Source organism: Nomascus leucogenys, chromosome 3, assembly GCF_006542625.1.
Source record: "Nomascus leucogenys isolate Asia chromosome 3, Asia_NLE_v1, whole genome shotgun sequence".
Lineage (NCBI taxonomy): Eukaryota > Metazoa > Chordata > Mammalia > Primates > Hylobatidae > Nomascus > Nomascus leucogenys.
Genome location: NC_044383.1, coordinates 86,928,474 through 87,505,189, shown reverse-complemented (window position 1 = coordinate 87,505,189; position 576,716 = coordinate 86,928,474). Strand labels below are relative to the sequence as shown.

General features: G+C 35.8%; 1 protein-coding gene, 1 non-coding gene and 3 pseudogenes across 4 annotated transcripts; 2 read left to right on the top strand and 3 right to left on the bottom strand.

Moving 5' to 3' along the window:
* Nucleotides 1-60,650: 60,650 nt before the first annotated feature.
* LOC115834592 lies at nucleotides 60,651-60,754 on the bottom strand. The gene has a single exon (XR_004029531.1). It is a non-coding gene; the product is annotated as a small nucleolar RNA U13 (small nucleolar RNA).
* A 77,097-nt stretch (nucleotides 60,755-137,851) lies between these two features.
* Nucleotides 137,852-138,739, bottom strand: LOC100580345 (annotated as a pseudogene).
* An 8,045-nt stretch (nucleotides 138,740-146,784) lies between these two features.
* ASCC3 (activating signal cointegrator 1 complex subunit 3) lies at nucleotides 146,785-539,834 on the top strand. 2 transcript variants are annotated; one of them, XM_030809499.1, is made up of 42 exons: nucleotides 146,785-147,088; nucleotides 160,347-160,477; nucleotides 167,184-167,334; nucleotides 183,225-183,784; nucleotides 226,115-226,235; nucleotides 232,553-232,757; nucleotides 233,463-233,604; nucleotides 234,204-234,329; nucleotides 266,410-266,610; nucleotides 267,050-267,190; nucleotides 301,669-301,833; nucleotides 309,103-309,279; nucleotides 311,825-311,896; nucleotides 354,989-355,123; nucleotides 372,880-373,071; nucleotides 373,386-373,610; nucleotides 379,569-379,688; nucleotides 382,501-382,665; nucleotides 383,733-383,819; nucleotides 387,310-387,486; nucleotides 390,559-390,784; nucleotides 391,241-391,395; nucleotides 393,885-393,983; nucleotides 395,262-395,430; nucleotides 399,188-399,408; nucleotides 407,368-407,453; nucleotides 409,397-409,563; nucleotides 410,568-410,713; nucleotides 410,845-410,965; nucleotides 413,199-413,341; nucleotides 430,380-430,517; nucleotides 430,608-430,728; nucleotides 431,769-431,901; nucleotides 435,517-435,642; nucleotides 447,203-447,314; nucleotides 447,485-447,619; nucleotides 495,232-495,456; nucleotides 530,393-530,544; nucleotides 532,212-532,359; nucleotides 535,619-535,828; nucleotides 538,455-538,630; nucleotides 539,022-539,834. In XM_030809499.1, the coding sequence occupies exons 2-42, from the start codon at nucleotides 160,388-160,390 to the stop codon at nucleotides 539,167-539,169; spliced, it is 6,609 nt and encodes a 2,202-aa protein (XP_030665359.1). In that variant the 5' UTR covers nucleotides 146,785-147,088; nucleotides 160,347-160,387; the 3' UTR covers nucleotides 539,170-539,834. The 2 variants fall into 2 exon arrangements, with proteins under 2 accessions (XP_030665359.1, XP_030665360.1); XM_030809500.1 differs by lacking the exons at nucleotides 183,225-183,784; nucleotides 226,115-226,235; nucleotides 232,553-232,757; ... (34 more) ...; nucleotides 538,455-538,630; nucleotides 539,022-539,834 and adding an exon at nucleotides 172,470-174,412.
* On the top strand, nucleotides 507,741-509,689 carry LOC100580006 (annotated as a pseudogene). Its single transcript, XR_121193.4, has one exon. The product of XR_121193.4 is annotated as a vacuole membrane protein 1 pseudogene (transcript).
* Nucleotides 510,689-511,454, bottom strand: LOC101177624 (annotated as a pseudogene).
* Nucleotides 539,835-576,716: the final 36,882 nt, after the last annotated feature.

Sequence of the window (576,716 nt, the reverse complement as noted above, 5' to 3'; positions counted from 1 at the left end):
CATAATAATATATATTTTAAAACCTGAACAAATTATAGTCAATTTCCCTAGAATTAAAAAAAATTGAGTTGGAAATAAGAGCAACATCTAACAAATGTGTATCATGACGGTCTACATTCTTTGCTGGCTGGCTGGCTGGCTGAGAGAATAAATACTCCAATCTCCTTTTCTTCACTTCTTCTTATGTCCTTCTAGGCTCTCTTTGCCCTATCAGAAGGCAATGGTCAAGGTTTTCCGTGTATATAATCCATATTAGGTCAGCCGCGTGGAGAAAAGAGCAGGGTAGAAAAGAGTAAAGAGTGAATTTGGAAGGGCAAATGTAAGATACTTGGCACGTGACATTTTTCACTGTTTCTTGAACACCATAAAGGTGGTAGCCCATACCAACATTTATAAAACTCTTTTTGTTTTCTCTCCCATTAACTTTTCTTTCACACCGCAAGTCCTACCATATCACCCTCTCTCAAACTACCAGTAAAAACGTACTCTGTATATACTCTTCCAATCCCATTCAGCCCTAGTGTTTCCCTCTTCTCCCTGTTCTGCCTAACAACATCCCAGAGGGACTCTGGAAATGGCAGAAATCTTAGAGGTGATGGGTAGAGAAGAAAATAAGTAAACAAGATTAGTATCTTCTTTCCTTGCTAAGTGGTAAAGAAAAGACTCAGAGTATTGATACGATAATTTTTCCCAGTACAATTACAAAGTCCACAGCTACTCTTGCTTTTTGTCCACTCTATCTCCTTTCCATTTCTCCTACTGCTGTTAGAATGATTACGCTAGACACAAATTTGATTCTGCCATTTATTCATTCATTCATATGTAAGTAGCTTTCTTCAGTAAATTACAAAAAAATAACCACAACTCTCCACTTTTGTTTATACTCAGGTCCCTTTGCAATGTGATGTTGCTGGCTCTCTTATCAAGAGGTAGAGTCTCATTCCTCTCACTCCTGGAAACACTGTCACCATCTATGAACAAGCCTAAGCTTACCTGATGGATGACAGGAGACACTCAGTCGAATAGCCTTCATCGCTCCACCTAACTGGCAGCCAAGCACCAGGCATGTGAATAAAGCCATCCCACCTAGCCAACCACTGAAAAGGAGCAAGTCTAGCCAAGTTCAGCTGAGCCTGAGCCAGATCTGCATTACCAGCCAGCTCCCCCTTTGGCTTGTGAGTATTATTAAAAAGTTATTATTTTAAGCCACAATGTTTTGGGGATTGTTTGTTATACAGCAGTAGATAACTTACACACTCCTCATCGCACACAATATGAAAAATATGACTGTCTCATAAGATAATAAGACCCTTCATGAAGCCTGATATTAATTTTCAGTCTTATACTCTGACCTCCAAAGCTGTCTATACTACAGCTTAGCCATTGGAATCTAAACAGTGCTCTGCAAATAAGTGTATATTTTCATACTTTTCTGCTTTGCATAGGCGTTCAAGAACAGAAAAGGAAATGGAAGCCAACATATATAGAATACATAAAATGTTCCAAGATCTTTACATATTGCTCTTTACACCTTCACAATAACCCTGTAAAGTTGTAGTTATCCTCATATTATAGATTGAAACTTTTGTGACACAGAAGTCCAGATTTCTCAAGCCTATCCAACTAGCAAGTGATAAATCTGCATTTTGAAAAAAAAAATCTATATGATCTCAAAGTCCATGATCTGCCTATTGCACAATTGCCTCTGAGTTTGGTGTCCAGATGGGGAGTGAGCTGGGTTAAGATTAATTTCAGTATTATGTTGATAATGCTGTCAAAGGTTATTTGAGTTATTTGCTTACCCCATTTATCTTGTTGGACATGTAAGGATTTTAGCAGGATGGAAATGGGCTCCTCTAATACAGTTATCCTTTCTCTATAATTTCCTTTTTTGAAAACTACCACACTTGCTTTATCTATGCTATTTTTTCTGCCTGGCAAAGCTTTTCCTCTTTCTCCATCTGACTAACTCATACTCATCCTTCAAGACCCAGCTAAAAATCTAACATACCCAAGGAAGACTAGATAGAAATATTATAGATAGAAGTAAATGCCCACTCCTCTGAGCTTCAAAACCACTTTGTCAAGGTCTTTATCATAGTGTATTTAGTTGTGTACTTTTCCCTTTTCCCCTTTACAATAAAATTGAGAAAAAGGACCATATCGTATCCATTTGCACCCATGCAACTTAGCAATATACATGGTGCATAGCAAATGTTCACTAAATATTTGTGGAATTATAGTGAATAGTTTTCTATCTGCTTAACAAGATATGACAAAAATATATTTGTTTTTCCAAAACTTTGGGTAAGAGAACTGGTTTGAGCTAGGAAAAAGATGTTCACTGAAACACCAAATTCTGTTGCTACTTCTTTCTTTCTTTTATTTTATTTATTTATTTATGTATTATTATTATTTTTTTTTTGGAGAGCCAGGGTCTTACTATGTCACCCAGACTGGCCTCAAACTCCTGGCCTCAGGTGATCCTACCATCTTGGCCTCCCAAAGTGCTGAAATTACAGGTGTTAATGAGTCACAGCACCCAACCTCTGTTGCTATTTCTAAGTAAAAAACTGTTTTTCATATTTCTTTTATAAAGTAATTTCCAATATAATTAATGCCAAGAACTAAAGCATTAACACCTCTAGAGAAAAAAAACAATGACAGCAGTATCTGAGGTAATTGGGAAATGTAATCATGAATTTGCACAGTAGACAAATAGAACTACTAAAGAGATCCATCCTACTAAACGTAGTTATTAGCAAAGCACATATTAATCTTCTCATGTCAGATAAAACTTTGCACTTAAACTTTTACCTAATTGATTACTTAGCTGACAAAGCTGTAATTACCGCTGCAAATTTTAAAAGAAACGTCAAGATATTGAAGTAATCTGGTCTAGAAGTGTGAACGTTCTTTATTTGTTTGTGTTAGTAGATAATGTCCTTTGCAGAGAAAAAAATGTCAATGAGAAATGTATATGTTATAAATAAATTTCTGGACTCTTTCCAAATATTCCCCCAACCCAAATCCAACATTCTAAGGGAAGGCGCCTCTAATCATTACCTTTTTAAAGTAGGCTGTCTAAGGAATTATGGCTCCCTAATAATTTAGGCCCATTTTAATGTGGCGATATATATTTAAGGTTTTAATGATGCTATTTACAATTCTCAGATTAAGTTTGGCCCTTGCCCCCTATCCATTTCAGTGACTATCACATTACCACAGTCCTCAGAAGTACAGATCAACTTTGGTAATTATTCCTTGTAGAGAGACATGAAGACTATTTTCCATGTCTTCATAGGAAGACTATTCAAAGTAATAAAATAGGCTTGTATAAGAACACTGATTGATGACCACAATGATGAATGTTGAATCATCAATCTAAATCTGGCTGTATGAATAATTTGTGTGAGCATAAAGACATGTACAATATCATACAAACAAGGGTGGAAATTCTAACATTAAATGATTTAGGAAGCCAAATTGATCACAGACTATGAGAAAATGATCACGTGCTAAGAAATAACAGACCTGAGAATGAACATGATTCATTAATTAGTGAGATGTAGGATTAAGGCTATAAGGCTTCAGGCTCCGACAAGGGCTTTTCCAGGACTATGATCAGTCAATTATAAGGCATGGTAACTGCTGGCTGCCTGGGAACACAGTAGTCATAGTTCTAGTTTTAGAAAACACTGGCTTATTATAAATGCATAAGTGAGAAAAGGAATTGCCACTAGATTAACCATGAAGATCTCCAAAATTTCACCTTCAACTGTCTAAGGCAATTATGAATATATATAGGTATGGGTTGCTTAATTTTTTAAAGCAAAAATACAAAATAATATCATCTTTGTTAGCACTACTGAAAGTTAGATCATGAGAAAGGAGTTGGGAAAAAATAACTTAGAATTGGTAAAAATAAAAATATAGTAAGGGTAAAAGAGTTCACCCTAAGCCATCTATTTTAATATGCCTCTGAAGAGTTATGATGGCTTATGGGGAAATTTTAAAACATAATAGAAAACTTGAGACCAATTCTACATGTTTTCTTGTATTTTTTTCCATTAAAGATTTTGGTTTGGATTCTATTTCCTTTGCTACTTTCACCTTCCTGAAGTCGTAATCTTCCAATTGTAACATAAAAAAACTTTTTCTGTAACAACCAACTGTGATACCTCAAACAGAGGACTACTCTTTGAGATTCGAAAAAGCAGCAGGAAATGACTCTCAAATTTAAAAAAAAAAGAACTAGCAAAGAACTAGGCAGTAGAAATTCAGAGAACATAACATAGAGACAGAAAGGACCTTCCAGAGAATGTCTGATTTTCCCAAAGAGATTTCCTGGGTTCTGTTAGACCACTTTCCCAGAATATAATCAGCCAGAATTTATCTTGGAAATAATAGCAAAGTTTCAGAATGCAGAGAATTTAGGGCCCAGGAATTGTTTAAAACTCACAGTTTTCGTATAGCATTAACAGTACTGTAGGTTGTTTTGTTCCTTTAGAATTTTGACCTATGTGAATGTATTACTTATTCAATAAATAGTTTTTCAAATGCTCAGAAAAATCACAGTTCTCAAGAATCTCACTATTCCAAACAGAAATATCATGAAAACTACTAATTTCTTAAACATTAATGAGTATTAGTAAGTGAAGACATGAGACAAATACTAAATAAAGAGGCTACAAACAAAAAGAGAATAAGTTATAACTCTCCACTAAGTTATGTGTTTCTTCCATATATTGAAAGAATTTTTAACCATCATAGAATTGGCAGACTAGATAACAAAAAATTTACCTGTATCAAAACATGTAACAGTTGTAAAATGAAGAAGGGCTTAAATGATATTCTTTGGAAGACATTATTAAATCATAAGAAGAAAATTTCAAATTAACAACTACATAATATCTATTGCTCAAAAATAATTTTAACCCCCTTCAAGCTATAGAATATCCCAAGATCATTGGAATACTAAAAGCATAATCCAGATTGTTGTGGGAATAAAAAGAAATAATACACATGAATGTACATTATAAATATGAAGCGTTCTTCACATGAAAGAAATTGTAACGATCATTGTTTTGGGAGTTGACACAAGTGATAACACATGCTGATTCAAGAATTTTTCAGAATATACTTCACACAATCATCTAATTTTGACTCTTTCAATCTGAAAGTATTATTTTCTTCTTATGATTTGCTGAAGAGACATTTTCTTTTTATCTTCGATACTGCATCTCTTGGTAATAATCACAAGAGATGTAGCACTCAAGGAGGGGAAGATTCGCTTGCTTCTTATCTAGTTCATTTAAAAGGCTTGCAACTCTCTTAGTTTGGATTTCCCTGAAAACAGAATCTGAAAGAAGAACTTGCATGCAGGAAAGTTTATTGCAGAAAGAAAATGAGACAAGAAGGATAAGTTAATAAAATGTTGAGATGGTGAGCAGTTGAGGTCACTGCTCTAGGAATCAAGGCTCAGTTCTACCAGCACTTCTGTGAAACATGTGGAATTGTCCACTCAAAGAGCACTAGGCTGGAACTTTCATCTACTGACCTTACCCTCCATTAGATTAGTGGTGTAGAGTATCAAGTCCCTTATACTTCCAAGCTGTGACTGCACAGAGCCAAAGAAGCTTCTACTCATTGGAGAAGACTCTGGGGTAGAGGATGGACACATAGTGAATCTTTAAGGTAGGATGATGCTGGTATGAGGTGAGTCTGAGCTCACACAGAACTATTAGCAACAGTTGAACATTAATGCATTAGTTTTTTTATTGCTGCACAATAAATTACCACAGGCAGCAGCTTTAAAAAAACACCCATTTTTTAGCTCAGTTTCTGAAGGTCAGAAGTTCAGGTGTGGCATAGATTCTCTGCTCAGGGTCTCACTGGACTAAAATGAAGGTGTTGGCCAGGACTGTGGTTCTCATCTGGATTCAGGGTTCCCTTCCAAGCTTATTGGTTATTAGCAGAATTCATCCTATAGCTGTAGGACTCAAGTTTCACTTTCAGTTCTGCTCTCAGTTCCCACTGAGACTGCCCACATTACCTTGCCAGGTGCCCTCTCCCCACCTGCACCTCCCAGGGCCCCAGGCAGTTCACAGAATGGATGTTTGCTTTCTTTTAGGCCAGTAAGGATGAATCTTGATGACTTCTTCTGCCAGCAGTGGAAAAAAAACTCTGATTTTAAAGGGTTCATGCAATTCGGTCAGTGTTCCTATCTTAAGGTGAACAGATTAAGACTTTAATTGCATCTGAAAAATCTCTTCACAGCAGCACCTAGGTTAGTGTTTGATTAAATAATTGTGAGACAGAGTGTGTATACAAGGAGCCAGGAGCTTGAAAAAAATCTTAGAATTCTTTATTCTAGGAAACATCTTAGAATAAAGAAAAGAGGTTTAATTTGCTCACAGTTCCACAGGCTGTACAGGAAGCACAGCAGCGTCTTCTTCTGGGGAGGCCTCAGGGAGTTTTTACTCATGGCCAAAAGCAAAGCAGGAGCAGGACTGAGAGAGAAGGAGATGCTACATACTTCTAAACAACTAGATCTTGTGAGAACTCTATCACAGGTACAGTACCAAACGGATTGTGCTAACCCATTCATGAGAAACCACCACCATGATCCAATCACCTCCCACCAGGCCCCACCTCCAACATCGAAGATTGTAATTCAACATGCAGTTTGGGTGGGGACAAAGATCCAAACCATGTCAGGCACCAAAAGCATCTGCTATAGCAATTTTTTAAAGTGAGTTTGTTTTTTGCTTAGTAGTTTTGTAGGAGAGAAGCCAAAGTTTAGCAATATGGGTGTGAGTTAAGAAGTACCCTTTTAAGATTTGTCTAAAGAATTAATTGATTATACTTTTCTGGTATTTAAGGAACAAAACAGGATAGATCTCAACACCCGTCAAACTTAGATTTTCAAGTATTTCCTATGATATATTCTACATAAGGTGCTTAAATATGTATGTCTGTTAAATAAGGACTATGCCATAAAACTGTGCGGAAGAACTGTGCAACTACTAAAAAATGTAAAATGGCAGACTCTAAAAGATTTACTTCCCATTTATCCTGTATTGTGAGCATTACTTGAATGAATTACAACAGACTCAGTTAATTTTTTCCTACATAATTGTTACATTTTATCTAGCCTATTAAATCTAACATTTAAATGTAAAAACCCAGTTACCGTAAATTAAATACCTGCCAATTTTATGGATATAAGCACATGCTAATCTTCATACTGGAAGATGAGCCATGCAGATAACAAGAAACTGAGCTATATTTAGAAGCACATAACTCGAGCTGGGTATTTAAATTTTAGCTCCGCTAGATCTTGTAAGAAGTTTTTTTCCATTTTGTGAAAAGTATGTTCAACAGTTCTTCTAATTGTATCATTTAACTACTGAGAAGCCTACCTGACATTACCTATTTTTATGCAGACAATCGCAGTGTTGCATTTGTGGTTACTGACACACAAAAGCAGCACTCTGGTTTTTCTGAATACACTTTCAGCTCTATATGACATCTCTGGTAATATCTGCTGTGGTTTCCTGAGAAGCTCCCTCAACTATTGATGAGCAAGAGAGAAGCAAAGGGAAATACAAATCCCAAAGGGTGGCTTCCTTACTCTCTTTGCATCTTGATCATTTTCATGCTCCTTGGCTTGAAAGGAGTGTCCTACGTGTTTGAACACTTATTGTATGCCAAACACTATCCCGAGAATTTTACTTATATGCTTTATCCTCATTTAATCTTGATAAACTTTATGAAATAGGTACTGATTATATCTTTATTTTACAGATAAGGTGACAGAAGAGATTATGTGACTTGCAAATGCCTAATAAGGTCATATAGCTAATAATAAGATAATAAAGATTCAAACCTAAGCAGCCTAACTTCATAGCCAGTGTTCTGAATCTTATGCTATATTATCATAAAGGTAGTGAGTAAATTAATTTTCTACAATTGCTACTCAAGGTCTCAAGAAATTAGTAAAATTTTCCTCAGGTCCTTAAAACCAAGATGACTGGAGGATACAGCTTCATAAAGTACTATAAAATGCTGCACATAAATGTGCTACCAAGTAAACTTTAATATAAAGCATTTGAAGATCCCAGGGCTTCTTTTCCTCTTATACAACATTCCATTTATTCAGCCATTGATAGAACTTTTATTATCAAATGTTGATTTCCCAAATGTAACTATGACTATAGAATTATTTGAAGATGTGACTATCAGAGAGTAGCTTTCTCAAGACAAGAATTTATTTCATACTCTTTTTTTCTTAGATGTTAGTCACTTTTGAAAAATGAGGAAAAATTGTCTCGTAGTCCATATACTAATACCTGATGAGTGCTTTGTGGTAATGCTATGTTGGCACCACTCAGTTAACTCACATACTCCCAAAGTCACCTTCCTGATCAGCTTCCTGAGCTATTTCTCATTGCCCTCACTTAGGTAGGATTTATGATCGGTTTTAAGGGTAATCATTTAGGAAGCAGAATGATAGAAAACTACTACCATGTGCACCTACTACTATTTCTCAAAGAAATTATCTTCTTAAAGATTGTTTCTTATTTCAAGGGAATGAAGTATCCTCAGGAATTAAAAGACCACCAAATGGTCATTCACAGTTCAAGTGACATGGCTCACATACTCTAAAAGCAGAATGTTAAACAGACTTTAAATTCCCAATGTGCATTTTGTAGAACACAGCAGGATATATGAGGCTAAGAACTGAACCACCGAAACACATCCTAGATAAATTTCACCAAATGAACTGCTTCCAAATGTACTCTTGTAAACAGGATAGATGAGGCTAACAACTGAACCACTAACACGCATCATAGATAAATTTCACCAAACTGCTTCCAAATGCAATCGTGTAAACTTCCAATCCACATCTTATAGAATTTCATATAATAATGAGGAACCAACAGTTAAGCTCATGCATCTCTTCTTCTTTTTAAAGGGTCCTGATATCCTGGGATTGGAACAGATATTCCACAGCTGGAGATAATCATCCATATTCCATCATACCATTTAGTTCAACGCTTGCTGAGTTCTCAGAACTTCTCAAAAAGTATGAAATATTCATTTCCTGTGCAATGGATAAGTTTTACTTAGTATAGATAAATTTGGAGTTTTAGTATTAATATATAATCACCATGTAAGAATAAAACTACTGGGATTTTTTTCCAGTTTTCTGAAGAGTACATTTACATATTCAAAATAAGAATTACAGGAACAATGAAAGAAATACATCATTTTTAAAGATACTTGCAAGTTAAATAAGTTGTATGAGTGACCTACACTATCATCAGCAAACCTTATTATGCATGTAATTTGTACAAGCCCCTGTTCTGGGTTCCACGAAGAGAAATAATGAGTATACAATAATCTTGAAAAGAGATTATAATCTACAGATAAATCATTAATACCATAGTTTCATGAAAGTTATATATAATTATCTCTTTAAATGAAGCACAAAAGTTGTTTGACTTTTTATAATATTTTTCTTTAGACTAGCAATTATTTTAAAGTACAAGCTCCAAAATATTATACTCAAGTATTATGGTGAAATGACAAATAAACATAAATCAAAGTTTAAATAATAGGGGGATGCCAAAAATACCATAACTTCTTGTATTGCATGAGAGAGAAAGTATTTTCTGTAAAAAATAATTGATGGATTATTTTCTCATTTGTTTTATTATTTTTACATTAGGTATAATTCTGGTCATTTTATGATTTAATGCCATGTTAATCATTAATCATTACTTTATAATTTTGCTAGAAATACTTGAAAAATAAAGGAGCCATACTTCTGGTTCAAGCTCCTGTATAGAAGTCAGAATATTGCAAATATGTATGTATACACACACACACACAGACACACACACACACAGATGATATGATATGATATGATATGATATAAAGCAAATGCAACAGACATATGTTCTTCACTAGGCAGATAATCCAAGAAGTGAGAGGTATAGTGTTTATGACTTTTGCCTTAGATGATAGGTTTATTCTTAAAAAGAGTATGACCCATGCATAAATCTAATCACTTTTCCCTAAATGGAGGTAATACAGTAATATCTTTATTGATTTATTGTGAAATAATGCATATTAAGCAGTGAATATGTCTTAGTCTGTTTTGTGCTATTCTAAGAGTATACATGAGACTGGGTGATTTATTAAGAAAAGAAATTTAGTGCCTCACAGTTCTGGAGGCTGGGAATTCCAAGATCAAGGGGTCACATCTGGTGAGGGTCTTCTTCCTGCATCATAACATGATAAAAGGCATGACATGTTGAGAGAGAGACAGCTGAACTTGCTTTTATAACAAATCCACTCTCTCAACAGCAAACTTGCTTCTACAATAACTACATTAATCCATTCATGAGGGCAGAGCTCTCATGACCTAATCACCTCTTAAAGGTCTCATTTCTCAACACTGTTGCATTGAGAAAAAAGTTTCCAATGCATGAACTTTGGAGGACACATTCAAACCATAGTAGAATGGTAGCAATTACATTTTCAAAACAATAATTGAAATAGTACAGATATTATTCAGTCATTAACAACAACCAAAATATTAAATACTATTTCTCCATTATTTAGATAAAGATATTGAGGCTCTGAGAATCTGGATAACTCAGTCAAAGAAACCCACCCAGACCATGGTATAGGTAAGATTTCAATCCAGACCTGTCTGATTTTTCATTTATACTAGACTGCCAACTGTATTCTGCAACTGTCAAAATGCCCCAAGGGAGGAATATTTATTTTTATGTTTCTTATTGTCATTTATAGTCCCTGTATTAGTTTGCTAGGACTGCTGTGACAAGGTATCAAAATTTGCTGCCTCAGAATAACAAAAATTTATTGTCTCAGTTCTGGACGCTAGAAACCAGATCAAGGTGCTAGCAGGGTTGGTTCCTTCTGAGGGCTGTAAGAGGAAATCTGTTCCAGGTCTCCCTCCTAGCTTCTGGTGGTTTCCTAGCAAGCTTGGGTATTCCTTGGCTTCTGCTATGACACCAAGATCTCTGTCTCCATCTTCACATGCTGTTCTTCCTGCATGTGTGTTCTTGTCCAAGTTTCTTTTATTTTATAGGGACTCCAGTCATATAGGATTAGAAGTCTATCCTACTCCAGTATGACCTCAACTTAATGAATTACATTTGTAAAAACCTTATTTCTGAATAAGGTCACATTCTGAGCTATCAGGGATTAGAACTACAAAATATGACTTTTGGGCTACACAATTCAACCCATAACAATTTCTGAAGGAAAAACATCTTTTCAAGTAGGCAAGCCACCGTTCATCAATGTAATTTGCCCACAAAGCGGTTGCTGTGTTGACACTGGGGTGGGGAATAGGCCCCAGAGTTCCAGGCTGTCCCAGACCAATTGCTTTGCTGAGAACAGCCCACACAACAGCTCTCACGGCTTGGAGTCAGGTACCGGAGCTCTTTTAGGTTGGCATTGCACACTGGTGTCTCTACAGTTCTAGGGTCTTAGGGCCATACCTGTCCCATGGCTCCACTGGGCATTTCCCTAGTGTGTGCTTACTGAAAGGGCTCAGCCCTTCTGGCAACTGTCTCCCTGGGTCATGTGCCCGAGGCCCCTGGCAGCTCCATTTTTTGAAATCTAGGTGGAGGCAGCTGTAATGGGGTTGACTGCTGAATCGAACGATTCAGCATTTTAACTCTTTGAGGAATTGCCATACGGCTTTCCACAATAGTTGAACTAATTTACACTCCCATCAACAGTGTATAAGTGTTCCTGTTTCTCCACAACCTCACCAGCATCTGTTATTTTTTTACTTTTTAATAATAGTCATTCTGACTTGTGTGAGATAGTACCTCACTGTGGTTTTGATTTGCATTTTTCTAATGATCAGTGATATTGAGCCAAGGCATAGGGGACAGAATGCTATCAAAGAGGGGCTTTGGGCACCTCTTTGACAGAGTTCTGTCCCCTATTCCTTGAATGGGACCTTTGCACTTGTTTCCAGGTGCTGCCTCAAGGTTCTACTCCCTGCATTCTGGTGCCATATTGCTCAGCTGCCCCAGGCATGCTGAAGGCTGCAGTGACCTCCCCTCTGGAAGGCACAGGTGGTAAATCTTGGCAGTGTCCACACATTGCCATCTCCACCAGAAGGCACAGCCCATGAGTTGTGGGGGCACTGGATGCAAGGTTGGTTCAACATACACAAATCAATAAATGTCATTCATCACATAAATAGAACTAAAAACAAAAACCACATGATTATCTCAATAGATGCAGAAAAGTCTTTCAATAAAATTCAACACCCATCATGTTAAAAAATTCTCAATAAACTAAGTATTTAAGGAACATACCTCAAACTAATAAAAACCATCTATGACAAACCCACAGCCAATATTATAGTGAATGGGCAAAAACTGGAAGTACACTCCTTGAAAACTGACACAAGACGAAGATGCCCTCTCTCACCACTTCTATTCAACGTAGTATTGGAAGTCTTAGCCAGAGCAATCAGACAAGAGAAAGAAATAAAGAGCATCCATATAGGAAGAGAGGAAGTCAAACTATCTCTGTTTGCAGATGACATGATTCTATATCTAGAAAACACCATAGTCTTGGCCCAAAAGCTCCTCCAGCTGATAAACAACTTCAGCAAAGTTGCAGGATACAAAATCAGTGTACAAACATCACTAGCATTCCTATACACCATCAACAGCCAAACCAAGGACCAAATCAGAAAGGCAATCCCACTCACAATTGCCACAAAAAGAATAAAATACCTAGGAATACAGCTAACCAGGGAGGTGAAAGATCTCTACAGTAAGAATTACAAAACACTCCTCAAAGAAACCATAGAAGACACAAACAAACGAAAAACATCCTATGCTCATCAATAGAAATAATCAGTATCATTAAAATGACTGAAGAAATTTACAGATTCAATGCTATTCCTATCAAACGACCAATGACATTCTTCACAGAACTAGAAAAAAAGTATTTTAAAATTTACATGGAACAAAAAAGGACCTGAATAGCCAAGGCCATCCTAAGCAAAAAGAACAAAGCTGGGAGCATCACAGTACCCAACTTCAGACTATATACTACAAAGCTGCAGTAACCAAAACAGCATGATACAAAAACAGGCACATAGACCAATGTAACAGAATAGAGAATTCAGAAATAAGGCCACATGTCTACAACCACCTGATCTTCGACAAAGTTAACAAAAACAAGCAATGGGGAAAGGACTCCCTATACAATAAATGGTGCTGGGTTATAACCATATGCAGAAGATTGAAGCTGGGCCCCTTCCTTCCACCATATACAAAAATCAACTAAAGATGGATTAAAGACTGAAATGTAAAATCCAAAACTATAAAAACCCTGGAAGCCAACCTAGGCAATACCATCCTGGACATAGGAATGAGCAAAGAATTCATGGTAAAGACACCAAAACCAATTACCACAAAAGCAAAAATTGTCAAATGGGATTTAATTAAACTTAAGAGCTTCTGCACAGCAAAAGAAACTATCAATAGAGTAAACAGACAACCTACAGAGTGGGAGAAAATATTTGCAAACTATGCACCTGACAAAAGTCCAATATCCAGCATCTCTAAGAAACTTAAACAAATTTACAAGAGAAAAGCAACTCCATTAAAAAGGTGGGTCAAAGATATGAACAGACACTTCTCAAAAGAAGGCATACAGGCAGCCAACAAGCATATGAAAAAAACCTTGAGATCACTTTTGCTTTTGTTGTCTGTGCTTTTGAAGTCTTCTCCATGAAATCTTTTCCCAGACCAATGTCCTGAAGCATTTCCCCTATGTTTTCTTCAGTAGTTTTATAATTTCAGGTCTTATATTTAAGTATTTAATTCATTTTGAGTGATTTTTATATATGGTGAGAGATAAAAATCTAGTTTTATTTTTTGGCATAAGGATATCCAGTTTTCCCAGCACCATATATTGAAGAGACTGTCCCTTTCCCAGTGAATGCTGTCAGTACCTTTCTCAAAACATTCAGTTGGCTGTCAGTATAGCCAACTAATTTTAGATTTATTTCTGCATTCTCTATTCTGTTCCATTGGTCTATGTGTCTGTTTTTATGCCAATACCATGCTGTTTTGGTTATTATAGCTTTGTAAGATATTTTGAAGTTTGGTGGTGTGATGCCTCCAGCTCTTTTTGTTCAAGATTTCTTTGGCTATTTGGGGTCTTTCATGATTCCATACAAATTTCAGAATTTTGTTTCCTATTTATGTTAAGAATATCATTGGCATTTTGATAGGGATTGCATTGAATCAGTCTTTTGAGTAATATGGTCATTTTAACAATATTAATTATTCTAATTCATAAACATAGGATGTCTTTACATTTGTGTCCTATTCAATATCTTTCATCATGTTTCATAGTTTTCTTTGTAGAGATCTCTTATCTCCTTGATTAAATTTATTCCTAGATATTTGTTGTTGTTAGCTATTATAAATAGAACTACTTTCTTGATTTCTTTTTCTGCTAGTTTGTTGCTTTGAATTTTTATCACTAAAGATTATTCACTGACATTTCTACCCCAGGAATTACTTGTCATTACCAAGGTGAGATATTCCTGCCTCAGGATGTTTATCTGTGTTTATCCTGGTTTTTAGAGCAGCATCACTGACTGACTTGGGCCATTCAGTTGACCTATGCCTCACCCAGTCTATCCTTGAAGATGATGGGATATTTTTCCTACAAATGGCCAAAACTATCTTTTGAGGCACCGCCAAAGTTACTCAATTTATTTTTAGTTTCTGAAATTCATGACATCATAGCAACCAAGAGCATATATTACATCTGTGTTGAACTTCTCTTGATCTGAAGTGGAGAGTATGTCTAGTCCTAAAATTTCATGTTTTTAAGTTTATGAATATACCCTCTTATTCAGAAATAAAAAATTAAAAAATCCAATATCACAGCATTTATAAAAATACTAAAAAGTATATTAGATATATAAAAAATATGTGGAGGTCCATAAGTTCCTTAGTAATTAGTTGCAATTCTCATGGAGTGATAAAAGAAAGTTTAAGTGTTCATCTTTAGGGTCTGGCAGGATCGAATTCAAGTTCTGTTTCTGCCACCCCCTATTTCTGTGACCTTGAGCAAGTTAATTAACCTCAGAAACCTCGTGTGTAAAATGGAAAATTAAAAAGCACCTACACAAAATGTTGTATTTGTGTAAAACAGTGCTTCTGAAACTTGCCAGTGATCAAAATCATCTGAAAAACATTAAAAGCACAGATTTCAAGACCTTTCCTCCAGAGATCCAGGTACACAGCTCAAAATGAATGTTTTTAATAAGTTTCCCAAATAATCAGGATCATCACGCAAGTTTAGGAACTATTGCTATACTGCATAGTTCATATTCCATTCAGTAAATGTTAGTGTTATTTACATTTTTTTACATTTGTCAAAATTTATTTTCCTAGAGATCCTTGGAAAGGAGGCTGGCTAGATGTTTACCAAGCCAGTTTCCCTTTCCTAGTCACACTAGTAAACTACAATTCCCAGGATTTGCTCTAGGTGATCCTATGAGATTAACCATGTCAGCAGAAATAGTATCTCTTATTTCTCTTCATCTCCCTCCCTCCAGTTTGATGGTGGTATATAATCTAATGTGAACTTGAAAACTAAGTTAAAAATGTCAAAACAGGCTGGCCACGGTGGGTCATGCCTGCAATCCCAGCACTTTGGGAGGCTGAGGCAGGTGGATTACTTGAGGTCAGGAGTTCAAGGCCAGCCTGACCAGCATGGTGAAAGCCCATATCTATTAAAAATAATAAAAAATTAGCCCAGCATGGAGTCCCAGCTACTTGGGAGGTTGAGGCAGGAGAATCACTTGAACCCGGGAGGCAGAAGCTGCAGTGAGCGGAGATCAAGCCACTGCACTCCAGCCTGAGCAACAGGGAGACTCCATCTCAAAAAAAAAAAAGTCAAAATAGCAGTCTGTAAATTACATAAGATCCTAAGTGATTTTATTGCACCAAACCTCCCACTAATCCATATGGGACTGCAACATGAGAGAGGAATAATACTTTATTGTGTTAAGCCACTGACTTTTGAAGTTGTTTCAGCAATCAGCATTACATATCTTAACACATCCACATTACATCATCTAGGATTGCTGAAACTGCTTTTATTTCCTTCATTCAAACTTCCTATCTGCAGTTCAGCTTGCATACCCACTGCCTGACACTAATCTTAAAACTGCATTTCCATCACCTCACCTGCCTATACAGACGTATATTAGTGGCTTCTTTTATTTTTCTCATCAGGTCAGAATTCCTCACCTTGGTTTTTAAAACCCTAAGTAGCTCATGCCCATTATACAAACTTTACTACCAAAGTGTGAAAAATATAGCTTAAGTATAAAGAAATAGGGAGCTATAAAGAAGATTATTTTTTCTTCCTGGAATTCTTATTTCACGTGGAGTCAGAAGCACATAACATAGCATATAATTTTTCTGGGTTTTAAAAATATATATAAAATAGCTCTATCTCCTCCCCTGGGGTAAGATGCTGTTTAGTGTGCTGCCTTACACTTTTTTTTACCCAGTCCTATCTCTGGCACCATACTATATATACAGCAAGAGTGCAATAAAACCTTGGTGTTTGATTATGGAGCCTGATTTTACACCTCCTTTCTCATGTGGAAAGTGTTTATTTCTTAAGTGCGTTCCCTTACACAAACTGCTAAGATAATGGCAGGTGAGAGCAACTAGACAAAGTGTTCTATTTCATAATAAGCAATGGAATGACTAACAGCTGCATGGTGTTTCCTGGATTGCACAAACATGTTGAGAGCCACTATGCACGAGACCCATTTCAGCTCCATGTGTTCTGATAAACATGTTGAGAGCCACTATGCATGAGACACATTTCAGCTCCATGTGTTCTGATAAGTAGTTTTTGTTCCCAGTTACTTGGAAGTTTACATAAAAATATAGAAACTACCTAAATCATTAGATTTTTAATTGGATAATATTAGAGGAGAAAAGAACCATAAAAATTATGTAGTCCATCTCCTTCATTTTATAGGTGGGGAAAATGCCGTGTTGGAAACAAGACTTGACCAAGAACCAAGTGTCTGAAGTTCTGGTTTCAATTCGACATGTATGGTTTGAGCAAGCCACTCAGTTTTTCTAGGTCTCAATTAGTCACGTATAAATTAAGAGAACAGAATGAACAATTTAAATTTAAGAATGAACGTATAAATTTAAGGCCCCTTCCAGCTCTAGAATTCTAATTCTATATGCTTATTGAGTACTTTTTACTCAAAATTTTAAAAAAACATTAATTTATAAACCCACATAAATAACTATGATTACTTATTTAAAAACTCTGAAAAATTCTTGGGATATACTGAGTTAATACAAGTACTATAATATTCTACTTAGCAAAAATATGGCAACACTAAATTAATGAACCTTTAGTTTAGATCAATATCAATGAATTAAAACAAAACTAAAATTACGGGCTTTTTAAAAATTCTGTTTTTAATAGATTTTGCCTGTGTTGCTTTTTAAAAATCTATTTTTGAGCATATAATGAGTGAATTTTCCCCAGTACTTAGGTTATGACATGGACATAAATTAGGCATATAAAGAAAATGAACTTTTATAAGTCACCACATTACTACTAATGCACAGTAATAAATTACTAAATGGGACCCATAAGGTTTGAGGAAAAAAGTACAGTTTTCATAGTGACTTATTCGAATAATGTTGTCTACAAATCAGATTTGTTCTTATTCACTCCAAACTGTATACAATTCAGATGTCAGCATGAAATCTCTGCCCTTTAAACTCTAAGTAAAATTGTCGCCAAAGTCCCACCTCTATTCCGCAGCATGTGCAAGCTGAAAGCCTTCCTCAGGTTGCCAGTGAACTAATGGAGGCCTCCTCTGCATTCTTAGAGGTGGAGTCTCTGTTTTGCTTCTTAGCAAAACAAATGTAATTTCAACAGCCACTTCTTGCATTTCCACAGAAGCAACATCTGCATTATTAAGAATAGAACACCTTACTGAAGGTCAGGATCATGAGAAGGAGTCACCTAACAATTTTAAGATCCTTTCTAGACATTCCTTTCCTCCAAGGGCCCTTCCACTCTCTGTGCTCACACATATCTCTCCTGGCATCTCCCCTATGTTGCATACTTCCCTTGTCTTTCTTAATATTCCAATGCGACAAAAGCAAAAAAAAAAAAAAAAAAAAAAAAAAAAAAAAAAAAAAAAAAAGCCTTTCCTTGCCTCATAGAAAGCAACTCGATCTTCTTTTCTAAAACTTTCTTCAATGCTCAGAGTCTTGGGGTCTCACCTGTATTTCTAAAGCCTGTTAAGATATTTTTCCTAAATAATCTCCTTGTAAGTCTGGATTCTTTTTGTTGAAAGTTACTGGAACCACGAAAACTACCTTAAGCTATGAAGGGGAAATTTTTGACACCTGTAACTGGGAAGTGTGGAGTGGCCCCTAGAACAGGCACGTGACATCAAGACACTCTCACTGACTCTGCTTCTCTCTGAATGTTGACTCTGTTCTCTCAGACCTGTTCATGTTGTGAGGGATATGGTGACTGGCAGCTCAGGGTCATATCATTAGAGCTCACAATTCAAGTGAAAAAAGAGATCCACATAATATCCATTATTGCCATTTTTCAGAAGCAGGATGGATCCTTACTCAAAGCTTGAATCAGATGTCAAAACTGATGACACCACACATGCACCACGAAGGCATTAAAATGAGTTACTGCTTATATAATGAAGTTTTCTAGGAAAGCAGGATAGACTTTCCAAGCTGGGTTTAGAAAAGAAAAGGCAATCGACCTAAGGCTTGTATTGTGGTTAGGAGGTGGGGGTCTGGGTGAGGATTCCCAAGCGTGGGCAGGGGCTTATGTGGCTTGAATCATCCACCATCACCAAAGGAGAGAATACTGGCTTTTTCATGATCAGCTTTCCCAGAAGCAGAAGGGAAGACAGAGGAGTGAGGCTTAAAAGTGGTTACAGTCAAACCTAAAACATGCAGTCAAACTCTTTATCACAATACCTCAACTTGAGTCACACATCCAACTGTTGGAATCACCACTGCATCCAGGAGGACATAGCCCTATGACAGATCTTATGCTCACATGATCACATCGTGACTATTGGGCCAAGATGCTGAAACCGGCAGTCCCACCAGATCGAATGTAATGGGTTGTGGGAAAGAAATGGGTCTCAAAGAAAAGAGATATGCTCTTGTTAGAAGAAGCTGACACAGTATGCTGAGAAGAAAAAAATACAACAAAATAAAACATTAATACAATATTTCAATGAAAATATTATGAAGCCACCTCATAAGATTTTTTAAAGTGTCCACTTATTTGTTTGTAATTGGTAACACAAGTTACCAAATCTGCAGAATTGCACAATACAAAAAGCACAGGAGTCTGGATTCAAAATATACTAGATAAGAATGTAGGCTGTTTCACCAGCTGTGGGGACTTGGGCAAAAGTAAAAGTAAAAGAAGAAGATAAAAGGGGAAAATGAAGACTTTCCAAGAGTGCTTACTAAGTGCCAATCATCACGCTAAGTGCTTCAGATGAGTTATCCATTTAATCTCCCATTAGAACCTTATGATTTTGAGGCTGTTATAACCTCTACTTTATTCATATAATGATAGAAAACCAGCAAGAGAACTCTAAGTTTGTTAAACTTTAAAGGCTAAATCTTATAGACTGTTTCAATGAGTATTCATCATACTCTTAGTGATCATTGGCATGCCACTAATTTGTTTTGCTTAGCAACCTTACATTTTGTTCCAAAATTCATCATCCATGATTCAGAAACTAGGATGTTTCTTTATTCAGCATCATCTATTCTCAAGCTATAAGATGCTGTTGTCTGTCATGGTAACTTTATATCTTAATTTGGGAAAATCAATAACAGCAATAGGGCAGTATTCCTATCAGTAACAGAAATCAGGAATGAAAATGTGTGAAACAAATAACAGAAGGGCCTCTGAAAGACATACACACAAACCATAAAATACCAGGGGAAGTTCTGAAATGTGCCACCATAAGTTATTGCTATCACAAGGTGTAAAATCAGTAATGACAACAGCAATGATTCAAGTTAATTGAATTCTGAACTCCCTTATTCTTATCTTCACACCCAAATTGGTGCCCAGGCCTCTGTTTCTGACTAAAATAATCTATATAAAGCCTTTCACTCTCTCCTTCCATATTTTGCATACTGTGTAAGAAATAAAACTAAATTTCTCTTTCTGTAAGCAATTCGCAAAATGGTTATGTACTACATCCTTTTCTCATTTTTTCTGCAAAAGTATCCTCAGTTTGAAATGGTCTTTTTTTTATGCTATGTGCCACACATTGTTCTAAGCTCTGGAATACAAAAGAGACAGTTCATTACTTTGCAGAATTCATATTATAGAAGATAAATGCAGACAATAAAAATAAACAAATGAAAGATTGTTTCATATGGTGATAATTGCTTTGAATTATATGATGATGACTGAAAAGAGGCTAGCAATTTTAGACTGGGCATAAGGAAATATCTTTCTACGAATGAATATCAATTAGACAGTCAGTATTCTGCTCTGGTAATAAATGATCCCAAAATCTCAGTAAGGCTGTCTGCTCCGTGTCAGACACCCTCCAGGGTAATTGATGTTTGTACAGTGACTGAGCAGCACAGGACAGTGGGGTCTCTACCTTCCTGCAGCTGTACCATCTGATACCCACATCCTTACTTGATATGGCAGTTGAAGAAAGACTGAAAAATAGCATAGTCAATGACTTTTCACTGTCAGTCACCCTCAAAGCCCATTGGCCAGAACCAGTCACACAGCCCTGCCTCATGCCAACCATTCACTGATGTTCTTCCCTCAAGATGTATACTCTTTAACTGGATACACAAGGACTATCTTGACATGTGCAGTACCCTGTTCATGTCCCCACTTCTTTCCCTGTTAAAGAAAGGGTGGGGTGGGGGTGTATTCAGATCTTCACATATTTCTCCTACTCCTTGAAAAGCTCTTCTTGCCACCATTCACTGCCCTCACCTTCTCTGGAAATAATTTTTACTTGTGTTTTGTAACTTGAGATACTAGAGATACTAGTCATCTCTAGGGAATCTTCTGTGACTCTCCCATGCTGGGTAAGTGTCCTCTTCTGTGCTCCCATAGTACCCTGTGCTAACCTTTGTTACTCTAGTACTTGTTTCTCTGCCAGTATCTCCACTAAACAGCAAAGTTATGGAGAGCATAACTGTGACCTCCTAAGTATAGAATCCCAACATTTCTTCTTAAAACAGAAGATGCAGTTAAATATTTGTTCAAAAAAATGGGGAAAAAATACAAATTGTATGCTGGATTTATTTATTAATGATACCATGTATCATTCACAAAATAATGGTATCATTCACAAAATAATGAAGACAATAGTGGGAACAAGTATGTTTGATGTAAGAAGAAAGAGAACTGGAATTCTCTACCTTGTCAAGTACTCAGCTGAAAGTATTATGGATATTCACTTAAAGTTTGGACATAATAAATTTGAGATACTATTAGAATAACTATGTAAACATATCCAAAAGATAGGTTAGACTGATATCCAGTTGTCATGGATGAAGACACAGATTTGACATTCATCCACCAGCTGATAAATGGTGCCATAGACTCCCTGTGTGAAAATACTTGAATGGAAATACAATAATAGGGCAAGGCTGAGTCAACAGCCAAGAGCAGGCTGAAGCCAGATATTGTTAGAAATCCTAAAGGGTATAGTCTATATAAACAGGAGAAAATGGAAAAAGTGTGAGGTTCAAATTAATTCTATTACACTTTTTATTTGTGTTCGGCTTAATTTTACTGTTCCAACTATGCCCCACATCATGTTTACATCCCTCACAATTCCATGATGCATAAAAGCTAATACTATTTCTGAAAAGTAGGAGTCAAAGAGATATTTATAATAAAGAGGAAAAGAACAATGTGGATTGAAAGGGACAAGGAAGGCATGAAATAGAAGAGAGAAAGAGAGGGTAGGAGAGGAGATTTAGCATAAAATCTAAAGGGGCAAATATATTTTGAAGGAGAAGAAAAATAGCTGAAGGGTTAGAGAAGGAACAGTTATACAGATGTGAGTATAATCGTGGTTTATTCCTAGTGATTAATTCCAAATTCATTAAATGAAGGAAAGAGCCAGAGGGAAAGAAAGAGAAGAGGGAAAGCCAATAGGAATTAATGTAAATTAGTTATTACTTAATGATGAAACAATTTTCAATTTACTATTAGCTACTGGGAATTCTCTGAAAAGAAAATTGTTTTATTTACCAGTTGAAATGCTGCTTCCATCTAATTTTATTTCTCATATCATTCTTCTTTGATGCAAGGGCTAGTTAATTATCAACATCAGTCTGGCAAATGCAACATATTTGCTGGGGCTACCTGACTGCAAAAAAGAGCATGTAGCTGAAATAGGCTGTTCACTATACAATACTTCAGCTCATGAGGACAGTCCCTTGAAATCAGTACTTAAAACCTTCCTGTTTTGTGCAATTTCCGGAGCTATACAGAATGCAGTAAACTGGAGGCAGAAAATCTTTTGTCCATGTCAGCTTAACTCTAGTCCTGCAAATATTGCTGGAATGGAGTTGTCCTTCAAGCCTCTTTGATTTTGATTTCACTCATCCAGAATTTGTAATATATAGACTTATTCTGGGATGAAGTTTGTTTTTCCTAAAACTGAAAAATTCTCTGAGTTTCCATTTCTAGAAAATATCTAACCAAATGATTTTTGAAGTATATTCTGCAGAATTAATATTTATCTTTTAAATGTTAAACTCAGGAATAAGCAAAGTCAAGCAGCTTTGTTTAATATGGAATTTCTAAGTTTTAAATATATGTTATTGTCTATTGTGATTTTCCCCAAGGCAGTTATACTATGAAGTTTTTCCAAAGGTTATCTCAACTTAGAACATCTTTGTCATAGAACACATTTTAGAAAATATTAGTCTAGCTTAAAGCATGTCAGTGCAGATTATATTTATTTTTGGAACATCTACTACGTGACTGGCATTGTGCTGGCACAATCTTGAGAAGCAGACTGAATTCCTGTCTGGATAAGACAGACATTAAATTATAATTAATTTCATAATTCTAAGTGTGCAAATTACTGTAAGAGAAAAATTCAGGGGAATCTAACCTAGTCTGGGAGGTGAAGGAAGGCTTCACTATGAAATGATGTTTAGTCTGAGATCTGCAAGATGAGTGTGAGTTTGTTAAATGAAGAGAAACAACAAGAGCATTCCAGGTATAGGAAATAGCAAATACAATGGATCTGAGCCAGGAGAAAGTCTGGCCAATCTGAACAATAGCTAACAATCTAGTAGAGCTGAAGGACAGAAGTACAGCCCTCATGGAGCATCCTTTCTGTTTGGAGAAGACAGGTTCTATACATCACCCTTCTAATTCCAACCCATAGGGAATCTCTTTTCCCAGCCAGTAATGAACTAGCTGTTCAAGACGACACGCTCAACAAAAATAATCTGAAAGGCAAGAATAAACATAAAAGTCATCTCTTTGAAGTCACTGGAGAGCTACCAAAGCAATTACAACCTAAAGAAACATGATTCCAGAGAAAAAGCGAAGCCCAGAGAGGTGAGGCAAATGTTGGGAACCTCTCTTACCCTGCAGGCATTAGCTACTTTGAAAGCTTTAGATGAGAAAAAAAGAAGCTAAGCAGAGCACTCAGCAGTTTCACAGGGGGTAAAGACACAAAAACTACATTCAGGGCCTGCCAAGAAGAAACACAGGTTAAAATACTGAAGTCCTTCAGTTGGGAAAACTAAAGGACCAAAGGAAAACCTTGAGGTGGGAAAATCAAAAAAACAACCTCTGACTAAAGAGTGTTCACAAAGGCAAAACTCCAGCTTTAAATCAACTTGATCTCTGTTTAAAATGCCCTATCCTACCCTAACTTCCTGCAAGACGCAAAAGTAAATTCTTTCAGGAGAAAGAGGTCATCATTTCAAACCTCAGGTTACCTCTACAAATTGTAATTCACAATGGAAGTCTATGTAAGTCAAAAGAAAGCACCCATATTAAAGAAGAAAACTAAAAAATAATGGAAAATACAGGATATTGCTTAAGAAACATTTGGGGCTTGGTAAAAGTGTCTAACATATCTTGAAATCTCAGCAAGAGGAGTGAGGAATGGAGCAGAGCAATATTTTAAGAGCTAATGACCAGAAGTTTTCTAAACTAATGAAAAATATTAAGGCACAGGTACAAGATGCACTGTAATTCCCAAACAGGAAAAATACAAAGAAAACCACATCCAGACATACAGTAACAAAACTGTAAAAAATAAAAGATAAAGAGACAATCTTTAAAACAGCATGAGAGAATAGGAAGTATTACTTCTTCTTTTTGTTTTTTAATGCTTCAAGTCGTGGGATACATATGCAGAATGTGCAAGTTTGTTACATAGGTATACACATGCCATGGTGGTTTGCTGCACCCATCAACCCACCATCTACATTAAGTATTTCTCCTAATGCTATCCCTCCCCTAGGCCCCCAACCCCCAAAAGGCTCCAGTGTGTGATGTCCCCTCCCTATGTCCATGTGTTCTCATTGTTCAACTCCCACTTATGAGTGAGAACGTGTGGTGTTCAGTTTTCTGTTCGTGTGTTAGTTTTCTGAGAATGATGGTTTCCAGCTTTATCCATGTCCCTGCAAAGGACATGGACTTTTTTATGGCTGCATAGTATTCCACGATACATATGTGCCACATTTTCTTAATCCAGTCTCTCATTGATGGGCATTTGGGTTGGTTCCAAGTCTTTGCTATTGTGAACAGTGCTGCAAGAAACATATGTGTGCATGTGTCTTTCTAGTAGAATGATTTATAATCCTTTAGAAATATACCCAGTAATGAGATTGCTGGGTCAAATGGTATTTCTGGTTCTAGGTCCTTGAGGAATCACCATACTGTCTTCCACAATGGTTGAACTAGTTTACACTCCCACCAACAGTGTAAAAGCATTCCTATTTCTCCACATCCTCTCCAGCATCTGTTGTTTCCTGACTTTTTAATGATCTCCATTCTAACTGGCATGAGAATGGTATCTCATTGTGATTTTGATTTGCATTTCTTTAATGACCAGTGATGATGAGCTTTTTCGCATATGTTTGTTGGCCACATAAATGTCTTCTTTTGAGAAGTGTCTGTTCATAACCTTCACCCACTTTTTTGATGGGGTTGTTTTGTTCTTGTAAATTGTATAAGTTCCTTGTAGATTCTGAACGTCACAGAATTAGAAAAAAACTACTTTAAATTTCATATGGAACCAAAAAAGAGCCCATATAGCCAAGCACAAAGAACAATGCTGGAGGCATCACACTACCTGACTTCAAACTATACTACAAGGCTAAAGTAACCAAAACAGCATGGTACTGGTACCAAAACAGATATATAGACCAATGGAACAGAACAGAGGCCTCAGAAATAATGCCACACATCTACAACCATCTGATCTTTGACAAACCTGACAAAAACAGCAATGGGGAAAGGATTCCTTATTTTATAAATGGTGTTGGGAAAACTGGCTAGCCATATGCAGAAAACTCAAACTGGATCCCTTCCTTGCACCTTTTACAAAAGTTAACTCAAGATGGATTAAAGACTTAAAACATAAGACCTAAAACCATAAAAACCCTAGAAGAAAACCTAGGCAATACCATTCAGGACATAGGCTTGGGCAAACACTTCAGGACTAAAACACCAAAAGCAATGGCAACAAAAACCAAAATTGACAAATGGGATCTAATTAAACTAAAGAGCTTCTGCACAGCAAAAGAAACTATCTTCAGAGTGAACAGGCAACCTACAGAATGGGAGACAATTTTTGCAATCTGTCCATCTGACAAAAGAAGCATTACTTCTAAAGAATCAAAAATAAGATTGAATGAAAGCTGGCTTCTCAACAACAACAAAAAAGCAGAAGCCAAAAAATATCTTCAAAATGTTGAAAAAAAAAACTGCCAAGCTAGAATTTCTATATCCAGTCAAAAATTTATGCAAAAAAATGAAGGTGAAATAAAAACATATTCAAATAAATAAAAACAGAGGATTATACTCCAGCAGACCTATACTAAAGAGATACCAACATGAGGTTTTCAGGCAGAAGAATCATAATCGTAGATGGAAGCATGGCAATAAAAAAAAAGAAGACTGATGGAAAAAGTAAATATGTAAACAAATCTAAATAAAAGTTGACTGTATTTTAAAAAATGAGGTCTTGACATTGTGTGTGTATGTGCATATGTGTGTTATATAAACACAGAATAGAAATAGCACAAAAGCCTAGTAGAGACTACATTAAATGTTCTAAGATTCTTGCATTTCCCGAGAAGTAATAAAACAACAAATTTATATTGTATTTTATAAGCCAAGGTTGCAGGCTATAAAATATATAGCAACTACTAAAGAAAAATAAAAGGATGTAAAACTAACAATTAACAAGGAAATATTGAATTAAAATTCTTAATTGAACTTCTGCTTGTACCATGATGGATTAGGTACTGAACTTTCCCTGTTACCACAAAACAACTAGAAACCTGGACAAATTATATGAAACAGATATTTCCAGAGATTAGAATAAAGGCAACAGAGGACTGTGAGTCCAGGAGAAAGAAAAATAAATGACATAGGACTGACTATTGCCACAGCTTTCCATGTAGAGTCATTTTCAAGGCTACAACACAAGAATGATTTAACCAAACAGAGCATGGATGTCTCACTGAATTGAGAATCTAGAAATCAGAGTTTGAGGAGAGTGTGGTGGTTGGAATTTGTGGTACAAACTCCCATAGAGAAGAAAGATTTGCAGTAAAAGAGATCCAGTAATCTGCACAGGAATTCCTTGAGTTCACTACTAAATAACCAGCTGTGCATGGATAGGGTAATGTAAAAAGCTATCAAGATCCAACTGAACAAGTTTCAAGGCTCAGGCAGGGCTGGGAGACATTCTAGTTCCGAACAGTTAGTGTGGAGAAGTGTTTTTAAACATCCAGAGGATTAGATAAGGTTCCAGAAGAGTGATGCCTTAGTAGTAGGGCTAAACCAGTTGTAGCATAAAGGCTACCTTCAATCTGCTCTTCAGAAAATGATAAAGAGGAAAAAAAAAAAACCTTGAAAGGAGTAAGCTGATCCACAAAAGCAAACACAAGAGAAAGGCATAAATCTTACTCAAAGAGTCTTACCTCTATCAAGGCTCTCTGCTGAACATGTAGTATGGGTCTGTGTTCAGGACAGTGACTTCTATTGCTTTCTTTTCTTGTAGGACAAGGTGAGAGCAATATTATTGATAAAAACTAAACAGACTACATATAGCACCACTATCCAATAGAAACTTAACACAAGCCACAAACATGACTTTAAATTTTCTAGTAGCCACACTTTAAAAGAAGATAAAATTAATTTTAATAATCTATTTTATTTAACCCAATATATTCAAATATAATCATTTTAACATGTAGCCAATTTTAAATAATTATTGAGATACTTTATGTTTTTCATGCAAAGTCTTTGAAATACAGTGTGTATTTTACACTTTCAGCAATCTCAGTTTAGACTAGCTTCAGTTCAAGTGCTCTACAGTCATATGTGGCTAGTGGCTACCATATTGAACAGCACAGGGCTGAAGCACAGGAGTCCAGATTGGAGGTTCCAGCTGTGTATGCAGTTGTCTAAGAAAGCAAGAAGCTGGAGACCTTCAGCTCATAGGAAGCTGGGGATAGAAGTCATCAATCCCTTGGGAAACTAACCATAGAAAGCTGAGTTTGGGTATAGTCACTTATAATCTGCCAGGGTTATTTTGAGGCAATCCTGCTTGTCACATCATAGAAAGATATTGGTAATATCCAAAGCAATTAATTAATGTGTCTGCCACTTTTCATAGCTCTTCTAAGAGCTTAATTAGACCGTAAGATAAACAGGAGCAACCCACTTCAAGACTGTTCAATCTTTCATTGACTGGCCTCCAGATGGGAGGACATAATATGCAAAATGGGAATAATATGCAAACTGACAAAGATCCATTCTGTAATGGATTAATCATATTTAATAAAAGCATGTCATTTATTGGAAAATAATCCACCTACCTTATTCCTAGTAGTAAAATAGCAGTCTATCTAAGACCTATAAATAGAGAAAGGGAGTAGCTCTTGCTCATTGAGAAAATCCAGTAGGCCAAAGGGCATATATATCTAGACCTTACACATATTAGATACCATGTCATTTGTTTATGGTTCCAGATTTTTCATGCTGCTCAGTGATATAAAATACTTAGTTTTCCCAGATAGTCTGCATAGTGTAATTCACACTGTAACTCATAATGTAATTCCCAGTGTAGTCACATTGTAATTCATAGGTCTTAATCACAGAAGGAAGATGTATCTCCTTTGGTCCCTTAAACAGTAATTGGCCACATTTCAGCTAAAAGTGACAAAACCAGAAATACTCAGAAAGCTTGTTTTGGGTAACTGAGTACAAGGTGAATTTTGTCTGGCTCAGTGATTGTAAATGTCCTGAAGGCAACATATGGTCAAGTCTCACTTAGTAAATGTGCTTGCTGAGTCTCTGAATTTCTCCAATTTTGCATTCAAGCCCTATTTAGTAATTTTCAGATTCTTTAGAATACTTCTTTAATCCCTCTATTTAAGGAGTATGCAATAAAAACAACATAGCATTTCTTTCAAATTCACATGTAAAACCTTTCCAGTCAGTCTTATAGGATTCTTGCCTGTAGCCAGGATTCTCAGCTGAATTCTGTGGCAAATGCTCCTTTCTAAATGGCTTTCCTTTGGAAAAACTGCGCAGCTGAAAACATAAACACGCATGCAGGCACAACCCTAAATAGGACTATGCAACTGAGCTTGGGGACTTATCTGAACATCGATTTTGATTTGGGTGCAATAGCAGCAGATATTTACTATATCCTTTTAGAATAAATCTTTTTGAGAGAATTTCTGGAAGGTTATTAACAACAATGACAACAACAATAATAATATCTATTCAATAGCTATTGAGTGCTCATTACATGTGGTGAGCTAAGTACATCACATGGTTCTTTAATTCCATTTGTGCAACAAACTCTGAGGGAGATATTCTAATTTTCTGATGGAATATTAGGGGAAAAAGTAACTTGTCCAAATTTATCCAGCTAGAAATGGAGCTGAGTTTGAATCCAGATAGTTTGATTTCAGGCTTCATTCTGCTTCTTGTTACGTATACTGATTCCCATTTGTGAAAGACCTAAATCTCTCTTACACTTCAAAATCAATTCATACTCCTCCGATAACCCTCTCTGCATTCCATCCTGGATCTAAAACAGTTAATTATTTTTTATCCCTCTTCTTCTCTCCCAAAGCACATTTGCATTCCCCATTCACCACACTTTTTGCATTATTTAAATTATTTGTTTACTCCTCAGTGTCTTCCGCTTGATTTAACTTTCTTTAAGGCAACGGTTCTCAACCGAGGATTATTTTGCCCTCTGGGGCACATTTGGCAATGTCTAGAGATACTTTTGGTTGTCACAACTAGCAGGAAAGTGCTATTAGAATTTACTGGGTAGAGGCCTGTGATGCTGCTCAACATTTTACAGTGCTCTGGACAGCCTCCCACTAGAAAGAAATATTTGGCCCAAAGTTTCAATAATATCGAGGCTGAGAAACCATTCTTCAAGGTACACCCAACCATAAATTATTAGTTTTTGTATGCAGCACAAAATACAATATCTGGTACATAATAAATGCTCAATAGATGTTTGCTGAACAAGACTCTATTGATATAGTAGGTTAGAAAATTATGCTCCATCTTTTATTGATAACACGTTTCTTAAACTTCAGGTTGTATTGGCCTCTCCATTCATCATAATCTATTATTAGCTTAAGTCACCCACCAGACTGGAGAAAATCTCTCCATATTTACATGCTTGTTAGATGGTAATCAGTCTCACATATCTTTGCATCTCAGTCCCTGCATATACAAAGCAGTATTTAAAGATACTATTAAAAGCTACATGCAGAAATACTTATCATAATTAGGTGACTTACTGGCATCTCCCTCCTGCAAAAGCATAACTCCCCTTAGTCCCAAAGCCTGTAGGACATGCAGCCTCAGGGGATCTACAGCCAGCAGAGAGTAGAATGGTCTGGGGGTTATGAAGGCTGGCCCTGATGTACATTATTGTTTTCTATTTTCTGTTTCTCTGTTATGTAAGTCTGTATTATTCCATTATATATATATATATATATATAAGCTATAACAGCTGACCCTGTTCAAATTTCTCTCAAACTTACATTGCTCCTCATTGAGGTTGTGATTTTATTTTTATCTGTTCTTCACGGGTCTGAAAACGCATGTTACCCAAACTGGTGTCAGGACACTCTATAGTAGGAACTTTCTTGCTTTTCTTGCACTTATAAACATGCATTACCCTGACAACTCACTACAGAAAAAGTTGTGATTTTTTTCCACTAAAATAAAATCAACAGTCATAATTGGTAGCTCTTGTTCAAGAGCAAGAAAATGAAAGCCTTTCTCACAAAAGACTTTGGGAAAAAAAAGTCTGTTAAATTTGATTAGATCATTAACAAACTACTCAACCTCTTTTGTTAATGTTTATATTTGATAGCAGTCTAATATTCTCATATTGGAAGAATATAATCTTCATCTCCTCCATACTTTTGTGAATTATGACCTATATTACACTTTCTTTGGCTTAATATCTCAGTCTTTCTTCAGCTATTCAATCCTTTATTTTTAATTTTGTTTAAGATTTAATTAAGATATTTCTCTGGTATTTTTTCTAAGTACTAGATTAATGACCATCTGTCATTAGATCATTTTTCTATAAAGAAAATGCCACTACAACTTCCATTTTTAGCTATGACAAAATAGCTACTAGCAAATCAACACTCATACCAAAAACAACTAGAAAAGCTGAATAAAACATAAAATGAAAATCATTTTCAAGGTATTGGAGAGATTCAAATCAGCCAAGACTCAAGGGGACAATAAGCTAAAGAAACAAGAAGCTTCTTAGAGTGAACTCAACATTTTAAAAAAAATTTTTTTAACTTTTATTTGAGGTTTAGGGGTACATGTGAAGGTTTGTTACATAGGTAAACTCATGTCATAGAGGTTTATTGCACAGATTACTTCATATTTCAGGTATGGAGCCTAATATCTAATAGTTATTTTTTCTGCTCCTCTCCCTCCTCCCACCCTTCACCCTCAAGTAGACCCCAGTGTCTGTTGGTACTTTGTGTTCATGAACTTGACATCTTGTGTATCAATTTTCCCCTTTAGGCATTTGCCAAATCTTTAGGACACTGGGGCTGGTCAATAAAAGAAGAAAACATTAGTGGATGAGTAAAGTTTTCAATGGTCTCAAGGAGGTGGGGCAATAAAGAATTTGAGTTTAGGCCTGATCAGGCAGCCAGGACTTAAGAGAACAAGAATCTGAGGAGAAGAAATGAGCCCCACATGCTACACTAATTCTCCCCTCAAGATATCTGACAAATCTTGGGCCGAGCATGGTGGTTCATGCCTGTAATCCCAGCACTTTGGAAGGCCAAGGCGGGCGGATCACCTGAGGTTGGGAATTCGAGACCAGCCTGACCAACATGGAGAAACCCTGTCTCTACTAAAAATACAAAATTAGCCGGGCATGGTGGTACATGTTTGTAATCCCAGCTACTCCGGAGGCTGAGGCAGGAGAATCACTTGAACCCGGGAGGCAGAGGCTGCAGTGAGCCCAGATCGCACCATTGCACTCTAGCCTGAGCAGCAAGAGCAAAACTCAGTCTCAAAAAAAAAAAAGATATTTGCCAAATCTTAAGCTGTGCATGGTAAGAAGCTAAAAAGCTAAGTAGAAAATCACCATAAACTAGAGCAAAGTTTTTTGTAGATTGCCCTAAGAAAGAAAGGCCAGCAAACATCACAGACTTTATCTGGGGACCCCTAGAGAGATACGTCCCAGAAGTAAACAGAGTTTTACAAATGTTGAACTTACCTTAAGACACCTTGTTCTCTTATTAAATTGAGGTGATTTGCTTCTACCTAGCTGTTTTCCAGAGGACAAGTTAAGTCCTATTTAGAGAAATATAGTATCACCCAAATCTTTACTTTTTGTTGTTGTTGTTGAGATGGAGTCTTGCTCTGTCACCAGGCTGGAGTGCAGTGGCACAGTCTCGGCTCACTACAACCTCCACCTCCCAGGTTCAAGCAATTCTTCTGCCTCAGCCTCCCAAGTAGCTGGGACTACAGCACGCGCCACCACACCCGGCTAATTTTTGTATTTTTAGTAGGACAGGATTTCACCTTGTTGGCCAGGATGGTCTCAATCTCTTGACCTCGTCATCCACCCGCCTCTGCCTCCCAAAGTGCTGGGATTACAGGCGTGAGCCACTGTGCCCGGCCTTTAAAATTTTAATGCAAAAAATCTAGCAGCCAATCAAAAATTACCAGAACCAAAAGGGAAGACAAAAGAATAGGGAAAGTAATTTAATAGAAAGGGATTCATAGTTGATTCATATTTTGGAGTTATTAATAATTGAATTTAACATAATTGTGGTCAGGTGCAGTGGCTCATGTCTGTAATCACAGCACTTTGGGAGGCCGAGCAGGCAGATCACTTGAGGTCGGGAGTTCAAGGCCAGCCTGGCACACATGGTGAAACCCCCTCTCTACTAGAACTACAAAACCAATTAGCCTGGCATGATGGCATGTGCTTGTAATCCCAGCTACTCGGGAGGCTGAGACACCAGAATCGTTTGAACCCGGAAGGCGGAGGTTGCAGTGAGCCCAGATTGCTCCACTGTACTCCAGCCTGGGAGACAGTAAGACTCTGTGTCAAAAAAAAAACTAAAATTAAAATGTTTAAAAATAAATAAATAAAATAATTGTAATTAATATGCTCAAGAAGATCAAGAACAGGAGGTAGAGTTTTACCAGAGAACAGATGGCACAAATGAAAAATAGTAAGAGAGTATATATATATGTATATTTATATTTGTATATCCAAATATATCAGTAATTACATTAAATGTAAACAGACTAAATAATCTCACAAAAAGATTAAAATTGACAGACTGGATTATGAAAACAATATCCAAATCCATACTGCCTACAAAATGTGACAAAGATATTACAAGAAAGGAGAATCATAGTTTTATCACTCATATAAATATGGATGCAAATATCATTAACAAAATATTAGCAATTCAAATCTAAATTATGCAAAAAGCACAATACATTGAGAGCAAGTTGGACTTATTTCAGGAATGAAAGTTCGGTTTTACATTGAAACATCAATGTAATTCCCCACATTAAGAGGGAAAAATGAAGGTGCAATCACATATGATTATCTCAATAAATGCTGAAAAAACATTTCTAGATCTTTTCTTTAAAGTTTGGTAATGTTCTAAATTAATTTTATCTGGTTATATGCTTCTAAAGAAGCCTAAAGGAAACATCATGTTAAACAGTGAAATATTACAGGGTTGATATGGTCTGGCTCTGTGTCCCCACCCAAATCTCATCTTGAATTGTAATCCCCACCTGTTGGGGAAGGGACCTTCTGGAAGGTTACTGGATCATGGGAGTGGTTCCCCCATGCTGTTCTCCTGATAGGAAGTGAGTTCTCAAAAGATCTGTTGGTTTATAAATGGCAGTTTTTCCTGCACTCATTCACTCTCTCCTGCTGCCATGTGAGAAGGCCCAAGCTTGCTTCCCCTTCACCTTCCACCATGATTGTAAATTCCCCGAGGCCTCCCCAGCCATGGGGAACTGAGTCAATTAAACCTCTTTCCTTTATAAATTACTTAGTCTCAGGTATTTATTTATAGCATTGTGAAAACAGACTAATACAAGGCTATAACTACATACTCTAAAGGGCCTAGTATGCTCAATAAGACGTGTAAAAGGAATAAGAACTGGAAAGGAAGAAATGAGATTATATTCATAAATGGCACAATACTATATATAGAAAATCCAGGCTGGGCCCAGTAGGTCACACCTGTAATCCTAGCGCTTTAGGAGGGCGAGGATAGTGGATCACTTGAGACCAGGAGCTAGAGACAAGCCTAGCCAACATAGCAAAACCATGTGTCTACAAAAAATGCAAAAATTAGCCAGGTGTTGGTAGCTCATGTCTGTAGTCCCAGCTACCTGGGAGGCTGAGGCTGGTGAATCACTGGAACCCAGGAGGCAGAGGTTGCAGTGAGCTGAGATCCTGCCACTGCACTCCAGCCCAGGTGACAGAGTGAGACCCATGTCTCAAAAACACAGAACAAAAAAAAACAAACATTAGCTGGGCATGGTGGCACATGCCTGTAATCCCAGCTACTTGAAAGGCTGAGGCATGAGAATCACTTGAACCCAGGAGGTGGAGGTTACAGTGAGCCAACGTCGCATCACTGCACTCCAGCCTGAGTGAGAGAGAAAGACTCTGTCTCTAAATAAATAAATAAATAAAGCCAGTTCAGCATGCGAAAATCAATTGAAATTTGTACAATAGCAATAAACACATAGAAAATAAAAATTTTAAAACAGTATATTTTACAAAAATAGCATTGAAAAACAACTTTAAGACATAGGAAAAAAATCTCATGAAAGATTTGGAGGATGTTTGTACAGAAAACAAAAAAATACTGAGACTGGAAAAAAGGTCTAAATAGTACCCTATTTGTTGATTAGAAGGCTTAATATTGTGAATATGCAGTTCATTCTCAAATTATTTTATAGACTAAATGCAATTGTAATTAAAATTTTAGAGTGCATGGGTGTCTGTCTGTCTGCCTGTACATGTGTGTGCATGTGTATATATACATATATTCACTAGTATTTAAATTTAAATGCAAACACTCATTTTTGAAAAGATCAAAATTGGAGTACTTGCTCCTGCAGAGAGTGTGATATGAACCCAAGGATGGATAAATAGATCAATACAACAGAATAGAGAATACAGAAACAAACAAAACATATATAGTCACTTGATTTATGACAAAGGCCACTACAAGGTAGTAGTAGTACAACATAGTAGAAAAGGGTGCTTTTTAAATAAACTGTAGCTACTAAAATGTAGTAGAAAAGGGTGATTTTTAAATAAAGGATGCTGAGGCCATGACATCCCTACAAGAGAAAAAATGTAAATCTTGACCTTTACATTACACCATCAAGAAAATCTCTTCCAGATGTATTTTAAGTTTAAATGGAGTGTATAACACTAAAAGCCTCTAAAAAATATCATAGGAAATTTATATTATATTTTATTGTACTATGTTATATTATATTAGACATTTTCAACAGAACCTCAAAAGCACTAACCATGAAGGAAAAGATCAATTGAGCTACCTTAAAATTAAGAACACAAGAAAAGACACCTTAAAAAGTAAAAAAATAAATAAATAAAAGAATGAAAGAAAACATTTTATATTTATCTGGCCAACAAAGGACTTGTACCTAAAGCTCCTACAAAACAGTAAGAAAAAATATATAGCAAACTAATGCAGGAACAGAAAACCAAATACCACAAGTTCTCACTTATAAGTGGGAGCTACATGATAAGAACTTATGAACACAAAGAAGGAAACAACAGACACTGGGGTCTACCTGAAGAGGGAGGGTGGGAGGAGGAAGAGGAACAGAAAAGATAGCTATTGGGTACTGGGTTAATACCTGGGTGTTGAAATAATCTGTACAACAAACCCCCATGACACAAGTTTACCTATGTAACAAAGGTTCACATGTATCCCCAAACCTAAAATAAAAGTTAAAAATAAAATAAATAAAATAAAACAATAAAGAAAAAGTGGATAATTCAGTTTTAAAAATAGACAAATGACTCGAATGGACACTTCATAAAAGATGATCTAAAATGGAGAATAAAGGTGAATATGTTCTCATAATCATTACTCCTCATGGAAATGCAAAGTAAAACTTGTGAGATAACACAAGAATAGATAAAATAGAAAAGAATCATACCAAGTGTTCATCAGAATGTGGATAACTAAACTCTCATACCCTGTTCTGAGAGTGTGACTTAGTATAATCACAGTTTGGCAATATCCACTAAAGCTAGATACATGCATAATCTATGATGAAGCACTGCTACTTCTATGTATATACACTGCAAAGATGCAAAAATATGTTCATCAAAAGACATTTATATGGCCATCTGTGATCTTCCCTAGGAAAAAAAAGTAAAATTTTTAAAAAGACGTTTATAAGAATATTATTGTAGCACTATTTGTATTACTCAAAAACTGAAAACAATACAAATGTTTGTTAACAGTAGAATGGATTAATAAATTATAATGTGTTCATACAAGGGAAAGCTAAATAGCAATAAGAATGAAAAACACTGTTGCACACAACAACACTGATAATCTCAATGAAAGAAAGAGAACAAACACAAGAGAACACAGGCAATACAACTTCATCTATTTAAAGTTTAAGAGCATACAGAATTAATTAGTGACATGAAGTAAAAATAGTGGTTGCTTTTGGGAGGTGATGTTAGTGACTGGGAAGAGCTACTGGTAATTATTCTGTTTATTTATCTGAGTAGTGGTTACACCAGTGTGTTCATTAGTGAAAAAAATTCACTGAGCTGGACTTTTATACTTTGTGCCCTCTTCCTATGTATGGTAAATTTTAGCATGAAGTTTATGATAGAAAAATTCCATTACACAACACATGACAAAGCAATGTTCATGTTTTAGGAGTAGCTTATAGAAGTTGTATTTGGTGTATGGTTCTTCCTATGCGTGGTATATTTTAGCAAGAAGTTTATGATCTAAAAATTCCATTATAGAATACATGACAAAGCAATGTTCATGTTTTAGGAGTAGCTTATAGAAGTTGTATTTGGTTGCAAAAAGAAATTTTGACCTCGATATATTACTTATTTTAATTAAGATACCCTTTTCTTCCTTCCACATATATTCACCAGTTGACATTACATTATATATTAACTTGTTTTTTACTTGTCCCCTCTGACTATTATGTAAACAACACAAAGGCAAAGAGTTTGTTTATTTCATTCACTGCTATATATTCAGCATCTAAACTACTATCTTAAAAATTTTTAATAAATATTTACCGAATGAATGAATCAAGCTGATTATGATCATTCTTAGTAATTGAGGCTTTCACTTAAATTTTATTTGAATTTCACACTCACTGAAACCTACAGTAAGCCTTTAATAATTCTAGATCTTTAGCAACTTACATGCAGTGGGCAATAAGTAATTTAAATTTTTAAAATTCTGAAAGATAATTCCTTAAACCTGCTTCCTAGTTACAGTGAAGACGTGTAGGGAGAAGACCAGAAAGCATTATAAAGTAATAGTTTGGTTCAAGGAAGTCGCTTGACAGCTAGATTCTTCTCTACAAATATTTTAGTTTCTTAAAGGGAGAAAATAGTTCTTTCTATAATATCATTCAGAGAGGACAAAAGAGGAAAATATGGATCAATGACCATGGGATAATGTAACGACTGGACCAGTGTCCAGAATGACATGGCTGTCTGCTGGCTAGTAGGTACTCCTACCTAAACTGCAGAGGGAACATGAAGTGTTACGTGGTGGATAACATAAATAAGGACATCACCTTTAGGGAACAAGTGACACAAGCTCTCTCCTTATAGGGTAGCTGGTCCCAAAGCATATGACCTCTGGGCCCAGATGAACAGCACAGAGGGAAAGCCCAGAGAGCTCAAAGCAAATTTGTGCAACTCAACAGGCATGAGGGTGAGCTTGTGAAAGTGGTTCTGAAAGGGTGAGTGCAGATAAAAGGAGCAGGAGAGGCCACAGCATGATGGGGCTCGGGAGCGAGAGTGAGTCATTTAACATAAAGAATAAAGAAGAGAAAAAGTGGAGCAGAAAAGAGAACATTAACAACTAGAGTGACTGCAGGAGAAAGGGAAAATGAACACATAAATACATTTGTATCCAGAAAAGCAAACCCCAGTTACATAACTAGCATTTAGTAAACACTGAACCAGTTCATATAAAAAAGATGTGGGAAGATGGAAAAGGAGAACAAGCAATGAACACACTAGGACAAATGCTGAGGTGGCTCTCTCCATCTAGGGGCAAAGCTAAATTCCTTTTCGTTGTACATTGTAATGTCATTGATGTTTAATTTGGCTATTTAGTAAATTCACATATTTTATTTTTAAAGCCAATTTTAAAGAAAGTGTCCAAAGAGAATTCTAAAAGACCATTTGCTTATTATTTTTAATTATCAATTTATTTTAATTACTAAATTCAGGACTGACACCCAGTAAACCTGTGCATGACAGAGGCATGTACCCTTCCTACACAACAGAAAGGAAATGGCAGTGTTTCGTGGCAAATTCCCTAAAAAAAAGGGTGATTTGAGGGATACTCCTGATCAAGATTGCATTTGAATGGTATTATTTCACTATATCAGAGTAAAACCTGGTACATGAATCTGCTTCTATTATAACCTGAGTCCATGCAGTTAATGGTTTGCTCTTTCTTTAATATATAAATATGGCTCAAACTCAGTATTGAACATTTCAGTGGATCAGTAGACATTATTAAGAATACAAAATTAAAACCAATGTTAAAACCTGTTAGAATCTTTTTTATTAAAAAAATGCAGGCTCACAGAAAATACACACTAGGTAGGTTATTAAAGCTCCAAACTAAAATAATTTATTTCCATATAAGTTAAAATGTTAATGAAATGTCTTTACCAAGGGCAAGAAAAAGAAAAGGATTAAACAAACTACAGTTGTGTAACTCTGACTTAAGGGACAATAGCCATGATGAACCTATTATCTCTTTTTCCAGGCAAGATATTTACTGAATCCACTTTTTAAACCAGCCAAAATTGCAAAATGCAATTCATTCTTTAAATAATTGGAAATCAGTATTGTGAATAGATTTTGATTGCTAGAAAAAACGTTAGCTTTTTCTTATTAGCAAAGTGCAGCTGAAAATGAAGAAGAAAGACAAATAAAATATGGACTTGTTAATGGGCCCTGGAAAAATAAATGAGGTTTTCTTAATTTCTTAGTGACTGTGGAGAGAGTGTTTATGTGACATTGAAAAAGACAGTTCTGTTGCAGCTCTGAAAAGTAAGTAGAGAGTATATAGAAATTGTTATTTAATTAGGCCAGATATTTTTCCTCTAGCAATTTTCTGAAGAATACTTTTAAAAATAAAAAGCTAAATACTAAATCACTTGCTCATTTTTTTTGTTATATTTGTTAAAGTCTTCAATATCCAGGAAATATATAGACTCATTTATTCCAGAGGTAAACGGAATTTCAAGGTACATAATTTCTTAGAAAGAGCTGTCTTAAATCTGGAGATAGATGGAAATAAAAGGTCTCTTCTCCAAAATGTACTTTTTTTTGTTTATTCCCAACTTTTATTTTAAGTTCAGGGGTACATGTGTATGATGTGCACGATTGATACATGGGTAAACATGTGCCATGGTGATTAGCTGCACAGATCATCCTATTTCCTAGGTATTAAGCTCAGCATTCATTAGCTATTCTTCCTGATACTCTCCCTCCTCCCACACCCCATCCTCTGATAGACTCCAGTGTATGTCGTTCCCCTGATGTGTACATGTGTTCTCATCATTCAGCTCCCACTTAACAGTGAGAACATGCACTATTTGATTTCCTATTTCTGTGCTAGTTTGCTGAGAATAATGGCTTCCAGCCCCATCCATGTCCCTGCAAAGGAGATTATCTCATTTCTTTTTATGGCTGCATAGTATTCCATGGTGTACATGTACCACATCTTCTTTATCTAATCTATCATTGATGGGCATTTAGGTTGATTCCATGTTTTTCTTATTGTGAATAGTGCTTCAGTGAACATATGTGTGCATGTAGCTTTATAATAGAATGATTTATATTCCTTTGGGTATATACCCAGTAATGGGATTGCTGTGTCAAATGGTATTACTGCCTCTAGATCTTTAAGGAATCGGCACACTGTCTTCCACAATGGTTGAACTAATTGACACTCCCACCAACAGTGTATAAGGATTTCTTTTTCTCCACAATCTCACCAGCATTTGTTGTTTTTTTTCACTTTTTAGTAATAGCCATTCTGACTGGTATGAGATGGTACTCACTGTGGTTTTGGTTTGCATTCCTCTAATGATCAGTGATAGTGAGCTTTTTTTCATGTTTGTTGGCCATAAGTATTCTTCTTTTACAAAGCATTTGTTTATGTCCTTTGCCCACTTTTTAATGGGTTGTTTATTTCTTATAATTTGTTTAAGTTCCTTGTAGATGCTGGATATTAGACCTTTGTCAGATGGGTAGATTGCAAAAATGTTCTCCTTTTCTATAGATGTCTATTTACTCTGACAATAGCTTTTTAGCCTGTGCAGAAGCTCTTTAGTTTAATTAGATGCCATTTGTCAATTTTTGCTTTTGTCGCAGTTGCTTTTGGCATCTTCATCATGAAATGTTTGCCTGTGCCTATGTCCTAAATTGTATTGCCTAGGTTGTCTTGAGGGTTTTTATAGTTTTGGGTTTTACATTTACGTCTTTAATCCATCTGGAGTTGATTTTTTTATATGGTGTAAGAAAGGGGTCCAGTTTCAATTTTCTGCATATGGCTAGACAGTTCTCCCAGCACCATTTATTAAATAGGCAATCCTTTCCCCATTGCTTGTTTTTGTCAGGTTTGTCAGGGATCAGATGGTTGTAGGTGTGTGGTCTTATTTCCAGTTCTATTCTGTTCCATTGGTCTATGTGTCTGTTCTTGCACCAGTAGCATGCTATTTTGATTACTGTAGCCTTGTAGTATAGTTTGAAGTCGAGTAGTGTGAGGCCTTCAGCTTCCTTCATGTTTAGGATTGTCTTGGCTATTCAGGCTCTTTTCAGGTTCCATATGAATTCTAAAATAGTTTTTCCAAATTCTGTGAAGAATGTCAATGGTAGTTTAATGGGAATAAATCTACAAATTGCTTTGGGCAGTATGGCTATTTTCACAATATTGATTCTTCCTACCTATGAGCATGGAATATATTTCTATTTCTTTGTGCCCTCTCTGATTTATTTGAGCAGTGGTTTGCAGTTCTCCTTGAAAAGGTCCTTCACTTTCCTTGTCACCTGTGTTTCTAGGTATTTTATTCTTTTTGTGACAATTGTGAATGGGATTTCATTCCTGATTTGTCTCTTGGCTTGACTATTGTTGGTGTATAGGAATGCTAGTGACTTTCGCACATTCATTTTGTATCCTAAAACTTTGTGAAAGTTGCTTCTCACATTAAGAAGTTTCAGGCGGTGACAATGGGGTTTTCTAGATATAGGATCATGTCATCTGCAAACAATGATAATTTAACTTCATCTCTTCCTGTCTGAATACACTTTATTTCTTTCTTTCTCTGATTGCCGTGGCCAGAACTTTCAATACTGTGGTGAATAGGAGTGGTGAGATAGGGCATCCTTGTCTTGAGGTGGTTTTCACAGGGAATGCTTCCAGATTTTGCCCATCGTATGATATTGGCTGTGGGTTTGTCATATCTGGCTCTTATAATTTTTAGGTGTGTTCTTTCAATATCTAGTTTACCAAGACTTTTTAGCACAAAAGGATGCCGAATTTTATCAAAGTCCTTTTCTGTATCTATTGAGATAACCATGTAGTTTTTGTCTTTAGTTCTGTTTATGTGATGAATCACATCTATTAATTTGCAATTTTTTTTTTACTTTTTTTATTATTATACTTTAAGTTCTAGGGTACATGTGCAAAACGTGCAGTTTTGTTACATATTTACACATGTGCTGTGCTGGTTTGCTGCATTCATCAACTCGACATTTGCATTAGATATTTCTGCTAATACTATCCCTCCCCCAGCCAGCCCCAGTGTGTCCATATGTTCTTATTGTTCAACTCCCACTTATGAGTGAGAACACGTGGTGTTTGGTTTTCTGTCCTTGTGATAGTTTGCTTAGAATGATGGTTTCCAGCCTCATCCATGTCCCTGCAAAGGACATGAACTCATCCTTTGTTATGGCTGCATAGTATTCCATGGTGTACATGTGCCACATTTTCTTAATGGTGGCACATTAAGAAATGTGCCTCCAGCTTTGTTCTTTTGGCTTAGGATTGTCTTGGCAATGCAGGCTCTTGTCCATATGCCCTGTGTCCATATGTTCTTATTGTTCAACTCCCACTTATGAGTGAGAACACGTGGTGTTGGTTTTCTGTCCTTGTGATAGTTTGCTTAGAATGATGGTTTCCAGCCTCATCCATGTCCCTGCAAAGGACATGAACTCATCCTTTGTTATGGCTGAATAGTATTCCATGGTGTATATGTGCCACATTTTCTTAATCCAGTCTATCATTGATGGACATTTGGGTTGGTTCCAAGTCTTTGCTATTGTGAATAGTGCTGCAATAAACATATGTGTGCAGGTGTCTTTATACTAGTATGATTTATAAACTTTTGGGTATATACCCAGTAATGGATGGCTGGGTCAAATGGTATTTCTATTTCTAGATCCTTGAGGAATCTCCACACTGTCTTCCACAATGATTGAACTAGTTTACACTCCCACCAACAGTGTAAAAGTGTTCATATTTCTCCACAACCTCTCCAGCACCTGTTGTTTCCTGACTTTTTAAGGATCGCCATTCTAATTGGTGTGAGATGGTATCTCATTGTGGTTTTGATTTGCATTTCTCTGATGACCAGTGATGATGAGCATTTTCTCATGTGTCTGTTGGCTGCATAAATGTCTTCTTTTGAAAAGTGTCTGCTTGTATCCTTTGCCCACTTTTTGATGGGGTTGTTTGATTTTTTTCTTGTAAATTTGTTTAAGTTCTTTGTAGATTTTGGATATTAGCCCGTTGTCAGATAGGTAGATTGTAAAAATTTTCTTCCATTCTGTAGGTTGCCTGTTCACTCCGATGATAGTTCCTTTTGCTGTGCAGAAGCTCTTTACTTTAATTAGATCCCATTTGTCTACTTTGGCTTTTGTTGCTATTGCTTTAGGTGTTCCAGTCATGAAGTCCCTGTCCATACCTACCTCCTGAATGGTATTGCCTAGGTTTTCTTCTAGGGTTTTTATGGTTTTAGGTCTAACATTTAAGTCTTTAATCCATCTTGAATTAATTTTTGTATAAGGTGTAAGGAAGGGAGCCAGTTTCAGCTTTCTATGTATGGCTAGCCAGTTTTCCCAGCACCATTTATTAAATAGGGAATCCTTTCCCCATTTCTTGTTTTTGTCAGGTTTGTCAAAGATCAGATGGTTGTAGATATGTGGTATTATTTCTGAGGGCTCTGTTCTGTTCCATTGGTCTATATCTCTGTTTTGGTACCAGTACCATGCTGTTTTGGTTACTGTAGCCTTGTAGTATAGTTTGAAGTCAGGTAGCGTGATGCCTCCAGCTTTGTTCTTTTGGCTTAGGATTGTCTTGGCAATGCAGGCTCTTTTTTGGTTCCATATGAACTTTAAAGTAGTTTTTTCCAATTCTGTGAAGAAAGTCATTCGTAGCTTGATGGGGATGGCATTGAATCTATAAATTACCTTGGGCAGTATGGCCATTATCATGATATTGATTCTTCCTACCCATGAGAATGGAATGTTCTTCCATTTGTTTTTGTCCTCTTTTGTTTCCTTGAGCAGTGGTTTGTAGTTCTCCTTGAAGAGGTCCTTCACATCTCTTGTAAGTTGGATTCCTAGGTATTTTATCCTCTTTGTAGCAATTGTGAATGGGAGTTCACTCATGATTTGGCTCTCTGTTTGTCTGTTATTGGTGTGTAAGAATGCTTGTGATTTTTGCACATTGATTTTGTATCCTGAGACTTTGCTGAAGTTGCTTATCAGCTTAAGGAGATTTGGGGCTGAGATGATGGGGTTTTCTAAGTATACAATCATGTCATCTACAAACAGGGACAATTTGACTTCCTCTTTTCCTAATTGAATACCCTTTATATCTTTCTGTTGCCTGATTGCCCTGGCCAGAACTTCCAGCACTATGTTGAATAGGAGTGGTGAGAGAGGGCATCCTTGTCTTGTGCCAGTTTTCAAAGGGAATGCTTTCAGTTTTTGCCCATTCAGTACGATACTGGCTGTGGGTTTGTCACAAATACCTCTTATTATTTTGAGATACGTTCCATCAATACCTAGTTTATTGAGAGTTTTTAGCATGAAGTGCTGTTGAATTTTGCCGAAGGCCGTTTCTGCATCTATTGAGATAATCACGTGGCTTTTGTCTTTGGTTCTGTTTATGTGATGGATTACATTTATTGATTTGCATATGTTGAACCAGCCTTGCATCCGAGGGATGAAACCAACTTGATCTTGGTGGATAAGCTTTTTGAGGTGCTGCTGGATTTGGTTTGCCAGTATTTTATTGAGGATTTTCACATCGATGTTCATCAGGGATATTGATCTAAAATTCTCTTTTTTTGTTTTGTCTCTGCCAGGCTTTGGTATCAGGACGATGCTGGCCTCATAAAATTAGTTAGGGAGGATTCCCTCTTTTTCTATTGATTGGAATACTTCCAGAAGGAATGGTAGCAGCTCCTCTTTTTACCTCTGGTAGACTTCGGCTGTGAAACCGTCTGGTCCTGCACTTTTTTTACTTGGTAGGCTATTAATTATTGCCTCAATTTCAGAACCTGTTATTGGTCTATTCAGAGATTCAACTTCTTCCTGGTTTAGTCTTAGGAGGGTGTATGTGTCCAGAAACTTATCCATTTTTTCTAGATTTTCTAGTTTATTTGCATAGAGGTGTTTATAGTATTCTCTGATGATAGTTTGTATCTCTGTGGGATTGGTGGCAATATTCCTGTTATCATTTTTTATTGTGTCTATTTGATTCTTCTCTCTTTTCTTCCTTATTAGTCTTGCTAGTGGTCTATCTGTTTTATTGATCTTTTCAAAAAAACTAGCTCCTCAATTCATTGATTTTTTGAAGGGTTTTTTGTGTCTCTATCTCTTTCAGGTCTGCTCTGATCTTAGTTATTTCTTGCCTTCTGCTAGCTTTTGAATGTGTTTGCTCTTGCTTCTCTAGTTCTTTTAATTATGTTAGGGTGGTGATTTTAGATCTTTCCTGATTTCTCTTGTGTGCATTTAATGCTATCAATTTCCCTCTACACACTGCTTTAAATGTGTCCCAGAGATTCTGGTACCTTGTGTCTTTTTTCTCATTGGTTTCAAAGAGCATCTTTATTTCTGCCATCATTTCATTATTTACCCAGTAGTTATTCAGGAGCAAGTTGTTCAGTTTCCATGTAGTTTTGTGGTTTTTAGTGAGTTTCTTAATCAGGAGTTCTAATTTGATTTCACTGTGGTCTGAGAGACACTTTGTTGTGATTTCTGTTCTTTTACATTTGCTGAGGAGTGCTTTACTTCCAACTATGTGGTCAATTTTGGAATAAGTGCGATGTGGTGCTGAGAAGAATGTATATTCTGTTGAGTTGGGGTGGAGAGTTCTGTACTCTGGTGGTGACAAAATCACTCAGTATTTGCTTGTCTGTAAAGGCTTTTATTTCTCCTTCATGTATGAAGCTTAGTTTGGCTGGATATGAAATTCTGAGTTGAAAATTATTTTCTTTAAGAATGTTGAATATTGGCCCCCACTCTCTTCTGGCTTGTAGGGTTTCTGCCGAGAGACAGATGTCTATTAGGTCTGCTTGGTGTAGATCTGAGTTCAAGTCCTGGATATCGTTGTTAATCTACTGTCTCATTGATCTGTCTAATATTGACAGTGGGGTGTTAAAGTCTCCCATTATTATTGTGTGGGAGTCTAAGTCTCTTTGTAGGTCTCTCAGGACTTGCTTTATGAATCTGGGTGCCCTTGTAATGGATGCATATATATTTAGGATAGTTAGCTTTTCTTTTTGAATTGAACCCTTTACCATGATGTAATGGCCTTCTTTGTCTCTTTTTTTTTTTAATTTTTTAAATTATACTTTAAGTTTTAGGGTACATATGCACAATGTGCAGGTTTGTTACATATGTATACATGTGCCACGTTGGTGTGCTGCACCCATTAACTCATCATTTACATTAGGTGTATCTCCTAATGCTATTCCTCCCCACTCCCCCCACCCAACAACAGGCCTTGGTGTGTGATGTTCCCCTTCCTGTGTCCATGTGTTCTCATTGTTCAATTCCCACCTATGAGTGAGAACATGCAGTGTTTCGTTTTTTGTCCTTGCGATAGTTTGCTGAGAATGATGGTTTCCAGCTTCATCCATGTCCCTACAAAGGACATGAACTCATCATTTTTTATGACTGCATAGTATTCCATGGTGTATATGTGCCACATTTTCTTAATCCAGTCTATCATTGTTGGACATTTGGATTGGTTCTAAGCCTTTGCTATTGTGATGAGTGCCTCAATAAACATACATGTGCATGTGTCTTTATAGCAGCATGATTTATAATCCTTTGGGTATATACCCAGTAATGGGATGGCTGGGTCAAATGGTATTTCTAGTTCTAGATCCCTGAGGAATCGCCACACTGTCTTCCACAATGGTTGAACTAGTTTACAGTCCCACCAACAACAGTGTAAAAGTGTTCCTATTTCTCCACATCTTTGTCTCTTTTGATCTTTGTTGGTTTAAAGTCTGTTTTATCAGAGACTAGGATTGCAACCCCCTTTTTTTTTTTTTTTTTTTTTTTGCTTTCTAATTGCTTGGTAGATCTTCCTCCATCCCTTTATTTCGAGCCTATGTGCATCTCTGCCTATGTGCATCTATGAGTCCCCTGAACACAGCACACTGATTGGTCTTGACTCTTTATCCAATTTGCCCGTCTGTGTCTTTTAATTGGGGCATTTAGCTCCAATTACATTAACCTTACTTTTAATGTTAATATTGTTATGTGTGAATTTGATCCTGTCATTATGATGTTAGCTGGTTATTTTGTCCATTACTTGATGCAGTTTCTTCCTAGCATCCATGGTCTTTACAATTTGGCATGTTTTTGCAGTGGCTGGTATCAGTTGTTCCTTTCCATGCTTAGTGCTTCCTTCAGGAGCTTTTGTAAGGCAGGCCTGGTGGTGACAAAATCGCTCAGTATTTGCTTGTCTGTAAAGGCTTTTATTTCTCCTTCACGTATGAAGCTTAGTTTGGCTGGATATGAAATTCTGAGTTGAAAATTCTTTTCTTTAAGAATGTTGAATATTGGCCCCCACTCTCTTCTGGCTTGTAGGGTTTCTGCCGAGAGATCTGCTGTTAGTCTGATGGGCTCCCCTTTGTGGGTAACCTGACCTTTCTTTCTGGCTGCACTTAGCATTTTTTCCTTTGTTTCAACTTTGGTGAATCTGACAATTATGTGTCTTGGAGTTGCTCTTCTCAAGGAGTATCTTTGTGGCATTCTGTGTATTTCCTGAATTTGAATGTTGGCCTGCCTTGCTAGGTTGGGGAAGTTCTCCTGGATAGTATCCTGAAGAGTGTTTTCCAGCTTGGTTCCATTCTCCCCATCACTTTCAGGTACACTAATCAAACATAGATTTGGTTCACATAGTCCCATATTTGTTGGAGGCTTTGTTTGTTTCTTTTTACTCTTTTTTCTCTAACCTTGTCTTCTTGCTTTACTTCATTAATTTGATCTTCAGTCACTGATACCCTTTCTTCCACTTGATCAAAATCGGGTATCGAAGCTTGTGAATGCTTCACGAAGTTCTCGTGCCATGGTTTTCAGCTCCTTCAGGTCTTTAAAGTCTTCTCTACACTGTTTATTCTAGTTAGCCATTAATCTAAGCTTTTTTCAAGGTTTTTAGCTTCCTAGCTATGAGTTCAAACATCCTCCTTTAGCTTGGAGAAGTTTGTTATTGCTGACCTTCTGAAGCCTACTTTTGTCAACTCGTCAAAGTCATTCTCCATCTGGCTTTGTTCCATTGCTGGAGTGGAGCTGCAATCCTTTGGAGGAGAAGAGGCACTTTGATTTTTAGAATTTTCAGCTTTTCTGCTCTGGTTTCTCCTCCTCTTTGTGGTTTTTATCTGCCTTTGGTCTTTGACATTGGTGACCTACAGATGGGGTTTTGGTGTGGATGTCCTTTTTGTTGATGTTGATTCTGTTCCTTTCTGCTTGTTAGTCTTCCTTCTAACAGTCAGGTCCCTTAGCTGCAGGTATACTGGAGTTTCCTGGAGGTCCACTCCAGGCCCTGTTTGCCTGGGTATCAACAGCGGAGGCTGCAAAATAGCAAATATTGCAGAACAGCAAATATTGTTGCCTGATCTTCCTCTGGAAGCTTTGTTCCAGAGGGGCACCCACCTGTTTGAGGTGTCTGTTGGCCCCTACTGGGAGGTGTCTCCCAGTTAGGCTACACAGGGGTCAGGAACCCACTTGAGGAGGCAGTCTGTCCATTCTCAGAGCACAAATGTCATGCTGGGAGAACCACTGCTCTCTTCAGAGCTGTCAGACAGGGACGTTTAAGTCTGCAGAAGTTGTCTGCTGCCTTTTGTTTAGCTATGCCCTGCACACAGAGGTGGAGTCCTGAGGCAGCAGGCCTTGTTGAGCTGCGGTGGGCTCCACCCAGTTTGAGCTTCCCCAGCTGCTTGTTTACCTACTTAAGACTCAGCAATGGTGGACGCCCCTCCCCCAGCCAGGCTGCCACCTAGCGGTTCAATCTCAGACTGCTGTGCTAGCAGTGAGCAAGGCTCCATGGGCGTGGGATCCACTGAGCCCAGCAAGGGAGAGAATCTCTTTGTCCGCCGGTTGCTAAGACCTTAGGAAAAGTGCAGTATTTGGGCAGAAGTGTCCCCTTGTTCCAGGTAGTCTGTCACGGCTTCCCTTGGCTATGAAAGGGAAATCCCCCGACCCCTTGTGCTTCCCAGGTGAGGCGACGCCCCACCCTGCTTCAGCTTGCCCTCCGTGGGCTGCACCCACTGTCCAACCAGTCCCAATGAGAGGAACCAGGTACCTCAGTTGGAAATGCAGAAATCACCTGTCTTCTGTATCAATCATGCTGGGAGCTGCAAACTGGAGCTGTTCCTATTCGGCCATCTTACCACACCTCTTCTGGATTCATTCACTTTTTAAGGGTTTTATATGTCTCTATCTCAACCTTCAATTCAGCCCTGATCTTGGTTACTTCTTGTCTTCTGCTGGCTTTAGGGTTTGTTTCTCTTGGTTCTCTAGCTCTTTTAGTTGAGATATTAGCTTGTAAACTTGAGATTTTTCTAGCTTTTTGGTATGGGCATTCAGTGCTATAAATTTCCCTCATAACACTGCTTTTGCCATGTCCCAGAGATTCAGGTACATTGTCTCTTTGTTCTCATAATTTTCAGAGAACTTCTTGATTTCTGCCTTATTTACCCGAGATTTATTCAGGAGCAGGTTGTCCAATTTCGATGTAGTTGTGTGGTTTTGAGTGAATTTCTTAATCTTGAGTTCTAATTTGATTGCACTGTGGTCTGAAAGCCTGTTTATTATTATTTCAGTTTTTATGCATTTCCTGAGGAGTGTTTTACTTCCAATTAGGTGATCAATTTTAGAGTAAGTGCCATGTAGTGATGACAGGAATGTATATTCTGTTGTTTTTGGGTGGAGCGTTCTGTAGATATCTAGCAGGTCCACTTGATCCAAAGCTGGGTTTGGCTCCTGCATATCTTTTTTAGTTTTCTATCTTGATGATCTGCCTAATATTGTCAGTGGGGATTTAAAGTCTCTCACTATTATTGTGTTAGAGTCTAAGTCTCTTCAAAGGTCTCAAAGAACTTGCTTTATGAATCTGGGTGTTTTTGTATTGGACATGTATATATTGAAGAAAGTTACCTCTTCTTGCTGAATTGAACCCTTTACCATTATGTAATGCCCTTCTTTGTCTTTTTTTATCTTTGTTGATGTAAAGTCTGTTTTGTCTGAAACTAAGGTTGTAATCCTGCTTTTTTCTGTTTTCCATGAAATACTAATCCACTTTTTACATTGTCTAATTTATTAACTTTTTCTTAAACATTGATATCAAGAAGTATAATTGTTGCATTTCTTGTGCTTTGCACTTCTTTAAAAAAGAGATGATTAATATTTTTTCTCTATTTTCCATTTATTAAATGCAAAAGTAAAACCTCCATATTTAACAATCAGTGTTCTCTGGCCTTTCTTAGTTAATAACATAAACCTCCCACTTTATGAAAATTAAATACCCTCCTTATTTTCATTCAATGATAAATCTCATTGACACCTGGAATCATAATCTAATGGATATACATACTTCCTTTCACCACCCGAACTGTCTTTAGGCTCAGGTAAGAAGGAACACTGACCTGGGCTCTGCACTTTTTAGAGCCAGTTTCTAAGGCCTGCAAAAGCCTCTGCCTCAGTTCAATTCTCCTGAGGGTGGATTGTACTGCAGGTGTGCATTTCATAGGTCTAAGAGGTGGCTGGTTGTAGGAGATGTGGAAAGAGTTTGGACAGGTGGACCAAGTTGAGCACATATGTGGACATAAGTCCCTCACAGAGCCAGCAGTAGAAAGAAAAATGGGTAAGCCATCACATTTGAGCATAGAACTTCATGGAGTCTGAGATCCCTAACTTTAAATCTGGCCATTCAAATAATTATGAAGGTCAATTTGTAAAAGAAATAGGATAAAACATATTTTATTCAACAATCTGTTGGTTTGATTTGTAACTTAAAATATTTAGACATCTGGGCCTCCATTTTACTCGTCCCCTGTCCCCATGATGTAAGGAGTAGACAGGAGAGCCACCATCCTCCATGTCATGTGCCAGACATGAGGCTAAGGGGACACATGGAAAGATGATCAGTGAAAATGTGTGTAAGTCACTTTAAAAATAAATTGATTAGGAAATTAATTAACAGGTATTCTCTACTTTGTTTTTACATTCCTTCTGTTAAATTTTTAAGTCCATCTTGAAAACAGAGCTAACCAGTACTTGCTAGTCAATTTCCCTGTTAGTCAATGCCTGTTCCAGGAGTAGTGGGCCCCAAACCCCCTTCTGAATGGACAGGGGGCTGTCTTATCCCTCCTCTTGGCATAGTTTACTAGATGATTGTGGGTAACTGGTCTTAGCTGGACAAATTATGATTTCTCCCAAAATCAGTTATAAGGATACAAGAACTCTAGTTTATCTCTGATGGGCAGTTCACTTAAGGGATACAGTGCCAAGCTGAGGTAGCTAAGTCAGGCTCATGAGCAAATGGAGAAGAGGAGGAGTATCTGGAAAAACAGAGAATCATAAAGCAGACTTACACAGAAAGATGCTTAGCAGAGAGTCCTTACAGCCCACAATAAAGAGGGAAAGAGAGGGAGAGAAGCTGCCTTGATTTCTGCTGCTTTCCAAATCCTGCTTCCAGACCTAGTGAATGGCAGCTGTATTTTCTCCTCTGAATTCTAAAAGGATTCCCTTGTATACTTATAACTTAGGCATTTTACTTATGCTAACTTAAGTAGTACTTAAGAATAGTCATCTTTCAATAAAGAGCAAATAGGTTTTCCTATGTCTAATTCTGTAATTCTATGATGACATTTTGCATACAACTCATATGCAGAAATAAAGTTAAACCAAACTTTTACCTTCATGAGAATCCTATAATGTAGGTACTATTATTATCACTGTTGTACAAATGAGAAAGCTGAGGCACCAGAGAAGTTAAGTAACTTGCCCAATGTCATCCAATTAATGTTTAATGTCATTCAGTTAGGATTCAAACACAGTTTGTGTGGCTCCAAAGATCCCTACTCTTAAGAATGATAGTTCACAGCACATCAATCATTTTTCTATGATTCAAAATCATCATATTTTAGAAAAAGCTTATGATAACTATAATTTATTTAGAAGTTACATTAAGCAGAGTAAATAAAACAATAGAGCCATTAGAAGGAACTTGAGAAAAGCATAAGCATTTCGAATTATGAGCTTAATATGCAGATTTAAAATAACAAAACCTTTAACCTTCTTTTACAGAATGCCTCATTGACCATCCTTTCTCAGAGGAGTTATAAAGAAGATTGATATATTATAAAATCATTATGAAAGTTAGGAGATTTATTTTAATTTTCCAATGGATAAGCAAACATGAACTAGACACTAATAAGACAAAATATTTATTAAGCACTCAAGAAACTCCGAGTAACAATTCTTGCACAGCTGAGAATCTTTTTGCAATTTAAAATAATTTCATATATAGTCTTCATTCCTCTGTAATATATATTTAGTTAAAACATAAGAAGCTAAGACTATTATGTGATTAAATTAAAATTTTAATGGTTTTTTAAACTAAAATTGATATCATTTTAAGATAAAACCAAATATAATCCATAAAATTAAGCTTTAAAATTTTAATGACCAACAACATAGGAATCATTAGCAGTTCTGTGTTTTGGATCATTAAGAATTAGACAATAATAGTCTGCCATTTCTACTCTGAACCTAACTCTGTGAGGCACAGCAGAAAACAAGGGAAAAACATCTGTGACAAAGAGTGTACAACCTGGCTTGAAAAACAAAAGGTACTCACATGAAACAAGTGCAGGGTAAAAATAAAAGTATTCTTTGTTACTTATTTGTGCCTTAAACCTATCAAAAATTAGCTAAGTCAACTTTAAATGGCAGCATATAATCTAGCTGTATATTATATGGTGTAAAATGTAAGTCCAACAGAGAAAACAGATAATGAGGATTAAGAGTCAAGGAAGGTGTTTTGTAGCAAGAAAATAAATCTTTAACTTATCCTTACAAGATGAGAAGCATTTCAATAAACAGAAAGAAGAGAAAGGTCAACATTTAATTATAGAGAAGCATCACAGACATCAGTCTGGAGACAGGCAGTATTATGTTGTGATTGTTCTCCCAACATCCATTCCTGGCACCATTAGCTCCATGGATAGGAGCTAATGATCCCAGTTCTAGGAATGAGTCCTACATTGGCCCCAGTCAATTGGTAATTCCCTTCTTCATTCTACGGTCACTGGACCAGATTATCTAGGCCTAAGCCAATTAGCACACTGTGTCAACTCATCTGAGTGGTTCAAAAGGAAGACTTTTGATCCTGATGTGGGAAGGAAGGCTTTCTGTCACATTGATCATGAATGAAGCAGTATGTGGCCCTACTAGGATCAAGCAACCATTCTATGACATGACAGGATAGAAGGCAGAATAAACAAACATTTTTTAAAAAAAAGCTTGAGTTGCTGGTTATTATAATTATTCTCAAGTATTGAAACATAAAAAGTGTGATTCTTCATAATCATGGCAAACAGAGATGCTTTCTACCGAAGAAGTATTGTCAGCATATGGTACCACTGATTTGTGATTCTGTTTACAGTCCCTAAAATGTGGCATCTATAAAGAGGAATTTTGCTTTCCAGGTGCATAATACTCTTGTTGATAACATATATCAACAATGAAGAAAATACAGAGAGGGATTTGCAAAACACTTCTATTGTATATAATATGTACAACCTATTGACTTCAATGATAATCACTTCATTAAAAGTGTAGCAAGTTATCTCTATCTCAAAGATATTTTGAGAGTCAGAGATTATAAAAGTGGTATGTTATGATAATACCCAATAATCTTTCAGGAAGAATATAAGCATAATTGCACTAAAATGAAAATCACTGCTAAGCCAGTAAATGACCAAATTTATATTTTTTTCAAAAAATAAGTTTTACTAATGTGTTTTAGTTTCTAAAACACCCAAAATACTACTCATAATGCTGCTTTAGTCAATCAGAGTTTCTCTGAATCATTTTCTTTCCTAACACAGTCAGAACATTTGGAATGGCACAGCGTAGACAAAATCAAAATAAAAGAGTACGTTTATATAACTCCTATTTCAAATAAGAATAAGTACAATGTAACTAATCCATATTCTTTTGATTCAAAGTCAGTTACAGTATTAATTCACCTAGCTAAATTCCTTATTTTTCCTTTGAAATCTAAATAGTCCCTTTATTCCTTGCAGTCAGTAGTATCTAACTGAAATTTAGGTCACCCTACAGCCCTCTTTTGTTCCCCTATTCTAGTTTCCAAATCTCTAAGTTTCATCATTTTAATTTCAGTCAGCACAATATATACGTGCACAAAATCAATACTCAATTTGACAGATAGAGGACAAATTTTAACCAACTTTATCTCAATCAAACCTTTTCCCAAATGTTATCTTTCTTTTAAATGCTCTCCAATGCTCAATGTTTTAAAGTTCTTTTCATTTGGCTCCCAATACCTCTCTTCACATTGTCAACAATAGCTTGCACATTTTTTCTTATTTTTCATTTGGAAATTTAGGGCATTGAATAAGCCACAGCAATTGATTCTTTTTTCACCTAAATTACAACTTGAAACTTTTTTTAATGTATAGAAATAACGTCTTACCACTACAAACAATGCTACTTAACCCTCATACGCCAACAGTTCTGGTTTATTCAACTTTCATAATATACTTGCTTTTTGAATAAATTTTAAAGAGAAATTTTAAAAATTCAATAATAATTTTTTTTCAATATCTAAAATCAGTAGTTTTTCTAAACTTCTGAAGTAATCTCAACATATTAAATCTAAACATTATAAGAAATGGTAACGTTATTTTTTCTAAAGATGTTTATAGAGATTTTTGCTAAACTTCCAAAAATGTCACCCAACAACTTGTTAATATAGCAAAACCAACTTTATTTGGAATTTCTGCACTAAAGGAGAACACCATCTTGAGAAAGTTTTAGCAGTATCTCAAAAGAAGGCTATCAGCACTGAGATAGTTATAAGATGGTGAGGTCTGAACCCAGGTGATTTAAGTTAGGTCTTTCAAGACAGGGAACTGATTAGGATTGGATAAAAGTTTTTGGTATATTCATTTAGGATTGGTAGACATAGCACAGTGAGGGTCTTGAAGCAAATCTTTAAAAATAAGCCCCTGTTTGATATGTGAGCAATTTTCCCAGGTCACCAGATTCCCAGGTCACCAGATTATGCCCAATAAATTGGTCTGTAGGAAAGTTCTGAAACAAACAGTGAATTTATATATTGGTTTATAGTTTTATCTCTCCCAGACAAAATTTTCCTGGAACAAACAACTAGGTCAGATCGACATAGTCTAAAATCTTACCAAATTCCTGTTGACGCAAATGGTCTTGTTTCTCAATTCTCCATCATGGTCATTCTTCATCCTGATCTGGAAAACAGATGGTTATTACATGGGGGAGATGATTACATAGATGTTTGTACAGTCATCATTACATATCTGAATTCTGTTGGTGGTCATTTCAACCACTGCATACACCAGGTTTCCTTGTTCTTTTTGTTAAATTATCATTTGATGGAACAGTGGTTATGAAAAGCATTTAAGATGCTAGAGATTACACATTTGAACATTATAGTACCACTGTAAAATACCAAGAATACTATGATCAGATTCTGTAATCTACACATAAGCCAAGAGCCAAGGGTGGCCAAACTAAACTAAATCAAGAAAACAGACTGCATCCACCAGAAAGCCTATGACTAAATATGGGCATTTTAGTCAAATTACCTAATTTTATAATGTTCTTATTGGTTTCCTGGACCTTCTTAGTAATATCAAAATTATCAGAAATATCTATGGGGGTAAAAAGAATATTCTTTTTCCTAAAATGGTACATATAATACCTCTACAGTCCATTTATTATGTCTATGGACTCTATTTTTGAACAGAGAAGGTGTTCTATTGATTTCTATAAACTTACTGACATTGTCTAACTCTCCTTTCAATATCTGAACTATAACATGTTAATATTTTCCCCATCATCCATGCCTCTATTAAAAAGTGATATAAAGAGGCTTGAAGGCAGAAGAAAACCATCTATAATTTCCCTGTGTAGTTACAGTTTCATATCTTAGTAAAGACATAGCTATTTTCTTCTTTGAAAAAAGCTATGTAGTTACCTTTTTTCTGAGAAGGAAAAATAGCAATCAAAATGTAGCCAGAGTGATAGCAAAGACTACCTGAGTAGCCTGACACAAGCATTAATTTACAAACATAAGTTCCTGTCTAAGTTACTGATAACATTCAAAAGACTTTTGTGCCACAAATTCAATACCTGTGGTAGGGGGCTTCCCAAATAACAAGCTCTTGGCCAAAATACCCCTTCGTTGATGCTAAGTTGTATTGTATGGTTTTGACACTCTTTAGAGATAATTAGGTGCCAGATAGGAGAACATGCAGTAAGGATGTCATGAAATAGATGAAATGCTATATTTTATAAAGAATCCAAAGATTTACCTACATAGTAAACCTTGTTGGTAAAGTCTGTAAACATGAGAGACAGGTATTAAATGCATTCCACATTTTCCTTTTCTGAGTCTAGCTGATTTCTGAGTCCAATTAATTTTAGATGTGTATCTGAAGTACAGTCCAAAATTAGTAAAGAAATAGCCAGTCTCATAGTATGACCTTTTAAAAGTCCATGTGGTAAGAGGCAATGAGTGCCGGAAGATGTTAACTTCATTGTCTTAAGGGCCAGAGTGAATAACCTTGGGCAAGGAAGACAAAAAATGTCAGATAATTTTGCAAGTTCAAGTTTTAAAATATGATTAGCTCTACCTAATTTACCTAAGGATTGAGAGTGATAGGCACGATGGAGTTTCTGAGTAAGTACAAAGCTTTACAAAATCTTCTAACAGTGCTAGTAAGGTGAGTGTTGTATCACTGGAGGGATTGGAATTCCAGGTTGAGAACACAGTAATGTGTTTGATACTCTCAGAACCACAGCTCTCTAGCAAGTAAATACTTCACCTCACTCTGAATTAGCAAATACCGATCAGGACATATTCAAAACCCATAGAAGAAAGTAGGTTATATAGACTCTTTGAATACGTTGACAGGAAGTTCTTGTCCATGTTGGTATGGGTTCTTGTCCATATCGTACATTTACAGACATCTACCAGAGATACCCTCAGCAATCCTAGTAAAAATTTCTTCACTTACATTGACTGACTATAGTGATCAATTTGTCCTTGTAGTAGTAGATGATTTCATGTAAAATTTTTGGCAAGGTTTCAGTTGAGGTCCTCTAGTATCATCAAGTATCTACTCTAAAGTGTCAGAGAATATCCTTGTGAAATTTACAACCAGATTTTTTCCAGTAACTCTTTTCAGTTTCTGGGGTCAATCATTGGCATTCTACAATAGCTTATTTCAACCTTTCAAAAGAATTGGTTTCTAGGATTATCATGGGGCCCAGAATCTTAGTGACGGCTATCTGCCTGCCATACTGATTATGTAGGCATTTCCTTTAGCTCCATGTTATATGTTTTTGCATAGCTTCAACTTTTATGATAGCCAACTGTTAGGAAGTTCTAGAATATTTAAAATTTATGTAATCTGTTAACCATTTCTAACTGGGGTCTTAGTCAGCTCATGCTACCATGACAAAATACCACAGACGAAGTGGATTAAACAATAGAAATTTATTTTCTCACAGTTCTGGAGCCTGGAAATCCAAAATCAGGCTGCCAGCATAGAAAGGTTCTGGTGAGAGCTCTTTTATTGGCATGTTCATGGAGCCATATAACTGTGTGCTCACATGGCCTTCCTCAGTGGAGAAGAGAGAGCAAGGTCTCTGGTGTCTCTTTTTATAAGGGCATGAATCCCATCAAAAAGTCTCCCCCCTCATGATCTCATCTAAACGTAATTTCCTCCCAAAGGCTCTACCTCCAAAAACCATCATATTAGGCATTGGAACTTCAATATTTGAATTTTGGAGGGACACAATTCCATAGCGATGGTTAATTGCTAAGATTAAAAACATTTATTAATACGTTGCACCCATTAGGATAGCTGTTGTCAAAAGTATGGAAAATAACAAGTGTTGGTGGGGTTGTAGAGAAATTAGAACCCCTATGCATTGCTGGTGGGAATGTAAATGGTGCTGTCACTCTGGAAAATTGTTTGGCTGTTCCTCAAAAAGTTAAGCATAGAATTGCCATATGACCCAGAAATTCCACTCCAAGGTATATGCTCCAAAGAATTGAAAGTAGGGACTCAAACAGATACTTGTACACCAATGTTCATGGCCGCATTATTCCCAATAGCCAAAAGGTGGAAACAACCCAAGTGTCCATCAACAGGGGAATGGATAAACAAAATGTTGTATAGACATATAATGAAATACTAATCAGACATAAAAAAAATGAAATTCTGATACATGTGACCTTGAAAACATTATGCTTAGTGAGATAAGCCAAACACAAAAGAACAAATGCCGTGTAATTCCTCTTATATGAGTTACTTAGAATAAGGAAATTGATAGCGATAGAAAGTAGAATACAGGTTACAAGAGCTGGGAGTAGTGGGGAACAGTTAGTGGGTACAGAGTTCCTGTTTGGGATGATGACAAAGTTCTAGAAATAGATAGTGGTAATTGTTGCACAACATTGTGTGTGTACTTAATGCCACGGTTATATATACAGATATAGAGTAATATATAGACAGAACACTACAATTTTTAAAATGTTGTTTCCAAAGCATTCCAAAATTGTAGACTTATCCAGTGGCTTACCTGCTCTGAGGCTATAAATCAACCTTGTCTTTATCTATTGTCAAGCTCTGGCAAGTGCAAAAAATTCTACCATTAAGGCTAAATTTACTTCTGATTAGGTATATTTTAGGAGTGAATTGATATTTGTCATGGAATACACTGCTTGACATTTTCCAGTTTCAGAGGTAAGAGATGACCCATCAACAAACATTACTGAATCAGAATATTCTAGGGCAATTTATAATAAACCTGTTCAAACAGTCAGTTATTGAACAGAAGCTAAACAATTGTGGGATTACCTTTCTTAGGGTAATGAAAGAGGTTAGTAGGATTTAAAATATTACAAAAATGGACAGAATTGGTGAAGGAGAAAGTAATAAAATTTCAGGAGTTAAGCCTGCTTGCTGAGAAATGGAATGTATTTTCAGTAAGTAACACAGATTACAGCACAAAAAAAACATCAAGCTTAAGGAAGACCCTAAAACCCAGTCAGTGAAGCCTCCACTTGTTTGGCTGCTGCTGCTGCTTACACAAGATTATGGATCTAGGGAAAGGCTGAAATAAGTAATTTGTCTGTGATGATTCCCATGGCTTTGGATCAGAACACTAAGGGATTTCCCAGAACATTCATACACAAATAGGTAGAGAGTTTATAATTAGAAAGGCCCACAGTCTGAGGCTTTTGAAGAGATAATTTTATGTCACAAAATGCCTGTTAATATTTAGATTCCCAGAAAACAGTTTCAGCTACCAAGGACTAAATAATTAATATGAAGATGAGATGATTTTTTAAAAGCTAGGAATCCATTGCTTGCAGGTGCCAGTGAAAACCAGAAAACCTTTTAATTATTTCTTAGTAATCAGTCTAGGAAAATTTTGAGTGGCTTGTAACCTATCAGTGGTGAAGAATGTACTCCCCTTAGGATAAATTGTGTCCCAGATAATGCACTGTGTTTTGACAAAATTGTAATTTTGGGGGGCAGAAAATGATATAACCATTCTGAGCTAGAACATTAAGTAAATCAAAGTCAGCCTTCAAGCTCAACTTGTCTTTAGAACATAGCAAAAGTTAGTCAACATACTAAGAAAAATTTGCAATACTGAAGTTCCTTGTTAAGCACCTGGGAAAAATGGGAGGGTGACTCCATAAACCTTCAACTGCCCAGGTAAATATTTCAACTGTCCTAGGAGAAAACAAACAAATAAACAGGTATTGACTATTTTTAATCTAAAGGGACACTAAAGAAAGCAGAACAAAGTTTATAATGATGGCATTGAAGATTAAGTAGTATTGGGATTTGGTACCACACGAAAGCAGAGGTTGACTTTTATTTGGGCTTAAGGTCCTGAACAATCTATATCCTCACCCATTCATTTTCTTGGCTAAATGAATTGGAGTGGTACAAAGATCAGTATAATGTATGACTAATATTCTTTGCCTACTTGGCTTTTAGCTATTGACTTGAGAACTTTCGTAGCTTCTGGTTTTGGAGGATATTATAAAAGCCTTGGATCAATCTGAACCTTAACGAGTTCATCCCCAACAATTCTGCCAATATCAGTAGAATTTTTGCCCATAAAGAATCCAGCACAAAGATCTTCAACCTGGGCTTCATGTAGATACAAAAATACTGGAAAGTCAAAGTTTAGTTTAGCTAAAAATCTATAATCTGATTATCAATAGGGGAATTCTGAAAGACTTGAAGAAAAAGATAATTGGGAGAGTTTTGTTTGTTTGTTTTACTTTCTACTTAATTTTGCTGTGAACATAAAACTGCTCTAAAAGGGAGAATTTTAAATTTAGCAATTCCACAGCTTTTGTAAATCCTTCTGGTTTCCTATGCAATTCAGGGTCTTCTTAAGTAGTAATTCTTATGGCCCATTTAGTCCTTTTTTAATCCAATTTTTGTATATAAGATTACTCTTAACATATAAACCAATTGATATTGATCCAGAAACCTGGGTTTTATGTTTTTAAAGCTATTCTAAATGCTTTTGTAAATTTCTATCTCATCTACAGGTATGAAAGTCTTTGACAATGGCTTTCATCTAATACTAGTCTTTTTTTTTCCATCAGACTGGTATTGTGTTGATGTCCTAACAATGTTTGAGGGAGGCTCAGCTCACATATGAGCATTAAATCCTAACCATGATGCTTATAAATTACAAAAGGATCTAATGCTAGTCTTTTTATGAGTCTTGGGGCTTAAAGTCAACCAGAAGAGATTTGCCTTTTCTAAAGGGAATTTAACTTTCACAGATGGGTCAGCTTTGGGGGTTTCTGGACACCCAAAAGATAAGAAAACCAGATCAGAAAGAGGAGTAGCGGTAGAGTATAATGGAAAAGCAAAAGATGAACCAAGACAGTAAGACAAAAGCCATTAAGTTCAAGTTCTGACTGGGACTATCTAAAAGAAAGATAATTTCAAGTTTTTCACATTTATTAGCCAAAGAAACTTTTAAGGAAGCAATTTTGGAATCAGAGTTTCTTTTGGGAGTTTCATTATCAAAATAAAATCAATGTCCACCATGGGATGTTTGGGATTTTTTTTCCCTTTCTGTTCCAAAGTGCTTCTCAAATAAACAGTTTTGTTCATATTGAAAGTTTCTCAAAGTGACCACTATGACCTAATTTATCCAAGGTGAAATCAAGTCATTTAGAAAGATATTTACAGAAATTGATGTGTAAAAATATGTAAGAATTAGGAGAATTGACCAGAATGAGGCACAGACTTAGTTTAAAATGAGATAAACTCATGAGAATTCTAGCATCAACCCATCAACAGTATTGTTGATGCACCTTTTGTCTTGGGCCCTCAAATGGTTGGCCTTTACCCTGCTACATCACACAACCTCTCCCTTAGAATCAGTCAACTATACAGACTTTAAAGTCTGTGTAGATGGAAACTTTGGATGAGAGATATCTTCCAGAATCAAGTTCTCATGGGAAGCAAACAAGACAAAACTAAGGAAAATTCTCATAAGATACTAATTGATAATAATGTAAGGCAAAATTTCTCCAAAAGAAACTGATTTAAGTGAAAACTTTCTGCAGTCCTCAGTCCCTGGGTCTGTTCTGAGAAACAGACTTATTGGGGCTTATGCTTATTCACTTTCTTCTTACAGAGTCACACACAGACACAAACACACACACACACACACAGAGCAAGGACAAAGATAAAGAGTAGAGTTACAAATAACAAAGCTGATTTTTCAACAAAGATAACAGCTTTCAAATCAGATCAGAAAATAATAAAAGCATTATTATACAATCTCCTCCAAAATTGTATTTCCTGGAAGGGAATATAAACTTAGCATTTCACGACAAAAGGAAAAAAAAAAATAGATCAAAATCTTCCTCTCCCCCATCACAGTCAGCGAGATTACTAAGCAGGAAGGAGAAAGAAGCTTAATGGAAGTACTGTTTCTGACTCAAAAATCTCAACCATAGCAGTGAGGTGAGAACTCAACTGAATGTCAGTGGAACCTCCAGATCTGCTCTGTCTAATATGAGAGACCTTAGCTGTGTATGTATATTTCAATTTAAATTTAAAGCAGTTAGAATTAAATAAAATTAAAATTGAGGTCCTTAGTTAACTAGTCATATTTTAAGTGCACATGTGACTAATGACTACCATATTGGATGTTTCTACGATTGCATGAAGTTCTGTTAGACATTACTGTTTCTGATTGTTGAACCCACCAATATCTCACCAAGCAACTTGGTAATCAACTAAATTTATTTGAACTCACTATAATAGGGAAAGCATCCCTTTGAAAGAATCTTAGCAGTGTCTCAGAAAAGAGAAATCAAAAGTGTTTCTGGGATTAGGTGGTTTAGGGCAAGATTTTTGAGGCAGGAAATTGGTTCAAAATGAACATAGCTTGTGATAGAATAGTTTCAATTTGGTAGACAGCAATGTGAGGGGTTTTGTTTTGTTTCGTTTTGTTTTGAGAAGGAGTCTCGCTCTGTCACCCAGGTGGGAATGCAATGGCAAGATCTCAGCTCACTGCAACCTTCGCCTCCCGGGTTCAAGTGATTTTCCTACCTCAGCCTTCCTAGTAGCTGGGATTACAGGTGCCTGCCACCACACCTGATTAATTTTTGTTTTTTGTTTGTTTGTTTTTTGAGAAGGAGTCTTGCTCTGTCACCAAGCTGGAGCCCAATGGTGTGATCTCAGCTTACTGCAACCTCCGCCTCCCGGGTTCAAGCGATTCTCCTGCCTCAGCCTCCCAAGTAGCTGGGACTACTGGTGTATGCCACCACACTCAGCTAATTTTTGTATTTTTAGTAGAGACGGGGTTTCACCATGTTGGCCAGGATGGTCTCGATCTCTTGACCTCATGAACCACCCACCTCAGCCTCCCAAAGTGCTGGGATTACAGGCATGAGTCACCGCACCCAGCCTAATTTTTGTATTTTTAGTAGAGACCAGGTTTCACCATGTTGGCCAGACTGGTCTTGAACTCCTAACCTCAAGTGATCTGCCCACCTGGGCCACCCAAAGTGCCGGGATTACAGGCATGAGCCACTGCACCTGGCCAATGTGAGCATTTTTAAATGAACTTTGATGAGTAAGCTCTTATTTAACAAACTGTTTCTTCCCAGGTAAGCAGACTATTGTTTCTGATAAAACTGACCTACAGGAATATCCTGAAATAAACACTGACATTATTTCTGGTTTGCAGTCTTATTTTTAGAAAGCAAAATAAACTGAATCAAGATTAATTAATTCATGTTCACAGCACTCTCATATTAAACACAAAGATAACATTTTCAAAAGTATATTAAAACATTAAAACTGCACCCCAAAACATTTTCACATTTTAATTTGTAAAATTAATTAATAAAAGAGTATCATGAAAGCATCAAGAGAAGAAAAAATCTATAATAAAATCTAAAATACTAACAATAAGAATATTTAAGCCTCTTACGAGAGTAGAGAGTTTGGACTTTCTGCAGACTCTAATTCTAATGGGTCACGACTAAGAAAGATCCATATAAACTAAAATTGTGCATTTAAGGGAATTCCAATCAACTTGATCCACTTTTTATAATTTAGGCAAACTAAATGAAAGCTTCCCCAGACTAGCAGATCTTTAACAACATGATTTTAAGAGATGTATTTGTAACTCAGAGTGCAATCTGCAAGCAAAAGTCAGCTGGAAAGGATTTTTAAAACAGCATCCTCTAAGACAAATTCTCCACAGATCAGTAAATAATCTGAATAAGATATAGAAAAATATTTTAAATAATAATTAAATGACAATATTGAGAAAACTGGAAAAGATGAAGGTAAAAAGAGGGAAGTAAATCTCACCCCAGAATAGATCTTACAGGTATATGAAGATATTACCTCTTATCAAGGAGAATCTTTTGTCATTTTACTTATTGAGGTATCGTAGAATGAAGAAGCAAAACAGAAAAATTTAAGAAACTTTTAAGTGTGGCACACAAAAGATCAGATATGATGGAGCACTGCAAAAAATGGTGAAGACCAATGGACTAGATGAATAAGAGGAGTAATAACAGATATAATATAATGTATTAAGATTCTCCAAAGGAACAGGACTGATAGGATATACATAGAACATGAGGGGATTTATTATAGGTATTGACTCACATGATTCTGGAGGCTAAGTCTCATGATCTGTCTACAGGCTTCAGACCCAGGAAAGCCAGGGGTATAATTCACTTTAAAGGCCAAAGAACCAGGAGCACTGCTGTCTAACAGCATCAAAGGGAGGAGATGCATATCCCACCTCAAGAAGAGAGAATGAATTCAGTTTCTCCACCTTTTTGTCCTATCCAGGGCTTCAACAGATTTGGTGAGGGAGGATCTTCTTTACTCAGTTTACCAATTCAATTGCTAATATCTTCAGCAAACACCCTCACAGACACACCCAGAAATAAGGTGTTTTGGTTTTTTTGTTTGTTTGTTTGTTTTGAGACACAGACTTGCTCTGTTGCCCAGGCTAGGGTTCAGTGGCACAATCTCAGCTTACTGCGACCTCTGCCACCTAGGTTCAAGCAATTCTCATGCCTCAGCCACCGAGTAGCTGGGATTATAGGCATGCACCATCACGCCTGGCTAATTTTTGTATTTTTAGTAGAGACGGGGTTTCGTCATGTTGGCCAGGCTGGTCTCAAACTCCTGGCCTCAAGTGATCTGCCCACCTTGGCCTCCCAAAGTGCTGGAGCCACCACACGTAGCCAGAAATAAGGTTTTACCAGCTATGTGGGCAGCCCCTAATCAAGTTGACACATAAAATTAAACATCACATATACCTTGAAAATAAATATTTTGTTTTACAGTCATATGATGTTCTTAAGAGAAGTTTTGCATCTAGTATGAGAAGAAAAGTGGACAGAGGAATTTCCTTTGGCTGGGGATCTAACTGTATTTAGAGAAAAGCTGGTTTAAAAAAAATATTATATAGAAAGAAAAACCAGATATGATTTTGAGCCTTGTCCTAGCTTCAGAGGAGGTGGTCAATATAGTTACAGTTACATAAGGATGAAGTGCTGTAAAGCAATATGCACAGCCTAAGGTATGTAAGTAAATATTCAAATTTGGCTGTGTCAAGTCTTTCTCTGCAATATCCAGAGATCCAAACCAGTAGTTTTAGAGTGGATCTCAGTGATATTAGCAACTATTAAGTAAGAGTGAAAAGATAAACTGAAGAACTATTTAAATCATTATTTGAATAATATAAATCTTTCAATACTATTCAATGGACAGAAGCAATACATTATTGAAATATTACAGAAAAAATTGATCAGTGAAACAAGTGATAAACTTGAGGAATACACATAGAATAACGAAGAAAATGAATATGAATGTGATTTATGAAAGAGATAACATGGTACAAATTTAAAATTAATGGAATCAAAAATAAAACTGAACAATGATACCTATAAATGTTTTTTAAAGAACTGCCGGGTCTGACACGCAGACCCTGGTTGAGTGACGGATGAAAAAATGTATGCAGACACAGGTTTTTTGCCTGGCCGCGTAGCTAGGGCACAGGGCCACTCACAGACTTCCAAGAGGATGCCGTGAAGAGTCACAGCGGCTGCAGCCTCGACAAGCCGGCACTGCGGGCATTTATGCAGTATAAATTTAATGACAAAGGCCTTGAGTTAACACACTTGTGGGTAATTAACATGGTCGCCCCCCCACCTTCCGGAGAGAGTAGTCCTGCACATGGATGATTAAAGGCCAGGTTCTGAGGCCCAACTAAACTAACTTATCTAGATCAATTTCCTTACACTTCCTTGTTATCTACTCTGACAGAATTCAGTTGCCTTCAGCCAAATCCTTACCCAAAGCTTTTGCAAAACCTCCCGGCCTTCCAAGAAGGTTTGCGTCTTTTCCTTATAATTTTTATAACTTTTCCCACAACCCTGACCGAACTCCTACGTCTCCCCCTTTTCTGTTTTTTGCATCAAGTTTAGTTAATTGAAGAGAGCAGATGTGTGAAACAACAGGTTTGTCAGGTGCAGTGGTTATAACTCGTACTGCAGCTTTGCAGGCCAGAATTAGCAAAAACATAAGACAAACATGAGTATAATTAGCAACATTCTTTTCCAATCAAGGAGTGACCACCCCCCCACAGGAATAGGGGTCTATCCAGGAGAGATGATCTCACACACCCTTCCATATGCCTGTTTGTTGGGCATGTAGATCTATGGCGTTTACGGATTCTAGAATTTTAGTTTTAAGTTACTTTACATCTGCTGTTAAATTATCATGAAAGGATCCCCAGAGGTGTTGTTTCACCTTATCCCAAGTATGTATTGATTGATTCCAAAGTAGAGAGGTGACACAGATGTGCTTAAGCTCCCAGTCACAGTTTAATTGCTGTCAGAAGGCCAGTGCATCTCGTTGCTCCCACACATATTCCAAGGCAGCCTTGAGGGCTTGCAGACATGTGAGAATCTTTTGATCTATACCCCGCTGTAAGAGAAGTTCATTAGACACATTTCTGACCAAACTATCTACAAAAGTAGTTGTTTGTACTGATTCAGTAATAGATGCTACAACAACACTGGCAGTTGCTAGGATGACTATGGCTGAGACTATAAAGGCTGTAAGTGTAACTATGAATCTTTTGTGTCTGACCTGGGACAAGGCACATTCTAAGGTGGCAAGGGCAGAGGAGCCTTGCCATTCACATGTTAAATTGACTGGTAGGAAAGCCTCAGATTGTCTCTTCAATACCATGACACTAGAAATATTTAAATTAGATATATTATAATTACTGATATAAGAGGCGTACCAAGCCTGTCCCTGAACTTGGGTCACAAACATGGAGTTTTGGGGTGTAATGGAAATATTGGTCCCCACAAGGAAAACATATGAGTGGGTGGTGCAAATCAGGCACTGATCAGTGTGATTATGAAAAAAGGTCATAGTATAATTGGGACTGGAATTATGATATGTCCCATCCCAGGTGTTAAGGGGGGTGCTAAGAAGTCCCAGCTGCCATAAAATGTCTTGGGGTGGCATGGACTCTACTTGGGGTCCGGGATATCCCATCCCCCTATCTGCCCAAATTATAGGGGAATGGGACATGGATATGGAACTATCATTGATGCCATAATAGATGCGGACATCAGTGAGATCGCCCTGCAAATGGCTGTGGGGGCTCCAGTCTAAGATGTTATAATTGCCTAGCTGGAGGCTATGGGCATGTCCCCTGTGACAGACCTCCCAGCTAAAGTGGAATCCATTGTTTTCCCAGCTTTGTTCTTTAGCACAGGAAGGAATATTTGGGAAAGTAGCATTGATTGCATTGCCCAGTTTGAGGACTCCTGCAAATAAGACTGCTAAAGCATTTCCTTTGCCATGATGTAGCCATAATTATGTTTGGGTAGGTACATAATAAAAGTTAGAATTTTTATAACTTACACACCGTGGGAGGATAGTGGAGTGATATGTAGTGTTACTAACACCTTAGTCCAATGTGTGCCATTAATGAGGGATCCCACTGGGGGTAAATCTATCCCGCCCAGCCAAGCAGTTACATTATTAGAGGCTGGGAAGGGGGTGTCCGCCCAGGTGACGGGGCGGAAGAAAGGCGGATCTAAGAGATGAGCCCAAAAGAGTGTAGCAGGTACAGGTTGCAGACAAAGCAAGGGGTCCTAGCCACGCCGTGGTAAGGTTTGATGCATCATTCTGGAATCCAAAGAGGATCTGAGGGGGTGTGAACACAAGCATATCCTCTTCCCCACGTTAACAATTTATTTGGACCACACCATACATTACTGTTTGCATTTTTCCATGAAACTGCAGGTTTTATGTTTGAGAGGTTTTAGCAAAGTGCTTTTCTACAGCTGATTGAAATTTATCATCTAAATTTTAAAAATTAAGGGTAAATAAGGCTTGTGCTAGTAGTGATGCAGGGTCCTTACTCACATTACCACTTTTTTGTTTTCTGAGCATATTTTTAAGGATGGATTGGGTACGTTCTACTATGGCATGTCCTTGGGGGTTATACGGGATGCCTGTGGAATGTTGGATGTTCCATGTGTGACAAAATTGTTGAAATTGTGAGCTGGCATAAGCCGGACCATTATCAGTTTTAATTTTTGTGGGCTGCCCCATAAATGCAAACGTTAAAAGATGTCTAATGACATATCAGGTGGACTCTTCAAGAAAGGTATGAGCGCTAATTAAGTGGGAATTGGTATCAATGGATACACGTACACATCTACGTTTTCCAAATTCAGGGACATGTGTAACATCTGTTTGCCATAAGTGATTAGGTTCTAGTCCCCTAGGATTAACACCTGTTGAAGGAGGGGATGTGCCTGTGAGCTGGCAATCTGGGCACTGCAGGATAATTTGTTTAGCTAGTCTCTAGGTAAGTTGAAATTGTTTAGATAAGTTTCTCCAGTTTTGGTGGAAAAATTGATGCAATTTGGTGGCTTGGTCAAGCAGTGATGTCATAACCTGTAGGTCTGCTTGATCATTGCCATAAGCCAATGGGCCAGGCAGTGAGCTGTGGGTCCAAATGTGTGTAATAAAAACAGGATGTATACATTGATCTAGCAATTGCTAAAGTTGAAGAAAAAGTGCACACAGGGTGAGATCCAGAGTGGACTTAATGAGGGCTGTCTCAAGGTTCTGTAATAAACAGAATAAGCAGAGTCACTAACAATATTGATGGGCTGAGTGGAAAAAGTTTCCAAGGCCAATATTAAGGCTCCAACCTCAGCTCTCTGAGTGCTAGTAAATCCAGAACAAGTGAGGGAATTATGTAATCTCTACCAGACAGCTGCTTTTCTGTGTATACCAGAGTCATCAGTAAACAGCATTAAAGCTTTAGGTATGGGGGAGTGAACTATTTTTGTAGGCAAAACCACAGAAGTATGAGATAAGAACTGAGGTAGTTTATCAACAGGAAGGGCATGCTCTATATGGCTTGTGTAATCAGAGAGTGCTATTTGCAGGCCTAAAGGGCAATACTGCTTCGTATTGCTTTATACTCAAAGGAATTCTGATGACATCAGGGTCATAACCTAGCAACTGATTGCATCGTCTGTGGCCTGAATAGATGACTTTACTAACCAGCTGGACATAGGGAGAGAGTGTTTTAGTCCTGGTATGTGAGCAAAATTCCCATTCTAGGAAGCATAGGCCTGGGGCCATCTGTCCTATTAACCCTGTAAGGGAGTGTTTAGTGGGAAAAACAAACAACTGAACTGAATATCATTGATCTATGCAATCTAGTTGCCTCTGAGAAATAGCTTGCTCTACTTCCTCAATTTCCCTTTGTGCTGCAGGAGTTAAATACCTTGGAGAGTCTAGGGCAGCATTGCCTTTTAAGACAGAAAACAGGTTCTGTAACTTATCAGTAGTTATGCCCAAGGTGGGGTGAAGCCAGTTAATATCACCTAGTAATTTCTGATAATCATTTGAGGTGTGTGAGTTGCTAGTATTTAATTTAACTTTTTGAGGTCTTACTGACCAGGAAGTTAGTATGTACCCAAGACATTTCCAAGGAGAGGACATTTGTACTTTTTCAGGTACTATGATTAAACCTCTTAAATGTGTATTCTTTACAACAGAGGCATATAAACTTAAAAGTACTGGCTCCATTGGGGCTGCTAGTAAAATATCATCTGTAAAATGAATAATCTTACAATTAGGAAATTCTTTTCTACTGGGGAGTAAAGCCTGATTTACATGATATTGACACATGGTAGGACTGTTTAGCATCCCTTGAGAAAGGGCTTTCCAATGAAATCGGTAAGCTGGCCTTTCATTATTAATAGCTGGTATTGTAATCACAAATTTTTCTCTGTCTTGTTCTGCAAGGGGAATATTATAAAAGCAGTCTTTTAAGTCAATAATGATTATAGGTCAATCTTGAGGAATTACCACGGGGGAAGGGAGCCTCTATTGAAGGGGCCTCATAGGTTGCAAATTAGCATTAATAGCACATAAGTCATGCAAAAGTCTCCATTTACCAGACTTTTTGGGAATGACGAAAATGGGCAAATTCCAAGGGCTGTTTGATGGTTCTATATGGCCAGCTTTTAATTGCTTCTCAACTAATTTATGGGCTCCTTGTAATTTAGCTCCCTTTAAAGACCACTGTTCTACCCAGATTGGATCTTGAGAGAGCCATGTCAGGGGTAGGGGAAGGATAATAACAGTGGCCATTACTAGAAAGGGGTTGCAGAGTGACCCCCTATTGGGCTAATAGGTCCCATCCCCAAAGATTAACAGGGATGGGCATGATTAGAGGTTGTATAACTGTTTTTCTCCTCTCCGAATCACAACATGTTAGGGGGCACGTGTTCTGCTTGGCTGTGTGCACTTCCCCAGTGCTGACAATTTTTTGTTTCTGAGTGACCCAAGGCCAAGCTTCTGGCCAGTTTTGATCACTAATAATCAAAATATCTGCTCCTGTGTCCAATAGCCAGTAAAATTCTTATTTCCAATTTTTAAGGTGATCATGATCAGTGATTAATTGATTCCAATATACTCCTGTGGCTCCTGTGCTTCCAAAACTTCCCTTTCCCCATTCCTTTCCATGGGCATTGGGGACCCAGTATGGTAAAAGTAGTAATTGAGCTATCTTTGATCCGGGGGAAGAATATGCAGACCTTTACATTCCATCATAACTAATATTTCACCTTAATAATCACTATCAATTACCCCTGTGAACACATTAATTCCTTTACTGGATAGGCTTGATCGCCCTAGGACTAATCCCATTGTTCCTGGAGGCGGTGGGCTCCAGATACCAGTTGCAGCCCTTTTAGGGTCTTCTCCTTCTTTTAGCACTAATTCACTGGGGCAAAGTAAGTCTAGTCCTGTGCTCCCAGTGGTGGCTGCTCTGAGAGAGAGGACCGTGGGCTTTCCATCTGACCGAGGAAAGCTGCTGGCATTGCTCCAGTTTGAAGCAGGGCCTGGGGCCGGCCCCCTCATGAAGTTTCCTACCTGGTTACTTATGGGGTTGCTGTTTTTATTAAATTTGGACCTGCATTGATTTGCCCTATGTTTCCCCTTTTTACATTGGGGGCATATAGAAGGGGGTTCTTTCCCTGAGTTACCTTGGTCTCTATTATTGGTGTATTCCCTCTTCATATGACCTGGCTCTCTGCATAGAAAACAATTTGGGTTTCTCTCCCTTTTCACTCTAGGAGGCCTTAATGCCATAGCCAATAATTTGGCTTTGTGTGTTTCAGTCCCCACCAGTTGACATGCTCATATAAGTTCCTCAACTGTGGCTGTCTTTCCTCTGATTGCCTGCATTACTTGCTGGCAGTCAACATTAGCATTTTGATAAGCCAACTGCAACAATAAGATATCAGCAGCCTTGGCATGACTAATTTGTCTCTTAATTGCCTGGGTTAACTGATTGATAAATTCAACAAATGGCCCCTGAGGCCCTTGTCAAACGTTTATAAACTGTTGAACTCCGCTTTTGGGAATTCAGTCCAAAGCCCTGAGAGAGCATGAAGACACTTGTGCATAGGCCTGGGAATGAAAATTTAGTTGTTGTTGTACATCAGAATGGGGACCCCTCCCCTGGAGCATAGCAGCTGTTATGTCTTGCCCGGCCACTTGATTCTGGTTGGCTTCTTGTTCACACAGCTCATCATATTCTGCCCTCCAAAGGAGGTATTGGCTGGGCTCCAAAGTTGTTTTAGCTAGCACTGACCAGTCCCATGGGGTCATACGGAAGTTGTCTGCCATGGCTTAATCATTCCTTTCATAAATGGGCTAGCAGCTCTGTTTTCTGTAATGCTCTTTCTTAGCTCTTTATAAGTGTTAAAAGAAATAGGTTTGGCCAGGCACAGTGGCTCATGCCTGTAATCCCAGCACTTTGAGAAGCTGAGGCGGGCGGATCACGAGGTCAGGAGATCAAGACCATCCTGGCTAACACAGCGAAACCCTGTCTCTACTGAAAATACAAAAAAATTAGCTGGGCATGGTGGCGGGTGCCTGTAGTCCCAGCTACTCGGCAGGCTGAGGCAGGAGAATGGCGTGAACGGAGCTTGCAGTGAGCCAAGATCATACCACTGCACTCCAGCTTGGGTGACAGAGCGAGACTCTGTCTCAAGAAAAAAAAAAAAGGAAATGGGTTCATGTACCTGATTCCCTTGTCAATCTTGCATTACTGGGCAGGCTAAGAGCTCCCCTTCTAATGCCGCTTGCCTAAGACAGGGTCCCATAGATGTAGCATATCTCTTGTCTTTTTTCTAACTTATTGGAGGAGGGGGCTCCGGCAAAACCTCCATTTTCTCTTTGGTATTTTTGCCCAGAAACAGCAGGGCTGAGGGAGAAGGAGGAGGTGCTAAGGTAGCTGATGGTTCCTCCTCCCTTCCCTTTTTAGGCTCTTCTGTGTAGAGTGGGACCAGATCCATCCTAACTAGAGCCCATAACATTAGAGATGTTACTGGGACCTGTTACCCTTGTGCATGATGTTGTTTAAGATTTCTCTCCACTTGTTTCCAGAGCTCTAGGTCTAGCGTACCTTCTTCCAGGAACCATTAGTTATGGGAAACAAGTTTGCATTAGGTCCCTTAATTGAGCCTGCAAAACCGGGGCTCCACTAGCTTTGAGGTGCTGTTTCAATACTTTTATATACTGTTGCTGTTGAGCTGGTAACTGTTGTCCCATGATGAAACCCTAGCCTGAACAATTCCCTTGAACTTGGAAATCCCGAGTGAGTACCAATGCTTACTGATTTACTGACTTAGCAGTCTCTTCATTTTTGAGGGTTCTGTTGTGATCCGTTGCAGAGTTCCTCACACGGGGGACCACCTGCTGAGTCTGACCCAGTGGTCAAGTGACGGATGAAAAAATGTATGCAGACACAGGTTTTTTGCCTGGCTGTGCAGCTAGGGAACTGGGCTGCTCACAGACATGGAGGAGGATGCCATGAAGAGTCACAATGGCTGCAGCCTCGAAAAGCCAGCCCTGCGGGCATTTATTCAGTACAGATTTAATGACAAAGGCCTTGAGTCAACACACTTGTGGGTAATTAACATGGTCACGCCACCCCCCACCTCCTTCCCAGAGAGCAGTCCTGCGTGCAGATGATTAAAGGCCTTGTTCCAAGGCCTAAGTAAACTAACTAATCTAGATCAATTCCTTTACTCTTCCTTGTTACCTACTCTGAGAGAATTCAGCTGCCTTCAGCCAAATCCTTTCCCAAAGCTTTTGCAAAACCTCCCAGCATTCCAAGAAGGTTTATGTCTTTTCCTTATAATTTTTATAATTTTTCCCAGCAAGCTGACCAAACTCCTACAAAGAACCTGAAACCTGGAAGGTCTTAGGATATCTTCAAGTAAAAATAAAAAGCACACTGTCATTTTAAGACACAGCCTAAAGAATTCAGAATCATGAAGGCTAGGATACTGTCAGATTTCTCAATTATAATAAAGCAACTTATAGGCTATGGAGTTGTATTTTCAGAATTATCAAGCCAGTGTTCTCATCCTGACCATGTTTGTAAATGTTCTTAAAAATCTGTATGCAAAATGCATTTGCATTGCATTTGTACCTTTTCTACTAAAGAATCCATAGCTTTCATCAGATAAAACTACATGACCATTACCCTTTTCTTGTTTCTTTTGAGGAACACCCATTTTGTAACTTTCTGGTGAAAATAGCAAAGTGCCCTGTCTTTGATGAGCACCTAACCTGCCAAAAGATGAGCACGTAACCCAACCTAAACGAATAGGTTTTTCTCTCCTCACCTCTCCTTCCCTCTCTCTCCCTGTCTCCCTACCTATCTTCTCTCTTTCTCTTTCTGTCTTTCCTCCTTCTCTTCCTCTTTCTCTCTTTCTTTCTCATTCTCTCCCTTGCTCCTTTTAATTTTAACTAAAGTTATGCAAATGCAGCAAATATAGTATAATAGTAGCCTCTGCAAAAGGTGCTATTAAAAGAATAAAAAGAAAAGCCACAAACTGGGAAAACACTTGCAAATCACATATTTGATAAAGGACTTATATTCAGTATATATAAAGAACTCTTAAAATGTAATAATAAAGAAAAGCAGTCCAATTTTTAGGAAATAGGCAAAACATATAAAACTATAACCAAAGAAATGCAGAGTACAATTACAATAAAATAATATTTTCACCATCAAATGACAAAGTTTTTGTTCCATGTTTCCAAGAACATGTGAGGACATGCACTCATACTTTCTTGTAGAGACCTACAAAGAGACTTAGACTCCCACTCAATAATAATGAGAGACATTAACACCCCACTGTCAACATTACACAGATCAACGAGACAGAAAGTTAACAAAGATATCTAGGAATTGAACTCAGCTCTGCACCAAGCGGACCTAATAGACATCTACAGAACTCTCCACCCCAAATCAACAGATTATACATTTTTCTCAGCACCACATCACACTTATTCCAAAATTGACCACATAGTTGGAAGTAAAGCACTCCTCAGCAAATGTAAAAGAACAGAAATTATAACAAACTGTCTCTCAGACCACAGTGCAATCAAACTAGAACTCAGGATTAAGAAACTCACTCAAAACTGCTCAACTACATGGAAACTGAACAACCTGCTCCTGAATGACTATTGGGTACATAATGAAATGAAGGCAGAAATAAAGATGTTCTTTGAAACCAACGAGAACAAAGACACAACATACCAAAATCTCTGGGACACGTTCAAAGCAGTGTGTAGAGGGAAATTTATAGCACTAAATGCCCACAAGAGAAAGCAGGAAAGATCCAAAATTGACACCCTAACATCACAATTAAAAGAACTAGAAAAGCAAGAGCAAACACATTCAAAAGCTAGCAGAAGGCTAGAAATAACTAAAATCAGAGCAGAACTGAAGGAAATAGAGACACAAAAAACCCTTCAAAAAATTAATGAATCCAGGAGCTGGTTTTTTGAAAGGATCAACAAAATTGATGGACCGCTAGCAAGACTAATAAAGAAGAAAAGAGAGAAGAATCAAATAGATGCAATAAAAAACGAAAAAGGGGATATCACCACCGATCCCACAGAAATACAATCTACCATCAGAGAATACTACAAACACCTCTATGCAAATAAACTAGAAAATATAGAAGAAATGGATAAATTCCTTGACAAATACACCCTCCCAAGACTAAACCAGGAAGAAGTTGAATCTCTGAATAGACCAATAACAGGTTCTGAAATTGTGGCAATAATCAATAGCTTACCAACCAAAAAGAGTCCAGGACCTGATGGATTCACAGCTGAATTCTACCAGAGGTACAAGGAGGAACTGGTACCATTCCTTCTGAAACTATTCCAATCGATAGAAAAAGAGGGAATCCTCCCTAACACATTTTACGAAGCCAGCATCGTCCTGATACCAAAGCCTGGCAGAGACTTAACCAAAAAAGAGAATTTCAGACCAATATCCTTGATGAACATTGATGCAAAAATCCTCAATAAAATACTGGCAAACTGAATCCAGCAACACATCAAAAAGCTTATCCACCATGATCAAGTGGGCTTCATCCCTGGGATGCAAGGCTGGTTCAACATACGCAAATCAATAAATGTAATCCAGCATATAAACAGAACCAAAGACAAAAACCACATGATTATCTCAATAGATGCAGAAAAGGCCTTTGACAAAATTCAACAACCCTTCATGCTAAAAACTCTCAATAAATTAGGTATTGATGGGACGTATCTCAAAATAATAAGAGCTATCTATGACAAACCCACAGCCAATATCATACTGAATGGGCAAAAACTGGAAGCATTCCCTCTGAAAACTGGCACAAGAGAGGGATGCCCTCTCTCACCGCTCCTATTCAACATAGTGCTGGAAGTTCTGGCCAGAGCAATCAGGCAGGAGAAGGAAATAAAGGGTATTCAATTAGGAAAAGAGGAAGTCAAATTGTCCCTGTTTGCAGATGACATGATTGTATATCTACAAACCCCATTGTCTCAGCCCAAAATCTCCTTAAGCTGATTAGCAACTTCAGCAAAGTCTCAGGATACAAAATTAATGTACAAAAATCACAAGCATTCTTGTACACCAATCACAGACAAACAGAGAGCCAAATCATGAGTGAACTCCCATTCACAATTGCTTCAAAGAGAATAAAATACCTAGGAATCCAACATACAAGGGGTGTGAAGGACCTCTTCAAGGAGAACTACAAACCACTGCTCAGTGAAATAAAAGAGGATACAAACAAATGGAAGAACATTCCATGCTCATGGGTTGGAAGAATCAATATCGTGAAAATGGCCATACTGCCCAAGGTAATTTATAGATTCAATGCCATCCCCATCAAGCTACCAATGACTTTCTTCACAGAATTGGAAAAAACTACTTTAAAGTTCATATGGAACCAAAAAAGAGCCCGCATCGCCAAGTCAATCCTGGAACAAAGCTGGAGGCATCACGCTACCTGACTTTAAACTATACTACAAGGCTACAGTAACCAAAACAGCATGGTACTGGTACCACAACAGAGACATAGATCAATGGAACAGAACAGAGCCCTCAGAAATGATGCCGCATAGCTACAACTATCTGATCTTTGACAAACCTGACAAAAACAAGAAATGGGGAAAGGATTCCCTATTTAATAAATGGTGCTGGGAAAACTGGCTAGCCATATGTAGAAAGCTGCAACTGGATCCCTTCCTTACACCTTATACAAAAATTAATTCAAAATGGATTAAAGACTTATATGTTAGACCTAAAACCATTAAAATCCCACAAGAAAACCTAGGCAATACCATTCAGGACATAGGCATGGGCAAGGACTTCATGTCTAAAACACCAAAAGCAATGGCAACAAAAGCCAAAATCGACAAATGGGATCTCATTAAACTAAAGAGCTTCTGCACAGCAAAAGAAACTATCATCAGAGTGAACAGGCAACCTACAGAATGGGAGAAAATTATTACAACCTACTCATCTGACAAAGGGCTAATATCCAGAATCTACAATGAACTCAAACAAATTTACAAGAAAAAAACAAACAACCCCATCAAAAAGTGGGCAGAGGACATGAACAGACACTTCTCAAAAGAAGACATTTATGCAGCCAAAAAACACATGAAGAAATGCTCATCATCACTGGCCATCAGAGAAATGCAAATCAAAACCACAGTGAGATACCATCTCACACCAGTTAGAATGGCCATCATTAAAAAATCAGGAAACAACAGGTGCCGGAGAGGATGTGGAGAAATAGGAACACTTTTACACTGTTGGTGGGACTGTAAACTAGTTCAACCATTGTGGAAGTCAGTGTGGCGATTCCTCAGGGATCTAGAACTAGAAATACCATTTGACCCAGCCATCCCATTATTGGGTATATACCCAAAGGACTATAAATCATGCTGCTTTAAAGACACATGCACATGTATGTTTATTGCGGCACTATTCACAATAGCAAAGAGTTGGAACCAACCCAAATGTCCAACAACGATAGATTGGATTAAGAAAATGTGGCACATATACACCATGGAATACTATGCAGCCATAAAAAATGATGAGTTCGTGTCCTTTGTAGGGACATGGATGAAACTGGAAAACATCATTCTCAGTAAACTATCGCAAGGACAAAAAACCAAACACCGCATGTTCTCACTCATAGGTGGGAATTGAACAATGAGAACTCATGGACACAGGAAGGGGATCATCACACTCCGGGGACTGTTGTGGGGTGGGGGGAGGGGGGAGGGACAGCATTAGGAGATACACCTAATGCTAAATGACGAGTTAATGGGTGCAGGAAATCAACATGGCACATGGATACATATGTAACAAACCTGCACATTGTGCACATGTACCCTAAAACCCTAAAGTATAATAAAAAAAATAAATAAATAAATAAACAAAATAAAAAAATAAAATAAAAATATATCAATGGGTAAAAAAATAAATAAATAAATAAACTGGTAAAACTTCTAGAACAAAAATCTCACATGATTCATCCTAGAGTTTTAAACACGTTCATACTTTTTTGGCTCATTTAGTTTCCTTTTGTGTAGCTAAAATAAGGAAATAATTAAATATGTGGTCAAATATCTATATTTAAAAATATTCTTTATAGGTTTTTTATGATAGCAGAGAATGGAAATAACTAAAAGCACAATAATAGGAAAATTATTGTATAAAATATGGTACACAGACACATTACACAGCAGCCACCAAAACTTCTGCCTAACCAGAGAAAACGCTTCAGTTTTAATATTGAGTAAAATGATCATATTTCTTTAAGGATGTTAATATACTCTATCTACCTCAGCATAAGAAACTATCAAGACTGAAATGTAAAAAAGAAGTTACCTCTTGTTACTTAAAAAACATGAGATTCTGGGTAATGTTTTTAAATGTAGATAGTTTTTGTCTCCATATTTTATTTTACTATGTTTTTTATAAAAAACATTATAAAAATAAACATTGTAGAAACAAACATTTCTTTTATGTGAGAAAATAAATGTTTCATTTATTTTAAGTAGTAAAGCAACTTTCACAGGGAAAAATGAAATTAAACTGTAAATCTTCTGAGAATACTATAAATACCTATATGCAAATAAACTAGAAAATATAGAAGAAATGGATAAATTCCTGGACATATACACCCTCCCAAGACTAAACTAGCAAGAATTTGAATCTCTGAATAGACCAATAACAGGTTCTGAAATTGGAGCAATAATTAATAGCGTACCAACCAAAAAAAGTCCAGGACCAGACAGATTCACAGCTGAATTCTACCAGAGCTACAAAGATGAGCTGGTACCATTCCTTCTGAAAGTATTCCAATCAGTAGAAAAAGAGGGAATCCTCCCTAACTCATTTTATGAGGCCAGCATCATCCTGATACCAAACACACACAGAAAAGAGAATTTTAGGCCAATATCCCTGATGAACATCAATGGGAAAATCCTCAATAAAATACTGGCAAACTGAATCCAGCAGCACCTCAAAAAGCTTGCCCACCACAATCAAGTCGGCTTCATCCCTGGGATGCAAGGCTGGTTCAACATATGCAAATCAATAAATGTAATTCATCGCATAAACAGAACCAACAAGAAAAACCACATGATTATCTCAATAGATGCAGAAAAGGCCTTTGACAAAATTCAACAGCCCTTCATGCTAAAAACTCTCAATAAACTAGGTATTGATGGAACCTATCTCAAAATAATAAGAGCTATTTATGACTAACCCACAGCCAATGTCATACTGAATGGGCAAAAACTGGAAGCATTCCCTTTGAAAACCGGCACAAGACAAGGATGCCCTCTATCACCACTCCTATTCAATACAGTGTTGGAAGTTCTGGCTAGGGCAATCAGGCAATAGAAAGAAATAAAGGGTATTCAATTAGGAAAAGAGGAAGTTAAATTTTCTCTGTTTGCAGATGACATGATTGTATATTTCAAAAACCCCATCATCTCAGCCTCAAATCTCCTTAAGCTGATAAGCAACTTCAGCAAAGTCTCAGGATACAAAATCAATGTGCAAAAATCACAAACATTCCAATACACCAATAATAGACAAAGAGAGAGCCAAATCATGAGTGAACTCCCATTCACAATTACTACAGACAGAATGAAATACCTAGGAATCCAACTTACAAGGGATGTGAAGGACCTCTTCAAGGAGGACTGCAAAACACTGCTCAACAAAATAAAAGAGGACACAAACAAATGGAAGAACATTCCATGCTCACAGATAGGAAGAATCAATATTGTGAAAATGGCCATACTGCCCAAAGTAATTTACAGATTCAGTGCTATCCCCATCAAGCTACCACTGACTTTCTTCACAGAATTGCAAAAAACTACTTTAAAATTCAAATGAAACCAAAAAAGAGGCCACATAGCCAAGACAATCCTAAGCAAAAAGAACAAAGCTGGAGGCATCAAGCTACCTGACTTCAAACTACACTACAAGTCTACAGTAACCAAAACAGCATGGTATTGGTACCAAAACAGATATATAAACCAATGGAAAAGAACAGAGCCCTCAGAAATAACACCACACATTTACAACCATCTGATCTTTGACAAACCTGACAAAAACAAGCAATGGGGAAAGGATTCCCTATTTAACAAATGGTGCTCAGAAAACTGGCTAGCCATATGTAGAAAGCTAAACTGGATCCCTTCCTTACATTGTATACAAAAATTAACTCAAGATGGATTAAAGACTTAAATGTAAGACCTAACACCATAAAAACCCTAGAAGAAAACCTAGGCAATATCATTCAGGACATAGGCATGGGCAAAGACTTCATGACTAAAACATCGAAAGCAATGGCAACAAAAGCTAAAATAGACAAACGGGATCTAAGTAAAGAGCTCCTGCACAGCAAAAGAAACTATCATCAGAGTGAACAGGCAACCTACAGAATGGAATAAAATTTTTGCAATCTACCCATCTGACAAATGACTAATATCCAGAAACTACAAAGAACTTAAACAAATTTACAAGAAAAAAACACAACCCCATCTAAAAGTGGGCAAAGGATATGAACAAACACTTCTCAAAAGAAGACATCTGTGCAGCCAACAGATATATGCAGAAATGTTCATCATCATTCATCACTAGAGATATGAAAATCAAAACCACAATGAGATACCATCTTATGCCAGTTACAATGGCGATTATTAAAAAGTCGAAAAACAACAGATGCTGGAGAAGATGTGGAGAAATAGGAATACTTTTACACTGTTGGTGGGAGTGTAAACTAGTTCAACCATTGTGGAAGACAGTGTGACAATTCCTCAAAGATCTAGAACTAGAAATACATTTGACCGAGCAATCCCATTACTGGGCATATACCCAAAGGATTATAAATCATTCTACGATAAAGACACATGCACACGCATGTTTATTGTGGCACTATTTACAACAGCAAAGACTTAGAACCTAACCCAAATGTCCATCAATCATAGACTGGATTAAGAAAATGTGGCACATATACACCATAGAATACTATGCAGCCATAACAAAGGATTAGTTCATGTCCTTTGCAGGGACATGGATGAAGCTGGAAACCGTCATTCTCAGCAAATTATCACAAGAACGGAAAACCAAACACCGCATATTCTCACTCATAAGTGGGAGTTGAACAATAAGAACATACGGACACAGGGCAGGGAACATCACACACCGGGGCTGGCTGGAGGAAGGATAGCATTAGCAGAAATACCTAATGTAAATGTCGAGTTGATGAATGCAGCAAACCAACATGGCACATGTATACCTTTGTAACAAACCTTCACGTTGTGCACATGTACCCTGGAACTTCAAGTATAATAAAAAAAAGTAAAAAACAGAAAGTACATCTTGATTTGTATTAATCAATTTAACACAAAGATTAAGAATAGTAAGCTCAAATCAGCATGTTCTCCCAGAGAACTGAGTTAAGTGACTTAATTTCCAGTTTCGTGTGAATACACTTTTTTTTTTTTTTTTTTATGACAGGGTCTCACTCTGTCACCCAGGCTAGCATGCAGTGGCACAATCTCAGCTTACTGCAACCTCTGCTTCCCAGGTTCAAGTGATCTGCCCTGCTCAGCCTCCCCAGTAGCTGAGACTATCAGCAGACACCACCACACCCAGCTAATTTTTGTATTTTTTGTAGAGACGGGGTTTCACCATGTTGCTCAGGCTGGTCACAAACTCCTGAGCTCAAGTGATCTGCCCACCTTGGCCTCCCAAAGTGCTGGGATTACAGGCATCAGACACCACGCCTGGCTGTGAATACATTTTTAAAGTTGAGTTTGGGAATACAGAGCAGACAGGTATAGTGAACCAAAGATCTTGCCTTAGCATTGGAGGATGGATGGAAAACATATATGGCGAAGTGAGGGTAGGCTAAGATTTTTATAAGAAAGAAAATTAGAGGTTGTTTTGTCTAATCTTCTCATTGTGTAGATGTGCATCTGAGCCCTTGCTACTATTCTCATGTTTAAGAATATATTAGTTAACTAATGTATTAATTCAAATATTAATTCTGGTTAATATTTTGTATCCCCAAAATTCAGAATACTAACCACTCCTCAGAATATCACTGGGACCTGAGACACCTAATAGCTTTCTCATTTGTTGTGGGAAAAAAAAAAGCAAGCAGGGATGCAAAGGAAACCTGTAGAATAATAAATGATATTCACAAATGTGGCCCAAAATATGTTGGAATGAGGCTCTGCTGGATTTATTGTTAGAAAGCAGCTCCCTTTCAAACTGTGCCTGAGTGATTTCTGATAATGCCACCAAGTACTCCTTCCCATGTGCTCTCATGTTCTAGCATCAGCTTCTTCCTCAGCCTGGCACTGTTACCTTTGTGCTAACAACCCTCCACCAATTGTCCTACCACTGACCATAACTGTCCTTGTTCAGTGGCTGCTTCTGATACCACCATCTGGCTTCAGAAGAACAAATCCTGCCCATTCATTGTCTGTCATAAAGATTAGATAGATACTTCTCTTTAATTCCCCACAGCACATCATCCCAGCTCTGTAGCTAAAGAGGAAATTGAAATTTGTAACATATCTTTATTGAAGGACCAGGGATAACAGAAAGGAAACATAAGGGAACTTACAATCACCCATCACCATCATTTCAGGATATCATACAAAAGTAGGGCCCATGAGTTTTCAACACACACACACAAAAGCTGCTAATTACACAACTGTGTTTGCACCACCATGTACTCTAAACAGCAAGTAAGAAGTCATTCTCTTTCCAAATGTCCAAATTCTTGCTTTCTCCTGGATGCACATTTCCTTCTCAGTAATTAATCTAAACCTTATAATCTCTTTAAGCCTGAGATAAAAATGCTTTACCCATCACCAAGCTGTACAATTTTGATTCATCTTGATATTTATCATTTCGGAATTGTTAGAATATGTACATTTTCAACACTGAAATATAGGTATTGTATTGCAAATTATTATCTTGCATTTGTTTATTTCTCTGAATGGTGTCTCCACAGCTAGATAGCTCACATTCCAAGGACAGGAACTACTATTTCTTTTGTCTTGCCCATAATACTTTGCATTAAACTGGACATAGAGTAGCCTTTTGATACTCAAAGATTTGAGTGAATTTGACTTAAAGCAGTAGAATAATTTGAGATTTGAGATATGAAGGTAATGGTCTTCAAATATTCTTTCTCCTTTCTTTGGTGATTTAATTTAAATGCCTCAGCCCAAAATATAAGTACAAACATAAATCATCATAAGCACTATCAGGAAACAATAAGGAATGGGATTCAGGATTAGAGAGAAAATAACTATGTACACATATGATTCGTTATTTGAATTTTACAATCTTGTGTTATTTTCTTCCTTTATGTAACTTGCTTCAGCTCTTAAGGACAAAAATTGTCTTCGAAAATTCATTCTATTTTAATATCAGTCCAAGGAAACACTTGGATCAGTACTATCCTAAGCATATTAACCTGCTGACTAGGGACTATCTTAAAAAACAACAATCTAACATTCATTCGCTGGAACAAGGACAAATAGAACAGAAAAACTGTTCACCTCCAGACTCAGGCAATTAGTTTTAAGTATGTCTAGATGAGTGCTGCTACGAGAAGTAAATGCACTGAATAGTCACTATGAAAAAAGATAAATTGCAAAGGAAGCCAAGGTAAAAGCAAATATCCTAACAGAAGGCACTTGAAAATAAATCCCCACTACTATTATTTGAGGGCTCAAAATATAAAGATCTATTAAATTTTATTTTTGAACTTTCATAACTGTCCCTCATGGTAATATTCCAGGGCAATTCAGATGGAAAATTTAAATTAAGACCCATAGGTTGGATAGAAAGTACAAATGTTCACAAAACCCTAACCTAATTGAGCAAATGAATCTAGCATTCTTTTTTTAAAAAAACAGTAATAAGCCTTCTATTATGATTAGACAATGGGTAATCTGAAGATAATCAGATATTTTAAGGATGTGGATATAGAACTACAACATGACAAATATTCTGAAGATAATGATGTTTATCTTTCTCCAGACTGACAGAAATTTCTTTTTAAAAAAAAAAACTATTTTATTTGTGTCATAAGAGTAATAGTTACATATACACAGAAACAAATCTTTTTTTTTTTTTGAGACGGAGTCTCGATCTGCCGCCCAAGCTGGAGTGCAGTGGCACGATCTCGGCTCACTGCAAGCTCCACCTCCCAGATTCACGCCATTCTCCTGCCTCAGCCTCCCGAGTAGCCGGGACTACAGGCACCCACCACCACGCCTGCCTAAATTTTTGTATTTTTTTAGTAGAGACGGGGTTTCACCATGTTAGCCAGGATGGTCTCCATCTCCTGACCTCGTGATCCACCCGCCTCGGCCTCCCAAAGTGCTGGGTTATAGGCGTGAGCCACCGTGCCCGGCCAGAAACAAATCTTTTAAAAGGGTAGAAAAGTTTAAAATGAAAAACAAGCCTTTCTTCTTGTCTCCCAAGCCCAATTTTACCCCTCATGTATAACCATTTTATTATTACTATTTCCGGATTTAGTTCTTCTTGAGGTTATCTTTATGACTACAAACAATATGCTTAAATCTTTACACTTCTATTTATTTTATCAGCTGTCCTCTTTACCAGAAAAGATAAAAAAATTAGTTCATTTCCTCTGACACTCTCCGCCCCCCCATTCAATCTTTACTGCATTATTATTTTGGTTAGATTACTCTAAAACTTCAAGTAATATGCATAAACATAATTTTAACTTGATTTTTAACTTTTCTGTTTTTTCAGGTTTTTTAAATTTTACTTTTTAAATTGACAAATAATTGTGCATATACATAAGGTACACAGTAGTGTTTTGATACATCATAATGTATAGTGATCAGGTCATGGTAAATAGCATATCCACCATCTCAAACTTATTTTTTTAAACTCTGAATAGCACTTTCTAACTCTTCACTACAAATATGAAAGAATTAGTTCTTCTGTACCTCATTCTACATCTCCTTCCTCCTTCCACTTCCCAATTTCAGTCAGATACACTATTATTTTACTGCCGATGATTATGGAATTTGCATTTTATTCTCTAACAATGATTAGTTCTTTCATTTTTTGCCTATAGTTGATTCTGAAAACTGAAAGCTAATAGAAAGTATTTACATTATTATTCATTACAGAATCACACTGTATGATTGAATTTAAGGAAAAGGAAATCTAGCCTATAAAATTGAACCATGTGAATACAATATTCCAAGAGTGAGGGTCAATGACTTCTCACTATTTACTTGACCATCTCTCAAGGCCCTTGAATAGAAGGAAATAATTAAAGAAAGAATGAAGTTATATTTTCCAGAATTGTTTTAAATGTAAAATACTTTAGATTGAAAAGGCCCAAAAAGTGCCAGCATAGAAATAAAGATAAAACCCACCCTGAGACACATTACAGTGGCATTTATGAATATACAGGATAAAGAGAACCTCTTTTGTTATTTACAAGGAGAAAGAACAGATCACATACAAAAAAATAGAATTACACTGATTTGAGATTTTTCAATAGCAATATAAGCATACAATAGAGCAGTCTTCAAAATACTGAAGAACTTAAAATCTAGAATTTTCCATGGCCGGGCGCAGTGGCTCATGCCAATAATCCCAGCATTTTGGGAGGCTGAGGCAGGCAGATCACGAGATCAGGGGATCAAGACCATCCTGGCTAACACGGTGAAACCCCGTCTCTACTGAAAATACAAAAAATTAGACGGGCGTGGTGGTGGGCACCTGTAGTCCCAGCTACTCAGGAGGCTGAGGCAGGAGAATGGTGTGAACCCAGAGGCAGAGCTTGCAGTGAGCCACTGCACTCCAGCCTGGGCGACAAAGCAAGGCACCGTCGAAAAACAAAAATCTAGAATTTTCCATATTGCTATTAAAATGTGAAGACATAATAAAGTACTCTCAAATATCTCAGAAGCTTTGCTGCTCTAGATTTTCTCTTGAATTCTCAGTTAGTACCACATAGCTGATACAAGGCAGACACTCAATAAACATACATTGAAGAAAGGAAGGAAAAATGGGAGGGAGAAAGGGAGTGAGAAAGGAAGGAAGAAAAGAAATCCTAAAGTAAATCCAGTATCAAGTTTCATGAAAACACAAAAACAGAGACACTATTTCATATGTGGTTAATAACACAGTATTTGCTATGCTAAGGCATACTTCGAAAACAATTTTGAATACTTGAGTAAGAAGAGAAACAAATTCAAAAAATCATGTACATGAAATATGAAGTAAGGGTGAGCAAATATTTTGTTGCCTTTATAAAAATATCTGAAACTAATTATTTGGCCTTTAAAAAACCTATGCTATAATATTGAGGATATGGTGCTAAGTGAAATAAGCTAGTTACAAAAAGACAAATGCTACATGATGTCACTTACATGAGGTATCGAAAGTACTCAAACTCTCAGAACTGAAAGTAGAATGGTGGTCGCCAGGGGCTGAGCAGAGGAAGAGAAGGGGAGTTGTTGCTCAAAGGTATAGAGTTTTAGTTTTACAAGATAAAAAATGTTATAGGCTGACTCTGGGCATACTGCCTGTGGGTTAGCCCTGCTCTACAAGGAGCCATTAAAAAAAAGAAAAAAAAAAAAAAACATGGTCTAGAGGCCTGTTGCACAACAGTGGGCATATAGTTAATGGTACTGTACTATATACTTAAAATGTTTATGATGGTAAATTTTGTTATGGACTTTTTGCCACAATAAACAAAATACCTAAAACTAGACGTTCCGTCTCTGCAATTAACTAGCAACATAAGATAGCTGCCTTTTAATTTCTCCTCAGGGAACACATGGTAACTATTAGGCTTTTAAAATACCTTCAATCTATTCTACTGTTTTCTGGGTTCCTGTTTCCTCAGTACTCTTCTTACTTCTATGGCTAGAGGCCTAAACTAAGCCAATCAGACCTCCTTTTTTAGTTTATTGACTGAGTCATGCCTCACCCCTTCAAACTCATATGTTGAAGCCCTGACGTTAGTACCTCAGATGTGAATATATTTAGAGATAGGGCCTTTAAGGGGTAATTGTTAAAATAGGACTTTAGGATATGCAAATCCAATATGACTGGTGTTTTTACAAGAGAAAGAGAAATGAGGCATGTGCATGCACAATGGCTTTGTGAAGACACAGTGAGAAGGAAGCCATCTGCAAGGCAAGGAGAGAGGCCTCAAGAAAAATCACACTTCTCAACACGTCATTCTTGGACTTCTAGCCTCCAGAACTTAGAGAAAATTAATTTTTGTCATTTAAGGCACCCATTCTGTGGTATTTTGTTATGGCAGCCCTAGTAAAGTAGTACACTCAGAAAAGTTATTTTGAATAAAGATACAAAAAAATCCAAGATGGTTGGTGTGGTGGTGCACTGTGAAGCAGTTCCACAAACGGCTAACATTTTGGTCAGAAAACAGAAAATATATATATATAAAATTCAATGTCAAGAAACAGTTGGTCCAATTAAAAAACTCTAAATGAGGGTAACAGAATATACTGATGGAGGATGAAGGCCCATTTTAGGGTAGTTAGAAAGGTAAATATTGAGAATTTTGTTCATTATATGCTTTTCTATAATGACTCAGGGAAAATATTTTCTGTGTCCATAAGATATCCATGTACGTTTATCGGCAACTGGTTTATTTTCACCATGTTAAAGCCATGACACTTGTAAATGTTCAGGTTACCTACATAACGTTTGTAATTTACACTTAGAAACCAGAAAGAAAAGATAGGTTACCAATGAAGAAAAGAAAATTGGACAGATAGCTGATATCCTAACAGGAACAACAGAAGAGACAAAAGAAAGGGAAAAACTGTAATCACATTTTAAACCTGGTCCTAATACCAGGTATATCCCTGTTAAAGTGATAGTTATATTAGGTTACTGATGTTGAACATTTGAATCAGGGTAATAGCTAACAAAAATACCATTTGTTTCCCTAGGAAATAGATTCTGAAAAAAGTACCATTTGTAATGTACAAACAATACATATACAATCTCTACTCTTCAAAACAATCCTAAAAGTAGGCATTATCATACCTATTTTGTAAAACAGAACTAGAGACTCAGAGAAGTTAAATTACCTAAAACCACACAACTAATAAAAATCAGAGCTCAAACTCAGATCCACTGTTAGATTCCAAAGTCCATATTCTATATATTACAACACAGGTCTTCTGATTCTTCTTGCTCCAGATGTATGCTCATCAAGAAAATGTTGTAGCCCTACTGGTGCCCTGCCCCAGTCTGCAGTACTGCCATGTCTGCAGGCATGCATGAGTGAGCACAGATCCTGCTGACACTGCCCTGACGAAGCACTTTGGCCAGTGCCACCCATCAGGGAGTTGTGGTGAGTGGACCAGGAATACCTCAGCCCCTCCAGCACAGCAGGTTTCTAAACTTGAGGGGCCAGAGAACAAAGGCTTGGTACGAGGGGGTACCAGGGGTACTTCTGGGCTATGTACTATAACTCTAGTGGAGGCTGGTACCAGGCCCCCCAGAGTTATAGCACATAGCCCAGCAGTGCTGAGCTGAGCCTTGGCCCGTTAAAATCTTCCAGAAACTAAGCCAATTGACTAAACCCACCTTATACCACAATCAAACCCAAGGGAATCAAATCAGATAAAAGCAATAAAACCCATCTAAAGGACAGTGAATGCAAACACTGAAGGAACATCAGCCCACACAGATGAGAAAGAACCAGTGCAAGAACTCTGGCAACTCAAAACGCCGGAGTGTCCTCTTGCCTTCAAATGACTGCACTAGTTCCCCAGTGATGGTCTTAATCAGCCTGAAATGGCTGAAATGACAAACATAGAATTCAGAATACGGATAGGAATGAAGATCACTGAACTTAAGGAAGAAGTCAAAACCCAATCCAAGGAATCCAAGAAATACGATAAAATGATACAGGAGCTGAAAGACAAAAAGGTCACTTTAAGAAACAACCAAACTGATCCAATAGAACTGAAAAACAAACTTAAAGAATTTCATAATACAATCACAAGTATTAACAACAGAATCAACCAAGCTAAGAAAGGAATCTCAGACCTTGAAGAACAATTCTCTGAAATAACTCATTCAGACAAAAAAAAAAAGAAAAAAGAAGAAAGAAGAATAAATAAAGCCTCTGAGAAATATAAGATTATGTAAGGAGACCAAATCTATGACTCACTGGCATCCCTAAAAGAGAGAGAGAGAAAGCAAGCAACTTGGCAAATATATTTGAAGATATCATCCATGAAAATTTCCCCAACCTCACTAGAGAGGAAACATTTAAATTCGGAAAATGCTGAGAACCTAAGATAGTATACAAGACGACCATCTCCAAAACACATAGTCATCAGATTCTCCAATATCAAAATGAAAGAAAAAAATGTTAAATGCGGGTAGAGATAAGGGGCAGATCACCTAATAAAGCAACCCTATCAGGCTAACAATGAAATTTTCAGCAGAAACCTAAAAAGCCAGAAGACATTAGGGAGCCTATATTCAGCATTCTTAAAGAAATTCCAGCTAATAATTTTATAGCTAGCCAAACTAGCCTTATAAGCAAAAGAGAAATAAGATCCTTTTCAGATAAGCAAGGAATTTGTTACCACCACACCTGCTTTACAAGAGGTCCTTGAGGGAGTGCAAAATATGGAAAGGAAAGACTATTACTGGCCATCATGAAAATATGCTAAGTACATTGACTATTGACTCTATAAAGTATGTACACAATCAAGTCTGCATAATAACCAGCTAACAATGCAATGAGTGGATCAAATATGCATACATTCATATGAACCTCGAATGTAAATGGAATAAATGCCCCAATTAAAAGGCACTGAGTCGCAAGTTGGATGAAGAAGCAATACCTAACAGTATGCTGTCTTCAAGACACCCATTTCACATGCAGTGACACCCATAGCCTCAAAGTAAAGGGCTGGAGAAAAATTTACCAAGCAAATAGAAAACAGAAAAAAGCAGGGGTTGCTATTCTAATTTCAAACAAAACAGACTTTAAACCAACAATGATCAAAAAAGACAAAGAAGGGCATTACATGTTAGTAGAGGGTTCAATTCAACAAGAAGGCCTAACTATCTCAAATACATATGTGTCCAACACAGGAGCACCCAAATTCGTAAACCAAGTTCTTAGAGACCTTCAAAGAGACTGAGACTCCTGCACAATAATAGTGGGAGATTTCAACACCCCACTGACAGAATTAGACAGATCATTGAGGTAGAAAACTAACAAAGATACTCAGGACCTTAACTTGACACTTAACCAAATGAACCTAACAGAGATCAACAGAAATCGCCACCCCAAAACAGCAGAATATACATTATTCTTACCAGCACATGGCACATACTTTAAAAATGACCACGCCATTGGTCATAAAACAATTTGCAGCAAATTAAAAATAAGCAAAATCCTACCAACCACACTCTTGGACCACAGCAAAATAAAAATTGAAATCAGCACTAAGATCACCCAACTAGGCCTTAAGGGAACATACCTCAAAATAATAAGAGCCATATATGACAAACCCACAGCCAACATCATATTGAAACTGGATCCTTTCCTTACACCATATACAAAAATCAACTCAAGATGGATTAAAGACTTAAGTGTAAAACCTAAAACTATAAAAACCCTGAAAGATAACCTAGGCAATATTATCTAGATGTAGGCCCTGGAAAGATTTCACGATGAAGACACCAAAAGCAATTGCAACAAAAACAAAAATTGACAAATGGGATGTAATTCAACCAAAGAGTTTCTGCTAAAAAATAATGTATTATCAGAGTATACAGACAACCTAAAGAATGGAAGAAAATATTTGCAAACTATACATCTAACAAAGGTCTAATATCCAGAATCTATAAGGAACTTAAACTAACCAGTAAATGCCAACCAAAATCCCATTAAAAAGTCGACAAAGGACATGAACAGATACTTTTCAAAAGAAGACATACATGTGGCCAACAAGCATATGAAATAATGTTCATTATCACTAATCATTACAGAAATGCAAATCAAAACCACAGTTAGATACCATCTCACACCAGTCAGAATGGCTATTACTAAAAAGTCAAAAAAAAAACAGATACTGGCGAAGTTGCAGAGAAAAGAGAATGTTCATACACTGTTGGTTAGGGTGTAAATTAGTTTAGTCATTGTGAAAAGCAGTGTGGCAATTCTTTAAAAAACTTAAAACAGAAATACCATTCAACCCAGCAATCCCTTTATTGGATATATACCCAAAGGAATATCAATCATTCTACCATAAAGACACATGCACGTGTATGTTCCTCACAGCACTATTCACAATGGCAGAGACATGGAATCAACCTAAATGCACAACAATTGATGGGACCTATGCACAATGGAATACTACACAACAATGAGATCGTGTCCTTTGGAGCCATATGGATGAAGCTGATGGCCATTATCCTAAGTGAACTAATGCAGGAACAGAAAACCAAATATCACAAGTTCTCACTTATAAGTTGGAGCTAAACATTGAGTACACATGGACACAAAGAAGGGAACAATAGATACCAGGACCTACTTGAGGGTACGGGGTGGAAGGAGGGTAAGGACCGAGAAACTACCTATTGAATACTACACTTGCTACTTGGGTAATGAAATAATCTGTGCACCAAATCCTAATGACATGCAATGTACCTGTATAACAAACCTGCACATGGCCTTTTGCACCTAAAAGTTTTTCAAAAATAGAAAAAAAGAAAACTTTGTATTATAATCCTAATTTCCATATAAATTTTGTTTTTAGGAAATAAAATTGCATACACTTTTTTATATAGTTTCTAAAAGATATATTTGAAATATTAGGAAACTTACATGAATTTTATTTACACAAATATTTAGAAGCATGCCTATGATTTTAAAAATTGAATGTACTTGTCACAAACGTATGCATTTTATAAAACCTAATTATGTCTAATTATATGAGTAAAATACCATATTTAATATATAAAGTACTAATCTATCATCAGAAGGACATAAACATTGAAATTGTTTTAGTACAGATGAAATGTTAGTACTAGTCTACCTTTCTTTCTTGATTTTCTTTGTACCTCTTCTATCCTTCCAATTGCAAAATAATTAGTTGTGATTAAGTGTTTAACACCCGGAATATTCTGACCCACACACACACAAAAAAAAATCAAATTCATGTCCTTGGCCTCTTTAGAGCAGTTTCACTGATCATCATTATCCTAATTTACTTTAAAAAATTATAAGAGTAATTATTGTCTGTAGAGTTCTTTTAGCAATTAATCATGTACTGCTTTGTGGCATACCTTTTGTTCTCTTGAGCTGTTATTTAACTATTTTGATATTTATTTTATGTTATAATTCATCTTATATATTATCACAAAATTATCTTCCTAAAGCACAGATATTATTATATCATTGCACTACTCAAAAACTGTGAAAGGCACATTCTCATAACCCCCTCTGGCTTCAAGCTCCTTGCTTCCACTAAATGGTGCATTGTAGAGATCATCACACTGTTCCACTGCATTCTCTATTCTCCCTCTCAGGGACCTTGCAGTGACAGAATAGTAGACTTCCAAAGATGTCCACACACTATGCCCCAAAACCTGTGTATATTGCCTTCCATGTCAAAGGGGCCTTTGCATATGTGCTTAGGAATCTTCAGATGGAAAAATTATTCTAGATTACTTAGTTGGGCCATATAAGAGTACTCACACCACATAAGAGTATTTATAAGGGAAAGAGGGAAGCAGGAGAGCCAGAATCAGACAAGATGTGATGATAGAAGCAGGGGTCAGACAGGGAGATGATTTGAAGAGGTTATGCTGCTAGCTTTGAAGATGGAGGAAGGAGCCACAAACCAGAGAATGTGGGAAACCTCTAGAACCTGGAAAAGACAGAAATAGATTCTCCCATAGAGCCTCCAGAAGGAACTAGCCCTGCTGGCACCTTGACTTTAGCCCCATAGGACCCATTTTCAGACTTCTGACCTCCAGAAATGAAAGATAATATGCTTGTAGCTGGGTGCTGTGGTGTATGCCTGTAGTCCCAGATACTCAGGAGGCTGAGGCAGAATTGCTTGCATCCCGGAGTTCCAGTTCAGCCTGGGTAACATAGCAAGACCACAACTCGAAAAGAAAAGAAAAAGTAAAGAGAAGAGAAGAGAAAAAGAGAAGAGAAGAGAAGAGAAGAGAAGAGAAGAGAAGAGAAGAGAAAGGAAAAGAAGAAATGCTATAACCTGAATTTAATATGTAAGAAAGTGTTACACTGTCCTTTTGCTGAAGGTTCCTGTGGTTGCTTTTGAATCTTCTGTCAGAAAGACATCAATGGGTCTAAACTTAGTAGGACATGATTTTTATTTGCTCTTCTTTAATGATGATAGTTTACAAAGAACTACATGCAACTGTACCAGATATTCTCTGTAACCTATTGTATGTATTTTCAACATGTTTGTCCATAATTTTTTTCTCTGTTTTCTTTGTTTTTCTCACAATCTGAAATGAGCAGAGGTCTTTGAATTAGAATTACGACCGTAGCCTAGGTTTTCAGAGGAAGAGATATACCAGAGACCAAGAGGTCACATTAGATTGTACCAACCAACAGGTCTAGGAATACAGACAACTAGAAAGCCAGCAACAAAGTGAGTGGTCAAAAATCAAGCAGAAATCTTGACAAAGGAATACCAGAAATATTACAGAATGCTATTATTAACCCAATTACTTGTCCCCATTTCCTAACTTCTCAGAAAGGTAAGAGAAAGATCATTGAATGTAGTCAATATGAGAAAAGTCTAGGCCGTCTGGAGTTTTTCTTATCTTTTGTACTGAGAAAAAAAGTGGATAATTGGCTTGACAAGAAGAAACCAAAAGTGTGATATTAAATGCCAAATAAAAAATTTACTTCATAAATATCATGCTTGAATCCAAAATTTTAAAAACTGGCACATAGCCATAATCTGCATTTGATTTTATGCTACCTGAGTAAGAGCACTCTATATCCAGAAAATAATGTTTCTGGTGTTTGATGTTAGCATGCCCCATTCAGAACAGAGTTTTATTTTTAAGATTTAAAGATTGTTCAGCAAAGTCTCAGGATACAAAATCAATGTACAAAAATCATAAGCATTCTTGTACACCAATAACAGACAAACAGAGAGCCAAATCATGAGTGAACTCCCATTCACAATTGCTTCAAAGAGAATAAAATACCTAGGAATCCAACTTACAAGAGACATGAAGGACCTCTTCAAGGAGAACTAGAAACCACTGCTCAATGAAATAAAAGAGGATACAAACAAATGGAAGAACATTCCATGCTCATGGGTTGGAAGAATCAATATCGTGAAAATGGCCATACTGCCCAAGGTAATTTATAGATTCAATGCCATCCCCATCAAGCTACCAATGACTTTCTTCACAGAATTGGAAAAAACTACTTTAAAGTTCATATGGAACCAAAAAAGAGCCCGCATCGCCAAGTCAATCCTAAGCCAAAAGAATAAAGCTGGAGGCATCACGCTACCTGACTTCAAACTATACTACAAGGCTACAGTAACCAAAACAGCATGGTACTGGTACCACAACAGAGACATAGATCAATGGAACAGAACAGAGCCCTCAGAAATAATGCCACATATCTACAACTATCTGATCTTTGACAAACCTGACAAAAACAAGCAATGGGGAAAGGATTCCCTATTTAATAAATGGTGCTGGGAAAACTGGCTAGCCATATGTAGAAAGCTGAAACTGGCTCCTTTCCTTACACCTTATACAAAAATGAATTCAAGATGGATTAAAGACTTACATGTTAGACCTAAAACCATAAAAACCCTAGAAGAAAACCTAGGCAATACCATTCAGGACATAGGCATGGGCAAGGACTTCATGTCTAAAACACCAAAAGCAACGGCAACAAAAGCCAAAATTGACAAATGGGATCTAGTTAAACTAAAGAGCTTCTGCACAGCAAAAGAAACTACCATCAGAGTGAACAGGCAACCTACAAAATGGGAGAAAATTTTTGCAACCTACTCATCTGACAAAGGGCTAATATCCAGAATCTACAATGAACTCAAACAAATTGACAAGAAAAAAACAAACAACCCCATCAAAAAGTGGGTGAAGGACATGAACAGACACTTCTCAAAAGAAGACATTTATGCAGCCAAAAAACACATGAAACAATGCTCATCATCATTGGCCATCAGAGAAATGCGAATCAAAACCACAGTGAGATACCATCTCACACCAGTTAGAATGGCCATCATTAAAAAGTCAGGAAACAACAGGTGCTGGAGAGGATGTGGAGAAATAGGAACACTTTTACACTGTTGGTGGGACTGTAAACTAGTTCAACCATTGTGGAAGTCAGTGTGGCGATTCCTCAGGGATCTAGAACTAGAAATACCATTTGACCCAGCCATCCCATTACTGGGTATATACCCAAAGGACTATAAATCATGCTGCTCTAAAGACACATGCACACGTATGTTTATTGCGGCACTATTCACAATAGCAAAGAGTTGGAAGCAACCCAAATGTCCAACAACGATAGACTGGATTAAGAAAATGTGGCACATATACACCATGGAATACTATGCAGCCATAAAAAATGATGAGTTCATGTCCTTTGTAGGGACATGGATGAAACTGGAAACCATCATTCTCAGTAAACTATCGCAAGGACAGGAAACCAAACACCACATGTTCTCACTCATAGGTGGGAATTGAACAATGAGAACACATGGACACAGGAAGGGGAACATCACACTCCGGGGACTGTTGTGGGTTGGGGGGAGGGAGGAGGGACAGCATTAGGAGATATTCCTAATGCTAAATGACAAATGACAAGTTAAGGGGTGCAGCACACCAACATGGCACATGGATACATATGTAACAAACCTCCACATTGTGCACATGTACCCTAAAACTTAAAGTATAATAATTAAAAAAAAAAAAAAAGATTGTTGGCTATTTAAAAAGTAAAAAAACAACAGATGCTGGCGAGGTTGCAGAGAAAAGGGAACACTTATACATTGCTGGTGGAAGTGTAAATTAGTTCAGCCATTGTGGAAAGCAGTATGGCGATTCCTCAAAGACCCAAAAGCAGAACTATCATTTGACCCGGCAATATCCCATGACTGGGTATATAGCCAGAGAAATATAAATCATTCCACCATAAAGACATATCCACGTGAATGTTCTTTGCAGCACTATTCACAATAGCAAAAACATAGAATCAACCTAAATGCCCATCAATGACAGACTAGAGAAAGAAAATGTGGTGCACATACACTATGGAATATTATGCAGCCATAAAACAGAATGAGATCATGTCTTTTGCAGGAACATGGATGAAGCTTGAGGCCATTAACCTTAGCAAACTATTGCAGGAACAGAAAACCAAATATGACATGTTCTCACTTACAAGTGGGAGCTGAATGATAAGAACTTATGAACACAAGGAAGGAAACAACAGATACTGGCATCTAGTTGACAGTGAAGGGTGGGAGGAGGGAGAGGGGCAGAAAAGATAACTGTTGTGTACTGGACTTAATGCCTGGGTTATGAGATAATCTGTACAACAAACTCCCATGACACGAGTTTACCTACAACTATTGTGTACTGGACTTAATACCCGGGTTATGAAATAATCTATACAACAAACTCCCATGACACATGTTTACCTATGTAACAAACCTTCACATGTACCCCCAAACCTAAAATAAAAGTTAAAAAAAAAAGATTGGAATAGTTGAAGCATGATTAATAGTGATTAATTATATAATCAAAATTCAAAAGACAGAGGTTATATTTGATTATTTACTTACGATCCCATAGCTCAAGTAAATAGCCAACTGTGACTTAAAAAAATTATTTATTTCCAACTGATTTCCACCACTGAAGGCTTAAATTTCTGATAATGGGTATCGCTCTTTTAAAGTCCTCGCCTGAAAAAGTGGCAAATCTCCCCACAAACTCCTTAAATGTAAGCTCAGGGGCCACAATATAGAAACATGGGATTATTATTTTTTAAAAAAAGAAAAGCCAATAACACCACATAAAATTCAATAGAAAAGTGACAGTAGTCAAAATTCTGCCAAATGAACAAAGCTCAATTTCACATATTTTTTAATGGAAGTATATTTCATGGTAAAGGCCTGGTCTCAGTTACATGGCTCTCCACTGGCATTCTCCCTCTGTGCCACAGGAGTAGCCTCCTGGGGCTACTCAAAACCTTCTGTGGGCATAAGCTGCTCTGAAAAGATGTTCTATTTTGTTTATTTGTCTTGTACTAGGTCTTTATCTACTATCTCCTGTAGCTTCCTCTGCTTTAGAAGGAGATATCACCAAGTGTAATCTCAAGTGTATTACTGAGAAGCATTCCACTGTAATATCTTCCATAATTTGTTTATCCATTCGCCTTTTAATAGACATTTGAGTGGTTTGTAGGTCTTATCTATTGCAAATAACACTACTATAAACATTTGTGTCCCTGTATTTGTGTGGACACTTGCTTTTCTTTTTTTAAGAGATAAGGTCTCCCTATGTTGCCCAGGCTAGAGGGCAGTGGCCATTCACATGCACAATCATATGACACTATGGAACTCCATGGCTCAAGTGATTCCCCCACCTCAGCCTCCCAAGTAGCTGGGACTACAGGCTTGCACCACCATGCTTGGCTATTTCCCTTGAGTGAATAGCTAGAAATGAAATTGTTGGATCACATGAAGGATGTATGTTCAGCTTCTTAAGAAACTGTCAAACTGCTGTCAAAAGTGGTTATACCATGTTATATTCCCATCAACAGTGTATATGAGTTCCGTTTCCTAAACATCTTTGCCAAAATCAGTCTTTTTAAATTTCAGCCATTCCAGTAGATGTGTAATGGAATCACGTTGTGAATTTAATTTGCGCATCCCTTATTACTAAAGATGTTGAGCATTTTTCATGTGCTTATTGGCCATTTGAATATCTTCTTTAGTGAAGTGTCTTTTCAAATGTTTTTGCTCATTTCTGGGAATTTTTTTTTACTGTTAAGTTTTGAAAGATTTTTATATATTCTGGCCAAGAGTCATGTATCAAATACATGATTTGGAAATATTGTCTACCCAATTCATGTATTTCATTTTCCAAGCTGCTTCCTCTGCAGAGCAAAAGTTGTTAATTTTGATGAAGTCCAATTTATCAATTTATGTTAATGAATGGTGATTTTGGTGTCATATCCAAGAAAGTATTAGGTAACCCAGTGTTATCTCCTATATTTTTCTGTGCCTATTTAGATGAATCATGTAATGTTTCTTTTTAGTTTGTTAATGTGGTGAATTACATCAATTATTTTTCAAATGTTTACTCAATCTTGCATTCCTGGAATAAACCTCACCTAGTCATTCTGCATTATCTTTTTTACATAGTTTTTATTAGATTTGCAAAAAAAAAGTTTTATTTAACAATTGCTATGTATGAATATAAGAAATAGTGATCTGTAGTTTTATTTCCTTGTAATATCTTTTTTTTTTTTTGTCTTTTTAATTAAGACAGGGTCTCACTCTGTCACCCAGAGGGCAGTTGCACAATCATGGCTCAGCTCACTGCAACTCAACCTCCCAAGCTTGGGTGATCTTTCCACATCAGCCTACATGGGCATGCCACCACGCCCAATTTTTTGTATTTTTTGTAGAGATGGGATTTTGCCATGTTGCCCAGGCTGGTCTCAAATTCTGGGATTCAAGCCATCTACCCACCGTAACCTCCCAAAGAGGCTTCCTAATTTATTCTGTAAGGCCAAAAAGTACTCTTATTCCTAAACAACAACAACAACAAAAGGTATTAATACCCAAAGTACTCATATACACAAACAAAAATTAAATATCTTTTTCTTTGTTTGAGTATAAGAGTACTTTTGGCCTCATAGAATGAATTAGGAAGTATCCCCCATTTTCAATTTTCTGGAAGAGTTTGTGGGGAATTGGTATTATTTATTCCTTAAATGTTTGTTGGAATTCACCAATGAAACCAGCTGGAACTGAAGTTTTCATTGTAGTAAGGTTGTTCACTACAAATTCTATGTCTTTCATAGACATAGGGCTATTCAGTTTATTTCTTCTTTAATGAGCTTGGTGGTCTGTGTCTTTGAAGGAATTTGTTCATTTGATCTGAGTTGTCTAATTTATTGGTGTAATGTTCATAATTGTTAAGTCAGAAACTGTCAAAGGTCAGAGATCTTATCCTGCTTACAAGCCAGTAAGTTAGCCTGCCACAGTTTTATAGATATATAGATTTAGCTACCTTGACAGGAGAAAAAATGCTTTTTGGATATGACAAATAAGTTATTATTTACAGCAAAAACAGCCAGAGCAGCTTCTTTCCGGAAAGAAAGAAGCTTTCTGGAACAATTTCCCCAGCTCCAGTCTCCATGGGCCAACATGATTGAGAGTGAGATATTACTTGTGCATGTAACAGAAATGCATCCAAGGAGAGGAATTCTAAACTTATGAGGTTCAGAGCTTATATAGGGACTGCTGTATATATGCCTATTTTCATTTCCAGAAAGAAAAAAGAGAGAGTATGTTTTCTTCTGAAATGTAAACAAATCCTCTCCAGGAAAGAAGGGGAAGATCTTTATCTTTATTATTTTGGAATGTAAGCAAATGTCTCCAGAGGAGACAAATCTCTAAATTTCTAGCTTTCAAGTCCTTTGCTATTCAGACATTACCCCTCGCTTTGAACATATGAATCATAAAGAAATGTGAAAATGTTCATGGAGAATTGTCTGCCAACACCAAATACCATACATCCTATTATAAACACAACAAACTCCTGTCCTCAGGGGAGGTCACTCAAAAAACCATCTGGCTACTACATCAAGAGGCAATGTCATAAGACCACTATTATTTAGAGGATGTCCAGGACCCTGTAATTTGAGTAGAGGAATCTGATTCAAATATATACATTCATTCCATCTTATGGCCATGCAAGCCCTAGGGCCCCATTATCTCTACAACTAGGATGAGGTTCCACATCCAGTTTCCAATCAGAAGAAGAAAAAGAATGTCGGAAAGGCCTAGCTTCTCTCTTAAAGGACTGTGGTAGGCAGCCTCCAAGATGCACCCCTACCACCAGTGAATTCCAACTCTGGGTATCCACGCTTCTTCTATAGTACTCTCCCACACTGAAAGGAGCTGACCTGTATAACCAATCTGATATTGTGGCAATGACCACATATAACTTTTGAGGCCAGGTCACAAAAGATACTGCAGCTTCTGCCTTCCTCTCTTGGGTCACTTGCTATGGGCAAAGACAGTTGTCATGTTATAAAGACACTCAGGTAGTATTTTCAGGAGATGCATGTGGAGAAAAAAAAAAAACTGAGGTATCCTGCCAAAGGCCACGTAAATAAGCCATTTTGGAAGTGAAATCTCAAGTCCCAGCAAAGTCTTCAGATGACTGCAGCCCCATTGCCATCTTGACTACAACCAAGACCGTGATCTAGAACCATTCAGCAAAGCCAATTCTGAATTTGCAACTCCATAGAAACTGTATGAAATAATGTTTATTGTTATTTTAGGCTATCATTTGTATATCAAGAGATAACTAATATAATGGTATTCATTACTTCCATTCACATTTCACTGGTAAAAATTTACTTGGACCACATATGACCGAGAGAGTGTAAGAAATGTAGGCTAGCCATATACCCAGTAAGAAAAGGAGAAAAGCTTTTGGTGGACAGCTGGTATTATCTGCAAAACACATTCTAATATCTGGACATTAGCTAACCTGTGCCTCAGTTTCTCCTTTATTTTAGGTTCAGGGGTACATGTGAAGGTTTATTACATAGGTAAACTTACGTCACAGAGGTTTGATATACAGATTATTGAATCACCTAGGTATTAAGCCCATATACAATAGTTATCTTTTCTGCTCCTCTCCCTCCTGCTACCCTCCACCCTCAAGTAGACTCCCTCCTCCTACCCTCCACTCTCAAGAAAGTTGTTTCTTTCTTTGTGTTTATAAGTTCTTATCATTTAGCGCCCACTTATAAGTGAGAACATGTGGTATTTGGTTGTCTGTTCTTGCATCAGTTTGCTAAGGATAATAGCCTCCAGCTCCATCCATGTTCCTGCAAAAGACTTGCTCTCATTCTTTTTTATGGCTGCATAGTTTTCCATGGTGTATGTATACTACATGTTCTTCATGCAGTCTACTACTGATGGGCATTTAGGTTGATTTCATGTCTTTTATATTGTGAACAATGCTGCAATGAACATTCATGTGGATGTGTTTTTATGGTAGAATGATTTATATTCCTTTAGGTGTTTGAGGAATCACCATACTGTTTTCCACAATAGCTAAACTAATTTACACTCCCACCTGCAGTGTATAAATGTTCCCTTCTCCACAACCTTGCGAGCATCTGTTATGTTTTTGACTTTTTAATAATATCAATTCTGACTGATGTGAGATGGAATCTCATTATAGTTTTGATTTACATTTCTCTAATGATAAGTCATATTGAGCTTTTTTCATATGCTTGTTGGTCACCTGTATGTCTGTTTGGAGAAGTGTCTGTTCATGTTCTTTACCCACTTTTTAATGGGGTTGTTTGTTTTTCTCTTGTAAATTTGTTTAACTTCCTTAGAGATGCTGGATATTAGACGGCTGTCAGGTGTATAGTTTGCAAATATTTTCTCCTGTTCTGTAGGTTGTTTATTCTGTTGATAGTTACTTTTGCTGTGCAGAAGTGCTTAGGTTTAATTAGATCCCACGTGCCAATTTTTGCTTTTTGTTGCAATTGTTTTTGGTGTCTTTGTCAAGAAATCATTCTCCATTCCCATGTGCAAGATGGTATTGCGTAGGTTGTCAGAAAGCCTAAATTTTAGTGATGATTAGCCATTTCTGCATAGCTGACTTGTGTTAAATCCCCACACTTGAACCAAAGAATAGAGGCCAGGAAGCAGAATTAAATTCTACTAGTATGATGGCCATCATGGTATACAAATGGATGGGGATAGCAGTCCTCAGAAGATTCGTGTGGTGGGGTACTCGGTAGACAGTTTCATAGATGTGCACTTCATTGCCCAATAAATAGCTGAAGAATAAATAAATAATTAAATTAAACTTCCCTACAAAGGAAAGTCTACAACATAAAACTGTTAATGGGCATGAGACAGATCTGTATGTCATGACATGAAAAGAAGTCTGTGCTATAGTGTTAAGTGATAAATACAGATTATAGAATAGTCTGAATAAAATGATCCCATTTATAAAACAAAACAAATGAATATGAATAAATATATTTTCATGAAAACATCTTGAAAAATGTTCAAACTCTTAACAATGGTTGCCTCTGAGAACATTCACCTTCTCTTTATATTAATACAGTTTTGCTATTTGAGTTTTTACTATTTTATATACACTGCATTATTTAAATTATTTACAATAAATAGCTATTACTTTTATAGGGATATGTAGTAATAAAAAGCAAAAAAATTAAATATACTTTAAGGAAAAAACTCTCTTTAAAATGCTTCACAAATTCTTTTTCCTCCAATGCATACTACTTCCTTAGTTCAGGTCTTTGTCATTTATAACCTAGACCAGAATTCAGCAAACTTTTCATGTAAAAGGTCATATCATAAACATGTTATGCAACTCTTTCACAGCTACTCAATTCTACTGTTGCAGCTTGAAAGCATTCGTGGGTAATACCTAAACTAATGGGTGTGTCTGTGTTCAGTAAAACCTTATGTAATAAAACAGGTGATGGGCCAGCCCCTCGGCCATTGTTTTTTGACCCCTCAATTAGACGATTGAAGTCCCCCAATTCAGCTTCCAATCCTTTTCCACTCACTCTCATGTATCTTACGCTTTTCCTACATATGCCATGTAATTTCTTTCCACCCTATGTTTTTGCTTAAGTCTTAATGGTCTAGAAAATTCCTAGATATTTGGTGACTTCAAGATTATATTTAAGACCCTGAATAGATTTCATACCCAAATAAGTAAAATGGACTGCACTTTGTTCAGTGCTTCCACAGCCTTTGTACATATCTTGATTAGCACCTTGTAATGATTTCCATATGTGGCTCCCATTTAGACACGGGGACTGAGACTACACCTTCGAATTCCTGGAGCCTATAACAAGACAGGGCAAAGAGTGGGCATTCAAAAATGTTTGCTGAGTGAATAGAGAAGTATCTCTTTGGCTTCTTAGGCTTTCAAATTAGGTGCAGAAAATTGCTTCTCCTGGCAGTTTTCCTTTTCCTTTCTTGATCAGAACAATCAATACCTGGAAGTGGGATCTTTCTCTCTTACTTTCCACATTTCTGCATGATTTAATGCCTACAGCAAATAAGATCATATAGCTAATACCAAATTTTTGAATCTCATTTGTCATCTGATCCAAAGCAATGCTTTAAGCAGCATTTACAAGTAAAGACATTCAGGATATAGTTCACTTTTGCTCTCTGGTCCCATTTATAAGGATTTCCTCATAGCCCAGGTTTACTACAACAGGGTTTACTAGATGATGAGCTACTTGACTATAGGGACTTTATTTTTTAAAAGCTAAGAGATATTTAGTGCATAAGTGAATGTGTCACTAGGTTACAACCTGAAAACTCAAAATATGTTCCATCTATGCTTGGGACTGTTTCACAGGTTTTGTACATAGGAGACATCTTATTTTATATAAAATAATCAATTACCTTATATTAAAAAAAAGTTATTATGGGCCCCCTATATGTTATATACCTTCATTTATATTATTCAATTTAATTCTCCCTCAGACCTTTAGATGGCTATTGTCATTAATTTGCTAATGAGGAAACTGAGGCTCAGAGATGTTGGGTAGCTTGTCCAGTGTCATAGTAAACAAGGGGATACAGGCTAGGCACAATGGCTCATACCTGTAATTCCAACACTTTGGGAGGCTGAGGTGAGTGGATTACTTTAGCCCAGGAGTTCAAGATCAGCCTGGGCAACATGTGAGACCTTGTCTCTATAAAAAATAAGAAATTAGCCAGGTGTGGTGGTGTGTGCCTGTAGTCCCAGCCACTTGGGAGGCTGAGGTGGGATGATGGCTTGAGTCCACGAGTTTGAGGTTGGAGTGAGCTGTGATTGCATCACTGTACTCCAGCCTGCGCAACAGAACAAGACTTTGTCTCAAAAACAAACAAATAAAAATCCAAGAGGGGATACACCTGGGTCTACAACTTTGTTCGTCAGATTGTAAGTCCTGTAGTCTTTTCTCATACATAGCTTGCTTTCATCTTCCTTTGATTCTTAACATTTGTCGAAAGCCATTTGTATATAATTTATAATTAGTTATTGAACTATCCTATCAAGTCCTGGAGCTTTTGCACCTGACTTTCTGCTAAACAATATGGTTAATATATCAAGCCATTGCTAAAAGGGGTTCAAAAATTTGCATGCTGAACATTTTAAAAATATTTAGAATAGTCAATTAAAAGTTTTAAGTACTACTATTTACAAAGTTTTGTTGGGTGGTCCCTGGATTTTGACCACCAGTCAGATGGACCAAACTGAGATGACCTACATCTGAACTGAATAAATATCCATCCATAGGCAAGGCAAGTGAGTGGACTAGACCTGTGCAGCTCAGACATGGTCAGCAAAGGTCAATGTCAGTTACAATATCAGGAAAGTTCAACAGTAGGTGAGATCTCCAGTAGATGTACAAAACATAGCAATAGAAGGACCAGAGGTATACTCATCATTTAAAAGATCCAGAAGCTGATAATTGAAAACCCTCATAGGGGTAAGGACTGAATGGTGAACAAACAAACAAGCAAACAAAAAAGAAGCTAAGCTCCATAAGAGGTAGAATACTCTGTCTTAGATGCAAGGCAGAGACTCATGCACAGGAAAACCAGACAATATGTCAGAGACAAGAACTGGGATGCAAAGTCAAAGTGATACCAGCTAATTCATGACTTAGGTCCCTCCCATTCTCTCTGCCCAAAGGGCAAAATGTTCCAAGCAGTCATACACGTCAGAATCTCTCAGTGACATATACAATCCTCCAGCTATGAAGAGACAGGAAAAACAAGCAGAGATTACAATACCTATCTGTATAAATTTCTCTTCCAGTGTGTCCATTTTCTTACACATGTCTCACTATCTCATCTCTCTCCTGCCTGCCTCTCCTTTTTCTTTGCTCCTTAATATTCAAAGGATTTACATAACCTAAGTATACTTTGAGATATTGTTCTTAATTATTAAATAACGTTTATTTTTCTTATTTTTTTAAATAATTGAATGGTTTATATTTCACTATGAAAAGAATATAAATTCAATTTATTTTGTTGCTTTGGTTCAATAGCCCTCTATAGAATTTCCAACTCTGCCTTATTATTTTTAATAATAAAATAAAACTGCTTTATTTTATTCACTAAACTAAAAATTACAATTAATCCAAACCACACAAATTGAATTTTTTAAAAATCTCTACACTCCAAAAAAAAAATCAAGCATATACATGCTCCTAAATATTCACAAATGATGAAACAGCAATTATCGTGCATTCACTTGATGAAATATTATGCACTGATTAAAATGATATTTTAAAATGCTAAGAAGCCAGGTAAAGAAATGCTTACACTTGAAAATATAAATCTGAACCCATGACTACAACTAAGTAAAATTTTTGTAATCATCTAGGCAAAAATATTTAGAGAGTATTAAAAAAATACGGTTCATAGGGATGCAGAAAGAAAGATGAATGGTAAATTATATATATATTTTTGGTATTATAATGTTACTTGGGCAATTAATTACATTTCTTGAAATGAAATGTGTATTTCACACATATATTCTTATTCTTTTATATATTTATCAAAATGGTGCATGAGCTCACTGGACATACAGCCAATTTCATGGAGCTACTACCCTAAAAATGCTCAACTGTTCAGCTGTGATACTTTTAAAATAAAGTATTTTAAATAACCTAGTATCTTTAGGAAATGAAACCGTAACGTTATGTATCTAAAAAAAAAGTTCATCCACGATAGATATGATAAAGTAAGGCATCATTCAAATGGTTACATTAGAATGAATTGAGTTCCAGGTAAATCTCTATCTTTGAGTCCCTGATTACTCCTGTTTCCCAACTCTAACTTTCCTCATCCTCCTGAAATAGCAAAGAGCCATTGTTTATATTTGGGGTTTGAAATTTGTCTATAATCCTCAATATTCCTGCAGAAAACACCAAAAGACTAACTTTTTGCCCTTAATCTGCTTTCTGATATGTCATTTTTTGTTTCTAATTTAAATGCACTTAAATCCTGCAGAAAATTAAATTCTGATTGCACATTCACTTACCTTTTATTTCTTAAAAGTAGTTTTCCTTCCTTTGAGTTTATAGTAGCAGTTTGATAAAGGCCTGCTTACATGTGCAATTTTACTAAATTAATATACATTCAATGAAAACTTTCAGATATGATTATTTTACTATTCATAACATATAATTTGTTTCCTTTGAGAAAACACTTATTCTTCCAACAAATAACTTCAATAAAATACAATAGCATAATATTGAATATATGGATAGACTCTTTTCATTGTGAAGAAATAAAAATGCTTATTAAAAATATGAACCATTCCCATAAGAACTTCTTAAAAATCAGTTCTAAAAAGATGAAGTAAAAGGGATTTTTATAATAGTATTAAAATTTGTGGCAGCTTAAACTGAAATAAGATACTATATGAAAACGGTTGCTTATTGTTTATATCTTCAAACTCATTGCCACTATATTGTTTTGGCTGCTAGCTATGACCTAGTTTTCATTTGTTTTTATGCTTTTTTTAATCTTATGGCAAAATACAAAATACTGAAAGAAATGTTTCAATAACCTCAAGGATGTTTATGTCAACCATACTAGAAAAAACTGAGTTTTAGTGAGTATAAATTTGGGGTGGTAACTGTAAGGCAGTAGCATGCTGGGTATATTCAGCAACAGCAAGGAGGCAGGATGGTTGGAGCAAAGAGTTAGATTGAGGGGGTGAGTATAGCAGATAAGATCAAAAGATAACCAAGGGGCAGGACATAGCTCTGTAGAGGTCTTTGGATTTTATTACACGTGTTTGATGGTAAGCCGTCTGGGGATTTTGAGCAGGAGTGACATGATCATATTTACATATCCAAAGGCTCAGTCTGGCTGCTGTGTGGCGAAGAGACTGTAGATTGGGCAAGAGTGGAATCAGGATGGTGGCTTGAGAAAGGTTGTTTTGTACGGGGTGATAAGGTGCGGTCAGATTCTGGAGCTGTGCACACCTACAGACAGACCCATTATCTAGTTTCACCTGCTGCTAACCGTGTACCCTGTCTGCTTTATCAGTTCCTCCTTTCTCTCTTTCAATATATATGTATATATTTACAAACTTATATTTATATAAATATGTATTAATATAAAATATAAAGAATATATTAATATGTCAAATATATTAATATATCATATAGTATGTAATATATAAATATATAATATGTAATATAATATATATAAATTTATATACAAATAGTGTTTTTCTTTCATTTTAGCTATTGGAAGATAAGTTATTTTCATCTTACATTATGACCCTTTACTTCTAAATTTGGCAGGGTGTATTTCCGTGTTTCCTAAGAATAAGGACCATCTCTTACATAACCACAGCACAATGATCAGCTCCAGTAAATTTAACATAATAAAATACCTTCATGTAATTTACCATTTGTGTCCCAATCTTGTCAGTTAACCAGTAATGTCCTTTTTCTTTCCTCTAGTACAGGATTCAGTATTATATTTAGTTGCGTGTCTCTTTAGGTTCCTTTAATATGGAACATTTCAACAAACTTTCTTGGTCTTTTATGAATACATTTTTAAGGTGAGCCAACTGACAGGACTGTATATTGATACAAATGGATTTGATGTGGGCTTTGAGGGAACTGAGGAAGACTACAAGATTTCTGGCTTGAGAAAAGGAACGGGCCTCATTTATTGTGATAACCAATAAAAGAAATACCTGGTACAGGTATTAGGAATAGGATTCACTAAAGAAGTGACTTTCTGTGAAAGAGATGTCTAGTGCTTACTGGTATCTGGTTTTATTATCTTAAACATGCTGGATGATTATATTTCTCTACCACTTTATGTGGGACTATGAGACCAATTTTGGTTAATGAGCTGTAAGCTGAAGTCATAGAATTACCCTGAAGAATTGCACAGACCCATAGCTGACTTTGCATAAATGAATAAACATTTTGTTAATCCACCCAGATTTTGGAGTTAATTGCTACTTAGTCTGTCCTAAGTCACCATTAGATGTTCAAACAGAAATGATTTATAGACATTTGGATATAAAATCCTGGAGTTGGGGCCAGGTTAGATCTGGAATGTTTAGGGGTCATCAACTTACAAATAATATTTAGAGCAATAAGATCCTCCATCCAGTGAGATGAAGTGTACATAATTGATAGGTGATGATGGATGGATGAAATGAATAGACAGATAGATAGATAGACAGATAGATAGATGATAGATAGAGAGATAGATAGATAGATAGATAGATAGATAGATAGATAGATAGACAGACAACCAAGCCCTCAGCTGCCTGCCATAGATGCCCAATCCAGGAAGGAAAAGACGTCTGACCTAAGCCAGCCACCAAAAGTCTTTTGTAAGGTTTTTCAAACTACAACTAAGGAAAGCGAGCCAGTCTCTCTTAGCTGGTTGAAATCATAGACCATAGAAGTCATAATCTAAGCTATGTGGAGTGATTTATTTGGTGAATGCTCTCAGAAAAGGAGTGAGGGGAACAGAATAGGGAAGGGAAAGGAAGCTAAACAAATGGTCTTAGCTGGAGGCAAGCATCAGACTGGTCACACAAGGAAACTAAAGGTGTTTGTTTATTTGTTTAAACGAATGTCTTTAAAATTCAGGAAAGTTATTCCATTTGAAAACAACTAAAAATATTTAGCAATTCAAAGGTTCAGAAGATATACCATCCATGTACCATAATTTACTTAAATATTAAACCCCAGCAGTAAAATAATGAACCAAAATAAAGACCTTAAAACAGTATATCATTGCCCGGTCACTTGCAAGATGGCTGAATAGGAACAGCTCCAGTCCGCAGCTTCCAGCGAGATTGACACAGAAGATGGGTGATTTCTGCATTTCCAACTGAGGTACCTGGTTCATCTCATTGGGACGGGTTAGACAGTGGGTGCAGCCAACAGAAGGCGAGCTGAAGCAGGGCGGGGCATCACCTCACCCGGGAAGTGCAAAGGGTTGGGGGATTTCCCTTTCCTAGCCAAGGGAAGCCATGACAGACTGTACGTGGAGAAATGGTACACTCCTGCCCAAATGCTGCGCTTTTCCCATGGTCTTAGCAACCAGCAGACCAGGAGATACCATTCTATGACTGGCTCGGCAGGTCCCACGCCCACAGAGCCTTGCTCACTGCTAGCACAGGAGTCTCAGATCAACCTGCAATGCTGCAGCTTGACAGGGGGAGGGGCGTCCACCACTGCTGAGGATTGAGTAGCTCACAGTGTGAACAAAGCAGCCAGGAAGCTCGAACTTGGCAGAGCCCACTGCAGCTCAGCAAGGCCTACTGCCTCTCTAGATTCCACCTCTGGGGGCAGGGCATAGCAGAACAAAAGGCAGCAGACAGCTTCTGCAGACTTAAATGTCCCTGTCTGACAGCTCTGAAGAGAACAGTAGTTCTCCTGGCATGGCTTTCGAGCTCCAAGAACACACAGACTGCCTCCTCAAGCGAGTCCCTGACCCCTGTGTAGCCTGACTGGGAGACACCTCCCAGTAGGGGCCAACACACACCTCAAACAGGTGGGTGCCCCTCTGGAACAAAGCTTCCAGAGGAAGGATCAGGCAGCAATATTTGCTGTTCTGTAGCCTCCAATGGTGATACCTAGGCAAATAGGGTCTGGAGTGGACCTCCAGAAAACTCCAACAGACCTGCAGCTGAGAGGCCTGACTGTTAGAAGGAAAACTCAGAAACAGAAAGGAATAGCATCAACATCAACAAAAATGACATTCACACAAAAACCCCATCTGTAGGTCAGCAACATCAAGGACCAAAGGTAGATAAGACCACAAAGATGGGGAGAAACCAGAGCAGAAAAGCAGAAAATTCCAAAAACCAGAGCGCCTCTTCTCCTCCAAAGGATCTCAGCTCCTTGCCAGCAACAGAACAAAACTGGATGGACAATGACTTCAACAAGTTGACAGAAGTAGGCTTCATAAGGTCGGTAATAACAAACTTCTCCAAGCTATAGGAGCATGTTCTAACCCATCGCAAAAAAAGCTAAAAACCTTGAAAAAAGGTTAGAAAAATGGCTAACTAGAATAAACAGTGTAGAGAAGACCTTAAATTATCTGATGGAGCTGAAACCCGTAGCACGAGAAATTCGTGACCCATGCAAAAGCCCCAATAGCCAATTCAATCAAGTGGAAGAAATGATATCAGTGATTGAAGATCAAATTAATGAAATAAAGAGAGAAGACAAGATAAGAGAAAAAAGAGGGAAAAGAAACAAGCCTCCAAGAAATACAGGACTATGTGAAAATACCAAATATACATTTGATTGGTGTACCGGAAGGTGACGGGGAGAATGGAACCAAGTTAGAAAACACTCTTCAAGATATTATCCAGCAGAACTTCCCTAACCTAGAAAGGCAGTCCAGCATTCAAATTCAGGAAATACAGAGAACACCACAAAGATACTCCTCGAGAAGAGCAACTCCAAGACACATAATTGTCAGACTCACCAAGGTTGAAATGAAGGGAAAAATGTTAAGGGCAGCCAGAGACAAAGGTTGGATTACCCACAAAGGGAAGCCCATCAGACTAACAGCGGATCTCTCAGCAGAAATCCTACAAACCAGAAGAGAGTAGGGCCAATATTCAACCTTCTTCAAGAAAAGAATTTTCAACCCAGAATCTCATATCCAGCCAAACTAAGCTTCATAAGTGATGGAGAAATAAAATCCTTTACAGACAAGCAAATGCTGGGAGATTTTGTCACCACCAGGACTGCCTTACAAGAGCTCCTGAAGAAAGCACTAAACATGGAAAAGAACAACTGGTACCAGCCACGGCAAAAACATACTAAATGGCAAAGACCATCAATGCTACAAAGAAACTGCATCAATTAATGGGCAAAATAAACAGCTAACATCATAATGACAGAATCAAATTCAAACATAACAATATTCACCTTAAATGTAAATGGGCTAAATGCCCGGATTAAAAGACACAGACTAGCAAATTGGATAAAGAGTAAAGACCCATCGGTTTGCTTCATTCAGGAGAACCATCTCACATGCAAAGACACACATAGGCTCAAAATAAACGGATGGAGGAAGATCTACCAAGCAAATGGAAAGCAAAAAAAAAACGGGTTGCAATCCTAGTCTCTGATAAAACAGACTTTAAACCAACAAAGATCAAAAGAGACAAAGAAGGCCATTACATAATGGTAAAGGGATCAATTCAACAAGAAGAACTAACTATCCTAAATATGTATGCACCCAATACAGGGGCACCCAGATTCATAAAACAAGTCCTGAGAGACCTAAAAAGAGACTTAGACTCCCACACAATAATAATGGAAGACTTTAATACCCCACTGTCAACATTAGACAGATCAACAAGAGAGAAGGTTAACAAGGATATCCAGGACTTGAACTCAGCTCTGGACCAAGCAGACCTAATAGACATTTACAGAAATCTCCACCCCAAATCAACAGAATATACATTCTTCTCAGCACCACATCACACTTATTCTAAAATTGACCACATAATTGGAAGTAAAGCACTCCTCAGCAAATGTAAAAGAACAGAAATCACAACAAACTGTCTCTCAGACCATAGTGCAATCAAATTAGTATTCAGGATTAAGAAACTCACTGAAAACCACACAACTACATGGAAACTGAAAAACCTACTCCTGAATGACTACTGGGTAAATAACGAAATGAAGGCAAAAATAAAGATGTTCTTTGAAACCAGAGAGATCAAAGACACAACATACCAGAATCTCTGGGACACATTTAAAGCAGTGTGTAGAGGGAAATTTATAGCACTAAATGCCCACAAGAGAAAGCAGGAAAGATCTAAAATTGACACCCTCACATCACAATTAAAAGAACTAGAGAAGCAAGAGCAAACAAATTCAAAAGTTAGCAGAAGGCAAGAAATAACTAAGATCAGAGCAGAACTGAAGGAGATAGAGACATAAAAAACCCTTCAAAAAAATCAATGAATCCAGGAGCTGATTTTTTGAAAAGATCAACAAAATAGACTGCTAGCAAGACTAATAAAGAAGAAAAGAGGGAAGAATCAAATAGATGCAATAAAAAATGATAAAGGAGATATCACCACTGATCCCAAAGTAATACAAACTACCATCAGAGAATACTATAAACACCTCTGTGCAAATAAACTAGAAAATCTAGAAGAAATCGATAAATTCCTGGACACATACAACCTCCCAAGACTAAACCAGGAAGAAGTTGAAACTCTGAATATACCAATAACAGGTTCTGAAATTGGGGCAATAATTAATAGCCTACCAATCAAAAAAAGTCCAGGACCAGACAGATTCACAGCTAAATTCTACCAGAGCTACAAAGAGGAGCTGGTACCTTTCCTTCTGAAAGTATTCCAATCAATAGAAAAAGAGGGAATCCTCCCTAACTCATTTTATGAGGCCAGCACCATCCTGATACTAAAGCCTGGTAGAGACATAACAAAAAAATGCAATTTTAGGCCAATAACCCTGATGAACATCAATGCAAAAATCCTCAATGAAATACTGGCAAACCGAATCCAGCAGCACATCAAAAAGCTTATCCACCACGATCAAGTCGGCTTCATCCCTGGGATGCAAGGCTGATTCAACATATGCAAATCAATAAATGTAATCCACTACATAAACAGAAGCAACAAGAAAAACCACATGATAATCTCAAAGATGCAGAAAAGGCCATCGACAAAATTCAACAGCCCTTCATGCTAAAAACTCTCAACAAACTAGGTATTAATGGAACGTATCTCAAAATAATAAGAGCCATTTATGACTAACCCACAGCCAATATCATACTGAATGGGCAAAAACTGGAAGCATTCCCTTTGAAAACTGACACAAGACAAGGATGCCCTCTCTCACCACTCCTATTCAACATAGTGTTGGAAGTTCTGGCTAGGGCAATCAGGCAACAGAAAGAAATAAAGGGTATTCAGTTAGGAAAAGAGGAAGTCAAATTGTCTCTGCAGATGACATGATTGTATATTTGGAAAACCTCATTTTCTCAGCCCAAAATCTCCTTAAGCTGATAAGCAACTTCAGCAAAGTCTCAGGATACAAAATGAATGTGCAAAACTCACAAGCATTCCTATACACCAATAATAGACAAAAAGAGCCCACATAGCCAAGACAATCCCAAGTGAAAAGAACAAAGCTGGAGGCATTATGCTACTTGGCTTCAAACTATACTACAAGGCTACAGTAACCAAAATAGCATGGCACTGGTACTGGTACCAAAACAGATATATAGACCAATGGAACAGAACAGAGGCCTCAGAAATAACACCACATACCTACAACCATCTGATCTTTGACAAACCTGACAAAAACAAGCAATGGAAAAAGGATTCCCTATTTAATAAATGACACTGGGAAAACTGGCTAGCCATATGTAGAAAGCTGAAACTGGATCCCTTCCTTACACCTTATACAAAAAGTAACTCAAGATGGATTAAAGACTTAAATGTAAGACCTAACATCATAAAAACTCTAGAAGAAAACCTAGGCAATACCATTCAGGACACAGGCATGGGCAAAGACTTCATGAGTAAAACACCAAAAACAATGGCAACAAAAGCCAAAATAGACAAATGGGATCTAATTAAACTAAAGAGCTTCTGCACAGCAAAAGAAACTATCATCAGAGTGAACAGGCAACCTACAGAAAGGGAAAAAATTTTTGCAATATACCCATCTGACAAAAGGCTAACATCCAGAATCTAAAAGGAACTTAAACAAATTTACAAGAAGAAAACAAACGATCCCATCAAAAAGTGAGCAAAGGATATGAACAGACACTTCTCAAAAGAAGACATTTATGCAGCCAACAGACATATGAAAAAATGCTCATCATCACTGGTCATCAGAGAAATGCAAATCAAAACCACAATGAGATACTATCTCACGCCAGTTAGAATGGTGATCATTAAAAAATCAGGAAACAACAGATGCTGGAGAGGATGTGGAGAAATAGAAACGCTTTTACACTGTTGGTGGGAGTGTAAACTAGTTCAAACGTTGTGGAAGACAGTGTCATGATTCCTCAAGGATGTTGAACTAGAAATACCATCTGACCCAGCCATCCCATTACTGGTTATATACCCAAAGGGGTATAAATCATGCTACTATAAAGACACATGCACACATATGTTTATTGTGGCCCTATTCACAATAACAAAGACTTGGAACCAACCCAAATGTTCATCAATGATAGACTGGATTAAGAAAATATGGCACATATACACCACGGAATACTATGCAGCCATAAAAAAGGATGAGTTCATGTCCTTTGCAGGGTCATGGATGAAGCTGGAAACCATCATTCTAAGCAAACTGTCACAAGGACAGAAAACCAAACACCGCATGTTCTCCCTTATAGCTGGGAGTTGAACAATCAGAACACATGGACACAGAGCAGGGAACATCACACACCAGGGCCTGTTGGGGGGGTGGGGGGCTGGGGGAGGGATAGCATTAGGACAAATACCTAATATAAATGACAAGTTGATGGGTGCAGCAAACAAACATGGCACATGTACACCTATGTAACAAACCTGCATGTTGTGCACATGTATCTTAGAACTTAAAGTATAATAATAATTTAAAAAACAGTATATCACTGTATGGAAGGTTTGGAGGGTCTTCCCATACTCATTCTCAATCCCAAACTATGAAATATAATTAAATTCAGAGCAGGTTATGTTCTATTAGAAGAAGGGATGTGGCAGTGGGGAGAGCTTGAATCTGAAATGCTTCATTTAGCTCTGTTTCTTAAAGTTCTTTCCCAATGAAATGTGTTGTTTCTTGAATTATGAATTGTATTCCACAATTTAGGGGTGTATCAGCCAAGGTTCTCCAGAAAAACAGAATCAATAGGAGAAAACTGTTCACTACTTATTTGTTTGTTTATTATGAGGAATTGGCTTACCCAATTATAGAGACTGACAAGTCTCATTTTCTGCCGCCTGCAAGCTGGAGGCACAGTGGTGTCATTCAGTCCATGTCCCAAAGGCCTAAAACCAGGGGAGCTGATGGTGTAAATCCCAGTCCATGGCAGGAAAAGATATGAGATGTCCCAGCTCAGCAATGAGGTGGAATAAAAAAGGAGGTAATTCCTCCTTCTGCTGCTTTTTATTTTATTCACGTGCTCAATGGATTTGATGATGCCCGCTCACAGAGGAGAGGACCACTTATTTACAGAGTTTGTAGGTTCAAAGGGAAGCATCCTTGCAGATGCACCCAGAAATAATAATTAATCTGGGTACTCAGAAATAATAATTAACATTAATATTAATAAATAATAATTATTAAAAATAATAATTAATCTGAGCACTCAGAAATAATAATTAATCTGGGCCCTGTCAAGTTGACATAAAATTAACCATCACAAGGAGGCTCCACGCAGTCAGTTTATCACTAATTTTTCTCCTATGGAGGCGGTAATTACTGAAAACTGTTGTTTCCTCATCTAGAACATTTGACCAGAGTTTTTCTGCAGACCCATCCTCTTATAAGTAATTTGTTAGTGGAAAAAGAAGGTGAATGCCCTTTGGATAAATCTTTATCTGGAGTCAGGGTCATTCAACAGCATAAATATCACAAAGGTCCAAGCTCTAAAGCTGTCTGAAGGTTCACTTAGATTTAATACCATGCAAGCGCAAGACATTGCTAGATTTCCAAGTAGTCTAGTTACCTGTAAGTTTTCTGTTCTGGTTTCTTCTAAATCTTACATCTAAAGCCACTTAATCTTCATATAAATATTCATCTCCACCTCAGATTCTGAAAGGATTATTTATGAAGGGTATTAAAAGGAGTCCTCAGTCAGATTGTTTTAACTCAACAAACTTATTTGTATACATACTCTAAGCTTGACACTGTACAAGTTAGTAGTAAGATAAATAACCACAAAGATAAATAAGCCATAGGGTTTACTACTGACGTGATTATAGTCAAATACAGTGGTCCCTTAAATGCTCATCTGTATAAGAATTATCAAGGATGTTGTTAAAAATATGGAATCTGACCCTACTCCTAGAAGATTCTGATTCATTAATACATTTAGGTGATCCTGAATGAGAGACTTCTCCTTGGCAACATTCACCTAAGGACCAAGCACAGAATTGACAGTATAATACAATACAATGTCAAAGCACTATGTTTAAATAATGGTTAAAATGGGCTAAATGCTCCAATTAAAAGACACAGACTGGCAAATTGGATAAAGAGTCAAGACCCATCAGTGTGCTGTATTCAGGAAACCCATCTCACGTGCAGAGACACACATAGGCTCAAAATAAAGGGATGGGGGAAGATCTACCAAGCAAATGGAAAGCAAAAAAAGGGAGGGATTGCAATCCTAGTCTCTGATAAAACAGACTTTAAACCAACAAAGATCAAAAGAGACAAAGAAGGCCATTACATAATGGTAAAGGGATCAATTCAACAAGAAGAGATAACTATCCTAAATACATATGCACTCAATATAGGAGCACCCAGATTCATAAAACAAGTCCTTAGAGACCTACAAAGAGACTTAGACTCCCACACAATAATAATGGGAGACTGTAACACCCCACTGTCAACATTAGACAGATCAACGAGACAGAAAGTTAACAAGGATATCCAGGAATTGAACTCAGCTCTGCACCAAGCGGACCTAATAGACATCTACAGAACTCTCCACTGCAAATCAACAGAATATACATTCTTTACAGCACCACACCACACCTATTCCAAAATTGACCATATAATTGGAAGTAAAGCTCTCCTCAGCAAATGTAAAAGAACAGAAATTATAACAAACTGTCTCTCATACCACAGTGCAATCAAACTAGAACTCAGGATTAAGAAACTCACTCAAAACCACACAACTACATGGAAACTGAACAACCAGCTCCTGAATGACTACTGGGTACATAACGAAATGGAGGCAGAAATAAAAATGTTCTTTGAAACCAATGAGAACAAAGACACAACATACCAGAATCTCTGGGACACATTTAAAGCAGTGTGTAGAGGGAAATTTATAGCACTAAATGCCCACAAGAGAAAGCAGGAAAGATCTAAAATTGACACCCTCACATCACAATTAAAAGAACTAGAGAAGCAAGAGCAAACACATTCAAAAGCTAGCAGAAGGCAAGAAATAACTAAGATCAGAGCAGAACTGAAGGAAATAGAGACCCAAAAAACCCTTCAAAAGAATCAATGAATCCAGGTCCTGGTTTTTTGGAAAGATCAACAAAATTGATAGACTGCTAGCAAGACTAATAAAGAAGAAAAGAGAGAAGAATCAAAAGACACAATAAAAAATGATAAAGGGGATATCACCACCGATCCCACAGAGATACAAACTACCATCCGAGAATACTATAAACACCTCTACGCAAATAAACTAGAAAATCTAGAAGAAATGGATAAATTCCTCGACACATATGCCCTCCCAAGACTAAACCAGGAAGAAGTTGAATCTCTGAATATATCAATGACAGGTTCTGAAATTGAGGCAATAATTAATAGCTTACCAACCAAAAAAAGTCCCGGACCAGATGGATTCACAGCCGAACTCTACCAGAGGTACAAGGAGGAACTGGTACCATTCCTTCTGAAACTATTGCAATCAATAGAAAAAGAGGGAATCCTCCCTAACTCATTTTATGAGGCCAGCATCATCCTGATACCAAAGCCTAGCAGAGACACACCAAAAAAATGAATTTTAGACCAATATCCCTGATGAACATCGATGCAAAAATCCTCAATAAAATACTGGCAAACCGAATCCAGTAGCACATCAAAAAGCTTATCCACCATGATCAAGTGGGCTTCATCCCTGGGATGCAAGGCTGGTTCAACATACACAAATCAATAAACATAATCCAGCATATAAACAGAACCAATGACAAAAACCACATGATTATCTCAATAGATGCAGAAAAGGCCTTTGACAAAATTCAACAACGCTTCATGCTAAAAACTCTCAATAAATTAGGTATTGATGGGACTTATCTCAAAATAATAAGAGCTATTTATGACAAACCCACAGCCAATATCATACTAAATGGGCAAAAATTGGAAGCATTCCCTTTGAAAACTGGCACAAGACAGGAGGCCCTCTCTCAACACTCCTATTCAACATAGTGTTGGAAGTTCTGGCCAGGGCAATCAGGCAGGAGAAGGAAATAAAGGGTATTCAATTAGGAAAAGAGGAAGTCAAGTTGTCCCTGTTTGCAGATGACATGATGTATATCTAGAAAAATCCATCGTCTCAGTCCAAAATCTCCTTAAGCTGATAGGCAACTTCAGCAAAGTCTCAGGATACAAAATCAATGTGCAAAAATCACAAGCATTTTTATACACCAATAACAGACAAACAGAGAGCCAAATCATGAGTGAACTCCCATTCACAATTGCTTCAAAGAGAATAAAATACCTAGGAATCCAACTTACAAGGGATGTGAAGGATCTCTTCAAGGAGAACTACAAACCACTGCTCAACGAAATAAAAGAGGATACAAACAAATGGAAGAACATTCCATGCTCATGAGTAGGAAGAATCAATATCGTGAAAATGGCCATACTGCCCAAGGTAATTTATAGATTCAATGCCATGCCCATCAAGCTACCAATGACTTTCTTTACAGAATTGAAAAAACTACTTTAAAGTTCATATAGAACCAAAAGGGAGCCTGCATTGCCAGGTCAATCTTAAGCCAAAAGAACAAAGCTGGAGGCATTATGCTACCTGACTTCAAACTATACTACAAGGCTACAGTAACCAAAACAGCATGGCAGTGGTACCAAAACAGACATATAGACCAAAGGAACAGAACAGAGCCCTCAGAAATAATGCCGAATATCTACAACTATCTGATCTTTGACAAACCTGACAAAAACAAGAAATGGGGAAAGGATTCCCTATTTAATAAATGACACTGGGAAAACTGGCTAGCCATATGTAGAAAGCTGAAACTGGATCCCTTCCTTACACTTTATACAAAAATTAATTCAAATGGATTACAGACTTAAATGTTAGATCTAAAACCATAAAACCCTAGAAGAAAACCTAGGCAATATCATTCAGGACATAGGCATGGGCAAGGACTTCATGTCTAAAACACCAAAAGCAATGGCAACAAAAGCCAAAATTGACAAATGGGATCTAATTAAGCTAATGAGCTTCTGCACAGCAAAAGAAACTACCATCACAGTGAACAGCCAACCTACAGAATGGGAGAAAATTTTTGCAATCTACTCATCTGACAAAGGGCTAATATCCAGAATCTACAATGAACTCAAACAAATTTACCAGAAAAAAACAACCCCATCAACAAGTGGACGAAGGACATGAACAAACACTTCTCAAAAGAAGACATTTATGCAGCCAAAAAACACATGAAAAAATGCTCATCATCACTGGCCATCAGAGAAATGCAAATCAAAACCACAATGAGATACCATCTCACACCAGTTAGAATAGGGATCATTAAAAAGTCAGGAAACAACAGGTGCTGGAGAGGATGTGGAGAAATAGGAACACTTTTACACTGTTGGTGGGACTGTAAACTAGTTCAACCATTGTGAAAGTCAGTGTGGTGATTCCTCAGGGATCTAGAACTAGAAATACTGTTTGACCCAGCCATCCCATTACTGGGTATATACCCAAAGGATTATAAAACATGCTGCTATAAAGACACATGCACAGGTATGTTTATTTTGGCACTATTCACAATAGTGAAGACTTGGAGCAAACCCAAATGTCCAACAATGATAGACTGGATTAAGAAAATGTGGCACATATACACTATGGAATACTATGCAGCCATAAAAAATGATGAGTTCATGTCCTTTGTAGGGACATGGATAAAGCTAGAAACCATCATTCTCAGCAAACTATCGTAAGGACAAAAAACCAAACACTGCATGTTGTCACTCATAGGTGGGAATTGAACAATGAGAACACATGGACACCGGAAGGGGAACATCACACACCAAGGCCTGTTGTGGGGTGAGGGCAGAGGGGATGGATAGCATTAGGAGATATACCTAATGTAAATGACAGGTTAATGGGTGCAGCACACCAACATGGCACATGTATACATATGTAACTAACCTGTACGTTGTGCACATGTACCCTAAAACTTAAAGTATAATAAAAAAAAATGGTTAAAATCATAGACTTGGGCACTAGAAGATCTTGGTTTGAACCTAGCACTACTACTTACTACTTGTGTAACACTGGATAAGTTATTTAGTTTATTTCTATCTCTATAAAATGCTACCACCTAAAGTTGTGATGTTTAAAATACATGGGCTAACAAGTGTAAAAGAATGAACTAAAGTTTACTGTCTTACTAATTTTGTTTTACTGTTGCACTGTGGCAAAATACAAAATGGGATTTGAGATCCCGTAGGGATGAAGAAAGAGATTTTTCAAATTAGAAATGGGGCCTCACTATGTTGCCCACGCTGGCTTTGAACTCCTGGTTGCAAATGATCCTCCCTCCTCAGTCCTTTGAGTAGCTGGGACTACAGACTCGCACCACCACATCTGGCTGAAGAAAATTTTTTTTTTTAATTTATTATGCTTTAAGTTCTGGGGTACATGTGCAAAATGTGTAGGTTTGTTACATAGGTATACATGTGCCATGTTGGTGTGCTGCACCCATCAACCCGTCATCTACATTAGGTAATTCTCCTAATGGTCTCCCTCCTCCAATCCCCTACCCGCCGACAGGCCCCAGTGTGTGATGTTCCCCTCCCTGTGTCCATGTGTTCTCATTGTCAACTCCCACTTATGAGTGAGAACATGTGGTGTTTGGTTTTCTGTTTTTGTGTTAGTTTGCTGAGAATAATGATTTCCAGCTTCATCCATATCTCTGCAAAGGACATTAACTCATTTTTTTGTGGCTGTACAGTATTCCATGGTGTATATGTGCCACATTTTCTTTATCCAGTCTATCACTGATGGACATTTGAGTTGGTTCCAAGTCTTTGCTACTGTGAACAGTGACACAATAAACATAGGTGTGCATGTGTCTTTATAGTAGAATGATTTATACACCTTTGGGTATATACCCAGTAATAGGATTGCTGGGTCAAATGGTATTTCCGGTTCTAGATCCTTGAGGAATCGCCACACTGTCTTCCACAAAATATTTTTAAATTTATTTAAAAATAATTTTAAATATATTTAAATTTACAGAGACATCTGATAAAGATTACTTATAGTTTGCTTTGTGTGTACAAGTTTCCCCAAGAAAATTCCACAACATTTACATTACTGACCAATGCTTTTGAAGTTGGACTTGCTTTTGCAGAGAATGTCAGAAGTTCTGAGTCTGTTCTCAAAGTGGACTGGGTACAAGAGAAAGGGCTGCTTAAAGGATTTAGTCACATTTTTATTACATAAGTAAAAGGCTATTAGAGGCTGGCACATAATAGGTCCCCAGTACATAGGAGCTATTATTCTAGTGATGCCATGCACTCTAAAAGAGGCATGTAGTTGGCTGAACGGGGGACTGCAGAAAGGCCACATTCTTATCTCCATATCTGTGAATATTGCTTTATATGGTGAAAGATGTGATTAAGTAAAGGGTCTTGCAAGGAGGAATTTATTCTGGATTATCTGGGTGAGCCCTTATGCAATGATATGCTTTTCCAAAAAATAAATATTAGGCAGAGAGTTTTAAGACATATGAGACAGCCACATGACCACGGAGGCAGAGACTGCAGTGATTTGGCCACAAGACAAGGAACTACTGGAGGCAGCAGAAGATGGAAGAGGAAAGGAACAGATTTTCCCTTAAAACCATTAGAGGGAGCATTGCCCTCCTGATACTTCGATTTCATGCTTCTGGCCTTCAGAGATGGGAGAGAATACATTTCTGTTGTTTTAAATCATCCAGTTTGTGGTAATTTGCTACAGATGCTAAAAGAAACAAATATAAAACAGTTAGCTCAGCTTGTGAATACAGGTACTGCTTTCTGAGCTGAGGAAACCTTGAAGGGCAAAAAAGATCTCAGCCAGTTACTACTACATGTAAATCATCAATTTAAAATAAAAAAGAAAAGGAAAAAAGAAACCGTCACAAGACATGAAACAGCATGATTTTTAAAGGTAACATAATGCTAAGAAAGCATGAATTGTGGCCATGGATAAGAGATGAAATCAGAGATATAGACTAGGTCTTCACATAGCACAGCTAAGGGTCAAAACTTCTCTATGTTTTTGGCATCAGTATCACCTCAGAGTTTTTTTTTAAATGCAAAGTTAGGAGCCACACTCCAAACGTTATTCTAATAGAAATCTGCATTTTAACAAGATTCCTGAATCATTTTATACACTCTAAAGTTTGAGAAGCATGCCTCTTCTCAAAGTAAGAGGTAAGGCTATTGAGAAATTTTGAAAGATTTAAAGCAGAGAAGTGACAAGATAATATTTGCATTTCAGATCAACAAATCCAAAGGTATTTTGAAGAACAGATTTAACTGGGATAAAACCCAAATCAGAGACAAGTGACTTCAACAGTACTTGTTACAGATTATGAACTTTTGAACAAAGATATGGGTAAATATAGATGGGGGAAATGACATAAATTTAAGAAATATTTAAACCCTGGTGTGATATATAATAATGCTGCTTTCACCTAGGTTCTATAATGTGTCTGCTTATTCGTGCCTATATTTTTAAAAGGATCTTAGAACAGGCTTCTTTCTGTCTTTCCTAGTTTCTATTGAGGCACCAACAGATGATAAGACACCTGAGTATGAGATACATTCTTCCCTACATATACAGGTTTACTAAAGAAATGGGTCCAAGAAACTGTTATATGATTCTTTGAGCCTTCAACCAGAAATATTTTTTAAAAAGTGTCAGAGTAGAGGAGATATTTTTTAAAAAGTGTCAGAGAAGTAGAGGAGAAACTTCTTGAGAGAGCTGTTATGGTGTTGTGAGTACCCACCCCTCTGGGGAATAGGCATATGTGAGTATTACCTTCTAACCTCAAGGGAAGCAAGGGGTATCACAAGGGGACTATAGAAAAGCTTTGAAATGTGTTTTATGCAATTAGAAAACCCAAGGCTGGATGTGGTAGCTCACGCCTGTAATCCCAGCACTTTGGGAGACTGACATGGGAGCATTGCTTGAGGTGAGGAGTTGGAGACCAGACATAATGAGTCCCTGTCTCTAAAAAAAAAAAAAAAAAAAAAAAATTAATTAAAAAAAAAAAAGAAAACCCAAAGAAGTAGTGCTGCACTGACACTAGAAAAAGCTAAAGTGGACTGCAGATTGGGGTCTAACCTAACCTCAGGTAATTTAGAGGCTAAGAGGATGACTGTCTGCTTGGTGGTAGAGCCAGGAGAGTACTGTTGCTTTAAGACTGGCCTTCATTCTTAAAGCTTATCAGGGCAAGGAATGTAAGCCACCAAAAGGAGAGTTAGGGTGGATAATTCTATTTTGGTTTAAATTTTGTTTATATTTTAAAATTATTTCCCAGGAATATAGATTTAAGTTGTTCTGAATATAAAATCCCTAGTTTGGGTCATTCTGGGTTCTATATTAGTGAAGTTTCTCAGATCTCCAGAGAAACAGAGTCAATATAGATAGATGACTGATAGATTAGATAGATAGATAGACAGACAGACAGACAGATAGATAGGGTGATACAGACATAGATATAGCTGAGGGGATTTATTATGGGAATTAGCTCATGTGATTATGGATACTGTGAAGTCCGAAAACATGCTGTTTGCTAGCTGGAGAACCAGAAAAGCCAGTAGTGTGATTCAGTCTGAGTCCAAAGGCCTGAGGACCAGGGAAGCCGATAGTGTAACTCCCGCTCTGAGGCCAAAAACTGGGAGAAGTGGGGGTGGGAGTGGGGTGCTGGTGTAAGTCCCAGAGTCCAAGGCCCAAAAACCAGGAGCACTGATGTGCAACAGGAGGAGAGGATTGGTGTCCCAGCTCTAGAAGAGAGCAAATTTGCTCTGCTTATGACTTTTTGTTCTATCAGGAAGGTCTACACATTGGATATGCCTGCCCATATTGTCAAGAGTGGATCTTCTTTACTCAGTCTACTAATAAAAATACTAATCTCTTTTGGAGGTACCCCCAAAGACACACCCAGAAATAAGGTTTTACCAGCTATCTGGGCATGCCTTAGGCAAGTCAAGTTGACACGTGAAATTAACCATCACAGGTTCTCTCCAATAAAACCAGCTGGAGGAGTAAGGAATTCCCCTCAATAAAGAGAGTGTAGGTGCATAGCAGATTTCCCAGGAGTGGAGGAAGGAAAGATGCATCAGCCAGAGAAATGCAGGGGTTGGGAGGGTCTAGTTGAGAACCTTCAAAGAGTCCTCAAAAGTGTTTCCCAAGAAAAAGTTTGTTTTAATCCTTTACTGGAACTTGCCAGGAACCCTTGCCTTTAAATCCAGAGAGGGAGACCTCTGGGCTTTGCAACCAAGTAAGAAATTTCCTATATCTGGCCGGACACAGTGGCTCACACCTGTAATCCCAGCACTTGTGGGAGGCAGAGGCAGGCGGATCACTTGAGGCCAGGAGATTGAGACTAGCTTGGCCAACATGGCGAAACCCCTTCTCTACTAAAAATACAAAAATTAGCCAGGCATGGTGATGCAAGCCTGTAATCTCAGCTACTAGGGAGGCTGAGGCATGAGAATTGCTTGAGCCCAGGTGGCAGAGGCTATAGTGAGCCGAGATCACACCAGTGCACTCCAGCCTCGGCAACAGAGTGAGACTCTGTCTTAAATAAATAAATAAATAAATATAGAGAAGCTTCCTATATCTCCTGATTTCCTGATCTTCTCTCAATCCCCCAACTACTAAGGGACATGTGTAGCCTTGGAAATGACAGAGATAAGTGGGGTGGGAGGAAGTCACGATATGGAGAAAGGAGAGAGAAGAAGGTCCACTCTACTTCCTCAGTTCAGGCTCTCAGCCTCAAGTAGGCTTATGCTGGGGGAAAAGGAAAAGAATTAATACTAAATTCAATTCTGAATTTTTATTATTACATAGTACTATAGTCTAATTGCAAGAGTCTAATTGGAATAGTGTTTGTGACCTACAACGATTACGAAATGTTATATTACTTAAAAGCAAACAACAACAGAGCCGTAGATCCCACCAGAGTTTTCATCTAAGTCCAGGAAATCCCCACCAATCAACTCCACCCACCTCCAGCACCAAGTAGAATTTAAAGAAACTGTAAGAGAAAAAAATAAAGTTTAATTTTGGATATGTCAAAAGCTATGCTTACTCAACATAAAAAGTACATTTACATTTTTAGTAAATATTGCTTTTTAAAATGTTATTTTTTAAACTTGTGACATCTGGCAAGTTGAGTTGGTTCCATCAGGTCAGAAGATAGCTAAACAGAAAAAGACAAAATTCTGAGACTGATGTCAGCTGTGGGTATTGGTAACCCCTATTCATATCAGGTGGAAGGTTGTCTCAACACACAAACTTGCTATTCCTAGAATATAGTTGTCCACTTTCAGAGTCTCAAACTACAAGAGGATATTACATTCTTTCTGCTTTCATAAAAGAAAAAACAATAATTAGTGCTACATACATAATAAAATTGCCACTTAATCTTGTTTTGCTTATATATGTATTTATAAGTCCTTGCTGTGTCTTTGTGAAAGTTAAAAAAAGGAGACATTCTCCCAAAGAGCACATATGTCAGAATTATTTGTAAAAATTCACTTTAGTCATTAAATAGCCAAGTCTGTGCAGAGTACTTAAATCTGAGACTTTATGTTCAGGCAAGGACAATTTTTCACTTTGTTCATTAATTAAATGTATTAAGATTTTAAATTTTAAAATGAGATATTAATGAAACCCCTGTCACATTATTAGGGAAGATCTTATTTTAATGCAACCTTGAATATATAGTTTAAATACTGATATGCTAAAATTATCCCTATTTTTCTTTCTTCTGCATAATGGCAAAATAAACAGCAAGTGATAGAGCTGTAACCAAACAGAGCATCTCCTTTTCTAGAAAATACTGATACCCTGGGTGGAAAAAAAACCTTTTTAATAAAGAAGAAAATAAAGTAACCCATAATTGGTTTGTCATCAGTCCTGAGGTTGCCCTTTTTTATGAAATTTCATAGTTTGCCAAAAGATGTGGTTCCTGTATCCAGCACAGAAGCTGAAAGTGATAGAGAAGATAAGGATACTTTTTCTAACACTGAGAAACTGTGACCACCACAACTGGCAAGGGCCTTTGACAGGAAGAAGTTTCCACTTTAGAGCATAGGCCAAGTGGCTCTGAGATGTTTTCTTTCAGCTAAATGGTAAATGTGTCAGAGACTCCATTTCCTTATTTGTTTAACCTAGATAATAATTAATAAACTTAACTATCAGAAAGAAGAGCATAGCACAATGCCTGGCAAACAGCAAGTAAGTGTTCAGCAAGTCAGTGATCATCTGTAAAAGCTGCAACATTGTTTTCTTGTCTTGTTACTTTGCCAACTCATAGTAGTTGCTCTATATATATCAATTGAATGAATGGATGAAACTTCAAATTAACCAAGAGAACTAGCTAAATAAATCTTTTAGTTTCAGCCTCCTGAGCCTATGAAATCCGAATCTTACGCCTGACTTGAGCCTTGCCCTTCCTGACCCATAATTCTGTAAAAGCTGTCTGCCTGGCCTGTAATTTGGTTGACTTCAATTTCCCCAGTACTGCCTGAGCTGCTAAGGTGGCTTTTCAGTCTCCAGCCTGTTTCATCCATTTAAGTTCTGTAGAAACACAGAACTTGTTAAATATCTTAACAAGAAGAAAAAAACTTGGCAACTCATATCTAAACTTGGAAGGATGCTAAATCTATCAAAATAGTCATTGAAAATTACTTTAAACAGAAACTTGACATGAATAATACTAAGTAGCCCCTTAACATTTAAATATTTTAATTTCAGTTTTACTATAATAGTAATAGTTCCATAGTGATGACTCTTCAACATATTTATGTAAAAAAAATTTTCTTCAAAATTTAGATACAATTTTTGAGGAATTTACTGTTTCTTATAGAGCTCTTTAGGAGTTTCACTCTTTCTTGGGGGAGAGTTGTATATTTGCCCAATCCCCAACCCTGAAAATCACTGAAATGCTGCTACTTAGCCTTGTTTTCCATTCATGACAGTTCTGGCATTACAGTCTACTGGGAAACTCTCAATTTTATTTTGTAACTATTGCCCAACTTTAAAAGGAATGCTCAAATTTAGTAATCTTGGTAGAATTCTCATACTTATATATATTAGACAATTGGGGGGGAAGAAAATGTTAGTACTCCTACTTTGATATTAATTCTCTTGTCAAATATGTTGAGATGTTTCATGATCATTCAGAGTTTTTAAAAATAAAAACTCATGGAATTAATCATTGAGGAGACACATTTTGAAAAAAGAATTTAATTTTAGGGTTTAAAAGCAACAAATTCTCCACATAGAGAAGTGAAGATTCAGAAGGCATGTAGTAAGTAAAGAATTTGGGCTTGCTCAAAGAGAAGGCCTAGCCTTATAGGATTGTCTGTTTGTCTGGGGGACTTGGGTCAAACTAGGTATCTAGCAATGTGATTTAGCGTGAGGACTAGCCACACATATACAGTTTTATGTTTGGGGCTAGACAACCAAAAATACCAACAATATAACTTAAGTGGGGAGCTTTGGGTCACACAGTGTCGCAGTATCAGTGGTCCTGGATTCTAAGATTAACCAAATGGGCAACAGTCAATCAATTATGCCTATATGATGAAGCTCCCCCCAGAAAACCACTGGACACTACACTCAGGTAAACTTCCCTGATTTGCAATACTATATGCATACTGTCATACGTAGATGACAGAACAGTGATATCCTGATTTCATGGCTAGAAGTCAAGTGAAATTTCATATTTAAAACTCTCCTGGACAATGTTCCATGTGTGTGTTTCTTTGGCTGATCTTAATCTGTACCCTTTCCCTTTAATAAACCATAACCATGAGTATAACAGCTTTCAGTGAGTTCTTTGAGTCTTTCTAGCAAATTATCAAAACTGATCTGGTTTGGGGGACTCTTTAAACCTGCAGTTGGCTTCAGAAATTAGGGTGGGTACTGTGCTTCTATGTTTGTAATTGGCCCAAACTTCTCAGGGGATTTCCAAGTTTGTTTTAATAAAAAAAAATCACAGCAAATTAACTTGGTTGTCATTTTAGAAGTACCAAGCTGTACTACAATGGTGCAGGATAAAAGTTATGCTGATTTTGGCTTATCCTTAAGGTAAGCACAACCTGTCTTTGAAGTCTAAAGATCAATGACAACTTTAATGTATAAAACTGTATAATAAAAAACATTTTCCACACTGTTATTAGGTTCTCCCATAAGAAAAGTCTTTTAAAATAGAGGGTGGGAAATACCTCTTTCAAGTATCAAAAAGCCTCACAAATTAAGGCCAGGATGGCAACAAATTGAAAAATAGTGAGTGACATATGATTTCCTTCATAAGAAGTTCAAAATCAGGAATACTAGTCTATGTTTATAGAGATCAGAATAGTGGCTAATTTGGGGTGGGTGAGGTGGGGTAGGGATTTAGGTGCTGACTAGGAGGAATCATAAGGGAGTTATATGGACTGTTGGAAATGTTATAAATCCTGATTTGGGTGGTGGTTATGTTGTAGAAAAAAATGGGTTCCTGTCACATGAACAGGAGATGTTAGGCACACAAACAGTTTGAAGAGTGAGGAGAAATGGAATTTACTAGGTGAAAAGGAAAAAACCTCTCAGCAAGCCAGAGGGGTTCCTGTTAACACACCCCCATCTCACAGACTGAATCCCAGGTCACCACATAGGAACTGTAGAGCCCAGGCTTCTCCCCACTGCAAATGGCATGAACTTCACAAGGCTCCACTCCATCCCCCCAGCGCACAGGCTGGTCAGAGATTCTCTGGGGACCCTCCCCCTTATCTTCCTCCTACATCTATCATTCCTTCCACTAAAGAAGTACATCTAAGTGCTGTTAGGATAAAGATAAGGACAAAGACCGATCTTAACTGCTTCCTGTTGACAGGGAGTGCTGTTTTGAGAAAACAGCAGTTACAGCTCCCTCAGAGGACTATCTAAGGGTCCCTAGCAAAAAGAGCCATTGTCCGAGGCCCCAGTTGCATGACCATTTAGAGTCTGATGGCCTGAAAGGGAGAAGAGACAATTTGAGTTATTAGAAAACATGTATCGAAATGAAACAAGGGTGGAGTAAGGACAGCTCACAAATCCCAAGGCCCTTTACCAATTTGCACAGGGAGAGGGAGGCCAAAAGCCCAGATGGTAAAAAAAAACTCTTACTTTTGCCAGCATGTCAGGCTTCTGGGTTCCCTTCCCCTGAGCCCAATCCTAAGCCAACCAGTCTAAGGTTTGGGAAATTAACTCTGGCAAGATTGGAGTATGCATGTGAGGAGAGTGTCCTGTAGTACAGAGACACAATTACCTATCTAAGAGAGGACAGAGGAGGAAAAAGGAAAAAGGACTCCTGTTTCAAAGGAGCCCAAGGGGTTTGGGATGCATTTGAAAGGGGTACAGACTGAAGATGAATGCCTAATGATCTAGAAAGAGGGGAGCAGGCATCCCTGGTTCACATCTCTTCCTAGCAAATAACTGGGGTACATGAGAGAGAGAAAGCAAGGCATTGCTCTTTCTTTCCTCCGTTATTGTATCCCCAAGTCCTGGCAACTGCGACAGGGTGCCACCCATGAGTGTCAAAGTGGCTTTCACCCATGTTAACAGGGTGGGGGGGAAGGGAATGGAAGTATCTGCTCTTACCCACTTACGCCCTATCTCCCCTGCTGTCAGTAGCCTTTGAATTCCCTAGACCTCATTTATGCCATGGATACTAGCATGACCTTTATCCATGAAATAGCAGACTTGGCCTAATTGGCAGGAAATTAGTCATGCTCACCTGAACTATGCCTTTTAACTTTTTTTTTTTTTTTTTTGAGACAGAGTCTCGCTCTGTCGCCCAGGCTGGAGTGCAGTGGCGCAATCTCGGCTCACTGCAAGCTCTGCCTCCCAGGTTCACGCCATTCTCCTGCCTCAGCCTCCCAAGTAGCTGGGACTACAGGTGCCCGCCACCACACCTGGCTAATTTTTTGTATTTTTAGTAGAGACAGGGTTTCACCGTGTTACCCAGGATGGTCTCGATCTCCTGACCTTGTGGTCCGCCCTCCTCGGCCTCCCAAAGTGCTGGGATTACAGGCGTGAACCACCATGCCCAGCTGCCCTTTAACTTCTGTTATCCTTTGCCTCTGGATCCCTCAGATCCATTTTTTCTTTCTAGGGCTTTGAACCAAAGCTTGGAATTGAATTTGGGACAAAATATATCTCAGGGGGAGTTGCATGGACTCCTTATCATGAGCCAAATGCTAGGGTATAGCTGTGGAATGGAGTACTCCTCCAACAAGGGAAGGAAAAAGATGTCTTGTGATGTGCCTAGATAACTTGTCGCTATAGTTATGCTTGTTAAGATTCGGGTGCATGGTGCTTGGCTCTGGTTAGCTCCCTTGGTCTTACTTTCCCAAAAAGGAAACCTGCAAGTGATAGACATCCTATTTATTTCCATGACTTGGAAGGATTTGCAGGATAATTATTCAGAACTAGAATATTGATCTAGATTTTTACATTATCCATCCCTCTTGTTCCTTCTGAACTGCAGCTGGAGGTTGCTGATCAGTTCACAGGAACAAGAAGGGTTAGTCTAAATTGTAGGCAAAGTCTTAAAAACAACTAATGAGTATAGAATCTAATGGCAAATGTATGATAAGTTTTGAAACATGAGGATCCTCAGTTTTGTAAAGAAAACAAATCATGATAGGACCAAGTTTGCAAAATAGATTTTAGTCTTATACTTGGCCTGATTATTTGCATAAAATGCAGCAAGAATAATTATTTCTTTTAGAAACAGGGCTTTTACATTGGCTTTGATGGAACTCTGTTCCACAAGGAATCTCAGATAAGACCTTTTAAAGCCGAGCCCAGCCATGGGTTTGTGCCCTCAAATACCTGTGAGTTGGGTAATCCTCTCCTCTTAAGGTCCCAAGATAAACTTGGAGCTCCTGGGCCTGTCAGGAAGCGACATTCTTTACTTACTACATGTCAGAAAACCTAAAAGGACTGCATAGACAAGGGTATGAGGCCAGTTTTCCCAAGGGGCTTTTATCAGCTCTGCAAGTTGAACTTGACTCCTTAAAGGAAAGAATATACCCTTCCACTCAAAGCCTTGTTAAAACAACCAGTTTCTCCAATTGCATCCTGTTGCAAAAGAAAACAGATTCTTATTGCACTGATGTAAACAACTATATTGCCATGAGTTAAGAATACTCATAACAGCCGGGCATGGTGGCTCACGCCTGGAATCCCAGCACTTTGGGAGGCTGAGGTGGGAGGATCACCTGAGGTCCAGAGTTCAAGACCAGCCTGGCCAACATGGTGAAACCCAATCTCTACTAAATATATAAAAATTAGCCGGGCACGGTGGTGCGCATCTGTAATCCCAACTACTCAGGAGGCTGAGGCAGGAGAATTGCTTGAACCCGGGAGGTGGAGGTTTCAGTGAGCCAAGATTGCACTATTACACTCCAGCCTTAGAGTGAGACTCTGACTCAAAAAAAAAAAAAAAAAAAGAATACTCATAACTAGTTTCCATATTCTGGAAAAGCCAAGCAGAAAGACAGACAAACATGCTCCAGATTTTGTTCAGAGGAGTATACTTTACTCAATTATTAAAGGCCGTAAATAGTTCAAAATAAATTTCCTTGACTTTGAAAAACAAAACAAGGATCAGCAATATTCCAAGCAAAAGTCAAAAAGATTGCTTCAGTTTTCTATGAGTTCAGTCCATTTAGTTAACTCTTGTGTTGCTTGGTATCAGTGAACATTTTGGCTTTTCATGAGTCCTGTGCATTTTTCCTTTATTCCAATGTCACATTTCCAAAGTTATCAGAAACCTGTATTGGAGAGCACCTGTCAGAGTACAATAGCTTCTTATAAACCATCTTTTGAAAGGGATTGAAACAAGACAATTGTCTGTGAATAACAAAATGTCCATAGAAGTTTCATTATCTCTGTGTTTTAAAATAACATAGCTACCTTAATTATGATTGATAGCATATACTTTAGACATTAGAACTTTAGAAATGTCATACAATTTTGGAAGATATATTAGTATTATCCACCAAAATATAACCTAAAGAAGATTGAACACCATTCTGGCAATCCCATGCAGCTAAATATGTCAAATAATCCTGTTTACCTCTCTTTTAAATACTCCAGGGGCCCTCTGTAGCATCCAAAAGCCAGGCATCAGCAAAGACAATTTTGAAACTGAAGTTTGGTTTTGGGAAGCCTTTTAAATATGAAGAGGTTTAAAATACTTGATGTTATGAATCAAAACTCCAGATTACCATAAGTTATTCATTTTACCAAAATGACTCAGAAATGTAAAAAAGTAAAAACCTTTTATAACTCTTCATAAATTTTGCTAAAGAGCAGATTAGTGCCTTAAGAGTACCTTGTTGTGCTTTTATTTCAATGCTCAATTTACAGAAAAACCATATAACACCCTTTTGAATTTAGGCAATATGTTCACACATGGAATTTTTGCAAGATTAATTTTTACAATCCTTCCACCACTTGTTTGAACTTTAGCTTTATCTTATCTGATTTAAAACAATTCTTTAACCCTAGGCAAGAATTTACATTTCCATGCCTTTTTATAATCTTTTACTAAAAAAAGTTACTATTCTTACACACCAAACATGTAAATCTATTTCTAGTAGTTTCATGTTTTAATGTTATAATGGTATAATGGTAACACCCAGCAATTTTTAACTTTAATATAAAACCTAGCAAGTAGCTTTAATTATGTGGTAGGTGCAGCCAAGGTTTGATTCCTTCCAGCATACTTAAGGGCATAGTCAATTTTATATGTCCCTGGGCCTTACCAATTGTGGAGCAGGCAATTCAAAGAGTTCTTAAAACCCAAAAAGCAGTTATAACTTTAAAACATTTAGCAAACCTAGTATCAGACCTGCATAATTTAGTTCACTTACATTTTGACGACATCTGGGATTTTACCAATAATCTTTTTTTTTTTTTTTTTTTTTGAGATGGAGTTTAGCTCTTGTTGCCCAGTCTGGGGTGCAATGGTGTGATCTTGGCTCACTGCAACCTCTTCCTCCCGGGTGCAAGTGATTGTCCTGCCCCAGTCTCCCAAGTAGTTGGGATTACAGGCATGCACCACCACACCCAGCTAATTTTGTATTTTTTTTAGTAGATATGGGGTTTCACCATGTTGGTCATGCTGGTCTTGAACTCCTGACCTCAAGTGATCCACCTGCCTCGGCCTCCCAAAATGTTGGGATTACAGGCGTGAGCCACCGCACCTGGCCCCTATAATCTTTAAGGCTGTTTTTATTTCTCAAAGATTAAAGTCACATGAATTAAAAAGTATCACAGCTTTTATCTTCCCTTTGAAAAATATTTGATGCAAGCACTCATCTTCCTTTAGGCCAATTAATTTGAGCTATTTTTATAGACATCACAAACACAACACATACATAAAACTACACAGACAGGCAGAAGAAAACCCAGTTGCCATAAGATCTTTTGCTTGCCAGTCTCCTACTTGGATTATTGGCCTCCTGGTGGAGTCCTTTAAGAGACAGGGCCAGGAAAACACATAGCCTCTAAGGCCTAATAAACAGGCATAATTGGGGGCAAAAACAGATTTTGAGAGGAATCTCTATCCACTTTTAATTCCTGGGGTTCCATTAGGAAAACAGAGGTCTCTCCTTTCTCATGCATGCATTGAAAGTGGCAAGGCAAAATGGAGAAAAAGAATTCCATTCACTGAGAATAAAACTTTTTCCACTGGGAGGCCGAGGCAGGTGGATCACAAGGTCAGGAGTTCAAGACCAGCCTGGCCAAGATGGTGAAACCCCGTCTCTACTAAAAATACAAAAATTAGCTGGGCGCAGTGGCAGGTGCCTGTAATTCCAGCTACTTGGGAGGCTGAGGCAGGAGAATTACTTGAACCTGGGAGGCAAAGGTTACAGTGAGCCGAGATTGTGCCACTGTACTTCACCCTGGGCAACAGAGTGAGACTCCGTCTCAAAACAAAACAAAACAAAACAAAAAAACACTTTTTCCAGCCAAACAAGATCCTAGAAGAGAAAAACATTAAGATCTTTTAAATATACCTATAATTTGGATATCCACTTTTAATTAAGCTGAATGCTCTTTAAGAAAATCCTTTTAACACCCTGATTACCTGACTTTAGCTGTGCCAAGCAGCCAATATTTCTGGCTTTCAAACTTTACTGAAAGCTCAGGGAAAGGAAAATCCAAGGTGGTTCATGTAGAGGAAGAGAATCAATAAATGACAAAGGTCGCACAGATATCAAAGCAGAAAGGAGTCATTTCTTAAGCCAGGATTGAATCTTGGCTGTGCAGACGCTAAACAAAGCATTGCCACGGGGTTACACATCATGCCCTCAAGGACCTAAAACAAGAGGGAGGCCTGTAGCAAAGTTTGTTGCTGATCATTCAGAAAGTCATGCAAAGCACACCGGATTGGCTATCGCTTAAGACCAATCTCACAAATCCTTTTTCATAACTAAAACTTTACAGAGAATATAAACAGTGATCACTGGGGTCCTGGCCTGGTTAAAATGTTTTCCAAAAAGAAAAAAAAAAAAAAACCTCTCACATAAAAATTAACTGCTGACTACATAGAGAAAAGGAAACAAAAGTTAAAGTGCAGGGTTGGAAAGATGCCTGGGGGAAGAACTTCATATTCTTTTGCAAATTGGTTCCTTTCCCCTGGGCATGGACCCAGCGGGAGTCTGGCCAGCCAGCTGTGCAGGGCCCAAGCCCCCAAGGCGGCCCTGGGGCCTGGGTAGTGGCTGTGGTTCATTCCTGCCATGCAGCTGGACACTGCACACACTTGGCAGTCAGGGCCATGCACCCCACCCAGCTGGGAGAGAAGGCAGGTGGGGAGCCACTGCTTGCCCAACCATCCCGCAGGCATGCTTGTGGCTGTTGTGGTGGGTGTGGACCACCTCCCATATTGTAAGAGAAAAGAAAAGAAAAAAGAAAAGAGAAGAGAAGAGAAGAGAAAAGAAAAGAAAAGAAAAGAAAAGAAAAGAAAAGAAAAGAAAAGAAAAGAAAAAAGATAGGTGCTGTTACTGTCCTCAAAAAAAGAAGAAAAATGTCATAGGAACAAAATACTCCGAAATGAAAGTGAGAGGTTTTCGGTCCACATTTCACTCACCCTTCTTCATGTCCCAAGTTCTGGGTGCCAAAACTGTTGAGAAAAAAAACCAAGTTATTGCCATGTGACCAGGTAAAATTAGGCATGCAGACACTTTGCAGGGTGAGGGGGAATAGAATTTACTGGGCAAAAAGGAAAAAAATACTTTGCAAAGCAAGAGGGGTTCCTGTTAACAGGCCTCACAGATTGAATCCCAGGTCACCACACAGGAACTGATGAGCCCAGGCTCCTGCCCCCTGCAAATGGCGTGAATTTCCTGAGACTCCACCCCATCATCCCCATGCCCAGGCCAGTGGGAGCTTCTCTCGGGACCCTCTCTTATCGTCCTCCTGCATCTATCAGTTGTATGAAGTGGTGTATAGCACTGTTCACTTAAGGTTTCTATACTGTGGAACACTTCAATGTTTAAAAAAGCTATAGCTCAATTTTTAAAAGTTCTTGGTCAAACAATAAAGGAAACACTATTATAAAAAGAAAATTATTTAACAAATACTTACTTATGTCTACTATGTGTCAGGCACTCTGCTGGTACTTGTGGATACAACCTAAAGCAAAAACACAGAAATAAAACTGGCTTATACACTGAATCAGCCACTTTTATCCTTTAAACTATCACCAGCAACAAATTAGAATTTTAAAATTCAGTATCTTTATACTCCAGAATGAATCCTACAAATGCACCTTTTAAGAGTTTACATATGAAAGGTTTTATAAATAAATTCTACCTATACTTATATGATCAATTCAAGTTTCAGTTTTCCACAAAGGCTTTTAATCTCCTGCAGCCAACAGGGGCCTATCTTTAATTTAGACTCCTTTTGTATTCATAAAAGAAGTACCACACAACTCAGCACCTAATTGTTCTTGAAAAGTCTTGTGAATGTTAAATTTGTCTCCTACCCAAACTGTAAGTTCTTGTAAATTCCTTGAGAATAGAGATCATATCATATTTTTCTTTGGAATGTTTCACAATGCTTAGCAAAGTGTGGATGATGAGATATATGCTTAATTAGTTGTGGGCAGAGTGAATGAAAATTTCACTTAATCATAAAAATGCTTAAGAATAGTTTAAGTTTCAGGAAAAATTAATTTTTAAAATAATTAATATCCAGCATTTTATTTAGCCATCTTCTACTAGTTCAATTTTCATATGCTTGAAAGAGATAAAAGTTATTATTGACATTCCATTCCATTCTGTTCCCTGAGGTTCAGTTCTGATAAGAACTGAAGAGAGGCTACCCTTATCTGCTTAATACCAGTATGTTTGCTTTCACTGAGGAAAAACTTTATGGGTGAAACATTTATCTCTAAGTATCTCTTTATCTCTTACAGTAATAGAACCCATGCTTTTTAACTAAGTATATAGTTGCTTAAAATGAGGACTGTATGTTCTAGCTTTCCTTGCAACTGGATGTCACCATGTGACTTAAGTCTGGTAAATAAAATGTGACTGTAAGTGATAGGTGTACTTTTTTTTTAATCAATTAGCTAAAAATTTAATTTACATACATGTTGGCCTGGATTAAAAACAAAAAAGTTAGTTTCCATAAATAGCAGACTTTAGTGCTGTATGACCCAATGACTAAAAATAAAACCAGGAAGTTTTTACTAAAAGCTCAAGGATAAAAATGAACACTGGCTGGCTATTGAACTCCACATCCGACAATAATTACTGACAGTTTAAAAATGATATCCAAAATATAACCTCAAGAGGACTAGGTTTATTTGTCCGACAGAGCAGCTCAAAATGGTGAAGCATCATTTGTTTGGATTATGATGGGTTATTCTCAAAGTTTATTTATTTAGAAGGGGAAAGTGATGATAGAAAAATACTTGAAATAATTTGCCAATGAAGTCACAGATTCTAACAACAATCCACATCTTAGATTTTTAAGTGTGTAGTTTCATAGTTTAAACAAATTCTGTCAAAGAGCTAGTGAATATACTTTATCACTTTAACTTTCCAAGAAAACCAAATAAAAATCACAACTGAATGATTTACTTCTATGCTTTTATCTGATTGTATACATATGATGTACTACACATCCGAGTACAAGAGGCAGTTATCTTCTCTGAGAGGTGCAAGAGTTGTTCCTTCATGAATGCCCTCTAATAGTGAAACCAGCAATTTTTATATATGCATTCATGTGCATATATATGTACTTCAAGAAGCAAAGCGTCATCTCTTTGTCCATTGTTAACTTAATGGTAAGAATGGGGGCCACCAGGCATCGGTGGAGTACCAGAAGGTCCTGAAGGCACTTGGAAAGGATTACTGGGAGTAGGATAGAGTCCTGGTGTGGGATATGATCCTGTAGGGGCAGGATATGGTGCTGGTGGTCCCCAGGCTCCTAGTGGAACGGTGCCCCATGGAACAGGTGGTGCTGCCCCAGAGGCTTGGGGAGGAGGAGGAACGGGATATGGCCCTGGAGATGGATATGGCATATTAGGGGTAGGATACTGCCCTCCCATTCCTGGCACCCAAGGTCCAGAAGACATGGATCCCCAGGGACCTAAAGGACCAGCTGCAGCTGGATCTGTGGGTGCACCATATGGTCTGGGTAGCTCTGGAAAGCGCATATTTGGTGTAGAATATGGCCCTATAGGGCCAGGGCCTGGCACAGTTGGGGCTGGATAAGGACCACCAGGTGGGCGGCATGATGGTCCAGAAGGAGTAAAGGGTGCTGGGGGTTCTGGAGGTGGTCCGGTGGGAGGCACGGAGAGATATATTCCTGTTGGTACTGGTCCAAAAGGCACAGTGGAGGGTGTTACACTTGATGGGAGTCCAGATGGCACCGAAGGTGGAGCACTCGGATTATTCCAATGGTTGGAGCCTGGTCAGCTTTGAGGAGGTTGGCCAGGTTTTGTATTGCTCACAGAAGAGGTTTTGGCAGGGGAGTGTTCAGGTAGTGCATCTGCCAACGAAAATTCATCAGACATTTTCCCGGCAATATCCAAGACTGCAGTAGGGTCTAGAAGCAGCGATGGGTCCAAGGGACTGGGCCCTGAAGAAGCGGGCGCAGCCTGAGTGACCGCAGCGAGAGCAGCGGCGGCAACAGCACCAGCAGCGCGCGGCTCCTCAATAGGTGCACTTTCAACTCATGTTCCCAAATATATGTCCTTTTCTTCTCCTCTTCCTTTAGACTGCTGCTTGAAATATATATGATCATGACTGTGAGCCATTTTGAACTATTAGATGAAAACAACACTCTAGAAATGGCAAAGTGACAAGAAAGAAAGTACTCTCGTCCCGGGTTGACTAAATTGAGAAAGCAACCACACGATTTCAGGAGTACCCATCACTAGAGTATTATATGAGAAGAAAACTCCATTAAGTTGCTGGTTTGGGGTCTCATTAAATACTGTCTTACTAATATCCTAACTTATCTCTTGGAGGAATAATAGAAAGACAACAGTTGGCAAGGAATGATTCTTCCCTTTTCACACAATGCTTTAAGGATAAATATATTTCAGCCCCAAACTTTGGTGGATTATTTGCTTGTATAAGAAAGTCAAATCTAGTTTCAGATATTAAAGGCTAGATAAAAATCATTATTTTGAAGCTAATTACTTCCAATTTTCTTTTCTCCAAGTCCCATGCACACACACTAACATATGGTCATAGGCATACCCACATTTATCATAGGGTATCACCTGGCATTTAGGGAACCAATTGGACACCAAGTTAAATTAGCCAGTGACAACTGTGACTTGTAGTTTTTATTTCATATGTTTATATTGACTGAGAATGATGTTGCTTTTTACAACCTATGACTGCATTCTTGAAATTGGATTTTTTCTAAATTTTATAATATTTTATAAAAATGTAATATCTCACTACCTTATTGGAAGTAGTTTAAAATATTTTTGCAATGAACAATTCATAATTTCAAGGACACCAAAAGAAACATGGCTTTCATATTGCATATTCACTTCAAAATTTGTATAGCTATACATTCCTCAACACATTAAATATTCCCTGTATATTCAAACATCCTCTACTTCTTCCCTCCTGTGTCCCAGGAAAACTTCTCTCTACCAAGGTTAAGAATAGCTTCATCCACAGACTTGAATGGATTCTTGTCTGCCGTTACTTTATTATTTCCTTACTTGACTCACTTCTTATAGGTTCTTTCCTTCTATTTATATCTGTTTTTTTTTCTATCCTAAAAACAACATGCAGGTAACAGTTTTTTTCTGGACCTTGATATTTCCTCCGTGTATTGCCCTGCTTTTTTCATTCATTTATTACACAAAAACAATTAACAACACTGTTTTCACTTTCTCACTTCTCATTTACTCTCTTACACTTGACATCTAATGCCATTCCTACCATGTTACTAAATTGCTTCAAATCATCAATCACTTAAATTTCCAAAGACATTTACTCAATCTTCACCCTCCCTAACTCTGAAACAGGAATTACCTTGGTGATTGAAGAAAACTTTTAAAATATACTCTTTGTTTACCTTATAACTCTTTAGCCACTTTTTCTTTTTCTCCTTCATTGGCTCTCTTTCTTCCTTTCAGTACTAATTTTCCTGGATATGTACTGTTTTTTACCCTTTCCATGGTAATATTTTTTAAAAATTTCTTTTGAGGAACTACTCTTTCCTCCCTTTTATTCTGGCACTATTTGGTTTACTATATCTTCATTTTTTTGTTTTCCTTTTTTAAAATTTTGATTATTATTATTATTTGAAATTTTTTCTTTTCATAGGTTATTGGGACACAGGTAGTGTTTGGTTACATGGGTAAGTTCTTTACTGGTGATTTGTGAGATTTTGGTGCACCCATCACCTGAGCAGTATACACCGCAGGCAATTAGTAGTCTTTTATTCCTCACCCCCTTCCCACCCTTTCCCCCTGAGTCCCCAAAGTCCACTGTGTCATTCTTATGCCTTTACATCCTAATAGCTTACCTCCCACTTATGAGTTGAGAATATATGATGTTTGGTTTTCCATTCCTGAGTTACTTCACTTAGAATAATAGTCTTCAATCTCATCCAGGTTGCTGTGAATGTCATTAATTCATTCCTTTATATGGCTGAGTAGTATTCCATCGTATATATATACCACAGTTTCATTTTTTTGTTTTTCAAATTTCCTATCTTACCATCTAGTCTACTGAATTCCTTCTTTTTTTCTCTCTCTTTTGTGACCTCACTTCTTGAATCCTCCATGCTCTTCTCCAATGTATACTGCTTGCTCTCTAGACTTGCTGCACAGCCATCTTGCAGAGATTTGTCCTTGCCTTTCTCTAGCATCAGCATAACTTTTTGTCCTTATTTTGTTGGATTGTATGGCCTAGTGACTTTCCAAAAGATCACCCAGGAGAAAAATATTCTAGATCCTTGTGAGTCTGAAAATATCTTTATTTTACTCTCATAGTTAATTGATAATTTGAATGAGTATAGACTTGTAGACTGAAAAACATCTACAGTTATAATTTTGAAAATATTCTGTCATTGTCTTCAGGTATGCAGTGATGTTGATAGCACCAGTCCCTATTCCTTTGTTGATAATATGTCTTATATGTTTAGGAACTTTGGAGATTTCTTCTTCTTCATAATTTTTATTTGTGGCATTACATGATAATGTCTCCAGGCATGAGTCTTTTAAAATCTATTTTTCAATACCCTGAGTCTACTCAAATCTGAAAAGTTATTTTCTTCTCTGCTCTAAAAAAAAAACTTCTAATTTTCTCACTCCCCCTCCCCTTTTTCTTAAAAAATCTTTCTCATATACTGGTTGAGCCTATTGGATTGGCTGTCCATGACATTCTTATGTTTTCTTTCTTATTTTCTCTCTGCTATGTATACTATATTCTTACAAGATTTCTTTGATTTAGTCTCCAGTACTTCTCTTGAGTTTTTAAGTTAACAAATTTTTAATGTCTGGTAGCTCTTTTTCTCTATCATTGCTCATTTTTCAAAGTATCTTATTCATATCTTGTAGACATAATATGTTCTGAATTCCATATTAATTGGGGTGCTTCTTTAAAATCTTTTATTTATGCTTCCTTGCCTTCTTTAGAGTTAGTTTTTCTATGTTTTTCTTTGTATTTTTCTCTCATGATGCTGATTTTCCTTATTTACCTGTTAATTCTTCATTGTTTGTTCATATATATATATATATATATATATATAAAATTGGTAGTTGATGCAGTTTTCTTTTTGTAGGTAAGAGATCTGCCAGTTCTCTCTTTCTCCTATGTAGGAATTGTGAATACGTGGCTGGGTTAGGTAGGACAGGGCCAGGAATGCCAAATATGAAGTTTCACTTTAGATGACTAGGCAATTAGCTTACTCTCAGGATGCTGGCCCTGAATGCTAGAATGAGAATGTTTTTCCTTTGTGTCATCAATATAAAAGTTTTCACTTTTCTGTACTCGTTATTCAATTAATTTGGAGAAGATTTGGGGGGTCAGTTTTGGTCTTTTTGTCTGGTGGCAGATATTAGTATCTTTTGCTTGCTCTCAGTCTATATGGATGAGAAACAGAAATGTGTGTGGTGATAGATTCAATTGTGCCATATTTTATCCCCATTTTCAGCCCTTATTCTCAATTCTGCCCTATCCTGTGTAGCTTCTCCACTATTTTTTAGGCTATGGTTTTGGTCAAATCACTACTATTTGCTTTGTATCCCAACACATTTTTGAAATTTCATTTGCTTTTCTTGACATCATCTACTTTTTTCTACTCATATAAGTGCATGCATACAGGCACACATCATCTTTACTCCTTTACTTATTCTTCATTTTTTCTGTTTCTTCATTTTTATTTCTATAGTGTGTAGAAAAGGATAGTAGGCAAATGATATGCCAAGTTCACCATCTTGAACAGTAATTCAAGAAAAACCCTTTATATATTGTAAGCATGTATTTTGAAACCTGGGTAAAACATATTGCAGGATTCTCCGAAGCTGATTGTCCCTTGGCCCACATGACCACCTCTACAACATTCTTATTCAAAGGGAAATGAAATTACTCTGGGAGAAGCTCACATTTTTTGAGTTGTTTGGTACTTTTAAAAAATCATCTTATTAGTTAAGAAAGAGGAAAGAAATGGTGGTTGAGGAGGCAAACAACAGTGTCTGCCATGGTAGTAATCTAACTTTTTTCTTTTCTAATATCATTTATTTAAAAGAGTGGAATAACATTTTAGAAATGAGTCTTTTATTAATCAGCATTCCCCAAAGGTTAAGCATCAACTTCAGAGCAGGAACTGCACTGGAGTGCAGTAAAGACGGAATTTTAAGACTCAGTGTTGCAGGATGAGGCAGGGGTGAAAAAGGGCAGGGAAGAACTGACTGACAATAGATAAAACAAGAAAGGTCTAGAAGCTGAGGCTATGGCACACTGGTGAGCTAGGCAGACCTAGTGGACACACATACTGAAAGAGGTATCCAGAGACTGATGGGCTGGAAATGGTTCTGAAACTTGGCAGCCCATCCTCACAATCCACGAAGTGACAAGTCTGAGAATGAAAGGCTAACATACTAAGGATAATGAAACATAGAAATGAAAAAAGTCAAAAGCATGAATGATTTTGTTAAGCTGTAAGAAATAGGTTGGAAACACTTCCACATTGAAATTTTCTGTTTTGAAGACAATTTTGAGATAATTTGAGGCACTCTTTGCAGAATGATCATGTTACACACATACATAAGACACACACAAACATATATAATTTTACCTAAATGTGTTCATATTATGTATAGATTGTGTTGCAAGCTCTTTCATACAACTGTACATCTTGGACATATTACCATATCAAGCAATACAGATTCACATTATACTTTTTTAATGCCTCTATATTTAGAGATGTATTACAATTTATGTAAATCAATCCAATATTGAGCCTTTTTTGGTATGATACTTTTTTTTTTTTTAAGACAGTGTTTCACTCTGTTACCCAGGCTAGAGTGCAGGGGTGCGATAAATGTTGCGCAGGCTGGTCTCAAACTCCTGGGCTCAAGCAATTCACCTGCTTCAGCCTCCCAAAGTACTGGGATTACAGCTGTGAGCCACCACACCCAGCCATATGATATATTTTTAAATGCAATGTGGAGTTTTGTTTTGTTTTTCAATTAGAGATAGGGTCTTGCTCTGTTGCCCAGACTGGAGCTGAATGGCATGATCATAGCTCACTGTAGCCTCAAACTCCTGGCCTCAAGAGAGCCTCCAAATTCAGTCTCCTTAGTAACTAGGACTACAGGTATGTGCCATCAAGTCTGACTATTTTTTTCTATTTTTTGTAGAGATGGGGGTCTTCCTATGTTGCCCAGGCTGCTTTTGAACTTCTGGCTTTAAGTGATCCTCCTGCCTCAGCTTCCCAAAGCACTGGGATTACAGGTGTGAGCCACTGCGCCTAGCCCACTGCAATAAGTTTTAATTGGTTTCCCAGCCATGCGCTAATTTCAACCCATCCTATCCAATATTGCCAAAATAATCTCCCAATCCCATTTTGTGACTGCCAAACACTGACTGCCTATTATACTCAATTCTTTAAATTTAAAATTGAGTCTCCTTATAGGCTAGTTTGTTTACATTTTAATTTTGTCACTACCTTCTATTAACAATGTTCCATTACAGATAAATAGGTTACTCATTATCTGGAATGCAGTTATAGTCTTGTTTCTTGGCTTTGCTCATGGCATACTTTCTGGACAGTCTTTCTCTGTCATCAGGGCGCATTTTCATTAGGTTGTCTTTCCACTAACATTTGGGGAAGCTGGGCTTGATGGCAGGTACCTGTAGTCCTAGCTACTTGCGAGGGTGAAGCAGAAGAATCATTGAGCCCAGGAATTCAGGGCTGTTGTGCACAATGCTCATGCTTGTGAACAGCCAGTGCACTTCAGCTTGCGTAATACAGCAAGACCCCATCTCTTGAAAAAAAAATTGAGGAAACCCCGGGGACTATAAAGAGGACAAAGATAGTTCTTAGAGTTCAGTGAAGTAAGACCATCCCTCAGTGTCCACAGGGGATTGGTTCCAGGACACTCCCACATACCAAAACCCCAGGGTGCTCAAGTCCTTATACAAAATGGTATAGTATTTGCATATAACCTATGCACATTGTCCCATATACTTTAAACCATCTCTAGGTTACTTATAATACCTAATACAATGGGAAGTGCTATGTAAACAGTTGTTACATCCATATCGTTTAGGAAATAATGACAAGAAAAAAAGTCTGTGCATGTTCAGTGCAGACATAACCATTCTTTTTTTTTTTTTTTTCAATTGTTTTTGTTCCAAAGTTGGTTGACACATATACAGAAGCCATGGATACAGAAGGCTAACTGAATTTCCTTCCAGGCCAGGACTATTTAATAGAAATATGATGCAAGCCACCTATGTAATTAAAAATTTTCTATAAGTCACATAAAAAGTAAAAATAAACAGTTGAAATTAATTTTAACATATTTTATTTGATCCATTATATATTATTTCAACATGTAATCGATATAAGAATTACAATATTTTACATTTGTTTTCTAAGTCTTTGAAATCTGGTGTACATTTTTAACTCATTGCATGTCTCAGTTTGGACAAGCCACATTTCAAATGTCAAGAGACATATTTAGCTGGTGGCTAACCTAATGGATAGGGCAGTCCTAGATAGTCTATTTTCAGTTCCTCTTTTCTCCCTTAAGCCTCTGGAACTGTGATGGGAATAATCTGTCATGTGAATTCCTAGCACTTATCAGCACCTCTCATTATCACATGGCCTCCTTGCATTATTTATTTTTGTGATGCATTTGTCTTGTCTCATGAACTAACTTGTAAACTCTATGAAGTCCAGGACCAAAGACACATGTAATCTCAAGATTAGAAATACCTTTAACAAAACCATCAACTAATTCTTCTGTTGATGTGTGGCTCCCCTGTACCAAGTCCCTATTAAGTGAGCTTCAGAATCTCCTTGAAGCAAAATTCTGTGGTTGAGGTATTCACACACGCTAAGGTAGGCAATTCTTTGGGTTGTGCTACAAGGGCATCTTCTTTTCAGGATCTTAAATCTGTTCCCTGAAGTTTGCATCACATGAAACAAATCAACTTCACATGATAAGTCACTTCATATTTGGAGAGAGTCCAGTAGTTTTCTCTCTTCTAGGTGAGTCCTGGAAGGTTTAATCAATACTTCTTCACTTGCCCTGTTTTTGAGTTCTCTTCATCATTTAGCTCTTCCCTGATATAATGCCAACTTGATTGAAGTCTTCTTCAAATGCTGAACACAGCACTTCAGAGGTGTCTGACCAGTAAAGAGAATAACCGGATCACTATTGGCTGCCTCTACAAAACAGTTCTACCAGGCATCGGGGCACATTACCTTATGAGGAAGCAGGAATGGCAGAAGACAGCCCCAACAAACACATTAACTCATACTATCTTTGCATTGTTGGTTTTTAGTCTAGAACTCTTTGCAGATAAACCACACAGTTCTTTAGGTTAGTTTTTCTTCGTATCTTCCTATCTTTTCAATCGAGTTAGGGAATCTTCGGGCTTTCTGTTTTTGGAGGAGGTCTTCTGACCGAAGGGCCGACTTGCAGTGATCACTTTGAGGGAACTAAGCTGAGAATCCAGAAAGCTTATGGAAAACAGGCCTTGACACCAGAGAACCATGTATACTCTCCAGCAGCCAGAGGGCTTTGGCTGAAGACAACGACAGCAACTACCTGTTTCTTCATTCAAATTGCTCTCCTTTCCTTTACCTTTAATAGGAATTATTTCCTCCACATATTTACCTTACGGAGAAGGGCGGGGAGAAGACGCGGCCGACTGAAGTAAATGCAGGGGAAAAACTCACAGGTAGAGAGGTCGAGATGGCAGGCCTGGCCCGGTGCGGGCAGCCAGGGTAAAGCAGAGCGTCCCGGCACGCGCGCAGGCGCGCGCGCGCTCCCGCCCGGGGGCGCATCCTCGCCGCCGCAGGGACCTTCCGCCTCTGCTCCTCCGAGCCCAGCGGACGAGAGGCTGGAGGCGGGTGGCGGGGCGGCGCGCGCACGCGGGCGGGGCGGAGGGCCAGGAGTCGACGAGTCGACGTGCCGACGTTGGCGCTGCAGCGGGGCGGTGACGTGTAGGCCGGCGCCAGCTCTACTCTGTCCCTCCTCGTCGGGTCTGTGCGTCTGTCTGTGTGGCTGATGGTCCTCGCACGCGGTTCCCTGTGACTGGGCGCGACCCCGGCAAGCGCGGCGTGGAGGGCGGACGGGGCGCGGCGGTACATCTGCCCGCTCGCATCTTTGGCCCTGCGCTCAGCTCCTCACCCGGCGTGGGAAGTTAAAGTAAAACCGAAAGGGAAGGAGGCGCGGTGGCAGGAGCTGACAGAGTGATGGGAAACGCGTGAGCCGGGCCGAGAGGTGAGGAGGTGGAGGTGGGAGGACGAGAAGGGTCGCCGCGGCCAGGGGAGCTAGCTGGAGGCGGGGACGGCGGGGCGGGCTACGCGACCCGCCAGAGATTCTCTTCCTGCCTCCGGGGCAAGTCCCGACCTGTCATCCTTTTCGGTAGCTTGAGGTCGAGTCCGCGATCTCGCAACAATACCGCCCATTCTTAGAGTTTGTAGGTGGGGTTGGGGATAGAAAACTTAACCTAAGCCACATATTGTCCAAGTGTTAAGCCACAACGTGACCAGATGAGGTGGTTTTTCTGTCCCATGCATGGGTAATTTGTTTTCTTTCTTTTTTTTTCTGTTACAAAGCCTTGATAACTTCGTTTTCTTCACGTAGATTTGGGGAAAGAAATCTTCCTCGTATTTTTCCCCCAACACACTGGAAAGTAAATAGGTAGCTGACCGTGGTGGATTGTGGGTGAATTTCGCAATCAAGGAGCCTAGAATTTCATTTTGAAATAAATACATGTGTATGTGGGTGCTAGGGAAGTTTTATGAGTACTGGGCAGTTATTTCAAATAGGTTTCTTATCATAAATTAACTTATTCATGGAATGCAGTGTGCTAATGGTATTTGCTATTCTTTGGTTTAAAAGAAGCATAATTCTAGGGGCTGGTAAAAGTTTGATGTGTTGTCACTTGTGCATTCAAACTCATACTTACGATGTCTTTCTTTCCCTAAGTTAGGTTAGATTGATAGCCATTTTCTCTATCACCAGATTTTATGTTTCATAGATTGAAATCCTTTTTCTGATTCTCAAAGTTCTCAAAAGTTGAGAATTCAGCTTTTGGTTTTACTATGGGTTGTGCTCCAGTTTATGTTGTCTCTTTTTTTTAATGATGGCTATAATAGTCTTACATGAGAAAAATGATCTTTAAAAGATGCTGTTAAGCTTAGGCTAAATCTTATTTATATGAGTAAATTAATTTTTCATGGTTCAGCTTTCTTGATCCCTGCTTAACAGTTTTTTGTCATTCATTCATTCAAGTCTTCCTATGTGTCAAACGCTGGGCTAGGCCTAGGAGAACAAGAGAGGGACAATCTCTGTGCTCATGAACTTTCTATAATCCAGCAGCCTCCTTTTAGGAGAGAATCTTGACTAGGGTTCTTTCTCATGCCATGGATCTGTAGTTGACCAAACCAAAGCTTTTAAAATAAAAAGTTACTGTCAATGTATATATGTAATTGGCATTGAAAGAGGAGCAGGTGATCTTGCTTTAACAGCATGATTTGATACTGCCTTTGATCAAAAAGATAGTATTATATGTACCAGTGGTTTGCCATTTCAGAAGAGTTTTTCTTTTGCAAAGCTGGTTTAAATATAAAGTTCACAGTTCTACCTGAGTTTCTACCTCAAAAAAAATAATTAAATAAAAAGCTTTTTCTTTCTTTTTTTTTTTTTTTTTTTTTTGAGATGGAGTCTCGCTCTGTCGCCCAGGCTGGAGTGCAGTGGCGCCATCTCCGCTCACTGCAAGCTCCACCTCCCGGGTTCATGCCATTCTCCTGCCGCAGCCTCCCAAGTAGCTGGGACTACAGGCGCCCGCCACCGCGCCCGGCTAATTTTTTGCATTTTTAGTAGAGACGGAGTTTCACCGTGCTAGCTAGGATGGTCTCGATCTGCTGACCTCGTGATCCACCCACTTCGGCTTCCGAAAGTGCTGGGATTACAGGCGTGAGCCACCGCGCCCGGCCAAGCTTTTTCTTTTGAGGTAGAAATCAGTTTCTTTCCAGTCTTCACATTTGTCTGATTGATCTCCTGTGTATCTCTGGAACTCCCAGGCTCAAGCAGTGCCCCTGCATTGGCCTCCCAAAGTGCTGGGATTACAGGCCCCATTTTGCCTTTTTGTATGCTAATGAATTGACTAAGAATTTTGTCTTTGCTAGCTGGCTGCTCCTAGTAGCCTCAGGATGGGGGCTGGTTACCAGAAAGATCAAGGAATTGTTAGAAGGTTGGGACTTTCATCCCCACCCCCTAACTGCTTGGGGAGGTGAGAGAGGGGCTGAAGATTTAAATTGATCACCAATGGCCAAAGGGTTTAATCAATTATGCCTATGTACTGAAGCCTCCATAAAAACTCAAAATGACAGGGTTCAGAGAGCTTCTGAAAGCTGAACATGTAGAGATTCCTTGAGGTGGTATGCCCAGGAAGTACTTGGAAGTTCTGCATGGAAATTCCCTTCCCTTATAAATTACCCTATTCTATGTATCTATTCATCTGTATCCTTTGTAATATCCTTTATAATAAATTGGTAAACGTGTTTCCCTGAGTTCCGTGAACCACTCTAGCAAATTAACCGAACCCAAGGAGGGGGTCATGTAATCCCCAATTTATAGCTGGTCAGTCAGAAGTACAGATAAAAAAGCCTGGAGCTTGTAATTGGCATCAGAGGTGGTGGGCAGTCTTGTGGGACTGGGCCTTCAATCTGTGGGATATGACAGTATCTCTAGATAGTGTCAGAAATGAATGGGAGAACCCCACATGATGTCTGCTGCAGAAGTGATTGCTTGCTTGGTGCGTGGGGAGAAACTCATGCACGTTTTGTCACAGACATCTTCTGTGTTGATGGTTGTGGTGTGAGAGCAGGGGAAAAACGGTTTTTTTTCCACTCACAAGAGGGCAGGCGTAAATTCCTTGAGTCTGCCTTCCAGAGGCTCCATGGATTAGGGTGGAATGAGAATTTTGTCTTTCAGACATAATCTGTGCTAGGCCCTTTTCCACTGGACTTTTGTGGGAAGAGTTATAATATATACTGCCTAATATGTGCTGGGTCTGTTCCACATTTTCTTGAGAGTAATGGGTGTGCTCGTTTCATCTTTGTGGGATGTTCTGGAATTTTCTTTTTGACTATGCTTGTCCTTATCTGGTGCTAAAATATTTTTTTTATTTGTTTTCCCAAGGACATTTAAAGGAAAAGCCTTCCTTATCCTGTGCTAAAAGTAAAATTAACACAACTTTGGGGGGAATATTCTGAATATAAAGGCTAATCTGCTTTATAGTTATGACCCTGTCCAGGATTTTTTTTCCCCCACCTTTGAATGGGAAACCAAGTTAGAGAATAAGTTAGAGAATAAGAGCCCCATAGAAATTTTATTGTCTTTAACCATTATATATTTTGTATTGTGTGAAAAGTGTTTATGTATTTTATTATTTTTGTCATGCTTTCCATATTCTGCATGCTTCAGATGTGTTTCCTAACTTGATTGGGAACTATTCAAGAGCAATTGCTTCTTGCTTAAGAATGAGTTAGCATCTAAAGTGAACTTGTTAGGTAGAAACTGTGAATAGCTAAGATTACCTTTGAGAATCCCTTAAGAGGACATCAAGTTGGCATAACATGCTGTCTCTCAGCATGTCCTACACAGCCCTGTTTTTCATCCTGACTTGGAATGTATCACAGTTTCTTTAGATGAACTCCCAGTGAAAAAGTTGGTCTGTGTAAAAGTTGGTCTGTGTTTGGTCACCACCTTGTATGTTTTTTTAAAAAAGAGAGAAAGTGTTAAAAACTAGAGTCATGCAATGCAGCAAGATGCTCACATTTTGAGATGCATGTGGTGATTGAAACAGACTAAAAGAGCAAGATTCTTGTTGCCCATCCCCCATTCACTCCGGAGCAGGTATTCAATACCTGAAATGGTAAGCAGAATCTCTAGTAATTATTGTTTTTGTCTGTCTCTGCCTTCCTTTTTTTGGCCTACAGTGTTTGGTAGATTCAAGAAAGTTAAATGTGCCTAGACTTCGCTGTATGAACCAATTGATGGTAATAAGTTTTAATACAAGTAAGAAATAAAAGGTTAAAATTATCTTTAGGATTTACCATGAAAAAATCACCCCCTTTTGAAGTCGCATAATGGAGGATTATAAATATGTGTCGATGATGGCTATTTTCTGAGTTCTGATCTTGCTAATGTTAACAATATCACAACTCAATTTTTAAAAAAGGCACAATAAAATATAAATATTCTTATTCACTGTTTATTTAATCTTTATTCACTGTTCATTTTTCAAGGTATGGTTTGTGGGTACAAGATTCTATTTTAAGTATTGAAATCTTAAATTCTAATTTTACTCCATTTACAACCTACTCCTTCATGTCAGTGTTTTTATCCCTTAATCTGCACTGTATCACTTTGACTATTTTTGTCCCTTTAATAATTCCCTAGTATCCATAATTGCCAGTAACTAATTGCTGACTTTAAACTTATTAGGAAATATAGTTTGTTTGGCTGTTTAGATTTTTTCATTTGTCTATAATGAAAAAATACAGTAACTATCTTTTCCTAAAGTTGCTATCAAGCAGTCAGACCATCTTTAGAGTTTAGAAACACAGGTTTGGTTTAAGAAGAATAAACATTACAATTTTTATATGTAGTACTTCAGAATAGTGTGTACTGGAATTCTAGCTCACTGATTATTGGTTAATATCATCTCGCAAAAGGAAATATGCTACCATTAGTTTAGTTTTCTCCTTATTTGGAATGTAAAAAAGGGCAGTTAAACTTTCAAGACTTTCTTTTTACCTGTACGTATGTTTAATAATTTAAAGATTTGTTCAGATAGCCACAGCCAGTACTTCTGATGAACAGAAATAGGCTTTTAGAGTTTCAATCCTTTAGAAATTATATTTGTTCTGGGGCATTAAATATTTATTATTAACAGAATTTTTCATTTATATATTTGTCATTTAGTGGGCCATATTAAATGTGGAGTAAAAATTAGTGTGGTAAAAATTGGTATGTAGGCCAGTTTTTCTTAATCCTTATTCACTGTGATCTTACCAGAAATTTTAACTATGAATGTTATGATTCATCTTTAAGACCTCCTAGTTGAACATCTTTTCCTTTCATCTAGGCCTAAAGTTAAGCACTTAATAACCCTCATCATTTAGGTTTCATTGTCCCACTGCCCCTGTATTACAAAACCTTAACCCTGGTTCACACCAGCCTTTGTTCCTATGCCAGATTATTGCCACCTTAAATTGTTTGCAGTATGAGCTGAGCATTCATTGCTACCTGAAAAATATTTCTTCTATTATTGTGGGTGGTAAGTTCAGACTTTTGCTTCTGTATTAGAAAAAATCCCACCTCATCACCTGTTTGAACGGTCTCAGCATATCTCAAATAAAATCGGAGTCATTTTGGTGGAACTCGCTTTTACCATGTTTTTCTCTCCTCATTCACCCTCTGCTTAACCATGTTATAACCATATGCACTTCCACTCATCCTTCCTTCCATACTCCTTCATCTCTCCAAGTCTCTCTACACCTATGCTTTCGTTGTCATTCTCGCCTGCATTCTCAGAGACCCTACTCCATCAGTCATAGTCTTTCTCCTGATTGCTCAACTTTTCCTTCTCTCTTTGCTCTCCCCTGATTATGATAAAATCATGATCAACTCTATCCTGTATTTTCAGAAACTCTTAGACCACATTATTTCAGTATTTCCTGCTTTTTCTCCTTTTCTTTCTCAGTTTCTTGAAAGAATAGCATGTACCCATTTGTAGGGTTGTTTTTTTTTCCCCCATTTTCTCCCTTTGCGTTTATCCTTCAACTCACTGAGATTTACCTTCTACCATTTTTGGAAACTAGGTGTGCTAGTCATCTAGGACCTCAGAGTGGCTGAGTACAGTGGACTGTATCATGTCATTTGAAACTCTTTTCTCTTGTCATATCACTCTTTCCATATGACAACTAATTTGTAGATCACTTTCTTAGAACTCTGTTCTTAACTCTCTACTGTCTACTTCCAAGAGGCCTTTAGGGGTGGAGTGCATGAATGGGCATTCATGCAGCTTTTGAAATGGAGTACAAAATGTTGTTTATATGTATGTATGTCTGTTTTCTTAGGAAGAGGGTCCATGGGCTTATGTATATTTGACTTAAATGAATATTATGTTCATCCATGGTTTTAACTATGATGAAGTGATAACATGAAATTCTGGATTTCCAGCCCAGACCTCTGATAGGAAATCCAAAACCATATGCCCCACTTGATAGCCCATAATTGAAGTTTTCCAAAATAGAATTATCATTCCTCTTCCTGATGCCCTCTATACATATAGACTCCTCCACTCTTCAACATTTCCTTAGCCAGAAATTTGAGTGTCCTACTCCTTTCTCCTTCTTTAAATCCTATTCCACATAGATTCTGTGTTCCAAGTATACTGATCTCCTGAATCCATCCTTTTATGCATTTCCCTGGCTGAATTCTATCCTCTTTATCTTTCAGTTGGTTTATTGAAATAACTTTCCAACTGGTTTGCCTGTGTCCTGTTTGACCCCACCTTGACAGTGCACCACATGTAAATCTGAGTAATTTTTCTATAACATGTTGGTATTTTTTCAGTGATTCTGATTATCAGAATGAAAAGTGCTTAATTTGAGACATGTTGTTTGGTCTCTGCTTACATTTTTAGGTCTTATATCATCAGTTTCCAAATGCACATTCTGTAGGTGTTTTAAAAGTAATTAAGTCTGTTATTTTGGCTTTCCCCCTCATAGTTTACCCCTTGTAATAACCTTGTCTAGGTCCTTTAAGTCTCAGCTCAAGCTCAGCTTCCTTCCTTTATATCTAGTGCCCTCCTACCCCTTTAGATGCTCCTTCCCTGTCTTCCTACAGTTATAGCTGCATAATTATTGCAACTATTTTTCTTTCTTTCCAACCGTACTGTAAACTCATCATTGAGGGCAAGTGCAATCATATCAAAATGTTTTTCTTCTTTTAATCTCTAGAGCTTCATAAAATATCTAATATATGGTGGGTGATCTATAAATATTTGCTTAGTAAATGAATAACATAAGATTTAAAATTTGTTTTCTCAATTTGACCTTTATACATTTCAAATACAACTTAAAGGGAATCTTTTTCCTGGTATAAAATACAATGAGTTTTGAGGAACTGTAAACTTTATAATAAACATCCAGTGCCTAGCCCAGATTCTAGTAGATAGGAGAAAATCAAATATTTGTGTATAAATGATTTATAGGTAACGGTGAGCTAATGAGCTGTTAGATTTTTTGCGTTGGTCATTCAACCTGGGGAAGAAAACACATCAAATAAAAATAGCAAATCTGGTAATGTGCTTTGCTTCATTCCCTTGACAAGCATAATTCATGCTGATAATTTTGATAAGATCTCAGGGAGCTTTATTTGATGTGTTTCCAGGATTTGTTTCAAGATTTGGAGCTCTTTTTAGCAGTTTTTATAGTGCTGGCTTGGTAGTGGTGAGTTCTGAGCATTTGTTTGCCTAAAAAAGACTACCATTCCTTCGTTTAGGAAGCTTAGTTTTGCTGGATACTAAATTCTTGGCTGATAATTGTTTTGTTTAAGGAGGCTGAAGATAGGGCTCCAATCCCTTCTAGCTTGTAGAGTTTCTGCTGAGAAATCTGCTGTTAATGTGATAGGTTTTCCTTTATAAGTTACCTGGTGCTTTTGCCTCACAGCTCATAAGATTCCTTCCTTCATCTTAACTTTAGATAACCTGATGGCAGTGTGCCTAGGCGATGATCTTTTTGTGATGAATTTCCCAGGTATTCTTTGAGTGTCTTGTATTTGGATGTCTAGGTCTCTAGCAAGGCTGGCGAAGTTTTCTTAGATTATTCCCCCAAATATGTTTTCCAAACTTTCAGATTTCTCTTCTTCCTCAGGAACACTGATTATTCTTAGGTTTGGTAATGTAACGTAATCCCAGACCTCTTGGGGGCTTTGTTCATATTTTCTTATTCTTTTTCATTTGCCTTCGTTGGATTGGGTTAATTAGAAAACCTTGTCTTCGAGCTCTGAAGATCTGCTTGTTCAATTCTGTTGCTGAGACTTTCCAGAGGATTTTGCATTTCTATAAATGTTTCCATTGTTTTCCTGAGGTTTCGTTTCTTATTTATGTTGTCTATGTCACTGAAGATTTCTCCCTTCATTCCTTGTTTCTTTCTTTTTTTTTTTTTTTTAATTTCCGTAAATTGGGCCTTGCCTTTCTCTGGTGCCTCCTTGATTAGCTTAATAACTGGCCTTCTGAATTCTTTTTCAGGTAAATCATGGATTTCTTCTTGGTTTGGATCCATTGTTGGTGAGCTAGTGTGATTTCTTGAGGGGTGTTAAAGAACCATGTTTTGTCATATTACCAGTGTTAGTTTTCTAGTTCTTCTCATTTGGGTACGGTCTGCCAGAGGGAAGGTGTAGGACTCAAGGCTATTGTTCAGATTATTTTGTCTCACAAGGTGTTCCCTTGATGTAATATTCTCCCCTTTTCCTAGGGATGTGGCTTCCTGAGAGCTAAGCTGTAGTGATTGTTATCTCTCTTATGGATCTAGCCACTCAGCAGGTCTACCAGGCTTTGGGCTGGTACTGGGGGTTGTCTACACAGAGTCCTGTGATGTGAACCATCTGTGGGTCTCTCAGTCATGGATACCAGCACAGTATTTGGGGTGTATCCTGGGTCCTGCAGGAGCAATCTGCTTCCTTCAGAAGATCTGTGGGTTTTCTTAGCTTTCCTGATTTATTCCTGCCCTCATTCTGGAGCGAGAGTTTATGATGCAAGACTCCACACGCTGCTGTGTCAGAGTGGGAGCTGCAGTCTAGTCCTGCTTCATGTCTGCCATGATCCCCCACCACCCCCTTTTTTTTTTTTTTCTACTCAGGTCTCAGGGAGCTTTAAAGTTTTCAGTTACTGTAGTTTGTAACAATGTGACCTCATTACCGAATCCTAATATTAGATCTCTTCTTAGAGGTTGAGTGTATTATCTTGTTAGAATTTGCTAGGTTTGTGAGTTAGAATGAAAATGAAGTCTTGCTTTCTACTTTTTAAAAAAGAAAGGCACAGAGGATTCAGGACATTACTGTGATGTATATAAAAATGGTGAAAGTAGTGGTCCCAAGTACCCTATTAATTTGTTAAGACCATGCCTGAGGCACAGTATTAACACATCATGTTTCTTGTTCTGATGCTACATTTTGAAAGCACTAACTTGTGTGGTAAAAGGTAGGTTCTGAGGCAGAGTATGTTTAGTTTACTATCAGGGCCTTTCTTTAAAGACTTGACTAAATTTAGTCGTCTTGAATACATTTTTGCAATGTCTCAGTGTGGGTAGAAAATAAAAACTCCAATGCTTTGGCATCCATTGTATACCTTACTTCGTCTCTATGGATGACGTGTACAGTATACATAGATACTGTGTACAATTCTTGGGAGAATTGAGAAAAAGTCAAGTCACTTTCAGTAAGAGAGTTGTATTCTCTTACAGACCCCAGTTGAGAAAGGCTGGTAGGAGCCAGGCTATGCACTGAATTCAGGCCATGGATTTCTGTCACCCAGGCTGACTGCAATGGCATGATCATGGCTTACTGCAGCCTTGACCTTCCGGGCTCAAGCAATTCTCCCACCTCAGCTTCCTGACTAGCTGGGACTACAGGCGCATGCCACTTGCCTGGCTTTTAAAAAATTTTTTTGTAGAGTTGGGCGGTCTCACTATGTTGCCCAGGCTGGTCTCAAACTCCTGGCCTCAAGCGATTCACCTGGCTTGGCCTCCCAAAGTGCTGGGATTACAGGTGTGAACCACTGTGCCTGGCCCCCAGTCCATGGATTTCTTAATAGATGAATTTCTTCCTTGGCCATTATTGGCTTGAGACAAAATTAAGCGGTGATTTAAGAATAAAAGGCATTGGCTAGGCCCGGTGGCTCACATCTGTAATCCCAGCATTTTAGGAGGCCAAGGTGGGCAGATCATGAGGTAAGGAGTTTGAAGCCAGCCTGACTAACATGGGGAAGCCCCATTTCTGCTAAAAATACCAAAATTAGCTGGGCGTAGTGCTGCGTACCTGTAATCCCAGCTACTTGGGAGGCTGAGGCAGGAGAATTGCTTGAATCTGGGAGGTGGAGGTTGCAGTGAGCCGAGATCACGCCACTGCACTCCACCCTTGGCGACAAAGTGAGACTCTGTCTCAAAAGAAAAAAATAAAAGACATCATTTCTAAGACAGTGGTTCTCAACTATGATCCTTGACCTGCTGCATCATCTACAAAGTTGTTGGAATTGTAAATTCTCAAACCTCATCTCAGTGCCATCCGATCTGCTGAATTGGAATATTGGGGTGAAGAGAGTAAGGTGGTAGGTAGGGCTCAGCCAGTTTGTTTTTCAGGAAGCCCTCCAGGTAGTTTCAATATATAATAAAGTTTGAGAATCTCTGCTCTGTACTGTCCACTGACTCTTGCTTTCATTTTTTTCTTCCAAATGCTCCAGGAAGTATGTTATCTAGTGTTAGAAAAATCCAAATGTGATTCCCTGAATCATCTTATTTCCAGGCTGTCCTGAATTCACTCCCAACAGGTAGTTGAAATCTGAAGTCAGCTAACTTAGAAGTTTATTTGTAAGTTGGATCATTTGACTTCTCTGTTTAAAATTCTCCAATGTAATGTAAAGTCCAACTGTTTTTTCCCCAGCTGTCCTTATACCATTCTTTACTGATTTGCAGTGCAATCATGTTTATTTTTAATACCTCATTTTTTTGTTTTTGATTTGTAATCTTAACTATTTTGCTCAAAGAATGTGACCTCTATCAGGGATCAGTTAACAGATTTGGTCACCCTGAGCCCCAGAATGGGTTTTACACTCCTAAAGTGTCATTTTTTTAAAAAGGAACAAATATATGGCAGAGACTGCACTTGCCAAACCTAATTTTTCTTTTTGAGACCGACTTTCACTCTGTCACCCTGTCTGGAGTGCAGTGGCGCCATCTTGGCTCACTGCTACCTCTGCCTCCCGGGTTCAAGTGATTCTCATGCGTCAGCCTCCTGAGTAGCTGGGATTACAGGTGCCTGCCACCATGCCTGACTAATTTTTGTATTTTTATAGAGATGGGGTTTTGCCATGTTGGCCAGGTTGTTCTCAAACTCCTGACCTCAGCTGATCTGCCCGCCTCGGCCTCCCAAAGTGGGGGGATTAGGCATGAGCCACCACACCCAGCCTAAACCTAAATTTTTTACTACTCTCTTTTTGCAGAAAACTTTACTAACTTCTGACTTATATGACACTTATTCTTTGTAATTTGTTGAGACTTGCTTTATGGCCGAGTATACATAGACGATTTTTGAAACTGTTCAAGTGTACTTCAGAAGAATATGCATTTTTTAAAATCAGGTTTCTGTATTTGTTCATTAAATGAGACTTAGTAATTGTACTCTTCAGGTTCTCTATATCTTTATTGATTTTTTATTTTGGAGGGAAGGTTGGCTTGACCTGTCAATAATTGAAGTCTTTAAACTTTTACTTTGATGTTAGACTCGTCACTTTCTCCTTGAGGTCTATTTGTTTTATTTTGAGACTATCCTAGCAGTGCATACAAATTCAGAACTTTTGTCCTCTTAGTGAGCTTTATCTTATATTATTATGTAGAGAGGTTTTTTTTTAATCCCTCCCTAATACCTTTTGTTTTGAAGCCAATTTTGTCTGATCTGATATTTTTGATATAGCCACCAGCTACGTTTGGTTATTTGCAGGAAGATCTTATCCTATACTTTCAGCCTTTCCTTTCCTATGTTTTTGGTGTAGCACTAGTGTTTTACTTCTTTGTTATTTTGCAGTTCATTCTGTCAATCTTTTGAGGGGTAAGTTTAATTTGTATTTATTATGATTATTGATATATTTCAATTTGTTTTTATTTATCCTGCATTATCTATACTTAGTCTGTTGGTGACAGCATGCATGGGTTATTTCTTCAAGTCTTTTCCATGTTATCACTTTTATTTTTAGCTGTTGCTTAACCCATCTGTTGATTGTTTTTAAATTTAACAAGTATATAATTTTATTTCTAAAAGTTATATTTTCAAATCATCCTACTTGTGTTTTATTATTCATTATTTAAAAAATTCTATTATAGTTGTTATAGATAGGTATTTTGATCTGATTATTCTAATATATAGGTCATAGATTTTTTCCAAGTATTACCCTGTTTGATAACTTCAGGAATACGGTAATCAAGAGGAACAGCAGAAGCAGAGAATAGTTTGAGACATTCTGTATGTCTTCCCTTTCCCAGTTCTTTCCTTCCCACATTGGACATTTTGGCATAGATAATTCTTAGTTGTTGGGGAGCTGTCCTCTACATTGTATGTTTAGTAGCATCATTGAAACCAGTAGTCCCCTTCCACCTTCCTGATAGTTGTGACACCCAAAATAACTAAAATATTGCCAGATGTCCTATGTGGGGCAAAATCATTCCTAGCTGGGATGTTTTAAAGACTTAAATAGCTTATGTGACATTCTTCAAGGAGCCATGCCTTATAAATCTGTAGATAGTAGTGTTCTAATAAGCAATCTTAAACCAGTACAGTCCTCCAAGAGTCTTTCGTAGATCAGGGCTCTCCTAATAGTAAATATTACTGATCTTTTTGCCTGGAAATTGTTTAGTCATCAGCCTGTTAAGGAGGAGATTAGACCAGGCCATCTGAATTCTCTCTTTCCCTGTATGTTCTTCCCCCTCATCAGCTGTTTTCTTTTCTGGCCTGTTGTCCAGTCTCTTACCATTTTTGCCTTTTCTTCCATTTATTCATTAACAGATAATTATTGAGTACCAAAAATATTCTGGTTCTGTTGTCTATTTGCTGGGGAGATTAGTAAAATGGAGGTCCTTCTGTCATGAAGCTTACTTTTTGTGGGGTGAAACAACACATATGTTAGAAAATAAACAAGAAAGTGTCAAATATTACTGAGTGCTATAAAGAGAATTAAAATTTTGGGCTTTGATAGACAGTGACTGGATCGTCTGTTTTAGATGGGGTGGTCAGGAAAGGCTCCATCTTATGAGGCATCTTTTAAGCCAAGAGTTCAGTGTGAAGCCAGCTATACGAACATCAAGGGAAACCATTCCAAGCAGAGGAAACCACTGGAAAGTGGTGTAATTTGAAATCAGTGAGCATAAAACAAAATTAGGGAAAAAGATGAACAAGTGGTTTCATCTCTTTCAATATTATTGGCAGTAGTAATGTAGTATTTGATGCCTGTACTTGGGAATCTACAGAACCCAATTTTGAGGAAATGTTTGTTTCTTTTTCCTTTTTCCAACCTTAGCTAATGCTTTATAAAAACAAACAAAAAAACTTCGTGGATAGAAAATATGTCAGGAGAATTTTTCAATGTTGGTAACAATTGCTTTTTAACAATTTTTTTTTCTTTTTTCTCTTGTATAGGCTAATTTGTTGCCACCTCTTCCGAACAGATAAATATCATCTTGTTTTGTTTCAGTTTCAGGTTTCTTGTTGTATGGATCACTGATTGAATAATAGATGGCTTTACCTCGTCTCACAGGAGCCTTGCGTTCCTTTTCAAATGTCACCAAGCAAGATAATTATAATGAAGAAGTGGCTGACTTAAAGGTAGATTTGTTAAAGGTAGAAATGTTGAACATTATTATAAACACAGACTATGGACAACTATTTGACATTCTTTTTCTCCATTCTATGTGGTTAACATGGAAGTTTTATCTTGTTTGGTGTGAGGCAAAGATGGAGAATGTGTATGCTGCTGTTTACTATGGGAATACTTACGTTCAGCACCTAAAACCATATTGTCAAGGGGAATAATCAACTATGATAATTGAATCCTTTGTTAATTTTTCTTTTGTTCAGCTCCCTACCACAGTTAGTTTGTAACTTAATCCAGTAATCTACCTCTGGATTATCTGAGTAAGTTTTTAGGTCTCTGGTAAAATTCTTATCAAATGAACACAAGCAGTGTCTGTACCTTATGAGAAATATGAATATTAATCTCTTGAACTCAGAGGCTGATCTCATAATTGATTTGTCATTATAATTGGTAAGAGGCATTTAAGACTTAAGAAACACTGTTATTTTAAAAGCTACTTTATGACTAAAACTTCAGAAATACATTTTAGTAAGAAACAAAAATTAAATGTACATGGACTGCTTTGACAGACTGACCCCTGCTTTAGTAATTATGGTATGGAAAAGTTTCCTCATGTGAGTTAATATTATAATAAATAATGCTAATGTTACCCTTCCTACAAATATAGGTAAATCTCACTAGGTCAAAAATGGGCAATTATCACTTTGGAAGATCATTTTTGTTTTATCAAGGGAACTTCTTCAGCGTCTTGTCTTCCCTTGTGGGCATTTAGTGCTATACATTCCCTCTACACACTGCTTTGAATGTGTCCCAGAGATTCTGGTATGTTGTGTCTTTGTTCTCGCTGGTTTCAAAGAACATGTTTATTTCTGCCTTAATTTCATTATTTACCCAGTAGTCATTCAGGAGCAGGTTGTTCAGTTTCCATGTAGTTGAGCGGTTTTGAGTGAGTTTCTTAATCCTGAGTTCTAGTTTGATTGCACTGTGGTCTGAGAGACAGTTTGTTATAATTTCTGTTCTTTTACATTTGCTGAGGAGTGCTTTACTTCCAACTATGTGGTCAGTTTTGCAGTAGGTGTGGTGAGGTGCTGAAAAAAATGTATATTCTGTTGATTTGGGGTGGAGAGTTCTGTAGATGTCTATTAGGTCCGCTTGGTGCAGAGCTGAGTTCAATTCCTGGGTATCCTTGTTAACTTTCTGTCTCGTTGATCTGTGTAATGTTGACAGTAGGGTGTTAAAGTCTCCCATTATTATTGTGTGGGAGTCTAAGTCTCTTTGTAGGTCACTCAGGACTTGCTTTATGAATCTGGGTGCTCCTCTATTGGGTGCATATTTATTTAGGATAGTTATCTCTTCTTGTTGAATTGATCCCTTTACCATTATGTAATGGCCTTCTTTGTTTCTTTTGATCTTTGTTGGTTTAAAGTCTGTTTTATCAGAGACTAGGATTGCAATCCCTGCCTTTTTTTGTTTTCCATTTGCTTGGTAGATCTTCCTCCATCCCTTTATTTTGAGCCTGTGTGTGTCTCTGCACGTGAGATGGGTTTCCTGAATACAGCACCCTGATGGGTCTTGACTCTTTATCCAATTTGCCAGTCTGTGTCTTTTAATTGGAGCATTTAGCCCATTTACATTTAAAGTTAATATTGTTATGTATGAATTTGATCCCGTCATTGTGATGTTAGCTGGTTATTTCGCTCGTTAGTTGATGCAGTTTCTTCCTAGCCTTGATGGTCTTTACTATTTGTCATGTTTTTGCAGTGGCTGGTACCAGTTGTTCCTTTCCATGTTTAGTGCTTCCTTCAGGAGCTCTTTTAGGGCAGGCCTGGTGGTGACAAAATCTCTCAGCATTTGCTTGTCTGTAAAGCATTTTATTTCTCCTTCACTTGTGAAGCTTAGTTTGGTTGGATATGAAATTATGGGTTGAAAATTCTTTTCTTTAGGAATGTTGAATATTGGTCCCTACTCTCTTCTGACTTGTAGGGTTTCTGCCGAGAGATCAGCTGTTAGTCTGATGGGCTTCCCTTTGTGGGTAACCTGACCTTTCTCTCTGGCTGCCCTTAACATTTTTTCCTTCATTTCAACTTTGGTGAGTCTGACAATTATGTGTTTTGGAGTTGCTCTTCTCGAGGAGTATCCTTGTGGCGTTCTCTGTATTTCCTGAATTTGAATGTTGGCCTGCCTTGCTAGATTGGGGAAGTTCTCCTGGATAATATCTTGCAGAGTGTTTTCCAACTTGGTTCCATTCTCCCTGTCACTTTCAGGTACACCAATCAGACGTAGATTTCGTCTTTTCACATAGTCCCATATTTCTTGGAGGCTTTGTTCGTTTCTTTTTATTCTTTTTTCTCTAAACTTCTCTTCTCACTTCATTTCATTCATTTCATCTTCCATCACTGATACCCATTCTTGCAGTTGATCACATCGGCTCCTGAGGCTTCTGCATTCATCACGTGGCTCTCGTGCCTTGGTTTTCAGCTCCATCAGGTCCTTTAAAGACTTCTCTGTATTGGTTATTCTAGTTATCCATTCATCTAATTTTTTTTCAAAGCTTTTAACTTCTTTGCCATTGGTTCAGATTTACTCCTGTAGCTTTGAGTAGTTTGATCGTCTGAAGCCTTCTTCTCTCAACTCGTCAAAGTCATTCTCCGTCAAGCTTTGTTTCGTTGCTGGTGAGGATCTGCGTTCCTTTGGAGGAGGAGAGGCACTCTGATTTTTAGAGTTTCCAGTTTTTCTGCTCTGTTTTTTTCCCATCTTTGTGGTTTTATCTACCTTTGGTCTTTGATGATGGTGATGTACAGATGGGTTTTTGGTGTGGATGTCCTTTCTGTTTGTTAGTTTTCATTCTAACAGACAGGACCCTCAGCTGCAGGTCTGTTGGAGTTTGCTAGAGGTCCACTCCAGACCCTGTTTGCCTGGGTGTCAGCAGCGGTGGCTGCAGAACAGTGATGGCTGTAGAACAGCAGATATCGGTGACCCGCAAATGCTGCTGCCTGATCGTTCCTCTGGAAGTTTTGTCTCAGAGGAGTACCCGTCCGTGTGAGGTGTCAGTCTGCCCCTACTAGGGGGTGCCTCCCAGTTAGGCTGCTCGGGGGTCAGGGACCCACTTGAGGAGGCAGTCTGCCCGTTCTCAGATCTCCAGTTGCGTGCTGGGAGAACTACTACTCTTCAAAGCTGTCAGACAGGGACATTTAAGTCTGCAGAGGTTACTGCTGTCTTTTTGTTTGTCTGTGCCCTGCTCCCAGAGGTGGAGCCTACAGAAACAGGCAGGCCTCCTTGAGCTGTGGTGGGCTCCACCCAGTTTGAGCTTCCTGGCAGCTTTGTTTACCTAATCAAGCAACTAACTCGGCAATGGTGGGCGTCCCTCCCCCAGCCTCGCTGCCGCCTTTCAGTTTGATCTGGGACTGCTGTGCTAGCAATGAGTGAGACTCTATGGGCATAGGCCCCTCCAAGCCAGGTGTGGGATATAATCTCCTGGTGTGCCATTTTTTAAGCCCATTGGAAAAGCACAGTATTAGGGTGGGAGTGACCCGATTTTCCAGGTGCAGTCTGTCACCCCTTTCTTTGACTAGGAAAGGGAATTCCCTGACCCCTTGTGCTTCCCGGGTGAGGTGATGCCTCGCCCTGCTTTGGCTTGCGCACGGTGTGCTTCACCCACTGTCCTGCATCTGCTGTCTGGCACTCCCCAGTAAGATGAACCCGGTACCTCAGTTGGAAATGCAGAAATCACCCGTCTTCTGCGTCGCTCATGCTGGGAGCTGTAGACCGGAGCTGTTCTTATTTGGCCCTCTTGGCTCCTCCCTCAGTGTCTTTCCTGTGTAGGTTCAATGACTACATTTTCTGAATCGCAAATTAGGGCATGAGGTTTGGCAGGTAATTTCTTCTGATGGATAAACCTATATAAGTCTTATAAAGGTATAAAATAAATTACATATATAGTTACAAGTTTAATATTATGGAAAAATTAAAAGTATATGATGTCAAGACTTCCAGAAAATTCTAGACATATACTTATAAGATACTTAAAGGAAAGATTCTTAGAAATGTCTCCGAATGTGGTATATTAGTTTGCACAGAATAACAAAATACCACAGATTAGGTGGCTTAAGCAACAAAGATTTATTTTCTCATAGTTCTGGAGCTAGAAGTCCAAGATCAAGGTGTTGGCAGGCTTGGTTTCTTCTGAGGCTTCTCTGTGTGGCTTGCAGGTGAGGCAGCCTTCCTGCTCTGTCCTCACATGATTTGTCCTCTGTACAAGCACATCCCTGGTGTCTCTTTATGTGTCTAAATTTTGTTACAAGATCCATCAGATAATTAAGTCCCACCCTAATGGCTTTATTTTAACTTAATCACCCCCTTTAAGGCCCAATTTTCAAAGATAGTCACATTCTGAGGTACTGAAGGTTAGGGAATCCACATATGAATTTTGAGGGTATATGTGCAGCCAATAACATGCCAATTCTGATCAATTAGTAGATGTGATGATTTCACTACTATGATGAACAAATGAACTTTTAATCTTTAAATTACTGTAGTTTCTTCCTGAATGTGATTTTTAAGTGTATAAATCTTCTGTTTCAAAAGGCACAAGAAACAAGAGAGTAAAAGCTGTAGCCATTCATGTCATTTGAATGTATTTTGGACATCTTTGAAATTATTTATCTCTAGGGCCAGGTGCTCACGCCTGTAATCCCAGCACTTTGGAAGGCCTAGGCGGGTGGATCACTTGAGGTCATGACTTCGTGACCAGCCTGGCCAACGTGGTGAAACCCCATCTCTACTAAAAATACAAAAATTAGCCGGGCATGGTGGTGGGCACCTGTAATCCCAGCTACTCAGGAGGCTGAGGCAGGAGAATTGCTTGCACCTGGAAGACAGAGGTTTCAGTGAGCTGAGATTGTGCCACTGGACTCCAGCCCGGGTGACAGAGCGAGACTCCATCTCAAAAATAAATAAATAAATAAATAAATGAAATTATTTATCTCTAGGTTGCTGAAACTTGCAAAAAATATAATAACAGGTTTCATATAAATGTCACCGGGAAAGGGCAAATGTTTTAGAAGCTTAGCCATAATGTTGTGAATTTTATAGGCCTGAAGCTCTATCAGTTGAACATATGAAGAAATGAACCACGTAATATAGTATATGAAGTAACTGGCCCTTTTCTATTTTTTTGAAAAACAACATTCACTTTAATTGCTGACTCATTTGAATCTATTGTAGAATGATAACATTGTTTCCTAGTAGATTAGAATTTTATTGCTAAAAGTCCTTATGCAGTTTTATAACTAATAGTTTCACTCAAAGATTGATACCGGGAAGAAGAGTTTTGTGACGAGTCTTTGATAGATTTTTTTTTCTGTAATGATACAAAATTTGGTTAGATACAAAACAGTTAACCTTCTTTACAATGGTAGCTGTTTTACATTGTTCACAGCAGTTAAAACAAGAGTATTAATATTGCTATGTTAAACCTGAATTATTTCCTCTCCTCACCTCCCCAAGGCCCTTTGCAAGTTATTCTGTATTAGAGATACAACAGAAGATTTTAAAATTTAAAAGTGTGTAAGGACTACAAGCTTACCCCATCTTATTTATTCCTATAAACTTTTAAACATTTTTTTCTTCCCTGAGGAAGGAAAATGGTATATATGATGAGCTTCATTTTAATATAACTTTTTATGTCAGAAGCTGTTCAACATATACAAAAGTAAAGAGACAAATAAGATAAACCTTAATGTGCTTATGACTCCATTGTAACAACTTAATTCATTTTATGGCCAATCTTATTTCATCTCTACCTTTGCCCATTCTCCTCTCTCTAAACTCAGATTGACTAGTCACATTTGAAATTAAAAAATGGAGGCAGGGTAGTAATGGTGAATTATGTATTTTCTTCATTCTAACCAACAGTAAAATTACTGCTTTCTACCTGACCCACTACTTTTTCATTTGGTTTGAAAGCTTCATGAGTTTTCTCTATGGATCAAAGCCAGAGATCTGAAATAAAATTTTTATTGTGTTCTGTGGTCAGTTCTTGAGAGTGGAAAGATTTGTAGTCTCAAATATACAAAAACCTCAGAAGAACCCAAACCTGCCAACACATTGATCTTGAACTTGTAGCTCCAGAACTGTGAGAAAATAAATTTCTCTTGTTTAAGCCACCTAATAGAAAAGAGTGTGTATAGAAAAGAATCTTCCAAATGCCTCACCTGGTTTAGGATCACGGTTAAGAAAGTAATGCTGACTTGAATATATCTGAACCTATCATGGGAGTCTAATTTTCTATAAATGTGTTTCATTAAAAAGCATGACATAAAGCTCTTATTTATATATACTATAGTCTAAGCTATATTAAAAACAAGCAGTTAGAAAAATGGCAAGACGTGATGTTGTCAATAACAATAATAATATTGTTATTATCTGGATGTTGAACTTTTTACTTTGCTGTATGAAATGATTTTATGAGTATGCAGTGTAATTAAAACTGTAAAAAGAAACTTTTATTAAACATATCTTTTAAACAAATGAGAATCTACGAAAACCCATTTAAGTAAAATTGTTTTGTGAGTAGTCAGTTTAGATATGAATAGATACAACTTTGAATTCTTGTGGGTGGTACCAAGTTGTATAATGTAATGCAAAATATATGTAATCAGTGTTGGAGTTGAGAAGAACTTTAAGCAGTATTTTTCTACAGTATGATCTCTATTTCAGATAAAGCGATCTAAACTTCATGAACAAGTTTTAGATTTGGGCCTGACATGGAAGAAGATAATAAAATTTTTGAATGAAAAACTGGAGAAGAGTAAAATGCAAAGTATAAATGAAGACTTAAAAGATATATTACATGCTGCAAAACAGATAGGTATAGTTTTCTTTTTTCTTTTTTTTTTTAAAGAGAACCAGTAAGGTTCAAAAACAGATTCCTTGTAAACAACATACTATATAAAGGAAAGCTAAAATTTCCTGGCGTAAGTATTCATAATTATGAAAGACAGTCCTGGCTGGGCACGGTGGCTCATGCGTGTAACCCCAGCGCCTTGGGAGGTCGAGGCAGGCAGAACGCTTGAGTCCAGGAGTTCGAGACCAGGCTGGGCAACATGGCAAAACCTTGTCTCTACTAAAAATACAAATAAAATAAACTAGCTAGGTGTGGTGGTGCACACTTGTGGTCCCAGCTACTCTGGAGGCTGATGTGGGAAAATTACCTGAGCCTGGGAGGTTGAGGCTGTGGTAAGGCAAGATCACGCCACTGCACTTCAGTCTGGGCAACTCGAGTGAGACCCTGTCTCAAACAGAAAAAAAAAAGACAGTCCTTATCTATCAACGATCGTGCTTCAGATAGAGGGTGACAGGCTGGGGATAGGCAGAAGTAAATTAGTAATTATATTACTATCTAGCATGAAGGATTTGTAGGAATTCAGTGTTTGAAAACCACCGTCTTGATTAAAATAAGGATAAAGTAAATTAAAATTTTAACGTAGCTCTAAGGAAGCTTAAAAGCCATGTAGCTCAGTCACTTATTATAGATGCCCACCTAGTACACAGTGAATAACAGCACTTAAACTATACTTTGACTGCTTCACTTCCCTTCCCACACTAATATTCTTATCAATTGATTATATTTGAAGGAAAATGTAATTTGAAATTATAATATTGTATACTAACTCAGGTTACTTTCCCAAGGTTAAAGTGGATCACGAGGTCAGGAGATCGAGACCATCCTGGTTAACATGGTGAAACCCCATCTCTAGTAAAAATACAAAAAATTAGCCGGGAGAGGTGGTGGGCGCCTGTAGTCCCAGCTACGCAGGAGGCTGAGGCAGGAGAATGGCGTGAACTCCCGGGGGCGGAGCCTGTAGTGAGCCGAGATCGCGCCACTGCACTCCAGCCTGGTTGAAAGAGCGAGATTCCGTCTCAAAAAAAAAAAAATCAAACTAAATGAAACAAATGACTGGTAAAATCCCTGTGTTTGTACATTGAAATTCATCATATTCCAAATTCTGATAACTAAAAAGCATAATTAACACTATTATAGTTCTAGGTTTTCCAGATATAGCAGGTTTGCAACTATAAAATGTCCATACTCCTATTCTGGTCTTACATGATCTGGCCTTCCCCTCTCTCTGACCTCACTTTATTCTTGCCTTCATTACTGTGTCAAACACATGTCTGTCTTCAACTTCCTCAAACCTACCAAGCTAGTACCTGATTTAGGTCTTCGCACATGCTGCTCTCTGTGTTGGGAATGCTCTGTTCTAATCTTAATGACGGTAGATCCCTTTTTGTCATTTTAAACTCAGCTAAAAAATTACTTCCTTAATGAGATCTTCATGCCAGTAAGTTGTTACCCCAATCACTCTTTATCTTATAATCATTCATAACATTTTCTCCATATTTATTATTTTCTCCAAATGTACATTTTCTGCAGAGGTATTATTGTCTGACATTTTACTTGTTTATTATCACTCTGATGTAAGTTTCATGAGAATAGGATCTTACTCTTGTTAAACTCTCCATCCCCAGTGCTTATACTAGAACCCAGGATATTTTAGGGTCTTAATAAAAATTCGTTTGTTAAATAAATGAAAGAAATGTTCTCAGGTGATTCCTTGGTGGAGAGAGAATTTGGATCCTTACCTTACCATATGCTTGCTGGTTGGCAATTTTATTCCGTGTACCAGCTCTGGATTGTGTTTCTGTTACATCTCATAGACTTGAAAGCTTTCTTATGGTCATCAAATCCACAATTTTTTTTTCAAATATGTCAACTTTTAAAAATATGTCATTTAACTATCATTGGTCTATAACCTACTATGATATTTAATTGAATGTCCTTATTGATTTAAGTTGTGAAAGTATAAAATGTCTCATGTTTGTACAGTTAGATCTTCAGAAGTTCAAGGACATTAGTAAAAATTGAGTTTGCTTAAGCCTAGGGGCAATATAGCACACTTTGATGAGGTTTGTAATGGCATTTGGCATAGAATTAGACTTTATATTTTAAGAATACAGAGGCAGGTTGTTTGAAAAATAGTGGCAAAAATACAGTCTTCCACATCACCTTGACTAGGATCTTAACCCTCCTGGTCTTCATCACATCTTCATTTGTAAGATGCTGAGGCCTCCAGAATCTGACTAAAGTACTTTTCAAAAACTATACAGAGTGTCCTTCCTCTTCTTTAGTTCTATTATAAAAATGCCTCAGAGTACTGAGTAAAAATGTAATGACATACTGAGCTTATTCAATGCCATGACTAAGTTATTTCTTTACATAAATGATGTGGAATTTAAGATTTAAAAAAAGAAAACCCTTTAGATTGCTTTCTCCAGATATCTCTGGCCACAAGTCAAAAAAGATTGTTTTAAACACCAGTCATTAAATATAATTCTGGGGATTGTACCTGTGGTGAAGTAAATATCTGATTCATACTTAGGGACTGATCACCTGGCCTGTGTATTTAAGGGATTATTTTGAGATTAATGTCTCAAAAGAATATTTCTCAGACAAATAAAATCTTAAGTTGGATGTAGGCAAATTCTAAATCTGTTATACCCATTTTTAAATGCTGTGCTTAAGTTGAATAACTATTAGCCTTAGTGAAATTTAAGTTGAATAGTAGTCAGCTGTCCCTTCTGGATGAAAATACTGATACAGGAAATGTAATTGAAGCTACCAGCTTTGAAAGGATTAGTCTCGTGGAAAATGTCCCTGTCATTTCTCTTATATTTATCTTCTAGCATAGATAATTTTGGTATAATTGAATTAAAAAAGGTTAAGCAAGAGAATAAAGAAAAAATATTTCACTTGAGTATAATATTATGAGACACTTAAGGCTATGCGTATTGTTTAATCTGGACAATTGACATTAAGCTGGAGGAAATATCAGAGGACATCTTGTCTAATGCCTTGATTTTGTATGTGAAGAAAAAGGGCCCATTAAAGTTAAGTGAATCCTGTGGTTTGAATGTGTTGAAAGTAGGCCTAGATCTAAATTCTGAAATAGAAATATGATAGAAATCCTAGATTTTTACCTTTCCTTTCCTTGTAGTTAGAGGTCATATCCTAATAAGTCTACTTTTCAGCTGTTCTTAAATTTACTCTGTATATTTACCATTGCCCCATTTCAGCCTTTTACCACCTTATGTCTGTACTACTTCAGTAGTCATTTGCTTTAGCCTTCCTTTCTCATCCACCTTCTTCACTGTCACTGGACTGATCTTTGTCAAAAGCAAAGCTCATTTTTAATCCCAGCTTACCTTTTAGATCAGATTCTTTAGAATGATACATAAAACTCCTTTATGAGTTGACACGATTTACTTTTTTATCTCTTTGCCATTGAATCACATGCAACCTTTATGCCAACATATGCAGTGTTTACTGTCTGAATTTCCTGAACAGTGCATATTGCTTTTCCTCTCTCTTTTGTGTGTTAAAATAACTTTCCCCATCGTGTTCTGTTATACATATTTTTTTAGAGTACTTTGTGTTTCATAATTATTTTCCTGTCTTCTCCCTTCACAGTAGTGAAGTCTCTGATAGACTGAATGCTTTAATGAAACAGGTATTACAGGAATCACAGCATCTTTCTACTCCATTGCCTAATATGCTGCAAGGGATCCAGTAGATGTTCAATAAACAAATGAAGTATTGAGAATCCAACTCAAAGTTCTCTATGGTCTTCACTACCTGTAATGCTGACGATGTCTTACAAGTGGCAGTTTCTCTTTTTTGTTATTTTTAAGTATTCCTCCTCTCACCCCCAACCCTGCAATTTACATGTGGTATATTCCCATACCTTTTTACAATTTGATTCTTCCCTTAAGATTATTTTAATAATAAAATTTAGTTTTATGGAGAAAATATATAAATTATTTAAAAATAGTATTCTTGGTCCTTAATCTTAGTGTATTCAAATACTCATCGTAGGCATAGCTGTCTCCTTCATGAATGTTGAAGGATATAGTCTATATTCTGTTGGCAATGAAACTTTGTCAGTATATTTTATGTGCTCTAAGTATAAACATTTTTTAAAATAAAGAAGTCAAGATTGAGACTAGTAATCAATAAAATGCAATATGTATTAGGCATATATCTGTTACTGAAGAATTTAAATTATTTCATGAGTCTAGTAAGATTTGCACAGTGCAGACAGAAACTAAGATGGGGGCCAAGAGTAGTGGACAAGTGGGTAGAAAGACCTTACCATTCCCTAATCAGCTCTCTAACTGTCAAACTGAATATCTCGTCAAGAGCCAGAACAGAATGTTTGAAGTTGTCCCAGAGTGCATTGATCTAATGATTTTACTATAGTATGGATGCAAATCAAGACTCAGCCAGAAATGAACTAGTTTATTTCACTGTTCAACTTGTTTTGTCATACAAAGACCTGTTTGTTTTGCTTTTTCTAATTTATAATCCCTGATTTATATGAGTTTTGACTTTTATGTATCTTACCTTTAATAACTTCATCTTTAAGAAAAGTAGGAATCAAAAGGTAGGTTGGACAGGAGTGGCTTACAAAGTATGGTTTAGGGCATTTGTGAATCCATTGTAGTTTGTGAGTTATCAAGGAAGTAAGATTTTGCTGTTAAAAAATGAGGAATCAAAATCTAGGATGGAAAGCCATTTATAAAGCAATGACTGGAATAGGAAGTATAAAAAGATAGTAGCAGAATCTGGCAATTTTGTGTGTGGACATAATGGTAGACATTTAGAATTATAAAGGCCTGTTAAAGGGATATAGCAGTATTTGTGACAGTTATTTTGAAAATTGCAGATTGCAAAAGAGTTCAGAGAGTTTTACTTCCCACAAAGTGGCAGACAGGGTAATGTGGAACAACCCTCTACAGAGAATACCTAGAAAAACTGCAGAATACAAAATTTGTTTGACTATATCAGAGAAGTTATCAAAGCAGTGAAGATTTTTGGGGCCAAGATGTGGAAGCAGAAACTAACCTAGAAAATGTGATCCTGGCATTTGGGCTACTTTTTCCTAGAAGTGGATTGTCCATTCCAGAAGAGGAGGCTGGATGGAAAAGAAGAGAATCAGAAGATGAGTAGGGTTTCTGACAGATTCAGAGGACTAAGATGACAAAAATGACTAAAATGGACAAAAGAAGAAATAGAAAATCTGAATATTTGACTATTAAAGGAATTTAATCTGTAATTAAAAACCTTAACTACAAAGAAATCTATATGCTATGATGGCTTTAATGGAGAATGTCATAATGTCATTTAAAAAGGTATGAGAGTACTATTGTAGATTAAAAGAGGTTAAAGGCATATAATAATCAAAATGTAATGTATGATCCTTGATTGACTCTTGAATCAGAAAAAAATTACATATTTTTGGGGCCATTGGAGAAATCTGAATATGGGCTGGACATCATTAGGTAATATTAGATCTCAGGTGTGATAGTGTTGTGGCTATGTAAGAGGATATCCTAAATCTCAGGAGAAGCATACCGCGGTATATATAGTGATATCTCATGAAGATTAAAATGTGCTGTCAAATGTGTCCGCAAAAGAAATACACATGATGTGTGTGTGTGATCAAATGTTTATAATGAGTGGATTAATAAATATGAGAAGTTAGGGTGATTTGTTGTAAAGTAATAAAGGTTTAAAAATTACATGATTATTCAGTAGAGAAAAAGCATTTTGTGATTATCTAACATTACTTATGAGAAAAAAAACTCAGCAAACTAGGAATAGAAGGGGATTTTGTTAATCTGATAAGCAGTAGCTATAAAAAACTTGGAATAAACATACTTAATGGTACAAAGCTAGAAGCTTTCCTGAGGTACAGAATTAGACACAAAGGCCTATTACCACTTCTGTTTCTCACTGTATTAAAAATCCTTGCTAACATAATATGGCAAGAAAAAGTAAGGGCATAAAGACTGGAAAAAAAAACTCTTCCATTTTTCACATGACTGTACCTGTAGAAAATGAATTTAACAAGGTTAATATAAAAATCAATTTTATTTCTACTTACTAGAAGCACATTAAAAATTATACTTATCTTTATGTAACTTAATACATTTTACCTTAAATTTTATAAACTTTATTTTACATTTACAAAAGCATCAAAAACATCAAATACGTAGGAATAAATTTAACAAAAAATAAGCAAGACTTCTTCATGGAAAACTAAAATATTGAGAGAATTTAAAGAAGATCTAAATAAACAGAGGGATATACCAAGGATTGGAATACTCACTATTATAATGATATATTTTTTACCCAAATTGATCTGTAGATTCAGTGCTATCCCAGGCACAGTCTTATGTTTGAGGGTGTGTGTGTGTGTGTGTGTGTGTGTGTGTGTGTATGTGTGTATGTATGGAAATTGACAAGGTAATATGTAAGTTATATGGAAATTCAAAGGCAAAGAGCAGCCTGGTTAACTTTGAAAAATAAAGAGAGTTAACTTACTCTAGTAGATATTAAAACTTATTATAAAGATAAGTAGACAGTGTGGTGTTGGTCCAAGAATAGGCAGATGGACTGCTATGACAGAATATAGCCCAGAAACAAACCTACAGATAGAAGTATACTTGATTTGTAATGAAGGCCAAACAATAGTGAGACAAGGCTATTTTTTCAGTATATGGTGCTGAGTCAACTGCATATACAGAGGAAAAAAAGTACCTATTTTATAAATAATTTTAAACAGCCTACAGAATTAAGCATGATACACAAAACAATACATCTTCTAAAAGATGTAAAAGAGTATCTTCAGGATCTTGGTATGTGCGAAAATTTATCAAACAGAGAATAAAAAGTACAAAGGGAATGATTAAGTTGGACTGTAGTAAAATTAGTACCTTCTATTTATTAAGAGTAAAAAGGCAAAACATAGAGTGGGAGAATATAGCTTCAAGGTATATAACCAAAAAGAGAGCTTGTATCCAGATTAAATATGAGCTCCTACAAATCAATAAGGAAAGGACAGATAATCCTATATAAACATGAGTAAGAGCTTTGAACAAGGACTTCACAGGAGATAATTGACCAGTAAACATGAAAAAGGCTTCAGCTTCATTGGTAGTCAAGGAGATGCCACTGCATGCCCATTAGAATGGTTAAAATGAAAAAGACTGACATACCTATTGTTAGGATCAAGAATGTGAAACTAGAATTTTTGTCCACTGCTGCTAGAGTTTACAATTGGTACAACCACTTTGAGTAACTGTTTGACAGTGTCTGCTATTACCTACTATGGTTGGACAAGTGAAATTTTAAATCTTAGAACATAAATATCCAATAAAAATGCTTGTACATACATGTATATCAAAAATAGGTGCATTCATGGCAACATTATTTGTGTTAGCCTTAATGTAGAAACAACCCAGTTCATTGTTAAAAAGCTTAAGTTGTAGTATGTAGACTGCCTTATAGCAGTAACGGATTACAGCTATGTATAACATTGTAAGTGAATCTTATAATGTTGACAAAAGAAGCCATATAACACATTATGATTCCATTAATATGAAATTGAAAACTAGGCATGACCAGTCTCTGGTTTTAGAAGTCAGGATAGTGGCTACTCTTGAGGAAGGAGGTAGTGACTAGGAGTGAATATGAGGGAGGTTTCTGGGAGCTGATAATGTTCTGATTCTTGAAGTAGTTAACCAGATTACAAAAGTGTGTTCATTTTTTGATAATTCTTTGAGCTGTATGTGTACTGTATATTTTCTTGTTATATTCAATAAAAAGAATGACTGTGCCTTTTATATTACATAGATTAAAAATGAAATATTTCAGATTGATAAGTAACACATGCTTGTGTATTTATTTAGCTTAAGGTTTGGCTGTCATGGTGAGAACTCCTATGTACCCTGCTCAGGCCCTGGTAACCAGTATCATAAGTATAATAAATTGGTGTTTTTCATTCTCATGCCTGTTTTTATATTTGTGTTACATATTTATACATCCATAAATATATGTATTAGGAATATATTCAGCTCAAATATCAAAACCTATTGTAGTGATAAAGACACCAAGTGGGTTAATTTGTTTTATCTGACAAGTTCCCTATGTAGGTCAGCAGCTTGATAATGGTAGGGCTCAAGTCTGTGCTAATGATTTGGCCTTTTCTTCACATTTGTTGCCTTTTATTCACCAGATATCTGCTCCACATCTAGGCATTATATCTGTGTACTTGATGCAACTGTATTTCTTGTACTGTCTTTATTTGCTTTTCAGGTTCCTGACTTTTTTATAGTTTGGGATAATTTCACAGTATCAGTTAATATATGTGGGTACAAATTCAGTTCTGTCAGTTACTAGTGGGTGGCTAATTAATATTACTAAACCTCTTTTCTCTTCTATAGTATGGTGATAACAGTTCTCACCCTCTCTAGTTGTTGTGATGTTAAGTAGTAGTATAAAGTGCCTAGGTTTAAACTGATAAGTGGCTGTCAATTAATAATTTTATTATAACTTAGATGTTCTAATAACCATTAGTAAACAAATAGTTGCTTCTATGGGTTAAATGTTATGACAGATGTAATCTGTCCAGTGATGTACTCGTTCAAAGGGCAGGAAACTGCTTAGATAAGTCAGGAAAGAATTCATAGAGAAGGTAACATTGGACAGCATTATATTGTGTTTTGAATGTTTCAAAGACAGAGGTGTTATATTTATGTCCATTTTACAAGAGAAATTTTAAAAAGCTGGATAACTTTATAAAAATCAAGAGGACTTTGCAAATGTATCAGCTGTTTAAATAGGCAATTCAGATTACCTGGGAATATAGCTAAACAATTGTAAACAGAATGGATACTGGCTGGGTACAGTGGCTTACGCCTGTAATCCCAGAATTTTGGGAGGCCGAGGCGGGTGGATTGCTTGAGCTCAGGAGTTTGAGACTAGCCTGGACAACATGGTGAAACCCCATCTCTACAAAAAAATACAAAAACAATTAGCCAGGCATGGTAGTGCACGTCTGTAGTCCCAGCTACTCGGGAGGCTGAGTTTGGAGGATGGCTTGAGTCCAGGAGGCAGAGGCTGCAGTGAGCCAAGATTGTGCCACTGCACTCCAGACTGGGTGACAGAGCCAGACCCTGTCTCTAAAAAAGAAAAAAAATAAAAGGTTCTTGACAATTTGCTTTAGTTTATTAGTAGATTCATTTTCCTTAACAAATTATGATTCCTTAAATATAAGAAAATTTAAAACTGCATTCCTTAGTAGAGGCATTTTAAAAGTGATACTTTTAAGTAGTATTACGAGTATAATATTAATAAGCATCTGATATACTGATGCAATACTGAAGTGTTGCACTGAAGTGAAAATAATCTTTTTTGTTTGTTTTTCCTTGGATGTTAAAACAATCTGAAATGGAAGTTAAATCTCAAGTGAGCTATATGATTTGTTTTAATTTCCTTAGTGATGCTCAAAATGATGGTTTTATTATAGGAAGCTTTTATATGAAATCTAATTCAAACTTTTATGTTAGCTATTTGGTTGCTTGGGAAGTTACACTGTAATTTGCTGCAGGATTTTATACTACTGGAAAGGTAATATAGTGGCTGGTTGCTGCCTTAAAGTTGCAAGTTGAATATTCACATTTTGTAATGAATGTACATAAAATTAAATGGCTGTTTCTAAAACATGGGGAAATGCCTTGAACTATTTTTAATCTTTTGTACTACTACTCTTTTTTTCTAACAGATATCTTTGTTTGCTTTCCTTTATTTGCTCATCCCAAAGGCAACAGTTTTTATGTAAATGTAGTAATAATTTTAACATTTAAGTAACTCCTTCAAATCACTATATTGAACATTTCTTGAATACTTTGCCTGTTTAATGCAAGGTATTGCTAAAGGTGCTTTCATGCACGAAAAGAGTTATATACTCTAAAATACATGAGGCTTATTATACTAAATTACATTACTTAGGCAATTTTAAAATTGTATCACAGAAATTGTTCATTTTATTCCCCCAAAAGCCACATGGAAAATGCCTACCTCTGTTATGTCAAAAGTTTGATAATTTTGTGATCATTTGAAAGATGGTTTAATACTCTCCCCCTCAAAAAAAAAAAAAGAAAAAGTACCTGGCTTGTTCTTGTAGCATCAGTATGTTATGTAATCTCTTTGTATCTGAGTTTTTCTGTAAAATTGAGGAAAATACTAGCAAGATTCATGAGACTAGTTTAGATAATGTACTTGTTTAATAATTACACTAATGGGAAATGAACAGGAATATATAGAGGGAAAAATTATGGGGACATGGTATATTTTATATTCAAGTTGAATCATTTTTGTATTTTGTTAAATAATGTACTTTGTTGTATCCAATATTGTAGGTAAGGTCCTGTATTTTACATATTTGTAAAAGAAAACATCATCATACTTGCCAGATTCAAAAAAATCAGCTAATCTCTGAGGATTTAACTGGTCAAAGGACTCATTTGTTGGCAACTTCTAAATTGAATACTTATTGGCTGGGTACAGTGGCTCACGCCTGTAATCCCAGCCCTTTGGGAGGCCAAGATAGGCAGATCACCCGAACTCAGGAGTTTGAGACCAGCCCGGGCCACACTGTGAAATGACTCTACAAAAAAATATAAAAATTAGCTAGGCATAGTGGCGCGTGCCTGTACTCCCAGCTACTCAGGAGGCTGAGACTGGAGAATCACTTGAGCTCAGGAGGTGAAGGTTGCAGGGAGCTGAGATCGCGCCACTGCACTCCAGCCTGGGTGACAGAGCAAGACTCCATCTCAAAACTGCACTTCAACCTGGGTGACAGAGCAAGACTCTGTCTCAAGAAAAAAAAAAAAAAAAGAAATACTTATCAATTATGGATGCAAGTGATTGATATTTTAATTCAATCTTTAATTAAAAATTTCTACTCATCCTTTTTCCAAGATTCTCAACTATTAAAGTAGGCTATAGAAAAAAGTGACAACTTACAACCACTTAATTCTTAATATTTTGAATCAGAAAACAGATGTAAATTGTGTGTTGAAGATGATTGACAATTATAACCATCATTTAACTCTGATTTTAAAAAATTATTTTATAATCTTATAGTAACAATCTACCAAATATATCGTTTTATATGGTAAGGTTCTATATAAGGTTTTTTTTTAATTTGAAGATTATTTATAATAAAAGAGCACCAGTCAGCCAGCCAAGTTGAGTTCTGATCATGCTCTGCTACTTAATGGTGAATTTTGGCAAGCGTCTTTCACTTTTGACTTTTTTTTTTAAATTCTGGGAAGTGCCTTATAGTTTACTGTGCATTTCATATCCCATTTCCTCTCAATATAACTGAAAAGTAGGGTGAGTATTTCTTAATAAAAGCATTGTAGGGACCTTCTAAGTGCATCATTTTAAATATATTACAGTTGAAGTGCCAGGTAGGTAGAGCCAGTTTTCCGGTTTACAGCTTATGTTATTCAGTGTTTTATGGATAGAAAGTTAGATACCCAAGTACGTAGGTTTCTAGAGTAGCTTCTTTAAAAGTTTGGAGTTCTTAAGTTTTATATCTGAAGTTTTATATAAACTTTTCATCAGTTGATTAGTGTATCAATTTATCTGTGGCCAAATCTGAACTTAAAATCCTGATTCCTCTTGGAAAGGTGACCATAGTGAGTGATATGAAGCAGACAGAAAAAGCTTTAAGAATTGGGTGCAAATGTTAACTTACCAAAGATCATAAACCTAATCGTTTGTATTATTACTTAAATTACATATAGAATATAAAGGGAAGTGAACAAAAGGCTATTTGGGAACAGGATTCTCACAGTTAATGTAACATGTTCAATTTTGGATTTAGTGTCAGAAAACAAGAACACGACTAACACCTTTCTACTTTAGAAGTGTACCACACGCGTTGTCCAAAGCCGTTCCGTCTCCCCCTTCTGATGTGGCCAATTGGGTGGTGGTTCAGCCGGCTAATAGAGGATCGCTTAGTGTTTCCCTTCCAGTTACATTTTTGTTGAGGATAAGTTGGGCCTTGGATAGCTTTGGCTAATTAGACAGCTGACTGCATCATTTTCTTCAGGTATTTTGTCTACATTTTACAAACTTTTCATACATTTTAGTCACCCAAAAAACATTGAGTAGACTGTACCAGCAAGTTGTGGTGCATCCTTTGCGGCCGCAGTACCTGGGGTCCTTCGTCTGCTCCAATCTGATCCGGGCTGTCATCCGGGCAGCGTGCTAACAGCCAGTCTCTTATGCCTACATATGTCATCTCATGCGGCTAGTGTGCTGGAAAGCATGTCGGTGCCCCTTAGGGAACACAAGCCAGGGTGGTTGCAGGAAGGTGGTGGAAGTGGAAGTTACCGACTGATGTTTTTGTGCCCTGAAAAAGTTCATTGTTTTCAGAATGCTGTAGTCATTATTTCTGTTGTGTAGCCATCCATGTCAACAAATAGTGTTGGCTAGTGGAACTCCCAGAACAGTAAGGCATATAGAGATTCTCTGTTGAAAAACTGCTCTGTGGTATGAACACGTGTCTGTTTCGCATAGGTTGTGCAGAAGGAGAGTTAGTAATTAGGGTAGAATATTAACATTTATGAAACACCACAACCCAGCTAGGTTTAAATTTTTTTAGGTATTTGTGATTTTTGAAATTATAGATTTAAGTTAATGGTTATTAAAAATTTGAAACTCCAAAAAAGTTGCCTTTGATCTTTGTTGATGCTTCTATGAGTCTACAATTATTTTCTCTTCAAACATGGGCTTATAATTTTTTCACCCACTATTAATGGACTTTTTAAAGGCAAGATATATAAATCTGCTGCACTATATTTAGGGTATGTAATATATGGTTATATCAGAATTCAACCGGTAACCTAATAATGGATATTTAAGTTAATTACACTTTTACATTACATAATAAGGCTGTTCTTCCACTATTTTATTTCTTAAGGTGACCTATTTATTTTTAAAATTTATTTTGTAAACAAGAATTAGAAATAAGTCTACTTTCTAGGAATTTACAGGGAATCAGTGTGACATGGGGAAATAACTTGTTTAGGAGTTAGAAGACTAATGTTAATCTTGTTTAATGACGTAATAGCTGTTTGATCTTTCCCTAATTACTCAAATTCTGTTTCCATTTAACATCTATAAAATGGAGATACTTTTGTTAGGACAAAGTGAGATAATTATGTGAAAGTTTTTAGTAAATTATTATTTAAAAAAAAAATCCCAAGATGCAAAGTGTTAACAATACTATCTTTACCAAGAATGTATATTTACAATGGTAGATAATGTTTGTAAATGTGAATCCCATTATTGCTCAGACTTTAGTATCAGTTCTATCAGCCCTTTTAAATTATCTGTAGAAGTACCATAATCCGCAAATTATCCAAAACCTGTTTTACAAGTTATAAGTAAAATGTATAGAATGAATAAATAAATGTACATAAATCCTATTGAATTAATTTAAAAGCACTGTTTATAGAAGATTTTCATATATTTTCTTAAATACTAAAAGAATAATTGTATGTCAGATAATTGTGTAAATTATAACAGTAAAAGTAGATTTCATACCTGAACAAATTGGAAATATACATTGTAAAATTGCTTATTTTCCTACATATAAACTGTTAATATTCTACACATGACTGAATAGCAGATAAAGTAAAAAGTGACTGAGGCAGTTTGATGTAGAATAAAAATACTAGTCTGGTGTCAGTGAGGCCTGGATCTAGTTTAAATCAGCTAATCTTTGTGGAGCTACCTATTTGGGGCTAAGTAAAGTGAGGAATACTACAGTGGTATTGTCATCAATACCATTGTATTTGTACAATGTACTCAACGTTGTACTCATCTTGAAAGAGGCAGTTGAGCTATATTCTGAAACATGGGTAGGATTTGAACAATCAGAGGCCTTGAAGAAGAATCAGCATGATATAGAAATAGGCATAGAGTGGAGTAGAACGTGGTTTTTGGTTAAGAAATTCTTTTTGGCTGGAGCAGGAAATATATAATGGCCAATAAGACTGGAAAATAAAATGCTGGGGTCAGCTTCTGGCAGTGTAGGAGCTTGGATCAAGCTATAGTAAGTTGTGGAAGATTTGTGAATAATGATACTGGAGTCATGTTTCCTTCTTTTCTTTTTTTTTTTTTTTTTTTTTTTTTTTGATGGAGTCTCAATTCTGTCCCCCAGGCTGGAGTACAGCGATGCTATCTCTTCTTACTGCAACCTCCGCCTCCTAGGTTCAAGCAATCCTCCTGCCTCAGCCTCCCGAGTTCCCGAGTAGCTGGGATTACAGGTGTGCGGCACCACACCCAGCTAATTTTTGTATTTTTAGTAAAGACGGGATTTCGCCATGTTGGCCAGGCTGGTCTTGAACTCCTGACCTCAGGTGATCCACCCACCTCGGCCTCGCAAAGTGCTGGGATTACAGGCAGGAGCAACTGCAGAGTCATGTTTTTTAGAAAGATACCAGTATTCATTACATTATTAACTTTACCAGTATTTAGGTAAGTCACATAGCTTTTGGGGCCTTTTGAAGATTTAAATTCTTCTTTAAGAATATTCTTTGAGAGGTGGGCGGATCACGAGGTCAGGAGATCGAGACCACGGTGAAACCCCGTCTCTACTAAAAATACAAAAAAATTAGCCGGGCGTGGTGGCGGGCGCCTGTAGTCTCAGCTACTCAGAGAGGCTGAGGCAGGAGAATGGCGTAAACCCGGGAGGCGGAGCTTGCAGTGAGCCGAGATCGCACCACTGCACTCCAGCCTGGGCGACAGAGCGAGACTCCGTCTCAAAAAAAAAAAAAAAAATATTCTTTGAAACCCATGTCAGAAATACAGATTCTTTTCTTTTTTTATTTGAGAAAATCGGATATGAGAAAATGCCTTAAATAAATTAGCGGCTGATTCTTCTTATATTTACTTCTAGCCTCTTTTAAACAGGAGCTTTCTTTTTTATTTTATAATATGACTAACTTTATCTTCAGCTTAATAAATATCCTTGATGGTATTAAATGTTTTTGAATGAGAACTATAGAAGCATTTCTTGCCATCTCAGGTTTATGTTAGAAATTGGAAAGAAAATTATAGATTTTTGAGGTTTCCTTGAAGCTCCAAAAGTCTGTAATTCAGATTGTTTTCTGTACCTTACTTTGGTTTATTTAACTAGCTCATCAAATCAATCTTTAAAATTAGTTTTAAAGTGAGTTTTAGCTAGTGTCTCAAGTTGTTTTTAGAAAGAAGCAGTAAGGATTGTTACTAGGTAGTTTCTGTACTTAGATATATAATAATTACTGATGATGATTTATTCACCTAAAGTAGTTCTTTGGGAAATAAATAGTTCTTCAGGAATGGGTTGGTTCCTGCTCCTTAAATTGGCTATCTTTATTGCTATGTTTTTGTTGTTTTTTTTACAAGGTCTCACACTGTTGCCCAGGCTGAGTACAGTGACACAATCATGGCTCGCTGCAGCCCCAACCTTCCAGGCTTGAGCAATCCTTCCACCTCAGCCTCCTGAGTAGCTGGGACTACAGGTGCGCACCACCATGCCTGGCTAATTTTTAAAAATTTTTGTAGAGATGGTTCTCACCATATTGCCCAGGCTGGTCTTGAACTCCTAGACTCAAGTGATCTTCCTGCCTTGACCTTCCAGAGTGTGGGGATTATATGGAGCTATTACACCTGGTTTATTGCTATGATTTGACTGTTAGATTTACTCAGGAGAATATTTGTGGTAATTTTTTGGAAGATCATAACTTGAACCATGATTCAATCGAGCTAATACTGTTTCTTTTGTCTTTGTATAGTTGGAACTGATAATGGGAGAGAAGCAATTGAAAGTGGGGCTGCATTTCTCTTCATGACATTTCACTTGAAGGACTCTGTTGGTCACAAGGAAACAAAGGCTATCAAACAGATGTTTGGCCCCTTTCCATCATCATCTGCCACTGCAGCTTGTAATGCTACTAATCGAATTATTTCTCATTTTAGTCAAGATGATCTTACTGCTCTTGTGCAGATGACAGAAAAAGAACATGGCGATAGGGTTTTTTTTGGTAAAAATTTAGCATTTTCATTTGACATGCATGATTTGGACCACTTTGACGAACTGCCAATAAATGGTGAAACTCAGAAAACTATAAGCCTAGATTATAAGAAGTTTCTGAATGAACATCTCCAAGAGGCTTGCACCCCAGAACTCAAGCCTGTGGAAAAAACAAATGGCTCCTTTTTGTGGTGTGAAGTTGAAAAGTACTTAAATTCAACTTTGAAGGAAATGACTGAAGTGCCAAGAGTAGAAGACCTTTGCTGTACTTTATATGATATGCTTGCTTCTATTAAAAGTGGTGATGAACTTCAGGATGAGGTATAGTTGAAATGATTGATTTTTTTGTATTAATATAAACTATCTTAATGAAATAGTGTTTTTAAACATGGGTGGTTAGACAAGAAAGTTCTTTAATGTTCTGTATAGTAGTTGAATCTATAGCCAAATGGTTTCACATAGCAAGCCTGTATATATGTTCCCAGTGGATAGTTACAGGAGGTCTGAAGGCGTAATGAGTGTAGCAGAGAGTCAGCAGACAATAATTGGGTGTCCACATGCTCTGGTTACTGGGACAGTGCTGGTTTGATGTCAACTTAATTTTAATACTGGACAAATTGAATGAGTAACATATTTCATGAAAGATTAAGAGGGATGGCCTACTGTTGTAGAAAGGACAGGCTTTGAAATCAGTTTGTTCTTCCCTTTCCACTTACTGGTTGTGACACTTTAGGTAACTTAATCTCTCAGAAGCTCAGTTTTCTTGTTGGGCTATCTCAAGGAGGCACCAATATCAAGATAGAGAATTGTTATAAGGATTGAATGTGATATATGCAAAATGGTAAGTAACATATTAAATAATCATTATGTGGTAGCTGTGGTTATTTTTGTTGTTATTATTGGAATTAAGAATTTTTAAATCACATTGAGTATCAGAAATACAGAAAAAATACTAGCTGTATTTTTCAGATAAAAATTAATTTAGAGAATTAGCTAAATAGGTATTGGAGGACTTAACCCATGGTAGTGATAGGTGTTATGCCAACTAACATTAGTTTGGAAGTAAGATATTATATCATTAATTCTGTGATCAGTCTTATTTACCTTGAATGTTTTACACTTGGTTTAATTTTTATCAGATCTGTTCTCACTATTAAATTTTCTCTAACATTCTGAACATAATATTGTTTTAAAAAATGTGATTTATGAAGAAAATTTTCTAATATTTGCTTATCATAATTGAATACATAGCAGTTATCCGATTATGATTATAATAAACTGAAACTTATAAATATCTCATTAATGGATACTTTATTTTCTTAGTAAGCCATAAAACCATTACTTTCACTTCTGAATATCTGTAGTAAGTTTGTATTTCTTAGTCTTTCACCACAATTTTAAAGTATGTAACTGAATCTGATTGTTGGAAGGGGAATATTTGTTCTAGATTTTTTTCATAATAGCTTCATTTGTCATATATTTATTGTATGCTTATTGTATTGCTAGGTACAGTGCTATTTACTGAACATAAAAGGATGAATAAGATAGCAAACTTGTTCTCAGAATTAATTGTCTAGCAGGAGGAGACATGTCAACAAGTAACTGTACTGAAATATCATAGATATTATAATACTACATGCAAAGAAAATGGGTGCATAAAAGAACAAGTCATAGATTTTATCGAGGTGTTAGTATGGTAGGAAAAGTATGCATAGAGAAGGTTAAGCTTGAACCAAGTCTTAAAATATGACTAGATTTAACTCTTTCAAGTGGACCAGAAAGGTAAGGAGCATATTTCAGGCTTGAACACTGTTTTCAGAGAGCCATAGCTCTGTACAGCAAGCATGCAAGATGCAAAGGTGGAGTGCTGAGAAACAAGGGTATGCAGATAGGTAAGAGCCAAATGAGGTGAGGGCTGTGCACCTTGTTAAGGTGTATGAAAAGCCACACTGAAGCCTGCGTAGTCTGGTTCAATGATTTTTTTCAACCAGGGTTAATGGACAGTTTAACATGTAAGTTGATATTTCACATCCTGTCAGTGGCTTGAGTGGTAGTTCTGTATGGTTTTATGTAGTCAGTGTTTTGGCTTTCTTGTTTGTATATGAAAATGGACAATCATTATCATAATTTTTGTTATGCAGTATAGGTTATTCATGCTTTATATTTTAGATACAATTCTTTGCTGTTGTATGTTATATTCTGTTGTTGCAAATTTTCAGTATAATTTCCAAGTGATGCTTCAGTAGTTTTCTACAATTGTTTCCCTACAGTTGTTTCACTACAATTGTTCTTGAACGGTGTTGTTTTCACTTTAGGGTGTGCTATACCTTATGTGTTGTCTATTTACTTCTAAATACTTAAGCCTGGAAAGAGGATAATTAAAAAGGCAATCAGTTCATATGATAACAGTTAATTTCTATTTCTTTTTAAGCTTTTACTTGACTCTTTATTTAAATAGGAATATTTACGTAGCATGCTATGTGCTCTTGCTCCAGAAATGTAGCAGAACCATGGGAATATTTTTACATATAATCTAAGAAAAGCATATAAAGCTACTTCTATGTTGATGGCTAAAATTCTTCTCAACCTGTGGTTTCCCAGCTCTGAATAGTTAATTGACCTAATGACTAATTGATGATAAATCCATTTTTAAGGGCTAGCTATTAAAAGTCTTTTTTAAAAAGACCTTTATGTTATTGTTAAACTAGTGTTAGAAACATGGGAATAAAAAGTATATTCATATGATTACATTTACCACAAAGACTGTGTAAGAGAGGTTTCTGACTGAAACGTGGAGAGGAATAAGACTAATGACAATAGTAATAATAATAACTGACATTAATATATGACATAAGGCATTATGTTAAGTGCTTTATGTGCATGACTTCATTTAATCTTTACAGCAGTGCTTTGAGATATGCAGTGCTGGATTAAGATGTTAGAAGCCCTAAGAACTGAAAAGGTTACACTCTGAGGCATTTCTCCTCCTCTCCCATATATGATTAAAATTTTTTTAAAAATAGTATACTAAAGCAAACATAAGAAAATCTAACAAAATTTCATTTATTACCGTGGTGACAAAGTTGTTGTCTTTTTCAAACATCAAGTTCCGTTTTGAGAAGTTTTTCTAACTTTCCTGGTCTCCTTTGCTGGTACCTTAAGTAAATGCTTTGTCCATCCCATAGATTATTGCTTGCTGGTGGCAGGTATTTTATAGATTAGCAAATTGAGTTTAGAGATGTTGGGAAATTTTTCTGGAGTTACAGAGTAGATAGTGGATCCAGGATGTAAATTCAGACATTCTGACAAAGTACACGGGCGCACTGAAGTTTAAGTAGATTTGTACATATTCCTGTGTTTTGAAGCTAAGCATCTTAAATTTATGTAGGGGAATTATTGACATCTACTCTTAATTCACAATTTTTTTAGAAACAAGATCTTTTCCTTTTACAGTTTCAAGTAAGGAATTGGCTGAAATAAAAAGATGAAACTTTTAGACCCTGTTTAAGATAAGGTTTAATAATTCCTCAGGGAATTTATTACATATAAAGTACATCTATGTTCTCCTGTTTTAGACCAGTTTAAGATGAGTTTTAATTATTCCTCAGGGAATTCATTACATAGAAAGTACATCTGTGTTCTCCTGTGTGTTGTACTAATAAAACAACCCACTTCTTAGCTTTTGCCAATATCATCCCCTTTTCCCTCCCTACCTTGAGCCTCTATATTACTTTCTTCTAAGAGCATTTCTTCTTTTGGCTTCTGTAATTTTCCAGGTAAGACTGTAGGCATTATGATTAAGCTTTAGAATTTGATTGGCTAGAAGTCTTTAAGGTTCTTTATGTTCTTGAATTTTATTCACTTTTAGAAGTGCATTTTAACACCCGAAAGTGAATAAGACTTGAATACTCCATGTTATTTTCTTAATCAAAACCTGTCCATTATTGGTACAGATTATCTTCCTGCTGCTGCTGTTTCAGAACCAGAATTGTAGCAGTAGGGTTCGTTCTACTGGAATGGTATAATTAATGGACGTTCAACAGAAAAATTTCCCCTAGAAAGTAGTAGTATTAACAACAGTAAAGCTACCAGGTTTTAAGTGCCTGTTATGTATGAACCCGAACCAGGCTTTCTTCTTTGACCTAACCAGCTTCTTCACAGTCCTGCAATGTGTAGGAGTGATATCCTCCTAAAAGGTGAAAAAAACTGAGGCTCAGTTGTTTACTAAAGTCACAAAGCAAGAGAGAGGTAGAAATTCTGGGACTTTTTTTCTCTGTATAGATCTACCTAGTATAGATCTATCTAGTATGCCATCAGATGTTTTGAAGAAAAAAACATTAACTGGCAAGGCTCTTTGAAGGAATTTCTTTTCTTATAAAGCCAGGCCAAATTTCGTCTCTGTTTGCTTATGTCTTATTGACTATGGGCAAATTACTAAGCTCTTGTGAACCCCATTTCTCTAATTTGTGAAATATTTGCTTCACAGTGTTGCTGTGAGGATTGGTGAGATAATATATATGAGACATAATGTTTCACAGACCAGGTTCTCAAGTGTTTGCACCATATAGTTGCACAATCAAACTTTTATTTAGGTGTATACCTTATATGTCAGTAAATAAATTTTTATTTATGCCTTCTTATCTATGGATGTTTCAAATAATAAAATGATGTTTAAAAGAGAGGTCTTAATTCAGGGAATTATTTAGTTATTTTTATTTTTTTCCTGCCTGGCTTTTTAATGTCTGACTACCCTAAATAAAATCTTTTGGATTAAGTTTTTGAAGTGAGTTCTGATATTAATAGTTCTTGTTAAGATGGAAAAGATGTTAATAAAAAAACACTTGAGAAATATGTAAAGTGGGATCTGAAAGGCTAGCATATTGGAGATGTATTGAAGTATACATATCTCAGTATTATTTCAATATTACATGCTATTTGCAAAGCTATTAATGCTGATGTAAATATTGATAGAGTTACTGTGTAATCAGTTTTTAGAAAAAGAGAGTTTTGAGTTTTATTGATACAACCGTAGTTTGCTTTTGTGCAGATGGACTGCTTCTTTATAGCATTTGTGATTTGACATTTGCTGTTAGTATTATCTCTTGACTCTATGCAGATGGCGTTACTTGACCCATGCAAGTTCATTTCTGAACCTCCAGATATGTGTCTGATGTCAAGCAGTGTGAGTTATTTGGTTAGATTGTCTTCTGAGGGAAGACTGTGTATTTTTTGGAACTTATTTGCATCAGAAATGATTCTATCATCCTTTGAAAATTTGGTGGAGAATAATTAGCTTGCTTTAATACAATGATTCTCAAGTTTTTTGTCCTCAAAACTCTTGTGCACTTTTAAAAATTACTGAGAACCTCAATTTTTCTTTATGTTATTGAGCTCTATCGATATTTACCATATTTGAAATTAAAACTGAATTTTTACTATATTAATTTAATAAATGTCTATTAAATCATTTGTTTTTTAGTCTTATTATCCTTTCAGAGACAGAGTCTCCTTCTGTCACCCAGGCTGGAGTGTAGTGGCATGATCATAGCTTACTATAACCTGTAACTCCTGGACGCAAGCAATCCTCCCGCCTCAGACTCCCTAGTAGCTAGGACTACAAAGATGCGTCACCACACGCAACTAATTTTTTAAAGAATGTTTTGTAGAGACAGGGTTCTGTGATGTTGTCCTGACTGGTCATGAATTCCTGGCCTCAAATGATCTTCTCGCCACGGCCTCCTGAAGTGCAGGGATTGCAGGCATGAGCCACTGCACCCAGCCCCAAGTCATTTAAAATAATAATAGTAAATCTATCATATTACTATAGTATAAATAACATTTTTATGAAGAATAACTATTTTCTAAAATCAAAAAAAGTATGAAGAGTGGCATTGTATTGTATTTTTATAAATCATTTCAATGTTTGGCTTAATAGAAGACAGCTAGATTCCCATATATACTTTTGCATTCAGTATATTCTGATATCACATATTACATTATGTAGCCTCTGCAAAAGTCCACTACATTACACTCATGGGAACATGAGGATGAAAAAGTAAAATAATATTTTAGTATGATTATGAAAACAATTTTCACCTCATATATCTTCTGAAAGGATCTTAGAGATTCTGGCTCACACTTTGAGACCTCTCATTTAATGTGTGTATTACAATTTGATAAAGAGGGTGTAGTAGTTTTTTTGTAACTAGAATAGGGTATTTAAAATGTTGCTGTACTGAAATATTCACATTAGTGCTTTATGAAAAGGTTCTGCATTCATTAGGTGCTGTACATTGTTTTTGGTAGCCTTAGTACGGCTGAGCTATGATACCACATCAGCCAGATTGGAATTAAAAGTGTCCTTTCAGCTATGAGGACCAATATGTATTGGTTTTTTGTTGTCTTTTCACCAAATAATCAGGAGAGCCTCTACCCCGCTGCCTGAATTGAAAATTATCCTTTACAAGAATGTTTAGAATCATGGAATTTCTCCATCCAGTGTGATATCTGTGTGTTTAGAATTCTATGGAAATGGTGATCCTCATGTAATGAGGTATACTTATTCTAATGAAGAGCTTCTTTTATTCAAATGGTATCCCATCTCTTTCTGGAGTAGTTATCTTGTAAATTATTTCTTTTGCTAACTGATGATACTCCTACTGCCATTCAGTCCTATATGTGTGCAGTGGGGCAACAAAGTCATAGGCATCAACTCCTATATGACTGTCTTTTAGACATATGATGGGTTATGTTTTTCATTCCTTAGTCTTTTTTTTTTTTTAATATGCACAACTTCAGTTTTCTTCTATGTTGACATTAATCCATTATCAACACAATTTGGATACAGCTGTTTAGTGTTCTAAGAGTACTGACATGTAGAATGCTTTTCCCCATCATCTTCAAAGATGTCACACTTCCAGTTGCTTTGCCAATTTAAGAACTGCTAACCTAATAATCTCATAAGAATTAAGATTATTTTGTCATGACTTTTTTTTGTAAATTCACATTGCCATTCGTTGATGTTAAGCTTACAATTAAGTAGTTGTCACAATCCATCACTTTTATCTTTTCTTTTTTCAAATTGGGGACTTTTGCCTTCATCTGACACTTACTATTTTTAAAAAAAATATTTCTCAAGAGGTAGCAGTGATTCTGAGATCAAATGTATAAGTGGTTCTTGAACCTCGTGATATGCTCTGTCAGGGTCTGCATACCTGAACTTATTTGAAGGGCAAGGATGTTCCTTACTACTGTCTCCTTTGCTGTAGCTAGCATTCAATATTTATGGGTTTTGCTCCGCTCTTTTCTGTTTTAAGCTAATATTCTCTGTAGGAGAAGATGCAAGCAAAAGGAGTAGTAAGAGAATGACTCTTTTATCTTTCTGAAGGAAAGAACTTTTTTTATTTGTTTCTTATTGTGATTTTGCCACTATTTTTTCTGTTATGTCCCTCTAATTTTCTCAGTTTATGGCTACTAATGAAGCCATGGTGTTTTATTAGATACCAATCAATTTTTTCTCTTTTATTTTCAGTATAGTGATGGAAATCTCAATTTTTATTGCCACTCATTTTTTATACAACTCGTTTTCTAATTTTGAAAAATATATCCATAATTTTAGAAAATTTAGGTCTTGTATAAGCAGAATGCAGGAACTATATCATCTGTGAACCCACCATTATTCAGTCATAATCACTGCAACTATTTTGGAGTATATGTCTTTTAAAATAAAAACATTTAAAAACTAGGTCACACAGAATATATAATTTTGAACCTGCTTTTATGTTCCTTAACATTTTCAATGAGAATAATCTATAATGTAATAATTTTTAATGGTTGCAGAGTAGTAGTATTATTTGCTATTGAAGATTCAAGTTTTATCTAGTTTTTTGCTATTATAAATAACATTGCAATAAAGACTCTTACACTAAAATAACATTGCAATAAAGACTTGCGCTAAAAAAAAAAAAAAAAATGCCTGGCATGGCACGTGCCTGTAGTCTCAGCTACTTGGGAGGCTGAGGTGGGAGGATTGCTTGAGCCTGGGAGGTTGAGGCTTTAGTGAGTCATGACCGTGCCACTGCCCTCCAGGCTGGTGACAGAGTGAGAGCCTGTCAAAAACAAAAAAAGACTCTTATGCTAAATATTTACTCGTGTATATAAACTTTTTGAATGTACTCCTATCACTAAAAATTTTGCATACAAAAGTATTCACTGGTTTTGGGTGGAAAGTTATTTGGATCAGATGTATCTTTTGTTTGTCTTTAATTTATCGGTATATATCTGAATATGTTCATACTGTATACTCTAAAGTGATATGCCCATTTTCTCCCGTTTCTTTTCACTTCCACATTGTCTGCTATTTTAGGTTATTCATTACTATTTTTACTTTAAAAGGGATAAAATTTTCATGAGGAAAACTCAAGAATCCTGTGTTCTACTTTTAGCTGACTGTAATGTTTAGGAAAGGTCAACATAGTTGAAGTAATTTATCTGCTATTACAGATCTTTTAAGTTTTATAATCTGTATTAGGAAAACCCAAGCCATATACTTTGTTGATCTTGGTTGTATGTTGCTTTTTTAAGAAAAAAACTGCAGTTGGTAGTCCTTTTAAAGAGAAAGCTCCAGTGAGATAGAGAGATGAGCATAATACTCGAAGAGCTGTATATGGAAGAAGGGTGGTCCAAGGGTTACAACTAGGATTTCTGGGTAAAAAATGTCTGAGGACAGATCTCAGCTCAGTCAAACCTTTTCAATTTTCAAAGTCCTTTAAATATACCAACCTCTTTTGGCAAGTAGTGAGACTTGTTATTGAAGATGTAGAAAAACATGCTGAATCGTCACTTTTATTGGGATTTGTGGAAAGTTGGATTTTTATGACTTTTAAGATACCTGCCAACCTGAAGCATTTTCGAGGCCATATATTGTCTTGTTATAGATGTGGGTAAAAATGCATGATTAATATATTAAGCTCGCAATGAGGAGCTTAAATATATGTTTCCAATTTATGGCAATAACAGATTTTGAACTAATTTGCTATTGATTGGAATGGTTGCTCAAGGAGTAAGACAGTTTGACAAATTTCATGCTACTTCTCTGTTTGATACTGTTCACTCATTCATTTATTCAGTCACTAATTCTGTACTCTGTGCCAAGTACTTTTAAGTTTGGGGAGATAAAAGGTAATCTAACAAAGTTTAATCAACTTCCTCCCATTATCCTGCTTTTTTTTTTTTTTTTTTTTTTTTTTTTTGAGACGGAGTCTCGCCCTGTCGCCCAGGCTGGAGTGCAGTGGCGCAATCTCGGCTCACTGCAAGCTCCACCTCCCGGGTTCACGCCATTCTCCTGCCTCAGCCTCTCCGAGTAGCTGGGACTACAGGCGCCCGCCACCACGCCCGGCTAATTTTTTGTATTTTTTAGAAGAGACGGGGTTTCACCGTGGTCTCGATCTCCTGACCTCGTGATCTGCCCGCCTCGGCCTCCCAAAGTGCTGGGATTACAAGCGTGAGCCACCGCGCCCGGCCTATCCTGCTTTCTTAAGTCCTCTCCTTTTGGATCTTTCATACATACTTTTTTTTTTTTTTTTTTTTTTTTTTTTTTTGAGACGGAGTCTTGCTCTGTCGCCCAGGCTGGAGTGCAGTGGCGCAATCTCGGCTCACTGCAAGCTCCGCCTCCTGGGTTCACGCCATTCTCCTGCCTCAGCCTCCCGAGTAGCTGGGACTACAGGCGCCCGCCACCTCGCCTGGCTAATTTTTTGCATTTTTAGTAGAGATGGGGTTTCACTGTGTTAGCCAGGATGGTCTCGATCTCCTGACCTCGTGATCCGCCCGCCTCAGCCTCCCAAAGTGCTGGGATTACAGGCGTGAGCCACCGCGCCCGGCCTCATACATACTTTTAAGAAGAGAATGCTGGAAAATTGTATGTGATATAATGAATGTTGTTAGGAATGATTTGGAAAAGCACATGGATACTTGGATTAGATATATGGAGAGTTACATGTAATATATTGATATGGGGAAGAAATAAGATAAATGCATTTTATTAGTAAAACAAAGATATGTTTCTGTTAATCGTATTTGAGATAAAAACATTTTGGATAATATCAGTTTGTAAACATAAATAAGTATGGTTATTAGATTTAGAAATTGCTGTAGGCATTCACTCAAATATTTAAGATTTAATACATAAATTTTGTTTTATATATATGTGTATGCATGCATGAGCACACACATACATACACACATAATGGTTGAAACTTGTCTTCTGAGACAATATCAGAATATCCTTCTAAGAATCAAGGAAGCTGTCAATTTGCCATATACATGAAAATGTAAAGTAAGCTTTTAAATATGTAGTGGTACCTAGCTTTGACTTATTTACTATGCAGCTAATTATAGTATGTGGGGAATAAATAGTGTTCACATTCCAAGTTGTCTTAATTAAGTTGTAAGTGACTTTGGTTTTAGCTTTGTAAATTGTTATGTAGATTAAGTACCTGTAAATAATGAGCATTAGTTATTCTGTAAATATAATTTATCTAATTCTCTGCAAACAGCCACAGTTTGCATAGAAATTCTTCTTAAGAGATAAGTAAATGCTGTCATAATTTTCATGGTCATTTTCTTATGTTATTTATGACCTTATTTTATAATGTATGAATACTTAATAATTTTCTGTGCCACAATTCAGAGTAAGAATAATTTATAAAGTTTTAAATAACATTATCGGCTTTTTATAATTATCCATATTCAGATCCATATGAACTGTCAATTCAAAACTGTTTTCAGGTTTTAACATTTTCTTCTCTTATTATACTTCATATTGTTAGTTTTCAATATGCACATTTTAAAATTTCACATGCAAATCTAAAATTGCTTCATATCTCAAAGAAAGACATTTCCTAAATTGCATACAGTTTTTCTTTGCATACTATGCTTACTGTAATTTATAATGTATGCTGTTTATTACTTTAATGTATAGAACAACTTTAATTTTTAAAAACTTTTTTGGTCACACTATTTACCATGTTTTAAAATTTTTTTTAATTTTGTTTCTAATGGACGCATAATTATACCTCTTTATGGGGTCTAGTGTGATGTTTCAATACATGTATACATTGTTTAAAAATCAAATCAGAGTGTTTAGCATAACCATCACCTCATACATTTATCATTCCTTTGTTACATTAAAAATCCTCTTTTCCAGCTTTTTTGAAATACACAACACAATATTGTTAGCCCTAGTCATCCTACTGTGCACTAGATAGGCCATAACTTATTCCTCCTCTCTAACTGTAACTTCGTACCCATTGACCAAACTCTCCTTATTCTCCCTCCACCCCCAATCTCCCCAGCCTCTGGTAATCACTATTGTACTCTCTCCTTCTATGAGATCAACTTTTTTAGATTCCACATGTGAGTGAGATCAAACAGTATTTGTCATACTGTGCCCCGCTTATTTTACTTAACATAATGTCCTCCAGGTTCATCCATGTTGTTGGAAGAGACAGGATTCCATTCGTTTTTACAGCTGAATAGTATTCCATTGTGTATATACTATATATTTATTCATCTGTTGGACACTTAGGTTGATTCATATCTTGGTGATTGTGAATAGTACTGCAGTAAATATGGGAGTGCAGGTATCTCTTCATCATACTGATTTGTTTTCCTTTGGATATATACCCAGTAGTGGGATTGCTGGATCATATGATAGTTGTATTTTTAATTTTCTGAGAAACCTTCATACTGTTTTTCATAATGGTTGTACTAATTTACATTTCTACTGACAGTGTATAACAGGTCCCTTTTCTTCACATCTGCGCCAACAGTTGTTTTTTGTTCATTTGTTTTTGTCTTTTTGGTAACAGCAATTCTAATTGGAGTGAAATGGTACGTCATTGTTGTTTTGATTTGCATTTCCCTGATGATTAGTGATATTGAGCATTTTTTTCCTATACCTGTTGGCCTTTTGTATGTTGTCAGAAATGTCTATTCAGATTATTTGCTCATTTTTGATGGATTATTTGTCAGATTATTTTGCAATTGAGTTGTTTAATTTCCTTATTATTCTGGATATTAGCCTTCCTATACACATAAACCCTACCAAAATTGAATCATGAAGAACCAGAAAATCTGAACAGACCAGTAACAAGTAATGAGATGAAATCAGTAATAAAAAGTCTGCCATCAAAGAAAATTCCAGGATCTGATAGCTTTACTTCTGAATTCTGCCAATAAAGGCCTTGTAATGGTTCTACTGAAATTATTCCAAAAACTTGAAGAGGAGTGGATACTTCCAAAGTCATGCTATAGGCTAAGCACTATCCTGATACCAAAACCAGATAAGGACACAACGAGAAAAGAAAACTATAGGCCAGTATTGGTGATAAACATAGATGTAAAACATTCTCAACAAAATACTAGCAATCCAAATTCAACAGCACATTAAAGGGATCATTCACCATGACAAAGTGGGATTCATCCCAGGGATGCAAGGATGGTACAAAATATGCAAATAAACATAATATATCACATGAATAGAATGAAGGACAAAAACTTCATGATCATTTCAGTAGATGCAGAAAAATCACTTGGCAAAATTCAACACCACTTCATGATTAAAACCCCTCAACAAATTAGAAGGAATGTACCTCAACATAACATAGCTAATATATGACAAACCTATAGCTAACATGATATTAAATGGGGAAAAGTTGAAAACTTTTAAGATCTGGAATAAGACGAGGATGCCCACTTTTGCCACTTCTATTCAACATAGTACTTGAAGTCCTAGCCAGAGCAGGTAGGCAAGAGAAAGAAATAAAAGACATCCAATATGGAAAGGAAGGAGTTAAATTGTCTCCGTTTGCAGACAACATGATCCAATCTTATGTATAGGAGACCCTAAAGACTCTTAAAAAACTGTTAGAATAAACAAATTTAGTAAAGTTCCAGGATATAAAATCAATATACAGAAATCAGTATCATTTGTATATTAATGCATTAAAAGCAAACTATCTGAGAAACAAATCAAGAAAACAATTCCATTTAAAATAGCTACACATACACAGAATACCTGAGAATAGATTTAATCAGGGATGGGAAAGATCTCTACATTGAAAACATAAAACATTGATGAAATAAATTGAAGAAGATGCAAATAAATGGAAAGATATTTTGTACTGGTAAATTGGAAGAATTAATGTTGATAACATGTGTATACTCCTAAAGTGATCTATAGGCAGTTCAATCCCTGTCAAAATACCCATAACATTCTTTACAGAAATAGAAAAAACAATCCTAAAATTTGTATGGAACCACAGAAGACCCTGAGTAGCCAAAGTAATCTTGAGGCATCACACTACCAGACCTCAAAATATACTTCAGAACTGTAGTAATCAAAACAGCATGGTACTGGCATAAAAATAGACACAGAGACCAATAGAACAGAATAGAGAATGCAGAAATAAATCCATGGGCTTATAGCCAACTGATTTTTGAGAAATGTCCCAAGAGAACACAATGGATAAAGGACAGTGTCTTCAATAAATGGGGCTGGAAAAGCTGGATATTCATGTGCAGAAGAATGAAACTAGACCTTTATCACAGCGTACAAAAATCAACTCGAAATAGTTTAATGACTTAACCGATATCTGAAATGATAAATCTACTAGACAACAACATAAGAGAAATGCTTCTTGACATTGATCTGTGTAAGGCTTTTTTTGGATAAGACCCCCAAATCATAAGCAATAAAAGCAAAAATAGACAAATTGTATTACATCAATCTAAAAAGCATCTGTACATCAAAGGGAACAATAAACAGAATGAAAATACAGCCTAAGGAATGGGAGAAAATATTTGCAAACTATTTCTGAGAATAACTCTAATTTTTAAAATGCATGTTCTGTGTAATTAAAGAGGAAATGTATGGGTTTTCTTCAATTGGTAAGAATCAGAATGTCTTTTTTTTTTTCCTTGAAGGCTTATTGGGTGGGCACTGATGCATTATATGGTTTTTAGATGCTTATACTATGCCTAGAAACTCAGCCAGATTCGAGAATTTGTAAATTATTCTGTGTTAATAGTTAACATTATTCTAGTTTCATAAAATAAACTTCTGGAGCTTTCTCTTCTGTTTTCGAAAAAGTTTCTGTAAGAAAGCAGTTATCGATCCATGAAAATTTAATACTAGTATGCCTCTGAAATTATACAGCCTGATCTCTTTTGGAGGACCAACTTCAATTACCAGTTTGAATTTTCCAGTAGTTATTTGTTTATTCAGACTTTCTCTTGCTAAGTTGTTTGATAATTATATTTTTTTGAAATTAGCCATTTCTTCTGAGTACTTAGCTTTTTGCTATAAAGTTGTTTATAATGTGCTGTTATTTTAAAAAAAATTATGCTAGCTTTTAGTTATATTGCCTCTTTCTTATATCTGTCTATACTTATCTCCTTTTTGCTAGCGTAGTGTTTGCCTTGTTTTCAGAAAACCAGCTTTTGCTTTTGTTGCTCTTTTCTTTTTTTTATTTTTCCCACATATGTTTTGGGATTTAACCATACAGCATGTGTTCCTTTTAAATAATAAGATATCTGACAGTTTTCCAGTTTTTAAATACTGAAGAGGTTGGGATAAGCCTAAAGGTCTTCTAATTAAACCCAGTGATGACAAATATACTTCTTTCACAATGACAGTGGGTTTCTTTAAAAATGTTAGACTATTTACAAATACTTGTTTTCTTATGCTATCAATAATAATTGTGCTAACATTTGAAATATTCTAAGCATTTTTATTGTATGTGAAAAATAAAATAAATTCTAATGTGAAATTCCAAAAGAGATTTATATTTTATGACCTAATAACAAAAACTCATAGAAAACAACCTTGTATTAGTCACTGATTCCCTCCTTTTATTACTTATTCATTTTCTCCACAAAGATTTGATAAGCATCTTTTATATATAAGACATTTAGCTAGATAATTTTTGTTTAAACCACACTGACTCGCACTGTCACCCAGGCTATCTCGGCTCACTGCAAGGTGCTATCTCGGCTCACTGCAACCTCTGCCTCCCGGGTTCCAGCGATTCTTCTTCAGTAACTGGGATTACAGGCACGCACCACCACGCCTGGCTAATTTTTGTATTTTTAGTAAAGACGGGGTTTTGCCATGTTGGCCATGCTGGTCTCGAACTCCTGACCTCAAGCGATCCACCCTCCTGGGCCTACCAAAGTGCTGGGATGACAGGCGTGAGCCGCCAGGATTTCAGCCTTTAAAAGCGCGCGTCCTGCCACCTTTCACTGCAGCCCTTCGCTCTGAATGACACATCCTTCAGTTTTACAAACATTTACCAGCATTAAGGGAATAATCATTTTCATTGATAATAGCTTTACAATTATTTTTTTCTTGGATTTTATACCATATTTTGTTTTTAATTAATAAACTAATTTTTGGAGCAGTCTATAGCTTACCATAGGATTACAGAAGGATTCACTCTTGGTATTATACATTGTATGGGCCCTGACAAATGTATACTGGTATGTATCTACCATCACAGTATTATACAGAATAGTTTCACCACCCTAAAAACCATCCTTTGTGCTCTATCATTTCATTCCTCCCTTCCCCTGTAGCCTTGAGAACTACAGATCTTTTTACTCTTACCATATTTTTCTTTTTTCAGATGTCATATAGTTGAAATCATATAGTATGTCACCTTTTCAGATTGGGTTCTTTTCTTAGCATTATGCATTTAAGATTCCTCCATGCCTTTTCATGGCTTGACAGTTGTGTGTTTTTTCAGCATTGAATAAAATACTCCATTATACAGATACAGTACAATTTATTTATTCATTCACCTATTGAAGGATATGTTGGTTGCTTCTAAGTGTTGGCAATTAAAAATAAGATTTTTAATTTTATTAATTGTTTTATATTTTATTTCCTTCTTTGTTTTTCTAGTATAGCTCAACTGTATTTATTTGTGAACACTTTTCTCATTTCCACTCTTCAAAATTTCTAAGTGGTGCTTTAACTGTATTTCATTTGCTGTGTACTTTTTATTGTTTAATTGTAATCCATAAACTAGATGAACATCTTTTAGTTTCTAAGCTTTTGGGTTTATCATTCTTCCCCTACCCTTTTATATTGCCTGTGGGATTGATAATATTTTTATATTCCCTTTTATTCTCTTTCTGGTTTAGGAGCTAATAGATTGAATTTTACGTCTGGTGCATACTCTTATATTTGTTTTAAATATGAATGGGTAGCTGTGAGTGCTTCTTCCAACCGCTGAATACCTTCCTTTTGTCCATCTTACTATTTTTGAGAGCTTTCTTTCTTTTAAGTTAAAAATGATTTATTCATTTGAGTGTATAATTAAATTTACTGGCATGTTTTATGAGTGTGCTCTTCCTTATGTTCATGATTTTCCTTTAGATTCATTTTTCTTCTTACTACAGTACTTCATTAAGAATTCTTTTAGAGAGGTTCAGTGGGTGCCAAGTTTTTAGTCTTTGTATATCTTAAAGTGTTTAAATTTTTTTCTCGTTCTTGAATAATAAGAATAATAATAGTTTAGTTGGAGATAACATTCTAGGAAGATTATCTTTTTCTCAGCACTTAATCACCCCACTTCCTTCCAGGATCATTTGTGGTTGATGAAAGACTTGCAGTCTTTTTGTTATTCCTTTATAAGTGTTCTTTCTGAATATTCATTTATTTCTATAATCCTAGAACATTCCAGGCTATAATCTTTTAAAATAATGCCTTTCCGTCATTCTCTCTAGTCTTCGTCTTTGAAAAATCCCATCAGAGATATATTGGAACCTCTCACTCTATATCTTCCATCTCGTCAATACTTAAAATTTTTTTTTAAGTCTATTTACTTCTGTCTTGCATTCAAGGTGAATTCTTTGTACTATTTCCACAGAATTATCTGAGGAATTTTTAGTAATTATTTTTTATTTCTTGATTTCTGCATATCTCTTTTTATATCCACCAGTTCTTCTTTAACTTTTTTATTTTGTTTTATAAATTCCTTTTTTAATAAAGCAACTGCTTTATCTTTTCAGCTTTATAATACTTATTTCAAAGTCTTTGTCATATTGTTTCGTATTATTTTCTTATGTTTCATGGCTGATTTTGTTGACTGCCAGTTTTAGTGTAATATTTCTTATGGTTCAGAATTTTAATTTTTAGACTGATCTTAATTTGAATCTTCCCCCTTCACATTCCTCCTTACTCCATGCCCTAAATTTCTATATTAGCTGTGGACCCAGGAATCATTTTGATGGCAGTTCGACTTTTTTTTTCATGAACACAGAAGCTGCATGCCTATCCCTGGCTTCCGTTAAGATTAGCTCTAGTTCCCATTTGCATGGATCAATTTTTATCTAGGTTACCCAGCAGGAGCAAAACTACTGGCCTAGCTGTCCAGAACCGGAGCTGAGCTTACTGCAACTTTTAGCTCTGTTCATTGCTTTGCCTATTTTGTTGAATTTCTGGTTGAGGGAGATATTAGTCTTATTTTTAAGTTCAAGTGTACCTTTTTTGTTTTTTTTTTCAACCAGAAGAGTTGCATTAAAGTCTGAATTTTGTGCCATCTTTATCATTTTAATTGATAATACTAGTTCTCTCAGCAGGCATCCTCCTTTTTCTCTAAAGCATAAAAGGGAAAGGGTTTTTCAAGATAATTTTAAGAAGAAATTTAAAAGTAAAATATATTTTAGTGTTTTTATTTAAAGAGAAATGATTGTTTATAAGATCACATGTTTTTGTTGTGATAAACTGTTTTAGTCTTTTATAAATATTCTAAAACTTGAAAACAAGAATTAACCCTTTCTACTTAGGGTTAAAATTGAAAACTAGTTTGATCAAGGTAAAAGAAAATTAATCATGATGTTATGTTGGTTTTAATAAGAGTAACTTAACTGTAGCCTTTATAAGTATTTTGATGATTCTGAGGAAAACAAAACAAAACCAAGAAATCATACTTACTTATATTAGTCTTATTTATATTTTGCTTTACTTTGATAATTTTAACCCCGTTTTTAGTTTTGTATGAGTATAGGTTCCCATAACTTAGTTGCTTATGCATTTTACGTATCACCTGATGCCCAGAAAAAGTGCTTTGTGATATAATATTCTTGTGAATTGAATTTCTGTGAAGCAAGTTTATGTCTTGCAATCCCTTAAGTAGAAAGATTGATTCCTTGATAAATGCTTTGTTTTCGTTTTTGTTTTTTTAAAAAGACAAAGGACAGTTTATTACTTGCAGCAACAGCAGTAGCCTAAATATCAGCATTTGTACCTGTTCCAGGAGCCCCAATCCCTGCAAGGCAACACAAAGAGGTACAGGTGGTACCTACACATATAAATGCTGTGATTTTTCTTTTATTGTCCATATTCATAAGGAAAGAGAGTAAACATTATTGCTTATATACTGATTGTCTACCATGAAATGTAATATATCTCATACAAATGTTATATCTATGTAGTGGGTTTTAGGTATTGCTTTCTGTGATAAATGTTCATTTCTTCTTGATATACAACAAATGAGCTTACTTGAAAAGAAATACCTCTCCCATTTGCTACATTTTATGTCTGGTCATTCAGATGCTCAGTTAAAATTTTAGTTTTTTTGTCTATAAGTTGCTATTCCTTTTCTTAACTAGCTTTGCTCTTAATGCCATGTCTTCTACTTGAAAAGAATATGTGGTAGTCCCCTCTTATCCAAGTTTTGCTTTCTGTGGTTTCAGCTGCTGACAGTCAACCACATTCCGAAAATACTAAATTATAAGTTTCAGAAATAAACAACAAGGTTTTAAATTACATGCCGTTGTGGGTAGTCTTGTACCGTCTTGCTCTGTCCTGCCTGGGACGTGAATCATCTGGTTGTAGACACTTAGTAGCCTCCTTGATTATCATATTAGCTGTTTTCTTCTTGGTTATCAGATCGACTGTTGCAGTATCACAGTGACTGTGTTCAGTAACCCTTATTCTACTTAATAATGCCCCCCAAAGCCAAGAGTAGTGGTGCTGCCATATTATTATTCTCTTTTATTATTGTTGTTGTTAATCTCTTACTGCGGCTAATTTATAAATTATACTTTATCATGTATATATGGGGAAAAAACATAGTATATATAGGGTTTGATATTTCTGCAGTTTTCAGACAGCCACTGGAAGTCTTGGAATGTATCTCCCCACCGCAGATAAAGGGGAACTACTGTAAGAGATACCTTGTACTTTTTTTATCCCCATTTCTATCAGATAAAGGGGAACTACTGTTAAGAGACACCTTGTACTTTTTTTTATCCCCATTTCCTCTTAACTAGTTCCAGTTAGATATTAGGCTAAAGAATTTGCTAAACTAAAATGATTACATTGTTAAAGGTTTGTTTTGTTGCTATTATGAAATAATTATTAATATGAATTACTAAATTGTTTTTTCATTGTTAAGCTTTTTTTTTTTTTTTTTTTTTTAGAAAATACTGTGTGTCAACACGATATCCAAGTGGTTAAATTGTGTTTGACAAAAACATTTTTCTTATGAGAAATAAGTTTTGAAAGGAAATAAGGTTGAAGTTGTTTAATCATTAGTCCTTGTATATTAGTTTTGAGCTGCCTTTGTCTACATGATAATGGATTTTTGTTTAAAATTTTAGTTGTTAATTCTAAATAGGGTAAATGTGAAAATCCATTTTATTAAATTAATGGCGTATGCTTAGTAGACACAAAGTGAAAAAAATGATAAAATCTGGTTTGTATTGTTTAAAAATAAAAAATTCTCTGTGATATGTTTATAATTTTAGAAGAGTTGGAAAACATAAAAAGGAAAAATGAAAAGTGTACAATATAGTAGTATCCTGTTAGCGTTTGTCTGTATAGGATTTGTTTGCTTGTTTTTTGGACATTATAGTATTTATAAAGAGCAAAATTTATTGAAATAAAGAAAGACCTAATTGCCAAAACTTGGAAGCAGCTGAGATATCCTTCATTAGGTAAATGGGTAAACACTGTGGTGAATGCATCTAATAGAATATGATTCAGTGATAAAAAGAAATGAGCTATCAAGCCACAAAAAATTACAAGAACCTTAAATGAAAATTGTTAGGTTTAAGAAGCCAGTCTAAAAAGGCTACATATTCTGTGATTCCAACTGTTTGACCTTCTGCAAAAGGCAAAAACTATGGAGACAATGAAAAAATAAATGGTTTTCAGGGATTTGGGGAAAGGGAGAAAGGGTGGAATAGGTAGAAAACAGGATTTTAAGGGTAATGAATGATACTGAAATGATTCTGAATGATACTGTAATGGTGGTTACTTGTCATTATAATAGTTATATATTTGTTAAAACTTGTAGAATGTAAAACACAAAATGTGAACCCCAGTGTAAACTGTGGACTTCTAAAAACTAATTGGTAGTAAGTATGATACAACTAGACAGATAAATGATGTGATGTAAACATCTTCCATCTAAATCTTGGCGGAACATTTTACAGTAGAATCCAGACTAATGCCGTCTTTTTGTGATGATTGACGTATTCTTTATTTGCTCTCCAACATGGTAGACAGTAGCCACATGTGGCTGTTGATTGCTTAAAATGTGGCCAATGTGACTTAGAAATTGTATTTTAAATTTTATTTAATTTTAATTATGTAGAATATGAGTAGCCTCATGTGGCTGGCAGCTACAATATTAGACAGGAAGTATCTAAATGACAGAAGAAAGAGAAATGTAGATTGGTAAAATACAGTTTAGATGGAATTAGTAGTTGATTGAAAAACCTTACTCTGAATATTGGTTCATTGCCTGTTTGGGAGCAGGTCTTCATTCTTTATCCTGCAGTTTTATTGAAAAACCATACTCTGAATGTTGATTCATTGCCAGTGTGGGAGCAGGCCTTCATTCTTTATCCTGCAGTTTTTAAATTTGGTTCTGTCCTCAGCAGTTCAATTAGTAACCTGCATAAAGGTGTGGTTCTAAAACTTGTGAGGGTCAGATTCAACATTGATAGTATTACCGATATGATGGATGACATAATGTGGACTTAGAAAGCTTCCAAAAGACTAAAATGAGGAAACAGTACGAAAGTGAACTGTATAAGGATCCATTTAGACTTAAAAAGTATTATATAAAGTACAGTTTGGCCAGGCACGGTGGCTCACGCCTGTAATACCAGCACTTTGGGAGGCCGAGGCAGGCAGATCACAAGGTCAGGAGTTTGAGACCAGCCTGGCCAATATGGTGAAACCCCGTCTCTACTGAAAATGCAAAAAATTAGCCGGGCGTTGTGGTGGGCGCCTGTAGTCCCAGCTACTCGGGAGGCTGAGGCAGGAGAATTGCTTGAATCCGGGAGGCAGAGGTTGCAGTGAGCCGAGATCGCGCCACTGCACTCCAGCCTGGGTGACAGAGTGAGACTGTCTCAAAAAACGAAAAAAAACGTACAGTTTGTGGGAGACTTAGCCTAAAAGAAGTTCATGTGGAAAAAAAATTAAAAACAAGGCTTTTGTTTGACTGCATATTGAGTCTGTAGTCAACATTTTGTTGTCATTACCATTTTGTGCTGTGTTCAGAGAAGCTTAATACTAGTCCAAGGTTGGTAATAATCTTTGTGATCTGTGCTGATCAAATTATGTTTGAAATACTATGTTCAGTTATGAATGCACAAGTATCAATAGCCGAATCAATCAAGCAGAAGAAAGGATATCAGTCAAGCAGAAGAAAGGATATTGAAGATCAACTTAATGAAATAAAGTGAGAAGACAAGATTAGAGAAAAAAGAATAAAAAGGAACAAACAAAGCCTCCAAGCAATATGGGACTATGTGAAAATACCAAATCTACATTTGATTGGTGTACCTGAAAGTGACGGGGAGAATGGAACCAAGTTAGATAACACTCTTCAGGATATTATCCAGAAGAACTTCCCCAACCTAGCAAGACAGGCCAACATTCAAATTCAGGAAATACAGAGAACACCACAGGATACTCCTCAAGAAGAGCAACCCCAAGACACATAATCGTCAGGTTCACCAAGGTTGAAATGATGGAAAAACTGTTAAAGGCAGCCAGAGAGAAAGGTGGTATTACTCACAAGGGGAAGCACATCAGACTGAATGTGATTTTTTAAGAGGCTCTGTAAAAGGGACATTTCTAAAGGAACTTAGATGAAGAATCATTAGAAACCAAGTTATAAGAGTAGTAGTAAGAAGTTGATGCATTTTTACCTAGGGAAAAAAAACTGGAGTAGCATCCCTAGAATATTACTTGACGTTATCTGTTTTTTTAGCCGATGAGCTAAAAAAAAAAAAAATCACAAATGAATCTCATAGTGTTTTCAGAAAGTTTACGAATTTGTGTTGGGACTCATTCAAAACTGTCCTAGGCCACATGCGGCCCACAGGCCACGGGTTGGACAAGCTTGAGAAACATATCCTATAAACAGGCTCTTCACTATCCTGGTTACTTTTTTCAGAATGTATTTCAATTTTTCATTGTAGTCTTCTTAAAAAGTATAGATTATAATTTAATTCAAAACTCAATAAATATGGTTCAATCATTGTAGCATCCTTTGGAATGGTACATGGGGTGTTTAACATACTGTATTACTATTGAGATACTTAATTTTTTCCTAGCCTTTATTGTATTTTTTATTCACATTGAGCTTGTAAAAAAACAAAAAACAAACAAAAAACTAATCCTTTACCCTTCAAGGCTTTCGTGTAATGTATTTATGGTACCAGTTTTCTCCATCTTATTTATGCAAGTACACATGAGTTTTTAAATCTAATTGTGGAGTTTTATATTTACCTCTACTACTTCTTAGATTATATCAGATTATTTACAAAGTTTGAAAATATTGATATTATCATGTACCATATCAATACTCTTAATTTATGTTATTTAATGTCTTCTAGTTTGTATATCATTGATAAAATTATTGAATGGGGAGAGCGATGAACAATCCTTGAATAATAACTTTAGTGGCTGATCTCATTATCGACATTAATTCCATAATCTGCCTGACCATATTCTAATTCAAAAGGATTCTTGATCTTAGCCAAAAGGCTGAGAAGCGACCAGGATGTCTCATTCACATCAAGATATTCTGCCTACTGTGCATCATCAGCTATTTTTCGGAATGTTGACTATTTATGTGGAAAATAGTTGGTTTCTCATTTGAATGAGGTCTTTTGGAACTCCAAGTAGACTTATTTTTGACTTTTAATGAATTCTCTAATAGTCACTAGATGGAAACAGAATGGAACTGACAAACCTTTTGTAAGTTTTATTTGCTTTAAAGCCTGTTTTAGTGCTTGCTTAATTATTTCCTCAACACTTTAGTTGGAGAAGCAGGGTTTAAATAGCACAATAACATAGCAAGAATTGTGTTTTACTTGGATACAATATTTTGCTTCTACATCTTTAAGTAAACCCATAATCGAACTAGGTTTGTTGTATTTATTCTTTGGTTTCACAAACCCTCAGTCTACCTCTGCATAACCCAGTTTGTAGATTTACGGTTCATATTAGGCTCATTATATCTTTTTTTAAACTGATTTTTATAGGGTTTATAATGTAGTTTTCCATGGCATATTATTTAAAAAGCTTAGCATTCTAATTTTGTATTTGTGGTGATATCTGTGATTCATTTGATATTGCATTGGGAATTTAACATACACTATAGCATTGTTCCTGTTGGAATAACAGTGATATAATTCTGTGTATGTGGAAAATGAGGATTACCTTTCTTGAGAGATTCAAAGCTGCATTCATTTATTAAATGTGTTGCATTGTCAAGAAAAAAGGAAGTAATGCTGTTTTAGTTTGTGCATGCCCTGAAATAATTTTTTTGTCATCTCAACAACTGAGTCTTTTGGTTGATCTTTTGGCTGTTTCTATTCATGAATTTTATGAAGAACTACTTAAAAAATTTAATTTTAAGAATAAGGCTTTATATTAATAAGAATAACTGTAAGTACCTTTGTCTATTGGAAAAGACCTTAACAGATAATAATGACTTTAACAATTCCTACCAGGAAAAGGATGTTACCTGTCCATACCTATTGTCTCCCTTAAATCTCATATCTTTAGTTTATTGCTAGAATAGTGAAACTTGCCTTTCCATTGTTGGAGAGCTGCATTCGTTCATGTTTTGTTTTAAAAGTCTCTTTAGTAGAAATCTGTTTCTATACCCGCAGCTAACTTCTTCCTCGCTGTTTTTTTTGTTGTTGTTGTTTGTTTTTTTTTTTAATTTGATAACTTCAGGAACTTGTATCTGTGCATAGAGCAGTGATCCAGACAGCTGTACTTTTATGAACAGTCACCCTGAGTGCCAAATTAGTTTGTAGTGCAAATCTTGAGTGAGAACTGCACCTGCTCTCAATGTGGATGAAAATGGCAAATGTTATGGGAAGCATAATTTTGGGATTTCTTTAAATCTAATGGCAGCTGATCTCAGAATTCTGATGGGAATTCTTCATCTTGGAGTTATGGAAATCCTATTAAGAGCAGAGCACTCCTTTTGTCTCTTTTGCTAGGTCTTAGGTGTGTTATTTTTAAAAAATAATATGCTTTTTTGTGCGGTGATCCTATGCTTGGGACTTTGCACTAGAAGTTATCTTCCAAATGTGCTGGTGGTTTCCTAGAAGTATATATTGGGCTAAACATTTCTAACTAGAACTTGTCATGTATGAACATTGCATTTTGGATTGAATAGCTAAGATATGTAAGGATATCTCTGCTATGATAAATTATTTTCTTATGGAAGAAATGGTGTCATTTTCAGAACTAACACATTTTTTGAGAGTTGATAGGATTTGAAGGACAGTTCATGCTGTATATAGAGAGCATTTCCTATTTGTTGCAAGTCACGTGGGAGAAAGTAACTATGTAGGTATGTATTGTAGTTATCTGTTTGAATTTTCAAGGTTCTTTAATACCGGTCTTAAGCTTAAGCACAGAGCTTGTATCTCACTAACAGCAATTCAAGACACTCATTCAAAATGCTTTTAGGGAAAATTATGTTTAATCTTTTTTTTTTTTTTTTTTTTGAGACGGAGTCTTGCTCGTCGCCCAGGCTGGAGTGCAGTGGCGCAATCTGGGATTACTGCAACCTCCATCTTCCAGGCTCAAGCCATCCTCCTACCTCAACCTCCTGAGTAGCTGGGACCACAGGCATATGCCACCATGACTGGCTAATGTTTGTGTTTTTTGAAGAGATGGAGTCTTACTTTGTTGCCCAGATTGGTCTTGAACTCCTGAGCTCAAGTGATCTGCCTGCCTCAGCCTCCCAAAGTGTTGGGATTACAGGCGTGAGCCACTGCACCTGGCATTTTTGTTTGTTTGTTACATTTTCTATTGTAAGTCATTTTGGTTTGTAAGCTTTAAAGAGTAGCTTAATTAATTCATAGTTCACATAACATATAAGACATCCATTGAAAGTGTATCAATGATTGTTTTTAGTATATTAACAGATGAGGGCAGTCATTACCACAGTCAATTTTAGAGCATTTTCATCACGTCAAAGAGAAGTCCTTGACCTTTAACTGCCATCTTCCATTCTCCTTCTCCCTACCCCCTCCACCCTTAGTGAACCAATTATCTACTTTCTTTGTCTGGAGATTTCTCCATTTTGGACATTTTATACAAATGGAATCATCTAATATGGTCTTTCTTGACTTTTTTTTTTTTTTTACTTAGCAAAGCATTTTCAAAGTTCATTCATGTTGTTTATTACTTCATTTTTAAATTTTTTTATATTTTTTGGTGAGTCAGAGTCTCTCTCTGTCATCCAGGCTAGGTGGGGTACAGTGGCACGATCTCGGCTCACTACAACCTCCGCCTCCTAGGTTCAAGCAGTTCTCTTGCCTCAGCCTTCTAAGTAGCTGGGATTACAGGCTTGTGCCACCACGCCCGGCTAACTTTTGTATTTTTAGTAGAGACAGGGTTTCACCATGTCAGCCAGGCTGGCCTCGAACTCCTGACCTCGTGATCCACCCACCTCAGCCTCCCAAACTGCTGGGATGACAGGTGTGAACGACCATGCCCTGCCTACTACTTCATTTTTTTTTTTTTGTAGCTGAATAATATTCCATTTTGTGCATATATCACATTTCCTTTATCAGTTCATCATTTGATGAACATTTGGGTTTCTATTTTTTGATTATTATGAATAGCCAAACTTGTGCACATGTTTTTGACTGGACACATATTTCAGTTCTCTTAGGTGTGTACCTAGAGGGAATTGGGCCATATAGTGACTCTGTGTCTAATTTGTTGAGGCTGGACTTGGTAGCTCATGCCTATAATCCTAGTGCTTTGCGAGGCTGAGACAGGAGGGTTGCTTGAGGCCAGGTGTTTGAGACTCAACTGGGCAACATAGTGAGATCTTGTCTCTACAAAAAAAAAATTAGCTGAGTGTGTTCGTTTGCACCTATAGTCCCAGCTACTTGGGAGGCTGAAACAGGAGCCCAGGAATTCCAGGCTGTAGCGAGCCATGATTGTACCATTGTACTCCAGCCTGGGTGACAGATCAAGACCCCAACTTAAAAAACAAAACAAAACAACAACAACAATACAACTTATTGAGGAAACAGCAAACTGTTTTCTCCACATCCTTGCCAAAACTTGCTATTTTCCATTTTTATAGCCTTTCTAGTGGGTTGTAAGTAGTATCTCATTGTGATTTTGATTTGCATTTCTCTGATGACTAATGATGTTGAGTATCATCCTGATTATTGGTCATTTGTATGTAGTCCATGTAGAAGTTCAGATCCTTTGCTCATTTTTATATGGGTTTTCTTTTTATTATTGAGTTGTAAGAGTTCATTGTATATTTTGGATACAAATCCCTTATCAGATAGATACATGATTTGCAACTATTTTTTCCTATTCTGTGGGTTACCTTTTCACTTTCATGGTGGTATCCTTTAAAGCACAAATAGTTTTTTTATTTTGATGAAATCTAAATTATCTGTTTTCTTTTGTTGCTCATTCTGTTGATGTCATATTTAGGAATTTTTTTTACCATATCTACATCCATAAAGATTTATTCCTATGTTTTGTTCTAAGAGTTTTATCACTTTAGCTCTTACATTTAGGTCATTTATTCATTTGAGTCGATTTTTTATATGGTACGAAGTAAAGGTGCAGCTTAATTTTTTGTACATCACTAGCCAGTTGTCCCATCATCATTTATTGAAAAGTCTCTTCTTTTCCCTTTAAATAGTCTTGGCATTCTTTTAAAAAATTGGTTGACCGTAGATGCTTGAGTTTATTTCTGGACTCTCAGTTCTATTCTGTTGATTTGTCTGTGTATCCTCATGCCGGTACTACACTCTTTTAATTACTGTTGCTGTGTAGTAAATTAGAAGTGTGAAAGTGCGAGTCTTAAACTTTGTTCTCTTCAAGTTTATTTTGACTATTCTGAGTTTTCTGCTATTCCATCTGATTTTTAGAATCAGCCTGTTAATTTCTAGGAAGAAGTCACCTGGGATTTTGATAGGAATTGGATTTAATCTGTAGAGCAAATTGGCGTTTATTATGATCGTAGCAATAGTCTTCTGATTCATGAACATGACTGTTTCTCCATTTATCTAGATCTTTTAAAATTTCTTTCAGCAACATTTGTAGTTTTCAGTGTAGAACTCTCATACTTCCATTGTTTGATTTTTTTCCCAGTAATGTATTGTTGTTAATATTGAGTGTAAACTTGATTGGATTGAAGGATGCAAAATATTGTTCCTGAGTGTGTCTGTGAGGGTGTTGCCAAAGGAAATTACAATTTGAGTCAGTGGACTGGGAGAGGTAGATCCACCCTCAGTCTGGGTGGGCGCAATCTAATCAGCTGCCAGCATGGCTAGAATAAAGCAGGCAGAAGAATATGGAAAGACTAGACTGGCTGAGTCTTCTGGCCTTCATCTCCCCCCATGCCCCTTCCTGGATGCTTCCTGCCCTTGAACATCACACTCTTAAGTTCTTCAGCTTTTGGACTCTTGGACTTACACCAGTGGCTTGCCAGGGGCTCCTGGGCCTTCTGCCACAGATTGAAGGCTGCACTGTCAGCTTCCCTACTTTTGAGGTTTTGGGACTCGGACTGGCTTCCTTGCTCTCAGCTTGCAGACAGCCTGTTGTGGGACTTCACCTTGTGATCGTGTGAGTCGATATGCCTTAATAAATTCCCTTTCATGTATGCATCTATCCTATTAGTCGTGTTCCTCTAGAGAACCCAGACTAATACATAATGTTTTTGATGCTATTGTAAATGGAATTTTTTTTAATACTTTAAGTTCTAGGGTACATGTGCACAATGTGCAGGTTTGATACATAGGTATACATGTGCCATGTTGGTTTGCTGCACCCATCAACTTGTCATTTGCCTTAGGTATTTCTCCTAATGCTATCCCTCCCCCAGCCCCCCAGCCCCCAGCAGGCTCCAGTGTATGATGTTCCCCACCCTGTGTCCAAGTGATCTCATTGTTCATTTCCCACCTGTGAGTGAGAACATGCAGTGTTTGGTTTTCTGTCCTTGTCACAGTTTGCTGAGAATGATGGTTTCTAGCTTCATCCATGTCCCTGCAAAGGACATGAACTCATCCTTTTTTATGGCTGCATAGTATTCCATGCTGTATATGTGCCACATTTTCTTAATCCAGTCTATCATTGATGGACATTTTCAGATTTTTCATTGCTAATTATAGAAATACAATTGATTTTTGTATATTGATCTTCTATCCTGTAACCTTGCTCAACTTGTTTATCACATCTAATGGTTTTTTCTATGTGTAGTTTTACTGCTTTTTAATCTAGATGCCTTATATTTCTTTTTTTTGCTTTTGCCTAACTGCCCTGCCTAGAACCTACAGTACAGTGTTGAATAGGAGTGGTAAGCACAGACTTATTTTTCTTATTTCTAATCTTAGTGGGTTAAGTATCCAGTTTTTCACCATTATGAAATGCTGCTATGTATGTTAGCTGCGGATTTTTCTTCTTTTTTTCTTCTTTTTTTTTTTTTTTTTTTTTTTTGAGACAGAGTCTTGCCCTTTCGCCCAGGCTAGAGAGTGGCATGATCTTGGCTCTTGGCAACCTCCACTTTGCCTCCTGGGTTCAAGCGGTTCTCCTGCCTCAATCTCTTGAGTAGCTGGGATTACAGGTGCCCGCCACTGCACGCGGCTAATTTTTGTATTTTTAGTAGAGATGGGGTTTCACCATCTTGGCCAGGCTGGTCTCAAACTCCTGACCTCGTGATCCATCTGCCTTGGCCTCCCAAAGTGCTGGGATTACAAGCATGAACAACCGTGCCTGGCCAGCTGTGGATTTTTCACAGATACTCTTGATCACATTGTGGAAAATCCCTTCAAGAGCTACTTTGTTGAATGTTTTTATTATGAAAGAGTATGGGATTTTTTCCAGTTCTTTTTTCTGCATCTGTTGAGCTGATCATGTGATTTGTTTTTTAAATTCTGTTGATATGAGGTAGTCTATCAGTTGATTTTCTAATGCTGAACCAACCTTGTATCCCTGACATTAAACTCACTGTCATGGTTTATAATTCGTTTTCTATATTGATGCTTTTGGTTTGCTTGGATTTCATTGAGGAATTTTGTGTTCATATTCCTAAGAGATATTGCTTTATAGTTTTCTGGTGATGTGTCTATCTGGTTTTGGTGTCAGAGTAATACTGGCCTCCTAAAATGAATTGGGAAGTGTTTTCTTCTGTTTTTGTAACGAGTGTGAGGAATTAGTATTAACTTCTTTAAATATTTAGTGGAATTCAACTGTGAAGCCATCTGGACCTGGCCTTTTCTTTGTGGGTTGTTTCTTGATTACTAATTCAATCTTCTACTTGTTATAGGTCTGTTCAGATTATCTATTACTTCTTGAGTTGGTTTTGGTAGTGTGTAGCTTTCTAGGAATTTTTCCCTTTCACCTAATGTATCTAATATATTGATATACAATTGTTTATAGTATTCCTGTATAATCTTTTTTATTTCTTTCAGCTTAGTAGTGAAGTCCTGACATATGTCATCCTACTAATTTGAGTCTTCTCTCTTTTGTTCATGGTCAATCTAGCTAAAGTTTTGTTAATTTTGTTAATCTTTTCAAAGAACATCTTTGGTTTCCTTTATTTTCTCTATTGTTTTTCTATTTTTGATTTCATTTACTTTTTGCTCTAAGCTTTATTATTTCCTTCCTTCTGCTTGCTTTAGGTTTATTTTGCTCTTCCTTTTTCAGTGTCTTAAGGTTGATAGGTTATTGCTTTGAGATCTTACTTTTTCTTTATATATGCATTTACAGCTATAAATTTTTCCCTTTTCACTGCTTTAGCTGAATCCCGTAAGTTTTGCTCTGTTGGATCTTTATTTTCATTCATCTCAATGTGTTTTCTGATTTCTCTTTTGATTAATTTTTTGTTCAGTTTGTTCTTTTTGTTTTGTTTATTTAACACATATTTGTAAGTTTTCCAATGTTTTTGGTTACTGATTTCTAGTTTCATTCCATTGTAGTTGGAAAACATACTTTGTATTATTTCTATCCTTTAAAATTATTGAGGTTTGTTTTATAGCCAACTATATGATCTATCCTGGAGAAGTTTCATGCGTGCTAGGGAAGAATGTATGTTCTGCTTTTGATGGGTAGGTGTTCTATAGATGTCTGTTAGACTTAAATGGTTTATAGTGTTGCTCATTCCTATATTTCTTTTTTTTTTTAATTAAAAATTTTTTTTATATTTCTTAACTTTTATTTTAAGTTCAGGAGTACATATGCAGGTTTGTTATATAGGTAAACTTAGGTCATGTGGGTTTGTTGTACAGATTATTTCATCACCCAAGTTGTAAGCCTAGAACTTACTAGTTATTTCTACAGATTGTCTCTCTCCTCCCACCCTCTACCCTCAGGTAGGCCCCAGTATCTGTTGTTCCTCTCTGTGTGTTCATGTGTTCTCATCAATTAGCTCCCACTTATAAGTGAGAACATGTGGTATTTGATTTTCTGTTGGTGTGCTGGTTTGCTAAAGATAATGGCTTTCAGCACCATCCATGTTCCTGCGAAGAAGATAGTCTCATTCCTTTTTTTATGGCTGCATACTATTCCATAATGTATATGTACCACATTTTTTTTGTCCAGTCTACCAATGATGGGATTTAGGTTGACTGCATATCTTTGCTATTGTGAATAGTGCTGCAGTGAGCATATGTGTGCATGTGTCTTTATAATAGAATGATTTATATTCCTTTGGGTATATAACCAGTGGTAGAATTGCTGGGTCGAGTGGTGGTTCTTTTTTTAGCTCTTTGAGGAATTGCCACACTACTTTCCACAAATGGTTGAACTAATTTACAGTCCCACCAGCAGTATATAAGTGTGCCTTTTTCTCCATAACCTCACTAGCATCTGTTATTTTTTGACTTTTTAGTAATAGCCGTTCTGTCTGATGTGAGATGGTATCTCATTGTGGTTTTGATTTGCATTTCTCTAATGATCAGTGATGTTGACCTTTTTTTATATGCTTGTTGGCCACAGTGTATCTTGTTTTGAAAAGTGTCTGTTCATGTCCTTTGCCCACTTCTTAATGGGATTGTTTGTCTTTTGCTTATTAATTTACGTTCCTTGTAGATATTGGATATTAGACCTTTGTTGGATGCATAGTTTGCAAATATTTTCTCTCATTCTGTAGGTTATCTGTTTACCCTGTTGATAGTTTCTTTTGCTGTACAGAAACTTTCTTTTAATTAGATCCCATTTATCAATTTTTTCAGTTGCTTTTGGCGTTTTTATCATGAAGTCTTTGCTCATTCTTATGTTCAGAATAGTATTGTCTAAGTTGTCTTCCAGGATTTTTATAGTTTTAGGTTTTACATTTAAGTCTTTAATCCGTCTTGAGTTAATTTTTTATATGATGTAAGGAAGATTCAATCTTCCAGCTTCGGTCTTCCGCCTATGGCTAGTCAGTTATTCTAGCACCATTTATTGAATATGGAGTCTTTTCCACATTCCTTGTTTTTGTTGGCCATGTCAAAGATCAGATGTTTGTGGGTGTGTGGGCCTATTTCTGGGTTCTCTAACCTGTTCTATTTGTCTATATATCAGTTTTTCTACCAACACCATGCTGTTTTGGTTATGGTAGCCATGTAGTATAGTTTGAAGTCAGGTAACATGATGTCTTCAGCTTTGTTCTTTCTGCATAGGATTGCCTTGGCTATCTGAGCTCTTTTTTGGTTCTATGTGAATTTTAGAATAGTTTTTGTTTTCTTTTTAGTTCTATGAAGAATGCGATTTATACTTTGCTAAGAATAGCATTGAATCTATAAATTGTTTTGGCAGTATGGCCATTTTAACGATATTGATTCTTCCAATCCATGAGTATGGAATGTTCTTCCATTCGTTTGTGTTATCTCTGATTTATTTGAGCAGTGTTTTGTAGTTCCTTTTGTAGAGATCTGTTACCTCCCTCATTAGCTGTATTTCTAGATATTTTATTTTTCTGGCAATTATGAGTGGGATTACATTCCCGATTTGTCTCTTGGCTTGACTGTTGTTGGTGTATAGGAATGCTAGTTATTTTTGTATGTTTATTTTGTATCCTGAGACTTTCCTGATCAAAAAGTTAGAAAGATCTTAATTTAACAACCTAACATCACAACTAAAAGAACTAGAGAACCAAGAGTAAACCAACCCCAAAGCTAGGAGAATACTAGAAATAATCAAAATCAGAGCTGATCTGGAGGAGGTTAAGACATGAAAAACTATTCAAATGATCAACAATTCCAGTTGATTTTTTGAAAAAAAAATTAATAAAATAGACTGCTAGCTAGACTAATGAAGAAGAAAAGAGAGAAGATCCAAATAAACACAATTAGGAATAAGGGGAATATCACCACTGAACCCACAGAAATACAAACAGCCATCAGAGAATACTGTGAACACCTCTGTGCACATAAACTAGAAAATTTAGAAGAAAGGGATAAATTCCTGGACACATATACCCTCCTAAGACTGAACCAGGAAGGCACTGATTCCCTAGACAGACCGATAATGAGCTTTGAAATTCAATCAGTGATAAATACCGTACAACTAAAAAAAGCTCAGGACTGGATGGTTTCACAGCTGAATTCTACTAGAGGTACAAAGAAGAGCTGGTACCATTTCTGTTGAAACCATTCCAAGAAAATGGGGAGGAGGGACTCCTCCCTAACATTCTATGAGGCCAGCATCATCCTAATACCAAAACCTGGCTGAGACACAACAACAAAAAAGAAAACTTCAGGCCTGTATCCTTGACAAACATTGCAAAAATTCTCCACAAAATACTGGCAAACTGATTCCAGCCAACACATTAGAAAATGTATCCATCACGACCAAGTAGGCTTTATCCCTAGGATGCAAGGTTGCTTCAGCACATGCAAATCAATAAATGTGATTCATCACAAAAACAGAACTAAAGACAAAAACCACATGCTTATCTCAATAGATGTAGAAAAGGCTTTTGAGGAAATTTAACCTCCCCTAATGTTAAAAACCCTCTATAAACTAGGTATTGAAGGAACATACCTCAAAATAGTAAGAGCCATCTATGACAAATCCACAGCCAAGATCATACCAAATTGGCAAAATCTGGAAGCATTCCCCTTGAAAACTGGCACAAGACAAGGATGCCCTCTCTCACCTTTTCAACATTAGTATTGGACATCCTACCCAGAGCAGTCAGGCAGGAGAAAGAAATACCAGGTATCAAAACAGGAAGAGAGGAAGTCAGTCTGTCCCTGTTTGCAGACAACACGATTTTATATCCAGAAAACCCCATAGTTGTGTTCCCAAAGCTCCTTAAGCTGATAAAAATTCTTGTATTTTCTTAGTAATCTTCTGCTTGGTTTTATATCCAGTATTGAAAGTGTGATATTGCACCCTCCGACTGTTATTGTTGAATTATTTATCTTTCATCTCTCCATTCTGTATTCCTTTTCAGTTTCAATTAATATATTTTGGTACTTTGCTTATACACACAAACACACACACACAAACACAGACACCCTGTATAATGTGTAAAGTAATTTGTGAATTTGAATTATCATCTGGAGTTACTTGCTTTCAGCCTGAAAAACTTCCTTTAATGTTTCTTGTAAGGTATGTCAGCTATCAACAAAATCTCTTAGGTTTTTTTGTTTTGTTTTGTTGTTGTTGTTGTTTTTTAAGATGGAGTTTCACTCTTGTTGTCCAGGCTGGAGTACAATGGCACGACTTCAGCTCACTGCAACCTCTGCCTCCCCAGGTTCAAGTGCTTTTCCTGCCTCAGCCTCCCATGTGGGGGATTATAAGCATGTACCACCATGCCCGGCTAAATTTTTTGTATTTTTAGTAGAGACGGGTTCTCCATGTTGATTAGCCTGATCTTGAACTCCCGAACTCAGGTGATCCTCCTGCTTCGGCCTCCCAAACTGCTGGGATTACAAGCGCAAGCCACTGCACCTGGCCTATCTCTTACTTTTCATCTGGGAACATCCTTATTTTGCCTTCACTTTTGAATGGTAGCTTTGCTGGATATAGGATTTCTGGCTGACAGGTTTGGGTTTTTTAAAATCTTATTTTATAGTACTTTGAATATGTTATCGCATAATTTCTGGCCTTCATTGTTTCTGCTGAGAAGTCAGCAGTTAGTTTATTGGTGTTTCCTTTTAAGTGATGAATTATTTTTCTCTTGCTGCTTTAAAGATTTTTTTTCCTTGTTTGTAACTTTCATCATTTTTACTATTATGTGTCTGTTTGTGGATCTCTTTGTATTTATCATACTTGGAATTTTTTTTTTTTTTTTTTTTTTTTTTTGAGATGGAGGCTCGCTCTGTCCCCCAGGCTGGAGTGCAGTGGCGTGATCTCGGCTCACTACAAGCTTTGCCTCCCAGGTTCATGCCATTCTCCTGCCTCAGCCTCCAGAGTGGCTGGGGCTACAGGCGCCCGCCACCATGCCCTGTTAATTTTCTGTATTTGTAGTAGAGGCGGGGCTTCACCGTGTTAGCCAGGATGGTCTCCATCTCCTGACCTTGTGATCCGCCCGTCTCGGCCTCCCAAAGTGCTGGGATTACAGGCGTGAGCTACCGTGCCCGGCTCATACTTGGAATTTGTTAAGCTTCCTGGATGTGTGCTTTTCAATAAATTTCAGAAGATTTAAGCTATTACTTTTTCAAAATTTTTTTGCTCTTTCCTTTGGGTATGCTCATTATGTGTATGTTGGTGCACTTAATGGTGTTTCACATTTTTCTGATTCTCTTAATTTTTCTTCATTTTTTCTTCATCTGTCTTTCTTTTTTTTTGAGACGGAGTCTTGCTCTGTCGCCCAGGCTGGAGTGCAGTGGCGCAGTCTCGGCTCACTGCAAGCTCCGCCTCCCGGGTTCACGCCATTCTCCTGCCTCAGCCTCTCCGCGTAGCTGGGACTACAGGCGCCCGCCACCACGCCCGGCTAATTTTTTGTATTTTTTTATTAGAGACGGGGTTTCACCGTGGTCTCGATCTCCTGACCTCGTGATCCGCCCGCCTCGGCCTCCCAAAGTGCTGGGATTACAAGCGTGAGCCACCGCGCCCGGCCTCTTCATCTGTCTTTCTATCTGTCCATCCATCCATCCATCCATCCATTCAATTTTGAGACAGGGTGTTGCTCTCTTGCGCAGTCTGGAGAGCAGTGGTGTGATCATAGCCTATGGCAGCCTTGAACTCCTGGGTTCAAGGATTCCTCCCACCTCAGCTTTCCGAGTAGCTGAGACTACAGGCATGCACCACCACACCTGGCTAATTCTTTTATATTTTGGAGAGACGGAGTCTTGCTATGTTGCCCAGGCTGGTCTCTAACTACTGGCCTCAAGCAATCCTCCCTCCTCAGCCTCTCAAAGTGATGAGATCACAGATAGGAGCTGCCATTCCTGGCCTTGTTTTTGTTCTTCAAATGTCGTAATATCCATCTGTCTTCCAGTTCGCTGATTATTTCTTCTGATAGTTTGACTCTACTATTGAATCCTTCTAGTTAATATTTAATTTCAGTTACTGTAGTGTATAATTTCATAATTCTCATTTTTTTAAATGCTATCTCAGTTTCCTATTTCATTTGGACTTGTGTTTATTTATTTGGTCATTGTTTAATTCTTTAATCACAGTTCTCTTTAGTTCTTTGAACATGTTTACAATGCCTACTTTGAAGTATTTTTCTATTAAATTTGACATGTGGTTACCTTCACAGGCAATATCTGTTGCTTACTTTCTTCCCTCTAGTATATGGATCATACCTCTCCATTACTTTACATGCCTTATAATTTTTCATTAGAAAATGAACGTTTTAGTTAATATATTGTGGATACTCTGGATATTTGTCCCATGTTTCCACTGGGGCTAGTTATTCTTGCCTGCTTGCTTATTTTTCTTTTTAAATCACTTTGCTAAATTATTTTAGTGGAGATGATTTCATCCCCTCTCACTTCACAGTATTAAGCTTCTGATGTTGTTTGTTATGGAGATGCATCTTTGGGTATGTCCACAGTTACCTTGGTACGGTTTTGGCAGGGCTCTTTCTCCTTTTACTGATTATAACTAGCTTTGAAACTGCTAATCTCAAGCTTATTACTTTATCATTAGCAACATTTTGTGGGGACATAAATTTCTCTACAAACTAATCCAATAAGCTTGTGGCCCCCTTGAAAGAATGATTTTAGAGGTCAGTGTTGACATTTATCCCGAACCCAATGGGCTCCTCTCTGTTGTCTCTTTACTCAGTTCTCTCTTCCTAGACAACCTAGTCCTTCAGTCTATGAATCTTTTTCTAGTTGTTGTTCACCACAATCTTAGGTGTTTTTCATAGAGTACTTAGGCTTCAAATTTTTGCCCTGTTGAGTGTTTGAATTTTTGGCAATATGAAAGGTTAACAGAAATCAATGTAATTTTAAGTTTTTTTTTATAACAAGGTTTTTTTTATCTTGTTAAAGACAAAAGAGTGTTTTTTAGTGTGTTTTGATATATGTAAGGACTATTCGTAATTTCATTCTATAAACTGTCCTTTGTATATTTTTAAGTTTCTCTACTTTTCTGATAAGAACAATCACTTCACTTGTAGTATGATTTGATATTAAGTGTAACTAGAATAAAGAATAAATTCTGATCAGAATATTTTGAACTTGAGTTTCACTGAAGGATTGTTGTATTATTAACAGAATTGGTGATGAAGGGAGAAAGAAGATTTGAGAAAGGAGGTGATAACTTTAGTTGTGTTTTTTTTCTGTATTTGATCTTATTGGAGCTATAATTTAGCACTTTAATGTTAACATTTATAAAAACTAATATATGTTATTTTAAATACAGAGTTAATACTTGTAAGAGCAGGACTGTGCAAGATTAATTGTGGAAAAACTGGGGTTGGACAAATGGGCCTATCATTCATTTCCATTGTGGTCATCACTTATGTGATTTTTTGATTCAACTCCAGAAATATTTACATTGTTGGACACTTTCTAGGTGACTTTAGTATGGGAGAGAGTAAACATGGACAAAAATCCTCCTCTTGCCACCCCACCCAGCCACATCTTCAGTACTTTTACACATGCCTGAAGGATATAAGAAAGGAGGATTAAACGTGGATCTTGTGTTTATTATTTTGTCTAGACTATTTACTTGCTTTTATTTTTTCACAGATCTGTTAATACTTCTTATCAGTTTTTTAGGAATCTTAATGTAGATTTAGTGGCATCTCTTATACTTGTTGTATGTTAACCGTTTTTGAGGTTGCAGGAGGGCCTTAAAGTGTTTGCAACTACTAGCAATTGAAGGAGATTAAACAGCAACTACAACACAAGATCAAAAACTTAATCTTCATCCTGTGTTGGTTGGAGTTTGGCAAAATACTTTTTTATGTTGTCAAAAGCACCCTACTTAGGATTCTTTCTGTTTAGAGATTATTTTTATAGACAATATTTACTTTTATTTAGAAAGCGTTTAATCTAGTAAATAAAACATATGCTTCTAAAGATTCCCTTTGAAAAAATAAGACACTTACTTAAGGGTTAAAAATTTGAAAGAAAATATTCTTATGAATACAACATGTCTTTGATACATCTTAATTAATTAGCACTTGCCATTTGTCTTGCAGTATTTTAACTCTTGGAGAAACAAAGAGTAAAGTTTCCTTGAAGGAAGACAAAGAGTAATGGGGAAGCTTTGTATGCCGTTTAACTGCCATAAAACATAGTAAAGATAGAGAAAGCCTTGGAGAAGAGTTATTATTTCAGCTGGATTTTGAAGGCTAAAAGGAGAGGTTACTGTGCTGAGGAGATTAGAAAGGTCATTCTGCCTAGTAGGACCAGCATGTAGAGACACATGGACATGTGAAAGAGCATGCCTTCAGAGTAGCAGATGGATTGGTGTCATTCAATGATAAGGACTTATGAGTTGGGGAAAGCAAGAATGTGATGCCAGACTGGCTTATTGGGACCAGCCAATAGAAGGTATCCATCATGTGGGGGTACTTAGAAGTTTGGATTTTATTTTGTAAGGATCAGGATGCTATGAAGGATTTTAAACCATGGTATTATATGAACAGATTTGCGTGTTAGTGTAGTAGAGGTTTCCTTCTGGTGTATCAGGGCATATGACATAATGGGTTGTAGGTGGGCTGGGATACTATTCTTATTAACTAACACTCAAGGCAGTTGTCTGGGTCAAGGATCACTTGGGCTTTTAATTAGTCTCTTTTGGTCAGAGTAGCCTTGTCCATTTACTTCATATACTTTACAAATATTATGACTTTCCAAATGTGCTATGACATGAAAAAGCTACAGAAATGTGGGTATAAAGTAAGTAGAGTGTGACCATTTAAAAATGTTTTATAGTAATCTTGGCCATCAGTTATCAAACTTTATCATCTCAGAACCTCTTTATGCTCTTAAAAGTTATTGAGTACTCTACAAGATTTTGTTTGTGTGGTTTATGTCTATTGGTATTCACTATACCAGAAACTAAAACTGAGAAACTCTTCAAGTACAGTCATGTGCTGCATAAGGATGTTTGGTCAGTGACAGACTGTATACAACAGTGGTGCTGTAAAATTATAATAGAACTGAAAAATTTCTATCACCAGTGACATCTTGATGATCCTGACTTTGTGTAGGCCTAAGCTAATGTGTATTTTTGTGTGAAGTTTTAATTAACAAGTTGAAAAAATAAAAATTTTAAAATAGAAAAAAGCTTATAGAATAAGGTTATGAAGACAGACAATATTTTTGTACAGCTGTACAGTGTGTTTGTGTTTTAAGCTAGGTGGTGTTATAAAAGAGTCAGAAAGTTAAATATAAAGTTTATGAAGTAAAAAGTTACAGTAAGCTAAGGTCAACTTACTAGTGAAGACTGTTTTTATTTGAAAAAATAAATATAGTGTGGCCAAAGTGAATAGTGTTTATAAAGTCTACAGTTGTACAGTAACATCCTAGGCCTTCACATTCACTCGTTACTCACTCACTGACTCAACTAGAGTAATTTCCAATCCTGCAGGCTCTGTTCATAGTAAGTGCTCTTTCAAGTATACAGTTATACCATTTTTTTAATCTTTTGTACAGTAGTTTTTACTGTATCTTGTCCATGTTTGCATATGGTTGGATACACCAATACTTACCATTGCATTTCAGTGGACTCCAGTATTCAGTATAGTAGCATGGTGTACAGGTTGGTAGCCTAAGAGAAATAGGCTACACCATATAGTCTAGCTGTGTAGCATACTGCCTCATCTAGCTTTGTGTAATTACACTCTATGATGTTCCCACAAAATCACCTATTGGTGCATTTCTCAGGATATGTGTTGTTATGTGACACATGACTGCATGTATTTATTCATTTTAAAATAACAATAATAATAGAAGTTAACAGCTTGATGAAAATTAACTGTATTTTCCAAAACTGTAAAATATAGAAAGAAAAGTAGCATTATTTTAAATTTTTGCAATCTTTTTAATATCTGGTTTAATAGAAAGCAGATTTTCATACCTGCTTCTGTAATCAATCTGCTATGATATATATTTTTGGTTTAAGTATGCAAAGGAATCCAGGCTTACATAGGTATGCAGTTAGAAAAGAGAATAATATTTTAAAAGCCTTTTCAAATAATTTTTAATATTCTTTTTTGATACTAAATTAAAACTTGACAAGCAGTAGTTTCTTGCAGTTTAGTTACAATGAAAATCTGGCATATCAATGAATTTTTATACTAGGTTTTGTGAAAATCTATTGGTCTCGTTTTTAATGGATTTTTTTACCCATGTATAATTTTATAACGTCATATATGAGTCTTTTGGAAAATAGTTGATTGAGTGAGTCATCCAAATCTTCTAAATGTTGACGCATTTGATTGTATAATATAAAAAGAATTCATTCATTAATGTTGTCACTGGTGTCATCAGAAAAGTCTTAAGTATTGGGAAATGGTCAGATTTACAGTGGTGAATACAAGTTTTTCAAAATTCTAATTTTCTCTTGAAAACTTAGATTTTAGCATTGGCAACAAATACATTCCGTTGTTTTCCTTTGTGTAGGAGGCTCACTTTCATTTTCGAGAAAATGTCAGATATCCTAATCTGAATAATCAATTTGTTTTTAGTCATTCTTTCAAATCAAAATGATGTTACATAGAAAACCTCTTCACTAGCAATTTTATACATACTTTTATAAAATTTTATAAAATACTTTTATATATACATTTATTCTATATATAGTAGAAGTAATTTTATACATACTTCCCCTTTTGTCACACAGAATATTAAAAAAGATACATACTCATGATATGAAATTTACAAAACTAATAATTTTTATTGCTTTACTTAAGGACATTCTTAAGTGAAGTTGGCTTTGTGTTGTTGTTGTTTGTATTTGTGCTTGTATGACAGTGAAGAATACAATAATTATTAATTCATTTGACACTATTAGCTTGATTTATGCTAAGGCACCAGCAGTTTTACCCACGATTGCTTTTGCACCATCAGTACAAATGTCAACAGAATGAGAAAGGCAAATAATAGCTAAGTATTATCATGAAAATAATTTTGACCACGTGGGCCCCCTAAGTGTCTGGGACTCCATATGTCATACTTTGTTGATGGATAATTCTTTGAGGAAGTATGGAGGGTAAGGGAACACAGATATTATGTCTTGTCTACCAGCATCCTTTATCCTTGTCTGTCCTAAACCCTTTCTGCCACATATTATTAATATCTTTTTTTTGAAGGGAGGGAGGGTGGGTGTCACAAGTTATATACTTACTTTCATATTTCTTGACCATTTTCCTGTTATCTTGCCTCTTTACTGCTTCCTCTGCTGTTTCCCTGTACAAGTTTCTTAACTTCAATTAATATCTTTTATATTACCTAATTTGGTATATTTTTTATTACAATATATTTCATATTCATTTCAGGGTCACACTTTTCTGGAAAGTATTCAACATTGTTAATGTGGTGCAGTGGAAAGTTCTTTAGGCTTGGATTCAGATAGATGTCATTTTAGAAAACCCTACTATTAGTTATGTAACTTTGGTCAATTTGTGTAAATTTTCTAAAGCTTTATTTTTAAGTCCAAAAATAACAATAATAATACCTTAATTTGAAAATAGTATTAGGAAGATTTGCTTGATAGGATTAGCAAAATGCCTATCATAGTACCTGGCATATAATGTGTTCAATAAAAAGTACTGGCCAGTAGAATTAAAATTGATTGGACAGGACTATTCTTAATAATTCATTTTGTTTCTTTTGTTGTCCCTTTGTGTGCATAACTTCAGTAAAATAAACAGCAAAAAGAAAATATTTATTAAACTTTTAATGTCCATATACACAAAGTAAATTTTTATTTTATGGTTTTGTTTGTGTGGATTCTCTGAGAATGGTTAGAATTTGGTTAATATAACATCTTCATATGCAAAATTAGAGTATTATATTTCTAAACAAGAAATATATATATATATATGTATCTTCCCAGATCATACTTGCGGAAACCTAGACACTTCCTAGAACAGTTATATCGTGCAATTATGTAGTTGAAACTCTCTGAATCCTAACACTGGTTCTCTAACTCTGACATCAACTTAATCTTTGGTAACTACTCTGCATAGGAGAGTGGGATATGCTTCGGAAATTTTCATAAAATTATTTAAAGCACTTGCAGCACTGTGTTTTAGATTTCAGATTTATTTAGCATTTAAAATACATGTAAAAAATTGGCATGATGTCATGATTCATTAAAACATTCTAATGGTTCTTTAACGCTAAAATGACAGCTGTTGTATAGTAAGTTGTAAGAAAAATAGTACTCTGGACTCTGTTTGGGAAAACCAGAATGATATGTTGAAGAGCAAATTATTTTAGAATTTCATTTGGTTATACTAAGAATTTGTTGTTCTGTGATTTGGAGTTATATATTCAAATCTTAATTTTTAAAAATTGAATAATGTTTTTTAATTATATAATTGCAGAAAGCCTTTTTAAAGTTTCTTGGCAATGTGAAGAGTCATTTTTCTTAGTTTTTGAGTATTTCTATATTAGTTTGGCTTTACACCTCTGTTGAATAGGTTGTTAATAACTTGAAAAAGTTAAATTTTGAGGTAACAGATGTTTGTGACTTTTTTCTCTTTTTATAAGCTATTTGAACTGCTGGGACCTGAAGGACTTGAACTTATTGAGAAACTCCTCCAGAACAGAATTACAATTGTGGATAGATTTCTTAATTCTTCAAATGATCATAGGTTTCAGGCTCTTCAAGGTAAGAAAGTATGCAGTGGTCATTGTAATTTAAAGGAAATATTCATTGGTTAGCAAATGTTTTTAATGTAATTACATTTTTAAATATCTTTTGGTCTGCTATATAATTTACTGATATTACTCTGTTAAATAGATTTTAGATATGGCATATTATGAAAAAACGTAAGTGATTTAAATAGGAGGGCAGTGTTGGGGTATGGCAGTTTTTGGTAAAAGTTAAAACTACTTAGAATACACAAATTTCTTCTTTTATTTTGCATATAGGAGGTACATGTGCAGGTTTGTTGCATGAGTATACTGCTTGATGCCAAGGTTTGGGATATAGATTCTGTCACCCAAGTGGTGAACATAGTTCTTGACAGGTAGTCTTTTAGCCCTTTCCCTACTCCCTCTCGCTCCTCTTTTGGAATCCCTAGTGTCTGTTGTTTCCATCTTTGTGTCTGTGTTTACGCAGTGTTTAGCTCTCACTTATAAGTGAGAACATGAGGTATTTGGTTTTCTATGTTAATTCACTTAGGATAATGGCCTCCAGCTGCATTCATGTTGTTGCAAAGGACATCATGTAGTCATGATTAATTAAAACATTCTATTGGTTCTTTAACTGTAAAATGACAGCTGTTATGTAGTAAGTTGTAAGAAAAATATTACTATGGACTTAATTCAGGAAACAGAACAATTTCTTCTTTTTATGGCTACATAGTGTTCCATGGTGCATATGTACTGCATTTTCGTTATCCAGTCCACTGTTGATGGGCTCTTAGGTTGATTCTGTGTCTTTCCTGTTGTGAATAGTGCTGTGATGTATCCGGGAACCTGCCCTGATATTCACATAGGTTCTTTTCTATTTTCCTTAAGCGTCAGCCAGCTTGAGAAATAAAGGGTCAGAGTACAAAAGAGAGAAATTTGAAAGCTGGGCCTCTGGGGGAGACATCACATGTCGGTAGGTTTAGTGATGCCCCACAAGCCACAAAAACAAGCAAGTTTTTATTAGGGATTTTCAAAAGGGGAGGGAGTGTGTGAATAGGTGTGGATCACAGACATCAACTACTTTACAAGGTAATAGAATATCACAAGGCAAGTGGCAGCAGGGTGAGATCACAGGACCACAGGACTGAGGCAAAATTAAAATTGCTAATGAAGTTTCGGGCACCATTGTCATTGATAACATCTCATCAGGAGACAGGGTTTTGAGATCAACCGGTCTGACCAAAATTTATTAGGCAGGGATTTCCTCTTCCTAATAAGCCTGGGAGTGCTATGGGAGACTGGGGTCTATTTCACCCCCACAGTCTCGACCATAAGAGACAGCCACGCCCAGGGGTCCAGTTCAGAGACCCACCCCCAGGTGCGCATTCTCTTTCTCAGGGATGTTCCTTGCTGAGAAAAATAATTCAGCAATATTTCTCCCATTTGCTTTTGAAAGAAGAGAAATATGGCTCTGTTCCGCCCAGCTCACCAGCGGTCAGAGTTTAAGGTTATCTCTCTTGTTTCCTAAACATTGCTGTTATCCTGTTCTTTTTTCAAGGTGCCCAAATTTCATATTGCTCAAACACACATGCTGTACAATTTGTGCAGTTAATGCAATTATTACAGGGTCCTGAGGTGATATACATCCTCCTCAGCTGACAGGATTAAGAGATTAAAGTAAAGACAGGCATAGGAAATCACAAGGGTATTGATTGGGGAAGTGATAAGTATCCATGAAATCTTTACAATTTATGTTTAGAGATTGCAGTAAAGACAGACATAAGAAATTATAAAAGTATTAATTTGGGGAACTAATAAATGTCCATGAGATCTTCACAATCCACGTTCTTCTGCCATGGGTTCAGCCGGACGGTCCCTCTGTTTGGGGTCCCTGACTTCCCACAACAGTGATGAACATGTGAGTCCGTATGTCTTTTTGGTAGAATGATTGATTTTGTAGGGGGTATATACCTAGTGATGGGATTGCTGGGTCAAATGGTAACTCTGTCTTAAGCTCTTTGAGAAATCTCTAAACTACTTTTCATAGTGGCTGGACTAATTTACATTCCCACCAACAGTATATAAATGTTCCCTGTTTTCTGTGGCTGAGCCAACATCTGTTATTATTTGACTTTTTAGCAATAGCCATTCTGGCTGTTGTGAGGTGGTATCTCATTGTGGTTTTAATTTGCGTTTCTCTGATGATTAGTGATGATGAGCATTTGTTGGCTGCTTGTATGTCTTTTATCGAGAAGTGTCTGTTAATGTCCTTTGCCCATTTTTTAATGTGGTTATTTTTTGCTTGTTGATTTAGGTTCCTTATAGATTCTGGATATTAGGTCTTTGTCAGATACAGTTATTTTCTCTTGTTCTATAGGTTGTCTATTTACTCTGTTGACAAGTGGGACCTAATTAAACTGAAGAGCGTCTGCATAGCAAATTTCCTTTAAAAAGAAGATATATATATACTTACTATGGGCCAGGTAGTAGTGTAATTTCTCTCCAACTTTTCATTTTGAGAACTTTCAAACTTAAAGTTATAAGAATAATACAATGATCACTGTTTACCCTTCACATGGATTCATTAGTCATTAACATTTCGCTCTTCCTAGACCACTTACACACACACCTACTTTTTAAATTTTTGCTGAACAATGACAGGAAATTCTAGACATCATGATACTTTACCTGTAAAATCTTTAGCACATGTCTAAGCACAGTACAATTAGCACACTGAGCAAATTGAACACTGATAGTGTCATGTATTACACATATTTTTAAATCCCAGAAAAATTAAGAGTTGGCTAGGGAAGAAAAATTATTTTTATAAAAGCTTGACTTAAAACATAGCTGATGCAAAACTCAGGTTTTAAGTGATAAATAGGAAAACAATTTTTTACCTTTACCACAATGTTTTTTGCCAGCCTTACAAATGGTTTTGGATTTTAAAAAAGTATATGAGCGTAAGAAATTTGACAACTGTCTTCAAACTATTCAACATCTATCCTTCTTGCAAGTTATGTCCTCATTTTCTTATATTTATGATTATGGCACTAAAAGGAAATGATAAAAACAGCTATAATTTAAATCTAAAATTTCTGACAGATTTTCTGTTTCTTACAGATTCTCTTGATTACTAATAAATGTTCTCAGAGCCTTAAAGTTCCTTTGAGATTGTAAGAAACTTGGAAAATATAAATTTAGCAACTTTGTCTGCAGATCTCTTTGTTCTTTAAGTATATTGAACACTTCTACTCTGCCTTCCTCCAGGAGCGCTCCCACCTTGTATTAGTCAGTTCTCACACTGCTATAAAAATACTACCTGAGACTGGGTTATTTATAAACAAAGGAGGTTTAATTGGCTCACAGTTCCACATGGCTGGAGGCCTCAGGCAACTTGGCAGAAGGTGAAGGGAAAGCAAGGACCTACTTCACATGGTGGCAGGAGAGAGAAGTATGTGCAGGAGGAACTTGCCAAACACTTATACAACTATCAGACCTCCTGAGAACTCAATCACTATCACTAGAATAGTATGGGGGAAACTGCCCCTGTGATCCAGTCACCTCCCACAAGTTTCCTCCCTCAACACCTGGGGATTATGGGGATTACAATTCAAGATGAGATTTGTGTGGGGACACAAAGCCTAACCATATCACACCTGTTGAATAGTATATAATCAGAAATTGCAGTAAGCCAGCAAGGTTTATGAGCATCTAAAATGGGTGTCTGCCAAGGAAAATAAATGAGTTTAAATATTCTAGTCCTGCAATGTTGTAAATTCTGAGAATTTGGTATTTCATTTTGTCAGTCTCCTAAATATTAATAAAGAGATATTTACTGATTCTAGCTTTTGTTTTTAAGACAGGCCTTCGCACTCTTGCTCAGGCTAGGGAGCAGTGGCACAATCAGGGCTCACTGCAGCCTCGACCTTCTGTGCTCAAGCAATCCTCTCATCTCAGCCTCCCAAGTAGATGGGTCCACAGGTGTGTGCCAGCATGCCTGGTTAATTTAAAAAAAATTTTTTTTTTGGAAAGATGAGATCTCCCCATGTTGCCCAGGGTAGTCTTGAACTACTAGCCTCAAGCAGTCCTCCCACCTCAGCCTCCCAAAGTGTTTAGATTACAGGTGTGAGCCACAGTGCCCAGCCTGATTCTGCTTTTAATAGTGGTAATTTATTAAAATAAAGTTTAATAGAAGTCTAGCTTTACATATTTTTTGGAAACTGTAGATGAGTTTTATTTATGTTTATTATGTTGATTCCATAAATTTTATTATATTAGGATAGCTTCTTAGAATCAGTAAGCTTTTTGTATCAGTGTATTCTCACATTGCTATAAAGAAATACCTGAGACTGGGTAATTTATAAAGAAAAGAGGTTTAATTGGCTCACAGTTCTGCAGGACGTACGTGAAGCATTAGCAGCTTTTGCTTCTGGGGAAGCCTTAGGAAGCTTCCAATCATGGCAGAAGGCAAAAGGGGAGCAGGCATCTTACACATCAGGAGCAGGAGCATGAGAGCAAGGGGGAGGCTCTACACACTTTTAAACGACCGTTCTAAAAGGATACAAGCCTCTACATAGTTCTTCAGAATAACTTTGTGTTAGAATTACTGTTAAGGATATTCATTTCATTTTTGCATGTCAGTCTCTACAGTTAACCTAACCCAGCAAGGAGAACCATACATTTAAACATTCACTGCTTTACAACTTGATTTTTTGAAATTGCCTATTATACTCAGCTTTACAGGATTCCAGTATGTTCTAATTAAGACCTTTTAAGCTTTCTATGAGGTAGACATATTTTCTTCTTATAATTTTAATTTTATTTGGATGATCATAAGTATGTATATTTTATTACTGTCACATTTGCTTAAAATGTTAATGACATTAGCATAGCATTTAGTATGTCACCTAAAGTATTTACAGTTTTACGCTTAAAATCTTTCACATTCGTTTCTGATGAATACATTTTTAAACATTCTGCTTAATATCTGTGTTGCTGATTGTGTAATTTTGCAGACAAGTTAACTTTTATGAAGAGTTCAGAGTACCTGTGAAAACTGGCAGAATGTTGCATTCTTTTTCTAATACTGAACACTAATTATAAATTCTGTTATTATAGTAGGTATGTAAGACTGAATTGGAAAATAAGAGATAAAATACTTAGGAAAATGCTTTTTTCAGAACTATAAAATTTACTCCTAATATAGATGGGATTTTATTTTATTTCATAATTTTGAGACATATTTTCCTTTTTAGGCCTTATAAAGCCATCATACAAGTTTTCCCTATGATTGAGAGTTTAATGACTTGTATTCAGAATCGTAATGGGGCAGTAACAGTTGTCTGAGAATTGTGAAGATTTGACTTAGAATGAATTAGAAAGCTAATTTTCCCATCTTGATGCTATTTTTAATTCCTTCTCTGTTCTGCATTGGATGTTGGAATTTGATAAAATAATTTGCACTGTGCTCTGTCAGAGTATGGACCAAGTCTCATTCTTCATTGTCCTCCTAGCCTAGCTGCAGTGGCTAGAACTGAGTAGGACCTCAAATAAATAAATGTTTATTGACTTGGATTACTTTCAACTACATTCCTTTTAGTTCCTTTAGAGCTTCAGTAAGTGAAGATACTGTTGCTTATAAAGATTTAAACAAACACAGAAGGTAATCCTGTTGGAAGAAAATTTTTTCTCAATATTGAGTTGACCAAACCACAGACCTGAAGTGTACTTTGTAAACATTGAGATTTAATTCACTTGGTTTTTCCATTTTTTAAAAAACTGTGTTTCCGTAAAAAGGTAGACCATACTTTTGCTTTATTTGCTTTAGTAATTGTCTCAAATATGTCTTGAACTACTGCTAATAAAATGTATGTAATCTATAAATAACTAAGTAGTAACATATGTGCAACTTAACCACATAAGGTCTATTACATAGTAAAAATTTATGTCTAATAGGGAAAGAGTTTATTTTATTACTGTATTAACAGTAAATGCTAATTAGTATCGATAATTATATATATTGAAATTATATAAACAAATTATTTCAAATGATAAAATTGAATTTTTAGTTTCCTAATGTTATATGTAAGAATTTTTAATGTGAGTGACATTGAACTGTTTAGTCTGTAGGAAGAAAATACTGCTGACTTTTCTTAAACCACCGTGTAATTTTATTTAGATACTGTGATTTTTAAAAACTCACCTTAAAACATATAACTGAATTTGCCAGCTTTAAAAAATGAATTGTTAGAGCATTATATGTTGTGGGGTGGAGGAAAGAAATGGTTTTCATGAAGGTTAAATCATATTCAGATTTATAAAACATTGTTTCTTAAATTTGCTTCTTAGACAATTGTAAAAAAATTTTAGGAGAAAATACTAAACCCAATTATGGTTGTCAAGTCACTATTCAGTCTGAACAAGAAAAGCAGCTAATGAAACAATATCGCCGTGAAGAAAAAAGAATTGCCAGACGAGAAAAAAAGGCTGGAGAAGATTTAGAAGTTTCAGAAGGACTTGTGTGCTTTGATCCTAAGGAATTGCGGATACAAAGGTAATAAAAGCCAGGAGCTGAAAAATGCTTGTGTTGTAATTGCTGCTTTTACATATCATTATCATTTTTTACTTTAGTCTTAGCAGTATAGATGATTTTTACTTCAAGTCACGTTTTCTTCATAGAAGTTTGTTTTATGAATACCTAATTTTCTGGGATAAGAAAGCAATGGTCTGCTTAATTAGAATATTCTTGGTCGCATCCAAGTAGATAAGAGATTTAGATTATAGAGGTAAGCTATTTTTAGGTGCTGTGTACACACCACTAGGTTAAGATTTTTATAGCTTACATACATTTATTTGAGATACATTTTATTTCTGTGCTTAATGTACCTTTTAAAAAATGTTGTTATTTGGAAGTAGAAAGGAGAAAAATGAAATATAAGCATTATGGTACTTGATTCTTTAAACATTGAAACACATTTCAAAAAAGAAATGTATACCTTGTTAAGTAAACATATTTGAATTGTGAAAAAACGAAATTAGAAAGAGCATTAAATCAAACTTACCAGGTGATGTTATCTATAAATAATATCTAGAAATGTACTGAATCCTATTTTGTCACTCAGAAAATTTCAGGATTCCTAAAATCTTCCTTTGTGTAGTTTAATTTCTTCCTTTTTATGGTGGAAGTAATATATGTTTTAGTGTATGCATTACCTTTCAAGATAAACATTTCAAATTAGGCCTATTTTTATGTTTACAGAGAGCAGGCACTTCTGAATGCTAGAAGTGTTCCAATTCTGAGCAGGCAGAGAGACGCAGACATTGAAAAAATGCATTATCCGCATGTGTATGATTCCCAGGCTGAAGCCATGAAAACATCAGCATTTATTGCTGGTGCAAAGGTATGTCATTGTTATATAACTACTGTTCAATAATATGTCTATTCTAAAGAAATGATGTGTAGATTTTCCCTGTTCCTTCGTGAGTCTAACACTAGTTGACTATGCTAAATTTTATTTTAAAGTATTGGGGAAAATGACATAATGTGGTGTATGTAAAGCTCCTGACATATAGTAGATATTCAGAACATGTATGTTTCCCTCCCTTTCATTATTTTTGCAATTTGTATTTTTGAGTTTTATCAGTTGCATCGCTGCTTGGCTAAACTTTATACCGTATGTTGTACATTTTCCTAATTATATGAATACGTTTGTATTCAGGTATACCGTCTAATTAGTGTATACTTTAAAATTTGTCAACATACTGTGCCCTGTGTGTTATATAAAATACCTGATATGTTAATGTTTTGTGTGAGTGGTTTTTTGCATTTGTTTTTGTTTTATTTAGGTTTGTTTTCTTTTAAATTAGCTAAGTTTATTTACTAGTGCTTTGTTATAAAACCAGTGGTGTTTTCTCTCTCTCTCTCTTTCTAAAGAATATTTCCCAGAGCAAGTGTTTTGTTTTTTTATTATTATTGGATTTTTATTGTTGATGTTTATAGATGATTTTGCCAGAAGGAATCCAAAGAGAGAATAACAAGCTTTATGAAGAAGTAAGGATTCCCTACAGTGAACCAATGCCACTCAGCTTTGAGGAAAAGCCAGTTTATATCCAAGACTTAGATGAGGTGAGATGAGCCTTTTATAGAGTTGATAGTTTTGAGGCTTGGTATGTGGTATGAATGAATTTATACTGGAAAAATTGTTTTAAAACATTATTAGTTGGCAAATACAGTACAGACATATCTAGTTGGTTACTAGACAATTACAGTAGGAGAGTTTAAAAAAATATACACTATATTTCTTCATACATTAAACAAATGTGCATATTTTTGTGCATATATTTATATGTTCCATGTTTTTTTTTTCAGCTAAGATTTTGGTTTAACTTATGTAAACTGATTTAAATAAAATGTTAAAGGATTTATTTATTGTATTGATTATATCAAATGATCAACCTATAATAAAATAGAATACATTGGGGGGGTGGCAAACTCTAAAGTAGCTTTAAGAATTTATTTTTTCTAAATTTTTAAATTTTGAATGATGTTTGACCTGTGGAAAATTGGCATGAATATTACTATCTTTATATCCTTTGCTTGGATTCACCATTTGTTAAAATTTTGTCACATTTGCTCTATTTCAAAATATAATATTCCTTAGTTTAGGTTAAAGTATTCATATTATTGAAAGTTAATCTTTTCCGTATCAAAATTAAGTTGCTGTGGTTTTTCATATATGTTCTATAGAATCATTCAGAAATAACAAATAATACAGGCAGGCAAAAACAGCAGCATAAAGCATCATAAAGAATACTCACAGCCAACCAAAATGAACTTCCTTCTATATATATGTGTCCATATGTATTTTCTTTTACAAAATGGAATTACATCATACATACTGTTTTGTGTGTGTATATATAGTTACATGTGTCTTTCTATGTCAGTAAACATATTTCTGCAGCATCAATTTATCACTACATACTATTCCATTTTATGCCTTTATTCTAAAATAACTTATAGTTTTAAGTTGTCTTTTACAATAAGTTTTTAGAGTAAAATAAAATTCTAGTTATATCTTGTATATCAGAAGTACTCATAGAACATTTTTATAATCCAAGTGCCTCGCTACTATTTAAGTCCTAATCTCTTCGAAGAGATCCAAGTATCAATATTTTGGGAATGATTTTTTGAAGCTCTATGGGTGATTCTAAAATACAGCCAGGACTGACAGCCAATAAAACTAAACAATTATAATGCAATTGTTATAAACCTTATCAATCATTATAAGCAATATAATCATTAAGATTTATTAAGTTTTATATATGAAATATTTAATTTTAATTTTTTTTTTTTTTTTTTTGAGAAGGAGTTTCACTCTTGTTGCCCAGGTTGGAATGCAATGGTGCAATCTCAGCTCACTGCAACCTCTGCCTCCTGGGTTCAAGGGTTCAAGCAATTTTCCTGCCTCAGCCTCCTGAGTAGCTGGGATTACAGGCATGCGCCACCGCGCCCAGCTAATTTTTGTATTTTTGGTAAAGACGGGGTTTTGCCATGTTGGCCAGGCTGGTCTTGAACTCCTGAGCTGAAGTCATCCGCCCGCCTCGGCCTCCCAAAGTGCTGAGATTACAGGCGTGAGCCACCGCACTCGGTCTAAATCTTTAAATTTTTAAAAAAGCATCATTGACATTTATTTAAATTAATAATGAGTGAAACAGGCTTTTTAACTTTTCTATCGTACTTATTTCTAAATAAGTATTTTGTTCATTTTTATTTGGATTATTGGAGTAAAAGAGTTTTTCTGAGTAGGTTAATTCCCTTTGCCACCTTAATATGCATATCTTATGTAATCTAATATATTCATAGACTCTGTGGATTAGGATGTGGAGATTTTTGGGGGGCATCATTCTGCCTACCACATGTGATGTAGATGACCACAGTTTTTTTTTTTTTTTTTTTAACTATTCACCTACTGAAGGACATTTATTTTATTGATAATTTTTGGTGAAACTGTATTCGTCTGCCATAACAAAAGACCACAGACCAGGTGGCTTAAAGAGCAGAAACTGCTTTTCTCAGAGCTCTGGAGGCTGAAAGTCACAGGTCAGGTGGTGCTAGCAGATTCTGTTTCTGGTGAGGATTTCTTCCTGGCTTGCAGATAGTTACCTGCTGCCTTCTTCCTGTGTTTGCACATAGCCTCTTCTCTGTGTGTGTATGAAGAGAGACCGCTGGTGTTTCTTCCTCTTTTTTCAGGTTCACCAGCCCTATCAGGTTAGGACTCCACCCTCATGACTTCATTTAACCATAATTACCTCCCTAAAAGTCCTTTCTTTAAAACAGTCACATTGAGGGGTGAGGGTTTCAGCATACAAATGTTGAAGGGCATAGTTCTTTCCATAACACAGATAAAGCTGTTATAAACCTGGTATGCAGGTTTTTGTGTGAATGTAAGTTTTCATTCTGTTTAATAAATGTCCAGGAATGTATTTGCTGGGTCATATTGCAACTGCACGCTTAGGTTTTTAAGACACTACCAAACTGTTTTCTAGAGTGACTGTACCATTTAACATAGCCATGAGTAATTCGATATAATCTAGTTTCTCCACGTACTAACCAGCATTTGGTGTTGTAACTGTTTTTTATTTTTATTTTAGTCACTTATATTTATATTTTTATATATTGTCTTTATTTTTATTTTAGCCATCTGACTGTAGTGATTTCTCATTGTGGTTTTAATTTGTACTTTTCTAGTGGCTAATAATAATTGGGGAGTAATACATTTAAGTGAAATTTGTCATTATAAATAAATAAACCATTTGCTATCATATCACTGTAGATATTGATCATGCCAGACATCATAAGCTTGAGTAATAATACAGACCTTGGGAGAAAAAATAGACATTAACAGAATGTCAGATAGTTTAGTAGATGTTTCTTTTGTCTTGGATCTTTTTTGTACCAGGTAGGATCTTTTATGTGTCAGAGAAAGTGCTGTTGAAGATGAAGGTCTGTCGTTTTTCACTGAGATCATAATTGCATACTATTCCTAACTGTCCTAAGGTGCTTTTATGTCCTTTTACTGACCGTCACATTGGATAAGTTTAATAACTTCTGTAATTTGATTAAAAACTTAAGGAGAATTTAAAAATTCTAGTACGTGCAAAAATACCATTAATGTCATTAAATGGGTTTTGTACTTTCTTGGAAAGGGAACAATGTAAAAAATGTAGATGCATCTCTTGATTAGTCAGGAGTCACTCAGTTGGAACTTTTAGAAATCTAAGTCAAAGCAAGCAAGGGTGACAATTTATGGCTTTTCTACCTGGATTGTCCAGAAGTAAAGCTGCCTATGTGCCCAGCTTGGACATACAGGCTCAAATGATGTCATCAGATTTTTTTCTCCTCTTTATCTCTTTTTCTTTCTTTGTCTCCATTTCCTTTTTTTCTTTTTCCTCCCCTCTTTTCCTCCTTTCTCTTACCCACCCCCTTTTGTGTTTCTCTTATTATTTTTCATCCCCTGATTCCCAGATAGGCTTTCTCCATATAACCAGGGAAAAATGTATGGCAGCAGAAGCAGCAAACATAACTCTTTCCCCATACTGTAATCCCAGAAGCAATGTTTTTTTTTTTTTTTTTTTCCAACCAGTTCTGCCAGGCAAACAAAAAAACCTCCTAGGATGAACTCTGATTTTCCTGACTTAGGTCACCAGTTCATTTTGGAACCAATACCTTTCCCTGTGATGTGATGTGAATGGCGTTCTTACTGACACATGGCTGCTCACTTGTGTATCCTTATTATCAGCTCCCCATGAGCCACTAGGAGTCAAAGGGGAGTTTCCCAAAGGAAAGGAGGTGCTATTATTACCCTTAAAAGTAGGATGAGAAAGATGCTAAGAAGACAGAACTATGTCTTTGATATTTTTGGTGAGAAACTCAGGTTTACTTCTTTGTTGGTGTTAAATATGTTGACTTCTGTCTATTTCCACAGTTGGGACTTAGATTTTTTAAGAGTCAGTAGGGTGTTATTCAGCAAAAATGGACTACTGGCCCAAAGATAACACTTGATTTAGAAAAGTAATATAAAAGATGCATGTAATATTTCATTTTAAAATTTACGAAAATTGAGTCCTATAAAATCTGATTGTAAAGAATTTAAGATTTAAGTTTTCTATGAGCCTAGCTTCTTGAATCCTGTGCTTATTAGGCTAAGTTCTAGGAAAATGAATAGGATATTATCTCTGATCTTAAGTTACTCAATGTAGTGTATCTGTTCCATTTTCATAGAAATAAGTGGTACAGTTGGGTTATGTTGTACAAAGTTCTATGGCAGCAGAAAAGGCAGACTGAAGAGATCAAGGAAGAAGTTTTTGTGAAGGATATGAAGGCATACACTTTTGCCAGATAGACAAAGCAGGTGGAGGTGTATGCCAAATGAAGGATGTTGCATGAAATTGCTGTTACCTTTGGACATCAGGCACTTCAGTCTTATTAGCATGTAGGCCATATGTGGAGAGCGCCAGGAAATGAGTCTGGAAAAAGACAATTGCCTGCACATGAAGGGCTTTGAAAACCATACTAAGAGGTTTAGACTCAATATTGTGGGAAATATTACTTCTTAAAAATAGGAGAGTAAATGATCAGGTGTTTTCACTTAAAGGAATTACTCTGGCTGCAACACGAAGTTGAAGGTTGAGAGTAGAGCTGCTGCAATAATTCAAGGAAGAAAAGCTATGAGCCTAAATTAAGAAAGGGGCAGCCTATATATACAGGGGACAACTGAGAGAAATTTAGCTGCTAGTGTATGTAAGACCTGATGACTGATTAAATAGGAGGGGATGAGACAGAGAGAATAATTTAGAATGAGATATAGGCTTTTTGTTTTGAGCAGTGTTGGTGAGTGATAGTACCATTTACTAAGGTGAGGAATAGGAAATAGGAAAAACTTTTGTGCATGTTGAGTATACAGTGTTGGTTAGGAGCAAGACCCCTGAATCTAGGCTGAGTTTGAGTCTTCACTATTCCACATTCTATCTGCCAGACTTTAGGCAAGTTACTTAACCTTTCTGCAACCCGTGATTCAGATTGCCAGGTGAGGCTAGGCTTGTATCAAGGAAATTTAGTATTTGCCACATTAAATTAGAAATTTAATTTTTGCTCCATTTAATTTGTGCCACATTTGTGTTTCCTTCCTCTTGAAATTTTTTTTTTTTTGAGTCAGAGTCTCACTCTGTCGCCCAGGCTGGAGTGCAGTGGTGCGATCTCAGCTCACTGCAAGCTCCACTTCCTGGGTTCACGCCATTCTCCTGGCTCAGCCTCCTGAGTAGCTGGGACTATAGGCGCCCACCACTACGCCCAGCTAATTTTTTGTATTTTTAGTAGAGACGGGGTTTCACCGTGGTCTCGATCTCCTGACCTCGTGATCCGCCCGCCTCGGCCTCCCAAAGTGCTGGGATTACAGGCGTGAGCCACCGCGCCCAGCCTCCTTCCTCTTGAAATTTATGAAATCATCTTTGCTATGATGTCTGTAAATTTTAAAAAATGGTAAATTCAATTTTCAGTTTCAAACTTCGTAATTTGTTAATATTTCTTGATACGACCTCTTAAAAAGGCTGTGATTTCAAGGCCATGGTTCTGGTGAAATTGGTGGCATGTGTGACAGTATAATAAACAGCCTTGTGGGATGCTTTAGAAAAAGGCTTTTTAATTTGGGGTATGAGCAGGTTTTAGTGACATTTCATTGTCTTCAAAGTGATCTCACGAAAAGGATCCATATTCTGAAGTACTTTTCTGGATGCTTCTTTAACTTTCTCGCCTTCATGATTTGATTGAATCAAAGTATGTTGAACAAAGTAAAGCCAAAGGAAAAGTCACACTTCTTCATACCTTCTCTATTTGGCTTTTTCCAAATTGTCCGTCTTAAGATAACCACAAATGTCAGTAATTATAATGACTGCTTTCTTTAGTTCTATCAGTTAATTAGAAACTAGTTCAAGATGTTTTGCTATGGTGACTTTGTTGCTAGGCTTTTCAGATCTTGTATGATAGCATCCACTACTACTACACATGGGTTTGGAATGAAAGAGTAGCTGAATAGCATAAATGAACATAAAAATAATTTATTTCATAAAGGTAATTTCCAAAGTGACAATTAAGAAATGGAAAGAAAAAAACCCTTTCATATTTTATTTTCTTACCTGGTTTGTGGACTGCCACCCTGCTCCAAGCCAAATTATTAATTTTCTCATGCAACTCAAGTTAAAGTTTCTGTTTTAGCCTGTATCTTGAGGTCAGTTGTTAGTGCAATTTTAAAAACAGTTTTTCTCATTTTTTTCATTCTAAATTGGATGAACTTGTTTAGGACATGCTGAACAAAACGACATTGGAGGAAACTATTAAATTCTTAGAAAGAACCTTAAATAAGTTATTATAGGGTACTTTAATGGAAATGTAAATTTTCTCTTCTTTCCAGCCATATAAATAATTGGACTATATAAGGAGTTTTTCAAAAATAATTTATAGCACTAGCAATAATTAACTGACCACGATGATTTTACTAGTTCTAGAGCAATGAATATCAAAGCTAGGGAAGAGATATTTTAACCAAAAAAAAAATTCATACATTTAAAGATAGACATAATTTTACCACCTCTTTTCAATAAATTATTCAGATGTATTGTATGGCAAAATATTTGCTTTATGAAATATACCCAAATATTGGCACTGTTTGTATGATTTAGTGTATTGACAGGAAGTATTACTGGTTTCTAGGTATATTAAACTGATTAAGACATAGTACAATACTAGGAAAACTGATAAGTACAGTACTATATTATGATGATTACTTGTTGAGATTTAGTTTTTCTATCACTTTGAATACTTCAGACTGCAGAAAACCTAACTCATAAAAACATATACTATTATGTTATAAATGACAAAAAGACATAGGAAGCCAAATAGTCCAGGTTCGTCCATTTGTTTGCTCAATGACGTTATTCAGAACCCAGCTTGTTGATGTCTTTCTACTCTGCTATCCTCATTTTTTTGGCTTTTCCTCAAATTAACTCTCATCATGGCTGTTATTCCAGGGTCACTGTGCAAAAAAAGTCCAGTAAGAAATGAGGACTGCATTTTCCTATGTCTATTTCAAGAGTGAGGAAATATTTTCCAGGATTCAAGGGAAACAAGTTTGCCATGTTTGGCTTAGTGAAACACATGATTTTGTGAAAGAGGCCAGATTTTCTGAATAAAAAAGTGTTTTCATTAGAAAAAACAAAATGAAACAGTGATTGTGTGTGGACAGCTAACGCTGTCTGTGATAGGATGTGTCAGAACAAGGTTACTGGGATCATTGCAGAGTATGGCTGTTAATAAAGACTTCTTGGAGAACATGACACTTGAGTTGCTTCTTGACTGCTTAGTCTGTGGGCATTGATCTTCATTGGAAACAGTGATAATGAACTAAACAATTGTTTCCTTAATAGAGCTGTTTTGGGTATACAGAGAAAAGAATAGTTCTTGACTTCATGTTGCAACTTTTGTGTGGACCTGGCATAAAATGTTGGGGATTATGTCTTATCTGTGGCATCTTTTATACAGAATCTTCAAAATTAAGTTTTGTTATAAAAACTTGGTCACTGTCAAGAAGGCCACGATTTTATGTGTTAGCATATTATTTAGTGTGCAACTATGGAAACCGTAAGGAAAAACTTTTAAAATTCTCAGTTTATTCTTGAAAATAATTGGGGATTTTTGATACATTCAGTGTGGTACATGCTTTTAACAATTATTGTTTTCTGTTTGGGCTATCAATAGATGCTTAACATGTTTAAAAATGATATATTGGATAATCTTCCTTATAAAATTATAAATAAGAGATTTTTATCAATTTTTGACTCTCAGCAATTATTTAAATTATTAAAAAATAATGTTTACTTGTTATGGAAATGCTTTATCATTCAAAACTATGAAATGCCCAAGTCTTATTTGAGGGGAAATAGTGTCTATGTTTTCTCTTCTAAATAAGAATTCATTTTGTCTGTATGCCCAAAACCTTTTCAGGATTGCAGTACCGTATAGTCTACTGGGAACACTTGCAAACAGATAACTATGAAAAGGGCACCAGCTGCTTCAAAAATGCCTGCTAAACTTCAGAAAAAATTATAACTAACATCTGCCTCTAACTAGGAGTAAAGTAATCAAACAAAATAATTTTCTTTACAACCTACACTTTATTGATTTTATAGCAGGAAATTAGAATGGAGAAGATTAAAAACTTAAAGACATTGAACTGTCCCAGAATGATAACTTTTCAACTTGAATGAATTCAGAAATCTGAAAATCTAATGAATTTAAGTTATATTGTGGAAATTTCAAATTGCTTTAGAACTGGATTTAATCCATGTCTTTCAATATATCCGTGTGTTGTGGTTTCACAGACCTACAACAATACACAGAAATATTTGATACTTACAGGTTGCTATGTATAGATTTTCTTCTTGTTATTTGGTTTGAAAGTACACATGTATTGGTTATTGGTCATCAGTAATAGTTTCTTGAGCTCATGATTGATGCAAAGCATTGTGCTAGGAGTTACGGTGGATACACAGAGGTTTAGAACTATGATCCTGGCTTTAAGAAGCTTGCTATCCAGTTAGGTAGGACTGATAGGAGTTCCCCCCTTCACCATTTGCACATTTTGTGACACGAATCAAGTTCAAGTATGCCTCTGAGTTTCAGTTTCCTTTCCAGACTATTTATTTTGATGATTACATGAGTTAGCACACAGAAAATGTATAGCGGTTTTTGTGATACACTTTAGGTAATCAGTAAATTGTCAGCTCAAGAAATGCTTATATAAACTGTCCCTTCAATTAATTTCTCACATTGATAGCTGACTTTTGTTGTTTTATCTGGGAACCCTTCACATAAACATCACATAAACCCTGGCACACCACATCAACCCTGACAGCAAGAGGTTTAGAGAGGACATGTTTAAATTTGACCCAGTGGTGCAAATATCAAAGTAGTTAAGTAAACATAGGTTGCTTCATTTTGCATTCTCAATAAGGTCTCACGTTCTTGGTAAATTTCAGAGTTATATGAAAATAAGCATATAATTTTGGTAAATTTTAAATGTACCAGGGAATCAGTATATAAAGGGATCTCAATGAATTATTGAGCAATCGGTACAATATCATGTTTTGTTACACAGCTTTCATGATATCTTCCCCTAAATGTTTTGCTTGTCCCTTCAAATCTTTACGTATTACACAAGAACTTCAAGCAAAATATTTTTCTTATAGGGACCTCTTTCTTCTAAACTTATATGTTTTTAACAGAAATTTTTCTGAGTAAAATGTACTTTGTTCTTTCCAGAGTAGATTGTATTAAATTATTAAACATAGATGAATCAGAAAACTTAATCACTGTGTTGTGGATGGGTAGGATGTTTGATAATAATTGTCAGTTTTGCTTATACTTAATAGTCATCTGGGAGCTGTTAAGAAATGTACAAATTACTATTTCCTACCCCCGGCAAATGAATGAAAATCTCAAGTGTTGACCAGCAGCCCCTAACCTGAGCATGAGGAACCTGTTTTTAAAAGCACTGGCCTCCTCAGTACCTCCTTTGAGCTCGTCTCCAGTTGTCTGTGACTAAGTCCTTCCCCTACTCTTTTGAATTGTGGGTTCAGTGTATTTGGAAAGCTTATACTCTGAGCTTCAGATCTCATGTAGAGAAACATAAAAGTCAATGGGATTTATAAGTTACTTCCCTAAATTTAAAGATAAGATGATCAATCATATATATAAATGGCCTCCCCACCAAATTCTTTCCTCTGCCCTCCCTCCTGTCCTCCCTCCCTCCCTTCCTTCCTCCTTTCCTTTCCTCCCCTCATTTTGTTGTATTGCTTTATTTTTTGTTTTGTTTTTGCTGTCTTTTTTGAAAGCCAGGTGTATTAAAGTTATCATTTGACTACCATAAAATACACCCTTTTGGGGGTACAGTGTACTAGATTTTGTAAATATCAACACGAACAAAAACATGTAAATATCAACACGATCAAAAACAACATTTTCATCATGTCAAAAACTTTACTACTGCCTCTTTTACAAACTCTTTCCCACCACTCCCAGTTCCTGCAGACCACTGGTCTGTTTATTTTCCCTATAGTTTTGACTTTTCCAACATGTCATATAAGTATACAATTCCTTGTGTAATGCTTATGTATACATCATATAAGTTACTTGTATAATATCATGTAAGTGTCATGAATATTTTGAATCTGGTTTCTGTCACTTAATGTAATATATTAGACATTCATCCATATTGCTCTATGTTTCAGTACTTGTTTTTTTTTTCATGGCTGAAACATACTACATTTTGTGTCTGTACTTCAATTTGTTCATTCTCCATTTGAAGTACTTTTAGCTTGTTTGCAAATTTTGCTGATTATGACTTAAACTGTTCATGTACAGGCATTTACTTGAGCATATATTTTTGTTTTCCTAGGGTACATAGGAATGGAATTGATACATTATATAGTAAATATATACTTATATTTGTAAGAAACTGGCAAACTGTTTTCCAAAGTGAATGGAGAATTTTGTATTTCCACCAGCAATGTATGAGTATTCTACTTACCCTATATTTTTGTCAGCACATAATATTGTCGGTTTAAAAATTTTTGAACATTTTACTTAGTTGTGTAGTAGTATCTCATTATGGTTTTGATTTGCATTTCCTTAATGGCTAATAATGTTGAGCAGCTTTTTGTGTCCTTACTTGTCATTCTTCTTTGGCGAGATTTCTGTTTAAATAATTTGTCAAGTTTTTAATTGGGTGATTTGTTTTCCTTTTAATGAGTTTTGAGACTTCTTTGTGTAGTCTGAATACAGTCCGTTTTCAGATATGTGTTTGTAATATTTTCTCCTATTTTGCGACTTGTTTTTTCACAAAATGTCTTCAGTGGAGCAAATGTATTAGTACCCTTGAACTTCATTCTATAAACAACAAAAAACTCGATTATGCTTTTTGGTCATATGTAAGCAATTTTTGCCTCGTGAGAGGTTATTAAGATTTTCTTTGTAATTTTCTTCTGTAAGTTTTAAAGTTGGAGCTCTTACATTTAGGTATATAATCCATTTTTAATTGGTTTTTATATATGGTGAAAGGTAAGGGTCAAGGTTTTTGTTTGTTTTTGCATATAGCTGTCCAGTTGTGTAGGCATCATTTATCGAAAAGATTTCTCTCTACATTGATTTGTTTTTGCATGTTTCTTAAACGTTTGTTAAAAATCAGTTGACCATATACATACAGGTGAGCTTATTTTTGATTCCCTGCATGTCTATTCTTTGCTATGCTGTCTGGATTACTGAAGCTTTATACTAAGTCTTGAAAACAGGTGTTAGTATTTGGTTATTCTATTTGTTCTATTTCCATATGAATTCTGTTGTTTTCTACAAAATTTTCTGCGAGATTTTAACTGGGATTCCATTGAATCTATCGATTATTTGATGAGGATTTAAATCTTTTTTTTTTTTTTTTTTTTTTTTGAGACGGAGTCTCGCTCTGTGGCCCAGGCTGGAGTGCAGTGGCGCAGTCTCGGCTCACTGCAAGCTCCGCCTCCCGGGTTCACGCCATTCTCCTGCCTCAGCCTCTCCGAGTAGCTGGGACTACAGGCGCCCGCCACCACGCCCAGCTAATTTTTTGTATTTTTTTTAGTAGAGACGGGGTTTCACCGTGGTCTCGATCTCCTGACCTCGTGATCCGTCCGCCTCGGCCTCCCAAAGTGCTGGGATTACAAGCGTGAGCCACCGCGCCTGGCCGACGATTTAAATCTTAATATCAAACCTTCCAAACCACGAAGATTATATACTTCTTCATTTATATAAGTATTCTTTGATTTTTTTCATGATTAATTTATAATTTTTAGCATATGTTTTACAACTGTTTTGTTAAATTTATACCTATGTATTTCATCTTTATGTTTTCTGGTATTATTTTAAAACTTTCAAATTCAGCCTCTAATTGTTCATTAAGTATAGAGAAATACAAGAGTGTGTCAGTTTCTCGTCAGAAGGCAAATCCAACAAGATGGAGTCATATATAACATAAAATAATCATGGGAGTGACAGCCTCTGCCATATTCTTCTATTGGTTAGAAACAAGTCACAGGTCCCACTACGCTTGAGGGGAAAGGATTAAACTAGGGCATGAACACCAGGAGGCAGGCATCTGGGATTATTTGGGCTTACCTTAGGGTCTGTCCGCCACTTAAAATCTTACTTTGCACATTTACATTTTCAAACCATCTAAAACTGATACTTACTGATAATATGAAGTAAGATAAAGATTTAAATTCATTTTTTAAATATAGATAATCGGTTACTCTAGCACCGTTTTGACCCATTTTTAAGACTCAATTTCATCCCTGTTAGGAATCAGGTGTGTGTAAGGCCTCTGGTATATCATTTGAAGTGCGGTTTCAAAGTGTTGTAGCCTAAAATTATTTAATTGGTATTACAGACAGTCTTGGCTGAGATTGTAGGATCTAACTTCTGATAAACAGCTGCACTTCTAATCATGGCAATAAAACTGAAGCTAAAGAGTCTCTGTTAAATTGTTGAATCCAACAATGAAAATGTCATTTTTAGATTCTTGGCTGGTATTTATGGTAATAATTGGTTTCAGGTCTGACTTGAACCTTTAAATTACTTTTATAGTTTGCTCAAAATCTTTGCAAAGGATAAAATATTTGGGCACTTATATGGTCAAGCCCACAAAATATTACAGATGTTGAATCAAGGGTAATTATTTAATTTAAATTTGTTATAGTTCACATGACTTTAAACTTTCCAAACTGATTAAATAATGCAAGAATGTCATTTTAAATGTACATCTCCTTAAACAAGAGAATTTCATTATTAGAATCCTCAATGGGAATTTTTGGAAGACATTATTTCCACATGCATTATATCTAACACTTAATTTAATATAATAATATACCATGAGCATGTGTATGAATGTAACTATTGGCATAGCACCCTAAAGAAGGTGTTTCAGAATGACATCTGACATGTTGAGTTATTGTTAAGAGTGTGCTAGTGAAAACCCAGATGTACAATCTGGATGGTTTGTCAGTAGAGCTTGTTACGATGGTGCAGCCCAAGTTTTGTTTCTCTTTTAAAATCCCCCATTGAGAACTTTGTATTTTTTCTTTAGTTTTCCTAAACATTTAGCTTTTGCTCAAATCATACCTCTCCTGGGAATTAGGAGGGCCTCTTACCCTCCCAAGAAGAAGGTATGCCTCTCTGACTCCCATTATATCTGAAATTCTTGTTAAACATGGTATTGCTATTATTTGTTTTTTCTCTCCTGTGTTTTGTCTTCAAGGCCAGTAATAACTTACTATTTATCATTTTACCATCAGGCTGTGAAGTATATTTAGAAAGTCCATTTGTATTTAGCTGAAATTTGTTTCTGTTATGCTTCTTAGACTTTTCTGTATTGAGAAGTTTTCGGAATTGACACAGGCATATTGAGTATTGTCAGTATTTTATACAGTGTAAATGAGCTGGGCATGGTGGCTCACACCTGTAATCCTAGCACTTTGGGAGGCCAAGGCAGGAGGATCACTTGGGCCTAGGAGTTCAAGACCAGCCTAGGCAACATAGTGAGACCCTATTTCTAAACATATTTTTTAAAATTAAAAAAATTAGCCAGACATGGTGCTGCGTGCCTGTAGTTCTAGGTACTCAGGAGGCTTATGTGGGAGGATCACTTGAGTCCAGGAGTTTGAGATTGCAGTGAGCCGATGATCATGCTACTGCATTCCAGCCTGGGCAGCAGAACGAGACACTGTCTTTAAATTAATAAATGATTAAATGAGTGAATGAATGGTGTAAATGCATTCAGTTAAGTAACATAAAAATATATGAATAATGCATTGCAATTTCTAATTAATTTAGGTGGGATTTCTTACTGCTTTCTTCATATGTAATACAAATTGGCTCAGTTTCATTGTAGAAAATAAGTAACTTGATTTTCACAAAATCTAACAATCTCATTTCTTTCAAAGATTTAATATTAGGTTACTCTTTTGAGGTGCTTTGTTACTAAGACTTAATTTCCTCTACCCAGATCATCTGATTCAAAATATATTTTTATCATAAAGCATTAAAACACGTGACTCTTCAGTAAAGAGAAAATAACAGTGTCCATGTACTATCTTTCATATCTCTTAATAAAATTCAGTGATTTTTCAGTGTACTTATAAGAGGGTGTACAAATTAGAAATTTGGCGTTTGTAAAGATGTAGGACTCTATTACAGAATGAAAAAGAGGCTTAGTCAGTTATTTTGTATTACTACAAAAGCGTTAGGTATTTCTATTTATAAAGAAATATTGTTGTTTTAATACATTAAGTCAATACAGAATAGGCCTTTCTCTTTTTGTTTATTTTATCTAAACAGAAAAGATTTCTGTAGGGCTGATATAACATTTATCTATTACCAAAAAATAATATCAAAAATATAACATCTACATTTATAATAGTGAAAATGTCTTTATAGCCCCAACTTTAGCAGTATTCTTTGATATATATCTTTCCAGAATGTTTTTGTATTAATATATTTAATTAGCTACTATTTTGTGGCATACTTTTTTTTCTTTTAGACACATTTTTCTATAAGCAAATATACCTTCATTCTTCTTATCTACCGTGATTCATGGAGAATGTGTCATGAATTACTTACTCCAATACCCTATTTATAGATATTCAGCTTGTGTCTGTTTTTTTTTTTTTCTTATTGTAAATGATGTTAAAGCAAGCATCTTTGTGCTTATTTATATATCTGACATTCTTGTTCAGTTATTTCACTTGGATACTTTTCTGTCTGGGAGTTAGGTTAAATGATGTATGCACATTTGTAATATGAATTGGATATAAGCAATATATTTGAAGGTATAAACATTACGAAGACCAATAGATTTTTTAAAAATCTTCAACACTCAGATTAATAAAATTGTATCTTATTCTATTTTGCATTTATTTATTAGTAAAGTCAGTATTTTCATTGACTGTATTTTCATATTTAGTTTCATAAATTATGTTACTTGGTTAAAAATCAGTTTTAGGAATCAAAAAACCTTAAAAATAAAAGTGTAAAGTAATGAAATTAATAAGTTTTACAAGCCTTTAACTTGGACTTTTAATTTAGACTTTGGTGTCAGATACCTGAGTTTCAATCTTTGCTCTGCAATTTACTAGCTGTTTATCCTGGTTAAGTTCTTTAAACTCACCATGCCCTACTTCCCCCCTCTTTAAAAGAAAGATGATGAAAAGACCTACCTCATAAATTTTCTTTTGATGCTAAGTGAAGTAATGCGCTTAAAACATTTAAAACAAAACCTCATATGTAGTATGTGCTCAGTAAAAATGGTTGCTAAATAGATTAGTGAACAATTTACTTGCCAAATTAAATAAGGAATATATTATCTTATGTATTTACCTTTAATTCAAGAGCATTAGAAATCACATTGTAGTTTTTGTGTTTAGTCTACTGACTTGTCACAAATTATGTCGTTTGGGATTGGTGTATTTAGTGAAGTAGTATGTAAGATCTTCCCTGGTTCCTTTAAACGTTACAATGTGGAGGTATGTGGAAACAAAGTTATAGTTGGAGCTCATGAAATGGGTTTCTGGTAGTCTAGATTCATCTGCTGCAATGTGAGCTCTTGAGGACAGACCATGTCCTCAAAGCTTGACACTTGGTAGGCAGCGTTTAGTACATGATGAAGGAGTAGGAGGATACATTTTAGATAGCAGCAAGATGTGATTTAGGCTTGCATTTAATAACAGATCTGGTCCTCTGGTGAAGCCATTGAGGTTTAGATGAGACCACAGGTCTGATGTCACAAATATTGGAGGTAGAAAGAACACTTGCTGTTTTCTTCTGTGCCCAGACTTTTAATTGGCAAGTCGTTTGAGGAACTAGCCATGTTAAGACCAAAAAAGAGAATGCTGGGAAGAACACTGAGTAGGGGACATATGGTGTAGAATAATTTGAAGGGGCATGAGAAGAGTAATTTAACTTACTATTTTGTTTCTAAAGGGTGGAATTCAAGGAATAATGAGAAGAACTTAATATGAAATATTTATATAATACATGAGAGCTCATTTAGGCTTTTCCACTAAATCAGACATGTTTTTAGTTTTTCCATTTCTTAAAAGATGTCAGTCATATTTCTTTTTTTTTTGGCATAGGTATTATCATATGGTTTCAAAAACTAGCAACCTTTACATACTGAAAAGCCTTTTATTTATGTCTTTTATCTTCCCAGGTCCCTGCCTTCTTTCATTAATAAGCAGTGTATTTAATTTTATGTATTCTTTCAGAATTTCTGCAACTGAATATAAATTATTATTTCCTGCCCTCCTCAAATTTGGACAATAAAATAGCATATTATAATACTGTTCTGCAACTTGCTTTTTTTTGGCCATAAAAAGATCTTTTCATCTCAGAAAACAGACAACTTTCTTATTCTGTTTTATGAAGGCATAGAATTTCATTGTGTGGATATGCCATAATTTATTCCAGTGGTACACTATTGAGGACATTTGGATTGTTTCTAATTTTTGGTATTACAGATAATTTGTGATAAATAATCTTATGCATACACAATTTTGCACATGTGTAAGTATATTTTTGGATACATTTTTAAAAAGTGAAATTGCTAGATAGGCCGAAGTTTATAGGCATTGATTTGTGAGCGAAATATTTTTGTGTTCCCAAAATGAAGTAGGATCATATTTTGAAAGAATGCATTTGTGTTCACTAGAAAGTATTTATTTGTGGCATTGGGTTTCAAATTTTTTTATTGCGCTCATCTAAAAAATATTTTACATTGTAATCAATATACTCAAACACAATTAAAACAAAATTTTCATGAAACTGTTTTATCCTTATCACATGTGATGCATTAGTATTTCCTTTTTCTTTTCTGTTCTTTAAAAGCACTGATAACAATCCACTAAATTAATTTCATAACTCACTAGTAAGGCATAACCTTCTTTGTGAAATACACTGATCTAGAGTTTAGTTGACCAACTCTGTTATGTATAGTAGAGGAGGATCCCTAGTTGGACTATACAGTCTCCCAAGAATTCCCTATAATTCCTTTGCAGGTCAAACAAACAAATAAGCATGGGTTTTAGTAATTTTTATAAAGTCTCTTAGAAATAATATTTTGTTACCTTTGGACCTAGAAGGATGATATTCTAAAATAATAGCATATGTTGGTATAATATATAGAGAGAGATATAAATATAGAAAAATATAGATATGTAAATTGGGATTGGGTATAAACCAGTCAATCAGTTTCTTAGGGATAAGTAGAAAAAATAGAATGTTACATATTTCCTATGTAGTACATAATTTGTATGCATTTTTAATGTGGGAAATTCCATGATATGCTAAATGTCTGGTTATGTTTAGAGTTTTTAGTGCTTAGTGTCAGGAAGATTAAAAAATATTTTGAAAGTATGTTTTGAAACTACCTTTTTTGGTTTTAAGAACAAATGTCCCAGCTGGGCGTGGTGGCTCACGCCAGTAATCCCAGCACTTTGGGAGGCCGAGGCGGGTGGATCATGAGGTCAGGAGATTGAGACCTTCCTGGCTAACATGGTGAAACCCCGTCTCTACTTAAAAAAAAAAAAAAAAAAAATTAGCCAGGCGTGGTGGCACGTACCTGTAGTCCCAGCTACTCAGGAGGTTGAGGCAGCAGAATCGCTTGAACCTGGGAGGTGGAGGTTGCAGTGAGCCGATATCGCACCACTGCATTCCAGCCTGGGCAACAGAGCAAGACTCTGTCTCAAAAACAAAACAAAAAAACAAGTGTACCAGGAGCAGTTGCAATCCAAGCTAACTTGGTGTTTTATTGGCAACTGCAGTGAATAAGTATAGAAAAAAATTATTTGACTAATATTTATAATATATGACATAAAACACTTGTGGAACTTAATAAATAATGTGAGTAGAACAATTTATTCTTAACATGGAGCATCTTAACCCTTAGTTGATTTATAAACATTCATCAACAATGCAGTTCATAGCTGATAATTATGATTTAATCAAAACGACTCAGCTGAAGCAAGCAGAGAAGAAAAAACAACATCACTGAGTATTTGCTTTACACCATTTCCTATGCTAGGAATTAGAGAGACGAAGTTGAAAATCATAATTTCTGCCTCATAGTAGTCTTATATTTTAAAGGAAAATGCTTATATTTATTGTTTAGCACTTTAGGGAATACAAGTGATTTCATTAGATCACGTGAGGTATTTGTCAAGTATTTGTCAGCCTTTAATAAAGGTGAGTAATGAGGCTTAGGTTGGGACACTAATATAATATGTGGTTGACATTTCAACCTCACTGTTTTAGACCTTGGGTTGGAATATAGAAATAAGTATGAGTGATTGAGTCAATTTTGGAAAAGAACATTAATTCCATTGTTTAACGCATTCAACAAATGGTTACTTGTTTTCTTGTTTTTATGCTTACCAAGGATAACTATAGAGAATAAGACATCAAGAAAAAGACTAATGTCCTTTCTCTTTCCTAAAGACTCCTCAATATGTAGTTTTTTGTTCTCTTTTTAAGTCAAGACCTTGCCTTGTCACCCAGGCCAGAGTGTGGTGGCATGATTATGGCTCACTGCAGCCTCAAACTCCTGGCCTCAAGCAATCCTTCCATTTCAGCCTCCCAAGTTGTGAGATTGCTGGCATGAGTCACTGTACCTGGCAATATATTTTATCTGAATTTCATGAACTTCATATTATGGCAGGGTCTTTTCAACCACATTAAGGATTTTTGAATGTTGCCCTAAGAGATTTTCCCTGAATGTAATCTGCTGTGTTAGGACAGTATATTTATCAATTTATGAGCATTATATAAGTTAGCTGGGCACTCTCCAGAGCTGTACTGTTTGATATAGTAGCCATTAACCACATCTGGGTGTTTAGCAATTGAAATATGGCTAGTCTAGATTGCAATGTGCTTTAAGTGTAACATATACTAATTTTACAATTTCATATTAAGATGATATTTTAGATATATTGAGTTAAATAAAATACATTACAAAATTAATTTCACATGTTTTTGTGTGTTTTTAATGTTTCTGCTAGAAAATGTAAGTATATGTTATATGGCTTTTAATATACTTCTATTGGACAGTGATGAATTAGACTGGGAATATTTAAAATGTTTTTAAATATTTTTCAGTTGTTTATTTTCTTTTTTTTTCTTTTCTTTTTTTTTTTTTTTTGAGACAGAGTCTCGCTCTGTCACCCAGGCTAGAGTTTTAGTTGTTTATTTTCTTTTTTTTTTTTTTTTTTTTTTTTTTGAGACAGAGTCTCGCTCTGTCACCCAGGCTAGAGTGCAGTGGCGCAATCTCGGCTCACTGCAAGCTCCGCCTCCCGGGTTCACGCCATTCTCCTGCCTCAGCCTCTCCGAGTAGCTGGGACTACAGGCGCCCGCCACCACGCCCGGCTAATTTTTTGTATTTTTAGTAGAGACGGGGTTTCACCGTGGTCTCGATCTCCTGACCTCGTGATCCGCCTGCCTCGGCCTCCCAAAGTGCTGGGATTACAAGCGTGAGCCACCGCGCCCGGCCTCAGTTGTTTATTTTCAACAAGTAGGATTAATTTGTTTGTTTCTTACTATGTAGTCCCTACCTTTAAGATTTCTCTATGATTAGGGTTGCTGATATTTTGTCTTCTATTGTTCTTAGTAGAGTATGAAAGATTATGGTCTAAGCCTTGATTTCTAAGTTGTTTATTTACAACGCAAATGCATTTTTCTATGGAAACTGGTCAGATAAAGATACTTTCCCTAGTATGTTAACATAGTTTACCTGAAATTAACATATCCATAAACCTACCTGTCCCAAGGTCTCTAAGGCCTAAATTGAAGTCCTGAACTTTCTACACTTGTTTATCTGAATCTATTACTGAGAGACCCCCTGAAACTTAAAAAGGATGAGAATTATAGGGCAAAAGGTGGCTCACTCATGTAAAATATGAATCAGTTTCTGCTATCTGAAAGCTTTTTCACCAGTAAATTAGGTTTATCCTCAGAGAGATGAAAAGGGGACTCCATGGTAACAATAGAGGAGTGGAGCCAGCCAAGTATTTTCTTCTAGTTTTTTAATGTGGTCTTTTAAAATATGGTTGTAAGCATAGTATAAATATAATTTTGGAGCCAGGCATGCTGGCACATGATGGCAATCTCAGCAACTTGGGAGGCTAAGGCAGGAGGATCACATGAGCCTAGGAGTTTGAGACCAACTTGAGCAACATAGCGAGACTCCATCTCAAAAAGTAAAATAAAATATGATTTTGTATTTTTTTCACTTAATGTATGTAGGATTTTTTCATGTTGCTTTATATTCTCCTTGATTACTATTTTAATGAATGCATACTATTTCATTGAATAGGTATATCATAATTTACTTAACTATTCCTCTAATTTGAGAAATCACTTGGTAATTAGGAAAGCCGAAAGCTTATCATAGCTGTATATCTTGCAATCTTCATCTTTTATGTTGATCTTTTAAAATTACCTTAAAGATTTTTATCTACATAATTACTAATTATATATTTGTTAATGTGGTAAAATGTGTATGATTCTTTTGCCCAAGTAATCATATGAATTATTGAAGTAAAATAATCAGAATATATTAAACTTAACTTTTATTTTATTTCATATTTATTGAATAGCCAAACGTTTCTCAAATATGTGAGATCTACAACATTATATTGGATATGGTTTACTCTTCCTAAGCAAGACTTTGATTACATTTGGAACACCAAGTTATTCAATTTTCAGAGGCTGTTGCATGATTAGATTGAAAATATTAAAAAATCTGCGTTGTTGTATGTCACACAGCCTTTCAGTAATAAAATTTGTTTATTAAGTTATGTTAACTATCAAAAGTATTTTTATTAAGATGATTGAAGTTTAATCTTGTGACTAGTTACTTATAACAATGCTTATCTAGTCTAAGTAGTATATTACAAAATTCCATTGACTACAAACACAGCTGATAAACCCTAATTGACAAAAAGAAGATTTCTAACAACTAAATAGAGGTGTAGTGTTATTATATAAAACCTTATATACTTTATTCCTTGAAGAATCCACTAAACCTTTACCTAGTGTCTGTTAACTTCTTATTTTAGACAGAATTTAGAAAGATTACTAGAATGCAAACTTTCGAAATTTCAGTCTGCTGCTACTGTGTAATTTTGGAAGAATCACTACCTTTCTGAAAATGAATTTTTAAAAATTCTTGACCTTTCCGTGACTTTCAAATTCTGATGTTATTGCCTGTTTGAAATCTCTACTTAGATGTATAATAGGTACTTCAAATGGAGTGTTTATTTTTCTCTCTCAGTCTGTCATCTTAGTCTTCTTCATATCCTAAAAACTATTTTTCACTCAAGAAAAAAGTCATCTTTGATTTATCTCTCTTTTTTTTTTTTTCCCACTGTCTTACATTTAAGTCATCATCGGATCCATTGGCTGTACCTCGAAGAGATAGCCTGGGTTCTGCTAATTCTCTCCATTTTCTCTGCTGATACGCCAGCATCACCTTTCACTTGTATTACTGCCATAGTTTTATGCTACTTCTCAGTCTTTTTTCCACATGGTAGCCAGAGACAGCTTTAAAAATTACAAATCGTATTATATTATTCTTCTACTTAAAATCCTGCAGAGATTTTAATTGTATTGAGAATAAAAATCCAAGGTCTTTGCTATGACCTACCTACAATTACTGTCTTTCTTTCCCATCTCGTGTGTGACCACTTACTTAGCCACTCTAATCTCTGTACAGTTCCTTAAACATTTCAACTTAGTCCTGATTTAGTGTTCTGCTTCTAGATCTTCATTATTCTCAACTCAGATCACCTCTCTTGAGGCACCTTCCTAGAAACCTAATTTATGGTAACTGTTACATCTCACTCCCCATTACACCATCTATTAAAATGTATTCATATGAGTATTTGAAACAATTTTTAAATTAGTAAACATGTTGATTTTTTGTCTTCCACTCTAATTAGAATGTAAGCTACATGACAGCAGAGACTTTGTCTACCTTATTGAGTGTTTGAACAGTTAAAGCCACATAGAGGAGATATTCAAAAACTATTTGCCAAATAAATGAATGATTCCACCTATAAATGAAAGATCAGAGTTTTTTTAAAACGTGTCCTGTTAGGAAAGCCCAAAGTCATCTATTTTAGAGTAATTATCGAAAACAGTTTTATACACTCACACATACACACACATGTAGAGTAGTCAGTACTTGAAGACTTTAAATGAAAAAATTTATCCAGTTATCTAAAAGAAAATCATCTGATGATCTAATGAATACTCAAGTATGTTAAATAAGGTATTCATGTAAATTGTTTGATTAAAAATCTCGTGATTTTTAATCTCGTAGATTACAGCATGGAGCCAGGTTTGTGAGGAATATTAGAGTGGTGGGATTCCAGAATATAAAACTTGGACGGATTGTGTGGAGTGGCTATCATCACTAATTCTGAAATTTTGAGCCTAAGCCACATCTTATAGGGAGCCAAAGAAAAACTGTGAAAATTATGTAATGTGTGTCCTTGGTATCTATATGATTTATCATAAATATATGCTGAAATTTTAATGTCTATTGTGTGAATATCTTAAACTTCAGCTTATGATATTTACACTAGTTTGGGAGGGACAGCATGTTCTTGGGTTCATCCTAGATACTTAGTTAATGCTTTCTAATTAACTGACAAAATAAATATATATGACTATTATAAACAATGAGGTATGTTTACTGTATATTTTTGTTCTTCCAGCTAAATACTATCATCCAGTTTACTTTTAAAAATAGAGTGTGCACTCACGAGTAGCCTGTATTACCAGTATTTGATAAATGGATATCAAAAACATACACTTTCTATGGAATTTCATAAATGAGTCATCTTATTTCAGTAGTCTAGTGAGTCCCAAATATGTAAGACAAGTATATGTAAGATCAGTAGTCTGGTGTATGTATGTAAGATCAGTAGTCTGGTGAGTCCCAAATATGTATAGACAAGTGGATGTAGGATGAAGCTTGTAACACTTAAAATGTTTCTGGTCTGCTAATTATGATATGTTTTGAAAATGGCTAGTGGTTAGAACCAGTTAAAAGGGAAAATGGTATATACTTAGAATGACTATCTGGATTAAACATAAAGCACTTAAGATAAATGATCATGAGACTCTCAGTTTTCTGTTTAAAAGCAAATGCTGGTTTGCTAAGAAATAATTTCAGTTTAACTTTATGTATTCATTAATGTATAAAATCAATATGAAATGTTTTAAGTTAGAAGAATGTCAAATATTTGGAAGCAAAGATTATTAGCTGCATTTAATTAGGTATTGTGTGTGCAGGAAATATAAATAAAACAATAAATATTATTAGCATGTAGTTCTGAAGTTGAGTAAAATAGAGTTTTGATAGAACCCACATTATTCTTCTTCTTTAATCATTTGTTTTCTTAACTTAAAGCATTTGTTAATATAATTTGAATATTATTCAAATATAAGAAATCTATGCATAATGGATGTTAATTATTTCATGTTCCAATGGCTTACAAACACAATTCGCAATATCAAGTACACTGAGCCCTCTAGTGATTTTTTTTTTTAACTGCTGTCACAGTTGCTGTCTGAGCACATTCCTTTTATTTTTACCAACAAGTTTATTGGTGAAAATTATTTCGTTCATTTTCTTTAATTTGAAATGAGAAATAAAAAGAAACTTTATAGGGAGTGGTATAAAACATGGGCTGTTTTAAATATGTTCGGAAGTTTTGGAGGGTTTTTCTTTTTTAACTTGCTGTTTCTATTCAGCATATTCTGTTGATAGTGATGTATATATAAGCAATAATATTATAAGGATTTTTTTGAGATGTTTATTTTGAAATAAATGCAGAGGATACTTACCGAACAAGGTAAATCATCGTATTTTAAACAGCAGATTTGGTGGTAATTTGTATTTGAGCCAGGGCAAACTGAGTTTAGGTCCCGTCTTGGCCACAATTTATTAGCAGTGTGGACTTGGGTAAATTATTTAACCTCGCTAGGCCTCAGTTCCCTCTGATAATTTCTTCATGTAGTCTCTAAAATAATCTTTTAGAGATGTTTCCAGAGGAGTCTTTATAATTTCTTTTCTTTATATTGAATTTTTCTTTCATAATTTAAAATCTAAGCCTTCTTATTCTCAGAAGATAAATTTATTATTTCTATGGCTTTAAACTTTTTTTATTATATTCCAAATAGAACTATAATATGCTTCTTCCTTGCTTAAAAGAGACCTTAAATAGTAACTGTGTCGCTTTTGCTCACAGTTACATCCCTAGTGGCTGAAAAAGTCCCTGGCTATTTCATTCAGTAATTTGGTGCTCATTTAGTAACTTGGTAAATGAGTGAAGAAAAGGTCAGCTCCTTCAGTGTGGCATATGTGGCTTTTTGTAGTCTGCTCTTGGCCTACTTTTCCATCTTCATCATCTTTGCTACTCCTTTTCACTAGCCCTAAGTGTTTTTCTAATGCACTGTTTCTTGTACCTGATATGGCATGCTTAGTGACTATCTCTCCCTCGCATACCTCAGCATATAGTTCATATTCTTATAGAAACCTAAATGATGTAATCTAATTTTAAACATGCCTTTTTCTTCCTTTAAACGAGAAACTAGGGCCAGGTGTGGTAGCTCACAACTGTTATCCCAGTGTTTTGGGAGGCTGAGGTGGGAGGATAACTTGAACCCAGTAGTTCAAAGACCAGTCTGAGCAAGACCAGCAAGACCTTGTCTGTACTAAAAATAAAAAAGTTAGGGCCGGGCGCAGTGGCTCACGCCTGTAATCCCAGCACTTTGGGAGGCCGAGCTGGGTGGATCACGAGGTCAGGAGATCGAGACCATCCTGGCTAACATAGTGAAACCCTGCCTCTACTAAAAATACAAAATTTAGCCAGGCGTGGTGGTGGGCACCTGTAGTCTCAGCTACTCAGGAGACTGAGGCAGGAGAATTGCTTGAACCTGGGAGGCAGAGGTTGCCGTGAGCCAAGATAGCGCCATTGCACTCCAGACTGGGGGACAGAGCGAGACTCTATCTCAAAAAAAAAAAAAAAAAAGAAAAAAGAAAAAAAAAAGTTAGGTGTGGTGACATGCACGTGTAGTCCCAGGTACTCAGAAGGTTGAGACAGGAGGATTGCTTGTCCCCAGAAGTTTGAGGTTGCAGCGAGCTATGATTGCTCCACTGCACTTCAGCCTGGGCAACAGAGCAAGATGCTGTCTCAGAAATCAACAACAAAACCCAGAAACTAGTCAGTTTTAAGGATCATTTTAAACATTGTCTAACTTTTGTTATGAAAACAAATATTTGTATTGACAGAACTCCTTAGTATAATAACAATCAGTAAATGATTGTTGAATTGATTAGAATGTTATAAACCTCTATATATGTAATAGGTTTTGTTTGTTAGTATATTCTTCTGATACTTTATTTATTTCTTGAACTATAACCTTCAAAAACAAAGAAATAAATTTTTTACTGAAAGTTGAATATAGGGCTTTTGCTAAAATGCTACATATTTTGGCTAGATTCAATTTAGTATTTCTTTGGAGGACATTATGTATGCAGTGTATATCTTTAAACTTTTCCCCTCATTTAATTATAGTTCTTTTTGCAAGTAGCCAGCATAAAATCATTCAATAAAAATTTATTTAGCAGCCTATTCTGTTCCTGGCAGTTGATTAGGTACTAGAGTAATACAAAGCGTAATAAAATACAGAATCCTTAGTTTCAATCTAATGGGTCAGAAATACATATAAAGGACTCATTTCAATATTTGTGGTTAAGGGTCATAATAATAATATATAAAGAGGGTTGTCTGAGTGTCTAGTTGTTGAGAGAAGCTATGGTAGTTCCTTAAATCTTCTAAAATGTGGTGAAGCACAAAGAAGTAAAGATAACAATTGTTTAGGGAATTGGAGAGAACCAGAAATTGCTTTTGAGCTTAAACTTGAATGGTAATGAAGAGTCAATGAGAAGTCTTGGAACATTTTGTAAGCTGGAATGTGAGATGATCAGATTTGTAGTTTAGGAATAGTATACTGTTTCTTGTCATAAGTCTATAAAAACTGGAAATAGCTGCATTCGTTCATAGCACTATTTTAGTAAACCTCATATAAAAATGAAATATGACAGTAATAATAATAGCTACCATTAATTTATTTCAACATATTTAACAAGTACCGTCTCTGTGTATGGTTTATAGTATATGGTTTATAAATATTATCTAATTAAAGACTGGTTTTGAAGTTATACTATATGACTTCATATACTAGCTCTACCATTTATAGCTGTGTGAACTTAAACAAGCTTTCTCAAGTTTCAGTTTCCTCATCTATAAAATATTCTGGTATGGCTATAGAAATAATTAGGATATTTTATGTAAAGGACTCCTGTGCTTAGCCCATAGTAAGCACTCCATAATTGTTAGCTATTTTAAAATTAATTTTTGTAACTTCCTTGTGTTATAAAGATAACACCTTTAACTTGAAATATTACCTTGCAGATGAGGAAATTGAATTTAGAGATCTTAAGTTATCTGCAGGTCATACTTGCAGTATTACCTTGCAGATGAGAAAATAGAATTTAGAGATCTTAAGTTTCTTAAAAGTTATATTGCAAATAGTGGCAAAGCCAGTATTTTAACTTGGGTCTCTGACTGTAAGCCCAGTATCCTGAAAAATGTGCTGTACTGTCCTTCCGAGGCTAAGTGATCAGGAGGAATTGGTGAAGAAAGTATCAGTGGTACTCTCAGATGTTTAATTGGCCTGCCTAAGAGCTTCTAGGCCTAAGAGATACCACTGTGATCTCTTCTATGGTTTGTCCAAATGAAAGCATAAGCGAATGTATAATAGATAAGTCTATGTTGTCTAACTCATCTATGTTGTTACATGTCTCAATAATCAATTCTTTTTCAATGCTATGTAGTATTCCATTGTATGAATATATATAACATTTTGTTTATCCATTCATCTGTTGATGGACATTTGAGTGGTTTTCCTGTTTTAGACTATTACAGGTAAAGCTGCTGTGAACATTCATACACACGTTTTTGTATGTACATATACTTCTTTTTCTCTTGGGTAGAGCCTCAAAGGGGTATGTTAGGTGTATGTTGGTTTAACTTTTAAAAACTTGCTAGATTGTTTAGTAAAGTGAATTGTACATTTAATTTAGGTGTATGTTTGTTTAACTTTTAAAAACTTGCTAGATTGGGCTGGGTGCGGTGGCTCATGCCTGTAATCCCAGCACTTTGGGAGGCTGAGGTGGGTGGATCATGAGGTCAGGAGATCTAGACCATCCTGGCTAACATGGTGAAACCCTATCTCTACTAAAAATACAAAAAATATTAGCCGTGCCTGGTGGCTGGCGCCTGTAGTCCCAGCTACTCGGGAGGCTGAGGCAGGAGAATGGCGTGAACCTGGGAGGCAGAGCTTGCAGTGAGCCGAGATCGTGCCTCTACAACTCAGCCTGGGGGACAGAGTGAGAGATTCCATCTCAAAAAAAAAAAAAAAAAAACTTGCTAGATTGTTTTATTAAAGTGATTGTACATGTAGTTTATCTGCTATCAGTATGTGTGAATTCTTTTTTCCCTACATCCTCAACAATACTTGCAATTAAAAAAATTTAAATTATTAAACATTTTGCCAATTTTTTAAATGTTAGCCATTTTAAAAGGTTCATAATTGTGATTTTAATTTTTATTTCCCTAATGACTAATGATGTTGAGCATTTTTATGTGTGCTTATTTGACATCTGTGTATTTTCTTTGGTGAAATGATTCTTCAAATCTCTACGTACTCTTAAAATTAAATTGCTTGTTTTCTTTATTGTTGTGTTGAGTTTTTTTTATATATTCTACATGTAAGTACTTTATCTGATATATGTATTGCAAAGATTTTTCTCCCATTCTATGGCTTATCTTTTTATTTTCTTAACAGTATCTTAAAGATAATAGGCTTTCCATTTTGCTTAAGTCAAATTTACTGATTTGTTCATAGATCTTATTTTATTTAAGAAATCTTGACATAACTCACATCCACAAAGAATTTCTTCCATGTTTTCTTCTACATGTTTTATACTGTCAGGCTTTACATTCAGTCAGTGATTCATTTTGAGTTAATTTTTGTATGTGACACAAGGTATGGATTCAGGTCATTTTTTTAACATGTGTATATCCATTTGTTCTAGCATCATTTACTGAAAATGCTGACCTTTGTCATCTACATTGCCTTTCAGCCCTTGTCAAAAATCAGTTGTCCAAATATGTGTGGATTTATTTCTGGATTTTCTATTCAGTTCCTTGATTTGTTTGTATTTATGTAAATACCTTGCTGTTTTGATTTCTTTAATGTTTTAATAATTTTTGACATCGGGTAGTTTTAGCTCTCTAACATTGTTATTCTTTTTCAAAGTTGTTTTGTTCCTTCTAGGTCCTGTGTGTTTCCATATGAATTTTAAAGTCAGCTTGTCAATTTCTATAGGAAACCCTGGTGGGATTTTGATTGGAATTGCATTGAATCTGTAGATGAGTTTGGGGAAAAAAAAAAATCTTAAGAATTTTATCTTTCATTTAGCAAAACAGAATAGTTTTCAGTATACAGGTCTTTCCCATCTCTTTTCGTATTTATCCTTAAGAAATTCATAACAGAGTGTATTTTTGCTGATTAAAAAAATTGCTTTCAGATATTTCATTGGCGATATATAGAAATGTAATTTTTTAGTTATTGATCTTGCATCCTCCAGCCTTCCTGAATTCACACATTAGCTTTAGGAGCTCTTTTGTAGATTCCATCTGATTTTTTACATAGATAATCAGGTCATCTCTAAATACAGGTATTTTTTCTTCCTTTTTTATATTAATGACTTTATTTCTTTTTTTTTTCTTTTTCGCCTTTTCCGATTGCACTCCAGTACAATGTTAAGTGGATAGAACCTCCAATACAATGTTAATTGGTGAGTGAGTGTAACACCCTTCCTATTCCTGGTTTTAGAGGAAAGCATTCAGTCTTACCCTGTTAATACGATGGGAACAGCTATGACGTTTTTGTAGATGCCCTCTATCAGGTTGAGGGATACTCCTCTACTTCTAGTTTGCTAAGATTAAGACAAAAAAATAATAATAATAAATGGATGTTCGATTTTGTCAAATGCTTTTTCTGCATTTATTAAGATGAACATGTAGTTTTTCTATGATGTATTATGTTGTTTCTAATTTTTAAATTTATTCTTTGAGGAGTATTAGTCTGTGATTTTATTTTGTTTGGCTTTTATATTGGGGCAGTGCTAGCTTCATAGAATGATTTGGGGAGTATTCCTTTTTTTACATTTTTTTTTGAAATAGTTTAAAACTCCATGTAAAATTGATATTATTTCCATCTTAAATTTTAGGTGGAATTCATTGGAGAATCTTTCTGGCCCTGGAGGTTTTTTTGTGGAAATAATTTTAACCTCATTCTTAATTTCTTTACTAGATATTGGGTTAAGTTGTGTATTTGTTTTTGAGTGAGCTTTGGCAATTTGTGTTTTTTAATAAAGTTGTCCATTTCATCTGAATTGTCAGATTTACTGGCATATAGTTGTTCATTATATTTTCTTACTATTCTTTTAATATCTATATTATCTCTAGTGATGCCACTTTTCTCACTCTTGGTATTGATAATTGGTGTCTTCTCTTATTTTTCCTGATCAGTCTGCCCAGAGGTTAATCAATTTTATTAATTTCAAAGAATCATCCTTTTCTGTTTTTTTGTTTCATTGATCTTTATAATTATTTCCTTTATTCTGCTTTGGTTTTTATTTTCTTTTTCTAATTTTTCATTTTGGAGGATAAAGTTTTTCTTTTGAAACCTTTTTTTTCTTTTTTAATTGATTATTATAAAAAGTTTTATTTGTAATTGACAAATAATAAAGATAGGATGTGATATGTTAATGCATGTATGTAGTGCACAATGATCAAATCAGGGTAATTAGCATATCTGTCACTTTAAATATTTATTATTTCTTTGTGATAATAACATTCAAAATCTTTTCTTCTAGCTATCTTGAAATATACATTATTATTTGTTATAGTCTTCTGTGTAATAAGACGCCAGAACTTAATCTTCCTGTCTAACTATAACTTTGAACTCATTGACCAACCTTTCCCCATGCTTTTCTTCCCCCTGTCCTCTGTAGCTTCTGGTAACCACTACTATACTCTCTACTTCGATGAGGTGAACATTTTCAGATTCCACATATGAGTGAGGTCATGTGGTATCTTCTTTTTTAATATAGTAGTTAGTGCTACAAAATTTCCCCTAAGTATTGGTTTAGCAGCCTCTGCAAATTTTGACATAATAAATTTTTATTTCCCTTCAGTTAAGAATACTTACTACTTTCTGTTTTGATTTCTTCTTTCATCAGTGGTAGAAAGTGTGCTGTTTAAGGAGGTGTGCTATTTTGTTTCAAATATTTAGATATTTTCCAAGTATCTTTCTAATAAGGATACCTGATTTAATTCCATTGCAGTCAGAGAATATGCTTTGTATGACTGTCTTCCTTTTTAATTTATTAAGACTTGTTTTTTGACCAAGAATATAGTATAACTTAAATGTTTCAAGAGCAGTGGAAGAGAACGTGTGTTCTACTATTGTTAGATGAATAAGTGTCAGTCAAGTCAAGTTGGTTTATAGTGCCGTTCAAGTCTGTGGTAGCCTTGCTGATTTTCTTGCCTCCTTGTTCTACAGATTTTGAAGAGTAGTATTGAAATCTTTGACTATAATGGTGGATTTGCCTATTTCCCTTTGCATGTCTTCAGTTTTTACTTCATATATTTTGAAGATCTGTTATTAGGTATACAAATGTTTAGGACTGTTATATCGTGTTGATTAATTTACCTCTTTGTCATTATGAAATGGCTTTCTGTTTTGCTGGTAATATTCTTGGCTTCAAAATTTATTTTTTCTGACATTAATATAGCCATTCCAAGTTTCTGCCAGTAATCCCAACCAGTGTTTTGTTTACTCTCGGACCTTTTACTTTTCATCTAAGACTGTTATATAGGAAAATTTTAGGAAAAAATTATTTAACTGCTCTGTGTCTTAGTTTCTTTTTGATTAAAGGGACGTAATAAGAGTACCTACACCATAGAATTGTTTTGAGGATTAAACAAAATAATATCATAGACTCTACACCTGCACATGTTGCAGTGCAAACTCTGTGTAAGTGTAGTCTATGGCTTTTGTTCCTACTATTACTGCTGCATTTTAAAAAAAGGTTTTTTTATAAACACATGAAATAGAATTTGCTATTAATTTATATCTTCAAGAAGTATCTTGTTTGCTGTTTCATTAGTCATCTTTAATCTAGACTAGATAAATTAGAACATCATCATGATATTTGTAAATGAATATGAACTCAAAAAATACCTGTATTTAATTTTGTTTTCTTACATTACTAATTTACCATCTATTTTACGTAAGAATTGTATTCTGGCTGGGCACGGTGGCTCACGCCTGTAATCTCAGCACTTTGGGAGGCCGAGGTAGGCAGATCACGAGGTCAGGAGATCGAGACCATCCTGGCTAACATGGTGAAACCCCGTCTCTACTAAATATGAAAAAAAAAATATATATATATCCAGGCATGGTGACGGGAGCCTGTAGTCTCAGCTACCGGGGAGGCTGAGGCAGGAGAATGGCATGAACTGGGGAGGCGGAGCTTGCAGTGAGCCAAGATCACGCCAGTGCACTCCAGCCAGGGCGACAGAGTGAGACTCCATCTCAAAAAAGGAAAAAGAAAAAAAGAATTGTGTTCTAAAATTTAGGTATAGTGTCATCGTATTTTTCAAATTTATCGAGTTGCCATTTCAAGTATATTCGAATTGTACAATATTTTTCAGTTATTCTCAACTGCATATACCTCCGTTTAAATAAAAGACACATTGTGAAACTACAAATTAGTCTTTTTTTAAAAAACAAAGGAAATAAATGTTTACACATAATGATTTGTATGGGTCCTTCACATTGTTACTATTTATAATGGGTGATGCCTTTTTTTTTTTAGATTGGACAGCTGGCTTTTAAAGGAATGAAGAGACTCAATAGAATCCAGTCAATAGTGTTTGAGACTGCCTACAACACCAATGAGAATATGCTGATTTGCGCCCCTACAGGAGCTGGAAAAACCAACATTGCAATGCTTACAGTCTTGCATGAAATTCGCCAACATTTTCAACAAGGTGTTATCAAAAAGAATGAATTTAAGGTAAGTAAATAAATCAGACAACAGCTTTTTAAATGGTAAGAAATACAATAAATTTGCAGTTTTAATATTGCATGAAATTTGAAAGTTCTTAAAGATATTGTACTTGAAGTCAGATAAGTAATACTGCTTGATTTACTTCATTGCTATTAAGGCAGTTCTTATTTGTGTTATGAAAATTATATTACCGTGTAAGAAGCTATGAAAATACATTTATACAATTTTCAAAGTGATGCAGCTGTGTAAACAAATTCTATTGTCCTTTAAACAGCTACACACGTATCACACAAAGATAAGACTTTTAAAATATCACTGTTAAGATTTTTCACTGGAAGTAGTTAGGAACATATTTCACAATAAATTGTGACTTGTATTGCCTACTGTAAGACAAATGACATGGTAGTTTTTGCTCATTAATCAAGCTAATGTTCCTTTGGTATAGATTGTATATGTTGCTCCAATGAAAGCCTTGGCAGCTGAAATGACAAATTACTTCAGCAGACGTCTAGAGCCACTAGGCATCGTTGTGAAAGAATTGACTGGTGACATGCAGTTGTCAAAAAGTGAAATTTTACGAACTCAGGTATGTTGTTTACCTAGATTTTTTGTTTAATACCGTTCTTTTTTTAGGTAATTGTGAAAATTATTAAACGACTATATCTTAAATAACTAGAATACATAATACAAACGTAATATAATGAACTTTTATTTGTAACCACATCTTATCTCTGTACTACAAAGAGTTTTTGCTGGTACTTTGTTTTCTGGTATCCCTTCTAACTCCTGTGATTCTTATTGCATCTTAAATATTGTTAGGTTCCAAGTCGATTGGCAGTAAGGCTATTCTTTTAAAACAGTAGGGGATGAGGATATAAATAATACCAGAGTTTAATTTTAAGAGGGGGGACATATATAGGTCTTAAAGTGAGTGCACTAGTATTCCAAACTATTCCATAAGAATGGCTTAGCATATAATAAAGCTTTTTGGTCATTCGTTATTTCATCAAATGCACAGCAGAAGAAACTGTCATCAGAGTAAACAGGCAACCTACAAAATGGGAGAAAATTTTTGTAATCTACCCATCTGACAAAGGTCTAATATCCAGAATCTACAAGGAACTTAAACATATTTACAATATAAAAACAACCCCATCAAAAAGTGGGCAAAGAATATGAACAGACACTTCTCAAAAGAAGACATTTATGTGGACAACAAACATATGAAAAACAGCTTAAAATCACTGATTGTTAGAGAAATGCAAATCAAAACCACCGTGAGATACCATCTCCCATCAGTCAGAATGGCAATTATTAAAAAACCAAGAAACAATAGATGCTAGCAAGGCTGTGGAGAAATAGGAATGCTTTTACACTGTTGGTGGGAATGTAAATTAGTTCAGCCATTGTGGAAGACAGTGTGATGATTCCTCAAGGATCTAAAACCAGAAATACCATTTGACTCAGCAATCTCAATACTGGGTATATACTCAAAAGAACAGAAATCATTTTACTATAAAGACACATACACACGCATCTTTATTGCAGCAGTATTTACAATAGCAAAGATAGGAAACCAACCCAAATGCCAGCAATGGTAGACTGGATAAAGAAAATGTGGTATATAGACACCATGGAATACTATGCAGCCATAAAAAGGAATGAGATTATGTCCTTTGCAGGGACATGGGTGAAGCTGGAAACCATCATCCTCAGCAGACTAACACAGGAACAGAAAATCAAACACTGCATGTTGTCACTCAGAAGTGGGAATTGAACAATGAGAACACATGGACACAGGGAGAACACATGGACACAGGGAGGGGAACAACACACACCAGGACCTGTTGGGGTTTGGGGGGTGAGGGGAGGGAACTTAGAGGATGGGTCAATAGGTGCAGGAAACCACCATGGCACACGTATACCTGTGTAACAAACCTGCACATTCTGCACATGTATCCCTGAACTTAAAAGTAAAATGAAAATAACAATCTTGTCAGATAATTCCAACATCTTTGTCATCTCAGAGTTAGCATCTGCTATATGTATCTTCTCATTTGAGTTGATATTTTCCTGGCTCTTGGTAGGCATGTTATTTTCAGTTGCATCCTGGACTTTTTGAGTATTATGATATCAGAGTGCTCCCTATTTAAATCTCCTGGGTGGGTTGGTAGCTGATACTCTGTTTACACATGTTCCCACCCATCAGTGCCAGTCTTCACACACAGTGAGTTGGGAGAGGAGCACTTTCATTCTCTGTGGTGTTTGGCTGGTGTCGTCAAAAAGATTCTGTTTCTCTTTGGTGTCCCCCTCAGTCTTTTGTATAGAAAGAGAAGTCTTATTTTGTTTGTTTGTTTGGGGAGTTAGTTCTGCACCCATTGACTTTCTGAGTTGTGGGATTCTTCACCAGTCTGGAATACACAGAAAGAAACTCCAGGAACTCCCTGCCAGCTCTTTCCTTGAGTCCTGACGTCCCTATCCATTCCTACTTCTTTTTTCACTTTTCAGAATCTTCTGATGTCTGTTTCATGCATTTTGTCTAGGGTTATTAGGTGTAATAAGCAAGAAAAAGATGAAAGATTTCTACACTATCTTGTTCAGCCATATAGACTTAAAATTATAAGATAGTCAAATTTATAACTTCTTTTGTGGTTTGTGCCTTTTTTGTTCATTGTGTTTTTTTGAAAATCCTAGTTTATCCCAAGTTCTTCCACATTTTTCTTTTGAATGATTTAAAGTTTTATTTTTTAGATGTAAGTCTTAAGTCTCTCTGGATTTTTATTGTTATTTTGGTAGGAGCAGGGTTATTATTTTATTTCTTTACCTAAAGAAAGCCATTTTGTCATCACCTCTCTAGCCTTTTCTAGTGAATTATAATATTTTTCTAGTGAATTATAATATTATCTTTTTTCTAGTGAATTATAATATTATTTTTTCTAGTGAATTATAATATTATCTTTGTGAATTATAATATTTTCCTTTCTAGTGAATTATAATATTATCTTTGCCATATTCTCAATTCTAGTGTTGTCTTGTGGCTATTACTGAGCTGTGTTTGTTGTTGTTGTTGGTGGTGGTGGTGGTGGTGTGTATGTGTGTGTTTGTGTGTGTGTATCTGTATCTGGCCCTCCTTGAGGACTACACTGTTTGAATTACTATCATTTTAGAATAAGTCTTGATTATAAAGCACATTCAGCCTCATTATTTTATTCTCATATATTAGAATAGCCATAGCTACTTACTGAACATTTTAATTTTGAAATTGGACTGTTTCATTACATCAAAAGATCTGTTTGGGTTTTTATTAGAATTATGTTTCTGCAATACTTTAAACAAAGTTGACACCTTTATTATGTCTCTCCATCTATGAGCATTGCATATTTTCCACTCTTTAAGTCTTTTTTAAAGCTCTTCAAAAATGTATTTCCTCATAGGTCTTGTACATTTTAAAAGATTAATTTCCAGATATCTTGTATTATTTGTCACTATTTTAAAAAAAATTTTATATTTTGTAATGGCTGTTGTTGGGGTACAAGAACACTTGGTTTTATTCATATTATATCCCACGACCCTGCTAAGTATTCTTACTAATAGTTATAGATTATCTGTAAATTCTCTTTGACTTTCTATGTAAGCAATGACATAATCTGCAAATTAAAGCAGTTTGACCCCAAAACTTTGAGAGAAGCCCAGCCTTAGAATCAGATGTTTTCATCATTCAATTCCCTTAGTGTATATACATGTATAACGTTACATTTTAAATATTCTCTCTTGTCTTTTTATACTTTTGAACTGAGAGAAGGGAGTTTACATAAGCCCAGTTGACTTTATTGAGTGAAGGTTACAATTTTATTATTCTAATGCTAATGAACAACAGACAAAATAATCACTGAATAGTGATTAAGCTGTATCTCAAAGATTATTAAGAAAGTTTATTTTTTCTCATAAGTCTCGAACTTCCAAGCTTTTACTGAATTAAATTAAATTAAATTAAAAGTTGAAAATAGAGAAACATACATTACCTCTAAGGAAGAAAATTGATAAACAGAAATGTAAAAGTACTAGAAAGTTCAGAAGCACAAAAGTATTCTACCTGTATTTTTAACTTGTCGTACAAAGAAGTTTTTTTTAATTATTTGGAAATACCATTTGTCATAACAAAATTTTGGCCAAGTGAAAATAAACATTCAGTCAAACCAATTTTTAAATCACTAGTGGTTTTTTGTTTAATAGCAGTTCCAGACCTAATAGAAAAATTCTTGATAAATTACTTTTGTATTGTATTCCAACAAGATTTTTACACATATGAATCTTAAAAATCTCCTAATGATATCTGTTAACATAAATATATATTTTTTGATATTTTTCCAGGTAGATCTATAACTAAAAAAAGTTTACTATTTTTTTACAAAAAAGATTTGTTACTTCTATAGAGTTTGGAAGTTCTTTTCTAAGTAAATTTGAATTTTAATATTGTGAAATGTACCATATAAAGTATCTTGATACATGTAGTTTGTCCGGTAGTTAGCTTTTTGGTAAAACCAAAAGCTTATTTAATTTTATGATTCTGGGAGGTCTTTGTTTTGTCTGTATTCTTACTTTGTGAGTGAAAATGAAAATAATAGAAATATTTGAAATTTAAACTTTTATTATACTCTATAACAGGTTGGCCCAGTGTGTGTGTATGTGTGTAGCAGAACAATATTTTGGGGAACTGCTAAATGAATGACAGAATTCTATACTCAGATGGTCATGTAATCTGATCTCTAAGAGTTATTCATAATTCATGTTAATATAATAAAGACAACAAAATTAGCTCGGGGTGCAGCTGCTCAGCAGGCTGAGGTGGGAGGATCACTTGAGCCCTAGAGGTTGGGGTTATAGTGAGCGTGATGGTGCCACTGCACTACAGCCTGGGTTTATAGAGCAATACCTCATCTCAAAAAAAGAAAAAAAAAAAAAAGAGGAAGCACATTGGGGGAAAAATATATATAATAGAGATTACAATGCTTTGCAGGAAGGTTAATTTATTTAACATTATAAACTTAGCATTTTCCAAACTTACTTGAACACAGATCCATTCTTTCATAGAACAATTATTAATAGAACTCGCTTTGAGAAGTGCTGTTCCAGAACATTTTTACTGAATTAGCAAAAGAGTGTTCCAGTGAGAAAGAGTTAATTCTACCTTTGAGAGTTTTAAGAAACCCAGGTACAGAAAGACAGACATCACATGTTCTCGCTTATTTGCTGGATCTCGTATTAGTCCGTTTTCATACTGCTGTGAAGAAATACCCGAGACTGGGTAATTTATAAAGAAAAAGAGGTTTAAGGGACTGACAGTTTCACATGGCTGTGGAGGCCTCACAGTCACAGTGGAAGGTGAAGGAGGAGCAAAGACACGTCTTACATGGCAGCAGGCAAGAGAGTGCATGTAGAGGAACTGCCCTTTATAAAACCATCAAATCTCATGAGACTTATTCACTATTATGAGAACAGCATGGGAAAAATCCACTTCCGTGATTCAGTTACCTCCCACTGGGTCCCTCACACAATACATAGGGATTATGAGAGCTACAATTCAAGATAAGATTTGGGTGGTGACACAGCCAAACCATATCAGATCTAAAAATCAAAACAACTGATCTAAAACTCAAAACAATTGAATTGAAAATCATTGAAATAGAAGAGTAGTACAATAGTTACTAGAGTATGGTAAGGGTAGTAGGGTGGGTATGGGGAGGTGGCGATGTTAAAGGGTACAATGAATAAGACCTACTATTTGATAGTACAACAGGTTGACTTTAGTCAATAATAATTTAATTTTACATTTTAAAATAAGTAAAAGTATAATTGGATTGTTTGTAACACAAACAGTTGAGGGGATGAATAACCCATTCTTCTTGATATGATTATTATTCATTGCTTGCCTGTATCAAAACATCTCATGTACCTCATAAATACCTACTGTGTACCCACCAAAATTAAAAATTAAAAGAAATCAACACAGGTCAATGTTCTATGTTGCATTGGAGTTTCCTTTAAAGCATTTGGTCTTGACCAAACCAGATTATGTAAAAGTACATTTGTCTTAAACCATACTTTTTTGTCAGCACTTATAATTTCTTGGAATATTTTATGACTAATTATACTTTTTTTGCTTTATAATGTCGCAATTGATATTTAATAAAATTATATCCATTCTTAGTAGTAGCCTGCAAAATATCTGTTTTCTTAAAACAAATTGCTAAAATACATTACATATAAAAAGGCTGTGCATTTTCAGCACAATTATTGAATAGTTAAATAGTAGGAATTTGAATTTAGTCATGGTTTAAAATTGATGATGAACTCTTTAGGTCTTCTCTAAAACACTAAGAAATTGCAGTGTCATATAGTGACCATATTAGTAATTAATATCAAATATTTTGAAATTGGTAAAGCAAGTTGATTTTATGTTCTGCCTGTTACCTTAGGCCTAATGATTATGGGTCTTTATGCAGTGTTTCTTTTTGCCCAAATAATATAACAAAAACAATTGTCTCTTAGCATATACTGTCCTCCATATTGCAGATAAGATTGCTTGTTTCAAAATGTCAGCACATTCTTTGATCACTGCCACTACTCTAATTTTCTCCTCTAGATAATAAGACATTTTGCAGGACGCAGTGGCAAGAGCCTGTAGTGCCAACTACTGGAGTGGCTAAGGCAGGAGGATCACTTAAGCCTGGGAATTTCAGGCTATAGTGCACCATAATTGTATCTGTGATTAGCCACTGCACTCCAGCTTAGGCAACATATTAATAGCAAGACTGTTTAAAACAAAAAAAGGGCACCTATTTGATTTGTCCATTTTTTCATGCCCTTTACTGATGGCATTAATACAACCTTCCTCCTTATCATGTCACTTTAGTTTTTTTCATTGGATGCTAAAGTATAAATATCACTTTAATTTTAATGGTGATATTTTAGGATAGCTGATAGCCATTCTATTGTCAAAAATAAGTGGTTTTTTTTTTTGCTATTGAATATTTTAGCAAAAAACTACTTACTTGCCAGTGATCTTGGTCAAATTTAAAATATTAATTAGAATTTTTACCTCTTCTTTCTCTAATTTCAACTTACATGAAATATAAACATCGTTAACTTTATTTTGTTCACGTTACTTAGGATTTTGATGTATACTAATGCGAAATTTGAATAAGCTATGATCTTCAAAGTTTTTAATTGGTAAGAGTGTGGTGCTTATAAGAATCAGGTTAGAGCCATATAATTTGGCCCAGCTCCTGGCTTTAGAAATCCCTTCATGTCTGTGCGCTGAAAGGTGCCTATTCACTTCAGAATTATCTCTGCATAGAATTATACTATACAGAAGGAAAATAAGCAGATAAATCATTTAATAATTATATTTCTTATGTTGGGTTTATTGAATCATTTACTTTCCTTTTTTCATACTTACTCTCATATTTTTCTACATTTGAGACTATTCCATTTAATTTTAAACCAGAGATCTGGATTATGAATGAAACAACTTTTTTATTAAGGACTTCTTATGTACAGTATTGAACTCTCTGTTGCATTGTTCTTATAATTTGATCAAAATATATACAGTGGTTTTTGGGGGCATAAATTTTGATTGGCTCATGAAAATAGAATTTAGCCCATTTAATGTTCTGGACATCATTCTAAAAGGTTGGAGGATAAACAGATGTCATATACCAAGATAACTTTCCTAGCAGGCAGTTTTGAATCTGAGCACATAGGATGACAAAGTAACTTGTTAAATAGTGAGTTTGGTTTTAAACATGTTGAGTAGGAAAAGATGGCTGAAGGTATTAACAAACTGAATTAGATGGGCAAACTACTTCAAAAGGATTCTGGAAACATTTTTAGAGTAAGTTGGAAATGTAATGCCACTTTATTTGGGTTTCCATATATAATTTCTAGTCTATCTGTTTAAATGTGCTTTAAATGTGCTGTACTTAGAGATTAGCATTTCCTGAATCTCATTAGCTTTGCCGTCCTGTTTCATAAATGATTTAATCTCTTTTACATGGAGATGTTCAAAAAAAAAAACACAAACCAGCAAGATAATGTAAACTTTAGATTGGTAAGAAAGGAGAAGGGAAATATGAGTTGGATTAAAACGAGAAACTGAGAACAATACTGATGCAATAATGCAGGTAATAAAGTCCAGGAAAACTAAACAGGTTTATAAATCACAGTGACCATTTGATCTGGAAAGGCACAGCTGTTCTTAAGGGTAAGAGGCAGAAAGATTTCCAAAGAACAATCAGTAATATAATGAAAGAAATTCTCAAAAACATCTCTCCAATAGATGCTATGGTAAATTTTATAGACCTTTTTTAAAAACATGGGTCTGATGTTTAGGAATCTATAGACCTGTATAAAGTACAAGGGTAGTCTGTTTCCTTCTATTTTAGTGAGTCAGTAATATGGCATATTTCCTCATGGTCAAATGTTTAGTATCGAGGACTTTAGCACACTTGCTAAGGTTCTTACTGTTAAATTATAGGCAGCCCTTGCTTTCCGTGGTAGTGTGTGACCATATAAATGAACAGGTAAGCTGAAACCCTGCAACTTGATGTTAGCAGTAAATGGAAAAATGTTTACAATGGGGTCTTGGGCAGCTCCCTATAATCAAACACATTAATGTTTTTACAGTGAAACTTTTTGGTGTTTATATCAAGCATAAAAAATAATTTGTCTTTTAGAGTGTTTTTTTTTTTTTTTATTGGATGTACAATTATGGACCTGCATGATAACATGTCTATGGGAAAATGGATTTATATTCACACACTGGGAAGCCAGAAACATAGCACTGCCTCTGGTTGCTTTTGTAAGCTGTAGTAGGGGTCTGGGGTCTCTTTCCTTATTTATGACCCTATTTGTCAGAAATTCAAGGACCCTGGGGAAGGAACTCCTATAGAATAAGGTTTAGGTGTGAGGTAGGAAGTAGTATAACTGTGTTTTTTCCAAAGACTTGAAATACATTTATGATAGACATTTAATTTCATTTTCTATAACTAGCATTAATGCTAAAGATATGTTAGTGTAATGTAACATTTACATAGGCTATATATGTAATATTTACATTGTAAAATACTTACATTTTACTGTTAAAATGGATTTGCATTTTTAAAAACATTTCATTTTATTGTAATTTTTGAAAACTCTTTTTATTTTATGTAGTTTGTATAAGAAACTGGGGTCAGAAATATTTCTCAGCCATATGAATTGAGTGATTGAGTCTAACTACCTTGAGGCAGATTTTGGTATAGTAAATCTAGATTTATGCAAGCATGAGGGAATAGTCTAAGGGCTGTTCAATTTATCTGGATTATAAGCCAGTGAAAATCTGGTAAGTAGTGGTACTTCCCTCCCACTAGAGTTTGAATTAGGGGAGCAAATAAGCACAAATATGTAAAATTCCTCACAGTCTGTTGTAGTGGTTCATTCCTATAAGGTGAAGAAACCCTGCCCCAAGGTGACCATCAGAGGAAAGGGTAATTTGATTTGGGAATTACAATTCTGGAGTGACTTTGATAACCACTGACATTTCTACACACTTGAGTGGTCAACAGTATTAGTAGGACCCTACAGATTTTACCTGTGACATGCTGGCACTTTGTTTGCTTTTGTTTGTTAAGCATCTAATGTTTTATAAAAGAATGGTGAAGTATGTATTGCTAGGTATTCAGTGCCACAGATGCAGATGAAAAGGTTTCATAAACTATATTCTTTAAAAACTATGCAATTACAAGGAGATGTAGATCTGGTTAGTGAGAATCTTATACAGGAATGGTTTTTAAGGTTGCTGGGGTAAATGCATTTCATGAGTCTTATAATACAGCTTGTATTTTTCACAAATGTTGGTATGTAGCTAGAAATTCCATGACAGTTCCAGGAAAACTATATTGTCTTGGCAGACATAATTCACTCTTTAAACAATCAGTTCCTCTAAAAATTAAACTTTACTGATAGAGCAGGGACTTCATAATTCAGACACATCAGATTTCTTCTCCTAAGGCATCCACAAAAACATAAGGGCATTCTCCATACCCATTAGTATCTGTGATATTTTCTGATATTGTCTATTTGTCTTCATCATATACCTTTGAAATTTTTAAGGTTATTTTATTAAATGCCTAAAAGTTTAAGTTTCACTTGTGATGTCACATGAATAAGCAAGTACAGAGATCCTGGAATCCTGAAAGCTTGATAGTTTGGGGCAATTTTTTTTAGTTTCAAGTAGTTCTTGATCTGAAGGAAGTTTTCTATTGTTTGGGGGCAGTTATTTTGGTCAATTTTCCAGGCAGTTTTTGTCAAAAAGGTTCTTATCTCACAAACACTGCAATAGAACCGCAAATTTGCTGTAAACCTAAAATACAAGTTTTGAGCTGGTTAATTAAAGGAATTGTAGAGAGCTGTATTTTCTGTAACTTCCTAGTTTCTCTTGAATTTATATTTTGAATTTTTATTTTACACATTAAATATTAATTTTATATGTAAAATTGACATGATTTTATATAAAATTTATTTCTATATATCAGTACTAGAAATATATGTAATCTTATTTTTCAGAGCTTTGTGCCATTATACTCATAAATAGTTTTCTAAAGGAAATTAATTGTGCTTGGATTCGTCATTGATTTTAACCTTGGTTGAATATATTACATAGACATATTTACTACCTATTGTTCTTAGGTAATTGAAGTCACCGGAACATTAGAGGGCATTCCTCTTTATGATAAATATTATTTTAGATCATATATTTTAAACCATTTTGAATCCTAAAGGTCATTTTCAAGGTACGTTGTTGCATAGTTTTACATTTCTAACTGTGGCTTTGTAGCACTTTTAAAAATCAATTCAAATTAAAAGTTACTTTTATTTTTAGTATTTCCATACCCCACAATTTTTTTATTCTAAAAGGTTAATATTCTCATTGTAGAAAAGTTTAAAAAGGCAGATTACAGAGATGTTTAGTATATACCCTTTTAATCATTTTTCTAGTAAAATATTTAGAAACGAAAGTTGATTGTATATTGTTTTGTTAAATTCTTTTTCCAGGGAATATTTTTGCATATTATTACATACTAGTTCATATTATGTGACATTTGATAGCTGCAGAGTATTCCTATCTTAGATATACCAAGTTAACTGTGTACTTCTGATGACTTACTTATTAAGAATAACGTTTTTCGCTTAGTCACCTACAGCAAATTGAACACTGTTTGACGGGGAAGAGACAAAAAGAGTATCTCAAAAACTAAGTTGATATGGAGGAGAACAAATAGTTCCCTTTTAGTATTAAAGTTGATTCTTCATGGACTTCAGGAAAAGGAAATTTCCTCACATTCATATTTATCAGTCACATTACCACAGATGTCTGTTTTAGCCATCAGCATAGGCTTAAATTTCGTTAAGCCCAAAGATTCGTTGGGTCTGGTCCCCTTAAAGTGTTCTTTGTCTTTTCTGCTGGTGGGTGATAGACATGTATACAATGCACTCCTCTAGACTTACTCATTGAATGGTCTATGGGTTATCCACTTCTTGGTGTTCCAGGTAGAACTCTTCTTTTTCTCCAGTCATGAAAGCACAACTGAATGAAAACTAATCTTAGATCTGCTGTACCTAAAAAATAAGATTAAGATTATTTTCAGATATAATACTTCAGTTCTCATTATTATTTAATTTATATATTGTAAAGTATTTCATATATTTTAAAGAAATATTGAGCAAATGAATACATTGTGTGAAAGATGTGGTGCTTTTTGTTGGGGATTCAACTGTGTCTGAGGCAGGCCCAGAACTCCAACTCCAAAACTAATGGTCTGAAAGAATAATATCTGTGCTCTCTAGTCTTTCCAATTTACCTTAAAAACATTTTCAATGGATAGTGCCTTGTTTCTTCAAGTTATAGAAGACTAAAATATTCAAAAACAGTATCTTGTTTTACTGTTATTAATACAATATATAAAAAACAATTTGAGGATAACGGTTGGTACATAATTCACTTTCAACAAATATTAGTTTCTTTCTGCTTCCTGATTTTTTTTTTTAATTTCTCCCCCTGACTTACTATACTTCATGAAAAATAGCCCCAAAGTATTGACTTGATGATTGTGCTACACTGACTGTTCAAACTAGGCCTGGCTCTTACAATCCATAGAGAAAAGAAAAAGTAGATTATTTTCTTCCCTGTTTAGAAATGGCAATACAGTAAATGTGAGTGGTACTTATTTGGAAGTAAGTAGACTTCTCTTTGACTTACCCATTTGGCAGAACAGTAATCTATAGAATTGATCCTAGGAGAAAACCTTTTGAAGAACTGATTTGAAAGAAGGCTCTTATTTTAAATTTTATCATTTTTCTAAATAAGAGGATAAAAGCTATTTATTCATTCCTAAATTTCAGACTTTTCTTATTAGAAAAGAACGTAGTAATCAATTATATTCTAAGGAAAGCACTAGATACTACATGATATATTTAATGCATGTATACTGGTTGATCTTTAAACATTTTATATCAGCTTTATTGAGGTATAACTAATGTGCACAAAATATACATTTTAAAAATACCATTTGATGAGTTTTGACGTGTGTATACCTGTGGAACCATCATCACAATCAAAGTAATTCATCCCTCTCTCTTCCTCCTGCTGTCCTCAAACAACCATTGAAATGCTTAATGTGACTATAGATTTGTTTACATTTTTAAAATTTTATATATGTGGAGTCACACAGTATATACATTTTTATCTGGCTTCTTTCACTCAGATTATTATGTTGATATTCATGTTGTTGCATGTATTAATAGTTCATTTTTTTGGTACTGCTAAGTATATCAAGTTGCTTGGTTGTACCATGGATTGTTTATCCCTTTAATTTTTACAGACATATGGCTTGCTTCCGGTTTTTGACTGTTACAAATAAAGCTGCTATGAACATTCATGTACCAGTATTTGTATGGACATATGCATTCATTTTGGGATAAATACCTAGGAGTAGAATTGCCTGACATACAGTAGATGTTTTTTTGAGAAACTACCGAACTGTATTCCAAAGCAGCAATACCCTCCATCAGCCGAGTATTGAAAGTTCCAGTTTCTCCATATCTTCTTCAAAACTTGTATGAGTACTCTTTGTAATTTTAGTTATTCTAGTGGGTGTATAGTATCATCTTGTTATTTTCATTTGTATTTCCCCAACGACTAATGATGTTGAGCATCTTTTTATCTTTTTTTCTTTTTGCAACTATATGTTTTCTTTGGTGATGTGTGTATTCAAGCCTTTTGCCCTGTCTAAAATATTTCAACTGGGTAGTTCGTCTTGCAATTGAGCTGTAAGATGTTGTATGACTGAATACAAGCTCTTTGTTGGATACGTGTTTTGCAAGTATTTCCTTCCAACTAGTAGGTTTACCTTTTGATGTTTGTAACAGTGTCTTTTGAACTTCCAGCATCAAATTGCCTTGGCACCTCTATTGAAAACAAGTTGACTGTATATGTGTGGGTTTATTTCTGGATTCTATTTCTTTGCATCAATTTATATATTTATCTTTATGCTAATACCATACTCATGATTGTTATAACTATATGTTAAGTTTTGAAATCAGGTTAAGTCTTCCAACTTGTTCTTTTTCAAAGTTATTTTGAATATTTCAGGTCTTCTCATTTCCATATTAATTCTTTATGGTTTTCACTGATTTTTGATAACTTTTTCCACCTATTACTATATAATTTAACTTGTAACGATACAGCAAAGAATGTTATAAAAGTGCAAATAGTGAGGCTTCTAGCTGTTAATTCATTTGCAAAACTTGAACTCCCAGAAAACATTGCATTAATGGTAGCACAACCTTAAGTGAGTGAAAGGAATCTGAAGTTTTAGAAAGTAGGAAAAAATTACCCACAACCCTTAGGATAGTGATCCTTCTAAAATATTTATTTTTTTAAACACTTTTCATTTTGTTTTCCATCTCATTTCAATGCATATTCTTCTTAACCGAAAAATTAAGAAACAAAACTAACATATCTAGTCACAAGTTATTACAAGTACATATACTATTTAACTGGTTCTAAGATAGATTAGATTAATATATTTAATTAGAGACAGTATGGCATAAGCAAAATAGTCTATGGAGTAGATCACCGGGATTGAAACCCTACCTCAGCCACTTAGGTCTTTGGTCAGGTTACTCAAATTCTATGTGTTTTAGTTTCTTTATTTTAAAAATTGTTCTGTTAAAAGTTGGATTGATGATTTTACCTGAAAGTTAACTGATTTTATACATGTGAAGTGTTTGGAATAGTTCTTGGCACACAATAAGTTTTCAATAAGTATTAGCTATCTTTTAATAAAGCTATACAAATAAGCTGCTTTATATCCTGCTTTTTTATTATTTAAAAATATACCATGAACACCTATCTATGTCAATAGATATATATCTAAAAGAAATTTAATGACATTGACAAAATGTGTTACTGATTGATGGGAAAAGACTAAAAGGTTACTGATTGAGAGGAAAAGGCTAGACACACAAACCTGCCACGTATCCCTCATTTATTAAACTAGGAAATAGAGCAGTACTGCTCAATACAGTAGCCACTAGCCATAAATGACTGTTAAAATTAAAATTAAATAAAATTAAAAATTATTTTCCTCATTTGCAATTAGCCTGATTTCAACTGTTCAGTAGTTACCAGTGGCTACCAACTTGGATAATGCAGATACACAGAACATTACGGTTATCACAGAAAGTCCCTTCCAACAGTGCAAACATATGCTTAAAGAAAGCATGATGGCAATACAGAACAGGAGCAGAGGCAGTGTATGTGCATGCATCACATTTTCTTGTTGTTTTTTGTTTTTGTTTTTCTTTTTGTTTTTGTTTTTTTGAGACCAAGTCTCACTCTGTCACCCAGGCTGGAGTGCTGTGACGCAATTTTGGCTCACTGCAACCTCTGCCTTCTGGGTTCAAGCAGTTCTCTGCCTCAGCCTCCCTAGTAGCTGGAATTACAGGCGCCTGCCACCATGCCTGGCTAATTTTTTTTTTTTTTTCAAGATGGAGTCTCGCTCTGTCACCCAAGGCTGGAGTGCAATGGTGCGATCTCGGCTCACTGCAACCTCCACATCCCAGGTTCAAGTGATTCTCTTGCCTCAGCCTCCTGAGTAGCTGGGATTATAGGCACGCACCAACACGCTCGGCTAATTTTTGTGTTTTTAGTAGAGATGGGTTTTTATCGTGTTGTTCAGGCTGGTCTGTAACTCCTGACCTTGTGATCCGCCTGCCTTGGCCTCCCAAAGTGCTGGGATTACAGGCGTGAGCCACCGCACCCCGCCCACACTTTCCTTCATTATGAGACACACTGTTGCTTGGTCCTGCCACAGTTCAGAAAAAAGCCAATTGTTACTAAGTCACTCCACTTCCCTTTTATAGAAGTTAAGCTTACATTCTCTTGGCTTTAGCTTAAGGGAATGTTTACAAACGTCATGCTTTCCTGATTCTTGAACCAATTTTGACACAATTCTCAAACATACAGTGAGAATTCTCTGCTCTTAGCTTCCTAGGGTCTTGCAGAGTGCTCTCTGCATCATATGAATATTTTATATTTATTTAACTCTTCCTTGGGCATTTGTTTATAGCATTCCCAAATTCTTCCCATTGGAAAAATGAGAGTGTATATGATTACCTAAAAGTACATACCACAAAATAAATAGTATATAATAGCTAGTAAAAACCCTGTAAGTTGAAAAATGGACATGCCTCCTGAATAAAACATCGAAGACTGCAAAATGATCCTGTACAACTCCAGGATTTTAACACATTCAAATTAGTAACTGGAAATACTATTTTTATTAGTTTGTCATTTCATAATTTATCATTATAGAAGTTAATTTTGATGTTATCCTTCGTTATCAAGTTACCTATAGTCTTCATAGAAAATTAGAAACCAGCTTGACTTCTAGACCTTGTCTCTTTATATTACATATTTAGGCACAGAAATTGTTGTTACTATGTTGATTGTACTTTGCTCTGAAAATATAGTTCAGTTTTATAACCTACCTATAATAATCAGTAATCTTTGCCCCTACTCCTCCATTCTCCTTCCCAGTGCTCTATTTGGTATAACGAGCTAAAAATAAAATAAATTTAAGCTACTTGATAAAATATGGAATAAAAAACTAAGGGAAAGTAAAATGATACACAATGTAGATTTTTATCAGCACAAAAGGATTTGTTTCAGCTTCTGGATTTGCTGAAGGTTTGAGCTTCTGCTAAGGATAAGTAAGGACATTCAGGGTAAAATCCTTTATGTAGCTCGATAAAGTACTGTGTATCTTTTTCATATATCAGTTCAGTATGTTAATCATTTAACAACCAGTGTTTAATAAGCTACTTAAGCATAAATACAATTTTTAAAATAGTTTAAAAACCCTGCATGATGGTAATGATGATGTTAGAAAACACAGTTGATCCCTATCTGTCAAGCATTATTTTAAAGATTTGTGAGTATTACTAATGTGTCTCATATTCATTATAATCCAATGATATGTAGGTACTGTTATCTTTTCATCTTATATTGTAGGGAACTGTAGGATTTGTACTAGTAGGTGTATAAGAAATATTTGATAAATGCATGACTGAAAGATATTGAATGTGTTTTCATTAAACCTTTATAATATATCAGATACAGTATATTGATAAATGAGGCATGGCTCTAAGAATATAGATTTAAGAATGTTAATAAATTACTATTTATACAAATATAGAATTGAAACCATGTTAATAGGACCACCCACTCTGCTTTCTTGCTTTGGAGGAAATTAAGCCAGGAGACCTCAGTTGTTGCCTTATGGGAGATAAGGGAGTAAAAGGTGGCCTATTTTGATAGGTGAAGCCTGGGGTGAGGGAGAAGACTGAGGACTGAAGGGGATGGGGAAGTCACGAGACAGGAGCATTATAAAAATCTATGAGTCAAGAATCAGCTTATGGCCGAAATCGAAGATGGCCAATTAGAAGCAGCTGCAGTCTGTGGCAGTCATGAAGAGGAATGAAAGGGGCAAGTGATAACAGTACCTTCAACTGAAATATCCAGGTTCTCACATTGCGACTGATTAGGCAAACAACTCAACCCATGGATAATGAAGAAAAGCAGGGTGGGATGATGGCCCACCCAAGAGTGGCACAGAACCAAAGGACTCCCCACCCCCGGCCAAGGGAAGAAGTGAGTTATTGTGTGACCCCACCCAGGAAACCACGCTTCTCCCACAGACCTTTGCAACCTGTGGACCTGTGGACCAGGAGATCTCCTCATGAACCCACTTTACCAGAGCCTTGGGTCTGATACACAGAGCTGTGTAGAGTCTTGGCAGAGCAGTCACTCAGGCACACACAGAGACCCAGGACTTTTGCATACTATGGCCTCGAGATTCCTGGCAAGGCGAGAGAGGTCCACCTGTACATTCCCCTAGGTAGGGGGCTGAATCCAGGAAGCCAAGCAGCATTGTTCTGCAGGCCTCACTTCCACCACACCTGACAAGATAAGATCCACTGGCTTGGAATTCCAGCCAGCCAGTGGCAACAGGCTTGAGTCTACCTGAAACAGGATGGAGTTTCCAGAGTGAGGAGGATGGGGGCTGCCATCTCTGCAGTTTGGTCAACTCAGCCACTCCAGCCTGCCAGCTCTGGAGAGTCCAAATGGTCTAGATGAAGAAAGGTCCCCTCCAAAGCAGCACTGCTGCTTTTCCAGACCATGGCCAGACTGCTTCTTTAAACAGGACTTGGATGCATTCGCCCTTACTGGGCAGTACCTCCCTGTGGGGGCTTCAGCCACTCCAGCCAGTGTTATACAGACAGGGCTCTGATCTCTCCCTGGGATGGAGCTCCTGCAGTTAGGGGCAGCTGCCATTTCTTGGTTCAGTCAGTTCAGCCATTCCAGCCTCCTGCCTCTGGAGAGTCCATACAGTCCAAAAGAGGAAGGGTACCCCCTAATGCAGCACACCTAGTAAACCAAAAAGCAGCCAGAATGTATCTCTGAGCAAGTCCCAGATTCTGTTCCTCCTGACTGGGTGAGACCTCCCAACAGAGGTCTTCAGCCACCTCCTACAGGCACGTTCAGGTCAACAACAGGTCAGTACCCCCTGGGATGGAGCTTCCAAAGGAAGGAGCAGGGTGCCATCTTTGCTGTTTCATAGCCTTCACTGCTGGTGATACCTCCAGGTATGAGAAAAACTGAGCCAACTAGGATCTGGAACAGACCGCCAGCAAATCACAGCAGTCCTACAGAAGAGTGGCTTGACTGTTAAGAGAAAAACAAACAAACAGAAAACAGCAATATCAACATTGACAAAAGGACCCCACAAAACCCCAGTCAGAGATCAGCAACCTCAAAGATTGAAGCTAAATAAGCCCGCAAAGATGAGAAAGAACCAACACAAAGATGCCGAAAACTCAAAAAGCCAATGCCTCTTCTCCAAATGACCACAACACCTCTCCAGCAAGGACATAAAACTGGTTTGAGCCTGAGATGGCTGAATTAACAGAAGTAGGCTATAACAAACTTCACTGAGCTAAAGGAGCATGTTGTAGCCTAGTGCAAAGAAGCTAAGCATCAAGATAAAACAGTACAAGAGCTGACAGCCAAAATAGCCAGTTTAGAGATAAACATAACCAACCTCATGGAGCTGAATAACACTACGAGAACTTCACAATGCAATCACAAGTATCAGTAGCAGAAGAGACCAACCAGAGAAAATCATCTCAGAGCTTGAAGACTGTCTTTCTCAAATAAGACAGGCAGAGAAGAATAGAGAAAAAAAGAATGAAAATAGATGATCAGAGGCTCTGATAAATATTTGATTAGGTAGAAACTGAACCTACGACTGATTGGGGTACCTAAACGAGATGGGGAGAATGGAACCAAGTTGGAAAACATACTTCAGGATATCATCCAGGAGAACTTCCCCAACCTAAAAAGACAGGCCAACATTCAAATTCTGGAAATGCAGAGAACCCTACTAAGATAATCCATGAGAAGATCAATCCCAAGACACATGATCATCAGATTCTCCAAGGCTGAAATGAAAGAAAAAATGTTGAGCAGCCAGAGAGAAAGGCCAAGTCTCCTACAAAGGGAAGCCCATCAGACTAACAGCAGACCTCTTAGTGGAAAACCCACAAGCCAGAAGAGATTGTGCACCAGTATGCAACATTATTAAACAAAAGAATTTCCAACCCGTAATTTCCTATCTGGCCAAACTAAGCTTCATAAGCAAAGGAGAAAGAAGACCCTTTTCAGACAAGCAAATGCTGAGGGAATTCATCACTACCAGGCCTGCCTTGCAAGAACTCCTGAAGGAAGCAGTAAATTTGGAAAGGAAAAACTATTACCAGTCACTACGAAAACACATTGAATTAAACAGAGCAGTGACACTGTGAAGCAACCACATAACTAGCCAATATCATGATGACAGGATCAAATTAATGTGTAACAATATTAATGTTACATGTAAATGGGCTAAAAGCCCCAATTAAAAGACGCAGAATGGCAAGCTGGATAAAGAGCCAAGATCCATCAGTCTGCTGTTTTGAAGAGACCCATATCACAGGCAAAGACACACATAAACTCAAAGGAGTGGAGCAAATGGAACACAGAAAAAAGCAGGGGTTGCCATCCTAGTTTCTGACAATGCAGATTTTAAACCAACAACGATAAAAGAAGACAAGGATATTACATAATGGTAAAGGGTGCAATTCAACAAGAAGAGCTGACTAACCTAAATATATGTGTCTAGTACAGGAACACCCAGATTCATAAAGTAAGTTGTTAGAGACCTACAGAGAGACTTAGATTCACACACAGTAATAGTGGGAGACTTTAAAATCTCACTAACAATTTTTGACAGATCACTGAGACTGAAAATTACAAAGATATTCATGACCTGCCCCCAGGTTTGGATCAAGTGGACCAGATAGATATCTACAGAACTCTCCACCCAAAAATCAACAGAATATACATTTCTTTCATTGCTGCATGGCACTTACTCTAAAATTGATCATATAATCGGAAGTAAAACACTCTTCAGCAAATATGTAAAAACTGAAATCATAATCAACAGTCTTTCAGACCACAGTGCAATCAAATTAGAACTCAAGATTAAGAAATTCAGTCAAAACCACACAACTACATGGAAATTAAACAACTTGATCCTGAATGAATCTTAGTTAAATAATGAAATTAAGGCAGAAATCAAGAAGTTCTTTCAAAATTATGAGAACAAAGAGACAGTGTACCAGAATCTCTGGGACACAGTGAAAGCAGTATTAAGAGGGAAATTTATAGTACTAAATGCTCACATCAGAAAGTTAGAAATACCTCAGATTAACAGCCTAATATGTCAACTAAAAGAACAAGAGAACCAAAAACAAACAACCCCCAAAGCTAGCAGAAAACGAGAGATAACCAAGATCAGAGCTGACTAAAAGATATAGAGACATGAATAACCCTTCAAAAAATCAATGAATCCAGGAGCTGTTTTTTTAAAAAAATTAACTAAATTGTTAGACCACTAGCTAGACTAATAAAGAAGAAAAGAGAGAAGAATCGAACACAATCAGAAATGATAAGGAATATGTCACCACTGACCCCACAGAAATACAACCAACCACCACAGAATACTATAAACACCTCTATGCACATAAACTAGAAAATCTAGAAGAAGCGGATAAGTTCCTGGGTACATATACCCTCCCAAAACTGAATCAGGAAGAAATTGAATCCCTGAATAGACCAATAGTGAGTTCTGAAATAGAGGTGGTAATACATAGCCTACCTACCAAAAAAAGCCCAGGACCAGATGGATTCACAGGTGAATTCTACCAGAGGTGCAAAGAGCTGATACCATTTCTACTGAAACTATTTCAAAAAATTGAAAAGGAGGGACTCCTCCCTAACTCATTCTGTGAGGCCAGCATCATCCTGATGCCAAAACCTGGACGATCCAACAACAAAAAACAAAAGATGAGGCCAATATCCTTGATGAGCTTCGATGCAAAAATCCTCAATAAAATACTGACAGACCAAATCCAGCAGCACAACAAAAAGCTTATCGATTATGATTAAGTTGGCTTCATATCAGGATGCAAGGTGGTTCAACATATGCAAATGAATAAATGTGATTCATTGTGTAAACCGAACTAAAGACAAAAACCACATGAATATCTCAATAGATGCAGAAAAGCCTTTGATAAAAATTCAACATTGCTTCCTATTATAATCTCTCAATAAACTCTGTATTGAAGAAACATACCTCAAAATAATAAGAACCATATATGACAAACCCCTGGCCAATATCATACTGAATTGGCAAAAGCTGGAAGCATTCCCCTTGAAAACCAGCACAAGGCAAGGATGCCCTCTCACCTCTCCTATTCAGTGTAATATTGGAAGTTTTCACCAGGGCAATCAGGCAAGATAATGAAATAAAGGGTATTCATATAGGAAGAGAGGAAGTGAGATTATCTTTGTTTGCACATGACATGATCCTTTATCTAGAAAACCCCATTGTCTCATTCCAAAAGCTTCTTAAGCTGATAAGCAACTTTAGCAATATCTCAGGATAAAAAACCAATGTGCAAAAATTGCTAGCATTGACATTCTTCACAGAATTAGAAATAAAAACTATTTTAAAATTCATATGGAACAAAAAAGAAGCCCAAATAGCCAAGACAGTCCAAAGCAAAAAGAACAAACCTGGAGGCATCGTGCTACCTGACTTCAAACTGTACTACAAAGCTACAGCAACCAAAACAGCATGGTACTGATAGAAGAACAGAGATCTAGAACAGTGGAACAGAACAGAGAACTCAGAAATAAGACTGCACTCCTACAACCATTTGATCTTCAAAAACCAGACAAACCCAAGCAATGGGGAAAGGATTCCCTATTTAATGAATAGTGGTGGGAGAACTGGCTGCCATATGCAGAAAATTGAAACTGGACCTCTTCCTTACACAAGTGCAAAAATTAACTCAAGATGGATTAAAAACTTAAATGTAAAACCCCAAACTATAAAAACCCTAGAAGAAAATCTGGACAGTACCACTCAGGACATAGGCACAGGCAAATATTTCATGACAAAAATGCCAAACGCAATTGCAACAAAAGCAAAAATTGACAAATGTTATCTAATTAAACTAAAGAGCTTCTGCACAGCAAAATAAACTATTTTTGGAGTGAATGGACAACCTACAGAATGGGAGAAAACTTTCACAGTCTATCCATCTGACAAAGGTCTTATATTCAGCATCTACAAGGAACTCAAACAAATTTACAAGAAAAAAAAACCTTATTAAAAAGTGGACAAAGGACATGAACAGACACTTCTCCAGAGAAGACATACATGCAGCCAATAAACGTGAAAGACAGCTCGACATCACTGATCATTAGAGAAATGCAAATCAAAACCACAATGAGATACCATCTCATGCCTGTCAGAATGGCTGTTACTAAAAAATCAGTAAACAACAGATGCTGGTGAGATTGTTGAGAAAAAGGAATGCTTTTACACTGTTGGTGGAAGTGTAAATTAGTTTAACTATTGTGGGAGACAGTGTGGTGATTCCTCAAAGACCTATAGCAGTAATACCATTTGAGCCAGCAATCCCATTACTGGGTATATAACAAAAGGAATGTAACTCATTCTGTTACAAAGATACATGTACGTGTATGTTCATTGCAGCACTGTTCACAATAGCAAAGATATAGAATTAACCTAAATGCCCATCAATGATAGACTGGATAAAGAAAATGTGGTATCTGTACACCACGGAATACCATGCAGCCATAAAAAAGAATGAGATCATACCCTTTGCAAGGACATGGATGGAGTTGGTAGCCACTATCCTCAGTGACCTGATGCAGGAACAGAAAACCAAACACCACCTGTTCTCACTTATAAGTCAGAGCTGAATGATTAGAACACATAGGCACAGGTAGGGGAACAACACACACTGGGGCCTGTTGGGGTGAGGGAGGGAGAGCATCAAGAGGAATAGCTAAGGGATGCTGGGCTTAATACCTAAGGTGATGGGATGATCTGCACAGCAAACCACCATGGCACACGTTTTCTTATGTAATAAACCTGTACATCTTGCACATGTACCCCTGTACTTAAAAATAAAAATAAAAAAACTATGAGTCCTGATCATAGAATGTTCAATTTATATTCATTCCCTACCCACCCCCACCCTCACTCCCCACCCCCCTTTTTTTTTAAATAGATGGAGTCTCACTCTGTTGCCCAGGCTGGAGTGCAGTGGCACAATCTCAGCTCACTGCATCCTCCACCTCTCGGGTTCAAGCAATTCTCCTGCCTCAACTTTCCCAGTAGCTGGGACAACGGTCGCACGCCACCACCCAGGCTTAGTTTTTGTATTTTAGTAGAGATGGGGTTTCACTGTGTTGCCCAGGCTGGTCTTGCAGTCCTGAGCTCAAGCAGTCTGCCTGCCTCAGCCTCCCAAAGTCCTAGGATTATAGGTGTGAGCCACTGTGCCTGGCCTCATTCCTCTTTTAATGATACCTTGAAATACAGTTTAGGTCTTCCTGAAAAAATGAGGATCCAGGCCACTTAGTTTAGCTTAGATCCAAGGGGAGCCATTAAGATCCCACCTTTCCTTAACAACATTCATTCTCAGGGAAATGATATCTGGACACAGGAAGTATCATCTCATTAGGCCAAGGGCTGGACAGTGGAGGTACTAGTGCCTTTGTGCAAGATGCAGTAAATGTGCTTCTTTGCTTTTATACACATTTAGAGTTTTCAGTGTGGTTAAGTGTATATAAACAGATTAGGGAGGAGAACACTTCTCTAAGTCACAAATCCTATTATGTGACAGTATCTTAAAAGGAACTTTTTTTTTTTTTTTGAAATGGAGTTTTACTCTTGTTGCCCAGGCTGAAGTGCAGTGGCAATATCTCAGCTCACTGAAACCTCCGCCTCCCTTGTTCAAGCGATTCTCTTGCCTCAGCTTCCTGAGTAGCTGGGATTACAGGCACGCGCCACCACGCCCAGCTAATTTTGTATTTTTAGTAGAGATGGGATTTCACCATGTTGGCCAGGATGGTCTCGATCTCGTGACCTCATGATCCGCCTGCCTCGACCTCTCAGGAAAAGGAACTTGTTAAACCTACATAGCTACATAGTAGAGCTTACATTATATATTATTAAATGTAAATATACTTTGTTCTATTTTCTCATTAGACAAGAATAGTTACCACTAATATTGTGGTATCGATAATTATTACCTGCAAGAAGTATAATTTATCAACAGTTACTGGAGTATGTTCCATGTGTCAGATCACTTCCAGGCATTGTGGATACAGCAGTCAAGAGAGTTACTGTTCTTCCCTTTGTTGTACTTGTGGGTGTATTGAGGGAGCAAGCAATATAGTGTAGTCAATGCTAAAATTGAAAATAAGGGTATGGAGATGCCACAGAAGCATATAAAAAGGAAATATTACTAGGGTATATGGTTTGAGAAAAGCCACCTAAATATGTAAGCTCAGGAGCTGAAGGGTGTAGAGAAACATTTTTATATGTAGTTTTATTTTACTTTAATAAAAATTGTATCATACTTTGTGGGTGTGTTTGTATAAAATGCATAATACTTTGTCTTGTTTACTTAATTTTGTGTATGTATGTAGAGATCTTATTGTCTTCAGAAGAACCTTATGAATGTTCATTTGTGTCTGTGCCTTTTTCTAGGATGGAATTATGAAAGCAAGATTGCTGAATGTAGGGTTTGTGCATTTTAAATTTGATAAATGTTGCCAAATTTACCATCTAAAATGGCTCTATTTTGATGCTTAGTATCTCTATTAAAAGGAGAATTTATGCAAATGGATAATAGAAATACTGAATGGACTCTTCACATAAGGGAAAAATGCAGAGTTTCAAAAAAAAAGATGTTAAACATCACTAGCAATCAAACAAATGCTTATTAAAGTACAAAGCTATTTTCTCATAATAAACTAGTAGTTAAAGATAATGAAAGTACCCCATGCAGGGAAACCTACAGTGTAATTTCAGCTCTCAACCATTGCAGATAGTGTTGTAAAATCATTTTGGCAAGTGATTTCCTTAAATGAAATCAGGGTAATATGGTGAGAAAGAGTTGAAAATAAAATGGATATTGGAGTCTTGGTGTCCAAGAAATTCATCTTAAGTTGTAATATCAGATCACTCGGGGAAAATTTTCCTATTAAATACACCGATATTTTGCCCTTTCTATTATGCTCCTACCCTTACTGAGAATTATATGTCATCAAAATAAAAAAGGATGTCTTTTAGCAGCACTTTTCTCCTTAATATATAACATACAATGTTTTTATTGATTTTAGGTTGTTTAAAGTAGAGTTTTTATACCCTGCTCTATGGTTTTATTCTAATTAGGATTGAATAATCCTATTACCACATTGATCTGGTATCGATCAGTGTGTTCTCAGAAATAGAGATATATTATCTAGAAGAAGTAAAAGGTGATATTCTGTTACATCATTTCTATCATCAACCAGTTTTGCAGAGTAGCTTAGTTTGTTTTGTTACATAAGTATATTTTGTAATTAAGCCAGTATAGACACTTTGGGCTACTACCTTGCCTATGATTTTATTCTTTCCCTGATGTGGCACCTATTGGTTTCCCTGAGGTGTCTTAACCAGTTAATTGGCCAAAATAGTGGTAGTAGTGATGGTGGTACAGGACTGGGGATAGGGACAGCAATAATAATAGCAGACACATAAGCTTAGTATGTGCTTTGTGCTATAATCTTTTTTATGAAATAATTCCCATAATCACAACAAACCTAAAAGGTAAGTGCTGTTTTAATCTCCATTTTACAGATGAGAAAATTGAAGCAGGGAGAGTTTAAGTTGCCCAAGGTCACACTGCTATAAGTACCATGGCAGATACTCAGACTACTCAGTCTGATGTTATAGTCTTTTTATAATAATTACATCATATTACTATAGTTAATAAAAAGGACTTCAGGTTTTGTGCTTGTGAGTCTTGTTGAAATATCTGATATTTATGTCATATCAAAAACTCATTTTAATAAATTAGTTATATTTAAGGAAGATAATATAAATACATAGTACCTATTTAATCTTCAGTCAGTGTTTTCCATTGTGCATCAAATAATGAGAATCCCCTTCATAATTATCACATGGTGGTAAAAAATTCTTCTCCTGCCACCCAGAGGCTCTGCTTTACTTAATGGTGGTTACAAAAGCTTCCTTGCCCCCACTTACCACTCCTATGCCCAAATAAACAGAACAAGAAAAATGAGAATTATTTCTCTGGGGATTACTAATTTGCATCAAATTGGACAACTCCCTCTGACAACATCATTGTAGCTCCTACAAGAACTGTCATAAGACAGGGCACAGTGTCCTTTGTCCCATTTGTGTAAAATATTTGAGAGCATATATATATTTTGTTTGTTCATTTTTAAAGGGATATATATAGTAAGCAATGGTTATGTTTTAGGGGAGAAGAACAAGCTAGTGGAGTGGAGATGGGAGAGTCTCTGTGATTTGAATGCTTTACAAACTCATGCATTTTCTAATTTAAGAAATAATGAACAAAATTGCTTTCAAGAGGTTGAGTTTTAATGCTGAACTTTTGGATTTTATCTGAAGGAACTATAAGTAATTGCCTCATGAGGTTGCTATTGCATTTATTCTGAAAGTATTGTTCTCTTAGTTTGTTTATTGTTGCTGTAGCAGAATACCTTAGACAGGGTAGTTTATAAAGAAAAGGTATTTATTTGGCTCACAATTCTGGTGGCTGGAAAGTTCAAAATTGGGCATCGGCATCTGATGAGGGCCTCAGGCTGCTTGAGCGAACTGGCGGAAAGCAAAAGGGGAGCCAGTGCAGGGGTTTGTTGGTGGGTAGGTTCCAGGATCTTTTTGACTGCCAGTTCTTCTGGGAACTAATAGAGTGAAAATCCACTCACCCCCAAAGGAGGGCATTAATTTATTCATAAGGGATCTGACGCCATGACCCAAACACCACCCACGAGGCCCCACCTACCAATATTGCCACATTGGGGAACAAATTTCACTGAACAAGATGGTCACTGAGTGAACATACTGTGTCATTCAGTCTCCAGAATAGTGTTCTATAGAAGAAACCGCTCTTAAAGTTTGATGCCAGAATAACACTTTTATTGAGGTTCTGTTTTGTCTCTATTTGAAGCTATGTGCCAGTTTTTCTTTCTCAATATAGTGTCAAAAGCTTAGAGCAAGGTTTTATATATAATCACATATTATGTATACTTTGGTCATATTTGCTTTTCTCCTTTATCACTTTACTAAACCTTATTTTTAGTGTATGTGAACTTCTGTTAAGCCACTTCAAAACCAATAGCAAATAATTGTTCCTTAATCTTTTTTCTAATGTTGTTAGTTTTCCAATGTTGTTAAATTGTAGGAAATGGAAGGGAAATGGAGGGGAAAATACAGAAAATGTATAATTTCACTTGGCTCTACACTACACTACTGGTGCTATATTAGTAATGTGGACCTTGAGGTATAGGTTGTGGCAGTGGCAGCTACTCGAATTGGGACAGCTGTACCACATAGATGACCATTGCATTTCATAACATTGTGTGAGAGAGAGTTTGGACCACATTTCTCCTCTGTTTTGCTATATTTTCTCAAAGTATAACTTGTAGTTATCTTTGTATTCTAACCAGAGACACACATCTAATGACATTGAATGAGTGAGTTAGTCACAGATTTCTGTCAGGAAGCTTTTGGATAAACATAAATTGTGGTTAAGTTTATAGATGTACCCATGTTCTTTGTTCTTTTTCCAATTAAAAGAGAAATGATTTAAATAATTGAAATGGGTAAACAATAAGGAACTACAAAAACATCTATTTCTTAATTAACGGTCTTTTTCAGGAGGCTTTATCTTATTGTAATTTGTTGATAAGGTTTTAGATTCCCCCTTTCCTCTGTCTGCCTTTCCCAAAGTACACCCCAAACAAACTTTTGACTACTTATTCTTGAATAAATGTAATCTCTCTTTTTTTTTTTTTTTTTTTTTTTTTGAGACAGAGTCTTGCTGTCGCCCAGGCTGGAGTGCAGTGGCGCGATCTCGGCTCACTGCAGGCTCTGCCCCGCCATTCTCCTGCCTCAGTCTCCCGAGTAGCTGGGACTACAGGCTCCTGCCACCTCGCCCGGCTAATTTTTTTTTTTTTTTTTGTATTTTTAGTAGAGACGGGGTTTCACTGTGTTAGCCAGGATGGTCTCGATCTCCTGACCTCGTGATCCACCTGCCTCTGCCTCCCAAAGTGCTGGGATTACAAGCGTGAGCCACCGTGCCCGGCCAAATGTAATCTCTTAATATTGACTGACTGGAATTAGTTTGAAGAGATAAAATTTTTATTATTTTGAGTCTTTTTGTGGAGAACTGCAGAATACATTTATTGAGTTCATCACATTTAAGATGTAGTAGTGTGGTATTGCAATACGACTTCTTTTTTTTTTTGAGACGGAGTCTCGCTTTGTTGCCCAGGCTGGAGTGCAATGGTGTGATCTCCACTCACTGCAACCCCCGCCTCCCGGGTTCAAGTGATTCTCCTGCCTCAGCCTCCCAAGTAGTTGGGATTACAGGCGCCTACCACCATGCCTGGCTAATTTTTGTATTTTTAGTAGAGACAGGGTTTGCCATGTTGGTCAGGCTGTTCTTGAACTCCTGGCCTCCGGTTATCTGCCCGCCTTGGCCTCCCAAAGTGCTGGGATTACAGGCATGAGCCACCACACCTGACCTGCAGTATGACATTTTAAAGTGTTTCTTTTTAGTAAAAGATTGATCCTCAAACTGGGTTTTACAAATGTAGCAGGTAAGAGGTAGTGACTGTCAAATGTTCAAAGTTGTGTTTTGTTTTGGTTTGGTTTGGTTTTGCTTTCAAAGAGCACACAAACCAGTCCGATTTGAAAAACACAACTTTACAATAAATGAAGGAAACCTGTTCTCTATGAATATCACAATTGTAACGATTAGGTCTCACCACAGGACAAGTTGCTACCACAAATTAGTCACATGTGAACAACAAACTGTCTTTATGAACATAAAGAGGCAATCTAAGTTGTAGCAGACGCCTGCTCTACGAGATGTTAATAGAGTGAAATCCTGGAGTATTACAGATAAGCAGTTAGAGTGATGAACAAGGGCTTTATGGTTTGTATAAACAGAAATATGAACAATTTTGTATTTTTCTCAATTATATGTAATTAAGGTTTCAGGGTAACAAAGTATTGTGTCCCTTTTTTTACAAGCTTATGCTAATGAGGCTAGACTTCAGTATGTATATTCTGAGATTGATGAAAAATGTCTTAACAAAAAGAACTGCAAAGAGAATGAACTGCAAAAAGAATTGTGTTTCAGATGTAAACACACATAGTCTAGAAAGTATTCTTTTACATGTTCAGTTTTGAATAGGAGAACTTCTCTCCCCAATTCCCAGCATTTCCTGCTCTGTTCCTTCAAAAGCTTTAGAGTTTCTTCTTGAATTATACTTTGTTTTTTTGTAAATGTCAATTTGAAATTTTAGCTAAAATAGTATCATTTATTTTTCCTAATATGAAAATACCGAGATATATTTCAGGTGACACTCTTTGTGCTTTAGCTTTATTATATTATACTTTTCAACAAACAATATGCTGTGAGAATACTTTTGTACTTGAATACATTTTTATTTTGTAATTGAAAGCCACCATCCTTGACATAAATATAACTCGATATTTGAGACTATGCTTTATGTGTGTGAGTGTGCATTCGTGCATGTGAATTGATGGGAGAGAAGGGAACATAAAAAATGTTGAAGAGGAAGTGGCTGGAACTAACTGATTTGTTGTAGAGTCCCAAGGGGCAGGTATAATCTGCAAGCTGTCAGATTCCATTATGGGGACTGTTGCCATCAATCAGAACTGACATTTGTATATCAGAGGTTAGTATAACTAATTATATGTATGTTTATGGAATGTAAACCATGTGACATTTTAGATTTAATCTTTAAATTAAAACATTCATATAATTTATAAGCTTATCAGTTGACTGAGTATGTGATTATGTATTTTAGAAAGGAAGACAGTATTTCTTAAATCTTGCAAGCTGTTGCCTGGTCTACACCTATAGTGTTAGAATGTGATTTGTAACAATTCCAGGCTATTTTCACCACAGAAGATGTACTAGGCAAGCATTCTTGAAGGTTGCTCTTTAGCTTAGTTAATAGATTCCTAACATTTTTCAACTAAATGTACTATATTTTATCAATTGTAAGATACATTTTGAAAATATCCTTGGTAGTGGCGTTCGTTTTGTTTTGTTTTGCTTTGTTTTGTTTTGTTTTGTTTTGTTGTTTTGTTTTGTTTTCAGAGATGGAGTCTTGCCCTGTCTCCCAGGCTGGAGTGCAGTGGCATGATCACAGCTCAGCGCAGCCTGGAACTCCTGGGCTCAAGCAGTCCTCCCACTTCAGCCCCCTGTAAGACTACAGGCATGTGCAACCACATCCAGTTAATTTTTTTTTCTAGAGGCAAGGTCTCACCATACTGCACAGGCTGTTGTCAAACTCCTGACCTCAAGTCATCTTCCCACTTTGGCCTCCCAAAGTGCTGGGATTACAGATGTGAGCCACTGCACACAGCCCAGTGGTATTTTTTCACCTTCTTAGTGACAATAAAATATGGTATAGCTGGAATCAATGGTTCCTGAGATTTGATGATATATAATATACTGTTGAATTTTAGTGGCTATGTTTTGATATTTTATCATTCTGGTTTTAAAAAAGTCACGTATGTAATTACACAGTTTGCTCCTAGTTTTCTACAGTCTAAGTACTAAAAATTTCAAAATCAATTTTAAATGTTATAAAGAGAAGAAAGTATACTTTTATCTTTAAGATTTGTGTATTCCTTTTGATTCAAAATTTTAAATCTACTTTTTAGCCATGTGCTTCAAAGAAACAAACTGTTCCAATAGTCAAAATGATAAATTATTTAAAATTCAATATGATATCAATATGACTTGCATAACTTCACATTAGATATAACAAGATGAGTTAAACATGCAGCAGGCTACTTTTATGCATCACATACATTTTTGTGTCTTAAGCCAGATATGTATTCTCAATAGTAAAAAAAAAAAAAAAAAAAAAACCTTAGGATTCCATTTTATGTATAATGAAACAATTAAAATTGGAAGGTTTTAGGGATTGAGGTGCATCATTGCCTAGCTAGTTCTTCACTAAAGAAAAATTGAAGCATAGCTTCCAATACACATTTGCTTTGTCAGATCTTTGTTCAAGATCTTCTTCTGGAAGTTTGTTCAAGAAGTTGAAACTTTTCCATAAAATGCCTTCTCTGTTCACACACACATTCTCTCTGCCTTCTTTCTCTGTTCACACACATATTCTCTCTCCCTCCTTATCTCTTTCTCTTCCTCTTAATTTCTCTAGTCCTCCCCCTCTCTTATTTACCCCCTCACACTAGCTCCTTCATTCTAAAATAATGGCTATTTTGATTTTGATTTACTTTTTGCTCTTGTTGTTAAAGTACCAGTCTTTCAGTGAGATTGTTCAGACATCCATAGTTGTATTAACAGCCTTCACTGATTTGTCTTAGTCATAAATATATCATGGGCAAACTTCGTCAAAAGTTTCAGTATATACAGAAAACTATGTATATACTGTGTCTAGTGCTTTCTCTTCACTACCTTCTTGTTGACTTTATCCAATGTGAAAATGAGGTTGAATTGGCATGACTTTTTCTGATGTATTCAGGCTATCACCAAGTGCGCTTTCTTCCCTAAATGCTAACATATGCCCCCATAAGCATGGAATATGAGATTAATCATAGGCCATCCCCAGCTATGGATGCTTTCGTTTTTTGTAAGAGACTCCTTGGCAAAGGAGAGAGTGGGAAAGGAGAAGGTAAAAAGTAATTATATTTAATATTATGAATTTTTTTCCATGCTGTTGCACATAGTTTAGTAGTTTACTTATTTTTATTGTATAGTATATATTTTATCCCACTGTATAAATATATTACTTTTTATTTATCCATGTTATTGTTGATGGACATTTGGTTTGTTTTTGATTTTGGAGTATTATAAATTATACAGCAATAAAAATTCTTATACACGTCTTTGGGTACACATATATGTGTGTTTCTGTTGAGTATATAGTATATTAGGAAATGGAATTGCTGGGTCACAACGCATGCATATTTCAGCTTTCCTAGATGTTACCAAGCAGTTTTTCAAAGTGGTTATATAAGTTTATATTCCACCATTGCTTTAGGAGAGTTCTAGTTGCTCCACATCCTCTGTAAACATATCCTCTGGTATTTTCTATCATTCATTCTAACTTTTATGGTAGCTGTATAGTGATGTCACTTCTCTCTGTCTGTCTGTCTCTCACTCTCTCTCTCTCTCTATCATTCACCCCTTTTTTGTGTTTTTTTATTAAATATGAAAAAATAAATATTCATTATTTTCAATTAATTTTTTGGCTCATGTGTTAACTGAATATTAAGCACTATAGCATAGTTATATACTATAGTTACATTTTTACGTGCACCTTAATGTTTATTCCCAAGCTCACATATTGCATTTGTTATGTCTGCTTAGACAATTTGATTGTTACTTTTGACACATAGAGAATAATGTTATATTTGCAGATGTTTATCTTTAGGGAAGAAAAATTTATTTTTAGACTTTCTTTGACTTACAGTCAAATAGAAGAGATACACTGTGTTTTGGCAAATGTGTAAGCCACACTCTTAAGAAGGTATAGAAAATTTTTTTCTTAGAATGATCCCTACTGCCACTTTTCTGTCTGGCCCCCCTCCCCCTCCAAACTACTATTTTGATTTATTTCTCTTCATCCTGGCTCAGTTCTTTGTGAAGCCACATTAATAACATTAATCATTTTTAATCTTTGTCTCTAATAACTATTTGTAGAGCAAGAATATGAATAAAATATATTTAGACCCTTTTTGTTGTTGTTGTTGTTACAAACCCAGAACAGAAAGTTCAGATCCATAGCCCCATAGCTCTGAGATCTAACACTGAGCTGGTCATCTGCCTGTAATTGCTGCCTGGCTGATACAGTAAAAGTTCCTTCTTGAATCTTTGCATTTTCTGTTTCTCAAGGAGCATTAGATTAGTTCAATCTAGTAATTTGTGGGGGAAAAAAGAACCAAATGTAAAATGCACAAACTCATTCCTCTCGGAGGCTTTATTACACGAGAGATTTTATGATCTCTCTCATAATTCTTTAGTTCAAAATTTAAAAAATTCCTTTTGGGACAAGTCTGTGAATATGCAGATTTGGGCGTGACGTTCTTCATTCAGTGAAGCACTACCCTCTGGTGTGTTTGATATAGGGCTTGTTGTAGTATTCAATTAGTAGATTATGCAAATAATCATTAAAAGTTCAGATTAAAATTTTTACTGTGTTTTTCTCTTCTCTTCCCCTCCTCAAGGAGGAATACACTTTACCTAGGATAAAGAATAATGGAGTAGTCATTAAACAATTGTAGAAAACTAAATAGTGTAATTTTACTATATACAGCCGTAAGGAAAGTTTTTAATAATGACGTTTAAGATGAATTGGTTCTGGCAAGTCTTAGGTCCTTTGGTTTTGCTGTCAAATTAATGAGCATTTAAAAATTAAATACACCAAATGTTTGGCATAATCGTGGTTTATAAGCATCTCAACTATGCCATTTTCCCAGTGGACAGCCTAAAGTTGGAACAGTTTAGAATACTGATTTTTATACTGCCAAGGGATTTAAGTACATGTACTGAGAGAAATTTAAGTTGACAGTAAAAATATTGACAGTTAACCCAGGCCCTAATGCAAGAGCAGATGGAAATGTCTTGCATGAGTTCCAATTCATTAAGCAAATGTGACACTTTATTTTCTAGCCATTTTAGTTCAGGGAACTGAAGTAGTAAAATAGTATTATAAATGAAGCCACTTCTTACTGTGCTGAAATTAAAGCATAGAAAACAAAATACTAGAAAGGATTTTAAGATTTGGTGGTACAGGTTGAGCATCTCTGATTTGAAAATCTGAAATCCAAAATGCTTCAGAATCTAGAACTTTCTGAGTGCTGACATGATGCTCCAAGAAAATACTCATTGGAGCATTTGGATTTTGGATTTTCAAATTAGGGATGCTTTCTGATATCTGAAAATTTTGATTTTATAATTTGTTACCACATTTTTTCTCTGCAAATTAATAAGAAAGGGCTGGCATACTATTGTAAGTTGGTGGTGAGGTAGATGGCCACGTTTGTATTTATTATTGTTATTTAATAATCTACTTTGTACCTCTCCTAATATTTACTAATAACAAGCTAGTTTTATTTTATATTTTAATGTGCCATTAATTTAAAGTTTAGGAGAATTATGGTATCTTTTTGTTTTACAACATATGGGCATATTTTTCAATGAAAAGCATTGTTAGTAAGTGATCTCTGGGTATATTTATGATACTATATCTCAGGTTATTTTTAATCTGTCATTATCCAAAGTAGATTATCAGTAGAGTGAATTGTTGATTTTTCTTTCTTTCCTTTTAATGCTTTCATCATTTTTTCGTCCCTTTTCAAATAAAGACCATTATCAGTATATGCTACTTTAGAAAATAGTGTTCTTACTGTTTTTTTTTTTACATTGTAAGATACTTTTTAAAAAAAGTTTGTATTTTGTACACCTTGCCCTACAATTCACTGGCAAATTACCTTCAGTGAGCTTAAACTGCCTAGTATCACAGCTTAAAAAGAGTTCTTCTTGAAATGACTATTGTCTATAGTAAATTAGATATAATTCTAGGCTATTCTAAACACTTTTTCTTTGATTTATATAGAGGTGGCCAAAATATTTCTTTCTGAGTATCACAGTTCAATGTTAAATAACCTATGTAACTTTTCCCCTTTTAAAATGTGTCTTATCTTATAGATGCTTGTGACCACACCGGAAAAATGGGATGTAGTCACAAGAAAGAGTGTTGGGGATGTAGCTCTTTCCCAGATTGTAAAGCTCCTTATTCTTGATGAAGTTCATTTGCTACATGAAGATAGAGGACCAGTATTAGAAAGCATAGTTGCCCGTACTTTACGGCAGGTAAGAGGAAGTTATTTATAAGCTTATTTTGAAGGGATAAATATGTTTTTCAACGTAAAATGCAGCATTTTCACTGTAGACCTGTGTTACAAAGCTAAATCTAATATTGACATAATCTTCATATTTTTAAAAGGGGGAATGTACCTGTTGTCCCTAGTTTTAGACCTCACTAGCTATTCATAAATAGCCCAAACCAAAATTGGTAAATTCCTAATACCAAGAGTCTTAAGATATTTTCTGTTAACCATTCTTTTCACTAAATGAAAGGACAGGATGTTTTAGAATATTCATGAGTTTTTAACTGATGTTTTCTGATAGATTGTACGTATATAGAAAATAGATGAACACTTATTTTTTGACCTAATCAAGAACTCTAGTTTCTTGACTCCTCATTTATTGTCTTTTATTCATATTCTCTTGCCTTTATTTTCTTCTGAAATAGCTAAGATTCCATGATTAATTACTCATCTTCTTAATAACTTTAACTTACTTATACCCTGAGCACCTGACAAAATTACAACAGTGAATCAATTGAGCCATGTCTGTACTTCCAGCCAGATTGCCGATTACTAGTGGGAAAGACTGCTAGAGATGCTGACTAGCATCAGTAGACCTTCATAGACTGTGATTTAGAGTAGACATTCCTAGACTACATTCATATGGATCCTTGGGATTACCCTGTAACTTCTAAGCAGCTTTTCTTCTGTGTCCCTAATGTGACCCTTTTCAAACTTCACCAGTTTCCTTTTTCACTCTTCATCACCCTGTCATGCCTTATTCTTATACAATAGTATTTTGTACTGAAATGGAAATAGAGTCCCTCGTGCTTGAACTCTCTCAATTTCCATTCCTTTTCCCTCCTCTCCCTAACCAGGAAGATGCCCAGCCCTTCCCACCACAAGCATACCCTTCATTCCACCCCTTACTCGTTTCTCAGAGGTCCTTTCTCCCCTTGCCTTAGACCCCATTTCTTTCACTCTGTAAGTTACCCCTTTTCTTTCTCCTATGTCTTTAAGTTCTCTCTCAGTGGGCACTGTCTTTTTGACTTAAAAGGATTGCAAAGTCCCTTCTGTCTTTACCAAAAAATTTCCTTAAACCTATCCCTCACCACCACCTAGTGTCTGGAAATATTAATCTCAATTCAATTTCCCTTTTGACTAAACCACTGCAGTCTGGTCATTGCTCAAACATAAGTAATAAGATGTTTTTACCAAGATCACCAGTTACCAGTTCTCAAACCTATTTTTTTTTTTAACTTTTGATTCTACTCATTTTTGATGCTTAATACTACTCATTGTTTCCTCAGTCTTGGAGCTCTTTGCTCTTTGACTCTGTGATGCCACCCTGTCCTGGTTACTTTCACTTGTGGTTTTTTTTTTTTTTTTTTTTGTAGCTACTCTTTCTCAGCCTTCCTTGCTTCTTCCCTGTTCTCAATCTGGAAATGTTTATTGTTTATGTTCTCTAAGACTCTTGTCACTTGCCATCTTCTCTCTTTATTCTAAATATTTACTCTGGGGAAAAACACTTCTATGCCCATCTTACCTAAATTATGTATATATAATATGTATATGATGTGTATGCATGTGTGTATGTGTATATATATATATTATATATATGTGTGTGTGTGTGTGTGTGTGTATATATATATATATAAAATTCCCTACTGACTTCTGGCCATATCCAAACCCAGTTGTATATTTCTACTCTAATATCCCATAGATATCTTTTGCCCATAAACATGTCAGAACTCTTGTCATCTTCCCTATATACCTAGATATGGTATCATAATCTACTTGATTCCGAAGCCAAAACCCTGGGAGTCATAGTCAGGTTTTCCCTCTTCCTTAATACTTTCTTCCATCCCAATATCTAATTAGATATCAATTCTTTATATTTTTTTCTAAATACCTCTGATTCAGATTCAAGTGTGGAAATGTAAAGAAGTAGGTACAATAAGTGACATAATGTATTTTTTAAAAGTTCGAAAGTGTTTGTTTTTCATGTTCTGAATTCACCATAAAATTCTAGATGGATTAATGATTTAATTGTTTCAAACAAAGCTCTCAGTGCAATGAAGAAAACATAGGAGAGTTTTTTTTTAAAAAATAATCTTGTTATTCTATGCAATATGCAAGCTCAAGAAGTTATAAATGAAACCTGTGTCACATTTGGATGCATAAATATTTTAAAATTCTGATCAGTAAGACACACCCCTAAAATTTTAAATGTGAGACCAAGTAAATTATTTGCAACATGTAAAACAACTTTTTAATATTATTTATATTTAATAGGTTTCTATAAATAAGAAAAATAATCTTAACTGGAAGGAACATTTTACAGTAGAAAAAAATTATTGAGAAATATCTAAAAGATGCTTTAAAAGAATATGAATCAGTATGAGACATTTCTGTTCTATCACATTAACAAAAATAAAAACGAAATGGAATTTGAAAGCATCCAGCAAAATCAATGCTGTGTTTTCACTTCTATATATCAAACTGTGGAAATAATAGCACAAATTTATAAAGATGTAGCAATACCAGTATTCATCGAAGCTCTTTTTTTAATACAAAATATTTTAGTAATACCTTGACTATTCAACAATAGAAGAAATTGTTTAATGAATTATAGTATATTTATGCAATGAAATGCTGCTTTGCAGCCTTTAAAAAAAGTGAGAATGAACTGTGTGCTCTTCTTTATATTCGGGGAGCTATACCACAACAATCTATACATTCCACATTTATTTATGTGAACTAGGCTTAAAAGATGTTATATTATTCACTGAAAAAGCAAGCTGTTCTGTATGTATAGCACAATCCCGTTTGCGTAAGAAAAACATGTGCAGTATATTTATGTTTTTATTCATTCATTCATTCATTCATTCAGTTAATGAACATTTATTAAGCACCTAAACATGTACCAGCTACATAGTTCTAAGTGCTACAGATATACTGATAAACAAAACAAAGTTCTTGCTTACACTTAGATCTTAGGCTGGTGTAGAATTGGGTGCATATACATGAAAAGATATGCAACAAATTGAAGAGTGGTTTCTTTTCTTTCTTTTTCAATTTCAACTATTATTTTAGACACAGGGGTACATGTGCAAGTTTGTTACATGGGTATATTGCATGATGCTGAAGTTTGGATGTCATTCTTCATAGAATTAGAAAAAACTATTCTAAAATTAATATGGAACCAAAAAAAGAGCCCAAATAGCCAAAGCGTTCCTAAGCAAAAAGTACAATAAAAGAGACATCGCACTACCCACCTTCAAACTATACTATAAAGCTACAGTAACCAAAACAGCATGGTACTGGTACAAAAACAGACACATAGACCAAATGAGACAGAAGAGAAAACTCAGAAATAAAGCCACATACCTACAACCATCTGATCTTCAACAAGGCTGACAAAAATAAGCAATGGGGAAAGGACTCCCTATTCAATAAATAATGCTGAGGTAACTGGTTAGCCATATGCAGAAGAATGTAAATGGACCTTTACCTTTCACTGTATACAAAAATTAACTCAAGATGGATTAAAGATTTAAATGTAAGACCTCAAACTGTAAAAATCCTACAAGAAAATCTAGGAAACACCATTCTTGACATTGGCCTTGGCAAAGAATTTTTAGCTAAGTCCCCAAAAGCAACTGTAACAAAACCAAAAGTTGACAGGTGGGACCTAATTAAACTAAAAAGTGGGAGATAGCAACTGCAACAAAAACAAAATTTGACAAGTAGAACCTAATTAAAAAGTGGTTTCTTCAGTAGAAATGAAATTGTAGAAATATTTGGAACTTGTTTACTTTTTACCACATAAATTAAAAATATGTGTATATGCACACACATATGGAAAACACACAGGTTTGAAATTTTCAAAGGTGATTTATAAAACCAGGTTTTAGCTAAAATCCAATTTAAGAGCAATTTTTAAAATGCCAGGTAGTCAGACACAGATGAAGTATGGCGAAGTCGAAACTACCATCTCTATTCTCCAGGTCCATTCTTCCTACAAGGCATGTGCTCTGGCCCACATGTTATACATGAGGTCTCATAAAAGAAGCATGCAGGGCATGATTTACACAAAGGAGAGCTATTTTGATTATGAAATGTTTTGATTTTATGCCCTGATACTTAACTTAGTGATGTTTTTCAAGGAGCCATACTATAACAATCCATACACCACACTTATTTGCAGCGAGCCACCTACAGAGACCATGTCCATCCAGTAAAGATAAGGACTTTCTTCAACTATAGAACATTAGAGGCCAAGTAAATATCATTAGTATATTTTCCAAGAGGTCTGTCATTCATAATTACAAGGGATTTTACTGTTATAGTACATCTTTCTTTCCTGAGCATCCCCAGGATAAAAAGAAAACAGATTGTAGTCTTAGTGCTAATCCTTTCTGTATGTATGTACAAAGACACATAGATATATCATTACATATGATATATTTGAGCAGGCATTATAACCTTAGAAAGTTTACAAATAATTTTGTAAATTGTTTATAAATGTATAATTTTTTATTTAAAATATAAATTAATTGTAAATAGTATAGTTTCTATATAAAATCTATAAATGTTATAAACTATATCAAACTATATTATAGGTTTATTATGTATTATATGCAATATATTATTATATAAATATATAGTATATCAATATATGTGTATATCATATATTATATATGTATAATAATTTCATCTTCACATTGTCATCTGTATATTGTAATCAAATTCTAATTATATAGTTTTGTGCCACTTTGCCCATATACCTTTGCTGACTTGCTGTTTGTTATCTTAAGAAAAATAGTCAAATTGTTTAGCTGGACATTAAAGACTATTAATATTAAAGCGCTGTCTGTCTAATTTTAACTTCCACATCTTCATCAGCTACCAAAGGTTCCAGCCACACAAAACTATTTGATCTTTTCCCTGCTTCCTTTTAAATACCATTGACCCTCTTTCAAAAATGAAACTAATCTAACTTGAGGCAGAATGTGTTGTTGGTTGTGAGATAAGGATTGTAAATGCCAAAATATATAATGCCTTCTTTTTTTGTAACTCCACCCATCCGTCTATGGAAAATTTACTGTTCTTTTGAATCCATCAAATGCCACTTCTATGATGTGTTTCCTAGTTACTGAATCAGAATGTGAATTACACCTTTTTTGTGTTTTGTTTGCACTCCCTTATTTTTACATATTTTTAACGCTTATGATGATCTTCCTTGTAATTTCACAACTTACTATAGTGAATTCTGTCTTCATCTAAATGCCTCACTAGAATTCAGCCTCCTTGACAGATGTGTCTGTGTGAATCTTTTCATATTTTCAAAGTATTGGTACAGTGCTCATAGTTATTTTTATTACAGAACAAAGCTCTTATTTTTATTTGTTCCTTGTGATTACCAAATATTCCCAGTAGATGGCACATCATATCACACTTCAACATTTGTAACTAACGTAGAAGCGCCTTCCGAAGCTATTGGAAGGCAGTGTAGATTTTGTTCAGGTTCTGAACTTACGTGGTGATATTAGGGACTAAATTCATAACACACTTGGCATGATGGGGAGAAATTTGGAAAAGATAAAAGTATAAGAAATCTTAAATCTATTTTATTTAACAACATGAGCTAATAATTATCTTAACCTACTTTTAGTAAGGAGGGAGACTTTATCAGAACTAAATTTTATGTGAAGGAAAACATCATAGAAATATACTGTCTAATCTTGAGCTAATGATAGGGAGAAAGCCATAAATTTTTAATTTTTTGTAATTGTCAGTAATTAATACTTTTAAGGTAAATAGGTATAGTGTATAGACTTGAAGGTTTGGCTTAAGACCTAACATTCCAGATTATTTCTATTTTAAATAAAGTATTTCTCACATAGATTTAACTATATTAAATAACTATGTTATAATTATACTTTTAGACTTAAAAATGTGGTTGTTTTAAAATGGATTTTTAGCAGAAAAATGTCTGGTATTTGCCGGAGTATTGTGTCTTTAACATCAAACAACCTTAAAAATATATTCTGTAACTATTGTGTCTTAAGAAATTATTTTAAAACCAAATATCACTTTCATTTCTTTCCAAATCCCCACTAGTACTACATAGAACTGTGGGATAATTAATCATTCTAATTACTGTATGTTGTGAAAGAGGTTTCTTTAAAAATAGGTCTGGCGATTATTTCCCCTTATTTAGGGTTCCTTCCTTTTGATGGGATTTGGTTTGGGGTTTTGCCAATATCTATAAGATTTCTTCAGTGAAAACAAATTTATAATAAGATACTGTATATGTATTAGTACTTTAATTTTTACCCATCTCTACTTTTTTGATCCTTCCCTTGTTATGTTTCTGCAAATAGTCTCTGCATGTGTGGATCTATGTCTTATTCAGCACTGCATCCCTAGTGCCTACAGATTAGGTCCTAACCCAGTGTTGATGGATGGATGACTCTGAAAGTATTAATATTATTCACATTGGACTACTTTGCTTATACCTATTGAGTCTCCTAGACTGAGCAAAATTATTAACAGATTACTCAGAAAATCATACTGATATATTTTAATTACCAAATGAATGGAAGTTTTTGGCCATCCCTTGGTTTTATCTTTTTAGGTATGTTACATCATAATCAGATAATAATGGCCTATATGATTTTTAGTTTTTGGAATTTACTGAGTTTTTTGTGACCTAAAAATACATTTAGTTGTCACAAAGTTCTTAATTCCCATTTTTACTTTTATTTTTATTCATTTATTTATTTTTGAAACAGTTTTACTCTGTCACCGATGTTGGAGCTCAGTGACATGATCATATGGGCTCGAGTGATCCTCCCACCTCAGCTTCCTGAGTAGTTGAGACTACAAATGTGTGCCACCACACCAGTTAATTTTTTTTTTTTTTTTTTTTGGTAGAGATGGGGTTTTGCCTAGGCTTGTCTCAAACTCCTAGGCTTAAGCGAGCCGCCCACCTTGCCTCCCAAAGTGCTGGGATTACAGGTATGAGCCAACACACTCACCCCTCATGTGTATTTTTAATTATAGTGGGTATGGAATTTTATTTTGTATCTGTTAAATCAAGCTTGTGAATTATGGGCTATAAAGTCTTTCATGATAGGACCCTCAATTGACCTCTACACTTATCTCTGTCTAGAGTTTTTAGAAGTCCTATTAATAGGACAGATTATAATGCTTTTTGGTTAAATTGATTTAAATAACCCATATTTAATTAAAATAATCCATATAGGTGGAATCCACACAGAGTATGATAAGGATTCTCGGACTGTCTGCAACTTTACCTAACTACCTCGATGTTGCCACATTTTTACATGTTAATCCATACATTGGACTTTTCTTCTTTGATGGCCGTTTTCGACCAGTACCTCTTGGACAGACATTTTTGGGGATTAAATGTGCAAATAAGGTAAATACTCATTTTAATTCTTATCTAAAAATATTTTTGTTGACTTATTATTGAACACTTGTTTGGGGTTAGAGACTCCAAAAGACCATTTCAGTCTTTTGTGGTCTCCACTGAAATGGCCTTTTGCAGAACACTGAATCACATTACAGATGTGATATCCTAGACAAAATCAGGCATACTTCCTCAACTATTTGTAGTAGAGTAAGTCCTCCTACAGAAAGTAGCTTGTCATAGTTTGCATTGGTGTTTTCAACGTATGTTACATATTTTCAGCTGTTAAAAGTTTTAAGTTATTTTGACGTGAAATGATTGAAGGGCATTGTGGAATAATAAAAACTCCAATTAAACACACAATATATATTGTGATGATATTCATTTAATAGAAATAATAGTACCTCATACACAATTGAAAAATAATTTCATAGTAGCAACCATCAAGGAAGGTGTTCCATGTAACTTACAATGTTCTATAATTACCTTTATTATTATATATATAAATGGCATTTCTAAAATTCTATGCTTTAAAAAGTTTATCTAATTTTGAAATTAGTACTACCTATACTATTCACACTATTAGGGTGCTTATGATAGGATTATTTTATAATATGAAGGAAAACATTGCTTAAAATTTAAACAATTATCATCCTATTCAACACCTATTTTTTGTGTAGAAGAAATAGTTTTAGGAAAATATTTACAGGCCTTTTGACATTTTTACTAAAAGAGAACAAGATAGAATCATATGTTACTATGTCAACCTTAGTCTTTAATGTATTACAGTCACTTCTTGCCTAAAAACAATTTCATTAGTAAAATAGAGCCATTTTTACCTTGTACTATTATAAGTAAAATATTCACCTAAAAATATCCAAAGTGACTGTTACTATAATACAACAGTTAATGTCCTGGGACTGCATTGCATGAAAGTTAGGTATCTTTAGAATTCTAGGGAGTCATTTTAGACTCATACTCAAAGGGAGAGTTTATGATATACAATTACGCATATTTTAAGCTTCATAATTGTTTCAAGTACTGCTTTTCAGCATTATTTGCTGCTTGTTTTTTTCAGTTATGTTTCAGTATAATTTGATTATTTAGTTCATTTTTGACGTTATCAGTAGGATAGATGTAGAACTTCTTTTATAGCTTTAGAATGTTTTCAGCTTTATAATTTAGAAGATAAGCAGATGATTATCACAGAGAGATATAAAGAGAAGAAAATTGTTTCACATGCTTGTCAGCCACCTTAAACCTTATTTTCTTTCAGTTGCATCATACAAATTGGTAAATCACCTAAAGCTAATTAAATCCAAAGTATATTTCACTACAGTACGTTACCATCATAATCATGAAAGGAATGGGAGAATGATGTGAGTGTTATGTCTAATTTGGAATAATGGCTTTGGCCAGAAATGAATCCAAAGTACACTGAAAAAGTTATTGGGAGTTTTGTCTTTTGTAGAGGGTGGGGATAGTTTTTAAATTATTCGTGGGGAGTAAATTATCCTATAATCATCTCATCCTACTTAGCTGTTATAAGTCATAAGAGTTCCAATATTTTAAAATGTTTACATTAATGAAACAAAAAATCCAAATCATTGTCATTTTAGGTGTACATGATGCTTTTCATCCTCTTCTAAACTCTTACTAATACATGTTAAGTGGAGAGATAATAGGCTGGGTTACATGCCTACTCCTTTGGGTTAGCCACCTTACCTTTTTGGTTAGAAGCTTTCTTATCATTAATAAGGAATATGAGACCCATTTAAATTTTTTTAAATTGATACATAGTAGATTTACATATTTTCTGGGCATATGTGTGTATAATACATTCATAATTATATGAATACATTGATAATTATATGAATGTATTAACTTACATGAAAATCTTCAGTCAAATCTATTTGACTGAATATCAAATTAGTTTAATTGGGATATCCATCAGCTTAAATACTTAGAGACCCTTTCTTAATTCATAAATTTTATATTAGATTTCCAATTAGTCTGAAATATGTTTCTGTAGAAGCATTTTGAATAGCAACCTCTCTCAATATACATTACAGAAATAGTGTGTTACCTTATGTTTCAACTCTGTGTGCCATTTGATACTTGATCCATAGTGTTCTCGCAACATTGAGAATCATACAGGAAAGGTGTGCTGTATGGTTCATATAATGAAATATATGGAAAATAGCCTGGAGAATGGGCTTCTCGGAAAAGCAGAGAGAACTTTAAAAATTATTCTAAAATATTTGTAACTAACAAGAATATCCTTAAAGATATTGTATTTTAAAAACTTGGTGGGTTTAGAAAGTTAGTACTCAGAAACTATTATCTGAGTTATTCTATTTGTACTTTTAAGTTGCATTGCATATTTTTTAATGGATTGTTATATGTTATATGTTTATGAGGTATTTGTTACCTCTGCATTCTAGGTAGTCTGAAAGTTTAAAAAAATGCATTGTAATTGGCAAAATTTTATTTGTAGTTAGAAAGTTTATAATTGTTTCATCTGATTTTTTTTTTATGTTTTAAAATCTTTAAGATGCAGCAGTTGAATAACATGGATGAAGTATGTTATGAAAATGTTTTGAAGCAAGTAAAGGCTGGACACCAGGTACACTTATTTTATCCTGCTTTTAGAGATTGCTTAATGATAAAAATTATTAATATTTAGGCTCTTCAGAAGAAAATTTTTCTTTAATTCTGAGGCAACGACTCAGAGGTTCTAATTCTTAATAACTGCTTTAGCCCAATGGGTAAGTCATAAAAATATTCATAGATATAATCATCCCAATATTGATAGGTCGTGCTATTTTGTTTGCCATTTTTAATTTTAAATATTACATTCTTAGTATTCATGAAGCGATATAAATTGAAATGTAATGTATATAATAAAGTTTTGTATTGTTTGATGGTGTTTAGAAATTAAGCACTTTTATTTTTTAATTCTCCATTGTTCAGTATACTCCCATCAAGATTGTTAAAGACAAAGTGAAGTGATAATAATTGCTTATATAAAAATTGTCCACTTGCCAATTGTTCATGGTTCTTTGAATAACTTTATTATATCATTTCTTAAAACAATGTGAGCCTTTTATGACATATAAAGTGTTTTCCTGGCCCTTAGGTTGTTAAATTCCTTTTAAGAGTAGTGAAACCTTTTTTTCCCAGACTAAATCTTGTTTGCAACTCCAGTATATAAAATAAATCAAAGATGATTTTAACTTGAGTGCATGGGACACTGCCTCCTTAAACATTGGAACACTGAGCATTCTTGAGGCATTTTTTCTATTTTTAGGAAATAGTTTTAAAATCACGTTCATAACTAATCTCTAGAGACTGTGCTTGGTTTTAAGAGTAACTTTTTCAGAAATCACAAGTATTTTAAGTTGTATACTAGCAATAATAATAGTAGCTAACCTTTTCTAGTTCTTAATAAATGTATGAAGCTGGTAAGATTATCTTATACTTACTGGCTAATTGAATTTTCTCAGCAACCTATCAGGCAGGTACTATTATCTTCACTTGACAGATGAAGAAAATGGAGTTCTTTGCAAAATAAAGTAACATGTTCAGGTCATTCTGCTAGTGCACTTTCAGATCCAGGCCATGAGCTGCTAACCATTGTGACATATCACTTTCTTTGCATTTATTTTATGTCATTGTTCTCCTTTGACCCTCATAAAAAACTGTTTTGTGAGTTGCATTATTTATCATTTTAAAAATAAAGAAATATAAAATGCCAATATTCTTTCTTTAAATTAAAAAAATCCTACTAAATAAAAACAATTTGTTCTAGGTCAGAGGCTGGCAGAATTTTTCTGTAAAGAGTCAGATAGTAAATATTTAAGGCTTTATGGGCCTTATGTTTTCTGTTGCAGCTACTTCAACTTTGCTATTTAGCATGAAAGCAGCTATGGACAATATTTGAACAAGTGGGTGCAACTGTGTTCCAATAAAACTTTATTTACAAAAATAGGCAGCAGGTGCATTTGGCTTGCTGGCTATAATTTGCCACCTCTGTTCTGGATTGCCTCATGAGATTTTATTTGTAGTGAATGTGTGATGATCCCGAAATGCTATCTAGAGAAACGTTTGAAAGCATTTCAAAAAAGATTCTAATGGAATGTCCTGTATAGCCTTCTTTGCAAGAGTATCATAAATTCAGTGTAAGTAGCTAGATGTTATCACCATGCACATTTATTTCCAAGTTTTATATTACAAAATATATAAACTATATTGTTAGCTAAGGAATGTAGCTGTGGAGTCTGTAAACTCTTTTTGTATAGGGAATATCAAAAAGATTCAGTAAATATTTAAATGTTTTCTCAATTTAGTTTTTTTAAAAATACAGTTAATTTTTTAGAGAAGTTTTAGGTTCACAGTAAAATTGAATGGAAAGTAGAGTTTCCGTATGCTCCCTACTCCCACACAAGCACAGTGTCCCCAGTACCAGAGGGATAATTTGATTCAATCAATGAACCTACATTGACATGCAGATGTTACTCAAAGTCCACAGTTTACGTTAAGGTTAACTCTTTGTTTTGTACATTCCATGAATTTTGAGAAATGTATAATTACATGTATTTGCTATTATAGTTTCATACAAATTTGTTTCACTGACCTAAACATCCTCTATGTTAAGCCTGTTTTTCTCTCCTCCCGCTTAACTACTGATCTTTTTACTCTCTCCATAGTTTTGGATTTTTCTGGAACATCTTATAGTTGGAACCACATAGCATGTAGCCTTTTCAGATTAGCTTTTTTCCCTTAGTGATAGGTATTTTAGGTTCCCCATGTCTTTTCATGGCCTGATAGCTCAGTTCTTTTTGGTATTGAGTAATACGCCATTATCCTGGTGTGCTAATTTATTTATCTGTTCACCTGCCAAAGGACATATTGGTTGCTTCCAAGTTTGGCAATTATAAATAAAGTTGCTGTAAAATCCATGTGCAGGTTTTTGTATGGACATAAGTTATCAACTCGTTTCAGTAAATAATAAAGAGTATAATTGCGCTGGGCGTGGTGGCTCATGCCTGTAATCCCAGCACTTTGGGAGGCCGAGGCAGGTGGATCACGAGGTCAGGAGATCGAGACCATCCTGGCTAACACGGTGAAACCCTGTCTCTACTAAAAATACAAAACAGCTGGGCGTGGTGGTGGGCGCCTGTAGTCCCAGCTGCTGCAGAGGCTGAGGCAGGAGAATGGCGTGAACCTGGGAGGTGGGGCTTGCAGTGAGCTGAGATGGTGCCACTGCGCTCCAGCCTGGGTGACAGAGCAAGACTCCATCTCAAAAAAAAAAAAAAAAAAAAAAAAAAAATGAGTAATATGGTAGGAGTATGTTTAGCTTTATAAAAAACTACAAACTATCTTCCAAAATACCTGTACCATTTTTCATGCCCATTAGAGAATTTCTGTTGTTCAACATCCTCACATCCTTGCCAGCATTTGGTTTTGTCAATATTTTGGATATTGGCCATTCTAAAAGGTGTGTAATGGTATCTTGTTTTAAGTTGTATTTTTCTAACGACAAGTGATATTAAGCATCTTTTCATATGCTTGACATTTGTCCATCTTCTTTGGTGAAATGTCTTTTCAAGTCTTTTGCCCATTTTTAACCAGGTGGTTCATTTTCTTATTGTTGGGTTTTAAGAGTTCTTTGTATATTTTGTTAACAGTCCTTTATCAGGTATATATTTTGGAAATATTTTCTTCCAGTCTGTTACTTGTCTTCTCATTCTCTTTCCTCTTATTTCTCTTAGTGTTTTTCAGCAGTTATAAATTTTAATAAAGTCCAGCTTGTCAATTATTTCCTTTATGTCTTTGGTGTTGTATATAAAGAGTTATTGCCATATCCAAGGTCACCTTGATTTTCTCTTATGTTATCTTCTAGGACTTTTATAATTTTGTGGTTTTACATTTACTTCTTTGATCCATTTGAAGTTAATTTTGTAAAAGGTATGAGGTCTGCGTCTAGATTCATTTTTTTTGCATATTGATGGCCAGTTGTTTCAACATCATTTATTGAAAGACTATATTCACTCCTTGTTCCTTAGTCAAAGATATGTTAACTGTATTTATGTGGGTCTATTTCTGGGATCTCTGTTCTGTTTCATTAATCTGTTTGTAAGTCTTAAAATCAGATAGTGTCTCTCCTCTGACTTTATTTTTCTCTTGCAATATTGTGTTGGCTATTCTGGGTCTCCATTTAATTTTGAACTGTGAATTAATAACATTTTGCATCATAATTTTTAATTGTGGTGGCATTTCTTCCATCACAAGAGAACCTTTTCTAGTCTATAATAGTTTTTTTTGTTTTTTTGTTTTGTTTTGTTTTGTTTTGTTTTTTGAGACAGAGTTTCACTCTTGTTGCCCAGGCTGGAGTGCAATGGCACAATCTCAGCTCACCACAACCTCCACCTCTCGGGTTCAAGTGATTCTCCTACTTCAGCCTCCCAAGTAGCTGGGATTACAGGCATGTACCACCACACCCGGCTAATTTTTTTTGTATTTTTAGTAGAGACGGGGTTTCACCATGTTGGTCAGGCTAGTCTCGAACTCCCGACCTCAGGTAATCCACCCACCTCGGCCTCCCAAAGTGCTGGGATTACAGGCGTGAGCCACCATGCCCAGCCCTATAGATTTCATTATGAATGAGTACTCTTAAATATTTCTTCTCTTTTTAATTAATGGAAATTAAAATATAAATACTTTACAGTGGGACACATAGTAGATATTTTATCTTTTTAATCTAGTCAGGAAAATACCTACCACATCTTACAGTATCTTTTGTAACTGATGAGACTTGCATGCATTATGAAAAAATCTTAAGAGGCCACTAATAGAAATGTTATTGTGTTGCCCCTAGAAATTAAAGCAATTGTTATTTTTCTGTCATAGTTAATACTTAATGACCAGGTAAGGAGGTACCTGGTACTTTAGTATGGAACATAGGATTGCTTCTCATCAGAATAGGTTACTTTTTTAGAGTAAAAAGAGAAATTTTTGAAAATTTTTTCCTATTGAGATTGATAAATAAATGTAGCCATGTATAAACACATAAATAAACATAGACTATTGTAAATTCAAGCTTATATGAGTAAATAGCTTAATAATGCTATTACTGCCAGTACCACAGCTATTTTGAGGCTTTAGAAGCTACGGGTTGCTTAGCCTTTTAGGGTTATAGCCTTTATCATACTATTTATAATTATTATTGAAACATATTTGTTATATAACTTTAGCTTTTTTATTAAGACGATGTTACATTTTAAAATATTCATTTAAAAAATAAAATGCAGCTTTATCCCCAAATGTTGGGAAAAGTAGCAGTTATATCTTCTATTGTAGATAAAAACCCAAATATATGTTGTAATATAGGGGATCCTAGGAGAACTTTCCTCTCTCTCTCTTCTGTTATAATTCCCTCACTGTAATAGGGATTAAGATGCCCCCTTAGGAATCATTAATTATAAAACTTGGATGCTGGCTAGGGGTGTTTAGTCAGTAGAGATGAGATCTTACTGCCAGCTTTTTTATTTTTATTGTAAATCCATTCATTGCATTACTTTTCAAAATGAAAGATGACTGAGGAGGGCAGGCTCTTACTATGGTAAATTCTGATAGGACAAAGTCAGTTGGAGGGCTAGTTTCACAGTAGTTGTGCATGGTTAGAAAGGATAGACTTGGATGGGATACCCAAGAGAAGTCTTCAGGTTACCAGGGGCTGGTTGCTTTAGGGCATGAAGAACCTAGGAATGGAGAATGCACACAGCTGAGGCAGAATTTAGAGATAAATATCACCTCTCCAACTTTTGTGTGCATATTTTGCCATCCGTGAGCTCTTTAAGAATGTGTGACTTCTAAGCTATTTTCTTGTCTGGCTAAAAATGCCCTGTGGGTAATTGTGTAAAGTATGATTGCAGTTTAAGAGTCTACTAACAAACTTTTGGATCTGAGATCGCGTCCAGATTTGTATTTTAGTGCCTTACTGCAAACAAGAATTAGAGCAGGATAACTATGATCCTTCTTTAAGATATGTGCCCTAAGAAGTAAGGTTTAGTATACAGGTCTCACAGTTTCTGTTTTTGAATGATTAGTGATGACATTCATTTACCATAAGAGTGGGACTTCAGGTTTTATAGAAATACCTACATATCTCCTATACTATTTGTTAGCTATAAAAATAAAATGACAATATTAAAATCGTTTATAGTTTTCTATTATTTTACCATTTTAACATTGTAATTGCAGTTTTATACATTTTCCATTAGTCTTTTATCCATTCACACATATGCCTTTTAATTTTGCTCCTTCAAACTTAATGTTAATTATTAGTTATACTACATTACTAAATTATAATTATACCATATATACAGTTTTATATTCACTTTTTCATAATGAATAATAAACATTTTTAATGTTTCTACATGGTCTTCACAATTTTAATGTTTGCAAGAGAGAAAAAAGAATCTATTCAGGTTCTAATTTTCAGATACCATAAAAGTCTCTTTGGACTTAACCTTCCAAATCCTCTAACATAACATGATTATTTCTCTTTGTTAAAGGGAGAAATGAACCTAAGGCATGTTAAGCAGCTTCCCAAGGTCACAGAGCTAGTTAAGAGAGGCACCAGGATTTAAATGCAGGTCTTTGTGTTGATAAAACCCATAATATCTTCAGAACTTGACACTGGCCCTTTGAAATTAAGCTGATATTGGTTGTTTATTATTGGTTATTCCTCCATTATTAAGTAAGTTAAATGTTTGCAGTTTTCTGTTATTAAAGATTATGCTACTGTAGTGATTATCTTTCTACCTGTTATTTTTGTTTAAATATTTACTTTAAATAAATTTCCTAAAATGGACTTTTGGCAGAAATGGCCACATTTTGTGGTCTTGCCACATGACCATAATTTATACCCAATGAATTAAAACATTTTGTTGTCACAGGAGACCTACATAGGATTTTATAAACATAGGCCATTTCTTCTGAATACTGTTATCAATGTAGTGCTATGTAAGGTTATGATCTAATATATGTTTGCCATTTTGGATTTTTTTTTGTTTCGATCTTAAGGCATAGAAAACAGAGTGATGTCATACCAGTGAAGTTTTTTCTTAATTGGCAATTGTTACTGCCAAATCGTGATTGCAATAACACATGTATTGCACATGATTTGTTCATGTATTGGTTTGGGTGTACACTTATTTTCAATTAGTAAAATCTATTCTTTCTTGCATTTTTGTTTTACACTGTGACACTGTGGTCTTTTAGCCCCTGAATTTTTTTTAATGTGATTTAAATAGGATTAATATATATATCCTAGCCAGTTGATATGTATTTTGACTGTTGACATTGGCAATATTGACATTTTGGACAGAATAATTGTGTTTTGGGGGATGGAGGTTGTGTCCTGTATACTGTTAAGTTGTTTAGCAGCATCCCTGGTCTCTACCCAGTAGATGCCAGTGGCTCTCCCCGCTCCAAATATCACAACCCAAACTGTCTCCAGACATTACCAGATGTTCCCTGGGGTACATAAGTGCCCCTGGTTGAAAAGTGTTGTTTAGAGGGATGTCTCTTGAGGCATCCCTGAGATATCTTTCCTAGTGAATGTATTTTCATCTAAATGTGTGTAAAATGTGCCAATGATGAACATTAGGACATCGTGTAAGAAAGAACCAAGATATAAATTTATCTCAACTGGGCAGTATTCAAATTCAACATACTAAAATTTCTAATGGATAAATGTAAAGTCCTACTTTTAAATTCAAATAATAAATTCCATAGGTATAAATTAAAGAATCATTGCCTTGGAAAAAATAATTTTAGTTGAATAAATTCACTTTAATTCAAACAAGTATTATATACACTTTAAAAAACTAATGACATCTTAAATGTCATTATCAGAGAGAAAAAAGTTCAAATCCAGGAAGGTGAAAACTTCGTTGTAATTTGGCTTGTTACCAAGTACTGTGGTCATTTCGTATCATATTTTGAGAATAGAGGTTCAAGAGAAGGTTATTACGATTGTGAGAAGTTTGGAATACATATAATTTGAGTTAATGGTCAAGAGAAACCAGAATGTTAAGATTGCAGGAGAGAAAATCCAGGTGGGGTTTGGGGGAAAGTGGTGGTATTGGAAAGGCTGTCATATGAAAGGGAGGTATGTTCTATTTTGCACAAAGAGAATTAGAACCAATGAGTGGAAGTTCTAGAGAGCTAGATATAAGCAACTACAATTTTTTCTACAGTGAAATAGACTGAATTGCAAAGGAGCTACCCTTCTTTTAACCATAGCTGGACAATGCTTTGTCTAGGATACTGTAAAAAGTGTCGTCTACATTGGGACAATCATCATGAACCTCTAAAGTATTCTTAATTTTAAATAGACAATTTTATGATAATTCTACTCTCTTAGTAGTAGCTGCCTGGCACACTTTTGTTTTGCCCTATTAAAGAGGTAAACTTTAATTTTTATCTTTTAATAAAATGTACTCAAATAAATAAATAGATTAATACAAAATAGACTGAATAAAGAAATAGTTTAAAGTTTAACCCTTAGGCATACCATAAACCAAACATGAAGGGGAAAAAATAATCACTGGTAATTCTACTACCAGAGGTAGCTTCTGTTTGTATTTGTCCTTCCATTTTATTGATGCATTTTATTCCCTTAATTTTTTTCTTTTATTCCTATAGTTTATCTAATCTGTTATATTTTTCTCATTCAAAAATATGACAGAACCATAAATAGAAATGATAGCATTAAAATGTAAATAAATGCTTTGATAATGGGATTATATTTAAAATTTTTAATCAGTTCTTCTGATTTCTACAATGTTGTCCTTTTACTTTTTGTGTCCCAGCAGGACAGGTCCTACCACAAAAGACAGGGTTATAAGGAAATACTGTTGATTTAGTTCTCAGTATATCATCGTATGCATGGGAAGTCTGTGGTAAATATGATTTGATTTTGATGAATTGCCTTGTCTTCAAAGATTTAACATACTTAATGAGATGAGGATGATAGGAAATATGAAACGCATCAGAACTATGGTCCACTAGTTGAAATTTGCTTCTAGTGTTGCTAGTATTACAGATGCCCAGGCCAATGCCTTCAGATTTTAAGTACTAAGCTGGTAAGGCAATGGTCTTTTACATTAATGCAGTCATCTCAACTTAAGAGCCCTTTTGCAACATAAGTGAAGAACAAAGTTCTATCATTTGCATTTCTTGAAAGTAACTACATTATATGTTTAACTTTATAAAAGTTGCCCAAAACTGAAATCTCTCTCTGTATCAGTCTTCTGAAAAGGCTTGCTCTGTTTAAGTTTTCTATTTGCAGGTTGATCTGCCAATATTATTTGGCCTAAAATCAGTTAGCTTACTATGTGGCAGCTTCTGCTGAATGCCTTTGTATTATGTCCAGCAGAGAAAATTGCCGGGTAGGTACTTGGAAAGCACGACTGTTAAACATTTTGATTTTGGTAAATATGCCCATTGCAACAAAGTTGGCAACCCTTGATTTATTCCATCACACAAGAACCGGTACTTCATAGTAGTCATTGATTATTGAGACTCATTTAGAGGTTTGCTTTCAGGAACTTGGAACCCCGTAAAGGATTATTTTTTTCTTTTTGAATCTCCTTGAAGAGAGACCTTAACTAAGCTGTAGTGTTCTGTCCTCTGCTTGTATTAGAAGGTCAACAAAGAACTTCCCAGTAGAATAGAGTTTTTGAATTGTGTTTTTTTTTTTTTTATTATACTTCAGGTTTTAGGGTACATGTGCACAATGTGCAGGTTTGTTACATATGTATCCATGTGTCATGTTGGTTTGCTGCACCCATTAACTTGTCATTTAGCATTAGATATATCTCCTAATGCTGTCCCTCCCTGCTCCCCCCACCCCACAACAGTCCCCGGAGTGTGATGTTCCCCTTCCAGTGTCCATGAGTTCTCATTGTTCAATTCCCACCTATGAGTGAGAACATGCGATGTTTGATTTTTTGTCCTTGCCATAGTTTACTGAGAATGATGGTTTCCAGTTTCATCCATGTCCCTACAAAGGACATGAACTCATCATTTTTTATGGCTGCATAGTATTCCATGGTGTATATGTGCCACATTTTCTTAATCCAGTCTATCGTTGTTGGATATTTGGGTTGGTTCCAACTCTTTGCTATTGTGAATAGTGCCGCAATAAACATACGTGTGCATGTGTCTTTATAGCAGCATGATTTACAGTCCTTTGGGTATATACCCAGTAATGGGACGGCTGGGTCAAATGGTATTTCTAGTTCTAGATCCCTGAGGAATCACCACACTGACTTCCACAATGGTTGAACTAGTTTACAGTCCCACCAACAGTGTAAAAGTGTTCCTATTTCTCCACATCCTCTCCAGCACCTGTTGTTTCCTGACTTTTTAATGATGGCCATTCTAACTGGTGTGAGATGGTATCTCATTGTGGTTTTGATTTGCATTTCTCTGATGGCCAGTGATGACGAGCATTTTTTCATGTGTTTTTTGGCTGCATAAATGTCTTCTTTTGAGAAGTGTCTGTTCATGTCCTTCGCCCACTTTTTGATGGGGTTGTTTGTTTTTTTCTTGTAAATTTGTTTGAGTTCATTGTAGATTCTGGATATTAGCTCTTTGTCAGATGAGCAGGTTGTGAAAATTTTCTCCCATTCTGTAGGTTGCCTGTTCACTCTGATGGTAGTTTCTTTTGCTGTGCAGAAGCTCTTTAGTTTAATTAGATCCTATTTGTCAATTTTGGCTTTTGTTGCCATTGCTTTTGGTGTTTTAGACATGAAGTCCTTGCCCACGCCTATGTCCTGAATGGTATTGCCTAGGTTTTCTTCTAGGGTTTTTATGGTTTTAGGTCTAACCTGTAAGTCTTTAATCCATCTTGAATTAATTTTTGTATAAGGTGTAAGGAAGGGATCCAGTTTCAGCTTTCTACATATGGCTAGCCAGTTTTCCCAGCACCATTTATTAAATAGGGAATCCTCTCCCCATTGCTTGTTTTTGTCAGGTTTGTCAAAAATCAGATAGTTGTAGATATGTGGCATTCTTTCTGAGGGCTCTGTTCTGTTCCATTGATCTATGTCTCTGTTGTGGTACCAGTACCATGCTGCTTTGGTTACTATAGCCTTGTAGTATAGTTTGAAGTCAGGTAGCATGATGCCTCCAGCTTTGTTCTTTTGGCTTAGGATTGACTTGGTGATGCGGGCTCTTTTTTGGTTCCATATGAACTTTAAAGTAGTTTTTTCCAATTCTGTGAAGAAAGTCATTGGTAGCTTGATGGGGATGGCATTGAATCTATAAATTACCTTAGGCAGTATGGCCACTTTCACGATATTGATTCTTCCAACCCATCAGCATGGAATGTTCTTCCATTTGTTTGTATCCTCTTTTATTTCATTGACCAATGGTTTGTAGTTCTCCTTGAAGAGGTCCTTCACGTCCCTTGTAAGTTGGATTTCTAGGTATTTTATTCTCTTTGAAGCAATTGTGAATGGGAGTTCACTCAAGATTTGGCTGTTTGTCTGTGATTGGTGTAAAAGAATGCTTGTGATTTTTGCACATTGATTTTGTATCCCGAGACTTTGCTGAAGTTGCTAATCAGCTTAAGGAGATTTTGGGCTGAGACAATGGGGTTTTCTAGATATACAATCATGTCATCTGCAAACAGGGACAGTTTGACTTCCTCTTTTCCTAATTGAATACCCTTTATTTCCTCCTCCTGCCTGATTGCCCTGGCCAGAACTTCCAGCACTATGTTGAATAGGAGTGGTGAGAGAGGGCATCCCTGTCTTGTGCCAGTTTTCAAAGGGAATGCTTCCAGTTTTTGCCCATTCAGTATGATATTGGCTGTGGGTTTGTCATAGATAGCTCTTATTATTTTGAGATATGTCCCATCAATACCTAATTTATTGAGAGTTTTTAGCATGAAGAGTTGTTGAATTTTGTCAAAGGCCTTTTCTGCATCTATTGAGATAATCATGTGGTTTTTGTCTTTGGTTCTGTTTATATGCTGGATTACATTTATTGATTTGCGTATGTTGAACCAGCCTTGCATCCCAGGGATGAAGCCCACTTGATCATGGTGGATAAGCTTTTTGATGTGCTGCTAGATTCGGTTTGCCAGTATTTTATTGAGGATTTTTGCATCAATATTCATCAAGTATATTGGTCTGAAATTCTCTTTTTTGGTTATGTCTCTGCCAGGCTTTGGTATCAGGACGATGCTGGCCTCATAAAATGTGTTAGGGAGGATTCCCTCTTTTTCTATCGATTGGAATAGTTTCAGAAGGAATGGTACCAGTTCCTTCTTGTACCTCTGGTAGAATTTGGCTGTGAATCCATCAGGTCCTGGACTCTTTTTGGTTGGTAAGCTATTGATTATTGCCACAATTTCAGAACCTGTTATTGGTCTATTCAGAGATTCAACTTCTTCCTGGTTTAGTCTTGGGAGTGTGTATTTGTTGAGGAATTTATCCATTTCTTCTAGATTTTCTAGTTTATTTGCATTAGAGGTGTTTGTAGTATTCTCTGATGGTAGATTGTATTTCTGTGGGATCGGTGGTGATATCCCCTTTTTCGTTTTTTATTGCATCTATTTGATTCTTCTCTCTTTTCTTCTTTATTAGTCTTGCTAGCGGTCCATCAATTTTGTTGATCCTTTCAAAAAACCAGCTCCTGGATTCATTAATTTTTTGAAGGGTTTTTTGTGTCTCTATTTCCTTCAGTTCTGCTCTGATTTTAGTTATTTCTTGCCTTCTGCTAGCTTTTGAATGTGTTTGCTCTTGCTTTTCTAGTTCTTTTAATTGTGATGTTAGGGTGTCAATTTTGGATCTTTCCTGCTTTCTCTTGTGGGCATTTAGTGCTATAAATTTCCATCTACACACTGCTTTGAACGTGTCCCAGAGATTTTGGTATGTTGTGTCTTTGTTCTCGTTGGTTTCAAAGAACATCTTTATTTCTGCCTTCATTTCATTATGTACCCAATAGTCATTCAGGAGCAGGTTGTTCAGTTTCCATGTAGTTGAGTGGTTTTGAGGAGTTTCTTAATCCTGAGTTCTAGTTTGATTGCACTGTGGTCTGAGAGACAGTTTGTTATAATTTCTGTTCTTTTACATTTGCTGAGGAGTGCTTTACTTCCAACTATGTGGTCAGTTTTGGAATAGGTGTGGTGTGGTGCTGAAAAAAATGTATATTCTGTTGATTTGGGGTGGAGAGTTCTGTAGATGTCTATTAGGTCCGCTTGGTGCAGAGCTGAGTTCAATTCCTGGGTATCCTTGTTAACTTTCTGTCTCGATGATCTGTCTAATGTTGACAGTGGGGTGTTAAAATCTCCCATTATTATTGTGTGGGAGTTTAAGTCCCTTTGTCGGTCACTCAGGACTTGCTTTATGAATCTGGGTGCTCCTGTGTTGGGTGCATATATATGTAGGATAGTTAGCTCTTCTTGTTGAATTGATCCCTTTACCATTATGTAATGGCCTTCTTTGTCTCTTTTGATCTTTGTTGGTTTAAAGTCTATTTTATCAGAGACTAGGATTGCAACCCCTGCCTTTTTTTGTTTTCCATTTGCTTGATAGATCTTCCTCCATCCCTTTATTTTGAGTCTATGTGTGTCTCTGCATGTGAGATGGGTTTCCTGAATACAGCACACTGATGGGTCCTGACTCCTTATCCAGTTTGCCAGTCTGTGTCTTTTAATTGGAGCATTTAGCCCATTTACATTTAACGTTAATATTGTTATGTGTGAATCTGATCATGTCATTATGATGTTAGTTGGTTATTTTGCTCGTTAGTTGATGCAGTTTCTTCCTAGCCTCGATGGTCTTTACAATTTGGCATGTTTTTGCAGTGGCTGGTACCGGTTGTTCCTTTCCATGTTTAGTGCATCCTTCAGGAGCTCTTTTAGGGCAGGCCTGGTGGTGACAAAATCACTCAGCATTTGCTTTTCTGTAAAGTATTTTATTTCTCCTTCACTTATGAAGCTTAGTTTGGCTGGATATGAAATTCTGGGTTGAAAATTCTTTTCTTTAAGAATGTTGAATATCGGCCCCCACTCTCTTCTGGCTTGTAGAGTTTCTGCTGAGAGATCAGCTGTTAGTCTGATGGGCTTCCCTTTGTGGGTAACCCGACCTTTCTCTCTGGCTGTTCTTAACATTTTTTCCTTCATTTCAACTTTGGTGAATCTGACAATTATGTGTCTTGGAGTTGCTCTTCTCGAGGAGTATCTTTGTGGCGTTCTCTGTATTTCCTGAATCTGAATGTTGGCCTGCCTTGCTAGATTGGGGAAGTTCTCCTGGATAATATCTTGCAGAGTGTTTTCCAACTTGGTTCCATTCTCCCCGTCATTTTCAGGTACACCAATCAGACGTAGGTTTGGTCTTTTCACATAGTCCCAAATTTCTTGGAGGCTTTCTTCGTTTCTTTTTATTCTTTTTTCTCTAAACTTCCCTTCTCGCTTCATTTCATTTGTTTCATCTTCCATCCCTGATACCCTTTGTTCCAGTTGATCGCATCGGCTCCCGAGGCTTCTGCAATCTTCGCGTAGTTCTCGATACTTGGCTTTCAGCTCCATCAGCTCCTTTAAGCCCTTCTCTCCATTGATTATTCTAGTTATCCATTCATCTAATTTTTTTTCAAAGTTTTTACCTTCTTTGCTATTGTTTTGAATTTCCTCCCATAGCTCGGAGTAGTTTGATCGTTTGAAGCCTTCTTCTCTCAACTCGTCAAAGTCATTCTCCATCCAGCTTTGTTCCGTTGCTGGTGAGGAACTGCATTCCTTTGGAGGAGGAGAGGTGCTCTGCTTTTCAGAGTTTCCAGTTTTTCTGCTCTGTTTTTTCCCCATCTTTGTGGTTTTATCTACTTTTGGTCTTTGATGATGGTGATGTACAGATGGGTTTTTAGTGTGGATGTCCTTTCTGTTTGTTAGTTTTCCTTGTACCAGACAGGACCCTCAGCTGCAGTTCTGTTGGAGTTTGCTAGAGGTCCATTCCAGACCCTGTTTGGCTGAGTGTCAGCACCGGTGGCTGCAGAACAGCAGATTTTCGTGAGACCACAAATTCAGCTGTCTGATAGTGCCTCTGGAAGTTTTGTCTCAGAGGAGTACCTGGCGGAGTGAGGTGTCAGTCTGTCCCTACTAGGGGGTGCCTCCCAGTTTGGCTGCTTTGGGTTCAGGGACCCACTTTAGGAAGCAGTCTGTCCGTTCTCAGATCTCCAGCTGCGTGCTGGGAGAACCACTACTCTCTTCAAAGCTGTCAGACAGGGACATTTAAGTCTGCAGAGGTTCCTGCTGACTTTTTGTTTGTCTATGCCCTGCCCCCAGAGGTGGAGCCTACAGAGACAGGCAGGCCTCCTTGAACTGTGGTGGGCTCCACCCAGTTTTAGCTTCCTGGCTGCTTTGTTTACCTAAGCAAGCCTGGGCAATGGCGGGCGCCCCTCCCCCAGCCTGGCTGCCGCCTTGCAGTTTGATCTCAGACTGCTGTGCTAGCAATTAGCGAGATTCCGTGGGCATAGGACCCTCTGAGCCAGGTGTGGGACACAATCTCCCGGTATGCCGTTTTCCAAGCCTGTTGTAAAAGCGCAGTATTAGGGTGGGACTGACCTGATTTTCCAGGTGCCGTCTGTTACCCCTTTCTTTGACTAGGAAAGGGAACTCCCTGACCCCTTGCGCTTCCCGAGTGAGGCAATGCCTCTCCCTGCTTCGGCTCGCGCACAGTGCGCCGCACCAACTGTCCTGCACCCACTGTTTGGCACTCCCTAGTGAGATGAACCCGGTACCTCAAACAGAAATGCAGAAATCACCCGTCTTCTGTGCTGCTCACACTGGGAGCTGTAGACCGGAGCTGTTCCTATTCGGCCATCTTGGCTCCACCCCGTCTGTGTTTTTTTTTTTAACTCATAATAATTGAGGTTGAAGTTAATGTTATCCCAGTCACTGGCCGTCTTTGTATAAGGTTTTAAATGATAACTTTAAATAGGTGATTTGTATGTATCCATCTGTCGGAAAATGAAAAAAATATAATTCAACAATTTTTTTTACGTTATCTAAAAAACTGACAGCCAAATCAACTCTTCAATTTTATTATTCTAATTCTGATGACTGAGAAGTCTAACTGTATGTGTGTGTCATTCTGAGATTCTTTCTGTTTAAATATTTTGTTATACATGTAAGTACAGTAAATTATATATGTATACTATGTGCATGTGTATATATATATGGAGAGAGAGAGATTTGCTTCTGTAATTTCGTTGTAGTTTAACTACACATTAGTGCATTGTTATTAACAGTGGTCATGATTAATAACAATATTACCAATAACAATTTTCAATGATAGTGCATTATTATTAAGCAGACAATTACATATTTCATAAATATGCTTTTTTATTATTAAGGAAAATCAAATTATTTCTTGTGGGGCTGTGTACGTAAACTGTTACTTTTCAAATATATCTTAGCAGTTATAGTAATACAGTGCACAGCAGTAAAGAAATATGCAGTCTATTCTAGTCTAAGTAAACTAATTGAATTTTTCCTGCTACTACCTCATGCTGCCTGCTCCTTCTTCCCCACAATCAGTTAAAAAAAGCGAATACTCTTCGGAATTTGCTTTTTTCTTGCCTTCAAGTTGTTCAGTATCTTGGATTTCTCCCTGGTTTGGTTTCCTTAAGTACTTTGGTTTTATCAGAGGAGCTACGTTTCAAACCATTCGTGAGAAGCCTGAAATACATGTCCATTCGAAAACAAAAGAACTGTGACTCTCAGGCAACTAAACACTTTTTAGGCGAAAAATTAACAGTTTTATCTTAAATAAACAAATGAATTCAATTTGTTTCTCCTTATTTGGATTAAAACAAATTTCACGTTCAAAAACCATGCTGATATTCTCTGATCATACTATTCCATGGGTTTCAGTGATCTAAACTTGTGTGCTCATGTACTTAATAGATTTTATGTGCAGCTTTGCCTTAAAAGTGTTAAAAACAGTAGGAGGCAGTTGTGTTCCACTCAGGCATGTGTGATGACAGATGGGGAAAATCTTTTCATGTTGGCTTTTCAACAGTCCTACTCTGCAAGACTTCAAGCTCTTCTTGGCTATTGGGAAATCAAAAGTTGGCGATTCAGCCTTTAATTTTGATCCATCTGCTCAAACTAATGAGACGTCTCATTTGTAAGCTTCTCTTTGTGTTACCAAATGCAAGTACAGCTTTATCATTCCAGTTAATAATTCCCCTCCTCCTGTGTAACTTGCAGAATGGGAAAATAATTAATGCCTCAACTCTATTGAGATTTTTCTTGTTATACAAACTTTGTTACAGTTATAGGAAAAGAAATTAGAAACTTCCTCAGAGATTATCGCATATTTAGTAAGTTAATTTAGGTTATTTTCCGTATCGTCAAAAAAGTTAAATTCTTAGCAGCTTCTTACTCAAAATCTACCTTCAGTTTTAAGGAATAAAAGGCCTTGTGATATTAAAGACAAAAAAAGTCTTCTTCGTCTTGGATTAATGCTGAACATCAGCCTTTGTTTAGATGTGTGTCTTTTCTCTTTCCTCATTGTTCCTAAGTTGTTAGTAGACATTTCTGTTTCTAAGAAATCACCTTTAAAAATTGACTAATAATTACAGATTAATTTATTACTATCTGAAGAAAATTATTTTTATTTCTAATCATTTCTTAATTATGTAAAAATCAAAACAAATTCCGTCATGCTAACTTAAATAGTGAAACTTTCCATTGGCCCTTTGCCTATAAAGATTATATTCTCCTGATATAATAAGCATCTCTAATTCTCAGTACTAGTGTTTCTACTATATCTGATTTGCCTAGCATGACTTTTATTTGTGAATTATTTGAGTGCTTCTTTCTTTACTCCCCTTCCCACTTTCAACTGAGACGTAATTCCAAAGGAATATAAAAGCTAGAGTTGAAGGAGACATTTTAATTAGGAGCACAGGAATTAAAGATATTTCTCCTTCATCTTTACCACTAAAGATAGTACTACTAAAGAAATATTTCAGCTGTTTTTTAAGTACAAGAAAATCTAAAGGAATCATTTTCTGGACCTCTACTTTTAAAAAAGTGAAAATCTCTGTTGAGTCTTCCATCAAATTGAAATTCCCCTATCCATATTTCACAGGCAAAAAAAAAAAAAATACTTCTTGGTAATGTTGAGTTTTCTGTTTTACTTTTAAGTTAATATTACAAGTATTTGCTTAGAATTTTAAAACTTTCCTATATATAATAAGATAAAAATTTCATTAATATATTTGTATGTAACTAATATATTATATAAAAATAATAGTTGATACTTGATGTACCTTTTCATTAACAGTGGCCCTTTTATAGAGTGAAGAGGATAAGACATTGAGGTTATTCATTTATCCATTTATTCATTCCTTTGTTAACAGTCATTTGTTATAGACATTCTATTGGTAAGGTGTTTGGAATAGAGTTGGAAGTGCATTAACTTCCTATTTGGCCCAAATCCCAGATAGTTGAAAGTTAACATCAACATTTGGTTAAGGTAAAGGCCAAAAGAAAATATCACCATCATAGAAGGAATTTCTAGTAGAATATAATGAAAATTTATTGAAGAGAATTTAATTATAATTATAAATTTAGTAGTTAGATTTAAAAAATTGGACATTATAATTCAAAAGCAATAATTTCTTAGCACCATCAGTTGCTAGAGTAATCTTGTCATTAATATTACTATATATTGAGGATACTAATAGATACTCATTTTCAGCTGAGACCAGTAGAAGAGCAAGACTTAATTTACTGTCACCAAATTATTAAGCTTTTCTTTCTCTCTGATAATAAGTTACTTAAGTAAGTATTTGTCTCTTCTTCTCCTAATCTTGAAGATTTGGTCATTGCTAAATGGTACTGTTTTATTTAAGCAAACTTACAAACTGAAGCTTTGTACAGTGTTTAAATATAGTGTTTTCCAAATATTTTTAGAAAGGGGTTGAAAATTAATGTCCTCTTATGTTTTTAAATTTCTGTTACTTTGTGTTTACTTTTTATTCTACACAATTATTTGAAAAAGCAGCTGCTCTTGAACAGTTCATTTAGAAGTAGCAATGGAGAATGGAACTGATTTTCAAGATGACAGAAAACATTTATGATATTTAGAAAAAAAAATCCAGATGGCATGTCTTGTTTATATTATGCTATTAAACTGGTCAAAAACTATGGTAATAAACATTATCACATGATCATTGGTCATGCCTAATTCAAGAACACGAAAAATTATGTTGACCTACGCATTCTGCTATTCACACTTCCAAAACCAAAGCCAAAGGTGATTAGCACTTTTTTAACTAAATATCAAGGAAAATTCAAAGCTTGATACACCCTCAATAAAAAGTTGTTTTTACAAAAAGGTAAAATTCCCTGATGATAAGAGCTCACAACTGTGAATAAAATAATCAAGAGACTAGGTGGAGGTTGTAGAAGTGGAAATATGTGCAAAATGCTGATTTTAACTTTTACCTATCTCTTCTTACTCTTTTTGACACAAAACTCTGTTTTTCTTTATCCTCTAATCTCTTTGGCCATTCCTTATTCTTTATAGCATTTTCCTTCTCTACCGGGCGTGGCCTTAGACGCTTTATAAATTTAGCTCTCTTTCTTGTGGTTTTATCCCATCCCAATTGTGACCTTTATAGAACTAACTTACATATTTATACTCCAAACCCAGACCTCTTTTCTAAGCTCTAGACTAATATGATCCTGTGTGGCTGGCCTTTTCTCTTGGGTATCTCAAATACAGTATATCTGAACCAAATTTGTAATCTTCCCCTACAAAATGGTAGTAATCTGTCATTCCTTGGCTTAGTGAATGGCATGACTATAGATTTAGTTCCATAAGCCAGAAACCAAAACGTCATTCTTGTCAACTCTCTCTCCCTCAGTCTCATTTGTAAACCCTCACCAATGCCTATCCAGTTTACCTCCTAAGTATCTCTTAAGTCTGCCCATTTCTCTCCATTTCCTCCTCTTTCTGCCACCACTACCTAAACCAAGCAACGATCATGTCTTTCCTGGACTACTCTAGCCACTTCTTAACTGCCCTGCCTGCCTTCATTCTGTCCCTCTCATTGACAGACTGTACACAGCAGCTAGCTAGACCTGTCTTTCAAAACACAGTTCTAGTATGACATTTAAATGATTAAAGTTCCTGTATAAGGGCCCAGTTATTCTCATATTGTTTTGCCATTACCTCCTTCTTCATTACATATTTCTCTCTCTCTTTCTTACTTTCTCTCTCACTTCCACCTCCCATGCCTTCTTTCATCCCTCATCATAGTGATGCTCTTTTACTTATCTTGGGGCTTTTGTACAACTGGTTCCCTATGACTCACACATCCTTATTCTCTTCACTTAGTTGTACTCTGCCAAATTCTTCAGACTTCATCTTTCTCAGAGAAACCCTTTTTTTTTTAAACTTCCCTGACTCTTTCACCTCCTTGTTATAAGCTATAATAACACTGCATATATCTTATTCGTAATTCCAGCTATAGTTTTACATTTTTTGGCTTTTTAAAATTAGTGTCACCCTTTATTATAGGATCATAATTCCTATTACAAAAAGGGCTGTCTCTGGTTTTGCTCACCATTGTACTGACGTACGTCACTTAATGCATGGGGATGCGTTCTGAGAAATGCACTGTTAGGCATTGTATTCGTCCATTTTCACACTGCTGATAAAGACATACCAAAGAATGAGCAATTTACAAAAGGAAAAGGTTTTATGCACTTAGATTTCCACATGGCTGGGGAGGCCTCACAATCATGGCAAAAGGCAAGGAGGAGCAAGTCACATCTTACACGGATGTGGCAGGCAAAGAGAGAGAGCTTGTGCAGGGAAACTCCTGTTTTTAAAACCATCAGATCTTGAGACTTATTCCCTATCATGACAACAGCACAGGGAAGACCCACCCCCATGAGTAAAGGAATTGTGGGAGTAAGTAAAGTTAGTTGTTATGTATAATTTGTTTTAAATGTTTGGTTTTTGAAAGATTCAACATAGATCAAGCTGATTTAAATCAAATATTTCTGGTTTAGGAGTTGAATGCATTAGATTATTTGGCAATTTATTTGGCAAGTACCTCCAACCAGGTTCCTCCCATGAAACATGAGAATTGTAGGAGTTACAACTGAAGATGAGATTAGGGTGGGGACATAGCCAAACCATATCATTCCACCCTGGCCCCTCCCAAATCTCATGTCCTTACATTTCAAAACCAATCATGCCTTCCCAACAGTTCCCCAAAGTCTTAACTCATTTCAGCATTAACTCAAAAGCCCACAGTCCAAAGTCTCATCCAGACAAGGCAAGTCCCTTCTGCCTATGAGCTTGTAAAATGAAAAGCAAGTTAGTTACTTCCCAGATACAATGGGGTACAGGCATTGGATAAATACGGCATTCCAAATGGGAGAAATTAGCCAAAACAAAGGGGCTGCAGGCCCCATGCAAGTCCAAATTCCAGTGGGCAGTCAAATGTTAAACCTCCAAAATGATCTCCTTTGACTCCAAGTCTCACATCCAGTTCATGCTGAATGCAAGAGGTGGGCTCCCATGGCCTTGAGCACCTCCACCCCTGTGGCTTTGCAGGGTACAGCCTCCTTCCCAGCTGCTTTCACGAGCTGGTGTTGAGTTTCTGTGGCCTTTCCAGGTGCCTGGTGTAAGCTGTCAGTGGATCTACCATTTTGGGGTCTGGAGGATGGTGGCCCTCTTCTTATAGCTCTACTAGGTGGTGCCCCAGTAGGGACTCTATGTGGAGGCTCCCACCCCACATTTTCCTTCTGCACTCCTAGCAAAGTTTCTCCATGAGGACCCCCTCCCTACAGCAAACTTCCGCCTAGGTATCTAGACATTTTCATACATCATCTGAAATCTAGGCAGAGGTTCCCAAACCTCAATTCTTGATTTCTGTGCACTCGCAGGCTCAACACCACATGGAGGCTGCCAAGGCTTGTGGCCATAGCTGGAGCAGCTGGGATGCAAGGCACCAAGTCCCTAGGCTGCACACAGCATGGGGACCCTGGGTCCAGCCCACAAAACCACTTTTTCCTCCTAGGCCTCTGGGCCTGTGATGGGTTGCGCTGCCACAAAGGTCTCTGACATGCCCCAGAGACACTTTCCCCATTGTCTTGCTGACTAACATTTGGCTTCTCGTTTCTTATGCAAATTTCTGCAGCAGACTTGAATTGCTCCTCAGAAAATAGGATTTTCTTTTCTACTGCATTGTTAGGTTGCACATTTTCCCAACTTTTATGCTCTGTTTCCCTTTGAAAACTGAATGCTTTTAACAGCACCCAGGTTACCTCTTGAATGTTTTGCTGCTTAGAAATTTCTTCCAGCAGATACCCTAAATCATCTCTCTCAAGTTCAAAGTTCCACAAATCTCTATGTCAAGGGCAAAATGCCGCCAGTCTCTTTGCTAAAGAGTCACCTTTGCTCCAGTTCCTCATCTCCATCTAAGACCACCTTAGCCCGGATTTCATTGTCCAGTCATTATCAGCATTTTGGTCAAAGCCATTCAACAAGTCTCTAGGGAGTTCCAAACTTTCCCATATCTTCCTGTCTTCTTCTGTGCCCTCCAAACTGTTCTGACCTCTGCCTGCTACCCGGTTCCAAAGTCACTTCCACATTTTTGGGTATCTTTTCAGTAGCACTTCACTCTACTGGTACAAATTTACTGTATTAGTCCATTTTCACACTGCTGATAAAGACTTACCTAAGACTGGGCAATTTACAAAAAAAAGAGATTTCACATACTTACAGTTCCACATGGCTGGGGAGGCCTCACAGTCATGGCAGAAGGCAAGGAGGAGCAAGTCATATCTTACATGGATGGCAGCAGGAAAAGAGAGAGCTTGTGCAGGGAAACTCCCATTTTTAAAACTGTCAGATCTTGTGATACTCACTATCATGTGAACAGCACAGGAAAGACCCACCTCCATGATTCAATTACCTCCCACCATGTTAGTCCCATGACACATCAGAATTGTGGGAGTTACATTACAATTCAAGATGAGGTTTGGGTGGGTACACAGCCAAACCATATCAGGCATTATTTCATTGTGCAAACATTGTAGAGTGTACTTTCACAAACCCAGATGGCATAGCCTACCACATACCTAGGCTATATATGATATAGCCCTTATAGTCATATGGGACCAATGTCATATATGTTGTCCAATGTTGATCAAAATGTAGTTATATAGCACATGACCCTATTCCCATGGCCTCATCAGAACTTGGCATATAGTTGGTGCTCAGACAGTGTTTGATGAATAAGTGAATAGGTAAAGTATTCTTCTTAAGTCTGATCTTATAAGATCAGGGGGCAAAACAACTTCAAGAAAAATCAAGAAGATAATTATTAGTTCTTTGGTAAGCTGAAAGTAGAGGCATAGGGGAAAACAACTTTGAGATGTGGAACACTACCAAAGGTGGCTTTGACTACCTTCTTAAGGTAGTCTCCCTGTGGTCTGTAAAGATCAATGTGGTCTGTAAAAGAGCCCGCATCACCAAGTCAATCCTAAGCCAAAAGAACAAAGCTGGAGGCATCATGCTACCTGACTTCAAACTATACTACAAGGCTACAGTAACCAAAACAGCATGGTACTGGTACCAAAACAGAGATATAGATCAAAGGAACAGAATAGAGCCCTCAGAAATAATGCCGCATATCTACAACTATCTGATCTTTGACAAACCTGACAAAAACAAGCAATGGGGAAAGGATTCTCTATTTAATAAATGGTGCTGGGAAAACTGGCTAGCCATATGTAGAAAGCTGAAACTGGATCTCTTCCTTACACCTTATACAAAAATTAATCCAAGATGGATTAAAGACTTACATGTTAGACCTAGAAGAAAACCTAGGCATTACCATTCAGGACATAGGCATGGGCAAGGACTTCATGTCTAAAACATCAAAAGCAATGGCAACAAAAGCCCAAATTGACAAATGGGATTTAATTAAACTAAAGAGCTTCTGCACAGCAAAAGAAACTACCATCAGAGTGAACAGGCAACCTACAAAATGGGAGAAAATTTTCACAACCTGCTCATCTGACAAAGGGCTAATATCCAGAATCTACAATGAACTCAAACAAATTTACAAGAAAAAGACAACCCCATCAAAAAGTGGGCGAAGGACATGAACAGACACTTCTCAAAAGAAGACATTTATGCAGCAAAAAAACACATGAAAAAATGCTCATCATCATTGGCCATCAGAGAAATGCAAATCAAAACCACAATGAGATACCATCTCACACCAGTTAGAATGGCCATCATTAAAAAGTCAGGAAACAACAGGTGCTGGAGAGGATGTGGAGAAATAGGAACACTTTTACACTGTTGGTGGGACTGTAAACTAGTTCAACCATTGTGGAAGTCAGTGTGGCGATTCCTCAGGGATCTAGAACTAGAAATACCATTTGACCCAGCCATTCCATTACTGGGTATATACCCAAAGGACTGTAAATCATGCTGCTGTAAAGACACATGCACACATATGTTTATTGCGGCACTATTCACAATAGCAAAGAGTTGGAACCAACCCAAATGTCCAACAACGATAGACTGGATTAAGAAAATGTGGCACATATACACCATGGAATTCTATGCAGCCATAAAAAATGATGAGTTCATGTCCTTTGTAGGGACATGGATGAAACTGGAAATCATCATTCTCAGTAAACTATCGCAAGGACAAAAAATCAAACACCGCATGTTCTCACTCATAGGTTGGAATTGAACAGTGAGAACACATGGACACAGGAAGGGGAACATCACACTCCGGGGACTGTTGTGGTGTGGGGGTAGGGGGGAGGGATAGCATTAGGAGATATACCTAATGCTAAATGATGAGTTAATGAGTGCAGCACACCAACATGACACATGGATACATATGTAACAAACCTGCACATTGTGCACATGTACCCTAAAACTTAAAGTATAATAATAATAAAAATAAAAATAAAAAAAAAATTAAAAAAAAAGATCAATGTGGTCTGTTAAGATCAATGAAAGAATGTCAGTATTCTCCTTAAAAATGTTTTTTACATAAATTTGCTCTTATTATTTCATCTAGTTATAGATCTTTCTATTAGAAGTATTAAATTATCTAATTTCTCCTAATTTAAGATGTCCATCCAACTTCACTATTTTTTCATGATACAGACTTTTCATTTTTGTCACCAGTTATTTTAAGTTTGTATTTTTTTCTTTTTTTAATTTCTTTTCATTAAGCCCTTGAGTAGTAAATTTGGAGCCCTTTTAAAAATTTAGATTTTAGAGCAGAGAAAATTTTTATTTTTCTGAAATATAGCTAGCTTATCATAAGAGTACTCCATTATATTTTTGAAATTTTATGCAACAGTTTTTAAAATTAACCTTGTTATTTTGTTCTCATTTTCAAAGGAATACTTTTTAATGAGGAATATTAGTATTGTATTTTTCTTCATTGCTATTAATGTTTTCCTAAGTCTTTGAGGATTTTCATGTCACTGAACTAATACATACTTGTAACAAGTGAATGGATGCAAAGATATAAAAAGAAAAGTCTAATGAATTAGTTCCCCCGACATCACCCCACATGTAATACTCCTTTCTTTGAAGTGTATTCAGTTTCCTCCTTGCAAATACAGACATCTACAAATGTACCTATATTTAGGCATTTGAGCTTTCTAAATGATTTTTAAACCATTAATCAGTGATTTCTGGAATTTCTGCACAAACTGAAAGAGCACAGTGGAACAGTTTGTCTCCGAATGATGTTTAGGAATTTGAAAATATAGACTAAGCTTAGATCTGCCTTTGTGCATGCCATAGACCTATTCCCAACTTCTTCGTTGATAGTAGTGAATGTGATTAGGGAAATTTTAATACAATCTCTTAAGACAGATTTAAATTTTCGTGGAAAAATTCCTTCCGTTACCAGCCTTTTTGCTGATGGCAATATTTCTTTTTACCTCTTGGCCACCTCAGTTCCAATTGTCATATTGATGGGAATTAGATATCCTAGGTATGTAAGTATGCAATAAATGTTCTTTTTTCATTCTTGTCTTCTCATTTTAAGTTTTACCCCAAATATCAAAAGAAAATGCTGTGCATAGTTTTGGAAATAATCGGAAGCAAAATTGCTTGTAGAAGTTACCAACTTTTCCATCCATTTCTTCATTCTTTAAATCTTCTTTGATTCCCCTTTTTAACTATCCATCTTTATCTCTCAAGCAGCAAAATGTGAAGATAATACAAGTTGCTTTGCCTTGTTAACTAGGTTCTATTTTTTTACCATAGCACTTTGTAATTTTTATCTTAGTTTGTTTTGTTTCACACCTCCAGAATATCTTGCATAAAAGCAAATATTACCATTGGGCCCTGCATATATGTGCTTTATGTGCATGTAGCCAATGCATAAATGCATGTTTTCTGACTTGCTACATAAAAGTAAAGTTAGTTGTTATATAAAATGTGTTTCAAAATTTTGGTTTTTGAATGATTCAACATAGATCAAGCTGAATTAAATCAAATATTTCTGGTTTAGGAGTTGAATGCATTAGATTATTTGGCAATTTATTTGTGTGATTTTGTGATTACAATGTCGTATTACAGTGGGCATATATGTGTAATTTAATATATATACACATATATAATTGTCAAATTAAATAATATAAAAGGACCTTTGAGCCTGTTTTAAAATATTCACTTCTGTCAAATACATCATACTTTTGTTATTTTTATTTATTTTGGCAAAAATGAAACCTAACTTGTATACATGTTTATTTTATACTATTTATTTGAATTGTTTTTATTGTTGTTTAAATATAGACTTCGGTCATGCTAAAATAATGTTTGCTTGCAGTCATTTTTCGGTCTTTATAAAGTTGTAGAAAATTCTCTAAACATCCATTGGGAGTATCTTACGTTGTATTATTAGAAGTTTACTTGACAGCTATTTATTTCATTCTAGAGAATGATGTATTGAATCTCCTTATTAGCTGCTTTCCACCTGATATTTGGACTTAAGCCGTTGGTAAATATAGTTAATAAGTTAGGTTACTACCATAAGCATTTGTTGACTACATTTTTAGATAAATCATTTGATAAAATTGAACAGATAGTATTTTTTACTAACGCTGAATATGAAATTTTATGTGCCAAGGAAATCTGATACAATTATCCACGTATTTTCTCAATGTGAAAAAAAGGAGATAAATATTCAAATATGGTTAACCATTGTACATTTGTACTGTCTTTATCTGTAGCTATCATTTTTATCAGTTTTTTGTTTGTTTTCATAGTAACATATTTGAGAGGGGATGGAAAGAAAAATTGTGTGTCTATATTTAATATTGTAAAATAATGTTCTGTTTTTAAGAGAATAACATAATAGTCTTAGATCTCATCTCATTTTTTCTTTGTTTTATAAATAAGTAGATGAGAAATGTAGCTATCACTATATTATGGTAAATAAAGTGGGCATTTCTAAATAGCACAGCATTTAAATTAGTAACTGCTCCAGAAATACAGTCAGAGACCTGTTAAATAAGTCTGAAACTGTAAAGTGTCTAAGATGTTGCCCTACCTGCATACTAAAAGGTAGCCTGCCATAGGCTAACATTGACACCTGGGTCAGGGTACAGACCGTGTTGCTTCTCCCTGACTCCCCACTGGTCTGTCTACATGGTGAGAACCAGCTACTGCATGTGCATGGGTTGCACCACAGGAGAGGTACTCTAAAATTATGAAACTCTGAGCTTGTATAGGAGCTATAGGCACATCGGGTCATCCTCTCCTCTGGAGAGAGAAAGAGAGGAGAGAAAAAAAGTAGACCAATTGGCCATGCAGAGACCTTATCTTTTATTAGGCAGACTCCCTTGAGGAAGGAAAGGAAGGCCTATATCTTGGAATGTAAGCAGTTGACTCCTTGGGAGATAAGAAAGGAGTCTCTAGCCTTTTGTTACCCTTTGAATTGCAGAAAATGGCTCTGGGGAAGTGAAGACATTCTCTGTCTGTTTAGCACTTTAGTTTCTATTACTCAGAAGGCCCCGGATGAGTAGGAACACCAGAAATTTCAGGGAGGATTATCTTCCAACAAGTCCCAAGGTGTCTGGAAGGGACACACAGGGTCTACTAAACTTGCTAGTATTTTGTTGATGATTTTTGCATCTGTATTAATAAGGAATAATAATATCTTTTATAGATATATTTTTTTCTGGTTCAAGATCCCTGTCCAAGATTGCGTATTGCATTAATTTATCATGTCCGTTTAGTTTCCTTTAATTTAGAACAGTTCTTTGACCTTATATTGTCTTTCTGGATTTGACTTTGACATTTTTCAAAGAGCATATATCAGTTATTTTGTAAAATGACTCCCAATTTGAGTTTGTCTAAAGTTTCTTCATGATTAAGCCCTATTGGTTTTGTAACAGTAATACAACAGAAGTGAGGTTATGTCTTAGTACTTCACACCAAGTAGTAAATGTTAGTGGATTTGTCCAGTATTGCTGACATTCATTTTTCTCACTTGTTAAAGGTTGTTTCCTCTAAGTTTCTCCATATAAAGTTATTATTTTCCCCTTTGTTTCTAATAAGGGAGGAGATACTTTTGTGACTAAATATATAGTGCCCCTCATCAAACTTTTACCCATTCATTTTAGTATCTTTTGATGATTTTCTAACTCCATCATTTCCTTCATCCCACTATATGTATGGAATAGCTTCCTCTCCCCTATTTATTAATGTATATCTCTGTGGACTTTGATAATTTACATCTCTGTGGACATCTTGAAAGTGTTACAATCTATCACTATACAATTTACTTTGAAAACAATATTGGCCCAAATTTGGCCAGTGGAAGCACCTTCAAACTAGCTTCTGGTTTTTACCATTTTGCACAATAGGATCTTCTAAGATCTAATTTTGTACTTTCCACTTCTCAGACTTGGAACTAACTATTTCTGCAAACACACCTAGTCCCTTTAGTAGGGAATGGTTTCATAAACTCTTTAGAAACAATGAAACTGTTTTATTTTTCATTGATTGAGATTGAGCCTTCCTCTGTCACCCAGGCTAGATTGTAGTAGTGTGATCATAGCTCACTGCTGTCTCAAACTCCTGAGCTTCAAGCCACTTCCCATCTCAGCCTCCCCAGTAGCTGGGACTACAGACATGTGCCACTGTGCCCAGCTTTTTTTTTTTTTTTTTAATTTATTCTAGAGATGGGGTCTCCCTTTGTTGCCCAGGCTAGTCTCAAACTCCTGACCTCAAGTGACCCTCCAGCCTAGGCCTCCCAAAGTGCTGGGATTAAAGGCATGAGCCACCTACCTGGACTGTTTTATTTTTAAATAGGAATTTTTACCAATTTTTTCCCAAAAATATTATTCAAGAAAATGAAAGGGATGATGAGATTTTATAATTTTCAAACTTTTATCCAATAGCAAATATAATTTTCCACAGTTCCTTTCCACTAGAAGATTTCCTCCTATACCTGTAATATTTAAACTGCTTCAAGTTGCTCTGAGGTGTCACAGGAATTGCTGTCATGAGGTTAGGAGTAGGGAGAAGTGTGCTATTTGGAAGTGAGAAAAGAGATGTGGATTTCTCTCAGATCTACTTCGGTTGCTTTAATCTTTTTGTTTATTTATTTATGTTTAATATATGGAGCTGCTACAAGAGTCTGTTGTAAGAACGAATTCCACAGCTAAAATAAAATTTTAAACTGCTTCCTTATGGCATTAGTTTTTCGTAATTTACGTAAAGATTAGTAATTTCTGTTCTGTGGTGATACTTAGTAGACATATTTCACATATGGAGTATCAATTTCATTTTTGTTACAGAAATGGAATTTGGTCATCTACTTTGTCATTGGACCAAGCGAATCAGTAGTTTTCCCTTTTGGTCCTAAAATCCCAGCTTGAACACTGATTGCCTATACTAAGTGAATACTGATTGGGTATACTATATGGTTTCAAACATAATATCTTTTATTCATTGAACAACTGTGATTCCTCCATTTTCTCAAATCAGGTATAAAGTCAAGTATTTGCATATATAATAAGACAGACCTGTAACTGAAAATGCTGCCCCAACTCTACAAACCAGCACTGAGCTTGAAAGCTTTTTTTTTCCCTCAGCTTTTCCACCCACAGTTTTTGTTATTTTTTCTCACTGATTGTGGACTCCTTGCATATAGAGACTCTCACAATTCATACTATATTCACTATACAGACCAAAACTTGCACACCTCAGTTTGTTGGTTTGGCTAAATGCTTTTTATATAAAAACCCGTAACAAAGTAAGTTTTCAATTTAAATATTTTAACATAAATAACAGTTATGAGTGTATCAAAAACTTACCATCAAATATGATATAAAGAAGATATACTCTATAGTCATCATATATATGTATCTTAAATTCATATGTTATATAAAGATTCTGTCTTTATAATTGGAATCATTGCCAAAAATACTGTTGAGTTATATTACTTACTTAAGAGTTAAAATGGATAATATTCTAATTTTTTCCTTAAATTGTAGGTTATATGTATTAAATCATATTTTTAACATCTTCTGATCAGGTCCCTAATAATTTTATTTTATAAAAAAAGTATTTCAAAGATGATATTTAACAGATCATCATTATGTTGATCTTGTCATTAAATCTTCTAAAGCATCGTCAAGTTCACCTAGTCCAACTGCTTATTTACAGATGAGAAAATTAAGCCTAATACTATGCCCAAAGTGAGATATGCGTATGCTTTGGAATTGAGACTAGAACTTTGGCTTCTTTACTTCCATTTCAAAGTTTTTTCCCACCACAAAACTGACATCTTCATTTAACCACTTAATGCCCTAAAGAGAGAAAACAATTCAGAGAGTAAGTTTATAAATTCCAATTGGAACAAAAGAAAAAAAGAATAATTTTTAAAATTCCGACTAGAAAATCTGAGGCCTAAGGAAATTTTCAATAGTGTGGGTGAAAGATCTGTAGTTTCATAATAATTTTAAGTTACTAAAATTTTTTTTAAGTTTCTAACTGGAGTTGATGTTCAAGTTCATATATTTTTGAAAATATAATCATATTAAACCGTATAATCAAGCTAAGAACACTTTAGACATGAAGCATTTATAAATTTTTTAAAAAATTTCTGCAGCAAATTATCTTGCTTGAACATATACTTTTTAGTATTGAAGAAGTATAAAGTACATAAAACTCATACAGTGTCAAACCATGAAAAACCATCATTTATGAAAAACAGCATTGAGAACTGCTGATGTTAAGTTCAAGAAAGAGAAAGTCATACTGGAGATCTGATCGCAGTTTCCAAATATTTGAAGAATTGTTACATGTAAATAGAAGTTCAGTTTTGCTTTCCTCTTGCCACAAATAGATCAGTATTGGTCTTGGTCCCAGTGAATGGGAAGTTTAACAAATAAATCTGGGGTGAATGTTAGAAACTTCTGTAAAACAACTAAACATTGTCCTACCAAATAGATCACCTCCATGTGCCAGGCTTCTTCCTAGTACTTTGTAATTATTGTTTGTTGTTCCCACAACCCCCTTGTAAGGCAGGTACTGTTATCTCCATCTTACAGATAAAAATTGAAGTGCAGGTGAACTTGCCCAAGTTTATCTAGTATATAAATGCTGAGCTATGATTTGAACATAGATCTGCTTGATTCTTAAGCACTGCTGATATTCAGCACAAGTCTATATGTTATATAGATTAGTCTGGCCTCAGGTAAAAATTTGATAAGTCAGTCTAGATTGCTAAAAAAACTTTTCTAAAACAAAAAAATTGATTTATATTAAATTTGTATAAGTAATTATGAGCAGTAAAATTAACATGTATGATTATGTTTATTTTCTTTTGTATGTTATAAATACCAAATACAAATTATAACATAGTCTATGTTCAAGAAAATGTTAAGGTGTGAAATACACGTTTATTTATAGCATTATAGTATTAAGGTATTTATCTTTATAAATATAAGTTGCAAAAATGCATTCATACCTTAGATTAATTTAATGCATATGAAGAATGTATAGAAAATTTATTCAAGTATCAGTTGGATGACGTAAATTATATTACCTCCAGAAAATACATATGCTTAAGAAAACATTGTTTTCATTAAAGAAAAAATTCACAGTAAAGGAGAAATGCATTCAAAATATTTACTGTTTTAAAATTTTATACTTAATAAACTATACTTTTTGTTCTATTTGCTGGGGTCCTAGTATTTCAGAGACTGCTGAAATATGTCTTATGTTTCTAAATATATTGTACAATGTCTTGGTGAATTGATTATAAGATAATATTTTTTATAGTTGGCTTAGAAATATGACTGCTTGTATTTTTGCTGTCATGGTACATAATGTACACTTAGTCCTCTGATTTTTTAAATTATGCTTTTTGATAAGAGGTATCTTTTAGATTTTAGGAGTTGTAAAGTATTATTGATTTCTTTTAATAAAATATAGCAGTTAAAGCTCTCCTCAACTCAAACATACAAGCTGATAAATATTAAAAGGATTTTTAAGTGAAATTTATAAGGAATGTTTCACAGTCAGAGTAGTGTTCTGTATACAATTCAGTACTAATAACCTGAAACTATTTATCACTTAAAAGCTTGGGTTTCGTGAGAAGAGCTGCATGAGAGTCCTGAACTGGCTCTGAACTGCCAAGTGTGGATCTAATTACATAGCTTGGAGCTGCGGAACCACATCTCACTATTGTGGATTACTTTCCTTGGCTTATTTACATAACTTCATGAATGAAGACTACTCAGTGAATTATACAGTCTTCTATAGCCAGGGCAGCAATAAATTAACCTTATTTGAGGTAGCTTATATTTTCATGGCATATCTAATATATGTTTAGCTATGTCTTCATGTGCTTTAGTAATTTTATTGGTTGCCAGGAATATCTAATAATAAGTGCATTTACTAATAATTAGTAAATGATAGTTTTATTGATGTAATCCAAATGTAGTAGTGTCAATTTTTTTTTACCTTTATCCAAGGTAAGGATGCTTTCTTTATTCTTGTTCAGTAGTACATTACAGTTGGCCCTCCATATCCATGGGTTCTACATTTGTGGATTCAACAACTTCACATGGAAAATATTTGAGGAAAAAAAGAATGGTTGCATCTGTACTGGACACGTAGACTTTTTTTCTTGTCATCATCCCCTAAACAATACAGTATAATAATAATTTACAAAGCATTTACATTGTATTAGGTATTATCAAGATATGATATAAAGTATACAGAAGGATATGCATAGGTTAAATGCAAATACTACACCGTGTTATATAAGGGTCTTAAGCATTTGGTATCCACAAGGAGTCCTGAAACCAGTCTCCCATGGTTACCAAGGGAAGACTGTATTTTAGTTAATACATTTGATTAATTTTTAATGTAGGTAGCTTAGATTTAGAAACCAATTTTGACCTCAAAGTCCAGAATTTTTATCTTTTTTTCTTATAAGCTAATCTTTCAGAATAGCTTATAAGTAATTTCTTTTTTAAATCACAAATTTTACACCTTGTAATAGCACTAAAACATGCATACATGTATTTCTATAACACTATCAAAAAACTAATCAGCAGCAATTTTAATTTATTAAATATCGATGGGAGGTTTGCTGTTAAATTTAAATAAAACTATTCATGAAAATTATTTGAGTAATTGGAAGTTTGCTTGTTACCTCATATTTTAATAAAGGTGTGAATGAAAAGTATTAACTCAGCCTACAAGCTATTATAATTTATAAACTTTTAAATTCAAATCTCTGCTGAATAATATGTGGTCTTTGTTGAAACTGACCATTTTTAACATTGTAATTTCAGCAATATTTACTGAGCATCCACTGATTGGATGATAGCAGGAAGGGTGGTAGGTAGACCTCAAAATTAGCAAAATGTAAGCCCTGCCCTCAGGCAGCATTCAAGGAAGAGATATAACTAGATGGAAAGAAAGTAGGCTTTGGAATGGCAAATCTGAGATGAACTCCCTATTCTGCTTCTGAATGAGTGGCAAATTATTAAAATGCTCTGAGCTTTAGTTTTCTCTTCTGTAAAATACTAATACAATTACCTACCTCGCTATGTGGTTAACGGTAAGATAACATGTGTATTGTACCTAGTAATCGGCCTAGCACATAGTATGACCCAGTAAGTGGTGTCTTTTATGATTAGTCTTAACATTGGGGTGAGCTATGTAAGCTTATGATTACACAGAGTGCAAGTATGAACAACGTGTGATGGGAGTGATTAATTTTCCCTAGCAAGACTGGAGAAGGATCACTAGAACTGGGCTTTGTAGGTTTATAGAATTTACACAGATGCAGTCGGCAGGAGGACTAAGTGAAAAACATGGCTAACGTCCTGGAAATACACAAATGCAAGAAGGTTTTAAACAACAGGAAGAGTTCAGAGAGATAACACCCAAAGGGCTAATAATGAAGAACTTTAGAGTGTTGTGACCTTTAAAATCAAGTACTTTGTCATCTTTGAGAGGGAGGATCCTAATTAATTTCTACATTATTGTATTTATTGATTTTTGGTTACTTCCTCCTATAGTTGTTCATATAATGAATGGTGGCTTCTGTGTTCATCATCTTCCTAGACTCCAATCCTTCACCATATAATTAGATATAAGCTCCAGAAGCACAGGGACCAGCGCTAGGTGAGCCCGTTATATGTCCGCAGTGCCTGTCACGTAATTTTTGGATGATCACAGACTAGCAGAGGAGCTAAGTCAAGCACAAAAATAATTAAAAATAAAAGATAGGCAGTGATAAACACTTAAGAGAGCGGCATCTGAATTATTTGGATGCCCAAAAGGATAAGGCATCACAGCACTTGTATCTGGAAGCAGCCAGGAAAAACTAGTTAATCATAATAGTAATATTCATCTCTTCCATGTAGGTATGAGAGTTTCTTTTTTATTTCTTAAATGAAATTTTATGAAAAGTGTATAAACTTTTCAGGTAATTCAGTAGCCACAAAACTGTATTTTAAAATGTTTAAATCTAAGATTTTTTCATAAGATCTATCTCAAATATTTATACTAAGTTTACTCAGATATACATATCTAAATGCTTTCTTGCTCATCTTCATTTTTAATAAAAGAATCAAGAGCTCCTGTTGTTGTTTTTTTTTTTTTAATAACTCCACCACTTTAAAATTATCCTGTCTTCTGTCCTATCAATTACAATTCCAAGATTGTCTTTAGGTGTTTTCCATGGTTTGCGTACTTTTTAAAAATATTTCTTCAAGGCATATTTTTTGACCATGTGATATGTATTCCTTTATTAAAATCAATATTGTTTTAAACCATGATGGCCTTTCTCTGTTAAGTTTAAAATACTTCTCTAACATAAAAATAATTTTTCAGGTATTTCTTTTAGTAGTATCAGGTTTTTTTTTTTTTCTGAGCCTTGAAATGAATGATTTCCTTTATCTTAGTATATAATTTTTTGAGGTTATGTTTTACCTTTTCAGGTGGTATTATTTTTGTCCACATGTCCATTTCTACAAGAAGTCTGTATTGACCACCATATGAATTTGCTGTCTTCTCTGTTTGAACATATGGATACTTTGCCTTGAACTGCTGTTAATTTCTTCTGCTAGGTCATGTCTCTTTTTTCTTCCTAAAGCATTTCCAGGTAAACTAAAATATAAATTTGCCACTTAGACCACAAGTTTTATCATCACCCTTTTAAGTGCATTGTTAAATATGTGTTTTTTTAGGCTTTTTACCATAAAACCCATAGCAGTCAAATAACCATAGCAAATATACTGTCTTATTACCATAATATATTATGAATATATTATTATAACCTCATTGTTATCAATTATTTCTCCTGTTCAAAATAATTTATATATTTAATTATAAAAACTATTTAGCCAGGCTTGGTGGTGCACACCTGTAGTCTCAGCTACTCGGGAGGCTGAGGCAGGAGAATCACTTGAACCCGGGAGGTGGAGGTTGCAGTGGGCCGAGGTCACACCACTGCACTCCAGCCTGGTGACAGAGCGAGACACCGTCTCAAAAAACAAACAAACAAACAAAAAACTATTAAAGATTTGCTTCAATGGGTAAAACAAATGATAAAAGACATACAAAGAAAAAATTGTTTTTTTTTTAATTCTGTTTCCCCATCCCCCACCAAATCCCGTTTTCATTTTGTGAGATAACTAATTTGGAGGGTGTCCATATCTCTGTTTTCAAACATATACATTCACATACATCTCTATAGAATATAACAGCACACTCAGGATAATATTATGGAAATTTTTCTTCAATTGATATTTTTTCACTTAGCAGTATATTATGGACATCTCTGTGTATGTGTGAGATCAGGTCTGTGTGTGTGTGTGTGAGAGAGAGAGAGAGAGATTTAAGTACAGAAAAAATGAACTATGTCTGTATTGAATGAGATACCAAAAGTAAAAATCAAAAGATAAAGCACAGACTAGGACACAATATTCACAATACAGAAAAAGGAGCAAAGTGTACTATCTTTCATATACAAAAAGGACCAACAAGTTGATAAGAAAAGAATAAAGCCCCCAAATTAAACAGATTATATTCAGAATAGGGACATAGTTCAATAAATAGTCTTATGTACTTTGACTTAACTGTTCTACTTGTGTGAATGTATCCAACAGATATATTCATAAACATGTAAAATGACTTGTGTACAGAGTTATTTATTACATTGCTTTTAATAACAAAAGATTGGAAACAACATAAATGCCCATCAAACAAGGACTAGTTATTATCAATAAGTTTCAGTGTTTCTATGTAATGGAATACTATGCAACTGTAAAATATAAATGAGAAAACTATACTGATGTGAGATCTTCAAGATAATATGGTTCAGTGAAAAAGGAAAGACAGTGTGTATAATCTACTACCATATGGTGAAAAGGGATTACAATTATGAATTTGTAGTTGTTTAAATATGTGCATAAACTCTCAAAGGACACACAAGAAACATAGTGGCTACTAGGTTAGGGGGAAGGGTGGTAGAGACACTGCACATTTTTATACTTTCTAATTTTGAACTATGTAAATATATTACCCTATCAAAAAATTAATACAGTATATTAAATTTTATAAGGAGCAAAATTATATTCTAATAAACAACTGCTAACATTTATTGATCGCTTACTATGTACCATACACTATTGTAAATGCTTTGTTTATATTGTCTCATTTCTCACAACAACCCCATGTTTTTAGTATACATAAAAGACAAAAATTATTTTTAAAAAGCAGAAATTGCCATTATTAGCTGTGATGGGCTAGTGTGTTTGATTGGGCTCAATGTTTTATATTTACTTAAGACACATTGAGTATTTGCTGTATGCCAGGCGCTTTGCTCACTATTGAGAAGTCAGATAACGAAATATGGAAAGTTATTTGGTAGAGGAAGTACTAGAAGAATAAGAATGTGATCAGATGACATGAGCGTCTTCAGCTGGCTAGCACTGTGATCTAAAACAAAAACTCTGTAGTGACTTGTAGTGTCTAACTATGGATGACTCTTGGATCTACAGCATGCACAAGGAAACCTTCTAAAATTGTATCTACCTGATAATACAAATGTGGTAATGTAATCACAGCAGCAGAAACTATTCTGTGCCTACATGCTGCCATGGGATATAAATAAATATATCTGAAATATATCTGTAGTGCCATTCCCATTCAGACCATACAACACTGTTTTCCCACTTCTTCAGAAGATGATATTTGCCAGAACTATTGTAAATGCACAGAGGAAAAGCTAATAATTTTTTTAATTTATAATGGATGCCTTAATGCAGGATTCTCCTATTTTAACTTTCATCAGAATAACCTGGAGGGCTTGTTAAAACAGATGGCTGAGCCCCATCCTCAGAGTTTCTGACTCAGGGACATTGCTGCTGCTGCTGATTCTGCTGATCAGGGAACCACACACTTTTAAATCACTATTTATGTAGGTCTTCAGGGCTTAATTCTCTTGAAGAGCCTGGGTTAAGAAAGTTGAGAAGAACTGAGAGCAAGACAGATAAGTGGCTGTGATGGTTAGAATGAAAACATAAACTGCCAGGACATGACCCTCCCTACCCCAAGCCTCAGCTTTTGCGAGAGCCAATGCCATATGTGCCACATAATGTAAAACATCATTTCTCAGCAACATTTTTCTGTGGGACATCTATCTGCCATATTGTTGTATCTTTTTCAGATATATCCATTCTCTTTCACTTCTTAGCTAGTATTCCTAGAAAAAAGGGTTTGATTTGGCTGGGCACGGTGGCTCACGCCTGTAATCCCAGCACTTTGGGAGGCCAAGGCAGGCAGATCACAAGGTCAGGAGATCAAGACCATCCTGGCTAACACGGTGAAACCCCGTCTCTACTAAAAATACAAAAAAATTAGCTGGGCGTGGTGGCGGGAGCCTGTAGTCCCAGCTACTCGGGAGGCTGAGGCAGGAGAATGGAGTCAACTCGGGAGGCGGAGCTTGCAGCGAGCCGAGATTGCGCCACTCCACTCCAGCCTGGGCGACAGAGCGAGACTCCATCTCAAAAAAAAAAAAAAAAAAGGGTTTGATTCAAGATTTCACATTAAATATTCCTACCGATTTTTTTATTCCTAGTTCATCTTTCACAACCCCCTTACAAAGGTTGCTAAAGGGGAAGTGTTTTAAATTGTTTTGTGTGATGTTAAATACACATACACACAAGCACATGTGCATGTAAATGAGTAATAAATAGGTGCATAGTTGTCAATGTATAACAATTGTATACTGGTCTGTTTAATCTTTTAGGCAAAATTAATTTTATGTTTATTCCCCTAATAATGGCGCTAATACTTACCAGCTATGACAGAGGTTCTCAAAGTTCCTGGACAAGAATATTACCATCTTTGAACTCTTTAGAAATGCAGTTTCGTGGCTTTCCCCAGGCCTACATAGTCAGGAAGGGGATTGGGGGAAACAGCAGCAATCTGTGTTTTTAACAAGCCTGCCAGGTGATTTTGAAGCTTTCTAAAATTTTAGAGCCACCATTTTACTAAACACAGTGTTTTCCCTTACTTTATATCCTTTGATTCTTATAGTAATCCTGTGATACATTGTAACTCTTTATCTGTGTTCTGGGGAAAATAAGAATTGAAGAGATTAAATAATTTATTCTAACTCACACTGATATTTAGCAGTACTCCAAAGAAGAATTTTCAGATCTTTTTCAAATAATATGTCCTTCTTTCCTTTGAATACACCCTGAAACAGTATGTGTTGCTTAAGCATTCCAGTTTTTTGAATCATTATTTTCTGAGCTTTTACTCCTTTATTAATTTTAATCAGCATCTCATGTGAAGAACTCTCTCTTTAACAAGTCAAATAACAGGACCAGAACTCAAATTTACGTACTTTTTTTCCCCAAGTACAGGAATGATTCCATCATATATTTTAAATATAAATGGCTTTTGCAGTTTATGACCACATTCTGCCTACTTTTGTTTCTGTGTGAACTTTTCCATAATAAAAATAAAACAATATGAAAAAATGGCTTTTGAAACTAAAAACAAATATATAAAATATTTTTAAATGCATAACCTAAAAACTCAAATAAAAGTATAAACAATTTTATAAAAATCTAAATTTGCCATCATTGTTGACTTAATCTTACTATTCTGTTCTTATTTTAATGACACACACCAATTTAACTGCTGCTCAGTTACCAAAAAGTGTTTCTAATATTAATTTGGAGTTATTTCTGTCAAATGAAACAATGCTGTCCTATTACTTGTAATTTTCATATGAGTCTATTTAAGTTAATTAACCAAATTAGCAAACCATAAAATCATGTGTGTTTATAGAGACCCAAAACCTTGTAATGACTTCAGTTGGAGCTTCAACACATTAAATTTTTAATTAAAAAAAAAGTTTATTTTACTTAACACGACATGACGGATTCTTTAATAAAAAGAAATTGTTACTTTAAATTGGAACTCATATTTCTCTTGGCTGCAGTAGAAAATGATTTGCAATATGAAAAGTTGACAAGTAAGAGTGAAATAATTAATGAAGATTTAGGTCGTATTTTATTTTCCCTTATGTTCTCCATATCTGTTAATTCAACAGGATTTACATAATGTGGCATTTGAATTATGGAGAATAGAAATCTGGTAGCATTACAAAACCTTGGCTCATCTGGGAAATAATGTTGGGGCTTATTAGTTATATAAAATACCTTAAAATTTCCTGATATTTCATATGTATAGGTAAATAAAGATATTATTAGGGGAGTTCTTAAAACATCTTTGTAGTGGTGGTTTTATTTATTTTACCTTTTAATCCTCTTTCAGCTTCAGAGGGGAAAAATAAGTTGGTAGGAATTATTAACCAATTTCACACAGTAATGCTGTGATCATTTCAGTAGTTGTTAATAATTCAATTTCTAGACCCCTCCCTTAGATATCCTTACTCAGCTGGCTTTAAAGGAAGACCTAGAAATCTATTTTAACAAGCAGCGGCAGTGATTCAGATGTAATAGTCCCTAGGTCTCACTGTGAGAAACCTTAGAAGAGAATGTACTCCTTCAAGCTAACACACTAAAAATAACAAAATTAAATATTCCAAATACAACTGTAGCCTCCTTTATGGAACTTTAATCTTGGAATGATAGGAATGATTATCAGAGGATTTTCTCCCCGTAACAGTAATGTACGAATTTAGAGCTTTGAAACATAGTTATAGTATCCCTGGTGCTGTACTAAGCACTTGGTACAGTGTTTGGCACATAGTAGGAACTGCATAAATATCTTGGGATGGATGAATGCAGAAAACCAAGTAGCTCCATGTTTAGGGTTCCCACGTTATCCACTTGTTATCTTCTCTTTGGTTCAGCTGCCTAAGTTATGTGTACAATTTTATCTTTCTCCTTAAATTGTACAGGTTTTTAATGGAAGGGACCACAGCTTGCCTATTTTCATCTCTATTTTTAACTCTATTTTACACATACATGCCAAGTAAATATTTATCAAGTAAAAAATATTTTGTGATTATTTAATTCATCATACTAGATTCTCATCTCCATGAGGGCAGGAGCTTTGTCTCTCGTTTTCATGGCAGTTTTATCAGGACTTGGTAGTTAATGCATGTTCAGAAACATGAATGAATGAATAAAAAAATTAACAAAAAAGTAACTTCATTTTAATTCTGATTTTCTTAAAATTTAATTTGGGGGTTAATGAGGTTTTCTGGGTGGTAAAATTTATTTTTATGTAAGAGAAAAAAAATCTGCCTTGCTCTTTAAGAAGAAACTTACAATGGAAATGTCCCCACCATTTGCAAGAGATAGAATGATAGAATTGGACAAATTCTGAACTGATGAATCTTCAGCAGGGCATTATTGTAAGAGAATTTTCTATCTTAGCATTAAATAGTGTTTATCAGTCATTACGAAAATATCACAATTTGAACCTACATGGCAGTTCTTAACATCCTATGAAGTAAAGATGTTTGCCCATGAAAGCTAGAGAGCCTATCAAAAATCAAAAGATTTGTTTTCCTTAGTTGAAAAATAAGGAAAACAGAATGTCCCAGTACCTGCAAAACTTTCTGAAATAAATTCTATTAGTGTACTCTTTTTAAAATATTCTTTTTTTTTTTTTTTTTTTGAGACAGAGTCTCACTCTGTTGCCAGGCTGGAGTGCAGTGGCATAATCCCGGCTCACTGCAACCTCGCCTACTGGGTTCAAGCGATTCTCCTGCCTCAGCCTCCTGCATAGCTGAGATTACAGGCACGCACCACCACACCCTGCTAATTTTTGTATTTTTAGTAGAGACGGGGTTTCACCATGTTGGCCAGGATGGTCTCAATCTCTTGATCCACCCGCCTTTGCCTCCCAAAGTGCTGGGATTACAGGCATGAGCCACCACGCCCGGCCTTAAAATATTCTTATGATCATATTTCCTTTCAAAACATGTTAGTATCAGTAAATAAGTTAGAGCTCTGATAAAGTATGAAATCTCAAGATTTATGCCCTTGGTAACTGTAATTAGCTGATTAAATTTCTCCTGATGACTTGCAGTGCTTTTTGTTTTTCTGTAAACATTTTGGGTTTTTTTGTTTTGTTTTGTTTTGAGGAACTTCCTATCTTCTACAAATTGTCTGTTCTCCTTTACTTTGAATGCACCTAAAATAATATTAGTTATTTAAGCATTCCAGTTTCTTGAATGATTGTTATCTGAGATTTTACTGTGAATTTTAATAAGCATCTCATATGTGGAACACTTACCTTGAGAAGTTTATAGACATAAGATTGCTATGGCTTAAATATAGAGATACCTCTATAGAAGTATAGATATCTTTGTGTCACCCTGTCTCCTTTCTGGTCAAATCCCAGACCTCGTTCCCCTTTTCATTTCTGTTAGTCCTCAAAATGATCCTCTCTTTTACTTAGGTCACCTCACATGAGCCTATCAATTCCCTGACTAGATACAATTCTTGAATATTCTCCTAAATGTATAGCCTGCAAAAAACATCAAAGTTTTAGCTTCCAGAAAAATGTAACTAACAGAGGAGTATAGGGGAGATATTGAGAAGAGGGGCAAGGATTAGGACATCCAAGTTGCTTGAGGCCTAAGCAGAATACCTTAGTGATTCCAGAGATTTAGATGTGTGAATTTAGTTGAAAGCAGGGGCTAGGGGAACTTGTCTTTAAGTCATTTACTGCACCCACACTTACTGTCTTTAGATTGTATATTCCAGATTGTTAACAATGTAAAGTTGCTTTTATTCACACCAGATAAAATTGAAAAAGAGCAGTAGTCTATATGAGAAAATAATTTTTATCATACTAATGGTTCTTTGGGAATGCTGGGGTTGAGCTGATTCTGATGTAAGGTAGAGGCCAAAGAAGAAACTTACAGAGGAAAGAAGGCAGGTACTGACAGGCAGCAAAGGCAGGCTGCTAAACACTCCCTTATCCTCTTCAGTTGTATTCACACTGTGCCTGGTGACTGTCCCTGAAGATGCATTTTTTTCCCCACTTCTCCTTGACACAGCATTCAGACACACACCTTCCCCCTAGTTCAGATATCCTCAGTCACTTCATGAATAATTCCACAGGAAGGCTTGCACAGAGAATTCCAGGTACTTCTACAGAAGCATTTTTATCTCCAGCAGTCCCCTAACCTTTCTATTTTAAGTGATTGTTCTTAGACGTGATTTTGTCCAAGGAAGAGTTTTCTTTATTGTTTTCAATTTCTTGAAACATCTTTATGGAACTGGAAATTTAACTGATTGTAGTAATCTTCCAATGAGAAAGCTCTCAATATTTTTGTATGCTGTCTCTATAATAAATGACTATGATAATGAATTATGTATTCAAAAGAGAAACATACAAATTAAACTCCAAATTTTATAGACTCCACAAACTTCTATCAACTTGTAAGCTAAATTTCATTTAACTTGCCTTTTTCCTATATACACTTTGTTCTAAAATAGGGATATGTTGGAGAATTTGTAAATTTGTGATTTGTTTTGAGAAATTAATAGTTGTTTATTTGGAATGATATCCAGGCTACTATTAAGCTGTAATTTAATTAATTGGAATATTAAATAAACCGCTTTCCTTTTTTCCAGGTGATGGTGTTTGTACATGCTCGAAATGCCACTGTAAGAACAGCTATGTCTCTAATAGAAAGAGCAAAAAATTGTGGCCATATTCCCTTCTTTTTTCCTACCCAAGGACATGACTATGTACTTGCAGAAAAACAGGTAGGAAACAAAGAGGACAAGAACTAAAGCATGTAACATGCCACATATCCAGGGTATTTTATATATGAAAGATCCACGGTCTCAATTTCCAAGAAGTTAATTTTGCAGATTTATGATGTTATGATCTTGACTTTTTTCTTGACTTAATGATCTTTTATTAAGAGGTTTCATTCTTTGATGTAACACTTATCATTCCTTTCTATATGGTTATAATTGAAGTGCTTAGTCCTGCTCTTTAAAATATAGTTAAAATATAAAATGCAGTTAAATTTCATATCCTATGTTAACATCTAATGGGCTTATTATTGTACTTCTAAAGAATTAATACTTTTTAAAAATTTCTCAGTTTTGATTTCTAAGGTTAACATTGACAGATATAACCTAAATAGGCTTTTTTTTTTTTTAAGCAATGTAGAGGAATTCTGAGCCAAAAAGTTTATAAACAGCTTGTTACTCAGTGTACACATGCTCAAGGGACAAAAAGGTCTTGGGGTCACCTGCATCCTTCTTAAAAAGGGAGACCTTTAGGCCCCAACCCAGACTCACCAAACCGGAATGTACATTTTAGCTAGATCCTCAGGTGATCTTGTACACATTACAGTTTAAGAAGCACTCGTCTAGGTAATTTGAGTATTGGTAGTGTCTTAAGATTTATATCAGTATTATTTAACTATATCAGATAATTATTTAGATGAAGATTGGGCAGATTATGGCCCGAAGGCCAAAGGTGTCCGTCTATTTTGTAATTAAAGTTTTATCAGAACGTAAACATACCAATTTCTTTATTGTCTGACTTTTTTTGCACTACTGGAGAAAAATAGAGTAGTTGTGATAGCTACTGTAAATTACTTTCTGTTTCTTTGCAGAAAAAGTATGCTGACTCCTGATTTAAAGCTATGAAAATTATGAAATAAAAAAATCTGTTGGCATAAAATGATAGTCACTTTAAATTTTGTGTATGTATATATATATATATATATATATATATACACACACAATGTAAGATTTAACTGATTGGTTACCAAACAGCTGCTAGCTGCCAGACATTGTGCTATGCCCTTTTATATTTATTATCCTAGTAAAATATATTTGTGACTGTACTATAAATTTCACCATTTTATATTGATATTTTAAATTCTGTTAAGCTGATGTCATTTGTTTTGAACATCAGAGTCTCTTTCAATTTAGAAATACAAAATTTATTCATTTTCTATTTTTTTTACTTTTATTACATAACATTTATTGTACAGATTGTACAGCTTTGTGTCCTTCCAATTATTTATTAATCATGAATTTATGAGTCTTTGAAAAGTCAAGTTGGTATTCATAAGTCTTGTTTCATTTCTTTGGATATAGAAAACAACTCTATGCTGTTTAAAAGACAAACCTTGAGAGCCACCTTGTGGATTACTGGTTTCTTTATCCATCTCAATTCAGATAACTATTGCTAATTTAAATAATGCAGGTTTATTATTTAATTGTTGTTATTGTAAAGCTTAACATTTATTAAGTGGTCACTGGTGTCAGGCATTGTTTTTATTTATATAACTCATTCAATCCTTACAATCTATGATATTGCTGGTATTATCCCTTGATATGACATATGTGTAAATCAAATATAGTATGAAATATTCTAGAGCATATTATAATAATTTATATGGAGACATTTTTAAATGATGTTTATTTAAGGCAATGTCACCAATCACTTATTCACAGATCACTATGCTGGAAGAAAAATAACAGAGAAACGGAAAGTTTTGATACAATTGGGTAGACTTGAAAATCCCTAGTCAATTTTATTACAGCTTTTTTATATTTTTATTATATTTGATTTTTATCCTGATCCAACTATTATTGGACTTTTTTTTCCAAGAAGAATGCATTGCACACACATTTATTAAGAACATTGTCCTACTCACCATTATATTCCCAGCCTTTCATAGAGTATTTGTCTGATGGTAGGTATCCCAGAATTACTTTTTTTCTTAGCTTTTATTCCTCTGAGACTGACATTATAATAGATGTTTCACCTTAATTTTCTCATCTGACTTGTACCATTGTGCTGTCCTTTAAGATTCTTATTCCCATTTTACAGATAAGGAAACGAAAACTGAGAAAGTAAATAATTTTCACAGAGAATCCCATATTAAGTAGTGAGGCCGTGATTTGAGCCAGTCTGACTCCAAAGTCCACCATTTTCACTACATTTTGTCCTATTTGTTCAAAAGCAAACAGATCAAATCCAATCTGGGACTTTCTGAAGACCTTAGGGCATGGAGTCTTTTTTTTTTTTTTTTTTTTTTTAAATAGAAGAACATTTCTTCAACCTAACTATATCCCTCACTTCTTCTAAAGAGAGATTTTAAAGAGTGAAACCCTCCACAGTGCATATTATAACAAAAGATAAGGTCATCTTTCTCAATATTTTCTCAAAGCTCTAGAATTTAAGAGTATTCTTCTAGTGCTAGTAGTACATTTCTTCATATTTCTTGAAGTGCCTTTGAACTTAAATGGTATTAACATTCTAGCAATTTCAAGGGAGCTATTATCATGGTGGGAGACATTTCTTCCCATGTTTTTGAAAAATGGGAAATTAAGAACCCAAAACATTAAAATTTAGTTAGAAGATAAATTTGCTACAGTAGTACATAGAAATTTAGCCTCATGCCTCCTGTTATATGGCTAAATCCCTACCATGCCACAGTGATGCCTTACCCCTAAGCGTTTAATGTAATCACCTGAATTCCTGACTTACTAAGATCTTTAAAAGCACTTCTTTACAGTTTCATTTAACACAATATATTTTTATTTGTATAAACAACAAAACTCCATTAAGAAAATCCTCCTTTTCTGTGTGTGTGTGTGTGTGTACACACATGTGCATGTAATAAGGCTATTTCTATGCCTTAGCTGCAACCGAAATGAGTCTTTTCTCTCTGGTAAGTAACAGTTACACTTCAGGACTTCTCATATAATATTCACTTTTAATATCAAAGTCACCCCCAAGGGAAAAACTACCTATATTTCCAGATTTGTCCACTGAAACAAGAACGTAGGGAAAGGAAAGGAAAGTCTCCCAAGAGTAGTTTAACCTTCAGAAATGGAGCTTGGGGCTCTCCCTGGGCACAGGAATATCTCAGGACGTACAAATGATGCCCAAACCAACAGGACACATTCACAGAAAGGTCTGGTTGTGATTTTACCTCTAGAAGGTTTGTGGCCTTCGACATCTAAACATTTCTGAAACGTACTTTCTCTTCTATCAAATGGAATAATAATGGAGTAAATAATACCTATTCTAGTTATTTACTATGAGAAACAGATAGAATGATGTATGAAATTATTTTGGAAACTGAACAATGACAAAACTTTACCTATCATAGAAATCTATTTTTAGAAAATATACATACTAGTAACTAAATTTTAAAATGGCAAAAGGATAATAAATAATATGGATAAAATTTTCTTAATTTACTCCATATATTTATTACTTTTATACTCTCCCCCTCAAAGATTGTGTCTTAAGAAACCACTGTTTTCTATAAAATAGAACATACCTCAAGGAATAGCAGCAGTTTATATTTATAAAAGTATATAATTAAAGATGCATATATTTTCATTATTAAGCCATTGTTTTCCACTGTGATTTTAATTTTAAGTTAAATGAATCCTTCAGTTAGAATTTTCAGATTCTGTTTTACTTGAGATCTCAATCAAATCAAATTTTTCTGTTAGGGACAAATTTTTAACAGGCTTTAACTGTTCTCATACTGGATTGAGTATTCCCACCCATCCCTTTACTGTATATTTCTGATTTATGGCCCTGATGTGAGTTCAGTATTTTTACATATATCAGTGATCTTAAGAGTTTGTCTTTTAGGTAGAATTTCTATCATGTAATAAGCCTTGTGTCTGTAGTTATTGAAAATATCTATTGAACAAGTTATAAAATTAGGAAGAATCCAATAGTAATATGTACCCTCAAGCTGCTTTAAAGTATAATTTTCTGACTTTTTATTATGTAGATCTGTCAGTCATTTCCTTGTTTTTATAAGTTCAGCTTTAGTCTTTGCCTAAATCAATGGCAACTGGAATCAATGCCAATTTGAATTAGTTATCTGATGCATACTATTACAGTTTGCTTTAATTTTGCATGAGCAGCTTCGGTGTCAGTATGGCCAAGATTAGAATCTTCTCTTCCAAGATGGTATCTGTTAACTAAAGATAGCATAACAGGCTTAGTAGTAGCAGGGATGGTTAATAGCCCTCTTTCTCTTACTTTTGTTTTTTACTTTAAATATATGCAAAATATCATCTTCACAGAGTTTATTCTTTCCCTGCCATATCTTAACCTCTTTTCCTCTTGGAGGCTAATATAGTAATTTTACTGTCAGTTACCACCACATAGGATGTCAAAAGTTTATTAGTTTTTTTTAAATAAAATCAAACAAAATTTTTAAAAAAGTACAACTGTTTGCTTAATTGCATTTTTGGGAGCATGACTTTTCTGTTTGCAAAGGGAGGTAACCTCATATAGAATAAAAACTTTGGATCTAAGCAAATCTGTGTTTTAACATTGATTCACACACTCTGCCTTTTTAACATCCTCAAGCCACATTTCATCACATACAAAGTGGCAATGATACCTATATTTTAAGATTTTTGTGGCCAGGTGCAGTGGCTCATACCTGTAATCCCAGCACTTTGGGAGGCTGAGGCGGGCAGCTCACCTGAGGTCAGGAGTTTGAGATCAGCCTGGCAACATGGCAAAACCCCATCTCTACTAAAAATACAAAAAAAGCCATGGGTGGTGGCACACACCTGTAGTCCCAACTACTTGGGAAGGCTGAGGCAGGAGAATCGCTTGAACTTGGGAGGCAGAGGTTGCAGTGAACCAAGATCGCACTACTGCACTCCAGCTTGGGTGACAGAGGGAGACTCTGTCTCAAAAAAAAAAAAAAATTCTGTAATAAATAAGGTAACATATACCTTGCCTAACACATGGTAGACATTCTGTAAATGTTTACCCATGAGCTTTGAAGAGGAAGAAGATAACAGTTTAAAACAGTAATAGATGAGACAAAAATTAAATTTAATGCTTTGGAACAATAAAAAATAATATTGAATTGTAAAAAGCAGTAAGCAGGTTGGTAGAAGAGATATTAGGAACAGCAACAACAGACCAGTTAATATCTAAATCTTTATTTGTACACTTATTAAATTTAATAACTTAAAACATGAAGTTTCCAGGAAGAAAATAAGCATAAAAAAGAAATAAAGTTGGTAAACAAACTTTGGATGACAAAAAATTTCTTAAAAAATTACGTAACATATATTCATCAATGTATTATCAAAATCTAAACATAATAGTACCCAATTCTGAAGATGATTTGAGAAGATTTTCTGTGGTGTTGATCAATTCAATACTTTAAAAAAAACATTTTGATAATAGATTTAAAAGCCAAGCCAAGGCTTTTAGAGAAGAAACAGAACACGGGCAAAGGAAAACTCTGGGTTTCTTTGGAGAATAAGAATGTTCTCTATTCACAGGAATGTAAGGTGCATGGAGGGCTAGGCATGGTCAAACAATGGAAGACTTTAAATTCCATGCCTAGGCTTTTAGACTTTATATGCAGCGAGAAGCTATTGAAGATTGTTGAAGAGTCAAGTTGTGTGACCAAAATTCACGTACTGAAAAGTAGGGTTCACTTTCTTCCAAGCAAGGGACATTGTTATGGCCCATGTGTTCATTTCAGTGTAGTCTAACATATGGTTCACTTTGAATAAGTGAGACTCTTTTTAAAGAACATAGTAAATAGCATTGAAATTTTATCCTTGTTTCTTTTATTACTTTTAAGGAAATTTTGATAGTAGCTATTTTTGTTTCTGTGCTTTAAGATGCATTTTAGAAGCACAGAATAAATTTCTTACAATAAATTAATACATCTTGTTAAGGAATCATGCTGTTTTGACAAAAGTATGTTAATTAGAATGTTGTTTTTCACTCATTTGAAAATACTTGAGTAGAGGAAGCACTCTAAAGACATCAGATTAATAAATAATGTTAGAAATTCCTAGGGGTAGAGAGATTTGTAATGATAAAATTTAAAATCAAAAACATATTTCATGTTGTGATTTAATTTTTTTAATTTTTCTGTTTATTTACAGATGGCCAAATGAATTAAAATAATGCAATTTTAGATGAGATTTATCTTTTTCTAATTAGGGTCCTCTCTCTGGAATGCCAACTTATTTCTGTTAATAATCAGGACAGCCCATATGGGAGCTAGGATCATCTTTCAAGGAATATGACATGAAACAGAGCAAATGGCACTTTCTTTCTCCCAAGTTAAAGTGCATAATTAACACAGTCAGAATAACATATGGAAATTAGTTATTGGGATTAGGCTAGTCTGGGTGATTGTGACTTGTTTATATACACATGAGCCTTAAACTGTTTTTCGTCGTGGTCACTCAGCAAATATTTACTCAGTGTAAGCTGGTTACCAGTCACTTTAATAGATCAATGGGTATCAATATAAATAAAGTGCTGTCAACATGTTTATAGTGAATTGAAGTAGACACATGTATCAGTTATGATTTAGTAAAAGGAAACAGAAACCATTCTAGGTACATTTTAAATAGAAAAGAATTTATATAAGAAATTAGGTACTTATTAGAAATTTGGTAAAATCAGAGGAGTAGAAGTCCAGAGCTACTACTACAACTCTTGAATTTAACAACCAATTACATGATGGTGATTAGCAGTTTAAAAGCCACAGCTATTACTACAGATGCCTTCCAACATTCGTGAACACACTAGAAAACCAAATTTTGAATGTATAGTACATCTGTTAAAACTTTCAACCCTTCTGTCTCCAAAATCTTGCTTGCCAGAAAAACACAGCAAGAGATAGTTATCTCTTCATTTCTATCATCCAGATCTTGCCTGAATGCTTTTAATTAGCAGAATGGACTTTATCATCTAGTACCCTTACTACATGAGATCTGGGAAATTATATTCCGGTCCAGGCAATACAGTAAGACTCCTAGAAGGAGGTAAGACCAGATATTATATGTAGACTAATATTATTTGCTTTAATTGGAAGTGGAAATATTTTTAGGGAGGAAAAAGTAGTCATCCCTTTACGCTTATGGAGCTTATATTCTGGAAGGACAGAAAGATTAAACAACTAATTAAATAATTGATTTTAATTACATTTGAAATAAATAATAAAGAGGGATAAAGTGCTAAGAAAAAATTGAGTTAGAGAATCTGATCTAGACCCATGGTGTTAGAGGATGGTGTTGGCCAACAAAGTGACATTTAAGCTGATCTGAAGGCTAGAAGTTGACAAAGCAAAAGAGGACAGTCAAGAATTCAAAGAAAAGGCTGACATAAAAAAATGCACATTGAAGCAAATAAGAAAAAACAAATTAAAATGACTAAAATGTAAAGAGTGACAGGGAGTGGCAGATGGCAACTATGTGGCATGAGTCTAATCTAGGCAAGGACCAGATGTAATACCCTCAGTTGCTTCCTACCAGTTTTTAAAAAATCATGTTATTTAATCATGTATTTGTGTTAGTTTAGAAGTAAATGTTGGGAAATAGTCACATTTTAACCTTATTTTTAAAAGCATTTACATTGTGTTTTTTCTCTCATGAGTAGGAAAATGTTATGTAAAGTCGTGGAAAGAAGTTCTGCATGCTTTTACTGGGGGAAAGGAATATAATGCCTTACTTGTGCTGATGGATTATCTTAGCAGTTGCCCATTCCATTTGAATTTTACTGACTATAAAGCCCTGTGTGGAAAGTTCACTTGTGAAAACTGGAAAGATTAAGTCAGAGGAAACCAAACTTAGACAGTTCTGAAACTACATACCTTACTTCCTTTACCTTTTCACAGCTGGTATTCTTTTGTGCTGGATTTCCATGTGTAGAAACACTTTATCCAGTGAGTATAGTATTGGATCTCAAATGGCTTCTGTGGAGAATCCAAATCGTCTGTTCACAAAATGTGAACAAGATAAAGTATATCTCTGTAGTAATTCAGACAGTAGCAAAACCTGGGCTCCATGTAGTGCTAGCTTTGGAGAACCGAATAGAAAAAGCAGTGATTTTTCTGATGCTTTAGAAAGCAGCAGGCATCTTATAGTAAACAAGTTTAGCTCCATAATTTATGGTCTTAACCATCTCTTCTCCCTTCATTTCTCCAAATAAAACTTCTTTTAAAAAGCTTCTTATATTTCTTTTGAGGAAAGATTTGTACAACAACCATTGTGTGTTTGCCTGTGTGCATGGGTATATGTTTTAATACAAAAAAATTGCATCATGTTATGTACACCTTTTTGTCTTTTTCTTTTTCATTTAGTAATATAAAAGGAGGTCTTTCCAAATCAACTCAGAAAGATGGGTTTCATTCTTTTTGCAACTGTATAATATGCCACAATGTGGATATTACAGTAATTCATTTACTGAATCCTGTATTGATGGATACTTTTGTTGTTTCCAGTTACCTTTTATTGTTAACAATGCTGCAGTACACATTTTCGCTCCTGCTCTTGCAATGATATACATTAGAAAAATTCCAAGCAGTGAAATTTATCTGTCATGTACTACATGCATTTAAAATTTTGATGAGTGGCCCTAAACTGCCTACTGGAGATACTGTTCCAATTTATACTTCCTCCAGCAGTTGTTACAGATGGCCCTCCATGTCCATGGGTTCCATGAATTCAGCCAACCGGATTAAAATAATTTGGGGGGTAAAAAAAGATGGTTGTATCTGTTCTGAACATGCACAGATGACTTTTTCTTGTCATTATTCCCTAAACAATACAGTATAACTACTTATATAACACTTACATTATATTAGATATTATAAGTAATCTAGAGATGATTTAAAGTATACAGGCAGACAGTGTAAATTATATGCAAATATCACACCATTTTATATAAGGGACTTAAGCATCCGTGGTTTGTGGTGTCTACAGGGGAAGAGAAGGTGTTCGTTGAATCAGTCCCCCATGGATACTGTATGCACATGAAGACTGTGCTTTACCCCACATAACTTTGCCAGCATTGGGTAGTGTTAACGTTTTTAAGTTTATAACAGATTAACAGGCAAAAAACGGTACTTCATTATTATTTTGATTGGCATTTCTTTAATTTTGAGTGAAACTGAGCATTTTTTACATTGGCTATTTGTATTTCCTATTCTTTAAATTGTTCATAATCTTGGCCCATTGTGTACTAAACTGCATCTTTAGTACATATATGTTACATAAACTTTTTCTGTTTAACCCTTGATGTTTATTTTTGTTTGTTTATTTATGATTTTTTTACCATGTAGAAATTCTGTAAATTTATTTATGGTCTCTGGGTTTTATGTGTTGCATATAAAAGCCATACACCTACTTCATCTGTGATTTCTTCAAGCCTTATATTTTATTTTTATTATTAAATACTTGATGTTTCTGGAACTTATTCCAGATAGTAGTGGGTGCATCATCTTTTTCTAAATACTGTTTTTTCTGTTGATTAAAAAATTTAATATACAATATTCTCATATTTACTTGAGTCATTTCTGAAATTTCCCTTCTGTGTCATTGATCTTATTGTTTCTTCTTTTTTATCAAACTGTTTTAGTTATTTTGTTTTCATAGAATTCTCAGTAACTGATTGGATTAAACATCCTGATTATTCTTCAGTTGTAAAATTTCTCCTGGATAAATTTTCAGTCTTACTTTTCAGGATGAATTTTAGTATTCCCTCCAGGAAATCATGTTCATATTTTAGTTGAGTAAGTGCATTGATTTTACACATTAAGTTAATGAGAAATGATATTTTTGCCAAATCAAGTTTTCCTATCTCAAAATTAAATCTATTATTTCTTGAATGTTCTTCAGCAATATTATAAAACTTTACATAGATCCTGGCTATCTCTTATTATTTCTGTTTTTGCTGTTATAAAAGTGATTTTTTCCACATTATATGAGTTGTCTGTGTATATAGTCTATATATATGTCTTTTTATAAAACTTTTATAAAATGTTTTTATATTAAAGATTAATATTTTATATTAAAATTGAAGAAAAGAAAAATATATTTCTTTACATTTTTAAAAATATGTAATATAAAAATATTTTACATAATAAGGAAAAGAAAAATGTTTTCATAAAAGAAATACTTTTATAAAAATATTAAATCTTTGAGACTATCATCTTTCCAAATTCTTTTATTTTATTTAGTATATTTTAGTCAGTACCCAGTTTTCTAAATAAACATTTACTTTATCTACAACAAATAATTAATTTATAATTATACCTTTTCAGTGTTTATATTCTTTATTATTTTCTCATGTCTAGTATTGTCTAGAACATCAATAGGCTGATTCCAAACAACCTTGCCTACTCCCTAATTTTAATTAGTATACTCTGTATGTTTACTATTAAGCATAGTTTGAGGTGTATATTGTCATCTCTAATCATCAGGACTGAATGTAGCCTTTTGTCAAAATTCAATGTCTGCACACGATCATAATGTTCTTTCTTTTTTGAATTATTAAATATGTTAACATATTAAGTGCAATGCCCTTGCATTCTGGGGTTGAAGAGTACTTAGTTATGGCATTTTGTTTTAATGCATTGATGAATTCTGTTTTCTAAAGTTCTTTACTATTTAGAGTAATATTTATAAGAGAGAGATTGTATTCACTTTTCTGCTTTGTCAGGTTTTAATATCAGTGCCATTATATTCACTTGTAGAATCAGTTTAAGTGTTCTGTTTCTGTCCTCTAGAGTCTCTTAATAGCATTAGAATTAATTCATCTTTAAAAATTTGAAAGCCCAGCTGTTAAATTTAACTCTTCAATTTTCTTTCATTATTTTTATCATTTTAGAGTTTTCTGTCACTTCTAGGTTAAATATTAGTAACAATATTTTCCTAGAAAATCATCCATTCCATACAGTTTAAGTGAAATGCACTGAATTTTACAAAGTGCTCTTTTCTGATTCTTTTAAATTGTAGTGTATTTCTTTTATATTCTTTCAAATTGTGATATTTTCATTTTGCTGATATTGGGTCTTGTGCTTGTGCTGTTGTGCTTGTGTACAGCTATGCAGATTATTTTAAAGACCAGGTAGTAAACATTTTAAGCTTGTAGACATATGATCTCTGCCGCAACTATTCATTCAGCCCTCCTGTTGTAGCTCAAGCAGCCTTAGACAGTCTGTAACAAATTGATATGGCTGTTTTCCAATAAGTTTTATTTACAAAAACAGGTAGTTGGCACATAGTTTCCCAGCTCCTTCTCTAGTCAGTAATGGCCACTGTCTATTTTTGTTTGATTTTTTTCTTTTAAAGTAAGAGTGTTAGTTTTTTTCTCAATTTCACAATCTTTAAATCATTGGTTCTACCAATGATTTAAAGTTAAAACTTTATTAGGGCTTTCCTTCTTATTACCTTAGGTTTGTTATGTTTTTATTTTTGTAGATTCTTGAGTTAGATGCTTAATTCACTTACTGTGTATTCTTTAGTTATGTAAGTATTGCAGGTATGATGTTTTTTCATAGTACAACTTTACTCTGTCCTATTATGATATGTAGTGTTTTCATTAATTTTTAGACTTATGCAGTTTTAATTTCTCCTTTGTTTTTCAAGAAAGCCAAGATATACAGACACACACACATACAGAGCATTGCCTGTGTGTGTGTGTTATTTATTATTATTATTATCATTATTTTTGAGACAGAGTTTTGCTCTTGTTGCCCAGGCTGGAGTGCAATGGCAGATCTCAGCTCACTGCAACCTCTGCCTCCCAGGTTCAAGCGATTCTCCTGCCTCATCCTCCGGAGTAGCTGGGACTACAGGCACACACCACCATGCCCGGCTAATTTTTGTATTTTTAGTATAGACGGGGTTTCACCATGTTTGCCAGGCTAGTCTCAAACTCCTGACCTCAGGTGATCACCCACCTCAGCCTCCCAAAGTGCTGGGATTACAGGCATGAGCCCCTGCTCCCAGCCTGTGTTATTTTATTCATATATTTTACACCTGATCATGTCATCTCATCTCACTCTGAATATTCTTACAGTGTTACCTAACTGGTCTCCCTTATTTCTCTCCTTCTCAGAAATCTTCAGTGGCTTTCCATTTATTTAGAAGAAAAGCCCAAGTCTTTATCATGGATCACTTCAAACTCATGCGCAAAACATAATTTCCTCCTGACCTTCTTAGTACCTAGTTTAAGGCACATCATTGACTCTCCTCATTCTGTTTACCTTATCATATATTCAGTGCACCAAGATAAGGATTAGCTTGAAACAATTCTAACTCCTTTTCTTTTATGTCATGTTCATCCCCCTTTCTAGACAGTCATCCAGTCTTGGTTACTTTCTAGCCAACTTTCACCTTGACTTTGGTTGTTTCTGTTTCCCCTGCCTCCATCTTCTGCAGATTGCTGTAGTGGCCAATACCTGCTCTGGTCTTAGCACAACTGTGAAGTTACCTCTCTAAAGAACAAATCTGATACTGCTTAAGTACTTGAATTGGCCCCTTTTCCACCTATGTTCGAGACAATGTAAAGCCTGACCCCAATCCTTTTTTCTAGCTTAATTTTCTTAATTTTTGCCCCACACCCTCTGAACAGAATGCCCTCCAAACACACTGTGTGTGCTCTTTAATAATTCCCAGCTTAGGTACTTATATATCCTGCTGCCTACCTTTCCCCATTTAGCAGTCTATCCCTTGTCCTTCAAGACCCACATTTCACATTTTCTGTAAAGATTTCTTTGATCAAACTATCAGATCACTGATTCATTCATTCAGGGAATGTGTAGTATCAGTATGAAGAAGGTACCCTGCCAAATGTTAGCAATACAAATGTAAATAAGACATAATTTTGTCATAAATGACAATATCGTGTCAAAAATAACAAAGTTTCATTTTGGTCCATGTACCTGTATCATAAACACATTATATTTAATAGAAATCATTTGTGTATAAGTCTGTCTTCCTTACCAGCCTGCAGATTATCCAAAGCTCAGATTTTGTCTTAAATTTCTTTGAAGTCCTAGGATCTAATATATGATAAATACATGTTTCTTATTGATCTTCTCTTTGATTCTTTACAGTGCTTTTTTTTGTCTGTTAGTGACTATCATGTTTCATAAATTTGTTAGGAGGTACTCTTCTTAGGAATGTAAATAATTTAGTACAATAACAAATATGAGTTGCTTAGCACTAAATAGTCTCATGAGGTCAAATTGTACAGCTGTATTATACACAGGTGGATAAAAACATCACTGCAAATATCCTTCTGTAAAAAACTCGCTCCTTGTACTTTTGTGTGCAGTAGAATAACTTGAGGAGCTGATTAGATATGCACATCCAAGAACATGGAAGATGTTTAACATCATTAACTGTTAAGGAAACTTATGTTAAAACCATGGTAAGCTACCACCACACACCTATTACAATGGCTAAAATGAAAAATAATAATTATATAACGTATGGGAAGCTGGCAAGTATGGGAAGCAACTGGAACTGTCATACAATGCTGATGCAAATGCAAAATGTTAAAATTCGCCAGAAATGCTTTGGCATTTTTTATAAAATTAAGCATACATTTACCATGTGACCCGTAAGTTTCATGCCTGGTATTTACTTTGGAGGAATGAAGTCATATTCATATATACAAAAAACTGTACGTAAATATTTATAAATGTTCTGTTTATAATTGTGAAAACTGGAAACAACCCCCATGTCCTTCAGTGAGAGGTCCGATTAACAGACTGTAATGTGCCCATCAGTAGTACCATGGAATACTACTCAGCAATAAAAAGGAATGAGATACTGATAATATGCAACAACTTAGATGAATCTCAAAGCCATTAATCTGGGTGACAGAAACCAATTTCAAAAGTTTATAAGCTTTCTGACTCAATTTATATAATGGTCTTGGAGAGACAAAACTATAGGGTTGGAGTACAGATTAGTACAGTGGTAGTAGTTGGGAAGAGTTTAACTATATAAAGAAATAGCATGAGGGGATTGTTTTGAGGTGGGGAAACTCTTCTTGATTATGATGGTAGCTACACAAATTTAACACAAATATGTGTTAAAATTCTTAGGTGTGTACACTAAAAGTGGAAAAATAGTTTTGCTTTATGATGATTTTTAAAATCAGATTTTAAAATCAGATGAGGAACATCCCTGGGCCTCATCTCCAGGGATTCCAGTTCATTTTTTTTTTCATTTTTTTTTTTTGTTTTGTTTCTTGAGACAGAGTCTCACTCTGTCACGCAGGCTGGAGTTCAGCGACATGATCTCAGCTCACTGCAGCCTCCACCTCCAGGGTTCAAGTGATTCTCCTGCCTCAGCCTCCCGAGTAACTGGGACTACAGGCACATGCCACCATGCCCGGCTATTTTTTGTTGTTGTTGTTGTTAGTAGAGACGGAGTTTCACCATGTTAGCCAGGATGTTCTTGATCTCCTCTTGTGATCTGCCTGCCTCACCCTTCCAAAGTGCTAGGATTATAGGCATGAGCCACTGTGCCCAGCCGGAATCCAGTTCATTTTTGTTGTGAGCTAAGGCAGACCACAGATGGAAAATTCAGATTCAAAGATAGTTAAGAATAAAAAACCCAGACTTATTTTGATTGTTGTCACTTCAAGTCTGTAATGAACCAATAAAAAAAATGCACGGAGTATGCAAAAATAGAAATAGAAATGACTCCTACCTCCTCTTAGTTCCTCACAGAGACCAGAGAGATATACCCAGTTGGTGGCCACTGGTGCTGGTTGAATGTGAAACCCATGTGATCAAGTGGGAGGTACTATGTCAGTACTCCAAGATCCACCTGCTACTTTATAAGAAACATCTCTACCACAGATACATACTTCCCTTGTTTAACATCTTACTGTGTCGTTGGTGCCACAGCAGTCCTAGCCACGTCTTCCCTCAAATGGGGTTTGACTAAGGAATCTATTTGTAAGAAGGACAGCAGAACATTTCAATGCAGGGAGCCCACAGATAGCAGACTTCACCTAAAACCAAACAGCAATCCAGCAATATGATTTGAATATCACCTCCAACCAATAGTTTTAGTTTCCTCTGTTGGCTTTGAATATCCACTCTTGAATATTAGAGAAGAAATGAAGTAAGTGAAATGTTTCTCCTCTCCCTACCTTTAGCCTCTGAAGGAGCTCTTAGCAAATACACCACAATTGGACTTTTTTCCATATTCATAAGAGCTGCTTTAAGATTACGGTAACAATATTGCTTGTCTGAAAAGATGAAAGCTGAGGCAATGAGATCCAAGTGTAATTAGTCGTAAAGTATATGTATAAAATAATTTCTCACAGGCTGACTGCACTGCACAAGAATAAAATAAGAATACCCCCCCTGGAAACTTCAAGAAGCTCTCCTCTTTTGTTACGCTTATATATGTGTTTTGTTTTGGACCCTTAAGAGGCTCAAAATGTGTAAGTTGTTATTTACTTGGCTGGCCACTAGATGGTGTGGTTTGTTAATACATTACTTTTGGTTTTATAATTGAAGCAGATTTCATGGAATGCTATTTTGTTAGATAATTTTATTAGTTAAATATTATTAACTTAGAAGTTTAAAATTTTAAGTGACCTGAGAGATAATCAGTATGGCGAAGTCTAGAATGGAACCCCAATCCCCTGAAATCTTACTCCCTGCCATTATCCAGCCCTTAAGTAAAAAGTATAGGGAAAAAACTGTTCAAAAAGAAGCTTATGAATTGATAATGAGATTTTTGAGACCAATAGCAAATAAACACATGATGTGATGGCCAAACAGAAGCTTTAACTATATAAACATTTCTTTAAATGTTAATCTAAGGTCTTTAATTTTTCTTTTTTTTTTTTTTTTTTTTTTTTTTGAGACGGAGTCTCGCTCTGTCGCCCAGGCTGGAGTGCAGTGGCGCAATCTCGGCTCACTGCAAGCTCCGCCTCCCGGGTTCACGCCATTCTCCTGCCTCAGCCTCTCTGAGTAGCTGGGACTACAGTCGCCCGCCACCATGCCCGGCTAATTTTTTGTATTTTTTAGTAGAGATGGGGTTTCACCGTGGTCTCGATCTCCTGACCTCGTGATCCGCCCGCCTCGGCCTCCCAAAGTGCTGGGATTACAAGCGTGAGCCACCGCGCCCGGCCAGGTCTTTAATTTTTCTTAAAAATTCTGCCTATTATATAGTGAATCTTCAGTGAGTCTTTTAAGACCTTCTGCTACAGCACTTACACAGGTGACATATAAGTATACTGAATCTCACCTCTGGGCTCAGATTAGGCCAAAGAACAGAACCAGAAGTAACATTATTACAGTAGTCCCCCCTTATCCATGGGGTATATATCCAAGATATGAAACCACAGATACTAGTGAACTAACTTGATTGGTGTCAATTAAGTACGTTTTTGTTTTCATGTCTTCCACCCACAAATTTAATGCCTTTTTCATCTTAACTAAGTATGTATCACACACTGTAGCTGTAACTTTTGCAATTTGAGGTGCAACAGCAAAACTAACACAAATTTCTTTTTTCTTCTTTGTAATTTCACGAATAGATTTGTTGCTCTTACCATCGATTTTAGCAACCTCAGCATACAATTTCGTTTTTCTTCCCTTAAGTTGAAAACTTTCACCTTTCCACTTAAAGGAAACGCTTTATGGCTTCTCTCTTGCTAACTCAAGTTGCCAGCATCACTAATGTTGCGCTTCAGGGCCATTATTAAGTAAAATAAGGGTGACTTGCAAACACTGTGATACTTAAGCAGTCAATCTGATAACCAAGCCTACTGCTAAGTGACTAATGGGTGAGGAGTGTCTACAGCTTATATATGCTGGACAAAGGGACGATTCATTTTCTGGGCTGGGTGGAGTAGGACAGTGTGAGATTTCATCATGCTACTCAGAAGAGCATGTAACTTAAAACATGATTTGTTTATTTCTGGAATATTCTACTTAATATTTTTGGACCACAGTTGACCTCAGGTAATGGAAACCACAGCAAAACTACAGATAAGAAAGGACTACTCTATATTCAATGCACATGTATAGTTGAGGAGCTAAAACAGATGGTCAATGCTTTGCTATCAAAGATCACCAAGAACACAGCTGTAGGTGAACAAAGCTAGGTTTATTGACTTATTGCAATGAAGAACATCATAGAGGAAGCATCATGGGGATCTCAGTAAGAAGGGAGAAGGCCTCAAAGGCAGTGGGTCTGGAGTAAAAGTGTAAAGGCTCTAAAGCAGATATGGACTTATCGGAAAATATACTCAGAAAAGCCAGCCATTGTGGCTAGTGTGGGTGAGGTAAGGGGATGAGATTTATTTTCGTAGCCTTGCATTGTAATGACTCTGGCCTTTACTCTTAAGGAGTTGAGAAGCCACTGAGATTTAGTTTTATTTTGAATAGTATATATTTTGAAGGCTAAGAAACAGGTAATACTGATTGATTGCAAAAAGGGACATCTGGATGAAAGAGACACTTGCTTTTCACCTCTTTCCTTTTGAATTTTGTGATATATTTTGGTATTACCTATTTTTTAAGATAGGTAACATTTTTTATGATTTTATATAACGCATTATATACTAAGACTTAGTAATACCTTAAGATGCTTAAAAATAATTTTCTGGTTTCTTTGATAAACTCATACAACAGAAATGCTAAATAACAATTGCTTTTACATGCTAAATAATACTCTTATGCTTTCTTGGTATCTAGGTACAAAGGTCGAGAAATAAGCAAGTACGAGAATTATTCCCAGATGGTTTTAGTATTCATCATGCAGGAATGCTTCGGCAGGACAGAAATTTAGTTGAAAACTTGTTTTCTAATGGGCATATCAAAGTCCTAGTGTGTACAGCTACATTAGCCTGGGGCGTCAATCTTCCCGCCCATGCTGTTATTATTAAGGTAAGAGCTTACCTTCCTTGATATATGGATTTTGTGTGTGTCTTAAAGCAAGGCTCTCGGTTGACTTATTTAGAAAAATATTGTAATTTGGCTGTTTCCTTGACTTTGAATGTTATTTATAAAAGATCAGAATTATTTTCTCCAATAAGAATCTAGTTTATATTGTGAAAATTTAACTCTATCACAGATGATGAAAGGATTAGTTAAAGTACACTTTTGAGATCTTGCCATATTTGCCTAATTTCAGTATTCAGTTCATCAGGATTATATTTCTATGTGTTTATGTAAATTTTTGTTAACTTTTCCTCATCTAGGGAACACAAATATATGCTGCAAAAAGAGGCTCCTTTGTTGACCTTGGAATTTTAGATGTCATGCAGATATTTGGTCGAGCTGGACGACCACAATTTGACAAATTTGGGGAAGGAATCATTATAACAACGCATGATAAACTCAGCCATTACCTCACTTTGCTCACTCAACGAAACCCAATTGAGAGTCAGTTTCTGGAAAGCCTTGCAGATAACCTAAATGCAGAGGTAAGATCTAATGAGTAAAAGTTTGGAATAGAATCATCAGCCTTAAGAATGACCAAGAAAGATAAAGATTAAGTTGGTTGCTGTTTTGTAGTGTTTAGGATTACAGTCTATGCCATATAGTTATAAGACAAAACAGGCTGAATGGCATTATTGTTGATTAATTCAGAGGATTATAGAATGATAACTGATAAAAATCTATTGCTAAAAGACCATACTTTTAAACTATGAGGCTTTGCTAGAGACCAGAAATCTAACAAAGACTATAGAAAATATGGAAACAGAAATAGCAATCATAATTAATATTTGTATGGCACTTGTACAAAGTTTTAAATGAAATTTTTACTAAAGGTTTAACAAAATTTATAAAACTCTTTTAGCTCTATTAGGTCAGTTAATTAACTTTGTTATACACAATGTGATTGAGCTAGATTATGATCATTTGTTTCGTGTGTGTGTGTGTGTGTGTGTGTGTGTGTGTGACTTTTGTGTTAAGATTTACATAGCAGACCCTGGAAGTCTAGGTAACATCTTAACTGGTAAAGAAAATAAATATTCTTAAAATTTAGAGTATATGTATAGAACATTCAAATCAGGTTTGACTGTTTTTGTGACATTGTAAATTATTGCTTTGGTATTCAACACTTTGCTAGTTTAGTATTCTTTCATACCTTTAAAGTTGACTCAAACAATACTTCAAAGTAGGTAGGATATAAATATTAAGTAAATGAATACTTTGAAATATCTGTAATCAAATACTACTTATTTTGTACAAAGTCCTATATTAGGTACTTTAGAGAGCTTATAGAAATTTTATTTAACATTCCATTCATATTATTTATGTCTTCTTAGAGAATGAAAAACACACTTACTATTTCATTTTCTCTATTAAGAAGTGTATATTCCAAAAGGGGAGAAAAAGGCATGAAAACACAGTGCAATGATGTTGGAAAGACAGTTCTGTAGAAGGATTCAGCAGAAGGAGAAAATAGGTTTCTCCCAGGCTATCAGGAAAGTCGTGGTTCATGAATGTGGTAAAATTTGATCCAGTGAGAGTATCTTTATTTTATGAGAAGATTGGGACTTTTAGGTGAAGTGAGTAGAGTAACAGCTTGTCTAGTGCAGAAGATCTGTGTTAGAGAGTATCCACTGCCAGAATTGGGACAGTCATTCAAAGAATGGATAAGTTTTAGAAGATAACGGTTAGAAAGAAAAGCATGAAAGGCCTCATTTTCTATTAGCAAAATTACAAGAACATTTTTAAAAACTGAGAAATAAAATTTGAATCCAAAGGAAATATTATGATAGCTCAATTTCAGTCCTACTGGCTACTGTAATTGTGTGGCTTAAATAACTAGGTCTTGAGTTACCAGTGTCTAATGTATAGAACAAAGTCTCTTAATATAAAATGATAGTGGCAGTGAACTGAGGACCTGCTGTATACCAGAGACTCTGCTCAGTGCTTCAGGTACATTATCTTATTCTCTCAATACTGCTGCTATGGAGATATTATCCTCAGAGTGATACGTAACTGACCCAAAGTCACTACGTTATAATTTTTGGAACTAGTATTCAAACTCAGATCTATTTAACTCTAAACCTAGACTTTTCATTATAGCTTAGATTTCTTTTATATAAAATGTAGTAAGTTAAAGGTGAATATATTTCCTTATGTTAATATATAGCATTTGCCCTCTTCTAAGGCCTGTATTAAAAACATTTTCCAAAATGGTAGCCATAATTTTTCTGACTTACAGTAAAAGGCATGGTTCTTTCATGCACATCATGAAATGCATGTCAAAGAGGACTGTATTTCAAATGTAGAGGCCTTAAATCCAAGGACAAGATGTTTGCATAACATTCTACAGAGATGGGATGAACTCTGTATAAAAAATGTATGTAGTATGTAAGGTGAAAGAAAGATTAACGTAGTTTTGAAGAACAGACTTAAATGCTAAAGTTAGTTTGAAGTGATATCTTAAAATGCATGTCAAGGAAGACTATATCTCAGTAAACTTATGTCCTTAATAGCTTTTTGTAATTGGTAAAATAAACACTTGTTGGCAATATTATACAGAAGACACAAAGTCAGTAAAATACTGCTTTTTTCTTCAAGTAACTCTTTTTCTTATGGACTGTAAAATAGCATCACTAAAACTATTTGATCAAGCCCTGAGAAATTAAAAATAAATTAGGGCCCATAAATTTATCAAATATTTATAAAGTACTTACTAAATGTGTGATTTTCAGGAATGTCAGCTAACTATAAGCATAATTCCATTTAGTGATGTAAATGGTATTTAAATAATATAACATATATCTTGACATTTTTCACCCATATAGTGAAGTATAGCCATTGTTGAACTAGCTTGCTCATATTCTAATCTATTGGAATAGTTCCCTATTAAAGTAAATTTTCCTGTTAAGGAAACAAACTCTTAAATTATTGTTGAATGTGAAATTAAATTTGGCTATCTGTGGAAATCAAGTGTGAAATTGGTTTATAAAATGAATATGTGCTTTGTTCTTTAGGTAATGAATTTTTAAGTCTTTAAATTCCCCAAACCATTGCAAGACTCTACAGTTGCACTAATCAACATTAGAGTCGTGCTAGATTAAGAATGTTGCCTCTATTAATATCTTTGATATCATGAGTATCAATTCTGACTATTAGTTTAGGAGAACTGGAGAAATTATTATATTAAGTTATAATTTCAATGCAAACATGTTATGAGGCACATTTGCTTATCGATGCATAATGAGACTAACTAAATAATCCTAATGCTGAAAGGTCACAAGTCCCATCCATATATAAAGTCACTTAACTTTACACTGAGAGAAATACTGAGGCTTATTAAAATTTATTCATCAGACATTACTGAGTACATACTCTGTGCCAGCTCCCTATAGTGTGTTCTTCAAAACTATGTTAATCTTTCTTTCACTTTACATACTACATACATTTTTTATACAGAGTTCATCCCATCTCTGTAGAATGTTACGCAAACACCTTGTCCTTGGTTTAAGGCCTCTGCAATCTGAGCGACCTTCCTAATTCTGGCTGCAATTACTCTCCAACACAGATCTTCTGCCCTAGAGAAGCTGTTGTTACTCTATTCACTTGTAAATAGAGATACTCTCACTGGATTGTTGTGGAAATTTAAGAAACCCCTGTGCCAAGGTAGTTTGCAGTAAATGATTAGAGTCACTTACCATTTTCTGATAGTCTGTTGATATTCAGCCTCATTCATACTTATTGCCAGCACTGAAATTTTAGTTAAATAAATAAATAAATATAGTAGCATAGTTTTTATATGTATTTACTAGCATATATATACATATATACACATGCATGCATACTCATGGTGATTATAGTATTTGCTTAAGTTTTTATATGATTTCAACCATTTTTTAAAAATACATATTCAAATAAACAATTGAGATAACCTTAAATACTGAAGTTCGATATGAAGTGATATTGAGTCTTATTTCTAAATTACCAAATTCGTAGGTGGATTTTATTTTTCTCTTTTACTTAACAGAACATAAAACTATCACACTATATACTAATGCCACTTTTAGAAATGTCATGTTAGATGTTTTTCTCTAAAAGCATTTTGAATAGGTATTATGTGATAGGCACAATGGATGGTAGGTTCATATAAGTCATTGTAGTTAGTTACATATGTCTCACCTCCGTGTGACCCTGGAACTTCTTGAGGCCAGGGAGCATACTCTATTTGTTACCATATCCATTGTGCTTTACTCAGCACAGGCTTGTTACTGACTTACTATATGATTTTGAGATGAGTGAATAAATTTCAAAGACACACTATGAAAAAATTCCTGTTTTATAAAAGGTTCCTGTACTAAGTAGCCACTAGGTGACAGCAAATATTTACAAATACATTTTTATTTTTTGTCACTAGGTGGCGTTCAAATATTACTCTCAAAATAAGGTATAGCATCATAAATTTACCTTCATTTTTCTGAGTAGTCTTGTCCTTTTTAGTGAACATTTACAAGACTTGCTTTAGTTGATCCGATCTTTGCTACCTACTTTTTCCTTTCCTTTAATCATATCACTGGTAGCAATAGGTAATTTTTTAATGTTAATTTACTGTCTGATTTTGAAAATAATAGCAAGCTTATTTTATCCCTTATAAATTTTTCTACTCATAGGAGTTGTGTGATGTTACTTTAAAGTAATATTCTAAGGTTATAGGGAATGTAGGTCATTATTTTAAAGTAACATCATAAAGTCATGATGGGAATATAGGTTATATGTCTATGGTTTAATACAATTTGGTCTGTCAAATAATGGATTCACAAAGGGGAGAAACTCTCAGATTTTTAGCCATATCACCAAACTAGTTTCATTTACCTAAGTAGACTAGAAAATGTTTAACTATTTTAGTTGTAAATCTTCATGAATTGTTATACAACTCCCACACTGGCTCAATTTTAGTTCTTGCTACTCTTATTTTGGTGGAAAGCCTTACAGTTTACACTAAATATATATATTTACCTACATTATGGATGGCTTAGCCATTTGTAGTATAAATTTAAAAGTTAGTAGACAGAATCTCCCATATTATATTTCAACTTTTGGTCATTTCTCGGTTTTAGTAACAAATAGTATATCATAATATTATAATGAAAATTATGCATTACTAAATCTCATCTTCAACTAACTAAAGACAATTAACCATCCACATATTTATTTCATGAAATTAGTTATACAGAATTATAATAAAAATTATAATGTAGGAGTTAAACATGAAGGTTTTACTTTCTTTAACATTAGCACTAAATCGAGAGGGTTTGTTTTTCCTTTTTTTCTCCTAAAATTAATAATTTAGGTAGGGAACATCTCTTCTCCTTTAATTAAAGTATTAGGAGGTTAAAAACAATTTCAGTCAAGGATTCAGGAAAAAAAATACAACTATGAAGTTTTACAATGTTGGTAAATTTTTAAAGTAAAATAAGTACCTTAAGTAAAAATAAAATTACTACCTATAGATCCATTGGCCAAGGAAATATATTTCTAAGAAACTTTTCATTGAAATTCTTTGTTAATATCATTTTCTAATAATTTTTTTCTCTTTGTTATGCAGCTCATATGCTATTGTTGTGTTTTTAAATTATTAACCTTTGATTTCATTTAATTAATATATCCCAAAGCTACATTAAATGCTATATTAAAAATAATATTTTCTTTCAAGACATAATCTGAAGAATTATCCACTGTTTATTATGGTTCAAATGCGTGAATATTTTTTCCATAGATTAAGTTTACTGATAAAAACCACTCCCTTTTCTTGTACATGAGTTTGTTAAAGTGTATGTATTATTAATATGTATAAATCACAACAAAATCTGCTTTGTCTCTTGCAAAACAAGTCAATTTTTTATTGTATTCGTATTACATCTTCATACTCGCAGTCCTGCAAATGCATATCTTGAGAGGTAAAAGCTAATGTTATCCCCTCTGTGGTTTTGGTGATGACAGTATACAGAATTAGGATAAAAATGAATAGAATTAACAATGTTTCGTTGTTTTTATTCTCATGCAGTTAACACTTACATTTTTCAGCAGTGTAGTCACATAAAATGAAACTAAAATAAGTTGTATACTGAATAAGAAAAAAAAATAACAAATGTCCTTAATGCTATGTAGAATTAAACTCCTTTTAAAGAAAAATAATCATCTGCCATAATATTGAGGAAGTTCAGTTCTGAAAGATAGCATTTCTCATGTATCATTCTCAATTAAATGAGGCAGGACTGATTTTAATTAATGGGCAAAGTGTTGTGTCCAGTCACTGTGCCTACCTTTTTAAAAATACTGCATAATGATGTATTTTTAAAACTTCATCTCTGACAGAATGGCCTTTGATGTAATGTTTATGTTCAACTTTAATACATTACTTTAATTTTTGTCGTATTTTTGATTTGCAGATTGCTCTGGGAACAGTTACTAATGTGGAAGAAGCAGTGAAGTGGATAAGTTACACTTATCTTTATGTACGGATGAGGGCAAATCCATTAGCATATGGCATCAGTCACAAGGCTTATCAGGTAGGAAACTCATTTATTAAAAAAAAAATTCAGACCTTCTTTTTGGTTCTTTCATGATATGAGAATAGATATTTGTTTGCTGCTCTTGCCTCATCTGAAAAGAGGTACCTAGAAGAAAAACAAGAGTTTTAATATTTTTCAAAAAATTATATAGGCCCCTGTAGTTATTAGGCAGGCTATATTTAAATATCTTTTTCTACAAATACTTATGTTAATCTTTGTACTATTATCCATGTATTCAAGTATATTTCTATTTGATATTAATATTTTGGTGTGTTTTTTTAAACTATGAGAAATTTCATTTTAGAATAAATTAGACATGAGGAAACTTACAGACCATATTTGATAATCAGCTTAGGTTATATACAATCTTTTCCTCTTATCAAGTCTCTTCTAATCCCTATTCTGAGATTTAAATATACCATTAAGGAGTTACTATCTTAACAGTTTGAGGACTGGAATCAGTTCCACTATTCAAGTCCATATACGTAGACTGAGAATTAGATGCATTTGATAGGAGTTCTTCCTATGAACTTTACAATTGTGTGGTCCGTGTGGCTTATAGATTCTATGAAATCTTGTCTTTCCTTTATAACTCTTCTTCATATATTGTAAATGTGTCCTAATTGCAGATAAAATCCAGTTGTTGTCTAATGAAAACATTATTCTACAATGATCATATGGATATTAACTAGTATTAAGTCAAAATTTGTAAATAAGTTGAACTTTATTCAAAATTATAGTTTCCCCTAATTTACTATAACTTAGTTTTTATATAAATCCTATTATGTTATCAAAGCAGTTACCAATTTTTTAATTTTTATTTCTTTTATTTTTTTTCTTTCTCTATGCAGTAGGTTTTACCATGGGAAAATTGAAACTTAAGGCTTGGGGGAAGAAAAATAAGAAAAGCAGCAGCAGCAATTAGTTCTGAGGCTGTTAAATCTAAAGCCGTTATTAGGTTTTTATACTTAGATTTACTCTAGATGGGACTCAACTACTTTTCTTCTTCTCAGTTGAAATTTGTGCTAATCTTTAAATGAATATTTACATTTACAGCCAAATTGCTCTGTTATAAAATACAACTGCATTATAACCTGCAACCTTACACATTTAAAGAATACGGCACTAGTTATTCCCATCACAAATATGGGCGTTTTGAGAAGAGTCAGTGGCACTATGAAAATGTTTTGAAGGAGTAAAGAAAAACAAAAACTGAACAATTTATTTTTACGGACTAAGCCATCTCAAATTTTGGAACAAGATAAATACATCAATTGATTTTAAAGTACTAGATTATAATCAAAAGTCATTTGCCTATCATTTTCCAGTATAAAGACCTTTTGGATACCTAGTACCTTTATACTTCAGAGAATCTTGACTGTTTTTTTTTTTTTTTTGATTTGTGTGTTTTAATGTTATTACTCAATACAAATTTGTGGCCACAAAACTCTTATGAACTAACACAGATAAAATAGTTTAACATATTTTTAATGGTTTAGTAATAGGTGATTAATAAAATAGTTTTGTAAGTTGAACCTGATACATGTATTATCACTCACAGCAAACATTTAAGACTTTTTGTATTTGCTGATGTAACTCTTGACTCCATCTTACTTCCCAGCAGTTGATGTTCTTTTGCTCCATTTTTCTGATTTTTAAAATTTATTTTAACTATATTTTGTACATAAATAAGCTGCCATAAATACCTAAGTTAGAACAAATGGTAGTAGCGTTAACTGATTAATTGATTTCTAAATTGTTTTAATACTCCCCCTACTCCATTAAAGGTCATATTTCACTTTACTCTTCATGACTACAGAGTGTTCCTCAATAATTGACATGTGTACATACATATATTTATACACAACACTATAGTAGCAAAAATATTTGTTAATATCTTATGTCTTATTATTTCTGCTTAGAAAAAGTATTAGATAAGTAATAATTTTAAAACTATACAAAAATTCACTGTCAACTTTATTTACTTTAGGACGGGTTCTCCCATCTGCGTATAATAATAATAGAAGTAAAAAGTAAATAAAGTGAGCCAAGATCACGCCACTGCCCTCCAACCTCGCTGTGTTGCCCTGGTTGGAGTGCAGTGGCATGATCTTGGCTCACTGCAACCTCTGCCTCCTGGGTTCAAGTGATTCTCTACCTCAGCCTCCTGAGTAGCTGGGATCACAGGCGCGTACCACAGTACCCAGCTAATTTTTCTATTTTTAGTAGAGACGGGGTTTCTCCATGTTCCTCAGGCTGGTCTGAAACTTCTGACCTCGTAATCCGCCCACCGTGGCCTCCCAAAGTGCTGGGATTACAGGTGTGAGCCACTGTGCCCAGCCGGATAACTTTGCAGTTCTAAATATATCTTGATTTTGACAGGGAAAGCATTCTGCTATCATTTCTCCAAATAACTGATAATAAAGTAGGAATATGATTTGATAATTTAAAATCTCTATTTACTTTAGTATGGGAGAAAGAAGACAATTATTGAGTTTTTAAAATTTGATTTTTAAACTTTATGATTTTAAAGATCATAAGATCACATAAGAATTTTAGATTCCAAAAAACTGGTATCTGAAAAGAATATGCACATTGATAATTTTAATGAATTTTTAAGCTTCCTTTATTTAATGGCATAAAATATTTTCAATTATTTCCTAAATGTAGAAAAATGTACTTTAAAAATTGTAATTAAAAAGTCTAACTAAAACATTAAGAACAGTTTTAATTTCCATAAATAAATATATGTTTGCAAATAGTTACTCTCTAAAGCAGTATTCAACTGTTTATATATTTTTTGCCATAGATTGACCCAACATTAAGAAAGCATCGAGAACAGTTGGTCATTGAAGTTGGACGAAAACTAGACAAAGCTCAGATGATTCGTTTTGAGGAGCGAACTGGATATTTTTCCTCAACTGATTTGGGTAGAACTGCCAGCCATTACTATATTAAATACAACACCATTGAGGTATTATACAAATGCAAATATGTTTAATTTTAGATGCAAATACTTTCTAGACTTCAAAATATATTATTAATGCAAAATAACAAAAGCAAATAATAGAACAAAATCCATTTAACTTATATGAATTCAACAGTATACCCTCAGTAAAGACAAGAAAAAAATAAAACTTCAGATACTAAGGAACCTCTTGTCATCCTATAGCAATAAACACACCCAAGCCTAACAAGTCAAGGCACATTTGCTTTTACATGTAATGGTTTTCAGAAAACACCTCATGTGCTTACTAACTTTTCCCCATCTTTCCCCAAATAAACCTTCTATTTGTATAGCACTTAAGGTTTCTTCAAAACTTTTAAACATATATTATCTCAGAACTGTGATCTGGTTGAAATCAATCCAACACATTGTCTCTAGCTTTTCATTCCTTCCATCACCTATTCATATCCACTCATTTTGTCAAAGTAACTTTTTAAATTTGTTCACTTGCTAGTGTGTTGCTACCACTCTATATCCTAAACCTGTTTGCAGTTCTTTTGCAGGAACTTTAGCCCTTCTTTAGCATTTGTTTTCAATCTATGTGGCCTTTGACTGATTTTTTTCAACTCAGTTTTCTGATTTTCTGTATGTCCTCACTAGTAATATTTTGAGAATTTTCAGACTACATATTTTTCTAGATATACATCTCTGAATTTTATGATATATGATCAGCTTAGAATTCGTGAACTGTGCAGATTTCCACGTGGCCATGCTGAAAATAAGCAAAAACCAGAATTTTATGAACTTTTTAAAGGTATCTAGTATAGATTTTATTAACTTTTATTCATCATCCATCTTTTTGCTGCTAAAGATCTTCCTTAGCTAATTATGTTCTAGGAATTTTCTTTGGTCTTTGATAAATTTGTTTTATAAATATGTTTATAAAGCAATGACTTTAAATACTGTTACAGACATTATAACTGCACTGTCTAGGGCTCAAATTTCTTTTAAAATGTGTAATTTATGGTCACATTTTTAATTTAAAATATTTTAAATATTTTGATTTTAATCAAATATAACACTTACTTTGGTAGACCTTTAATGAACTCTTTGATGCTCACAAAACAGAAGGTGATATCTTTGCCATAGTCTCCAAAGCTGAAGAATTTGATCAAATTAAGGTAAGATTTCTTGAAATTTGAATCAAATGCATACAACATGTATGCATTCTTTCATTTATAAAAGGTTCTCATTAATTAATACCATATAAGCTGTATGGCACATCACATGTGGAATATCAGCAATGTTCTTTATTTATCAGTAAGACCCACTGTCCTAAATTATAATATTACATCATACCTGACATCATTCTTTGTTCTTTTTTTTTTTCTCATAGTTTTTTTTTTTTTTTTTTATTATACTTTAGGTTTTAGGGTACATGTGCACAATGTGCAGGTTTGTTACATATGTATCCATGTGCCATGTTGATTTCCTGCACCCATTAACTCGTCATTTAGCATTAGGTATATCTCCTAATGATGTCCCTCACCCCTCCCCCAACCCCACAACAGTCCTCGGAGTGTGATGTTCCCCTTCCTGTGTCCATGAGTTCTCATTGTTCAGTTCCCACCTATAAGTGAGAACATGCGGTGTTTGGTTTTTTGTCCTTGCGATAGTTTACTGAGAATGATGTTTTCCAGTTTCATCCATGTCCCTACAAAGGACATGAACTCATCATTTTTTATGGCTGCATAGTATTCCATGGTGTATGTGTGCCACATTTTCTTAATCCAGTCTATCGTTGTTGGACATTTGGGTTGGTTCCAACTCTTTGCTATTGTGAATAGTGCCGCAATAAACATACATGTGCATGTGTCTTTATAGCAGCATGATTTATAGTCCTTTGAGTATATACCCAGTAATGGGATGGCTGGGTCAAATGGTATTTCTAGTTCTAGATCCCTGAGGAATCGCCACACTGACTTCCACAATGGTTGAACTAGTTTACAGTCCCACCAACAGTGTAAAAGTGTTCCTATTTCTCCACATCCTCTCCAGCACCTGTTGTTTCCTGATTTTTTAATGATGGCCATTCTAACTGGTGTGAGATGGTATCTCACTGTGGTTTTGATTTGCATTTCTCTGATGGCCAGTGATGACGAGCATTTTTTCATGTGTTTTTTGGCTGTATAAATGTCTTCTTTTGAGAAGTGTCTGTTCATGTCCTTCACCCACTTTTTGATGGGGTTGTTTGTTTTTTTCTTGTCAATTTGTTTGAGTTCATTGTAGATTCTGGATATTAGCCCTTTGTCAGATGAGTAGGTTGCAAAAATGTTCTCCCATTCTGTAGGTTGCCTGTTCACTCTGATGGTAGTTTCTTTTGCTGTGCAGAAGCTCTTTAGTTTAATTAGATCCCATTTGTCAATTTTGGCTTTCGTTGCCATTGCTTTTGGTGTTTTAGACATGAAGTCCTTGCCCACGCCTATGTCCTGAATGGTATTGCCTAGGTTTTCTTGTAGGATTTTAATGGTTTTAGGTCTAACATTTAAGTCTTTAATCCATCTTGAATTAATTTTTGTATAAGGTGTAAGGAAGGGATCCAGTTTCAGCTTTCTACATATGGCTAGCCAGTTTTCCCAGCACCATTTATTAAATAGGGAATCCTTTCCCCATTTCTTGTTTTTGTCAGGTTTGTCAAAGATCAGATAGTTGTAGATATGCGGCATCATTTCTGAGGGCTCTGTTCTGTTCCATTGATCTATGTCTCTGTTGTGGTACCAGTACCATGCTGTTTTGGTTACTGTAGCCTTGTAGTATAGTTTGAAGTCAGGTAGCGTGATGCCTCCAGCTTTGTTCTTTTGGCTTAGGATTGACTTGGCGATGCGGGCTCTTCTTTGGTTCCATATGAACTTTAGAGTAGTTTTTTCCAATTCTGTGAAGAAAGTCATTGGTAGCTTGATGGGGATGGCATTGAATCTACAAATTACCTTGGGCAGTATGGCCATTTTCACGATATTGATTCTTCCAACCCATGAGCATGGAATGTTCTTCCATTTGTTTATATCCTCTTTTATTTCATTGAGCAGTGGTTTGTAGTTCTCCTTGAAGAGGTCCTTCACATCCCTTGTAAGTTGGATTCCTAGGTATTTTATTCTCTTTGAAGCAATTGTGAATGGGAGTTCACTCATGATTTGGCTCTCTGTTTGTCTGTGATTGGTGTAAAAGAATGCTTGTGATTTTTGTACATTGATTTTGTATCCTGAGACTTTGCTGAAGTTGCTAATCAGCTTAAGGAGATTTTGGGCTGAGACGATGGGGTTTTCTAGATATACAGTCATGTCATCTGCAAACAGGGATAATTTGACTTCCTCTTTTCCTAATTGAATACCCTTTATTTCCTTCTCCTGCCTGATTGCTCTGGCCAGAACTTCCAGCACTATGTTGAATAGGAGTGGTGAGGGAGGGCATCCCTGTCTTGTGCCAGTTTTCAAAGGGAATGCTTCCAGTTTTTGCCCATTCATTATGATATTGGCTGTGGGTTTGTCATAGATAGCTCTTATTATTTTGAGATACGTCCCATCAATACCTAATTTATTGAGAGTTTTTAGCATGAAGGGTTGTTGAATTTTGTCAAAGGCCTTTTCTGCATCTGTTGAGATAATCATGCGGTTTTTGTCTTTGGTTCTGTTTATATGCTGGATTACATTTATTGATTTGCATATGTTGAACCAGCCTTGCATCCCAGGGATGAAGCCCACTTGATTATGGTGGATAAGCTTTTTGATGTGCTGCTGGATTCGGTTTGCCAGTATTTTATTGAGGATTTTTGCATCAATGTTCATCAAGGATATTGGTCTGAAATTCTCTTTTTTGGTTATGTCTCTGCCAGGCTTTGGTATCAGGACGATGCTGGCTTCATGAAATGTGTTAGGGAGGATTCCCTCTTTTTCTATTGATTGGAATAGTTTCAGAAGGAATGGTACCAGTTCCTCCTTGTACCTCTGGTAGAATTCAGCTGTGAATCTACCACATCAAATAATTTAAATTGGTTTTGCAGTAATGAAACTGTTAAAGAATGTAGTATGAAGATTTTGGTTTCTTGCAATATAAGGCTCATTGAAGAAAATGTAGAAGTACCTGTATGATTCAAACCTTAGATATGAGTATTTCTGTACCTGTATTAATATTTAATCTTATTAACAGTGAAAACTTTAATACTTTGAATCATAGTACTTCATGGCTTTAAGCTATGAATGCATTATACCATATAAAAATATATGACTATAATGAATGCATTTGAAGATAATTCAAGTTTGCCCTAATCCAGTTGGGCAGAGGTTTTACTATGGTCAAATAAAATATGAAATCTCATCAATTCAAGGATGGTGAGGTCGGAAGATTTAATTTTTTGGCATATTAAATTTTTATATGTCAATGGCAAATTTAATATTGGTGATGAATAATAAAATGTAATTGTATCAGCCTCAAGATCATTTCATATTGCAGTTTTTTAGCTACCTGTGGAAAAATCACTGTTATTTAACTCTATGAAAGAAAAATGCTGCATTATAGTAAATGGAAACTCTAAAAACATGCAATGTATTTAATTTCAATGTGAAAAATCTAAATAAATCAGCCCCAAAATTCCAATAAATACATTGATTTTTCTAGGTCAGAGAAGAGGAAATAGAGGAGTTAGATACCTTATTAAGCAATTTTTGTGAACTCTCCACTCCTGGAGGTGTAGAGAATAGTTATGGGAAAATAAACATCTTACTTCAAACTTATATCAGCCGAGGAGAAATGGACAGTTTCTCTCTTATATCAGATTCTGCATATGTTGCACAGGTAAGAATCTTATTCCCCTTTTCTCTTCCTTGAATATATTTAGAGGACCAAGGTGTTAATTCATGCTGTGCTGTGAATGCATTGCTTTGTGACATGCTACCAAACCACCATTTTACTTAGAACTGGTTCTGCTAATTTGTAAATATTTTATGTAATCTATGCTCATAAAACAGGACTGGGGATGAGATTTGGTGACTGATTTGGCTTTTTTTGGTGGTGTTGATGTTTCTTATACAGTTTTAAAATGATACCTGATTTTTTTCTACTTTAAATGATGAATTTCATTTCTTTTACTTATAAAGTAAAAGAATATAAAGTACTTATAAAGAGAAAAGTTAAAGGGTATTGCAAGCATAAAGAAAAGATTGTGGAACTTTTTTAGTTTTTACCAAATATTAGAAATAATAATATTTTTAATCATTAAACAAGGCATAGTAAACATGTTTCCTACCATGTGTTCAGTGTGATAAGTCTCTGGTTTTTACAAAAGTAATCTCTCCTCTCTACTGTTGAAACTTAAACATTGAGGACAGAAAGAAAATTATTCCCTAAACTACACATTTAATTTATAACTTTTAAAAAATACCATGGTATAAAATGTTCAAATATTTGTGTTTTTATATTCAAGCCCTTATGTAAAGTAAAGTAGGTTATATTTTACCCTATTTATGCTTCAAATGAAAGATTTCCCTTCTAGACATACTTTTTTAAAAAAATTATTTACATGTCAAGGCTTTTTAATTTTATTTTATTGAGTACTTCCTTTTATAAATTAAGAAGAAATTAAAGCTTTTATTTTAAATATGGAAATGATTCTTCTATTTGTAATTTTGTTCAAAGACTAAATATAGAAAAAGAATGTTTGTGTTAAGTAAATCATTATTAATAGCCATGAGTACTCAGGAGTCCTTTAAACATGGAATATTTACAAACACAAACCAAGACATATTGGTAAACATTTTGAATGCGTGTAGTAATTTAATCAGTGTAACCAAGACACCACGTGATGATTTCATAAATTATATAAAGTTAATATAGATGTAGTGAAAATATTTATATATTCTTTAAACCCTATAGCTTCTATAGGAATAACTTTCTAATCTCCTTTGTTTTATCGTTTTGCTGTAATGCAATATTGTCATTTTATATTTTCTAATGATTTCATATTGAAATAGTTAATCATTTAAATAAAAGGTAAAGTTTTACTGGGTTCTGGATGAATAATCTGGCAACATTTCTGCTTGCTTCAAGATTATGAAGATATTATCAGAGACTGACATAAGAATTGCTTACAATGTAAAACTTTAATTCTCTTCATGATTGGTATCCAGGAAATCAACTTCTGATTAAGGATATCTCAAAGCATCCCTGGTTTTTCTTAAACGGCCATTATGGAGTTAGCATCCCTGAATGCATCAGATAAATTATACTTTATTACATTTTAAGTTTAAGCTATCAGTAATTGAACAACTACTCTCTCAACTCTGTAAAATGGTATTTTCTTCTATATTTTTTAAACTGTCTCTTCTCAGCCCCTAAGGTAAACCTATAGCTCAAATATTCTAGGATTTTATTTAAAGGCCTATGCTTAACTTTTCTAGACTGTACCATGTTATAGACTTATTATTTTGAACCAATTTATATCATTCTAGATTAACATGTCCTGTTTGTATCTTGTCATATGGAATTTCTCCTACTTCTTTTAGCATTGAGGGGACAACTGTAGATCCTGAAATATTAAAATGACATACTTTCAAAGACAGTTGGGAAAATTAGCCTGATAGTGTTTTTTTAAGAACAAGTGGGAATGAGGTAGGAAAACCTATTTGATAGATACAGTAATCAAAATTTTATTTATTATTCTCTGGGCCTTATAAAGACCCATTCAGTCATTTTTAATGGATATCAGAACTGTCCTCATACTTCTATTTACCATTTTGTACTTTAGTTTCTAATACTGAAACAAAATAGTCAAATTTGTCAAAAGACAGCGCGTATCTTATATAAAATGTGAAATGAAAGCCTTTAACTCATCTGTCATTTTTGACCTCATAATTTTAGGCTGGATTGTTTGTCTGACATTTGAAATCTTTTCAGTTTTGTATCTCTTGTTTGGATTTTAACCAGATTGAACATTCTTTATTTTCAAATACAGATGTTACTGGATTTTGGAAGGTATCTTTAAGTTCATTTAAAAAACAATCTTTAATAAAACAATCTGCAAAGTTAATGATAGAGGAGTGGAGGCAAAATAAATGGGAGCTAGCTGTAGAAATGTGAAGAAAAAAGACTGCATTCATTATAACTTTCTGTATGTCTGCTAATAAAGTTATCCTCAGACCACTGAGTCTAGAATCTCAGTTATATTTGGAGTCCTTTAGTCCTGGCTTTGAGTAGATGCTCTGACACCAACTAGCAGTGTGACCGTGGTCAAATTTTTTACCTCTTTAAGCCCTAGTATATTCATCTATAAAATCATAATATTAATATCAATTAAATGCAGTTTTTGTAAAAATTAAATGAGGCAATATATGTAAAGCAAGTTAACACATTGTTTGGTTTATAGGAAGCCATTAGTATGGCCCTTTCATATGAGTAGCTACACTAACCAGTATTTCATTTGTCACCCTTCTCTCATTATTTTTTTTCCCCTGACTGGATCCCAATCTTCCTTAATCCTCTAAATAGCCTTGTAAATTTAATCATTCCACTATTCACCAAGAGGCGTCCTTGTCTCTTATAGTCAGATGCCTTAACAGCCTCCTAAATATTTTGCATGCCTTTTATCTCTTCCTACTTCATTCCTGTTTAGAAGGTAGAACTTTCTAAGAATTTGGAAATAAGGCTTCGCCTCTGAGAGCAAGCAAGTAGCATCCACATATAAACGATAGGATTATTCTTATGTAGAAATAATAAGAATAATTAGGATTATATGAGAAAAGATATTGCCCCACAATTCAAGGATGCAGCTTGACTTGCACTTCTTTTCAGACTGAGTTTGAATAATAAATTTATTGACAAATTTAAAAGCACATTGGGTATAACCACCAATCTCCTCCTATTATTTTTTAGAATGCAGCTAGAATTGTCCGTGCTCTTTTTGAAATTGCTCTGAGGAAACGTTGGCCTGCCATGACCTACAGGCTCCTGAATCTTAGTAAAGTCATTGACAAGAGGCTTTGGGGTTGGGCTAGCCCTTTGAGACAATTTTCAATCCTACCACCACACATCCTAACAAGATTAGAAGAAAAAAAGCTTACTGTGGATAAGCTGAAAGACATGAGGAAAGATGAAATAGGTAAGAAGGAAGCAAATATGTTTGAATGTATTGTTTTGTGCAAATAAAATATGTTGCTAGGTGTAAAAGAAGGTACTGTGAATTTCCACATTAATCAAAATAAAAATTTTACCATATTTATAAATCTTTTTCATTTATCTAAAATCAAGCGAAAATCTCTTCATATTCAAGTGAGTCTGTTTATAGTAGTTTAAACACTATCAAGTCTCAGTAATTTTAAGAACCGTATTAATAGCTAAAGAAACCTTGATACTGACTTTAAAAACTGTGAATTGCTAATTCAAGTTAACTATTACAAAATATTCAAACATGCCAGGTCAAGAATGTCAGCTATTCTACATAGCAAATCATAAAACAAGCAATAAAATCACCTTCTCTGAAATCCCATTTACAAGTCAGATTATATTGCTTTTTTCTGCCTGGACACATTTCTTCTATGTGATATTTTTCTTGCAGGTCACATTTTGCATCATGTGAATATTGGACTGAAGGTCAAACAATGTGTTCATCAGATTCCTTCTGTTATGATGGAAGCATCCATTCAGCCCATCACAAGGACTGTCCTCCGAGTGACACTCAGCATCTATCCTGATTTCACTTGGAATGATCAGGTAGAAGTGGAAAACGCCTGTATCTGTGTTAAACAAAAATGTCTGTACTACAGGCTCAACTACATCTGTTCCTAAGGCATATACAAAATCCTCTAAAAGGAATATATATTGAGGATTTATTTTAAAAATTATAGCAATTAGCCGGGCATGGTGGCAGGCGCCTGTAGTCCCAGCTACTCGGGAGGCTGAGGCAGGAGAATGGCATGAACCTGGGAGGCCTGAGCTTGCAGTGAGCCAAGACCGTGCCACTGCACTCTAGCCTGGGCAACAGAGCGAGACTCCATCTCAAAAAATAATAATAATAATAATAATAAATTATAGCAGTATTTACTGTCATCCTCAAGAAAACCGTGGTATATTAGTAATATTTCAACCAGTGAGATTCCTTCAAAACATTTAGGAAACCTAAATTTCAACAATGAACAACAGTTTAGTGGATTTAACTCCATAGGGACTTTGCTATATTAGTTCTATCTTCTTTTATTTTCTCTATGTTATCTTCATTTTTGCCATGTCTACTTTGTCATTTTAGCCTTCCAAAAAATTCAAGATTTTTCATGGTAAAAAGAGCCATTTTTCATCTTGATGTCTCTTAAATTAATATTCTTTCGTTTTTTGAAACATTAGACTTGTAGAAAAGTATTCTGTATTTTCCCCCGGTCACCTGTTTCTTTGCTGCTAAGACTACTTTCTCCATGATCTCCAAAGACTGATTTGCCATAATAGATTTTTCTCAGTTATTTTCTTTACTTCTCTGAATATTTAACACTATACAGTTTTTCAAAATGTCCATCCTTGATTCCCATCATGTTTTTGTTTCTGTTTTAATTCTTTCTCCTCCTTTGATAGCTTAGATATTATTATGTATATAAAGATACACACCAGATTCTCTTTTTATTCAATCAACATTTTTTAAAGATCTATTTTTGTACCAGTTACTATGTTAGAGATTGTAGGTACAAAGGCAAGTTAGGCTCAGTTCTTACTTTCAAGAAGCCAATCAGGGAAAACAAGGAAATCACTATTTATAGTATAGCAGTGCCTATTTCACATGTTATTGTAAAGTTCTAATTAAGTAAGTATCTTCTGCATTACCTAATGTTTATACATCTTTAATGTGAATGAATTTTAACAGTGTGCTCCAAAATTACCCAACCATGGTTTTAACCCAATTCTACATTGGTCTTAAAAGTGTCTAAATCTTTAATTCCTTTAGTTTCCTCAGCTATAACCATGTATTATTATAATAATAATAATGTTTTTTACAGAATTTTCATTGGGACTAGATGATACAAAATTATATTTAATATTTCTATAGATAAAAAATTTCACATAAATATAAATTTATAGTTACCCATAAATTCATATTTGAAATTTTATTTTTAATAGACTATTTTTGAAATAAGTGGAAGTTTTGTATTTCTTACACTGTCTCCTACCAATATCTGTAATAAATCTGCAGTTTGATTTAATTCATTAGTAAGACAGAGTACTTAATGATTTTAATAGTTATCACTGTCAGGCACAATGCTGTTGGCTTCAAGAATGGAAAACTTGACTTGCCTCAAACTGAGTTAAGGATGAAAGTATATTATCTTTCATAATGAAAGGTCCACAGGTAGAATAGGCCCTAAGGATGGTTGAGTCTTCTGTTTAAAGATGTCATTCAAGGACCAGGAACTTTTCACCCATTTGCTCTGCTGACACTTTTGGATACTTCTCAAATGTTTTCATGATTTTTTTGTTTGCATTAAACAGAGCATGGGAAACACATCCCCACTTCTCCAGCCCAGAGCATGGACCACAGACCTTTTCTTCAGTCTAATTGGGCCAGTATTTGTCATGTGTCTCCGCCTTACCACAGCAGTTGGGAGGGGAATCCCATGAGCTGATTGACTTATGCCAATCAAAATTATCCCAAGGGATGTGGTCACTTTTTCTTGAGTCACGTGAGGGCGAGATGCATGCTGAACAAGACTGGGTTTTGGAAGGAAGAGCGAGAGAGAGAGAGAGTAAGAGAGAGAGAGAAACACACGGAAATGGATAAAGCAAAATACAGTATATCTATCCAATGGGATATTATTAGACAATAAAAAGGAATGAAAGCATTGATGCATGCTAAAACATAGATGAACTATGAAACCATCATGGTAAATTAAGAAATCCAGTCACAAAAGACTGCATATTACATGATTGTATTTAATTGAAATTTTCAGAATAGGCAAATCTGTAAGGAAAAGGTAGTGACTACTAATGGGTACAAGATTTCTTTTTGAGGTGGTGAAAATGTTCTAAAATTACATTATGGTGATGGTTGTACAACTTTGGAAATATATTAAAATCATTGAACTGTATACTTGAAATGTTTAAGTGAGTAAACTTTGTAATATAAATTATATATCAATAAAGCTTCTTGAGTGAGAAGATTGGATGCTATCCCTTACTTGAGTTATGATATGCATAGTAGCAGGATGCTATTTTTCTTCTAGGTACATGGGACAGTGGGAGAACCTTGGTGGATTTGGGTAGAAGATCCTACAAATGATCATATTTATCATTCGGAATATTTTCTAGCTCTAAAAAAACAAGTAAGTGTATATATGTGAATATATCCTTATTTGCTATTGTAAAAAAAAAGTATACTAACACTTTCTGCTTTTATTTCTCTGTAATTTTATAGTACAATTAAAACTTTATTTTATGTTTTAGTTTTCTGTTAGTTTTAAAAGAATACAGTGATTAAATGTTATAGTATTGGTATATTCAATGTGATAATGGTTTAAGAAATTCAGTTACCAGTCATGCCCCACATAGTGACATTTCAGTGAACAAGGGACCACATACACAACAACAGTACAATAGTGGTCCCATAAGATTATAATACTGTATTTTCACCTACTTTTTCTAGGTTTGAATATGTGTAGATAGGTAAGTACCACTGTGTTATAATTGCCTAAAATATTCAATACAGTAACATGCTGTATGGTAACATGCTGTATAAGAGCAGTAGACTATGCCATGCAGCCTAGATGTTTAGGAGGCTATACCATCTGGCTTGTCTACGTACACTATGATGTTCTTAAGACAAAATTGCGTAATGACACATTTTTCAGAACCATTGCTGTCATTAAGCAATGCATGACTGGATAATCTTTACCATGGTTTAAGACATGGGTTCCAGAGGTGTGGAATATGTAAAATAGGTAGGATCAATAATAATCTTAAGGGTCACATGCACAAAATACTGAATAGTATTGAATTAAAAGAGCATTTCTTCTAAATTTCTTTATAAATCACAAGACAAAGACTCAGTTTGATTGTTCTTTAACTGATGCCTCATTCATAATTTCTGTTTTTATCAAAGAGAAAGCAAGCTTCAGGTAAGAGTCTTGGGTAGGCAACAGTAGAATTTCATAGCAGTGTTTTGTATTCATTGCTTTTGTCTTCTCGGTTACCTTCTATTTGTACCAAGTGATTCCAGTATTCCACTTTAGGTACTGATAGAACTTAACGAAAAATATTAAGTAAATAATATGGTAATTTGGTAAGGTAAAAATCATGAAGTTACGTAATTGAATGAGTGATGTTTGGGAAGTTCAGGTAGTCAAATTGGTAACTTGTTAATACATGATGATATGCATATGTAAATAATATAAATTGGCCATAAAATTTTACCTTCTATCAAGTATCCTCAGAAGGGCACCATGCACAAGTTTCTAAAGTTTCTGAGTATCTCTGCTATTTAGAAATTCAAGATACTTTGTCTTTAGTATATCTTGTAGAGATACCGTTATCTTAACAATAGACTAATAAGGCCTTTATGCTATTAGAATATCCATATTTATTTTTTACTTAATTCATATTAGGTCATTAGTAAAGAAGCTCAACTACTGGTATTTACAATCCCTATTTTTGAGCCTTTGCCTTCCCAATACTACATCCGAGCAGTGTCTGATAGATGGTTGGGTGCTGAGGCAGTATGTGTTATCAACTTTCAACATCTAATTCTACCAGAGAGACATCCTCCTCATACAGGTAACATGGTGAATGCTGGTTTGAATCATTGATTTTTCCAAAATGATTGTTTTAATTAATGTTGAAAAATGTCTACGCCTTATAAAGTTTTACTTGTAATCATTATAACTTCTCTATAACTCCCTTTTTATTTCGTTTGTCATTCATCATTTAATCTGTTCTCTCTGTAAAACTTTTATTTTCTCCCTGGCATTTATTCCAGTTTACTTAAACTTATTTCTAGTATGTTAAATTAAATAGCATACCAGTGAGTTATGGGGAATTTTCCCCCATCTTTTGTGTTTCTACACCAAAAACAAAAAAGCTAATATTAAGGAATCATATTATGGTATCACTAGGGAATGGATTTCCATATACCTCAAGTGAGTTTGTGTCCTGCAAATAACATCTACGCTTTATATTAGTTTTTTTTTTTATACTTTAACTTTTAGGGTACATGTACACAATGTGCAGGTTTGTTACATACGTATACATGTGCCATGTTGGTGTGCTGCACCCATTAACTCGTCATTTAACATTAGGTATAATCTTCTAATGCTGTCCCTCCCCTCTCTCCCCACCCCACAACAGGCCCCAGTGTGTGATGTCCCCCTTCCTGTGTCCATGTGTTCTCATTGTTCAATTCCCACCTATGAGTGAGAACATGCGGTGTTTGGTTTTTTGTCCTTGTGATAGTTTGCTGAGAATGATGGTTTCCAGCTTCATCCATGTCCCTACAAAGGACATGAACTCATCCTTTTTTATGGCTGCATAGTATTCCATGGTGTATATGTGCCACATTTTCTTAATCCAGTCTATCATTGTTGGACATTTGGGTTGGTTCCAAGTCTTTGCTATTGTGAATAGTGCTGCAATAAACATACATGTGCATGTGTCTTTATAGCAGCATGATTTATAATCCTTTGGGTATATACCCAGTAATGGGATGGCTGGGTCAAATGGTATTTCTAGTTCTAGATCCCTGAGGAATCGCCACACTGACTTCCACAATGGTTGAACTAGTTTACAGTCCCACCAACAGTGTAAAACAAACAACCCCATCAACAAGTGGGCAAAGGTTATGAACAGACACTTCTCAAAAGAAGACATTTATGCAGCCAACAGTCACATGAAAAAATGCTCATCATCACTGGCCATCAGAGAAATGCAAATCAAAACCACAGTGAGATACCATCTCACACTAGTTAGAATGGCGATCATTAAAAAGTCAGTAAACAACAGGTGCTGGAGAGGATATGGAGAAATAGGAACACTTTATGTTAGTTTTATCCCTCTGCCCTAACATTATAAAGGGGTACATGGTAATCTTCAACATCACATAATAGTGTTTTTCACTGTCATACCTTGCAAAAATCCATTTTAAATTTTGATGACGTGAACAAATACCTTTTTATTTTGACTTAATATAGAAGCAGATTTTTCAGGAATAAATGTTTACAATGATACTTTTAAGTGCCCTATGAAATACTCTATTTCAAAAAATCCTAAACTAATCTGTTAATTAACTAGTATAATAAGTTTATTTCTTCTTTTTCAGGATTATAATTGATGAGTATTGATTTTAAGAGGGCCTTAATTTATAGAAAAAGGAAAGTCCATATTTTTTCTCATATGATTCTTCCAAAGAGAAACCCTTTGTCATTTTCAGAATAAAAATGTAGTCCTCACTACTTTTAATGAACTCATTATTTGGCAGTCCTTTGGGAATTGAAAGAGGTCTTAATGTGACTTTAAACTTTGCCATTTTTGTCAAATGTGTACCTTATTCAGTATCTTACCTTATTCTTAAAGAGAGATACTTTATACTACAGCTTAATTCCACTTTGATGTCTTGGCAGAACAGAACTAAAAGGCTTGTCAACATAGAAGAATATGAGATTATAGTATCTAGTGATCTACTCATTGAAGGGAATCTTTCCAGTCTTCTTTCATCAAATGTGCTTACATATAATATTTAGAATCTCAGAATAAATTATATAAAAAATGTTTGGTGCTTTAATTTAAAATACATGCTTCAAACATCATTAATCTTTGAGTACAGCACTTGATCTTAACTTGCGTTAGCATTCTATTTCAATGTTCATTTAATCTTTTGTCTGCCAAATGACCAAGAACATATCACCCTATTCATATAATTAGCTGAGTTCTGACTACATTTTTAAAAACAATAAATGTACCACCATAACATCTCAGTTGATATTAGACATATACAAAGTAACCTCAATGATTTGAATATATAGTCCAATTGAGCCCAAATGAGCCAAGAAAAACCTTCATCTTTCACTAATGTAAAGCATTGTAATTTAACATCATTAGTAAATATGCAATATGCAGTTTATTTTTTTTTAATCTTTTTAAGAACATATCTCGGCTTCGATTAGCATTATAAGCATTAACTTGCAATGCCTCCCCTCCTTCCTCCTCGATTTTTTAAATTCATTTTATTTTATTTGTGAGACGGAGTTTCACTCTTTGGCCCAGGCTGGAGTGAAGTGGGGTGATCTGGGCTCACTGCAACTGCCACTCTCCGAGTTCAAGTGATTCTCCTGCCTCAGCCTCTCGAGTAGCTGGGATTACAGGTGCCCGCCACCATGCCCAGTTAATTTTTGTGTTTTTAGTAGAGACGGGGTTTTGCCATGTTGGCCAGGCTGTTCTCAAACTCGTGACCTCAGGTGATCCATCCGCTTCAGCCTCCCAAAGTGCTAGGATTACAGGCTTGAGCCACCGCGCCTTGCCTCAATTTTTAGTGCTTCAGAAAATTTAAGAAACCTACAGTCTGGTATAGAAAGCATGTCATTAGCCCTCAGTTACCTATGTAATTAATTGAATAGAGCAGTGGGGAAAGGATAATTTTTTAAATTAACTTTTTGACATTTAAATATATTTTTTAAGAAGAAAATTTGCCATACTTCCATTTTGAAACAGTACCGTGAACATCTAACTCAAAGTACAGACTACTATGTTACCTTACGGATTATTTCTTCTTCTTGTTCGAATTTCAAATGACTGGATTTATCTTTCATGAAATAATCTTGAGAGTAAAGTTGCCTTCTGGTTTTCTAACTGATACCTTTCTGGATTATGGAAAATATAAGGTCTGTCGAATTCAAGGATGTATAACTGTTTCTCTAAATCATTTTATGTTTCTAATTCCCTAGTCCTCCCATCCACATAATAAGAAACAACTAAATCTAGTTTATTTCTAGGTTTTCTCAGGGCAGGTTTTGTTTACTCAGTCATGCTTTGCTTTAAAACTCCCACCCAATTTTCTACCTGGAATTACCCTAAATTCATTTTACTTTCCATTGACAACAATGGTTAACTCAACTACTCTTGTTTGGTCAGTGTCTAACAGAACAAGAGTAATTTGTTGTTAGTAATCATTTCAGTGTTGAAGTCCACAAATGGTTTTAATTTTTTTACCAATTGAGACAGATTTAGGTTTTGTTCTATAACATACATATACTTGTTATTCAAATGACTTTCCGGATTGGAAAAAAAAGGATATAGCATTATATTTGGCTTATAGGGCACTCCCCCAGAAAAGCATCCAGTATGTCAATATGGTAAATGTGGTTATTTGCGTGACATATTTGTTGAAATGCCAGATCTGTAATGGGTATATAAGAATTTGTGTTAAGCTTTTTCTGCTTGTCTAAGGAACTAAGGATTACTATAATCTATTATTTACAATACAATATTCGGTATTGTGCATGTTTTTCAATTATTATATAGCCATCCTGTTGGGTCTTTTCAGAATTACTGGATCTTCAGCCTTTACCAATCACAGCTTTGGGATGTAAAGCATATGAAGCCCTGTACAACTTCAGCCACTTTAACCCTGTACAGACACAAATATTTCATACACTGTATCACACGGATTGTAATGTCCTACTTGGAGCACCTACTGGATCGGGAAAGACTGTTGCAGCTGAATTAGCCATTTTCAGAGTCTTCAACAAATACCCTACTTCAAAGGTCTGTTGAAAGAATCATACTTACATTTAATTAGAAAAGACAGTTCATAATCTCTAAATTAGACAGTTCTAAATGTATTAGCAGGGTCCAATGAATAGATTTGTCACTCTCAGTGAATTTCTCAGGGGACCAGATCAATACAGGTATACCGTGAAGATATCATGGGTTTGGCTATATTCTACCTCAATATAGTGAATGTCACAATAAAGCAAGTCACACAAATTTTTTGGATTCCTAGTGCATATAAAAATTCTGTTTATACTATACCATAACCTATTAAGTGTGTAATAGCATTATGTCTAAAAAATATACATAGCTAAATTTGAAAATACTTTATTACTAAAAAATACTATCAATCATCTCAGCCTTTAATGAGTCTTAATCTTTTTGCTAGTTAAGGGTTTTGCCTCAATATTGATGGCTGCTGACTGATCATGGTTGTGGCTACTGAAGGTTGGAGTAGCTGTGGCCATTTCTTAAAATAAGACAACAATGAAGTTTGCCACATTGATTGACTCTTCCTTTCATGAAAAATTTTTCTGTAGCATGTGATGCCGCCTGATAGCATTTTACCCACAATAGAACGTGTTTCAAAATGAGTCAACCCTCTCAAACCCTGCCACTGCTTTCTGAACTAAGTTTATGTAATATTCTAAATCCTTTTTGTCATTTCAGCAATGGTCACAGTATCTTTGTCATCAGTAGATTCTACCGCAAGAAACACCTTTTCTTTGCTCATCCATGAGAAGCAACTCCTCATCTGTTCATTTTATCAGGCGATTATAACAATTCAGTTATATCATCAGGCTCCACTTCTAATTCTAGTTCTCTTGCTGCTTCCACCACATCTGCAGTGCCTTTCCCTACTGAGGTCTTGAACCCCTCAGTCATCCATGAAGGGTGGAATCAACTTCTTCCTAACTCCTGTTAATGTTGATATTTTGACCTCCTCCCAAGAATCATGAATGTTCTTAATGGCATCTGGAATGGTGAATTCTTTCCAGAAGATTTTCAACTTACTCTGCCCACGTCCATCAGAAGAATCACTCTCTATGGTCTTATGAAACATATTTCTTAAGTAAAAAGATAGGAAAGCCAAAATTACCCCTAGATCCCTGGAGTGCAGAATAGATCTTATGTTAGCAGGCATGAAAACAACATTCATCTCTTTGTACATTTCCATCAAAGCTTTGGAGTGTGATTAGATGCATTGTCAATGAGCAGTCACATTTTGAAAGGAATCTTTTTTTCTAAGCAGTAGATCTCAACAGTGGGCTTAAAATATTCAATAAACCATGCTGTTGAGTAGATATGCTGTCATCCAGGCTTTGTTGTTCCATTTTTAGAGCAAAGGCAGGGGCGATTTAGCATAATTCTTAAGGACCCTAGGGTTTTCAGAATGGTAAATGAGCATTGGCTTCAACTTCAAGTCACCAGTTGCATTAGTCCCTAACAAGAAAGTTAGCTTCAGCCGGGCGCGATGGCTCACGCTTGTAATCCCAGCACTTTGGGAGGCCAAGGCGGGCAGATCACGAGGTCAGGAGATCGAGACCATGGTGAAACCCCGTCTCTACTAAAAATACAAAAAAATTAGCCGGGCGTGGTGGGGGGTGCCTGTAGTCCCAGCTACTCGGAGAGGCTGAGGCAGGAGAATGGCGTGAACCCGGGAGGCGGAGCTTGCAGTGAGCTGAGATTGCGCCACTGCACTCCAGCCTGGGCAACAGAGCCAGACTCTGACTCAAAAAAAAAAAAAAGTTAGCTTCTCCTTTGAAGCTTTGAAGCCAGGCATTGACTTCTCCTCTGTACCTGTGAAAGTCCTTGATGACATCCTCTTCCAATATTAGGCTATTTTGTATACATTAAAATTCTTTTGTTTGTTGTAGCCACCTTCATCAATTTTCTTAGCTATGTTTTCCAGATAAATTGCTGCAGCTTCTACATCAGCACTTGCTGCTTCACCTGGCACTTTATAGAGGTGAATTCTTTCTTGAAACCTTGTGAAACAAGCTTCAAACTTTTCTTCTGGATCATCTTCACCACTCTCAGCCTTCACAGAATTGAAGAGAATTTGGGGCTTGCTCTAGAGTAGGCTTTAGGTTATGGAAATATCATGGTTGATTTGATCTTCTGTCTGCACCACTCAGGCTTTCTCCATATCAGGAATAAAACTTTCACTTTCTTATCATTCTTGTGTTCAATGAATTAGCACTTTTCATTTCCTTCAAGAACATGTCCGTTGCATTCAAAACTTGGCTAACTCCTTGGTATTAAGAGGCCTAGTTTTTGGCCTATCTCAGCTTTTGACATGCCTTCCTCCCTAAGCTTAATCATTTCTAGCTTTTGATTTAAAGTGAGAGACATGCAACTCTTCCTTTCACTTGAACATTTAGAGGCTATTGTAGGGTTATTAATTGACCTAATTTCAGTATTGTTTTGTCTTAGGGAAGAAGGAAGCCTGAGGAGAAGGAAAGAGATGGGAGAACAGCTGGTCAGTGGAGAAGTTAGAACACACACAATTATCAATTAAGTTTGTCATCTTATATGGTGTAGTTCATGACACTACAAAACAATTACAATGATAACATAAAAGATCACCGACCACAGATCACCATAACTGATATAATAATACAGAAAAAGTTAGAAATATTGGTAGAATTAACAAAATGTAACAGAGGAATGAAGTGAGCACATACTGTTGGAAAAATCAATAGAATTGCTATTGATAGAATTGCTTGATGTGGGGTTGCCACAAACCTCCAATTTGTAAAAAAAACATCTGCAAAGTGCAGTAAAATGGGCTATGCCTATATTAGGTTAATTTGCAGCAGGAAAATTTACCTTAAACTTTGTAGTCCTCCAGTTGAAATTCTAATGTACGTAGTGACACACAAATCCTTTCCTCATTGTAAGATTTCTACAATTCATAGATAATTTCACTGTGAGAAACCCACTTCATAAGCAAAGTTAAACAATACAAAGTAATTCATAATCAAATCTTTTCTGTATGAAGAAAATGCTAGTGCTTTAATATAGTTTGATTATACATATTAAATATAGAGTAGCTTTTATATGACTTCTACAAATGGCCATATTATTTAATATCAAATAACATTACAAGTCAAGTAAGTATTGCTTTAAAGCTTTCTTGAAGCATAATTTTTTTAACTTTCCTAGTATTTATTATTTTTAATAAAAATTATGTATATTTAAGGTATACAATGTGATGTTTTGATATATATTGTCAAGTGATTACTACAGTCAAGCTAATTAACATACCTATCACTTCAAATAGTTATCTTTTTTGTGGTGAGAACACATAAAATCTATTCTCTTAGCAAATTTCAAGTATATAATGCAGTACTATTAACTGTAATCACCATGCTGTATATTAGGTGTCTAGTACTTATTCGTTCATGATAAATGAAACTTTATACCTGTTGACCAGTATCTTCTCATTCCCTCTTCCTCACCCCTGGTAACCAATATCCTACTTTTTCCTTCTATGAATCCAACTTTTGAAAATTCCATGTGTAAGTGAAATTATGCAGTATTTTTCTTTCTATGTCTGGCGTATTTCACTTAACATAATGTCCCTTGGGTTCATCTATATTGTTGAAAATGGCTGATTTCATTCTTCTTTAAAGCTGAATAATATTTCAGTGTGTGTGTGTGTACATATATATCACATATATAAATACACACATACATATATTACAATTTCTTTATCTATCTTGAGGCACTTGGATTGTTTCCATATCTGGGCTATTCTAAGTAAAGCTGCAATGAACATGGGAGTGCAGATATCTCTTTAAGATACTGATCTCATTTCCTTTGGATATATACCCAAAAGCGGGATTGCCGGATAGTTCTATGCTTAATTTTTAAAGAAATTCCAGATTGTCTTCCATAATGGCTGTACAGTTTATATTACCACCAATCATGTGCAGTAACATTTACCTTTTCTCCACATCCTCACCTACATGTGTGTTTTTTTTTCTTTTTTCTTTTCTTTTTCTTTCTTTTTTTTTTTTTTTTGAGGAGATGGGGTCTCACTGTGTTGCCCAGACTGGCCTTGAACTTCTGGGCTCAAGCAGTCCTCCTGCCTCAGCCTCCTGAGTAGCTGGGACTGCAGGTTTGTGCCACATGCCCGGCTGTCTTTTGTCTTTTGATAATAGCTATTTTAATAGGTGTAAATGGATGTCTTATTGTGATTTTAATTTGCATTTCCTTGACGATTAGTTATGTTGAGCACCTTTTCATGTATCCAATGGCCATTTGTGTGTTTTCTTTTGAAAAAAAATGTGTATTCAGATATTTTGCCCATTTTTAATTGAATAATTTGGGTTTATCTGCTATCGAGTTGTGTAAGTTTCTATTTTGGATTGTAACTTTTTATTAGATATTTAGTGCCCGCTTATCCTCAGGTGATACATTCCAAAACCCCGATGGATGCCTGCAACCTGATGGTATTGAACCCATTTGGGTAGCGGGAAGGGAGAGATAAGGAGAGAATTGTTAAAGGATGAAAAATTACAGCTGAATAGAAAGAATAAATTCTAGTGTTGTATACGACTGTAGAAGGACTGTGGTTAACAATAATATATAATATGGTTTCACATAGCTAGAAGAAGGATATTGAAGGTTCCCAACACAAAGAAATGATAAATGTTTGAGATGATGGATATGCTAATTACCCTGATCTGATCACTATACATTATATGTATCAAAACATCACTATGTATCCCATAAATATGTGCAATTATTATGTGTCAAGTAAAAACAAATAAAAAGTAAAAAAAGAAATGGTATAGTAGTACAGTACTATGTCCTTTATAAATATGTACTTAAGAAAAGTGTATTAAAATTTAATACTGTGGCAGTATCACAGTGCTTTTGTTCAAGTAACCCTTACATTACTTAGTAATGGACCCAAAGCACAAGAGTAGTGATGCTGGCAATTCGGATTTGCCAAAGAGAAGACAAAGTGTTTCAAGTGAAAAGATGAAAGTTCTTGACTTAATAAAAGAAAAAAAAATCATATGCTGAGACTGCTAAGATCTATGGTAAGAACAAACATTCCATCTGTGAAATCATAAGAGGGAAATCATAAGAAATTTGTGCCAGGCCAGGTGCAGTTGCTCACACCTGTAATCCCAGCACTTTGGGAGGATTTTCATTCATGTTTTCCACCCACAAATTTAATACCTTTTTTATCTTAACTAAGCATTTATCGTGTACTGTGGCCATAATTTTTGCAGTTTGAGGTTCAACATCAAAACTGGCACAAATTTCTTTTTTCTTTTCTTTTTTTTTTTTTTGAGACGGAGTTTTGCTCTCGTTGCTCAGGCTGGAGTGCAATGGCGCAATCTCTGCTCACCGCAACCTCTGCCTCCCGGATTCAAGCAATTCTCCTGCCTCAGCCTCCCGAGTAGCTGGGATTACAGGCATGTGCCACCACGCCCGGCTAATTTTTGTATTTTTTTTTAGTAGAGACGGGGTTTCTCCATGTTGATCAGACTGGTCTGAAACTCCTGACCTTAGGTGATCCACCCACCTTGGCCTCCCAAAGTGCTGGGATTACAGGCGTGAGCAACCTCACCCGGCCTGGCACAAATTTCTTATGATTTCCTTCTTACGATTTCACAGATAGAATGTTTGTTCTTACCATAGATCTTAGCAGTCTCAGCATATGATTTTTTTTTTCTTTTATTAAGTCAAGAACTTTCATCTTTTCACTTGAAACACTGTCTTCTCTTTGGCAAATCCGAATTGCCAGCATCACTACTCTTGTGCTTTGGGTCCATTACTAAGTAATGTAAGGGTTACTTGAACAAAAGCACTGTGATACTGCCACAGTCTTTCTAGTAAACCAGACAGTTACTAAGTGACTAATGGTTGGGGAGTGGTTACAGCCTGAATACTCTGGACAAAGGGATGATTCATGTTCCAGGCTGAATTGAGTGGGACAGTGTAAGATTCCATCATGCTACTTAGAAGGGTACATAATTTAAAACTTATGAATTATTTCTAGAATTTTTCATTTAACATTTTTGGACGACAGTTGACTACAAGTAATTGGAAGCATGGAAAGGGAAGGCACTAAGACAGAACTAATGTATATGGTTTGCAAATATTTTTTTTCGTTTTGTCATTTCTTTCATTTCGCATTGTCTGTTGATTTTATTTATTTATTTATTTTCCGTGTAGAAGCTTTTTAGTTTGTTGTACACCTATTTGTTTATTTTTGCTTTTGATGCTATGTCCCAAAAAGCATCGCCAAGACCAGCTTCGAGGAGCTTTTTCCTTATGTTTTCTTCTAAGAATTTTGTGGTTTGAGATCTTATATTTAATTATTTAATCCATTGTGAGTTAATTTTTGTATATGGTATATGGCAGTAGTTCTTTTACTTGTGAATATACAGTCTTCCCAACATCATTTATTGAAGAGATTATCTTTTCCTTATTGTATGTATGCTTCAGGCCCTTGTTGAAGATTAGTTGACCTTGTATGTGTGGTCTGATTTCTGGGCTCTCTTTTCTGTTCCACTGGTCTGTGTGCCTCTTTTTATGTCAGGTCCATATTTCCACACTGTTATGATTACTGTAGCTTTGTAATATAGTTTGAAACCAGGAAATGTGATGCATCTGACTGGTTTTCTCCCTTAAAATTGCTTTGGCTGTTCAAGGTCTTTGTGCTTCCATGTGAATTTTAGGATTTGTTTTTTCTATTTCTGTGAAAAATGCCATTGGAATTCTGATAAGGATTGCATTTAAACTGAAGATTGCTTTGGGTTGTATGACCATTTCAACAATATTAATTATTCTAGTCCATGAACATGGGATATCTTCTCATTTATTTGTGTTTTCTTCAGTTTCTCTTCAACGTTTTATAGTTTTCAGTGTACAATTTTTTACCTCTTTAGTTAACTTTATTCCTAAGTACTTTATTCTTTTTGGTGCTATTGTAAGTGGGACTGTCTTCTTGATTTTTTTTTTGATAGTTTGCTAATAGTATATATTCTACTGGTTTATATATGGTGACTTTGTGTCCTTCAAGCGTGTTGAATTTATTAATTCTAACAGTTTTTTATGTCGTATTTAGAGTTTTCTTGTTCTTAATTTTGTGAGTACATCACACTAAAATAGAAACATTTACAGAGATGTTGTGATTGGAATTGTGGGCTAGTTTCCTCATCATTTATGATTTCAGAAATGTCTTAACATCCTTTTGTAGTGTTTCCTAATTAGTGGCTTTTCTTCCCTACTTAACCCTAAGTTTTCCTACTTTTCAGTCTCTCTAATATGTGGTTATTGATCTCTAGAGACATGTTAATATAACAGTAGAGCTCTACTCTAAATTAGAAACATAAAGGGAATACATTTTGTATAGGTTTGTATTGCTATAGACCAGCTTTTATTTATTTTTTTGAAACCTAAAGTGTACTGTCAGCATCTTCATAAAATCTGCATTAAAATTTAAACAAGTTTATTTCACTTCAAAACTTCAACATCAGTACATTTATTCATGAAAGAGTAACATACATCTCAAATAAATATTAATCATAATAATAGAAAAAAATTTTTTCATCAGAACCCTAATTTTCTCTTATAATGTGTATCTCATAATTTGTTTTGTTTTTATTATGTAGAATATAATTTCAAGTAAAATGCCTGAGGAAAATACCTCTGATGCTTTTTTAAAAGTAATTTAAATTCATCTACATTAATATTTTTTATGAATAGAATGTTTGTGATGTGTTACATTTCTGTCTTATTTTGGATAAATGTAGTTTGAGTTAATGACTTTTTCCCATTGATTTAAAAATTTGAGTATTCAGAATTAAAAGATACATTTTAAAACCACACTGTCATATTTTGACAAAGTTTTTGGAGTTTACTTTTATTTGAAAATGCCATCACTATTTTCATGAGTATTTTTGGCTATTCTCTCCTTTTTAGGCGGTATATATTGCACCCCTAAAAGCCCTAGTACGTGAAAGAATGGATGATTGGAAAGTTAGAATAGAAGAAAAACTTGGTAAAAAGTAAGTTCTTACTTTTACTCAAAAGATACGCTTTGAATTGACTAAAAGGACCAGGAAATAAGAGTTGAATAAAACTGTTGAATGGTTTTACAGTGATTTTCATAGTCTTTTATTTAACTGCTGAATGGTTTTACAATGATTTTCAGTCTTTTATTTAAAGATATGTACCTACTATTAAAATAATATCAATATTCCCATTGTTTTAAGATTGAAAATGAAATCTTCTAAATTACTTAACGTGAGTACTTTTATTTGGCAGGATAACTTTTTCAAAATATTTTCATTCTAAAACAAAACAAAAATAAGTTCTGTCTCTCTATTTTTTTCATATTATGTAGAATAACTTCCAGAAACTGCTTAGAAGGCATTTTGCTTGTAAATTATTTATGAAAAAGCAGAAGTTCTTTGAAAAACACGATGTGGGGTTTTTTTCATTAATAATTTAATATACTACAAGGTTATTCATTGCAGTATTATTTTAAATAGTAAAAGATTACAGAGAAACGAATTTCCAACAGAGCATCAGTAAGTAAATTATAGTACATTCACACAATGTAAAATATTGTATTACTCTGTAAAAAATAAACTATGTGAGTTCTTTTTATATGGAAAGAATGATCTCCAAAGATAATGTAAAAAAAAAAAATTAAGTATCCTAGCTTATGTTTTTTCAAAATGATAAAGAATATGAATATGTGGTTCTTTTCAGAATGAGAACTAGCTGTCTATAGGATAGGGATGTTATGGAGACTATTCTCTATATTCTTTGAGCCATGTGAATATATTTCATATTCAAAATAATATATAAAATGTAAATCTTTAAAATAAACAAGGACAAGTAGATACTTTGTGAACATTATGCTTAGAGGAACCCGTTTTGCCCTTTTTCTTATTTTCCAAGTCTTAACACAGATTAGAAATATTAGGCTGGGCGTGGTGGCTCATGCCTGTAACCTTGGCACTGTGGGAGGCTGAGGCGGGTGATCACCTGAGAAAAGGAGTTGGAGACCGCCTGGCCGACATAGTGAAACCCCATCTCTACTAAAAATAAAAAAGGAGCTGGACGTGGTGGTGTATGCCTGTAATCCCAGCTACTTGGAAACAGGAGAATCGCTTGAACCCGGGAGGTAGAGGTTGCAGTGAGCTGAGATCAAACCACTACACTCTAGCCTGGGTGACAAAATGAGACTATGTCTCAAAAAAAAAAATAAAAAATAAAAAAAGAAAGAAAAGAAATTATTTTAGTAATTACTTAAAATTTGGTGTTGGCCTAGAGCTAATCCTATGTAATTAGGAATTCTTAGGTAATTCCTCTAGATCTGCATAGGTTTTTCTTTTCCTTCTCTCTCGCTGTATGACTGTGATCTGCTTAGAATGAGTTGGTACATATTTGCTCTGGCTTATCTTGTTTTCATCCTAATACATTTCATTTTGGCTATAAAATCTATAGAAAATTCCAATCTAAGGAAAGATACGAGTTTGCACACAATCTAAATTACACATAATTTTAAATTTACACATAATCCTAAATATTCTTAATGAATGCCTTTTTTTGTCTCCATAAAGTAACACTTGCCTTCATTAAAAAAAACTTTATTCCAACGTAGGGACAAGGAAGTATGAGTTCAACTTTATAAAATCACCTAGGATGGAGTTTCTATAAACATAATTAAAGCAAAGTTTGATATCCTTGCATATCTGTTTAAAAGTTAGATATGTCAGTGATTGGAATTTATATGACCTTCATTTTATGGCAAGAAATTTTCTTAGAGTTTTTAAGAAATGTACATTTTGGACTCAACTTGGAAAATTTCAAAAATCAAAGGTAGATAAAGTAATTTTAAGCCTTATAAAATTTTATTTTAAAAGAGATAGGTTTTTGCATTTCCAAGGTCATTTGTTACTTGAAAAGGTTCTGGGATCATTTTTATATTTCCCTCCAGAGTTATTGAACTAACAGGGGATGTGACTCCTGATGTGAAATCCATTGCCAAGGCTGACCTTATCGTCACTACGCCAGAGAAGTGGGATGGAGTCAGCAGAAGCTGGCAAAATAGGAACTATGTTCAGCAAGTCACTATTCTCATCATAGATGAGATCCATCTGCTTGGTAGGTACCACTGTATCTAAAGCCAGTTTACAAACTTTAACTTTGTAAATTATTAGTATTATTTTTAATTTGCATGTAATATTTATATATATTTCTGGGACACAATGTGATTTTTTGATATACGTATATAATGTGGAATTATTAAATCAAGATAATTAACATCTATCACCTTACGTATAAATTGTGGTGAAACATAAAAAATTTTATCTTAGTGTATTAATCTGTTCTCACATTGCCATAAAGGAATACCTGAGACTGGGTAATTTATTTTTAAAAAGAAGTTTAATTGGCTCAAGATTCTATAGGCTGTATAGTAAACATAGTGGCTCCTGCTTCTGGGGAGGCCTCAGGAAGCTTTCAGTCATGACTGAAGGCAAAGCAGGAGAGAGCTTCTTACATGGCAAGAGCAGGAACAAGAGAGGAAGGTGGTGGGGGAGGTGCTACATGCTTTTAAACAACTAGATCTCATGAGAATTTACTCACTGTCATGAGAATAGCACCAAGAGGATGGTGCTCAGCCATTTAGGAGAAACAGCCCCCATTATCCTATCACCTCCTACTAGGCCCCACCTCCAACATTGGAGATTACAGTTCAACATGCAATTAGCAATTTTGCAATTTAGCAATGTTGAAATATACAATATATTATTATTAACTGTTGTCACACTGCTGTACAATTGATCTGACAAACTTATTTCTCCTGTCCAACTGAAACATTGTACCCTTTGACCACCATCTCTCTATTCCCTTCTCTTGTAACTCCAACCCATGCCCCTAGACTCTGTTAACCACATTTCTACTCCTTACTTCCATGAGGTCAGTTTTTTTTAATTCAACATCCAAGTGACATCATGCACTAGGAGTGGGATTGCAGAATCCTTTGGTAGTTGTATCTTTAGTTGTTTTTTTTTTTGAGGAAGCTACGAACTTTTCCTTTTGTAGTTGCTGCGGTGGCCAACACAGACTTGTTAAATGATTAACATTGATTTTTCCCTATTTTCTAGGGGAGGAAAGAGGCCCTGTTCTAGAGGTCATTGTATCTCGAACAAATTTTATCTCATCACACACAGAAAAGCCTGTTAGAATAGTTGGACTATCTACTGCATTAGCTAATGCCAGAGACCTTGCTGACTGGCTCAATATTAAGCAGGTATGTAGAAGATTGATAAATTATGCATTTCTTTAGTAGTGTAACTTTGATGATTCCTTTTAAGAGATATTATAACATTATAAAATTCAATATAAAAATTGAAAATGGTTTCTCTCTCATATTTACTCTAGATGGGCTTGTTTAACTTCCGACCATCAGTACGCCCAGTTCCACTGGAAGTTCACATTCAAGGCTTTCCAGGTCAACATTACTGTCCTCGTATGGCTAGTATGAACAAGCCTGCATTTCAGGGTAAGCTTCAGATTCTTGGAATAAAATATTAACCATTGTTTATGGTAGCTATCAAATGTCTTCTAATTGGTGTTGGTTTCTTTGAAAGGATGATACTGGTCCAGCTTCTACAAATATCTAAAACTGTTTGTCTCAACTGTTAAGGAATACAAATATATGTTAAATTACCTTTTGAAAATTGGAGACATTTCACAAATGGTAATGACTTTGTAGTAGAATAAAAGTACGTAATTAAAAAAAGTTATCAGAGTTTTCTTAATATTAATCAAAGTGTTTTTATGATAGTAGCTTGAACAAATGAGAAATGGAAGCTACAGGTCAAAAACATCTCATAATCCTTTTTATGAGAAATCATAAAACTTAGAAATTTCAGTTCTTTAGTACAGTGCTTCTGTTTTTAGTTTTTCCTCTTCTAACGAATTAGGCAAACAGGAAAGATTTAAGAATAGCACTCCTATTTTACTGAAACATGTTTTATTTGGGCTGCATAAAGAATATTTATTATATCAATTAAAAATAACCTCAAAAATAAATCCTCAAATGTGAACTGCTGTTGATTGTGTGGTGACAGTTGTGAGGTGACTTTTTAGCTGCTGTAATTAGCCTTATGACAGAAGCAAAGTATTGATTGTGAACTAGAGACCAATCTTGGCAGTTCAGATTATTTACACCTCCACAGAAGCATTGTACAAAATCACTAATGAACAATAAATCTGCCGTGAGCTGTTCAGCCACACCTGTTCTTTCAGCAGCAAAAATCCATTAAATGTTGAGGTTTAAAGAAAGACAGAGATCCATTTATATTTATGTGTCCAAATGATACCAATATTGTACTAATATGTGTATTTTAAATGGTGTATCTCTAATATGATTTATCAAAGCTTTATCATTTACATTCTGTAACATTCTGATAAACAATAGAAAGAGAAATAAGATAAATGAATTTATTTTTCATAATATATATTGTTGAAATTGCATATATCTATATGGAATGACTGCATACCATTGATGGAAAGGAAGCATTTTGTGTTATATAAATCAATAGTAAATAACTAAAGTACTTACACTTCCATAGAAATGGTATCAGCACAGCAGCTATACTTATGTACTATTTATTATACCTGTAGTGATTACTATATTTCTTTGAGTTTAGAAATATGATTGTGTGATAGCCTTATTTCTCATAGTTAGGATGTAAATAAAGTCAAGGTCATGTCAACATTTCCAATATAAACCTTGTTTCCCAGCCCATAAAAAGAAATTCTGCAGCTCACATTTCAAACAAGAAATTACAAAGAGGTTGAACTTTTTATATAAAATTTTTAAATATCTCTGACTGTTTTAAGAGAGTTGTGTAGACCTAAATATATATTCTACTCGTGGCATCTTAATCAGGTTTTTGGAAGCTATGTAAAGAAAGAAAAAAAAAACCTCATTTCAAGATAAACCAAATGATTTATATGGCTCTTTAATTATTTTTAAAGATTTGATTTACAGAATTTCCTTCAGTCTTGTTACTCTGGTTTGTGTTGACCAGAGTCATCTCATCTTCTTTGTGTTGACTACCATGTCCCATTACTCAGGTACTCATTCAGGCATAGTATTCTCTTCAGCCCTCTTCTACATTCTCTTGTCTGCCCTTCTCACACATATGCTTTTAGAAAAACAGAGGGAAAACTTTCTTCTGATTTATCTCTTAACCTGTTTACTGGTACAAATTCTCCTAATTTTTCTATCACTGATAACAAAAATAAAAGGAACTTTTTGTGGTCTTTCTAGACATTTTCCATCACGTGGCAGGACTTGATTTTCTCACCAGACCCCAGGACCAGTTAACTCTGTAGTATCACTGCTTAGGCAAACACAAATAGCTGAGAAACACAACTTAGCACAGAAAACTCGATTTAAGATTCAGTGTCCATGTATAGCTCTTAATGGAGAGTCTCAATCTTTAAGTTTCTCCTTCCTTGGCAACTCAGAATAGAAATGGGACCCAGCATAATTAAATCTTTTCTCTCCTAAGCAATATACTCTCTAGGTAGGGCCATCAACCTTTCTTTTCCTATTATCTGTCTAATATGCTGCCAGATCCATGTAGTACCTGCAATAATGCCACATTTCATGCCTAAATTGTTTACATCATTAGTTTTCACGTATCCATTTGATATCCTAATGAAATTCATATTCTGGGGTTAAGTAGCTTTCCATTTTACTTCCCACAACTTTTCAACAGCAATTAGAAGCCATTCTCCAGCCAAACCTGTTTTGATATTTGTCTCATCAAGACGTCAAACTCGTCTTACTGCTTTGGAATTGATCGCCTTCCTGGCTACTGAAGAAGATCCAAAGCAGTGGTTAAACATGGATGAAAGAGAGGTAAGCAACATATTTTATCTTCCACTACTTATAAGTTTCAGGTTATATTGTATTAGAATGAACATTACATATGTAAGTATATTATAGGGAAAGAAGAAATTCATAATACCGCCACCTTACCACACTATTAATATTCTGTTATAGTTTGTTCTAGTATAGGCCCACTTAATATTTATTTTCTATATTAATATTTATAGATTTTTCCTTTAACATTATCACCTATGTATATTGTAACATTCAACCATTTTCATATTCTTTGAGTATTCACTGCCCTCACTGAAGTTAAAATCAGTTTTGCAAAATTTGGGTTTTAAAAAATATATAATGATCTTTTTTAATTTTAGGAGGCACTAATATATAAAAATTTAAAATCTGTTATTATCCTTTCCCTAAGTAATAACTACCAGTAAAATTTTAAATTAGAATTTTTGTGTCTATGCAGTTATATTCCATTATGCAACTATTTCATAGTGGTTTTCTCCTGTAATTTAATAATCATGCATCTTTATTATTGTAGGTTTTTCTCTGTTTAAAATTATTTTCTCAGTATAGAGTTCTAAAGATAAAATTAGTGGGTCAAATAATGTGAATATTTTTACAGGTTTTCAGGTACACTGCTAATTACTTTCCAAAAGAACTGTACTTATTGGTGTCATCACCACTGATGTATGAATTATCAGAAGTATATGAGAGTAAGAGTTTTACTACATCCTCATTTGTTGCAACTTATTGGTATATTACAGATAAATTATTATCTTAATGTATGCCTTGATTTTTGGTTGGTTGAACTTTTTTTTCATATATTTACTAGTTGTCTTCTTTTTTCTTTGTTGTCTCTTCATTTCTTTTGGTCTTTCATCTATTCCAGTACAGCATTTATTTTGTAGATTTATATGAGAGCTTTGCCAAATTCAGAAAAATATGTACATATATAAAATTTTATATATTACTTTTCTCCATATGTATGTATTTCTATACATATATACATATTAATCTTTCACCTGCTGTATTAGGTAACTTTGCTAGTTTATTGCTTGTCTTTTTATCATAGTGTCTTTACAAATAGAAGACTTTGCATTTTATGTAATCCAGTTTGTTAGTATGATCCTTTATACTACATCTAAATATAGATATTCCTCCTCCTCTCTATAGCTTTAATATATAGTGATTGTTCTTTCTTACACTTTTCCAGTTTTGAAAAATATTTTCCTAAATTGAGTTACAATGAAAACAGATGAAATCAGTAGTAGCATAATTATTGCATTGTGATCTCTCCACCTACCCTCTTCAGTGTTCCCATTTTGTGATCTCATGCAGGCTAAAGAAGAGCAGTGCTGTTCGGCATCAGTAAAAAACAATGTTCCAAATCCACTGGTGTCCAGGATTAACAGTTAGCATATTTCTCCCCTTCTACTTCTCATGACTCCTTTAGAGTTAGTAGGACTGTTAGATAGTGCTGTATATATTACATTATTGTGTAATAGTTAACCGATATTTCAGAATGTTTTTGCTTAGTTCTATAGATGACCTTATTCACTAACAGACTCATAAATTAGCTTAATATGCAGGCTATCAAATGACTGCTTGAAGTAGAGTAATAGCGATCATTTTATCTTTTAAATTTTATCTTTATTTACTTACTGTTACTTGTATGGGTATACTAGATATTTAAGAAAATAATTTATGTCCAAAATAATGTTGTTAAAAGATTTTTTATCTTGTATTATTTAATTGATATCTGAATAATCATCCTGTTGTGTCTAAGGCAGTATCATAACTTAGGAGGCAAATGATGAAAAATAGATATATAAAATATTGATGACTCAGTTTATGTGCAGTATCTCTCTAGGCTTAATTTTATTGTATATGTTATCCTAAAAGTCTTCCAAATGGACACTTTTCTTTGAAGTTAAGATACAATGTACAAACCTACTAAACACACTTTGGGATGTTTGCTTAGAGTATATAGACATCGTGCATTTAGCACATATGTGACTCACATTAACTTCAAATGTGAACCTCATGTGCTCATATCAGGTATAGTACACTTCTACTGTTTTTTTTTTTTTTTAATTTTAATATATGAGACCTAAAGAATTGTAGATAGCTCAGACATTGTGTAGAATTACTTCTCTGTTTCATTTTTTTTTTTATCGGCAGAAAACGTTATCCACAAGGCTAGGTAGAAACTATAGAATATACTCGTGGTTTCTGCTGTTGTAGATTTTTCACTGCTAAAATAGGACACCTAGAAAACATTATTTTGTGTGTGTATAAAATGTTTATTATAAATTTATTATTGTATTTATTAAATATTTGTTCATAATTGTATTATTTTCATATTTTTTTCTTCAACTTTTATTTTACGTTCTAGGGTATATAAACAGGATGTGCAGGTTTGTTACATAGGTGTATTAGTCCGTTTTCATACCGCTATAAAGAACTACCCGAGACTGGGTAATTTATAAAGGAAAGAGGTTTAATTGACTCACAGTTCAGCATGGCTGGGGAGGTTTCAGGAAAGTTACAATCATGGTGGAAGGGGAAGCAAGACCCCTACCTCACAAGGCAGCAGGTAGTGGAAGTGCTGAGCGAAAGGGGAAGAGCCCTGTATAAAACCATCAGATCTTGTGAGAACTCGCTCACTATCACGAGAATAGCGTGGGGGAAACGGCCCCCATGATTCAATTACCTCCACCTGGTCTCTCCTTTGACATGTGGGGATTATGGGGATTACAGTTAAAGATGAGATTTGGGTTAGGGTCACAAAGCCTAACCATATCAATAGGTAAATATGTGCCATAGTGGTTTGCTGCACAGATCAACCCATCACCTAGGTATTAAGCCCAGCATCCGTTAGCTATTCTTCCTGATATTCTCCCTCCCACCATCCCCAACAGGCCCCAGTGTAGTTCCCGCCATATGTCCATGTGTTCTCATTGTTCAGCTCCTACATATAAGTGAGAACATGGGGTGTTTGGTTTTCTGTTCCTGCATTAGTTTGCTGAGGGTAACAGCTTCCAGCTCCATCCATGCCCCTGCAAAGGACATGATCTCATTTCTTTTCATGGCTGCATAGTATTCCATGTTACATATGTACCACATTTTCTTTACCCAGTCTATCACTGATGGGCATTTGGGTTGATTCCATGTCTTTGCTATTGTGAATAGTGCTACAGTGAACATACATGTGCACGTATCTTTATAATAGAACGATTTCTATTCCCTTGGGTATATGCCCAGTAATGGGATTTCTGGGTCAGATGATATTTCTGCCTCTAGATCCTTGAGGAATTGCCACACTGTCTTCCACAATGGTTGAACTAATTTACATTCCCACCAACAGTGTAAAAGTGTTACTTTTTCTCCACAACCTTGCCTGCATCTATTGTTTTGGACTTTTTAATAATTGCCATTCTGACTGATGTGAGATGGTACCTCACTATGGTTTTGCTTTGCACTTCTCTAATGATCAGTGATGCTGAGCCTTTTTTCATATGTTTGTTGGCCACATTGTCTTCTTTTGAGAAGTATCTGTTCATATCCTTTGCCCACCTTTTAATGGGGTTCTTTTTTCTTGTAAATTTGTTTAAGTTCCTTGTAGACTCTGAAAATTAAATCTGTTAGTTTTATTATTGTATTTATTAACATAAATATTTGTTATAAATGTACTATTTATTTAAATGTATTATAAAATAGGACAGATAGAAATATTATGTCATTTCCAGACATTTTGTTTCACCACACCCATCTCAAGAATAAGGCAAACTATGCTTTACTACTGACTCTAAAAGCAATCACCTTTAAAATGAAAATTTCAGAAGGTTTACAACTGATTACTATGTAAATTCAATGTGATACTGAAGCATACTATAAAGCAGGTGTTTTAGTTGTTGAACTCCTAGATAATTAGCCCTAAATAATTAATAGGAAAACTTTTTAACATTTTGGTCTTCGTGTGGGTTACTTTCCATAATATTATGGGCTGGAAGCTTAGTGGTTGCTTCCATTGCTGCTCCTTGTGTAGTGTTAAATTGATGTTCTGTGGCAGGACATGGGTAATTGGTTAAGACTCTAGTGTTGACAACTTGAGCATTCAAAGGAAGCACAGCAGCAGTTATCCTGGCAACTATGAAGTAGTGTGTCTGGCATAGAAGAGCATTCAAATTATTCTGCTGTTGAGTGACCTTAAGTCAAGAACTGTCTATTGATATTCGGGCTGGGGGCATGGAGAGTAAAAAAAGCGAGGGTAAATCACAAGAGGCTAGAGAGAGAATATGACTAAGAAGAGTATATGTGTTCTCATTAATTTACTGGCAAAGGCAAAAAGAGTTATTCATCTGTCTTCTTAATCCAGTATAGTTTCAAAGTATTAGGAAGCAGAAAGACACCTTCAAGTGTATCATTGATGTAAAGTTATACTGCATCAGGAAACCCCAAAGGAAATACCTTTCCATATTGTCATTAGGAATCCTTATTGCAGTGGTTTCAAAAGTTTGTGGGTATATGCTACCATGTAACCTGAATTCTGCTACTTCTGCCACTAACCTCAAGCTGTTATTGGATCTTTGCATCATTCTCTCAAGCTTCAAGTCAAGACAGAAAGAGTTGAATGCCTGAGTTTCCATCTCTGGCATGCAGCAGAAAAAAGGAATCTCCTCCCTTCTTTGGCTTCTGTCATAGGTGGTGACATTCAGATACTGGCTGCCCATAAACAACAAAGGTCCACTATGGCCCTTTCACCCCTCAAACTCATACATACACTATTTTTCCTATACCTACACTTCATTAAAAAAATTTTTTCCTCTCCAAGGAAAGACAAGTAAAAATTTCATCAACTCCATTTAGCACTTAGTCCTAGATCTCTTGCTTGTGTCTAGTCACCCTCTAGTTATTTTGCAAGCCCATCTCAATATTCTCTAGTCAGCGGACTAGATTATAAAGTTACAGCTAACTAATGCCATATTCAACAGTAAAAGAGGATAGAAAGAGGAAAGAGAAACAAAATTAGTTAAAATATATTAGTTAAAATATGTTGATACATAAGACAGCAAGGGAAAAGGATTAGAGACCACTGTGTATTTCTGCAACTAGCCAGGGGGCCAAATAGATATTTATGATTCGTTTTCTCTACCATACATCATCTGTACATTTTTTCTTCAACCAGTCACTAAGCTAATCAAGATTCTTTATCCAGTGGAGTGACCAGAAGCATACATTCCTGATAGATTGAAAATTGCAATTTTATATATGTTTAATATATAGGATTGTAAAATCTTTAATTAGTTTTTCAAATGGATACAGTAGTGTCAGATTTATTTACGTTCTATCCAAATTTCTCTCCCCTTATTATAAAACAATAGCCCAATTTTTTCATCAGGATCAATTTCCCAGACTATACTGAGACCACATTTTTTTTGTTCATCCAAGAACCTGAGAGCCTGAAGTGGTCATGTGGCTGTTTCAGTTTCCAAGTAAACTGTTAATCCTTTGGATAATAAGCCTCGAAACTAGCAAAGCTAGAGTTATAGGGAAGAGAAGCAAAAGTTTTCAAGTGGTTTTTTATCTATGATTTCAAAAGACATCCACACACCTTGAGTACTTGGTTCCTGGAACCGTATATTCTGGCAACAGAATAAATAGCATCATTGATGATTACTAGTTCAGAGGCTACACCTCATCCTACAGGATAGTACCCCAACCTTTCCCAGGTATTGCCTCCCAGCTGCCATTCTGAATCTTTAATCTATAAAACCAGCTCTTTCTATTAATGAGAACATAATAAGACCAGTGCATTCAATGGCATCATCCCATTGTCTTACCTTTTCCTTTATGAAGTGAGTTCCTCAGACAGAAACATTATTATACAGGGTATCATCATGAGGTATAAGGCATTCAGTAATTCTACCCTTGAGGCTACTGGCAGAACCATGTTTGGTAGGAAAAGAGAATTAAAATCCAAAGTAAGTGCCTGTTCTTAGAGGGATGAATACGTGTCTCCTCAGTGATAGAGAAGGTCCAATATAATCTCACCACCAGATAACTGTCTGATTTCAGGGGTAAGATACTTTATTATGGGCCCAGTGTTTCCACTGGTGGCATATTAGGCACTGAGCAGTGGCAATAGCTGGGCCTTCGTGAAGAAAAGGATGATTATATTTCACCCATGCATAATTTTCATCTCTTTTACTTTGGCCACTGAGTACATAACCTATTGCATAAAACACTGTGGCCTGGGAAGGAGGCTGTCCGATATCCTAAGAGGTGGTTATTTTGCCCATTTGATTATTACCAGCATATTGCACAATGCTTTTAAGTTTTTGTCATGAATCTTCATGAAATACAGGTAGTCTTTTATTCTGGCACTGTTCTAAGAGTTCATCCAGCTCTTGCCAAGCTCCTTACCATCTGGCTAATCCGGTTAACTTCAGGGCAAAATGTGAATCATCAACTTGCGTCATCTCTACTTTCCAGTAAAGTGACAGTGAAATACTCAGTTTATGATCAACAGCTTTCATTGCAAGGTCACCTGGTATCACATAGTTGGGCACCCAGTCTTCTTTCGCTTCCTACTTCCCCAAAATATCCATAAAAATAGCAGTCCTCTAAATCAAAGCCGTAGGCAGCCCTTCTCAGAATCTGTAAAGTATTCATTTTTTTCTATTATTATACTTTAAGTTTTAGGGTACATGCACACAACATGCAGGTTTGTTACATATGTATACATGTGCCATGTTGGTGTGCTGCACCCATTAGCTCGTCATTTAATATTAGGTATGTCTCCTAATGCTATCCCTCCCTCCTCCCAAGTATTCCTTTTTTAAAAAAGAAGTTATATTTTGGACATGTTAGTTTGTATATCCAAGACTTTCAAGTGGAGATTTCAAGGCAATTAGATACAAGTCTGTAAAACCCACAGAGACTGTGAAATGAACATATGAACATGGACGCATCAGCATGGAGGCGACCCTTAAACCCAGGTGAGCACATGAGACTCTCAGGCAGAGTGTGGAGAAACAGAGGGCAGGCCCTGAGGGATTCCCTTAGTGCGAGCTGAGATAGAAAAATGAGGAACTGGCACAGGTCACTGAGAATGTGATGCCAGTATGGTAAGACAGTGTCCTAAAACACCGTAGAAGAGAGGGTTCTGTGAAGGAAGGAGTGCTTGGCTATATCAAATGTAAATGGGAGTTGAGTGGAGGAGAGCAGAGGAAACACCCATGGGGTTTATCATTTGAAGGTCCTGGATGAACTTGGCAGTCAGTGACATGTGAACAGAAGCAGTTTTGAATGGACTGAGGAGCAAATGAGGGGGGGCGAGGAGGTGAAAATGGAAGCAAATAGCATATACAACTTCTAGAAGTTTTACTGTGTAATTTAATTAATATTATAATTTAACATCTAGCAAGTATGACCTGTCACCTTCCACCCAGTATTCTGCAGTCTGTCCCGTATTTCAAGGAAAACAGTGCTACGATCTGGATAGTTGCCAACCAGCACTAACAGATAAAAGAACAGAGGGAAGGCCTTTTCTTCTGAGTGAGTCTGTGGATTGAAAGCTCAGAATACTGGGCCAGGTGCGGTGGCTCACGCCTGTAATCCCAGCACTTTGGGAGGCCAAGGCAGGCGGATCATTTGAGGTCAGGAGTTCAAGGCCAGCCTGGCCAACATGGTGAAACCCCATCTCTACTAAAAAAAATACAAAAATTAGCTGAGCATGGTGGCATGTGCCTGTAATCCCAGCTACTCGGGAGGCTGAGGCACGAGAATCATTTGAACCCAGGAGGCGGAGGTTGCAGTGAGCCAAGATTGCACCACTGCACTCCAACCTGGGTGACAGAGCAAGACTCTGTCTCAACAACAACAACAGCAACAACGACAAAGTTCAGAATACTGCCCTTAGATGAGATTCCTTTTCTGGGGTGGGAAAGCAGGGCGCTGGCTGAAGATTAGACTTCATTCTTTAGTATTGCTTACATTATTTCCCTCAACTCCTCTGTGTATCTTGCCAGTTAACAGCAGGACTGCCCCTTTCTTCTGCCACACTGTTAAATAAGATCCAGGTAGCTAAAAGAAGAATACAACAATAAGAACTCGCTATTCACTTTTGTCCTTACAAGTAGAAATGAATTAGGATTCTGCAAGGCCTTTTGCCGTGAATGTTTTAAGTTGTGCTCTGAAGTCTACAACATCATCCAAAGGTTGGTGGGGGAAAAAATCTGAAGCAGGAAAGGTAAGAGCCTTCTGACTGGAGCAAACCATGGAAAAAATCCAGGTAAAGGTAATATGAAAATTAGAGGGGTATGGGAAATAAGAGTTCCCTGGAACAAGGAACAGCAGTATAGTTAATCTTTGTTAATTCAAATTAATTGGCTAGAAGTCTCTTCTAAATTGTACAGAACATTATTTTTTGAATGTGCCAATTATAATTTTACATGGTGCTTCATAGTGAATTTATGAAAACTAATGCAGGTGCATAGGAAGAACACTTTCATGAAAAGTAAGGTTGATAGTGTTTTCACATGCTTAATACTGAAGTGTTTTTAGATGCTAGAGCAGTTTATCATTTTAAGCTAAACATAATCCACCTAATCTCATTACAAGTAAAATATTAGTAGACCTACAGAGCTGAACTATAATTTTGCTTTACTCAAAATTATCCTGAGTTCAGATTTGGTGGGGATTCTAATGACATTTTACTATAGTTTTATTTGATTAATTTGCCTGTTCATTGAACATATAAATAGATATTGGGCTCTTCTTGTAGGTAAGAACTTAGTACTAGACGTTGAAGATGGATTTTGAAATTGTTTTAAATCGGAAATTAAGCTGAATTTAATGCAGGATAACAACATCATTTCTAACTCAAAGGGCCTGTTTTTTATAGAACTAAAATAAATTTAGCTCATGGTACAAAATTCCCACCCCAAGTGCTTTCTGTTTTATCAAGCCTCATACCTCTAAATGACTGACCAGTAAATAAACTATTAAGCTGAGAATATTGAGTGTCAAGCAGACATTATCTACAGATTTGCTGAGCATTGGATGTTTGAAATCAGTTGGGCCTTTTGAAATATTTCTGCAATTTAGGGCAGCTATTCAGTATCCTTGAGTTACAATATAGGAGGCTGTTTTATTTTATTTTGCCTTAGTTGGTAGCATGCATATCCTATTGAAAAAGGAGGCAAAATGTATCAATTATTGCTAAGCATAATAGTAGTTTACTTTTACTAAACTAAGTATTAAGTGATGTATTTATATAGAGTACTTTAGAATTCATTAAAGTTTATATTATCACATTTTATCATGAATTTTCAAAGGGTAGTTTTTATTATCCCAGTTTTATAGATGCAAAAACTGAAATTAGAAGGATTAAGTGATTGTCCAGATAGCACAAGCAAGCAAGTGGCAGCTTAGGAACTCAAAACAGGGTAGCTAACCTAGAGTCTGTGTTATTTTAATCTGCCATGCAGTAATTGGAATCAGTGACAACAATATCGAATAGAAAAGATGGAAAAATCATGGTGGGGGTGGGAGTAATTTGATGGGGACAAAAGTGCAATAAAAATAAAGAAAAATCAGTAGCTGGGCTGAGCACGGTGGCTCATGCCTGTAATCCCAGCACTTCGGGAGGCCGAGGTGGGTGGATCACCTGAGGTCAGGATTTCAAGACAAGCCTGGCCCGGGTGTGGTGGCACGCACCTGTAGTCCCAGCTACTCGAGAGGCTGAGGCAGGAGGATCACCTGAACCTGGGAGACAGAGGTTGCTGTGAGCCAAGATCATGCCACTGCACTCCAACCTGGACGATAGAGCGAGACTCAATCTCAAAATTCTTTTTTAAGAAAAAAAAAAAAAAGAAAAATTAGTAGCTGAAATATCAAACAAGAGCAAACAACAGGAGCTGTGCCATTCTCGATTATGAAGGTAGTTGAAAAAGGTAATATTTTAGTTTAAAAAAGAAAATAATTTTAGATATTCTTCATTTTTAGGCATAGAAGTGGGAAATACTCAAATAATAAAGAAAAAATAGATTTATAAATCATCTGCATAGAGCTACTCATTATTTCATTACTCATTATTTCAAATACATTACTCATTATTTCAAATCTTACTTGTTTTCTGCATATAGTCTAAAACAATGGGGCTCACCCTTAAGCCTGATTAATAATATTATTACTTTCAGTAGTTAACTAAATATCCCTCTTATTCATGTAGTGATTAGAGGGAGGCATTGTGCTTGAGAGCATGGACTGGAGCCAGACTTCTTGGTCAATACTGACTGCCTGTTGCAAGCTATGTGGCCTTGGTAGGATTAATCTCTGAGCACCATCTCTTCAATTATAAAAGAGAATAATAAGAAACCCATCCTCATAGGAATGTTGTGAGGATTACATGTGTTAATACGTTTAAGATACTGAAACATAGTTAAATGTTTAATAAATATTAACTGTTATTACTGTGATTGTGTAGCAACATGATATTATACCTTATAAATAGTTTCTTTTTGTTGAGAGCTGTGGTAAAATCTGATCTTATATTTATACCTTTTTGCCTGCTGTGATTCTGCACAAATTTAATTCACGTTAATATAATTATGCATTTAACAATATACTACTTTCGAAAATTTTATAATGTCCCTTTCATTACCTCTATCTGCATTTTTAAAGTTTTTCAATATATGGAAATTCTAAATATGAGTTAGAATCAGAATTATTCAACAATGGAAATAAAGATAAAACTTATAGTCAGAAATAAATATGAAGTGCTTACACGGGGATATCCTACCAATAGCGTGGCAAATTAAATTAAAAACATGAATAAGAAGAAATCTTTAATATTTTATCCTACAACCCAGTTTTGATACTGCTTTTATTAAGAATTAGGCCAAGTGCAAGGGACATAGACATTTTTCAAAAGAAGACATACAAATGGCCAAGAAGTATATGAAAAAATGCTCAACATTACTAATCATCAGAAAAATGCAAACTAAAACCACAATGGGATATTATTTCACCCCAGTCAGAATGGCTATTATCATCTATGAGGATGCAGGGGAAAGGGAACTCTTTACACGCTGTTGGTGAGAATGTAAATTAGAACAACCTCTATGGAAAATAGTGTGAAGATTTCTCAGAAAACTAAAAATAGAATTACCATTCCACCCAGCAATTTCACTACTAGGTGTCTACCCAAAGGAAAATCCGTATATCAAAGATACCTGCACTCATATATTTATTGCAGCACTATTCACAATAGCAGATACGGAATCAACCTAAGTATCCATCAATAAATGATTGGATAAAGAAAATGTATATATACAAAATAGAATACTATTCAGGCATAAGAAAGAATGAAATCATGTCTTTTGCATCAGCATGGATGGAACTATAGGTCATTATCATAAATGAAACAAGCCAGACACAGAAAGCCAAATATTGCATGTTCTCACTCATAAGTGGATGCTAAAAAATGTATACACGTGACTATGTACCCACAAAAAATAAAAGTAAAAAAATTTAATTTATACAAATGGATGTAGAGAGGGGAATAATATACAATGGAGACTTGGAAGGGTGACAGAGTGGGAGGGAGGTAGACTATGAGTAATTACTTAATGGGTACAATGTACCCAATTCAGGTAGTGGGTTCCCTAAAAGCCCTGACTTGACCACTAGGCAATCTAGATATGTAATAAGATTCTGCTTGTACCCCTCCCTCAAAAAATATTTTAAGACAAATGTAAGCATGCCTTCCTGAAAAAAAAAAAAAAAAAAAAGAAAAAAAGAATTAAGCCAAACTAAAAAGCAAACATTGAAAATAGTATTGTGTTTATTTGGCAAAATAACAAAGATTTAGCTGTTACTGTTTGTATTTCATTTGTACATTTAATTTATATTTCACTCATATTTACTTCACATGTAATTTAATCACATATAAATATATTTATATATTGAAAGTATGATAAATCATTTTGAGGTGTGCTTGTCTTCGAGCATCAGAAAGAGCAAGGGAGTATAAATTTTGGGAGTATTGATACAGTTTAGAAGCTATTCTTTTTAATTTATTTATTTTTTGAATTCTTTTTTATCAGTGTATCAGTAGAGTGCTCTAAAATGTTTCATTGTTTTTCTTCCTTCGGTGCATGGGGTTTATCATACAGACTTGTATTAAAAGAAATTAACATTTGGTGATTATAAGGAAATGTTTTAATTTCATTTAACATCTGTACCAGATATGATAGATTTAATTATTTTTATTTAAAAAAAAACTCTTCAGAACTTTTATGATTCTTCTGTGGTACATCTTTTACTGAGCATTTCAGACAATTGATAAGCATTATTCAGTGGCATATGGTCTGAGTCTGACATGCTTTGAAAAGAGTATAGAGTTCTGATAATGAGGATTCTGTGAAAATGAGAAAACCAGCACAACAGATAATGCTTTGAGAAGGTATGGGTTTTTAGCATCTTGAAACAATATATCACACTCAAAAGGACAGAATTGGGCTGCACAATCTGTTAGCTCATTCTTGTTCAATCTGGTCTCCTCCTTTCTTTTGGAGCCAACGTTGTCATCAACTCACTGAATTATATTCTGACTGGAATGTATTTCAGGCACAGAGTAATGTATCTACTTAAATGGAATCTTATCTTTCTACAAAAGCTTTTTGAGTATAATAAATATAAAATGTAAAAAAATTCTATTAAGTTAAAGTAAATGGTTCAACAGTTTACATATGTGCCTCCTCCCCCCAACCTTAAGAAAAAGATCACTACCTAGAATAACATAGATCTGTTTTTCTGTTATGTATAATATTGAATAATTTTTTTAACAATCAGGTAGTCAGACATATTTCAAAGGCTGTTTATTGGAAAGATACCTATACATTACAACAAATAATTTGTTGAAAAAAATGAACTATGGAAGTAAAACTTCTTCTATCAGTGTTTCATTTATCATGTGTTTTTTTTTTTTTTTAAATTCTATAGCAACCCTTCTTAACAAGAATTAAGCCTTAATGTACTAAGGCATCCATTTCATGTATAAAATAAACTTGTCTGCTCTCCATCTCGAAAAGTACTAGCTATCACTGGAAAAATTGGGAAGATGGTAACCCAAGTATTTTTTATGGGGGTTAATTCTGTCATGGAACCAGGGCTAATTAAGTATATTCTTTAGTATTCAAAATCATTGGGTCTTTCCATTTGAAATATACTTGGTTGTATAAATTAATTGAGTGTTATATTAGGACTATATTACTTTATATAAAGGATTAAATGTGATAATCTTTGTAAAGTGATAAACACAATGCCTGGCATATTATAAGTACTCAACAAATTATATCTATTACCATGTTTTAAACTTTCATTATCCTAAGTTCCTGAATACTTTTGCTTGTCTTATGATGTTTTGATCAAGATGAAACTTATTTTTACATACAGAAACAAAGATGTATATAATCCAAAAAATTACATTTTCAAATTTGTATAGGCCGTCCTAGTAGTATTTTGTGCTTAATGATTAACAGCTATAAATTTTGCTTTTTATGATGTTCAAATAATTTGAAATTCATCCAGAGAAACCATGTAATAAATGAAGTTTTTTGTGTGTGTGATTGTCTTCATGAGGATGTTAAGTCTTTGCCAGTTCAGATAAACAAACAGTTCTCCTTACTGCATTGATTTATGTGAAAGTGGGGTCTAGGAGATTGAGAAACCGTTAGCCTTCCCTGGTGCAAAAGACAGGATATTAATGCCTCACCAGACCTTCTGCCAGAGGATTCTTTAGCTTTCCTATGGCAAATGATACATTATTGTTTGGGTATGATTGTCATTGCCATGGGGCACTATAAATTACACAAGTTATATATACTTATGTAAGTTTAAAAGTGAAAAAAAATCTCTCAAACTAATTATTAGAACAAGGACACCAGTGAATTCGTTCCTTGTAGTGTAAATTGAAGACATTTTATGCTGTGAACTATTGAACAAAAAATGGGTAATAAGTTGTCTAATGAGAATATCTAACATGTAGTTTATGAGACAAGACAAGCACCTTTCCTTATATCATGCATTTATAGTCAGCTTACATATCCTGTGCTAATTTTAAGGTAAAGTGGATTCATATCAATACATTTCCATATTCCTGCTTAACAGTTCATAAAGTAAATAATACAAGAATACTGGGTGGCCAAACAGAATGAACTGTTTATACATGAACTATTTAGACATTGCATTCAGTTCAGTGAAAGTTGATAAATAACATTTCTTATGTGTATGTCATTAAAATATCACCTAGTTTGTACAGTGCTTTTTTAATACCTTAGCAATTATTATAAAGCTAAACTTTATTGTCCTATTTTATGGATTATTATAAGTGTAAAACAGCTTGCTTCCAAATTAAAAAATCTTAGAAAATTTTTCTGACTAGTGAAAATAAAATGAACAAGAAAGCAGTTGAAATGTTTCATTATATGGATATTTTGGTCATACATTTTTACTAAACTGCAGCAGCAGCAGCGATAGTTTCTCAAGCTGAGGATTTTGTGATCTACTTATTGATTTATGCCCCAACAAGATACTAAGTGTATTACAAGCATACATATATATATTAGAGGTTGCTAATAGAAGAAACAAAGGAAATAAGATCTGAAGAAATTGTCACTTTTTTATACTTCTATCTCAGGCATATAAAAATTATGCATTTACTATTTCCAAGTTACTTCTCCCCTGTTGCTTACTGCTGGAATGTGGTGGTGAAACTTTAGAGATGTATTCTTCTTTTCAGTGCTCATGTCTTCTCAAATCACTTGGTCGTAACATTATTCTCCTCATGGAGCTTCCCAGAAAGAACTTCCTTATGCTGTGCCTTATGTTATCCTCTGCTTCAAGGACAGAGCACTATCTGAAACAAAGAAACTGGACTTTCTTTTTTTCTTCTTCTTTTTTTGTGAGACAGAATCGAGCTCTGTTGCCCAGGCTGGAATGCAGTGGCATGATCTAAACTTACTGCAACCTCTACATCCCGGGTTCGAGCGATTCTCCTGTCTCACCTCCTGAGTAGCTGGGGTTACAGGCATGCACCACCATGCCCAGCTAATTTTTGTACTTTTAGTAGAGATGAGGTTTCTCCATGTTGGCCAGGCTAGTCTCGATCTCCTGACCTCAAACCTTACATGATCCACCCACCTCCGCCTCCCGAAGTGCTGGGGTTACAGGTTTGAGCCACCACATCCAGCCACAACTATTTAGTTCTTTACAACAAATTTTGTAAGAAAATAAGATTTGCTTTCTTCCCATAAAATTTGTGTTACTTATTTTCCATGTAGAATGGAAAGTGATAGAATATTCAGAGAGCATTTATACAACATGAGTTTCAAAAACCATTTAGATATATGACAGTTTAGTGAGCTAAACTGAGGCTGGAAATATTTAAAAATGTAAAAATTATAATACATAAAAATTGTGAATATACTAAATGTAGCATTTAAAGTAAGATAAGGAATTATTTAACCTATATTGCTAGAATAATTGGTTAATTATTTAGGAAAACTAAACTTAGATTTCTACCGTAGTTTCTATACAAAAATAAATTACAAGATAATTATTTAAATTTAAAAAAACTATAACAAGTTGAAGAAATGGGGAAATAATGTATGTATATATTTAGGAAAAGTTTTCTAAGCAACAAAACATAAGGGACCGATTTACAATTTTAGGTCCATAAAGTTAAAGCATAAATAAAATGAAGTGCAAATACAAAACTGGAGGCAAAAATATTTATAGCAGGCCGGGTGCGGTGGCTCAGGCTTGTAATTCTAGCACTTTGGGAGGCCAAGACGGGCGGATCACGAGTTCAGGAGATAGAGACCATCCTGGCTAACACGGTGAAACCCCGTCTCTACTAAAAATACAAAAAATTAGACGGGCGTGTTGGCGGGCGCCTGTAGTCCCAGCTACTCGGGAGGCTGAGGCAGGAGAATGACGTGAACCCGGGAGGCGGAGCTTGCAGTGAGCCGGGATCGCGCCACTGCACTCCAGCCTGGGGGACGTAGCGAGACTCCGCCTCAAAAAAAAAAAAAAAAAAAAAAAAATATATATATATATATATATATATATTTTTATAGCATATGATGGACAACGGGTTAATATCGTTAATATATAAAAAAGATCACAAGCCAATTAGAAAAAAAAAGACTATCATATCGAGTTAAAAATTAAAAGGTAAATTATAAAACAGCCAATAAATATAAAAAGTGTTTAGCTGTACTGTTGATCGAAGATAAGAAGTAAACAAAAATACACCAGTTTGATTTTTTAAATAATATTCAGAGTTTTGAGAATATAGTAACATTCAGATGCTAATATGTTTATAGCTGTGTGCCTCTCTGGAAAACAATTTTTGAATAGGTATATGTATCCTTTTATCATTACTAAATTTACATATGGGATGAATAATAGTATTTACTCTTACAGGGCTTTAGGGAAGATTAAATGCGTATATAAGATTACTGTTATTATTTCAAATTTACAGTTAAAGAAACAGGCTCAGCGAGGTTATGTGACTTGTTCAGGGCCAATAAGTTCTGTAAGAAAGCATAAATTGGAACAATTTCTGTCTGCAAAGACTATGGCTGATTTTTTTCCACTATTTTTTGGTCTGTATTTTTAAAATTTTTGGCACTGAGCTTCAAAAACAGTGTTTTTTATAACAAGAGATGAACAGATACACTGAAATATTGCATCGTTTTTAACGGTTGTTACTCATTAAAGGACATCATTTATCTACAGATTTTTTCTCTTGATGCATAAAAATAAGATGGATGACATTTAAACTTCAGTGTGTTTAGAGTATATATTCTTACCAAGTAGATATTCTTTTCAGTTAATTGAACTTTAATCATAACTGTATATGGGACATATATTTTATGTCCATATAATAACATAAAAACAAACTAATGTTTTTTTGAAACATGAAAATTTTATGAAAATTCTAAAGTTATACGTCTACATCTTGTAATTGTGTTTTTACTTGCAGATGGAGAACATCATTGCAACAGTAAGAGATTCCAACCTCAAGCTGACACTTGCTTTCGGAATAGGAATGCATCATGCTGGACTACATGAGAGGGACCGAAAAACAGTAGAGGAACTATTTGTAAACTGCAAAGTTCAGGTAGTTTTTTTTCTCCAATGAACACGTATTTAAATGTAACTTAAAAGTTATATTTTACTTAGATATAAGATATTTTATTTTGCTTTTTAGGTTCTTATTGCTACAAGCACATTAGCCTGGGGTGTAAACTTTCCAGCTCATTTAGTAATTATTAAGGGAACAGAATACTATGATGGAAAAACAAGACGTTATGTGGATTTTCCCATTACAGGTAATTTTCTTAAATTCACAGAAGTACATGAAGCTCTATTTTACCCTTAGTAAATTTGAATTTGAATAATTAATAATTTGAATTTCCACAAATTTAACTTTTGAGAATTGGTCACATTTAAACAGATGATAAGGGATTATAGACTTTTTGTTTCCAGTTAAAATGTTATACAAAATATTGCTGCTGTATTTACTTTTACTTACACAAAAGTAAGAAAAAATAAGTGGCTTAAAGTAGTTATTATTAAGCCAACCAAGTTGGTTTCTAATTTATAAATAGATGAAAGTACTTCTTAGGAGCTATTAGTGAACTTCCTTAGTAAATTATGACTAAGTATTGCTTTGCTTAATTTTAAATGTGTTTCACTAGAAATGATACCTCCATGGGATTTCCAGAACCAATGTTTATTGCTACAACTTATGCATGAAGACTCTGTTAAGATATTTTAAAACATGATAAAAGCATTTTCAGTGAGTTCAAAAAGGGAAATACACTCAATGTGTATTTCCACTAAATGAATACAGGTAAAAGCTATATCATTTCTAAATCATTAGTTACCTCAGAGATGTATGTAGGCTGAAAGAAAGAAATTTTATACCGGGGTGCAGGGAGGACAAGGCCTAAATGGGTTCATTATTCACGGGGAAAATTATCAAATGACTCTGCTGAAAAGATTTTTGTATATGTATTTTATTTTTTACTTTTTCTTATTCAATTAAAATAATATCTATTAAACAACATTTTAAAGCATTCCACTAAAGGGAATTTTCATCTTTCTTACATCTATAAATGTTAAGAAAGACCCTTTCAAAGACTCAGTTTTTCATCATAGTTACTTGCTGATTCAACTATCAGTTTTCTGAGTTAATTATATTAATAGGGAACTCAATGTAGTAGTAGCCATCAACATAGCAAACATATTATCACAATATTCTATTTCTTTTGTTATTTGGTTGATCATAGAAGCATGCCATAATCAGTAAATATACCTTGTGCTATGTGTCACATTGTAGAATACCTCTTTGTTCTCTCTTTTAAAGATGTCCTCCAGATGATGGGGCGTGCGGGGAGGCCGCAGTTTGATGACCAAGGCAAAGCTGTAATTCTAGTTCATGACATAAAGAAAGACTTTTATAAAAAATTTCTTTATGAACCTTTCCCAGTAGAATCAAGGTAAATCTTATTTAAATTAGTTTAAATGGATTTATTTCATCACAAGTTGGTGTTTTTCTGGTTATATTTTATTATATATAAAAATCAGTAAAGCAGGTAGCTTAAAAGAATTTAATATAATGTGAAACAATATAATTATCACTTTATGACAATATTCAATTATAATTTAAATGTTAAAAATAACTTTTTAAAATAAGCAGTATAGTACAGTGTTCAGTTGCATTGGCTATGAAGCCAGATGACCTGGGTGAAAATCTGAGCTCTACCATTTACTTGTTGATCTTGAGCAAGTTACTTAACATCTCATTGCCTTATTGCACCTATTGTAAAATGGACATGGTAGCAAGACCAGCTATCTCATAGAGTATTAATAATTATCAAATGCATTGTGCTTCGAACAGTGTCTATCACATAATAAACATTTAATAAAGTATTAGTTTGGTGAGGGTTTTCACAGTACAGTTTTACAGTTAATAAATAAATATCCAAAATAAGGGAGCATGTAATTAATGATTTAGGCTGCTGGCTCATTTGAGAATCATCCTATACCTCTTTTGGGACCCACTAACCACTACCTCTTTCTCAAAGTCTTCTCTTGTATTCTCAGCTGAAATAACCTTTCTTCCCTCAGATTTAGGTATTTTTCACTTATAAACACTTATCACTTTCTACCTTTTATCATAGTCCTTTTCTATATATTGGATCTCCTTTACCATATTCTAACTGCATTGAAGACAAAACACCTGATTTATCCTGTATATAATTATTGGTTCTTTTTATTTTTTATAAGTGCTAATAATGTTGATTTTGAAAACTTAAAAAGGCAGCCAGGCACAGTGGCTCTCACCTGTAATCCTAGCACTTTGGAAGGCTGAGGCAGAATTGCTTGAGGCCAGGAGTTTGAGACCAGCCTGGGTAACATAGATAGATCCTGTCTCTACAAAAAAGTAAAAATAAAAAAATTAGCCAGGCATAGTGGTTCATGCATGTGGTCCTGAGGCAGCAGGAGGATTGCCTGAGCCCAGGAGTTTGAGGTACAGTGTGCCGTAACACCACTGCACTCTAATTTGAGCAACAGGGTGAAACTATCTGCAGAAAAACAAAAGAAAAAGAAAAAAAAATTAGTAGTCTAAGTACTGATCTCAAGGAATTTAGAAAAAAAAATAGCGAATTGAACTCAAAGAAAGAAAAAGAGTAAGAGTAAACTGAAAATAAACATAACTAGAGAAAAATCAACAACACCAAAAGTTGGTTCTTTTAAAAGGATGAATAAAATTGATAAACTTTTTAGTCTAAATATCAGGAATGGAAAAATACCACAGACTGGAATAATAATAGGATATTAACAACCTAATGTAAATAATATTTAAATTTTGTATCAAATAGTAAAATTTCTTTTAAAAATTACTAAAACTGACACAAAAAGATAGAAAATCTAAATAGTCTCTCATCTGTCAAAGCAATTGAATCTGAAATTTAAAATCTTTTAGAATGAAATCTTCTGACCCAAAAGCTCCGATGGTGAATTCTTCATAACATTTAAGGGTGAAATAGCATCAATCGTACGCAATCTCCTCCTAGTAGTGGAAGAGGGAAGAATACTTACCAGCTTGTTTTATGAGGCCAGAACAACTTGGATACCAAAACCTGATAAAAAATTTACGAGAAGGGAATGTAACAGACGTCTCTCATTAATATAGATGTAGAAATCCTAAACAAACAATAGTTAATCAAATCACTGTATAAAAAGATAATATATTACTACCACATGCAGTTTATTCTATAAATGCAAAGATGATTATTTGAAAGATGAATGAATATAATTCACCACATAAACAAAAATGAGAAAAATTATATAATCATTTCATAGATGTAAAAAAAATTGATGAAGTTCCATACCTATTTATAATAAAACTGTTAGCAAACAGGAGTTTGAGGGAATATTCTTAATCTGATAATATCTACAAAAAATCTGTATCAAGCATCATAATTTATAAGAAGATATTGAAAGCTTTCCCTTTGAGATAGGGAATGATACAGGGATTTTGCTCTCACATCTTCCAGTAAGCATTGAGCTACAGGCCCAAACCACTGCAGTAAGGTAACAAAAAGAAATGGAAGTCCAAATATTCTTTTGAGAAGAAAGTGACTAGAAAAGCACAACAGGAGGGCTTCTGGGACACTTTCAGTGCTTGATGTTGATGTTGATTACACAACTGTGTTCACATTGTAATAATTAATTGTGTTGTACCTATATAATTTATGTAATTTTATCTGTGTATACTTCAATAAAAGTTAACTAAATTTTTTTTGTTTTGTACTTTGATATGACCGTTATTATTTTATGTATTATATAGTATTTCATAGTTTATTTATTCATTTCTCTATTAATGTGCACCTAGAGAATTTCCAGTTTTCTCCTCTTAAGTATAACGTTGCAGTGAAAGATCTTCTTTCCTATTCTCACATGTAAATGTTTCTCTAGCAGATCATAATGAAAAAGTGAAATTGCTGGTTCACAGTGATTGTTCAGATAGATATTACGAATTTGATCTCAAAATTGACTGGACCAATTTGTAGTCTGCAGCTGGTGACCTGAGAGTAACATAGCAACTTTTTTTTCAATTCAACTTATAACTATTTTCTCATGTCCTTTGCAAAAACTATTTTTAATACCTGCATATTTTTCCATGAATTGTAGTTTTACTTAGCTTTTTCTTTTGTTAAACATTGCTTCCTTTTTTATATTTAACATAAGAAGCTAAACTGAACATTTTGTTATACCAGTCTTTCAACACCTCTGATTATCTATGTATACTCCACAACACCTGATACATAATGTCTTGTATGACTAGGGACTTTAATATTTACAAATTAATGAAGAGAATATATTTGCTCACTCTTCTGTTCTAAATAGCATCTCTTTCATGTCAACTCTCCTTTAATCTGCCTCAGTACTTATTCCATACTTACTCCATGTCCTGTACCTGTGCTCTTCCTTCCTCTGCAAGATATCTCTTCTGTTGCCTGCTCTTACTCTACCTCTCTTGGCTGTCCTCATCTCCTGAAAGTCAGCAGTTTTCTTTTTGTCAGCTTGTATTTATTTTACACCTAGCAATTTATTTTCCAAAAATGATTGGTAGTGATAAGTGCCATTTATTGAGTACATACCATGTGACAGGCACTAGTGATTGCTTTCAACAAATTATTACTACTGTTAACTTAATCTGGAAAAATATTATTATAATAGTACTTTTGTGACATTCTAACTAACGCACTTTTTATTCACATTTAAATGAAAATTATAACATACTTCTTTAAAAGAAAATGAGAACACATATATGTACTGGTGAATAATACGGGTTCACCTGAGTTCATGATACTAAGTGATTTATAGACTCATGGTTAAAGTACGTTGAAACCAAATTCCCACTAAATAATTTGGAATGAATTATTTACAAAGCATACAAAATTATATACTAAATATTTAAGTTATATAAAACAAATTTGTTTTTATCTTAGAACATAAAATCTGAATCTTGACTATGTGAGATAAATTTAAGTGTTTTTAGTTTAATGCTCTTGTATGTTTCCCGTGTCTTGTTCACGATATAGTTTATTAGGAGTGCTCTCTGACCACTTAAATGCAGAGATTGCTGGTGGTACAATTACATCTAAGCAAGATGCATTGGATTATATCACCTGGACTTACTTTTTCCGACGCCTTATCATGAATCCCAGGTAAGTACAAGAGCAGTTATACACCTTTCTGTTTTGCCCCGAAATAAGACATATTTGAAAGTAATAAACTCCAAATTAAGGTACATAGAAAAAAGGCAGAACTTTGGAGATTCTAGGTATATGAATTTGTGTAAAGAATCAGATGATATCTCTGGTATCACAGTATATTAAAATATCAATAATCATATGCATTTGTTACTTATCCTATTTTAATTACCTTAAGCCATCCTGAGGAGTTTGCTCTGTAATTGAGACATGAGATACCTGAAGTCGTTAAGAAATGTGCTAAACTACATGATAGTGACTGACTTAGATGCAGTTGGAATTTTTTTCCACCTACAACTTCACAAGCCTCACTCTTTTGATAAAGCCAGATCTTACAAAGTCAGGTTTTCTGACTCATAATCTACAACTGTGTGTGTGTGTGTGTGTGTGTGTGTGTGTGTGTGTGTGTGTGTGCATGCATGTGTGTGTAGATGGGAGTTGGCATGTAACTGTAGATATATTTATCATTTCTATTACATAAGAATCAAGGCATTTAGTGTGACAGTGCTTTGGGCTTGGAATCAGCACACTGATTCTTATATCCTCACTATCCTTTACTAATGGTGTGAGTCTGAGTCACTTTACCTCTCTGAGCTAGATGTTCTTCATCTGGAAAGTAACGAATAGCCTCCCTCCCTCACTGGGTCATATTGAGAATTAAATAAATGAATTAAAGCCATTCTAATTCTGTATGAATTATAAAGAATATAATGTTGACTTTGAGCTGTTGTTCTGGACTGTCAGTTGCTTTACTGATCTGTACCATCCTAAAGAGTCTAGTTTAGAGACTAAGAACCTAGTCATTTTAGTCAGTTTGTCTAATTAGCACACAGAGACATAATTCTCTGAGGCCAATTTAGTACTTTAGCAAATTGTAGTTCCTTACTGAATCCACAGATACATTGCCCTTTGTACGTGTATCTCCTTTTTAAATTTTTTTAATTGTTGAACTTTCTATTTTAAATTGCAAAAAGAAAAAATAGTACAAAGCACTGTATACCCTTCACCCAGCTTCCCCATGTTAACATCTTACATGACCATGTATAGTTATCAAAATCAGGAAATTAACATTTATACAGTACTACAAGCTTTATTCAGATTTCACCAGTTGTTCCACTAATGTCCCTTTTCTGTCCAAGATCCAGTTTAGTACCCTGAGTTGTATTTAGTTGCCCTGTCTAGTTGACTCTAGTCTGTGATATTTCCTCAGTCTTCCTTTGTCTGTCATAACCTTGACATTTTTGAGGAGAACTGGTCAATTGTTTTGTAGAATGTCCTTCAATTTGGCTTTTGCTGGTTTCCTCATCACTAAATTCAAATTATGTTATTCAGCAAGAATATTACAGAAATGATATTGTGTTCTTCTCAGGACATAATATTAAAAGGTTCTTCTCTGCTGGTCCTATCTATATTTAAAATATCACCTTGTATGTGAAAGACCCTAAAATATGTGGCTATAATCTATTGTCCATCAAGTTACAATTTTATTTCTCCAGCCTTCTGAATGTTGCCACATGGACTTCCCACCATCATTTCACTTTAACATGTCCAAAACTAAATTAATCATATAACTCTCAAAATCTTTCTCTACTCTTTCTTACTTTTCTTAATATTATCACTGCATCTGTTTACCTTGACTTAAAACCCCAAATTTACTTTTTGATCTTCCCTCTCCTTTGCTTCCATAGTTCTCTAACTGCTTAATCTGCTTTTAGTCTGTCTTTCAATTTTGCCTTCTTTGTAAACTGTCAGATAGTATTGATCAGAAATTAAATGTATTATATAGGGGGTGGGAACTAGATAAGGTTTAGTTAGCAGACACAGAATGCAGTAAATCTTTAAATTAAGATAATGAGTAGGAAACTATCCAGTGTTTACATTTTTTTCAACCATGAGAGTGAGATGAGCCAGGAGTACAGTTGGAGACACGGGTCAGAACAGGGGTCCCACACACAGGGAGCTGGCTAGGTATGACTCCATGTTGCTCTGATTACAAACTGCCTTGTATTTTATAATATTATGGTGAGAAAATGCACATGAAACTGTAATAAACAGTAGTAATGAAAGACAGAACAGGAAGTTTGGGGAGACTTATCACAGTAGACAAAAGATGACATCTTAAGAGGTTTATAAATTATAGAAATTATAGTGAGCCTCTGATCCAGAGTATTCCTGGGTATTAGCAATTTAGGATGTCTCCTGCTCACACGTGGTGGTAGTCAGTGTAGTCCATGTAAATAAATCAGTATTCTTTTTTTTTTTTTTTTTTTTTTTTTTTTTTCTTTTTTTTTTTTTTTTTATTATACTTTAGGGTTTTAGGGTACATGTGCACAATGTGCAGGTTTGTTACATATGTATCCATGTGCCATGTTGATTTCCTGCACCCATTAACTCGTTATTTAGCATTAGGTGTATCTCCTAATGCTGTCCCTCCCCCCTCCCCCCACCCCACAACAGTCCCCGGAGTGTGATGTTCCCCTTCCTGTGTCCATGAGTTCTCATTGTTCAATTCCCACCTATGAGAGAGAACATGCGGTGTTTGGTTTTTTGTCCTTGCGATAGTTTACTGAGAATGATGTTTTCCAGTTTCATCCATGTCCCTACAAAGGACACGAACTCATCATTTTTTATGGCTGCATAGTATTCCATGGTGTATATGTGCCACATTTTCTTAATCCAGTCTATCGTTGTTGGACATTTGGGTTGGTTCCAACTCTTTGCTATTGTGAATAGTGCCGCAATAAACATACGTGTGCATGTGTCTTTATAGCAGCATGATTTATAGTCCTTTGGGTATATACCCAGTAATGGGATGGCTGGGTCAAATGGTATTTCTAGTTCGAGATCCCTGAGGAATCGCCACACTGACTTCCACAATGGTTGAACTAGTTTACAGTCCCACCAACAGTGTAAAAGCAGTATTCTTTAGTTCACACCTCTTTAGCTGTAGGAAATTTGGGGACTGCAAGTCAAAAGGGTAAATTGTCTTCATGCATTGACTAAGAACTCTTAGTAGTTGTGGCAGCTGCTTTGCCTCCCATCTTGCTACCCCAGAAAGAGGATTGAGTATCTCCCGCCTACCACCAAAGGGGCTAGTGTAGATATTAACCCACACCATCTACGTAAGAGGTTCCTCTCACTTTTGCGCTTTTGCTGTCACTCTTCTTCTTGCCTGCAGTACCCTCCTTAGCTCTTATAGCTAAGTCTTAAAACAGTCTTAAAAGTCCAGTCAATGTTGATAAATGTAGCTTCAACTGATTTTCAGAAGTAACAGTTTATCCACTTTTTTTTTTTTTTTTTTTTTGAGACGGAGTCTCGCTCTGTCACCGAGGCTGGAGTGCAGTGGCGCTATCTCGGCTCACTGCAAGTTGCGCCTCCCAGGTTCACACCATTCTCCTGCCTCAGCCTCCCGAGTAGCTGGGACTACAGGCGCCTGCCACCACGCCTGGCAAATTTTTTTTTTTTTTTGTATTTTCAGTAGAGACGGAGTTTCACTGTGTTAGCCAAGATGGTCTCCATCTCCTGACCTCATGATCCGCCCATCTCGGCCTCCCAAAGTGCTGGGACTGCAGGCATAAGCCACCACACCTGGCCCAGTTTATCCACTCTTGACCATTCATATTTTATGTGCTAGTTCCTTCAGTAGCCACCAATACGTATATTGAGATACCTGGCTGGGCTGTCATTATTATTCTGAAGTAGAACCCTATGCCCAAGCTGTTGCCATGTAAGTTCATAAATCTAGAATAGATACAGCAATAATTTGTTTTTCAGAAAAAGCTATGATTAGCAACTCTTAGGTTCTGTTGGAAGGTAGTAGCAACATAAATAATGACTTCTATCCTCAAAAATCATTAAAATTTACTTAAAATTATAAAGTATAAGCATTTAAAAATTAATTTTTTTATTTCTTAATTCTGTAAACATTTATTGAGTACCTACTATGTTCCAGGCACCACTCTAGCCACTTTGAAGATATATTAGTAAACTAAACAAAAACTTTTGCTATCCTGGCACTCATGTTCTTTTAGCAGAGACAGTAGATTTTAATATTATTAAAAGGTAATAGATGTTTAGAAGGAAAACAGGATAAGGAAGATTGGGAGAGCCAGAAGGTGGCCTGGGGGAGATGGGAGATTACAATACTGTGTTCAAAAGAAAGTCAGGATGGGCCTCATTAAGGGTGCTGATATTTTAGCCAAAAGTTGATATAGGTAAGAAAGTTGACCACTTTCTAGGAAATAACATTTCAGGCCAAGGGAACAAGAGAGATTCTAAGGCTGGCATGCCTGGTGTATTCAAGGAACAACAAAGAAAAGATGTGGCTGAAGTAGAATAAGTGAAAGCAGGAAAATAGCAGGAGATGAGGTTGGGGATGTGGAGGGCCAGTGGTGATATAGGGCATGGATGGTCTTAGAAACTATGGTGAGGATTTTGACTTTCGTTCTGGATGAAACAGGAACCATTGCAGAGTTTTGAGCAGGGGACAGACAGGACCTATTTATGCTGAAAGTCAGGTCAACTGTAATAATAAATATTGTAAATGATTTAAACTTCCCTGTTGTAAAAGAGAAATTCTCAGATTCATTCAAACGTGATTGATATAGAAAAGCTGAAAATTAAGGATTGAAAGAAGATGTAAAGGAGAATGATAAAGAGAAAACAGCAGCTGCAGAATTAAAATCATACAAAACCAAATTCGAGGCAAAAAAATACAAAGGACAAAGAAGAATGTATCATATTGGTAACAAACACAATCACTAGAAAGTTATGGTAGTTTACAGATTTTTAGAGAACTAAAAATAACATCAGATATATAAAGCAAAAACTGAAATTCAATTAAAATTATAGCCCAACTAAATTAGTGATGTTAGGAGACTTTAACACATCAAAAAGATAAGTATTTCATAAAAAAGAGGATTTAAATAATAATATCCTTGAATTTGTATCTATTGTATCTTTGTACATATGTCCCTAACAAAATATCATTACTTACAAACACTAGTGGAAGATTTGTTTTGAAAAATTTACCATGAAGTAGACCCCAAAGAACATCTCAACATAGAGATCATAAGGCTGCATTCTCATTGTGTAATATCATAAAACCAGAAATAAACAGTAAAAGGGATGGCAAAAAAATTTAACTGCTTGGGATTATAAAACTTTTATTCTAGTAAAAGATGAAATCAAACAAAAGGTATAGACCACAGCTATACAAAAATACAAATGTAATGTAATAAAACAATGAATTTAAACCAAAGCACAATTCTAAGGAATATTTATATCTTTACAGACCTAATAGAAAATGTGAATGCTTAAAAATAAAATAAGCATTTATCTTAAAAAACTAGATAAAGAACAATAGCAAAATGTAAATATAAGAAAGAAATTTATAAAAATAAAAATTGGAATTAATAAAGTTGTAAATAAAACTCTGCATTGATAATATTTATTGGGTGTCTACTGTATTTGAAATGCTGTTTCTGGAGCTTAACTCATTTAGTACTGTTATGATCCCCATTTTATAAATAAAGGAAGCACAGGGAGAATAAGCAACTTGCTCCCAATAGCACAGTTCCCAAGTGACAGAGGCAACACTGGGATTCCATCCCATTCTCCATCACTGTGCTCATTGTCGGGTCCACATTCCCTGTCCACTTCTCTTTTCAGTGCTATGCTGAACAATGGGTTATTTATGGAAACTCTGCCATACTCATTCAAATGACCCTTTTTTCTGATGCCCCCCAATAAACAAACTGTCAGTTTTAATATATAAACCTTCTTCACATCTAGATAAAAATGGAAAAATGTGCCTAAGTAAATTTTGACAATTTATATATTTTACTTAACTGTAGTCAAGCTCTGCCACCTTCTTTTTTGATTGACTCTTTTTTTAAATAATGCTGCTATAAATATTTGTGAGATTTTGTGTGAAGATAAATTTTTTTAAAAAAAATTTTAACTGATAATTACGGTGTACAATGTACTGTTTCAAAACATGTATACATTGTGAAATGAACAAATCAGGCTAATTAACATCGATCACTTCACAAGCTTATCATTTCTTTGTAGCAAGAACATCTACTCTTTTTAGTAATTTTGAAATACACAATACATTATTATTAACGATAGTTACCATGCTGTGCAATGCATCACCAGAACTTATTCCTTCTGTCTAACCGAAACTTTATGCCGTTTGACCAACTCCCCCTTTGCTTGCATGGCTTTCCCAACCCGTATGGCCTCTGATAACTGACATTCTACCCTCTACTTCTATGAGTTTGACTTTTTTAGATTCCACATATAAATGAGATCATACAGTATTTGTCTTTCTGTACTACCTACCTTATTTCAATGGCATAATGCCCTCTAGATTCCTCCCCCTCTAGATTCATCCATGTTGTTGCTAATGTAGAATTTCCTTCTTTTTTAAGTATTCCATTGTGTATATATACACCATGTTTTTCAAATCCATTTGAATATCCATTGATGAGCACTTATATTGTTTCCATATCTTGGCTATTGTGAATAATGCTGCAGTGAACATAGGAGTGCAGACGTCTCTTGAACATACTGATTTCAATTCGTTTGGGTGTATACCCAGAACTGGGATTGCTGGATCATATGCTAGATCTATTTTTAGATTTTTAGGAACTTCCATACTGTTTTCCAAAGAGGCTGTGCTAATGTACATTCTCAGCAACCATGTGCAAAGGTTCCCTTTTCTCCACGTTCTTGTGATTGGCCCTCACTTGTATCTTTTTATTATTGTCTGTGTTAAAATCACTTTTCCCAAAAGCTGGAAGCAAACCAAGCCACAGGAAACTGGTAAATTTTTCCCACTTATTTTTAGATCTGATAAAATTTTTTAAAATGCTAAAGTAATTGTCTCTAATGAAACACTTATGTATAGTTTTAATTTTTCCTTAATAATCCTTATCATCTAGTACCATGAATTGAGATTTGACTTTTCTTGGGAAGGAAGAATATGTATGCATGCTTGTTCATCTGCATGTGTGTAACAAAGAGACTGAGGTTTACTTAACAATAGAAAAGAAAGACCATTTTTATAATACAGTCATATATAGGTAAAGAAATACAACCTCATATTCCAGCTCCCTTCAGTTAATCATACTACTATAAAGTCCTCACCACAGCACACCAAAAGTAAAACTTGTGTTGACAAAGATTTCAACCACTGTTCCTGAGTTGGTCACTATATGTCTATTTACAATCTTGTGTGTGTGTATATATTATGTATATGTGCAAATATATATGCATATAAAGATAATTATGTTTATATATGTAAACACATATATATATATATAACGTACGCACACACACGTTAACTTGTTCAAATGAATATAAACACATGTACTGGTGCTTTCATAAAATATAATATATTCCAAATTGAGTTCTGGATTCAATTTGTATGTTCAGTTTTACTCTGTTTTCCCCTGAGAAAGCTTTTAAATATATCTGAGGCAAAAATGTTGTGGTAGTTTCAGCTGTTCCTGCAACCACTTTCGCTATTTGTGTCATTATTATTGCTGCATAATCTGAACATAAAATAACATGGTGCTGTAACAAATGACTTCCCACTACTGACAGTTATAGCAGCAGCATTTCAATACTGATGAAAAATTTCCCAGCAAGATATCTGGCCAGGTTTACATAAACCAAACAGGAAATGGCTGCCACTATTCACATTAAATCCAAACCGTTTGGTGTAACTTTATTTTGTTTTACATTAATATAAAACCTCTTTCATTCTCAACTGGTGAAATTTCATCAGTATTAAGATTCGAAAAAGTAACTTGAGATTTCATATGTAGTATTCTTGTTTGTCCTTTGATAAGATCTTTTAAAGATAATTTTTGAAAAGTTTTTTAGTTTTTGATTCTTTAAATTTTATGAACTTTGTAAATTTTTATGATAAGGAGAGGTTTGTTATGACTTTTTCCCAATGGACTGCTAATAGAAGTTAGCTTGTGTAGCCCATGTGCTAGATGCTGTCAGTATCAAACTGCCTTTGACTTTCACACCTCTCAGGGGACTAGTAATTGTTGTGTTCAAACAGCCTGTAATTGTGATCCCGCTGGCTTTCTCAGTACGCTTCTGGCTATTAGAATCATTAAACAACTCAGCACCTGTTAACAGCATTGTAAATATTCAACCCTGCTTGTGTGCAGGTTGAGTCCAATATAGGGAAGTCTTACAGAGCTCAGTCTCATAAATTAGAGCTTCTGACAAGTCAATTATTGTGAAACTGGGTTTCTCTGTGAAATAAATGAAATAGCATGCTGACAAAAAGGTAGGCTGTCTGTTTATGGCAAAGAGAAGATAATGACTTGATGATTCAATGCAGTGAACATGAAACTACATTTTATCCTTTACCCATAATTAAACAGTTGTGAAATGTTTGTGTTTAAATAACCAGTAAATTAAAAATGTTGTACTGCGGAGAGTGCAACATGAAAACAGACCTTTTTGCTTAGCTGTTGCATGCTTTTTCAAGTTAGTAAAGTGATTATTAAAATTAATGATATGTAATGTTTTAAGCTAAATGCTTATAATTGTTCAGGCTAGAAGTTGCACAGTAACCAATAAAAGTTCACCTCATAGAAGTTAAGGCTATATTATGCTACTAATAGAGAGCATATAAATCTGTACTCTATTCCTTATTCACAGAAAAATTCAAAATATATTAACTCCGAAAATTTTATGTAACCTAAAAAACTTCATTTACATTTAAATTATTTTATAGTGTCTCACAAATTGTATATCTAATTAAGATGTAACAATATCTTACTTTTATAAGGATTTGAAAATATTTTAAATGACTTTAGAATCTCAGTCCAAATATTGACAAAGAATAGTATTTGGTAAAGATCAGTGAAGTTCAATTTACTTGAATTGAATTTTGTATTTCTTCTGTTATGCAAGTCAGTGAGAATGTTGGTGACCACATTTAGAAAAAAAGAACTGTGTTAAGAATAAATAACAATGAAACATTTATGTTTTCTGCATGAAGAAATGTGAACTTTTAGCAAGTTAGATTATAAATAATATTGTAGTGGCATCATCATATAATTTATTGTAATCTCAGAAACATCATTTAGGTTGATTTTTTCTTTGGCAACTTACTTTAAATGTTTAAGAAATATTTACCCTGACTATATTTTATCTGGATGAAAACCACAAATTTGTCTTTAAAAAGTCCCTATAGGCTTAAATAAACAGACTTTAGAAGGGATGTTAATCCATTGAAATATACCTTGTAAATACGGTAAACAAAATAAAGCAAATACAGTAAATAAAATAAGATAAATATTTAAAAGAACCTGTAATTTTTTCAAGGAAAGTTTTTTTCATTGATAGTTTTAAATATTATTTGCAAGTGTACTAAATTTATTCATTAAAGCATAAAAATGGTAAAGTTGACATCCCAGTTATATATAGGACAACGGCTTATGGTAATCCGTAACAGGATCCATTAGTTTTCAAATGACCTAGTAAACTTATAGATAAAAATGGAATTTTAATTTTTTTGTATTTCACAGTAATAGTTTCAAAATATCTTCTTTCTGTAATGTCAGTTGCATAAAGAATTGTTTGTTCCAAGATCAAGGCAGACAATTTGGTTTAAAAAAAGAATAGTTTGATTCTTACTCTACAAATTGCACTACTTAGTATCCTGGGCACATTTTGACTAGTGTTTTGAATTTAGAAATAACTTTATCAGCCATGTATTAGTCCTGACAGCTAAAAATAGTATTGGAAAATTTATAGGCTTAGCAAGCCAAAAGAATGTGAAATACAAAGTAAGCACTTATATTGTAGAAAGTTTGACTGATGAGGCCGGGCATGGTGGCTCACGCTTGTAATCCCAGCACTTTGGGAGGCCGAGGCGGGCGGATCACGAGGTCAGGAGATCGAGACCATGGTGAAACCCCGTCTCTACTAAAAATACAAAAAATTAGCCAGGCATGGTGGCGGGCACCTGTAGTCCCAGCTACTCGGGAGGCTGAGGCGGGAGAATGTCGTGAACCCGGGAGGCGGAGCTTGTAGTGAGCCGAGATCGCGCCACTGCACTCCAGCCTGGGTGACAGAGCGAGACTCTGTCTCCAAAAAAAAAAAAAAGAAAGTTTGACTGATGAATTTCGTTTCTTGGAAAACAATGAAAGAGAAAAAATATTTTAAAAATTTGGAATAACTTTGGAGATTTGTATCTTTTATATGGCTTGAATGTCCAGAATTTTTATTTTCACCTCTAAAGCAGAAGACATTATTCTAACTACTCCTCCTTAGTCATTTTCCAAAAGAAGAGAAATATTTTCTAATGGTTAATAATTTTGGTTTTTCACTTCCATATATGCTTAGACATAAATTTGAACATTTTTTTTAAATTAATGACAGCACTAGGTTCAGTACTTATTTATCTCTTAATTAATATTGCTTTATTTTGGTCCATGCCAAGAGCTTTTCTAGAAAAAGCAATAACTTTTCGATAGATCAAAATTAAAGTAACTATTCCTTTTTAATGGAAGTAATTTTCCCAAATAAATTCCAATAGTCTCTTACTATAATAATTTTTATGTAATGGGGCCTCTCATATTTCGGTGTACCTAGCCATTTGCACTAACTTTTCTTTCTAATGAAAATATGTCCTGACATTATTAGTCCTGCTTTGTGTATTTTTAAATAATTTTTTTATAATTTACTGACCCCAAGTCTCTTCCTTTGAAGAATGAAAAATATCACAAAAATTGTCATCTAGATAGTGTTCTCTATTGCTCTCAAGTTGTGGCTTTTTTTAGTCCTCTCCCATTTGAAATTGTTAGCACCCTTTTCCCAGACTATGAATATTCCCTTCCTAGTCCTGTACAGATGTAAAACCATCATGATGGCGTCTTAGGGATGAGAACCTGTTCTCTAAGACCACTTTCCACTGCCATCCTTTGATGTGGATGGGGAAAAGGGAGGTAGGGCATATAAATTACCCATGCTGACTAGGATATAGGGTTCACCTAGTAGGAATTAGGGAACTGCCAAGATTATGGGTGTAGTCCCTTGCTCTTCAGGTCTGTTTCCAGGCACAGATCCCTAGTGGCCAGAGGGTTTTGCCAAGAACTTCTCGGTGTTGCAGGGATGCACATTCACGTGAAATGTATGTCTTTAGGCTTTTTGCTTGGAAAATATACAGAGCTGGACTTATGTATTTTTCCTGTATTGAGACTTGGTTACAATGCTTTATTTTTACCCTGATGATGTCCCTTCTAGTCATTAGGATGACATTTATTCCCTAAGCACTAGGGTAACAATAATTGACTAAATTGCCTAAAAGAACTCGTCTACCACCCAAGATTAATATTTCTGTGAGTTTTGTGACGTTACTGAGGATAGGTTTTATAATAAAAGGGGATTATATTTGTATATATTCTGTGAAACTGAGGTGACAGTTTTAGTAGAAAATGTCTTGAAACAAATAATAATAACCTTGCTTGTTTTCTAGCTACTACAATTTGGGTGATGTGAGCCATGATTCTGTGAACAAGTTTCTGTCCCATCTGATTGAGAAGTCCTTGATTGAATTGGAACTTTCCTACTGTATTGAAATTGGAGAGGTACGACTTAGTCATATGCATTCTAATTGAAAAGATTGCCCAGCTTTTGGCAGGTCTTTTGCTTCTAATACTATCAAAATTTTTAACAAAAAAAGCACCTGTCTGAATTATTAATTTTATAGAGATATGTACTTTCATCGTACTCTTCATTTGTTATTCTTTTGAAATAGGATAATCGCAGCATTGAACCTCTAACTTATGGCCGAATTGCCTCCTATTACTATTTGAAGCATCAAACAGTTAAAATGTTCAAGGACCGCTTGAAGCCTGAATGCAGTACTGAAGAATTGCTTTCAATTCTAAGTGTGAGTTCTTCATACATTTCATATCTTCTCTTTTAATTTAGGGCTTAAAGTTTTGCCACCTAGTTTGTCTTGAAATTTAACAGAAACTATTTATAAAGCCCTTTCCTCTGTCAAACAAGGTCACTACAAAGCAACATATCTAGACTAAGATGCCCATAGATAAGGTGACCACATAATTTATCATCCAAACTTGGATCCTTCTGAGCGTGGAATGAGGCCCTATTAATATTTAAGCCAGGATAGTAGATGTAAACTGGACTGTCCTGAGCAAGGTAAGTCATCACCCTATCCTTAAATATAATAGCCTCTTTGAATTATGATTGAAAGCTTTTCATATTACTTTTTTGGATAGTTCCTGTTGAATACTTACCTGTGATGCTACTGAAGTTTCTTTCATAAGCATCCATACAATTAAGTTCTTAGAATTAATGTCAGGACAGCTGTTTATCCCCCATCCCCACAAACATCCTTACCAAAAAAATGACCACAGATATGTCACATGGTAAAAAACTATACTGTGTTCATTTTTCCTTTTTTTGCCAAATAGCTAAGAAATTAATATTAGAAGCATCTTGTCCACCTTTCCTTCTACATAATGTACTCTTCTGGCTTTTTTCCCTTTGTTGATTTTAAGTGTAATAATTTACCACAAAACTTTGTTAACACATTAGTTAGGATATTCATATATTCTGACTGTTACCTTAATCCTTCAGATGTGTTGGTGCTTTTTAAAAAAGTTAAGAACAATTGGACCATTCTGTCTTGAAAGTCCTTCTCTTATAAATTCATTGACTCTATGGTAGTTCACTTAGTAACTTTTTTCCTTCCTCTCCTATTGCTTTATCATTCTCAATAAGCTTCAATATCCCATTCACAGTTTTTCAATTTCTCAGTTTTTTCCCCTCCAATAAACTAATTTGTAAATTTTGTGCCCAGCATAGTGCCATGTACATTTTAGTGAGTTTGAAAATATTTATTAATGAATTGATGGAAATATTTATTAATGAACAGATGGAAGGATAGGTAGATCCTGTAATAATCAGTTTTCTATTGTTTGCTCTGTAGAAAAGAATAGAGGACTAAAGTATATAAAGCAGCTACCGAAAAATATTATTTTAAGAAATTAAAAATTTATTTCTGATGGAAGAGTACAAAATATAAAGAATTTTTTAGATCCTTAAGAATGAGATTTATATCAGCTCCTAGCCAAAGATTCATAAAAGTAGGATTTCTCTGGGGAAGAGACTGTTAGCACAGGCAGCTAAATAATGGTTAATAAATTTGGGCATGCCTCTTAAATTAGTATCTGTTAGATTTAAGAATATAACTTCTTTCATATTTATCTAATCTCATGTTTAAGCATATTTTTCTGCCTTGGAAATATGTATGATAACAGCTAACACCTTTGAGCAGTTTTTATGAGCTAGACATTAAGAACTTTAATAAACTAATCCTCACAACAACCACTTATTTGATATTAATAACATCCCATCATTATTCCCATTTTAAAGATTAACCATCTTGTCCAAAGTGAGTGGTTTGCAGTCTAGCACCAGAGTATGGGCCCTGAAACCATCCTACTATACTGCCTCTCAAGTCATACACATATACACACATGCACACAATTAGGTGGAAGGCACTGAGGTGGGAGGTACAAAGTAACTTAAAACTAGATACACGCTGTAAAGGAAGTTTGTGAAAATCATATGCCTACTACATTCTGTACCCCTGTTTACTCCACTAAAAAAGCCAAAAAAAAAAAAAAACCCTTACAATCCCAGGGGAATTAAACGTTTGTTTTAGTCTTCTCTTTGAAAAGGTATTGATCACAAAAGGTCTGTTCCCATCCTGTCAGCAGCCTGTTTCTTTCTGGCATTACACTATATAAAACCAGTTATGCTGGTATATTTTTGTTAAAATAAAGTCAGTTCTCCTGCTAATAACTAAATAAATGGAACCATCTGAAAATATGTGTAAGGAAAGCTATGTAATGGAATATTTACATAGATATGATTTGATCTACCCCATAAAAATTTCCACAGCAAGAATATCTTCTTCTCCCATGGTGTTTAGTCCAAGGAACACTCAGCTTGCGCTAGATATTGTCTCAGTCTGTATTATCTCAATGAGGGTTCATTCTGAATGAAGAGCCATAGGACTCACATTCACAAGAAGATATGTAGGTATCACACTGTTTTCTTAATTTCTTGCCTAGGAATTATTCTTTGTTCACTAACGAACACTATGTGTAGCTACCAGCAAAATGCTAAATAATACAGCAAGATTGTATAATTATGGTGTAATTTCCAGAAATCCTTCTTCTTCTTAAGTTTCTTTAAATGACTTTTTTTTTTTAACCATGAAAAGACTACCAAATGACTCACAGAACTCAGTATACTCCCTACTCTTGCCTCCAAAAATGCATATTAATCTCATTGTGGTTTTAAAATAAGGAGAAAGTAGTAGTCAGACCGAAGCTGTAGGGAGCAGGATGATAATAGCATAAGAAGATGAGGAAAGCTGTGGGGATAACGTTAGTGTTTCAAACATCTGTTTCCATTATCATTGCTTTCGTTATTATAATACTTAAGAAAGTCATATTATGTTTTTGTACAATTCACTCATATAACATTCGTTGTTAATGCTTCCTTTTACTAAGATACATTCATTGATGTTTCTAAAGTCATTTTTAAACTTTAGTTTTTAAATTTTTAGTATTTCTGATAACATTACAACTGAAAAACTTGTATTCTTTTGAGTATTACTTTGAACTTACCATAATATTTTCTTAAATTTTATTAGTGAATAAAGTTTTATTTCTTAAGCTACCCATTACATTTGTCTTTTGGTTTTCGGGATTTTGGGGTATTAATAACGTATAGAAATTAGGTTCATTAAGATTTTTATTTTGGGTCCTCTGAATATGTTGCAGTGTGATGATTGTGGGCACAAAAAAAACAAGCTAGAAGGTAATCATAAATTGGAAAAAAAGAATATTAAAACATCTATTCACTCTTACCAAACATTTCTAAATATATAAACCCATTATTTCTCTTCAATTATCATCAAAACACAGTTTCAAGTGATGATCTCTTGATTGTATCTAGTCCTAACTGATGGTATCTTCTTTTGGACCTTTTCTTCCTTTAGAGAATATAAGTATTTATAATCTTGAACTGAGCTATATGGTTTTCTCTTTTTGAAAAAATGAGTTAGAATTCTTACCCTTTATGTAGTCATTTTGAATATTACTATTAACTTTTCTGAAATAAGAATTAGAATTTCCAGAATACAAAATCAATGTACACACATCGGTAGAATTTCTATACACCAACAACATTCAAGCTGAGAGCCAAGTCAAGAATGCAATCCCATTCACAATAGCAACAAAAAGAATAAAATGCCTAGAAATACAACTGACCAAAGAGATGAAAAATCTCTATAACGAGAATTACAAAACACTGCTCAAAAAAATCAGAATTGACACAAACAAATGGAAAGACATTTCATATTCATGGATAGGAAGAATCAATATTGTTAAAATGGCCATACTGCCCAAAGCAATTTATACATTCAGTGCTATCTCTAACAAACTACCAATGACATTCTTCACAGAATTAGGAAAGACTATTCAAACTTTATATGGACCCAAAAAAGAGCTTGAATAGCCAAGGCAATCCTAAGCAAAAGGAACCAAGCTGGAGATATCATGTTACCTAACTTCAAACTATACTACAAGGCTACAGTAACCAAAACAGCATGGTGCTAGCACAAAAACAGACATAGATGAATGGAACAGAATAGAGAGCCCAGAAGTGAAGCCACACACCTACAACCATCTAATTGTTAACAAAAAAAAAATGGGAAAAAGACTCCCTATTCAATAAATGATGCTGGGATAATTGCCTAGCCAAATGCAGAAGATTGAAATAGGACCCCTTCCTTACCCGTATACAAAAGTCAACTCAAGATGGATTGAAGACTTGAATGTGAAACCTAAAACCTCAAAAACTCTGGAAGATAACCTAGGAAATACCATTCTGGACATAGGCCCTGGCAAAGATTTCATGAAAAAGATGCCAAAAGCAGTTGCAACAAAAACAAAAGTTGACAAATGAGACCACATTAAACTGAAGAGCTTCTGCATAATAAAGCAAACTATCAGTAGAATAAACAGACAGCCTACAGAATGGGAGAAAATTATTTGCAAACTATTCCTCTGACAAAGGTCTAATATTCAGAAACTATAAGGAACTTAAACAAATTAACAAGCAAAAAAAAAAAAACAACCCCATTAAAAAGTGGGCAAAGGACATGAGCAGATACTTTTCAAAAGAAGATATACATGTGGCCAATAAGCATATGAAAAAATGTTCAATGTCACTAATCATTAGAAAAATGCAAACCAAAACCACAATGAGATACCATCTCACACCAGTCAGAATGACTATTATTTTAAAAGTCAAAAAATAACAGATGCTGGTGAGGATGCAGAGAAAAGGCATCATTTATACACTGCTAGTAGAAATGTAAATCAGCCATTGTGGAAAGCAGTGTGGCGATTTCTCAAAATACGTTGCTGGTAGAAATGTAAATTAGTTCAGCCATTGTGGAAAGCAGTGTGTTGATTTCTCAAAGAACTTAAAACAGAACTACCATTTGACCCAGCAATCCATTATTGGGTATATACCCAAAGGAATAAAAATTGTTCTGCCAGAAAGACACATGCACACATATGTTTATTGCAGTGCTATTCACAATTTCAAAGTTATGGAATCAACCTAAATGCCCATCAACAGTAGACTGGATAAAGAAAATGTGGTACATACACACCATGGAAAACTATGCAGCCATAAAAAAAGAATGAAATCATATTCTTTGCAGAAACATGGTTGGAGTTGGAGGCCATAATCCTACGTGAAACACAGGGATAGAAAACCAAATGCCACATATTCTCACTTATAAATGGGAGCTAAACATTGAGAACACATGGACACGAAGAAGGGAACAACAGACACAAGGGCCTACTTGAATGTGGAGGCTGGGAGGAGGGAGAGGATCAAAAAACTACCTATTGAGTACTATGCTTATTACCTGGGTGACAAAATAATCTGTACCCCAAACCACCACAACACACAATTTACCTGTGTAACAAACTTGGTCATGTACCTGAACCTAAAATTAAAGTTTAATTAATTAATTACTTAATTGATGAGCAGAAGATTGTCAGGATTGGTAAAAATTCTATATGTTATGTCTGTTTATACCTTATCCTCTGAATTCTCGCCTTTTATGTTCTTTTCTTTATATGTAGAATGGTTGGGGTCAGCCTGGTAGTTTTCAGAATGCTATTATATTGACAATATCACCCTTTGACCAAAGAATGGAGACAACAGACAGTTTCTGAGTTTGCAGATGAAACTGAATTCTTCCAAATAGTATAGAGCTAAGCTAAAGGAAATTGTCTAAAGAAATATTTTAAGAATATATTGCAGTGTGCCTATCTTGGATAGCACACTTTAAGTATTACTCTCCATTTTTTCATACTCAATTTTGTTGTTCACTGTTCTACCCATAGACTATATATTGATTCATCAAAAATATATTTATTGTGTGTCTACAATGTGTAAGGCACTTTCTAAGGGCAAGATACAGAAGAATGAACATTAGTGACAAACTTCCTATGTGTATGTGTGAGAGTGTGTGTGTGTGTATGTGTATGTGTGTGGGTGGGTGGGTGTGTGTGTGTTCACACACAGATAAATTATGGGCAATGGTAGCAAACCGTGAAAGACACTTGCACTTTGGTGTTGCTACTGACTGAAGTCAGCAGCTCAGTGTGACGCTCTAAGGATGACAGCAGATGTTGCCCATTATCAAAAAGAATATCTAAAAACAAAACAGGAAATAGTATTCTGTCCTTTATGTTAATCGTCCATATGGAGAAGACTTGCTATATACATTTCCGGTGGCCTCAGATCAAAAGGACATCAGAGAGAAAGTCTGAATGTGTCCAAAGTGAGCTACTCGAATGTTAGAAGACATGTGATTAGAGCACTTTGGTCTAGAGAGGCAAAGGCTTTGAATCAATGGGACCAAAATTGAAATCATGAATAGAGGCCGTCTTTGGATCTTGAAAACAGTAACTTTTTCACAGTTAGTAGGAGGCTCCATCTGATTTATTACTTCAATTGACAGATATAATATAGGCCAAAAATTTATAGATTCAAAAAGAGATGGGATAAATTTATTAAAAGTTACTAAAGAACTAAAATAGAAAATGGAATTGTGCTTGTTATATTTGGTGTGATAGGTGATTTTTTTTACAACGTAGGGATCAGGATTGGACTTGCCTGGCATTTGCATGTATTTTTTTCTGGGGAGCTCTAGATACTTTAGGAATATTTTTATTCTTCGGAGTATTGTGGGCTTTTTTTTTTTTTTTTAATGTGGCAGTCTGTTAATACTTGCAGATACTAATTCCTGTTGATTATTATTCCATTATATGAAACTACTCCAGTCAACAGTGAGAAGGAAAATACACTTCCACTCATTTTTTTTTCTCCTGTAACATCTCTTTTGAGACTTCTATTTTTATTTATTCTTAGTTCCTAGAAGCTGAGCTGTTCCTGGCTTATGTTTTTAGATATCGTCGTCTTTAAATGATAGTAAAATATTCTAGTCTGGGTGTAAAGCAAACATTCTATCGAAACTATTTCTCTTCGCTAATCTCCTTCTACAATAGAAACCCATTTATTTTAATCCCGTCTTTTCCATACAGCCATTAAAAAATAATAATTACTTTTTATTGAGAACCCATTACATGCTAGGCAGTTTATATACATTATTTATAAGCATCAAATAACCCTTCAAGTTAAGTGTTAATATATAAATAATGAAATTGAATTTTAATCTCATTAAGTTGTTACAGGTTCTATAGAAGGTAGCTCCTTAGAACATTTTTTCTTATACCTTATTTCCTCTTAGACATATTCTATCTTAATCCTATTATTTCATTCCAGCTGTAAAAAAATTTTAAAACATTGACATGTAAGATATATACTTTTAAAAAATAAAGAACCAGAGTTACTTTTAAAGTTATTTATGACCTTGTAACTAGAATTATAAGTATTAAATACAGATCTTAATTACTAATGAAATAATTATTTCAGCATTTTTTTTATTGAAGACATTATTTTAAGTTTCAAACAATCTGATGCTATTTTGGAAAACGTTAGGTATTTTATAAGAACCCTTGCCAAGTTTTTTCTAACACCATGAATTAGTAAGCTTCATAATTAAGGCAGCTGCTTCACACCTCTACTGTTAACCAGTGACATTACATCTGTCTTGCTCCATTGATGACCTCCTCCTAGTTATTGAAGCAGTTAGCAGTTTTGGCAACAGGGATTACATGGCATGGAGTAAGTAGTCTAATTAGATATAAGTAAAAATCCTGAGAGAAAAGGACATTTTGAAAGTAATTTGAAGAATCTCTTAATGATGTTGGCACTGAAATCCGAAGTCCAGAGTAGAAAGTGCCTGTCATCGTGGCAAACCAGGATCATGATCTGATATGTTCAGTGGACTTTTAGAAGGTAGTCTATTTTAAAACCGGAATAGAAATGAAAAGCTTCAAAGTTAGGGAAAATTTTTTTGAACAGATTTTTCAGAATATTCTGCTATAATATTGACAATTTTGAAAGAAAGCAAAATATGCCCCAAATGTCTTATGTCTCAATAATTTTCAATTAATTTGTATAACATAACACTGGGTTGTTATGGTTCTTATGACAACATGAAATGAGATTTTATTTATATATCAAATATTTAATTAAAAGTAGTGAAATTCTTATTTTCACACAAGCTTGGATATTGACTAAAAGAATGAGCTTCATGTCCAAATGTAAATAGAACTATGCCAAATTTAGAAAAGTACCAGAACAATAGGATTTTTATGTGTCAATAAATGTCTAGGTTTAGCAGTTCTCTGTACTGTTCTCTTTAAAAGCATGCTGATTCTTTGCTCTGCCCGTATATAGAACATTTTCAGTAATATAACATTTTTAATACTTGAATTTTATCGTGTTTGAGGCACAACTACAAATTTTTGTAGGAAAAATTGCAAAAATATCTTTCTCAGATATATAAGGTTGAAAAAATAAGCAAGAATGTTTTTATAAGGGAGAAATTTAAAACTAAATAAAAAGGACAAGCCAGTTATGAATAGCATTGGTGGGGGACCCAGCATGTAAAAAAAAATTAAAGAGTTTGTTAAAGGAAAAATGAAAGAAAGGAAGGTTAACTGAATAACAGTGAACACCACCAACCTCATGGCTTTCCATTTCCAAATAACCTCCTGACAATCACAGGATCCCATCTGCTACTCTTTATCTTCTTAGTGGGGAAACCTAATGGGATATCTTCCAGGGTTTGCGAGAAGAGCTTCCTTAACCCTCAGGCTGGGGAGCTGCCTGGCATCTTTTGGAGAGGCACAGATGGCAACTGTCTTGAAAAAAGGTATCTTTCTACTTCTCTTGGTCTCTTTCCCTGAGACCTTCCATGTTGTCCATTATTTCTTAACTTCTAACTTTCTGCACTTATAAGCTTTCTTTAACATAGAGAAATGAAATATTTTCCTAATAGAAGTCCTCAATCTCAAATGTATCTATTGTGATTTAGTAGATTATAGGTTTTTAAGCTGTTATGTTCCAACAAGCATAAAATATATTTGTAATACTATCTAGAATTTGTCCTGTTTTAAATTTTTATTCTTTTTTTTTTCTTAATTACTTTTCATTTCCTAAACTGTCCCACAGATTAAGGACTGTCAATTACCAGGATTCCAAAGGTTGGTGATTAAATAGGAAATGAGTTTAGATTTAGGAATGAGTTTTAGTTATTCAAGAAATGTGTTTAGATAACAAAATATATTTATTTTATTATGTACTAGTTTAACTGTCTCATTAAAATAGAAAATGGCCCAACCTTGCCCAAGATGACACAACTACTATGGAAAAATAATATAAAAACTCAGCTCCCAACAGGGAAAGGGCAGTGTTAGAATTTATATCTCCCGGCAACCTTTTGAATGTCCTGTTTCTTTTCCCATTTCTGTTTTGTACTTTTCTTTTTTCCTTCTTTTTACATCTTATTTTGCTCTTTTATCTAAATTTACAAAGTAAGGTACATTAAAAGGTTGCACCCATAAACTTCTCTGCCAAAGCTATCTGTAAAAGATACTTTTAGCTTGTCATTTATTAAAATTTGCTATGCATTCTATCCAATAGTCAGTGCACTTGGGGGAATACCAAAGAAACAGAAGATAGATCCATATTTTTTAAGGAGATTTATACTAGAGCCCTAAAAGCTTAATGAAAACAAAGGGATAAGCTTGTATCTAGCTCTGTGTGCCACTGCTGCTCAATATAGCTTTATCTAAGCATGGCAAGTGTTTAGTTCTACCTTCAGCATTCAAGGCAGAAAGAGTTGCTGACATTGTTCTCCCCCAAAGAATTACCAGCCTGTCCTATGGGCAAGATTGGAACACCAAGCTCCCGGGGGCATATAAGAACATTTACAAAGGGTACTCCAAGTAAACATTTTTAAATTGCAAACATAATCTTGATTGGGTTTATATAAGTTAAGTCATATTTATAAAACTTCCATGGTATTTTACTTTCCAGAGAACCTTATTAGGAATTACTTGGCAAAATAAATTATTATTAATCTGGTTTCTAACATTTTTTAATTATCGGTAGTAAGTCTCTGCTTAGTGATATAATAACTGAATTGTCGTTACACATGCAATCATGTTGGAGAAATAAAAATAACACTGAAGCATATTATCTTACTGAAAATAAAATGTCTTCCCCAAATTTTAACCACCTCTCACTCTACTTTGAGTAAGTAGAGCATTGTTCAGATTTTTTAAATAAGTGGAAAATATGGAAACTTTAATATTGAATTAAGAATATTAAAATCTAATTTTCATATGCTAGAAATTGGCTTCTGCTTAAATGTTTCTAATTTCATCCCAATAAAGTTTAAGTATTCTAAAATCGTTAGGGTCTCTTTGGTCCAGCAGGTGGGGCAATTCAGAAATCAATATGACCTCCTTCCTCCATGAATTGTGATTAGAACTGTTTCCAAAAGATTCATGATTCATGTCCCAGATGTCTTCTCAGTACAAATAATACCAAAATGCTGTTTAAACTAAAAATCATATCATCCTACTTTTTATCCTCAGAAAGCAGCCCTGTAGGTAAATAGGAGTGATCATTTCCAATATTTAAGGCCATCTGAATATGTTTCAGTATCATTTTTATGTAACAGAGAAAAAGAAAAATTAAGCATACCAACATGCAATCCAACCCACTATAAGCAGAGTCCTACAATATTATGTTATTTTGGAAACATAGAATTTTAAAAGGAAAAAATAATCATAGAAAGTACCCCTTCATGCTGAGGGACAGACAGCGTTTTAGGTTAGCTAAAATGCCAGACCTTTTATTTATGTAACAATGTTTCATTCCAGATGTAAAAAAAATTTAAAGCATTGACATGTAAGATATATACTTTTAAAAAATAAAGAACCAGAGTTACTTTTAAAATTATGTATGACCTTGTAACTAGAATTGTAAGTATTACATACAGATCTTAATTACTAACAAAATAATTATTTCAGCATTTTTTTGTTCATTCACTATGTACTTTAAAAAACAACAGCAACAATAATAACAACAACTATGTTAACACAGATTAGGACAAAAATTTTTGTAAATTATTTTTTATGAAGTATATCCTAATGTGTTTAAAAACAAATCATTATGTTTATCTCCTTGCTTTATTGAATCCTATTTTATATATAATACTACTTTTATAAGTTTTTAAAATTGAAAACAGGACAGTTACCCTTTCTTAGTTTGTTTGTTATTTCTGCCAGTATTTCCCTATGCCCTATTCCCTTTTCATTGATTGTTATCAGACCACCAGTAGTCCTCATAGCTTAGCTATTATTTAGCCTGTCTTGGTGCATTCAGGCTGCTACAAACAAAAATACCATAGAATGGATAGCTTTAATAACAGATATTTATTTCTCACAGTTCTAGAGGCTATGAAGTCCCAAATCAAGGAATCAGCAGATTCAGTGTTTGGTGAGGGCCTTTCTCCTGGTGCATACATGGCCATTTTCTAGTTGTGCCCTCACATGGCAGAAGTGGTGAGAGATTTCTCTGGAGTCTCCTTTATAAGGGCACTAACCCCATTCATGAGAGTTCTGCTTTCATGACCTAATCACCCCCTCCCCAAAGCTCCCGCTTCCAAACACCATCACACTGGGAGTTCAGGTTTAACATATTAATGGGGGGGATACAAATATTCAATTTATAGCGTCATCTATATAGAGATTTATATCTGCTGATCATTTTCTCACAAGTCTTGTAAGAGTCAATAGTCCATGTGCAGAAAGATTCCAGAGCTATATCTTTTGTGATATCACCACTATTTGTGTATATTGCCACATCACATTAACTTTTCACATTATAATATTACATTATAAAAGAGTTTCTGCCTGTGGGTGATAACTCTAGCTTTCACTGACTCCCATATTCCACGAAGTTACAAACAAAGCTGCTGTGAAGAAAATTTTGCATATTAGCTCATCTATCATCTAGTCAGTTCACTAAAGTTATAATTCTGATCATGTAAGCTTAGTTATTATGAGCCTGAGTTCTGAAATCAAACCTGAACAGTTTCAAATACTATCTCTGCCACTTTCTAGACCTTGGACAATGGTACTTACCCACTGAGCCTCAGTTTCCTCATGAGGTTGTTGGAATGATTGCATTAGTTTATATAGGTGAAGTGCATAGAACAATTCTTTGCTTATTTGCAATGATCAGTAAATATTAGCTATTATTTAATAATAATATTTATTGACCACGTATTATATTCCAGCCATGGGGGATACAGCAGAAAACCAGGCTAATGGTTCCAGCACTCATGGACCTTATAGTTATAGTGGAGTTGGTCAAGAATAAACACACATGTAATTTCAGGTGAATATAAGTGAGATATGGGGAAAATGTGGTAATAATGAGAAGATAATTAGAGGATGCTGTTATTAATAGGACAGTTTATGATGGTAAAGGAAAGCCATTCTGAGAAGATGATATTTGAACAAAGAACTGAATAATATGAAGGAACAAGTCATGAGAAAGCCTTGGGGAAGAAATCCCGGGCAGAGGGAAAAGCAAATGCAAAGGAAGCAGGAGCTGCTTGGAAATTTCAAAGAATAGCAGAAAAGCCAGTATGCTTAAAGTGGAGTGCACACTGAGAGGGCCTAGGAGGCAGAGGTGACATCATCTAGGTTCATAGTAAGGAGTGTTGATTTTATCGTAAGTGTTCAGAGGAGCCATTGGTGGGATTTTGATCCGATAAGTGATGTGATGTTATTGATAGTGAAAAAGACCATTCTAGCTTTTTTATAGAGAACTGGCTGTTGCAGAAAGTCCACATGAGAGAAGATGGTGGCTTGGGTAGAGTGGTTAGAGGTTGAAATGGTGAGTAGTAGTCATACTCAGGATGTTTTAAAGATTGAGCCAACAGGAATTAATCATTGATTGATTGCAAGTAAAGAATGCAAGATGCTACCTAGGTTTGGGCCTGAACAATTTGGTGAGAGAGAATACCATTAATTGAGGTGAAAAGCAATGAATAAAGAGCAGGGTGTGTTTGTCTTGGGGAATGGGGGGACTGTGACAGGCATATGGATTATTTTCCAAGTTTCGAAGTCATGGAATTGGTTGAGATCATCTAGGCAGTCAGTATTGAGCAGAGGTCTAAAGGTTGAGCTCTGAGAATGCTAGGATGTAGATGTTGGGGAGAGAAGGAGGGGAAGGTGTGACAACAAAGAAAACTAGGAGTGAGGAACGATAAGCAAAAAGGAAAACATCCAGTAGAGTGCATTGTCCTGGAAACCAGGTGGAAAACTGTATCTCAAGAAGGGGATGGTCTCAAGAAACTAGGTGTCAAAGGAACATAGCTCAAAATAATACGACAAACCCACAGCCAACATCATGCTGAACAGAAACTAGAATCATTCCCCTTGAGAACTGGAAAGAGGCAAGGATGCCCATTCTCACCATTCCTATTTAACACAGTACTGGAAGTGGTAGCCAGAGCAATCAGGCAAGAGAAAGAAATAAAAGGCATCCAAACAAGAAAAGAAGAAGTCAAACTATTCTCTTTGGTGGTAATATGATTATATACGTAGAAAACCCTAAAGACTTCACCAAAAGAATATTAAAACCAACAAACGATTTTAGCAAGGTTCCAGGATACAAACTCAGTGTACAAAAATCAGTAACATTTCTCTACACCAATAATGTTCAATCTGAAAGCCAAATAAAGAATGAAATCCTATTTACAATAGCCACAACAAAATTAAATACCTAGGAATACATCTAACCAAGAAGGTGAAAGGTCTCTATGAGGAGAACTTCAAAATACTGTTAAAAGATAACATAGATAACACAAACAAGTGGAAAAACATTCCATACTCATAGATTGCAAAAATCAGTATCATTAAAATAGCCATATGACCCAAAGCAATCTACACATTTAATGCTATTCCTGTCAAACTACCAATGTCATTTTTCACAGAATTGGGAAAACCTATTTTAAAATTCATGTAGAACCAAAAAAGAGGACAAATAGTCAAAGCAATTCTAAGCAAAAAGAACAAAGCCAGAGGCATCACATTACCTGACCTCAAACTATATTAAAAGGTTACAGTAACTGGCCAGGCACGGTGGCTCACGCCTGTAATCCCAGCACTTTGGGAGGCTGAGACGGGCAGATCACGAGGTCAGGAGATCGAGACCATCCTGGCTAACACAGTGAAACCCTGTCTCTACTAAAAAAATACAAAAAATTAGCCTGGCGTTGTGGCGGGGGCCTGTAGTTCCAGCTACTCGGGAGGCTGAGGCAGGAGAATGGTGTGAACCCGGGAGGCGGAGCTTGCAGTGAGCCCAGATCACGCCACTGCCCTCCAGCCTGGGTGATAGAGCACAACTCTGTCTCAAAAAAAAAAAATAATAATAATAATAATAAATAAAAAAAGGTTACAGTAACCAAAACAGCATGGTACTCATAACGAAACAGGCACATAAACCTGTGGAACAGAATAGAGAGCCCAGAAATAAAGCCACACACCTACAGTCACCCGATCTTCAAGAAAGTCGATAAAAATAAGCAATGCAGAAAGGACTCCCTATTCAATAAACTTCTAGCCCATATGCAGAAGAATGACACTGGTCTCCTACCTTTCACCATATACAGAAAATTAGCTCAAGGTGGATTAAAGATTTAAATTTAAGACCTCAAACTATAAGAATCCTAGAAGAAAACCTAGGGAACACTATTCTGGACATCAGCCTTAAAAAATAATTTATGACTAGGCCTAGGCGGGCGGATCACGAGGTCAGGAGATCAAGACCATCCTGGCTAACGTGGTGAAACCCTGTCTCTACTAAAAATACAAAAAAAAATTAGCTGGGCGTGGTGGCAGGTGCCTGTAGTCCCAGTTATTCAGGAGGCTGAGGCAGGAGAATGGCATGAACCTGGGAGGAGGAGCTTACAGTGAGCCGAGATTGCGCCACTGCGCTCCAGCCTGGGTGACAGAGTGAGACTCCATCTCAAAAAAAAAAAAAAAAAAAAATTATGACTAAGTCCTCAAAAGCAATTGGCAATTGCAACAAAAACAAATTGACAAGTGAGACTTAATTAAACTAAAGAGCTTCTGCACAGCGAAAGAAACTATTAAAAGACCAAACAGACAACCTACAGAAAATATTCACAAACTATGTGTCCAACAAAGGTCTAGTATCCAGAATCTATACAAATCTTAAGCAATTGAAGAAGCAAAAAAAAACAAATAACTCTATTTAAAAATGGGTAAAAGACATGAACAGACACTTCTCAAAAGAAGACATACACGCAACCAGCAAACATGAAAAATTGCTCCACGTCACTAATCATTAGAGAAATGCAAATCAAAACCACGAGATACTATCTCATACCAGTCAGAATGGCTTTTTTTTTTTTTTTGAGACAGAGTCTCACTTTGTCGCCCAGGCTGGAGTGCAGTGGTGTGATCTCTGCTCACTGCGATCTCTGCCTCCAGGTTCCAAGTGATTCTCTTGCCTCAGCCTCCCTAGTAGCTGGGATTATAGGTGCCCACCACCATGCCTGGCTAATTTTTGTAGTTTTAGTTGAGGTGGGGTTTCACCATGTTGGCCAGGCTGGTCTCGAACTCCTGACCTCAGGTCATCCTCCCACCTCAGCCTCCCAAAGTGCTAGGTTTACAGCTGTGAGCCACCACGCCCAGCCCAGAATGGCTATTATTAAAAGTCAAAAAATGACAGATGTTGGCAAGGATGTGGGGAAAAGGGAATGCTTACAAACAGTTGGTGGGAATATAAATTAGTTCAGCCACTGTGGAAAGCAGTTTGGAGATTTCTCAAAGAACTAGAAACAACTACTATACAATCCAGCAATCCCATTACTGGGGATGCAAAAGAAAACAAATCCTTCTACCAAAAAGACACATGCACTCACATGTTTATCTCAGCATTACTCACAGTAGCAAAGACATCGAATCAACCTAAGTACCCATGAACAGTGGATTGGATAAAAAAATGTGGTGCATATAAACCATGGAATACTACACACCACAAAAAAAAGAAGAAATCATGTCCTTTGCAGCAATATGGATGCAGTATTATCCTAAGCAAATTAACACAAGAACAGAAAACCAAATTCTGCAGGTTCTCACCTATAGGTGAGAGCTAAATATTGGGTACTCATGGACACAAAGATGACTGTAGACACTGGAGACTGCTAGAGGGGATGAGGGACAAGGGTTGAAAAACTAATTGTTAGGTACTATGTTCAGTACTTGGGTGATAGAATCATTCATACCCAAACCTCAGTATCACACAGTATACCAGGTAACAAACCTGTGTATGTACCCACTGAATCTAAAAGTTGAAATTAATTAATTAAGGTACATCTATGCAATGAAATACTGTGCAACCATTAATCCAGTGATGTACACCTATGCCTCTAGTCATGGAATGCCATCCACAACATACTGTTTAGTGAAAGGAAAAAAAATTAAGGTACAAACAGTGTATGTAGCTTGAGCCATATATATTACTATGCATAAATATGCGTAGTAAAAGATTTAGATGACTGTACACCAATATATTAACACAGGTCATCTCTGAGTGGTGGAATTTTAAAGAATTTTTTTCTTGATTATGTGTTTATTGTCTGATGTTTTCAATAAGTAAATGATATATTTAAAAGCTATTTTAATTTTTAAATAAAAATTTTCCTATTGTCTAATCACTAAAAAAAGAAGGGGTTGGTGATTAACTGAGTTAAAGACTGTTGAGATACAGAGTTAGATGGGAGCTGAGAATATTCTTTCAATTGATAAGATGGAAATCCTAGGCATCTTTAATGAGTAATTTCAGTGGAGGGTTGAAGACAAAAGACTTATTTGAGAGGATTCAAGAGAGAATGAATTTTAAGAAAGTAGAGACAGCAAATACAGCTAGGAGTATCCTTCCTTACATGGAGCTAGGGAGGCAGGGATGGTATGGAATCAAATTTCTTTCTTTTTCTAAAGCTGTTGCAGCATATTTATATGCTCATGGAAATGATCCCAGGGATGGGGTGGGGAGATAATACAGGAAGGAGCAATGTCCTTAAAAAAAAAAACAGAAGACAAATGGCAATCAATACATAAATGGAAGAATTGGCCTTAGGTATAAGTAGAGACAATTTATCTATTGTAATAGAAGACACAGTGTTGGAGTACAGATATAAGGAGGTTGCTGTTGGACAGTGGGATAATTAAGTAATACCCTTCTGTTGGCTTTAATTTTTTCATAAACTAAGAAGCAAGATCATCAGCTGAAACTGAGGAGGTGGGGAATGACCTGTAAATGTAGGTGAAAGCTGTTAATACATTGAGGTGGCCATAGTATGGTGGATTTAATACGGGTATTTGCATTTCAGAAACATGGGTTCGAATCTCAGCATGACCATTTTAACCTCTTTGTGTAACTGGCAAGCTATTTAATCCCTCTAAGCCTCAATTTCTTTATTCATTAAAAAATGTGTGATTATGCCTACCCTATTCATCTTCACAGGGTTACTGTGTGTATCCAATAAGGTAGTTAGATAATTAGTATGTGTATGTTTATAAAACATTATACATATTTAAGGGACACATGTTGGAACATATCTGACCTTACTCTAGACAGGTTTTTTGTTTTGTGTTGTGCTGTGTTTTGCTTTAAGTTTGTTATTTATGTTTTGCTTTTCTTTTGCATTCAAAGCTGCTTTACTCTGGACACCTTTACATTTTTAGGCATTCAGAACACTTAGTCTCTCCCTAACTATCAGAAGAGCAGCCCTATTGGACTCACTAAGAAACATTTTATTTCATTATTAATAGCTTGGAGGAATAAAAAAAAATACACAGTCTTGTGACTATTATGCTGCCAAGTAATCTTTGCTCTTAAGAGGCATTTAAAAAAATAAATGTCAATGTATGTATTTAAGTTCTGCAACATGATGTTATGAGATTTAAAGTGGTTGCTGTAGTGAAAGAAATTAGCATATCCATCCTCTCTCATAGTTACCCCTTCGGTGGCATTTTCTGAGTTCTCTCTTTTTGGTTCCTCTGCTCTACTTCCTTGTTCCCTTTATCCTCTCTCCCCAGGTTAATATTTTACTAAAAGCCATGGTTCTGGGGTTTAGACTACCACAGGGGAGTGACGGTCTGTAAAAAAAAAATGAACCTTCACTGCCACATCATCCTACCTCCAAATAAAAAAGCAGTAAGGCTCTTTAATGTGACATTACCCTGGCTTTCAGACCAACGTCTGTGCTCCTACAAGTGCGCATCTATTTATTTATTTATTTATTTATTTATTTAATTTATTAAAAGCCACTTCATAATTAGAAAAAATCATAAAGTAATTATGATTAGTAATACTGATTATGACTGGGTCATTACTCCTTCACTAAGATGCTTTGCAAATGGACTAGCACTTCTTTGAATAAGGAACTTGGGCTTGAAAGCTATGAGGAAGCTGTATTTGTAAGAAAAATGTTCTTTCTTTTGGGACTAAGCAGTAATCTGCAAAACAGTCGGGAGCCCATTGGAAACCTGGCTGAGAAAAAAGTCAGGCAAATCAAATTGGCCATTTTATTAGGCATATATTCATCTGGAAAAATGCAGTTGATTCAATTGCAGTTAAAGCTCTGGTCAATTTAATCTAGTTCTTTAGTAATGCCAACTCTAATTTGGTTGGACTATGATGTTCAGTATTTACCTTCCTGAATAATTAGACAAATATTATATTATTTGATACTGGGCAGCAAGGAACCATGTTTAAAGTCTAAGTATTTATAAAATGTAGGTTTTCAAGAATAAGCATTTTTGTTACACAAAGCATTACTTCATTTTAGTTTTTAATGAGGAACTAAATGTCCATTTATTTTTTATACAGGTACTACACTTTTGTAATCTCTTCCTTCCTCTACTACAACTTATTTCTGACCACCTCTCCTAGTTAGTTCCTTTTGTTTCTCCTTCATTTTCTCCTATTTGGAAGATTATTTGTTCTACACCTATTACTATTCTATGTATAATTCTTAAACATAGACCTTCAACAGTCCAACAAGTATATTTATATGGCACCTACTATGTTAGATACAAGAGGAACCATGATAATTAAGATATGATTCCTGCTTTCAAGAAGGGAGCAGGCCTATGTCTAAGAAGTGATTATAGCTTGATAGTAACAGTCTTGAAAGTGTAACTGGTACCAGCATATCTGGAATATGCTGCAATTCTGTTTATTAAGAACATGGGCTTTTCTAATGGATGGAACTGGAGAGCATTATGTTAAGTGAAATAAGCTGAGCATAGAAAGACACATATTACATGTTTGCAGTCATGTGTGAGAGCTAAAATAAAATTGATCTCATGGAGGTAGGGAGTAGAATAGTAGTTACTAGAACTGGGAGTATGGGGGATGAAGAGAGGTGGGTTAATGGGTACAAACACAGTTAGATAGAAGGAATAAGTTCTAGTGTTCAGTAGCTCAATAGAGTGACTATTAGTAACAAGAATTTGTAGTATATTTCAAATAGTTGGAAGAGAACACCTAGAATGTTTAGATATCCCAGTTACCCTGACTTTATCATTCTACATTGTATGCGCATATTAAAAAAAAAACACACGTACCCCGTGAATATGTACAACTATTATACATAAGTAAAAACTGAAAGAATAAAAACGTAGTGAAACACCTTAAAAAACAGGAAATTTTTTTAATATTAAAAAAAGAACATGGGCTTTGGCGTCAAACAGGCGTAACTACACCATTTTCTAACTGTATGACCTTGGACTAGTCACTTAACCTCTCTAAGATCCATGCTCCTCTATAAAACAAAGGAGAGGATTAAATAAAATAATATGTATAAAGCCTTAGTACATTACCTACCATAAGATATCTGCTGTTGCTGGCTTTCATTAGTAAAAATATTTTAATATTGACAGCAATTTTAATATTTTTTTATTTATAGCAAATTTAGATTATCAATGTATTATAACTTATATAAATTATCTCTACATAGAACAAGTATCATTATTCTGTTCTAATCAAAAAAACCTTAGATGAATTTACATTCCTTAGCCTGACACATGGGATTGTTCTGAGTCTGGCTTCAGCATTGGGCAGAGTGAGAATAGGCCCCATCTTCAACTGCTCTTCCCCTTTTACTCCCTTATGAAGCTCATGCTAATCCACGTGCCAGGAGTGCCTCCTTCCCCACCACAGCCAGGACAGTTTGTACACTTTGGTCAAGACCCACCTCACTTATCATCCATGTGAAACACTAACCAAATAAAAAGGAAACATCATAAATCATTGGTTAAGGGATGGTTTAATTCAACAAATAGGAGGTGAATCGTATAACTTTTAGGAAAAATATTCAAGTTAGATTCTAATTCTATAGTATACGCCAAAATAAACTTCAGCTAGATTAAGAATTAAAGCCAAGCATAATGTTAAAATTGTATATTCTTCCCTCTTTTAAAATTCTAAAAGGGGAAGATGGGAAGAAGCACAAAAAAGAGTTGAAGAAATCGCAAAAGAAAATGGGTAAATTTACCTACATAAAAAATAGAATATATGCATGTCTTTAAATGTAATTTAAAAAGCATTAATATATGTCATAATTCTGAAAGATGAAAAGGTAATATTAAAAATTTGTAATCATAATATTTAAAAAATAGCCACTAACACTCCAGTGGTAAAATGAAAAGAAGGCATTTGGTAACAACTTACAAAAGAAGAAATTCATCTTTAACAAATATAAAGAAAATACTCAGCCTTCTCACTGATAAAGGAAATAGAAATTGAAAAAAAAATGGCAACCTTTTTAGCCTATGAAATTGTCAGGGACTCAAAAAGGACAATACATGTTGATAATGAGAACACTGTAAGTTGGGCGTTCTATAACACTGCTAAACAGTCTTCATTGACCTGGAAATTTGATATCTATCGAAATTTTTATTTTACATCTCTAAAAGATTTGAAACTTGGTGTTTCAATTGCATTTTTAGGAATTGATCCTAAGGAATTAAGTGTGCTGTCAAAATGTATGTACACAAATGTACACAAATGGTCATCACAGCATTATTTATAATAGAAAAAAGAACTAGAAAACTTTCCTATAAAGACCAGTATCTCTCCTTCAGAATAAATAATTTGTAACCACCAAAACATAGACTTAAGTTCTTGAAAGGGAATCAGTGGGAAAAAGTGTTTGTTTTTATACAGGCCTATATGCATACTCTAATAGATATTTATGCTTGTCAAACAATAGATCACTTACTAATTAACTGAATAGTTTTGAAAAGCTCTTTCAAGAAAAAAAATCTACCTGCTGATTTATAATTCTTAGCAGACTCTAGTCTTCCCACCATGAGAAGGCTAAAATGAATATTTTTATGCTGGTTTGTAATATTTATGACAGAAGCCTAGAGGAATTTCCGGTGATATCTTTTGATTTCTAAACCCAAAGAAATGGGTATGCTTCATTCTCATACTATGTTTTCTGAAAAATGTTGTTGTTACTACCAAATAAAATACATGGAAATGGTCTTTATTACAATAGTAGTATTCACTGTAAAATAAAATCTGTATTTTATTTTAACATTATATTCTCCTGAAAAAGGATTCCACTTATTTCACAATGTTTTCCAACTGACAGTCCAATGGAATATAAGCATATCTCAGAAATTTGATTATTTCAGAAAGTTAGAGCTCAATATGCTTTAAAAAGAAATCGAGGTGTAAGAGGGATTTTCCAAATATCATCTTCCTTGGATACATAAAATGTTATACTTTCTTACGTTCTATTCATTGTTTTGTGTGTAACTCAGAAGAATAATGCAATTTGGCAGAAGCACTGTAATCTCAGTTTTCAAATATTTCTGTTGGTAAGAGAGAATTATTCTTCTATGTACACTTGCTTCAACTTATTAGATTTAGGTCTTTTATATCATCTTTTTAAATATTTTCTGTTATTTATTAAACAGTGTCATAAATTTGTAAGATAAATGCCAAACAGGTGTCATCTTTTTCTGACAGATCAGCAAATGAACAGCTCAGAATCAGTGACTGAGCTGACAGTATTGCTTTGCTGAACTAATACCATAGAAAGGGTTGTAACCTGGAACTACTTTTACTTTTTTAACCAGTGAAGAAGGAAGGAAAGAGAAAGAGAGGAAAGAATCAATTAAGACCTCAAAATAACCAGTGAATGCAACTAAAATCAGGGAAAAAACAAAAGATGAATAAATTGTCATTTGAGACCCTCATCAAAGTGACATGGGTAATACCAAACTGAAACTTAAAAGCAGGGTTGTTTTTTTTTTTTTATAAATCATGGACTGGCAATATGATGTGATAGTTATTTAAAATATTTTTGTTAATGAAGTTTCTACATATATATGGATTTCAGAATTTAAGGAATTTTAACACAGTACATTTAGAACTGTGTTAAAATATATATGTATGTGCATTTATGTATTTCTTTGATGATTCAGAAGACCTCTAAGGCTCTTTCAAAGTCCTGAGGCTATTATTATAAACATCAGCACATTATAGATATATTAAAGTGCTAGAGAGCTCATTGATATGGAGCTGATAGAGTCATGTTAAATGCAATTTTGCTATTTGTAGACCAAAGCAATGTTTTTTTTTTCTTTTTGGAGAAGACAAAATTCCACAGATATCCACCACATCAATGTATCAGTAAAGTTAAGCCACTGAGTAAACAGTCTTATTTTATAAAACAAGTAGTTGGTTGCTGTATTTGAGAATTTGGAAATGCATATATACCTGATGTATCCTCATATCACACCCTAGAAGTTTAATATCCAGTGAATCAGCCCCATATATGCATACCAAACTTAAGAGCTGTACTTTATAACCCCTCAACATATATATACTTTGTTTTCCAATGTTAAAAGCACCAAGGAAATGCAAACTAAATTGAGGAACTGGGTTAATTTAGCCTACAGTATATGCTTGCCTATTATGTGTGTGTGCATGCGTGTGTGTGTGTGTGTGTGTGTGTGTGTTTGTGTTCTTCTAAGATGTTTTGGGGTTTGACTATGACTTTAGCCGTAAGAATGCATGTTTGCTTTCTCTTGATTCACACAGAGCAGATGGATGCTTGACTGCCTGCTAATCCACAGCTGGAATGGTTTCAGCAGTTTCCACGTTGCCGGGTTAGAGTGGCTTTTCTAGTGGACTGAGAGGGCAGCAAAAGAGGGATATCATTATTCATCAGTATCCCAGTGGGAGTGCTGCCAGCAGAGATTAATTTTTTCTGTTATGCTTGTAAAACAAGCTCAGGTGGAGTCTCTAATCCTCAGGGCACGGGTGGCAGATCAAGGAAGATGCTACAAAGCTAGTTAATTTTCTGATTCTGGGGGAAACAGAAGCTCTGTTAGATGTATAAATACATGATTGCAAATTTAAGTAGCTCAAATCCAAATGGGATCTTCCCTGACATCTGGTACTGAAAATCTCTATTTTTCTTTGTTGTCTTTAAATATAACTTCTCGAAAGTTTGCCGTGGAGCCAAAATATTGATATCTCTAAATATTAGGAAGTGATTAATTTTATGAGTTAATTACTTCAAACATCTAAATTTTGCAAACATTAACTAAAACTAAAACTCTGCCTAAACAGACACTAAGTTAGATGTCCAAAGTGTATCCACTTTCATATATTACCAGAAAGACATAGCATTAGCTATTTGATTGACAGGTGTCATTTTGTTTTCTAATGTATAACTATTCTATTTTTAATGGTTTTATTTTTATTCTCCCAATTTAAGATTTCCATGTGACACCTGTTTCCCATATCTTATTATATGATCTATCAATATGTTTATCTTTTTGAGTAATGAATATGGGTTTCAAAATAGAATTAAGTGATGTTTTTAACAAATGTAACAGAATTTTTTTTTTTTTTTTTTTTTTTTTGAGATGGAGTCTAGCTCTGTGACCCAGGTTGGTTGGAGTGCAGTGGCACCATCTCAGCTCTCTGCAACCTCCTCCTCCCAGGTTCAAGCAGTTCTCCTGCCTCAGCCTCCCAAGTAGTTGGGATTACAGGTACCACCACACCCGGATAACATTTGTATTTTTAGTAGAGATGGGGTTTCACCATGTTGACCAGGTTGGTCTTAAACTCCTGACCTCAGGTGATCCTCCCGCCTCAGCCTCCCAAATTGCTAGGATTACAGGCGTGAGCCACCATGCCTAGCCCTGTAACAGAATTTGTACCTCCGATGACTGTTGTCTCCTTAGGATTATTTATCTGAAAAGCTGTTCTTATTAGGCTTTGCCATTACAAAAAAATATTAACTCTTTCAGGCCCTATTGTACATTCTTTTGATTATATGGGAAGCAAAATGTGGTCCACTAATGGTTATTTTTCTTTTGTGGATTTTTTATTTTGTTTAGTTTGTTACCTTTACTTTCGTTTTGAGAAAACAACAGGAAGTTATTTGAAGCCAAGTCAAGTGAGTAAGTTTGTTAAGTCAGGCAATGTAATTTGGAGTTGTAAAAAATCTTGTTTGACTACAAGATAATGTGTAGTTCCTAAAGTCATTCTGATTACAATGCCAAAAAAGAAGTTTCACAGTATGTTGAGTAGTGAATGCCCTATTGAAATGCATTTATAACCTCCCAAGGTATTTGGTTAACATGACGTACAAATGTTCTGGTATGTTTATTTAAAATCAGTTTCTCCTGTGGTTCTATTCACACCTTACATAATGATATAAACCTTTATTTTAGTTAAGTTTCAGATTTTTGTTAATACTGAGTCCAAATCTTGTTTTACCAAGAGTATTCTCAATACTCAATTCTCAATGTATATCTCAAGAAAAGATAAACATTTTTAAAAGCCCTAAGTAGAATTCAAAGATTGACACTTCATGGAAGAGCTCCTACAAAAATGCAAGATGCATAAGTGTCAGGAAGACTATCTCATCATGATAAAATAGCCAGAGGACATAACATGGAATGAAAGCAAGCAAGTCTAAGAGGGGCTGGAGAAGTAACTGAGGAGTTAAGAAGCCTAGAGCAGTGTTAAGTCGAGGTAGTAATGATTGCTAATACATTGAAATAATTTTTTCCCAATCTATACTAAATAAGCCATCTCTTGTTGTCAGCTATCTGTCCCACTCAGAAGAAAACTATGGTATCTTCAAATGCTGTACCTAGCCTAAATAAGGAACAAAAACACCCCACAAATCTCTAGTTTCTTTATTTTACATGTTCCATCATGACTTCTTCAAAGTTGTCTTTTTGAGATATGGCTTGCAAACCATGTGATTAATTCTGTAGCAGCATTTGACCCTCTATCGTCATAAAGAACATTGTTTCAAAAGAACAAATCACTTAATTTTAAGCAATGTATTTACAAATCAAAATAGAGAATTAGAATATTCATAAGAATTATTCAGAAATTTTAGGGACACCCATTTCTTCCTAATCAAAGCAGGGTACAATGCTTTTCACTTTGGGTTTAACTTTTAGCACACACTCATATAGAAAAATTTTTTTCCAGAAATATATATATCAGGACATCATCAATTTTCTCATTATCCTCCTTTAATACTTTGATATTCAAGTCTTTTGAGCACTTACAGTATCATTAGTCTTATGTAGTTTTCTTCTTATATTACTATAATAAACCAAAATATGAACCTTTCTTCCTGTCCTTTTTTTTTTTCAAAGAAGAGAGGGATTATCAAGTATTTTCTCCTTTTTTTGTTTATAGAGACAATAAAGTGTACTTGAAAATGCCCCAATTTTGGAATCAGACAGAACTCAGTTGAATTCTAATTCTGCCACTTACTATTGTAAACTCTTTCAATGTTAATCAGCCTGACTCGACCTGATTCTTATTTGCCTGATTCTGGATTTGCATGTTATTCAAACACTCTCCAGCAACACTTTCATCGATTTAATGAAATAATGTGTCTCTTTCAAAATTTTTAGTTACCCTTTCTAATCATTTTTCATTGCTTTGCATTATATTGTTCAATTGATTTCATACAATTAGAGGTTGACAAAGTGGTTGACTGATGGCTGCGGATAGATTACAATGTTAAATTGGGAGGAATGCTTGGTAACTAATATTTAATTGGCTGACACGTTTAGGAGTAGTTATGTATGACTCTTGCTTTCTTACACAACTTTGTAGTTGTAGAAACTTACATAATGAATACCCAGATGACAAAGACACCCTTCATAATAGAAGATGACTTTGATTTAGTACAACTACAAACCATCGTCATAATAACTATCTTATTATCTCTGAGCTTGTTTCTTTACCAGTAAAATAAAAACGATACCTATCTTGCTTCATAGAGTTGCTCTTTTAATATATGATAACATTGATTAAAGCACTTGACAAACTGTTAAGCACCATTTAAATATTATTATGCCACACTGAAGGCAAGCAAACTGCAATTAAAATGATTAAGGAAAAAATCAATATAAATATATAGATAAAATGAAATGGCATTTTTTGCTTAACACTAGCTCCATTATTCTTCAATTCATTTTTACCTGGAAAAAGAAAAATAAGCTTTTTTGTTATCTATTCAGCAGATTTTTATGAGTCATCTTAATATATACAGAGTGATGCTAGGCACTGAAAAGAAAGCACTTTCTATTATCAAATTATCTGCTCCAACTCCCCAGAAATAGTCTTAACTCCAGGTAGTAATGAGCATCCTTTTTTGTTCAAAACAAAAAATGCCTACAATCTATCAGTTCCTGTGCCCTCTCTATATTATGTTTTCTCTTTTCTTTTTTTTTCTCTTTTCTTCATTCTTTTCTTCTTTCCTTCTTCCTTTCTTTTGGCAGGGTCTCACTGTTGCCCAGACTGGAATGCAGTGGTGCAGTCATAGCTCACTGCAGCCTCAAACTCTATGCTCAAGCAATATCCTTGCTTCAGGCCCTCAGGCAGCTAGGACTACAGGACTACAGGCACACACCACACCCAGCTTTTTTTGTTTGTTTGTTTGTTTTTGTTTCTGTTTTTTTTGAGACAGGGTTCTCTCTTTATGTTGCTGAGGCTGGTCTCCAACTCCTAGCCTCAGGCGATCCTCTCACAATGGCATTCCAAAATGCTGGGATTACAGACATGAGCCTATTTTATTTTCTTCTCAGGACATAACAGCACTCTCGGGAGTACATATTACTTATTCTGTTTTATGGATGAGACATCCGAGGCTCTGAAAGTTTAAGAAAGTCTACGTTATAAGTGGCAGAATCAGCATTCACCTCAGTTCTGTCTGATTTCAAAATCAGGGCACTTTCAAGTATACCTTACTTTCACCATAAGCAAAATAGGAGAAAATATTCAACAATCCGTCTCTCCAATTTTTTTTTAAAGAAAAGTGAGAGGGGGAGGGAGGAATCTTAGGTAAGTGTGGTCTATATTTTTTTGATTTATCGTAGTAATCTAAAAATATACTGAGGAGATGAACTGCATGGCAGTGTGAGGAGCACAGCAGACCCTCTCCACAGGGAAATCCATTCAACTGCTCAGAAGTTATTTCTTAAATATTTAAAGTCTTTGAAAGTTGTCCTAAGGACTTGCAGCAAATGAAGAAACACCTATTCAAGATAATGTACTAAATCTGAATAAGAAGAGTGAATGTCTATGGATTTGAGCCACAATCCACTCACACCCCTACCTCCTAGCTCAAGGTGATAAAAGCTGTGTTTTAGGCATTTGTGGTCAAGAATATAGAGCTACCTCTCCAAAGACTATGTTTTCATCCCGGGTTGGTTAGGCAACCAGCATCTCTCAACTGCCTTCCCAACTCCCCCCAACTCCTCCTAATACAAACTGCTTGTATTATTAGAGCTCTAATACAAGCAGTATTGACCTAGAGTACCAGTCTCCCTTCTCCTGCCTAGCCCCCACTTCTAGGGTAGAAGCTTTATTCCACCTGTGGTAGAGTAAGAATACTATCACCTCTACCCTCGCTCACTTAAAGGATGGAGGTTTCGTGCTGGGAGAGGCAAGCTGAGAAGACCAGAAGCTACTGTCTCTGCCCAGAAACCTCAACTCTTAGAGTAGGGTTGTCAGTCTGGAAGAAGTGGGCCACTGACCCCACCTCCAGCTTCTTCTGCGCAGTAGCACAGAAGTTCTGCTTAGGGGAAGAGATAGGCAATAAGAAGAAAGAACTCCACAGCTCTGGCTAAGGCGACTGACTTTATTTGGAAACAAATGTGGAAGTTCATGCCTAAGACCATTAACATACAAATTTATATAAATTTATACCTGTTCTTTTTCCTTCTCTCAACTTCTGTAGAATGCTTAAAATTATTTAAATTGATAATTACATGTACTTTTTAGTTTATAACATGTATAATACATGTAACAATAGCAATAAAAAGGTGGGGGAGACGAGCAAAGTCACTCATGCCTGTAATCCCAGCACTTTGGGAGGCCAAGGTGGGCAGATCATGAGGTCAAGAGATCGAGACCATCCTGGCCAACAAGGTGAAACCTCATTTCTACTAAAAATACAAAAATTAGCTGGGCGTGGTGATGTGTGCCTGTAATCCTAGCTACTCAGGAGGCTGAGGCAGGAGAATTCCTTGAACCTGGGGGGCAGAGGTTGCGGTGAGCCCAGATCACGCCACTGAACTCCAGCCTGGAAACAGAGCTAGACTCCATCTTAAAAAAACAAACAAAAAAAGCAGGTGGGGGAAGGCAATAGAGCTGTATATGAATAATGCTTTCATATCTCACTGAAATTAGGTTAGTATAAATCTGGAATGAATTTTAATAAGTTAAGATGCATGTTTTAGCCCTAAAACAACCATTAAGGAAACAAAAAATAAAAAGGGAGCAAAATCGGCCGGGCGTGGGGACTCAGGCCTGTAATCCCAGCACTTTGGGAGGCCGAGGCAGGTGGATCACCTGAGGTCAGGAGTTTGAGACCAGCCTGGCCAACATGGTGAAACCCCATCTCTACTAAAAATACAAAAAATTATCTAGGTGCCTGTAATCCCAGCTACTAGGGAGGCTGAGGCAGGAGGATCACTTGAACCTGGGAGGTGGAGGTTGCAGTGAGCCAAGATCATGCCAGTGCACTCCAGCTTAGGCAACAAGAACAAAATTCTGATTTAAAAAAAAAAAAAGGCAGCAAAATCATGAAAGAAATTAAAAAGCTACACTGGAAAATATTCAATTAATGTAAAAGACAGCAGTAAAGGCAGAAAAGAGGCACAAAAAGACAGACATAAAACAAAAATAAAGGTGACAGATGTGATCCAGTCATGTCAATAATAACATTAAATGTGAATGAATTAAACAGTACAATCAAACGGCAGAGATTGTTAAACTGGAGAAAATAACACAACCTAACTATACACTATCAGCAAGAGACACATTTTATATTTGAAGATAAAATTAGATTAAAAGTGAAGGATTGGGAAAAGATATACCAGGTAAACAGCAACCGGAAAAGCTGAATTATACCATACTAATGTCAGTGGCTATACTAATATCAATCAAAATAGACTTTATGCAAAAAAAATCATTTTAATAGAGACAAGGCAAACATTTTATTATAATGAGTCCGTTTATTAGGAAGATATACAAATTATAAACATATCCATACTAAAATCAACGTCCCAAATCCATGCAGCAAAAACAGACAGAAATTGAGGGGAGAAATCACAACAGAAGTTAGAAAATACTCTATGCAGCCATAAAAAATGATGAGTTCATGTCCTTTGTAGGGACATGGATGAAACTGGAAACCATCATTCTCAGTAAACTATCACAAGGGCAAAAAACCAAACACCGCATGTTCTCGCTCATAGGTGGGAATTGAACAGTGAGAACACTTGGACACAGGAAGGGGACTGTTGTGGGGTGGGGGGAGGGGGGAGGGACAGCATTAGGAGATATACCTAATGCTAAATGACGAGTTAATGGGTGCAGCACACCAACATGGCACATGGATACATATGTAACAAACCTGCACATTGTGCACATGTACCCTAAAACTTAAAGTATAATAATAATAATAATAAAGAAGTTAGAAAATACTTTCAAATAAAAGCACAACATAACAGTACTTATGAGATCCAGCTAAAGCATACTTAAAGGGAAATTCGTAACTGTATATGCCTGCATTAAAGAACTATCTCAAATCAGTGACCTAACCCTGCACCTTAAAAAGCTGGAAAAAGAAGAGCAATCACAAGGGAGCATGTAATAAAAATAAATGTAGAGATAAATGAAATAGAGAATATAAAGAGAGTAGAATAAGTCAACAAAACTTAGTCTGCTTCTACTTGCTCAGTAGACTTTCCCATGTCACTGTTCCTCTGTGAACATGCTCAACATGTCTAAAATCTTGTCTTCATCATGCTCAGAAGACTGAGGAGTCCTACCATTGTTTTATGTGTGCTGCATTCACAGTCTTTCATACTTCCAAGATGTATTTTTTGGAGTAATCTTTGGCTCCTCCCTCTCTGCTCCCCAATTTCACATATTAAACCAGCTGCCTTTTATTCAGTCCTTTCTTTATTATTTTTTTTTCAAATTTCTCCCTTAAAAAAAAAATGTTCACTCTTTAGCTCCTATTTGGGTTCTCATCACCCTATTCCTAAACAATTGTGCTGACAGTCTCCTGAGTGATCTTCCAACTTTAGTTTCTCTGACATACTTAATGCACCCAACACAGTCTTGCCAATTAATCTGTTTTAAACCACCATTTGCATCATTTCTCCTCTCCACAGTCTACAATTATGTACATAATAAAGAATATTTCCTTAGTCTGGCTGTCAAGGTCCTCCACAGTCTTAGTTTTCTACCTACACCTTCCATTAGACTGTTATAAATTACTTCTTCCCCTTTCTCCTGATTAACATTCTTACTCTCACCTTTAATCATGTTGTGTACATATTTCACTTCATGAATTTGCTCATGATTCCCACCTGGACAATGTATCTGAGATTCATCCATCCACATGGTATGGCATCCTCTTAACATTTCCTTAATTTAGCTTCAGTGATTATTGCCTTTTCTAAATTTGTAGCACCAGCATTCATTTCATTTATTTGGCAATTGTGCCTGTATTGTGATATTTCTTGTATATTGGCCTGTTTTGATATTTCATTTTTAGATTTATTTAACTTTTTGTATATGTATTTCTTAACTCCTAGAACAAGAATATTAAGCAAATATTAAACACATTAGAAGGGTTTTAATGCTATGCCTTAATCCTTTCCATTTTGGGTTTAATTCTTGTGGGGTTCTTTTTGTTTAAGTTTGATATATTCTCATACCCAGTAGAAATGCAAATTACAAAGAAAGTCACTTCTAATAAATATATATGGTTTTAAAGGTAGAAGCAAGGTAATTAGAAAGATTATTTGGCTTTTTCATTTGTTTGTTTTTGAGACATGGTTTCACTCTGTCGCCCAGGCTGGAGTGCAGTGGCTCTATCTCGGCTCACTGTAACCTCCATCTCCTGGGCTCAAGCAATCCTCCCATCTCAGCCTTTGGAGCAGCTGGGACCACAGGCTTGTGCCACCACACCCAGCTATTGGCTATTTGGCTTTTTAAGATAGATTACAGAGTGTGACACTGAATCTTACACAATGATATGTTGCTGTTGATCTCAGTATCCCTTTTTAGGATTCAAACCTGATAGCCTTGAGATTTTTATTTCTTAAAAGGAAAATATCTAAACATTGTTAAGCTGTAAGGCATTTTTATTATAGCCTTTAAAACAGGAATTTTTTCAAGTTTCATCAAAGAGCAATTTTTTAAGGACTTAGCTATAAATCCTGGGAAATAGATGTTCCTGATGGAATTCTTACCACTGAAATTATTTTAAATACAACAGACCTGCTGGTACCCACTATTTTAAGATCCCTTAAATTCCAGCTGTCAACCAGGTGGTCCTTATAATGGAAAAAAGGAAGTATCATTTCTTCTTCATATTTATTTTTGACAAATGCTTATGTGCTTGTCCTAATTGGTTGAGGGCCAAACATATGTCCATAAGTACTTGTAAGACAATGATACAAGTCAGACACATATATTCACATGAGCCCTGAAAGGAAATATACATAGATTTTTATGAGAAATTACAATGATAGACATTAGTACTTATATTTTTACCATTTACATGAAAAAGTTATTTTGATACTTTATTATAGTGGAGTAAACTATGTGCATATTAGAAAATTTTTAATTAGCTAGATTTTAGTTTTATCATTTCCAATAAATGTTTTCTAACATAGGGCTATTTTTTTTTTTTTTTTTTACTTTTTTCAACCTGGAATGTTAATTCCTGGTATACCTTACAGTGAATTTTCCAGTCAATATAAATACCATGTAAATCCAGTTTATAATAGTCTTTTATTTTAGAGGTTTATTTTGTTTTATATGATATATGATTTATTAAGTTTGAATAGATAAGTTTAATAAAAGTCCAAATTATAAGTGTTGAAAACAATACTAACTATATATATTTGACAATATATAGAAAAAAGTTATATCACACTTAGTTTTTAATAGATTAATGATCCAATAATATCTGAAGAAATAAATAAAGATAAAAATATAAGGCGTATTTTTTTATCCCTTGATATATCTGGACCTAGTGTGGTAAATGCCAGATTGTTTTTCAAATATTATTATTAAATACAGAATACCCAATGAATTTAATACTTCGGAAATTAAACAGGATTCCTATCAGGGAAATTTACTGAAATGTTTTTTCTAAAGCTTCAGTGGCCAAAAGACAGCAGTGGAATGTGAGAAACTAATTTTGGTTTCTTTTAACGCCTCAGAATGTTACAAATTAATCAAGTGCTACTTAAAGTCTAGAACTCATTAACTTTGTAAGTTTTACTTTTCCCATGACAGAGATTAAGTTATAGCATAAAGCTTCTTTAGTCTCACATCGAGCAGGCTGCCATCCCCACTGTACAAGTGCCCTCTTATCTGCGATTTAGTGAGTTCAGTGTAGGCAGCCACGTGTGCAGTGACATAAAAGTATTAGTTTACTGTTGCGTAATGTTTACGTGCAACCAGGTACAAATCCATTCTGGTGGTGTCTTTCCTCTATTCCCAATAATCTGCTTAGGTAAAGCAGACACTAATAGTTCCTGCACCTGGAAGAAAAAATATATATGTATGTTTAAAAATACACAACCAACATTCATTTGTTCACATGCTTTCAGTAAAGAAAAAGTCAAAGTAGATTATAAGTATTTAATCATTTGTTTCTTATTTTAACAAATCTAAAAGGTAAAGTTACAGTCAATATTGTTAAGGGTCACAAGTACATGTAAGATTTACATATGAAGTAAAACTACCAGAGCTTTAACTAAACCCAAGTGCCAGGTAATTGCTGAAAGGCATATCTCATATTTAGCTGTACGGATTTTGCCATATTGTTCTTAGGAGAACAAGCAAGTGAGTTATCTGACATATTGGTGTGAGTAAACCATTATGTAATAGTGTATATCCCCAATAAACTAAAAATCAGCATAAACATGCAAGCAAAATTTAGTAGGCTAAATTTTTTTTCTTTTTTAGCTTTATGTGGAGTGGCTGAGTTTATGGCATTTGTAGAACAGATTGAGATTTGTAATGAAAAGGGAAACAAAATGAAAAGTATTGAGAGAACAGCAGGGACCATTTGATGTGATTATGAAAGATGTTTCCTTATTCTGTTTTTTTCTTTTGCAATCTAAAAACAGTAGCAGGGGGTTACAAGCAGAGTTCATCATAGGTTGTCGATCACTGTCATTTAACATTTGCAGGGGAAGATGTCTTTATTCAAGGACAGCTGGGCAAATCAGAGACACAGATTTGCAGTTAGTAGTCTGTCCAGCCTACACTAAATAAACAAGGATAGGGCACACAAACCAGCCTCTCACATAAAAATATAATGGACTCCACTGACCTTGCTGCCCTCCATTCAGCTTCAATCACAGTTGCATAAAAGCTTCACTACCCACTTTCAATTTCCTCTAATTACCTACATGATGTAGATAAGAAAATGAACCTTACCGATAGTCAGTGATCACACAGGAAATTAGCTAGACAAGTTGTTTAAAATTAGAGGAGTAATTTGGAGGTAAATAGAGTGTCCTACTAAGGAAGCAGTGGCTAGAAAGGGTTTTTGTTTGCTTGTTTTTAACCGGGGATTGTGATTATTTTACTAGCTCACTCTCTGTTGATCTTGAGATTGCTGCTTTTCTAATTAATCTTAACTAAGTAAAAAACCTCTTCCGTAAGTATTCTGAAACACCCAGCAGAAAATACTTGAGGGACGTAAGAGCTAAGTAAAGTGGTGAAGCAAGCATGTCATATTCTAAAGAGCGTAGAGAAACTGTGAACTGGAATTTCAGGAGTACATGACCATGGTATTCACAGGAGAGCCTGGCAGAGCAATTGAGGATTAAGTAGCAGTTGTCTTCAGTCTGTCTTCATTTTAAATCTCTTTTCAAGTCCATAATCAAAATATCATCTCCAAAAAGAAAAGAAAAAAACAACTTATAATATTTTCTATTCATTCTAAACAATCTAAAATAAATGATATTTTCTATCTTTTTCTTGTGGTTCACAGCACTTGACTTTTAAGAGTAATATACTCCATAATGCTTTTTTTTTTTTTTTTTTTAGAAATGTTGCATTCCAGCTGTATTAATGCTTCTTTTTCCCTATCTTTCCACACTATTTTGAGTTAGTTCCACTGAGGTGCACTGGAAAGAGCATATTCCTTTATCACATATTGATGTACTTTTGTGAGCATTTAATTAATATGGATTTAAAAGAAACCTAATTGGAGATTGGAGACTAAAGCTCACAGTATCAAATCTGCAGTTCAAGAGGATACAATTTCTGAATATTTTATCTTGAATTTGACTGTCTCTTATATTACAAGCACATATTGGTCTTTCAAAGAACCAATATTTTCAATGATACAATCACATATAAATTGTATGGTTACTTGAATAAAATGAATGTACAACTACTAGTAAAGGGTAAGTTTTAAAAATCTTGTTTCTTTGAATAATATTTTAAGAATCATGATATTTTTAAAAGTAGGTTAATTAAATTTTATTTTACATAGTGAAGGACACTTACATAATTATAAACAAAGATTTACATCTGGAAACTGTAGAACAAAATTCAATTAACTCTTAAAATTCAGTTAACATCCTTTAGAGTATCAGATGTGATTATCATTATTATTACTATTATTTTTATTATTATTATATCTAACATTTATAGCACATCTTACCGTGTTTAAGTGGTTTATAAACACTATCATATTGAATTCTCACACCAAACCCAAATTTAAGATAAGAAATTTGGGACCTGGGGAGTTACAGTTACTCTCAGAAGGTCATATAGCTTGGAAGTGGCAGAGCTGAAGATCACCTGTTGTATCAATTCCCAGATCTCACATTCTCTCCACCACCTCATCCCACACCATGCCCACCCTAGAGATCTGTAATATCTTTAAAGGGATGAATTACTTACTACTGCATTCTTTGGATTCCCTTTATTTCAAACACTGGAAGCAGAAAAAGAAGAACCCTCAAAGGAAGTAATAGCTGTTGATTAGACCTGTTAATTATAATTTTTAAATATAGAAACTAATATTGATTTGACAATTGATAAACATTTATAAACCAAATATCAGCTCCTTTGAAGATCTCAAAAGTGTTGTCTGTGTCAAATTTGATAATGAAAAATGTCCTACTTACCAAAAGCATATGTTTAATTGTAAAATCAGTGTAGACACTTTTGGATTATGTCTCACTGTCAAGTATAGCGTAGATGTAACTTATATTTGAAAAATAATATTAAGCCTTTTTAAGAGTATGTTACTATATTAAGTGCCAGTCCCCCCTTTTCAATTCAGATTCGATCCTTAACCTATCTTCCCTCCTTCCTTTTTCTTTTAAAAAAATCATTTTGATTGTCTTTCAATTCAATCATAACTTCTTCACAGATACCTACATGCCCACTATTATTATGTGTACCTCTTCCTCATTGTATTTGTCCAGTTGCCATTTTACATTTATTTGTGATTAACTTTGATTAAGGTCTGGCTCCCCCACTAGACTGCAGAGCTTCATAAAAGCAGAGAGTCATGTCTCTTTTTGTTTATCATTGTGTATACCTGTCAATAATATATTCTGAATAAATACGTGGTAAACAAGCTACCCAGCACAGTAAGACCTTGTGGTTATTGAAGTACTTTTAATTTTTATTGAAGTGCATTATAGTTTTTTGCAAAGAAATTAAGGAACCCTTAGTTAAGAAAGATTACTTCATGCAGTAAGAAAAGGCATCACTGGGTTAACATTTTAGGAGGGTGACTGTCTGGATAACTACATAAAAGGTTTGATGACCCCCTTATTAAACTTAGAAAAATGTCTCTACTGCAGAGCATTCTTTCCAACCCAAAATATACTCAACCGTTAGCAGACTCATCTGATACTGATACTACTGGCAGGGGTCAAATACACAGTCCTAGTAAAGAAGGGGATTAATGCAATAAATCACATAAATCTAGCAGAATTAGCATGGTTTAGAAGAGAACAGTAGAGTCACATCTTACATGGAGTTGAAATTCTAACAGAGTTGAAATTCTAACATAGGGAAATACAACTAAAAGTACTTATGATCAAAGTTACCTGCAAATAACCCCACAAGTACAAGCGTGGTCGAGTATAGTCAGCCCTGTTCAGATATGCTGATTCTCTGAGTTCAGCACTCCTAAGTTTTCCTCTAGCATTGGAGCAGATCATTGTTTCTTTAGCACCAAATGAAGTAGTTTGCTTACATTTAGAAGGCAAGCCTTATGAAAAATGTATACTTTTGAATACTAGAAACATATTTAGAAAGATGTTCACACTTTCAGAGGTTTCTCTTTCTCGGGGGAAAATGGGAGTGTATACTGTATGTAATTAAGTTGACCTACATAGAACTGAAGAAAGTAGATTATCTAATTAATAGATAATACTATTAATTAGTGTTTTCATTCAAAATCTGTAGACCCGATGCAGGTTGCAGTACTAAAATAGCTATTGAATTTTCTTCTGATGAAGGATCAGAAGGAATTGGATTTTACAAACAGTAGAAAGAAACATAAAATGTGAATAAAGTTTTAGACTACGAAACAGAATTAAAGGTGATTTCTTCTCCTTCCACCACCTCCACCGAACTATCTGGATTCTTGCTGTTTCTTTAAGTGTATTTTGCATACTTGACAGAAAGCTCCTGCTCATGGATGTTCCCAACTTCTCTGCTACTAATAGCATCATCATTCTTCTCATCCCTGAAGCTTAAACCTTAGATGCTCCTAATCAGTTTTCATGGATCTACTCACACTATCTTCTTTGCCTGGAATGCAGGGAATCTCTCCTCTCTCCTCTTCTACAAATTGTTCTAAGCCTAGAACAAATGCCATGTCTTCTGGGAAACTTTCCAGCACATCCAGTTTTCTGCAGTGCTCTTCTCTGTAGAATGTTTTATTCCTCACTTAAAATAATTATTCATTTATATAATTTGTTTCCCTAAATATTATTTTAATTTCCTTGAAGGAAATTTTTTTTTTTTAGGTTTCCTTATTTGCTATTACGTTTTTCTTAAACCAGTTGGCAAAGCTGGGAAAATAAGTGAACTTTCTGATGGGGACTTTGATGGAGCTTAAACAGGTTGAAATGAGTCATTCAGCAGGTAACAGTAGTTCAGTCCTGATTCACCTGAAATCCAAGAATAATAGCACTGTCTTATGTAGCTGATCCCTCATTTTTGGCAAATGACTTCAAAGAAAAAAGGAAAAAACTAACATGACATACAAGAAGAAAACCAAGGTGACACACAGGGTTAAATAAACATTGTCAACTGCTAATGGGTCAGCATATACTTCTTCCATAAAATAGTCCAAAATAGTGAAGACAGTATTCAAAACAGCGTAGAATAGCCATAACTTTTTTATTATTACCAAGAAAAACAAGGGACATAATTAACAAATATTTATCAGTTCAGTTAAACAGAATGTTCCAAATAATATTCAAGATACTTTTTCAGCCTGCTGTATTAAATCTGTTGAAACTATTTTTGCACAGCATTTTTCAGTCTCTTGGACTCACCATTTTTCCTCTCATTAGAGGGCTTTTGTACATAGCAGTCCCCCCTTATTTGCAGTTTTTCTTTCCAGGTTTCAGTTACTCATGGTCAACCACAATCCAAAAATAGGTGCCTACATTACACTAAGTATTTTGAGAGAGAAAGAGAACATTCACAAAATTCCTATTACAATATGTTATTATAATTGTTTTATGTTATTATTAGTTATTGTTGTTCATCTCTTACTCTACCTAATTTATAAATTAAACTTTATCATAGGTATGTATGTATATATAGAAAAAACATAGTATATATAAGGCTTGTTACTCTCTGGAGTTTCATGTATCCACTGGGGTTCTTGGAATGTATCCCCTGTGGATAAGGGAGAACTACTGTATACTATTCCTAGAACACTCCTCACTTCTCTTTTCATCTAGTTAATATCTGCTCATCCTGTGTATCTTAGTTTGAATGTCTTTTCCTTCAGAAAGCCTTCCTAACCTTCCTAACTTGGTCAAATTTCTTTACTAAACTCTCTCATGTTTCCATGTATCTCTTCCTCATAGCACTTGTCATCATGTCAAATTTGCATTTATGTATGTAATTGGTTGAATAATGTCTGTCTGTCACACTAGGGAGCTTGACTGTGCCAAGAGCCTACAATGGCATATGGCAGATACTCAATAATTATTAAATTATTTCATACAAAGTTTTGATATAGGAAGTTTCCTGTTAATATAGTCTAAGTTTTTTCATAAGGATTTGATACTATCGTCATTGCCCCATTTTTTAGTGCTTTTGTAGTATATACTTGGCATGTAATATGGGCATGGGGTTCTGAAATTGTCAGTCAAGCACAAAAAGATGCAGACATTATGCATACATAGTAGAATATTCCAGTTGTTTCGTATTACTACATTCTAAATAATAAAATCTCTAAGGGGTTCCATCGTTAAGTCTTATTTCATAGACAAGAATCCATGAGTGCAAATGAAAAGTTGTCTTATTTTTCTCTCTGAACACACCTCCCACCATGACCACTCCCCTCGATAGCTAGTAATCTGTTTGCTGTTCCTATAGATTCATTTGCATTTGCTAGAGTATGATATAAATGAAATCCTAGTGTATGTATTCCTTTTTTTTTTTGGTCTGGCTTCTTTGACTCAACATAATTATTTTGATATTCATGTTCTGGCAAACATCAATCATTAATTCCTTTTATTGCTAAAATTCCATTATGTGGATGTGACACAGTTGTTTACCTTCTCACCTGTTGATGGACATTTAAGTTTTTTTCTGATTTTTTTTTTTTTCACTTTACAAATAATGCTGCTGCCAACTACTGTGTACAAGTCTTTGTTGTATGGACATCTGCTTTCTTTTCTCTTGGGTAAATCCCTAGGAATGGAATAGCTAGATCACATGGTGGGTGTATCTTTAATTTTTTAAGAAAATGTGAGACTCTTTTCCAAAGAAATTGGAACATCTTACATTCCCACCAGCTATGCATGAAATTTCCATTTCTTTCCCATTCTCTCCAACACTTGCTATGTCACAGTTATTTTAATTTTGGCCATTCTAACTTATATTTTTCTTAAAACTAGTGATATAAGACATCTTTACATAAAGTGTCTGTTAAAATCTTTTGCCCATCTTTTACTGGGCTGTTTGTTTTCTCATTGTTGGAGCTTTGAGAAAAACTTATATATTCTGGATACAAGTCCTAGATCAGATATCTGCTTTGCAGATACTTTCACTCTGTGGCTTTTATTTTTAGTATTTTAACAATATCTTTTAAATCTTGATGATGTTCAGTTGATCATTTTTTTTCTTATATGGGTCATGTCTTAACTGTCCCATCAAATAAATTTTTTCCTAATTCTAGGTAACAAAAATGTTCTATGTTTTCTTCTGGAAGCTTTAAAGTTTTAGATTTTATATTTAGGTCTATGATACATTTTGAGTGAATTTTCTTATCGTATAAAATAAGGATTGAAGTTGATTCTTTTTTGGCATATGTATACCCAGTTATTCTACTACCACTTCTTGAAAAGACTGTTCTCCCCTGCTTTGCCTTTGAGCCGTGCTCAAAAATTAGTTGCCCATGTATATGTGGGTTATTTTTGGACTCCTTGTTCAATTCCAATATATACTTTTTTGCTTAGTGTAGCTTTATAAGTCACGTAGTGCTCATGGAGAACATGCTTAAGAATCCATAATGATGGGAAATATTTCATTCTCAAAAAAAAATTATCTTCTTCCTGTTGTGGTAGTTCTGAACGCTAGATATTTTTTTCCATGGGATCAAAAGGTACCTAAGTATATGATTGCGAATGAAAAAATAGGGGACAGAAATCAGGTATTGGCAGTTTTTCCATTTTTATTTGTGTGTGAATTTTTAATATAGATGTGGAAACATAAAGCATTAATGCAAATCAAAATGTTCCAGTGAACAAGTTTCAGCAATTCAACTTTATGATAACTATAAATAAACTTGTTAAATTTTTCTGGACAATGCCAGGATTTGGATTTTTTTTAAACAAGTAAATTTCTTATTGACAGCAACTAAATTATGTTGGTTGCATTTTTATCATACAGTAGATTCCATCCGTTCACTATATTTTTCTGAGTTGTCCTACATGCAAGCACGTTTTTAATGTTGTCTGTCTTCTGTGCTGTTCCTGTAAGTTTGCTATTAAAATACATTAAACTATAAAAAAGAAAATCATGTGGTGCTAGCTCTTCAACGTGGGTCTTTTTATCCTGAGTGCTTTTGGCTATTCTAGGTCCTTTACATTTCCATATGAATTTTAGAATCAACTTGTCAATTTCTAACACACACAAAATAGGGCCTGCTACAGCTTCAACTGAAATTGTATTAAATCTGTAGATCAATTTGGGAGAAGTAAGGTATATCTCTTCATTTAGTTGGATCCTCTTTATTTTTTCCTAGCAGCGTTTTCTTTGTTTTGTTTTCAGTATCCAGGTTTTCATATTTTTATCAGATTCATCTCTAAGTGTACTTCATATATATGACATTATCATGAATTCCTTTTTTATTTCTGATTGTTGGTTGCAAATATACAGAAAAATACAATCAATTTTTGTGTATTAATTTTGTATCCTATACCCTTGCCAAACTTATTTTGTAAATATCATTGGACTTCTACGTTGGTGGCCATGTCAACTGCAAATAAAGATAGTTGTACCTCTTCCTTTCCAATCTAGATGCCTTTATTTATTATTCTTGCCTGATTCTACTGACTAGAAACTGTGGTACAATGTTGGATAGAAATAGTAAGAGCAGACCAGGCATGGTGGTTCACGTATGTAATCCTAGCGTTTTGGGAGGCTAAGGCAGGAAGTTGCTTGAGGCAAGGAGTTTGAGATCAGCCTCGGCAACATAGTAAGATCCCAAGTCTACAAAAAAATATTTTTTTTAATTAGCCAAGCATGGTGGTGCATGCCTACTCTGAAGGCTAAGGTGAGAGGATAACGAGCCCAGGAGTTCGAGGCTGCAGTGAGCTATGATTGTGCCACTACATTTCAGCCTGGGTGACAAGACTGAGGCCCTATGTCTATTTTTTTAAAAGAGAATAATTAGTAGTAGTGGTGAAAGCAGAAATCCCTGTTTTGTTCCAGGTCTTAGGGGAGAAACATTCAGTCTGTCACTATTAAATGTTAGCCATAGATTTCTCAAAAGTGCCATTTATGGCCAGCGCTGTGGCTCACGCCTGTAATCCCAGCACTTTGGGAGGCCAAGGGGTGCAGATCACAAGGTCAAGAGGTCGAGACCATCCTAGCTAACACGGTGAAACCCCGTCTCTACTAAAAAAAAAAATTAGCCAGGTGTGCTGGCACGCGCCTGTAGTCCCACCTACTTGGGAGGCTGGGGCAGGGGAATTGCTTGAACCTGGGAGGTGGAGGTTGCGGTGAGCCGAGGTGGTGCCACTGCACTCCAGCCTGGGTGACAGAGCAAGACTCCGTCTCAGAAAAAAAAAACAAAAAAAAAAGAAGTGCCATTTATGAGGTTGAGAAAGTAACCCTTCTTTTCTTAGTTTGCTGAGAGTTTTTGTTAGACATGGATGTTGAACTTTGTCAGTTTTTTTTTTTCTGTATAACTGAGATGATAATGTGGTTTTTCTTTTAAAGTTTATTTATAAGGTGAATTATATTTATTGATGTTTGAGTGTTTAACCAATCCTGCATTCCCAGAATAAACTTCATTTGGTCATGATGTATTATTCTATTTATATATTGTTAAATTTGCTAAAATTTTGTTTAGAATTTTTACGTTTATGAGAGATATTTTGTGGTTTTCTTGTCCTTTAATGTTATTGTCTGGTTTTGGCATAAGGACAGAACTTGTGCCATCAAATTAGTTGGGAAATATTTCTTTCTCTTTGATGTCCCAGGAAAGTTCTTATAGAATTGGTTTTAATTCTTTCTTAAATGTTTGATAGAATTCGCCAGGGAAGCTGGCATGGAGTTTTCGCTGTCAGAAGATTTTTTACTACAAATTGAATTTCTTTAATACATGTAAAGATTTTCGGGTTATTTCTTCTTGAGTTTTCTATTTCTTCTCTTTTTTTTTGTCTTTCAAGGAGTTTATCCATTTCATCTTAGTTTTTATAAGTAAAGGCATATAGCTGTTCATATTATTTTTTAATTATTATTTTAGTATCTGTAAAATCTGTAGTTATGTCACCACTCTTATACCTGATATTGGTGTGTGTCTTCTCTCTTTTTTCCCTGATCTGTTTGCTGGAGGAGTATCAGTGTTGTTGATCTTCTTAAAGAACCGGCTTTTGGTCTCATTTGTTTTCTCTATTGTATTTGTTTCCTATTTCAGTGATTTTCACTTTAATTTTCATTCTTTCCTTTCTTTTGCTTATTTGGACTCAATTTCCTGTTCTTTTTCTAGTTTTTTAAGGTGGAAACAAAAGTCACTGATTTGAGACCTTTCTTCAATTCTAATATAGATGTTTAGTTTTATAAATCCCTCCTAAGTACTGTTCCAGTGATGTCTCACAAAATCTGAGACATTATATTTTTATTTTCATTCAGTGCAAAATACCTTCTCATTTCCTGTTTTATTTTTTCTTTCAATCATGAGTTAGAGGTGTATTACTTAGTTTCTAAATATTTGGGATTTTCCAGAGATCTGTCATTGGTTTCTCATTTCATTTTCTTGCAGTCAAAGTATCACTTGAAATTTGTTTTTATAGCCCCCTAATATGATCTCAGTAAATAGTCTCTGTGTTCTTGAGAATAAATATATTCAACTGTTACTGGGTTGTGTGTTTTATAAATGTCAATCAAGTCAGCTTAGTTAACAGTGTTATTCAATTCTATATTCTTGCTGATTTTTTCGACTTGTTTTAGTGATTATTAAAAGATAGGTATTGAAATCTTCAGCAATACTCGTGATTTTTTTTCTATTTCTCCATGTACTTCTACCAGTTTTTTTTTTTTCATGGATTTCGAAGCTGTTATTTCAGGACATAAATGTTTCAGATTGTTATGTCCTTCTGATTGATTGACTCCTTTATAGTTATGAAGTTACCGTCTTTATCCATGATGATAATCTTTGCTCTGAAATCTACTTTGTCTGAAATTAATATAGCCACTCTGCCTTTCTTTGAACTACTGTTAGCATAGTATATCTTTTTCTATTCCTTTACTTTTGACATATTTGTCTGTCTATACATTAATATATACATATCTACACATACATACATGTATTTATATATGTATATTAGTGTGTGTTTGGTAGTAGGCAAACATATATAGTTGGTCCTCTGTGTCTATGGGTTCTGCATTCATAGATTCAATCAATTGCAGATCGAAAATATTCATAAAAAAATGGCTGCATTTGTACTGAACATGTGTAGACTTTTCTTTGTTGTCATTATTCCCCAAACAATACAGTATAACAACTATGTACATAGCATTTATGTTGTATTAGGTATTATAAGTAATCTAGAGATGATTTAAAGTATACAGGAGGATATGTGTAAGTTATATGCAAATACTACACATTTTATGAGACTTGAGTATCTGGATTTGAGTATCTGCAGGGGGTCCTGGAACCAATCCTCCATGGATACTAAGGAACAACTGTAGTTGAGTCATGCTTTATTATGTAGATAATGTCTGGCTTTGATTAGAGTTGTTTAGACCATTTACATTTAATGCGACTGTTGATATGCTTAAGTTTAAGTATATAATCTTATTTGTTTTCTAGAGATTGTTATTGATTCCTAATTTAATTTCATTATGGTATGAAAACATGCTTCATATGCTCCATGTGAAGTATGTTCTTTATATTTTTGTTCTTTATTTTTATCTTCATTTGGATTAATTATTTATTTTTAAAAAATTTTTATAGATTCAGGGTGGTACCTGTGCAGGTGTGTTACATGGATATATTGTGTGGTGGAGTTTGGGTTTCTACTATACCCATCACCCAAATAGTGAGCATTGTACCCCATAAGTAATTTTTCAACTCTTATCCCCCTCCCACCCTTCTTCCTTTTGGAGTCCCCATTGTCTATTAATTCTGCGTGTATGTATGTCCATGTGTACCCATTGTCTAGCTCCCACTTATATGTGAGAACATGTGGAATTACATGTTCTCCAGCTCCATTCATATTGCTGCAGAAGACATAATTTCATTCTTCTTATGGCTGCCTAGTATTCCATGGTGTATACCACCTTTTCTCTATTCAGTTATCCATTGATGGACACTTGGGTTTATTCCATAACATTGCTATTGTGAATAGTACTACAATAAACATACAAGTACAGACACCTTTTTGATATAATGATTTCTTTTCCTCTGGAGCTGCTCAGTCAAGGGGTAGTTCTATTTTTAGTTCTTAGAGAGTAGATTAGTTATTTCTTTTTTTTTTTTTAGATTAGTTGTTTCTTATCCTCTATGGTGACTTACTAGCTGTAACTCTTGCGTTTTGCTATTTTAGTGATTGCTTTAGGATTGATGGTGTACCTTTTTAATATCACAGTCTATCTTCCAATGATATTATAAGACTTCATGTATCATAAGAGAACCTCACAATATTATACCTCCATTTCTCCCCTACTAGAAGTTATGCTATTGTGTCATATATCTTACTTTTGCATGTGTTGTAAACTCCATAATGCATTATTTATTATTTTTGTTTAAACAATCATTTTGTATTGAGTGATATTAAAATAGTAATAACAAATTATTACATATTTAGCCATGAAATTACCACTTTTAGTGCTCTTCATTTCTTTGTGTAGATCCATATTTTCATCTGGTATAATTTGTCTTCTGCCTGAACAATGACTTTAACATTAAGCATGTCAGCTGAATTATTTCAGCTTTTGTATGTTTGAAAATTCTTCACTTTTGAAAGATTTATTTTCACTGAATTTAGCATTCTAGATTGACAGTTGTTTTTCTTTTTCCTTTTTTATTTTATTATTTATTATTTTTTTTTTTTGACGGAGTCTTGCTCTGTCTCCAGGCTGGAGTGCAGTGGCACCATCTCAGCTCACTGCAACCTCCACCTCCCAAGTTCAAGCAATTCTCCTGCCTCAGTCTCCCAAGTAGCTGGGACTACAGGTGGGTGCCACCATGCCCAGCCAATTTTTGTATTTTTAGTAGAGATGGGGTTTCACCATGTTGGCCAGAATGGTCTCAATCTCTTGACCTTGTGATCCGTAGGCCTCAGCCTCCCGAAGTGCTGGGATTACAGGCGTGAGCCACCACACCCGGCCCGACAGTTGTTTTTCTTACAGTAAATTAAACATGTTGCTTCACTGTTGCCTTATGGCATTATTTCTGATGAGAAACCTGCTTTCTTATCTTCCTTCCACTGTACATAACATAGTGTTTCCTCTGGCTGCTTTTCATATTTTCTATTTATGAGAGATTTTGAGCAATTCAGTAGTGATGAATTATGGTTGTATAGTTTTCTTCATTTTTCTTTGGTTCAGGTTTGTTGAATTTCTTGAATCTATAGATTTATAGTTTATATCAAATTAGACCTTTTCCAGTGACTGTTTCTTCAAACCTTTTTCTGCCCTTCCTTCTACACTGTGCATTAGGCCACCTGAAGTTGTCTCACAACTCATTGAAGTTGTGTTGATTTTTTTAATTCTTTTTTCTCTTTGTGTTTCATTTTTAATAGTGTCTATTGACATCTTTAAGTTTACGAATTTCTTCTTCAATGTGTATTCTTCCATTAATAAAATTCAGTGTATTTTTCATCTCAGACATTGTAATTTTCATCTCTAGAAATTTGAATTGAGTAGTCGTCAGTAACTTTTTAAATATGTAAAATACAGTTGTAACAACTGTTTTGTCTGCTAATTCTAAGATCTATGTCATTCCTAAGTTTTCATTGATTGATTATTCTCCTTGTTATAGATCCTCTTTTCCTGCTTTTTTGCGTAGTTGATAATCATTAATTGGATGACATACATTGTGATTTTCACCTTCTTGAGTACTATATTTTTTGTATTCCTATAAATCTTCTTGAGCTCTGTTCTGGAATGCAATCAATTTACTTGGAAGCTGTTTGATCCTTTTAGGTGTTGCTTTTTGATTTGCTGGGCAGGTCTAGAGTAATATTTGTTGTAGAGCTAATTATTCTCCACTACTCAGGCAAGGTTGTCTTCATCTCCTCAATACAGGGAGTCCTCCAGGTGTACCTGGATTCTCTCTCACTGCACCACAGTATGGTAATTCTCCATGCAGTAAGCTGAGGCAATGCTAAGGGTCACCTAGTTTGTTTTCTATATATCAGAGATCATTGTCTTTCATAGTTTTATGTTCAGCATCTGGAAGACCACTGTTTCATAGGTTTTTGTCTTTTTTTTTTTTTTTTGGAGGAAGGGGCAGTTGCAGTAGGAGGATAAATCCAGCCCCTGTTTGAATATTAACATATCCAATTAATGCTATGTCTGATGTAGGATTCATATCAACATCCATGGACAATCTCAAATAACTACACGTTTGGAAAAATATGATGTTTCACAACAAACGCTAATAAATAGATCAGTCTATTTTTTAACAGAACAGTTCTAGTTTCGCTTGTAGGTTCAATTGGCACTTATTGACTGATATCATGGAGACTACTTTTCACTACTGTACCCTAAAAAATCTAAGATGAAAAATCAAAACATTCCAGAACAATCTAACTCTGTGTATGATCTAATTGGTTACAATAAATAGTAAGTAATAATTCTGCTCTTTACCCTTTTCTCATCTTGCCAATCTTATCCTTGCCCCTTTCTCCAGCCCTGTCTTATTTCTTAAATTCATTCACAAGATCTTAAGTTAAACATCACTTTTTCAGAAAGCTTTCCCTCACCCTCTAAAATAAGAAGGTCCCCCAAACTGAATTTCCATTCAACACTCTGTACTTTTACCATATCATAACATTTATTACACTTTATATAATTTTTTTATCTACCTTCCCTGATGGACTCTCAGTTTCTGGTTCACTGCTGTGGCCCCAGTGTCATGCATAGTATGTGATGCCTAGTAAATACTCTGTTATTTTTGTTGACTGTAAATACAAAGGAACATTCATGAATTTCACAGATTGTACATTATTCACTATCATTAATACATTGCTTGTGTATTAATGATAATATTGAACAATCAAAATTCTAAGGGATATGGTTATTGTATGATTTTTCTGAGCCATGTTTTAAATGTCAGTAAAGCTAAGAAGCACATTATTATACTTTGATCCAACCATGTGGGGCTTTTTTTTTTTTTTTCAGGATGCAGAAGAATATACAGATTTGCCAGTGAGACACAATGAAGATCATATGAATAGTGAACTGGCAAAATGTCTTCCCATTGAATCAAATCCTCATTCATTTGACAGCCCTCACACCAAAGCACATCTCCTGCTGCAGGCACATCTCAGCCGAGCCATGCTACCCTGCCCAGATTATGACACTGATACCAAAACAGTCTTGGACCAAGCTCTCAGAGTATGTCAGGTATGAAAGTCATTTCTAATACCTATGTGTGTTTTCTCCCATCATTCCTGCCCTCTTTTTTCTAGTTTTAGGATAAAATGTACTTGCATTTAACAACTTTATGGTAGCATTGTTGAGAAACAACTGGTTGATCATATCAAGAATTTCCAAAGTGCAAGCAAATATAAATGAAATAAGATGACAGTTTTAGTCACCCATTCTACTAAAACATATTGAAGGCAAACTACATGCCAGATACTTTTCTAGGCACTGAGCATATAATAATGAACAAGACAGAAGAGTCCCTTCTGTTACGGATTTTCACTCAAGATGGGGAAGACTGACAGTTTAAAATATATTTGTGCTGTATTCAGGAAACCCATCTCACGTGCAGAGACACCCATAGACTCAAAATAAAGGGATGGAGGAAGATCTACCAAGCAAATGGAAAACAAAAAAAGGCAGGGGTTGTAATCCTAGTCTCCTGTAAAATAGACTTTAAACCAACAAAGACCAAAAGAGACAAAGAAGGCCATTACATAATGGTAAAGGGATCAATTCAACAAGAAGAGCTAACTATCCTAAATGTATATTCACCCAATACAAGAGCACCCAGATTCATAAAGCAAGTCCTTAGAGACCTACAAAGAGACTTAGACTCCCACACAATAATAATGGGAGACTTTAACACCCACTGTCAACATTAGACAGATCAACGAGACAGAAACTTAACAAGGATACCCAGGAATTGAACTCAGCTCTGCACCAAGTGGACCTAATAGACATCTACAGAACTCTCCACCTCAAATCAACAGAATATACATTTTTTTCAGCACCACACCACACCTATTCCAAAATGGACCACATAGTTGGAAGTAAAGCTCTCCTCAGCAAATGTAAAAGAACAGAAATTATGACAAACTGTCTTTCAGACCACAGTGCAATCAAACTAGAACTCAGGATTAAGAAACTCACTCAAAACCGCTCAACTACATGGAATCTGAACAAACTGCTCTTGAATGTCTTCTGGGTACATAATGAAATGAAGGCAGAAATAAAGATGTTCTTTGAAACCAATGAGAACAAAGACACAACATACCAGAATCTCTGGGACACATTCAAAGCAGTGTGTAGAGGGAAATTTATAGCACTAAATGCCCACAAGCAGGAAAGATCCAAAACTGACACCCTAACATCACAATGAAAAGAACTAGAAAAGCAAGAGCAAACACATTCAAAAGCTAGCAGAAGGCTAGAAATAACTAAAATCAGAGCAGAACTGAAGGAAATAGAGACACAAAAAACCCTTCAAAAAATTAATGAATCCAGAAGCTGGTTTTTTGAAAAGATCAACAAAATTGATAGACCGCTAGCAAGACTAATAAAGAAGAAAAGAGAGAAGAATCAAATAGATGCAATAAAAAATGATAAAGGGGATATCACCACCGATCCCACAGAAATACAATCTACCATCAGAGAATACTACAAACACCTCTATGCAAATAAACTAGAAAATCTAGAAGAAATGGATAAATTTCTCGACAAATACACCCACCCAAGACTAAACCAGGAAGAAGTTGAATCTCTGAATAGACCAATAACAGGCTCTGAAATTGTGGCAATAATCAATAGCTTACCAACCAAAAAGAGTCCAGGACCTGATGGATTCACAGCCGAATTCTACCAGAGGTACAAGGAGGAACTGGTACCATTCCTTCTGAAACTATTCCAATCAATAGAAAAAGAGGGAATCCTCCCTAACACATTTTACGAGGCCAGCATCGTCCTGACACCAAAGCCTGGCAGAGACACAACCAAAAAAGAGAATTTCAGACCAATATCCTTGATGAACATTGATGCAAAAATCCTCAACAAAATACTGGCAAACCGAATCCAGCAGCACATCAAAAAGCTTATCCACCATGATCAAGTGGGCTTCATCCCTGGGATGCAAGGCTGGTTCAACATATGCAAATCAATAGATGTAATCCAGCATATAAACAGAACCAAAGACAAAAACTACATGATTATCTCAATAGATGCAGAAAAGGCCTTTGACAAAATTCAACAACCTTCATGCTAAAAACTCTCAATAAATTAGGTATTGATGGGACGTATCTCAAAATAATAAGAGCTATCTATGACAAACCCACAGCCAATATCATACTGAATGGGCAAAAACTGGAAGCATTCCCTTTGAAAACTGGCACAAAACAGGGATGCCCTCTCTCACCACTCCTATTAAACATAGTGTTGTAAGTTCTGGCCAGGGCAATCAGGCAGGAGGAGGAAATAAAGGGTTTTAAATTAGGAAAAGAGGAAGTTAAATTGTCCCTGTTTGCAGATGACATGATTGTATATCTAGAAAACCCCATTGTCTCAGCCCAAAATCTCCTTAAGCTGATAAGCAACTTCAGCAAAGTCTCAGGATACAAAATCCATGTACAAAAATCACAAGCATTCTTGGACACCAATAACAAACAGAGAGCCAAATCATGAGTGAACTCCCATTCACAATTGCTTCAAATAGAATAAAATACCTAGGAATCCAACTTACAAGGGACGTGAAGGACCTCTTCAAGGAGAACTATAAACCACTGCTCAATGAAATAAAAGAGGATACAAACAAATGGAAGAATATTCCATGCTCATGGGTTGGAAGAATCAATATCGTGAAAATGGCCATACTACCCAAGCTAATTTATAGATTCAATGCCATCCCCATCAAGCTACCAATGACTTTCTTCACAGAATTGGAAAAAACTACTTTAAAGTTCATATGGAACCAAAAAAGAGCCCGCATCGCCAAGTCAATCCTAAGCCAAAAGAACAAAGCTGGAGGCATTACGCTACCTGACTTCAAACTATACTACAAGGCTACAGTAACCAAAACAGCATGGTACTGGTACCACAACAGAGACATAGATCAATGGAACAGAACAGAGCCCTCAGAAATAATGCCGCATATCTACAACTATCTGATCTTTGACAAACCTGACAAAAACAAGCAATGGGATAAGGATTCCCTATTTAATAAATGGTGCTGGGAAAACTGGCTAGCCATATGTAGAAAGCTGAAACTGGATCCCTTCCTTACACCTTATACAAAAATTAATTCAAGATGGATTAAAGACTTACAGGTTAAACCTAAAACCATAAAAACCCTAGAAGAAAACCTAGGCAATACCATTCAGGACATAGACATGTGCAAGGACCTTATATCTAAAACACCAAAAGCAATGGCAACAAAAGCCAAAATTGACAAATGGGATCTAATTAAACTAAGGAGCTTCTGCACAGCAAAAGAAACTACCATCAGAGTGAACAGGCAACTTACAAAATGGGAGAAAATTTTCGCAACCTACTCATCTGACAAAGGGCTAATATCCAGAATCTACAATGAACTCAAACAAATTTACAAGGAAAAAACAAACAACCCCATCAAAAAGTGGGCAAAGGACATGAACAGACACTTCTCAAAAGAAGACATTTATACAGCCAAAAAACACATGAAAAAATGCTCATCATCACTGGCCATCAGAGAAATGCAAATCAAAACCACAATGAGATACCATCTCACACCAGTTAGAATGGCAATCATTAAAAAGTCAGGAAACAACAGGTGCTGGAGAGGATGTGGAGAAATAGAAACACTTTTACACTGTTGGTGGGACTGTAAACTAGTTCAACCATTGTGGAAGTCAGTGTGGCGATTCCTCAGGGATCTAGAACTAGAAATACCATTTGACCCCGCCATCCCATTACTTGGTATATACCCAAAGGACTATAAATCATGCTGCTATAAAGACACATGCACACGTATGTTTATGGCGGCACTATTTACAATAGCAAAGACTTGGAACCAACCCAAATGTCCAACAACGATAGATTGGATTAAGAAGATGTGGCACATATACACCGTGGAATACTATGCAGCCATAAAAAATGATGAGTTCATGTCCTTTGTAGGGACATGGATGAAACTGGAAACCATCATTCTCAGTAAACTGTCACATGGACAAAAAACCAAACACCGCATGTTCTCACTCATAGGTGGGAATTGAACAATGAGAACACATGGACACAGGAAGGGGAACATCACACACTGGGGACTGTTGTGGGGTGGGGGGAGGGGGGAGGGACAGCATTAAGAGATATACCTAATGCTAAATGACGAGTTAATGGGTGCAGCACACCAACGTGGCACATGGATACATATGTAACAAACCTGCACATTGTGCATATGTACCCTAAAACTTAAAGTATAATAATAAATATATATATATATATAAATTAATAGGTAATAACTGCCATTTTTAAATAACTGCTATTTTCTTAAAAAAATAAAGAATGGTAAAATAAAGAGAAAGACGGAGGGTAATGTTTTGTACTATTTTTTAATATGGTATTCAGGAACTATGTCACTGGTAAGGTAACATTTAACTAAAAATCAAAGAAGAGAGTGAACCATAGGGTCTCTGGAGGTGTGTTTCAAACACTAAGAAAGTTTGCACGTAGGAAGTTACTTGGTATATTCAAGGAATATCAAAGAGGCTTATTGTAAAAAAAGGTCGGAAGAGATGGTTAAAACAATACAACAAAAGTGAGAGGTATGGCAGTTTTTACATTTTGCAAGTATCTTTAATATCCAACTCATAAGAGACCAACTAGATTTATATATCTTCTTTTACAATCAACATAACATGTCTATTGCCGTAGGATGTGTTAGTTGAAGTAAATGAAAAAAATCCAGCCTAGAGAGGTAAACAGTTTAAAAAGAGAAGAGTATTTTTATAGCCTTTTCAGATAATTGTGGGTATTCTTCTTTAATGCTACACTAGAATCTAACAAGTGATATTTCTTGAAGGTTAGTTGCAATGTGGAATCTGAAACCATATCAATGATCTTTTTACACCTTAAGTGCTCTAGTGCTGGACAATAAGTGATGGTGGTTTGATCAGGTTAGTATGGGTGAGGTTGATTAGAACTGGTCAGATACTGAATATTTTTCTAAGGAGAACTAACAGACTCTTCTAATGAATTGAACAAGGGTTTTTAGGGAAAGCAAGGAACCAAAGATGATTTCAAGGCTTTTCTCCATAGCAACTAGAAGCATGGAGCTGACATTACTGGGGGATGATTGTCAGAAGAGCTGGTTTTGGTGTGGGAAGAATACCTAAAGGATTGCAATTATAAAGGATTTTGATTTTCTACTTTATACTTTTTTTGGACATGTTTCTAAACTTTTTTTTCATAAAAGCCCATTTTTAAAATTTTCAAAAGATTTAAGTTCTTTAAAGGTAAAGTAAGTCTATATAAATATATGTACAAGAATATACATTATGAAATGATTTGCAAAGTTAAGGCTTGGAAATAACCTAAGTATCTCTCAGGTTATTAGAACACTACAAAATATTACAATTCCATTTATGAACTCTACATTTGTATAGAATGTCCATATCTATATATGAACATATACCCAGAGAGGAGATCCAGAATGGTGTCCACCAAAAGATTAACAGTAGCCGTATCTGAGTAGCAGGAATTGGGGTGATTTTTAATTTTTTTCTTTATGCTGTTCTTAAGTGTTTGAAGGTTTTAAAATTAGCCTCAAACATTCTTATTATCAAAAATAACAATTTTATTGTTTTAGAAACTGAAGAATTATTAAAAAAATAGAGTAAGCTCAAGTTATCAAAAATTAGAAGGGAAGTAAGGCTATAATAAACATGTAACACGTTTTTACACTCTTTTGTAACTAACACATGGTTTACTTATTGAGGAAGGTGATTTACTACTGCTTATTAGTCACACTTCACAAAGGTTAAAGGTCCTAAAGTTTTAGCTGTTGCCCTGGATACTCATTTGTGTTTCCTATAATTTCCTTTCCTCTCTCAAACACTCAACTTGTTAATGAACTCTGGGGTCAGAAAGGGTTGAAGAGAAGTGGCAAGATGAATTAAATTTTTATATTTGCAGATATATTGATTGTACATTATAATTTTTATATGTATATTACTTCTAAAACCTATATTGCGTGATCAATTCATTGATTCATTTTTAGCACTCAGTCAATAATGATTCAAAAGCTGTATAATAATCTAGGAAATTTCTTAAAGGAGTCTGTTTCTAAATTTACTTTTAAGGAAAAGGATTCAGCCAGGTACTTTTAGCCTCTATTAGATATTTTTTCATACAGTATATATATCTATATATATATCCTTATATACAGTGTCTGGGATAATATTTGTATTTCTTAAATATTGTTGATCCTTCTAAATAGCATCTAAAGATAAATCGTTTTCTCTTTAATTATAAAAATAGTATGCTTCATTGTAGATAATTTGGAAAAGCAGCATACTAAAATTAAGGTCGTTCATAGTAATTATACCTTCACCCACATGAATATGAGGGTCTTTTCTTTTTTTCAATGAATTTTTAATTTTTTTAAAATTAGACTTTCGTTTTGAAATAATTTCAAGCTTACAAAAAGCTTGTAAAATACCACAATGAAATTTTCTTGTACCTTTTACCCAGCCTCCCCTAAAGTTAACATCTTAACTCAGTGTTGGTCCAGTCCTATTAACAAATCTACAGACCTGTTCAAATTTTGTCAGTATGAATTTTATCCCAATAATTGCCCTTTCTCTCTCTGCACCAGGATCCAATTCAAGATCCCATGTTTCATTTAGTTGTCATGTCACCTTAGTCTTTTTGTCTTTCTTGGCACTTGTGAAGAGTACCAAGCAGTTATCTTATGGAGTTATCCCACAGTTTGGATTTGCCTGATGTTTCCTTGTGATTACATTTAAGTTTGTGGTATTCTTTGTCAAGAATACCACAGCAGTGATGGTTTGTCCTCTTAGTGTATCATATCAGGAGGCTTATGACAGATGTGTGTGCAATGATATTGACTTTATACAATTGAGGTGATGTCTGCCAGCCTTCTTCACTATAGAGTTACTTTTTTTCTTTTGTAATTAATAAATATATTTTGGGGAGAAACTTTGAGATTATATAAATATTCTGTTTCTTGTCATAGTTTTGTTTGTTTGTTTGTTTTTTTGAGACGGAGTCTCATTCTGTCGCCCAGGCTGGAGTGCAGTGGCGCAATCTCGGCTCACTGCAAGCTCCGCCTCCCGGGTTCACGCCATTCTCCTGCCTCAGCCTCTCCGAGTAGCTGGGACTACAGGCGCCCGCCACCACGCCCAGCTAATTTTTTGTATTTTTAGTAGAGACGGGGTTTCACCGTGGTCTCGATCTCCTGACCTCGTGATCCGCCCACCTCGGCCTCCCAAAGTGCTGAGATTACAAGCGTGAGCCACCGCGCCCAGCCTCTTGTCATAGTTTTTAACATTATTTTCAGCATCCATTTGTGATATTTGCCCAGAACAATTACTATTGTGATTTTATTTTTTAGTCATTCTTGGAATTATACTATAAGGAAGAACTTCCCTTCTCCCCCATTTATTTACTTTATTCAGTTATTTATTTGTATAAGTATAGACTCACCCCAATGTTTCTTGAATACTACCTTGCATTCTGGCATCTTGTGCTGTCCCTGCCCCAGCTTTGGAATCGGCCATTTTGTTTTTAAGAACCTTGGTTCCTTTTATTAGAGAATGGTTGTAGAAACTAAAATCTGGACTGGGCATGGTAGTTCATACCTTTAATCTCAGCACTTTGGGAAGCCAAGACGGGAGGATCACTGAGGCCAGGAGTTCAGAACCAGCCTAGGCAGCATAGTGAGACCACATCTCCACAAAAAAATTAAAAATTATCTGGGTGTGGTGATGGACGGTAGGGGGTGCCAAGGTGAGAGAACTGCTTGAACAGGTCAAGGCTGCAGTGAGCCATGATCAAGCCACTGTGCTCCAGCCCGGGTGACAGAGCGAGATCCTGTCTCAAAAATAGAAAATCTGGGTGCTTGCTGCATTCCATTGCTACTTGGGTGACTTTGCTTCTAGGCCCTCTGTGTACAAAGCAAGGAAATGTAAGTATGTATACACAGACATGTGCATTTATTTGCATGTCCATTTACCTCCCGTGTTATGTATGTGTGTGTAAAAGCATCTATGTTTGTCATTCTTATACCTCTTATTTCAATCTAAGACCAAAGGGTTCACTTAGTCTTCATCCTTTTTTATTAATAACTCCTCTTTCTACCTGTAAGGTATCACACTATTGTTAATAAAGATATATTTATTTAGCTCCTCAATCCTAGAATATTCAGTGATGTAGTTTTAGAATTACTAACCCTTACTCTTGCAAAAAGCAGATGCTAACTAAAATGCAGTAGTTGTGTACAGTTCTTTTTTCCTTTGGAGACTTTTTCTTGATACGTTTACACACACACTTTTTTCTTATAGAAATATCTTATGTTATTTTATATATGCCTAATAATTTATAGCATTAAATATTGTTCTCAAGAATAATTTTTAATGGCCACGCTATATTCCCTCATATAAAATATCATAATTTATGTAGTGAGTTATCTGTTATTAGACATTTGTGTATGCAGTTTTCCTCTAAGTTATAAGCATCCGTTCTGACCATCTTAAATGTTTGGCTTGGCTTGTCGGAAGCCACCTGGAAAGAAACTGCATTGTAAAGAGATGAAAACCAGCTTCTGCCGGGCGCCATGGCTCATGCCTATAATCCCAGCACTTTGGGAGGCCAAGCCGGGTGGATCACGAGGTCAGGAGTTCAAGACCAGCCTGGCCAAGATGGTGAAACCCCATCTCTACTAAAAATACAAAAATTAGCCGGGGGTGGTAATGGGTGCCTGTAATCCCAGCTACTCGGGAGGCTGAGGCCGAGAACTGCTTGAACCCGGGAGGCAGAGGTTGCAGTGAGCCAAGATCGCGCTGCTGCACTCTAGCCTGGGCGACAGAGCAAGACTCTGTCTCAAAAAAAAAAGAAAATGAAAACCAGCTTCATATTCTAAATCCTCTCACTCTTGGAAGTTCTCTACAAAATTGTATGAAAGTAAACAAGCCAGAAAGAGGAAAGAATATTAGAGTTGCCAATGGGAAACTTGGAGAAAATGACTGATTGGCAGTTCTAATTCTGTGCCCTGTTGTTTTCATTTCATACACGGGTACTATTGGCCTTAGAAAGTACTGGTTCAAGCAGTTTGCAGCTCTGCTGGCTGATTGAAAATTATACTACCGCTCTCATGGAACATCAGCATGATCCTGTGAACTGTGGATGGGAATCTGCCACCAGTTCTGACTGTAAATTCTCCTCTGCTGCCATTTTGGTATAAGGCCATAGGCAAGTCACTTAACCTCTAGTATCTGAGTAAAACTAACACCTTAGAAAAGTAGTGCATTAGTTAATGTTTATAAAGTAAACAACAATTTCAGGACTTGGAAATAGGTCTTAGTATCTTCATTCTTAGTAGTTCTTTTATTTCCTTGCTTTATCATAGTAATTTAACTATTCCCTTTATTTTATAGAAGCATACCTTTTATTTGCACCATCATCCAGATTATGAAAACTCTGTAGTCTTGACTACTCATGTTCTGAGCAGTCTTTCACAAAAGAAAAACATAGTTGTAGTAGAATTATTCCTCCTGGCTTGAAGTCAGAGTCTACAATACAGCCTGCCTTTGCTTCTCCTATCCCATTTCAAATTATGTATCAAGGGCATTTGTGTCATTTTTTGGTTTGAGATATTTTTGTCATGGTTCCTTTTAATATTTTACTGTTACTAGCATTTCCTTTGCTATCTCCCTTAACAAAAATAGATGTCAAAATTACTATGCATATCTCAATTTTTAAAATCTGTTTAGAAGATTCTAATTTGTAAATTGCATATTTATGGAATTGGTTGTCTTTGCCCTTTATCTTTGAAATCCTCTTCTTGATCATATTAACTGCAAAATGTATTTGTAAAATGTAGTAAGTGATATGACAGCCTTTCTGTACTGGATATGCCAAAGAAAAGCTTCATGTTAGCTCTTATGGAAAAATTAAAGTAAAAAGTATCAAAAATTTAAGTGAGTTGTCTAAATTTTCAAATTTGGTGACAAAACCAGAACTAATGATAAATGTCTAGTGTTTTGAGTACCTCTCTGCCTTTTTTGTGTGTTTTTTGTTTGGTTGGTTGGTTTTGATTTTTGGTTTTTGCCTGGGCAACAGGATCTTGCTCTGTTTCCCAGGCTGGAGTGCAGTGACACCATCTTGGCTCACTGCACCCTTGACTTCTGGGCTCAATGGATTCTCCCACCTCAGCCTCCTGAGTAGCTGGGACTACAGGTGCAAGCCACCATGCCTGGCTAATTTTTTGTATTTTTTGTAGAGACAGGGTTTCGCCACGTTGCCCAGTCTTGTCTCAAACTCCTAGGACTACAGGCGTGAGCCACCACGCCCAGCCCTGGCACTGTTTTTTATCAAAGAACAAAGCAGTTGTTTTCAGAGAAGTTAAATAGCTCTGCTAAAGGTGATTTGTTGAGGCAATTTGTGCTAAAACCAAATGGAGATTCCAGGACTTTTATTCTTGCTCTGATATCTCTGATCCTTTCTAAGATGTGCCACCAGTCTGCAAATTAAAAAATAATCTTCATTTAAATGAAAAACATCTAAATACAATACTAAGCCAAATAGTATAAGAATATGTGTTTATATCTTGGTCACTCTCACTACTTCCTATATATGGTATTTACTTCAAAAATTCCCAGTAATTGAGCTTTCATATGTGTTATGCAAAAAGAGAAACCATGGCTTATGGAGCCTGAACTCAGTGATCTGAGAAGCAGAGGACTGTGTGTTTCCAAGTTTGATTGTGCTGTCAATTTACTGAGTTAGTTTGGGAAAGTTTTTTTTCAGAAGTCATAGAGGCTCGATTTGCCCTTCAGCTCATGTTATCAAGCCTGCAGCCTACATTTTAACAGATCAAAACACTTGTGTGTATTTTAAGGTTTATTTTACATCAAAACACTTGTATGTATTTTAAGATTTATTTTAAAGGATTCTAGCAGCAGTATTCTTTTCTTTTCAGCCCTAGTAAGAGTTTTGTTTAATTCTAAGATGCCATCATAGTGAACAACCTTAACTTCAATGCTACATAACTATCTTCAAAGCTTTATGTATTTTTGTTTATAATTACACAGTAATTATAAATGTTTAGTACCAACCTGATGACAAACACTATTCTGTTGACGAGGTTTTGCATTTAAAAAGAAAAATATGTAAAATCCAAGGCACTAGGCCACGAACCAATATCAGACTTTTAAAGAAAACACTTTATATTGAAAACAAACAAACAAACAAACAAACAAACAAAAACAGCTAATGGGATCTTATTTCAAAACACAGCATATGTGAATTAATCAGTCTGAAAACAGTAACCATAACTCAAAATCTTCAAAACAGGAAACAAAACAGTACATATATATAGAGATATATGTATCTTTTAAAAATGTTTCATAATTGAAATTCTTCTTTATATTTACAAAAATGAAATCAGGAAATACTGAAAGCAGCAGGATTCTTTTTCCTTTTTCTTTTAATAACCAATTCCAGTAGGCTGAATATAAATTTTCAGACTTTTCTTTTAGTAAAACTGCATTCTTGAATTAAAGTTATGATTGGAATATTAATATGTTTATAGGGAAAGCTTTGTAGTCTATTTCAAAATCATGTAAATGAAAACCAGTTTTAATATGTCATTGTTTCTTAAAATAATTTCCATATTTGCATAAAATGTACTGCTATTCTGAAGTACATTCCTTTGTTAATATCAACCCTAGACCTTGGAGAGTGCCTGGATATACCAAGCAGAATCTATTCTTATCAAAAGACCATAATCATCTAACATTTGAAGTATTACATTTCTAGCCTGCCTTATGGAAATGTTTAAGAAAGCAAGAAACCCTTCTTTGAGTGTCAGTAAGTGAACAGAGAAATGACCATTTTCAGCATAAAGGCAGCTCATGGCTCTTGTAATAAAATACACACACACACACACACACACACACATACACACACAAGATAGCATTCTACTTTGATGAGAAAACTGAGCTAATCTGAGTGAAACAAAAACAGCAAATAGACTAGAAGACAGATTGGTGTTTTGCATTGTGTATGCTTGTTTGAAAATCTTTGCTCCTGAAGTAAATATTTGGCAACCACAGTGATTAGCAATTAAAGCAATTTCAACAAAATAAGAAGTCATCAAAAATGGACTGTTTGTCTGAAAGAGCAGTACCTATATTATAAAGATTGAACTTCGTGACTCATCACAATCATTTTCAAAATTTAACTCCTACTGTCTTCTTATAAATTAAGAGAATTTCGGAGATCCGGAGAAGCTCGGGTCGGAGCGGCTCCTCAAGAGTTACTGATCTATGAAATGGCAGAGAATGGAAAAAATTGTGACCAGAGACGTGTAGCAATGAACAAGGAACAACATAATGGAAATTTCACAGACCTCTCTTCAGTGAATGAAAAGAAGAGGAGGGAGCAGGAAGAAAGGCAGAATATTGTCCTGTAGAGACAGCCACTCATTACCTTGCAGTATTTTTCTCTGGAAATCCTTGTAATCTTGAAGGAATGGACCTCAAAATTATGGCATCGTCAAAGCATTGTGGTGTCTTTTTTACTGCTGCTTGCTGTGCTTATAGCTACGTATTATGTTGAAGGAGCGCATCAACAGTATGTGCAACGTATAGAGAAACGGTTTCTTTTGAATGCCTACTGGATAGGCCTAGGAATTTTGTCTTCTGTTGGGCTTGGAACAGGGCTGCACACCTTTCTGCTTTATCTGGGTCCACATATAGCCTCAGTTACATTAGCTGCTTATGAATGCAATTCAGTTAATTTTCCTGAACCACCCTATCCTGATTAGATTATTTGTCCAGATGAAGGGGGCACTGAAGGAACCATTTCTTTGTGGAGTATCATCTCAAAAGTTAGGATTGAGGCCTGCATGTGGGGTATAGGTACAGCAATCGGAGAGCTGCCTCCGTATTTCATGGCCAGAGCAGCTCGCCTCTCAGGTGCTGAACCAGATGATGAAGAGTATCAGGAATTTGAAAAGATGCTGGAACATGCAGAGTCTGCACAAGACTTTGCCTCCCGGGCCAAACTGGCAGTTCAAAAACTAGTACAGAAAGTTGGATTTTTTGGAATTTTGGCCTGTGCTTCAATTCCAAATCCTTTATTTGATCTGGCTGGAATAACATGTTGACACTTTCTGGTACCTTTTCGGACCGTCTTTGGTGCAACCCTAATTGGAAAAGCAATAATAAAAATGCATATCCAGAAAATTTTTGTTATAATAACATTCAGCAAGCACATAGTGGAGCAAATGGTGGCTTTCATTGGTGCTGTCCCCGGCATAGGTCCATCTCTGCAGAAGCCATTTCAGGAGTACCTGGAGGCTCAACGGCAGAAGCTTCACCACAAAAGCGAAATGGGCACACCACAGGGAGAAAACTGGTTGTCCTGGATGTTTGAAAAGTTGGTCGTTGTCATGGTGTGTTACTTCATCCTGTCTATCATTAACTCCATGGCACAAAGTTATGCCAAACGCATCCAGCAGCGGTTGAACTCAGAGGAGAAAACTAAATAAGTAGAGAAAGTTTTAAACTGCAGAAATTGGAGTGGATGGGTTCTGCCTTAAATTGGGAGGACTCCAAGCCAGGAAGGAAAATTCCCTTTTCCAACCTGTATCAATTTTTACAACTTTTTTCCTGAAAGCAGTTTAGTCCGTACTTTGCACTGACATACTCTTTCCTTCTGTGCTAAGGTAAGGTATCCACCCCCGATCCAATCCACCGTGTGTTTTCTTAGGATGGAATCTGATGTTCAGCAGCGAACTTGCAACAGACTGGCCTTCTGTTTGTTACTTTCAAAAGGCCCACATGATACAATTAGAGAATTCCCACCACACAAAAAAAGTTCCTAAGTATGTTAAACATGTCAAGCTTTTTAGGCTTGTCACAAATGATTGCTTTGTTTTCCTAAGTCATCAAAATGTATATAAATTATCTAGATTGGATAACAGTCTTGCATGTTTATCATGTTACAATTTAATATTCCATCCTGCCCAACGCTTCCTCTCCCACCCTCAAAAAAGGGCCATTTTATGATGCATTGCACACCCTCTGGGGAAATTGATCTTTAAATTTTGAGACAGTATAAGGAAAATCTGGTTGGTGTCTTACAAGTGAGCTGACACCATTTTTTATTCTGTGTATTTAGAATGAAGTCAAAAAAAACTTTATAAAGACATCTTTAATCATTCCAAGAAATTAATTAATTAATTAAGATAATTTCATTTGTGTTCCATAGTGCAATGACAAAAAAAAAGTAAAAACAAAACAAAAAACAAACCCTCATGCCTAAATTTAGAATATTGTGTAGCAATCCAAAACATTCAAAACACATTAAATAGTTTAACTTACGTGACAGGCAGATAAGCATTTCAAAAGCATAATTAAGTCCAATTATGTAGTGCATAATGTAGACAGGAGTAGAATCTTACATTATGCGGACATTTTCTAAATAAAAGCTCCCCATAGGACAATTATATATATACATGGGTAAGGTAAGTGCAGACTAGTTCTGTGGAACCTTTTGAAATCAAGAGTCTGAAACACAATACATTTTTCAGGTAGGCATCAAGTTATCCTAAAAATTTTTCATGTTGGTTATTCTGACATTGTTTTTTCATCAGATACTCTAGTCACATCAACAACACATGTCATTTGCCAGGAAAAAAAAAAAATTCCCCCCAAACCAAAATACCATTCCAGATCCAGCATACTTAAATAGATCACCCTTATTGGAAGTGCTGTTAACAAGTCTTTGCAACTAGCCCAAAGCGTAGTTTAAGAAGTTCTTATAAATTGCTTTGTGATGTTCATATGTTTAATTCTTATGTCAACTGTTTTCTGATGAAGACAGCATTGTGCTTTATGCAAAAATGGAAACCTCAAAATAATCACCATAAAGCTTCTCGGACTTATGGGAGAATAAAGTAGTATGGTCCACAGATATAAGATGAAATCCACAGTATTGGAATTATAAATGTTTAGAGCAGCCCAGACTAGAAGACAAGCCCAAACCACCATTAGAAGAATGAAATACAATATGGTCCAAGATGTATCCTTAAAGTTTTGTCTCAACCCTCAGTCTGAATTGTGAGAATTGATCTTTAGTTCAGTCCAGCCAGCAGAAATTATGCAATTTTCTGTTGTATTTATTGTACAGACTATGTACATTCTAGGAGATTCCTTTAGGGCTACACTGTTGTACTTTATGTCCCAGCAGTTTGAGGGCGTGCAAATTCCACAAAATCATCAATAAGAACAGGCCATGCTCCTTCTTCATCATAATTAGACACATGATCTACAGTCACTGTACTGAAGTCTAAAAGAAAATTCCAAGTGTCTTTTGATGTTGATTGTTTGTGATGTTCCAACAAAAATTTATTCCATAAGTCTAAGAATTTAAATCTATTAAGCACTAAGTTCCAGTAGGCAATGGCCATTTCTAGATCTAATCCTTTTGGTCTTGGATTCTTTCAAAATTAAAAGTAAACTGGTAAAAATCCTTAAATTGTCCTGATTCTTTCAGTTCTTGTTCCATCTTGGGTATCTGGGCCTTTAGTTTTTCTGTGCTGTCACATCCTAATTCTGTCATGCCATCCATGAACTCCTGTTTGGAGAACTCACACTGTGTTGCTGCTCTGCACATCCATGCAATAATCAACACACTAATGCTGGCTGGATTGAGTGCCAGGCCATCACAGAACTGCTATATACCATCTATTACAATTTTATTCTCATTTTGAGGATCTTTGTCTCTATTGTACAGTTGTTCTAACTTCTTCCTTTCCAGTGATCCTTTTACACTCTCGTATATAAAGTTCAGGATTTTGGAAAAAATTATCTGCTGCAACATCTAACTTCCAGTCATTTTGAGATAGACAACTTACTGCGGTTTTTTTCACTAGATTGTGTGAAGATCATAAAGTGACAAACTTTATCCTTCTGCGATGATTTCAACTTGTTCTTGTTGATATCCTCCAGGCCTCTCCCCTCCTCCTGTGGCTCTGAGCGAATAAGCAGCAATATTCTTAAAGACTACAAGAAAAATGATGTTAATTCATGAAAGGAAAACACATCTCACACACGTGCACATAGAGAAATGTGACAGTGTACACTGATTAGAAAGATTTCTAGAAACCTATGCTTGCAAATTTAAATTGGAATTAATGTATGTTAAATACCAAATTATACCAGAATATTTGGAGAACTGCACAACATCCCTGTACCTCCTACCAAAAAAGAAAACAAAAATCACTATTTAATGATGGGCCCTAACGCAAACATCATGACAGCAGTGGTAATGGTGAACATTTATTGAGGGTTTTCTTTGTATCAGGCCCTGTTGTACATGCTTTGCGTTTAATTGACCCATTTTCTACAATAGTCTAGTGAAGCAGTACAATTATTACTCTCGTTTTACAGATGAAGACTAGGTAACTTTCCCAAAATCACATCAGAAGGCAAAAACAGCCTTCAGCACAGGTTGGATATACCATAAAAATGTATTTGACTGTGTTTCCTTTGTCCTATATTGGTGGATTTTTAAATTGTACCCATGATCTAGTGAGAATTTGTTTTAAAATTTGAGAACTTCACAAAAATTTCTACATTTTTTAACCAAGAATTCCCATTAGACCATGAATAATATTTTTAATCCCTGTTTTTCAATGTATACTTAAATCACCTCCTTTTAATTACTCAGGTTCCCTTTTCAACAGTCTGCCTGTAATTACTTTAGCCAATTTCTAAGAGGGACTTGGTAATATGATTGAATATTTGTAACTGCTTTATTATATCACTCTACAGTGTCCAGTTGGTAGGGTGTTTGCCTTTTTTGTATCAACTGCTTATGCATCTTCTCAAGTTTTTATATTATGCTATATAAACTAATGAATTAACCATTTGTTTCCTCACATTCTCCCATAAAGCTACAATAATTGAAAATAATGAGAGAAAGATCAGATTGTTGATCCATACAGAGAAGGAAGAATAACATCATAATTATAAGATAGTCCTATAATAAAAGGTAAATGCACACTAGAATAATTTCTGCATAGGTTTACTACAATAAACACATACACACACACACACATTTTATGTTCCTCTGTCATTTTAAGGTTTGCCTCCTTAGGTTAGCTTTTTGGTTTCTTTCACTGTCTAACCACCACCACCACCACTGATGGGGCCACCTGGATAGCAAGCTTTGTCCACCTACTGGTTCTTTTTGAAAAACTTCAAACTTCTAGAAGTAATAGGCTATCTCAGAGGTTCCTTGCCTCAAGATATGGAGCTACCAATTCCCCCAAAAGATAGCAGATATCTCCTCTTTACTATTGAGGAAGAATGTAAAGATCTGTCTTCCAAGGTAAATGTCAGTATAGATTGAATTCATATTCCATTGCCCTAATGGAAGTAGCCAGGACAGCTGCTTTGAAGGTATTCTAGGTGATTCAGTGTACCTGAAAGGAAGGCCTTTAAGGAGTTACGTTCTGGTGGATAAGTTTCCATTGTTTTATATAGTCTTGGCTCTAACTTTAATAGGGGAGCTTTCATTTTATATTATTTTCCTTAACACCCAAGTATTTTTTTTTCTTTTAGTGAAAGCAAGTTTAATAAGAAAGAAAAGGAATAAAAGAATGACTACTCCATAGGATGAGCAGACAAGTCTTTTTGATCTACTGAGTTTCCAGTCTTTCTACTCTTTTGCATGTGAGATACTATGTAGACTCCAATTAATGTCACAATGTTCTAGTAGGCTTTATCAATTGTCATATGTGCTAGCCAAAAAAATAACTTTAATCAACTGCATAACTAATGGGAGGAAGTATATGAATTGTATGGATATACCTTTCTTTTTTTTTTTTTTCCATGCACAAAATTATTTATTTATTTATTTATTTATTTATTTTCTTTTTTATTTTTTAGTATACTTTAGGGTTTTAGGGTACATGTGCACAATGTGCAGGTTTGTTACATATGTATCCATGTGCCATGTTGTTTCCTGCACCCATTAACTCGTCATTTAGCATTAGGTATATCTCCTAATGCTGTCCCTCCCCCCTCCCCCCACCCCACAACAGTCCCCGGAGTGTGATGTTCCCCTTCCTGTGTCCATGAGTTCTCATTGTTCAATTCCCACCCATGAGTGAGAACATGCGGTGTTTGGTTTTTTGTCCTTGTGATAGTTTACTGAGAATGATGTTTTCCAGTTTCATCCATGTCCCTACAAAGGACACGAACTCATCGTTTTTTATGGCTGCATAGTATTCCATGGTGTATATGTGCCACATTTTCTTAATCCAGTCTATCGTTGTTGGACATTTGGGTTGGTTCCAAGTCTTTGCTATTGTGAATAGTGCCGCAATAAACATACGTGTGCATGTGTCTTTATAGCAGCATGATTTATAGTCCTTTGGGTATATACCCAGTAATGGGATGGCTGGGTCAAATGGTATTTCTAGTTCGAGATCCCTGAGGAATCGCCACACTGACTTCCACAATGGTTGAACTAGTTTACAGTCCCACCAACAGTGTAAAAGTGTTCCTATTTCTCCACATCCTCTCCAGCACCTGTTGTTTCCTGATTTTTTAATGATGGCCATTCTAACTGGTGTGAGATGGTATCTCATTGTGGTTTTGATTTGCATTTCTTTGATGGCCAGTGATGATGAGCATTTCTTCATGTGTTTTTTGGCTGCATAAATGTCTTCTTTTGAGAAGTGTCTGTTCATGTCCTCTGCCCACTTTTTGATGGGGTTGTTTGTTTTTTTCTTGTAAATTTGTTTGAGTTCATTGTAGATTCTGGATATTAGCCCTTTGTCAGATGAGTAGGTTGCAAAAATTTTCTCCCATTCTGTAGGTTGCCTGTTCACTCTGATAATAGTTTCTTTTGCTGTGCAGAAGCTCTTTAGTTTAATGAGATCCCATTTGTCAATTTTGGCTTTTGTTGCCATTGCTTTTGGTGTTTTAGACATGAAGTCCTTGCCCATGCCTATATCCTGAATGGTATTGCCTAGGTTTTCTTGTAGGATTTTAATGGTTTTAGGTCTAACATATAAGTCTTTAATCCATCTTGAATTAATTTTTGTATAAGGTGTAAGGAAGGGATCCAGTTTCAGCTTTCTACATATGGCTAGCCAGTTTTCCCAGCACCATTTATTAAATAGGGAATCCTTTCCCCATTTCTTGTTTTTGTCAGGTTTGTCAAAGATCAGATAGTTGTAGCTATGCGGCATCATTTCTGAGGGCTCTGTTCTGTTCCATTGATCTATGTCTCTGTTGTGGTACCAGTACCATGCTGTTTTGGTTACTGTAGCCTTGTAGTATAGTTTAAATTCAGGTGGCGTGATGCCTCCAGCTTTGTTCTTTTGGCTTAGGATTGACTTGGCGATGCGGGCTCTTTTTTGGTTCCATATGAACTTTAAAGTAGTTTTTTCCAATTCTGTGAAGAAAGTCATTGGTAGCTTGATGGGGATGGCATTGAATCTATAAATTACCTTGGGCAGTATGGCCATTTTCACGATATTGATTCTTCCAACCCATGAGCATGGAATGTTCTTCCATTTGTTTGTATCCTCTTTTATTTCATTGAGCAGTGGTTTGTAATTCTCCTTGAAGAGGTCCTTCACATCCCTTGTAAGTTGGATTCCTAGGTATTTTATTCTCTTTGAAGCAATTGTGAATGGGAGTTCACTCATGATTTGGCTCTCTGTTTGTCTGTGATTGGTGTACAAGAATGCTTGTGATTTTTGTACATTAATTTTGTATCCTGAGACTTTGCTGAAGTTGCTAATCAGCTTAAGGAGATTTTGGGCTGAGACAATGGGGTTTTCTAGATATACAATCATGTCATCTGCAAACAGGGACAATTTGACTTCCTCTTTTCCCAATTGAATACCCTTTATTTCCTTCTCCTGCCTGATTGCCCTGGCCAGAACTTCCAGCACTATGTTGAATAGGAGCGGTGAGAGAGGGCATCCCTGTCTTGTGCCAGTTTTCAGAGGGAATGCTTCCAGTTTTTGCCCATTCAGTATGATATTGGCTGTGGGTTTGTCATAGATAGCTCTTATTATTTTGAGATACATCCCATCAATACCTAATTTATTGAGAGTTTTTAGCATGAAGGGTTGTTGAATTTTGTCAAAGGCCTTTTCTGCATCTATTGAGATAATCATGTGGTTTTTGTCTTTGGTTCTGTTTATATGCTGGATTACATTTATTGATTTGCGTATGTTGAACCAGCCTTGCATCCCAGGGATGAAGCCCACTTGATCATGGTGGATAAGCTTTTTGATGTGCTGCTGGATTCAGTTTGCCAGTATTTTATTGAGGATTTTTGCATCAATGTTCATCAAGGATAGTGGTCTGAAATTCTCTTTTTTGGTTAAGTCTCTGCCAGGTTTTGGTATCAGGACGATGCTGGCTTCGTAAAATGTGTTAGGGAGGATTCCCTCTTTTTCTATTGATTGGAATAGTTTCAGAAGGAATGGTACCAGTTCCTCCTTGTACCTCTGGTAGAATTCAGCTGTGAATCCATCAGGTCCTGGACTCTTTTTGGTTGGTAAGCTATTGATTATTGCCACAATTTCAGAACCTGTTATTGGTCTATTCAGAGATTCAACTTCTTCCTGGTTTAGTCTTGGGAGGGTGTATTTGTCGAGGAATTTATCCATTTCTTCTAGATTTTCTAGTTTATTTGCATAGAGGTGTTTGTAGTATTCTCTGATGGTAGATTGTATTTCTGTGGGATCGGTGGTGATATCCCCTTTTTCGTTTTTTATTGCATCTATTTGATTCTTCTCTCTTTTCTTCTTTATTAGTCTTGCTAGCGGTCCATCAATTTTGTTGATCCTTTCAAAAAACCAGCTCCTGGATTCATTAATTTTTTGAAGGGTTTTTTGTGTCTCTATTTCCTTCAGTTCTGCTCTGATTTTAGTTATTTCTAGCCTTCTGCTAGCTTTTGAATGTGTTTGCTCTTGCTTTTCTAGTTCTTTTCATTGTGATGTTAGGGTGTCAATTTTGGATCTTTCCTGCTTTCTCTTGTGGGCATTTAGTGCTATAAATTTCCCTCTACACACTGCTTTGAACGTGTCCCAGAGATTCTGGTATGTTGTGTCTTTGTTCTCGTTGGTTTCAAAGAACATCTTTATTTCTGCCTTCATTTCATTATGTACCCAGTAGTCATTCAGGAGCAGGTTGTTCAGTTTCCATGTAGTTGAGCGGTTTTGAGTGAGTTTCTTAATCCTGAGTTCTAGTTTGATTGCACTGTGGTCTGAGAGACAGTTTGTTATAATTTCTGTTCTTTTACATTTGCTGAGGAGAGCTTTACTTCCAACTATGTGGTCCATTTTGGAATAGGTGTGGTGTGGTGCTGAAAAAAATGTATATTCTGTTGACTTGGGGTGGAGAGTTCTGTAGATGTCTATTAGGTCCACTTTATGTAGAGCTGAGTTCAATTCCTGAATATCCTTGTTAACTTTCTGTCTCGTTGATCTGTCTAATGCTGACAGTGGGGTGTTAAAATCTCCCATTATTATTGTGTGGGAGTTTAAGTCCCTTTGTAGGTCACTGAGGAGTTGCTTTATGAATCTGGGTGCTCCTGTGTTGGGTGCATATATATTTAGGATAGTTAGCTCTTCTTGTTGAATTGATCCCTTTACCATTATGTAATGGCCTTCTTTGTCTCTTTCGATCTTTGTTGGTTTAAAGTCTATTTTATCAGAGACTAGGATTGCAACCCCTGCCTTTTTTTGATTTCCAGTTGCTTGATAGATCTTCCTCCATCCCTTTATTTTGAGTCTATGTGTGTCTCTGCATGTGAGATGGGTTTCCTGAATACAGCACACTGATGGGTCCTGACTCCTTATCCGGTTTGCCAGTCTGTGTCTTTTAATTGGAGCATTTAGCCCATTTACATTTAACGTTAATATTGTTATGTGTGAATCTGATCCTGTCATTATGATGTTAGTTGGTTATTTTGCTCATTAGTTGCTATAGTTTCTTCCTAGCCTCGATGGTCTTTACAGTTTGGCATGTTTTTGCAGTGGCTGGTGCCGGTCGTTCCTTTCCATGTTTAGTGCTTCCTTCAGGAGCTCTTTTAGGGCAGGCCTGGTGGTGACAAAATCACTCAGCGTTTGCTTATCTGTAAAGTATTTTATTTCTCCTTCACTTATGAAGCTTAGTTTGGCGGGATAGCAAATTCTGGGTTGAAAATTCTTTTCTTTAAGAATGTTGAATATCGGCCCCCACTCTCTTCTGGCTTGTAGAGTTTCTGCTGAGAAATCAGCTGTTAGTCTGATGGGCTTCCCTTTGTGGGTAACCCGACCTTTCTCTCTGGCTGCCCTTAACATTTTTTCCTTCATTTCAACTTTGGTGAATTTGACAATTATGTGTCTTGGAGTTGCCCTTCTCGAGGAGTATCTTTGTGGTGTTCTCTGTATTTCCTGAATCTGAATGCTGGCCTGCCTTGCTAGATTGGGGAAGTTCTCCTGGATAATATCTTGCAGAGTGTTTTCCAACTTGGTTCCATTCTCCCCATCATTTTCAGGTACACCAATCAGACGTAGGTTTGGTCTTTTCACATAGTCCCAAATTTCTTGGAGGCTTTGTTCATTTCTTTTTATTCTTTTTTCTCTAAACTTCCCTTCTCTCTTCATTTCATTCATTTCATCTTCCATCAGCGATACCCTTTCTTCCAGTTGATCGCATCTGCTACTGAGGCTTCTGCAATCTTCGCGTAGTTCTCGAAACTTGGCTTTCAGCTCCATCAGCTCCTTTAAGCCCTTCTCACCATTGGTTATTCTAGTTATCCATTCTTCTAATTTTTTTTCAAAGTTTTTAACTTATTTGCTATTGTTTTGAATTTCCTCTCATAGCTCAGAGTAGTTTGATCGTCTGAAGCCTTCTTCTCTCAACTTGTCAAAGTCATCCTCCATCCAGCTTTGTTCCGTTGCTGGTGAGGAACTGCGTTCCTTTGGAGGAGGAGAGGTGCTCTGTTTTTTAGAGTTTCCAGTTTTTGTGCTCTGTTTTTTCCCCATCTTTGTGGTTTTATCTACTTTTTGTTTTTGATGATGGTGATGTACAGATGGGTTTTTGGTGTGGATGTCCTTTCTGTTTGTTAGTTTTCCTTCTACCAGACAGGCCCCTCAGCTGCAGGTCTGTTGGAGTTTACTAGAGGTCCACTCCAGACCCTGTTTGGCTGGGTGTCAGCAGCAGTGGCTGCAGAACAGCAGATTTTCGTGAGACCACAAATTCAGCTGTCTGATAGTTCCTCTGAAAGTTTTGTCTCAGAGGAGTACCCGGTTGAATGAGGTGTCAGTCTGTCCCTACTGGGGGGGTGCCTCCCAGTTAGGCTGCTCAGGGGTGAGGGACCCACTTTAGGAGGCAGTCTGTCCGTTCTCAGATCTCCAGCTGCGTGCTGGGAGAACCACTACTCTCTTCAAAGCTGTCAGTCAGACAGGGACATTTAAGTCTGTGGAGGTTCTTGCTGAGTTTTTGTTTGTCTGTGCCCTGCCCCCAGAGGTGGAGCCTACAGAGGCAGGCAGGCCTCCTTGAGCTGTGGTGGGCTCCACCCAGTTTGAGCTTCCTGGCTGCTTTGTTTTACCTAAGCAAGCCTGGGCAATGGCGGGCGCCCCTCCCCCAGCCTCGCTGCCACCTTGCAGCTTGATCTCAGACTGCTGTGCTAGCAATCAGCGAGACTCCGTGGGCATAGGACCCTCCGAGCCAGGTGCGGGACACAATCTCCTAGTGTGCCGTTTTCCAGGCCCGTTGGAAAAGCGCAGTATTAGGATGGGACTGACCCGATATTCCAGGTGCCGTCTGTTTCCCCTTTCTTTGACTAGGAAAGGGAACTCCCTGACCCCTTGCGCTTCCCGAGTGAGGCAATGCCTCGCCCTGCTTCGGCTCGTGCACAGTGCGCTTCACCGACTGTCCTGCACCCACTGTTAGGCACTCCCTAGTGAGAATGAAACCGGTACCTCAAGCAGAAATGCAGAAATCACCAGTCTTCTGTGTCACTGGGGCTGGGAGCTGGAGACCGGAGCTGTTCCTATTCGGCCATCTTGGCTCCACCCGCCAGATATACCTTTCTTCATTCAAACAACCTTCCTCTATTTGCGAAAACAAATCTTTACAAGTTTACTGGTGGGATTGTTGTTTAGCATAAACTTCAAAACAATAATTTGACCTCTTAATCTCTGTAACAACTTCTGATAAACTAAAAGTATGTTACATTTCACATAGCTAGTGTTATATTTTTCCTATAATTCACAGATATTCTGAAAATGCATTTTATCTTTAATCTATTTTTTTAAGTATATTAGCAGATAACCTTAAGATATGTATGGGCCAAGTGCAGTATCTCACGCCAGTGATCCCAACAGGGGGAGGCTGAGGCAGGAGGATCACCTGAGGCCAGGAATTCGAGAACAGCCTGGGCAACAACAAAGTGAGACCCCATATCTACAAAAAATAAAAACATTAGCTGGGCATGGTGGCACTCACCTGTAGACCCAGCTGCTTGGGGGGCTAAGGAGGATCATTTGAGCCCAGGAGTTTGAGGCTGCAGTGAGCCATGATTCATGCTGCTGCACTCCAGCCTGGGTGACAGGGCGAGATGCCATCTTAAAAAAAAAAAAAAAAAAAAGATGTGTGTGTATCTATGGATACACACAGTAGAGTCTGAGAATAGGAAAGAATAAGGGAAGAAAAAGAAGATATAACGTGGGTATTTTTCATTAAAAATTATTCTAAGTGAAAGGTATTATGACTGTAAGCTGGTTCTATACTTTAATTAACAAATGATTCTCATTTGTAGTAGATTAAAAAGCATAGGAATATTTTATGATGCCAGGAGGTAGAATTGCCATGGAGCAGAGTGTTTACGTATAGATGCACTAAGCTCAGGCTCAGTGGGTTGGTGATGTGTTAAAGAATGTCAGTGTCATTTAAGAGTTTTAGAATTGCAGAGTTTAAATACATTTAGTGGTGAAAATAGTCCAGGTATTGCTAAGCTTAACAATAGAAGTACTTGCTCAAACCCTTAATGCAATACCTGTGCGAAATGTTTTGATATAGCAAACGGTAGATAAAGTCTTGTGTATTTTTGTAGAATCTTTTCAAATTTTTAAATGCTTATAATTAGACCAAGAAAACGTTATCTTTAAATAGACAGTACTGCGCAAGAAGCTTCAGAAAGCTTCTTCTAATCATTTTGAGAGAAAGGTGAGTAGATTATAAGTAAATAATTTATGGATATGTTTCAAGGAACTATGAGCATTAATATTATAAGCATACATTTGGGGTCTTTTGTATCATCTAAAGTATGCTGGAAACTTATCAACTGTAATGACACCGACTGTTAAGGTGACTTGAGTACAGTGCTTGGGGTATATAGATCTCAGTATATCATAGGTAAATAAATATTTCACTTTTTTCTTTTTAGTTCTTTTATAGGAAAGACTGGAAAAGATTTTTTGTTTGTGGAGTCTTACAATGCTTTTAAGATTTTCTGCCAAATCTGAATTATCCACAAACAAATGTAGTTTACTTATTGTAAATATTAGTATGACTTTATCAAATTCATAGAGATGAAGGTGAAGTCTAATTCAGGCTGCATTCCTGGCCAGACTGCCCAGAGTTCATATTCTGCCATAAAAACCTGTTGAAGTTGTGTTAGTGGATGACTATTTAAAAACAAATAATTCTAAATGAACTTAATCCTGAGTGATTATTCTTCCAAATGCAAAGGACCACACAATGGTGCCGAATCCTAGTCCTAGATGGTCAAAGCTATATTTTATCTCCCAAAACACCACCTAAAACAAAGCACCATTCTCCACTAGGGAAGTGATACAGAGCTGATGCATTTAGCTTTCCCAAAACTAACACAAATGTGTGGATTTTGAGGTGTTAAACACCTTTACTTACTCTTGTGGATTTATAGCCAATCTCCCTTCAAGGACTATAATATAATTTGGAAGGCTGTTTTCCCTCTGGGTGACTTTACCTGTAAGCTTTTGTATAACAATTTGGTGGTGGTTTGTTGATGATATGATGCTATTATGAAAGATCCTTCTACCCCCTGCTCCTCTCCTTATACCCACATAACAACCCTTTTCCCGGTTGGGGCTGTAGGAAATGAGTAATGCTTAACCCATTTGTGTGATCAATTCACTTAAGCAGCTACTGTGAAATGTTAATCACAACTTTAATTTGTACTGCATTAGCATTTTGATTAACTTGTAGGCTTGCTAGCACACTTGAAGCGCTTTTACTCATAGTTACAGCTCGGAAATGACTTTTTGATTAATTAAGTTTGTTAGACAGCAGCTGAGCTTCCTGAATGCTAACCTTCTGGGGGTAAAAGTTCAGGAGAAAGTTACTATGAACAACTGTTGCTATTGAAAAAGATTCTTATAAATGTACTTATAGCATTTTAATTATTGACAAAATATTGTATCATTACTTGCAAGTGACCTGAACCTTTAAAGGAGTGTGCTTTTCTGTCAAGAAAGCTTTTTCAGGTTTTCCCATCATCGTAAAACTTCTGGGAGCTCTTGAACTATATAGTGCATTTTCTAGCAGATGTCTAACAACTAATGTTTTAACAAGCTGCCTAGGATCAATTTCCATAATTTTTTAAAATAAACTTTTTGTTTGAGAATAGTTTTATATTTCCAGAAAAGTTGCAAAGATAGTACAAAGTTCCCATATACCTAGAACCTATTATTCCTCTAATATTGACATCTTAAATATATTAGTAAGGTACATTTGCTACAATTAATAAGCCAATTTTGGCAAATAATTATTAACTAAAGTCTGTACTTATTCACAATTCTTTTTTACCTAATATCCTTTTTCTTTTTAAAATTTTTTTCTTGATATATAATACTTGTACCTATTTTGAGGGTACATATAACATTTTGATACAGGTATACAATGTGTGATGATCCCTAATGCCCTTTTCTATTCTAGAGTCTCACCGTGGATATCCCTTTAAATTCAGTAGTCATTTCTCAGGCTCCTCTTGGCTCTGAAAGTTTCTCAGACTTTCCTGTTTTTGATGATCTTTCCATAGTGTTTTGCATTCTTGTGATACTTTATAAATAACAACTTGGTTTTTATAAATTAATGTAATTTTTCTCATTTTGGCATAAATAAATTTCTTTCTTTTAAACTCTGATGACAATATATCATCCCCATGTCATTTAATTTGAACAGACATGCCTCACTTCAACCTTTGTCGTGATCTTATTTTCTCTTTTTTTTTTTTCTTTTTCTTTCTTTTTTTTTTTTTTGAGACAGGGTCTCACTCTGTCACCCATGCTGGAGTATAGTAGCCTCAACCTCCTGGGCTCAAGCGATCCTTCCGCCTCAGGCTCCACGTAACTAGGACCACAGGCACACACCACCACACCCAGCAATTTTTTTTTTAATGGGATCTCACTGTTTCCCAAGCTGGTCTTGAACTCCTGGGTTTAAGCGATTGTCCCGCCTTGGCTTCCGAAAGTGCTGGGATTACAGGCGTGAGCCACTGCTCCTGGCAGTGATCTTATTTTCGTATATTTATTGTAATCCCTATACTAACACTAGACACATTAAGATGATGACAAGAGATATGGGGAAAAGGAGGAAATGTTCCTTGAAGAGGAGGAAGGATAAAGGGAGGAGGAAGAGAGAATATAAGTCTAAAGAATACTAAGAAGGGGAGAGAGCCTGGAGCCATCTGTCCAGTTCCATGCATACACCCTACAGCCACAGAGACTTGAGGACACTAAGGATTAAATTGATAGATTTCTTAAACTGAAGTTTAGATTTTAGGGGAAATTTTTAAAATAATGAGCCTTAGAGTTAGATTTTATTATCCACCCTTTAACCTACCTCTTTGTGTACATTTAATGATACGGATTTTCTTTTAGTAGCCTAGGTCAGTGATGCTATTTCCTTGCAATGAAACTGACATAATTTTATCACAGTGCTCAATGTTCCTATTTTACTTTTGGATTATTTAAATCCGGAATTCAGTCGTGTTTCAAAAGATAAGTGCCTGAAGATCAAATGTTAAGATGTAGTTATAACCAAATGGTAGGTTAAAATTAATTTTAAAATTTTAGATTTTCAAAAAATATGTTGATAAAATTTACCCACAGAGACAATAATGAATTAAATACATAATAATTTTGTCTGAAGTTCACATTTTTCTGCTATGTGGGAAACAAGGTCAGATGTAAGCCACCTCAGATTCTTTTTGAAGCAAGACAGAATATGCAGAAATCAGCACACATAATAGAATACAGTGTAATGAGCACATATATGAAACTGGAAAACCAAAATCAAGCCTTAACTTCATCACTTGTTTACCATAGTCACTAAACTTCTTTAAGCTTAAGTTCCCCTTTCTGTGAAGGGGGGTAATATTAATGCCTGCCTCATAGTATTGTTAAGTATTAGATGAGAGCTATTAGTGAAAGTGTTGTGTAATCTGTGCAATAGTATACAAATATTTTTATCACACCATACTGCATACTCTCTACACTGTCTGACTTTATATAATTCACTGTTTGGAGCTTTTTACAATAAATTCATGGGATTTACTTGATTTGAAATGTAGAAGATATGTTGTCAAGCTTAAAATGTTAGCTTTTCAAAGTATAATCTGCAACTGTGGAAGATAAGAAGAAAAGTATCTATAGTTTTGGATAAATCTGTTATTCGCAGAAATACTTGCACCACTGTAAAAATGTGGTTGAATTTAAATGCTAAGACCAAGCCTGTTATGCTTAGGAAATTCTTTTTTTTTTTTTTTTTTGAGACAGAGTCTTGCTCTGTCGCCCAGGCTGGAGTGCAGTGGCGCAATCTCAGCTCACTGCAAGCTCCGCCTCCCGGGTTCACGCCATTCTCCTGCCTCAGCCTCCTGAGTAGCTGGGACTACAGGCGCCCGCCACCACGCCCGGCTAAGTTTTTTTGTATTTTTAGTAGAGACGGGGTTTCACCGTGGTCTCGATCTCCTGACCTCGTGATCCGCCCGCCTCGGCCTCCCGAAGTGCTGGAATTACAAGCGTGAGCCACCGCGCCTGGCTGGAAATTCTTAAAATTGATTCGAAATAGATGTTGAGGACATGTGGTGTATCCAAGTCATAAGGGATACCTTTGGCTTCAGGAACCCCACACCTTTAAAAATTTCCTTACAGAGACTGCCCATTTTCTAAACTCTAGAGGAGACCAGCAGAAGCCCCTCTTTTCTGTGAGTTCTTGCCCACATACCCTGGAAGCAGATAATTTATCTTCCTCTGACCCCAGAAGGGTCTTTTCTCTGTACAGCTTATTTCCTGCTTAGTATATGCTACCCCTAACCTCAGGGATATTACAGTCCACCTGGAAAAATAGAAAGTAAGCTCTGTAAAAACAAATAGCTATATAGTATGAGTATGTTGGCATTTTATTGTTGAAAAATTAAAGCTTACAGAAGATAGAAGCCATTAAAAAGCACCTAATCAAACTGCTTGATTTATCAGATGAGGAAAATGAATACCAGTGGTTAAGTGATTTGCCCAAGGTCTTACAGCTAATTTAAAGGCACAATACTGTAAACTCTCAGGCTAAACCTTTTTCTAGTATACCACACCCCCTCTCAACCAGTATCATGTATTCGTGAATCATAATACTGATTACACTTCATCCAAACTTATTATTTGCTTACATTCTGTCTTGTCAGGAAAACTTCACAAAGTTTCAGTTTATCTAGTATGCACATTCCTCAGAGAATCTTTAATTCTAATTTAGAGCCCCATGCAAAGTCTATACACCTTCCTCCTCATCCTGAACTTCATAGGCATTATACTGTATTGGTTAAAGCAAGCCCTTTGAAGTCAGGTTCCCCAGAACTGGAGTCCCAGCTGTACCCATTTACCAGAGCTATGCAACCTTAGGCCGTTTTCTTTACCTTTGTAAACCACAGTGTCTTCATCTGAAAAATGGTTTAAATTCAATAACTTACATTAAATGGTTAACAGGGTGTTTGACAAATAGTAGATGCTTAACAAACATCCATCCTAATCACGACTATTTCAGCAGTGCCTGTGAGACTCCCTTAGCTGCCCTCCCCTTCCCTTTCCAGATGTCATCTCCAGGTAAACCCCACTCTGCTTCCCCTATCTCTGCTCCATGCATGCTCATTTTAATTATTTTTGACTGCGCACTTTGTGCCCAGGATTTCTAAGTCCACAGCTCTAGCCCATACACTTTCTCCAGAGCTCATTTTCACCTCAACTTCTTGGCTTCATAATAGCACCTCACTTAAAATGTGTTCAAAATTAAATTCATCACCTCCTCTCCAGCTCACCTCTCTTAAATAAATGACAAACCTATTGTTTTTGCTAATTAAAATAAGGTTTTAGTTGTAGTATAATTTTATAAGTGGATACAGTGCTTGAAATCACATTTCCATTCTTCCAGGGCTGGTGATGACAAAGAATTCCGAATTAACAACTCACTGAAATTGATTCCAACTTAGTAGAAGAAAGTCTCACACACAGAGTCAGCCCCCATTCATGTTTCCCCAACACTCAGAATCATCCTAGCTTTGTCTGGTAGATAGAGTGCCAAGTAGAAAGTGGATAAGAGGTAAAGGGGTATTAAGTATTTGCCTAATGTTAATGTTAAGCTGCTAATAATTTATCCTCCATGTACTAAAACAACCTTTTATTGTTTAGATCGCTGAGCATTAGATCCCTATAAAGGACTTTGGGGGTTACTGGGGAAACTCAGGCATGCTCTCCAGTTGTTACCAAAGCCATCCCCAGTCTGGGGAGGAGCATATACCTATTAGTCCTTATCTGCCAGGAAAACTGCTGTTAAAAGGCAGTGAGACACAAGGAACTCATCCTAAGCTCAGTCATATGAAGTGTATCAGTGCAATCTACCAGGACTCTCCAATCCATTTGCCTGGACCATCCCTTGGCCTTAGCCCCTATCAGGTTTGGATCTCTGAATAGTCACATGGGCTTGCCCACTCAAACTGAAAACCAGGCCCACATCCTCCAGTTTGGCCTGAGCTGCAGGATCTGTCTTTGGCCTTGTTCCCTGCCATCTTGTACAACAGTACCCCCTTATCCTTAGAACATAGTTCCAAGACCCCCGGTGGATGCCTAAAACCATGGATAGTACAGAACCTGGTTACCATCAATTAGAACATGTTTCTGTTCATGTCTTCTACCCATACATTTCATGCCTTTCCAATCTTAACTAAGCATGTATCATGCACTGAGGCATAACTTCTGCAGTTTGAGGTGTGACAGCAAAACTAACATGAATTTATTTTTTCTTCACAATTTCATGGATAGACTATCCTTCCTTCTTATTGTATACCTTAGCAACCTCAGCATATGATTTCTTTTGTTTTCTTATTAAATCAAGAACATTCACCTTTTCACTTAAAGGAAGCACTTTACAGCTTCCCTTTGGCGTATTCAAATTACCAGCATCACTACTCTTATACGTTAGAGCCATTATTAAGTAAAGTTAGGGTCTTAGAATATATTCCCCACAGGTAAGGGGGGATTACTTTATGTTTATCTGACATTAAAACTTGTTTTTTTCTCCTGTACCATACTGTCTTTGGTAGATGTGCAATAACTTAGACCGAATGTTGTTATAATCGTTGTAATTAGATTTTTACCTATATTATTTAATAAATATTTCTTGAGTGCAGTGTGCTGGGGCTAGAATTACAAGGAATGATTCCAGATTCTTGCCATCAAGAAGCCTATACTTTAAAGGACAGATGGGTAAACAGAGGATTACAAAAGGATGATGGTGGAGTGTGTCAAGAACAGCAGAGGCATAGGAAAAATACTGTCATGCATCGCATAACAGGGTTGAGTTCTGAGAAAACGTGCCCTTAGGCAATTTCTTCATGTGGGAACATCATAGAGAGTACTTACACAGACCTAGATGGTATAGCCCACTACACGTGTAGGCTATGAACCTGTATAGCATGTTAGTATACTGAATACTGTAGGAAATTGTAACACAATGATATTCATGTATCTAAACATATTTAAACATAGAAAAGTTACAGAGTATATGGTTGTATAGTCTTATGGGACCACTGTTGTATATGCAGGTTCATTCGTTATTGATCAAAACATCATTATGTGGTGCTTGACTGTACCTACAACTATGTGGCAGCTTCATTGTAAAAAGTAGCATTTGAATGAGACTTGTTGGATGAATAGGAATTTCCCAGAGAGACAAAGTAGAAGGAATGGTATTTGTTTAAAAAAAGAAATGAAGAAAGAGGAAGAAGGAGGAGGAGGAAGAGGAAGAGGAAGAAGAGGAAGAGGAAGAAGAAAGAAGAAGAAGAAGAAGAAGAAGAAGAAGAAGAAGAAGAAGAAGAAGAAGAAGAAGAAGAAGAAGAAGAAGAAGGAAGAAAAGAAGAGGAAGAAGAAGAAAGAAGAGGAGGAGGAGGAGGAGGAGGAGGAGGAGGAGGAGGAGGAGGAGGAGAAGAAGAAGAAGAAGAAGAAGAAGAAGAAGAAGAAGAAGAAGAAGAAGAAGAAGAAGAAGAAGAAGAAGAAGAAGAAGAGGAAGAAGAGGAGGAGAAAGGAGGAAGAGGAGGAGGAAGAAGAAGAAGAAAACATTTAAAGCAAGGTTCATTGTGGGAAAATATCAGTAGTTACGTTTTGCTCTACTAAGAGTACAGAGGGGGACATGGCCAGAGTGAAAAGCAAGGACCAGACAGATCAGAGGATGTTGACTGTCATTCAGAGAAGCGTCAGTTTTTTTATCCCCTATACAGTGTAAAACCATTAAAGAAACGTAAGCAGAGGAATGATATGAGTACTTTTACCTTCTTATAATTCACTTCGGTAACAATATATAGACTGAAAAGAAATTAGGTGAGAATAAAGAATAATTAGAATTTTCCAGGAGAGAAACGAGGGTCTGCACCAAAGCAGTGGGGGCAAAGAGAACAAGACAACTAAGGAGTAATTGAGCAGAGAAACATGTAGCAACATTTTGGTTCAGCTCAGCTGGGGAGCCACAAAACTTTTTACCATCACAGATTCTTGGTCTCCCCACTTGCCTTTTCTCTAAATTTAAACAAGTTAAATAATAGTTTTCTATTTATGATATGGCTTTTTTATTTATTTCATATAAGTAGTGAGCATGATTTTTTTACATTTTCACATCTGGATCCTACAGTGAAAAATTGTGGGGAAATCTCATAAGTTTTATGAAATCTTTCAACTTCATCATGAAAACTTCAAAGTTAAGAACATATGGTTCATCCATCTAGCTCTTCTAGTATGTGAGCTTTTGATCTGGAATTTATTTCCAGTCAAGTTGCAGTGTAAAATCACCAGTAAAATTGCCATAGTTACTCCACATTGCAAGTTCTGACATCATCACAATACTGCATTAGGTATAATTACTCATTTCTCTTTTCCTTTTCTCTTCCCTTAGTAAGACTCAAGAGTTGTGACTTGTGAACTACTCTTTTTTTGTCTATGAGTAGCATTCATCATGACCTGTAGTCTCATATACTTCAAAGAAAGACAAAGTGTATTATCCTGCTGTACGGAGAAAAAGGAAGAATATAAGTGGATTTTCCCTAGATTTATAAATAAGTACATTCATACATGTATACACATTCATATACACACACATATATAAGTATACCTGTTTATACCAACATTCTGTCTTTATGATGTATATCTAGCAGGTTAATGGATGCTAAAGACCAATTTGACCATGCCATCACATGAATCATGATATCCAGAAATTTTATTCCATTTCTCTGTAATATACTAAGGAAACCATAGATTCGTTTAGCCAGATGTTTTCTAAACTTTCACTTTTTGTAAATTAGAGAACAGAGTGGGATATTCAATGGTCAGAAGGAAAATGCTTCCCCATCAACAGTACTAAGTAGTATAGCAAATTAATTTTTACAACATAATATGCCTTAAAAATTATTTCTAAAAGTCCACTAGCAACAGATTCTGTACATTTTACAAATATTTTGCTGTCATTGACATATTTACTATTAAAGTATCATTTTAATTATTTGCTAGGCATATCTAATTTCTCCTGTCTTCATATCCTCATTTCCCAAAACAAGAGTACAGTACTAAAACTGTATAAAATAGCTACCTAAGATCATGATATTAACTTATGTGTCTTTAAGTCAGCATTCTCCATAATCTAATTTAATTGAAAGCTTTGCCTGTGTAAACTTTGCCTTTGTTTAAATAAGATTTCACTGTTTAGTTTTGCCTTAAGCAAATGCAGCCTTTTGTTTGTCCATAAAACATTAGATTAAATGTATAGACTAATATGAATAGCTTCTCATCATTCCACATGTACCACTAGCAGTTGCCCCCTTTGCTAGTATGTGGTGTGGTGTATTATTGTCATTGAAAACCAGGCCTCTGTCTTTAGCCTGTTCTTTGGAGAAAATAAATTTTTGGCAAGAAAAACTATCTCCTTACCATTGTTGATTTTAAATTTGAAAGACTACGTAAGATTCACTCTTTAAATGCAGCTGCTAATGTTCTTAATACAGTGAATTATATGAGTATTTGCTCTCATAGTAAGTATACTGTTTTTATCTTTGTTTTAATGCTAGCTACCAATATTATGTAGCTATCCCTGCTGCCCTAACAAAACTTATTATTTGGCCCTTTGTAGGAAGTAATGTACAGTAAATGCTATGATCAGATTTGTTCCCTGCAATCCAACTGTGATTTATTTTCTGGTTTCTATGTTGATGAATAGTAATTTAGAGATATAATGCTTGGTTTCTTTGTTTTTTGTTAAAGCTAACATCAGAATCCCAGTGGAGGGGGCAAGTACCATGATATAATTCTTGTAACATGTGCATTTTCCCTGTTCAGGCAATGCTGGACGTGGCTGCAAACCAGGGCTGGCTGGTGACTGTCCTGAATATCACCAACCTGATTCAGATGGTGATCCAGGGTCGGTGGTTAAAAGACTCGTCTCTTCTTACACTACCAAACATAGAAAACCATCATCTTCACCTTTTCAAGTAATTGTTTTACTTTTCAATGTAATTGTTTTGATTTCAAAAAAAATACTTTTTATATATGTAGTCACTGAAATTTTATGTTATGGAGAATACTGATTATTGACATGGAAAATACTCCTGTTTCCCAGAGTGAGACATGGCCAAGTGACATAACATTCTTGTTTGGAATTTGATCATCAGTCCCAAGCTGAACTACAGTTTAAACTTCTCCTATCTAAATCATTTTCCATTTGAAGCATTGGAAACATTTTTATATTAATTGTGTTTATTCTTTTACAATATCAATCTTCATTTAAGAAGACATCATTAAAATGCTTTGTGATCTAAAGCAAAATAAATGACCAATGTCTGTTATTGTTGAGGAGATGAGAGATATCTGAAATCCATTGTCAAAAGTAAATCGTGCATCTGCAAAATGTCCCAAACTAGGTAGTTATATATATCAGGAGCTCAAAATATAACCTATACATAAGAGTTTATGTTAGCATCAATTATTTAACCCATAAGTCTCATGTACATGACTGAAATATGTTTGCGAGGAAAAGAACAGTGTCTAATACAAGCAGGGTTGGCAATGTTTAATTGGAAATGTTTCTTTCACACCAGTGTTTCACACCAGTTAAGAGATACTTTGCAGCCAAAATATTGGTTCACAGTCATGTAGACAAGCAAAACAATCTGGCTGTAGCTTGCCATCATGCACTCCATACTCCTGTTCATCCAGATGAGGGGTGGCAGTTATTTGAGACATCTAGACACAGATGCCAACAAGAACCTCAGGCACACACGAAGTCCCCTTAGGAAAGTCCCTCAATTTGACTCAAATATATTTGGTTCCAGGGCAGTTGTCTCCATAGTACTTGGGTTCTTACCATGGGATGTCCCTAGAAACTAAAAGACACTCAGAGAGTGTGCCATACCAGCAGCAGGTGGCATGGGGAGAAAGGCAGATAACCTCCTGTGTGTCTGCAGCTCAGTTTCAGGAGCCCTTCCAGTATGGTATAAAGTTATGGGAGTAGGGTTTCAGCAGTAAAGAACGCACATTAGGGTACTACCACGCATAGCACGCAGGTCTGCTATGGTAGCTGCTTGGGGCCTAAGAGATTTGATACAGTTTTCACAGCACTCTTAAAAGTGCTGTATTAATATAATTTCAATTATATTTTTCTTCTTACTGGAAAATTTATGTGGCCTATGTTTCTGGAATCTAGCACTACTTAATGCTGTAAATCTCAAAAATTCTCAAAGTGAACTTTTAACTTTATGTTCCCAACAACTTATAATTTAAAACTTTATTTAAGTAATTATATTAAAGACATTTGCTGCACCCATTAAGCACATGTCAGGGGTCCAGATCAGTACTTCATCTACATGGAAGCATTACTTCACATTAGTGCCTTCCTGTGGAAAGACACCCAGTGTCTGTGAACCCTAAGTATTTACTGAGCTCACACATAATTAATACATTTGATGCAGTGATAACAGTACTGCCTTGGGCTGTTATCCTATACAGAATGCTGGCTGAATTTTTAAACTTAGCATAATGGTCTTAAAATGTTATTTCTTAATTAAAACAAAAAAAGTTATCATTATATAAACCACCATTGTCAGAAAATCTTCTTTGTGCTGTGAAACAATTATTTGGTTGGTTTGATATTATTTCCTAGGAAATGGAAGCCGATTATGAAGGGCCCACATGCTAGGGGTCGGACCTCCATCGAGTGCCTTCCTGAACTGATCCATGCCTGTGGAGGGAAAGACCATGTATTTAGCTCCATGGTAGAAAGTGAGCTACATGCTGCAAAAACAAAACAGGTAAGACCATCTCTTAAGTGTTTTGAAGGCTTCCCCACTCTGAGAAGGTGTACCAAGAGTTTTCTAACTTAGAGCATGGATTTTGGAACCAGGCTACCTTGAGTTAAATTGTCTCTGCCATTTACTACTGATTATGAACATGAAAACATACATGTCTCAAGAAGTTCTTGTGAAAATTAAGGAAGATACTCTTATGTAAACTGCTTTATACAGTTCTTGACATAGAGTAAGAACTCAGTAAATGAATACTAAAAATAATGACAGTAATAGTAATTAATAGTGGTATTGGCATTATGAGAAGCTGTTTCAGTATAAATGCTACTAAGCTGGCTGTGAAAAAGCCTCATGTAGCTTGTCTATCACTCGTCTGCATTATCCTAGCCTTCTACTCCCTCTCTTCAGGGTAGTGTTTCCTTCTGTATGCTTGGGTATATTTTCATGCAATGCCCTCAGTTATTTGTTTATGCCCCTCTCTTATTATAATCACTTTGCTTCTAGATTCAAAAGTATCCTTTCAAATAAACTATGTTTGTGTGTGTGAACCATATAACTTACATAGAAAGCTAAATCTGTATTGCGGAAAACAACAAGGATCATGTCTCCAAACAATCTTTAGGAAGACCAAAAATATGAATGAACAATGCCAGAAATATTTGGCTATCTAGACTTTAAGTCTTAAGCAGTTTTACCCTAAACATGTCAAAGTAAACGTTCAGGATTTATAACATAATTAACATATTGACTTGCAAATGCAGGTATTAAGAAACTTCTAAACCATGTCTTTTTTTTTCCAAGTGGAACTTATTTTTGAGCAAGACTTGGAAAAAGTATAACAGGCATTAACGTCTGATTGACTGTTCAGTTTCTGTTGAACCCAAGATTGGCACAAAATACTATTTAAATATTCATAATAAATGCCTACCTTTCTAACTAAATTACCATCAAAATTATGAATAAAAACAATATATTTAAATCAAAACAAAGCTTCTGTTAGCAACAACAGATTCCCAACATAACATACATTGATTTCAAGCCAAGTTTTAGGTACGATGAAAAATTAGAACATTGTTATAATTAGTTCAGGGAGAACTCAGAAGTAAACTTACTTAATTTATTTGCATAAATTGCCATTCTGTTATCTTTAAAACCAAATGCAAATTGGCTCTGTCTGATATGATGATGGTTATTTGGCTCAAAAGTGCTTCAATTTGCAGAGCAATCTGGTGCTGGCTCTGCAGTGAGGCGATCCCAGGTAACATACAAATCCTGAATTATTCCAGAAATTAGTATGTTTAAAGCATCAATTTAAGTGCTAATTGCAGTAGTAATGAGAAAAAGCAGTACGACTGTGAGATTTGCATCTTCTACCCCATCAGTATGCCTGGAACGGCTGCTGACTGGCAGAGGATTTGGCTGCTAATTAAATAATTGTATGCATGGTAGTGCTCTTGCCTGATTCAATAGATGAAGATTAATCCTCAGATAAATATGTTTGGCTGGTATTGAAATGTCTTAGCAGTTTCTTTAAAAATAGCTCATGTTTTATATACATAAATATATATATATCCAATAAATTTATGTGTACACATTGTAGATTGAAAATAATAATATTAAGTCCCACAAAAATTACATATATATAAAAGCCAGATATGACATTTGGGGACTTTGTAAAGTAAAATCCCAATGAGTTACTAATAACAAAACATTATATTGGTGACTAATTTAATGGTACAAGTAAAGAAACATAACAAGTCTTGCTTCATGGGGTAAATGTTACTTGTGCTGTCTGACAAAGTCAAATGCTTTACAGAAATTGTGTTTTTAAGTCCCCTTAACCCCTTTTCCAGACTGGCCAGTCCTAGAAGAACATCTAGTGGTACAGCTTCTATACTTAGTGACTATAGGTTCTAGCAGGCAGTAGACCATCCTTTGTACAGATTGTACAGATTGAAATACAATCTGTGGCTTTACTACTTCAAAATCCAGTTCAAGACATGATTTCAGATTCATAAGACAGGTTATAGGATTGGAGTTCAATTGAAAATTTGCATTGAATTTACATTTTTTTTAATTCCTAAGGGGTAGTTTGGTTCATCAGGGCTACTTCATTTCAATTAGGTATACTCAGCAGCACTAAGCAAAATCAAAGCCTATAAGGAAATCTATAGTATATGTTAAAGGAATAAAAGGAAAACCAAAATTAAAGTACCATGTACTTTAAAAAACTAACTTAGAAGGTAACAACTGATTTTAAAAAAAAAAAGCCAATGTATTGAGAAGTTTTCTTGATTGATGGTGATATTGCCATATAATTGTATATGTTAGAAAAAGATGACCTCAAGTTTTTTGTTATATCTTTTCTGTAGACCTAGGTATTCGCATTCATTCATTCGTTATTGGTGATCACTTGCTATTTGAATACTGATTTTTTACAAATGTCTTTCTACTTCAAGAGCAAGTATAAAGTTAGGTAAAATATCTTTTAATGTGTCATTTTAATTGGCATTCTCAGTATGATGATGCCAAAAATTCATATTTGTTTCTAGAAGGAACCCTAGACTTATAGAATTCCTTCTGATATATAGAATATAAACAATTTTTTTCTGAATAAATAGGGCACATTTGAAATATGGACCAAAAAATGTACAATAAGTGGTCAATGGAGGATTCTAACATCAATAATTGAATTACAAAAATTTTTTCAGGTTGCCCTTTTATCCCCAAGTAATGCTCTCCATCTTAGAAGCCACGAGAATGTCTGAATAGATGCTTCTCCAAAACAAACCAGTTCGACAACAAACATTTTTTAACTTGTTTTATTTTAGTATAGTCAACAGCTGCTCAATATCAGGAGGGATTTACAATAAAGGAATCACAAGTTTAAATAATGATAAGCCCTCTTTTAGTTATTTTTACAAAGACATTAAAAAGGCTAAAAGCACAATATTCTTACACATACATGCATATAGACACAAATACAAGAAAAATTGGGGAAATCTGAACAAAATCACTGGATTATGGTAATGTCAATATCCTAGTAGTAATAAGTACTGTAGTTTTGAAAAATACTACCTTTGGAGGAAACTGGTTAAATGGTCCACAGAATGTCTCTGTATTATTTCCTGCAACTGCATTGGATCTAGAATTAATCTCAACATGAAAAGGTTAATTTTCTTCTAAAAGCACACTATTTCTTAATTGACCATTGCATTTCACAGAAACGCTTCCTTTATTATGTTTCTTTTCTGTTTTTATTTAGGCATGGAATTTCTTATCTCACTTGCCAGTGATAAATGTTGGCATAAGTGTTAAAGGCTCGTGGGATGACTTAGTTGAAGGACATAATGAACTCTCTGTCTCAACTCTGACTGCAGACAAACGAGATGACAACAAATGGATCAAATTGCATGCTGACCAAGAGTATGTGCTTCAAGTCAGCTTGCAGAGAGTCCACTTTGGGTTCCACAAGGTATAGTGTTTGGTTTCCATTCTCAAATATTTCACACCAAATACCAGCATGCGCCACCACACATATCTGTTATATGACTAATGTGCCCGTGTCATTCATAAATCCTGCTTTCTCAACTGGTCTTAAGCAGCGAGAGTTAGTCTTTTGCAATTCGTGAGTTCTCCTCGTGTGCCCTTTTTCAGCCCCAGAAAATGTACCTTACATAAGAATATATTGCCTAGAGTACTATTGTCAAAGTATGGTATGCAGACTCTGGCCAGCAGAATTTTCTGGAGTGCCTCTTAAAGTGCAGATTCCTTGGCCCCACTCCAGACTGGCTGAATCAGAACCTCAAGGAGGGGGGAATCTCAAAATCTATACCTTCGCTCAATGCCCCAGATGATTTTTAAGGGCCTTAAAGCTTGAGCAGTACTGCCCTAGAGGCACTTTGGTATACAGGAACCACACTGGGCTAGATGTAGATGAGACTGAAGCTTTACCACTTAGCTCTATGAATTTGAATAAGATGTTAAGCTTTTCTGAGCCTCAGTTGCCACATCTGCCCGCGTCCTTCATTATAATGCATAGGAGAGCTTTGTCAATGTTCATACAGGCCAAAAATGTACAGTATTTTTATTTTAGATTACTATGCTCTTTTCTGTTGCCTCTGATTATCTGGTCCTCTAAGAATATTAGTACACAGCAGGTGGGCAGATTGGTTTTTAGTGCTGTAATAATTAAAATAAGAAAGAATTAGTCTTCTTTTTGGTCCAGTGGATTCAGGGCTTTCCCATATCTAGATTAAGCTCTCAGGGGTGAAGCTGTAGTTCATTAGTATTGTCCCTTCTGTTCTCACACACAAAATGATCAGTAACTTTCTATTCTTAAGATGTTCTTTCAGTATTGTACCTTCAAGTCTCACCTCATTTGATTTCTAATTCTAAAAAAATCTGTCAGTGTAAGTATTAACTGATTGGCCTCTGGCATTTCAGAGGCTTTAATATGAGCTTTATTTATTTATTTATTTATTTATTTATTTGATACGAAGTCTCACTGTGTCACCCAGACTTGGCTCACTGCAACCTCCACCTCCTGGGTTCAAGCATTTCTCCTGCTTCAGCCTCCCAAATAGCTGGGTTTTACAGGCATGTGCCACTACACCCAACGAATTTTTTGTATTTTTAGTAGAGATAGGGTTTCACCATGTTGACCAGCTCATCTCGAACTCCTGACCGCAAATGATCCGCCTGCCTCTGCCTCCCAAAGTGCTGGGATTACTGGCATGAGCCACCACACCCAACCTTAATATGAGCTTTCATTTGTTTGTTTGTTTGAGACAGAATTTCACTTATGTTACCCAGGCTGGAGTACAAGGGTGCAACATCAGCTCCCTGCAACCTCCGCCTCCCGGGTTCGAGCAATTCTCCTGCCTCAGCATCCCGAGTAACTGGGATTACAGGTGCCTGCCACCATACCCAGCTAATTTTTTGTATTATGTTGGCCAGGCTGGTCTCAAACTCCTGACCTCAGGTGATCCACCTGCCTTGGCCTCCCAAAGTGTTGGGATTACAGGCGTGACCCACTGCACCTGGCCATATGAGCATTTTTTAGATGACTTAATGTATTCCAACTTATAAAAAAAAGTAATAGTTATAAACTAATAATAGTAATAATAATAAATAGCAATAATCATAAAGATAAAATCATGGGGGAAAACTGATTTTTTTTACCTTAATATTCTACTTAAAGCTTAGATTTATCATGCCAGAAAATCTCTTAATTTTTGTTTCTGGATGCTGTAAAAATATATTACTGTCTGACCCCCTTTTGAAATACTGTAAGTGAAACATCTCCCTCTAGAATACTGAGTGAAGTCTGAGAATATATCATTATTACTATATTTTATGCCATAAAGTCATTGTCTTAAAGAATCATTAGAATAATCTTGCATTTTATAAAAATTGATCTAAAATAAAGACCTCAAGTGTGATCATTATGTTTATATCTAATTTTGGATTGTGGTGATTAATATATTTTACAAATTGCTTGACTTAAAATTGCCCATTTCTCAGAGAAGGGACTCTTTAATATTACCATATTAGAATATGTGCTTTTTTATGTGAGTTTTATTTTTGGATGAGGGAGAAAGTATGTATTTGATATAGTACTCATCATCTTGGGGTCCAGAGTCTAGTCTTGATTGGCTTTGTGTTTTTGTTTGTTTGTTTGTTTGTTTTCTTAAGCATTCGTTTTTTGTGAATAAGGTTTTGGAAGATTTGGTTAACATGGTTATGTCTCAATTTGTTCATCTACCAATGTGGTATTAAAGTTAATTGTAGGAATAGCATGAGAATTTGCTAATTTGATGTCAAGATCCAGAGTTTTTTATTCTAACTGGCCGAATATTCTGATAGTTACAACTACGAACTAGTGTCTATAATGTGCTCTGAGAATCTTGAAGAAAGTTAAATAATTGCATATCAAAGACACCAAACCAGAATGGAAGAAAATTTAAAACATCTCAGGTAGATATGCTGAACTATGTTGATGTATGGCCTTCAAGTAAGACAACGTAGCCTTAACCACAACCAAGTGGTATAGGAAGTCTAGATATTTTTAATGTTGTATCTTTTTTTCTGGTTTACAGGGAAAGCCAGAGAGCTGTGCAGTTACTCCTCGATTTCCCAAATCAAAAGATGAAGGATGGTTTTTGATATTAGGAGAAGTGGATAAGAGAGAACTTATTGCTTTGAAAAGAGTGGGATATATTCGAAATCATCATGTTGCTTCCCTTTCTTTTTATACCCCTGAAATACCTGGGAGGTAAGAAGAATCCTACTACCAAAGTTCTTTTTTTTTTTGAGACGGAGTCTCGCTCTGTCCCCAGGCTGGAGCACAGTGGCGCAATCTCTGCTCACTGCAAGCTCCGCCTCCTGGGTTCATGCCACTCTCCTGCCTCAGCCTCATGAGTAGCTGGGACTACAGGCGCCCGCCACCGTGCCCAGCTAATTTTTTGTATTTTTAGTAGAGACGGGGTTTCACCGTGGTCTCCATCTCCTGACCTCGTGATCCACCTGCCTCGGCCTCCCAAAGTACTGGGATTACAGGTGTGAGCCACCACGCCCGGCCTCCTACCACCAAAGTTCTGAAAGAATTAAATATGATTGTGATTACAAAAGTGGTTTTACATTTTTCTTCTATTTTTATATTTTAGGTATATCTACACATTATATTTCATGAGTGACTGCTACCTTGGCCTGGACCAGCAGTATGACATCTATCTCAACGTTACACAAGCGAGTCTTTCTGCACAGGTCAACACCAAGGTCTCTGATTCCCTGACTGACCTGGCATTAAAGTAACTTGACCTGAACAATCCATTTGAAAGGAGTGGCTAAGAATTCTCTCTGTTCAGTCATCTAGACAACATCGAATTACTTGATGTTTGCCTTGAAAGAATCAACTTCTAACCTCAACCATCCAGGAAATTGACAGTGGCTGCAGTATTGACTCCAGTGACATAAAGTTAACCACAGTGGCCTTTTAACAAATGTTGCCTTTTATAATGTTATCTTTATGAGTTTCTTGATATGTAAGATGAAGAAGAATTTAGAATAATCTTTTAATTTGTGTATATTTGGGATGATATTTAGGAGCTATCAATCAAATTTTACATCTCACAATGTACTATCTACACGGATATTGGCTGCTTTTTCTTTTTTAAGGAAAACCGCATTGAGGTGTGACAAGTGTTACGACTTGTCACAGATTTCTAACTCTGCTGCATAAAATATAAATCTGTAAGGTGATACACAGTGTGTCTTGTTAGCAAAATTTATACTTTGATATGATCACATGTAGAAGTAGCTTCAAGAATTTCCTGTAGTCATAAATGTTTAATAATATATAATGTAAAATTATATCATGGAGCCTAATGATGATAACAAAGAAAACAGAATATACTGATCTTAGAAAATGTAGATATGGTTAACTGGGAAATAAAATATAGAGTGGCACTTCAAAACAAGCTGACTCAATGTTTTCTTCTGCTTCCTTTAAATAATATCCCCTTACTCATCTGTTCTTCTTTTCTTTCCCTTCTACTTCAAGGCTTTATTTCCATTATCTTTCTGACATATTTATTTACACAAGGAGAGAAGTATAATCTAATTCATGTTGTAGTGCTTATAGATCATATAGTACAATTATTTGTCTTTATGCTCTCCAGGAAAAATCTGCGACAGAAAATTTTTCACCCCTATGGGTAGGTTTTCACCTGTAATAAAGAAAATTTCTCTATGTCCAAACAAATTCCATCTTGAAAAATATTTTTTCAAACTAAAAACTTGTTAAAATTCAATGTTCATACATATGCATTCTAGTGGAATGAAATTCTACCTTTGTGAAATAATTTCAGTTTTCTTAGCCCTAAAATGAATTATTTTAAAACGTTTTCCAATGTCATTGTTACAAGTACTAGAATTTAAGTGTTTCTGGAATTGGAATATATTGCTTGTATATATCCTTTTCCATGCTTAAATAAAAAAGAAGAAGAAATAAAAGTAGGTTGCAGGGGAACCAGGTATTCACTTCCCAAAATTAAATCTAAATAACTATTGTGAGCAAACCAAGTATAGTGAGAATGAGGTGTCCCAAGGACTCCAGTCTGAGAAATTTACTTCATATAAAGAGTTCTCTCTGTTTTTTCTTTGGCATAGTTTATTACCTAATTGGAATTTATATCTTAACCACTGTTTTAGTAGAATTAAAAGAAAATGAAGATTATATATAGATAACAATCACCAGTCCATACAGGAACGTGAGGGGTAACAATCTCACTGATTCCATGTTTACCAACATCATTCCTTTTTATTGGAGAGCAAGCCGACTTGGGGAGTCTCCTTCACTGGACATATGACACAGGACATAGAAACGATAAGAAACTATTTCTGTTGTCCCCTTTAGAGAGAAGAGAAATAATGTGACAAATTTAAGTTAATCTTATTCCAATGAGTGACCAACACTATCTATAACTTTATCCACGCTCATTACTCAACAAAAATTGTAGTGTTAAATGTGTCTTATAACAATATATGCCAACATATTCAGATTAGTACTAAAGTTTACAGATCTGCAAGTCATTCACTTCTCATAACTTTTTTAGTGGCCAAGAATTTTGCCAGTGTTTAAAATAATTCCAAATGCTGATTATTGAGAGAATGCATTTGTTCTAAAGTGTCTTTGGGGGTTTCGTTTTCGTGAAGAGAAATATTGTGATAAAAAGGTTTCAGGGCTGTATTATAAAGTGCTTTCTTAACTGACGTACCCACAGCACACTTATCTCAGAACATGCACCTCTGGGCTGGCTATTCCACTGTACAACTCTGTTTTCATGGCAGGTCATTTCGTATTTCTCTGGAGTTTATCAACTCAAAATAATAGAAGTTCCAGTCAAGGATTTGTTGTAGGCACTGTGTTGAGTATTCTGATACCCACATGAATCAGAAACATTCCTGCCTTCAAAAAGGGTAGCCTGGGCATGAAAAGATGTCATAATTATAATAAAAAAGTAATTGCACTAATACTAGTGATGGGGAGAAATGCTATGGGAGTTCAGAGGTAAAATATTACTTAGAAAAATCACGAAGTGGCATTTAGGCTGTTTTTAAGATGCTTAGAATCGGGAAGGCACAGACGAAAGAAGACATTCCTGGTAGAATGGCATTAGCAAAGTTTGGAGCTAGCCCAGCCTGGAGTGGCTACGTCTGCATTCTTAGAGACATGAAAGGGATCAATAGGCAAGAAGAAGGGGAAAGTCTGTGAAGGGACTGTGAATTAGAGAGTAAAGACCATAACTCTTAGGTGAATACAATGGAATTTATTGGCAAGTCACCAGAGGTTAGGGTTTGGCTAAGTGGGACTTTTCTTTATGAAACTTTATCTGGCCTACATGTAGAGATGATATGACCAAGCAAGGAAGTGTAGCAAGAAAAGCCAAGGAAGCAACATTCAAAACCTAACTGTAGTAAGGAATCAGGAAGGACCAGAGAAGGTTATGACAAAGAACATTCTGAGAGTGGAACAGCCAGCCAGAGCAGAGAGGAGACAGCCAGGAGCCTGGCAGGACATGTGTCCATGCCTGTGGTAGATGATGGGTACTAAATACTGTCAAGAGGTCAGGAAAGTGAGAACCAAGTCAAGATCATGAATGGGTTTGGGAGCGGTGGATCATGAATGATTGTTAAGAGAGTAAGTTTAGCTAAATAGGAAGAAAGGAAGCTGAGATTTCAGGAGGTAAGGACCAGAATGGGCAATGAGAAAGGACAGGCAGTGAATGAAGAAAGTAATTCTACAGGCTTCATTCAGCAAAGATCCAGTGTTATCACCTGCATTAAAGAAGGTGATGATAGAGCAGACAGGAATTGTTAAGAATCAGCTTGTTTCCTTTCAACGTTCTCCCCTGCAACCACCATTCCTGAACACATACAAATATATGTATTTGCCCTCATCCCCGTCATTACCACTATCAAGCTGAAAACTAAAACTCCTCATACATTTCCCAAAATACTTGGGTTGTCCTTAATCTTACTCAAGTCAAGGTGGATTCCAGTTCCCTTGCTGACAGGCCTTCCTCTTGTTACATTTAGAAACAACTGGAATTCAACTTTCATAAACAACCTTCACATCCCCACAACCCCTGACACCAAAACACAGGAGACTTTAAGTGTGGGGATCCTTCAGCCCCAATAATAAGAAAATTTAAAGAGGGAACCTACCTATTTCCTTGACGTGAATAAGAAGCCCTTCTCGTACTTTAAAATTCCACTGCTAGCTTTGATGGGAAGAGGATATAGGAGTGGGATATTCAGTCACCAAAAATCATCTGTCTTCTTTTCCCTTTACACATACAAACAACACAACAAAGTCCAAATATACAAGATTGACCCCCTCCCTCTAATTTTGACTGCCCCTTCTCTCGATTTAATCCAATAGCCTTAGAAAATTACGTGTCACCTCCCAAGCATATGCTCCACACAGACCTCCAGTTGCTCAGGACCAAAACTTTGGAGTCACTACTGACTCTGCTTTCCTAATCTAATAGAAATGTAATTAGAAAACCTCAACCTACATCTAACCTGTCAGCAGACCTTTTCAACTCTACCTTTGAAATCTATCTGAAATCCAGCCACCTTCCCCACTGCCACCCCATCCACTCCACCTCCTGGCTGGCCTCTCTGCTGCTACTCTTTCCCCTTTTCAGTCTTTACACAACAATTTGTTTTTGAGACATAGGTCTGATCATGCGTTCATGCTGCTCAAAAGCTTCCAGTGCCTTTCCATCTCAGAATAAAAGCCAAAATCCTTACAGTACCAAAAGTCCTGCACGGTGTTGCCTTCTCCCCTCACTACCCTCTGACCCTCCTACTCGCTACACACCAACCACAGGAGTCACCTCCCTGCTTGTTGAACTTGCCATTTCTACTCCCTCATTTGGATGACTGTTGCCCCTAATCTCCATATGTCTCACCATCTTATTTTAAATGGCAAACCCACCAAACCTCTCTATCCCCCTCTCCTGTTTTGTTTTTCTCCATTGTTTTATCAACACTATTAAAATATGTGTTGGTTTATTATTAGTCTCTTCTGGCTATGTTTCAGGAAAGCAGGGATTTTTGTCACTTTTGTTCACTGCTACAGAGAAGGACCTACATTTCCTGGCATACGGTTGCTCGATAAATACTTTCTGAATGACTAAATGAACACAGAGGCACATGGGAATTCTAAACTACCTCCGCCCCCACCACCACCACTGCCTCCACACATACAGTTAACCATCTATTCTTCTAGAGGTTACAAGTACGCTCACACTCACCAAAAGCAAGGTACTAACTGATCGTCTTGTATCTTTTGTCAACAGAGGAAAGGTATACTTAAGTTATTGGTAGTTTTATGATGATTATTGTTATAACTTATGGAAGAGGAGAATGAGTTTTTGTGTAGTAATGGATCTTAGGTATTATAGATATTTTAAAACTTTCAATGATCATAGAATCTTTCTCACCTGAAGTTTTAGCTCTCTGTCTTCTCTCACCAGACCCTTTCCTTCCCTCCATCACTGCTGCTGTTTACAGTGAAAAGACCCCCAAATAGGATCTCCATATAGTTAAGAATATAGATTGATAATAATTTTGGGCCTTCTGTTTTTAGAAATAATCCAAAATGAGTAGGCAGAAATTATTTCATCAGCTAGCTTCTTAAAAGAAAAACCTGAATTAAGTTGTGCATCTTTCAATTGAGTATTACTGAATATAGAACTTGGCTTCAGAGATGTGGATTAAGCCCTTGGATTAGCTTTCTTTTTCTGGCTTCAGAAATAGAAATTCTAAGTCTAAGCAACACAGGGGATAAAAGCATTTTGAGTTTCATAAGTTTTAGTTATATTATTTTCAGGTACTCAAAAATGCCGAGAATGAATGCTGATTCCAGGTTGCCCTGGAAGCCTGTTTTTTAAGCAGTGGAGGAACAGCTATCATGAGTTCTGGAAAGATTTAGTCCCACAATTTCAGCTTCAGTCCTTCCACTTTTCATCATGGAGCATTCGGTAGGTACTATTTCTGAAAAATAAAGTTGTTCAAATGTGAGGCCTTTAAATGAAGTTTCAGGGACTCTATTTTGCTTGAATGTTCTTCCCAAGACTTTGCATTCCAATTTGAGAAAGATCTTGCGGGGGTGCTGTTCAGATATTAGATCCAGGCTGACCCAAGGTCAAGCTTTTGGCTAAAAAGACAGACACATTTGAATGGATACTTAAATTTGTATCATTATTCTTCAATTGCCCTATAATTTGGAGAATTTGTTTAAAATGCACCTGATTAAAGTTTCCTAATACTGTGGCTGTAAGTTGTTAACCATTCCATAGAGACTTCCTGAAGAACATGATGGACTGTAGATCAAACCATGTTGGTTGAGCAGAATCACAACTTCTAATTAAAAGTTCTTTGAATCCCCCAAACCCACGTTTCTTTACTTGTTACTTTTATTACTTGGGTGTCCTTGATTTTACTGGAACTTGCTAAGCCATGTAGGTGCCACTCCTAACCATTGAAAACAAGTACAGTCACCTTGAATGATCATACTTTTTGGTTCCAAGTTATATTGGAAGGAGTTTGTAATGATTTGAGGATTGCAGAGCTGATCTAAGATGAATTTCATGTGTGACCTTCCATCCCAAGTGTGGCTGGCTCTTGGCCTCAGAGAACTGTACTTCACAGGATGTAGAGGATTGTTCTAGCTGGTTTTGGAACTACCTGCGGCTGATAGTTCATTTTTCCAAAAGGCCTAGAAGATGCCAAATGTTTTTCCTTTGAGGGATGAATGGAGATCCTGAAATAACCAAATAATTCCTGAGAATTAGACAGCTAATAACACTGAATAATACTGACTACCATAAAAAAACTGCTTTTCCTATGATGACACTAACTGCAGTCAGAAGGTTCTAAAAATGTTCTTTATGTCAATACACCAGGATTGGTGCATATTCTCCAAAGTTCACCTGAAAGTTTATTCGCCTAAAATAACTCAATTTATTTGAATGTGTAAGTTCTAGGTTTGTGATTGCTTTTTAGTCAAATTGCATGTGTGGGTTATTACTTTTTTTAAAATGTCACCAGAGTGGACCACCAAAAAAATAAAGTATGTTTAAAGTACAGAAGAGAAAATTTGGATTGAAGTGAGAGAAAAAAAATACAAAATCTTCACAACACAATTTTAAAATAATGAACAAGCAAGCTACCAATGGAGATCTTCATTTATCAAACATGATCTGCCTCAACATAGCTGTCTCTTTCCAATGGGCTCCTGGACACACTCGAAGCCCATCCTTGCATACTTCTTTAAATATCTGAAACTGATATTGCATGGAAGTGTCTAATAGTAATTTTAACAAAGAATGCCAGTAACTTCAAATGAGCTTTCAAATAAACTTAAGTACATACAAAGGTGGCCTAATTACAGTCTGTCTACCAGGAATGTGCATCTCTACCTGTGTTACTTTAGCTGGTAATTATTATCAGAAAAGATCATATTTGCCTATTAGAACACAATTTCACCGGGGATCTGGAAAGAATAAGTTTTGTTTTTAAGCTAGGTTAGCTGTATCAAGAGAAGCAGTTTAGGGTTTTGGCTTTTTTTTTTCTTTTTCTTTTTCTTTTTTTTTTTTTCCAGACAGAGTCTTGCTCTGTTGCCCAGGCTGGAATAGTGCAGTGGCTCAGTCACAGTTAACTGCAGCCTCGACCTCCCACTCAACCAATCCTCCCACCTCAGACTCCTGAGTAGCTGGGACAACAGGCACATGCCACCATGCCTGGCTAGTTTTTTTATTTTTAATGAGGTTCTGAAATGCTACCTCACCATGTGCTATATTTGGTGATCTGGCCACATTTTGTTAAGATTTAGGACAATGTATCTGATCAACTTTCTTCTGTTCCCATTTCCTCACCTCCAAAAACAGAGGTAACACCTGCCCAGGCTTCTCTCAGAGTCATTGGCTCCATCATGATAAGAAGGGCAGTGAACATCATTGCTGTACACACAGTACCTAGAATATAGCAGGTGTTCAATTTTGTTGAATGAATCATTTATGTGAAAATGCTTAGAAAATGATAAAGAACTATAAAGAGTAACTATAATGTAAATGGAAGTCTAAGATGATCAATAGCAAACAAACTTATCCTCAGGATTGATTTTATGTGTCAGTGGGGTGGTAAGCTAAGAGCCCCACCTCACCATCTCTACCCCCACCCCAAACAGAAAAATCGTTGTGCCCAGAGAGAGATTTGTGCTCCATTCCTTTTTTGCTGCAGGATTCCCACCTGTCAAAATGCAAAATACATGTACACTTTCAGGTGTATCTCGGCACTCACATGGGAATGTGAATTACTTCTGAGAGCACTTTTTGGGAACATGTTTTGATGAGACAGTAAAGGGCACCTAGGATATCCAGACAGTGGAGGTGAAGTCAGACTGCTTTATTACTTCCCCTCTGGGTTCTGAGGACAAACTTTAGAATCTTGCTAAGGGGCATTTTTTATATCCAAATAATCAGAAATGGATCACTCTGGAAGCAGAACAACTTTTGAGAGCAAGAGTGTTTTGCTCTGAGTGTTTTGATCATAAGATATGTTGCACCCAGAGTGAAATGAAAATTTTAAGCAAATTCTGTATGTTCTTTAAAAGCATTAATGTACTTTCCTTAATATTGCAAGCAATACCCATTCCGTCCAATGTTCCTGGCAGTCATGTTGCTCTCATGCTTGTATAAGCATGAAAATCAATTTAAATATATTCAGTAAAAACCTAAACCCTTCCCTTTTAAAAGCAAATATCTGATTTTTCTTTCAGAAGCAACCATTTTTACAGTATTTATTCAACTTCTGAAGCCTAATTCTATCCAAAAAATAAGGAGAAAAAAAATATGCTACTGGCTTCTAATATAGGGCTGTTGTTACCAGAAACAAAGAATAATATAGACATCTTAGTAAAATCTCAATCTTATTTCCTGAGCCTTTAGAAAAATGCATTCCTCTAAAAACACATTACCCTACAAGTGGCCTTTGGAGAAACTGAAACATTGAAGAAATCCTTGTTTTGCTGCAAAGAACATTCTCCGTGGACAATTCTAATCAATTATAGAAACATAACTGTACCCAGATCATGTAATATACCACAGTGATGATCCTGGCTTCTGTCCTTCTTATAAAATGCTACAACTCATAGCATCAGACCCACTGCTGTTTGCAGCAATCCAACCCAGAAAGAATTACTGTCAATTGATTGTTACTTTTCATGCTGAAAATGATTGTACATCTGCATCTTCTATTTCAGTTTTGTCATTTCGTTATCTTTGCCCACTGTGTTAATTATTTTTTGATGCTTCATCCCATCCCCAAACAATATATTTGAAACACTCATGAGGATGCATTGCATAAATATTGAATGTGTTAAAGACAGAGTCTGAGGTAATTCAGGATGAATTTAAGTAAATTGATTGGAATCAGCTTTTATTTAGGAAATCTTCTAGGGACAATCCTGACATATTTAAAATAACTAACTGTTCACGGAGATGCAATCTGCAGGTGCATTTCAATGAATCCATGAATCGGCAATCAGAACAGAAATGCTTGATTTTAAGTTGTCAGAAAACAGCTAAAAAGGGAAGCAGAAAGACATTACCAATTACAACAATAAAAAAACCTGGAAAAAGTTCTTCAGAACAAAAATGTTTTTTAAAAAAATCAGATAAAGATAATGTAACAATGAGTTGCTTAATCCCGAGTTCCAATTTGATTGCACTGTGGTCTGAGAGACTGTTATGATTTCCATTCTTTTGCATTTGCTGAGGAGTGTTTTACTTCCAATTATGTGGTTGATTTTAAAATAAGTGCAATGTGGTGCTGAGAAGAATGTATATTCTGTTGATTTGGGGTGGAGAGCTCTGTAGATGTCTATTAGGTCTGCTTGGTCCGGAGCTGAGTTCAAGTCCTGATTATCCTTGTTAATTTTTCTGTCTCATGGATCTAATATTGACAGTGGGGTGTTAAAGTCTCCCACTATTACTATGTGGGAGTCTAAGTCTCTTTGTAGGGTTCTTAGAACTTGCTTTATGCATCTGGGTGCTCCTGTATTGGCTGCATATATATTTAGAATAGTTAACTCTTCTTGTTGCACTGATCCCTTTACCATTACATAATGCCCTTCTTTGTCTTTTTTGATCTTCGTTGGTTTAAAGTCTGTTTTATCAGAGACTAGGATTGCAACCCCTGCTTTTTTTTTTTTTTGCTTTCCATTTGCTTGGTAAATCTTCCTCCATCCATTTATGTTGAGCCTATGTGTGTCTTTGCATGTGAGATAGGTCTCCTGAATACAGCACACTGATGGGTGTTAACTCTCTATCCAATTTGCCAGTCTGTGTCTTTTAATTGGGGTATTTAGCTCATTTACATTTAAGGTTAATATTGTTATGTATGAATGTGATCCTGTCATTATGATGCTAGTTGGTTGTTTTGCCCGTTAGTTGATGCAGTTTCTTCACATTATCAATGGTCTTTACAATTGAAATTGAAAATTTTTGTGCATCGAAAGACACTATTAACAGAGTAAAAAGATATCCCATAGGATGGGAGAAAATATTTACAAATTGTATATCTGATAAGAGATAATATCCAGAATACTCCTAAAACTCAACAATAAAATAACCTGATATCCAAATTGACAAAGGTCTTAAATAGACATTTTTCCAAAGAAGATATGCAAATGGCCAATAAGCATGTGACAAGATGCTTAACACCGCTAATCATTTGAGAAATGCGAATCAAAACCACAATAAGATACCACTTCATACTCACTAGGATGGCTAACCAAAAAATAATAAAATAAACAAACAAAAAATAACCAGCGTTGGTGAGAATGTGGAGAAACTGGAACCCTTATCCACTGTTGGTAGGAACGTAAAATGGTACAACCACTGTGGAAAACAGTATGACAGTTCCTCAAGAAATAAAGATAGGATTACCATAAGATCCAGCAATTCTAGAAAAATTGAAAGCAGGGTTTTGAAGAGATATTTGTATACTCATGTTCATAGCAGCATTGTTCACAATACCCAAACCTTAGAAGCAACCCAAGTGTCTGTCAAAGGATGAACGAATAATCAAATGTGGTATATACATACAATGAAATATTATTCTGCCATATGATATGATGTGGATGCACCTTGAGGATATTACGCTAAATGAAATAAATCAGTCACAAGAAGAAAAATATGCTTTGATTCCACTGATATAAATTACCTCATATATATGAGTAGTCAAATTTACAGAGACAGAAAGTAAAATGGTGGTGCCAGGGCCTGGGAGGAAGGAAAATAGGGAGTTATTGTTTAAAGGGTAAAGAGGTTCAGTTTTTCAAGATGAAAAGAGTTCAGGAAATGGTGGTGGTAGCTGCACAGGAATATGAAGGCACTTAATACCACTAAACTATATAGTTTAAAATGGTTAAAATGGTAAATTTTAGGTTATATACATTTTTTACCCTAACACAAAATGTGCACTAAAATAAAAGTCAACTACTTTGAATCAAAGATGATAAATTACAAGAAAAACAAATGGCACCTGATATGGTTTGGCTGTGTGTCCCCACCCAAATCTCATCTCAGATTGTGATCCCCACATGTGGAAGTGTGGAAGGAGGGACCTATAATCCCCACGTGTCAAGGGACGGAGGTGATTGGATCATGAAGACAGTTTCCCCCATGCTGTTCTCATGATAGTGAGTGAGTTCTCACAAGATCTAATGGTTTTATAAGCATCTGGCATTTCCTCTGCTTGCACTTCTCTCTCCTGTCACCATGTGAAGAAGGTCCTTGCTTCCCCTTCACCTTCCACCATGATTGTTTTTTGAGGCCTCCCCAGCCATGTGGAACTATAAGTCAATTAAGCTTCTTTCCTTTATAAATTACTCAGTCTCGGGTATGTCTTTATAGCAGTGTGAGAACAGACTAATACAGCACCCACAGGTTTATTTAAAAGTTCAGGATAATACACTATGGAGTCAGAGTTCTATATAAGCAAAAGCAAACTTTCTAAACAGAAAGCTTACCAGGTCATTTCACCAGTTTATCCCATTGAAAACATACTTCAATAACCTATTAAATGCTGGATCTGGAAATCATTGTTTCTAGATATTTTATTAAATGGGGTGGAGCAACTAATTTTCGTTCGTGCATCCTTTGCTACTCCTTTTTCTGCCAGAACCCACACCCGCAAATTAGGTGAGTCAGGTCTTCTCATAGTATGAGGGTGAGTTAGCATCCCTGACACTCAGCCTAAGACAATGCTAAAAAGTTATTGGTTGGTTGAGTAGCAGTCACTTTGTGACACCCAAGCCCCCAGTAAAGTGAAACCCAAGCAAAACTGGCAACCAAAGTGCCAAGTCTTCTTTCTCCCTCATTTCCAACAACTGTTTGCCAAACACTTGAACCCAACCTTTTAAGCCCAAAGGAAATAGCATAAAAGGGTTTTAATTATCTGTAATTTGCTTATTATTTTTTCTTATGAAATATTTCAAACCTATCTAAAATGAGAAATTAACAAATGGACATCCCTCTATTGTCTCCCAAATTTATTGAATTACAACATTTTCCACACTTAATTTATAAAAGAGAAATAAAACATTAGATGTATAGTTGGTGTCCTGATACACCCTTTTCCAATGCTGTTCTCTTCTTCCATTCCAAAGCTGATCCTTATTCTGAATTATTATCTTTCATGTACATGTTTTAAACTATTACTGATATTACCACATAATTTTGTTCTGTGTTTTTATACTATTCTCACATACCGTATATCCAAAAGTAATACACAGCAGTTTTGGTGGGCAGCCTCCAAGATGGCACCCATTGATCCATGCCTCCTTGTGCTCACATCTGTGGGCAATCCCTTCCCCTTGAGTGTCTGCTGGACTTAAGAGATTCACCTCTAATGACTAGAATACATAATGGGATGTCACTTCCAAATGTAGGTGATAAGAAGACTAATTTCCATTTGGGTACTCTCTGATTTGCTCTCTCTTGGTTGATCACTTACAAAAGAAGCCAGCTGCTGTGTCTCACTTTGTCATGGGGCAGCCCTGGGGAAAGACCCACATAAGTCTACGTGGAAGTAGATCTACTGAGGCCTGCAAATAACCATGGAAGATAGCCTGGAATCAGCCTCATGAGAGATCCTGAGCCAGAAGGAACCAGCTCAACCACCCCTGGAGCCTTGACCCACAGAAACTATGATGAAATAAATATGTATTCTTTTAAACTGATACATTTGGAAGTATTTTGTTACACTGCAATAGATAACTAATACGACAGAGTCTAGCATGTTTGTAAACTTTTTTCACTGAATATGGTTGTTGAGATTTATCAATGTTGATACATGCAGCTGTAGTTTAACTACATGTATGAATATATCATAATTTATTCACTCATTTTTAAGTTCATGAGCTTTTATATTTGTTTCCAATATAGGCTACTACAAGTAAAATTCCTGCAACAAATATTTTTCTCACTTCTCAGCTAATCATTTTTAATTTCATAAGAATCACAAAGCCAACTAATATTCAAGTTCAGATTCTTCAGTAATCAAAATAAATTAGACACGAGGAATTTATGATTTGTCTACACTAGTATGACATGTTTACATTTTTAAGGCAATATTTAATCTACCAAGGTGAAGCCCTGGATTTCTCCACAAAAACTGATCTAAGTAGGTGATATTCGAATTGTAGAATAAAGGTGACCATTGAAGCATATTCCAATCCAAAGCTGAGGCACACAGCTAGCAGTTTCTCATAATTAGCCCTGATTTGAAAAAAGTTGACCTAGTTAGCATGCTTTTCCTTCTCTGCTGTTCTAAGCTGAGATGTACTGCAGAATTTCCCAATAGATGTTTCTTTTGTGACTCAGTAGGAGACTTCTCACAGGTGCATTCTCTAGTAGTCACATGAAGAAAAGTCAAGATGCAGAGCCCCTTCCTCATACTGCCCTCCTGAGCCAGGAAATGGCTGGCTCTGCCCGGCGGCTATACAGTGGGGCTCCTGAGATGCCTGTTACTCTCTTTAGACTACAGGGGTGAAGCTGAAGTGTAAACCTCCTAAGAAATGGGAACATGCCCTGTCATGATCTCTCCTGGCAAAACAGGACTGGTTAAAATGTCATCATGAATTAACAAGCGTGCCTGCATGCTTCATGATGTGACAAAGGTCTTAAAAGATTCTCTTCTATTTTTGATTTACAGACTTTTGAAGCTGACATTAAATATTATTCCTCCCATAAAGTGTATTTGGTAAAATGGTATCACTTTAGCAGGCTCAGTTATTTGTATTAAACATATTTCTTGATGTTTTTATATTTCCTCTCACATATTGATAGGAAAAGAGAAACTAGCAAATGATGACCTCCCAGTTTTAGCTATAGCCACAGAAGCGAAGCACCCTCAACACCACTACCACCCTCGCTGAAACATAAAATTGCTAAATAAAGAAAAGACACCTTTGATGAGAGATGCAAATACAGTTACACCCCCACGATGAACAGCCTTGAATGACTGTCATTTTGATGCACACCCGAATGGGTGATCTATTTAAAGGGATGTCAGGCTTGTCAAAACACCTCAGTAACCATTTCACCACAACCTAAGATTTATTCAAGAAAAATCAAAAAGATCATGTATAACATTCCTTCATTATTTGAATCATTTTTAGAAGCGATCCATATCTCTCTCAGAATATATACCACAACTCATGTGCATCAATAAAAGAAATACATAGTAAGCAAAACCTGCAACCAAAATTGTGTTATCCAGTTGCTTCTGAACAGAAGAGGCAACAAAGATCGGCCATAGGCAGTCTCCCTGGCCCTTTGGTCCTGCGCAGCTTCCACCTCGGTCTTGCACACTGCGGCCTCCCCCGGAGCCTGCCCCCACAGCAGAGCCTCTCTCAGGACACGAGTTCACTTTGTCTCCTCACCTGCATAGCACACAGCCTTGTGTATCAGAAGTGTTTGAAAGATGACTGTGGAACAAATACAAATTTAAACGTACAGGCTTAAGGATTAAAATAGACAATCAACTGACAGAGGAAAATGAACTTAAAGTTTTCTTGAGCACCCATTACGCTCATTGTCCCATCCCCTTTTAAAAGGATCAGTTGAGGTGTCTCCGGCGAAGGTCAACAGAACAAAATGAGGTTACCGAATATCCTTCCTGCTTGCAGGTCATTAGGCAGACAAATGCCTTCCTGTGGCGGCAAAGCTGATATGAAAGAGAGCAAAGTAAGCACAGAATCTAGGAAATTAAAGGTATTTTTCAGGCAATGAGTTCAGCGGTAAAACCCAGTCCCTGACGTCTAACAGACCCTGCTGGAGAATATTTTACAGCCTCCGCCCCAGACTGCTATTCATTTAACAACACATTCGTTACTAAATGTGCATTCTCTAAAGAACTCAATGCTCTCCATAGAATAATTCTGGAAGGCTATCAGAGGAATTTATGAGCAGTGGCTTCTGAGGAAGGGACTGCAGGGAGAGACTTAATGTTTAATGTTTTGCACCATTTGATTTTTTTTTAACCTCATGCTTACACAGTTTTTTCCATTAAAAATAGTTGTTTGAAAATGTTTGATTTAAAAAAAAACACTCAAAATCACAATATGCCTCAAACAAACATAACAAAATCAAAAGATAGCACTTAGTGTTTCCTTTACAAGCTGCTTCACTAGCTGTACATCTGAGAGGTCCATGGAGAGTTAAGGAGAAAGCTTTAATTTCCTGCCGAGGACAGCTTTGGGGGAAAGGGGGTTATTTCTTGTTCACACGTGTGAAAACACCCTCCTCGGAGGAGACACAGGTTCTCTGAAGGGTTTGCAGGGTATGGAGATGTCATAGTTGTGTCCAAAGCCCTCAAGTCTTCTACGACTTTAACCTGAGTGGATGGTCACCAGGGCTGACTCCGTATTAAAGGATGATTAAAACAAAGTCAGATTCAGTATTGTGCTTTAGGGAGAAAAACTGAATTATTTCTGGGAAAGGGGTTTTATTTTTGTGCATTTTCTACTTAAAAAATCTCGGCCAGGCGTTGTGGCTCACACCTGTAATCCCAGCACTTTGGGAGGCCGAGGGGGGTGGATAATGAGCTCAGGAGTTTGAGACCAGCCTGGCTAACATAGCGAAACCCCGTCTGTACTAAAAATACAAAAAATTAGCTGGGCATGGTGGTGGGCGCCTGTAATCCCAGCTACTCAGGAGGCTGAGACAAGAGAATCGCTTGAACCCAGGAGGCGGAGGTTGCAGTGAGCCAAGATTGCACCACTGCACTCCAGCCCAGGCAACAGTGCGAGTCTCCATCTCAAAAAATAAAAAATATCAAGGTGATTTCTCTCCTTTCACCCCTGTTCTGGGTTGAATTGTGTTCCCCCCAAATATATGTTGAGGTTCTAATTCCCTGGACCTCAGAATGTGACCTTATTTGGAAATAGGGTCTTTACAGTGCCTTCCACAGTTAAAAAGGGGTCATTAGGATAGGCCTTAATCCAACATGACTGCCGTCCTTATCAAAAGGGGAGGTGTGGACAGACACACATAGAAGGCAGATGATATGAGGAGACACAGAGAGGATGCCACTGGAACAAGAAGGCTGAGATTGGAGTTACGCTGCCATGAGTCAAGGAGCGTGTGGGGCTATAAGAAGCCAGAAAAGGCAAAGGAAGATCCTTCCCCTACAACAGCAGTCCCCAACCATTTGGCACCAGGGACTAGTTTCTTGGAAGGCAATTGTTCCACGGACTGGGAGGGGAATGGTTTCAGGATGATTCAAGTGCATTACATTTATTGTGCACTTTAACTCTATTATTATTACCAGTGTAATATATAATAAAATAAATTATACAACTCACCATAATGTAGATTCAGTGGGAGCCCTGTGCTTGTTTTCCTGCAACTAGACAGCCCTATCTTGGGGTGATGGGAGACAGTGACAGATCATCAGGCATTAGATTCTCATAAAAAGTGTGCAACCTAGATCCCTGGCAAGCACAGTTCACAATAGGGTTCATGCTTCTATGTGAATCTAACGCCGCCATTGATCTGACAGGAGGCAGAGCTCAGATAGTAACATGAGCAATGGGGAGCAGCTGTAAACACAGATGAAGTTTCACTGGCTCACCTGCGGCTCACCTCCTGCTGTGCAGCCTGGTTCCTAACAGGCCAGGGACCACTACTGGTTTGTGGCCTGGGGCTTTGGAACCCCTGCCTTTCAGGTTTCAAGGGTGTATGGTCCCCCTACTGACAACTTGATTTTAGACTTCTAACCCTTGGAACTGTAGCACAATGCATTTCTGTTGTTCTAAGCCATTCAGTTTTTGATAGTTTTTAATGCAAACTGTAGGAAACTAATGCAATCAATCCTTCCCTGTAACTTCTATGTTTCAGAGGCTCTCAGTGAATCCTGCAAAGTCTCAGTGCCTGCAGCCTCTTGCCTCATTCAGTGCCTTGTATTTTGCCTCACTGCCCTTAGTCCTCTCATGCTTCCTGCACCTATAGCCCAGCTCAGTTAGTCTCTGTGCTTGGCAGACCTTCCACCCCTTTGTGGCAGTGGACCTCTTGCTTATCCTCAAGTGTCAGCCCACAGGCATCTCCTCAGGCTGGCTGAACGTTCATTCCCTGCTCTTCCCTCGTCCTGCCTGTACCTCATGGCTGCACCTGCCATGATGCTGAAAGCATGTATGGATCTGCATGGCTCAGTGGAGGGCAACCACCCCCTCAAGCCCTCAGAGCAGGTGCCAGGTCTCCTTCATCTTTTACTCGTAATGCCCAGCACATAGATGCTCCATGAATTTTCCTGAGAAGAACAGCCCTCTTAGTACCATCAGTAGCACACCATTAAGGAGAGACACACTATTTCCAATCACCTCCAATTAAGAGACAAGGCCCAGAATCTCAGCAGTCTTGTGGTGGACTAGAAAAGAAGTACACAGCAAGGAGAAACTAGGGCATCTAGTGTGTTTCTAGCACTTCTGCAGCAATTGTTCCTCCCCACTCAGAGGCCACATGAGATAAAAGAGCCCAGAACAGTCAATGAGACCCCAGGAATGGCATCAGACGTGGGTTATAAATCTGTCTGGGGTATTTTTACTCCCATTGTCTCTCACTTGTCTACATGTACATCTGCATTGATTTCATTCGGTCATAATTTTCCTTTGGGGCTGTAACCTCCACCTCAGAGAGTGCCATTCAGTGTCCTCTGGGAACTGAATAAATGATTGCCGAAATGAAACTCCAAAACAATGGAGACCAAACAAATGGGTAGATGTGAAAGCATTCCCTGAGATAAGTAAGTGGTTTCATTCCTCAGTTCTCTAACACCAAAAGAACACGTTTAAAGAATTAATGATTTTGAAGGCACAAAAAAGTAGAAATAAAAGCCCTATTTTTCTAATAAAAATTTTTCTCTTGATCATCCACAAATTATAGGACTACATATATTAGCATTCTATTTCATTAACAAATTACTGCCAATTCTCCACAGTGAACGAATAAAGAAAAAGTTCACCTAATAAAAGAGGTTAGCTCCTAATTAGGATCAGGCTACAGAATTTGCCGGGTGTAATTTTCCACTTCGAATTGTTCTCGGGTTGACCTTGGCTGGTATTAAGGACATGGGTTTGAAAACACATCTTTCCTTTGCCAGCACGTCCCCATAAAGCACCAGCACCTTCCACAGACCATTACTGAGTCTGTCTCCTCCCTTAGTACCCAACTCCCCATCGCCCCACATTGCCTCTAGCTTTTAGGAATCTTCTTGAAGAGGAATTAACTTGCACTGAGACCCATGGGGTAGCAGAAAAGCCACCAGACTTGGAGTCAGACAGGCCTGGTGATTCTGCAATGCCTGTGTGGCGTGGCCCTCTGACTCTCGGTTCCCAGTGGTATAATGAAATCATAACACCTACTTTCACGGGGGTTAAACATGAGGGTGGTTTATAATGGTATGAAGCAACTGCTCACACATGTTACTTCCTTTCTGTTTTGAGTCCTGTCATCAGCTCTGGCATTCCTCTCCATTCTGTCCTAGACACCCAGAGAAGCTATGTACATCTCCTAAGAATGTGCAACTAACATACAGTAAGGGCAAGATTGAAAACATTGACCCCCAAAGTGTTCAATTTGGCTTCGCTGTCCACCCCATACTCTCACCTTGAAAACTGACTGCACTAAGCACACTGTCTTATCCATCTCTGCCATCCTTTGGGGCTCAAGCAAGTGAGTTTGGAGGGGAGGATGAGGCAACAAGGTAGCCCTGCACAAGGACCCTGTCCCTGCTTGGAACCCCAATGCCCTGGCGGTGCTGACACAAAGAATCTCCCTGCTTACCCTGCTACCTCTGCCCCACTGGATTCTAAGTAGATTGTGTAAATCCCTTGAAGGTATTATTTATTTATTTCCAGGAAATCATCACCACTTATCTTCCTATCCCATCCCAGTTGGTTCTCCCAAATGCCCCGTGAGGTCCCAGGCATGATTGATCTGTGTGGTTATTTCATAATGAGGCAAGGGTCAGAGCTTTATACAATCACTTCATCCATATCGATTGTCTCACCACATGAATAGAAAATCCGTGGAAAAGTTCTATAAATGCACACCAAGCAACCCAGCTTCCTAAGTCAGCACTTTGGAAAACTTTGGGGCTCTGAAAATTTTCCAGTGGTTCCAGAGATGTCAATGTAACTTTCAGAAACAGGACAATGGTGTGGAAGTTTGGGAGGAATGAAGGAACAATGATTTACAGCTGAGGCCAATTCTGCTCCCACATTACTGCAATTGATAAGTATCTGGGAAATTCTTACAGAACTTCAGACTTCCCTCGATTCCTTTTAGGGCTTATTATCTCTGTTTGTGCCAAGTGGGCCCTACTTTCTCAGCTTAAGGACTATGATCAAGAAAGTTATTTCAAGGAAAAAAATCAGTTAAAATCTCTAAAATTTAGAAATCAAAGATAGTAACAGGCTGTGGAAGACAGAGAGTAAAAAGAATGAAAAATAAGTATAGGGAGATAATTTTTCTTGGCCAACACTTATAGACTTAGCAGGTGATATAAGTTGTTTTCAAGAAGATGAAGAACCTGAAAGCAAAATTCTTAACATGCCAGTATGTTTTAAAGGGGGAAGGAAAAAAGATTTCTTTTTCTCTTGTATCTCAAAAGAAATTGTACAAATTTCAACAACCTTCCTTTAGTTAAAAAGACTTACCTGAATTTGGTTATATAGATACTCAAATTTACAAAGGATAATTATAATACAATCCGACTTTTAGCAAACCCCCAAAATTGCATTTAAATTGCTGTTATTTCCTTCAATGTAATCATCTCCAAAGCAATTATTGCCACAAGTTTTTTAAAAACTCCGTTTCAGAATTATTTTTAGAACCTGACGGATATTTCTCCTCATTAGTGGTAAACATTTGTTCTTTGAGAGAAAATTTAATTTTTGGAAACGGCCCAAAACCGATGTGATCAGTTTAGGTAAAAACAGCTTTGGTCAAATAACAAGATGAGACTGAGATTCTGTAGTCATTGATTTCAAAACCAGTTACCAAAGAGAAGTTTGAAAGTGTATTTTGCACAATGGTAGCCTTGTTAAAATAGGTGTTTTCTTTCCCAAGATGATGGTGTTCACTTAGCTTTATGAAAAGCTTCCCTTCTCTTTTTGAGCCTAAATCTCAGTATTCCGTTTTTGCTAGCTGCTTTTCAAAAACTTTATTAATTAGACACTCATGACTTGATGATACTACTCCTTTCACCTGGGATCAGTAATTTTTTTCTTTTCTAGTGTGGAAAATTAGTTCTCTTAGAACTTACAGAACTAATTAGCTAGTAGAAAGGCCACTGTGGATTTGCTGGACAGCCTTATTCTTTAGTTTACAATATTTTCTGGCATTTGTAAGCTGTTAAGATTAGTGCTAAGTTGTAGCTTTACCATGTTTCTGACTCCAGTACATGTAGAGGTTAGCTGGTCCTTCTCTCTTCTCCAATTTAGGAGCTCATTAAGAGACTTTTACTTACTTCGAAAGTGCATGACCATTAAGGTTATCAAGTGCTAATCTCTGTCATGCCATCACAAGAGACAAGGAACAAAATTTTTCTACACCCACAGTGTTTATGCGTGCTTTTGGCTCAGTTCCTGTGGCAATTTCTCTATATTCTGGGGAAAGATCTATGTTGGGAAGAAAAGGGATACAGTTATTTGGAAATGATGTTCTCTCTGGACTCCTTTGGAGCATCTGTGCATCTCCTCATTGTCCAAGCCTGCCTTTTAAATTCAGTTGAGTAGAATGTACATGGGCATCTTCCCTGCTCCATGCTGAGGCCACAGCAGGCTGAGATGGGATCCTAGCCGAGTGTTTGGGAACACAGTGGAGTTACCGAGGCTACCAGGGGTGCCTGTTCCACAGAGGTCAGCTGTCATGAGCCCATCTGAAATTGGCATCAGGCTAAAACAGGGTGTGTGTTCCCTTGGGCCATAACGGAGGAGCACACTCAGAGGAGGAGCCTCAGACATCTTAGAAAACTCCAAGTTAAGAGGCACAGAGAACGGCCTGCACAGAGTCTTTTGGAAGGCAGCTCCTAAGGGTGAGTGTTCCACCTACTGACCCAACCCGATATTTTGGGGTTCAGGGTAGAGGTTTTCCACCCCATGAACAAGGAGGATGATGGATGCCATGCTGACCTACTGTTAATGTGAGTGTTTACCTTTGTCACTGATGCTTACCTGGGTATTTTTATTTAATTCACATAATTTATTAATGTATGTAAATTGAGTTTGACATTTATATTCTTTTATTTACACAATTAAAATTTTGTGCCTCTAGATTAGAAAAAGGTGTCATATTTATCCCTTTCAGTGGTTATCTGACATCACTAACCACTCAGAATGGCTTATCAAAATGGAAAGTGAAAACAGTTATTCTTCTAAACTCGTATCAAGTGAATCACTTGCTCAGGAAGTTGGAGAATATAAAGTTAGATTCTGAATTGAATCCCTAAGTTCTCAATAATATTTGTATATAGCACATTCTACTGGCAAGTTTGTTGCCACTTTGAAACACAACAGAATCTGCTCTGGAAAATGAGTTTTGCCTGGAGTCAGTATTTTTTGGTGGTTGGCTGCCTAAGAAAGGGAAAGTACCAAGGAAGGCTCAGGATAACTGGGAAGATCACACCCTGTGGGCCTTCCCTCCTCTGTTCCTCTGTTGCTTGTTTCTCAATCTTTGCTTCAGAAGCTGGTGGTAACTTAAATACACATCGTTTATATAGATAACTCTACTAATTTGTCACTGTATTGTCAGCACAAAGAAAAATCTATTGAGAGAAATCTGCTTGCAAAATACCTCTCCTCCCACTCTGCTCACACATCAAAATATCCTGTTTTTGACGCATACAAATGTGACTTTAATAAGGGAATAAAATATAGACTCACTAAGCATTCCTGTACCGTTTCCCACCCCTTGTTTCTTCAGCCTCTCTCTCTTTCTCTCTCTCCTCACTATTCATCTTTGAGTCTCCTGATTTGTTGGGGTGGAGAAGGGGTTGATAGGTCTGTGGGGACAGCAGTGATGAAAATCTCTAACTCCTGAGAGACACAGGTCAAATTTCTCTGTGTGCTGGCAAAGAAACACACAGTCACTGCCAAAACCACAGAGTAAAGTCTTCTAAAAATCCCCTCAGACAGCGATGTTTTAGAGTTAAGCCTTTTCATTTATATTTGGACAACCACCTGTTGACTTCTACTGGCGCTTGTCAAGGGCGGGTAGATGGCGGGAACCTGGAGCAGAATTAGCCCATTCAAAGGGCTTGGTATTCCCCTTTGAAGAGGCTGCCACTGTTTTTAACTGAGACTAGTCAAGGCTCATAAGATCAAAACATGAAAAACAAAAAGGAAAGCGTTTACTTGGGACAGGGTCTCACTCTCCTCTTGAGATTATCGCAGCATTCTCAGACCATCCTTTTTAATCCAGGAATCAATTAGAACAGTCTTTACAATGTATTTCCTAGTCCTGAAAGGCAGTCAGTGAGAGCCAGGGGAAAAGACAAAGCAGAAAATCCATGCTGGATGCGGAGCGTGCAATGGTGGGTCCTGCCCGATGACTCCTGCTGTGGCCACACATTTTCCAGGGCAGGCTTTTTCTCTGCTACAGAGGAAGAAGGTGGGTTGGAAGCACATGAAGCCAGAAGTAAGAGAACGAAGTGCAAAGTAAGCTTCAGTTAGGAAAGTCTCATTTAAGCCAAATTGCAAGTTTGTGATAGGAAAAGTGCCTGCCATAGGTTGACATCTTTGGTGAGATGTGGACACTCAGTACTGACTGAGTTACCTAATTCTCCAGTTGACCTAGATTAAGCCATTCCACCTACATCTCGGGGTTTACAATGAGCTCCTTATGTCTCAGGGGAATGGATCTGTGGTAGGTACTTCAAAGGGCAAATGAAAAACTGCAAATGTTCTATTGCAGGTGGTGGGGAAGAGTAGACAAGTCTAAGAAATGAATTAACAACAATAAATTCAAGAATTTATGAATGTGTACTATACTCCAAGCCCTAAGGAAACACATTGATGAACCCATCATGGATCCTGCCCAAATAAAGGTGTATATTATTAATTATTCTTAACAATCCCTAAACTAGATAAGAAAATAAAACTCAAAACTGTATAGCTGGCCTGGCACGGTGGCTCATGCCTGTAATCCCAGCACTTTGGGAGGCTGAGCTGGGAGGATCACGCAAGGCCAAGAGTTCAAGACCAGCCCAGGCAATATAGGGACACTTCCGTCTCTACAAAAAGTGAAAAAGTTAGCAGGCATAGTGGCACACACCTGTAGTCCTAGCAATTTGGGGGGCTGAGGTGGGAGTATCGCTTGAGCCCAGAATTTAAGCCTGCAGTGAGCTGTGATCACACCACTGTACTCCACCTGAGCAACAGAGTGAGACCTTGTCTCAAACAAAATAAAATGAAACATAACACAACAAAAATTGTATAGCTGTTTTTCCAGAATAAAATCTTCCAATGTCCCTCTTCTGGAAACAATCTTTTGGCCAGTTCAGGAGCATAAACAGTGGATGATGTCTTTTACTTACCAATGTAACATTTATTGTGCACTTCTGCAGAGTCAAAATTATGCTAAGGGCTAAGAAGCATACAGGCAGCTGGGGTGAGAAAGGCGTCTTCCCTCCTGCCCTGTGAGCTGTGACATTCTGACAAGGGCAAGCAGGTCTACCAGGTTCCTCCTGTACCATGGACGTGGGTTTTGCCACAGCTTGCAATTCATTGCCCTTTATTCTCATCCATGCCTACTCCAGCCACTCTTCAACCTAGACACTCAGCTGAACTTCCACAGAGCTGGGGTAAAATAAGCTGTCTCTGCATGCTGGGGACTAGGGGACCAAAGCCAAACCCAGATGGTTTGTCGTTGCCCTCAAAGTCAACATGGTCAGTTCTAAATCAGGGTTTCTGTGAAGTGTTATGGGAATATGAAAGGTAAATATTTGCTTTTGGTGAGAGAGAAACAGAGGCTTCTATAGTCCTAATTAAACACAAGATCAGCTACAACCGGGCTTGGGACAGGGCTGGAGCTGGCTAAACAAGATTAGAGCTTTGTTGGAGCTATGAGAGCCCATCAGGTGTTCAATTCCTCAAATTTGTTTTTTGGTTTCTTGATTACTTAAAAGTAGCATTGGGCTTTGAAAGCAGATAATAAACAGACGTGTCACCTAGACAAGGTAGCCTGTGGTAAGAGCAGGCACTCTACAGCAAAGAAAGTACATCTACACCTGCCGTTCATTTCCACCCTCACTTTGCTGCCCCTCATAGCCCAGTCCTTCATCGGTACTCTTTCTCTAGATGGAACTCATCCTTGCCATCCATCCTGCCTCCTGCAGGTTGCTGCCAAATCATTTTCTCCAAAAGGCCCTTTGCACCTTGTCATAGCCAGATTCCAGCAGGAACAGATGGGCATATGCACAAAATTTAACTGAAAATAGTTTAATAAAATAACTGTATACAGAAGTGGATCAGGATTCAGATATTACCAAAGGATGCCAAATACTGAGGGACTAGCAAAAGTAAGATCTTGCCCCAGGTCTGAAAGGCTAAGGGGAGAAAGATGGACTCCCTCAACTGGTGAGAGCCATAGCTACAGAAGAGGGACTGCCCACCAAAGTCAAGGCCTAGAAAAATATGATCACTGTAAAAGCCATGGCAGGAAGAGGATGATGCAATGAACATTCCAGCTTTTCTCTCCCCCATCTCTCAATGCTTACCAACTGTTTAAACCCAACCAGAAGCTGAAGGAAACCCCGCTTCCCTCTGGAGTCCCTGCATGGGTTCAGTGTCTGTGGCACAGAGCAGGGTAGAAAGGGTAGAGAAAGAATCTGAAGGGGAAGGAGTTCTTTTATATTGGTATCTCATATAATTCCTACGGTTAAATTGTAGATCGGCATCTTACCCATTTTAGAGATGATGAAATGAGGCTCAGTCCAATTACATGTCTTAGCAAAGGCCTCACAGCTAATAATATGGCCACATAGAGTCAGAATTCAAATTCAAATTCCTTGTATGACTCCAAAATCTGTGTGCTCTAGCCAGGGAAGCTGCACCGATGACTGGACTCAGGGATCGGTGGGGTCTAGGAAAGGAGCAAAATGGGAGATCTGAAGATGTCATTCAGGGGTTGATTCTGTTGACTTTGATCACGTTGAGGCCATGAACTTAAATACGAAAACCAGGAGGGACATATTAGTTTTATGTGCCCACCTATGCTGAATCTGAGGGCCCTAAGGGAAACAATCATTTAGTGGATGTGTCTAGCATGCGACGTGAACACAGGTCTGGAGTATCTGGAGGCTCAAAGCCAGAAAGAAATATTTACAACCATGGAGTAGGGTGATGGCTAATACCTTGAGGGTAAAGGACATCACCCAGGGGACTTACTGGGCAGAGATGAGATGAAGACTCAGGCAGGGCCATCCGAGACCCCTGCACTGAGCATTTCCTCATTACCAAGGGATTTCAAGGCATTTCATAATGCCTAGCCTGGCACAAAAGGCCCTCCTCCACTGGGCCCCAGACTTCAGCATTCTTTCTCACTGATTCCAGCAACCAACTCTCTTCTCTGGTTAAACCTACCTGCACTCTCCCAGCTCTTCCACTTTCCCATACCCCAAGCCTTGACTTGCCCATGCTCCACTCCTCCTTTGAGGCACACTATGCCCTGGGTGATAGCTCCCTTTTATGACCTTTGGTAGTCCCCACATCTTTATCCCACAGCACATCCTGTCTTACAGACCCTGTGTCTTTTGTCTCCATCTGTATGAAGAATTAGGTGCTCAGCATACATTGGATGTAGATAAATCGAAAAATACTAGTTGGCTTAATCACTTGCTTATTTTGGAGATGGCCAAACATCAGTAAGACCAGCTTTTTTGTTTTATTCAAACTAGCTCACCTTGGCCAGGCATGGTGGTTCACACCTGTAATCCCAGCATTTTGAGAGAGGAAAGTGGGAGGATTGCTTGAGACCAAGAGTTAGAGACCAGCCTGGGCAGCATAGCAACATCCTGTCTCTACAAAAAATTTTAAAAATTAGCTGGGCATGCTGGTATGTGTCTGTAGTCCCAGCTTCTCAAGAGACTGAGGCAGGAGAATCACTTGGGCCCAGTAGGCTGAGGCTGGGGTGAGCCAAGATTATGCCATGCCTGGGCAACAGAGCAAGATATTGTCTCTTAGAAAAAAAAAATAGCCCACCAGTTTGGGCTACTTTATGTCCAAAACAGTGATCCAAAGATAGTAATGGCAATATTATTAGAATATCTGGGTGGGCTTCCAAAGGGACCATATGAAAGAGAACGGCACTTATTGGGATATATATGATAGTGCCTAAAGTCATGATGGGCGCAGTAGGTAGTCACTGGTCAACTTCTGACCATAGCACATACTTTCTTATAATTTGGGGCAAGTTACTAAATTTCCCTCAGTCTCAGTTTTCTTACTTGTAATAGTGTCACTTATTTAATAGGTTTACCACGCAGATCAAATGAGATAATGCTTAGCCCAGGCCTGACAGCTAGTAAGACCTTAATAAATGCTAGGAATCATTGTTATTATAATTACTTCAGCCCATCAAGTTTAGCTTATTAGAGCTAGAAGGAACTGCATAGAAAATTCAGTCCCAGCACTTAATTTATAGATGAGCAAATGGATGCACAGGTGTCAGGACATAATGTGGTGGAACTCAGATATAAAACAAGACCTGTGCTCCTTCGGCCACTGGCCAGCACTACTCAAGGGTCTGTGTCACATTTTATACCTGCACAGGCCCATGCTTTTACTTGTATTACATGCAGTGAGGCAGAGTGATCTAGATCTGTTTTTGTTCATTTTCTGAAGAGATAGAACATTTATGTCAAATCCAATCTACCTTGATCAGACAGAAAAATATAATAAAATATTTAAGACAAATCTTTATAGAGCAAAAGTTATACCGGATTGTAGTTACAAAAATCATTGCTGGCGACCCTAATTAATACCAACACTTATGGGAATAATGAAAGCAAACATGTGAAGAGTAAGGTTGAAGTGAAAGTCACGGGGGTGTTTTGTGCATGACTTTTTTTTGTTAGTTTTTGGGTTTTGTTTGTGTTTTTAGACCACTGTCTGGGTCAGAGAAAAACACTTGTAATGAAAATATCCACCTATAGGTGGCAAACTTGTACTGCTGTCATTCTGTCCTTGAGTGCCCTTGCAAGTAAATGTCACTGGGAATGGAGATGAAAGTGAAATTTGAAGAAAGAAAACAAGAAATCTAAATGGATCCAGAAACAACTTTCTCACAAAAATTTTAAATGAAAAAAAAACACATAATAATCTCACAAGATACTTAGTCTGATTCATCTGCAAGAATACCTCATGAAATTGCACCAAATGCGTTTATTTCAGGATCCATTTCAGAGTTCCTACAACATAGCACACCCTGGTTTAGAGTGGGAAAGACACATCCCTGCCTTTAGAGTGCTGACAGCTGGGAGCCTTCCACCCGCAAAGTACTTCCAGCAACATCTCTCATCTGACTTTTGCTGTTGTCCCCGATGTCACAGATAAGAAAACAGAAGCTCAAAGATACCGAGGAAGTGGCAGACTGGAGCCCAGCTCTTTAGAGTCCAGGTACTATCTCTGTCTGCCACTTTATGCTACTTCAATGTAAGGCAGAAAGTGACAAAGTGATCCAGGATTGGGGGGTAGGAATAACTAATTCTTTGGGGTATGTCACTCACAGGAAAGCCCCAGTGGTTCTTTCAGAGCCTTTGTAAATAGAATGACCTTGGACTCTCTCATTTCTGCCCTTCACCCTGGCTAACCAACACTTACTCCCTAATAGTGAAAGGGGGGTTGTTTCCCAGAGTGAGGGTCAGGATCCCCTGGGGACTCTAAGAAAAGTAGTGAAGACTTTAATTTACAGTGGCCAGGCTTGGTGGCTCACATCTGCAGTTCCAGCTACTTAGTGAGGCTAAGGTAGAAGGTTCACTTGAGCCCAGGAGTTTGACGCTGCCGTGAGCTATGATTACACGCCACTGTTCTTCAACCCGGGTGACAGAGTGAAAAAAAAAAGACTTTATTAACGAGAAATAATTCTTTTTTTTTTTTTTTTGAGACGGAGTTTTGCTCTTGTTGCCCGGGCTGGAGTTCAGTGGCACGATCTCGGCTTACTGCAACCTCCGCCTCCCAGGTTCAAGAGATTCTCCTGACTCAGCCTCCCGAGTAGCTGGGATTACAGGCATATACCACCATACCCGGCTAGTTTTGTATTTTTAGTAAAGATGGGGTTTCTCCATGCTGGTCAGGAACTCCCGACCTCAGGTGATCTGCCCACTTTGGCCTCCCAAAGTGCTGGTATTACAGGTGTGAGCCACCGCACCCGGCAAGAAATAATTATCCACCGTACTTTTAAAAACTTTTGATACAGTATACGCATTTAAATGTGTTTAATTAAAACGATATTGACTGACTGTTTAAAAGTATAAAGAGGGTATAATGTGTTTTTTCATGCATTCCTTGCTCCTTTGAAGATTTTCCTATGTATCATCCCAGGCTTATCCCGAAGTGTTTACATATATGTAGATACGTAAGTGTGGATATAGAGAGAATTTTCTTTGCCCAATTCATATAGTACTCTGCTGCTTGCTTTTTTCATTTAACAATATAACTTGGAGAGCTTTAACTAGACATATGTTATGCAGTTTAACGTGGCATGGGGTTTATAGTTTGAATGTACCATAATATATAAACCATTCCCTTCCCTACTGGTGGATGTCTAAGTTGTTTCTGTTTCTCACTATTACAAATAGGTCTGTAGTTAAGTCCTTTTACATATACCTGTGTACATGCACAATATCTCTGAAGGATAAATTCCTTAAAAGAAAAAAATTGTTGGACCAAAGCATAGATATGCATTTTGAATTTAAAAAAAATACTGTTAAATTAACTCCCACAAAGGCTGAACTGCCTTTTAATTGACCCCACCTCTCTCTCATTAACTTTCTATTCACAACCTATACTCTGGGCCACTTTTATTCTGTTTTAACTTTTGTTTTGTTTTGAGACATGGTATCCCTCTGTCACTCAGCCTATAGTGCAGTAGTGCAATCGTGGCTCACTGCACCCTTGACCTCTTGGGCTCAAGGGTATCCTCTTCCCTCAGCCTCCTGAGTAGGTGCGACTATAGGCACACACCACTATGCCCGGCTAATTTTTACAAAATTATTTTTTGTAGAGATAAGGTCTTGCTATGTTGCCTAGGCTGGTCTCAAACTCCTGGGCTCAAGTGATCCTCCTACCTCAGCTTCTCAAAGTGCTGGGATTACAGGTGTAAACAACTGTGCCTGGGCCTATGTTTTAACTTTAATCTTGAAGTCTTCCTTCCCCCTCTTTCTCTTAACCCACACTCATTTCACCGAAAACTCTGTTGGATTTACTTTCAAATACACCCAGAATCTAGCCACTTCTCACCACCTACTCTGCTATCACTTGGTTGAAGCCACCATTACCCCTCCACTGGATCCCTGTAGTAGTCTCCTACGCATCTCCTTGCTTCTGTTCTGCGCTCCTTCAAACTACTGTCAACACAGCAGCCAGAGTGACCCTGTTAAACAAGTCAGATCATTTCACCCCTCAGCTCAAAATCCTGCAACGTATCCTCACTTCACTTTGTAAAATCCTTATGATGACCTCCAGGGGCCTATGTGATCTGCACCTACATTCTCTTCTCCTACATTCTCCTCCTCTCCACTGTACTCTGCCAAGGACACTGACCTTCTTGCTACTCCATGAATCCTCCAGGCACACCCCACATTAGGGTTTTAGCAGTCCTCTCCTTCCTGATATCCACTTGACTAACTCCTTCACCTCCTTCAAGTTGGTTCAAATTTCTCTTTCTCAGTAAAGCCCTTCCAATACCCTTATTCAATACTGCAAACATCCCCCACCAGCATCCTATACTCCTTGCACTTCTTTTCTTTTCCCAGAGCATTTACAACCCTCTTACCTGCTATGTAATTAACTTTATTATGTTCATTGCCTACCTCTCCCATTTGAATTTCCATGCCACATGGGTGGGGATCTTTGCTGTTTTGTTCACTGAAAAAAATTTTTCATAAATATCTGTTGAATTGGAGTTGCCATTCCTCTCTCCGTTGCAATGGTGAAATAGCTTCAGAAAGCTGTGGTTTTGACGCTGAGTCATTCCCTTGTGGATGATGTTGTCCTATTGCTTTTTAAAGACAAGTTTCGAAAAGAAAAAAATAGAAAAATTGGACATCATCAAAATTTTAAACTTTTGCTTGTGAAAGACTCCGTAAAGGGATGAAAAGACAAACTACAGACCGGGAGAAAATATTTGCAAATCACAAATCAAACAAAGAATATATATAATCTCAAAACTCAACTGTAAAAATACCACACACAGGCAATTCAATTAGAAAATGAACAAAAACAAGAACAGACATATTACCAAAGGGGATACAGAGATGGCAAATAAGTATGTGAGAAGATATCTAACACTATCTGCCATTAGGAAGATGTAAACCAACAAACACCACAATGATATCAGACCTATCTGAATGGCTAACATAAAAAAAATCATGTCAAATGCTGGCCAGGCACAGTGACTCACACCTGTAATCCTAGCCCTTAGGGAGGCTGAGGCGGCTGGATTGCTTGAGCCCAGGAGTTTGGGACCAGCCTGGGTAACCCTGTGACACCCCTTCTCTACAAAAAATACAAAAATTTGTCAAGTGTGGCGGTGCATGCCTGTAGTCCCAGCTACTTGGGAAGCTGAGGTGGGAGGATCACTTGAGATTGGAAAGTCGAGGCTGCAGCATGCCTGGGTGACAGAGAGAGACACAATTTCAAAAAAATAAATAAATAAAATGGTAGTGAGGATGTGGAGAAATCGGATCACTCATACATGGTGGTAAGGATGTAAAGTGATACAGTCACAAATATAGTTTTACTTTTTCTTTTAAAACCTAAAATGGACTTCCCATACCACCCAGCAGTTGGTACTTTCAGGCACCTGTCCCAGAGAAATGCAGACTTACGTTCATACAGAAACTTGTACAGCAATGCTTATAGCAGGTTTATGTATAATATACAAAAACTGGAAACCACCCAAATGCTCTTCAACAGGGTGAATGGTTAAAAAAAATTGTGGAACATCCATACCATTGAATGCTACTCAGAAATAAAAAGGAATGAACTACTGATACGTGTAACAATAAGAACTGATCTCAAGAGGTTGTGCTGAGTGAAAACACCAATCTTGAAAAGTTACATTATATACGATTCCATTTACATAACATTCCTGAAACAAAATTATCAATGGAAAAGAGATTAGTGGTGTCCAGGGTTTAGAGATGGGGATGGAGGGAAAGAGAAAGCTGTAGCTATAAAGGGGTAATATAAGGGAGTCTTGTGGTGATGGTGCAATTCTGTATCTTAATTGTGGTGATGGTACACTAAGCTACACATGTGATCAAACTGCATAGGTCTATGAGAACACACACACGGATACACACACACAGGCACACACACATGCACACACACTAGTACAAGTGTAACTGGAGAAACCTGAATGAGCTCTGTCAATTGTACCAATGTCACTTTCTTGGTATTTATACATACTGTAGTTATGCAAGATGTTACTCGGGCAGGCAAGGTAAAGGGTGCACCAGAATTCCCTGTACACTTCTTTGCAACTTCCTGTAAATCCATAATTATTTCCAAATTGAAAAAATAAAGGGCAGGGGGCGATGGCTCACGCCTGTAATCCCAGCACTTTGGGAGGCCGAGGCGGGTGGATCATGAGGTCAGGAGATCGAGACCATCCTGGCTAACACCGTAAAACCCCATCTCTACTAAAAATACAAAAAATTAGCCGGGCGAGGTGGTGGGCCCCTGTAGTCCCAGCTACTCAGGAGGCTGAGGCAGGAGAATGGCATGAACCCGGGAGGCGGAGCTTGCAGTGAGCTGAGATCGCGCCACTGTACTCCAGCCTGAGCGACAGAGCAAGACTCCATCTCAAAAAAAAAAAAAAAAAGTTAAGAAAAATGTTTCAAGAAGAAATCCAGGCCAGCTTTCAATTGGGATGTTTTCCTCTGGGGTTACTCTCCTTATTTCCAATACATCTAACTTTACATTCTTTTTATTTGGTCTTTTTCACTTTTCGAGGGAAAGCCCGAAAATACTTACTTGAGTGAACATTATTCTTATGTGGTTCTGGGTAAGCTACTCAGCTCTCTGTTCTTCAGCCTTCCCTTTGGAAATTTGGGGGAATATCATCTGTCCCCATCCTCATGGGAATGTAGAGAGTTACAAACTCACAGAAGTTCCAATTAACTCCTTCCATGCTGAAATCATAGAGCAAGTGGGAAGTGAGGTGAGTACTCTCCTCCAATGAGCACCCACCATATTCTGGTCACTGCACAGGCACTTCAAATACACTGTCTCACTGGCCAGGTTTCAGCTCACTTGAAAAAGATGTGAAGGTCAGTTTGCTGACCAGTGAAGAACTGATAGCTGATAATATTGCTAAACAGCAAGAGTTCTTACTGGGTTTATACTTCTCAAATTTCCAATTAGTCAAAGCTATAGTAATATTTAAGTTGCTTTTTAAAAATGCACAAGCTAATTCTCTAATGCAATTTTCAAAATAAGCATACTTGGCTCTTTTTAAAGCATTTCCCCCTGAATTTGGTCAATAGATTTTGGAACCATTTTAAACATGTTGATGTCAATCTTTTTGTAAAATTTTCTCCTCGGTGCTTGCCACCTCCATGGGTCCATCTCTTTTTCTTCCTCACAGTAGCATTTCTTTTCCTTCTCTATTTTCTCTGGGCTATGCCCTCACTAAACAAATTCGCTCTGTCACCTCTATTCTTATACTCCCTGGGAACGAAATGTTATTTTTTGGTCACCCATTAAGCACTGAAAATACTGCAAAATTATTTCCAATACATCATGACAAACATTCTTTGAAGTGTATCACATGAGCCCTGAATCAGCAAGGAGGATAGTATTGGAGGGCTGTTGCTAGACTATACAGTGCCTTTGTGCAAATTAGAAAAAGACTCCCCTCTTTTTCTGGATGGGACACAGGACTGAGCCAGGGCTGAATTTCAGTCCTTACCTGCATGGAGGAGACACAATCTCCTCAATAAGATCCAGAAGCTATGGACGGAGCTCTCAAAAGTAAACTCAGCTCATCATCACTTTTGTACCCAAATCCATCATTGACTTATAGTGATTCCAAGAGTGATCACTTGACTCATTTGTGACCCAATTTTTTTTCTGTGTTAGACTAAAAATCTATAAAACACTTAGACATGAGGTTTTGCAAACCTGTCCTGTACACATTTCTTGTTTATCATCATGACATTTATCATCTTATTTATCATCATGACAGTGGTGCCAGTACTCATTGGGAGATCAGCAGATCACTCAACTTTGGGACAAAACAGAGAGTTTTAAGTAAGACGGGGGTACACCAGATATTTTTATCCTTGTTTAGTTTTCCTCTTCCAGTGCAGTGGTCTCTGACTCAACAAAGCCCAACATTCACAACCTGCTGTTAGGGGCCTGACGCATGCATTGTCTTGAGTTGAATGAAAACATTTGACTCTTTCTCTCAATTTGCAGTGGAACACACCTTCCAGATTTTCTACACTATGTGATACCAGCTCTGAATATTTCCTATTCAGTGTTCACCTCTGTCAGCTAGTCTGAAAATTGGAGCCAGAAACACTTGACAAATCACTGGCCACATTGCGGTTACAGGTGGTGACACATTGCTGCCGCTGCTGCTGCTGCTGCTTATTCATGAAACTGGAGATTAATGTTCCATTTCTGAGATGTAAACTAGGGAAAACCCCATATAAAGCACCAGCATTGAGCAGAATAACAGACAGACAATTTTCAACTGAAATGCCAGTTATTAGAAGTCATGTGGAGTCAGGAGTTGCCATGGAATCCATTTGTTTCTAAACCAGCTCCTCCTGCTGGAATAGTTTCTCATTATCATGTCTTTCTTACGGGGTTGGGGGAGAAAGAAAGTGAGAGTGCCATCTCATATAAAACTACGTTATAATTCCAAAGCACTGAGGCCCTACAATGAATAGAAAATTAAAAGTTTTAAGGAAAGTTAATGTAAAATTTTAATACCCATTTATATTGTTATTTGGCTTGGAGTAAAACAATAACATTGCCATCAAGATTTCCTTTCTGTGACTTTTGAGTATTCAAGGAGAATACACAATGGCTTATGGTACAAGATTTATCTTCACAAGCTAGTTATCAGATCTCCAGGAGTGAAAATAAATATCAAAGCGGATCTAAACTGAGATGGGCTGCACATTTGCAGTGCACTTGTTTTCCCCTGTTTTCTCCTACGTATCATTTTTATTTAGATTCTTAACCAGACCATTATGGCTTTTCCTACTGTGAAACTGCTGATGAGTCTATCCCCTTGTTTCCTCCAAGTTATTTTTTCAAATCACGAGAAGTGATTGGCTGGCATATGTTAATGCTTGAGTTGTTTCTGTGGTAAAGTCTCCCATGTGTTTATAGGTAAAATACAGAAACAGATTGATCAAATATCAACTTGGGACAATTGAATTTCAAAACATACAGAATCCAGAAATTAACCACTGTTTTAACATATGTACAATATAATTGATTATAATTAGACAGGAGATCTGTTGAATGAAGATACATTAGAATTATATTTGCATATTTATCTTATTCTGTGTTTTCTGTGAAAGAATATTAAATGTTTCATGTGAGTAAAAGTGTTGGTAGATGACTCCAGAACCTTGAACCTGTGTTTCTCATTGTCTCGACTTCCCAATGTTGACCAGTGAGCTCACCCCAGGGATTCAAGAATGGTTCAACTGTATTTAAAACCAGACCCCACCTCATCTTCCTACCCAAGGATTTACCCACCTCAGAGCCAAGAGAGCCCCCACCCTCAAATCATTTGGGTTGACAGTTTACAGTAGAAAAATGCAAGCAGCACTTAGGCATATGAAAAGATGCCAAACCTCACTAATAACAGAAAAAAATTAAAAGTCAATTTTCATCTATTAGACTGGGAGAAAAGTTAATAATGTGCTTCACTCCAAGATTGTAGGGAAACAGTCACCCTCACACATTGCTGATGAGAGTGTCAATTGGCAAAACTGTCATGGAGGGCAATTTAGCAATGTTTATCAGGAGTGCAAATCCATGTATCCTTTGATATAGCGACTCCATTTTTGGGAATTTGTCCCGTGGGTGTACTTATACACAGGTAAATGACATGTGTACAGTTATCCACTGCAGCATTGTTTGTGAGGCAATAATGGGAGACAAACCTAAATGTCCTCAGTGGGTGAAAGGTTAAATAATTTACACTGGTATTTCCTGGAATGCGATACAGATGTTTAGGAAAGAAAGGATGAAGAAGCTTTCTGTATACTGTCATGGAAAGTGAAAAAAAAATCAAGGTGCAGAAAGGTGTGTATAATATAAATCTTAATGTTTGCTTGAAACTCCAGAAGAGTAATAAGAAGCAAGTAGTTGTATAGCTGCAGACATAAATTGGTAGCCCAAGATCCATTTGCTTGGTTTGCATAGTGTTTTAAAATTGGATTTCACTTAATAATCTGGATTTCTAGGTAAGGAAAATAAGTGAAGCAGGCCAGGTGTTAAGATAAGAAATGGTGCTGGTAGTCTAATCTGTCTGGATTTTCCACTGGGTTTTAGGGTGGAGGGACTCTGCAGTGGGAGCCCTGAGGAGATGAACAGTTTCATTCCAGAAATGGAGGTGTGGTTCATGGATACAGATCGTCATCCCAAACCTCTCTCCAGTTTTCTGAAAGGGGCTTAGGAACCACTGCTGGGAAAAGGCATGCCCAGCATCCACATCATCCCAGATGTACCTAGGAGCAGCACTGACTTATCCATTTCGCACAGTAGTCACAGTGCCTAGGGCCCATGTAGTTTTACGGCCTGAGAAAAATGTTTCAATGTTTATTTCTTTTACCATCAGAAGAAAAAAAATAAATATGTAAGAATAACGAATATGTGATAATGAAACCAATCTGAATTACACTCATCTGTTTACCAATGCAGTTGCAAAATATAATTTTAAAATATTTTCTTATGCAGGATGGAGCCATAAAAACATGACAAAAGTGCTTAAGGATCAACAAAGCTATGTCATAACGTTGACCCTGCACAAGAAGAAGCCCTTGCCACTTGAGGGGAGGCCTAGACCTCCCTGGCCCAATGCATCCAGGCAGGGCCCCCTCCTCTAGCGACCACTCCCCCTGCACCGGCATCACACACACACACACACACACACACACACACACACACACACACCTTGAGCCCTTTATGCCTAAGTTGTCTTGAAAAATGAGGGAACAGGTTTGAGGCCAAAAGGAGAACCAATGCTTGTCTGCTATCTTTCCAGTGTGTCCCACCCCTGGTTGACTGAATCAAAGTCTCTGGACTTATTTCCAGCAACATAGCTGAGAATCCTGGAACACTGGAACATTCTGAGAGCACCCTGTGTGTTTCCCTGCTCTTCTGAAGCCAAACTCCCCACGAAAGTTTGGTCTGGCTAAGGCCCGGTCTTCATCTCCCCTTTTTGAGACCAACCACTTTCCTAAGGAGGCAGGAATAAGCCATCTTCAGAGACCCCATCCTTATCACAGAGGACAGCCTCACTCCTGGGCCTCAACTAGACCGCCCTATCATTTTATGCTGTGTGTTCAAGATCCCACAATACTAGGGCCATCGCTTGGAATATTTTCCCTCCTCACAGTCTTCTACTTCAAAAGTAGGCTGAGAAAAAGCAGACTAAGGCAATGGTTCTTAAAGTGCAGTTCCCTCACCAGCAACATCACCTGGGAACCTGTTAGAAATGCAAATAAATTATTGGGTTCCAACCCAGATCTACTGAATCATAAACTCTGGAAGTGAGGCCCAGCAATCTGTGATTTAAGCAGCCTTCCAATCAATTCCCATGCACGCTCAAGTTCCAAAACCGCGCTAAGAGCAAAGGCGCCCAGATATTCAAGGGCAGATTCCCGTATCTCGGGCCCAGAGGCGATGAATCTAGGGTAGGACCCAGGCATGTGCCCCAGACTTCCAAAGCACCAGGTCTCCGGCCCAGACGAGCACAGTGGTACTTTCCCGGGGTCCTGGAGTTGCGACGCGAAAGCGGGAGCAGCTATTGGAGGCTCAGGACTTGGAGACGCAACCACCTCAGCGGGGCGGCGCCCCCAACTGGATTAAGCTGCGACTGCCGCTGCGTCTCGGGGCGGGTCCATGGCCCCTCACTGCGCAGCCCGGGGTGGCGCCGGTAACCCTCGCTCTGAGCTCATCCTTGCTCCCGCTTCCCCGCGTTCGGAGCTGCCTAATGGCCTGAGGCCCTCCGCTCCCTTACGGAATGCCAATTCCCGATTTGGACAGGGATTTCCTATTCCTAAATCAAGGTGGGGCCTTAGGGTTTATATTTAAAAGCCGCCCTCCTCCCCCACCACCATCCCAAGTGACCCTGAGTTTGGTCTGAAATTCGGGAACCGATTTAAGAATCAAAGTGTTTTTCAACCCGAGTTTCCAAATAGTGTTCATTTTCAGAGTTAGAACGCCTCGGTTGTGTGCCTGTATTCAGCGTTGCTGAAATTTATGTACACACAGCGTCCTCCGCTCGATTTCTGGAAAAGAAAAG

What these genes read in the sequence shown, in the direction of transcription:
- ASCC3 (XM_030809499.1), top strand. Translation starts at nt 160,388, where the DNA reads ATGGCTTTACCTCGTCTCACAGGAGCCTTGCGTTCCTTTTCAAATGTC. An exon ending in CAGATAACCTAAATGCAGAG is followed by an intron (nt 373,611 to 379,568) that starts GTAAGATCTAAT and finishes TTTGATTTGCAG; the next exon opens with ATTGCTCTGGGAACAGTTAC. An exon ending in ATGCTGCAAAAACAAAACAG is followed by an intron (nt 532,360 to 535,618) that starts GTAAGACCATCT and finishes GTTTTTATTTAG; the next exon opens with GCATGGAATTTCTTATCTCA.